Source organism: Mobula birostris, chromosome 3 (assembly GCF_030028105.1).
Source record: "Mobula birostris isolate sMobBir1 chromosome 3, sMobBir1.hap1, whole genome shotgun sequence".
In the NCBI taxonomy this organism is placed as follows: domain Eukaryota; kingdom Metazoa; phylum Chordata; class Chondrichthyes; order Myliobatiformes; family Myliobatidae; genus Mobula; species Mobula birostris.
In genome coordinates this window covers 66,620,656-67,126,842 of record NC_092372.1, presented here as the reverse complement: position 1 = coordinate 67,126,842, position 506,187 = coordinate 66,620,656, and the positions used below count along the sequence as shown (strand labels likewise).

At 40.7% G+C, this 506,187-nt stretch overlaps 2 protein-coding genes across 7 annotated transcripts; one reads left to right on the top strand and one right to left on the bottom strand.

Moving 5' to 3' along the window:
* The first annotated feature begins 54,048 nt into the window (after positions 1-54,048).
* Positions 54,049-59,625, top strand: shisa3 (shisa family member 3). Its single transcript, XM_072251853.1, has 2 exons — positions 54,049-54,924; positions 58,250-59,625. Exons 1-2 carry the CDS (start codon positions 54,651-54,653, stop codon positions 58,774-58,776), a joined length of 801 nt encoding a protein of 266 aa, XP_072107954.1. The 5' UTR covers positions 54,049-54,650; the 3' UTR covers positions 58,777-59,625.
* Positions 59,626-65,104: 5,479 nt separating this feature from the next.
* atp8a1 (ATPase phospholipid transporting 8A1) lies at positions 65,105-428,780 on the bottom strand. Of its 6 annotated transcripts, none has more exons than XM_072252785.1 (37): positions 428,542-428,780; positions 371,306-371,420; positions 362,527-362,626; positions 335,436-335,534; positions 311,389-311,434; positions 309,453-309,493; positions 300,415-300,488; positions 295,662-295,731; positions 293,220-293,347; positions 290,390-290,501; positions 288,336-288,501; positions 282,817-282,944; positions 281,842-281,919; positions 280,978-281,066; positions 278,909-278,953; positions 277,316-277,388; positions 253,003-253,108; positions 239,742-239,824; positions 236,447-236,496; positions 224,090-224,159; positions 221,948-222,032; positions 219,968-220,107; positions 213,103-213,241; positions 207,523-207,587; positions 192,845-193,017; positions 191,241-191,424; positions 186,286-186,396; positions 168,240-168,314; positions 166,143-166,265; positions 122,582-122,660; positions 115,296-115,357; positions 105,849-105,905; positions 90,904-91,011; positions 81,004-81,092; positions 78,387-78,479; positions 69,339-69,430; positions 65,105-68,556 (listed from the first exon to the last, which is right to left on the bottom strand). In XM_072252785.1, exons 1-37 carry the CDS (start codon positions 428,588-428,590, stop codon positions 68,459-68,461), a joined length of 3,495 nt encoding a protein of 1,164 aa, XP_072108886.1. In that variant the 5' UTR covers positions 428,591-428,780; the 3' UTR covers positions 65,105-68,458. The 6 variants fall into 6 exon arrangements, with proteins under 6 accessions (XP_072108886.1, XP_072108887.1, XP_072108888.1 ...); XM_072252786.1 differs by lacking the exon at positions 300,415-300,488 and adding an exon at positions 297,661-297,734; XM_072252787.1 differs by lacking the exon at positions 278,909-278,953.
* Positions 428,781-506,187: the final 77,407 nt, after the last annotated feature.

Below are 506,187 nucleotides of genomic sequence, written 5' to 3'. Positions count from 1 at the left end.
TGGGAATACTATGTAGAAGAATTCTTCATTGTTGTTTCCTTAACAATTTTGTTTTACCAGTCAGGTTTGTTAGCCCTGAGTTGAACCCCCAAAACTGGAGGACTGGTGGACCACTCTTAGTCTGGCCTCTAACTTTTGACCTGTTTGGCATGGGTGACACTACCAAGCGCCAAAGCATAAGGCCCTGGCTCCAGCCAACATTGCTCTCCAGGTTATTGAGTCACGTGAGCTTCCAAACCACAATGAGGTTGTAGTCCTCTTGGAGGCTTCATTAGTACATACTATTATTTCAGTTCTTTGGGGAGGTTATATCCATAACTAAAGGCATGGTGGTAGAGGACCACCTCAGAGCCATTTTACATAGTCTTTTGGAGACACAAGTGACTGTAGATGCTGTCACCTGGAGCAAATAGTGGGACTTAGCGGGATGTGGAGACAAAGGACTAGTGGTATTTCAGGTCAAGACTGTCACAGAGTCATCGAACACTAGAGCACAGGAAAAGGCCCCTCAGCCCAGCTAGTCTATGGCAACATATTGAACTGCACCCGCACCATAGCCCTCCGTACCCCTTCCATCCACATATCTATCAAAATTTCTCTTAAATGTTGAAATTGTACCTGCAGCAAGACTGGAAGTATAGAGGGATATAGCTAGTGTAATGGGTGGGAAGAATAAGGCTGGGACAGGCAGCTAATGGGAGGAGATGATAGGTAGCTGGAGAGAGGAAGGAGTGGGGAAAGTGGAGATAGAGACAGAGAGAGAGAGAGATCCCCTCCTCATTACGTAGGTGGATGCTTCCCTGGTGTCATGGATTCTTGATTACCTGACTGGCAGACCACAGTACGTGTGCTTGCAACACTGTGTGTCCGACAGAGTGATCAGCAGCACTGGGGCTCCACAGGGGACTGTCTTGTCTCCCTTTCTCTTCACCATTTACACCTCGGACTTCAACTACTGCACAGAGTCTTGCCATCTTCAGAAGTTTTCTGATGACTCTGCCATAGTTGGATGCATCAGCAAGGGAGATGAGGCTGAGTACAGGGCTACGGTAGGAAACTTTGTCACATGGTGTGAGCAGAATTATCTGCAGCTTAATGTGAAAAAGTCTAAGGAGCTGGTGGTAGACCTGAGGAGGGCTAAGGCACCGGTGACCCCTGTTTCCATCCAGGGGGTCAGTGTGGACATGGTGGAGGATTACGAATACCTGGGGATACGAATTGACGATAAACTGGACTGGTCAAAGAACACCGAGGCTGTCTACAAGAGGGGTCAGAGCCATCTCTATTTCCTGAAGACACTGAGGTCCTTTAACATCTGTTGGACAATGCTGAGGATGTTCTACGAGTCTGTGGTGGCCAGTGCTATCATGTTTGCTGTTGTGTGCTGGGGCAGCAGGCTGAGGGTAGCAGACACCAACAGAATCAACAAACTCATTTGTAAGGCCAGTGATGTTGTGGGGATGGAACTGGACTCTCTGACGGTGGTGTCTGAAAAGAGGATGCTGTCCAAGTTGCATGCCATCTTGGACAATGTCTCCCATCCACTACATAATGGACTGGTTGGGCACAGGAGTACATTCAGACAGAGACTCATTCCACCAAGATGCAACACAGAGCGTCATAGGAAGTCATTCCTGCCTGTGGCCATCAAACTTTACAACTCCTCCCTTGGAGGGTCAGACACCCTGAGCCAATAGGCTGGTCCTGGACTTATTTCCTGGCATAATTTACATATTACTATTTAATTATTTATAGTTTTATTACTATTTAATTATTTATGGTGCAACTGTAGCGGAAACCAATTTCCGTCGGGATCAATAAAGTATGACTATGACTATTATTCTGAACTCCGGTGAGTACAGACCCAAAGTGATCAAACACACCTCATACATTAACCCTTTCATTCTTGGAAACATTCCCGTGAACCTCCTCTGGACCCTCTCCAGTGCCAGCACACCTTTTTTTAGATAACAGGCCTAAAACCGATCAGAATACTCTAAGTGCAGTCTGAAAAATGCTTATAAAGCCTCAACTTTACATATCTGCTCTTATATTCTAGTCCTCTCGAGATGAATGCTAACATTGCTTTTGCCTTCCTTACCACTGATTCAATCTGCAAGTTAACCTTTAGGGAAGTTCCCACTTGCTTCAAGAAGGCAACAATTATACCAGTGCCTAAGAAGGATAATGTGAGCTGCCTAAATGGCTATTTCCCGGTAGCACTCACACCAACAGTGATGAAATGCTTTGAGAGGTTGGTTATGACGAGACTGAACTCCTGCCTCAGCAAGGACCTGGACTCATTGCAATTTGCCTATCGCCACAATAGGCCAACGGCAGACCTATGGCTCTTCATACGGCTTTAGACCACCTAGACAACACAAACACCTACTTCAGGATGTTGTTCATCGACTACAGTTCAGCATTTAATACCATCATTCCCACAATCCTGATTGAGAAGTTGCAGAACCTGGGCCTCTGTACCTTCCTCTGCAATTGGATCCTCGACTTCCTAACTGGAAGATGACAATCTGTGCAGATTGGTGATAACATATCCTCCTTGCTGAGGATCAACACTGGTGCACCTCAGGGCTGTGTGCTTAGCCCACTGTTCTACTCTCTGTATACACATGACTGTGTGGCTAGACATAGCTCAAATACCATCTACAAATTTGCTGACAATACAACCACCGTTGGTAGAATCTCAGGTGGTGACGGGAGGGTGTACAGGAGTGAGATATGCCAACTAGTGGAGTGGTGCCACAGCAACAACCTGGCACTCAATACCAGTGAGCTGATTGTGGACTTCAGGAAGGGTAAGACGAAGGAACACATACCAATCCTCATAGAGGGATCAGAAGTAGAGAGGGTGAGCAGTTTCAAATTCCTAGGTGTCAACATCTCAGAGAATCTAACCTGGTCCCAACATATAGATGTACAAACGTAGTTATAAAGAAAGCAAGACAGTGACTATACTTCCTTAGAAGTTTGGAGAGATTTGGCATGTCAACAAATACTCTCAAACACTTCTATGGATGTACCATGGACAGCATTCTGACAGGCTGCTTCACTGTCTGGTATGCAGGGGGTGGGTTGGTGGGGCTACGTCACAGGACTGAAAGAAGCTGCAGAAGGATGTAAATCTAGTCAGCTCCATCTTGGGTACTAGCCTACAAAGTATCCAGATATCTTCAAGGAGCGGTGTCTCAAAAAGTCAGCGTCCATTATTAAGGACCTCCAGCACCCAGGGCATGCCCTTTTCTCACTTTTACCATCAGGTAGGAGGTACAGAAGCCTGAAGACACACACTCAGCGATTCAGGAACAGCTTCTTCCCCTCTGCCATCTGATTCCCAAATGGACATTGAACCCTTGGACGCTACCTCACTTCTTTTCATATACAGTATTTCTGATTTTTGCACATTATTTAATCTATTCAGTATATGTATACGGCAATCTATTTATTTATTTAAAATATTTATTTTTTTTTCTCTTCTAGATTATGTATTGCATTGAACTGCTGTTGCTAAATTAACAAATTTTATGTCACATGCCGGTGATAATAAACCTGATTCTGGTTCTGATCCTGCTCAAGAACTCCCAAGTCTCTTTGCACCTCTGATATTTGAATTTTCTCCACATTTAGAAAATAGTCCATGTCTTTATTTCTTCTAGCAGACTGCATGACTGTACACTTTTCTACATTATATTCCATTTTGCCACTCCTTTGCCCATTCTCCCAATCTGTCAAAGTCCTTCCGCAGACTTCCTGCTTCCTCAGCACTACCTGCCCTTCCACCTATCTTCATATTATCCACAAATTTCATCATCCAAATCACTGACATATAATGTGATAGGTAACCGTCCTAATACTGACCCCTGCAAAAGACCACTAGTCATGGGCAGCCAACCAGAAAAGGCACTCTTTATTCCCACTCTTTGCCTCCTACCACTCAGCTAATCTTCTGTCCATCTTTCCTGTAATATCATGGGCTCTTATCTAGCTAAGCAGCTTCATATGTGGAACCTTGTCAAAATTCTTCTGAAAATCCAAGTACATAACATCCTCTGACTCTCCTTTGTCTGTCCTGCCTGTTACTTCCTCAATGAATTCCAACAGATTTTTCAGGCAAGATTTCTCCCTTAAGGAAACTGAGCTGTCTTTGGCCTATTTTATCACGTGCCTCAACTACCCCAAAACCTCATCCTTAATAACAGACTCCAAAATTTTCCCAGCCACTGAAGTCAGACTAACTGGCCTATAATTTCCTTTCTTCTGCCTCCCCCCGGCTCCTTAAAGAGTGGAGTAGCATTTGTAGTTTTTTAGCCCTCCAGAACCATGCCAGAATTCAGTGAATCCTCAAAGATCATTACTAATGCCTCCATAATCTGTTCATCTACCCCTTTCAGAACATTGGAGTGTAGTCCATTGGTCCAGGTGATTTATTTACCTTCAGATCTTTCAGCTTCCCAAGAGACTTCTCCTTAGTAACAGCAACTACACTCACATCTGCCCTTTGACACTCTCGAATTTCTGGCATACTGCTTGAGTCTTCCACAGTGAAGACTGATGCAAAATATTTATTAGGTTCGTCCATAATTTCTTTGTCCCATATTACTACCTCTGTAGCGTCATTTTCCAGCAGAGTGATATCCACTCTCATCTCTCTTTCACTCTTTCACTCTTTATATATCTGGAAAAAACTTCTTGTATCCTCTTCCATATTATTGGCTAGTTTACCTTCATGTTTCATCTTTTCTGTCCTTAATCTTTTCTGTCCTTATGGCTTTTTTATTTGCCTTCTGCTTTTTAAAAGCTTCCCAATTCTCTAACTTCCCTTTAATTTTTGCTATACTGTATGCCCTCTCTTCTGGCTTTATGCTGTCTTTGACTTCACATTCAGCCACGGTTGCCTCATCCTCCCTTTATAATACTTCATCTTTTGAAAGTATCCATCCTGCGCCTTTCAAATTAGATTAGATTAGATTCAACTTTATTGTCATTATGCAGAGTACAGAAACAAAGCCCATGAAATGCAGATAGCATCTGACCTGAAATGCAAAGAATAGTGTTATTTACAAAATAACTGCGAATAAAAGGTAAGTGCTACAGCACACAAATATAAAAGTACTGAGGCAGTACAATATAGATGCAATACTGCTTAGCGCTGTGATGTGAGGTTCAGCAGAGTCACAGCCTCAGGGAAGAAGCTCTTCCTGTACCTGCTGGTGCGGGAGCGGAGGCTCCTGTAGCGCCTACCGGATGGGAGGAGAGTAAAATGTCCATGGTTAGGGTGAGATGCATCCTTGATAATGCTTTTCGCCCTGCCCAGGCAGTGTTTATGATAGATATTCTCAATGGTGGGCAACTGGGTGCTGATAATCCACTGGACAGTTTTCACACACACTGGAGTGCTTTGCAGTCCGATACGGGACAATTGCCATACCACACTGAGATGCGGTTGGTAAATATGCTCTCAGTGGTACAGCGGTAAAAGTCCGTCAGTATCCTGGGACAGAGGTGATCTTTCTTCGTGCTCCACAGGAAATAAAGGCACTGTTGTGCCTTTTTGATCAGGATGGAGGAGTTCAGGGACTAGGTGAGATCCTCAGAAGTGTGGACACCAAGGAACTTGAAGCTTGATACATGCTCCACTACAGCTCCGTTGATGTAGATGGGGATGTGAGTGTGGCTCCTAGCATGCCACACTCACGTCCCTAGAAACTCCAGCCATTGCAGTTCTGCTAGTGTCCCTTTCCAAGCAACTTTGGCCAGCTCTTCGCTCATGTTTCTGTGATTCCCTTTACTCCACTCTAATACTGATACATCTGACTTTATCTTCTCCTGCTCAAACTGCAAGGTGAAGTCTATCATATTATGATCATCTAATCCAGAATTACTTTTCCCCTAGTGGGCTCAACGACAAGCTGCTCTAAATAACCACCTCATAGGCATTCTATGAATTCCCTCTCCTGGGATCCAGCAGCAATCTGATTTTCCCAATCTACCTGCATATTGAAATCCCCCATGACTATTGTAACATTGCCCTTTTTACATGCCTTTTTTTTAAATCTCCTGCTGTAATTTAAATCTACATCCTGGCTACTGTTGAGTGGTCTGTACATAGCTTCCATCAGGGTCTTATGTGAAACCAAGAAGAAAGTAGACTGATTAACAATTGGAGACTGAAATGGGAAGGACTGATCATCTAGTCTTATCCGTTCATTGGATAAATCAAAGCAACCATGTAGCCCAAATCATGTGGAAGTATAACGTTTGTGGTGCTGGAACCTTCATAAAATTAAATAAAGTCACTTGGGCAAAGACTATGAGTATTGATATTCAGAATAAACTATGGACTGGGTGGAAATAGCCTCCCTCTAGCAGAGGAAGTTTTCCAAGGCAGTGAAGATAACCATCTGTCACATTCAAAGCTAGACCCCTCTGGTTTTAAAGACAGTCTTCTCTAGCATGTCCCTCAAAATGATTATCTTCTGGATCAATATACCTCACTAGGACTATAGAGGTACCACCCCCTCACTGTTTCTAATGCACTGTAGCATATAGTAGTTCTCTCTGCACTCAAGGATGATGAAACTAGGAGTTAATTTCCTTCTTCCTGAGCAGAAAGCAGTAATTGCACACTTTCTAGAACAATGGGGTCCCTGAGGTTGTGGTGTGATGGACTGATGTCTTGTAGTACGATGAGCTCTACTCATTAACCTGAAAATCTTCATCAGCAGCAAAGGCTACCACCCTCTGAAAATTCAGGGGATGTAAGTCCATGCTGATGATCAACTATCTGTATCTGTGAAGCTTGCATGACACATCCATCCTCAGCCAGTCCATTTTGCGCACCAAATTTCAGCCTGTTCTTGTGGATCATCTTCCTCCTCACTTCAGAGGGGATTGCAGGTTGTGCTGTAGAGAAAATTGCAATCATGTCAATGGCCTTTAGAGGCCCAGAGAAATGTCCCACAAGCATCCTCCAGATAATGCCCCTTGTCCAGATCAGTCATAGCATACTGTACAGTGCTCTCCTCAGAATGTGTCATAGCTTGTCTGCTGCATGCTATTCATCCGCAGAAGGTGAGCTGGATATTCAAACATCTGTGAGATATCACATAACCTCTTGTCTTAGATAAAGTTGTTTCCATCCCATGTAATCTTTCAATAACTGTGTTCGAGCTAGTCCAATGAAAGCAAATATCAAAGATCCTTCAGCAAATCATTGCATCAGGCCTGGGTTTGTCTCACCATAGGTTCAGTAGAAGTAAGAGAGGTTTGTCAAGAATTCCCTCCACTCACTCAATACACACATTGTTGTCCTTCAGCTAGGGTACTATTCCGCATTATCGTGAAAGACAGAATCAAGCAACTCTAGTATATAACATTTAAGATTCAAGATCATTTTATGTCATTTCCAGTACACAAGAGTAAAGAACAGAATAATTTTTACTCCAGATCCAAGGCAACACAAAAAAACACAATAAGATAAAGGACACAATAATAATAAAAACATAATAAATAAATAAAATATATAAAATAGTTGATAAACATAGATTGATTGTACGTCCATAAAGTGATGCTAAGCACAGGGGTGTCTGTACATAAAGTGACTGACCAGGGCAGCCCAGTAGCACCAGTTGTAAGATTGGAGTTGTCTGCCAGGAGTTAGTATGTTTCTCCATGATTTCGTGGGTGTTGCCTGGGTGCTCTGGTTTCCTCCCAAATGCCAAAGCTTTATGGTTAGGGTTAGTGAGTTGTGAGCTTGCTACGTTGGCACCAACAGCATGGTGACACTTGCAGGCTGCCCAGGGAAATCCTCATTAATTTGACTTGACATAAAATAATGTATTTCACGATATGTTTTTATGTACACGTGAATCTCTTTAACTAATCATCCTCATGATTTTACTTTGTGCCTGCCTTCCTCATGTCCCTGCCAGGTCCACCATGTGTCCATGTCATTGTAGCCAGGCTGGTGGACAACTGCTCCCTAGCAACGGAGGAGGCTGCAGATAATGGTGAAAGACAGCTGTGAGCTGAGACAGCTTGTTTCTCACTACACCTGTGAGCGTGTGAGTGAAGGAGTCCTTGTTGTTGTTGACTTCTTTCACAGAGATACAATATTGGATAACCTTTGGCCCCAGGCCCAATAACCACTTCTCTCAGCCATGGTTAAGATATTGCGCTATGTTCGGGTTCATTGGTTACTTCCCTTCTAGAGATGCAGTCCTGACGCCAGGCTGTGCTGGTACAGCAGGTTTGCAATCCTCATGAAATTTCCCACACATATTATGTGATAGCAAAGTAATTCATGATTTATAGGCATAAATTCATACACTAACAATACTGGACAACATTATCAGGTCCCTGAATGATGTTATATGAACATAAATTTCAGTGTATGCTCATCAGTTTCTAGTTCACTGCCTATGAAAGAACTAGATAAGAACACGAAGTCTCTGGAGTGAACTTAAACCCACAACCTTCAAACCTGGGTGTGAGAGTGCTAGCAGCTGACCTGTAGCTAAGGAGCAACACTCAGTAGCCTCTGTATTGAATACCAGTCATACTTCTTATATTATCCATATTGCCAGACTCCTTGATTAGTTATTTAAATGAAAGGAGGCAACATAGTTTCACAGTAAATCATCTGTGAAAGAGAAAGCATTTTGAAATGCTCAGTACTAACTTTTCAAAGCAGCACTGTTAGTCGTCTCGCTAGGTCTAAAGAAACTGCAGGCTAGAAAGGCTACTGCCTTTGTTTTGGCAGAATTAATGTCATGTGATTCAAACTGTGAGTTATCCAAATGAAATAACTAAGAGTTTGAATCAAATAACATACTAATTCTCATAAAATTATTAAAATGACTGAAGGGCAAGCTGCTTCAGTCACACGACCTGTACCAAATGATATGAAGTAATGTTAAGATCTTTTCACATCGTCCATTCTATTTCCTGTGAGGTTATTTTCTTTTACTTCTCTTTTTCAATATTGATGTTATAGTCATAGTCATACTTTATTGATCCCGAGGGAAATTGGTTTTCGTTACAGTTGCCCATAAATAATTAAATAGTAATAAAACTATAAATAATTAAATAGTGATATGTAAATTATGCCAGGAAATAAGTCCAGGACCAGCCTATTGGCTAAGGGTATCTGACCTTCCAAAGGGAGAGTTGTAAAGTTTGATGGCCACAGGCAGGAATAACTTCCTGTGACGCTCAGAGTTACATCTTGGTGGAATGAGTCTCTGGCTGAATGTACTCCTGTGTCCACCCAGTACATTATGTAGTGGATGGGAGACATTGTCCAAGATGGCATGCAACTTGGAGAGCATCCTCTTTTCAGACACCACCGTCAGAGAGTCCAGTTCCAACCCCACAACATCACTGGCCTTACGAATGAGTTTGCTGATTCTGTTGGTGTCTGCTACCCTCAGCCTGCTGCCCCAGCACACAACAGCAAACATGATAGCACTGGCCACCACAGACTTGTAGAACATCCTCAGCATTATCCGACAGATGTTAAAGGACCTCAGTCTCCTCAGGAAATGGAGACGGCTCTGACCCCTCTTGTAGACAGCCTCAGTGTTCTTTGACCAGTCCAGTTTATTGTCAATTCATATCCCCAGGTATTTGTAATCCTCCACCATGTCCACACTGACCCCTTGGATGGAAACAGGGGTCACCGGTACCTTAGCTCTCCTCAGGTCTACGACCAGCTCCTTAGTCTTTTTCACATTAAGCTGCAGATAATTCTGATCACACCATGTGACAAAGTTTCCTACCGTAGCCCTGTACTCAGCCTCATCTCCCTTGCTGATGCATCCAACTATGGCAGAGTCATCAGAAAACTTCTGAAGATGGCAAGACTCCGTTCAGTAGTTGAAGTCCGAGGTGTAAATGGTGAAGAGAAAGGGAGACAAGACAGTCCCCTGTGGAGCCCCAGTGCTGCTGATCACTCTGTCTGACACACAGTGTTGCAAGCACACGTACTGTGGTCTGCCAGTCAGGTAATCAATAATCCATGGCACCAGGAAAGCATCCACCTGCATCGCTGTCAGCTTCTCCCCCAGCAAAGCAGGGCGGATGGTGTTGAACGCACTGGAGAAGTCAAAAAACATGACCCTCACAGTGTTTGCTGTCTTGTCCAGGTGGGCGTAGACAGTTCAGCAGGTAGACGATGGCATCCTCAACTTCTAGTCGGGGCTGGTAGGCGAACTGGAGGGGATCTAAGTGTGGCCTAACCATAGGCCGGAGCAGCTCCAGAACAAGTCTCTCCAGGGTCTTCATGATGTGGGAGGTCAATGCCACCAGTCTGTAGTCATTGAGGCCGCTGGGGCGCGGCGTCTTCGGCACAGGGACGAGGCAGGATGTCTTCCACAGCACAGGGACCTTCTGGAGCCTCAGGCTCAGCTTGAATACATGGCAAAGTACTCCACATAGCTGAGGGGCACAGGCTTTGAGCACCCTGGTACTGACACCATCCAGGCCTGCAGCCTTGCTTGGGTTGAAACATTTCAACTGTCTTCTCACCTGTTCAGCTGTGAAGCCCACCGTGGTGGTTTCGTGTGGGGAAGGGGTATAGTCATGAGAGCAGGGTGGGGGACTGTGAGGAGGGGTAGGAGGGGAGAGTGGAATATTTGTTGGCTGGGGGCCGACAGCAGATGAATCGTGGGGGATGGGCAGGGACCACAATGTCAAATCTGTTAAAGAACAGGTTAAGTTCGTTGGCCCTGTCCACACTGCCTTCAGCTCCTCTGTTGCTAGTTTGCCGGAACCCAGTGAGGTCCTCATCCCACTCCAGACCTCTGTCATGTTGTTCTGCTGGAGTTTTCATTCAAGCTTCCTCCTATACCTGTCTTTAACCTCCCTGATCCTGGCTTTCAGGTCCCTCTGTACTGCCCTCAGCTCCTCCCTATTTCCATCTCTAAACGCCCTCTTTTTAGTGTTCAGGATGTCCTTAATGTCCTTTGTTACCCATGGCTTGTTATTTGAATAACAATAGACAGTTCTTGTCAGAACATTGCAGTCCACACAGAAGTTGATGTAACCAGTGATGCATTCTGTGAGCCCATCAATATCCTCTCCATGTGGCTCACAGAGTGCCTGCCAGTCTGTCACCTCAAAACAACCTACTATCTTCCAGAATACAAGGCAATTATTTATTGATAACAGTTTTGCCTTCGATACCATAATTCCAAACAAACTCAGCAACAAACTCCCAGAGTTGGGACTCCACACCTGCCATTGAAACTGAATCCTTGACTTCCTGACCAACAGACCGCCATCAGTCAATGATTTGAGCTGAAACCCTTCGGCAGAACTGGAGAAAAAAAAGCTGAGGAGTAGAAATGCTGAAAGCTTTTTTCCATAGATGCTACCTGGCCTGCTGAGTTTATAGACTGTTCTCACTGATGGAATCTACACTTGACCTGGGAACATCCAGTGCATCCTTGAGTTATGAACACCCACTTATAGACATGACATCCCTATATACAAATGAGCTCCCATGATTTTATTGAAGCCAGAAGTCCAACGTACATACATATGTTCATTCCTACAAGTGGAAGTATTAGTTTCCTCTCTCTCCATTTTTAGTAATTGTTCTTTCTTATCAATCTTAAGTGCACTTGATGCCATTCATTACAATACTATGAAGGTATAGTGACCATATTGAGTGATTTTTGGATATTTTCCAACTTGCTGATAAAATTGACTTATGGACATCTGTGAAAATGGAAGCCACTCGTTATCTATGGACAGTCTGTACTGCTGGCAGTGATAAGGAATTTCTTAATCAGAAGAGTTTGTGGTTCCTTCTCAGAAAAAAAAATTCTCAAGAATTGGAGATCTGTTGCTTTTGAATTCTGATTTTAATAAATTCAATCGAAAGAGAGCAATGTCAGAAACCAAAATAACCTGTCTAGTTTGTATCAGTATTTGTGGCTGTTCCGCAGATTTTCACTAATACAGTAGTTTCATTAATACAGCATACAACGAGTCCACAGCTTTTGGGAATCCATTTAAAAATGTCAACCCTAACAGCTTTAGTTGTAGCTCTCTAAAAATTGCTTTCTTCTCTATTTGTGAAGATGGTTTGGAAGTGTTCCATATTTGCAGTTAGGAATTGAAATTTAATCCCTGTGTAAAATAAACGTGTTTATGGTACTACCCAGATTAAGAACTACAGGGATTTTCATTTTATTTTATCAGGAATAAGGGGGAGGGGAACATGGTTACGATTCGTATCTCCAGAAACCAATCAAAGTAAAGACAGAGGAGCTGGGATACTTGCTACTTAGTTTAGTTTTGGTGAGGTGCCTACATACTGTACGGTGTGGTGGCCTAATAATGTATGCCATTTAAGGACTTCTTACATATTCAATAACCCATAATGAATTATGTAAGCAAAGAATGCTCAAACAATATATTTACAGTATTACTCAGATATTACTGAAATAGTCCTCGACACTGCACTCCTTCCTGCTTAGCTATAAACTCCAACTCAATATCGAATACATCTCAACTCAAATATGTAACATACTCTTCTCCAGCTATCCTATATATATATATTCACAGTATACTCTATAATACAACTACTATATCAACATACACAGCATAGTAAATTTTAAATTGTTGCTTTCAAGCCAAAAGACTTCATCGCTGAGGAGGATTTCTTCCTCTTGTGGGATAATGTCTTTACTAACGGGGGGATCTCTGCCTCGCAGGTGAGACTTGTAGCTGTGAAACAATCTCAGGTTCTGGGACTTCCCTCATAGTGGTTGGAGGAGTTAACCCCGGGACTGCAAAAAGTGGCTCTGACAGCTCTGGAGATCCTTTCTTCTCTAATAATTGACCGCTCTCCTCAAATGACTGCTGACATCAGAGTTGTTGATTATGGGGTGTGTTATATTGTAACACACAGTGTTAGTGTGTTGTAATGCAAGGAGGACATTGGTGAACTTCTGATTCAGGGTAGAATGTACTGCTGACTGCTCGTGGTGCGTTCTTTAGACTGGATGAGCTTTCCCGCCAAGTCATCTGTAGCTGAATGATGTGATGCAGAGGTAATATGTGACATTACTGCATGTTGTTGTACCATCTAAGCTAAGAGCTAAAGTGTTGGAGGAACTACATGCCAATCACCTAGGTATGGTCGTTGCATTCATTTTCAGGAATGACTGAAACTGTTCTGCAACAAACTGTTGCAATGAACTAAGTGTTCTGGTGCACCAGTCCTTAAGAAGAGTCTTCTCAACACATCAACAGTGTGCAAGGCTGTAGTGGAAGCTATTAGCAACACTTCGGCCACTTTGTAGCTGCATTCACTACTACAAAGGAATTTCTGTCCATGAATGCTCTGGCAAAATCCACATGAATCCTCTGCCAGGGCAATGCAGGCCATTCCTAGGCATGGACAGGCACTGCTCTTGGCATCGTTTCGACATGTTGGCACCCTGAACAGTGCATGATGGGATGCTCAATCTTCTGATCTATCCCCAACCATCAGACAAAGCTTGGAGACAATGCTTTCATTTTGACCATACCTAGATGATCAGCATGTATCCCCTCCAACAATTTAGCTCTTAGCTTGGACGGTACACCATCTCTCAATCTTTTGGTCTTGTCACCACCGCTTGAATTTTCTCAGCACGCTTGCATAATGCTTGTGCATCAATGGTGTAACCACAGTAAGTGATGCTTGTTTTAAAGAATTCACACTTGTTGCGTCATGTTCTGAACCGATAATCTTTTAACCTTTTTAGCACTGTCTTGAAATTTTGGAGATGTTCCTCGTCATCACTTATCAGTAACAATGATGTCATCCAGGTGACACTGAGTGCCTGGGCAGCCTTGTAGCACCTGGTCCATAGCTTTCTGCCAGAGTGCCGGTGCAGATTCTAATCCAAAAATATTTTATTATGGCGATAAAGCCCTTCTTTGAGTGTTTATAGTGAGAAGCACTTGGAGCTCTTCTTCCACCTCCATCTGTAGGTAGGCCACAGCTAAATCTACTTTGCTGAATTTTCTTCCTTCCAGAAAGATTTGCAAAGATATCCTCCATCCTGGGAAGAGGCTACTGATTTATTTTTCGTACTGGGTTGCTGATGATCTTAAAATCACCACAGATCCTAACAGACCCATCCTTCTTGGCTATTGGGACTACTACTGTTGCTCATGGGCTCCACTCAACTTTGTAAATAATTCCTTCAGCCTCTATGTGGTCAACCTCACTGGCTACTTTATCACAGATGGTATTAATAACTGGACAGGATTTGTAAAGTTTGGATGTGGCATTTTCACTTATTATTAACATTATTTTACCCTTGATCTATCTGAGATTCCAATGCCACCTTTGAACACTGCTGCAGCATCATCTAGTACCTTTCTTAATTTTCTTTCAGTTAACTCTATCACAGGGGATGTGACATGCAAATGCTGGATGGATTTCCAGTCAAGTTGTAGTTGTCTCAGTCAATCATGGCCCCACAATGCTGGCCCTTCTGTTTTAACCACATAGAAGCCCAATGTGGCTTGTTGGTAGTTGTATTTCACTGTCGCAAATGTGATTCCCACAGGAGTTATCTTTTTTCCAGAATAAGTTCGTAGTTGGATATCTGCAGGCTTCAGTTCAGTATCTTTCAAGTACCATTCAGACTCATTTTGTGGAATGACTGAAACAGCAGAGCCAGTATCCAATTCCATTTTAATTTATTTGCTGTTCCCTTCTGGTGGAGGCAATATGGATTATCTACTGGTACATTTCACATTGTAATTCTCAAGTTGAATCTGTCCTGTGGCACTCTCATCATTATCAGATTTTTCATCAACAGCTCGCAGATTAGTGCATTTCTTTTGAAACTGTGACTTGACTTTTTATCCTTTTCTCTTTCTTGTGCAGTCCATTTATTTTTCTTTGTATGACTTGCAAAGAATGTGTTCTACTTTGTTGCATTTCCTCCAAGTTTCATCTTTAAACCTGCATTAGTCTGGTATATGTGATCCCCTGCCATAATGGTAATGCAGTTTATTCAGTCAGGCTGGTTTCTGCTTAGACGTTACAATTTTGTTCACGCTCACTTTCATTCCTGACTGCAACTCAGTTTTGTCTCTGCCTGCTGGTTCCATTGATACAGTAACTTTAGCTGCTCTTTTAAATGTGAGTTGTGCTTCAGGTAGGAGCCATTTTTGAATGCTTTCTTGTAAGATTCCATGAACTAAACAATCTCTCAGTGCATCCTTAACCCCATCACTGAACTGACAATGCTCAGGCAAATTGTTGAATTCCACAAAGTAAGCTGAAATGGATACTCTTCCACTTATGAAACCTAAAGTGTTCCGGAATTAACAGTGGTTTTGGTTCTAGATGTTCCTGTATTACGATATCAACAAAGCTCATGATGACTGGTTTGGATGGACAGTTAAACTTCCAAGCAAACTCTGTACCTTTGAACCTATTGCATTTAGCAACACTGACACTTGTTTTTCATTGGCCATTTCATTTGCTTCAAAATACTGCTCAATTCAGTCAATGTACCTCATCTAGTTATCTGTTGTGCAATCGAACATGTCTGTTTTTCTGATGTAGTCAACCATTTCTGCTTTTTATTATTTATTATTATTATCACCCAGTACTCACTGTTTATGAACCCAACTCCATACTTGCTGCATATTTAATTCATCTGTTTTCTGCCCTTTTTTTTGCTGAAATGTCTCTCAACTTCCAAAGAAAAACATGACGTTCTTCAACAGGTAGGTAGTCACCTTAGTTTCTCTCATGGTCTTATCGTCTCTGTTATGATTTGTAACTCCAGAAACTAATCAAAGGAGAAACATCAGAGTCAGGATACTTGCCCTGTTAGTTTTTTTTTCAGTGGAGTGCTCAGATATGTTCTGGTGGTTTAATGGCGTATGCCATTCAGGTACATCTTACATGTAACACATAATGAATTATGTAAACAAAGATTCCTTAATCAAACAATGTGTTTACATTATTACTCAAATACTGATGAACTATTAAACACAATACAATCTTCATCTTATCTCGGACATTTGTCTTCTTCTCTCCACCTCTTTGCACTCTGAAACTTAGAATGACTTGATTTCTCACAAGTCCAGTTGCTAGAGGAACAACAACCTGAAATGTTATTTCAGTTTCTCTCTCCATCAGAGTATCCTTCATATTATCTATTTTTATTGTAGGAACTAAGAGGCTAGTTTTATGGAAGGAATATTTTATACTCCAAAGATTAATTTCCTTCCAAGTTACAGAGAAAATTTACCTGTATATGCTATAGAAATAGAGCACTTTATTTAAGAAATATTTTGAGGTTTTGACATAAATCAGACCATAAAGTTAATTACTAACATTACAAGTATGACCAGACCTATAGATTCAGTTAATATATCACAATGTGGTAGAAATGAGAAGAGGTTAAAGAGAAAGCATCCAATTTAATAAACCATTGTAGACCACATTCCCACTTAAATTAGCAGTATCTCATTTCTCAAATTCTTAATTGCTGTTAATATGCCAATGTTTACAATCTTGCCCTCTTCTTATTGTCTTTGATGTAGGGTATTCAGTGACCTGAATATCCTACACCAAGGTCAATTACAGCAGAAAATGCTGGAAACACTCATCAGGTCAGGTCAAATAACACTTGCCAGAACTGAAAAGAGGTAAAAATACAATTTAGTTTAATTGCAGATTTGCTAATTCCTCCCAGTTTAAACAAAGTCTTCCACTTGAAATGTTAATTTGATTTCTCTTTCCACAGATGCCACCTGACCTGCTGAGTATTTCTAGCATTTTGTTCTTGTTTCACATTTTCAGCATTTTTTTTTTGTTTTATTTCACATTTCCAGCAATGCAGTATTTGGATTTTCATGCAAAATCATTGGCTGTCACTTTTCTTAAAATCATCCATTTCCTTTCTTTTTCTTCCTTTTTCAATCTTTTTACTAATTTCATAAAAATAGACATAACATGGTAGTAGCACAAAGTTATTGGGAATACATTGTTATAATTAACATAAGTGATTCTAAACCCAGTTAACACTTAAATGATAAAACTCCCAATCATATAGGATACAAATGAATAATATAAAACAAAGAAAATTATTTTAAAAAAATCATGAAAAAGGAAACCTCCCTCCAAAAAAAAAAACTAATCTAAAGAGAATTAATCAACTAAACTAAAAAAAAAGACATGGGCTGTTTTGTAACATCGTAAACAAAGAGAAAAAAGAAAACCTTAGTGTTGAGGACTCCGTTCCTCTCAACCAACATTCCAAAGAAGTAAAGTAAGTTTGGAAATGGTCAAATTACATATATGAAAATGTTGAATAATGGCCTCCAGGTCTTTTTGAATTTGATAGAAGGGTCATAAACAGCACTTATAATTTTTTCCAAATTTAAACACAGCATAGTTTGAGAAAACCAATGAAATGTGGTACATTTCCTTTCACCACCTTTCCAGAATGGAGAACACTTACTATCATATCAGGCTGAATACCAACTAAATGGGGATAATAATTTTATATGATTAAGGATTTCACACATTCTTAGAGATTCAAAGACCTAGTTCAAAAGAATATTTGCCCAAGTATTGAATGGGAAATATAACATTCCGACAACAAAATACAATTCCCTTTACTCTGCCTGGTTATGGCAATGGCAAAGACTGCTTTTATATTTGTCAAGATATTATTATACCAGTTGTTATCTGATGCAGTCTTCTCAAATCATTAATGTATTACACAAATCATTTATAAAACACCAATAACCTTCATTAGCAATATTAGAGGAAATCACATCTAATTACAGAAACTCATGTAAATACTTGCATTTCAAAAATAATGGTGGATATAGTCTTAAGAATGATAAAATGATCTCTACCTCTCTGTCTCTCATAACTTCAAAGGCTGGGAGCTTATTTGTAATATTTTGTCAAATAAAGAGAATAAAGGGTTTGGGAAGAGATTCCCAATACTTCTCTCCAGCAACTTTGCTCATCCAACAATAAGTTAATTAAGGTAAATCATGATATGTTCAATCAATTTTACCCAATGTTTGAATGTACCTGTTGCAGACCATATAAAACTCATGAAGTATACATGACATAACCCAGAGCGTTAGAGGGAATTTGTAAGTAGATTTGAATTGAATCAGGGTGAGGGGGGGATCAGTACATTGAATTCCACAAATTGAAGGGGCAGAAGGTGATCGACTGACAGACACAGTAAAAGTGTGTCATGGAACTAGTTGCTTAGAGAATTGAGGGAACTCTAAATGAGCCAATGTCTACATGCTTTCCTTAGAGACAAAAGAGAAAGGAAAGTAAGTACTTTTTATGGTCGCAACTATGAGGTTAGGCCTTTGGAAAGAAGCTGATGTAGGAAATGGTGCAGGCTTACCAGCTGTGGTAGACATGATGACACGTCTAGCAGAGGTCTGCTCACCAATCACAGAGGAATGAAAAGAAAGGCCAACCTCTTTGGGACTGAATATGCAGGGTAAAATGTATCCTGCTATGATAGTTCATTATCTGGGAAAGAAGTAGGTATTCTGTTTTGTAACTTCAAAATATTAAACTAATTCAAATGAAGACACAGGAGTCCAAAATGTGAGTCTATCTTCGAGTTTACTTTAAGCGAGCCACGCGTGTATCATGTGGTAGTGTGATGATGAATGCAATTCATGTATTTATATGTATAACCCATAATGAATTATTTAAAGAACAATAAGATTACTCAAATATTACTGAAATATTAAATTCACAACACTCCTCCCTGCTTAGCTATGAACTCCAACTCAATAGAGAATGCATCTCAACTATATACACCGTGTATTATATAATAGGGCTGCCATAGACAGACATCCACGGCATAGTAAACTTAAATTGTCCCATTCAGACCTAAAGATTTAATCGCTATGGAGAATTTTTTACCCTTGTGGGATAATGTCTTTCCTGACAAGGTGGATCACTCTGCTTGGCAGATGAGACTTGTGGCTGTGACAACAACCTCAGATACTGGTTCTCTGATGTGGTGGTTGTAGGAGTTGGCTCTGAGACTGCAGGAAGTGGTTCTGGCAGTGGTAGCCACCTTTCTTCTTTACTTTCCTTCTAACTTGTGCATCTTCATCTTGAGAAGGTACATTCAGTTCACTGGAGTATCTTCTTATTAATCCTTCTATTGCTCCCTTTAAGATCTGATCTTTCCTCTTGGTTCCCTCATCCAAAACATCATACGATGAATCCTCTCCATTGACTCCTTTCTTTTTGGCCTTCCATTCATCCAACTGTGCTTTGCTCTTCGCATCTACTTTTACAAGCAGTATTTTGGCACCAACTTGAAGTTCATGCAATAGGCTTAGTGCACACAGAGTAGATTCTGATTCTTTATACTCACAAAAGCTGAATACTTGCAACTTTCCTGAAGCTCCCTGAACTCTGCTCCAGTTTAAAACCAAGCCACGTTTTGCAAATAAATGCCTGATTAACATATCAAGAGCTTTCTCAGATATGTTGCCTACAAAGACTGTTGTAGTTTTTGATCACTTTCATCACTTTTACAGTTCCTCTGATCAGCATGGTCCTTCCTTCATCTAATATGCTTTCCAACCAGAGGCAGAGAGGTTGGTACCAACATCTGTTTGTCCTTTCTTGGGCAACAGTTCATGATGTTTGGCATGGAGATAGTTGTGACATTGTCCAATACCTTTCTTAATTCACTTTCAGCTGGCTTCATTGCAGGGAATGTGGCATGCAAATTGGGGATGGATTTCCACTCAAGTTGTAGTTGCCTCAACCAATCACATGCCCATAATGCTGGTCTTCTTGTTTTTACCACATACAAGCTTAGTGTGGCTTGTTGGTTGTTGTATTTCACTGTTACAAATGTCATTCTTGCAGGAGTTATCACTTCTCCAGTATAAGTTCTTAGGTAATATCTGCAGGCTTCAGCTCAGTATCTTTGAAATGCTGTTCAAACTCATTTCGTGGAATGACTGAGCCAATGTCCTATTTCATTTTAATAAATTTGCTGTTCACTTCTGGCATAAGCCATATTGCTTGTCTATTGTTAATTTTCAGTCTGTAAATCTCAAGGGTACACTGTCCTGTGTCACTCTCATCATTATCAGATTTTTCATCAATAGTATGAAGATTTAATATACATATGTATACATATTGTAATTTATTTACTTATTTATTTTTTCTATATTATCATATATTGCATTGTACTGCTGCCACTAAGTTAACAAATTTCACAACATGTGCCAGTCATGTTGAACCTGATTCTGATTCTGATTCAAATTCAGATTAGTTCTATTTGAAACTGCAACTTGACTTTTTATCTTTATCTCTGCTCTGTGCAGTCCATTTATTTTTGTTTGCCTGACATGCTCTTTGTATGTGACCTACTTTGTTGCATTTTTTTAAGAGTTTTGGCTTTACATCTGCATTTAGAAACATAGAAAATAGGTGCAGGAGTAGGCCATTCGGCCCTTCGAGCCTGCACCACCATTCAGTAAAATCATGGCTGATCATCCAACTCTGAACCCTGTACCTGCCTTCTCTCCATACCCCCTGATCCCTTTAGCCACAAGGGCCATGTCTAACTCCCTCTTAAATATAGCCAATGAACTGGCCTCAACTGTTTCCTGTGGCAGAGAATTCCACAGATTCACCACTTTCTGTGTGAAGAAGTTTTTCCTCATCTCGGTCCTAAAAGGCTTCCCTTTTATCCTCAAACTGTGACCCCTCGTTCTGGACTTCCCCAACATCAGGAACAATCTTCCTACATCTAGCCTGTTCAATCCCTTTAGAATTTTATACGTTTCAATAAGATCCCCCCTCAATCTTCTAAATTCCAACGAGTATAAGCCTAGCCGATCCAGTCTTTCATCATATGAAAGTCCTGCCATCCCAGGAATCAATCTGGTGAACCTTCTTTGTACTCCCTCTATGGCAAGAATGTCTTTCCTCAGATTAGGGGACCAAAACTGCACACAATACTCTAGGTGTGGTCTCACCAAGGCCTTGTACAACTGCAGTAGTACCTCCCTGCTCCTGTGCTCGAACCCTCTTGCTATGAATGCCAGCATAACATTCGCCTTCTTCATCGCCTGCTGTACCTGCATGCCCACTTTCAATGACTGGTGTATAATGACACCCAGGTCTCGTTGCACCTCCCCTTTTCCTAATTGGCCACCATTCAAATAATAATCTGTTTTCCTGTTCTTGCCACCAAAGTGGATAACCTCACATTTATCCACGTTAAATTGCATCTGCCATGAATTTGCCCACTCACCTAACCTATCCAAGTCATCCTGCATCCTCTTAGCATCCTCCTCACAGCTAACACTGCCACCCAGCTTCGTGTCATCCACAAACTTGGAGATGCTGCATTTAATTCCCTTGTCTAAGTCATTAATATATATTGTAAACAACTGGGGTCCCAGCACTGAGCCTTACGGTACCCCACTTGTCACTGCCTGCCATTCTGAAAAGGTCCCGTTTGTTCCCACTCTTTGCTTCCTGTCTGCCAACCAATTCTCTATCCACATCAATACCATACCCCCAATACCGTGTGCTTTAAGTTTGTACACTAATCTCCTGTGTGGGACCTTGTCAAAAGCCTTTTGAAAATCCAAATATACCACATCCACTGGTTCTCCCCTATCCACTCTACTAGTTACATCCTCAAAAAATTCTATGAGATTCGTCAGACATGATTTTCTGTTCACAAATCCATGCTGACTTTGTCTGATGATTTCACCGCTTTCCAAATGTGCTGTTATCACATCTTTGATAACTGACTCTAGCATTTTCCCCACCATCGATGTTAGGCTGACTGGTCTATAATTTTCTGGTTTCTCTCTCCCTTCTTTTTTAAAAAGCAGGGTTACATTAGCCACCCTCCAATCCTCAGGAACTAATCCAGAATCTAAAGAGTCTTGAAAAATTATCACTAATGCATCCACTATTTCTTGTGCTACTTCCTTAAGCACTCTGGGATGCAGACCATCTGGCCCAGGGGATTTACCTGCCTTCAATCTCTTCAATTTACCTAACACCACTTCCCTGCTAATATGTATTTCCCTCAGTTCCTCCATCTCACTAGATCCTCGGTCACCTACTATTTCCGGAAGATTATTTATGTCCTCCTTAGTGAAGACAGAACCAAAGTAGTTATTCAATTGGTCTGCCATGTCCTTGTTCCCCATGATCAATTCACCTGTTTCTGTCTGTAAGGGACCTACATTTGTCTTAACCAATCTTTTTCTTTTCACATATCTATAAAAGCTTTTACAGTCAGTGTTTATGTTTCCTGCCAGCTTTCTCTCATAATCTTTTTTCCCTTTCCTAATTAAGCCCTTTGTCCTCCTCTGCTGGACTCCGAATTTCTCCCAGTCCTCAGGTGTGCCGCTTTTTCTGGCTAATTTGTATGTTTCTTCTTTGGAATTGATACTATCCCTAATTTCTCTTGTCAGCCATGGGTGCACCACCTTCCCTGGTTTATTCTTTTGCCAAACTGGGATGAACAATTGTTGCAGTTCATCCATGTGATCTTTAAATGCTTGCCATTGCATATCCACCATCAACCCTTTAAGTATCATTTGCCAGTCTATCTTAGGTAATTCACGTCTCATACCTACAAAGTTACCCTCCTTTAAGTTCAGAACCTTTGTTTCTGAATTAACTATGTCACTCTCCATCTTAATGAAGAATTCCACTATATTATGGTCACTCTTACCCAAAGGGTCTCACACATGTTTTCATCCAGGGGGTCAGTGTGGATATGGTGGAGGATTACAAATACATGGGGATACATATTGACAATAAACTGGACTGGTCAAAGAACACTGAGGCTGTCTACAAGAAGGGTCAGAGCCGTCTCTATTTCCTGAAGAGACTGAGGTCCTTTAACATCTGCCGGACGATGCTGAGGATGTTCTATGAGTCTGTGGTGGCCAGTGCTATCATGTTTGCTGTTGTGTGCTGGAGCAGCAGGCTGAGGGTAGCAGACACCAACAGGATCAACAAACTTATTCGTAAGGCCAGTGATGTTGTGGGGATGGAACTGGACTCTCTCATGGTGGTGTCTGAAAAGAGGATGCTGTCTAAGTTGCATGCCATCTTGGTCAATGTCTCCCATCCACTACATAATGTACTGGGTGGACACAGGAGTACATTCAGCCAGAGACTCATTCCTCCAAGATGCAGCACAGAGCGTCATAGGAAGTCATTCCTGCCTGTGGCCAACAAACTTTACAACTCCTCCCTTGGAGGGTCAGACACTCTGTGCCGATAGGCTGGTCCTGGACTTATTTCGTAATTTACTGGCATAATTTACATATTACTATTTAACTATTTATGGTTCTATTACTATTTATTATTTATGGTGCAACTGTAACGAAAACCAATTTCCCCCTGGGATCAATAAAGTATGACTATGACTATGACAACAAGATTGCTAACTAACCCCTCCTCATTGCTCAATACCCAGACCAGAATGGCCTGCTCTCTAGTTGGTTCCTTGACATGTTGGTTCAGAAAACTATCCCGCATACATTCCAAGAAATCCTCTTCCTCAGCACCCTTACCAATTTGGTTTACCCAATCTATATGTAGTTTGAAGTCACCCATTATAACTGCTGTTCCTTTATTGCACACATTTCTAATTTCCTGTTTAATGCCAACCCCAACCTCACTACTACTGTTAGGTGGCCTGTACATAACTCCCACCAGTGTTTTCTGATTCTTAGTGTTATGCAGCTCTACCCATATTGATTTCTTTGGTGTATGTGAGCCCCTGCCACAATGGTAACACAATTTGTTCAGCCAGGTTGGCCTCCATCTAGAAATTTCAATATTGTTCACACTCACTTTCATTCCTGACTGCAACTCCATTACATTTTTGTTTGTGGTTTCCATTGAAACAGTGATTTCAACTGCTCTTTTAAATGTAAATTGTGCTTCATTTAGGAGCCATTTTTGAATGCTTTCTTTTAAGATTCCACAAACTAAATGATCTCTCAGTGTATCAAGCCCATTACTGAACTGACAATGCTTAGACAATCTCTTCAGCTCAGTCACATATGCTGAGTGGACTCCCCTTCCTTTTGATTCCACTTATGAAACCTGAAGGGTTCTGCAATCAACAATGGCTTTGGTTCTAAATGTTCTTGCATTACTTTTACAATATCAGCAAAGCTCATTTCTGCTGGTTTGGTTGGAGCAGTCAAATTTGGAAGCAAACTGTATGCCGTTAAACCCAATGCAATCAACAAAATTGGCTCTTATTTCTCATTTGCTATTTCATTTGCTTCAAAATACGGCTCAATCTTTTCAGTATTCATGAACCAATTACCCGTTGTGTAATCAAGCTAGTCAACCTTTCCGATGTAGCTAGCCATTTAAGTTTTTTAATGAATTATCACCTGGTACTCACTCTTTGTGAACTCATGAACTCTCCATTTTCTAACTTAGAAAAAAAACTCGATGGTGTCCTTCCTTCCAAATAACATGTGCTGTGCTGTTTTTTTTAAACTCGACCCATCTCTGCATGTGCTGGCTGTTCTTTAACTCAGCATTTCTGGCTGTAATTTTCTTTGAATTCAAATGCCTCGCTGTGCTTCAACAGGATGATAACTGTCTTGGGTTTGTTTTAATATTACCCCGTTGCCAATGTTAGGTTACGTTAATGTACTTCAACAGAAGACATGGGAGTCCATAATGCTCGTCTAACTTTGTGTTCACTTTAAGCAAGGTGCATGTGGTAGCGTGATGATACATGCAATTCATGTATTTATACATATAACATGTAGTGAATTATTTAAAGAACAAGAATGCTTAATTAACATATATATATATATATATATATATATATATATATATGTGTGTGTGTGTGTGTGTGTGTGTGTGTGTGTGTTTGTACAAGATTATTCAAATATTACTGAAATATTAAATTCACAACAGTACGCTGATCAACTATTTGGAGGCTGTAATAGAGCACACTCTGTCCAATTTGTCTCTTCATGAATTCAAGCAACCAGATGGTTTAAACAACAATGAATACAATGCTTGTAGTGTTGGAACTTTTTATAGCATTAAATAAACTTGTTTTGTGAAGACAAATTTAGTTGTTTTGTGTTGTTGTTACTCTATGAACCAGAGGCAAGAGAATACTGATAATTATGTGGGGAGGCAGACAGGCGGTTGAAGATAAAGGAAGAGTGAATCCAACCATGTAAGTATTAATTCAGTACTATGTACGTATGCAAAGGATACTCAAACAGTAATATGAACAGACCATCCTCCAGAAGGGGAATACTTCTACACAAGAGTCCACTCAGAAGCAGTTATGGAAAAGACAATAGAGGTATTAGAGTATCAGAAAAAAAGAAGGTGCAGGAGAAGAACAAGATCTATTGCTGGGCTCAAAAACACTTTGGGCCAGCAAAGCTGTGAAGACCTGAGCTGATTTCACCAAGCGGAGATGCATACATGGATGGGCAAAGAGCAGATTAGGGGATTGAATTCAAAACCCTCCAGTCAACTCGGGATTAGTGTACATGTGTCCTGCTGAGGTTTACTGCTGAACATAGGAAAAGTATCTACACAGATACCTAAGCATGTGTACCATTCAAGAATATCAGAGTAATGAGGGAATGAAATCATGCCACGTATTCACCTCCACACAATTCAGTTCAAAGCTAGGATGTTGTGGTCATCATTTTGGGAGTAGTGTAGGAAGGGCAACCCCATCCTATTTATGCCACAGAGATCTTGTGCAGATTCAATTCAACAAGCAATATTTTGTGGAAGTAGCACCCGTGGTCATGGGTGCTATACTACTAGCATATGTGGAAAAGATATTGTGTGAGGACCTCCTGACTATAGTTCTGGCCAGGAGGGATCCCTTGGCCCTAGAAATCAGCAATGTTTGCTTTAATCCATTGCTTGTTTCAAAAGCAGATGAGCTGGAATAAATGGACATACATTGATGCAGGGAGAGCAGTGAGGAAGTCCTGAGAGACAGAGGAGCTGAATATGAACCAGGTCTTGTAGCCACATACCCTCTACCACAATGACTTACAAAGGATAGAGCAAAATACCTGCTGGCTCCTCTGGCAAAGGAGGGAAAGGATGCAAAAAGAAGTGGTAAAGACACAATAAGCACCTGGTAGGACAGAGCCAGCTGAGATAAGCTTACCTCTCTGACCAAAGTCCAGCAATGAGCCCTTAGCTATGGAAAAGCCTTAAATAAAGTGATGCGGAAATACTTCAGAAGTATTTATAAGGAAGTGAAAAACACAAAACACTCAAATCAGAATCAGAATCACAATCAGAATCAGGTTTATTATCATCGGCATGTGACGTGAAATTTGTTAACTTAGCAGCAGCAGGTCAATGCAATACATAATATAGAAGAAAAATACAATAAAATAATAATAATAATAATTAAATAAATGAACAAACAAACAAACAAATAAATAAATTATAGTATATGTATATTGACTAGATTTTAAAAAACGTGCAAAAAACAGAAATACTGTATATTAAAACAAGTGAGGTAGTGTCCAAAGGTTCAATGTCCATTTAGGAATTGGATAGCAAAGGGGAAGAAGCTGTTCCTGAATCGCTGAGTCTGTGCCTTCAGGCTTCCGTACCTCCTACCTGATGGTAACAGTGAGAAAACGGCATGCCCTGGGTGCTGGAGGTCCTCAATAATCGATGCTGCCTTTCTGCGACACCACTCCCTAAAGACGTCCTGCGTACTTTGTAGGCTAGTACCCAAGATGGAGCTGACTAGATTTACAACCCCTTGCAACTTCTTCCAGTCCTGTGCAGTAGCCCCCCCACCTCCCACTGCCCCATACCAGACAGTGATGCAGCCTGTCAAAATGCTCTCCACGGTTCATCTATAGAAGTTTTTGAATGTATTTGTTGATATGTCAAATCTCTTCAAACTCCTAATGAAGTATAGCCACTGTCTTGCCTTCTTTATAACTACATCAATATGTTGGGACCAGGTTAGATCCTCAGAGATATTGACACCCAGGAACTTGAAACTGCTCACTCTCTCCACTTCTGATCCCTCTATGAGGATTGGTATGTACTCCTTCATCTTACCCTTCCTGTCATGCACAATCAGCTCTTTTGTTTTACTGATGTTGAGTGCCAGGTTGTTGCTGCGAAACCACTCCACTGTTTGGCATATCTCACTCCTGTATGCCCTCTCATCACCACCTGAGATTCTACTAACAATGGTTGTATTGTCAGCAAATTTATAGATGGTATTTGAGCTATGCCTAGCCACACAGTCATGTGTACATAGAGAGCAGAGCAGAGGGCTAAGCACCCACCCCTGAGGTACACCAGTGTTGATCGTCAGTGACGATAATTAAAACAGTAAATGAATTACAAATAAATAAATACATATTTATTAATGTACTTTCTTAAGTGTCCTTGTAACAGCTCATCATCAGATCACCAACTTGAAGCATTAACTCTATTTCTCTCTTCACAGATGCTGCCTAACTTGCTGAGTGCTTTAATATAGTTTTTATTTCATATTTCCAGCATTTGACCTTTTCCTTTTGCTTTTATCTGTACCCAGTCTAAGTGGATACAGGATCCAGATTGAGTACATGGTGTAGGATGTCAACAAGATGGAGCTCAGTTGCTGGCCTCCCTGTGGAGAGTGCCACAGAGAAGTGCACTGCAATAAGTGGCTATAGCTGGTGGTGATTAATTTCTCGACATCCGCACTGGACGACACATGTGCATAAATCCTCAAGCCTTAAATTTGACCATTTGGAATTCCCGACTTTTACCACCAAAATTTTGCAAGTGATGCTGTCCACAAACACAGTAGATGAGAGGTCTTGACCCTAAATGCCGACTGTCCATTTCCCTCCAAAGGTGGTGCCTGGCCTACTGAGTCCCTCCAGCAGGCTGCTTTTTGCCCTGTAGGTATATTTCTCATCTTAATGTTTCCACCCTGTCATTAAAAGTAAGAACAAACTTGCATTGATAAAGCATCATCATATTTGAGGACTTTTTAAAAAACTTTTATAGAAGATGGAAAAGTGCAGCAGGCTCTTTGGCCCACAGTGTCAGTGTTGACCACAGAGACAAATAAAAATAACCTCATCTAACTGCACCTCGTCCATATTCCTCCACTTCCTTCATGTTCATGTATCTGTCTAAATGCCTTGTAAGTCCCACTATCGTATCTGCTTCCATCACTACCCCTGGCAATGTCTTTAAGACATTTACTGCTCTCTATGTTACAAACTTGCCCTGCACATCTCTGTTAAAATGTCTCCTTCTCAGCTTAAAGTTAAGCCCCCTGGTATTTGTAATTTCTACTTTGGGGAAAATTCTGACTCTTTACCCTATCTATGCCTCATATAATTTTATTTGCTTCTATTAGAGCTGCACTCAGCCCCTGATATTTCAAAGAAAATAGTCCAAGTTTGTCCAACCTCTTATAGCAAATACTCTCTAATCCAGGCAATATCTTTGTGAACCTTTTCTGCGCATTCTCCAAAGCCTCCACAACATTCCTGTAATGGGACAGCCAGTATTGAATACAGTTTTCCCATTAAACCCTTAATAGTCTTCACAGTCTTTCAACTATTGCAGATGTATGATATATAAGTAAAACATTTTACTGTTGTATACTTGCTTTTCAGGTCCATGGTGTCATTTGCAGAGCCAACACTTACTGTCCATCCCTAATTGACCTGCGAAGACACTAAGACACAAGAGCAGAATTAGGCCATTCTTCTCACTGAGTCCACACCACTTTCTGATCATGGCTGCTGTATTTTCCCTCAACCTTATTCTCTTGCCTTCTCCGTTACCTTTGATGTTGTTACCAATCAACCTCCGCTTTAAACATACCCAATGAGTTGGCCTCCACGGTCCTCTTTGGCAATGAATTCTACAGATTCACCACCCTCAGGCTAAATAAATTCTCCGTTCTTCACGGAAATCCTTCTATTCTGAGGCTATCCCTTCTAGTCCTAAACTCTCCCACTATAGGAAATACCCTCTTTACGTCTGCTCTGTATAGAACTGTGAAACTAGTGGTGAGCAGCATGCTTTGACCACCACAGCCTTCTTGTGAAAGTAGGGAGTTCCAGGATTTCGACCAGAAACAATGAAGAACCGACCATACCCTCCATAAAGTGCATGTGACATTGAGGGGAACCAGTGGGCGGTGGTATGCAAATAATATAAATGGTCAGGCAGCACAACTAATCTATCAGATTGATATCCTTTCATCGTTCCTTCATTTATAATAACTAGGTTTTCCTTTTTACGACATTGCATTAGTCAGCTGACTGATGAGGCTAGTAGATCCACTGCCTCAGAGTACCAGAGACCCAGGTTCAATCCTGGCCTGCAGTGCTGTTTGTTTGGTGTTTGCATGTCCTCCCTGTGACTACATGGCTTTCCTCTTAGTGCTACAATTTCCCCCCCCCCACACCCCCCGCATCTCAAGACATGCAGGTTAATTGACTGACCCCGCTGTATAGGAGGGTGTAGGAACTGGGGTGAGTTGATAGGGAAAACAGAATGAGAGTAATAGAAGATTAGTGTAAATGGAAGGTTGATGGGCAGTGCTGATTCAAGGCCTGTTTCCATCTATGACTCTAAGTCATTTAGACTAGATTCCCCTGGAATGTAATTCCTGTGCTGTGTACTCATTTCCATAGATGCTGCCTGACCTGCTGAGTTCCTCCAGCATTATGTGTGTGCTACTGTTGTGCTGTACTCTTCCGTGTTCTATGCTTCAGACCCTGGCAAAGAGGCTGCTGTGAAACATTGTCCACAAGTTTCAGAAAGTAGGAAATGACATCAAAACTGCATTTTGTACATCAGGCTTTATTAATGCCAGTTATGCCATTAATAAAGTAATGATTTATTAACTATCACATCCACAATTTAATTTCTGAATATGGCAAAAATGAATGAGTTGAGATTTTTTTTGTTTGTGCATTCTCATTAACCTTTGACTTTCACTCAGTCATCCTATAGTTTTCAAACAAATACAAAATCAGATCTGAAATAAACAAGAACGAAATTGATTGTTGTCAATCTTTAAATGTGTTGAAAACACTAAGCAGCAGAAAAGTCTTACATAGATACAGTATAAGTTACAGGTGACAAAGTGGGCAACTATGTCCATTTAATGACAGCATGCATTATGCACCCAAGTAACACAGAGATCAAAGTGCAACAACAAAATGGGACATTGTTCAATTTATCTAACTTGATCCAAATGGCTAACGACACCAAAAGCAACTTGAATATTCAGTATTATTTTCCAGTATAGTTACTTCTGACATGATCATTTTAAATTTAAAGTGAGTGCAGCATTTTTTTGGCATAGCATACTGGTTTGTTATTTTGTTGAACATTCGCATAAGTCCTAGTGTTAATGTTAACTGTATTTTATGTAGTTCATGTATTTCATAATTAGTGATGACTGGGAAAGGAAATTGGTTCAATTTTCAATCAGTGGCAAATCCTATAAGGTTGCATATTTTTAAGTCACTCAGAACCATGTATTAACAAATTATGGCATATGAAGTTCCTAATGAGCTTCCCTTGGAACCTGATATTTTCATTTCCCACATAAAGCTTCCTTTGTAGCCTTGAGTGAAACGAACCAATTAACACAAATTAACATGAAGCAAATCCATTTGACTCATGTCTTGGTGTTGAACCTTTAACAGCCACCAAGGTCAAGACCAAAGGCTGCATTTTTCTGCTCACAGCAGGTTAGAAACATTATAAGATTTCCTTCCCCCTTTGGCCTCAGTGAAACTAGACCTACTGTGTGTAGAAAGGAGGTTAATGTTCTGGTAGGGCATGATCCATGAAAGATAGATACAACTAAGATTAAATCTACTGCCACATGAGAGTCAAATCTTGACTGTCACCATCATTGCAATGCCAGACATGACTGGAATTGAGCCATGTAGAAGTGCTCCAAAGAGAAGAAGGAAAATGCCTCTGTGCTTCAGCCAAGAGCAAGGCAAGGCTTTGCAGAGCTGAGCAAGGGTTACACACACAAAATGCCAGAGGAACTTGGCAGGGCAGGCAGCATCTACGGTAGATGTTTTGGGCTGAGGCCCTTCATCAGTGTTCTTAGTTTGTCTCTCCATTGCAGTTAGGTTGACTAATCCAAGTGCACTGGCGTTGACAAAAAGGTGAAAGAGAATTAGACGGCTGTTAGACGGCTACCTCTCTGAAAGAAGTCTAGTGATCCTCTTGACTGGGTAAGGAAGGAATTCCAGGTCAGGGAGAGAGACAGAATTAAGAGGCATGCTCCCTATTCTTGTTATTTTCATTGCTATCCAGTTTGATTTAATTTGAACACAAGAGGTTATATAATTATTTGGCTGCATTAATACACAAGATAACCTGCTTATTGTGACTGGCAAAAAGCTTCCACTATTAAATATGTTCCTCATGTCAGGATATTCAGTGAACAGTGTTTATTTTATAATAGGGTTTAGGTTAACAATAGAGAAGGACAAGAAACCTGGAGCATAAATATCTAACTGAGAAGTCTGCCAATTTCAGTCTGTTAAAAATGGATCTGGTCAGGGAAAGATGAGATTAGAGACAAAACTATAATTGAGCAATGCAGACTTCAAAGACGAGGCTATTTGAAAAAACCCACCAGAGGGCAAGGTGGAGCACACAGAGCCATAAATTGCTGAATGGCGAAAGAAATGCTAACATGAAAGAGAAAGAAATGTCAAGTTGAAGTCATAAGTGAAAATCAGCAAGAATTTAGAAAGATCGAAGGGAATTAGAAACATGAAGGGCAATGAAAGAATATGAGAGTAGACAGGGAGTTCATTTAAAAAGGGTCCATCAAAAAGTCATCATCAGCATATAAACAATGAGTTGGTGACACAAAAAGACATAGAGCTGACCATGGAAGCAGGAGAAATAGTAGAGCAACTAAATGAATCTTTTGTAATTATCTTTACTGAGGAAGAAAATGCAACCAAAGCAATCCTAGAAGAGCAGGTAGATGAAATGTTGAATTGACTACATTGATTGAATTGATAAAGGGGAGGTATTAAAGAGGCTGAACATTGGGTGACAAGTCATTAGATCTAGATGGAATGCATTTCACGTTGCAGAAGACAGTCTACAGTCAAAGCTAGGGAAATATGGACCATAATCTTCTGACACACAGGTGATGTCAGAGCTTGGAAAGACAATGATCACACAGACAAATTATAGTCATTTGGACAATTAAACATCAAAAAAAGGAAAATCAGATTTTTAAAAGGCTAATTTATTAATATTTTTTCAAAGAAGTAATGAAGAACATCGATAAAAGTAATGTAGTTAATTTTGTTAATGCATTTTTACAGGAGTATGATGAATTGCTATAAGTAAGCTAGCCAATAAAATTGAAGTCAGTGGAAGAGAAAGGGCAGTGTCAGCAGGGATATAAACAGGACGGGAAGCAGTGGTGTCCCATGGGTAGTTAGGTACTAGGTCCACTGACTTTTTTTGATAAATGTCACTAACTGCAACAGGGTATACAGGGCACCATTGCAAAATGGAAACGAAACTTGGAAGTGTAATAACTACTGATAAGATGGTGATAAACATTAGGAGGATAAAGAGATATTAGGAAGTGATACATTTTCAGCAGAAGAAAGAAAAAAGCAATAAAACAATTATAAGATGGATTCAACAACTCAGACACTAGTGTATACAAGTACACCAATCTTTGTAGGTGGCAGGATGTTGAAAAAATGATTTTTACCAAAAAGTGGTAAACTGGAGAAACAAGGCCTTATAAGGAAAGGAACACAGTTCAACGAACGTTGTTACATTGAACACCTATAAAACATTCGTTCTGTGACAAAATAAGATCACACTTCAATAATGGCCACTGAAATTGAGGAAGAACATAAAGGCTCTAGAAAGGATGCAGGAAAGGTTTAATAGAATAGTACTTGGGATGACAGACGTGGGTAGGAGCTGAAATAGCTCTCAGATGACTGATGATGTGGAAATGTTCAAGATCAGGCAAAATCTAGTCAGACAAAGAAAATATTGTGCAGAGAAACCCTTTCCATCCTCAGAGGGAATGAAAACAAAAGGATATGGATTTATTGTGACTGGGAAAAGAAAATAAAGCTTCAGCAGAGAGAAGCACTGTGCATTCTTTTGCCACTTGTATGAGAAGCTGGCACAAGCATATTCAATCCTTTCAAAAGAAAATTGGACAGAAATTTAAGGGAGAAAAAAACAAGGAATGGAGCTAAGAGATTTGTTCTTACTGTCCCAGTGGCCTTCTTCAGGGATGTAATTATTCAGTGATTCTCAGATCAGTGATTTCAAGCAGTTATATTCTGCTTTGTGTGAAAGCTGCATCAGATTGATTTGGAAACTGCAAGACTGTTCTTCATTAATGTGTTTACCATGTAGGAGGTAAAGGGGTAAGGCAGAAGCTGTGAAGAGAGAAAATGTTTCTGGTGGATGATCAGAAATTATTATTGTTCTGAAAGATCACGTGAAATGTCACTGATTCAAGGCATTAATTCCTCTTCTCTCTCCACAGATGCTGCCCAACCTGCTGAGTGCTTTCTGATTTTTATTTAAGATTCCGAACATTTATTAAGAAAATGATTATTCTGTTTCTTGCTGTACAGACAGGAATCCTGCTATCACCCAGAGATCCACATAATAAATTTAGGATTTTTTAATCACCAGCTCATGTGACCTGATGGACCCTACTGACCTACAAAGAGAACAATGCCCAGCTTGACATTAGTGCAATCAACCACAAGGAAGAAACAAATACATGGTAGGAGACATGGGGAAAGCTTAATGTTTAGACAAGATGTGCATCCGTTTCATCTTCTTAAGTGCAATCATTTGTAAGGTAAGAAGATATGAAGTGCAAACAGAATGCAGGTACAACTATATCTCAACTTTCACCACTAGTCATTGATTCACACAGCAAGTGAGTGGTAAAATCACAAATGTCAGTCATTGATAACTGTGTTGGGAAGACATTCCTTCACGTGGGATGTTGTAAACTTGGAATTTGCTACCTCAGGTATCTGTGGTAGCTCTGGCATTGAGGAAATCCAAGGCTGAAATCAATAGGCTTTTGGCAATGAAATGGCATAGTGAGCATGCAGAAAAACTGAATGGAGCACGGTGTCGGCACTGAATATAATGCTGAACATCACAACAAGCTCAAGGAGACTAAAGGGCTACTTGCTTCTGCCTCTTGCCTTCTGATGTATAATAGATCACTGTTGCATGCACATGAGGGGATCATTTGGCCCATTAAGGTTCAAAATTCACAACTGAAGATTGATTCATGTCACTCCCAGTACACAAGAGTGAAGAACAGAATAATTGCTACGCTCAATCTGATGTAGTTCAAAAAACACAATAATAATAAAAACACAATAAATATAAATATAAAAACATATGATCATTCATATACATTGATTGTATGTACATGAAGTGACACTAGGTACAGGGGTGCCTGTACATAAGGTGACTCTGACAGGAAATGATAAAAGTAGTGGTGGTGGGGTGGGTTAATGGCTGAAGGTGTTTTTGAGTCTGGTAATGTTACATAGCCTCCTCCCTGATGAGAGTGTGACAAACAAACCATTAGCACAGTGGGGAGGATCTTTCATGAAATGGCTAGCCCTTTTTCTGGCATCGATCTGTGTAAGTAAAGTATATGTAATAGTGCTAGTTTAAGAATGGCAATGTTTAACACATTCCCTATCCTTCAACGAATTTCTCCATTTTATATAATTCTTTCTTCAATGTTATGGTTGACTTGGTTTCAGTAGCTAAATGTGTTACAGCTTTCCATATTCGAACAATCTTTCACTCTACATTAATGAAAATCTTTGAGCCTTCGTTATTGCTTTTAGTATCAATTCTATAGTAAAGCTCCCTTCTGATAATTGTCCATCTTATGTTTTGTAACTTCAAAACACTAAACTAATCCATAGGAAGACACAGGAATCTGAAATGTGAGTTTAACTTCATGTTTACCTTAAGCGAGGTGCGCGGGTATCACGTGGTAGTATTATGACATAAGCAATTCATGCACATTTACATATAACCTACAGAGAATTATTTAAATGGACAAGAATGCTTAATCCACCACATATCTGCAATATTACTTAAGTATTAAATACACAACATTCCACAATGGAAATTACCTTGGGGACATAAACGTTTCTGAATTTCATTAACTTTTTGGCATCTTGCGTTCTAAGTGTCACCTCAGAACAACTGGTATGAGCATCCTTGGGACTGATGATGCTTCTACACCTGTTCTGTGCTCTCTATAGGCAGTTGTTGGGGCCAATATATCTTTTTAGAACAGAGGTAAGGAGGAATTCTTTTAGTAAGAGAGTAGTGATTCTATGGAATGCTCTGCCTCAGACTGTGGAGGAGGCCAAGTCCAAGGGTATATTTAAAGCAGAAGTTGGTCGTTTCCTGAGCGGGCAGGGCATCAAAGGATATGATGAGAAGGCGGATGTATGTGGTTGAGTGGGATTTGGGATCAGCCATGATGAAATGGTAGAGCAGACTCAATGGGCTGAATGGCCTAATTCTGCTCCTATTTCTTATAGTTTATGGTCTAAATATGGGATCTGCGGATTCTAGCACCAGTGGGGTGGGAAATGCCCAATAGAATAAGTAATTTCTGTCATTCGATAAGTAATTTGTGGGCTGTTGGGCTCACCGTTGCTTATGTTGGGCTCCTGCGTACTTCTGATGCTTGACAGGCTATGGTCAAGGGGCACTCTAGAATTTCTGGTGATGCTGTATTCTTTTCAGGGAACTCTCAAGGACATATTTGAATCTTTTCTTCTGTCCACCTGGTAATCTCTTTCCATGACAGGACCGGGAATAGTGAATCTATTTCAGGGCTGTGGGTGATGAGAGAGGGCTGTCCATAACTCCATAAGACATAGGAGCAGGAATTAGACTGTTCAGCCCATCAAGTCTGCTCCGATATTTCATCATTTCCCTCCTAACTCCATTCTCCTGCCTTCTCCCCATTACCTTTCACACTCTGACTGATCATACCTACACACCTCTGTTTTAAGTGCACCCTGGCCTCCACAGTCACCTGTGGCAATGAATGCCACAGATTCATCACCCCTTGACTAAAGAAATTCCTCTTCACCACTGTTCTAAATGGACATTGCCCTATTTTGAGGCCGTGCCTCTGGTCTGACTCCCCACCAAAGGAAACATCCTTTTCACATCCACTCTATCTAGGCCTTTTAACATTTGATCGGTATCCCCCCCCCCCGCTTCATTCTTCTCAAATCAATTAAGTACAGGCCCAGAGCCTTCAATCACCATTCTAGTGATAACCCTCTCATTCATGGAATCATTCTTGTGAACCTCCTCTGACCCCTCTCCAATGTCAGCACAGCCCTTTTTAAGTAAGGGGTCCAAAACTACTCACAACGCCCCAAGTGAGGCCTCACCAGCACTGCAGCATTACATGCTTACTTTTATATTTTAGTCCTCTTGAAATGAATGCTTACATTGCATTCACCTTCTTCATCTCCAATTCAACTTGCAAATTGACCTTTAGGGAATCCTGCATGAGGACTCCGAAATCTTTTGCACTTCGTATTTTTGAATTTTCTCTCCATCTATGCTTTTATTTCTCCTACCAAGCTTTATGACTGTACACTTCCTGACAGTGTATTCCATCTGCCACCTCTTTGCCCATTCTCCTAATCTGTCTAAGTCCTTCTGCAGCCTCTCTGTTTCCTCAAGACTACCTGCCCCTCACCTATCTTAGTATTGTCCACAAACCTGGCCACAAAGCCATCAATTTCAAAGTTTCAAAAATCCATTTATTATCAAAGTATACAACTCTGAAATTCTTCTTCTCCAGATAGCCAAGAAACTAACAAAGAAAATAACGGCAGCGCGATCATCAGCCCCCAAATCCCCCCTCCCGTCTCAAAAAAAACACACAAAAATGGAACAAGCACAAGGCCACCAAATTCCCCTCCCTCGTGTAAAAAAAAGAGAAAGATTGGGGCGAAAAACGCAGAATATAAAAAACCATAAGACTGAAAAAAAAGTCCTTAGTCCAAGATCATATATAGAATGCACAAAAACTGGGTAACATTCTCCAGGAACAGTGGCAGGCTCTCCCCTCTCCAGTCACAGAGTGATCCCACCAGTGATCAAAAGGCAGTCTCCCCTCTCCAGTCACAGAGTGATTCCACCAGCATTCAAAAGGCAGTCTCCTGTCTCCGGTCACAGAGTGATCCCACCAGTGATCAAAAGGCAGTCTCCCCTCTCCAGTCACAGAGTGATCCCACCAGTGATCAAAAGGCAGTCTCCCCTCTCCGGTCACAGAGTGATCCCACCAGTGATGAAAAGGCAGTCTCCCGTCTCCGGTCACAGAGTGATCCCACCAGTGATCAAAAGGCAGTCTCCCCTCTCCAGTCACAGAGTGATCCCACCAGTGATCAAAAGGCAGTCTCCCCTCTCCGGTCACAGAGTGATCCCACCAGTGATCAAAAGGCAGTCTCCCGTCTCCGGTCAGAGTGATCCCACCAGCGGTCAAAAGGCAGTCTCCCGTCTCTGGTCACAGAGTGATCCCACCAGTGATCAGAAGGCAGTCTCCCCTCTCCGGTCACAGAGTGATCCCACCAGTGATCAAAAGGCAGTCTCTCCTCTCCAGTCACAGAGTGATCCCACCAGTGATCAAAAGGCACTCTCCCCTCTTCGGTCACAGAGTGATCCCACCAGTGATCAAAAGGTAGTCTCCCGTCTCCGGTCACAGAGTGATCCCACCAGTGATCAAAAGGCAGTCTCCCCTCTCTGGCAGCAGAGCGATCGAACCAGTGATCAAAAGGCAGTCTCCCCTCTCTGGCAGCAGAGCAATTGAACCAGCAATCAAAAGGCGGTCTCCCGTCTCCGGTCACAGAGTGATCCCACCAGCGATCAAAAGGCAGTCTCCCGTCTCCGGTCACAGATCGATCCCACCAGTGATCAAAAGGCAATCTCCCCTCTCTGGCAGCAGAGCGATCATACCAGCAGTCAAAAGGCGGTCTCCCGTCTCTGGCAGCAAGTCGAACCCATCAGCGATCAAAAGGCAGTCTCCCCTCTCCGGCAGCAGAGCGATCTCATCAGTGACCAAAAGGCAGTCTCCCCTCTCCGGCAGCAGAGCGATCTCATCAGTGATCAAAAGGCAGGCTCTCCCCTCTCCGGCAGCAGATCGATCCCATCAGCGACCAAAAGGCAGACTCTCCCCTCTCTGGCAGCAGAGCGATCGAACCGGTGATCAAAAGGCAGTCTCCCCTCTCTGGCAGCAGATCGATCCCATCAGCGACCAAAAGGCAGGCTCTCCCCTCTCCGGCAGCAGAGCGATCGAACCAGTGATCAAAAGGCAGTCTCCCCTCTCTGGCAGCAGAGCGATCCCATCAGTGATCAAAAGGCAGTCTCCCGTCTCCGGTCACAGAGTGATCCCACCAGCAATCAAAAGGCAGTCTCCCGTCTCCGGTCACAGATCGATCCCACCAGTGATCAAAAGGCAGTCTCCCCTCTCTGGCAGCAGAGCGATCGTACCAGCGGTCAAAAGGCAGTCTCCCGTCTCTGGCAGCAGATCGATCCCATCAGCGATCAAAAGGCAGTCTCCCCTCTCCGGCAGCAGAGCGATCTCATCAGTGATCAAAAGGCAGGCTCTCCCCTCTCCGGCAGCAGATCGATCTCATCAGTGACCAAAAGGCAGACTCTCCCCTCTCCGGCAGCAGATCGATCTCATCAGTGACCAAAAGGCAGACTCTCCCCTCTCTGGCAGCAGAGCGATCGAACCAGTGATCAAAAGGCAGTCTCCCCTCTCTGGCAGCAGAGCGATCGAACCAGCGATCAAAAGGTAGTCTCCCCTCTCTGGCAGGAGAGCGATCTCACCGGTGATCAAGAGGCAGACAGCCAGCATTCACCCTCCACATTCACCTCAATGTTTTGAACTCCCTCATAGCTTTAATCAGCAAACAATGGAAGCCTGAATTGGTGAAATGGAGTTGAATATCAGCTTGCACCCCATCCTGCAGCCTTCTATCCACAAGGTTCACGCATGCTGCCTGCGTCTCCTGCAATCCCCTTGGAGACTGCAGAGTGCTGAAACTCCCAAACGATCTCCAAACTGCAAATCACAGGCTCCAACAGTTCCAGGATCACATCCAAGATGAAAAATAAACGTAAAGGCCATAAGATATAGGAATTAGGCCGTTAGATATATAGAATTAGATATATAGAATTAGGCCGTTTGGCCCATTGACACTAAAGAAGTGAAATAGATGGTTTCATGGTCTATGCGGAAGATGACGATCGTGGGAGCATTGTACACAGGCGCAATTTTCATCATCCAAATTATTGACATATAACATAAAAAGAATCCTCCCCAACACACCCCCCATGGAACAGCACAAGTAACTGGCAGCCATTCTGAAGAGGATCCTTTTATTCCCACTCTTTGCCTCCTGTCAATCAGCCAATGCTTTACCCATGTTAGTATCTTTTCTGTAATACCCTGGGCTCTTATCTTATTTAGCAGCCTCATGTGTGGCACCTTGTCAAAGGCCTTCTGAAAATCCAACATCCACCAATTCTCCTTTGTGTATCCTGCTTGTTTTTTTTTCAAAGAATTCCAACAGCTTTATCAGGCAATATTTTCCCTTAAGCAAACCATGCTGACTTTGGTCTATTCTGTTATGTGCGTCCAAGTACCCCGAAACCACATCCTTAACAATTGAGCCCAACATCTTCCCAACCATTGAGGTAGGCTAACTGTTTTATAATTTCCTTTTCTCTGCCTCCCCCTCTTCTTGAAGAGTGGAGTGACGTTTGTAATAGTCAAGTCCTCCAGAACCATCCTGAACTCTATTGATTCTTGAAAGATCATTACTCATGCCTCCACAGTCTCTGCAGCCACCTCTTTCAGAATCCTGGGGTGTAGTTAATCTGGTCCAGGTGACTTATCTACCTTCAAACCTTTTAGTTTCCTAAACACTATCTCCCTAGAAATAGTAACTGTACTCACTTCTGCCCCTTCTGGCACACTGCTAGTGTTTTCACAGTAAAGACTGATGCAAAATACTTATTCACTTATCTGCCATTTCCTTGTCCCCCATTACTACCTCTCCAGCATCATTTTCCATCAGTCCAATATCAACTTTTGCCTCTCTTTTACTGATTATATATTTGAAAAGACTTGCAGCATCATTTATGATATTACTGGCTAGCTTACCTTCATATTTCATCTCTTCCCCCCTTGTGTTTTTTGTAGTTGCCTTTTGCTGGTTTTAAAAAAATTCCCAATTATCTAACTTCCCACCAATTTTTGCTCTATTATATGCCCTCTCTTTTGCTTTTTTGCCCAGAATGGTAGAAGGTAATTGAGGCAGCAGGTAGAAGTTGCTACAATGAGACAGGGGCTGGTGGCGTCAGAAGCATTCGTACTGGAGAACATAGTGGGACAATTTATTAGAGATGTTGGTATGTGGGAGCAGAGTCTGAAACTCTCTTAGCTTTTAAGTTGCATGTAAGGAACAATGTAGCCAGTGATTTAAAATGCATGTGGCTCGGTCATTAAATTGCTCCTCTCTTTCACCCTGTTATGACAAGAATTGCCCGGGTTGATCCTTCCTTTTGGGATGAATGACCTCACAAGTCCCAAACCCAGCAGAAGATAGACTCCCGAGAGTAAGAACTGAAGCTCAGAAATGCAAACATTGACGGATAACTCAAATAGCAATGTCCATAACTTTAAATGCCTTGAGCCCATGGGAAAAGCAACCATTTCCCTGGGTAGAATGGATCAAAGGATAGAGACCTGCAGGTCACAAGGTTTGCTGAATGTACACGTCGGTGGCCACATTATTCTAAACCTGTCGATACCGCTTCATCTCCAGGACAGAGAGATTGCGGAACAATCCTTACCAGCTATATGAGAGATTCTAAAGAATGTTTATGAATACTCAGGATATGAACACCATAGGCAAACTTGCATTTATTTGTTTATATCCCTGCGTCCCTCGGATTGGATGGCTTGTTGAGCCATTTCATTACAGAAAATAAAAGATTTAATTCTATTTTTGTGTGACCAGAGAAATATAAAAGTTATACTAGGTAGGTCTGATAGATTTCTGTCTTTGAAGGAATGTAGAGAACCACTGAGTTTATACACACTATACAGTATATGTGTCTTTGGATAGACTGGGTGAATGTTGCTTAAAGATCATTGATTTTAACACTCAAAGTTGATTAAGCCAGTGAATTAATTAATGCATAAAACCACCCAGTACATATTCAGTTAACCAGTTTCTGTGCACAAACCATTAATAATAAATCTGACAACTTTTATTTTTATTATTATTTATTACTATTTTATTATTTTGAAACTTGAAGCATGATTCAATAATGTTGTGCATTTATTTTACTCCACTTTGATAGAACAAATGGAATGTAAGTTTTGAATTATAGTTACTCAGTCTGCGTGATACAGCTCCATAATTTTATTCTTCGCTGGATGAAGCTGACAAAATTTTCTCATTTTCTTTATGTGCCTCTGTATAACAGATAGGAAGAAAGAACACTTATAAACTCTTGTTAATGTTGAAAGATGCTTGCAAACGTAACACAGATCCCTTTGGATTTTCAAAGCCTTTCAAAGAAAGATGTTTTCTTTTAAAACTATGGAGCTGTATCACACATTGAATTTCAAACAGATGGCTTCGAAGGTAAAGATGGTGAAAGTATTTGAAGGAGCGCAGCGTCACCTTGTGGACAAAGTGCTCAATAGCGCTCATTTGGGGCTATTCTTAGAGTCTGACTTCTCATCAGTGTAAACGTGATCAATTTGTAGCATCTGCAAGTAGCCTCACTAACTTGGCTTTTCTATTAAATCAATAACAAATAATTTAATTGAAAAGTAGCTTCCTTATAATTAGCAATAATCAAGCAAAAATCTGCAGATTCTGGAAATCCAAGCAACACACACAAAATGCTGGAGGAAAGCAGGCCAGGCAGCATCTATGGAAAAGAGTAAACAGTCGATGTTTCGGGCCGAGACCCTTCATCAGGACTGGGGAAAAAAGATGAGGTCAGAGTGAAAAGGTGGGGGGAGAGGAAGAAGAAGTACCAGGTGGTAGATGATAGGTGAAGCTAGGATAGAGGAAGCCGTGGACTGACATGTCGGAATGGGAATGGTAAGCATAATTAAAATGGGTGGCCACCAGGAGATCCCTCATTTTCTGTCAGTTGGAGCACAAGTGCTCGACAAAGTGGTCTCCCAATCTACGTCAGGTCTCAGTGATACACAGGAGGCCACACCGGGAGCACAGGATACAGAAGATGACCCCAAAAGACTCACAGGTGAAGTGTTGCCTCACCTGGAAGGACTGTTTGGGGCCCTGAATGGTAGTGAGGGAGGAGGTGTAGGGGCAGGTGTAGCACTTGTTCTGCTTGCAAGGATATGTGCTAGGAGGGAGATCAGTGAGGATGGATGAATGGACAAGGAAGTCGTGTAGGGAGTGATGCCTGTGGAAAGCAAAAAGTGGGGGGGAGGGAAAGATGTCCTTGGTGGTGGGACCCCGTTGGAGATGGTGGAAGTTACGGAGAGTTATGTGCTGAACGTGGAGACTGGTAGGGTGGTAGGTGAGGACAGGAGGAATCCTATCCCTGGTGGGGTGGCGGGTGGATAGGGTGAGGGCAGATGTGTGCGAAATGGAAGAGATGCGGGTGAGGGCAGTGTTGATGATGGAGGAAGGAAAGCCCCTTTCTTTGAAGAAGGAAGACACCTTGTTAATTCTGTAATGAAAGCCTTGTCCTGAGAGCAGATGTAGCGGAGACCGACGAATTGAGAGAAGAGGATAGCATTTTTATAAGTAACATGGAGGGCTGTGGTATAGTCCTAATAATTAGCTTTAATAGGTCTGAAAATTCCATTTAAATGACTAGTACTTTCTGCTTATCCTGCCCCACAAAAAACTGAATCAGAATCAGGTTTATTATCACACACACAACTGTGAAGTTTGTTGCTTTGTGACAGTAGGAGAGCGCAAGATATAAAAATTACCATAAGTTATAAATAAATAGAAAGATGGATAGATGTATGGTGCAAAAGAGGAAGAGCGAGGGTTTGTGGACTGCTCGTCTAAAATATATTAGCTGATCTCCTTCGGTGACTCCTGTGGTGACCAGGAGATACAATTTGTTTAGTTACAGGTAGACTGCATAAAAGTACATATACGATACACTAACATTAGTGAGGTTGCCAGTCCTCATCATTATTATTCACTGAAACTGAGAGCAAGTTTAGCATCTGATGTGCAACGTTAAGTGTGCATATCCAAATACAAATTGCACAGCAGGTAGTATCTGTGGAAAGACAAACTAAATTAACTTCTCAGGTCAAAAATTCTTCGCTAGTACTGGAAAAGTGAGAAAATAAATTAGTTTTAAGTTAGGGGGCAGATTGGAGACAGACTAGGGAAAGGTTGCCAGGTGATATCAATTTTTACAGAGCTGCCTGGCTATTAGTTTAATAATAGTACTTACTGAGAGACAAAGGGAGAAAATAGGGATAAATAAATACTTTGAAATGGCAGTCAGAGCTGTAATCAAAACTGGAAATCAGACGGTGTCTATGAAAAGGGACAACTAGAGCCAGTGTCACAGATGGATAGCCTCACAGTGTGGTAAAGTTGAGCAGCCAGTGGAACAGCTGATTCACAAGTTGAATGACTTGGGTTTAGTCCCTGACCTCTGGTAGTCTGTACGGGATTTGCACATTCTCTCTGTGATCCAGGTGCTCTGGTTGGCTAACTACAGTTTGTTAAATTAATTGGCTACTAGAGCTTGTCTGTGGTATGTAGATATGTGAAATTGCTGGAACCATATGGAAAATAAAATGGGTTATGGTTGGATTAGTGAAAAAGTCAAAGTTTAATGATTAGCGCAGACCCTGTGGGCCAAACGACATTCTGTATCTCTGTATTACTCTCTTACGGCCCAGTTCTGTAACAAGCAAAAATAACAAGTTACACTGGATTGTTGAACTTGATACTGAACCCTGAAGGCTGCCACATGCCCAGTTGGAATTTGAGGTGCTGCTCCTCAAGCTTATGTTGTGTCTCATTGAAACAGTGCACGAGGCCACAGACAGAGAAGTCAGAGGTAGGAGTGGGATGGTGATCTGTTAGGAAACTGAAGGCTAAGGATCTCCTCTGTGAACTGATGTGAAATATTCCCCAAAACAATCACTCATTCTGCATTTGGCTTCTGCTGTGTAGAGCAGACTGTATTGTGAACACCAGAAGCAATATATTAGATTGGAAGATATGCAAGGGATTTGCTGCTTTACAAGAAAGTAAAGATTGTAACAGTTGAAAGTACTGCTCTTTTGAGTTCTTCCATTCGGTCTGCAGTCTGCGGCCTGCTGCACTCTTCCTACGAGATCCGAGGCAGGTATCTCATTTTCCAAATGCCATCTTGTTTTCTTTTTTTTTTGTAATATAATTTTTATTGAATTTTCAAAAAGAATACATGAAAAGATAGAATCTACCCTCCCCCCTCCCCTTAACCCTCCCCCCCCCCATATATAGTCCTACCTAAAAAGAAAGAAAGAGAAAAAAAAGAAAAGAACCGCCTGGGTGTTGGAAAGTTTCCACATGCTCCATGGGATTCAAAATAAATTTGGTATAATTATTCGTTACTTTCCCCAAGTGACCAAAGTCTTTATTGGAGCACTTAAATATGCCATCCTATCTTTTGTAAATGGGCACCAAATATTCAAAAATGTTACATATTTACCTCTTAAATTATAAGTAATTTTTTCAAGTGGAATAGAACTAGCCATTTCATTATTCCAACGATCCATACTTAAATACGAATCAGATTTCCAAGTAACTGCTATAGTCTTCTTAGCTACTGCCAATGCAATTTTTATAAATTCTTTCTGATATTTATTCAATTTAAGTTTCGGTTTTATCCCTTCAATATCACCTAATAAAAATAATACAGGATTATGTGGAAGTTGAGTTCCAGTAATTTGTTCCAATAAGATTCTTAAATTTATCCAAAAGGGTTGAATTTTAAAACAAGACCAAGTAGAATGTAAAAAAGTACCAATTTCTTGATTACACCAAAAACATTTATCAGATAGATTTGAATTTAATCTATTTATTTTTTGTGGTGTAATATATAATTGGTGTAAAAAATTATATTGTACTAATCTAAGTCGAACATTTATTGTATTTGTCATACTGTCAAGACAAAATCTTGACCAATTTGTTTCATCAATATTAATATTCAGATCTGTTTCCCATTTTTGCTTTGACTTATGGGTTCCTTGTTTAATTGTCTGTTCTTGAATCAAATTATACATACAAGAAATAAATTTTTTAATTTTCCCTTTTTGAATAAAAATTTCAATTTCATTAGGTTTAGGCAAAAACATTGTTTGACCCAGCTTACCTTTTAAGTAAGCCCTTAATTGAAAGTAACAAAAGAAAGTATTATTAGATATTTTGTATTTATCCTTTAATTGTTCAAATGACATCAATATACCTCGTTCAAAAGAATCTCCTATAAATTTAATCCCTTTTTGGTACCAATTATATAAAAGTTGATTGTCCATTGTAAAAGGAATAAGTCTGTTTTCGAACAAAGGTCTCCTTGCTAATAGAGATTTCTGTGTTTCATTATCAACATTTATCTTATTCCATAGATCAATCAAATGTATTAATATAGGAGATTCTTTCTTTTCCCGTATCGATTTAGATTCCCATTTATATATAAAATCTTCAGGTCTATTTTCTCCTATCTTGTCTAGTTCTATTTTAATCCATGCTGGTTTTCGATCATCGAAGAAAGATGCAATAAATCTAAGTTGATTTGCTTTATAATAGTTTTTAAAGTTTGGAAGTTGTAATCCTCCTAACCCAAATTTACATGTCAATTTTTCCAATGATATTCTTGACATTTTACCTTTCCAAAGAAATATTCTCACACATTTATTTAACTCTTGAAAAAATTTCTGTGGCAATTGTATTGGTAATGTTTGAAACAAATACTGTAATCTAGGAAATATATTCATTTTTACAACATTGACTCTACCTACTAATGTTATTGGTAATATCATCCATTTGTCAAGATCTTCTTGAATTTTTTTCAATAGTGGTAAATAACTAAATTTATATAAATTCTTTACATCATTATCAAGTCTTATACCTAAATATTTTATACCATTTACCGGCCATCTAAATTGGGTTACTAATCGACATTGACTATAGTCTCCTTTAGTAAGAGGTAAAATTTCACTTTTATCCCAATTTATTTTGTAACCTGATACCTTCCCATATTCATCCAATCTAGAAGATAATTTATGTAACGAATGTTGTGGGTTTGTTAAATAGATCGAAACATCATCGGCAAAAAGATTAATTTTATATTCCTCCTGATTAACTCTAAAACCCATAATATCTGGATCAATTCTAATTAGTTCTGCTAATGGCTCTATCACCAATACAAATAAAGCAGGTGATAGTGGACAAACTTGTCTAGTTGACCTTTTTAACTGGAATGGTGTTGAAATTTGAGAGTTTGTCGCTACCTTAGCTTTAGGGTTAGAATTTAAAGTTTTAATCCAATCTATAAAAGATGTTCCTAACCCATATTTTTCTAGTACTTTAAATAAAAAATCCCATTCTAATCTATCAAATGCTTTTTCTGCATCCAAAGCTACTACTATACTCTTCTCATCTCTTTTTTGTGCCAAATGAATTATACTGAGTAGCCGGGTTACTCAATTGTCTATTTTTAATAAATCCTGTTTGATCCATATGTATTAATTTTGGTAAATATTTAGATAATCTATTCAATAAAATTTTTGCTATTATTTTATAATCCGTATTCAATAAAGAAATAGGCCTGTATGATGCTGGTTTCATAGGATCTCTGTCTTTTTTTGGCAATACTATTACAATCGCTGTTGAAAAAGATTCTGGAAGTTTATGTATTTTTTCTGCTTGACGTATTAGTTCCATAAAAAGAGGAAATAATAAATCTTTAAATTTTTTATAAAATTCAGGTGGAAAACCATCTTCTCCTGGAGATTTATTACTTTGGAGTGATCCTAAAGCTTCTTCAACTTCTTTTAATGTAAAAGGCATATCTAATCCCTTCTGTTCTTCCAAATTCAATTTTGGAAGAGAAACTTGTGATAAAAACCTTTCTATCTCATTAACATCATTTTGGGATTCTGATTGATATAATTCAGAATAGAAATTTTTAAAGGTTTCATTTATTTCAAGAGGTTTATAAGATATTTTATTTGCCCTTGTTCTAATTGCATTTATTGTTTTGGAAGCTTGTTCTGTTACTATGAGTTAGGTGAGAGAGCACATAAAATTCTTGCCTGGCAGTTGAAAACAGCCATCTTGTTTTCTTATATAATCACTCAAGGGATGTGGTCTTTGCAGGCAGAGCCAGCACCTCATTGCCCATCCCTGTCTGCCTTGAGGAGGTGGTAGTGAGCATAACTCTTGAATTTCTGCTGTGCTTGAGGTGTGGGAATGCCCACATGCTGTTAAGGAGTAAGTTCGACGATTTTGACCCGGTGTTGGTGAAGGAATGGCAATATATTCCCTGGCCAGGATGGCATGTTGTTTGGAGGGCAACTTCCAGGTGGTGGTGTTCGCATGGTCTTGCTGCCTCTGCAGGTAGAGATCATGGGTCCAGAAGGTGCTGTCTGCTAAGTTTGCTGGACTCAAATTAAACCACTTCAGATAACTTGATTTTCTTTTGCTTGTATCTGATCTGGCCAGTTCTGGCATATGATTATCATTTGTAACATCAGCCCATTCCACAGACACCACCTGATTTGTTGGTCATTCCCTTTGTTGTTCAGTTGCTGCATTTCACAGCTTTCACACATCTCTTTCTGTGTAATCTCTCTCTCTCTCTAACTGTCCACATTAAACAGCAGAATCACCTCAGTAACTTTGACTTCACCATATCAGGAATATTTTCTTTATTCCTCTCCCACACTTTCTTCAACTTAAACCCAACGTGGACAAATGAAGGTTCTTGGTTTGAAACATTGACTCCTTATTCCCCTCCATGGATGCTGCCTGACCTGCTGAGTTCCTCCAGCATTTTGTGTGTTTCTCTGAAAACTTAAAGTGGAATCTTGTAAGATTAGGAAGGCAGAGGTCTTGGGAGAAAATACAAAGAAAAAAGACAAAAATCTTCAAAAGATTGTGAGGGAAAAGAGAGTTAAAATAAATCACTAATTCGACAAATCAGCAAAAAAGTCTGTAGAAATTTGGAAGTGTGAATGGCTGGTGTCAATGTTGCAGAACTTGCTGTGGAGAGATGGTGTTCTTGTGTTTTTTTTTAAACAGTAAATGCATTACCTGCACCTCTGTCCAGGTAGTGAATTTATTGTTGGTAAAATACCCATTGTTAAAACCTGTAGATATGGCAACTAAATAACTGACGCTTGCTAGCAGTAAAGCCTTTACTTCTGTCCAGGTACACTGGAATTTAGAAGGATGAGAGGGGATCTGATTGAAACATATAAGATTGTTAAGGGATTGGACACGCTGGAGCCAGGAAGCATGTTCCCGCTAATGGGTGAGTCCAGAACCAAAGGCCACAGTTTAAGAATAAAGGGTAGGCCATTTAGAACGAAGTTGAGGAAAAACTTTTTCACCCAGAGAGTGGTGGATATGTGGAATGCTCTGCCCCAGAAGGCAGTGGAGGCCAAATCTCTGGATGCTTTCAAGAAAGAGATGGATAGAGCTCTTTAAGATAGCAGAATCAAAGGTTGTGGGGATAAGGCAGGAACGGGGTACTGATTGTGGATGATCAGCCATGATCACAGTGAATGGCGGTGCTGGCTCAAAGGGCTGAATGGCTTACTCCTGCACCTATTGTCTATTGTAATAAATGTGAAGTGTTTGAGATTAGGTTACATAAGAACATGTTTTTATAGGAATATAAGAAATGAGAATAGGAATTGGCAACATAGCCCCTCAAGCAACTTCTGTCATTCAACAAATCATGGTTGGCCTTTTACGTCAAACACTGATTACATTCACAATCCCCATACTCCTTTTCCTTAAAATGCAAAACCTGTTGTTTTGAATGCAACTAGTGATTGAGCCGCTACAATCCTCTGAGGTAGATAAGTCCAAAAATTAACCACATTCTGAATAGCAAAAGTGATTCTTGTCTTACTCCTAAATGATCCAATGAGGTGAAATGTGATCCAATTTCTAAGAGAATAAAATCGGAACTGAAATAATTAGGGACACAGCATGGATCATGGAGTCTATGATTGTCATCTGGATGTCACTTACAGAATTTCCTTTTACATAGGAGTGGCTGCGATGTGTTCAAGCCTTTGACAGAGGCATATTTTCACGGCAGCTGAGTAGTAGTGAGGGGTCTCAGCCCGAAATGTCCACTGTTTACTCTTTTCCATAGAAGCTGCCTGACCTGCTGAGTTCCTCCAGCATTTTGTGTGAGTTGCTTTGGACTTCCAGCATCTGCAGATTTTTCTGTTTGTGATCTGCAGAATCTCCTGTGTTTGTGAGTATCTTGTGCATGGGCACGAGCAAGCATAGTGTAGGTGCCCCATTTACAGAGCACCAGCACTTTGTCCTTTACAGCCATCCCGAGCTCCCAGTTCCATGCCATTTCAACCCCTCTTCCCTCTCCCTAATGGTCCCATCAGTCCTCTGTCTTTCCACTGTGAGTGTGAGGTCCAATGCAAACTAAGGAAACAACACTTTTATCTTGTTATTTCATGCTCATTAATTGTTGCTATTTATTTATTAAATGCATTTGCACAGTTTGTTTACAGTTTCCATTTCCTGATGTTTACAGTTTACAGATCCTGTTTACAATAACTGTTCTATAGATTTCCTCCAATTTTTATCTATTTTCTACTCCCCTATAGCCCCCATCAGCCATTTTCAAACCCCTCACCCTCCTGGTTTTTATCCACCTATTATACATCATTTCACCCACTGGATCTCCCCTTTCTTCTACCTGGTTCATCCACAGATAACACCATCATGGGCATTAGCCACCCTCAAGGACATCTTCCAAAAAGTGGTGCATCAAGAAGGCAGCATCCATTATTAGGGACCCTCACCATGCAGGATATCCCCCTTGACTGCCATCAGGGAGGCCGTACAGGAGCCTGAAGACACACATTCAGTGTTTTAGGAGCATTTTTCTTCCCCTCCACCATCAGATTTCTAATGGCCCATGAACCCCAGAATTCTCCTTCACTATTTTGCTTTCGTTTTGTACCATTTTGAACTTCATCTCTCCACTCATGGTCCCATTCCCATCTTCCAGTGGCCTTGATGCTCCCACATCACCCTCTAGCAGCTGTTTCCACTCTTCCCCACTTCTGGATCCATCTGCCTCTTTTTTCCCAGTCACCGCCTACTATCCACCTGGTTCTTATCTCCTAACTCCAACCCCCCCCTCTTCCCTACCTGATCTGTCTATCATCTTTCACCCATCTACTGGTCCCTGCCTCACCACTCCCCCACCCCATATCCCCATATCCTGGTTACCATACTCAGTTCTGACGCAAAGTTTGGCTCTGAAATAATTGACAACTCCAATCACACCGCCCTAAACAGCTGCTGCTTGATCCACAAGTTATTTTTTGTATCCTGTTCCTGTCAGACTTAAAGGGGATCCCAATGAGGTAGACTTTTATCTGATGGTATTACTTAGGCTGGTTTCCCTTATGTTACTAATTTTTCGTCGAATCTTTAAACATCTGAACAGACAGTAGTAGTGAGTTAAGACCCATGACCCTTCATCCCCTTGAACAACTAGCTTGTTTCTTCTACTCTCCCTGTAGGTGCTGCACCATTTGCTGAAAATCTCCATGATTTTCTGTATTAATCACGAGGTTTGTCAATGCAACTTTTATACAGCAGTGACCAGCATCAGAGAAGCAGTATGACATTTGAATTACTTGACAAAAGCTTCTGTTCTCCACAGTATATGAGTGATCATATACTTAGAACCATAGTCTGCACAATTAAAAAAAACAGGAAATATCTGTACGTTTAACTTACTTCCAGACAGTATGTAGAAGGTATCCAAAGATTTAGTTGGCAGATACGATGCACCTATATGCTGTTGCTAGTTTACGAATACACAATTTATGGATTCCTGTTGATGCAAGTGAGCTCCCATGAATTCCAAAGTCCATCGTTCTTCTCTACAAAGAGCAGAACTAGTTTTCTCTCTCACTCCACTTTTAGTAATCATCCTTTCTTATGTCTTATGTTCTCTTGATATCTCCCTGCTCAACTGAAACCATAAGTCCATTAAGCTTTCTTAGAGGTTTTAGTGCCATAGACTATTGTATTTACAGAGATTTCATATTTACCCGTAATTAACCAGCCATGAATGTGCTGTGGAGTGAATAACAATGTGACCAGTGTTACATTGGAGAGATTGGTGTTGGAACCCTTGTTGTTTGTGATGTATTAACAATTAGGATGTTCATGTAGGAGGTACAATTAATAAGTTTGCAAATGACCAGAAATTGATGATGATGTGGATAACGAGGAATGTTGTATCAGGCCACAGTAGGATATGGTTCAAAGGAAAGTTGGTTAGAGTGTGGGCAAATGGAATTAAAACTCAACAGATGTGAAGTGATATACATAGTTAGGGAAGTTACACAGGTAGAAGGATATATATAATAAATGGTCAGGTGCTAAGGAATAATGAACTGACGGATCTTAGGGTTCAAGTTTACTATTCCCTTAAAGATAGCAACACAGATAGATAGGATGAAGAATGGATTCAGCATGCTTGCCCTCAACGGGTGGAACATATAATATAAAAAATAAAACAGAATATTACATTATAATACATTACATTATAATCCTGATGAAGGGTTCCGGCCTGAAACGTTGACTGATCGTTTCCATGGATGCTGCCCGACCTGCTGAGTTCCTGCAGCGTGTTGTAAGTGTTGCTATTACATTATCATTTCATAAGACACTAATTGGGCCACACTTGGAGTACTGTGTGCAGAATAGTCTTGACACTATAGGAAGGATATGGCTGCACTATAGAGAGTGCAGAATTTGTTGCCTGGATTGGTAGACTTCAGTTGTGGGGAGGGATTTGGTAAGCTCTGCTTGTTTTCCTTTGAGTGAAGAAGGTGGAGGAATGATTGAATTGAGGTATAATGAATTATAAGAGGCAAAGGTAGGGCAGCTATCAGATTAATTTTTCACATGGTAAGGCTATCAAAAAACAAGGGGGCATGTGTTTGCGATGAGAGGGAGGAGATATAAGTGAATGTGAAGGGGAGCAACACACATCAAAGTTGCTGGTGAACGCAGCAGGCCAGGCAGCATCTCTAGGAAGAGGTACAGTCAACGTTTCAGGCCGAGACCCTTCGTCAGGACTAACTGAAGGTAGAGTGAGTAAGAATGTGAAGGGGAAGTGTTTTATACTGAGGCTGATATCTGGAATGTGCAGCCAAAGGAGGTGGTGCAATCCGATACGAACACTACGTTAAATAGAAAAAGTAATAAGAAGCTTCCAGAAACAAGAGAAAATCTGCAGATGCTGGAAATCCAAGCAACAGACACAAAATGCTGGAGGAACTCGGCAGGCCAGGCAGCATCTATGGTAAAGAGTAAACAGGCAACGTTTTGGGCCAAGGCCCTCCATGAGGACTGGAGAAAAAATATGAGAAGTTAGAGTAAGAAGTGGGGCAGGGGAGGAAGAAGTACAAGGTGGCAGGTGACAGGTGAAACTGGGAGCAAGGAAGGGGATGAAGTAAAGAGCTGGGAAGTTGATTGGTGAAAGAGATAAAGGGCCAGAGAGGGGGAAATCTAATAGGAGAGGGTAGAAGACCATGGAAGAAAGAGGAAGGAGAGGAGCACCAGAGGGAGGCGATGAGCAGGTGAGAGAGGGAAATGGGAATGGGGAATGTTGGGTCGGGGAGAAATTACAATTAGTTCAAGAAATCGATGTTCATGCCTTCAGGTTGGAGGCTACCCAGTTGGGGTATAAGGTGTTACTCCTCCAACCTGAACGTGACCTCATCGTGGCAGGAGAGGAGGTCAAGGACTGACATGTCGGATTACAGATCTAATGCAGCAGATGCTATTAGGTAGGAATTACTGCCTCTGTCTGTAAGGAGTTTGTATGTTCTCCCTTGACAATGTGGATTTTCTCCCCCTATTCCAGTAGGGAGGCATGGTAGAGTAGTGGTTAGCGTAATGCTTTACCATACCAGCGACTGGCGCTCAGTTCCCACTGCTGTCTGTAAGGAGTTTGTACGTTCTCTCTGTGACCATGTGGGTTTTCTCCAGGGGCTCTGGTTTCCCCCAACATTAGTAAGTATGTTGTGCTGGAAGAACTTGTGGGCTGCCCCAGCACATCCTCGGACTGCATTGATTGTTGATACCAAAGCCGCATCTCACTGTATGTTTCAGTGTTTCCATGTATAGGTGACAAATACACCAGATAGTTAAGATCTTTATAATTTGAATGTCGGCACAGACAAGTGGTGGGGCGAAGAGCTAACTTCTGTAATATACAACCCCATGACTTATTGAGAGAAACACTGATGGCTTTTTCTTAACAGCTTGGACGTGAATGTAGGAAATCTTTCAGCAATTCCCATCGAGGGAAAAAGGATAGTCACACCTGCAACAAGTCGCCACCTATTCGCACGCCCCCTTGTGCGCGCATTGGATAGGGGCAGAATGGTGGCTCGCCGTGACCCCCGATTGGCTTCCCCGCAGCAGACTTCGCCACCCATCGCTTCCCGCCCCCCACCCGGCCGATGCACTGCAAGAGGTCATGACATGCTGTGGACTCTCTTCCGCCCCTTCCGCCCCTGCCTTCGCAGATAAGCAAACTTCGTTTTCGAGGAAAAAGTGGAAGAACATTTGCAACCAGTTGTCAGGCGGTTAATGGTTAAATTGGATGTCCTGGCTGCAGAGGACAATTCGATGCGTCAAAAAAGCACCATCAGGCGTCGGAAGAAATCAGATCCGCGAATAATTTTATGCACGGCGGCATAATGCTGGCGACTTATTTTAGATGCTGAAGCCTTCCACTGTACTGACGCAGATGCCTCTCTCTTCAGGTCGGCTCGGCACTGTCCTGAACTGAGTCCGTCACCTGAGTGTTGGCTGGGGGATCTCTCCCCGGAGCCACGCGTCCCGCACTGGGGAGACGGGCTTCCCTGTGCCAGCAGCGGCAAGGCGCGCTCACTTCCCATTGTCTGGGAATATGGGCAACTACACTACTTCTGCCAACTGAAAACAAAACCTGGTTTACTGCTCGAGCTTTTTTTTAAAAAAAAGCACCGGGGACTATTATGAAACTCTGCACTCGTGGGGTGAGAACTTCCAAAAACAAAATCTGTGCGAAACAATGCTAAGTACAACAGTCGCACAGAAGTGAAACCGGAGCTGGAGGAAGGCTGATCCGGATCCGACCCCCGTCAGCTCAACTCGTCGGGATGGTGACGGGGGTGTTGCCATGCCTGCTGCTCGGATTCCTCACCTGCAGCGTGGCCGTCTGCAGCGGTCAGGGCGAGTTCTGCCACGGCTGGATAGACGGCACCGGGAAGTGGCACGACGGCTTTCAGTGCCCGGAGGATTACGACCGCGAAGATGCGGCCATCTGCTGCGGTTCCTGCTCCCTGCGTTATTGCTGCGCAGCGGCGGCGGCTAGGCTGGCCCAGGGGCGCTGCACCAACGACAGGGAGCGGCACGGAGCCAACCCGGCGGCACGTAAGTGGCACTCCCGGAGCCTCGCCGTCTGCCCCCACCCGCGGTCCCCGCTAGGGACTCGGCTCTGTTTGTTGGTTAACCGTTGTGGTATTTTAAATAACTGCGTTTGCAATATCGCGCCATCGGATACTATCAGATTAAGGGCTTTTATTTCGGGTGATAACAACAACTGAATCACCTATCCCTATCCCGGGCCATCTGAATCAAGGAAATCACACGCAACCTAGCAAACCTGCTCTGGTAAAATAGTAACTTTCGTTTTCAGTGTATTTTTTCGCGGTCACCAAAACATTATCACTTGCATACAAACCATTCGTCTCCGGAACCCAATTCTGATTTAGGATGCTCAAATTGTACATGTGGGCTGCTTCCTCAGTTTCATTACACATGGACGAAATACATGTTGCACAGCTAATTATTGATAGCTCCTCGCCACAAACACTTTCAGCATTTCGTTAAACTTTTGCTCGTGCAATTCGCCCTTTCAACAATTACCATCAGTTTATTTTTAGTTGTGTGTTGTTTGCAGACAGTTTTCATTTCTATAGTTGTTTGCCCGAAATCACCAGGGGCATCGCCCTAACAAACATAATACGCGTGTACCAGTGGAAATGCTAACTGAATTTATTTATGGCTTAAGAGAAAATCTCTATTGAAAGTGTTGGCTTTGGTGGGGAAAGGTTTCCATAGGACCTTAAAAATATTTGACGGATTCAATATTGGACTTTCCCTGGACTGTAACCCGTAGGAATATCGGTGGTTGCGGCTATAATGCGTTGTAAAGAACCTTTTAGTCTTTGGGGAGATTGGAGGAGCGAGTTTTCTGCAAGCGAGACTTGTCTGGAGTTTTGTTTTCAGAAAATTTCACGGGCTTTTGAACACATTTTATTCGTTAGTTATTCGTATTAGTTGATTAGTTAATTAACATCTGCCGCCTGTAACTTAGAGATGTAATAAAGTATTTGTTTTCAAAGTGGCATTCAGGTTCAGTCGAACCAGGTTAGATTTTGAAAAGGTCCGTGCAAGCCTTTGGGTGTCAATTTAAACAGATTTAATTTCTGCTCGATTGTATTACAGATGGAGATGGAAAATATATGAACGTGGTGTGCTAGCTTGAGATGTGAATTTTCAGTGAGTCAGATAAGCATGAAATTGCATTAGCCTCATCTATAAAGGGAGGGAAAGGTAAGCCAGGATAACGAGTGTCTGTGTGACAGCTTCTCTATTGATAACCTCAGAGATCCAGGCTCGTCTTACATTTCTTCCTGGTATCAGATACAACCACAATCCCCGGAACGTGACACTGATGGATCTCTTGGGATCGCCGGGACAGTTTCAAACTTCCTCAACTTTCTATCAGATGCACGGAGTTCCGCTCCGCCCAGCGCATGATATCAGCCGAAATCTAATATCCGGCACGATATTAACACAAGGATTCATTTTCCACGCCAAACTCAGGCGGCCTCTTGCTTAGCAAATAGGCTATAGTCAAACCCTGTCGTTTCTCGACTGTGGTAGAAGGGGAACGTAGGGTGGTATTTTATTTCCAGTAAACCTGTGGGTCTTTGCTCAAGTGACGCCGCCTTTCTCGTTAAATCTGTCCAAAATGTTCAAATCATTATCTCATCCCCCGCCTGGTAGGGGTTCGGTGAGAGATTAGAGTGAAGTGCAGACAGTGTTTAGTTGACACGATTAGCCATATATTTGAAAATCATTTACTGACAAATTAGACATTTTAGTTGAAAACACCAGTATATTGAACGGATCGATTTTAATGTCGAAATTTTGACTGGTAGTGGAGTTGCTGTCGGGGTTATTTGGTATTTGTAAAGGACATTTCGTACCTATCCTTATTCACACTCAACACTGTGGTTGGAACAGTTTTTCCCCCTCGTTAGTTTGTTGTGTTTTAAATATTTCAGGAGTGTTCCAATGGGAGAAGAAATGCAGGGCTTTGAAAAAATTATCTTGACATCAAACAATGATCAAAATCATCCTGTTCGAAGGTTGAGGGTAAATAAGTTTTTCCGTGAAGTTGGATCCGGAGATGTTAGTGAAATTCTATTAGTTGTCTGAACTAAAAAAAATTGCACAATAATCATTCTAAGAATATTTCTTCCAAATCAATTGCGATTTTATGTGAGTTTTCTATTTCCTTTCGTCTGTGAAATTGACATTTCTGCCCAAAATTCTAACCCCTTTTCAAATAAGAAACGTTTGTACATAAAACATCTTAACTTTTACCTTTAAGCATTTTGTAATCCTTTAGCCTTATTTTGTCAGTAAATTCGGCAAAATTGTAAAAAGGCAGAGTTTTTTTCAGGAGTTACAGTTATTACGATGTAGAAGTAATATTTGTTGTAAAAGACATTTTAATCGACACATTTTAAACTGTTTTAATTGTACAATGTACATAAAGAATCGACATTAAATTTATGGAAAAACACGATTGCATTTTTAGGTTTTGGCGATTTTGTTGAAACAACGCAATTTTTCTATTTGTACTAATCGACGGGAGCCAATATATAGAATGTAGTTTGGAGTGCTTTACTGCTCAGTCACAACTAAATCCGATCCTCGCACCGCTGCCTGAGATATTTTGCAGGACAAATCTTCCTATGCTCTGTAAGAAGACACTGTCAGGTAGTGTCAGTTTACAATCCGTCAACCCACCCACCGATAACCGTTTGAGTGCGAGTGCGGGGATACGAGTTATGCTCAACGCCTTACAAGTGCTGGTTAACATGAATCTTCCCGCCTCTGCCAGCAAGCACCGTGCGTTACCGACACCGGCCAGGTCACGTCGGAACCAACGTGATTAATAGTTTCGATTCCTCCATTACTTGGTTGCCCGTTGTAGGTTCGGCGTGTCACTCTGCTGAACAGTTATCTGATATATATTGGAGGTTAATGGGTTTCTAATTTCGTTGTAATTTACTCTGCGACGCAGTTTCACAGCAGAATATTATCAAGGCGGCAGGGAGCTTTCTCATTTCGCGATTTATCGTCGTAGAAGGAAATCGGGCAAGTTTCGAAAAAATCTTCATAACTTCTGCACCAATCTGTATTAATCAGCCAACAAACATAGTAATTTGTTTTATTTAATAAGCTGATATTTGCATAATAGGGCTCAAGATATTAGAGATGCTTTCATTGAGACTAAACCTGTGTTTCCTCCAGCAATATTTTTTGCCTGGCTATAAAATAATTCAATCCATGTTTAATCTCTCTTTATATAACTGAGATTTACGTGTGTCCCAGCAGATTACATTTTGCAATCTCTGACCATATTACTAATTCAGTGCTATTCTCTGTTTCTCTGCAGAGCCCATCTACGTGCCCTTTCTCATTGTTGGCTCAATATTTATCGCTTTTATCATCGTGGGTTCCCTCGTGGCAGTTTACTGTTGTACCTGCCTCAGACCCAAACAACCAAACCCGCAGCCTATGCGGTTCTCAATGCGGAATCACCAGACAGAGACTATTCCCATGATCCCAACCTTCACCACCCTGCGGACACCCTCCAGACAGTCCAGTACTGCCACTAGCTCCAGCTCGACCGGAGGCTCCATCCACCGATTCTCCATCAGCCGATCCGAGCCAGGACACGGCTGTCTGGTTCCATCTCCTCCGCCAGCTTACAGCTCCCCCGGCTGCCTACAAGCCGGACAGGGCCTGCACCTCAACCAGGGCCAGGGATTCCTCGTTCCCCAGCAGTACTTCGCCTACGGCCTGCAGCCAGATTCATTCACAATGAGCAAAAATTTCAATGACTTCAGCCAGAATCGCTTGAAGTCCCAGAGCACAACTTCGCAGAACACTGAACAAGTGATATACAACGCAGGTTTATAAGAGAGGATGTTTTGGAATGAGATTGTTTACAAACAGCAGCAGCATGAAGCAACCTTCTCTCCCCTTTGGAAAGGGTTGTTTCACAGTTGTGATGGTGGGTGCAGTCTCCAGCTGCTAGACAACTGACACGGAACAGAATGCTTGAAAGCTACGTCCCACTGTAGGTTCAGCCAAAGGGGATATTGGCAAATATTGATAGGCCTGGTCCGCCTCACAATTATCTTGAAGGTGATCAATTGGTGCTGCTTTCTAAATTGATCCTTTGTCCTGTTATTTTTCACAGAAAATGTAACTTTTAAGTCATCAAGAGTACATGACGTTAACAATGACGTTAAAATCACCTTTGAACTAGCGAGCCATTTCACTTTACAGGTGCGGTCCAGGGAAAGAGCACCATCTTTCTCTGATGTACAATTTATCTGCCAATGATAACTGGAAACCAGCAGAACGTTATCCACTAAAATGAGTTTTGAGTTATGAATCTCATCCCTGCCACTGAAATCAAGCTTACAAGTGTACATAATAAAGTGAAATATTGAAATCTCAGTTTGTAACAGAATCCTCTAGGAAAACTCCGTGGAATAACCAATAACTTGAATATCAACTTAAGGGTCATTTAAAAAATACTATATGCTAAGTTCTTCCTCTTTTGAATGCCTTACCTAAATATTGAAATTTTAAAATATTAATTTATAGAGAAATTGTGCAACATTGTTCTTGATTCTGACCCATCTTCCACATATTTACAGGACATCAAAATTACTAATTATTTTAGTAATCACTTTACCATTTAATTAAATGACTAAACTAAATTTATAGTGGAAAAATTGCATAGGAATATTTTATAAGATGTCTATTCCAAAATCATGTTAACTTAAAGATCTGAAATTAAAATTGCTTTAATAAAGTATGCAAAATAGAATTGTTCGTTAAGGTGCTTGATGTTTGATCTCTTACTTTATGCTTGACATTGAGTAGCAGGTATTATTTCTATGGAAAAATACACACAGTTCTAATGTTCCTGAAGTTCAGTAACAGTGTTCAGTAGGTCAAATCACAAAGTATGCAGACCTAAATGATTATCAAGGACAGCTTGCTATTTATCACCTTAGAAATACCTTGTATGAAATGGACTGAGTCCTTGATTCTAGTAGGGGCAAACGTGCCTGCTTTTCCAACCAAGCTCTTCTAATTCCAGCTACTAAAGGGCAAAAGGAGGAGTGTTCCGCATAGGGCAGCAACACTCGTCTCGTAAACTGAAATGCCCGCAGAAGTTCCAAGGACTTCATCCCTGGAACGGGAGGGATCTTCAAGGATAGGCTACACCTGAGGGACAGTCCTGGCACAGATGACCCTGGCAAGCTGCTGTTGGCAGCCTGTGCCCCAGTAGGAGTAAGTGTTTCACAACCTTTTCTCACAACATATGTGACAGCGGGCACAAGGACTGAGGTTCTCAATTCTAGACTTTCAGAAAAGAAGTTAATGTAAAGTTGTTATCATCATCATAACCATCAACTTTAGGATGGTTCTTCACATTTACACAGAACATGAGCATTAGTATTTTTTTAAAATCAAATCTACGATAAAGAATTTTGGCACAATTATTGTGAGCACATTTTATTTTGTCATGGAGTCTGACAAAAATGAGCCACTATCAGATAATTGGAATGTCTATGGAATGGGAATAAAGCACAGAGAAAATGCTTAGTAGTTCAGACAGTATCTGTGGGAAAGAACTTTTTTTCTCCCCATAGTTGCTGGCTGTTAGGCTCTGAATTTATTCCTGTTATTTCAAATTTCCAGAATAAATAGTGGTTGGGTTATATATTTGTAACCTTTTTACAAAATAATGCAAATTTTAGGGACTGAGTTGAAGGAACTACCCTATAGAACATAGGAACTTCAGTTCAAAGATCATTAAATGAAAACCCTTTTCTGATTATACTATAAAAAAGCACATTACCTTCATGAATAATTTTAAGTTTTCAACATGTAGATTTACATTTAAGGTTTAGAAATATTGATAATACATTGGGTTTAGGAATATGCCTTGCTTCCGCAAACTCTTAAGTCATTAATCAATTGAATTATCATTCAAGTTGCTGTATGCAGCCAGCTCTGTGTAAACCCAACTTCAGATTGGTTCTGACTGAGGCTTCATGTTCAGAGAACAACTCACAAGGAACTTGAGTTCAAACCGGGATTTTATGTATTTTATGCTTTTCTTGCGATACACCAGGGTAACTGACTCTTCCAGCCCAACAAACTCGCATTGCCTCATTACACCCATGTGACCAATTGACTGACTGACTGAGAGGAAACCATGCAGTTGTGGGGCGAACAGACAAACTCCTCCCAGACAGCTGGGGCTGTAATAGCATGACACTAACTGCTATGCTGCCGTGCCGTCCAAATTTATTGGAAGTGGTATCTACCAGGGAACGTACAGCATGGAGAAATTCTCTCTTTAGCTTGATAGGAACAGTATTGGTTACAGGTATAATCATCAAACAACTGGACTGACAACCAGTATTTGTTTTCCAATTGCATTTCATTTATGTGTGCACAAGGAGAACTGTCACTGAACTGTCCTAAAACTTCTGCTCAGAATTGTTAATTTTATACAGATATTGACCAATTTAGATCTTGTGCAACTTCTAATAATCCCTTATTTTGCATATATAGGATAAAATTACCAATCATACATTCTTATAGCTATTAATAATCAACATAAACTGCTATTTAATCATTTACCTGCATGTAATCTGATCAAAAGCAGCCAATTATAACTTTTTCTTAGGTAAAGAGTTATTGCCCAATAGTTAATGTGTGCTTCTTAACCCTTCATTAGCAAAATGTTCTAGGAAAGTTTTCATTTGTGTAACTTAATGAGAATTATGGAAGAATTAACCCTATCAATTATTTCACTAACAGGGAAGGGAGAGAACCAGGTTGAATGCTAGGTTTTTCCTTAACCAGAGAATTATAGACCTATGGAACAAGTTGCTACAATTGTGGTGGATGACAATTCATTATTCCTTCAAGTGATCTGAACCTGATTTTTAAGATCTGACATTTGCTTCATGTGCGAGATAAGTACAAGTACCCTCAATCAAAAAGTTTGGAAAGGAATTTTCCCAATTTGTTTTGGGTCTTCAGTTAGACTTTTGCCCTTCTTGTTAGATTGCATGGCTCCAGTTAAATTGGTAACACACTATGTACTGTAAAAAATTATGGCACCACGTTTTCAAGGAACAATATTGTGTTTTTCAGGTCTTACAATTTCATTTGACAACTAGTCAACTAAACTACTGAGACACTTAGAATTGTAGTGAGGAAAAGAAATTGTGGGGCATATTTTCAGGATGACGCTGGCATAGCCCAAATATATATATATATGTGTGTGTGTGTGTGTGTGTGTGTCTGTCTGTCTGTCTGTCTGTAAAAGTCCAAAACCTCCTTTCCCCACTTCAGGTAGTGAACTTCTCCAATAATCTGCCAGGTTAGATCTGGTACAGGGTCTTCCTCACTGATTCGTTCTTGTAAAATACATTTTTAAGAAAGAAATATTAACCAAACTATTTCTGTTGCTGAAACACAAAAGTTTTTGACAACCTTATTTGTGGTTAGTTAAGTCGGGGCTATGGTTCAACTAACTGATTGCCAAAGAATTTTCAGCAATTTCTGTAGCTGGGATTTGGTCCAAACCACTCCTCTGCACCTCATGATGAGGTTTGCACATGAGAAATGTGGGTGACATGTACAGTACGTAACACTTCACTGCTGATGGTGTGCCCTTCTTTATTCTGCAAACTTCTGCCTGGGATAGGAACACGTTCAAACTCAGTATAGAGGTAAGAGGAGGGTTGCCTGATGCACAATACATTGTTTTGGTTTTGGATCTTAATCATTCCATAGAATTTTGAAATTAATCTTGAAGTGGAAGGAAGTGATATGTAATTTTGAATATCTGAATGCAATGACAAATCAAAAGAGACAACTAAAAATAGAGGGGAAAAGAGCATTATGAAAAGTCAAAAGCTTGAGTAATAAAAGAGTATTGACTAGATTTTGTTGTCCATACTAGAGGGATGAGTGGTTTTCATGACAATTAATGCACAAATCAAAATGCCACTTTTTTTGACTCCTATCCCTTCCAGAACCTGAATGGTAACAGTGCAAAATTGAAAGAGTCACCATTTAATTATAGGGAGTTTATTTGCAGCCAATCTTTGTATTTGGACATTTTAAAAATATAACACTTACTCTTTCAAGTTATCTAATTGCATATAAGTTAGTTTGATCTCAAATAAGCTTTCATTACATAGGCCTTGTATGACAAAAATTATGAGAGCACAAAATCATGTGTGCTATTAGACTTCCACTGGAATTTGAGTAATCCCAACTTTATCTACCTTTCTATATTCTTCTTTTCCAGCTATAAAACCAATTCCCTATTGAATCTTAGGGATTTTTGACAAAGCTCTACTGTATTTAAACTCTGCGTTAAAACTTCCTTTAAAATTTCCTACTAATCTTCCTAGTAATAAGACCCATAACATATAGGAGCAGAATTAGGTCATTTGGCCATCAGTCTGTTCCGATAATCATTAGGCCAACTCCTTCTTATCAGCTAATTATCTTGTGCAAACAGTGCGCGCACCTTCTGTTTTACTTCTCCAATGGAAATAAAGTTAATTTTTTGAACTTTCCTCACTGCTTCATTATGGCACAAATATCTCTTACAAATTCTAGAATTGCATGCAATGACTAGACACAAGTCTGGCAAAAAAAAATCAACATCATTTTTGTGGTTAAAATCCAGCGATCGAGTTTGTGTTTTCAGTGACCCCTTCCATCACTACTTACACTCAGTGGCCACTTTATTAGGAACCTTCTGTACCTAATAAAGTGGCCACAGTGTATGTTTGTGGTCTTCTGCTGCTGTAGCCCATGTACTTTAAGGTTTGACGTGTTGTGCGCACAGAGATGCTCTTCTACGTACCACTATTGTAATGCATGGTTATTTGAGTTAGTCGTTGTCCTGTCAGTTTGAATCAGTCTGGCTATTCTCCTCCGACATCTCTCATTAACCAAGCATGTTCACCCATGAAACTGCTACTCACTAGATGTCTTTTTGTTTTTCGCACTATTCTCTGTAAACTCTGGCGACTGCTGAGTGAAAATCTTAAGAGATTAGCCGTTTCTGAGACACTCAAACTACCCTGTCTGGCAGCAACAATCATTCCACAGTTAATGTAACTTAATCATATTTATTCCTCATTCTGATGTTTGGTGAGAACTAAAGCTGAGCCTCTTGACCATGTCTGCAGCTTTTATGTATTGAGTTGTTGCCACATGATTGCTTAGATATTTGTATTATCAAGCAAGTGTACAGGCGTACTTAATAAAGTGGCCAGTGAATGTACAATCCTACCATTGAAAATCTATATGACTGTTTCCATTGTATCCATGACTCTACTCTTAAGTAAACTTTACCTTGTAGGATACACTTCATTCTCAAATTGCCCCTTTTCATGTTTCTTTTTGCAATAGAGTTGGTCACACTGTTGCATTGAATATGATGTTGTGAATTTTCTTAATCAATCATTCTGATCAAGTTTAATTATCATTCAACCATACATGAATACCCATCAATATAGCCAAACAAAACAGCATTTCTCTAGGGCCAAGGTGAAAAACATAGTATCAACAGTTACTCACAGCACAAGGCACATATATGATAGCAGAAAAATACAGTCACACAAAAAAATACATAGTCCAAGTTCTTGAACAATATGTACTGTAACTTGATGAAGCATGGGTGTTGCCAAAACAACAAGTAGTTCTCAGCAGTCTGCAGGTAAGCAATCCACTGAGCGAACACTAGAGGACAGCACTGACAGGAGGGGGCCAGCTGCCAATGTAGCATAGATGCCAAACCATACTGGATTACTGCACCAGGCAAGTCCGTGGCATGAGGCCTAGTCCTTGCTACAACCGAGACCATGTAGCTCGCCTGTGGTTGGTCTCACTAATAAAACCAGTGAACTGGACTTGCAGTATTTTACATTACCAATGTCCAACAGGGTCTTGTGATCGCAAGAAAACGTCAGAGGAAATCACCTGCTGTTAAGACTGCACAGTGCCTTCGTGCAATGACTTAGATGCCTTTCTGCAGCAGGCAGCAACACGGTACGCTCCAAGCCCCTCTGCCAACAAGCAACTCACTGACAGGGGTAGACCTGCAGTACTTTAAGTTCTTAACGTCCAGTATTGTCTTCCGATTGTAAAAAAGACAGCCAAATGTGCATGAACACACAAATGATCAAGGTTTGTAAATTTAGTTTTATTGTGTGATCCATATGACAATCAAAAGACAGAACATTTAAGGGATGCAACTACCACCATGCAATTCACAAGTCAAGGGTAAGTTAACAGAGAAAAAAGGAACCTAAGATTTAGAACAAAACACAGTGCATGTCCTTACGGTAACTTAAATTAAACCTTAAAACTAAACCTGAGGAATACTATGAACATTGAATTTGAACGTCATTATTCATGCAGTGCAAAACCAAACTACAGAAAGCTAATCATTCTGCAAGTCTGGCAGAAAAACCTTAACCCAATGTTCAAAGTATGTTTCTTCTTTACACAACTTTCAAGGCATTAAATTGCAATGATAAATTAATTTAAAATAATATACATGATTTACAACAGAGGCAAATTGTTTACCATCACTAATGAATGTGCATTTAAAAAAATCACCGTCACATTAAACAAACCAGCCAAGGCAATATTTGAAATTTCATATCCATTTCAATTGATATCTTATTGTAGTAATGCTCAATTAATTTAAAATACATCAGAATATTTTATATCTGTTTTGACTGTGTGGTCTTAAGGCTAAGTAAAGCAAAGTACACATCTTGTCGTCTACTTAGACAGAACCATTGACAAAACAAAACAGATAGCAATTCAAATGTGAAATCCAAATATATGACATAACTTAGCAGTTTTATTCCAAAACTGAATACACACAATAATTAGTGAAGAAACACACTACTTATCAACTGAAATTTGCTGGATGGTGCAACCTTTCATTAATTTGCATCATTTGTTTCTAATCTTGCACAGAATGTGTAGCAACGACAAAACATTTGTCGTGCACAAAAATATCCATGTAATACTCTACCTCATGCAGCTGGACAACAATACAGACAGGAAAACCAGACTACACAACACACCTCCCAGAGAGGAGAGGCAACAGCTATCATTGACTAAAACACCACAAAGCAATTACATACTTTGAAACCTCCAAGTTTTTAACATTCAAGGGTTGTTTATGACAAATACAGAACACATGGCACAGAGATTGAATATCTCATCACACCAAGCTGAAAATGGAGATAACAGAAACTGGATTCTCAAATCATACTTTTAAATATTTCATTCTACTACGTTTGTGTTCAACATTGATTTACTCAGTTTACAGACTGGAACATTGCAAAACAGGCAGGATGCTGGACTTGTGCATATGAGTTTGTTCAATTGTTTTTACCTTTTATACCTCACTATTCGCTAAAATCCACATTCATAATCAGTATTAGAGTCAAATCTAGATGCTTTGTGGTGAAAAGTCAACGATAAAACTGGATTACTAAAATGCCCTTTACGTTGTGTGTGTGTAGTTTATATCATAACTAATATTTATTTAAGGACAAGTTTTGATCGGAATGCTATTAAAAGTTATTGAAATATGGGTTACATATTGCAGATAATGGAATTTAATGCAAAGAAAGCAACGTACTAACACCTGTGAATAAACTTGACAAGATGATCTTCCAGGAGATGAAAATGTAAAATCCTACATGCAGGTCACATTGGTTATCTGACATACATAAAGTATGATAACTATATAACTATAGATAATAGAGGTAAAGTGAACTTAAACTTGCATTTGGAAATAAATAAAATGACTGTAAAAATGACAGTTCTTTAGCAATTATGTGATGTAAGATTAATTTTTGATTGAACAATACTGCTGAAATTAATCCAAAAACAAATTAAGTTCAACTTTAGAAGTGAACTAGAATTGGCTACATGTTCATTGGCATGTCTAAATATATAATTAAATAATGCAGGTAAATATCAAATATAAGCTGTTGATCCTGTTAAGATGGTGTTCAGTAACAAAATAAAGTCAACATTTTATCTAATCTTTTCTCTGTAACCACAAGATCTTACTTGTCCATGGTAAACTGCAAGACAGAGGAGGGGAAAAGGGGAAAGGTATACAGGTAGTAACTATCTATTTCAATGGATACAAAATAGTGAATTATAGAAATTTTCTCCCCAGTGGAATTATTTTAAAACAAGTTATGTAAAAGTACTACATACCAGAAACGCTCTCCCCTGCACTCTTTTATTTGGGATGCAAAGATTCTTGTTTTGGACATTAAAAAGATTGGAAATGCTTGTTGAATATTAAATCCATTAGAAAGTCACTAACACAAGCATACACTGCAGATGTAGCCAGGCACAGAATATACAACACTATTTCCACTCTGAAATTTGATTTGAATATTAGGCAGAGAAAAGCATATCCAAGGCCATAATTTGAGATAGACAAGTTCAGAAGCAAGTGCCAAAAAGGCATTAGTCAAATCTTTCAACAAGTCATTGCATGTGCAAATTACACCCATCAGAGTGAACAAGAAAAAGTACAAATGGGACTTGAAATTTGTTCCATACCTAATGGCAGTACACTGAAGCATAGGGCTGATGGCAAATTCTAACATTTGATGAGACAACATGTTGGTTAACAAAGCTCAATTTTAATTTTGGCAAAATAATGACAGTTACAAGAGTAGCACTAGCACCATGTTTAACACTATTTCAATGAAGTATGTTTTAGCATTTGAAATTTTAAAAATTAATTCTGCATTTTATTCAGTGCCTTGACCAAAGAATCATCCTAGGTTGCTTTTGTAGATTTATTTGGCACATGAGTATGTCACTTTTGATTCTGCGGTATTTCTCTCAGTATCATTCTACATGAAGAATCTATAAGGCAGTCACAAAGAGAAAGCTTCAAAATATCTGTCTGGGTTATAGCGACAAATATTAAATATCCAAAAGGGGGGAAAATGGCAAATCTGTATAAAGGTTTAATCAGTGCTCATTCAATTAAATGAAACAGTAAAATTTAGGAATTAGTACTCTGTTAGAACAAAGACATTAAAGTAATGCTCATAACAATCAGAATTTAAATTAAAAATAATAAATTATCTATCTATCTATATATATATATATATATATATATAGATATAGATATAGATATATATATATAGATATATATATATATATTCAAAATGTCAAAAGTCAGCCCAATAATGTAAAATGACAAATTTCAAGTCCAGCCAAACCAGTTGTTAACATGTATTGTGTTGGCATTGTAGCAGTGAATTTATACAACATGGATTTGCACAGTGTTTGTGTCTATTGTGTACGCAACAAAACTGATTAACACTTCTCCCTTTCATCAAACACACAATCCAACCTCTTCATGCCTTTGCAAGACCGTAACAGCATGATTTTGCAAAGTTGGATATTTCAAAGCTTGAAGTCCCATTCTCAGCTGAAAGTACTTCTTTGGAATTCATGTTCCTGTATTAACTGTTTACCAGTCATCCTGTCTCTGCTTGGTGGTGTCATAGGCCCTGACCACTTCAGATTGCGACACAATGCCATTCTCGTCTTGGGAAAAGGCATATCCATCTATAAAAATAAAGTGGCACGTTATGCATAGGAATTCATTAAAATAGAAAAGGATGGATTAATGATGCACCTTGTGGGTATTGTCAGTGTATTATCAATAATTAAAAAATCACTTTCTCAGCAGGCAATACCGAAGCAGATGGCATTTAGTCATAGAAGATAGATTGGAGTTTAGAGTAGTTAATTCTATTTACTTTCCTGAAGGTTAGCAGACATGAAAATTAAAAGACAAGATGAACTATCATTTCATTTAAAAGTTTGTCTGTTTTAATTTACAAGGAGTCATTTTTAATATAATCTTGTTAACATGAAAATAGCATCTGTAAGTGACTAGGAACAGCTGTTTTTTTAAGCCTTCATATTTATAACACAGCATTTGTTTTTAAGGCAAAATGCAGTCAGATAAACTGTGATAAAATATAAATCAGAGAACTCCTAAATGCGCAAGAAGCATGATGTTTACACCTTAGTATGAATAGATTTATTAATGCTGATGAATATTTGCTAGTACCTCACCAGGTGTTCAGTTAAGCTGTAGGCACTGAACATGTACTTATACCTGTGTGACTCTACTCCTTTCATTGCACCTGCTAAGGTCAGAAATGAGAGAGAAATCATTCATTCTGCGTATCTGCTTGTAACACAACCGACTATGAAAAAGATGGGAGAAAACAGGAGCTAAATAGAAGCCAAAGCTAACTTGAAGCGTAGAGATTTAAATATAATTCCTAACCCTGTGCTGGAGTTACAAAATGGAAATACTGAGGAAGAAAGATACTCACGTAATGAACTTTGTTGCAATGAATCAGAACGGTGCAAGTTGAAAGTATTTTTCTTAAAAACATTCTTCAAGAGTTGAGCTCTTTCACTTAAACTTTTCAGAAAACAGACAGAATTATTTGAAATACTTCAGGGTAAGATCATTAATAATTACTTTTCAAAAATGTGACTTTCTTAAAAATATATACTTTTAAATTTATAAATGCCAATTTGCTAAATCTTCACTAAACATGAAGAAACTAGTTTTTAAATAATTTTATCAACTATCAACATTTAGCCAGTATAAATAATATGCCTAAATTCCAAGATTTTTCTAAATTATATTAAACTATACAACAGCATTGTTCACCCGATATTCCTCACAAGTATACTGTTACCTGTATATATATTTAACAAGAGAGAAAATCACTTGTACATTTAAGCAAAGTACTGAGATACATTACAGCACCTTGGGCTGCGGACACTCAATATGCTGAGTTCTCATTTCAAAGTTTTAATGTTCAAGTTGTACTTCGCTTTTGGATAAAGTATAAACTTATATTTGTTTTAGTTCTTGCCACATTTCAAGCTCGAGGGCTACACCAGGCAATGTGAAAGTTAAAATAGGTACAGATTGGTAACACCATCAAATTACACTGACAAAGCTGTGGGAATCCCAGCATCAATGAGCATGTTTTTAAACGCTTGACTATCTTTTTTGTTGAACATGAGAAATAAAAGGGCCAGGAAAGTTACAGTTTATAAGTATTGCAGACTGCTATATAATTACAGATAGGCTGAAATGTCAGAACATGTGCTGGTGTTGCTTTGAAGCCATTTCCTGAGGAGATTATTTCAGTCAAATCCTAAACTTTGAATTAGATTTCATATTTTAAGAGTTAAGAGGCATTACAGATTGCAAGCTCACTGTGGTATGTGAAACAAAATCTGCAAACGCATAGAATATACTTCATATATGATTTACTGAAAGAATATCACAGTGATAAAGTTTCAAACTGCAACATCTTACTAGTATATCATCTTCCAATGAAAATGTATTCTACATTCTTTTGCAATTGTATGCAAGTCTGCTGTACCTTCTGTAAAGCATTTGTTTAAGTTGTGGACTATTCGTGATGGGGTAATTAACAGAAGGAAATAAGTAAATAACCAGGTTGCTTTGTATACTAGGGCTATCACAGTTGCACTTGTGCAAATGATTACAAATGCACTGAAGGATACTAATAGGTTCAGTTTTTGTGTTCACAGCATGAACCGTGAAAACAGTGCAGTTTCTCTGGGCAACTCATGCTGATACAATGGAGTTTCTATCTGCTGACAATATTTCCCGTTGATTCAGCTTTGCTGCCAGAATGTTTCTTGCAGTAAGTATTTAAAGTATCGAGCTTCATTTGGATGAAAACTAGCTTGGGAGCAAATAGTGAGTAAAAGATAGCTGCAAATACACCGGTTCAAATATACTTAAGTGACAGCACATAAAGGTACAGGCAAAATAATAAACAAAATTAAAATATCTCATCAGGAACTAATAAAAAAAAGGGAATTTAAAATTTTTTACCTATATTACAAGCTCAGTTTGCTTACAGAGTAACATAGATTACCTTTGAAGTGCATTCAATCATTTCCTAATTACCTCCTAGGGATGTGATAAAACACTACATAAATAGAAGATATTTTTGTCAACATAACAGAATGAGACAAGTGAAAGCAAAGAAGAGGGATTAAAACAAAAACACAAATGATGGATTGTGTACTCCCTATTAATTGGTTTCTGGAGGTACGAATGGTGTGTGCAAAAGAAGGCAATTAAGTGGAATAAAAGTATAAAATATGGAACATATGAGGTAATTGAGGCACTTAAATATCAGTCCATTATTTTAGATTGTGTAATGGTTATATTAAAGTAATATTCCAAAGTTAAGATTAGCGAAAAGAATAGGTGACGAGTCCAAACGAGCCAGGGTCCCTGGAGTAGTTACAACCTACATACAAAACATCACTGCAGCTGCATAAAATGTTATTTTCAGTCTATCACTTACTCAAAACTGCATGATAAAGAGACGTTATGTTTGGTCAGTCTGTTAAAGTTTAGGGGTGATAGGGGACCCTATAATCAGGGGTTCAGACAGGTGATTCTGTGGATACAGGAAAGAAACACGGATGGTAGTTTGCCTCCCAGGTGCCAGGGTCCGGGATGTTTCTGATCGCGTCCACAACATTCTGAAGTGGGAAGGTAAACAGCCAGAGGTCGTAGTACATATTGGTACCAACGACATAGATAAGAAAAGGAAGGAGGTCCTGAAAACAGACTACAGGGAGTTAGGAAAGAAGTTGAGAAGCAGGACCTCAAAGGTAGTAATCTCAGGGTTATTGACAGTGCCACGTGACAGTGAGTATAGGAATAGAGTGAGGTGGAGGATAAATGCATGGATGAGGGATTGGAGCAGGGGGCAGGGATTCACATTTCTGAATCATTGGGACCTCTTTTGGGGCAGGCGAGACCTGTACAATAAGGATGGGCTGCACTTGAATCTGAGGGGAACCATTATCCTGGCAGGAAGGTTTGCTGAGGCTATTGAGGAGAGTTTAAATGGGAATCTCGGGGGGGGGGGTGAGTGGGAACAGGATTGAAGAGACGGAGGAAGGGGCAGTTGGCTCACAAATCGAGAAAGCTTGGAGACAGTGTGAGAGGGAGGATAGGCAAGTGATAGAGAAGGGATAATTTCAGACTGATAGTTTGAGATGTGCCTATTTTAATGCAAGGAGTATCAAGAACAAAGCAGATGAGCTTACAGCGTGAACCAGTACTTGGAGCTGTGATGTTATGGCTATTACAGAGACTTCGATGGCTCAGGGGCAGGAATGGCTACTTCGAGTGCCAGGCTTTAGCTGTTTCAGAAAGGACAGGGAGGGAGGCAAAAGAGGTGGGGATGTGGCACTGCTGATCAGAGATAGTGTCACAGCTGCAGAAAAGGAGGAAGTCATGGAGGGTTGTCTACTGAGTCTCTGTTGGCAGAAATTACAAACAGGAATGGGTCAATAACTCTGTTGGGTGTTTTTCATAGGCTACCCAATAGCAACAAGGACATCGAGGAGCAGATAGGGAGAAAGATTCTGGAAAGATGCAATAATAATAGGGCTGTCATGATGGGAGATATTAATTTCCCAGTATTGATTGGCATCTCCCTAGAGTAAGGGGTTTAGATGGGGTGGAGTTTGTTAGGTGTGTTCAGGAAGGTTTCCTGACACAATATGTAGATAAGCCTACAAGAGGAGAGGCTGTACTTGATCTGGTATTTGGAAATGAACCTGGTCAGGTGTCAGGTCTCTCAGTGGGAGAGCATTTTGGAGATAGTGATCACAGTTCTATCTCCTGTATCGTAAGCTTTGGAGAGGGAAAGGAACAGACAAGTTAGGAAAGCGTTTAATTGGAGTAAAGGGAAATATGAAGCTATCAGGCAGGAACTTGGAAGCATAAATTGGGATCAGGTGTTCTCAGGGAAATGTATGGCAGAAATGTGACAAATGTTCAGGGGATATTTGCGTGCTGTTCTGCATGGGTACATTCCAATGAGACGGAAAGGATGGTAGGATACAGGAACCATGGTGCACAAAGGCTGTTGTAAATCTAGTCAAGAAGAAAAGCATACGAAAGGTTCAAAAAACTAGATAATGATAGAGATCTAGAAGATTATAAGGCTAACAGGAAGGAGCTTAAGAATGAAATTAGGAGAGCTAGAAGGGGCCATGAGAAGGCCTTGGTGAGCAGGATTAAGGAAAACCCCAAGGCATTCTACAAGAGCAAGAGGATAAGACGTGAGAGAAAAGGACCAATCAAGTGTGACAGTGGGAAAGTGTGTATGGAACCGGAGGAGATGCTTTGCTTCAGTGTTCCCTATGGAAAAGGACCTTGGCGATTGTGGGGGTGACTTACTGCGGACGGAAAAGCTTGAGCATACCGACATTAAGAAAGAGGATGTGCTGGAGATTTTGGAAAGCATTAAGTTGGATAAGTCACCGGGACTGGACGAGATATACCCCAGGCTAATGTGGGAGGTGAGGGAGGAGATTGCTGAGCCTCTGGCAATGATCTTTGCATCATCAATGGGGACGAGAGAGGTTCCAGAGGATTGGAGGGTTGCAGATGTTGTTCCCTTTTTCAAGAAAGGGAGCAGAGATAATCCTGTAAAATTATAACCAGTGAGTCTTACTTCAGCAGTGGTTTAAGTTGATGGAGAAGATCCTGAGAGGCAAGATTCACGAACATTTGGAGAGGTATAATATGATTAGGAATAGACATCATAGCTTTGTCAAGGGCAGATCGTGCCTTATGAGCCTGATTGAATTTTTTGAGGATGTGACTAAACACATTGATGAAGGTAGAGCAGTAGATGTAGTGTATATGGATTTCAGCAAGGCATTTGAAAAGGTACCCCATGCAAGGCTTATTGAGAAGGTAAGGAGGCATGGGATCCTTGCTTTGTGGATCTAGTAATGACTTGCACACAGAAGGCAAAGAGTCGTTAACTTCACAGGTTATATTCTGCAAGGAGGTTGGTGACCAGTGATGTGCTTCAAGAATCTGTTCTGGAACCCCTTCTCTTCGTGATTTTTATAAACGACCTGGATGAGGAAGTGGAGGGATGGGTTAGTAAATTTGCTGATGACACAAAGGTTGGAGGTGTTGTGGATAGTGTGGAGGGCTGTCAGAGGTTACAGCAGGACATCATTAGGATGCAAAACTGGGCTGAGAAGTGGCAGATGGAGTTCAACTCAGATAAGTGTGAGGTGGTTCATTTTGGTAGGTCAAATATGATGGCAGAATATAGTATCAAGCAACACACATCAAAGTTGCTGGTGAACGCAGCAGGCCAGGCAGCATCTCTAGGAAGAGGTACAGTCGATGTTACAGGCCAAGACCCTTCGCCAGGACTAACTGAAGGAAGACCTAGTAAGAGATTAGAAAGTGGGAGGGGGAGGGGGAGATCCAAAATGATAGGAGAAGACAGGAGGGGGAGGGATGGAGCCAAGAGCTGGACAGGTGATTGGCAAAAGGGATATGAGAGGATCATGGGACAGGAGGCCCAGGGAGAAGGAAAAGGGGGAGGGGAAACTCAGAGGATGGGTAAGGGGTATAGTCAGAGGGAGAAAAAGGAGAGAGAGGGAGAAAAAGGAGAGAGAGGGAGAAAAAGGAGAGAGAGAGAGAGAGAGAGAGAGAGAAAGAAAGAAAAAGAGAAAGAAAGAAAGAGTGTATATAAATAAATAACGGATGGGGGATGGGGTATGAGGGGGAGGTGGGGCATTAGCAGAAGCTAGAGAAGTCAATGTTCGTGCCATCAGGTTGGAGGCTACCCAGACGGAATATAAGGTGTTGTTCCTCCAACCCGAGTGTGGCTTTCTAATCTCTTACTAGCTCTTCCTTCAGTTAGTCCTGACGAAGGGTCTCGGCCCGAAACATCGACTGTACCTCTTCCTAGAGATGCTGCCTGGCCTGCTGCATTTACCAGCAACTTTGATATGTGTTGCTTGAATTTCCAGCATCTGCAGAATTCCTCATGTTTACGCAGAATATAGTATTAATGGTAAGACTCTTGGCAGTGTGGAGGATCAGAGGGATCTTGGGGTCCGAGTCCATAGGACACTGAAAGCTGCTGTGCAGGTTGACTGTGTGGTTAAGAAGACATACAGTGCATTGGCCTTCATCAGCTCAGGGATTGAGTTCAAGAGATGAGAGGTAATGTCACAGATGTATAGGACCCTGGTCAGACCCCATTTGGAGTACTGTGCTCAGTTCTGGTCACCTAACTACAGGAAGGATGTGGAAACTTAGAAAGGGTGCAGAGGAGATTTACAAGGATGTTGCCTGGATTGGGGAGCATGCCCAATGAGAACAGGTTGACAGAACTTGGCCTTTTCTCCTTGGAGCGACAGAGGATGAGAGGTGGCCTGCTATGGGTGTATAAGATGATGACAGGCATTGATCATGTGGACAGCCAGAGGCTTCTTCCCGGGTCTTAAATGGCTAACACGTGAGGGCACAGTTTTAAGGTGCTAGGAAGTAGGTTGAGGGGATGTCAGGGGTAAGCTTTCTCACGCAGAGAGTGGTGAGTGCATGGAATGGGCTGCTGGTGACTGTGGTGGAGGCAGATAGAATAGGGCCTTTTAAGAGGCTCCTGGATAGGTACATGAAGCTTAGAAGAATAGAGGGCTATGGGTAACTCTAGGTAATTTCTAAAGTAAGTACATGTTCGGCACAGCATTGTGGACCGAAAGGCCTGTATTGTGCTGTAGGTTTTCTATGTTTCTATGTTTTTATGTTGTAATGAGAATAGTTGATAGGATGCATTTGGACTTGCAGGAGCTTTCCGCTATTGTGCCACACAAAGGATTATTAAACAAAATTATTATTGAAGATAATATATTGACACAAACTGAGGATTAGTTAATGGTCATAGATTAGTAGAAATAAATTAATCATTTTCAAATTGGGAGGCTGTAGCTGGTAGGTGACACATGGGTCAGTGCTGAGGTCTAAGCTGTTCAAAACGTCTATCAATAATCTATCAGAGAGAATCAAGTATAATATGTCCAGACTTGCTGATGATATACGGCTGGGTGACGGGGTTGGGTTTAAGGAGGATACAGTGGTGTTTCAGCGAATATTGACAGGTAAAGCGAATGGACAAGAACATGTCAAATGAACTGATTTCTGGGATGGTGGGTTTATCACTTGAGAAAACGTTAGGCAGAGTGATTACACTCTATATAGTATTCTCAATTTTAGAAGCACAGGAGGCGATCTTACTGAAAAGTGCAAGTTCCTTTTGGGACTTGCCAAGGGAGTACAAAGATAAGATTCTAGACAAACAAGCCAAGGAAAACACCAGACATCGTAGCCTCAAAATAATAGACTGGCCATGCGGAATTAGAATCAGAATCATGTTTAATATCACTGGCATATGTCGTGAAACTTGATGTTTTGCTGCAGCACTACATTGCGATACATAATAATAAAAAACTAAATTACTATATATATATATATATACACACACACACACACACACACACACACACACACACACAGGAATTCAGAAATCTGATGGTGAAGAAGCTGTCACTGAAACATTGAGTGTATGTCTTCAAGTTCTTTGATGGTAGTAATAAGAGGACATCAGCATTGTCAAGGCATGAATCTGAATACCCAGTCCCTGAGAGCACTGAAGACAGAAATAACTAGATTTTTAAATATTGATAGATTCAGAGGATATGCAGTTTTGAAAAGTGAAGGCATGAACAGCTAAGTAGCTTGTTCCCTCTGTATTTCTTGTGTTAGTATATTAATGCACAGCACATTATCTACAAGTACAGCACCTATTGTTCCTGCAACACACATAAAAGTTGCTGGTGAATGCAGCAGGCCAGGCAGCCTCTCTGGGAAGAGGTACAGTCGATGTTTCAGGCTGAGACCCTTTGTCAGGACTAACTGAAAGAAGAGCTAGTAAGAGATTTGAAATTCCATGCCGGGTCTTTATGTGCTGGCGTACCTACTGTTCCTGCTTCTTTTAATTATATTGTCCAAACCCTCCTTTCAATACCCAGAAAGGTGGGGGGGGGGGGGGACAACAAAAACACAAGAATGCCACCATTTTAAAGTTCCTTCCATCAACACTGTTGTGTCTAAATCCTAGAACTCCCAAACCAGTAGTCCCAGGAGCATCTTTACCAGGAGCAGTTCAAAGTGGCAGCTTGCCACCACCTTCATAAGGATACTTAATGGCATCAGTGGCCTCCACATGCAAAAATAACACAAGAAATACTATGGTAAGTATTAAATTGCATCTGCACTTTGGAAATTAAACCAAATTATGTTTGGGATTTCAAGTTTGAATTCGATACACTTTCTGAACAAAATTAAATGGTATTAAAGGTTTTGGATGACCTTTTGTGAGAATTTTTCTCAAACAGCAGTCAGTAAATGGAATGACCAGCTAGAGGAAATGCTTGAAACAGGAACATTAAAAGGTACTTGCACTGGTAGATGGATATGAAAGGCTTAGTGTGATATTGGCCAAATGTTGGCCGATGGGACCAGGTTAGTTGAGAATGTTAGTTGACATGGGCCAACTGGGTGGAAGGACCTGCTTCCATTCTGTATGACCTTAATTCAATACTATTACTGTACAAGGTTACTTCCACTACTTTTGGTGTGTTATCTGCTCCACAGACCCTACCCCTCCTCTCCTTCTTACCCCATCCCTTATTTATTTATTATATTTCCCCCTTTTTTTTTCTCTCTGTCCCTCTCACAATCACTCCTTGTCTGCTCTTCATCTTCCTCTGGGCTCCCCTCCCCCTTTCTTTCTCCCTAGGCCTCCTGTCCCATGATCCTCCCCCTTCTCCAACTCTGTATCCTTTTTGCCAATCAACTTTCCAGCTCTTGGCTCCATCCCTCCCCCTCCTGTCTTCTCCTATCATTTCAGATCTCCCCCTCCCCCTCTCAAATCTCTTACTATTTCTTCTTTCAGTTAGTCCTGACGAAGGGTCTCGGCCCGAAATGTCGACTGTACTTCTTCCTATAGTTGCTGCCTGGCCTGCTGCATTCCATCAGCATTTAGTGTGTATTCCCTGTTTTTCTTCTTATTTCCTTGTAACTTTAACATTGTAATCACCCTCTAACAGCCCCAGTTTTTACCTCATTATTTCTTCACCTTTTGCATTCAGATTGTGGTCATTTGCTAGCCTCAGGTTTCAGAAACCTTTAGCATCTCTGTTCTAATATTTCTCTACAGGTTTCCAAATGTCAGAAAGTTCTTACATCGTCATTTTATCCATATTTTACTCCAACTTTTCCAAGTATCCACTCAATGCCCACTGCCTGATAAAGCACTCTTAATATGTTATATAGACATGGGATGTAATTGAAATTGTGTCTTTTCATTCTACAATATAAGCACAAATTCTATGTTACTAAAATAGACAGTATCCCACATCTCTTATATGTTCTTTTACATTTAAACAGTAACTTTGTAAAGAATCATTTGTTATGGTACCTTTTGCCATATACAGCTGCACCTGGATCCCGAAACTGTGCTTCCAGTTCCTGCACCTCTTCCACCATAGTCTTACAAAAAGTTCTCTTAAAGCTGAAAGAAAACATTAAATAGATTTTTTTCAGGGTACAGAATCATTAAGGATTATTCAGTCTGTTCCTCAAAAATATGTCTGGCTTGCATTTGAAAAATCACACATGGAATAAAACAACTTCTCAAAAGCATTGTACATCATTCCCGATGTGCATTAAAGCATATTATAGCTTTGCTAAAAGTGCTTGTAAATAGAAAGTGAATTAAAACTGGGACTAAAAGAAAATATATAATGATTTACAAAAAAAATTCTTGTTTGAATAATTCTATGCAAGTCACCAGTGCAGCACAGGCCCTTCGGCCCACAATGTTGTGCTGACCTTTTAACCTACTCCAATATCAATCCACCTCTTTCCTCCCGAAGAGACCTCCATTTTTCTTTCATCCATCTGCCTCTCTAAGAGTCTCTTCAATGTCCTAATGTATCTGTCTTTCACCCCTGGCCGTGCATTTCATGCACCTAACACTCTGCATCCCTCTTATACTTCGCTCTAATGATCTTAAAAGTATGTCCTCTTGTATTAGCATTGGCACCCTGGGGGAAAAGGGGCTGGCTGTCCACTCTTTTCATGCCTCTTATTATCTTGTACACCTCTATCAAGTTTCCCAACCTCCTCCACTCCAAAGAGAAAACCCCCTAGCTCATTGTCTTTCCTCATAACACACGCTCTCTAATCCAACCAACATCTTGGTAAATCTCCTCTCTACTCTCTCTCTCTCTAAAGCTTCCACATCATTCCTATAATGAGCCAACCACAAATGAGCACAATACGTCAAACCTTACTAGACTTTTATAGAACTACAAGATTACCTCATGGCTCTTGAACTCAATCCCCCCGACTAACGAAATGCAATACGCCATACACCTTCGTGACCACCCTATCAACTTATGTGACAACCTTGAGGGTTCTATGGATATTGACACCCCCCAAGATCCCTCTGTTTCTCCACACTACGAAGAATCCTGCCATTATCTTTGTACTCTACCATCGTTTGACATTCCACAGTGAACCACTTCTCAATCCAGCTCTGCATCCTGTCAACGTTGCACTGTACCCTATGGCAACCTTCTACATCATCCATAACGCCAACCTTTGTGACTTCTACAAAGTTACTCACCCACCCTTCCATTTCCTCATCTAAATCATTTATAAGAAAACATAAAGTATAAGGGTCCAAGAACAGATCCCTGTAGGACACCACTAGTCATGGACCTCCAGACAGAATGCAGTCCATCTACTACCCTCTGTGGGAAGCCAATTCTGAATCCACACATCTAAGCTTCCCTGTATTCCATACTTCCTGACTTTCTGAATGTGCCTACCATGGGGAAATGTGTCAAATTCTTTACTAAAATCCATATACACCACATCCACCACTCAACCTTCATTAACTTGTTTTGCACTTCCTTGAAAAAGTCAATCAGGCTTATAAAGCATGACCTGCCCCTTACAAAGCCATGCTGACTATCCCCAATCTGATTATGTTTCTGCAAATACTTGAAAATCGAGTCTGTAAGAATCCTCTTTAATAGCTTGCCCACCACTGAAGTAAGACTCATTGGTGTGTAACTCCCAGGATTATCCTTATTACCTTCGTTGAACAAAGGGATAACATTTGCCATCCTGCAGTCTTCTGGTACTACTCCAGTGGCCAGTGAGGAGATGAAGATCATCGCCAATGGTGCTGCAATCTCTTCCCTTGCATCCTGTAGTAACCTTGGGTAAATCCTATCCAGCCCTGCGGACTTACCTGGACTAATGTTTTTCAAAACTTCCAACACTGCCTCTTCCCTTACCTTGACACGTTCCAGTACATTAGCCTGTTCTATTCTGATCTCACATTCATCAACTTCCTTAGATAGTAAGGGACCAGCTGAGGTCCTTTGAGTTGTAACTTTTATGATAGGAAGTTTAAAAGTAAAGCAGGAGTGCAGAGCGGATAGGGAAGACGCAGAAAACTCAGACTGACAGATTCAAATACCATAACCATCAGATGGTACATGGTTTATAGTCCTGTCTTCTGTAGTACCACTCTGTTGTTTGGCAGCACAAACTATATTTCTCGAAAGTCTCAAATTTTTAGTTACATTTATTTCCATCTCTACTGCAATTTATTTTTCTTGTAGCTTTGTGACTATTCCTAAAATTTATGCATTGTGTCACAATTTCCTAAGTATATCAATGCACTTTTAAGTAACCTCATGGTGTCCTCATTTAATTAAATAAACTCTCACCCTTATTCAATTTTACTACCTTAAGTGTTTTTACCATTACTAAGAACAACCTATTCAGAATTGCATGCCAGAGATACTGGACTTCAGGTGACATGTGAAAATGTACTCTCCGTTACTCCAGTAGTCTAGATACCCATCATCACAGTGTTAGACTGAACAAGTAACATAGTCAAGATCAGTTTAGATTATTGCTTCATCAGGTCAAAGCAATTAAAATATGGAATTCTGTTATTTTCAGAACAGAAACTTTTACAAGGATTTATACTTGTATATTTTGGTCATACGTACACTTTGTAAACAACATCACACAGCAGGGTGGCAACTGGGATGAAGAACAGGCCCATCCAAAAAACACCAGAGCTGAATAACATTACAGCCTGTGGAAATTAATAAAACACAAATTTTGCATTATGAGCAGAGTTAAATACATTTGCAATATAAATAGTTATTCCCAAAGTTCACACAGGACACTTTAAATTTAAATGCAAATTATTTACTGAAACACAGTTAGTTCCAGTCCATATGTTGTTACAAAGTACAGTCAGCGGAAAGATAGTGGAAATAGTTACAATGATGGCACCAGAAAGTCACTAGAAAATCAAAGAGGATTTGGAAAAAACTGTGTTCACCTAGGTCATGGCAAGAATCATTACCAAACGGAGTAGACGTGAGTTGTTTGAAACATAAACATCAGCACTAATGTGGGGCCAAATTACCCTTTTCTGTGTTATATATTCTGTGTCATATTTATTCCTCATTTGATTAATTCTTGGTGACACAAATGTCTGAGTAAATATCATCAACATAAAAGTTCCTTCATCAATCCCAGTTGTATTTTCTCTTTTCTACACACTGACTCACACTGAAATACGATTTCTGGGGAGCTTTAGACTGGAGGAGCTATTTTTCAAGAGAAAGTCTGGGCAGGAAGTGTCATGAAGCTATTTGGTTTCTACTATTTGCTGCAAGCACTCAACTGTACTTCGTTAGGTATAGTGCTAAGATCATCAAAATGACTTATGAAATAAAGTCCCTGTTTATGGGATAGACACTAACATTTATTCCCAGGAAGTACAACAGATGGAATCATGGAGTTTCCAGAAGATCATGCAAAACTGGGCTCCATCATTGATGCTCTGTCATTTGAAATCTAAGAGCACTTAGCAGCTAAGTAAATCCTTTTGGAACTGCATGCCACTGCCAACATACTTTAGCCCAATGAGTGGTGTAGCAAAAGGAAGAACGAAAGTTCAAAAGATATTCAAACTTTAAAATTGTAACAAGAAAGAATAGTAAAAGAGTATCGCAGGCCCATTAAATACTGAGGAAGATGGGAAAAGAGTAGGGAAAAAGGAAATTGTAGCTCTTTTAAATTCAGTCATTCAAATGGAAGAAGATGTTAAAATATCAGTTTACCAAAAGGTATCCAAAATGAAGTCACAGGAAGAAATTTAATGGATTTAATAAAAATAGAACAAAAATTGTGGAACTATGGGATTATAACAGACTATTTACATGGACCTGATGATTTTCATCTCAAAGTACTAAACAAATTGCACGCACTTTGGTTTTAATTTTATTGTGCACTCGCATTATACAACTGCAACTGTCAAATGATTATTTAAGGTGGTGGGAAGGGGTCCTATCACATTGGCTGTGGGCAAGTCACAAGTGTCTAATTAACGATAGAGTGACTGAGTGATTGCATATGTATCGCTTACCAAACAGGGTGAACAGTGGATCACATCTGACCAAATTTGATTAAGGTAATTGGCAGCAAGGGAATTGGGAAATTTCTATGGGAATTCTCAATGTGGATTTCATGGAGGCAAGTGATGAAATTTTATGTAACAAAAAGCAGACCATATTAAATTAACACACACAAAATGCTGGAGGGACTCAACAGGCCAGGCAGCATCTAGAAAAGAGTAGACAACGTTTCAGGACAAGACCCTTCATCCGGACTAACTTTTGGGAGATTTGATTGAGTGTAGAATGGAGAACTGCAGGCTTTGCTTTTAAATGTACTGTATACTAATAATTTAGATGAAGGGAGGGGGAAATTGTCAAATATTCAGATTCACAGAAGGCATTAAATTAGGCAGCAGAGCAAGTTGCACAGACAAGAGTAAATAGTTACTGAAAGGCATGGATGGAGGTCATGAGGAGATGAACTGCTGGAACACAGAGATCACCAAGTTCAGATGCAAGAAAAATAAATTTGAATTTTATACAGGCAGGTGACAAGGAGCTGTGAAATGTTCAAATTCTGAAAAACATACATAGAAAGGTATGTTGGCAGAATTGTATAAAGCCTTGTTTAGAACACCACTGAGAGGAGATTTTAAATTTATGAATGGCTCCAACAGGCAGATATTCACTAGGCTAGTACCAAAGCTATGAGTTACATTATGAAGATGGGCTCCAAGCCGAGACAGTGTGAATATTACCTCTAATAGTTAAATCGAGAGTTAAGTGTCATATTTTAAATTTAAAGTTGCATCAATTGGGTGTGAAATCAGAGTTTCTTCTGTAACAAAATATAGTGTAAATATTGATTCACTCTGCATGCCGGGCTGATTGAAGAATGTTCGAACTTTGTTTGAAAATAATGAAATATCAGAAAAGTCTAAAGATCTTGTACTTTAATTAACCCATCAGCTGCCCCTTTGTGTCATTGCGTATGGTACATCATGCTTGATTTTTAGCTGTTATTTCCATCCTTCTGCTTTGTTGTTTGACAAGTTTGAGGTGCTGTGCTGTAGAATTCCATATTCCATTCTTACTGCAGACTTGAGGGATCTGCCGTATTTCTAATTTTCCAACCTTCTCTTTTAAAATTTCTTCAATTTCAGATTAGCTTTCCTTTGAGAGAACAATTTTATTCTAGAGCAATATATCTCTGGTTTTATATGGCAAAGAAATAACTGCTATCAAGTGCCATACAAAAAAAAATGTCCCATCTAAATAACATACTTCAACGGTCTGTTAAAGATGTAGTCAAAACAAAGTTCATCCTGCTGCAAATGACGCAGCATAAATGATGGGTGACAGAAGATGACTGAAGTAAAAAGAACTGAATGCAACATTATGCAGCTTACAAATTTAGTATAAGATTACATGGGCAAGAAATTCCCTTCACTCTTACAGGCTAAACATAAACTTCAATATTAAATATAACTTTACGTATTTTTAATGTATCTGTGTACCTAAGATAGCAAAGTAAAAGTGCAATCTGATGTGTTTAGACCAAGACAGATCTTAACAGATCTACAACAGATATTCTCTCTAAGTCCCAAGATCCCATAGTTAACATTAAAACAGCTGGTGCCTTCCCAACTGATAGTCACCAAATTAATCATTAGGTGCTCAACTTGACAGTGCCTGTAAATTTTCAGATTTCAACTGTGTGGGATACCCAAGTGTATCTCTGGTCCAGACAAGTACCAACTCATTTGACAGATGTATCTACCTATGGTTGATCATGGTGAAAAGTTGAGTGAAAATGCAATTATTTATTTTTTTTCACATTTGGTGGAACAAACCCAAAGTGGCAGATAATAATTATTTTCAATACATTTGCATGTATTAAAGTACATGAACAGTGTTGTAAAAGTAACAGTTTCTTTCATCGCTCATTTAAGATGTGACGGGATAATTTAATTCATTATAGTCCACAAATCAATGACATGTTTATTTTTAAAGATATTTTTAAGGGCCACTGATTGACAAGATTTCCTTCCTCTCACTTCCCTTCCCCATAAATTCCTGTGTTTCTGAAGTTGTAGTTTTAAGCACTTACTCAAAATAATTATGATCAGAGCAGTTTAAAGGATTAAGTTGTATTAGCGCAATTTTATTCTGTTATTTTTAATTGATCAGTCAAGAAGCCTGTCTCAAAGTTAATTACGTCAGCCAAGAGGCAGTGATTGCACCAGCACTGGAAATCCATCTGAAGAACAGTCGGAAGTGTGAATTCTGTTCTCATTGTTCCTTCTCACAAAACTTAATTTGCATTGACTTAAGTACACATACAATTTTAGCATGGCTTCTAGCAGTCTTGCTGAGGTGGTGGTACAGGCAGGTACGCCAATAACATTTAGGCATTATCTGGAAAAGCACTGCAATTGCCAAGGTAAAGTGGGCTATGGACTTTGTGCTAGGAAATGTGACTAGTAGAGATAGGTATAATACTCAGCATAGACATGGAGGGCCAAAGAGCCCATTTCTGTGCACCATGACTGTATCATCTTTACCAGATCACTATAGATTAGCAACATTTTTGAATTTAAAATTGTTCAATTTGGAGATAACAGGAATTCTGCAGATGCTGGAAATTCAAGCAACACATATCAAAGTTGCTGGTGAACGCAGCAGGCCAGGCAGCATCTCTAGGAAGAGGTGCAGTCGACGTTTCAGGCTGAGACCCTTCGTCAGGACTAACTGAAGGAAGAGTGAGTAAGGGATTTGAAAGTTGGAGGGGGAGGGGGAGATTCAAAATGATAGGAGAAGACAGGAGGGGGAGGGATAGAGCCAAGAGCTGGACAGGTGATAGGCAAAAGGGGATACGAGAGGATCATGGGACAGGAGGTCCGGGAAGAAAGACAAGGGGGGGGGACCCAGAGGATGGGCAAGAGGTATATTCAGAGGGACAGAGGGAGAAAAAGGAGAGTGAGAGAAAGAATGTGTGCATAAAAATAAGTAACAGATGGGTTCATGCCATCAGGTTGGAGGCTACCCAGACGGAATATAAGGTGTTGTTCCTCCAACCTGAGTGTGGCTTCATCTTTACAGTAGAGGAGGCTGTGGATCAGGCATGAACATCGACTTCTCTAACTTCCGCTAAGGCCCCACCTCCCCCTCATACCCCATCTGTTACCAGCTCTTGGCTCCATCCCTCCCCCTCCTGTCTTCTCCTATCATTTTGGATCTCCCCCTCCCCCTCCAACTTTCAAATCCCTTACTCACTCTTCCTTCAGTTAGTCCTGACAAAGGGTCTCGGCCAGAAACATCGACTGCACCTCTTCCTACAGATGCTGCCTGGCCTGCTGCACTCACCAGCAACTTTGATGTGTGTCAATTTGGAGATTTTTTTTCTTAGCTTCTTTGAACAATTACCCAGTTTCTGAAGCAATCTATGGACATGAAGCAGACTAAATCATATTCCCTTGGGAACTCCTCTTTAAACACTGAAGATACCCATGTTTATGTTAACTATTACTATTCTACTTCCTTTATCCAAGGTATTCTGCCTGTTAAAAGAGAAAAATGTCAATTTCATTTTTCCATATGGAATGTATTCATGAAAAAAATATGCAGATTTGCTGCCTTTTTTTATTAACATTGAAACTAAACCTGTAAACAAATTTCATTCACTAATTAATTAAAAAAAAGAGACAACAACACTGATCAAAATAATCTTTAAAGTTTGTTTACTGTTAAAGTTTCCTCAGCCATCCCAGCAATCTCTCAAAAATAATATGCTGGTGAAAACTAAAACAAATTTGATTACACAGACAAAAAAAAAGAGCCTGTAGCATTTTCAAACATCAAATCCACCTACTTCATCCTCCTGCCACATTAAGGAATTTCCACTTAAACAAACACTTTGGTAATAAATTTATAAAACTGAACAAGGAGATCAAATGCTTGATCACATATTGTGGGGCAGTTGAAGATTTGTGCGAGAATTTTACTCTGCATCTTCTTCAGCAGTTTTGAATTTGCTCTTTACCTAGTTTTTTGATGGGCAGCACTGGGTAATAATCCCTATAAATCAATTTTAAACATGAACAGTTATCCACGCACAACTTACACAAAATTCAGGCAAATCAAAATTTTGTGTTTTGATTTCTACAAAGCAGTAGAATAAAAAAAAAACCAAAGCAACAATTTGGGCTTATATACACATTTTTAGGTGGGAAACTTAAAAGATTATCAGATTAGTTGTTCGAAATCTAATTTAAGAACAATTTTATTATAAGAGATATTTTATGACAAAAGACATTAAGCTGGCCCTCTCCAGATCACTTGCAGCATTTTAAAAGCTTTCTATTATTTCACAATTCTGGAGTTAGTATCTCAATTTCAGTCAAATGATTAGTTTGTAAAGAAAATGTACATTAATTGCTGTAATGCAGTTTTAGGTAAAAAAAAATATTAGATATTTTCCCAATAATGCAAAATGTTCATTTTCATGTAGCCAATACCAAGCTGATGATTCTATTCTTAGATTAAGCTGAAGAACACAGAACTTGTCTGTGCCGAGTTAATCGCAACTATTCGAACTTCAATTGTGAAGCGGGGACAATTGGCCTGGCTATTCAAATCTTAGTGCCTATAGAAATGATCAAAATGAATTAAAAAAGCTAAGTTTTTATTTGATATTTGAAAGCCTGTCAGATTTCGTGCTGCAGAGGTAATCCAAAGCTCAAAGATTTAAAGCCCACATTCGTATTGAAAACAGAGAACTTCTTTGTGTTTTGTACGAAGAAAAATAAAACCCCACAGAGGTATTTCCTTCCTTTCTGTACAAAAGCTACCCCACCACCACCCCCCCACCCAAAACACTGTGTAGAAACCATTTTTGTTTCTAACTTTTCACATCCCTCCACGCACAGACAAATCATCTGGGAAAGAGCAAAGCGATCCTTTTCAAATGATGCCGGTAACAGGAGCAGCCTGTTCGAAGGACGGGTCCCGACTGCCTCTGTGCGTAGTTTACAAATTGTTCTTAATGTGTGAGATTTGTGGCCCATGCCAAGTTTCTTCTCTAGGCCTTAGTCCCTTCAAATGGATCCTGTCACAAAAGTAGCTCCCAGGGGGATTCAAAGGGATCAGAAATCAGAGAGTCACAAAGCTTGATGTTTCGAAGGCCCAACAGGCCCCAGAGGGAAAACAACAACTCTGTTGTCTATACAACATGACAGCTGCTCAGATTAAGAATTTAGCTTTTTTTGGTCTGGAGTTTCCTCAAAACATATCTCTGACAATTAAAGCAAATTTCAGTTTACTTCCCCATACATACAAAAGATTTTATACTGATGTCTCTCAGCATTTAAAAAAATATCATAGTGAAACTGTTGTAGCAAGTCCACATGCCCTTCGACACATGAGATTTAGAAACATGATATTTGGTTGAACAAGTCCTTAAGTAAAAATATGTGAATGTGTCAGTAGAAGTGTGGGAGTATACTGGTCCTTTGCCCTCATTATTAGTTTATATTGTGACTGGTAAAAACAGCTTGATGGGGAGAAACTGATCTGCATTTATAAACCATGTCTCATGCTGGTCTGCCACCTCAACAGTACGCATTCTAGTCACCCATATACAAGTAAGGCATGAAGCCTACACACTTCCATCTGATACATTTTCAAGCATTTTGAAAGATGGTAAGAACCAAAATTAGAATGCATTTCCTTACTTGCTTTAATCAGTATGATATAATACACTATTAAATAAAATATTGATTTTACATATTAAATAAAATATTGGTTCTATAAAATTTAAGGCCATGCCAAAAGTCAGTGTACACAGTTTGAGACTGTCACTCTGGGTTTTCTTAGTATATCTGGACACGAGAAGCTTTGACAATGTTATTCAGAGTATAAAATGGAAAAGGAGGAAAAACCAATCTCCGAATATTTATATTAAGAATTCTTAATATTACTTGTTTAGCTTAAAAGGTACTAGTGTAAACAGTGCAATTTCTGTTGCAAGCACGTTCTGTGTGTTTTAAGCTACTTCATCAGAACTCCTGTGTTCTAACACAAAGAATTACCAGGCATGGATTAGAAGGTTTGCTAGATTTCAGGTCTCTGGAAGCAAAAGCTTTTTAAAGATGCTTAAGATCTTGGATGGATTTTGGATTCATCAAAGTCAGTAAAAATACCAAAAAGACAGGGAGATTGGAATTTAAAATTAACTCTGTTATCTTTATGTCTGAAAGCACTGCTTTAGTAATTGAGAATTACAATGTGGATGCAATATCGAAGCCATACATGCACTGCACATAAAAGATTCAACATATATACTGCTGATTTTTGAAGTAACTTTGAAGGTGAAGTTAAACTTGATCCTTCAATTTGATTTTAATCCTTTTGCTTTTCCCACCCTTTAGGGATTTGCTCCTAAATTTAGCCCTGGAAAGCTGAATTACATTCCTCCCAACTATTAATAATGCTCCATTGAAGGTACTTGTAAGAAGACAGTTGGGGTGGATCAGTATTTTTTTTTACACAAATTCCTACCGACCCACTCTAATTTACTGCTGATAAAAAAAAATCATATCTCACTCAATTCTGGAATTTCACCATTTTCTCGGCAAGACCAAACTTGAGAAGTAGTTAATGGAGAAATTTATCTCAATTTACCTGACAAATAATTGGTCAAATTGCTTTGCCTTAAATAACTAGCAGGGGTCATTTTAAAACAATCAAGAACAGGAGTTTCAGTTACTAAAGTTACCGTATAATTGTAAGAGACTGAATTGGCTACAAGATGAAATCCTACCCTCATTAAATCAACTTGATTCCTGACATGTGCTTAATCAGGCATCTACCACTACATAAAGTAATTTAAATATATTTATTACTGTAAGGCAGAAAATTAGTTAGCATTAAATTAATAGAGTACTAGTAATGGGATAATTATTACTCTAAAATAATTCTCCCATTTCCAATAGGCATAAAAATTCATACATTACTAAATCTGGAAACATGATTCATCATGTTAAGTTGGAATTGTTAGTTAACATTGTGGACAAATAATGCACTGCCTGGACAATGTTCCACTGAAAATACTAATTAATTTTACTTTAGATGCATCCTAGATATCCAAATTGTTTTTATTTGACATAAACTCTCACACCCGATTACTTCCTAAAAATATATATTATCCCTTAATATGAAAGCAAGCCATTATGTAATTATCTACAACCATCAGTATCTAAACAGTTAAAAACTTCATTAAACAAGGCCAAAAAGACAAGGGTAAGCCTAGTGGATGTTATTTCAGGATAATACAATGCTTGCAGCTGTTACAATCCAGTAATAGAATCAGAATGCTGACTCCACTAAATATTTTGCAGCCAGCAAACATACCAATTCATTTAAGCATCACAACTTTGACAACACTGATATTCACTTGCTCTACTGACCGTTGTGGTATTTAGATTTAAAAGATTTTGTTCCAATCATCATCTAGAGATTACTTTGTGTCTTTGCACAAAGTGGCCATCATCTTAAACAAATAAGATCTGTAGATGCCGGGAATCCAAGCAACACACACAAAAAATGCTGGAGGAACTCAGCAGGCCAGGCAGCATCAATGGAAAAGAGTACAGTCGATATTTCTGGCTGAGACCCTTCGGTCTCTTAAACAGATGTGTTATTATCTTGACATGTACTCATCGATTTCAGAGCAAGGACCATGGGTTAAGAATTGGAAGTAGTAAACTGATTATTTTTTCTTCCTGCTAGGCTTGTATATGAAACCAAATTACACTAACTAGACAGCACTAAGCAAAGATCTAACCCAAGCCAGTCTGGTCAACCTGACATATTGTTAGTTATTTATTGATTAACTGGGCATTGAAACTGACTTTCAAATCTGACAGAGACACTAGAGACAGAAAGACGTATCATCTACTGAAATAAGCAAATAGCTTCAAAGCCATGATACTAAACTGCCTTCAGGGACACTGGTGGCTTAATGATTTCTGAAGAACACAAAAAGGTCTTAAAATTAGGTGTTAGCTATCCAGGAGTTTAAACATTGTGCAACATGATATTTATCAAGAAATCCTATTTTCTAGAAAATTCTGATGGAAAAACGCTGGTTAATTTAAAATATTATTTAAATTAAACATTTTACACACTTTGGCACTGTCAAAAATAGTGCAGCTTTACCTGCACAGGCTTCAAGAAAATCATAATTTCCATCAAAAAAAACCTATATATCTATTACCAGTGTTAATCCCACAACTCTTCAAGTCAATTTGTAATTCGATTACCATACTTTTCATGCGACTTCTATTTTTGTCATTTTAGAAATGGGAAGAGATCCTTTCCCAGATGGATAATTAAATACGAATCCGACAAGTATAACGTAAGATAAAGCCAATCCAGAATGTCGTTGTAGCGGACAGGATAAAGCATGCAATTAAACGTATGTATTAAAGTAAGTACCTCTCCAGATATGTCAGGAGCCAATGGAATCGCCGGCCAGAGTGAAGAGTAGATTGCAAAAAAAACCACCCACATTCCAATGCTGCCCCAGATGGCCACATGACTGAACTATTAAGGAAAAGAAAATGGGATATTAAGCATTCAATAAAGCTAACTGAGAACATAAGAAAAGCTTATACAGAACCATGATCCTATCTCGATATTTATTAAAATCATTGCTAATCTTGTTTCTGAATTCCACGTCCCTGCCCATCACACCTTCTGAATCTCCTGTGCATCCAAATGTTTACTGGTCTCAACCTCAGTGACTGGACATCCAAGACCATCTTAGGTCGAGGATTCCAAGGATGTACAAACTGCTAGGTAGATACATTTCTTATCCCAGTCCTGAATGGGTGCTTCCTCACCCTGAGAGTATGTCCCAAAACCCTATAATATCCCAGAAGAGCAAATAGATGCTTGGGATCCTCTCAATCCCTCTCAGTATATTTTATATAATAATGTGATTACCTCAAATTCTTCTAAACTTCTGTGAGAAATTATTGTTACTCAATTTCTCCTCATAGGTCGACTCCTAAGCCAAGAAACACTCCAATAGATCTTCACTACACTAATTCCCAGCCAATATAGCCTTTCCTTCAAACAAAGAGCCCCAAACTGTCAAAAGTACTCCAGATGTGATCACACAAAAATGCTGGACAAACTCAAGGATCCCTTAGCTTTGCATTATTGCCTTCTTATATGCCATGAACCATCCGACTAAGATTTCTCTGCACCCCAACATTCACTATTTAAAAAGTATTGGTTCTAATTCTTCCTGCCAAAATGCATTATTCACACTTTCCCAGATCTGATTGCACCTGCCGTTCACTTACCCATTCTCTTCTAAAGAACTAGAAGCAACTTTGTTCTCACTACGAAGTATGTTGTGGAGAACCAAACTAGAATATTGTGACTTGGTTTGGCTTCAATTGTAGTGAAGAAGATACTTCTGATAAAGATTACTGATTAGCTTTATTTGTCACATGTCCATTGAAATACACCATAAAATGCACTGTCAAATCAAATCAGCAAGAATTGTGTTGGGCAGTCGCAAGTGTTGCCATGCTCTGGCGCCAGTCTAGCAGGCTCACAACTCACTAACCCCAATTGTATGTCTGGAATATGGGAGAGAACTGCTGTACCTGGAGGAAACCCAGATGGTTGTGGGAAAAACAAACTCTTTACAGGCAGCACGGCCTGAACCTGATCATCGATTGCTGGTCCTGGCCTTACACTAACTGGTTAGGGGAACAATCAAGCTATACCGGGTTAATTTCTGGAACACTGGGCAGAACTGCCCTAGGAAGGGAGACTGGGCCAATATGCATTTGAGTTTAAAAGCACACTGAATTCCTACAGGGCCTTTTTTTGGTTAGAAGCAGGGAAGATGTTTCCTCTGGCTGGGATGTCTAGAACCTGGGGTCACATTATCAAGGTAAGGGATGGGAAAATCAGGACAGAAATAACAAAAGAAAACTTCCCCCCAGAGGGTGGTGAATCTTTAGAATTCTCCATCCAGGTGAGCTGTGAAGGCTGAGATGTTCAGCATTCCCAAGACAGAGATCAAGAGATTTTTTTTAAGATCCTAAGGGAATGAGGGGACATGGAGTTAGTACAGGGAGGTTGTGATACTGTAGAAGATCAGCTACAATGATAAAGCTGGCATGGGGGGGGTAGGGGGGATGGAGGGGGAAGCAGCTGAATAGCTTACTCTTGATTACATTTATGTAATACTGCTCATTATTCTGATACATAGTGTGTTTTAAATTTGTACATTAATTTTATAAAAATCTGAACTGCAACCCAACTAGCAACTTTGGAATTAACTTACCAATTGTGCACAAAAAGGGCGCTCTAGTTGTACAATTTTAAAGTGAATACAGAGAATATTATCGCACTTTAAAATCTAACATTTATCACTAAACCAAATTTATTGGTGAACATCTATTGGCCCTTAACTCATTATCATTAATGACATGTAAAATCCTGGTAACAAATTGATTCACATTTTGATAACAACCCATGGTTAGTTTCAACTACCAAAGCTGACCCTCATTCAGGCTGCCTTGAGGCTGAAATAATGTTATAACACTTGGAAAAATTATTCAAAGATCTCATGCCTTCTGCAACAGTATTCACTGGAAAAGTTCTGTTTGCAATGCAAGAGCTTTATTTTATACATTTAACTTGTCAAGACACAGCATTTTGTCTGCTAAGTGAACAAATTAAGGATTTGGGTACAGAAATCTGCAGACTTCTCTACACTTTTTGAATATTCTGATTAGTGACAAAAATCCTGTGGTTTATGCAGCCTCTGTGATTAGATTACTAATATCTGCTCCCTATACAAAATCATACTGCCAAGTTGTTGATCTATTCTGCTTCCTTCCTTTAAGGGGAAGGTTAAACCAGAAACTCAAACTGACAAACTATCATGTCACCAGAGCAGCGAAGGGACTGGTATTCTGTGATGAATGATACACCTCCTCATGAATTTGCAAACCACAAGTCAGGCGGGTGATGGAATTGAGTGCAGTCCCAGCACCATACAGAACAAAGCAGTCCACCTGCTTTGTTCTCACCATCCTAAGAGTCCCCTGATGCAACGTGTACCGTTCACAACTCTCATGACATTTACTCATACAAAGTGCTGGAGGAACTCAGCAACTCAGGCAGCATCTCGAAAAAGGAATAAACAGTCAACATTTCAGCACTGTTTATCCCCTTCCATAGGTGCTGCCTGACCTGCTGAGTTTCTCTAGCATTTTGTGTTTGCCACTCCGGATTTGCAGTATCTGGAGAATCTCGTGTTTACATTTACCGGTACTCACCTCTTTCACTCCTGTAGCAGCTCCCAGATATGCAAATATCATTATTAGGGACAAGGGAGCAGGTACACGGGAACACCCTTTTACAAGAATGCTTCCCAGTTGCCTTACCTTGGAAATATACTCCAATTCCTTCACCATCACTAGGTCCAGACCCAAGCTCCAATTCCCTATTCAACAACACTGCAGGAATACCCTTTGTTACTGAGCCTCGTCTGTTCATCTCTTCCTGTCTGTTGTGCTTCCATTTTTAACTCAATGATACTAATGTGTTTTAAGTTATATTTACCTCATAACTTTGCCTATTGTCTGAAGTAACCATCACTGTTGCTAAAACCCCTGTTTTGTAAGAAAAGATTTTCATATCGTAAATACTGTAGTTGCATGTGTATTTTCCCCTTGCTTTGTTATATACTTTTCATTTGTAAATGGTTCTCACAGAGTTTATAGCTGTGATTTTGCTATATTTTCTCTCCAAGTTGACTGATCCAGTACCTTGTGATTGCCTTCCACATTTCTGATTTTGTTGCAGGAAAGCTAAGCCACAGAGGCACAAGAGATCGCAAATGCTGCAATGTGGAGCTACATGAAAAATAATGGAGGAACGTAGTGGGTCAAGCAGCAGACTGCATTAAAACCTGTGTGGATGAGAGTGTGCCTACACAGACTTATTGTACATTCCCAAACCAAAAGCCACAGATGAACCAGGAGGTACATTGTCACTGTAGAGTAGATCTGTGGCATTCAAGTCTGGCGACCCAGGCTTGTACCAGAAAACCAAGTATGATTTGTGGAGGGCTATTTCAAGGGCGAAGAGACAATTTCAAATGAGGTTGGAGGCGACATTTGTTGCAGGGTTTGCAAGAAATTACTTCCGACAAAGTGAAACCCAATTGTATGAATGGCAGTGATGCTTCAATACCAGATGAACTCAACAACTTCTATGCCTGCTTTGAAAGGGAGAACACAACTACAACTGTGAAGATCCCTGCTGCACCTGATGACCCTGTGATCTCTGTCTCAGAGGCTGATGTTAGGCTGTCTTTAAAGAGAGAGAACCTTCGCAAGGCAGAAGGTCCCGATGGAGTACCTGGTAAGACTCTGAAAACCTGTGCCAACCAACTAGCGGGAGTATTCAGGGACATTTTCAACCTCTCACAGCTACAGGCAGAAGTTCCCACTTGCTTTAAAAAGGCAACAATTATACCAGTGCAAACAACAAATCTCTTACTAACTCTTCCTTTAGTTAGTCCTGATGAAGGGTCTCGGCCTGAAACGTCGACTGTACCTCTTCCTAGAGATGCTGCCTGGCCTCCTGCATTCACCAGCAACTTTGATGTGTGTTGCAATTATACCAGTGCCTAAGGATAATAATGTGGGCTGCCTTAATGACTATAGCCTGGTAGCACTCACATCGACAGTGATACTTTTATACTTTATAGTCGCCAAACAATTGGTACTAGAATGTACAATCATCACAGCGATATTTGATTCTGTGCTTCACACTCCCTGGGTTACAAATATTAAATATTAAAAATAGTTAAAATTAGTAAGTATTAAAAATTTAAATTATAAATCATAAATATTAAATAGAAAAATGGGAAGTAAGGTAGTGCAAAAAAAAACCAAGAGGCAGGTCCAGATATTTGGAGGGTACGGCCCAGATCCAGCTCAGGATCTGTTCAGCCGTCTTATCACAGTTGGAAAGAAGCTGTTCCCAAATCTGGCCGTATGAGTCTTCAAGCTCCTGAGCCTTCTCCCGGAGGGAAGAGGGACGAAAAGTGTGTTGGCTGGGTGGTTCGTGTCCTTGATTATCCTGGCAGCACTGCTCCGACAGCGTGCAGTTTAAAGTGAGTCCAAGGATGGAAGATTGGTTTCTGTGATGTGCTGCGCCATGTTCACGATCTTCTGCAGCTTCTTTCGGTCTTGGACAGGACAACTTCCATACCAGGTTGTGATGCACCCTAGAAGAATGCTTTCTATGGTGCATCTATAAAAATTAGTGAGGGTTTTAGGGGACAGGCCAAATTTCTTTAGTTTTCTCAGGAAGTAAAGGCACTGGTGGGCCTTCTTGGCAGTGAACTCTGCTTGGTTGGACCAAGTCAGGTCATTTGTGATATTGACTCTGAGGAACTTGAAGCTTTTGACCTGTTCCACTTGCGCACCACAGATGTAAATTGGGTAGTGCGATCCGCTACTCCTTCTGAAGTCAACAACCAATTCCTTCGCCTTGCTGACGTTGAGGGATAGGTTATTGTCTTCGCACCATCCCACCAGGTTCTTAATTTCCTCTCTGTACTCAAACTCATTATTACCTGAGATACGCCTACAATTGTTGGGTCATCAGCAAACTTATATATTGAGTTCGATGGAAACTTGGCTACACAATCATGGGTGTACAGTGAGTACAGCAGGGGGCTGAGTACACAGCCTTGTCGGGCACTGGTGCTCAGAGTGATTGTAGAGGAGAGCTTGTCCCCTATTCTTACAGCCTGGGCCCTGTCTGTGAGGAAGCTGAAGATCCAGCTGCAGATCTGAGTGCTAAGTCCCAGGTTCCGGAGCTTAGGAATCAGTTTATTTGGAATGATGGTATTAAAGGCAGAGCTGTAGTCAATGAAAAGGATCCTTACGTATGTGTCTTTATCCTCCAGGTGTTCTAAGGAGGAATGTAGGGCCAGAGAGATGGCATCTGCCGTTGACCTGTTGCTCCGGTAGGCGAATTGCAAAGCGTCGAGGTTGACCGGTAGGCTGTGGTTGATATGTGCCATAACCAGTCTCTTGAAGCACTTCATAGCAATTGATATCAGAGCCACAGGTCAATAGACATTCAGGCATGCCACCTTGCTCTTCTTCGGCACTGGGATTATCGTTGCCTTCTTAAAACACGAGGGGATCTTAGACTGAAGCAAGGAGCAGCTGAAGATATCAGCAAACACTCCAGCTAGCATGCTTGCACAGGCCCGGAGGACCTGTCCTGGGACGCCATCTGGGCCCTTCGCCTTCCTTGGATTTATCTTCAGGAAGGCCCTTCTAACGTCCTCCTCGATGACGATAAATCTTGATGCCACCAGAAGCGCCACAGTTATTGATATTCCCAGCTGTTCCTCTGCACCCAGTGATCTCATTTAGACCCTCCCATAGTCTACTGGCATCCCTCTGGTTAGCCTGGGCTTCCAACTTGGCTGGATATTGCCTCTTGGCGCCCTTAATGGCTTTTTGGAGTTCACGCCTGGATTCTGTGTAGCGACTGGTATCCCTGGACCTCAAAGCCGCAGCTCTAGCCTTTAAAAGGGACGTGACCTCATAATTCATCCAAGGTTTCCGGTTAGAGAATACCCGGATCGTCTTGCGAGACACATAAGAAATGCTTTGAGAGGTTGGTCATGACTAGACTGAACTCTTGCCTCAGCAAAGACCTGGACCCATTGCAAATTTGCCTTTTGCCACAATAGGTCAATGGCACATGCAATCTCAATGGCCCTTCACTACTTTAGACCACCTGGACAACACAAACATCTATGTCAGGATGCTGTTCATCGACTGTAGCACAGCATTTAATACCATCATTCCTACAATCCTGATTAAGAAGTTGTAGAACCTGGGCCTCTGTACCTCCCTCTGCAATTGGATCCTTGACTTCCTAAATGGAAGACCACAATCTGTGCAGATTGGTGATAATATCTTCTCCTCACTGACGATCAACACTGGCGCACCTCAGGGGTGTGTGCTTAGCCCATTGCCCTACTCTCTGCATACACATGACTGTGTGGCTAGACATAGCTCAAATATCATCTATAAGTTTGCTGATGATACAACTATTGTTGGTGGAATCTCAGGTAGCGATGAGAGGGCATACAGGAGTAAGATACTGTATGCCAACTAGTGGAGTGGTGCCACAGCAACAAGCTGGCGCTCAACGTCAGTAAGTCAGGAGCTGATTGTGGACTTCAGGAAGGGTAAGACGAAGGAACACATACCGACCCTCACAGAGGTATCAGAAGAGGAGACAGTGAGCAGTTTCAAGTTCCTGCGTGTCAAGATCTCTGAGGATCTAACCTGGTCCCAACATATCGATGTAGTTTTAAGGAAGGCAAGACAGCGACTATACTTCATTAGGAGTTTGAAGAGATTTGGCATGTCAACAAATACACTCAGAGACTTCTATAGATGTACTGTGGAGAGCATTCTGACAGGCTGCTTCACTGGTCTGGTATGGGGGGAGAGGGCTACTGCACAGGACCGAAAGAAGCTGCAGAGGGTTAGAAATTTAGTCAGCTCCATCTTGGATACTAGCCTACAAAGTACCCAGGACATCTTCAAGGAGAGGTGTCTCAGAAAGGCAGCATCCATTATGAAGGACCTCTAGCACCCAGGGCATGCCCTTTTCTCACTGTTATCATCAGGAAGGAGGTACAGAAGCCAGAAGGCACACACTCAGCGATTCAGGAACAGCTTCTTCCCCTCTACCATCCGATTCCTAAATGGACGTTGAACCCTTGGACACTACCTCACTTTTTAAAATATATACACTATTTCTGTGTTTTGCACGTTTTTTAATCTATTCAATATATGTATACAGCAATGGATTTACTAATATATTTATTATTTTTTCCTCTTCTATATTATGTATTGCATTGAACTGCTGCTGCTAAAGTTAACAAATTTCATGTCACATGCCAGTGATAATAAACCTGATGCTGATTTATGGAGGGCATGGATTTGAGTCTGGCCCAATCCAGACCAAGGGTCTCAACTGAAATGTCAACTGTCTATTTTCCTCCACAAAGTTTCTTCAGTGTCTTTTTTGCGTAAGCTACATAGAGCTTTGCTAGTTATTTTCCTAAAGGTTAATGTGCAGTCACATTAGTAAAAAGATTTTATTTATTCAACACACACAAAATGTGAGAGGAACTAAAGAAGTCAGGCAGTATCTGTGGAGGGAAATAAACCGTCAACATTTTGGGCAAAGACACTCTCATCAGGAATAGAAAGAAAGGGGAGATAAGCCAGAATATGGTGAGGCTGGGGAAAGAGTACAAGCTGACAGTTCCTATCCCCTCCCAGACTCTTCATTCCCCCTTCCCCACCTTCCTTTCCACTCATCTGGTCTCACCTATCACTTGCATCTTGTACTCCTTCTCCCTCTCCCCACCTCTTTATTCTGGCTTCTGCTCAATGCTTTCCAGTCCTGATGAAGTGTCTTGGCACAAACCGTCGACTGTTTATTCCCTTCCATAGATGCCGCCTGATTTGTGTTCCTCCAGCATTTTGCGTGTGTTGCTCAATATTCCCAGCATCTACAGAACTTATGTTATTACTTGTTCACAAGTTTTTCCAATTTCCCTTAACACTGAAAAAATAGTCTCCATCAGAAGTCTATTTTGAATGTTATATTACAAAACATTTGCTCTATGAAACTGCAAATAATAAAATGCACTACTCAAGAAAACATGGTTGCAAAATAATCTGTTTTTATAGTAGTTGTTAAACTATATTCTCTTTAAAGGGACTGAATAGCTTTAGTATGGTCTTGAAATGATGACTAAATAAATAATACAAGATTTCAGAGTTCAATATTTTCAGCAATAGGCATACAGGGTAGAAAGAATAGCTTTTACCACCATAAAACAAAATCTTGTTACAAATTTGTTCTGAGTGCACTTCCTGGAGGGAATGTGAATGAAATCAAGGCAGAAGCTAATCTACCCATGCCAAGAACATATTGTCTTGATCTGGTTGGGCACATTTCTATTTCTAGGAAGAATATTGTTCAACTTGGGGAGTTGCCAAATACTTATAAATGAAGCAGTCTTAATCAGTATGGGGCATTGGTATAACCATTGCTTCTTTACACCAAGCCTTCTTTGTGACAGGAGATTAACATAATTGGGAAAAGCCCACAGAGGCAGCTAATTCCACAATCCTGCAGTCATGAGGAGAATGACAATTGTAGACAATTGGGACACTGTAGTCCCAATTTCCGAAAATCCATCCTTGTGACCACACTTCCACATTTGAGATCCAAAATTATTCAACGCAGAGCGAGCATTCAAAATGGAAACTAGCCGTCAAATATTGATTGGAACAGAGAAATAATTTTCACCTAAGTGATAACAGCCAAAGGCTTAAGAATAGATCTTTGAAACACTTGCAGTCAAATGTCATGTGGGACATTTTGCCTAACTTGATTATAAAGTTCCAATTCATTTCCATTTCTTTATACGGCCAAATGTTGTCAAGAAAGCTTTCTTTCAATCTGTTAATTATTTCTTTGTTTACAATTATCAAGTACAATATTCTTCTCGTTGTCATTTTTACAAGTAGCTGTTTTACAATTTCTTTCAATTGTTTTTAGTCCAAGTTGATGTTATTTTATTTTAAAGAATTTAATTGTTGAGGACAGAATCATTTCCTGCTACCCTTTCAATTACTTGATTTATTTTGACAACTTTATCAAGTAGGATATATGTAAGTTAAATAAGACAACCTTGCTTGAGCAATCACCACTGAAAGGATCATTCAAGGAGTCATATTCATCAATTTTCATGGTAAATAGAACGTAATGGAGAAAAGTGTAAAGGTATCCACTGTGGTAGAAAAAATGAGCAAGGAAAGCATCTTGTGAACTTCTGTTCTGGTGTTATAACATTTTTAAATGGTCCTTTTGTATGACAAAATGGGCTCCTGACCGCACTATCGATCTTGGCATGGCCTTGCACTTTATTGCCTGCCTGCACTTTACTTTAACGCTACATTCTGCAATATGCACTGCTTTTCCCTTGTACTAGCACAATATACTAGATGATGTACTGATCTGTATGGAAGGCATGCAAACAAAGTTTTTTCAATGTTATTTGTGACAATAGACCAATTTGCCAATGTATTTCTCTCAAGATTCTTTATCCTGGTGAAGTTCATCTCTTCTCTCAACATTGCTCACTGCCTTCTCAGGATGCTGAGTATTCCCTTAAGAGAAGAGTATCAGTACTGTTTGGGTACAATAGAAGTTTAGAGCCAAAATTACTTCTATTGATTCATCATGTAACCCAGTATCTGAACGAGATCTGCAGCATCAGCTGCGACTCTATCCAGTACATCACAAGCATATCCTTCCACACCATTGGCAGTATCTCCAGGAAGCACTGCCTCATCACTAGAGTTTAGGGACATTAGCCTGAAAGCACGTACAACCAGGCAGAAGCACAGCTTTGATCCTGTGGTTATAAAACTAATTAACAGGTCCTTAGCACGGTAAGATGGAGGCTTGACCTCACATACTATCTCATTATGACTTTGCACCTCACTGTCGACCTGCACTGCACTCTCTCAGTAACTGTAATACTCTATTCTGCACTCTGTTAATGTTTTACCTTCTACTGCCTCAATGCACTGCTGTAATTAATTGATCTGTAAGAACAGTATGCACGTTTTTTAAAAACTGTTCTCTGCCAATGTGACAATAATAAACCAATTTACTATGACTATCTTGCACTAAAATGGACTTTGTTTTGTTTGTTCTAATTGTGTTCTTCCTTTTAAAAGTTGTGTTTAACATGCTTAATTTGTTTCTCTTGTGAATGCTGCATTTATGATGCCACGTTCCTGTGATGCTGCTGCAGAAATTTTTCATTGCACCTGTGCATACGTGAACTTGTACATTTAACAATAAACTCAACTTTGATTCATGGTTGATTTGACTAGCAGCTACAAACAAGAGAAAATCTGCAGATGTTGGACATCCAAGTAACACACACAAAATGCTGGAGGAACTCAGCAGGTAAGGGCAGCATCTATGCAAAAGAGTACCATCGAAGTTTTGGCCAAGTCCCTTCGGCAGGACTGGAGAAAAAAGGATGAGGAGTCATAAGAAGGCGGGGGAGGGGAGGAAGAATCGCAAGGTTATAGGTGAAACTAAAAGTGGGAGGGGTGAGGTACAGAGCTGGGAAGTTGATTGGTGAAAGAGATACAGCGTGGGCGAAGGGGGAATCTGACAGGAGAGGACAGAAGGCCATGGAAGAATGAAAAGGAGGAGCACCAGAGGGAGGTAATGGGCAGGTAAGGAGATGAGATGAAAGAGGGAAATGGAAATGGTGAATGGTGAAGGTGGGTGGCCATTACCAGAAGCTTGAGAAATCAATGTTCATGCCATCAGGTTGGAGGCTACCCAGACAGAATACAAGGTGTTCTTCCTCGAACCTGAGTGTGGCCTCATTGCGACAGTTGAGGAGGCGCCCATACAAATTTGTTTTTTATTATTATTTGGGGTCTGATGAATGATCCATCATCCAAAACTTTGACTGCTTCTCTTTTCACAGACGCTGCCTGACTCACTTTCTTGCACTTCTCATTTTCATTTTCTTTTCTCATCACACAATTTAAGATACCTCATTACCATTAACAGCTCATTACACAGGCCAATAGCATGTGCTGATAAATGCCCTCACTAATCCATTTTGACACATCCTAAAGTCTCACTTCCTTTATTCTCCATATATCTTCACCGCCCTACTGAAAATCTACCTGCACCCCTCTTTCCCAGTTTTGACGAAAGGTACAGACCCAAAGCCTCGACTCTTTCCACAGATGTTGCTTTTCCAGCACTTTTTGTTTTTACTTCAGATTTCCAGCAATTGCAGTTGGTTTTCATTTGCAGTGAATTCTTGTTCAAAAGAAGCCAAACGCATTCCAAATGCCACAAGAAAGAATCAAGGGATAAAGTAAAAGACTCCTCTGGTTTCCACCAGGGTAGTAAATAGCATGCTGAAATCACTCCTCATCAATGCAAGTTATTCCCTGAGTGAAAAGCACAGAAATTAACACGAGCATAAATACATTCACAATATTTATTGTGAATGTACTTATGCTCAAGTTTAAATGTGAAGGAGACAGAGAGCTTAGTAACATGGCAACGTGACAACAATTTTTCCCTCAAGGGCAAAACAAACGATAAAGTACCCTATTGCAAGGCTTATTGAGAAAGTAAGGAGGCATGGGATCCAAGGGGACATTGCTTTGTGGATTCAGAACTGGCTTGCCCACAGAAGGCAAAGAGTGGTTGTAGATGGGTCATTTTCTGCATGGAGGTCGGTGACCAGTGGTGTGCCTCAGGGATCTGTTCTGGGACCCTTACCCTTCATGAATTTTATAAATGACCTGGATGAGGAAGTGGAGGAATAGGTTAGAAAATTTGCTGATGACACAAAGGTTGGAGGTGTTGTGGATAGTGTGGAGGGCTGTCAGAGGTTACAGCGGGACATTGATAGGATGCAAAACTGGGCTGAGAAGTGGCAGATGGAGTTCAACCCAGATAAGTGTGAAGTGGTTCATTTTGGTAGGTCAAATATGATGGCAGAATATAGTATTAATGGTAAGATTCTTGGCAGTGTGGGGGATCAGAGGGATCTTGGGGTCCGAGTCCATAGGACGCTCAAAGCAGCTGCGAAGGTTGACTCTGTGGTTAAGAAGGCATATGGTGTATTGGCCTCCATCAATCGTGGAATTGAATTTAGGAGCCGAGAGGGAATGTTGCAGCTATATAGGACCCTGGTCAGACCCAACTTGGAGTACTGTGCTCAGTTCTGGTCACCTCACTACAGGAAGGTGGAAACTATAGAAAGGGTGCAGAGGAGATTTACAAGGATGTTGCCTGGATTGGGGAGCATGCCTTATGAAAACAGGTTGAGTGAACTCGGCCTTTTCTCCTTGGAGCGACGGAGGACGAGAGGTGACCTGATAGAGGTGTACAAGACGATGAGGGGCATTGATTGTGTGGATAGTCTGAGGCTTTTTTCCCAGGGCTGAAATAGTTGCCACAAGAGGACACAGGTTTAAGGTGCTTAGAAGTAGGTACAGAGGAGATGTAAGGGGTAAGTTTTTTACTCAGAGTGGTGAGTGTGTGGAATGGGTTGCTGGCAACGGTGGTGGAGGTGGATACGATATGGTCTTTTAAGAGACTTTTGGATAGGTACATGGAGCTTAGAAAAATAGAGGGCTGTAGGTAAGCCTAGTAATTTCTAAGGTAGGGACATGTTTGGCACAACTTTGTGGGCCGAAGGGCCTGTATTGTGCTGTAGACTTTCTATGTTTCTATGGTCATTGACTTCAGGTAATGGAGCAATGGACATGCTAATATTTTCATCAACGGAGCAGAAGACAGTTTCTGAGGTCTTCTGCAAGGTAGGCAATTGCTGTGAATTTGACCCAGTAATGATAAGGGAAGGGTGACATATTCCCAAGATGGTCTGCAACATTACAGGGCATTTTAAGATGATAATGCTCCCCACACCTGTTAACTTCATCTCCAGGTTTTCTAGGTTAATTATTTGAAGTTGCCCTTAAAAGGCAGCTGGCTGATTTGATGCTGGTCATCTTGTAGACAGCATTCGAAGCAACTGCAAGGCACTGGAATCAGAGCGAATTGACATTATTGCTGGAAGAGTGCCTAAGGGTGCTGTTCTGGGGCAGCAGCAAAGCAGACACATGGCATATCATAAACACATGCCGGTAACCTTGAGCAACACACAACCTGCTGGAGGGGCTCAGCAGGTCAGGCGAAATCTACTGAGAGGAATAAACAGTCAACGTTTCCGGTGGAGACACTTCATCAGGATTGGAGAGGAAGAGAGTGGAAGCCATAATGTGGTGGTAGGGGGAGGGGAATGAGTACAAGCTGGCAGGTGAGGGGGAAGGTGGGTGAGGAAAGAAACTGGGAGGTAAGTAGTAGAAGAGATAAAAGGCTGAAGGAGGAGGAACCAAAGAGGAGAGGACAGTGGACACAGAAGAAAGGGAAGGAGGAGGGGCACCAGAAAGAGGAAATGGACAGGTGAGAAGGGAACCAGAATGGGGAATGGGAAAAAGAGGGAAGAAAGGGACAGGAGTGAAATTATCAGAAGTTAGAGAAATTGATTTTCATGCCATCAGATCGGTGGCTCCTCAGACAGAATATGAGATGTTGCTCAGTCAACTAGTGTGTCGTCTTCATCATGGTGGTAGAAGGGTCATGGTCAGAATAGGGATGGGAATTCCAATTGAAATGGGTGGCCACTAAGAAATCCAGCATTTTGTGGCGGATGGAGTGAAGGTGCTCTAAAAAAGCAGTCCCCTATTCTAAGTCGGTTCTCACCAATGCAGAGGCCATTGCACCAGGAGCACCAGATACAATACACCACTCCAACAGACTCCAGGTGAAATGTCCCCTCACCTGGAAGGACTGTTTGGGGCCCTAATTATTCCTGCTATGTTATTTGCTGAAGGATACCTCGTTCTTGATTTAATCTTGTATTTATAGTATGAGTGTGACCAGCCCAACTAACTTTCCAGTTGATATTGATTCTCAGGTTTTTATTGATCAGGTTGCAGCAATAACAATGGTGTTGAATTTAAAGGGGAGTTAGTTGTTGTCGGAAACCATTATTGCAAGGTGCCTTCATAACAAACATGTCAGATGTCATGTGTACATCCATGCCTGAATGTTGTCAATACTGGCATGCATGCAGGCACAGACTGCTTCATTTTGAGGAACTCAGCTTCCTGGTATCATCATCAATCATTCAAACTCCTTAAGTTACAATGGAGGGAACGTTATTGGTGAAGCAGCTGGGGATGGTTAGATGCGGGATCTGATTTGGGAATGTTCTGTAAATATTGTCCATAAGGCTTAAGTTATCACTTAGTATGAACAGATCTTTGTTCGTAATTTAAAAAATGAGTTGCTGGAGGAATTCTAAATGAGTCAAAATAAAGGGCTTCAACCTGAAATGTTGACTGTCCATGTTTGTCTACAAATGTTGCTAAACTCACTGAGTTCTTCTTGCAGCTTCTTTTTTTTGCCCCAAATTCCAGCATATGCCATCTCTTCCTTTGTGTCCCCTGTTCTTTGTGATCAACTTGCCTCAGTGGAGGGCATGTTTCTGGATTCCCACTGCCTTCAACTTTATTTGGGCTCCTTGGGACTCAATCACGTCATAACGTATCAACCAACCATGCTCCATTATAGACACAGTAAGCCCCAAAAAGAAACATTTTATGAACATGTCACAAATGGAGAATTATTTATCATGGATCTTTGCTACTTACTGTGGTCCAGGACGAGGTTTCCAAACCAGCTTTTAAACAAACAGTAATTACCACAAACTGTGGAGAGAAAGAAATAAATGGCAAGTGACATTGCATCATAAGTAAAATTCTATCAGTGAATCTTGTCTTTGCTATGGTTTGCAATTGCTGAGAATCATAGGTTTAAAAAAATCCTCTGAAGATAATTAACTGCTGAGTTAGCGCACGCATTTTAATAGGTTGTGAATTTTTAGAAGGGAGTTCAATCTGCAAGGAACAAGCAAATGAATGTATACAGATGGCTCAGAAGATATCCTCTTTGGGATGGGGAAGTGTTTCCAAGGTCCACAGCTCACTTACATTCCTTTTGGCTTCTTTGGAAGTCCAAGTACTTACCAACAACTCAATACAGTTCAATACCTGAACCATTTAATTTAGATTCTACTGCTACAGCCACAACGGAGTGTTTCCTGCAGTCTTATTGATTTGTTCAGATTTATCTGTCTTAAGGTTGGTAGCTTGACATCACATGGCATTTCAGCATCTAGTACTGCATCTGGCACCACTGACCCTGACGGGACATCTCTTTCCAGCTTTTTAAATAAACAGATGCCTTGCATTTTACAGACGAGGCAGAAGTATTGGAGACTCAGTGCAGCTAGGATTTTAGACAGGTTGGGCTCCACTCACTGGCCTCCCACTCATGTTGTGACAGATGGCTTACAGCACCCCTACAGGTTTTCCATGCACCCTTCTTGTAAAACTGCAGCATCTGAGCTTACTCTTCTAAACTCACGTTCAAATCTAAAGGTAGCTCGTTCCTTTAGAAAGCTAAATATTTCAACCTTCAGTGAAATGAATGAAATTGGTTAAGATCTCCTGAGTACACTGCCAATATTTCTGTTTCAGATGTGGTAGTAATTCTTCTCCTGAGACTGGTCCGACTCATTTCCAACCTGCCCCTGCTGTTTTTTTTTGTATTCAGTAGCAGGAAACACAAGAGAGATGAATTTTCAACTAATATATCAAAGCTTATGAGTCTGATTGAGGAGGTTGGGAGCTATACTAGAAATATTAATAACACACTCCATCTAGTTACTAAATGACATTCATTTACCACTGATTTTGTTTAAACAGCTCTGCGCTAAAGAAAAACAATACAACTTATTTAAACAAGTATTTTAATCCAGATAAACAGAAAAATCCAAATAAAATTCACACTATTATAAACTGCCAGTTATGAAGCAACATTCAAATTAGACATTATTAGTGCTTTGATTAACTGTGTTTGCCCGGTCTTTAAATGGACACATGGAGACTTTTGTCCTGCCTGCAGAATTTCTTTTGCTCTGATGGTTCTGCATCATTGGAGTGGTTGCTGTGTTGGGTTTAAGATGCTTATCTGAAAAGTAATCATAATTGTCTGAATCTACTCCAACAGCCAGCACTTTGTGTAACCTTAGAGCACATAGCCTCCTCAATAGCCAACATCATTCACCTTTGAGGGATGGATTCTCATTACATCAGCCGGTAAATGACCTCAGTAACTCCTGCTGCTGTACATTTTTTTTGGCAGTCCTTTTAGCCGATCTTTCAAAACTTTCATCTGTTTTATGGGGTAAAATGGACTAAGTGCAAAATGGATACTGAGACGTGGGATGACATTTTATGGTGCTGGGAGGATAACAGTTCATGGTCTCTTAAATTTCACAGCAGTCAGTCAAAATATCTAACCTCTCATTAATATCTTCCCTTTGTGATTCCCAGAATATTACTCTACCAAGGTGCCCTATTGTGGCTTCAACCCATTGTGAACAACTTTTTTTGTTACTGTACTTGACTTTAGTCCTCAGGTTTCAACTGTTCCACCTCTGATAATATAATCTCTTAAACGTTGGATGCTCTCAGTTGCATTCAGCATATTGTCATTATTGTTTGAAGCTACAGAGATGAATGAAGTTCCAAAACTCTCATTTGCCGTTCCGCTCTAACTTTGTTCGCCGGTCTCCTGTGTGGAACCTTATTGAAGATGTCTGAAAGTTCAATATTTCCCCCCATTCATGAAATTAGACACATTGTCAAAAAGCTTAATAGATTAGTCAAACATTATTTTTACCTTTATAAATCCACAGCGACACTTCTCAATTATGTTATTATTTTCAGAGTGTCCTGATAAATCACTTTTCTTTTTGTAGCTTCCTGCATTTTGTAATGGTCAAAGTCAGGATAACAGGCCAGTAATGCCCTATTTTCTCCTTTCCTTTCCTTTCATAAATAATGGGGTCACATTTGCTACCTTCCAACTTTCAGAAGACTATGGAACTTTGGAAGATGATAACTAGAGAATCCACCATTACAACTACATTTCTACAAACTCTGGGATGTACTCATCAGGCCCTTCAGATTTACCCGTTTTCAGGATCATTAACTTCAAATAATTAATTAATACATTACTTAAGAGGAAGACAGCTTTGGTTGAACATCTGCATGCAATAATCTTCAGAAGGCCAATTCCCTTCTGCATATAGCAGAACTTCACCAGCTACTTGTATCACTTTCAATAGAAGCACAGCATTGTGATGTCAAGGCAAGGTACAGTTACAAACATTTCTATTTCACAGCTGCCTGGACTATTCATGTGATCAAATCAAGCTCACACCAATACTGCCTGGTTTCACTAATTCTCCTTTCCCAATGATCTGGCGCACAAATGTGAAAAGACTGACCCCGTTTTACAGTTTTGCAAGTCTGTGATATCATTTTCCCTAGCCAAGTCTCCATTCCCTGCTTCTTTGAGAGTGATACCTGTTGTCCCACAGGAACCAGGGCCAAATGGCAGCTGGTGTGGGATGAAAGGGATACTGCCCCACAGTTCAATGCAAAATCCTGAATATCATCACTGACAACTGAGATTCAACAAACCCATGCTGCTACATGTTGTTAATCCAATACCAACATTCTTTAACGACAATCCACAATCTTACCCTCCTCACAAGTACGAATGATATAAGCTAGATGGCAACCATGCTATTCTTTGCTACATTATAGTCGCCTTAACATTAAGGTACCTCAGTGCAGTGTCACGGCAGTGTAGTGGTTAGCACGATGCTACTACTCCTCAGGGTGTTGGAGCTCAGAGTTCAATACCAGTGTCTTTTGTAAGGAGTTTGTATGTCCTCCCTGTGGATTACGTGGGTTTCCTCTGGGTGCTCTGAGTTCCTCCCACAGTCCAAAGCTATTAATTGTTCACTGTAAATTGCTCCATGGTTAGGGAAGGGTTAAATTGGGGTTGCTGCTGCTACGGCTTTATCGCTACATAAATAAGTAAAGTTATATTTAGTTCCTCCAGCCCTGAACCAGAATAGTCTGTAGAAACTCTGGAGGCACACTTCAGGTCACTGGAAGAGTATTCCTATACAGTTTGGCCAGAGTTTTCTATTCTTTACTGCATGATACAGAATACCCTGCCTAAAGGACAATTGTGGTATGAGCAGCATTGAATGAGACTACTGCTCTTTCCAAATTAAATGTAGGAATAAGAGGAACTTTCTCAAAGTTTTTACACATTCCAAAACACACATTTAAAGCAAACTCTCATTCCACCACCATACAACATTCTGGTTCCTTCCTCCAAGGTGTTCACTCCATCTGGTATGGGAGCAGCCAAGCATCAGACTGGAAGTCCCTACAAAGGACTGTGAGAACAGCTGAGAGGATATTAGGGGTCTCCCTAGCACCCATCTGGGACATTTATCAGGAACGCTGTGTACACAGGGCCCTTAGTATTATCAAAGATCCCACCGATCCAGCTGGCATCCTCTTCAAATTTCTACCATCAGGCAGCAGACTACAATACATAAAGACAAGAATGGTCAGGATGGGAAACACAAACATAAGGAATTCTGCGGAGTCTGGAGTTTCAAGCAACACACACAAAAGTTGCTGGTGAACGCAGCAGGCCAGGCAGCATCTCTAGGAAGAGGTACAGTCGACGTTTCGGGCCGAGGCCCTTCGTCAGGACTAACTGAAAGAAGAGCTAGTAAGAGATTTGAAAGTGGGAGGGGGAAGGGGAGGGGGAGATCCAAAATGATAGGAGAAGACAGGAGGGGGAGGGATGGAGCCAAGAGCTGGACAGTTGACTGGCAAAAGGGATATGAGAGGATCATGGGACAGGAGGCCTAGGGAGAAAGAAAAGGGGGAGGCAGGGGAAAAAGCCCAGAGGATGGGCAAGGGGTATAGTGAGAGGGACAGAGGGAGAAAAAGAATGTGTGTATATAAATAAATAACGGATGGGGTACGAGGGGGAGGTGGGGCATTAGCAGAAGTTTGAGAAGTCAATGTTCATGCCATCAGGTTGGAGGCTATCCAGACGGAATATAAGGTGTTGTTCCTCCAACCTGAGTGTGGCTTCATCTTTACAGTAGAGGAGGCCATGGATAGACATATCAGAATGGGAATGGGACGTGTAATTAATAAGTGTGGCCACTGGGAGATCCTGCTGATGGGAAACAGTTTCTTCCCTCAGGCTTTGGGCTTCTGAACTCCCTGCTGCATCGTATTCAAAGTGTCACTGGTTAATCTGTTCTGTACCTGACAATGGAAGTACAGCAGGCTGTGAAGAAAGCTAATGGCATGCTGGCCTTCATAACAAGGGAAATTGAGTATAAGAGCGAAGAGGTCCTTCTGCAGCTGTACAGGGCCCTGGTGAGACCACACCTGGAGTACTGTGTGCAGTTTTGGTCTCCAAATTTGAGGAAGGACATTCTTGCTATTGAGGGAGTGCAGTGTAGGTTCACAAGGTTACTTCCCGGGATGGCGGGACTGTCATATGTCAAAAGATTGGAGCGACTGGGCTTATATACTCTGGAATTTAGAAGGCTGAGAGGGGATCTTATTGAAATATATAAGATTATTAAGGGATTGGACACGCTGGAAGCAGGAAGCATGTTCCCGCTGATGGGTGAGTCCAGAACCAGAGGTCACAGTTTAAGAATAAGGGGTAGGCCATTTAGAACGGAGTTGAGGAAAAACTTTTTCACCCAGAGAGTGGTGGATGTATGGAATGCTCTGTCCCAGAAGGCTGTGGAGGCCAAGTCTCTGGATGCTTTCAAGAAAGAGATGGATAGAGCTCTTAAACATAGTGGAATCAAAGGTTATGGGGATAAGGCAGGAACTGGATACTGATTGTGGATGATCAGCCATGATCACAGTGAATGGCGGTGCTGGCTCGAAGGGCTGAATGGCCTACTCCTGCACCTATTGTCTAATATTTAATTTATACACTTTAGTTTGTTTATTTATATGTAATTCACCTGCAGATTTTATCCTTACTTTCCCAAGTTATTGTGCTTTATATGTGTGTTATGTGTACTACTGTACTTTACACCCTGGTCCAGAGAAATGTTGCAACACACACAAAAAATGCTGGTGAACACAACAGGCCAGGCAGCATCTATAGGAAGAGGTACAGTCGACGTTTCGGACTGAGACCCTTCATCAGGACTAACTGAAAGGCTTACTATCTCTTTTTTTCAGTTAGTCCTGATGAAGGGTCTTGGCCAGAAACGTCGACTGTACCTCTTCCTATAGATGCTGCCTGGCCTGCTGCATTCACCAGCATTTTTTGTGTGTGTTGCTTGAATTTCCAGCATCTGCAGATTTTCTCGTGTTTCCGGAGAAATGTTGTCTCATTTGATGTATATAGTTAAATGACAATAAACTTGATTTGACATACCACATTTAAGCCTATACCTATACTAATAATTCTTCATAGAGATGCACATGTAATATTTTCTATTGCTTTCCACCTCCTCCCCTCAAATCTGTGCTGATTGTGAATACTCTTCTAAAACAAGCCTTCTCATCTGAGATTTCTCTTCCACAGATGCTGCTTTACTGGTTGAATCCTAGCAGTATTTCTTTTTTTGTTTCAGATTCCAACATTTGCAGTATTATTTGTTCACCAATCGGTCAGAGTACTCTCAGTGGTGATGAGATTTGTTTTATCCCAGACAGGACCACTGATTAAAGGTTAGCTTTATTTGTCACATGTACATTAAAACATGCAATGAAATGTGTTCTTTGTGTCAACGACCAACATAAACAGAGGATTCTGCTGGGGGCAACCAGCAGGTGGTGCCACACTTCTGCTGCCAACATAGCATGCCCGCAACTCGCTAACCCTAACCGCACTTCTTTTAGAATGTGGGAGGAAACCAGAGCAGGTGGAGGAAACCCACGTAGGCACAGGGAGAACATGCACACTCCTTACAGGCAGTAGCGGAAATTTAACCCTGATCAGTAGTCGCCAGTACCGTAAAGTGTGCTAACCATTATGCTACCCAGCTGTCCCTCCCCCCCCCCCGAAAAAATGCCTGGTAACCAGTGTGATTCATGTCTCCAGGAACCAAAGCTCTTCCTGTTTCTCTTTTGCTGAAGGACTAAAAGTTGCTAAAATCTATTAATAAAGGAAGTGGTTGCAGGTATTTGGAAAAATCATAATGGAGTTAGGCAGTGCCAATATGAATTCATGAAAAGATAATCCTATTTCATAAATCTGATTTCTTTGATTCTAACTAGCAGAGTAGTTGAGAGGAGTCAGTTGATATGCTATGTTTGGAAAATCTTTGAGAATGTGCAATGTGAAAGGTTTTACAAGAGGCACATAGAACAGCGTGGCAGTGTCATTGCACATAAATTACCGAGAGTTCACTCGTAGTACAAGAAGCAAAAAGGGAAGCAAGTACAAGATTACAGACTTCTTACATGTGGCCCTGGTGTGACAGCAGCAAGAACATTATGAGCAGGTCAGTCACACTTCTCAAAGATGTAGAAATTTATGTGCCATGAAGCCTTTGCTCATTAGGTTGTTTCATGGTGTTGTGGGGGGAGGGGTGGTTGCTTTGATCTATAAAAGGCTCATCAAACGGATCCTCTCCTCTCTTGATCTGAGATGAATGAGAGATGATCTCATTGAAATGTATAAAATGGTTACTGGGGTTGACAGAGTAGATGCAGGAATGATGTTTACTCTGGCTGTACTGCCTAGAATCACCACCAGTCAGTCTCAAGAATTCAAGACTGAAATGAAAACATTTTTTTCCACCTTTTGGGTAATGAATGTTTGGAATTTTCTACCCAAGAAGCTTTGGAGCTAAGTTGCTGAATATATTCAAAACAGATATTGATAGGTTTTTGGATACTGAAATACAGAGATAGCAGAAATACAAAAGACTACAGATGTTAGAATCCGGAGCAACACACAAACCTTTGGATGAACTCAGTGGATTAGTTGGCACCTATGGAGGGAAATGCATGGTTGATATTTTGGGTCAAGACCCTTCATCTGGATTGGTGGGGTCAAGATGAAGGGTCTTAATCCGAAGTAACGAATATCCATTTCCTTTCAGAAATATCACGGTTAGTGCAGGAAAGTGGCACCAAAGTAGAAGATTTACCATGATCACGTTGTATGGTGGAACAGGCATAAGGAACTGAATAGCCTGTCACTGGTTCTATTCCTTACGTTCTTATGAAGTATGGCGCACAGGTGTCACAGTCAGCACAATCCACATTGCTGCTGTACAGAAAAGGTCAGTGTCCAGTAGATACAATGCTCAGGTAAGCTCTCACAAAAAATTAATCACATATGGATTTTGTGTTCTTGACAAGCAGAGTGAACAAAACTTTAAATCTTTAGCATACTTTCTATGTATGATCCAATCCCTTCCCTCAAAAACAATATCATCTTTCTGGGTATAAACCACAGAAGACTGTTTTGCAGCTGAAAGCTCAAGTATTCCTTTCAGTGGAAGTCATTAAATGACAACCTGGAGATCTGGAACTGAGAGGATTTTTGGCGTTAGGTCATTGGAATGAATGTTGTTCCACTCATTGCACTACTTGTTTGTTCAACCAGCACCAAGCCCACAATCTCCTCTCCAGTTCTCTAGACTTCATTTTCTGCTCATTCACCTGCAGCATCAATATGTTTTTCTCAGCTGTTATGCTGCTTACAGGCTTCCTTCTTAGTGATTTAACCAGCGTTTGACGTTGGTTGAATTTCATGCCAATAATTAGCTTTTGGATGCTGGACATACGGCACATGTAATAGTGAATAGCTGTATCCTCAAGGATTGAGAAGAATAAATATGTATAAACAATGAAAAATATGGAAACTAACCATATATATATATATATATATATATATATATATATATGCACATTTCTGAACATTAACTGAACTTGGGAAGGTATAAATTATCCAACATTTATTAATAAAATCCATAATTCTCATGACATCTGCACATCTTTCAATTTGCAAATCTAGTATTTAATCAGCTGGGGACCATCTCATTGCTGCAGTTATAATTTTCTGTGATTGTGATCCTCCAATGGCAGCATAACATATCTTGCATCCTTTTGACACTGTTGCATTTGTTTTTCCTGGTAATCTGCCAAATGTCTTTTGTATTCAAAGTGAACTCTGCTGGGAAATATGGCTCATGGCACACTTTGTAGACCTTAAAAATGAAAGATCTTTTTCTACAATCATTTCCACACTGGATGCTCTGTTCGGGAAATCCGGGCTTCCATGGCACTTGTAATTCTTTCCCAAACTCTCTGATCTATAGTGGTGACTTTATTTTTTTGGCTCTGGTTACATTTAGTTTTAGAAAATGAAGGATTAAGTACTGGAAGTGTTGGAAAAATTTAATTGAAATAGATATTTATCTTACTGCATAGGATCCTGACATTAGTGGTTATTTTTCATAACAAGTCACTGTATGTAAAATATTTGGAAATGGTTGAGGTAAGATAAGGCAAGAAATTATAGAAAACCTACAAAAAAGGTTAAGGATGTTAGTAAATTCAACACAAAAGAAAAATGGCTTGAAAGTTGGAAATCACACACTTTATTCTGCTACTTAAAACAGCTCAGGCGAGGCTCAAGTCTGGTGCTAAAAATATGACAAGGCTGAAAAAAATTACAATGGGAAATAAAGAACTAATATACTTAAAACTGAATAAAACAGCAAATATTAAGGCTGAGACAAAGGGGAACTGAAGATAAAGCAGCTAAAAGAGTGAGACATGGCTTTGATGGATGGAATAGTCTTCTGCCTTCGTTGAAGGGTAATATAACTCCCTTTCCTTGTAATTGAATTGGTGTAAAAATGTCTCAGCTGACTTTATGACACCCTAACTTGAATTTACTGTTTTCTCAGTTCTTAATTAGCAGCAAAGCTCAGTTATAAGGCACTTTGTAATACTTTTCAATGACCATGATGATTTCACTTCAAGAGAGTTTCACCAAGGCAGCACAAACAGTTAATTTGTTTTTAATTTAATTTTGTGTATTTATTCATGAAGTATGAAGAAGCATTTTGAATTCAAGAGCAGAAATGTCAAAATTAATTGTTGAATGATATGAAAATGTTTTTAGGTGATGAGTATCTATGGACTTACTGTGTAAACCATATTTCCTAGTAGCAGGCAGCCAGGCGTCTTTCCATTTTCAAATACAGTGTCTGCAGGAAGCAAAAACACTAACATGAGTTCAATAGTTCAAACTATTAGTTGCTGAAAGCTCCAAGAAATAATCCCACATCTGCTAGTCATATCGCAGCAGCAGATTTTTCAAAGTTAATGTATGAGTGATTTTTAAAAGAACTAGTTTATTGTGGGTAACTGTTCCTCCAGGATTATTCTAACAAAGATATAATAGCAGCAGAAATTTTTTTTTGAAACATCACTGTGCTCTGGGGTACATCTAGTGCACTACACATAACTAATATCCTTCCAAACTTTCAAAGTAAATTAGAAGAATGATTTTGGAAAATTTAGGCCAGGTGTTTTGACATCTACTGTGGGAGAAAAATTGAGAGTAGATTTCATGAGCAGCAAGCTGAGAACACTTTGTGAACATAAGAACAATAATTCTAAACAAAAGGGTTCTATATACCCGAGCCAAAACATTAATTGAGAGTTTTATGCTGCAATAAATGAAATGGATGATATTAATGTGAATGGGATTATTTATTGTATAATCAAGGTGACTCTTGGAATGACAGACAAGTTTCAAGTTACATCCTGGATAATGTATATATATATATAAAAACATATACAAACACATTACAAACAGCAGCAGTCAATGGAAACTGTTCCATATGGACAGTTGTAATTAAAATAATTGCAAAGTTCTGCTGCTGGGAATTCTGATAAGCCACTGGAAGATTATCCAAGTTTGTAAAGGAGTGATATATAAAGTTTTCAAAGCATAGGCTAAATTACTACAAACTGTAGAACATATTGAAGGAAGGCTGGGGAAAAACTCCAAGTGCAATGGTTCCCCCAAATAGTTGGATGTACCAAAGTTACAACAGGGGAAACCAGAATGCTGGGAATTTGAAGAATCCTAGATACTGCAGTCTACATTACTACAATAATAAGGTCCCATTTCTTATCTGCACCATGACGATGTTCTAACATAATGCTGCGGTGGTGTTAACATTGCTAAAACATTTGAGTATAGTCTGCACATCAGAGGCTTTATATATTCACCTTTTCCCTCTTTAATCACTTAAAAGCTTCATAGTTTGCCAACATAAGAAATCACTCTGCACGGAAGCACATTGGAAAAATTTGCAGTCTCAGCAAGTACTCACATATTCAATCATATCTATTCTTTACAATCTCAGAAAAATAACTCAAGGCACTATGAATAAAATAATCAAGTACAGTTACTGTGAAGGATGCAAACTCCTACACACAACCAGATTCCTTGTATAGTAAGATGAAGAACAGCCAGTCTTTTGACAATCAAAGAGAGACTGGGAGAATTCCTGCTTTTCTATGAACAACACCATGAGATCCAAACCCCTTGAGAAAGGCTAACACAATTTTGACTCAACACCTCATCTCAAAGAACACATCTGGCAGGGCAGCACAACCTTCTTACTGAACTGCAGCATTAAACTAGTTTATCTGTTCTAATACTGTTATAGCAACTAACTGAGGCATTTTACCTGTAAAATTGATTAATCTATACACATACGATATTTAGACAGTGAAAACAAAATGTAAAATGGTCAAGTGATGCGGAGAAATGCTTACAGGGCTGCTTTAAGTTGGTGGACTACACAATATTCAGGGATTCATCTTGAATCTGAATGAATACGCCACCGTTGTCAACGACTTTATCAAGAACTGTGTGGATGAGTGTGTGCCTTTAAGAACATAATGGACATACCCAAACCAAAAGCAGTGGATAAACCAGGAGATTTGCAGTCTCTTGAGAGTTTGATCTATGCCATTCAAGACTAAGGACGCAGAACTATACAGGAAGTCCAGGTATGACCTATGGAAGGGTATTTTAAGAGCAAACAAACAATTCCTATTGAAGTTCGAGACAGAATCGGATGCACATCAGCTTTGGCAGTGTTTGCAGGCCATTACTTCCTACAAGGCAAAACCTAACATCATGATGGCTGGGATGTTTCAATCACAGATGAGCTCAACACCTTTAATGCACACTTTGAAAGGAATCAGAATCAGAATCAGGTTTATTATCACCAACGTGTGTCGTGAAATTTGTTAACTTAGCAGTAGCAGTTCAATGCAATACATAATATAGAAGGAAAAAAAACCAAAAAAACCCTAAAAAAATAATAATAAATAAGTAAATCAATTACACTATATATACATATATTGACCAGGTTAAAAATCATGCAAAAAACAGAAATATTATATATTTAAAAAGTGAGGTAATGTTCAAGGGTTCAATGTCCATTTAGGAATCGGATGGCAGAGGAGAAGAAGCTGACCCTGAATCGCTGAGTGTGTGCCTTTAGGTTTTTGTACTTCCTGCTTGATGCTAACAGTGAAAAGGGCATACCCTGGGTGCTGGAGGTCCTCAATAATCGACGCTGCTTTTCTGAGACACCGCTCCTTGAAGATGTCCTGGTTACTTTGTAGGCTAGTACCCAATATGGAGCCGACTAAATTTACAACCCTCTGCAGCTTATTTTGGTCCTGTGCAATAGCCCTCCAATACCAGACAGTGATGCAGCCTGTCAGAATACTTTCCACGGTACATCTATAGAAGTTTTTCAGTGTATCTGTTGACATACCAAATCTCTTCAAACTCCTAATGAAGTATAACCGCTGTCTTGCCTTCTTTATAACTGCATCGATATGTTGGGACCATGTTAGATCCTCAGAGATCTTGACACCTAGGAACTTGCAACTGCTCAGTCTCTCCACTTCTGATCCCTCTATGAGGATTGGTATGTGTTCCTTCTTCTTACCCTTCCTGAAGTCCACAATCAGCTCATTCGTCTTACTGATGTTGAGTGCCAGGTTGTTGCTGCGACACCACTCCACTAGTTGGTATATTTCATTCCTGTATGCCCTCTTGTCACCACCTGAGATTCTACCAACAATGGTTGTATCATCAGGAAATTTATCAATGCTATTTGAGCTATGCCTAGCCACACAGTCATGGGTATATAGAGAGCAGAGCAGCGGGCTAAGCACACACTCCTGAGGTGCGCCAGTGTTCATCGTCAGAGGAGGATATGTTATCACCAATCCGCACAGACTGTGGTCTCCTGGTTAGGAAGTCAAGGATCCAATTGTAGAGGGAGGTACAGAGGCCCAGGTTCTGTAACTTCTCAATCAGGATTGTGGGAATGATGGTATTAATTGCATCTGCCGTTGACCTATTGTGGCAATAGGCAAATTGCAAAGGGTCCAGGCCCTTGGTGAGGCAGGAGTTCACTCTAGTCATGACCAAGTTCTCAAAGCATTTCATCACTGTAGATGTGAATGCTACCGGGCGATAGTCATTAAGGCAGCTCACATTATTCTTGTTATATACTGGTATAATTGTTGCCTTTTTGAAGCAAGTGGGAACTTCTGCCCGTAGCAGTGAGAGGTTTAAAATGTCCTCGAATACTCCCGCTGGTTGGCTGGCACAGGTTTTCAGAGCCTTACCAGGTACTCCATCGGGACCTTCTGCCTGTGAGGGTTGATTCTCTTTAAAACAGCCTAACATCAGCCTCTGAGATGGCGATCACAGGGTCATCAGGTGCAGCAGTGATCTGCACAGCTGTAGTTGTATTCTCCCTTTCAAAGCGGGCATAGAACGTGTGGAAGACTAATTCTACACCTGTGCAAATCCCTACAACATCTGGTGACTCTGCAATCTGCCTTGGAGGCCAACGTTAGAACTTCTTTCAAAAGAGTGAATCATTGCAAGGCGCCAGGCCCTGATGGTGTACCTGGCAGGGCACTGAAAACCTGTGCCAACCAACTGACGGGAGTGTTCAAAGACACCTTCACTCTCTCACTACTACAGTCTGAGGTTCCCATCAACTTCAAAAGGGCAACAATCATACCAGTGCCCAAGAAGAGCAGGGAGAGAGCTGCCTCTACAAGTATCAGCCAGTTGCACTCACATCTCCCGTGATGAAGTGCTTTGAGGATTGCTCATGGCTAGAATCAACTTCTACCTACACAAGGACCCGCGTCTGTTGCAATTTGCCTTTCGTAATAATAAGTTTACGGTGGCTCTTCACGCGACCTTGGATCACCTGGAGAATAGCTGTACTTATGTCAAGCTGCTGTTTATAGACTACGACTCAGTGTTCAACACCATCATACCCTCAGTACTAATCAACAAGCTCCAAAACCTGGGCCCCTGTACTTCCCTCTGCAACTGGATTCTTCACTTCCTCATTGGGTGATCCTAGTCAATGCTGATTGGAAATAACATCTCCTCCTTGCTGACAATCACCACTGGTGCACCTTAAGGCCACGTGCTTCGCTCACTGCTCTACTCTTTCTACACCCACAACTGTGTGGCTAGGCACAGCTCAAACACCATCTTTAAATGTGCCAAAGACACAACTATTATTGGCAGAATTTCAAATGGTGATGAAGAGGCATCCAGGAGTGAGATAGATCAGCTGGTTGAGTGAAGCCTCAACAACAACTTTGCACTCGACATCAGTAAGACCAAGGAATTGATTGTGGATTTCAGGGAAGAGAAGATTGTAATTTATTGTTTTTATTATGTAATACAATGTACTGCTGCCACAAAACAATAAATTTCATGAAATATGCCAGTGATATTAAACCTGATTACAAAATACTTAGCAGATCAAACACTTGAAATATTAACTCTGTTTTGCTTTCCATGGATGCTGCGGGTAGGGGTACGGGCACTAGTACTGGTATGGGTGTGTCTGTGTCAGGCAGCATCTACAAAAACTGAACAAACAGTTGATGTTTCAGGCCATGACCCTTCATCAGGGCTGGAAAGGAAGGGGGAAGCTGTTAGAATAAAAAGGTGGGGGAGGGGAAGGAGGTCAGATGTGATCAGTGAAGCCAGGTTGGTGGGAAAGCTAAAGGGCTAGAAAAAAAGGAATCAGATAGGAGATGAGTGGACCATGGGAGAAAGGGAAGAAGGAGGTCACCGGGGGAGGGGATACCGACAGGTGAGGAGAAGAGGTAAGACGGAGGTGAAAAGAAAAAAAAGTGACCAGAAAGTGAAATTGATATTCATATCATCAGGTTGGAGGCTACCTAGGCAGAATATGAGATGTTGCTCCTCCATCCTGAGTGTGGCCTCATCATGGCAAAAAAGATGGCCATAGAGCAACATGTCTGAACAAGAATGGGGATAAGAATTAAAATGGGTTGGCCAGCAGGAAATTCTGTTTTAGGCGATGGAATGGAGGTGCACAACAAAATGACCCCCCAATTTATGTCGGGTCTTACCAATATGGAGGAGGATGCATTGGTAGCATTTCCTGTAATTTGTTTCCTTTTTTATTTCAGATTTTCAACATCTGCAGTATTTAATTATAGGACTGTCAGTTGTCTGCAGAGATTTGAACATGGCAAACGTAGCAGTAATTTTAACATTCTGTTTTAGGCCATGACTGTTGGTATTTGGAGGCTCAGTCTTTACTTGCAAGGGTCTGGTAATTATTGTTAGCTGGAGAAGACAGACTATCAGCTTCCTATAGCGCCTATAGTAAAGGAGGCGGAGCTGTGTTAAGATGGCGCTAAACAGCATCTCTTTTGCTTGTCTCTTCGGGAACAGCTCTATTTCCATCTTTAATACCTTTATTTTTCCCTTTCAGTGTTCTTTTGAAGACCCCGACCTGGAGTTACACACTGACTTCAGTCCTTTGTGGGAATGGGACCTGTTTTCAGGGTTTTAGGACTAGCTGTTGTTCAGCACGCCAAGGGTTCAGCCTGAGATCTTGGGGACCAGGAGATGGGCAGATCAAGGGTTGGTGTCGTGGCAGGAGACCCATGTGTTGTTGCAGGAGCTGGAAAATCTATTTCTGTGTACCCCAAAAGACCTGGGATATTTGCAATCTTTGGGAACAAAGCTCAGAAAAAGCAATGTAACGAACTTTTAACATTGTAAACCAGCGAGTTGTCTGTTATGTCTCCCCGCTTGCTGGGAAAATGGAGACACCTCTTTCTCCCTTATTCAGGAGAGAGAGATCCTGTGGGATGTCAAATGGCGGGGAAATACGAAGCCTTTGGGGTAACTGCAAGTCTGTGTCTTTGCTATTGATTTGCTCACGGTTGAGTGGTCGGTGGTGGTACCGATGTTTGCTTTTTTTTGCCGGTGGGGGAAGGGTTCACTGCTGCTTACGCACCAGAAGGGACTTGGGGTCCTTATATTAAACTGTTGTTCATTCTTTGGGGGCACTTCTCTGTTTCCATCGATGTTTGCAAAGAAAAAGCATTTCAGGATGTATGTTGTATACATTTCTCTGACATTAAATTGGACCTTTGAATCTTTGATGGGGGAAAGTGACTGGAAGGCTAATGGGAGGGTGGGGCATGCACTGGTTGCACATACAAGTTAAAACAAACAAAAATAATTTCAAGCTACTTTTGAGAAAGATTGCTGATTCAACCACTTAGCAACAGAACATATGGCTAGAGGGTTCAGTGTGTGTGCTCCTCCCTCGATTCAAAATTGCACATGGGATTGTGTCTATGTCTTGGATTTTTATGAGAATGTTAAAAGAATCTGTCCGTGCGAAATAAGTGGACATTCCAGCTGCCCTTGAAGCCACAAGGCAGAGCATCGAAATAAAAGAGGGCGGTAAATGAATCACTGACACTTAGAGATTATTAACACCACCTTTACAGTATATGGAAGATAAATTAGTTACCACAGAGCCCATCTTGAGTGATTGATGGTTGCAGACCTCTTGCTGCACAATTTTCTCATTCCAAACATGTTTGATACTGCTGGTATAACATTCACCAGCACGACAGAAACGTTAATTTATGTGCCCTGGTTAGGAAACCTTACAGTAATCTATACTTTAAAGATGAACTTTCTGATCCCTCACTTTCCTTAGACTGCCTTTACCAAATTTGTCTATTTGACAAATTGATTGGTTTTAAACCATTTTATGGAAGGTAGAAATTCCCACTTGTCAATACAAAATTTGTTTTTCCACTAAAGCTATTTGAAAAGGCATTTTTGTTCTCACGTTTATGCAAGTATTCAAAGTTTTCCATTTTAGTCAATACTAAATGCAGGTCTTTGAATGAACAGTTTAAAGCACAGTTGAAAAGAAGGGTAAATATGGATTTTTGCAATTGATAGTTTAGAAGTAAAAGATGATACAAAGTCTTGGATGCTATGAAGTCGGAAATAAAGTAACCTGAAAGGATCCAGCTAAATGTTCCTGTTTGTCTCTGCTGCTTACCATGCTTGAGGGCTTCCAGTGGGAACCAAAACAGAATAATCGAGTGGAACAGGCCATTCAAACAATGAACCCAGAAAACCTATGGGAAAAGAAAAATCCATGAGAACCATTTACAACAAACCAGTACTGTGAACTCTAACCCTTCTCTTTATCGCAGTTTCAAATTCGCTAAGTGTGTTTTTGTCCCACCACCACTGTGAGGTGTTCTTACTGACAACCACTTTTAATCTTTTAAGTACTTAGATTTCTTTTCCCCTCCCAATTCATTTTGTCCTCAGTAGCATCTTTTGATATGATTGCTACATTTTCTCAGTCTCTGGCAATGGGTACACAAATCCCTCACCAGCAGGCTAGCACTTAAAGATAGAATTTATAATTCCATTTAATAAATACTATTCTGAAAATCAGTACCATCACATCACAAACCCAAGGAACAAAACAAGTGAATAGTATAAGATTCGACTACTCGGGTAGCAAAAAAATATATTTTAATTAAAATTAGTTGATTTCTGATCTAATTTCAATATTGTTGCACTACCATGACTCATAAGCCATGATCGCCATGAATGCTTTATTAACCATCCTAAGAAGGATGTGCCAGAAATTAATGATATATTTAATTAATTCATTCAAATCCCTGCTGTCTTTTTTCTCTAAATTGCTCATATAATAATTTGCTGAGTTAAAGGGAATATACAACAGTTAAAACTACCATTTTTTATTTGGCTCTTTCCAAAAGGAACACAAACATATTCATCCTCCATGATGTAAAGAATGAGTTGATTCAAAATTGTTAACAATACTTATTTATGATTGCATTCTTCTTTATATGCTTCTTCTTTCCTGTCATACTCTTTCCTGATGCCACTCATCCTGGTAAAATACATTCCTTTTGACTGACTTACTAACTAGCCACCTTCTATAATCCAGACTCAGTATAAAGGCAGCTGCTGGGTTAGGACACTCAAGTTATTCTGCCAGCTTCCATGTCATATACTGCCCTGAGACATTCTTAATGCACACGGTCTTGAAATGTTTAAGCTTGGGATCTTATTGATTTATGGGGCATTGCATGAAATATATTAAGTGCAAGACTATTGCCTTTACGGTAGACTTATCTAGTCTAGGTACGTTTCAGATGCTTTGCTGGTTTAACTAAATGAAGCAAATTTGAAATGTAAGGTAACTGTTACATCACACATACAGTTAAAGCATAACTGTATACTGCACATACAGAATTTTGCAGAATGAAATATTTATCAAGTGTGAAGTGTTGAAAAATTCCTCTGAAAGGAAATTCTATGCAAGCAAAGAACATTTAATAAAAATAGAGAACTATTTATTTCTTCACATAAGCAAAAGGCTGAAATGCCACAGTCAAAGAAATTCTCTTGTTAAAGAATGCTGAGATAGACTTGATGATGTCGAACACAGGATCACATACAAATCTCACCAAATGTTAATGCACTACTGGAGTCAGTGTGCAGATTAGTGTAGAACTGTTCCACATTTAAGCCTATAAAATACAACAGGCCCAACCCACTTAATACGGTCAATATACAGTCTCCTCTCTATTAATTACCAGAGGAAGAATTTAATTAATTATGAAGAAAATTTCCATTAAGATTTATCACACAACTTCTCTGTGGTAAATACAAATTAAAGGATTCTTCTTCCACTGTCAACGTCAACACCAGGACCCCCCCTGCCCCCCCGAGTGACTTACAGCTGGTGCATTACTTTTGAAGTGAAGTCTCAGTTTGCACATAGAAAGCAGATTGTGTGTACTCAGCAAGTAGGAAATAAATGAATGCAGGAATGACTAGACTAGTAAACCACAGCTCGAGCTATTGTTTCAGAGACACAAGTTCAAGTTTTTCAATGATAATAGGGGAAAATTAATTTCAGTTAATGAAATAACCTAATTTAATGGGATGAAGAATAAAATGACCATGATTTCACCAGATTTGTTGAAAATTAAATATTGTCAGCTTACTATAAAACTCTAAGGGAAGGAATTAATTGTTGATTCTTGGCCTGGCCTCTATGTGACAGAACTGTGCCATTTCCAGTAATGATGGCACCTATGTACAACGCTCCTTTGGTCAACATCTTCTGGATAGATCATGAAATTGTATATTTCTCATTTTGTCTTTTACGTTTGTTTTTTAGCTTGAATGTGATTTTGGAACTGTTGGAGCCTGTGATTCGCAGTTTGGAGATTATTTGTGTGTTTCAGTGCTCTGTAGTCATCTAGTGCTGGTGAAGCAGCGAGTCTGCAGAAAGACATAGATAGATTAGAAATTTGGGAAAAGAAGTGGCAGATGGAATATAGTTCGGGGAAGTACATGGTCTTGCACTTCGGTCAAAGGAATACAGGTGAAGACTATTTCTATATGGGGAGAAAATTCAAAAATGTGAGATGCATAGGGATTTGGGAGTCCTTGTGCAGAATTTTCTCAAGGTTAACTAGCAAGTTGAGTCAGTGGTAAGGAAGGCAAATGCAATGTTAGTATTCATTTCAAGAGGACTAGAATATAAAAGCAAGGATGTGATGCTGAGGCTTTGTAAGGCATTGGTCAGACTACACTTGGGGTAATAAGAAGCGTTTTGGGTCCCTTATCTAAGAAAGAGTGGGATGGCATTGGGGAGGGTCTAGAGCAGGTTCATGAGAATGATCGCAGGAATGAAAGGATTAATGCATGAGGTGTGTTTGATGGCTCTGGGCCTGTATTCACTGGAGTTCAGAAGAATGAGGAGGGGATCTTATTTGAAAAATTTGAATATTGAAAGGACTACACAGAATGGACATGGACAGGATGTTTCTAATAGTGAGGGTATCTGCGACCAGAGGGCATAGCCTTAGAATAGAGGGATGTCTCTAGAATAGAAATGAGGAGGAATTTCTTTTGTCAGAAGGTGGTGAATCTGCGGAATTCATTGCCACAGACTGCTGTGAAGGCCAAGTCATTGGGTATATTTAAAATGGAGGTTGATATCTTCTTGATTAGTAAGGGTGTTAAAGGTTATGGGGAGATCGCAGGAGAATGGGGTTGAGAGAGATAATGAATCAGCCACAATGGAATGGTGGGGTAGCCACGATAGGCCGAATGGCCGGGTTCTGCTCGTATATCTGATTATCTTGTAAGGCACATCTAGTGAATGTGAGGGAGCTATGTTACGGGTTAGTTATGCAGCAGCTCACAAGCAGGCTTACTAAAACAATCCTTTTAACCAATACCCCAGACTCCATTATAATTCCAGGATACTTTCTGACATTCCAACAGAGCAAGGGGGAAGCAAGCAGAATATTGTTGTAAAGAAAAAGCCCTTGGAAGCCTTGAGATCGACTCTGGACTCCAGATAGTCTCAAATCAGCAGTAAAAACACACCTTCAATTGCTCACTGGGATCCACTGACTCCCTTAGCTGATGAATTAGTGGTGCTCCATGTTGAGCACCTAAAGGAGGAAGCACTGTTGAGGAAACTTCACGGTCCATGCCAAAGAAGGATCATTGCACATTACTGAATGATCTACACATCCTGAAGGACTTACTGTAGCTCAAGCTACAATACTACTTTAGATCCAAATTCCAAAAGCACGAGAATTTTTGGAAAAAAATTGGCCTTTACATCAAGCCAGCAGATAACTAAGTGCAGCATTAAGGGAGGAAGAATAACATGTTACTATCAGTACATTTCCTGTGTTAAATTCTGGGTGGCTGTCATTAACTAGAAACTTAACTAGATCAGCCACAAAGAAAGTCACAGATTGGGTACCCCGTGCGAGTGTTGCGACTCCCCAAAGACATTCCACCACTAACAACACACAATTCAGGAATGTGCTGGCAACCTCTCTGTTTGTTTGGATGGGAGCAGCGCCAACAACACTTGAAGACTGACACCATCCAGGATAAAGGAGCCTGCTTGATTTAACATCAAACATTCACTCCCTTCACAACCTGCACACTATAGCATATGATTGCCAAATGGCACTACAGAAACTTGCTTTCTTTGACAGCACCATCCAAACCTAAAATACTTACCATTCAGGCAGGTACAAGGCAAATGGAACACTCACCAGCTATACCTTCCTGGCCAAAATCCTTTACCTTCCTGATTTGTAAATACCTCATTATTCTGTTACTATCACTGGAGCAAAATTCTGGACCAACAGTAGGAGTACTTTCATCAAAAGGACTACACCTCAGCATCTTCAGGTCAATTATTGATGGCTGAGTGTTGGTTGTTAACATCCATCAATCAAACAAAAAGTAATTTTCAATGCCAATGGTTGAAGTGGGAAGATTATGCTGGATACTGAGGGGACTCTGGTATTTTTCAGGGGATTCTTCTTTGGTCATTTCACTTGATTGATGAAGCTTAAACTTAAGATTTTATTCTTGCAGTTTCAAGAATGCACTTTTTCCTCACAGAATGGATTGCCTGCTCAAATTCCAGACAGCGACATGTCTAATGGGGAGTGAGGTTTAAAGAACTACAAAAAAAAAAAAATTGCAGAAACTGCAGCTTCTAACAGAACATGTCAAGGAGTTAGAGCCGGAAATGCATGAACTTTAGATCATTCGGGACGGTGAAGGGTTGATTGACAGGACACAAAGGGAGGTAGTTACACCTAAGGTGCAGGACGCAGGTAACTGTGTGACCATCAGGAGGAGGAAAGTGTGAAGGCAGCCAGCGCTAAATACCCCTGTGGCCATTCCCCTCAACAAACAGGTATACCGCTTTGGATACCGGAGGACCATTCTTAGGAATCTTCCCTTGTGTTTGAGCCTTGCAGACAAAGTGTCGATTCTCCAATGACTTGGTGCTATCACCTTGGCTTGAGGCAAAATGGTGGAAGGCTGCTCTACTCATTTGGGGTCGTCGAACTAATGGGACAAGGCATTTGGTTTCCGTTTTTTTTTACCTCAGTCAATAGATCAGGATGAAATTAAAGCAATTAAAGAAGAGACCACCTGGCCTGCCTGGAATCCAGTCTCGTGGCCTCCTGGATACAAGCCAGGTTCTTGGACTCCTTTAGTCAGTGACACCATTCTTCCAAAGCAAATTTAACTGCGAGCAGCTCCCCATGCCCAATCTCATAGTTTCTCTCTGTTGGGGATAGCTGCCCGGAGAAGAATGCACATGGTGTAGTTTTACTGTCTGAAGGCGACCGTTGAGACAACACTGCACCCACTCCGATGTCACCTGTACGATGAAGGGAAGATCCAGGTTAGGTGAAATCAAGATGGGAGCTGATGTGAACCATTGTTTGAGCTCCATTTCGGTAGATGAGACAAAAAGGCCAATGGATTTCTTGGTGAAAATTATCAGTGGAATGACCACTGAGCTGAAGTTCCTAATGAACTTCCAGTAAAAGTTGGCAAATCCCAGGAATCGTTGGACCTGTTTCACACTGGATGGAGGTGGTCAATCTCTGACTGCCTGGGTCTTAGTAGGGTCCATCTTAAGATTTCCATTAGAGATGATAAAACACAAAAACGAAACGGTGGTCATATGAAATTCAGATTTCTCCAGCTTGACATGAAGTCCATGGTCTAGAAACCCATTTAAAACGTCCTTGATGTGAGCAACGTGCTCCTCCATATACTCTGAGAAGATTAGACAAAGGCATACTTATGGAGGGTATCCTGGAGCACACTGTTTATAGGGGCCTGAAAAACTGCTGGAGCGTTCGCAAGACCAAAGGGCATAACCGGGTGCTCATAGAGCCCCGGGGGCGTATTGAATGTGGTTTTCCACTTGTCGCTCTCCTCTATGTGGATCAGATCATATGCACTCCACAGGTCTAGCTTTGTGAGTACTCTTGCCCCTTGGACCATCTCAAAGGTCATATTCATGAGGGGATAACAATTCTTGGCAGTTATGCAGATTAACCCTCTATAATCAATGCATGGCTGCAGGCTCTGATCTTTCTTTTGTTTGATGAAAAAGCCTGCCCTGGCTGGAGAGGTGGAGGACTGAATGAAACACATGGCAAGAGCCTCCTTTACATATTCTTCCATTGCGCTTCTCCCTGGGCCTGAGTGCGCATATAGTCAACCCTGTGGAGGACAAGTACCAGACAGTAGGTCTACAAGCACAGTCATAAGGTCATTGCAGTGGAAGAGTTGAGGCTTTTCCCTTGTTGAAGACCTCTTCCAAGTCCTCGTAAGTGGAAGGAACTTTGACTGGTCTGGGTATTTCAAGTTCCTCAGAACATTCCTTCAAGAATGACTCTGAAAGCCTTAAGTGGCTCCTCCCTAGGCTCACTAGACCTTTTTGTTGAACCGAATCAGAGTCTAAATCCTTGTCTATATCCTCCAGTGATGGCAACGAGGTGTCACAGATAGTTCTTGGACCCACAGTAACAGGCTCCAAGGGTCTGCATTTAGGAGTCTTTTTTTTATAGCTGGGACCTGGTGACTGGATCCTTTAGCTGTAAGAGTTCCTGAATGCTTGGGCACTGCCTTGGCCTTCACCCTCTCCCTAATTCCAGTGGCCCCCTCGCAACTAGGTAGGGTCAGGACTCGCACAGTTCCATTGGCCTGGACCAACTTGTCTGGTCTTTGAGGGCAGGACTATGTCTCCAGAAGGCTTCAAGTTACTTCGCACTGAAGTCCGCCCCTTTGTTGGTCATCGGTCTCGGGAGAGTCTGGGGATTTAGGTCCCCATGCTGCAAACATACCCTCTTACAATGACTGGACCAAGCAACGATCCTCCCTTTCTTCCAGTCCACAGATGGGTTGTGCTGGGACAGCCAAAGGTACCCAGGGATCAGGGGTATGAGTGGAGAGTCAATAATGTAGAAACTAATGTCCTCCAGGCTCCACAAAAGCCTTCAGCTCTCTGCGATTCTTACCTCAGGAGGTCTCTTGCCTTTGGCGTGACGCCAGAATCCACAGCATTGGGAGTGGTGGCTGCAACTGCTGTTGTCCTCCCGGCACAGGATGGTCTGAGCAATCCTCCCGTCGGCTGCAGCTTTGGGCATTCGGCCCGCAGGTGACCTTTCTCTGCAGTAATAGCAGCAGCCCTGATTCTGATGCCAGGACCTCTCACTGGTGGACAGCCTTGGGTAACTGATCTGCATGGGCTCGACTGAGTCCTGAACAGCGGACAGGCAAGGTCATAGTCTGAGATAGGGGTGTGGAATGGCGACGCATTGAGGCCAGGCTTGGGCTAGCCCTCTTCGACTTCTTGACACTTATGCTCTGCCAGAAGGTTATCGAGGTAGATGCACTGGTCGATCAGGACCTCTAAGACCCCTGCTGGCTCTCCCAAGGCGAGGGCGTCCTTTAGTTTGTTCCGGAATCCGTGGTGGTACAGAACAGCTAAGGTTTCCCTGTTTCAGCCCCACTCTTGGGCCAAAGTCTGGAAATTGATAGCGTAGTCAGCCGATGACGGACTGAGCTGATGCACCTTCATCAGATGGTCTGAGGCTCTATTTCCTCTGGCGGGATGGTGAAATACCTTTCTCATCGCAGCCATGAGTTCTTCTGAATGGCGCATGTCTCCAACCTTCATTCCCAATGCCCAGGCGAGGACTGTCCTGGTGAGAAGAGAGACATTGAAGGCCACTTTTCCACGCTCCAATGGGATCCGGGATGACTGGAGTTCAGACACCAATGAGCATTGAGTAAGGAAGTCCTGGCACGAACCCGGGTCTCTGGTGAATCTCTCTGACTTGCTGGCTCCGCAGAGAGATCGACAACCTCTATCTTCCTCCCTGCGAAAGTTGACGCACTGTGATGCAGAGGTTGTGCATCTCCAGGCTCTGTCTAGAAATCCTCTTGCTGCGGCTGGCCACAGTGGATGAAAGACTCTGATAACTCGCTGGGCCCATTTTGGCTCAACTGTACTGTGATGAGAAACCTTGACAAGGATGGGTAGGACCCAGGTGCTAGAGTATCCGAGGGTAGGATTGAGATATGGTACGAGATTGAAACAGATGCAAGACAACAACCCAAATTGAGCTTACAATTGAGTACCGAACTGTTCAGGTGCTCCTCAAATACTGAAATCCTGGCACCAAAACATGGCAGCCAATTAGTGAAACAGTCCTGAATCCTTAAAGGGGCTGCACCAGCTACTCATACTCCGGGGAGTTACAACGTCAGAATTCCAGAAGCTGGCGTGGTTGGGTGTGTATCCTAACATTTCAGGGATAGGCACCAGACTGCCAGAACGGATACTGGAGTGATTATGGAGAAAGATGTTGTTAAGGCTACATACAAAGTCAGGAATCAGACGGCTGAGCATAGTGAGAGTAATATTCTGAGTTATGTATATTTCAATGAAGGGAGTATTGTAGGAAAGGCAGATGAGCTTAGAGCATAGAGCAGCATGTGGAATTATGAATTAGCCATTAGTGAGACTTGGTTGCAGGAGGCCCGGACTGGTAGTTCAGTGTTTCGGGGTACCGTTGTTTTAGACATGATAGAGCAGGAGCGATTAAAGGGGGAGGGACGGCATTACGAGTCAGGGAAAACGTCACAGCAGTGTTCAGACAGCAGACTGTAGAGCTTGTCTAGTGAAGCTTCATGAGTAGAACTGAGGAATAAGAAAGGTATGACCACATTAATGAGATTATATCATAGACTACCAAACAGTCTGAAGGATTTAGAGGAAATATTTATAGAGAGATCTTAGATTGCTGCAAGATATACAAGGTTGTGACAGTTAGTCAGATTTTAAACTTTCCATATATTGACAGGGATTCCCATACAGCAAAAGGCTGGATGGGAAAGAGTTTGTCAAAAGTGTTCAAGAAAGTTTACTTGATCAGTACATAGAAATCCCAACCAGAGAGAGTACGATACTAAATCTCCTGTTTGGGAATGTGACACGACAGGTTACAGAATTTTGTGGAGGATAACACTTTGCATCTAGTGATCATAATGCCATTAGTTTCAAGGTAATTATGGAAAGTCCGCAGGTTGATATTTTAAATTGGAGAAAAGCAAATTTTGATCAGAAAGAATCTGGCAAGTGTGGATTGGGACAGGTAGTTTTCTGGCAAAGGTATATTTTGTAAATGGGAGGCCTTCAAAAGTGAAATGTTGAGAGTACAGAGTTTGTATCTTCCTGTCTGAATAAAAGGCAAGGATAACAGGTTTAAGAAGCCTTAGTTTCTGAGAAATATTGAGGCTCAGGTTAAGAAAAAGGAGGTGCATACAAGGTATAGGCTGGCAGGAACAAACGAGGTATTTGAAAAGTATAAGAAATGGAAAAGAACATGAAAGAAAGAAAGCTGGGTGGCTAGAAAAAGGACATGAGGTTGCTCCAGTAGACAAAGTGAAGGAGAATCCTAAGGATTTCTACAGATATATTAAGAGCAAAAGGATAGCAAGGGAGACCTAATTTGGAGTATTGTGTCCAGTTTTGGTCACCTGCCTACAAGAAAGATGTAAATAAGATTGAAAAAATGCAGAGAGAGTTTACAAGGATGTTGCTGGAACAGAGGACCTGAGCTATAGGGAAATGTTGAATAGGTTAGGACTATTCCCCAGAACATAGAAGATTGAGGGGAGATTTGAAAGAGGTATACAGAATTATGAAGGGTATATATAGGGTAAATGCAAGCAGGCTTTTTTCACTGAGGTTGGCTGAGACTCAACTAAGGCCATGGATTAAGGGTGAAAGGTGAAATAACTCAGGGGAATATGAAGGAAAACTTCTTCACTCAGAGGGTGGTGAGAGTGTGGAATGAGCTCTCAGTGCAATGGTAGATGCAGGTTTGATATCAATGCATAAGAAAATATTGGATAGGTACTGGATGGGAAGGATATGGAGGGCTATGAAGGGTGCAGGTTGATGGGATCAGGCAGATTAATGGTTTGGCATGGGCTAGGTGGGCCGAAAGGCCTGTTTCTGTGCTGCAGAGTTCTATGACTATGTTAGAACTCCACTATTGGAATATGCCTGCTACTAATCTCGGGGTTTATGGATGAAGTTTTGTTTTATAGTTCAGATTAGGGCGTTATTGTCATTGCTCGGGACAACAAAATTGTAGTATTACTCAATTTAGTGTAAAACAGAATACTGGCAATTCAATGACTAAAAACACAATAACTACTTTTAAAATAACATCTTGAGTTATTTAGAATGACATCCAAGTTACAACTGAATTAAAATACAGCACTATGTTACAGCCTCCAAATAAGTACTCAATACAGCATGCAAAAAGACATTTACTGCCACTGTGTTTATATCACTTATATCTTGGCACATCATTTGTCCACACTGCAACTGAACAAATGGGAACTTAAAAAAAAAATTGTTACAGTGAGTCCCGAAGTGGTCTGTTCCACACTGACACAAAATAGCAATAAAGATTTTGTAGTAGTGTTGCATGTAGAAAAGTGAGTATTGCCATCTAAAACATCTCTTTTATGTAACAAAAATCACCAAATCAGTATGAAAAATCATCAATAAAATCACATGGTTTTTGCTCATTTTATTCAATAGTAGATTTGCATTGTTCTGAATAAACCTTAAGACGGGAGCAGAATTAGACTCTCAAATCCCTCTGCACCTTTGATTTCTGTATTTTCTCCCCATTTAGAAAATAGTCTAAGCCTTTATTCCTCCTACCAAAGTGCATGGTCATACACTTCTCAACATTGTATTCCATCTGCCACTTCTTTGTCCATTCACCAAATCCATGCAAGTTTTTCTGCAGACTTCCTACATCTTCAATACTTACCCACCCCTCCACATATTTGGCCACAAGCCATCAAATCTGTCATCCAAATCATTGACATATAATGTGAAAAGAAGTGGTCCCAACATCGATCCCTGCAGAACACCATTAGACACAGGCAATCAACCAGAAAAGGCCCCCTTTATTCCCACTCTTTGCGTCTTGCCATCAACCAATTTATCAGGTTATGAAATCAGAGTCACACAGCAAAGAAACAAGTTCTTTGGCCTGCCACGTCACTGTGGACCATTAAATTCCCATCTCAGAACCTGGCCCATGGCCGTCCACACCTTGTTGATACAACGGCTCGTCTCATACTTCAATGTTGTGAGAGTAGCTGCCTACACCCCAATCAGTCAGTGCATTCCAGACTGGAAACATCCACTAAATGAAAATAAAATTCCTCAGATACTTCTAACCCTCATGCTCTTCACTTTAAACGATGCTGTCTAGCCTTGGACACTGTTTTTGGGAAAAGCTTCATTATCCATCTCTCAGTTTTGCATATCGGCATTATATCCGCTGTCAGTCTCTGCCCCTCTAGGGAAAACAAACACAGCATATCCAGTCTCTTCCTCATAACTGAAGCGTTTCATCTCAAGTAACATCCTGGCAAATTTCCTCTGCACTTGCTCTAATACATTCACATTTCTTCTATTGTATAGCATTCAGAATGACACAAATAATGCCAAGTGTAGCTGAACCAAAGTTTTATAAAGTTGTACCATGACGTCCAGGCACTTGTTTTCCATGCCACTGCTCTTGGTCAGAATCCTGTCTTGCCTTCTTCATTACCTCATCTCCTGATGTTCCACCCTTCGGGATCTGTGGACTTGTAGATCTAGGTCCCTTGATTTCTTGCTGTTCCCTTGAACCTTACTAAGTATGACCTACCCTTATTACATTTGCAGTTGGTTTGTTTCACAAGGAATGTTTAAACATGTTGATCTTTCCTCAATGGAGTTTAGAAAATGAGAGGTTCTATTTTTGAGAGGCTGATCATGAAGCATATTAACTACTGGCCGAGGAATGACTAGCATCCGTTCCAATTTGCACACTGTCACAACAGGTTAACAGTAGTTGCCATTTCATTAACTCTTCACTCAGCTCTGGAACATCTAGACAGCGAAGATGTATATACCAAGATGCTCCTCATTGACTACAGCTCAGCATTCAAAACTATCATCTCCTCAAAACAAATCAGTAAGCTCCAAGACCTAGGTTAGAACATCCTTATGCAATCGGAACCTCAATTTTCTCACTTTCAGACCCAGTCAGTAGGGACTGGCAAGAACATCACATTTAGTCTCAGCACAGACATCCCATAAGGTTGCATGCTTAGATCTCTGCTCTACTCACTTTATACTTATGTCTCTGAGGACAAGTATAGCTCCCATGTTAACACCAATGTTTGTTAGTCAAATCAAAGGTGGTGATGAATTGACATATTGGAGTGAGACTGAAAACCTAGTTGAATGGTGCTACAACAACTACATCTCACTCGACATCCGTAAAACCAAAGAGCTGATTATTGGTGGAGAGGGTCTGTAAATTCCTTGGCATTTAAATAACTTTAAATTCCTTGGCATTATCACTTCAGAGGCTCTGTCCTTGGATCAGCATGCAGCTTCATTTCAAAGAAGGCAAGGCAACACCTCTACTTTCTTAGAAGTTTGCTAAGATTCAGCATCTAAAACTCTGACAAACTTCTAGAGATGTGCAGGGAAGAGACTGGTTGCATCATGGCCTGGTACAGAAATACCAATGCCCAAGAATGGTAAAGCTTACAAAAAGTGGTGGATACAGCCTAGTCCTTCACAAGAAAAGCCCTCCCCGCCATCCAGAGCCATGCTCTCTTCTCACTGATGTAATTGGGAAGGAGATACAGGAACTGTAGGTCCCACACCACCAAGTTCAAGGATAGTTATTACTCTTCAACCATCAGGCTCCTGAACCAGCATGGACAACTTCACTCACCTCAACACTGAACTGATTCTAAAGCTATGGTCTCACTTTCAATGACCCCACAACTCATGTACTCAGCATTATTTATTTATTATTTGTTTTTGTATTTGCACAGTTACTCTTTTGCACATTGGTTGTTTGTCAGTCTCTGTATAGTTTATCATTGATTCAGTTATCTTACTCTGCTGTGAATGTCTGTCACAATATGAATCTTAGGGTAGTATATGTCAACACATACACACTTTGATAATAAATTTACTTTAAAATTTGAAATGCATAAGCTTGAAAAGGATTGACAAAGTAGGTACAGGGACAACTCTTCTAATGCTGGGCATTGCAGAACAAGAGGCCACAGTTTCAGAGCAAGGGGTTGCCTATTTAAAACAGAAATGAGGAGAAATTTCTTCCATGACAGAGGCTGAATCAATAAATATATTGAAGGCCAGGGGTTATAGGGTATAGGGAGGAGAGCAGAGCTGCAGACAAGAGCAGAACCACTACAATGTTGTTGAATGATAAAAAGACTTTGGGTCTTTATGCCTTTGTTGCTTTTTTAAATGCTATTTTTTTTTATTTTGGGATATCGTTGCAAAGGAATAAATGAAAAGTCTAGAATGGAGAGGTAAAGGATTAAATGGCGAAAATTAGTGAGATGGAGCTTCCTCTTGCTATGCAGCCTTACGCCTGGCTGCTGCAATGGATTGCTGCTGCCTTTGTCAGTGTTGCCTGTCTGCAAAAGGGTATTGCTTGCAAATCAAGGTGACTAAGCTAGTGAGGTTAAAGACAATGTACCGATGGGACCCATTAAATCAGACCCATTCTCAACTTGCTGCAACACACATCAAAGTTGCTGGTGAACGCAGCAGGCCAGGCAGCATCTCTAGGAAGAGGTACAGTCGACGTTTCAGGCCGAAACCCTTCGTCAGGACAAACTGAAGGAAGAGCTAGTAAGAGATTTGAAAGTGGGAGGGGGAGGGGGAGATCCAAAATGATAAGAGAAGACAGGAGGGGGAGGGATGGAGCCAAGAGCTGGACAGGTGATTGGCAAAAGGGATATGAGAGGATCATGGGACAGGAGGCCCAGGGAGAAGGAAAAGGGGGAGGGGGGGAAACCCAGAGGATGGGCAAGGGGTATAGGCAGAGGGACAGAGGGAGAAAAAGGAGAGTGAGAGAAAGAATGTGTGTATATAAATAAATAACAGATGGGGTACAAGGGGGAGGTGGGGCATTAGCGGAAGTTAGAGAAGTCAATGTTCATGCCATCAGGTTGGAGGCTACCCAGACGGAATACAAGGTGTTGTTCCTCCAACCTGAGTGTGGCTTCATCTTTACAGTAGAGGAGGCCGTGGATAGACATGTCAGAATGGGAGTGGGATGTGGAATTAAAATGTGTGGCCACTGGGAGATCCTGCTTTCTCTGGCAGACAGAGCGTAGGTGTTCAGCAAAACGGCCTCCCAGTCTGCATCGGGTCTCGCCAATAACTCCCTTGTCCATTCATCCCCCCCATCCCTCCCCACTGATCTCCCTCCTGGCACTTATCCTTGTAAGCGGAAAAAGTGCTACACATGCCCTTACACTTCCTCCCTTACCACCATTCAGGACCCCAGACAGTCCTTACAGGTGAGGCAACACTTCACCTGTGAGTCAGCTGGGGTGATATACTGCGTCTGGTGCTCCCGATGCAGCCTTCTATATATTGGCGAGACCTGACGCAGACTGGGAGACCGTTTTGCTGAACACTTACTAGACAACCAAAGAGCTAGCTTGATTCCACAACTCTCAAAGCTACACTCATCTTTAACAACAACTTATAAAGCAGAGATTTTACAGAGAAGAAACTCTGCTCCCACAGAGTCACCTGACCTGCAATGACATCTCACTGTTGAGCTAATGCTACTGTCCACACCCACTAAATACACTACCTTTACCTCACATTCTGAAAAGCACACACTTGTTACTGTTGAGCTAAAAGCATACTCTGGGATAGTCACCTTACCTTTAAACAAACAAATAATTGGCTTGTGACAATAGGGGAGAATTTGCTGTTCAGGAGAATACCATTATTATTTATATCTACCTGATAGGGTAAAGGGGTTTCAGTTTTATATAGTATTCTCAGGATAGAAATACTAATAAGGTAGAACTCTGTTTTGCATTTTCATTTGAGATTCTACTCATTTATAGTGGAGTTTGTACTCACTATTTTGTAAAACTAAAGTCTGTGTTACTGACTCAATATTATGGATATGCATATTCATGTAAACTAACATGACAAGTACTGTAACTAAGACTACTCTAGTTTTATGAAATCACATTTAAGGGGGTGTGATTACATTATCCAGGTTACTGCAGTGGGAGTCTCTGCTTACATGAAATGTATCTCCCAAAACTGTGACACTGCTGTGTGCTGTTTGAATTATAAATTCAGGAAACTCCTATGCTTCATTGAATCACATTGCCGTTTGTTTCACTGAATGTTGTTTTACACCTGATTTATGTTTTACGTTCCTTTTAAATTTGTCAGAGAGCCGAGGCAAACGTAAATACCTTTTTCATGATTCACGACTATTCACTCTCGTGCACTGTTCATACTAGATTAATGCAACAGCTGCAAAATGTGATATGGGACACTAATGATCCTTATCGAGACAATAACCTTTTGACTCAACTGCACTTATTTTAAAAGCAGAGTCACAGGGTCAAAGAAAACTACAGACCCTTCAGCCCATCTAGTCTGCATCGAACTATTTAAACTGTGTAGTCCCATTGACCTGCACCTAAGACCATACCCCTCCCATGTCTGTACCTATCCAAATGTCTCTTAAACATTGAAATCAAAATTGTATCCACCACCTATGCTAGGCAGTTCAATCCACAATCTCTCCAGGCTCTGAGCCACGAGGTTCCCCCTCATGTTCCCCTTAAACATTTCACCCTTAACCATGACCATGAGTTGTAGTCTCAATCAACCTCAGTGGGAAAAGCATGCCTGCATTTACCCTAACTATACATCTCAATTTTGTATATTTCAATCAAATCTCCTCTTAATCTTCTATATTCTAGGGACTACAGTTCTAACCTATTCAACCTTTCCTTACAACTCAGGTCCTCCAGTCCTTCTACATTATCTCGATACTCTCTCAATCTTGATTACATCTTTCCTGTAGATAGGGACCAAAACTGCACACAATACTCCAAATTAGGCCTCCATAAGACTATAAGACACAAGCAGAATTAGGCCATTCAGCCGACTGAATCTGCTCAGCCATTCCATCATGGGTGATCCCAGATCCCACATCCCACTCAACCCCATACACCTGCCTTCTCGCCATATCCTTTGATGCCCTGACCAATCAGGAAACTATCAACTTCTGTCTTAAATATACCCACGGACTTGGCCTTCACCTGTCTGTGGCAGAGCATTCCAGAGATTCACCACTTTCTGGCTAAAAAAAATTCCTTCTTACCTCTGTTCTAAAAGATTGCCCCTCAATATTGAGGCCAAGCCCTCTAGTTCTGGACACTCCCACCATAGGAAACATCATCTCCACTTTCACCTTATCTAGTCCTTTTTGACATTTGGTAGATTTCACTGAGAACCCCCCCCCCCTCCCCCATTCTCTTAAATTCCAGTGAGTACAGGTCCAGAACTGCCAAACGCTCCTCATATGTTAATTCCTTCATTCCCGGAATCATCCTTGTGAACCTCCTCTGGACTCTCTCCAATGACAACACATCCATTCTGAGATATGGGTCCCAAAACTGTTGCTAATACTCCAAGTGTGGTCTGATCAGTGCCTTATAAAACCTCAGCATTATCTTATTGCTTTAATATTCTATTCCCCTTGAAATAAATGCCAACATTATATTAGCCTTGTTTACCACAGATTCAAACTGTAAATTAACCTGGGGAGTCTTGCATCAGGGCTCCAAAGTCCCTCTGCACCTCTGATGTTTGAGTTTTCTCCCCATTTAGTTAACAGTCAGCACTATTGTTCCTTTTACCAAAATGCATTATCATACATTTCCCAACACTGTATTCCATCTGCCACTTTTTGCCCATTCTTCCAATTTGTCTAAGTCCTGCTGCAATCGCATTGCTTCCTCAGCACTAACCACCCCTCTACCTATTTTATCATCTGCAAACTTTGCCACAAAGCCATCAATTCCATTATCCAAATCATTGACAATGTGAAAAGTAGTGGTCCTGATATTGATCCCTTGAGGAACACCACTAGTCACTGGCAGCCAGCCAGAAGAGGACCATTTTATTCCCATTCACAGCCTCCTGTCTGTCAGCCATTTCTCTATCCAGTTTCCTTCTTGTAACTCCAAATGATTTTATCTTGTTATGCAGCCTCATGTGCAGCACCTTATCAAATGCCTTCTGAAAATCCAAGTAAATGGCATCCACTGCCTCTCTTTTGTCTACCCTGCTTGTTACTTCCTCGAAGAACTCTAATAGATTTTTTCAGCAAGATTTCCCTTTACAGAAACCATCTTTACCTTGACTTATTTTATCATTAGTCTCCAAGTACCCCGAAATCTCATCCTTAATAATAGTCTCCAACACCTTTCCAACTACTGAGGTTTGGCTATTTGACCTATAATTTCCTTTCTTTTGTCTTCCTTCATTCTTAAAGAACGGAGAGACATTTGCAATTTTCCATTCCTCCAGGACCATGCCAGAATCAAGTTATTCTTGAAAGATCATGACCAATGAATCCGTTATCTTTTCAGCAACCTCTCTCAGGACTCTGGGATATGGTCCATCTGGTCCAGGTGACTCATCCACCTTAAGGCCTTTGAGTTTCCCTCGCATTTTTTCCTTTGTAATAGCAATGGCATTCACTCCTGCTCCCTGACACTCACGGACCTCTGGCACACTGCTAGTGTCTTCCACAGTAAAGATTGATACAAAGTACTCAATAAGTTCATATGCCATTTCTTTGTCCTCCATTAATACCTCACCAGCATCATTTTCCAATGGTCCAATAATCAACTCTCACCTCTCTTTTTCCCTTTATATAACTTAAAAAATTTTTAGTATCCTGCTTTATATTATTGGCCAGTTTGCCCTCAAATTTCATCTTTTCCCTTCTTATGGCTTTCTTTAGTTGCCTTTTGTTGGATTTTAAAAGCTTCCCAATCATCCAACTTCCCATTCACCTTTGTCTTGATATACCCTTTCCTTGGCTTTCATGCAATCCTCAACCTCCCTTATCAGCCACAATTGCCCCCACCCCTGCCATTTGAGAACTACGTCTGTAGGACATATCTAATCCTATGCCTTGTGAACTATTCCCAGAAGCTTCAGCCATCTCTGCTCTGCCATCATTCCCCAGCATCCTCCTCCAATCCACCTGGACAAGTTCCTCTCTCATGCCTCTGTAATTCCCTTTATTCCATTGTGATACTGATACATCTTACTTGTGCTTCTACTTCTCCATCGCAGTATGAATTCAATCATATTATGATCATTGACTCCTGTTGGTTCCTTTATGTTAAGATTTGGGTTATTACACAACACCCAACCTAAGATAGCCTTTCCCCGAATAGGCTCAAGCACGAGCTGCTCTAAAAAGCCATCTCGTAGCCATTCAAAAAACTCCCCCTCTCGTGATGTGGCACCAGCATGATTTTCCCAATCTCCCTGCATATTGAAGTCCCCCATTACAATTATGACATTACCCATATTACATGCCTTTTCCAGCTCCCTTTGCAATCTCAACCCACATCTTGACTCTATTTGGAGGCTGAAATATGATTCCCATCATGGTATTTTCACCCTTGCAGTTTCATAATTCCACCCATGAAGTTTCGTTATTCTCTGACCCTATACACTTCTGTCTAAAGATGTAAATCCATATCTTACCAACAAAGCCACACCACCACCTATGCCTTCCTGGTTGTCCTTTCAATACAAAGAATATCCTTTGATGTTAAGTTCCCAACTATGGCTTTCTTTCAGCTATGACTCAGTGATGCCCACAATGTCATAACGACTAACCTAATTGTTCCACGAGGTCATCCACCTTATTTAAATACACATTTAAATATAGTATCTTCAGTCCTGCAATACTCACCCTTTTGAATTTTGCCTCTGTGGTACAATTTAACTCTTTGCTCTGTCTGCATTTGTATCCAATCATTGATTTGTCCTTCCTTACATTTGTGTTACATCCATCATCTAATTGCAAACCTACTGGCTCATCCTCAGCTCTATCATACTGGTTCCCATCTCCTTGCTATATTAGATTAAACCACTCCCAGCAGCTCCAGTAAACCTGCCCACAAGAATATTAGCCCCCAAGCACAAGCAGCAATCCCGAGATTACCATTCTTGAAGTTCTGCTTCTCAGCTTCCTTCATTGGTACCAATATGTACCACATCTTCTGGCTGCTCACACTCCCTTTTCAGGAAAATGTGGACCTTCCCAATGTCTTATATAATTTCAACATAATGTCCCAACTCCTGTACTCAATACTTTGATTTATGAAGGGAAATGTGCCAAAACAAGGGTATGAACCTATCTACCTGTGATGCCACTTTCAGTTAATTATGGACCTATATTCTGAGATCCCTTTATTCTCCGCACTCCTCAGTGCCGTACCACTCACTGGGTAAGGGCTACCCTGGTTGGTCTTCCCAAGGCACAATACGGCACACTTGTCCGCATTAAATTACATCTACCACTTTTCAGGCCATTCTTCCACCCCGTCTAGATCCTGCTGCAAGCTTTGATAGTCTTCCTTGCTGTCCACTACACCTACAAACTTGGTGTCATCTACAAATTTGTTGATCTTGTTGACCACATTATCATCCAGATCATTAATCTAGATGACAAACAACAATGGACCCAATACCAATCCCTGCGGCACACCACTAATCACAGGCCTCCAGTTAGAGAAGCAACCATCCACTACCAATCTCTGGCTTCTCCCACAAGGTGAATGCCTAATCCAATTTACTGTATCATCTTGAATGACAAGCAACTGAACCTCTCATGCAGGACCTTGCCAAATGCCTTGCTGAAGTCCAAGTAGACAACATCCACTGCCTTGCTTTCATCAACATCCCTGGTAACTTTTTGGACAATTCTATAAGATTGGTTAGACATGATCTATCACAGACAAAGCCATGCTGATTATTCCTAATCAGTCCCTGTTTATCCAAATACACATAATTGGTCCCTTAGAATACTTTTCAAAAACTTTCCCATTACTGACGCTTGACTCATTGGCCTATAATTTCCAGTTTATTCTTAAAGCCTTTCTTAAACAGCTGAGCAACATCTGCAATCCTCTAATTCTCTGGTATCTCACCTGTTGCTAAGAATGATTTAAATATCTCTGCTAGGACCCCATAATTTCTGCACTTGCATTACACAGGGTCTGATAGAACACCTTGTCAGGTCCGGGGGCATTTCTCTAACCTAATATGCCTCAAGAGAGCATATACCTCCTTCTCTGTAATCTGTACGTGGTCCATGACCTTGCTGCTGCTTTACCTCACTTTTATATTTTCTGCATCCATTTCCTGAGTCAATATAGATACAAAAGATCCATTTAAGATCTCCCTATCTTTTTTGGCTCACATATAGATTACCATTCTGATCTTCCAGAGGATCAATTTTTGTCTCTTGCCATCCTTTTGTTCTTAACATATTTATAGAAACCCTTACGTTTCTTGCAACAGCCTGTGATCTCTCTACAAGTCTGTTCCTCTATATACTGTGGACTGTTGAGAGGTTGGTCATGACAGACTGAACTCTTGCTTCAGCAAGGACCTGGACCCATTGCAATGTGCCTATTGCCACAATAGGTCAACGGCAGATACAATCTCAGTGGTTTACCACATGGCTTTAGACCATCTGGACAACAAAAACACTCATGCCAGGATGTTGTTCATCGACTATAGCTCAGTATTTAATACCATCATTCCCACAATTCTGATTGAGAAGTTGCAGAACCTGGGCCTCTGTACCTCCCTCTGCAATTGGATCCTCGACTTCCTAACCAGAAGACCACAGTCTGTGCGGATTGGTGATAACATCTCCTCCCCACTGACGATCAACACTGGCGCACCTCAGGGGTGTGTGCTTAGCCCACTGCCCTACTCTCTGTATACACATGACTGTGGCTAGGCATAGCTCAAATACCATCCACAAATTTGCGGATGATGCAACCATTGTTGGTAGAATCTCAGGTGGTGATGAGAGGGCGTACAGGAGTGAGATATGCCAACTAGTGGAATGGTGCTGTAGCAACAACCTGGCACTCAATGTCAGTAAGACAAAAGAGCTGATTGTGGATTTCAGGAAGGGTAAGATGAAGGAACACATACCAATCCTCAAAGAGGGATCAGAAGTGGAGTGAGTGAGCAGCTTCAAGTTCCTGGGCGTCAAGATCTCTGAGGATCTAACCTGGTTCCAATATATTGATGTACAAACGTTTGTAGTTATAAAGAAGGCAAGACAGCGGCTATACTTCATTAGGAGTTTGAAATGATTTGGCATGCCAACAAATACACTCAAAAGCTTCTACAGTTGTACTGTGGAGAACATTCTGACAGGCTGCATCACTGTCTGGTATGGAGGGGCTACTGGACAGGACTGAAAGAAGCTGCAGAAGGTTGTGAATCTAGTCGGCTCCACCTTGGGCACTAACCTACAAAGTACCCAGGACATCTTTAGGGAGCAGTGTCTCAGAAAGGCAGCGTCCATTATTAAGGACCTCCAGCACCCAGGGCATGCCCTTTTCTCACTGTTACCATCAGGTAGGAGGTACAGAAGCCAAAGGCACAGACTCAGCGATTCAGGAACAGCTTCTTCCTCTCTGCCATCTGATTCCTAAATGGACATGGAAGCTTTGGACACTACCTCACTTTTTTTTAATATACAGTATTTCTGTTTTTGCACATTTAAAAAAATCTATTCAATATACGTAATTGATTTACTTGTTTATTTATTATGTTATATTTATTTATTTTTCTTTCTCTCTCTCTCTCTCTCTCTCTGCTAGATTATGTATTGCATTGAACTGCTGTTGCTAAGTTAACAAATTTCATGTCACATGCCGGTGATAAAAAAACCTGATTCTGATTCTATAATATATCCTCATTAATGTGGTCATTCTTTCTTATTCCTCGCTTCCACCCATAAAGACGAGATGAATTCTCCATACTGTCCTGACAGAGCACTGCTGTGATATTTTCCCTGACTACTAATCCTTCTTGCTCTGTCACATCTAAAACAACTTTGTTGTTTCTTGGGCTGAGACCCTTCTTCAGGACTGGAAAAAGAAGGGGAAGATGCCAGAATAAGAAGGTAGGAGGTGGGGAAGGAGGACCAGCTAGGAATTAAAATGGTTGCCATCGGGAAATTCCACTTGTCGCTGATGGAATGGAGGTAATTTGACAAAGTAGTCCCTAATTTACTGGGAAACTGTGTTGCATAAAATTATCAATATATGAGTGCAATTTGTTTTCCTGTTGATAACAGTGGACTTCGGATTCTTACAGGAGGTATAGGACTTGGTAAAATCTTGTGAAGTAATACATATTTCTATCCTCAAAACTTCAGCTGGATGTTAAACTAGCTAAAATTATGAAGATAGAAACATGTATTACTTCATATTACTTCAAATCTAACATGCCCTTTCATTGGCCCTTCACTCAACCCTGAAGTACCCAGAGAGTAAAGATGCATCCATCAGGATGCTCTTTATGGAGTACAACTCTGCATTCAACTCCGTCACCCTCTCAAAACTTATCAATAAGTTCTCAGACCTAGGCCTTAATACCTCCTTGTGCACCTGGAACCTCAAATTCCTCATTTGCATACCCCAGTCAGTTCGGATTGGCAACAACATTTCCTCCATAATCGCCATCAGCACAAGTGCACCACAAGGCAGTCCCCTGTTCTAATTGCTTTATATTTATGACACTTGAGACTAAACACAGCTCCAAGAAATCATCATCATCAAGGGCCCCCACCATCCAGATCATGCCGTCTTCTCACTGCTGCCATGAGGAAGCTTCAGAACTCACACTACCAGGCTCAGGAGGAGTTTTTACCCCCCATCTATCAGGCTCTTGAAACAAAGATGACAACTTCACTGACCCCCAACACTGAACTGTTCCCACAACCTATGAACTCACTTTCAAGGACTCTTTATCTCACGTTCTTGATATCTATTGTTTATTTATTATTATTTTGTTGGTTTTTATCTTTTTGTATTTGCAGCTTGTTATCTTTTGCACATTGTTTGTTTGCCTGTCTTATTGCGCAGTTCTTCATTGATTCTATTGTGTTTCTTTGTATTTACTGTGAATTCCTGCAGGGAAATGAATCTCAGGGTAGAGCGTGGTTATATAAATGTACTTTGAAAATAAATTTACTTTGTAATTTTCAGAAAATAAACTAAGTAGTGAAATGATGCATGATTCACAAGTTACGATTATATCAACCAATTCAGGATCAGTTTATTTTAAATTGGGTTTAATTTTTCCCATTGTCACTTATAATTCAGTTCTTTTCTTTAAGTTCCTCGGGGTCAATATCACAAATGACCGGACTTGGTCCTAGCAAGCAGAGTTCACTGCCAAGAAGGCCCACCAGTGCCTTTACTTCCTGAGAAAACTAAAGAAATTTGGCCAGTCCCCTAAAACCCTCACTAATTTTTATAGATGCACCGTAGAAAGCATTCTTCTAGGGTGCATCACAACCTGGTATGGAAGTTGTCCTGTCCAAGACCGAAAGAAGCTGCAAAAGATCGTGAACACAGAGCAGCATATCACACAAACCAGTCTTCCGTCCGTGGACTCACTTTACACCGCATGCTGTCGGAGCAGTGCTGCCAGGATAATCAAGGACACGACCCACCCAGCCAACACACTTTTCGTCCCTCTTCCCTCCGGGAGAAGCTTCAGGAGCTTGAAGACTCATACAGCCAGATTTGGGAACAGCTTCTTTCCAACTGCGATAAGACTGCTGAACGGATCCTGACCCAGATCTGGGCCATACCCTCCAAATATCCAGACCTGCCTGTCGGTTTTTCTGCACTACCTTACTTCCCATTTTTTAATTTTCTATTTATGATTTATAATTTAAATTTTTAATATTTACTAATTTCAACTATTTTTAATATCTTTAATATTTATAATCCAGGGAGTGTGAAGCGCAGAATCAAATATCACTGTGATAATTGTACGTTCTAGTACCAATTGTTTGGCGACAATAAAGTATAAAGTATTTTCTTAAACAACAGGAATTCTGCAGATGCTGGAAATTCAAGCAACACACATAAAAGTTGCTGGTGAATGCAGCAGGCCAGGCAGCATCTCTAGGAAGAGGTGCAGTCGACGTTTCAGGCCGAGACCCTTCGTCAGGACTAACTGAAGGAAGAGTGAGTAAGGGATTTGAAAGTTGGAGGGGGAGGGGGAGATCCAAAATGATAGGAGAAGACAGGAGGGGGAGGGATGGAGCCAAGAGCTGGACAGGTGATAGGCAAAAGGGATACGAGAGGATCACGGGACAGGAGGTCTGTGAAGAAAGACAAGGAGGTGGGGGGGGGGACCCAGAGGATGGGCAAGGGGTATATTCAGAGGGACAGAGGGAGAAAAAGGAGAGTGAGAGGAAGAATGTGTGCATAAAAATAAGTAACAGATGGGGTACGAGGGGGAGGTGGGGCATTAGCGGAAGTTAGAGAAGTCGATGTTCATGCCATCAGGTTGGAGGCTACCCAGATGGAATATAAGGTGTTGTTCCTCCAACCTGAGTGTGGCTTCATCTTTACAGTAGAGGAGGCCGTGGATCGACATGTCAGAATGGGAATGGGATGTGGAATTAAAATGTGTGGCCACTGAGAGATCCTGTTTTCTCTGGCGGATAGAGCGTAGATGTTCAGCACAGCGGTCTCCCAGTCTGCGTCGGGTCTCGCCAATATATAAAAGGCCACATCGGGAGCACCGGACGCAGTATATCACCCCAGTCGACTCACAGGTGAAGTGTTGCCTCACCTGGAAGGACTGTTTAGGGCCCTGAATGGCGGTAAGGGAGGAAGTGTAAGGGCATGTGTAGCACTTGTTCCACTTACACGGATAAGTGTCAGGAGGGAGATCAGTGGGGAGGGATAGGGGGGACGAATGGACAAGGGATTTGAGTAGAGAGCGATCCCTGTGGAATGCGGGGGGGGGGGGAGGGAAAGATGTGCTTAATGCTGGGATCCCGTTGGAGGTGGCGGAAGTTATGGAGAATAATATGTTGGACCCGGAGGCTGGTGGGGTGGTAGGTGAGGACTAGGGGAACCCTATTCCTAGTGGGGTGGTGGGAGGAAGGAGTGAGAGCAGATGTACGTGAAATGGGGGAAATGCTTTTAAGAGCAGAGTTGTTAGTGGAGGAAGGGGAGCCCCTTTCTTTAAAAAAGGAAGAGATCTCCCTCATCCTAGAATGAAAAGCCTCATCCTGAGAGCAGATGCGGCGGAGACGGAGGAATTGCGAGAAGGGAATGGCGTTTTTGCAAGAGACAGGGTGAGAAGAGGAATAGTCCAGATAGCTGTGAGAGTCAGTAGGCTTATAGTAGACATCAGTGGATAAGCTGTCTCCAGAGACAGAGACAGAAAGATCTAGAAAGGGGAAGGAGGTGTCGGAAATGGACCAGGTAAACTTGAGGGCAGGGTGAAAGTTAGAGGCAAAGTTAATAAAGTCAACGAGTTCTGCATGCGTGCAGGAAGCAGCGCCAATGCAGTCGTCGATGTAGCGAAGAAAAAATGGGGGACAGATACCAGAATAGGCAAGGAACATAGATTGTTCCACAAAGCCAACAAAAAGGCAGGCATGCTGGGACCCATACGGGTGCCCATAGCTACACCATTAGTTTGGAGGAAGTGGGAGGAGCCAAAGGAGAAATTATTAAGAGTAAGGACTAATTCCGCTAGACGGAGCAGAGTGGTGGTAGAGGGGAACTGATTAGGTCTGGAATCCAAAAAGAAGCGTAGAGCTTTGAGACCTTCCTGATGGGGGATGGAAGTATATAAGGACTGGACATCCATGGTGAAAATAAAGTGGTGGGGGCCAGGGAACTTAAAATCATCGAAAAGTTTAAGAGCGTGAGAAGTGTCACGAACATAGGTCGGAAGGGATTGAACAAGGGGGGATAAAACCGTGTCGAGGTATGCAGAAACGAGTTTGGTGGGGCAGGAGCAAGCTGAGACAATAGGTTGGCCAGGACAGGCAGGTTAGTGGATCTTGGGTAGGAGGTAGAAACGGGAAGTGCGAGGTGTGGGAACTATAAGGTTGGTAGCAGTGGATGGGAGATCCCCTGAGCGGATAAAGTCGGTGATGGTGTGGGAGACAATGGCCTGGTGCTCCTTAGTGGGGTCACGATCAAGGGGTAAATAAGAGGAGGTATCCGCGAGTTGTCGCTGTGCCTTGGCAAGGTAGAGGTCAGTACGCCAGACTACAACAGCACCCCCCTTATCGGCAGGTTTAATAATAAGGTTAGGATTAGTGCGGAGGGAGTGGAGAGCAGAGCGTTCCGAAGGAGTGAGGTTGGAATGGGGACAAGGTGCGGTGAAGTCGAGACGGTTGATGTCCCGTCGGCAATTAGCGATAAAGAGATCCAGAGCAGGCAGAAGACCAGAGCGGGGTGTCCATGAAGAAGAGGAGGGTTGAAGACGGGAGAAGGGGTCATCAGTGGGGGTGGAAGAGTCCTTGCCGAAGAAGTAGGCTCGGAGACGGCGGAAGAAAAGTTCCGCATCATGGCGAACACGGAACTCGCTGAGGTATGGGAGAAGGGGGACAAAGGTGAGGCCCTTACTGAGGACAGAGCGCTCTGCCTCCGACAGTTGAAGGTCGGAGGGGATGGTAAAGACCCGGCATGGATGAGAGCTGGGTTCAGAGGGGGGAGGGGTCAATGGAGAGGGGAGGGTTGGGGTGAGAGGAAGATGGAGCCTCTGAGGGCCCAGGAGCTGACGGTGGGATCTGAGGGAGACGGGGCTGCGGAGTGGTGGTGGGGGATATATATATATATATCCTGAATTGGTGTTAATCAATTATTATGAGCACACTTTGAACTTCAGTTCTTTTTACCGGACCAAAGAAGGGAATGGCAGGAATTAGTCATTAGTTGGAGAACATTCTAAAGTACAGCAATACTTTAAAGTGGTACTTAATGATTAGCACACCTGTGGGAACAGCTTTTCCACAGAACACTGAACTAAATAGGCAAATATGCCGATATCAGGAGTTGTGTACAGTATGGCTTGTCTTTGATATGTCAATGTCAAATACAAGTTCCTCTAGTGCTTTGCTTTTTGCTCTGGATTTCAGCTTCTGCAGCATGTCCCCAGACAATGGTAAGAGCACAGAATGTAAAATACTGGTCTGATAAGGAACAAAGGCATCGAACTGCCATTGCTTTTGGGGTGCCTATTTTGAAAGCTATTTAATTTTTCAGAATTTTAATAGTTTCTATAAGGAAAAATTGTTCTCTAGAGAAAAATATAAACATCCAACCCAGTTTATCAGTAACTCACAGAACTGCCATTAGATATCTTTCACAATCTCATGACAAAGTTCCTCAACAAATTCAGTGTCATAATTTAAGAAAAAATAACAAGAACTAATGAAAGGTGTATTGAAAACTTAATGAAATAACACATTTTCTAGTTAAATACTTGACTATTTCCTTTTTTAACAAGAGATTCAATTTTCAATAAATGATTATTTTACTCACTTGACCATCTATCACACTCCTGTGACAAAAAACATAAACACTACTCCTTCTAGTTAAAGATGAATATAATGTTTTTAAACAGCCCAAACCAAGAATATGAATAAACCAACTGATGGTACAAAGGCAGTACAGTTTGAGAGAAGTACTATGAGTAAGAACTCCCTGCCTTTGACCCCTCAAGGACTGCACTGTGCACAGCAATAATCTTATTTAATGTTTATACAGCACCTCATCCCTTACTATCACCTTTCCAACAGAACTCTTGACAGATGAAAGAATTCCAATTTGGAAGCCCTGTTCTAACAGGGTACATTTTTTGGGGGTTCTGGAAAAATCAACTGAAAAATAACCAGCAAAAAAAAAAGTACTTTTTTTGAAAAAAGCAAAGCATTACAATTTCTTTACTGGATAAAGCCAAGGCGGTTATAGAATTTGAGAAAGCTGAGTTAATTTAGGCCTTTCCAAGATTGTGGAGAGGAGGTTGGAGAAGAAAGATACCATTTCAAAATGAGACTTGTACCCAACATTTCCCTCCTCTTCACTTCATGCGTATGACACCAGATTCTATTTAATAAAATGAATACTACTCAAGACCAGGAATGAACACCTGGAAAGTGATCAGAATCCAGGAGTTCTTGGGCTACGTCTACACTAGACCGGATAATTTTGAAAACGCCGGTTTCGAGTAAAAACGACAGGCGTCCACACTAGGCATTTTTCAAAATATCTCTGTCCACATTAAAATGGATATTTGGGCGAATCTACTCTCACTGGGCATGCGCAGACACATCTACAGAAAACAAGCGAAGAGGAAACGGTATAATATTTACGTTTCCATGGCGGCATTGTGCTATTTCCATTGGTCAAAAACTAGAGTACCAACAATAGCAAAAAAAAGTTTTCAACAATGTCTTCGAGGACTACAAAGAAAACCTCTGCTGGAAAAAGCAGACCAGACTTCTTCATTTAGTCAGACAATGAAGTCGAGCTGTTTCTGTAAGTTACAAATGACTACAAAGTCAGCAAAGCAGTGGAGAACGAGGAGATGTTTAACTCCAAACAAGCTATTAACGTAGACAATAAAGTAAACAACACACGCATGAAGACGTCCTCTACCCAAGATCAACAAGAGAGTGGAATCTTCTGCTGCCTAACCTGCGCAGTATTTCTGGCATTAGTCTTTTTAAAGATAGACTCAATCAAATCAATTTAGGGGATCTAGACAAAAAAGCTCATTTTACAATTTAACTCTCACGCCATTCACACCGACTGCGCGTTATAACAGCCGTCCGACAGTGCTTGTGCAGTACCAAGCAGAAGCAGAAAAAGCATTGTTGTTGTGGTGCTGTCATGACAGTGTTTTTAAATATCTCCGTTTACCCCGTCCATACTACAACGTGCAACAATCGTTTTCAAATTTACACACTCTGGAGAGTGTTCTAGAAAAGCTCCATTTTCGGGGTATGAAAACGCCATCTCAATGCGGACGGAAGGTCAAAACGATGAGAAAGAGCTTTGTTTTCAAAATTATCTGGCATAGTGTGGATGTAACCTTAGTTAAGGATTATTAGCCTTAGTTTAGGATTATTAGCCTTAGTTGAGGCTGGGCCATGCACGCTCCCACTCCCTTTTATAATCATAGTCATACTTTATTGATCCCGGGGGGAATTGGTTTTCGTTACAGTTGCACCATGAATAATAAATAGTAATAGAGCCATAACTAAGTAAATAGTAATATGTAAATTATGCCAGTAATTATGAAATAAGTCCAGGACCAGCCTATTAGCTCAGGGTGTCTGACCTTCCAAGGGAGGAGTTATAAAGTTTGATGGCCACAGGCAGGAATGACTTCCTATGACACTCTGTGTTGCATCTCGGTGGAATGAGTCTCTGGCTGAATGTACTCCTGTGCCCACCCAGTACATTATGTAGTGGATGGGAAACACTGACCAAGATGGCATGCAACTTAGACAGCATCCTCTTTTCAGACACCACCGTCAGAGAGTCCAGTTCCATCCCCACAATATCACTGGCCTTACCAATGAGTTTGTTGATTCTGTTGGTGTCTGCTACCCTCAGCCTGCTGCCCCAGCACACAACAGCAAACATGATAGCACTGGCCACCACAGACTCGTAGAACATCCTCAGCATCGTCTGACAGATGTTAAAGGACCTCAGTCTCCTCAGGAAATAGAGATGGCTCTGACCCTTCTTGTAGACAGCCTCAGTGTTCTTTGACCAGTCCGGTTTATTGCCAGTTCGTATCCCCAGGTATTTGTGATCCTCCACCATGTCCACACTGACCCCTTGGATGGAAACAGGGGTCACCGGTACCTTAGCTCTTTTCAGGTCTACCACCAGCTCCTTAGTCTTTTTCACATTAAGCTGCAGATAATTATGCTCACACCATGTGATAAAGTTTCCTACCGTAGCCCTGTACTCAGCCTCATCTCCCTTGCAGATGCATCCAACTATGGCAGAGTCATCAGAAAACTTCTGAAGAAGACAAGACTCCATGCAGTAGTTGAAGTCCGAGGTGTAAATGGTGAAGAGAAAGGGAGACAGGACAGTCCCCTGTGGAGCCCCAGTGCTGCTGATCACTCTGTCGGACACACAGTGTTGCAAGCACACGTACTGTGGTCTGCCAGTCAGGTAATCAAGAATCCATGATACCAGGGAAGCATCCACCTGCATCACTGTCAGCTTCTCCCCCAGCAGAGCAGGGCGGATGGTGTTGAACGCACTGGAGAAGTCAAAAAACATGACCCTGACAGTGCTCGCTGGCTGGTCACAGTTCCTCCTGCAAGCACAATTCCATTTCCATCCCTGTATCAGTTATGCTGGAGGTGATGCTCCTGCTGTGGCCATCACACCTGGCCTTCAGCAGGTGAGCCGACGGGCTGCCCTTGGCTACCTTGTCAATATATTTGACAGCTCTTTGCCACTGAAGGCATTCGAACTGTTTCTAAAGTGCACTGATAACTTAAATACAATTTAAATATATCAAGATTAAATAAATGTAAAACTACAGTTTCAATGAAGGTTGGCTATCATATTCAAACAAATGCAGCTGTGCTCCAATTACAGCTAATGTAAAGCTAAAGAACTGGATATGAGGAAGCTTAACATATGAGTAATGTTTCATGCCTCTGGGCCTATGCTTAACTGAGCTCAGAAGGATGAGAGGTATCTCACTGAATACTTAAAAGGGTTGGGTAGGGTGGGGATAGAGGGGATGTTTCCATCAGTATGAGAGTCTAGGGCACAGCCTCAGAATAAAAAGATGTTCTTTCAAAACTGAGGCGAGGAGCAATTTTTTTCTGCCAGAGGGCTGTGAATCTATGTAATTGATTGCCACAGTGGGCTGTGCAGGCCAAGTCACTGGGTTTACTAAGACAGAGAATAGAGAGATTCTTAATTGGTCAGGGTGTTAAGGGTTATGGGAAAACCGTGGGAGAATGGTGCTGAAAGCAAACAAACAAAAATCAGCTATGACTGGAAGGCGAAGCAGACTTGATAGATTAAATGGCCCAATTCTGTTCTTGTATTTTATGTTCTTAGTTGGATCAGCCCCTGCACTTGGTTATGGATCAATGGTGGAGATGGACATCAGGTCTTCCAGTATGTTGATCTCCAATTTCAGCATTGCAGTACGTGGAATGAAAGTCAGAAGAGCTGCACTGCAAGAAGGACCTTGCTACTTTCTCAAAGAGCCACTGCCAGTCGTTGTATGTGAGGGTAACCACCAGTAATGATCACTGCTCGTTAGAGACCATTCTTACTTGTTGCTGGCAAGAGGCAGTTGTCAGTGATTACCATCAAATAGAAGAGAACTTTTATTGTGCAATATACCAAACAGACTTCATAAGCATCATTTGGCAACCACATTTTTAGATCAAACTGTTCAATAGCTGAGATTGCCCTATGGACTTTGCTGAGTTTTACTGCTATAATATAAAAATAAAAATTCATGAACAATTCAAAGGCTTATAGAGAGCATTACTCTGCAAAAGCTAGCATCTGTAACATCACGCTGTATGATGAACATGAACGATAATCAAGTGTGTGCTTTGATTAATTGCTCAAATACGAGTAGGGTTGGCTTTCACTCCACTCCTCAAAGCAATCGACACTGTTAATGGGGCAGAATAATGTTAATACTATTACTGAATCATGTGTAAATCATCAAGCAACTCCTGGCAAGAACACCAGTTCATGTGCTGTGAATTGCCACAAGCTGCTGGATGACTTTAATTCCACCCACCTATCCCTGCAAGAACAATAATATATCCATAGAAAGCAATTAGGAAGCTGAACAGTATGTTGGCCTTATTGCAAAAGGATTTGAGTGCAATGGTGTAGACTTATTGGTCCAATTACATGGAACCCTAGTGAGCTTGCATCTGGAAAGTGATGCACGGATCTGGTTTCTCCCCATCAGGAAGGATCTACTTCTGATAGGAATGAGGTAAGTATTCACCAAATTAATTCCCAAGATGGTGGGCCTGTTGCATGAAAAAATTAAGCAGACTAGCCCTGCACCCTCAATTCTTTTGGGGCTTTTAGCTTGTGGAATTTATCTTTTCCCTGGGGTTACAGTCTCATATTAAATTACTGACCATTCAGCAATGAGACTAGAAGAAACCTCTTTGACCTGAGATAGAGAATCGTCAGAATTCTTAACCCAAGGGATGAGTCATTGAACGTATTCAAGACATTTTTAGAAATTAAACTAATTTGAATGCAGGTCTAGTGCAGGAAAGTGGTGTTGAGATGAAAGATGAGCTCTGACTTTTTTTTGAATGGCAGAGCAGGCATAAGGAGCTGAATATCCCATTCATTTCCCTATTTCTTCTGTTCTTATTTTCCCAAGAGTTTCTGGAAATTGCTGCACCTGCAGAGCAAATACAGTTTGTACTTGATGGAGTAAATTAGGGTTGGTACTTATGAACATTTTAATGATGAGATTTAATTTCTTGCAATGTACCCAAATCTCACCAGCCTAGACAGCTGCCAAAGTAATTTCTGCTCGTGGTTTTAAAACAGAATTATTTTCTTATCTTTCTGCACCCATTTCCACTCATTTTCTTAATGCAATCTTTCACTCTCCTGCCTTATTTCATTTCACAGTTTCTTTCTTAATCCTGTTCATCTTGCCATTTAACATATTTCAACATTCTGATCCGTTTATATTAGTGGATACAGCCCAGTCCATCATGGGTAAAGCCCTCCCCACCATTAAACACATTTACATGGAGCGCTGTCACAGGAAAGCAGCATTCATCAAGGACCAAGAGAGTAAGAGTTCAGCACGGACTAGAAGGGCCGAGATGGCCTGTTTCCATGCTGTAATTGTTATATGGTTATATGGACCCCCACCATCCAGGCTATGCTCTCTTTTTGCTGCTGGCATCAGGAAAAAGATCCAGGAGCCTCAGGACTCACACCACAAGGTTCAAGAACAGATATTACCCCTCAACCATCAGGCTCTTTAACCAGAGGAGATAACTTCACTCTCTCCAACACTGAACTGCTCATACAACCTATGGACTCACTTTCAAGGACTCTTCATCTCACTTTCTTAATATTTATGGCTTATTTATTTATTATTATTTTATTTATATTTTTTATTACTTTGTATTTACTGCAAATGCTGGCAAGAAAATGAATTGCAAGGTTGGACACGACACTTGATATATATGTACTTGGATAGTAAACTCACTTTGAACTCTTCTAATCATCCAGAGGTACTGTGGAGAGTATTCTGACCAGTTGCATCACCGTTTGGTAGGGAAGCACCAATGCACAAAATCAGCAGAGGGTTTTAGATTCAGCCAGCCCCCATACGGGCACTAGGCTCCCTACCATCGAGGGCATCTTCAAAAGCCGATGCCTCAGGAAGATGGAATTCTTCATTAAGGTCGTTCACCAGATAGGACATGGTCCCTTTTCACTACTACCACCAGGGAGGAGATACAGGAACCTTAAAACATAGACTCAACATTTTAGGAACATCTTCTTCCCCTCCGCCATCAGATATCTAAATGATTCATGAAGCCATGAACATTACTTCACTATTTTTCTGTGTTTGCACTTTTTATTTTATATTTCTTATTGTAACATTTTATGTATTGCATTGTATTGCTGCCACAAAACAAATCAATTCATGACATATGTCAGTGATAATAAACCTAATTGTGATTCTGATCCTGCCACAGGTAACAGAAAACAAAGATGTCCAGCTTGAAGATCAAGTGGAAATAAAATCTATCAGAGCAGGGAGTGCAATGAGTAAATTATGGGGATTGACTGACAAATTTTGAGCTTACCTCACTGGATATCTTTCAGCTAGTATCTGTCACATCACGAAAACCAACCTCCCCTCCGCGGACTGTGTCTACACTTCTCACCGCCATGGTAATAGCAGCCAACATAACCAAAAGACATTAATCAACAAGGATATTCTCTATTCTCCCTGCTCCCACTGGACAGATGATAGAAAAGGCTGGAAACACATACTACCAGGCTCAAGGCCAGCTTTTGATCCCTTGTTCCCTGACTAACGGTTCCTTTATAAAATAAGATGCACTTAACCTCACAATCTGCTTCATTGTGGCCTTACACCTTATTATCTGCCTGCATTGCACTTTCTCTGTAACACTTTATTCTGCATTCTATCACTGCTTTCCCCTTGTATTGTCTCAATGGACTGGTATGATGAAATGATCTGGGTTGACAGCCATACTGTACATGTAACAATAATAAACCAATTACCAAATTCTAAGACTAGACCACTCCTGCAGTAACCTACAAAACTATTGGAAGCATATTCTTCACATTTACTTTATCTCAGCCTTTCAATATTCCATAGTCTTCAATAAGATTCACCTCATTCTTTCAAACTCCAGTGAGTACAGGCCCAGAACCAGACGCTCTTCATATGACAAGCCTTTCAATCCTGGAATCATTTTCGTGAACCTCTTTTGAACTCTTTCCAGTTTCAGTACATCCTTTCTATGATAAGAGGGCAGTGCTTTATAAAGTTTCAACATTACATCCTTGCTTTTATATTCTAATCCTCTTGAAATTAATGTTAACATTACATTAGTCTTCCTCACCACAGACTCAACCTGCAAATTAGGGAATTCTCTGCATCTCAGTTTTTTGTATTTTCTCTCTATTTAGAAAATAGTCAACCTTTTCATTTCTTCTACCAAAGTGCATGACCATACGCTTCCCGACACTGTATTCCATCTGCCACTTTGTTCATTCTCCTGATCTTTCTGAATCCTTCTGTAGTCTCTCTACTTCCTCAAAACTCCCTGCCCCTCCACCCACCTTCATATCATCTACAAACTTTGTAACTGCTATCAATTCCATCATCCAAATTGTTGACATATAATGTAAAAAGAATCGGTTCCAACACAGTCCCTTATGGAACACCACTAGTCACCAGCTGCCAGTCAAACAAGGCTCCCTTTATTCCCACTCTGCCTCCTGCCAATCAGCCACTGCTTTATCCATGCTAGAGTCTTTCTTGTAATATTATGAGCTCGTAGCTTGTTAGGCAGTCTCATGTGTGGCACCTTGTCAAAGGCCTTCTGAAAATCCAAGTACAGAACATCAACTGATTTTCCTTTGTTTATCCTGCTTGTTATTTCTTCAAAGAATTCCAACAGATTTTTCAGGCAAGATTTTCCTTTGAGGAGACCATGCTGACTATAGCCTACTTTATCATGTGCCCCCAAGTACCCCGAAACCACAACCTTAGTAATTGACTCCAACATTTTCCTCACTACTAAGGTCAGAATAACTGGCCTATAGTTTCCTTTCTTCTGCCTCTCTCCCTTTTTGAAGAGTGGAGTGACATTTGCAATTTTCCACTCTTCCTGAACCATTCCTCAATCTAGTGATTCTTGAAAGATCATTACTAGTAACTCAGGAGCTTTTCAGCCACCTCTTTCTCCACAAGCTGGCATTTTCAGAATCCTGGGATGTACTGTATTTGATCCATGGGAATCCTGGGATGTACTATATCTGATCTACCTTCAGAGCTTTCAGCTTTCCAGCACCTTCTCTGCGGAAATAGTGACTTAGCAGCTATACTCACTTCTCCCTCCTGACACACTCAGGTTACTGGCAAGATGTTGGTGTCTTCCACAATGAAGCCTGACTCAAAATACTTCTGTTTGTCCGCCATTTCTTTGTTCCACATTAGTTCTTCTCAGCTTTATTTTCCAGTAGTCTGATGTCCATTCTTGTCTCTCTTTAACTCTGTATATATTCGAAAAGTTATTTGGTATCTTTTTTATATTACTGGCTAGCTTATCTTCATATTTAATCTTTTCTCTCCTTATTGCTACTAATTTTTGCTACATTTAGCTTTTTAGCTTTAGCTTTTATGCTATTTTTAACTTCCCTTGTCAGCCACCATTGCCTCATCTTCCCTTTGGAACGCTGATTCTTTTTTTGGGATGAATCTACCCTGTATCTTCCAACTTACTCCCAGAAACCAGTCATTGCAGCTCTGCCTGCTCATGTCCCCTTCCAATCATCGTTGGCCAATTCCTCTCTCATGTCTCCGTAGTTCCTTTTACTCCACTGCAATTAAATTACATCTGATTTTAGTTTCTCCCTTTTAAACTGCAGGTGAATTTTATTATGTTAGATTAGATTAGATTATGAGGACACTCAGTCCTCATTTATTGTCATTTAGAAATGCATGCATTAAAAAATGATACAATGTTCCTCCAGAATGATATCACAAGAGACACAGGACAAACCAAGACTAAAACTGACAAAACCACAAAATTATAACATATAGTTACAACAGTGCAAAAGGCAATACTGTAATTTGATAAAGAGCAGACCACTGGCATGGTTAAAAAAAAATCTCAAAGTCCCAATAGCCTCATCATCTCACACAGATGGTAGAAGGGAGAAACTCTCCCTGCTGTGAACCTCCAAGCACCGCAAACTTGCCGATGCAGTGCCATTGGAAGCACCCGACCGCAGCGGACTCCGAGTCCGTCTGAAAACTTTGAGCCTCCGACCAGCCCTCCGACACCGAGCACCATCTCTGCCGAGCGCTTCGACCCCGGCCCCATCCACCAAGCAACAGGCAAAGCCAAGGATTTGGGGCCTTCCCCTCCGGAGATTCTCGATCACACAGTGGCAGCAGCAGCGAAGCAGGCATTTCAGAGGTTTCACCAGATGTTCCTCCCTGCTCTCACATCCGTCTCCATCAAATCAGGATTGTGCACAGCACCCTACTTGACAAATAACAGACATCACCACCGGAGTGGCTGCTGCTAGCTGCGTCGCGCCACCATCTTCTCCTCCCTCCAAAGTATTATATATTATCACTGCCTCCAAAGGGTTCCTTTACCTTAAGCTCCTTAATTAATTATGGTTCATTACACAGCACCTAATCCAGAATTTTCTTTTCCCTAGTGGGCTTGATCACAAGGTGCTCTGAAAAGCCAACTTGTCAGCATTCAACAAATTTCTCCTCTTGGGATCCAGCACCAATGTGATTTTCCTCAATCTGCTTGCATATTAAAATCCCTCATGACTATTGTAGCATAGCTATTTCTACATGCCTTTTCTATCTTCTGTTTATAATTTGTACCTCATATCCTGGTTACTGTTCAGAGGCCTGTATATACCTCCAGTAGGGATCCTTTTACCCACAAGGACTCCTTATCGTCTGATTTTAAGTCACTTCTTTCTATGGACTCAATTTCTCTTTCCTTCTTTTAAAAAAAAAACAAAGCCACCTGCCTGTCCTTTTAATAAAATGTATAAACTGGGACGTTATGCACCCAGGTGTGATCTTATTTCAAGCATGACTTTGTGATGTCCATGGTGTCATACCTGTCAGTTTCTAACTGTGCTACAAGATCATCTTATTTTGTATACTGCGTGTATTCAAAGATAACACCTTCAGTCCTGTATTCACCACTCTTTTCAATTTTCCCTCCATGTTGACTGTTAAATTCTTAATCCTTTCGAAACGTTTTGTCTTATTCTTTATTCTGGAGCCTTCAGTAACTTCTTCTGCCCCTATCTTCTCTTTTACCTTATGTGTAATTTTCCAAGCTGTTACAAACGCACTCCTCTACTGTTCAGCTTAAAGCCCTATCTACAGGCCTAATTATGTGATTTCAAGTTTAAAGATTAGCATTGTCACATGTACATCAAAAGAAAGAGAAGTGAGTCGTTTGCAACAAACGATACAGTCAGAGGATGTGCTGGGGCAGCCTGCAAATGTTGTTATGGTTATGGTGTCAACATAGCATGCCCACAACTTACGATGTGGGTGGAAACGGGGCACCTGGTGGAAACCCATGAGGTAATGGGGAGTATATACAAACCCCTCACTGTCAGCAGCAGCAACTGGACTACTCTATTGTGCTGCCCATACTGACCAATCCACCAAGACCCCGGTCCCACAAGGCTCAGATGAACAGCTCCCTCCTTCCCCAGTATTGCTGTCAATGTCCCCTAAATTCAATCCCACTTCTCTCCCACCAATCGTTGAGCCATGTATTTAACTCTCTGGTCTTATTAACCCTGCGCCAAATTGCAATTTGCTCAGGTAACAATTGAGAGATTATTAGGATTTTGGTTCTGCATTTTAATGTAGTCCCTAGCTGCTGAAAATGAACAGCTTCAATATATTCTGCTTGACTCCCAGCCCAAGCCTTTAGACTTTAACAGGCTTAAGAAAGTTGGGGTAACTACTCCTGGACAACAAGTAATCTTTGCGCATCAGAACAGCTGCTTCTAAAAACATTATGTGTTTCAAAACTCAGTGGCATAGATCATTTTCTCTATCTTTAAAGCTACATACCAGCAAAAGGTGTGCATTAATGATGAATTTCACAAACACCTCCAGTGTGCCCACATGACCACTGGCCAACTAAGAGTGATCGACATCTAAGAGCATAAAGTCAGTATCAAGCTCATTGTCTACTGTCCTCCTGTATACTTTAGACATGAATAACCTACAGTAACTCCAAGTACTTCAGAGGTATCACTAGCAGGACAAGTGAAACAATGGCAGCATTTTCTTCCAGGCTAACACCACAGCGTGGAAACCTTGACCATGCTCAAGCAACTCAGGCAGACAGGAGACAGAGGCTGCACACTTGACACTTAAAACAAGTAGTCTACTCCAAGCTCCACCACAGCACAAAATCGAGGGCAGTGGAAACTCAAATGTTCTTGATTCATCAAAATAGTACAACATCCTAATTGACTCATGAGTATCTCTCAGCCATGACTGCTCAAAATGGAGTAGCAACATCTAAGGATGCACTTAGAGACACGAGGAGTCCAAGCACAAACAGCATAGAGCTCTCAGCAGCACAAACAGCCCATCTACTTCATTTGTAGCAGAGTCTGTGAATCTTGTATTGCACTCTTCAGAACCCACAGAGCTACCATAAAAGCAAATTACTCTCAGCTCTGAAAAATTACCTATTAAAACGAGATTAGGATAATAGGAATACTGTCTGAGACTTGCGACAAACTATTACTCCTGTTACTGTAAAGTGTCATCTAGCAAACAGGATGAAACCAAAAATTCAACTTCTACATACAATTAGGAAAGCAACGATATACTAATACTTTCATCTTTGCTATGGTGTGCTTTCTGCATCACCTCTCAGCGTTTTTACCAAACACAAGCAACAGAGCAAGATAGTGAATTTGAGCCCAAAATAGTCATTTCTTCTGAATTGAATGGTGAGGACTGTCAGATATAATCAGTCCAAACATACCAGAAAAGTACAAGACCCTATAGTGATGTTAAACTATGATGTCAGTCAGATATGTGAGGGCCTCTGGACTTTTGAATTGGTTGAATAGTCAGTAGATTGATAGGAATTGCAAATTACTCACTGTCTGGATTGGTGAAACCTTATTCTGTGACTGGTCCAGCAGAAAATGATAAATTTTTATTAAGTGAAATCTATTTACTACTATTTCAGTCAGAATTTAAGGCTGCAAATGTCTGCGTTTGGAAGTACCAAGTTTAAAGATTTGCATTTGTATCGACCAGACTAATTTCTACAAAATATTATGTATCACATTTGCTGCAAATGCCAGTCTGAAAGGCAGAGTATATTTTGCCCATTGGCATTCTGCAATTATACAGCAGTACAGTGTCTGTTCAGAGGCCCCAAAATGATCAAATGCTCTTTTGCTTAGTGAGACCAGCACAAAAATGATCACAAATGAACTGTGAGATAGCATCTAAAAAATATAAGAAAAGCTGCAGAATTTAATGGATTAAAAATCAAGTAGCAAAGTGCTCACTGGAATTGTTAAAAAGATACAATGTTCATTATGATTTCTAGTACCTCACCACAAATGCAAATATCAAAAAACAAAGCAACATACATTCACTCTTAGGTTAGTATTTAAAACTGCTCAAAAGTAAAATGTGAAGAACCATAAAATAGAATTGAACATTTTATATTCCTGTTGAAAATTTTGTAGATGGTTATTGAAAGTAAAGGAACTTTCCCTCTTCTCTAACAGATTTCTGAAGTGCAATTTAGATAGATTAACTTACATTGTCAGTCACACAAACGCAGGGCAAAATTAGTAAAAATAATTAATGTAATGATTGCCATAATAAACTACCAGGACAAAAGAACAGCAACAATATTACTCAGCATCAATGCAAGGATATGCAGTTTAATATGTCTGGGCGAGTAAAAAACAACAAGCTGTAGAACAACTGACAGGAGGTTCCCAAGTATCGTACTTATTTTCGGTTAAGAGTTAACGCTAGCTGCCTCAGTGATAAGAGTTGAGACTGATTTAGGAGACAGAGGCTTAACTCTAGGGAACCACCAGAAAGAATCTGTTTTACTGAAAATTCGTTTAAAAATTTTAAATCATAAAGTGATTAGAAACGGAAAACCTACAGCACAATACAGGCCCTTCGGCCCACAAAGGTGTGCTGAACATGTCCCTACCTTAGAAATTACTAGGCTTACCTGTAGCCCTCTATTTTACTAAGCTCCATATACCTATCTAAATGTCTCTTAAAAGACCCTATCGTATCCGCCTCCACTACTGTTGCCGGCAGTCTATTCCACGCACTCACCACTCTCTGAGTAAAAAACTTAACCCTGCCATCTCCTCTATGCCTACTCCCCAGCACGTTAAACCTGTGTCCTCTTGTGGCAACCATTTCAGCCCTGGGAAAAAGCCTCAGACTATCCACACAATCAATGCCTCTCATCATCTTATACACCTCTATCAGGTCACCTCTCATCCTCCGTCTCTCCAAGGAGAAAAGACCAAGTTCACTCAACCTGTTTTCATAAAGTATGCTCCCCAATCCAGGTAATATCTTTGTGAATCTCCTCTGCACCCTTTCTATGGTTTCCACATCCTTCCTGTAGTGAGGTGACCAGAACTGAGCACAGTACTCCAAGTGGGGTCTGACCAGGGTCCTATATAGCTGCAACATTACCTCTCGGCTCCTAATTTCAATTCCACGATTGATGAAGGCCAATACACCGTACGCCTTCTTAACCACAGAGTCAACCTGCGCAGCTGCTTTGAGCGTCCTATGGACTCGGACCCCAAGATCCCTCTGATGCTCCACACTGCCAAGAGTCTTACCATTAATACTATATTCTGCCATCATATATGATTAACGAAGTAGAATATTTTGATACAAAGATTTTAGGATTTCTGAAGATACCTTATTAGCTTCAAAAGCTGTGAAAATGAAATACACTTCAGCATGATGAGTTATAATTAAATAGCTTCAAATTATTTGTTTCTTTGTAGAACACAATAAAGACATTTTGGAAGTTCTATGACATTCACCAAAATTAACTTCAAGGGTAAATTACCAGCAATACATTCCATAAAAAAAAATTAATTCTGTTGACAATGGTATTTCCTTGGCAATAGTATAAGAGTCCTGGCATTTTGCGCTTGCACAGTTCATTGTTCATTGATCCTGTTTACAGTTACTGTTCAATAGATCTGTTAAATATGCCCAACAGCTCAGCTGCCAAGGAGAAAACTGTAGTTAATTAGTTAACTTTATTTCTAAATAGTTTTGTTGTTAACTTGGGTGGAACCTCAGGGAAATCCCCTATTGAAGCCAACCACTCTTCTAGCCCATCTCTGCCTCAACATGAATATCAGTTATTAATTTTCTCCATTTCATCTCGTAGGCATTTTATTTATTTAGTTATTGAGATACAGTGAAGAGTAGACCCTTCCAGCACTTTGAGCCACGCCACACAGCAACTCACCAATTTTACCCTACCCTAATTATGGGATAATTTATAATAACCAATTAACCTCCCAACAAGTCTTTGGGCTGTGGGAGGAAACCAGAGCATCCAAATTTTGTTGTCAAGCTGAAGACTAAGTATTGCCAAGACTTGTGCCATGAGGGTAACAGGATAAGTTGCAGATGCTGCCTTGCTTGTGCTAGCTAACAATAGAAAGCAACAAATCATGCCAATAATGAGGTACTGCTAACCATTGTCTGACACTGCCTGGCTAATAGAGGAACTGAATGTGGACGTGCAGTTCCAATTTTGTGTACCGCGCAGAAACATTTGTGAACTGGCTGAGACCTAATGAGTGCTTCTTGAAATCACTGACCAAGTATGCTCAGCGTTGACAATTGCCCAAAATTTATTGTATAAATTTAAGATGTAAGCTGTCATTGATGGAGCCGCAAGGCAATGGCTCTCCATGAGCATGTATTAAAGGGTTAACTATATACTGAGGTTGGTGTCTTTATTTGTTTGATTACGGGGCAAGTTCTCTTACAGTAAAACAGGGTAGATTCTTCGACATAAGTTGTATATATTCTACAGTTAATTGTGAATATAATATTGATGCATAAACTAACAATCAGTAAAGATAATGATACCAAATTATCACTGGAATATTTTAATGTGGTAACTCCTGTGTTACTTTTTTTAAAATCCCTGCTCTGAACATGGTTTTTCAAAAAAGTGCTGTTTGAAAAACAAAAGCAGCATTCCAACTACTCATCTCTAAAACTGACTCAGAAATACACACAATATGTACATCAAATGTAAAAATAAACTGCCTGTTTATTTTATATTAGTTTATATAAATATCTCAAAATGACTGATACTGTACATTATGTGCATGATGTATTCATGTCAAAAGATTGCATATGCTACAGTTCTATGAATTTTACAAATAGATATAATATGGTTGGCTTAAAGGAGAAGATAATAAATTAGCTCAGTTTTCTGTAGGTGGGCGATTTGATACTTTGTGAATGTTATTGGACATACTCAAATCGTTAAAGAAACATTAGCACATGAAAAAATAGTCTAATATAGAAAGCTGGTATCACAGTTCAGTCAATTGAATGAAAACATTAGACAGAATCATTCTTGTGCATTGCCTTGACCCAAAACATTGACTACCTCTCTTGCCTCCACAGATGCTGCCTGACCTGCTTAGTTCTTCCACCAGTTTTTTTGCTCCATATTTACCAAGCTTGATTTAAACACTAATACTTGATGGTTGAATTTGTTCTATTAGAGCTCCAACAAACTTGATTTCCATTCTTACAAATGACTGACATTAAAGGATACTTTGTCTTGATTGATTTGTCATGTATTAAATAGCAGGCTTTTAAATGGACTAAAGGATCTTCCATCCATAAAAGTGGTTGCTCAGTTTTTCTCCCAAATTAGGGGCCAGGTCAACTAGTTAAAATACATTAGATTCTGTTAGTGAGCTACGCTGGAGTGCTTGAATGGGGTATAGGCAATTAGTTTCTTTTTAAGTGAAATGAACCCTGATACCAAATATGATTTATGACCCCTGTCAAGATCACATGCAATTAGATCATCCTAGCAATTTCCGTGCCTTAGAATTTCCAAACCAAATCTGTTCTAAACTGAAGTTTAGGCTTATCCACTGTTTCTTCATACCTGCTGACTGTCACATCAACTCAGCTTCACACCTTAACATACAAAATTCAACTCATTCGTTTTTATTTCATTCAGAGAGTTTCATAGCAGAATGAATAATGACACTTTCTAAAACAAATTATTTAAATTTTTGAGTAAAAGTCAATAGATCAAAGATGTTCTGTGTAACAAATTATATACCTTTGTGTTGAAGTTCAGTGCATTCTGTGACGTTTTGTATAGCTCTGGATATTTCAACATATTTTCCTTTCGACAGGTTCTCTCAAATATTCCCAAGGTGAGGGGAGGCAAAGCTGTGAAAATCTGACATGCACACACAGACATCGTTTTGTTAAACAATTCTAACATTAGAATCATATCACATAAAATAAAACAGATTTGATAACATTGGCTGACCATCAACTAGCTGCAAGGCTTGGTACATGCAACTTCACTAATCCATTGCACAATCTGTGATTGGCATAAATTCTACCATTTAAACCAATAAGTCACAACTGAATAGTATCAAATGATAAATTAAAATGAATGCAAAAGAGATCTTGCAATGACCAAAATAATCTACATGTTTTGAAAAAAATCTTTACTGGAACATACAAGAACATAAGAAATAGGAGCAGGAGTAGACCATCTGGCCCGTTAAGCCTGCTCTGCCATTCAAAAAGATCATGGCTGATCTGACCATGGACTCATCTCCACCTATCTGTCTTTTACCCATAACTCTTAATTCCCCTACTATGGAAATGAATGCTCTCGTATTTACCAACATTGTATTCCATCTTCCAGACCACTGCCCACTCACTTAACCTATCTACATCTCTCTGTAGACTCTCCGTATCCTCTGCACAATTATCTTTTCTACACAATTTAGTGTTATCAGCAAACTTAGATACACTACATTCGGCACCCCCCCCCCCAGATTTTTATTGTACAAACGTTTGTATATTGTGAACATTTGCAGGCCCAGCACCGATCCCTGCGGCACACCGCTCACCACTGACTGCCAACCAGAGTAACACCCATGTATTTCAACACTCTGCTCTCTATTAGTTAACCAATCCTCTATCCATGTTAATACATCACCCCTAACTCTATGCATCCAAATCTTATGGATGTCTTTTATGTGGCAGCTTATCAAATGTCTTCTGGAAATCCAAGTAAATAATGTTCTTCTGTTCCCCTCTATCCTCTGCACTCTTTTTATCTTCAAAGAACTGTAGTAAGTTTGTCAAACAGGACCTGCCTTTGCTGAATCCATGCTGCATCTGCCTGATGGATCCATTTCTTTCCAGATGCCTCACTATTTCTTCTTTAATGATTAGTTTCAATCATTTTCCCAAATCCAGATGTTAAACTAACTGGCCTATAGTTACCTGCCTTTTGCCTACATCCACATCCTTTTTTGAAGTGGCGTGACATTTGTCTTCTTTCAATCTGCCATGACCTATCTAGGGTCCAGAAAATTTTAGTAGATTATCACTAAAGCCTCTACTATAACCTCTGTCATTTCGTTCAGTTCCCTGGGATGCATTCCATCAAGAATAGGGGATTTGTTTATCATCACTGGAAACTCAAGAAGACCAAAGTTTTCCATCAGCTGAACTACAGCTTTAGAAACAAAGTTGATATTTTTAACCTTTTTTTTTGTGAAAATGCATTGGCTTGTTATCATGGACACACGACTCAATATCCAATCCTTGCTGTATTTTTGACACATGTCGTAAATATTATTTAAAGAACTTTTCATAATTCATCGAAGCATTTCATTCAAAAAAATGGCAACTGCAGTGCTGAGCTATAAATTTCATTGTGAGATTCCATGTACTGTGCTGACTCGACCTCAGTTTCTTACTCCAATGTTTCAAGTCCCTTGCCAGCTGACAGCACCCACACAAAACTCTTGTCTTCCTAATTGTGATATAGTTAATCACGTACAGTGGTCCCACCACTATACACCATCATGCTGCTATTCAGCCCTCACCTACCATGGCCACACACATAAACATCAACCTCCATATCAGGATTTTTATGCATGCCAATGGGCATCAAATGCAGGATGTAGCAGAACAGGTTACACAATACTATGAACTGTGTCAAGAGTCTCCAATGTTAAGAATATAAAAATGTTGACAACAAAATATATATCAAAATTAACAATATTCATTTTTTTTATACATTTGGAAATTGTTGGAAGTGCAACTCCATTTACTGGTATCATAATCAGACCATTGACATTATATCAGCAAGTTAAACTGAGTACAAAATAGCATGTACACTTACAACATTGTAGAGACCAATACACCATCTTTCAAAGAGAATCTGTCCTGAGAAGCCATTAACGAAAGCAAACCAGATCTGAAAGTGAAACCAGAACAGAAAAAGTATTTTTTTAAAAAAAGCATTAACATTTACATTTTTTCCCCAAAATATTCTGAGATTTGGATGGAATAAATATTTAACAAATCTAGAGCTACTGATAGACCAGTGAATTCTTTAACAGCACCTACAACACAATCCTACCTCACTTTCACCCATAGTCACTTTACTGTTGGCCAAAGGCTGAAAGTTAGCCAGAGAAGATGCCACAGTACATTTCACAGTGGCAATGGATAAATATTTCCAACAAAGATGGATATAGGGGTATGGTACAGCATTGGAATTAGACTGAAATGCACAATACCTGCAGAAAAATTACTGCATTTAAAACTCCATTTTTAAGAGGTGATTATTATTTACATATCCTATGGAGTGGAGTTTTAAGGCCAGAAACTTCTAAACTACAATATGGGTTTATTGAGGATAGAGGAACTAGGAAAACAGTTTTCAAACTACGAATGCTTTCAGAAAGGGCAATTGAATATCAAACTGATGTCTTCTTATGTTTTATTGATTTCACTAAAGCATTCAACAAAATACAACATGAAAAATTACTTCAAATTCTCACTAAGCTAAACATTGACAGAAGGGACCAACAACTGCTTCAAAATTTATATTGGAACCAAATAGCGGCGCTAATATAAGCAGTTGGACTAAAACTCAAAGAGGAGTTACACTGGGATGCGTTGCCTCACCGGAATTGTTTAATATCTATAGTGAAATGACTCTCAGAGAAATAGAAGACCTAGATGGGATAAAAATTGGAGGTGTTAACATCAACAATATAAGATATGCAGACGATACCAGCTTAATAGCAAGTGCTGCAGAAGACCTACAAATCCTCCCAGACAAAACAGTACAAACAAGTGCAGATTTTGGTCTAACCATCAACTGTAAAAAAATCAAATGCATGGTAATATTAAAACAGCAGGATACTCCCAACTGCCAATTGTACATCGGTAACCAAGAGACTGAACAAAAGACCAGCTTTAATTATCTTGGTAGCTTTATATCACAAGGTGCTAGAAGTAAAGTAGAAATAAAAAGAAGAATTGCCATTGCCGAAACCAACTTCCAAAAAATGAAACCCATTTTTACCAACAGACACATTTCTATGCCACCAAGGCTTAGGCTACTAAAATGTTACATCTGGTCAATCTTGCTGTATGCTTCCGAAACATGGACTATAACACCAGAACTCCAAAGAAACTTAGAAGCAACAGAAATGTGGTTTCTTAGAAGAATGCTGAAAATATCATATAGAGATAGGGTAACTAAAGAGACAGTACTCCAACGTGTCCATACAAAAAGGTCTTTAATGAGAACATTAAATAAGAGGAAACTTAAATTCCTGGGCCATGTCATCAGAAAGGGAGAAATAGAATACCTTTCATTACAAGGCCGTATGCCTGGGAAATGCAGAAGAGGAAGGCAAAGAAGAAAATATATGGACACTGTGAAAGAACTAACAGATCTAAGTGTACGAGATATCATTGACGCTGTATGGGATCATTCGATGTGGAAAGTCATGATCGCCCAAGTGTTTAACGTGCAAGGCACATGAAGAAGAAGATGGAGTGGAGTAAAGGTCAGACTTCATTGCTCATCTATATCCTCTACCAATGCAATATTTCCTCCATTTAAATTCCAAAGCCCACGGAGAAATACAACAAAATTCACTTTGCACGAGGAAAGGTTATTTTTGAAAGAGAAATAGTAAAGTCCAAATGCTTAATTTTTTAATTTAATTGATTCTTTCAGCATTTAATAGAGTCATAGATAATTATCTCAGCTCTGGGCTATTCTTAATTTTCCCTGAACTCCCACCAATTGTCTTAATGAGTCTCACTTGTCTATGTTCTGATATTAACTGTATTACTTGGAACCTGTTCCATACAATGAATAATCGAGTGCATGTATGCTTTATGAACTTTTAGTCATGACTTAAGTTTACTTCTTCAAATATTATTAGCCATGGCCAGTTTTTCTATTACTCAAACTTTAATAGACTAGTGTTATTTGCAAGATGGTAAGTTGCACTTGAAGTCCATCACCTTGCAAACTGCATTTCCACCCAGTGGACAAAGCAGCTAGATAGGTTAGTAGCACATCCACAATCATTTTCTCGCCACACCTCTAGGGCCCAGTAGCATCAGCTTGCATCATCTAAAAGAGACACTGAAGCAACTCACCAAATCTCTTGGATAGAACCTTCCAAACTCATTTCTACCAGCTGGAAGACGAAGGACAGCAAAATTATTGAAACACCAGAACTTGGAAATTGCCTACGACACACACTATCCTGACTTGGAAATTTACTACAGTGTTGCCTAGTCAATATCCTGGAATTACTTCCCTAAGAGCACTGTGGGCATACCCACACCTCAACATTCAAGGAGACAGCTTCAACTCCACCTTCCCACGGGGCAATTAGGGATGAGCAATTAAATTGCTGGCTCAGCCTATGAAGCCAAATTCTCTTAAATGAATAAAGACTCATAAAGTATGTTAATTTCAGTCAGAACTCCCGCAGTCTTGCAGATAATTATTCCCCAGCCTACTTGTGAAGGTGCTTTTCAGTATCAAAGACGCTGTCATTTGGAGTTAATATTGATATTAATCTTCATAGTATAACAACACAGCTGGAAACTTAAGATATCATGTTTGCCCGGAATCTTGATCAACATTCTCCTGTGAACCAGGTGAAAACAGATTCCTCTCTCTGCTGAACTAAAATGAACCATCACATCTGCTGACAGAGTGACAATCATTGTAATTCACTAAGTGCTCTGAACTGTATGAGGTATGTTCCTATCAGTTAATAATCTGGAATGACTCGCCCTCATCATTCTCTTTCCTGGTAAAATAGCACCTAATATTACTTAACACATCTCCAAATAACAAGCATGATTACATTCACTGCATATGGAACCATAGATATGGAGAAAATCTATAGAGACTGCCAAGAAATGCAAAGTAGAAAATCTTCCAAAGGTCACCTTCCATCATGTATTCATCAGTGAAGGAATGTGCTTTTTACTAAATGTACTTTTTACACTCTTTACTAAAGCCATTTAGTTAAATTCAAATGCACTAGTATAAACATTAGTACATTCTAATTAACTGACTGAAGGGAAGTGGGTATGATATATTTGAAGTTATAATGTGTGTGATATGAGGACACTAATAATTCTGTAAAATTGTACTTACCTCTAAACTAACATTTAATTCTTTAAAATGTTTCTCTCAGTTCAATGTGAAATTACATTATTCTTCGAAAGAAACAGAGAATATTTAGTTTGAACAATTATTGCTCCTATATATTTCAAATTGTTGCTGAAAGCTCACAAGGATTACAACATTTACTTTGCCCCATGGATTTTCATACATAATTGCTGACAGAAAATGAAATATAGGCAGTAAAAACAGATGAAACTCCATCCTCCACTCCATAACCTCATTAGTTCATACTGTCAGACAACCTAAAAGTATGTTTTTGTCTTACAGAGGTCATGAAGAATTAACATCTTGCCACTAGCTGCTCAGTGTTACTACTGTTGCAAATATCTACTCAGTGTGGGTGGTGGTGCCAAGTAAAATAGACAAAATTTTAAAAAAACAGATCTTGTATTTAGTTGGCTGGTAAAATAGTAGCTCACTAAAATCTGATTTTCACAACTGACTTCCTGTCAATGCCTGGTCGACACACTATCACTTTCCTATTACTCCTACACCATAGAGGCAAATGATCTAGCTAAACAATAAAAAGTCTACATTAAAATATCCAACAGAAAGAAAGATAGTGTATATGTGCTCAGTGGTGGGAGGACTTTACCCATGATGGACTGGGCTGTATCCATGACTTTTTGATTCCTATCTGGACCTCTCATGCACTTAAGAAAAAAATCAACTCTTGATCTTTGTAGTCTTTGCACTTTAATTGCCGTTTCTTTGTAACTGTGACACTATGTCCTGATCTGAATGAATGAAAGGTAAACAAAACTTTTTCACTGTATCACAGTGTGCAAGATAGTAATAAATTACCTCCTTTTCTATTGGGGGTCGAGAGTCAGTGCAAATTGATAAAAATAGCACAGGCACACCCTAAGGATGCATGCTTAACCCACTGCTACACTTTATCTACCCCCATGACTATGTGGCTGGACGTAGCTCAAACATCATTTATAAATTTGCCAATGACATTGTTGCTGTTGGCAGAATGTTAGATGGCAGTGAGGAGGCATACAGGACTGACATAGCCTGGCTGGTTGAGTGGTGTCGCAACAGCAACCTAATACTCAATGTCTGCGAGACCAAGGAATTGATTGTGGATTTCAGGAAGGAGGAAGTCAAGAGAACACACACTAATCTTCATTGAGTGTCAGTGGTGGAAAGGGTGAGCGGTTTCAAGTTCCCAGATGTCAACATCTCAGGGCCCAACAAATCAATGCCATTGCAAAGAAGGCATGCCAGTGACTTTACTTCATTAGGAGTTTGAGGAGATTAGGTATGTCACCAAAGAATCTCGGAAATATCCGCAGCTGTTTGGTAGAGAGCATTTAGATTGCATGCATCACCAGCTTAGTATGGAGCTTCCAATGCCTACGATGGCAAAAGTTTGAGGAGGTTGTAGATTCAGCCAGTTCCATTTTAGTTACAATCTTCCTCACCACTGAAGGCATCTTCAAGAGGTGGCACTTCAAAAAGGCAGTATCGATTATTAAAGACTCTTATCATCCAGGACATCTCCTCTTACCAGTACTACCATCAGGGAGGTGATAGAGAAACCTGAAGAACCACATTTAATGTACTAACACCAGCTTTTTTCCCCCTACGTCATCAGATTCCTGCACGTTCCACGAACACCATCTCATTATTCATCTTTTGCATGACATTTGTTTCTGTAACTTACAGTAATTTCATCTTATACTGTCCTGCTGCTGCAAACAGACAGATTCCACAACATATTTCAGTGATAATAAATCTGATTCTGATTCATTATACTATCAATCCAGTATGCAAAGTGCCCGTGCAAAATAAGTTTAGTCAGATGCAGCCTAGTCTTCTGCAATTGTTGCCAACTCTGCACAATTCATATTCATGTTCACTGAACACTTCCAATCATACTTTCAGCAGTTTCTGCATTGTGAAGAACAACTTGTTGACTGTATAAAAGTTCCCTAACCATGCATTGTTTCTAATTATCCGAAGGTTTATGAGAAGCAAGCAGGGTAGCATAGCACCAGCGATCACCGATCAGGGTTCGATTACCGCTGCTGCCTACAAGCAATTTGGACGTTCTCCCTGTGCCCACATGGGGTTCTTCTATGTGCTCTGGTTTCCAATCAAATTCCAAAGATGTACAGTGAAGGGTTAGTAAGCTTTAAGCATGCTATGTTGTCACCGGAAGCATGACAACACTTGTAGGTTGCCCCCAGCACAATCCACAGATTGTGTTGGTTGTTGAAGCAAAAATGATGCATTTCAATGCTTCAATGCACATGTGACAAATAAAGCTAATCTTTACTGTTTAAAATGGTTGTTAGTAAAGTTAGATTATCTGTTTGAAATGTTTTTGATGAGTCAGCGAATTATTCAACGAATTATTAGCGTGGACTAAACCTGCAAGAATTTTATGGTTTTCAAATGTTGCTAATTTACTAGTGAATAGTTGTACAATCACAAAATAATTGCAATACACAGCTATATTTTGACCAAAAAATTATTCTTAACAAATTAGAACAAGTCAAATAGCACAACAAATCAAGTTTACCATAGTGGTAACTTCTACGAACAAAAACTTGTTCAGGAGCCAACCACCTGAGCTATTATTAACTGTCAGAAATTCAGCATGTATCTTGTGGAGCCAGTCTCAGTTTTAATTGGTTGATCTGTCAATCTAATTTGACTACACGTGGGCTCATATGTCATATATACAGTTTGTGCTTTGACCTCTTTCATTAATCTTGAAATGATGTCAAGTAGAGAAAAATCTGCTTTTCCAACAGCTCACAGTACAAGTGACTGATTGAAATGTTGCCTTTTCTCATTGCAATAAATAGAAATTTCCTGGTAACCTTGTACAAAGATATAACTGTAGAATGGACAGCATAATGTACAAAAATTTAGTTGTCATAACCCAAAATGACAATTATGCAGTTAGCTTAGGAAATCATAACAGAACATAGAATTTATGAGAGCATTTAAATTTTTGTTTCAACTCTGTTTCCATTTAACAGATATAAAAATTGTTTCACTGTGAGAGCATAATAATGATTCCTCTGGTAGCATATTTCAGCACCTGTTTAGACTCATTTTATTCTTCCCTGTGTGGCTAACCCAGCACTCACAGATACTCAATGTGCACAGGTTATAACACAAATCTGTTTGTGCAATATTGACTGAAGTTTCAACCTCTTGCCAGCTCTGAGTTTTTGTTCTTCAAACACCATTTCTTCTCATATCAATTGAAGGTTGTGCCTCAAAACCACTTTCTTACTCTCTCCTCATGCCCCTGGGTTCCCTATTAGTTCAAATGTTTATCAATCAATGTTTGGTTGCATCACTGCCTGGTATGAAGGCTCCAATGCACAGGATTGAGAAGACAGACCGCCAAGGGTTGCATGCTCAGCCAGATCCATCATGGGCTCAAGCCTTTCCACCATGAAGATGATGTACAAAAGGCAGCGGCATTCATCATTAAGGACCCTCAGCGTATGGGAAATCCCTGCTTCTCATTACCATCATCAGGGAGGAAGTTCAGGAGAATGAAGATGCAGACTCAACTTTGTAGGAATAGTTTCTTTCCCTCTACCATCAGATGTCTGAACTGTCCATAAATCCATGAATACTATCTTGTTATTCATTTTTAATTTGTACTTTTTAGTTTTGTACTGTTGCCACAAACAACAGCATGACATTTATCAGTGATAATAAATCTTATTCTGATTACCACCTTCTGTATTGCAAATTGCGTATTCTACTGATTCATTACCCTTAAAAAAAATCTCCCTCATCTCCATCTGAAATGAGCAACTCCTTATTCTAAAAAATATAATCACTAGCTTTAAATACACTCTCTCAGTACCCACCCTTTCACTCCACAATTATATATATTTCAATAAAATTATGTCATTTTTCCCTGCTCAAAGTAGTGTTGGCCCAGCCTGCTCAATCCATTCATTATGGGAATAATCCTATGAATTTTCTCTACACTGTTTCCGATGGAACCATATCTCTCCTCATAAATGAAGGCTGAAACTGCACACAGTACAGTATGGTCTCACAAGTGCTTTTTAAAGTTGCATTAGAACTTTTATTAATATACCCCTTGCCAAAAAGATCAACAGTCTCTTCGCCTTCCTAATTACTTGTTTGATCTGCATGCTAAACTTTGAACTTCCAGATCTCTCCATTTTGTAGTCTCACTCCATGGGGAGAAGGAGAACATGGGCAAGCAACAAAGTGTCCAGTGAGAGGTTGGCCAACAAAGGGGGTGGGGGGGGGGGGTTGGGAGGAATGCACCAGATGTTGGATTTCACCCAGGCACAAAAAGATTTTTAAAAGCTTAAAGGAAGCCAAGAAACTATGCATTGGTTGATTTTTAAACTCATAGTTACATTGGAATTGGACCAAAATTCACCTGGTTGGTCCTTCACCATCCCAGCAGTTACTCACACAACAGTAATAGAGTTGTTGACAAATAATCACAAATTTATTTTCCTATATTAGGCCACAGCAGGACTAGGCAAGAGGCCGGCAAACTGCAATATTGGATTTCTTTGCAAACCATAGTAAGTTTCACGCACTTTTCCAAAGTACATGGCAGACTTTCCACATGCCTTGAAGAAAATTACTCAAAGTTCACCACAACTTTTCTGAATTTTGCAACTGAGTGAATCTAATTGCTCCTACTATCCTCCAGAACATAATCCAAAGCCTGTGTAATTGCTCAATGGTAATGTGTTTTCAGATTTTATATCATACATGAAAGTGAAAAGAGGAGATGGAGCTCAACAAGGAGGCAGGACCTGGACTGGTCACCTACCTAATTTTATTCTCAACTTCAAAGTTCATAGGTCAATGTAATATTATTATGAAAGTACATACTAAATACATCACCACATACAACCCCGAGAGTCTTTTTCTTGCAGGAATTCACAGTAAATAGAAAGAAACACAAGAGAATCAATGAAGGACCACACACAAGATGGACGAACAACCAATGTGCAGAAGACAAACTGTAAATACAAAGAGGAAAAAATAAATAAGCTACAAATTTTGAGAACATGTGATGAAGAGTCCTTGAAAGTGATTCCATAAGTTGTAGGAACAATTTATTTACTTATCTAAATAAACAATAGTTCTGTGTTGGGGTGAGTGAAGTCACCCCCTTCTGGATCAAAAGCCTGATGGTTGAGGGCTGATAACTGCTCCTGAACCTGGTGGCATGGGTCATGAGGCTCTTGTACCTTCTTCCTGATGGTAGCAGTAGGAAGACAGCATGGCCTGGATGGGTGGGGGACCTTATCCTACTGATTGGAAATGAGAAGCACATATCCTCTCCAGAGACATTGAAAGGAGGGAAACATCTTGACTCCACAAACTATGACAGGTCCAATACCTGGGGATTCCTGGCGGGCATGTCCTGTACTTAGACTACGTTACAGTCTGTGGAATTTGAGTATTCCATAGTTTTTAAAAAATCATAATGCCCATTATAAATAATTACTGTAAACAACTTGACAAGTTTTCTTAAAAAATGCTTGTTTTTTTAAAAAAAAAATTCCCATATCTAGAACTTCAATTCATTTGTACAGTAGATTCCGGTTAGTTGGGACACATCAAGACCAGCATATTTCGGACCAATTAAGTAGTTGCCCCAATTAGCCAAAATTTCATAGTAATAGTTAAAAAAGATAAATTGCTATTTAACTGAGTAACAGATTATGTATTTAGATGAAATACAGAATAAATCACATTACCAAACCACTACACTACTACAAAACTAGGTATTAGTTCCTAATAGTTGTCGATGGAGGAGTTCATTCAGTGTATGCTGAAGTGCTCTTTTGATTGACTGTAAATGAACAAAATCAGTGCAGACATCTAATGTAGACAGTGGACTGTCTTGCAAACAGTGCTTTCAATGATTGCATCCTCCAAATCTTCATTTTAATGTAACATTCAAGGTGATTATTGATCCCAGAAAATTCTTCATAGTTCCTAACTTGAAGTAGTGAAATTACTCATGGCATCTCCAAACCTGAATGCTTGAAACCGCAAACAGTTCTGAATTGTCTTGCTGTTTATTACTTGTCAACTATCAATGAATCATTGCTTTTTGAACACAGATACGCAAATGACGTTATTTAAAAAAAAGTTCACTCTAACACTCGTAGTGTTTAACGGCCACAATAAGTGCAAGTGACTGACACTAGTTAGAAAATATTTGATAACAGTTTCCTGTCCCAATTAAATGGCAATGTGTCCCAAATAAATGAAGAAAATCCTGGCTACTTTCTCATTTGATTTTGTTCTTTAAGAGTTATTCCAAATAAGCAGCTGCCTCACTGCCTCACTTAACTGATGGCCCAATTAATCAGAATCCACTGTATTTAGAAACAGAAATTGGCACCAATTAAAAACTGCAGTGAAACTTCATTTGATGTCAAACATAGGCTAAATCAGACCGCATGATTTGATAATTATCAAATAAAACACTGCATAACTATAAACAAAAGAGAAGGTATCAAAAGCATTTTTATCATAATTATTTTCTGGACTTTATGCATTTTGCTGTTTGAGCAAATTAAAATGTAGTTTAATAACCATGGTGAACTTATTTAAAGAGGAGAAATCCCCACTTCTTTTAAAGTTACTTACTTTGATACTTTGGATTTAGTTAACATTTGCATAGTTTACACAGTATATAAATTCACACAATTGCTGTCAGCATCCTGGCATATTCCTGGAAAAAATTCTGACAGGCTTCCAAATGAATGTAAAATCTGTCCAAGTGCCACTGTGTCACGGTAGCTCTGTAACACCACATGGTTCATTAAATCTGATTACAGAAGCATGAATTGCTACAAATTCCCCATTTACCAATTTATAGCCCAGCTGGCCACCAGATGAATAGTTCCTGTTAACAAATCAACCTCATTTTATCGTCCGAGTGAACCAGTGAACAGATTTGAAAAACAAATGCCTGTATTTCAAGATAGAAAAGTAAACAAACTGGTGTAACAATTAGCTATTTGATTTAAATATCCTTAATATTAAATCATGAAGTAAAACTATTGAGCCATAGCTCAGGAGGCTTATCAACAGATTCCTTCTTACAATCTGCTGGACATGTGTTATTCTGATGAAGTTTGCAAGTCATGAATGACAGAGCCAGATGGAATTTGTTTACAGCGTTTGCGGGGAGTAAATGTTAAGGAAGGGTCTGCATTTCAAATTAATGACCTTGGGAAGGATTACAAAAGCATTTTATGCAGCCATTTTCCATCTTTCTTTAGTTCTTACGTATGATTCTCAACACCCAATTCTCTAACTGCTTTTCCATCAACTGCTAAACAATAAGAGTTTAGGTAAACTCAGTTCCTTTGCCTCTGCTGCATCTGTTCCCAGGACACAGCTTTCTGCTCCAGGACAACAGAGATGTTCTTCTCCTTCAAAGAACTGGCTTTCCCTCCCTCCACTATTGATACTGCCCTCACCAGCATCTGCTCCCTTCCCCCAAACATCCGGCCTCATCCTGTTTTCTGCTGCCTAAACCGTGACAGTGTTCCTCTTGTCCTTACCCACCACCCCATCAGCCTTCACATCCAACACATCTTCTTCCACAACTTCTGCCGTCTCCCTAAAGGGATCCTATCACTAAACATACCTTTACTGCACCCCCCCCCCCCAAATTTTCTGCAGTGATTGGTCCCTCCACGATTCCCTTGTTTATTCATCACTCCCTACTAGTCTCCCTCCCGACACTTACTCTTGCATGTAATACATGCCCATACACCACCTCCCTCTCCTCCATTCAGGGCCCCAACAGTCTTTCCAGGTGAGGCGACACTTCACCTGTGAAGCTGCTGGAGTCGTCTATTGTGTCCAGTGCTCCCAATGAGGTTTCGTCTATATCGGTGAAACCCATCATAAACTGAGGAACCATTTTGTCAAGCACCTCTGCTCCATCCACTACAAGCGGAACTTCCTGGTGGCTAGATATTTTAATTCTGATTCCCATTCTGACATGTCGGCCACCCTTAGGGTGGAGGAGCAACACCTTATATTCCATTGGGCAGCTTCCAATCTGATGGCATATTGATTTCCCCTCCCAGTAAAAAAAAACTCCCCACCTCCCCTATTCCCCACTCTGACCTTTTACCTCTTCTCAACTGTCTAATCACCCTCCCCCAGTGCCCCTACTTCTTCCCTTTCTCCCATGATCCACTCTCTTCTCCCATCAGATTCCTTCTGCTCCAGCCCTCGACCTTTGCCACCTACCTGGCTTCACCTCTCACCTCCCAGCTCGTCTCCTTCGCTCTCCCCACCTGTTTATTCTGGCGTCTTCCTTCTTCTCACCAAAAGTCTTCCAGCAAGGTAATGAGCTACTGATATTTTAGCCTTTTAATTGTTCACGTACATAATAAAGTAATGTGTGGTACATGATATAATAATCTAAAAGTTGTGAACAGTCCATCCACAAGGTGCATTAGTAATTTTTCCTACTGTTAGTGAGGGGTAAGGTTCTCATGCTTTTAGCAGTGGAATATCAATGGAATCTCAAGCCCAAACTATCTATAAACTATTTCCCTGGGGACTTTGATATTCTTTTCTAGGAGTTACAGGAGGGAACTAAAAATATCAGGGCTCTTGCATCTATACAAGTGCTTCTCTGCAAACTGTAGCCCCACATACCCCAATTGTTGCCAATGTTAAATTTCCTAACAACAGCATTTGATCTTTAACAGACTGACATATACCTGGCAGGAGCTTTAAGATAATTATACAGCAAGTACAAGTTCTGTTTAAAAATTAACACATCTAATCTAGAGATCAAAGTGAAAGGTAAATTGTCGTGATTTTTTTTGCACTGGAACATATTTTGCACAAAAGGACTACTTCAAAAAAAGAATATTGAAACTCAAGCAAAATTATATACTGGCTTTAGTAGCTCATGATATCTGAATTCTGCAAAACAACTATTTTCCTTTCATACTTTTTATAAGTAATCATCCAATTCAGATTACTTATACTACAATACTAACTATACGATAAAATACTATGAGGACTTCTCAGATTGTGAATAATGCTAAATGTTGCATAAAAAGTATGCTTTCTTCAGCGAATTTGCAATAAATCATTGATCAAATGAAGTCATGGAATGAAATTAGAAAATACTGTTCATCTTTTGTTGTTAAGTTTATCGATCTCACACCAAACCTTCGGCTAGGCTAATCAAAGCCAAGAACCATCATCGCTATACCACAAGCTGACTGCCTAATGATCAAGAGTCTGGACAGACCATGCATACAGTGAGGACCTGGAGCTAAATTGGCTCAGCTCAGTGATATCCTACTCCAAATGCATCCCTAGGCTTAAATTAAGATTTTATAACCCATGTAGTTGTGTACAAGGGAAGGATAACAGTTTGTGATATCACAGGATCCAATCAACACATAGATTATTTTTCTTTAATCCAGCTCCTTCTCATATGCACTCATCTCTCTGTTAGTGTTGAGTTAGAACAGTAGGCACACAGAACTGAAGAGTCCTCTATAGTTCAGCTCTCAAAGCTTCTTTGTCTGTTCTAAAAGGGAAGGCATTTCCTGACACCAGGTGGCAAGCAGGTTTGAATAGAGGCCTGGGGCAGCACTAAAATAACTATTGGTATTGTAGAGGAAGCACCTCAGCACATAACTCCCATAATCTGTGTACTAATGATCTTTTTTCAGTCTTACTTTAATACTAGCAATTATCATCCAATTTAAGTTTGTGTGCACGAGTGCAACATACATTTTACATGTGGCGACAACAGACCCAAGTAGTTCAACAAATGCATATTGTGCTTTTACATCTCAATTTTAAGAATGATTTGTAGAATAGATTCATGCCTTGGAAGAATGTTTTAAATATTCAAAATCAGTACCGTACTAAATTGCCTATGCACCATATTAATCATTTTACAAAATATCAGAAAACCTGAAGATAAAGACAAAGATGTTTTCGAGACAAAAAGAAACAAAATTTAGAGAAAATATCCATTTTTTTCTGAATCACTTTACTCAACTAGTTTCAAAGCAGAATAATGAAAATTGATTGCATGCCAGCTTTCAAAATTGATACACAGTATTGTGCAAAAGTGTTAGGCACATATACATAGCTAGGGTTCCCAAGACTTTTTCCACAGTACTGTATATTAGTTAAAATAGGAAGGTGGTTGGGAAACAGACATAAAAGAATTCAACTCTATATTAGCTCAGTTAAGTGTTATTTGGTAATTGTAAAGACTATATACAGTCCCGTGCAAAAGTCCTAGGAATGCTAGATATACAGTGGCATGTAAAAGTTTGGGCACCCCTGGTCAAAATTTCTGTTACTGTGAATAGCTAACTGAGTAAAAGATGACCTGATTTCCAAAAGGCATAAAGTTAAAGATGACACATTTCTTTAATATTTTAAGCAAGATTACTTTTTTAGTTCCATCTTTTACAATTGCAAAATAACAAAAAGGCAAAAGGGCCCGAATCAAAAGTTTGGGCACCCTGCATGGTCAGTACTTAGTAACACCCCTTTGGCAAGTATCACAGCTTGTAAACACTTCCTGTAGCCAGCTAAGAGTCTTTCAATTCTTGTTTGGGGGATTTTTGTCCATTATTCCTTGCAAAAGGCTTCTAGTTCTGTGAGATTCTTGGGCCGTCTTGCATGCACTGCTCTTTTGAGGTCAATGCACAGATTTTCGATGATGGGGGACTGTGAGGGCCATGGCAAAACCTTCAGCTTGCGTCTCTTGAGGTAGTCCATTGTGGATTTTGAGGTGTGTTTAGGATCATTATCCTGTTGTAGAAGCCATCCTCTTTTCATCTTCAGCTCTTTTTTTTACAGATAGTGTGATGTTTGCTTCCAGAATTTGCTGGTAATTAATTGAAATCATTTTTCCCTCTACCAGTAAATGTTCCCCGTGCCACTGGCTGCAACAAAAGCCCAAAGCAGGATCGATCCACCCCCGTGCTTAACAGTTGGAGAGGTGTTCTTTTCATGAAATTCTGCACCCTTTTTTCTCCAAACATATCTTTGCTCATTGCGGCCAAAAAGTTCTATTTTAACTTTATCAGTCCACAAGACTTATTTCCAAAATGCATCAGGCTTGTTTAAATGTTCCTTTGCAAACTTTTGACACAGAATTTTGTGGTGGGGTCGCAGGAAAGATTTTCTTCTGATGACTCTTCCATGAAGGTCATATTTGTGCAGGTGTCGCTGCACAGTAGAACAGTGCACCACCAGTCCAGCATCTGCTAAATCTTCCTGAAGGTCTTTTGCAGTCAAATGGGGATTTTGATTTGCCTTTCTAGCAATCCTATGAGCAGTTCTCTTGGAAAGTCTTCTTGGTCTTCCAGACCTCAACTTGACCTCCACCGCTTCTGTTAACTGCCATTTCTTAATTACATTACGAACTGAGGAAACGGCTACCTGAAAGTGCTTTGCTATCTTCTTATAGCCTTCTCCTGCTTTGTGGGTATCATTTATTTTAATTTTCAGAGTGCTAGGTAGCTGCTTAGAGGAGCCCATGGCTGCTGATTGTCGGGACAAGGTTTGAGGAGTCAGGGAATTTATGAAGCTTTGAAATTTGCATCACCTGGCCTTTCCTAACAATGACTGTGAACAAGTCATAGCCCTAACAAGCTGTGAGAGCTCAAATCCCTTGGGGTGCCCAAACTTTTGCAAGGTGTTCCTTTCCTCTGTTCACTCTAAAATTATACAAAACAAAAATAATACACTAATCTTGCTTAAAATGTTGAAAAGAATGTTTCATCTTTAACTTTATGACTTTTGGAGATCAGTCCACCTTCTACTCACTTAATTATTCACAGTAACAGAAATTTTGACCGGGGTGCCCAAACTTTTACATGTCACTGTATATGAGCCAAAGATTTTTGCATCGTACTATATATAACACTATAATAACAAAGCAATTTTTCCTTTACTTTCTTTTTTAAATTAGCATTTAATTCAGACACCAAACTGCTCCTCAGAGGCCCCTAATTAACAATAAAGCACAATGAGAAATTCGTCAATTGTAAAAAGAGCCACAAAAATGCAAGCCTTTTTTGCTTCAGCAAACTTATTTCTAAGCACCATCAATAAGAACTAAAGGTTACAGGTTAAGGGTGAAAGGTGAAAAGTTTAAGGTGAACACGAGGGGAACATCTTCACTCAGTGAGAATGCAGAATGAGCCCCCAGCACATGTAGTGGACACGAGTTCGATTACAACTTTTAAGAGACGGGAGTGCTATGGAGGGCTTTGGTTCATTGGGACTAGACAGATTAATGGTTTGGCATGGACTCGATGGGCCGAAGGGCCTGTTTCTGTACTGTAGTGTTCCATGACTTTCAGCTGAAACAACTAACTACCATAAATCCGGATTTTATATCCTCTGTGATGTTTTCTAATTGTTAATTGTTTAATGCTACTTCAGCACAGAATTTATCTATATAAATTCTATTTTCTATATGAATTTATCTATAAAAGATTCATTGTAGATTTGTTGGGAACACAACGATCCTGCAGATTACAAAAATAAGATCAATAAGGGACTTAAACTTGTAATAATAGATATAGTTTGGAAAGAATAATGAATGAAGAATTATTTGCCTGCCCAGATACTTTGTATAGAAAACTACTTTATTACTGCCTATGCATAATTTACTGTCACAAATTTCAGTCTAATATTTTTCATAGTAATTACTACACAGAGTACACTATTAATAACATCATAAGTGTCAATTCTGGTTGAGTGATGGTAGCCCTGTCTCACTAAGAATGCACCGGTTTCATGTCCCACTCTAGAGACATGACATAATGTAGGCTGGTACTTCAGTGTATTATTGAGGGAGTGCTGCACTGTTGGATTTTCCGCCCGTTGAGTGAAATGCAATACCAAGGTCCTGCCTGTCTTCTCTAGTGGACATACAGTAAAAAGTCCTAAAGTAATAATGTGAGGAAGAAAGTTCTAAATGCCCTGGTCACTTTTTATTTTCCAATCAAAACATCTCCACAATAAAACCTGTTTGCAGAATGCAGTTTGTAGGATTGTATGTGTACACTGCTGCCACTTTTCTTTGCAAAACCTATGCTCCAAGAGTTAATTTTAACTTTGTTGTTTCTCCACTGATGTTGCTATGAGTATTTACAACAAAGTTTTTCTTTTATTTTGAAATATCAGGATCTGTAGTAATATTGTTTGATTCACTGCCATTTCACACAATGAACAAGTTAAATTCTTCTTCAACAAGATTACAATTTGACTCTTTCCTATTTTAACTTTGTTGTTTTCCATTTCTCTTCTCATCTTTGATGAGAAGTCTTCAGCAAATTGATTTCTGTAGTGGCTGTCTCTAGCTATTGTTTCTCCCATTTGTATTGCGATTGCATTTCACTCTGATTTGAATCCGTTCACAACCAGATAATCCCTGGATATTCAGTTTTCCTCACATCATCCACGCTTAATGCAAACAATTAACTTCACCATATCCCGAATGGTGTCCATGTCATTGTACACCCAGTCTGGTGCTTTAACAGGAAAGCATTTCTATCTTTATAGCTTTGAGGATCGCAAACTTCTTTAAGGATCACAAACTCTCAGATACTAATGCTCCTTTTTCACTTTGCTCTGACACCCTCTTGCCATGCCCTTTCTTTTCATGCTGTTTAGCACACATTCTTCAGCTTCAAACCTATGCATTCACACTTCAGTTTTATGTTTTCACCTCACTGAAGTTCAAATGCAAATGACCGAGCTCTTTTTTGTCGTCTTCACCACCATGCTACCTTTTCTGTTTCCTTTCCAGCTACTGTATCAGCTATCCAATTCCTTCCCTTACAGTCATCCATGCTCTTAACTTCAGAAGTCATCTGCACCTTTCCTTCAGGCTTTTTCCCATTCTCATGACAAGCCCAGCATGACAACAACCATCGCTGGCTTCTTCTCTGCTCACTCATATTAGTCAACCCCTAGTCTGACCATTCTGTCCTGAATACAACCTGCACGAGACCTCTGCTGAAGAGTCATTGAGCCAAATAGTTACTTTATTGCTCTCTGCAGAAGCTGTCTGATGTGAGTGCTACCATTCTTACACACGTCAAATGCACCAAAACAGCTGCAAATTATTCTGAGGATGTGCAAGGCACCATAGAAGAATCAGAGATACAGCACAGAAACAGCCCTTTCAGCAACCTACACACTCAGGACAGGTTTCAACAAGCTGCACCACTACGCTCCCAAATTTGATATGTTACGAACAGTCTGAAAAAAAAAATCATACCTACATGTATTTGCAAGTCAGACATGGTGAAAATAAAAGCCAGAATTTAACAGTGTCCAGATGCTTCCTGCTGAGGCAATAAAAATGGTCATCGGATGATGCAGGACACATTGCTCAACAGAAGGAATAGCTTGTGAGATTAAAAGCCTGAGAAGCTCTAGTCAGCAACAAAAGTAGCTTTATTATGTAGTAGGTAAGTACTCTTTATGATATAATGATTTTTGACTGATTACAAGTGGAAGATCAGCATGTTTAAAAGCATAATAGCAACCAGAACGGCTGTTCAGGAGTTCTTGGCATCAATGAAAGAATTTTCCTGATTAGAGTTTCAAAGAGTAGGGGAAGAGATTAAAACAACTGGCAATTAAAAATGGGTATCAGACAGACAATCCAATAGCTTACCTCAATAATATACAGGACTATGTTTTTGTAAAAACAATACAGGATACATTTTGCTACACGATTATAGTTCCAAGCTCCATGAACCAGCAGCAAGTTCTTCAGATACTTGAACTAGAAACAAAAAAAGGTTATATATAACTGAGTAATTTTTTAAAAAATTGTTAAACTATCAAGTTAAAGATTTGGTCTTGATTTTTCATTTCAACATCTTATAATCTACAAAGTATTGGCACCGTAGGTATTTTTGCTATAAAAATCCAACAAAGTAATGCAAAAACCCACATGTGCAAAAACAGAGCTGGTTCTGTTATTCTACAGTACGTGTGTTTGTGCCTGTGTTTGCATGTGTGCCTCTGGATTACAAAATGAGAATTCAAACTGGATCGTGGTGGCTTGAGAGTTTGAAAGTTTGAATCTAACTTTAAAAAAATCTGGGAATTCAGATTGGTATTGGTAACAGTGTCTGTAAAACTGTCAAATTGTTGTAAAGATCTAACCATCACATTTACTTGAGTCAGTTCACTCACATATGATGTTTCTCCACTCTCCAGCCTGCTACACTTAAGAGGCATCTCTATCAATTTAAATCTCTTCTCTTCTTGTTGATGTTATATATTCTCACACTACCCCTTACCTGCTAGACTGGAAGCAAGAGCCTGCACTGGAATTGAGAATTAGCAGGAACATTTTGGCTCATTTCTATCAGGCCTAACTCTGCTCCTTCAATCTGTATATTACATAGTAATTGCAATTGTTGGCCTGTCGGGGTAGATTTCTAATCAGAGACAACACAGTGGGATAGTTACAAGACGAAAAGATCAGTAGGTCACTAAAGGGAACCAGGCCCAAACATGGATGAGAGAATAATTACTTCAAAGTTCAAAGTAAATTTATTATTAAAGTACATATGTGTCATCATATACATCCCTGAGATTCATTTTAGATTAAATTAGATTATAAGAACACCCAGTCCTCTTTTATTGTCATTTAGAAATGCATATATGCATTAAGAAATAATGCAATGTTTCTCCAGAGTGATATCACAGAAAACAGGACAAACCAAAGACTAACACTGACAGAACCACATAATTATAACATATAGTTACAACAGTGCAAAGCAACACCATAACTTGATGAAGAGCAAACCATGGGCACGGTAAAAAAAAGTCTCAAAGTCCCCGAGTCGATCGATTCCCGAGTCCCCAATAGTGGTGGCAAAAGGGAGAAACTCCCTGCCATAAACCTCCAGGCACCATCAACCTGCTGATGCCTTGGAAGCAGCCAACCACAGCCAACACTGAGTCTGTCCGTCAGAAAACTTCGAGCCTCTGACCAGCCCCTCCCCAGCGCCATCCTCTGCCGAGTACCTTTGACCTAGCCCTGGCCGCTGAAACACGCAAAGCCGAGTATTTCGGGGCCTTCTGCTCCAGAGATTCTGGTTACCTCACAGTAGCAGCGGCAGCGAAGCAGGCATTTCAGAAGTTTTCCAAATGTTCTTCCATACTCTCACATCCATCTCCATCAAATCAGAATTGAGCATGGTCCCCTACTTGACAGATAACAGATATTCATCACCGGAAAGGCTGCGCGTGCTGCTGTCGCACCGCCATCTTCTCCTCCTCGTTTTCTTGTGGGCAATCACAGTATGTACAAAAAACACAATAGAATCAATGAAAGACCACACCCAACAGGGCAGACGACAACCAATGTACAAAAAACAAACTGTGCAAACACAAAAAAAAGCAATAAGTATGGAGAACGTGAGATGAAGAGTCCTTGAAATTGAGTCCGTAGATTATGGGAACAGTTCCATGATGGGGCGAGTGAAGTCGTGCACTTTGGCTCAAGAACCTGATGGTTTGGGAGTAATAAATGTTCCTGAACCTGGCGATGCAGGTCCTGAGGCTTCTGAACCTTCTTCCTGGTGGCAGTATTGGCGTTTCCATACCAGGCCATGATGCAGTATACTCTCCACCACACAACATAAAAGTTTGTCAAAGTGTTAAGATGACATGGTGAATCTTCACAAACTTTTAAGAAAGCAGAGGCACTGCTGTGCTCTCTTTGTAATGGCACTTATGCGCTGGGCCCAGGAAGATCCTATGAAATGATAACACCAAGAAATTTAAAGTTGCTGACCCTCTTCACTGCTGGTTCCCCAAAGGGGACGGGCTCAAGGACCACCATTTTCCTCCTCCTGAAGTCAACAATCATCTCCTTGGTCTTGCTGACATTGAGTGAGAGGTCGTTGTTGTGGCGCCACTCAGCCAGATTTTCAATCTCCCTCCTAGATGCTGATATGTCACCTCCCTTGATTTGGCCAAGGGCATGGTATTGTCAGCAAATTTAAATATGGCATTGAAGCCTCACAGTCATAAGAATAAAGTGAGTACAGCAGAGATCTAAACACACATCCTTGCAGAGCACTTGTGCTGAGGAAGATTGTGGAGGAGATGTTGTTGCCAATCTGAATTGTCTGGGGTCTGCATGTGAGGAAATTGAGGATCCGGTTTCACCAGGAGGTATTGAGACCAAGGTCTTGAAGCTTATTTATTAGTTTTGAGGGGATGATGGTATTGAATGCCAAGGTGTACTCAATGAAGAGTATCTTGATGTACACATCTTCACTGTCCAAATGTCCCAGGATTGAGTGAAGAGCTAGTGAAGCGGCATTTGCTGTTGCCCAGGGAGGCAAATTGGAGTAGATTCAAGTTTCTTCTTAGGCATGAGTTGATATGTTTAACCGCCAACCCCTCAAAGCACTTCATCACAGTGGACGCAAGTGCTACTGGACAGTAGTCATTGAGGCAGGTTATCATGTTCTTCTGATAGGTATAATTGAAGCCTGCTTGAAGTACATGGGTAGCTCAGACTGCTGAGGTCAGAGGTTAAAGATCGGTGAACACTCCAGCCAGTTGATCAGTACAGGTCTTCACTACTTGGCCAGCTACCCCATTTGGGCCGAATGCTTTCCGAGGGTTCAACCTCCTGAACTAGGCCTCAGACACTAAAATCACAGGGTCTTTTTGGGCTGTGGGAGTTTGTGAACGTGCCTCCATGTTTTGATGGTCAAAGGCAGCATAAAAGACATTGTGCTCATCATGGAGTGAAGCCTTGTGGAAACCTATTTCGCTTGGTTTCACTTTGTAGGAGGTGGTAGCATTCAAACCCTGTTACAGCTGTTGAGCATCCGTCAGTGATTCAAGTTTGGTCTGGATTGCCACTTTGCATGTGTGACGGCTTTCCACAGATCGTACCTGAACCTCTTACATTTAACTTTGTCGCCAGACCTGAACGCCATTGGTCTGGTCCTCAGCAAACTACAGATCTCATGGTTCATCCAGTGTTTTTGGTTAGGAAAGACTGAGTGATTTTGTCTACGACTGATTTTATAAAGTCCGTGACAACTGTGGTATATTCTCTGACAAGTCCTTGAACACTGTCCATTACATTAACTCTAAGCAACCTGCAGCTGCTCCTCAACTTCTTGCAACCATCATTTTTCATTGTTCTTAGTTCTGGAGCCTTAGTTGCTTAGCCTCTACCTGTATACAAGTAGGAGGACACACAGTGATGAGATTTCCCGAAATACAGTCTAGACACAGAACTGTAAGCATTCCCAATTGCAGTGCAAGAGTGAGAGAGTGTGTTAGAATCCCTATGGCTGTAGGTAATGATAATTGGGCAGTGCTGAAATATTGTACTGGAAAACCCAGAAGTGAGCAAATGCAACAGGAATAAACTGGGCAACACACAAAATGTTGGAGGAACTCAGAAGGTCAGGCAGCATCTATGGAAAAGAGTAAATAGTTGACATTTTGGGCCAAGACCCTTCATCAGGACCCTTGTATTTAGGAATAAACTGGTCCCTTCTTCTTTCTCCCTAGGCCTCCCGTCCCATGATCCTCTCCTATCCCTTCTGTGAATCAACTTTCCAGCTCTTGGCTCCATCCCTCCCCCTCCTCTTTTCTTCTATTATTTTGGATCTTCCCCTCCCCCTCTCAAATCCCTTACTAGCTCTTCTTTCAGTTGGTCCTGACAAAGGGTCTCGGCCTGAAACGTCGACTGTACCTCTTCCTAGAGATGCTGCCTTGCCTGCTGCGTTCACCAGCAACTTTGATGTGTGTTGCTTGAAATTCCAGCATCTGCAGATTCCCTCGTGTTTGCCCTTTTTCTTCTGCTTTGATGGGAACTACGAAGAAGAACAACCGAGGATGGATGATCTTTATAAAAGAGAACAAATTTGATGATAATTTTTCTTGCAGTTTTAAAGAGATTTTGAAAACCCAAGTAGATTCAGTGTAAGGTATTTGAGGTCTCATGGCAATGGATAAACTGCTTTGAAAAGTTTTGCTAAATGGAAGTATAAATAGAAATATTTAGAGTTCTATTTGCTATTTATTTACTGATGGTATTCAGGTATTTCTGGTAAGTACAGCATTTATTGTTTACCTCAAATTGCTCTTGAACCAAGAGGCTTGCCACGAAATGTCAAGCTAGAGGTAACAGTCAACTAGATTGGCGTGGGTCAGGTCTTGAGTGTACCTCAGACTAGACAAAGATAAAAACAACTTTTCTTCTCAGAGAAATAGTGAACCAAACAACCGAAGAGCTTCTCCATCACACTAAGTGACACCACTCCTTTGTTAGCCTCATTTTATTAATTAGCAGAATTTAACTTTCCCAGTTATCAATATGGGATACATAAATTTATTCATGAGTTCAGGCCCCTCTACTGCAAGCTATTTGAGTTTTCAAAACAGACCTGCATCAGAGTGATCTATTGTATGATTGACAATATTATCAGAATATTTTTCTACCAATGTGCATGATGTAAGAATAGCAGGAGACCATTGGTTTGATAATTCATAATTGTTGCAAATTAGCAATAATTTGTGATGCTCCTGAAGATACATGTCAAATTGAATCTATGCATTGAATATTACACCAATTACCTGAGCAATAGAATAATCAGAAGAGTTTGCTGCTTGTAAACCCTCGTTTCCACTTATTCCAACACCGACATGGGCCGTTTGGATCATTCCCACATCATTTGCTCCATCTCCTATCGCTAATGTTATAACTTTCACCTGTTTCTTCACCATCTCAACTATTTCTGACTTCTGTAGAGGTGAAACTCTAAATAAAATATAACAAGAGAAATGAGATCTTGCAGTTGAATAGACCTACATTTTATTTACACCTACGTACTTGAAAAAAAAACTCAATCCTTACCTGCCACCTTCAGATAAACTCATTCTCCACCACCTAAAAAAAAATCCCTCCAATTTCTTCAAGATGTACAGAAAGTCACAGGCAAGATTAAGAAAAGGCAATATCCGTTAAACAGCTTTGTGCATTGTGTTACATTTTGCCTTTTTAACCTTTGGGACAATAATAAGATTTACTAAGCAAACCGTTCTTTGCAGAGTAAGTATGATGAAGCAGAGGGTGGAAGAGGTGGTGGTGGAAAAGGGTGGGAGTTCATGGACTGGAAGTCCAAACATCCCCCATGTTAACAGACTACATTCAGCTTTTGCTATCAGGAAGAGGATTCAAGCAGATTATCACCAAATGCTGGCATGGACAGTGTAAATAAACAGAACAAGCTTGTTAACAGTAGCTATTCTACACAAGAATGATATAGCATGCTTATAAATTTACATTACAAATCACAAAGCTGTAATCCAGTTTGAAATTTCTTTACATTTGTTCCTTGATCATGGATACATATTCCATAAATACTTTCTCCAATGAGGGCAAATTACTTAAACTTAGATGCTTTGAGAAATTATCCTTGCTATAAGCTTGTTTGATTTGTCAAATATGGGCAGATTGCTTCAGTGAAACATGTAACATTGCTTCCAAATTAACTGCTGGAAGTGACAGCAGACAATAGGATGAAAAAAAAATCACTGTTTGACATTTTTGTGATCTCAATGTTTTAATACTGTTAATGGCGAAACAAAGTGGCTATACTGAAGACAATGCTTTTTATAGGCAGAATTTTGGCTCACTTTAAGAGTCTGGGTTCCATAAAACTGGAAAATATTTAAATATGTTTTGTCAAATAGCAATAGGTCCACCTAACAAATGTGTGCAGAATGAACAAAGTCCAAAAGTGTCATAGAGGAAAAGTCCATGAACAAGAAGTTTTCCCAACTGTGAGTTCAGCCTAAACTAAGCAAAGTTTTGTATGAATACATGATTAGAAAATCTGCCCTTAGAAATCAAATTAATTTTTACAAAGAATAAACATATTAGAGTAAAGCTTCTGCCACTTGATGTTATTCTGCAGACCTCATAATCCACATTTGGTTTGTAAAAATACAATCACAATGTTATATATATTGTACCCTCTACTTGTTTGAAATTATTTTCCATTACTATAAACCATCACTTCGAAATGTGAGAGAGACTGTTTTGTTCACAAGACCCACTTTTACTCAGTTTCTTGACAAACCAAGAGCAGTAATCCATTTGTAGTAACTGCACGCTGTTTTACTGCGTTTAAAAATCAAAATAATATCCAAATTAAAACACTCAAATTCAAGCTTACCGGCAGCAGATGACAGCTTTGCAAGACAGTGCTAGATCCAAAAAGGATTGTCGCACTCCAAATGTCAGGGCATATTTGAGAGTTTTTCCATCAATGATCAATGCAAAGTCATTGTCCCTGCGCAATGCATCACCCAGAGTACTGCAGTGGTGGCTCAGTGTTTCTCTTGTTGTCTGTAAATTAATTGTTTCACTATAAACTGATTCGTATAAAAGCAAAGTGTTTATAATTTTATTAAAAAACATGGGAACCTTAAAAGTCAAAATTCAAAAATGTTCTTTGATTAAATGGATTACAAATTTCAGTTCTTCCAACATGAAACAACAAGCAAGAATAGTAAAAAGCTGATACAGTAAGTGTACATACTTATGAAATTTTTCTCCTGCTGTGATTAGAACAATACATCACTCTACAATTCCATAATCCAAGTAGCAGAGATTGAGTCTGCATTGAAAGCTATAGCACACAATCTGGGACAATGAAACCACAAACTTCTTATCTCTTCTTGCCCTTAAGCTAAGTCAGAAAATATGGAACTCATTATAGAATAGATGCAGCTCACTTCTGCGATAGATAAGTTAGCGGTATAAAAATGCTACAATAGGCATTTATTCCAGCCTATGAATGCCACCTTTTGTCATCCTCTCCTGCAAACAAGCACACCATCCATCCCACTAGTCAAGCATGGCATTATGGCTGCATTCAGCATCTTCACAACTTCAATCCTTACTTCCCCCATTGAGTTCTGACATGATGACTAATTATTGCTGGTCAAACCTCATTTTTCATTTCATCCAGTTTACAGTAACCGTTTTGATAATAGCTCCAATCTAATGATGGATCTTTGTTTAGATCCCTAATTAGGACTAGGACTTCAAAAATGTTCTATTTAGATACACAAACACGAGAAAATCTGCAACACACACAAAATGCTGGTGGAATGCAACAGGCCAGGCAGCATCTATAGGAAGAAGTACAGTCAACATTTCGGGCCGGGACCCTTCATCAGGACGATGCTGCCTGGGCTGCTGCATTGCACCAGCATTTTGTGTGTGTTGCTATTTAGATACAATCGGTTTCTGCACCAACTATGCCTTCTCACGTCTTTTCTGATTCCTCCACTGTATTTCCACTGATCCTTCGCATAATCAAGATGACATATCCGTTATATCCCCTGATCTACTCCACTTAATCCTACTCTGTCATCCAGGGATACCGGCTTCCCAATTGACATATGGGGATTGACCCAGATCTTACCAGAACAGCTACTTCTTTAAAGGCTGTGTATTTCCCCATTCAACTTCCACCTGGCAGTATTTGACAGCTTTTTATACATAGAGTGATACTTCTTATATCTGCTTACTGGGCACTCATGCTGAGACAAATCAATATTCTTTCAAAAAATCAGAGGATGACAAAAGGTTGCATTCAAAAAACAACTAACACATGAATGGGCAGAGCTTAGGACGACGACGGCATCTTACAGCGACTCTTTTACTTGCATCTTCGGAAACAGCTCTTATTTCTCTCTTTAACATCTCTTTTTTTCCCTTTTCAAGGTTTTTTCCTCTGTTTTCATGTACGTTTGCGAAGAAAAAGTATTTCAGGATGTATATTGTATACATTTCTCTGACATTAAATGTACCTATTGAAACCAGTTTGTTGTCTTTTTCACACTGGTTGTCTGCCCTGTTGGTGCAGTCTTTCATTGATTTTATTATGGTTACTGGATTTATTGAGTATGCCCGCAAGAAAATTAATCTCAGGGTTGTATATGATGACATACATGTACTTCAATAATAAACTTATTTTGAACTTCCAACTTACATAAAATTCTTCTTTCCCTTAAGTCTGCAGCTTTTTAGTTAGTACTCCAAATCAGCGATTTTGAATGCTAAGGTGAACTAACTTTGTTAGGTGAACTTTGCTCAATAAATCTAATTGCTATGATTGCAAAATAGATTATAAAGCATGGTCATGCCTGACAGCTTACATTATCAAAGCCAAATCTCCCATTTAACTACATCTTCAAAGGAGAACATTTTACATCAAGAAAAACACAATCATGTTTGTCTCTGGACCTCTTTCAAGATTTTAAGTTATTAGAATCTCTCATTTGACTAGGTATCATAAGGATTGCATAGACAACATAGAGAAGTGGATCTTTGACCCTCTTCCAGCAGTCAACACGATCATGGCTGATAATTACCCTCAGCACAATTTGATTCCTTTTGTGCTTAAAAAATTATCAATATCCTTCTTAACATAGTGAATGACTTGGTCTAAATGGTCCTTCGCAGTGGAGAATTCCACAGGTTCATCTTGTGAATGAAGATATTTCTCACCTCTGAACTAAACCTCTTGCCCAGTAACCTGCAGCTATTACGCTTCGATCTTGGTATCCCAGCTGAAACCCCTGCATCCCGAGTGTATGAAAATTTAGACCTGCTCTAACATTCCTGAAGATCAAGGCTGACCTTCCACTTCTGTGGCACTTTCTAGCATTATCCCCACGTCTCCAAGTTCCCTCGACTGATCAATCTCTGTTCTGTGTGAACACAATGATTAAGTTTCCATAGCCAGACTGATTCTCCACCATCTGAATGAAGAAATTTCCCTCTCACTCAATTTCAAATAGCTAACTTTTATTCTCAAACTGTGGGTCATGATCCTAGAATTCTCAGTCAAGATCATAATCTCCCCTCATCTAACCTGACAATCACTGTATTTATAATATTCCCTGTCATCTTTCTGAACTCTGAAAATAACAACAAACCAACAGTCCTGGTTTACTCAATCTTTCCTCATCTGGAGTCCAGTCTGGAACAAGATTAGTGAACCTTTGCTGTATTCTTAATATGGCAAGTGTATTTTTCCTTAGGTAAGGAGAACAAAAGTGTACACGCTACTCCAGGTGCAGAATCGCTAGGGCCCTATACAATCAAGTAAAGCTTTCTTCCAACGCCAACATATCATTGTTTGCAGCACCTGCATGCTGGCCTTTAGTGACGTGTACAAGGATACCAAGGTCCCTTTGACCATTAGAACTCTACAGCATTGTATAAGCCCATCAGCACACAATAATGTGTTGATCTTTTAAACTACTAACCAATTTAACTAAATCTAACATCAATCTAGCAGCTAGCCCAACCCTCCTACATAATCCTCCATGTTTCTAATACTCATCTGCCTATCTAAGGGCTTCTTAAACAATGTTAATGTAACTGCCATTTCCACCACCTCTGGCAGGCACACCACACTTACAACTCTGTGTAAAGAACTTACCTCTGACACCTCCCCCCAAACTTTCCTCCAATCATCTTAAAATTATGTACCCTTGTATTAACCATTTCTACTAGTCAAACATCCAAGGAACAGATAGTCAAATGTAATATTCCCTGAATTAATCCAAGATGACTCTGCTCAATCTTTATTTTTCTTCAATCTCCACCCCACCAGCAACTGGTTCTGTTATTGCATCTATCTTTATAGATTCTACCAATTTGCTTACCAATAACTTTTGGGTGTCACTTTGCAAAGTTGACTTTGTCTTATCCCACTGATGTTTTCCAAGTGCCCTCCTAGCACATCCTTTACCATAGTATCTAGCAACTTTCCCACTGCAGATGTTATCCAACCAGTCTGTAAATTGTATTTTTCTCTCTTTCTCCATTCTTAAATTCCCAGACATAATTTGCAACGTTCAAATATGTCAGAGCTTTTTCATCAACTGAAAAATTCAGGAAAATGAAAATACAACCATTATTTCCACAACTACTTTCTTCAGTGCCCTGGAATACAAATTATCAGTCTGCGGGGATATATTGGCTTTTGATGGCATTAATTTCTTCAGCATAATTTTCTTATTAACACTAATGTCTTTTACTTCCTCACCTTCATTAGATTCTTGGCTCCCTAACAATACCAGAGAGTTACTTATGTCCCTTCTGCACAAGCAAAACCAACACATTTGTTTAATTGCTATGCTATCATCGATTTCTCCCTTTCCGTCTAGAGTTCAGTAATCTTTTACTTTTTACATATCTGTTGAAGCATTGCTCCCACTGATAGTGGGGTCAGTTAACAGAGGAAAAGATTTATGATAATCTGCAAAAGAACTAGAGCACAAATCCTCAATGTAGAGTATTTAAGAATAAATTACACTTCAACAAGAAGAAATATTAACATACTCTTTCCAAGTTAAACACAAGACTCCCAGAAGTGGGAATTAGCTTAAGTTTTGCAGAGTAAATATTGTAAGTGGGAAATTCAAAATCTGCAAATTGTGGATTTGAAAGGAACCAGAAAATGTTGGAGAGACAGAGTTAATATTTCAGACAGGACTTTCACTTGACCAAAACAAATCCTAGATTATTGACTAGAAATGTTTCTCTTTCCTCAGATACAGCTTGATCTGATGACTACTGATGAAATATTCTATATGTTAAGTAAGATCTGCAGGCCTTGGAATAACTCAAGGAAAACAATGAAGAATGGAAAAGTAAAGTGAGGCTATATCTCCAAATAAATGCAATTGAAAGCCAGCATATAGAATCTTCGTCATTATGAATTGAAGAACAGTGTGCCTAGGTGAACACTGCTTGTGTTTAACACATTGATCATGCATGCAAAGAAAGACATCGACCTCCTTGTAGCCTGAGGAGTCAAAGGGAGATTTGATTAAGTTGTTGACAAGGTTTTGACTAAATAGGGAGAAAATGCTTCCATTTGCAGGGGATTTATTAAGCAGAGGACATGATTTATCATAATTGGCAAAAGAACCAGAGGCAACGTAAGGGTTCTTAATGCACAGATAACTGTAATGGGAATGTACTACTTGAAGGCATAAAGCAGATTCAATAGTAATCAGCAAAACAATACAACAGCAAATGCTGGATACATATTTGAAGCAGATACGTTCACTGTGACAACTTGAATAGCCTTGCCCCCGAGAGCCACCACAGGTCTTTTTGCACAACATTCATTCTGCTCCGTGGAGAAACAGGGGAAAAAGTAGCCTGCATTGAATTCATAAGGAGAATTTCTCAGTGAGTCTTTCCTTTGAAATAAATTATGTACACACAAGAGAATATATTCTACTTGCAGCTTAATGCCTTTGTCCTCTAAATGGAAAGCTGGCTGTTCTTGTTTAGTAAACAAGGAGAAAGCAAAATGATTCTAATTTATATTTTAATATAACATAAGAACGAAAAAAAGAATTAAAACACAAGGCATGCACTCCTCTTTCTGGAATATCTTGAACACCCCCAGTTATACCCAGTTCCTGTTCTCTCACCTCTTTTGGCATAAAGCGAGAAGAGGTGGACCAGTGTGGGAGTCAGGAGTCTGAAGTCTGGGGCCTTATCTTGAGAGGCTTCAGCCAGGAGGCACAGGTGAGTAGCAGGTAGGAACAGGTAAGGGTTTTTTTTTGAAACCAAGCAGTTAACTAAAATGATACCAGATTACAACTGATTAATAAAGTAAGGATGCAGGACCAGGTAATGCATTGTAGCTGCATGATGTAGGAGCTGGTGGAGACCAGTGTGGTTCCTGGTGGCCATAACTGCAGCAAGTGTTGGTTGCTCAAGGAACTCAGGCTCACAGTTGATGACCTGGAAGCTGAGTTTCAAACGCTGCAATATGCATCAGGGAGAGGGAAAGTCACTTGGACAATGTCTCAGGAGGCAGTCCCACCCATTAGATTAACTACTTCAAATCTGCTCTGTGGCCAGGGACAAGAGGGTGTGGCTGCAACTGAGGCAGTTAAGGGGATCGGAGAGATAGTGCTGGAGGAGCCTCACTTCACCAAGTCAGAGATTGTTGCTCCCCGCGAGGATGAGAGTACAGGTTGAAGGAAGGATAAACAAATGAATCAAGGCAATGTGGTTCAAGGAGTCATTCTTGGGGGGGGGGGCGCGTGGGGGAGAGAAGTGAAAAGTAGTTGTTGTTGGGTAGGATAGTCAAGGGAATAAACACAATTCTTTGTTGCAAGGATCAAGAGTCCTCAATGCTGTGTTGTCTGCCTGGTGCATGGGTTCGGGACATCTCACATGACCTGGAATTTGGGGTGGGAAGGAAATAATCCAGTTGTCATTGTCCATGTGGGAACTAACGATGTAGGAAGAACTAGGAAAGAGATTCTACTGAGGGAATATGAGCAGCTAGAGACTAAATTATAATGCAAAACCAAAAATGTAATGATCTCTCGATTGTTACCTGAGCTAAGTGCAAATTGGCACAAGGTTAATAAAACCAGAGAGCTAAGTATGGGCTCAAAGATTGGTGTGAGTGAAGTGGGTTTAACTTGGGGGACATCAACACCAACATTGGGTAAGGAAGGGGTTGTTCCGATGGGCGGGCTCCACCTAAACTATGCTAGGATCAGGGTCCTGGTGAATTGCATAACTAGGACATGCACAGGGCTTTCAACTAAACATTATGGGGGGTGAATTCAACAGCTTAAATAAGTATGGATAGAGCAAAAGGGAAGGGGAGTGCTGGAGAGATCACTGAAGACTCGGGAATAAAGAATGAGACAAAAAGTTTAGAAAGGGATAAGAATTTAACAGGCAACATGGTGACAAAATTGAACAGAAGGGTAGTGAATACAGGACAGAAGGTGTTAAATTTTATTGTAGGTAGTATACAAAATAAAATAGATTATCTTCTAGCACAGTAGGAAATAGGCAGGTATGACATTGAGAATTTCAGATCTGAGATTGAAAGATTACAGTTGGGAGCAGAACATCCAAGGATCTACATCATATCAAAAGGACAGGCAGGTGGGCAGAGGGTATTAGGTGGCACTGTTGGTAAAAAAAAAATATAAAATAAAATCTTTAGAGAAAAGTAACATAGGATCAGAATATGTAAGATTCTTGTGGGAAGAGTTAACAAACTGTAAAGGTAAAAAGACCCTGATGGGAGTTGCATACAGACCTCAAAACAGTAGCCAGGATGTGGGGTACAAATTACAATGGGAAATAAAAATGTAATGTAAAAAGGGCAATGTTATAATGGTCATGAGATATTTCTAAAATACATCAGGACGTCCTGACGAAGGGTCTTGGCCCGAAATGTCGACTGTACCGCTTCCTAGAGATGCTGCCTGGCCTGCTGCGTTCACTGGCAACTTTGATGTGTGTTGCTTGAATTTCCAGCATCTGCAGATTTCCTCGTCTTTGCAGTATTATAAACGATTTATAAAAAGTTTTAAAAAAACAGGCAAGAGTGAACACTAGATCGCTGGCAAATGATGCTGGAGAGGCAGTAATGGGGAATAAAGAAATGGCAGTGAGGATTTTGTGTCCGTCTTCACTATGGGAAACACCACTAGCACGCCAGAAATAACAGAACGTCTGTAAGTGTAGTCTTATTACTAAGGCGGTGCTTTGGAAGTACAAAGGTCTGAAGGTAGATAAGTCACCCGCACCAGATGAACTACCATCCTACATAGAAAGAGGTGGCTGAGGAGACTGCAGAGGCATTAATGATCTTTCAAGAATCACTAGATTCTGGAATGATTCCAGAGGACTGGAAAATTGTAAATGTCACTCCACTCTTAAGAGGGACAGTGTCAAAGGACAGGAAATTATAGGCCAGTTAGCCTGACTTCAATGGTGGGCAAGATATTAAGAGTCCATTATTTAAGATGAGGTTTTGGGCTATTTGGAGGCACACATGATAAAATGGACCAAAGTCAGCATGGTGTCCTTAAGGGGAAATCTTGCCAATCAAATCTGTTGAAATTCTTTGAGGAAAGAACAGGCAGGATGGACAAAGGAGAGACTACTTGGATTTTCAAAAGGCCTTTGACACAAATCTGCTGAACAAGGTAAGAGCCCATGATATTACAAGGAAGATACAAGCATGGACAGAAGGTTGGCTGACTGGCAGGAAGCAGAGAGTGGGAGTGGGAATAAAGGGGACCTTCTCGGCTTGGATGCCAGTGACAAGTAGCAGACCAAACACCGACAAGCAGAGGATATGTGGTCTATTATTTTTCAAGTTATATGTTAATGACATAGATGATGGAATCAATAGCTTTATGGCCAAGTTTGCAGGTAATACAAAGATAGGTGGAGGGGGAGGTAGTATTGAGGAAGCAGTGAGTCTGCAGAAGGTCAGAAACACAAGAGATTCAGCAGGTATTTGAAATCCAGAGTAACTCTCACAAAATGCTAGAGGAACTCAGCAGGTCTATGCAGAGGAATAAAATGGCCCGAAATGGTGACTCTCTATTCCTCTCCATAGAAGCTGCCTGACCTGCTGAGTTCCTCCAGCATCTTGTGTGTGTTAGTCTGCATAAGGACTTGGACAGATTAGAAGAATGAGTGAGGACGTGGCAAATGGAATGCAGTGTACAAAGTGTCTGGTCATGCAATTTGGTAGAAGGAATAAAGGCATACACTATTTTCTGATCAGGGTGCGAATTCAGAATGGAAGTTCAAAGGGATTTCAGAGTCCTAATGCAGGATTTCCTAAAGGTTAATTTGCAGTTTAAGTTGGTAGTATGGAAGGCAAATACAATGTGGGCTTTCATTTAAGGGTCTCAGCCTGAAACGTCAACTGTACCTCTTCCTAGAGATGCTGCCTGGCCTGCTGCGTTCACCAGCATCTTTGATGTGTGTTGCTTTCATTTTAAGAGGGCTAGAATATGTAATGCTGAGGCTTTATAAAGCACTGGTCACACCGTATTTGGAGTATTGGGAACAGCTTTGAGCCCCTTATCCACAGTGCTGGCATTGGAGAGAATCCAGAGGAAGTTTATGAGATTGATCCTGGAATGAAAGGGTTAACATACAAGTAGTATTTGATGGCTCTGGGCCTGTACTCACTGGAACTTAGCAGAATGGGGGGGGGGGGGGGGGTTGGAATTCATTGAAGCATACGGAACATTGAAAGGCCTATCCAGAGTGGATACAGAGAATATGCTTCCAATAGTGGGAGAGTTTAGGACCAGAAGGCACAGCCTTAGAATAGAAGGATGCCCCTTCAGAACAGAGCTGAGGAGGAAGGTGCTGAAGAGTGGTGAATTTATGGAACTTATTGCTACAGATAGCCATGGAGGCCAAGTGATTGGACATATTCAAAGCAGGTTAATAAATTCTTTATTAGTAAGGACATGAAAGGTTACAGGAAGAGGCAGGAGAATTAGGTTGAGATGCAAAATAAATCAGCCATGATCGAATGGTGGAGTAGACAAGATGGGCCAAATGGCCTAATTTCTGCTTCAATACAGTACATTTTTTATTATATTTGCTGGCAATTTGCACCCTGCTCTTGCATTCATAAACAAACAAGGGAAAATCTGCAGATGCTGGAAATCCAAGCAACACAGACATACAATATGCTGGGAGAGCTCAGCAGGCCAGGCAGCATCTATGGAAAAGAGTACAGTCGACATTTTGGGCTGACACTCTTCAGAAGAACTGGAGAAAAAAAGCTTTTTTTCTCCAGTCCTGCCGAAGGATGATGGCCAAAAACATCGACTACTCTTCCACAGAGCTCTCCCAGCATTTTATATGTGTGGTTGCCTGCATTCACATAGTTCACAGCCAATCTTTTGACACTCTATCCCCATCTCAAGAACGGGCAGCAATCAATATCTACTACAAGCACTCTGACATCTTTACTACATTTCATCTCACCAATCTTCCTATAGGTCTCAAACCCCTCGGTTTCTGTCTCTGTGGTATTTGGCCCCCTCAGTCATATTTTTCATATAGATTGTGAACATCTGCAGCCCGACCCCACATCCTTGAGGTACCCGACTTCTGGTCACAGCATGGGAATAGGCTCTTTGGCCCAACTCATGCATGCAATCAAATTGCCTTCCTGAGCTAGTCCTGTTTGCCTGCATTTGATCCATGTCCCTTTAAACCTTTCCTATCCCTTGGTACAGATGTCCATGTACCCGTCCAAATGTCTTTTGATGCAATTGGATCCGCTTCTGTCAGCTTGCTCTGCAAACTAACCAACTGCTGTGCGAAAAAGTTAATGCCCAGGTCTCCCTTATTTATTCCCCTCTCACCTTAAATCTGTGTTTTCTAGTTTTAGGCTCTTTACCCTGGAAAAAACAGACTGTGACTATTCACTGTCTATGCCCCAAATTGTCTTAACCTGACAAAAATCTGTTTATTTCCACTCTTTGCTTGTTATTCATTTTTCTCTCTTCTGTGACTCTGAATTGAAACATTAGCTCTCTCTCTTTCCCCTCACAAGTGCTGCCTGACCCAAGTATTTCCAGGACTTTTTTTTACTTCATCTTTTCAGCACGTACAGTTTTCTTTTGCTTCCAACAATTTATTGTTGCTTGCAAGCAGTGTAAAGAACCCAGGACTTGCCCTGTGTCAATCAGAACTAAATAGAACAATATGCATCAGGCTTCAGTGAAAGACACTAAAGATCATTTTATAACAAACTACTAACAATCTGAGAAATCATCGCTTCCTACTCAACCAGTCACTTTCCAGAAAACCTAATCTTTTCCCTTTTTTTACATATCATTTTTAACTAGAGTTACGCACCATCAGGGCTTAAAATCCTATCTAAGACTCTTGTTTTCAGAGACTTCCTTGATTTTCCATTCCTGATTCTAAAATAAAAATTCCCAGGATAGGTGGTTTTCTGGTAAAGCAAACACTTATTGCTTATTTCCAGTTACCCTTGAGAAGACGGCAAGGAACAGCTGCATTGTGTGTGCATGAAGTGTTCCCATGATGCTGTCAGGAAAATATTTTGTCATCTTACCCTTTCAGCCACAGAGTAACTTGTGCTTTGGAGACACCCAAAGGAATGGGAATGAATGCAACAAGGCATCTCATCACCATCTGCAGGAAAGCACTACTTGGGACATGCAATACCAGGGAAACATACTCTTATTCTGTAGAGAATAACATAAAAGTTCATGTGCATTTAGTGTCTCAGCTGAATGTTTGCATGTTAAAGGCTGTGCCCTTCATCAGACAAAGCTGATCTGAAATACAATGGAAGCACTGGATGTAATGTAAACCTCCCGCAGGGCTTGTTGCACATCACTAGTTCCATTGTTGTATTACGTGGGATGAAAAATCTCATGGACCTACAGGGACTTATCTACGTTTGCACAGTTCTATTAATATTGATAATCCTTGGAGTAATTAATAACTGGCTTTGTGAGACAGTGGGTAAGGGAGGGGGGGAAATTTAGGTAACTCACAAGGAAGATTGAGGGTTTGGTTGCAAGGGCTGGCATGATAATACTGCGATTAAATATTTTAAAAGAGTACAGTGAAACCGGTGAAAAAATATATCAGAGCTTTTATGCAGAAAACTGCAGAAAAGTACCAATTCATTCTTGGACTGAAATCTGCATGTTTTCTGAAGCTCAGTGGGTATCATACAAGCAGCTAAGCAGGATGAACTAGTCACCAGACCATCCAGTGGTGAGTTCACATCCACAGCTAAACAGCAGGGAAGACCTGCTTCATCAGTCAGGTAAGTTATTGTCAAGAGGTTTTTTAAATTCTGCTCAGTTTATCAGATTATGGTGCAACTTAAATTCCTTCTGTGATAGATTCTGGAAATTAAAAAAAAACATTCTCAGCAAGGTAGATATCAGAAATTATAAAAAAAAATCAGCAATATCACATGTGAAACTTCCGCTCTCTCTGGATGCATTCTAGCACGAGTAATTCCCTACTTCAAATTCTTCTAATGTGATCTCACCATACTTAACACATTCTTTAAGAAACATATGCATTCAGAGGCAAACTACATTATTTGGTGGTTGCACACACAAAATGCTGGAGGAACTCAGCAAGTCAGGCAACATCAATGGAAAGGAATAAACAGTCAATGTTTTGTGTCAAGACCCTTCATCAGGATTGAAGGGGGCTTGTACTCGTTGGAATTTAGAAGATTGAGGGGGGATCTGATGAAACGTATAAAATCCTAAAGGGATTGGACAGGCTAGATGCAGGAAGATTGTTCCCGATGTTGGGGAAGTCCAGAACGAGGGACCACAGTTTGAGGATAAAGGGGAAGCCTTTTAGGACCGAGATGAGGAAAAACTTCTTCACACAGAGAGTGGTGAATCTGTGGAATTCTCTGCCACAGGAAACAGTTGAGGCCAGTTCATTGGCTATATTTAAGAGGGAGTTAGATATGGCCCTTGTGGCTACGGGGGTGGGGGGGTATGGAGGGAAGGCTGGGGCGGGGTTCTGAGTTGGATGATCAGCAATGATCATAATAGATGGCGGTGCAGGCTCGAAGGGCCGAATGGCCTACTCCTGCACCTATTTTCTATGTTTCTATGTTTAAAATATCGACAGTTTAATCCTCTCCATAGATGCTGCCTGACCTGCTGAATTCCTCCAGCATTTTGTGTGTGTTACTCTGGATTTCCAGCATCTGCAGAATCTCGTGTTTATGGAAGGGAGTTAATCTCTCTATTTGGAGATGACACTGATGGTCAGAATTAATGGTCATCATAAAAAGGAAACACATTCATGGTGAGAAAAATATATTCTAATCACATTGAGAAGGAGAATTCTGTACCTCATGATGCAAACTAGTTTCTGGATGGATTTGGCTGATTTTGATTGAAACTGACAAAAACAGAAATTTACTTAGTTCATAAAATGGTAAAAGTAGCCCCACAACATAATAAACAATTTATATTTTCTTATGGCACACAAGGAGGACATTTATTGATGATGATGATTGGTGGTGTGGTGGATAGCAGTGAACACTGGTAAATGATGTATGTAGATCAGTTGCAGAAATGGGCAGAAAAATGACAGACAGAACTTAATCTGTCAAAATGTGAAGCGATACCCTTTTAGAGATCAAATGTAAAGGGACAGAACTCTGTTAATGCCAGGACTCTTAAAAAGGGTTATTGTGCAGAGGGAACTGGGGTCCAAGTCCACAGATTCTTGAAAGTGGCTTCACAGGTGGATGGGTGGTAAAGAAAGCAAGTGGCAGGCCAATCACAAACAACACAAAATCTGCATTTGCTGGAAATCCAAGCAACTCATACAAAATGCTGGAGGACCTCAGCAGGCCAGGCAGTATCTATGGAAAAAAGAGTACAATCGACGTTTCGGGCCAAGACCCTTCATCGGGATTGGGGGGTGGGGGGGGAGAGAGAAAGAATGAAGTCAGAGTATGAAGGTGGGGGGAGGGGAGGAAGAAATACAAGGTAGTAGGTGATAGAGGAGGGGTGAAGAGCTGGAAAGTTGATTGGTGAGAGAGATACAAGGCTGGAGAAGGAGAAGGGAGAATCTGACAGGAGAGGACAGAAGGCCATAGAAAATAGAGAAAGGGGAGGAACACCAGAGGGACGTGATGGGCAGGTAAGGAGATAAGATGAGAAGGCGAAATGGGAAGTGGGGGGGATGGTGAATTGGTGGGGGGGGGCATTACCGGAAGTTCAAGATAGGGTGAAATTAGCTTGGTATAACGTTGTGGCCTATTGAATAAATGCAGCTCCTCATCCTTTCAATTCCACTCCCCTACTTATTTCCCTATGATCTATATTCTCTCACATGCCCATTAACATCCCATGATTTTCCGAGCAGCAACCTGTCCTACGGGTAATTTACAGTAGCCATTCCAGCCGCCAGCACTTCTTTTGGATGTGGGAGGAAACCAGAGAGACAAAGTGCAAACTCAACACAGATCGCTCCAGAGGTCAAAAGTTAAACTGCCGCATCTAAATGCCATTCAGCAAGCTTGCACTTTAAAGCAATGCTCAAAAGAGTGTTGCAAAAACAGCATTAAAGTTATTGAATAATGGGGGGAGAAAAAAGAAATTACAGTGCACTTATGAAGCAGAGTAACAGGTCACCCCACCCAGCAAACTAGGGAAGGAAGTTACAGTAAACAGTATAATCTTCAACAATTCTAACAAGCACATTCGCACACGCAGCTTTATGTCAAATACTATGATGGCATTATGAAAACACTAGAACAACAGGGTCACCACACTACAGAACCACATTAGGCCCTGTTCTGGTGTACATTAAATTACAGCAATGCATCCATGACACTAGAATTGCTAGTTGTTTAGTGCTGGGCTCTACTGCGATGCATTTGGTGAGTGAATTGATTGCTAACTATGAATAACTTAGGTATGGGTAGAGAAGGAAACAGTTAGTAAATAAGGCCTATGCTTGCATCTTTCACTTGAAGTGTTAGATTTCTTGGCATTTTTCTCGAAGGACTGCTGATAAAACTATCCTCCTTTTCATTAAAAACTAATACGTTTGAGTCAAAATTAAATTGTTCAAAAGTAGGCAATCAACAACCAAGCTAAGCACATTTAAAACAACTTTCAACGGACATCCATCTCACATTTACACGGCTGCACTCACAGTTTTCATTAGGTCTCACTGGCTTTCGTTGTGCCTTACTTTAATTTCTCCATTGGTTCAGATGGTAGGAAACTCAAACCCTGAGATGTCACTGACACTGAGGCCTTGCAGGATAACTTCAATCAATAGCAAACAGAATGCATTGCAAGCTGCTAATTTGGGAAATCATCTATTTTGCACTAATGTCCAAGTATTTAGAACCCAATAATATTTGGGATTTATTATCTTGGATTTCATTAGATTGTTTAAGTGGGACTTAACAAGAACAAGTTATTTTGTTTTTCAGATATTGATTCAAACCAAAAAGACATTACTTACATCGAGAGTATGTGCATTTAGAACCATAAGACCCATGCTTTTCGTTAGAAGTTTACATGCATGTCCTATATTGAAGGAAAACAAAACATTTATTAGTACTTGTTAAAAATAAATCTGTGCACCTTTGCATCATCTTTCATTGGAATAGCCTTTTACAATTGTTGAATCTGTCTACAAGTAAGGTATTATTTTCCCTGCCATACATGGTGAAAATGCAGGTACAAATAACAGTGAATTATATAACATACTGACACATAAAAAACGGATCCAAATCTTTAACTTACAAATTTGGAACAGAAAGTTTTACTAGGGCTTCAGTTCTCAATAATGTAAACATTATCTATTTCTATATTCCTATCAGTATGCTGAGGTTCCTTGAGTTAGAAAAGATCAGACTTACAGAAATCCAACTTTATGCAAATTTTCCCTTATACTTTAAAGCTTTTTCAAGACAGTGATATTATGTTTTGTGGTATGTATTAATAACAGGATACAGCATATATTCTGATATTTTTATTATGGTTAGCACTCAAGTAAATACCCAAAGAACTAAAACAATTAATAGAGTATGTTCTATAATAGACTGTATTAGAGGATTGGGAAGCTTTGAAAAACCAACAGAAGGCAACTAAAAGTAATTAAGAAGGAAAAGATGGAATACGAAGGTAAGCTAGCCAATAACACAAAAGAGGATACCAAAAGCTTCTTTAGAAATGTAAAGTGTGAAAGGGAAGCGAGAGTGGACATCAGACCGCTGGAAAATGATGTTGGAGAGGTAGTAATGGGGAACAGGGAAATGGCGGATGAACTAAGTATCTTCCATCAGTCTTCAATGTGGGAGTTTCTAGCAGTGTGTGGAAGTTCCAGGTGTCAGGCAGCGTGATGTGTTACCATAGTTACCATAACTAGAGAGAAGGTTCCTGGGAAACTGAAAGGTCTGAAGTTAGATAAGTCACCAGATTGTGTGCACCCCAGGGTCCTGAAAGAGGTGGATGGAGAGATTGTGGAAGCATTAGTAATGATCTTTCAACATTCACTAGATTCTGGAATGGTTCTGGAAGACTGGAAAATTGCAAATGTCACTCCACTCTTCAAGAAGGGAGAAAGTGAGAAGAAAGGATACTATAGGCCAGTTAGTCTGACCTCAATGGTCGGGAAGGTGTTGGGGTCCATTGTTAGGTATTTGGTTTTGGGTACTTGGAGGCACAGGATAAAATAGGCTATAATCAGCATGGTTTCCTCAAGGAAAAACACTGCCTGACAAATCTGTTGGAATTCTTTGAAGAAATAACAACCAGGGTAAACAAAGGAGAATCAATAGATGTTGTGCACTTGGATCGTTAGAGGGCCTTTGACAAGATGCCACACGAGGCTGCTTAACAAGTTAAGAGCCCACGGTGTCACAGGAAGATCCTAGCATGAATAAAGCAGTGGCTGATTGGCAGGAGGCAATGAGTGGGAATAAAGGTTTCCTTCTGGTTGGCTGCCAGTGATCAGTGGTGTTTCACAGGAGTCTGTGTTGGGACTGTTTCTTTTTATGTTATATGTCAATGATTTGGATGATGGAATTGATGGCTTTGTTGTGAAGTTTGCAGACAATATGAGGATAGGTGGAGGGGCATGTAATTTTGAAGAAGTAGAGAGGCTACTGAAGGACAGACAGATTAGGAGAATGGGCAAAGAAATGGCAGATGGAACTCAGCGAAGAGTGTATGGGAGATGCACTTTGGGAGATGAAATAAAAGGGTAGACTTTTTTTAAATAGAGAGAAAACTCAAAAATCTGAGGTCCAAAGGGACTCAGGAGACCTTGTGCAGAATTCCCTAAAGGTTAATTTGCAGGTTGAGTCTGTGGTGAGGAAGGCAAATGCAACGTTAGCATTTATTTCAAGAGGACTGGAATATAAAAGCAAGGTTGTAATGTTGATGCCTTATAAAGCATCAGTGAAACCTCACTTGGGAGTATTAAGAGCACTTTTGGGCTACTTATCTAAGAAAGGGTGTGCTGACATTAGAATGGGTTCAAAGGACGTTCACGAAAATGATTGCAGGATTGAAAGGCTTCTCATATGATGGGTGTTTGATGGCTCTGGGGCTCTGCTCACTGGAATTCAGAAGAATGAGAGGTGACCTCATTGGAACCTACTGAATGTTGAAAGATCTTGATAGAGTAGATGTGGAGAAAATTTTTCCTACCATGGGAGAGTCTAAGTCCAGAGGACACAGCCTCAGAATAGAGGGGGCATCCTTTTAGAACGGAGATGAGGAAGAATTTCCTTGGTCAGAGAGCAGTGAATCTGTGAAACTTGTTGCCACTGGTGTCTGTGGAGGCCAAGTCATTGGGCATATTTAAGGCAGAGGTTGATAGATTCTTGATTAGTCAGGGCATGAAGAGAAATGGGGAGAAGGCAGGAGATTGGGGCTGACAGGGAAAATGGATCAGCCATTATAAAATGGTGGAGCAGGTGTGATGGCCCAAATGGCATAATTCTGCTCCTCTATCTTTCGGTCTTGTATGTGGAGCGATGACATAGGTTACTATAGAAAATTGAAGTTTCTTACGGTGAAAATAGCTTAGAGACATTTCTCAGGAGCAGAACCCTTATGTAATCCGGAGATTGAATATAGCCCAATTTACCTGATCAATGCTGAGAAAACTGGTTTATTCCAAAGATAAAAAGTGCCAGCTACAAATACAAGCAAACTGTAGATATAAAACTTGCCAGAGATTACCGCCATTAAGAAAACTATTTTTGTAAGAAGCTCTCACTACTAGTGGGAATAAAAGTTATAATGACAATTGGGGAGATAAACTAAAAAAAATTGTGAGAGAGAGAGAGAGAAAAAAATCAGTGTAGGAACCGATTTCTACAAAATGCAGAGTTTATAGTATTATGCTTCTTTCCCCCATTTACTTGTATACTAATATTCTCAACTTGGGATAATGCACAGCAGAAAGTTTTTAATTTACATTACCTAAAACTTAACATCTGAAAAGCACAAAGCAATTTACAAGGAAAGATATTAAAAATTAAACATGCTAATTTCATGGGAGGCAGGATGTGGGAAAGCTGTTTAATGTCGGTATTATCTCACTAGCAGATCTGATCTTGAAACAGAAATTTGGTGGCATTATTGTCACCATTGCAAACTATTATTCAATAAGGAAATATTTGAGCATTGAAAGTGCAGTGAGGAGGCATTAGGCTGATGTCAAATGTCAATGGTGAGGAGGATTGTGGGCATCTCCATGTGCGCAAGGAGGTGTTCACAGAATGGCTATGACCTAATAGTAAGCAAAGGATTCACGAACTCCTAAAAAGATTAACCAAGAAATTTACTTTGAATTGAAAATAAGTACTCGCATTACAAGGTATAAAATTAAACTTAAGTATTACAAATAGGAAATTTTTTAATGTATTTTTGGAATAACTAGCAGAGTGGAGGCAAAACCTCTGGAATTGTAGAGATTTTTTTTCCAAGTTGTTAAAACCTGATAGATGCATAAATATGGACAGAGTGGCCTTCAGGAATCAGCAAGCTTTTTTTTTTAATACAAGTATTTTTATTCCCATTTTTTTCCTTTTGCTAGGAATCTAATGATAGCTGAGAGAAAATGAAATATTTTTGCATTGCTCTAACTTAAAAGGATGTAAATCACACTGATAATATCTATCAAAGGAATAACTAAGATATTTGTAAGTACTTTCCCAACAGAAGCTAGAAAATATGGAGGAGCATAAAGTCTGCGTTCAGGGGAAGGAATTACTAAACTAGTAGATAGAAAGATAAAAGATACAGGCTAATCGACTATAGGACTTTATCTTGATGGGCTGTAATACAAAGGATGGAAGCTACTTTACAGCTGTAAAGAGTTTTGGTTACACCACAACAGATGCCTGGCTATTAACATGCTGATTTTCAGCTGAGACCTTGAGTCTTTGACAAGTTATTACAGACAATTTTGTTTTGGTCAAGAAATTGTTCCATCATTGTACTTGCTGCAACATAAATGGGAACTAGGTGGCTTCTTTAATATAACTCTTAACTAATTCAGAAGTTTAAACTGTCTGCTATTCATTTGTCTTAACATTACACCAAACTGGTGGAGAATTAGTAATTATGCAAATAGGGGTTTTGGTCTATCCTATATTGTCTATCATCTTTCACAGTACTTCACTAACCATAGGTGCCTTCCTTTATGTTTGGTATGCCCAGATATAGAATGTTTTCCCTTTCACTCCTAATGATTTCACTGTTACAGACCTCCTTGATTCCACACTAGGTCACGGAATCAGAATTACTGAATAGTCAGAGCCTTGATTTCACTTTACACACTTACTCAATAGAAGAGCAATTCATTAACTTCCCTTCCCACTGCCCCGCAAATTCCTTCAGATACCTACCCTGCTCCATTTTGAATACTGGTGCCCCAACTACCACCTCAGCACTGAAAAATAAACTACTCACACTGTGAAAGTAGTTTACATTGCCTCACTTTTGGTTCTTTTGCCGTAGCCCTCTCTTCTTTGCTGTTCGAACAATGCGAACAAATTCACTCTGCCTGAAAACTTTTAAATCTCTCTAGCAGATCCCCACGTAAGCCACGTTCCAATGGGCAGCCTGGTTGTGCAGCAGATGGTGCTGCTGCCTCCCAGTTCCTGACATACAGGTTCGATCTCGACCTCAGGTACTGTCTGTTCAGAGTTTGCACTCTCACAGTGACTGGGTGGCTTTATCCTAATGACTTCAGTATCACAAGGGCTCTTTGACTGCATACCAGGTCTCAAAAATCATAACTACGGACTGGTCATACTCTAGCATTCTCATGATTCCACGCACATCCCAAAAGCGTGGCCCATCATTATTATGTTCATCATTCTTTCTCTATTCTCATACTCTGCCTCCAGTTAGAAAGCCCAAGTGTCTTCTCTAAAAATCATACCCTCAGTCTGATCAACTATTCATAACAAATTCTTGATATTAAAAGTGTGATAGTCTGATCAACTATTCATAACAAATTCTCGATATTAAAAGTGTGATTGTATGTTAATCTTGCTTCGTTTCATTCTACCTACCGAAATGTAACACACTATATTTCCCAGCTTAAATGCATCTACACGTGTCCCCCCACTCTACGTAATGGAAGATCACTGACCCAAAATGTGAGCAGTTAAGGCTGATCATGTATAAGGAATGAAATACAGTTGAGATTAGATTGGTTATTAACAAAATAGATCAGAGCTACACTGCCTAAAGGGCCTTGCATAAAATACTGAATGTATGACACTTTTGCTCACTCTTCCTCAACCAATAAAACTGTACATGATACTTTTCCAAAATTTACACTCTTGCCAATATTTCTTTTTAAAATCAGTTTTTTTTTTGCAAAAAAGAGAAATTGTTTTATGTTTGGACAGTTACTTTTCTTGCTATGTTAAGTTAAAGCATTCAGAGATTACTTGAAAACATGGCACTGTTGTCTTGATGTTTATTCCGAACAGTACTGTACAAGGACATGCATTCACAAATTAAATAACAACTTTCAGTGAAACACTATTAGTTGCAACTCCAGCTGTACCTATATTAATAGCAGTTTCCTGCTTGTCTCCGGTCAGAATCCAAATTTTGATGTCTGCTTTGGATAATGTTTCTATAGTTTCAGGAACTTTGTCTTGTAGTCTATCTTCAATCGCTGTAGCTCCAAGCAATTGTAAATTCTATTAAAATGATGAAAAGTAATTAGCAGCAGAACAAAAAGATAAGCTTGTCAAAGGATTTATCTTAAAGATTACTGCATTGAGTGCAACCATATGGAAGCAAGGTTTATAATTTTCAGTCTTGGAATTTGTATTATTCAACTTGATTTGTTACCCACCCAATTTTTACCATTTGGCTAATGCTCATTGATTAGTTCCACTTCACACAGAGCATGTGCGCACAGTTTGCCCCCAAATGGCATAGCAAATAATAAAATTAACATCCATTAGTTTCTTCCTTGTAATCATTAGATAGTTTATCAGTTGCCAACTTTAAATAACAGGATTGAAGGAAAACCTAAAAAATTTGAAGCAGGCAATCTTTAGTAGTCTGTTATCATTTTAAATTGCTTCACATCAACCAACAACTATTTGTACTTAGCTTCTTCCTTTAACAAAACATCAATTCAGAAATTGAGGCAGAGTATTCACAGCCTTCATTTCACATTGATTACACTGTGTTTTGAACCTCAAAGCCACACTAAGAATGTTCCTGTTCACCTCCTTAACATAGCTCATCTGCTGCTCAAATCACGACCATCTCGTCTTTACACATGGCCACTTCACAGTGCTCCAAGCTGGTCTCCATTCTACCATCTGCAAACTTACAAAGTCATACAAAACTCTCCCAGTTAAATCCATCCCACCCATTACTCTCTTGCATTTTTGCTTACAGAGGCCCCAGTTCAAGCAACATCTCAAGTTTAAGATTGTCATCTTTCATTTCTGGTCACCCCATGATTTTACACTTCCCTCTGACTAATTTCCTCCAATCCTACAGTTTGCAGATATCTACACTTGTGTGCTTATCTGAAAAGTTAATGAAAATTGGTAGCATGCCATCAGCTGCCAAGGCTCCACTTCCTTGTATTCTCTTTTTAACTTGTCTTTTTTTCCCGTCAACTTACTCCTTATGTCTGGCTTTTTAACCCACTAAGTATTTTATTATTTCCATCTTGAAGAGTATTGCATGTCTCCTGAAAGAATCCTTGAGATATTTTTTCTGCGTTAAAGATATGATGGAAATATATTTAAAAGTAATTGTCAAAAGAATCAAAAGAGTTAAAAAAAAAACATGCAATGAGTTATGAATATCAGGAATGATCTGCCTGAAAGGGTGGTGGAGGAAGATTCAATTATAACTTTAAAAAGGTAATTATTTAAATACTGGAGGGGAAAATATTTGTGGGGTTACAGGGAAATAGAGTAGTGGAACTAATTGAATAATACTGTCAAAGAACCCGCATGGGTACAAGGGCCAAATGCCCTCCTCCCAAACAATGCTACTACCAATTGTGTTTTATTCAAGTCTAGTTGCTGTTCCAATATAAACATGTACAAATTGTGTTCCACAGAACCCTGGGAGGGGGAGGGGGTGGTGTGGATGCAAGTGTGTAGACCAACTCTAGGTTTTTACCAGATGTCACACTGATCTGTTACAAAGTACAGAAGACAGGTTAAAGATGACATTACTTTCTTTTTAAAAGGGAGAGATGAACATCTGTTTTGTATGAACAAATACAAGTGAGGATAATTTCTACCCAAAATTTTAACATTTTTTTCTTTCATTATACAGTTGATTCTGGTTAATTGGGCCATTGGTTAATCAGGGCAGCTGCTTATTTGGGACAACTCTTCAGAAGAAAACCAAATTGACAAAATAGCTGAGATTCCCTTAGTTTATTTGAAACACTGTGCCTCTTAACTGGAGCAGGAGATTGCAGCTGATCATTTACAAACTAGCATCAGTCACGTGTACATCACACAGCTGTTAGATACGACATCATGCTTAGAATGAACAGTATTTAAATAGCGTCACTTGCATGTTTATGTTCAAAAAGCAGTGATTTTTTGTCACTGAAAGCTGGTGAGTAATAAACAGTAAGACAATTCTAAGCTGTTTTGCTCATTGCAGTTTCAAGCATTCAGGTTTGGAGATGCCAGAGATGGCCAAGAGTGAGAATTTCACTACTTCAACAAGTTAGAAACTACAAAGAATTCGACGGTATCGACAATCATCTTGAATGTTGCAACTAAAATGAAGTTTTGGTGGATGCAAAAGCACTGTTTGAAGGCAGTCCACGATCTGCACTAGGTGTCTGCACTAATTTTGTTCACTTACAGTCAATCGAAAGAACACGGCAGGGTACACTGAATGAATTCCTCTTTCGAGAACTCATACACAATTTTATAGCACTTTAGTAGTTTTGGTAGTGTTCTAATTTATTTTGAATTTCATTTAAATACTTAATTTGTTACTCAGTTAAATGATAATTTGTCTTTTTTTAATATCTTTTTAACTATTTCCTGAAAATTCGGCTAACTGGGACAGCTGCTTAATTGGGCCAAAATGTACTGATAACAATGTGTCCCAATTAAGTGGAATCTACTATATATAACAATGGCATTATTGTGAAATTTTATAATTATCCTGGCCTTGCTGTCAGCACAAACCTACTTACCTCTTGTAGTTCCCCTAGCAAGGATGTACAGAGAGAAGCCAGCCCTGGATAGGACTTCTTCAAGAAAGAGCTAATCACCATGGATTCAGAATTTTTTGGAATTTAAAGAACATTATGTCATTGCAATTTAGGGTTCTGTAATTTGTTCAGGTAAAAACAGTGCTGACTGCTGTCCAACTTATAACACTATGATCCAAACAGCACAACTGTGGCTGTGGTCCTGGAATGAGGTCATCAACACCACAGATTTCTCAGTCTATTTAAAAGCTTCCAAAAATTAAGCACATTTCCCTTTCATGCCACACTTTTAATAATTAAAAATGCTAACTGTTTTAAGAAATTGAGCAGGATACATTAAAGAAACAATTAAATGGTTAAATTTAGCATAAAAGTCATTTTTAGGTATCAAAAACAAAGTTACTGATACGGAGGTGCATACAGTGCCAACGCGTAGTCCAAAACAACTGAGAAATGGTTCAATACTGAGTTATTTTGAAATTTTATTTTAAGTGACAAATTTAGAACAATTTCATATCTGTAAACCTCATTAAAACTGAATTAATAGACTGTACTTACAATTAACTGACTGGCCCAGTTGCCAGTATTCCTTAAGACCAAGATATATAAACCTGTTACATTATTCTATCCTTTCAAATGCATGCTTTACAAATTTAATTTCTCTCTTTAAGAAAAACAGGAATTATCTCACAACTCAATTCATTGACCTTCCATGGACACTGCCTGAACCTGCTAAGGTTTACATTTTCTGGTTTTGTTTCTAACTCGTTCATACAGTTTTTTTTCTGTAATATTCTCTTTTTGTTTCAGCAATGAATGTCAATATTCTGGTCACATTACCGATATTATTAACATACATTTTAAAAATACATATTTCAGTGCAAGATTCTATCTACTGCCCTTTTAAAAAAATTAAGAACTATATTTTCACAATTTCTTTAAATGTCATGCCTTTAATTTTATCAATAACCCTTAATGGAATCAGTCAACTCAGTATGTACTTCATCAATTGTATTTCCTCTATCCACACAATCTAACTTTTTAAAATTCCTGAAGTTTCTTAGAAACATCTGGGCTTTTGAGAGAACATTTGAAAAATGACGTGAAAGAAAAAAAAACACACACACAAATCTTGTGTTCTTTCAGTGCTGAGATTAGGTAGTCATACTGAGCAATGGGTCAGTTAGGAGTACCCTTCTCTGGGGAAGTGAGCCTTTACTCTGAGGTCTTCCTTTACAATACAAAATCTGCATCAATGCACACTAACTCGGAGGTTAGATTGAAGTTGCTTTCACCTTGGGTGCTGAACGAACTGTTCCCAGCTCCTGCAAACCCAATGTTTTCAGATAGTTATTTACCTCTCATAACAACCCCATTTCCTGAACACAATTTACAGCTATGTGGGCAAATGCAAGCTGAAGGACAGGGAAACTTCTGCAAGTTCGAATAAGACAAAGCAAAACAATCAGCAAGCATGATTATTGCAATTTATTCGCATGAAAGCTGCGTCTTACCAAGTGAAAATGACAAGTTTCACTTAAGATACAAGCAATCTCCCCTACACCTATTGATGTTTTGACCGGTATCTGTGAGGATTATTTTCACTTAACCCAATTCACACCTACCTGATAAACTCTGTGTTTTATGATGGAATACTGCCACCTGCAGGCAGATATATAACTTGGCCACATACTTTAGTCGCAATGAATAAAAGTTTGGGAACACTAGATGCATAGTTATTAAAGCACAGAGAGGAACACTTTCAAATTATTTAAAACAAATGCATTATCAGACCCAAATGATAACTAGGGTTATAGTCTGTAAAAATGATAGCATCTGGACCATGCCAATCTTTTTGCAGCTATCAGTGGGCAGGAGGTACAGAAGCCTGAAGTCCCACGCCACCTGGTCCAAGAAGAGCTACTTCACTTCTACCATTGAGTTCCTGAATGAACCAGCAAAACTCTAATCGCTATAGCTTAGCAACACATCGACCACTTTGCAGTAAAATGGACTTTTTTTTTGTTCTAATTGTGTTTTCTTGTAAAAAATTGAATATATTTTATGTGTATACCTTTCTTGTGAATGCTGCTTAACTGATGCTATGTACATGTGATGCTGCTGTGGACAAGTTTTCCATTGCATCTGTGCAAAACAATTACTTATGCATATGACATGAAACTTGATTTTGACGTTGTAAAATTATTACCCGTTTCACTCAACACATTGGTATTTGAAAAAGAGTTTAAACTGGGAGTTACAGCCTGGGCACAAGTTGGCTTAAAACAGCACTCATTCTTTCATAAATTTCAATATCTTGAAGAAAGACTTTTGCCTAAAGCTCACTGGTGTTAATTATACTGTCACTGGTATCACATTCTTTATCTACCTATATCCAGTTCTGATTAGAAATAAAAAAAAAGGCGATTTAAATTTCATTCAGCAGTGGAAATTCAGGATCAGAATCAGTTTATGACATGTTATGAAATGCGTTGCTGCATAGCAGCAGTATAGCACAGACATAAAATTACAATAATTACAAAAGAAATGAATAGCAGAAAAACGGAATAACAAAGTTGTATTCATAGACCATTCAGAAATCTGATGGCAGTGGAGTAGAAGCTGTTAATAAATTGTTGGGTGAGTGTCTTCAAGCTCTTGTAGCTCCTCCCCGATGTCAGTAATAAAAAGGCAAATTTAATGGGAATTGGGTCAAGGTAAATAGAACAACACACAATTTAATAAACAAACATCATTTCTGAACGTTAAACTCAATGCACATTTCTGAAATGTTTCTTTAAATTATTCTCCACTTTCAGCAAACAGTGACATATGCTATGAGCACAACTGTGGCATTTCATAACTGAAATGCTTATCCAGTTGTGCCCCATCTCAAATCTTTTTCACTGCAGTCTACAAGGAATTTTCTTTCCAAGGAACTACAGACAGAAATTAATTATTACCCAATCAATTTTAACATCCACCAACTTGAATATTATCTCACTTTTTGTTACTTTTGCAACAAAAAGCTCACAGGTTGAAGCCCAGCATTTTTACTCTATCATATAGTTCTAATCTTTTACTTGATCTAATACATTTACTGTATCACTTAACACTCCTCTGCCAGATATCAGCCACTCACCACCCATCATGCCCCTAGTGACTATGAGACAAAGGGAAAGGCAAGTAAATCTTTTATTAATTATTTAACTTTTACTTTATTTTAATAATTTGTTTTGTGACATTTCAGTGATGAAAGCCTGCTTTGATTATTCAGTTACAAAATCTGGAAAAATCTCATTCCTGATATTCAAAAATGATTTCATATTGATTATAGTAATGGGATCAACAGAATGATTTTTTCCACTCATTATAATTTCAGGTGCCAGATGGGAAGGAAATAGTTTCCAACAAAGACACAGTAATGTCTATAAATAATGCTTGAGCAACAAAGTGGAAAATAGATTTGCTTTTGCAAACAGAAATGTCAGATTTCATCAGTGCAAAATCTGTACTAACTACTGTGCTGTAGTTTATGGATGAGAAAACAAGGTAGTATGACTAGCAAATTTTCTCCCAGTTTCCAAAGCACAGAAAGGGAAACTGAATTTCAAACAAGTTTTAAACTATTTGGAACTATTTTCAAGTATCTGCAAAGCACTTCAATGACTTCCTAGAGAATAGCTACAGCTGTTCGAGATTGGCTGGCTCTGCTCCCTCACTCCCTGGAGTCCTTGGAAAGCAAGCACTGATGACAACCTGAAAGGCACCAGGTTCTATCTCCGTAGACAGAAGTGCAATCAGGTAATCGGCAGAGGGAGGAAGAATAACAGCAAAAGGCTCCTTTCTGTGGATTGACTAAGGCTGGCACTGATAAATTTCAAAAAATATGCAGTACACATTATCTGAGACACATCCAGCAAGTTATAATCAATAACAACAGTTAACTGAGCTTCAAAGATATTGTCACATAAACAGCAACATAGTACGGCATGCTCCAAGCTCAGGCTTGGTTGCACAAGTCAGCCACTGATCACAGGCATCCCTAACAACAACAGGGCTCTTAGAAAATGCTTTACCCAATAATTATAGTGACCCCTAACTACAATGCAATGATAAAATTACTCATTGTGTTTGGGTACACAATTAACTGACAAGTTATTTGCTTTATGATACACAGCATTTGAATTCTGCTCGAAAAGCTTACTTTTTCGATCAGTTCATAACTTTCTTCAAGCTTGAGTATCCTGTTCTGTAGTGCAGTGGAAGCCCGTTGATATATTTCCAGCCAGTCTTGGTACATCATCTCTGAAATTTCAGCAACTGCAAAGCACAAGGTTCTCAATCCTGAAAAAGCAAAGACCATCATTACATTTTATAGTTATCTTGAAATGACTAAATATCCTTCAGCATACTTGATCACTTCCCCTGGCAGCTTACTTGATATACCCACCACCCTCTATGTCAAAAAGTTACCTCTCAGGTCCCCTTTAGCTCAGGAGATAAACACGTCTCTTCTGAAACTTAATGTCACCAGTAAATTGGAATAATTATAGAGTTTAAATATGAATCTGGCAATATAAAAAAGTGACAATTCTTAGCAAGTAAACATTGCCAACTGGCAGAACTTTAACTGAAGCCACAGCATGAATATCCGAATCTGCTATTCCACACATTAACACATGATGAATATTTGTACATGATCTTTCATCATTATTCCAAATCAAGGCAATTTTACACTTTCTCTGCCTTAAGGCTTGTTGTTTTTCATCCCACAGTCTGCACCAGTACTACCGGTTCCCTGGATCTTACACAGATGTAGCACAATGCAAGACTGCCAGGACTCATTAATAACATTAAGTTTAACACATCTTACGAGAAGTTTATATGCAATAAAAATTAAAGAACTGAAATCTGGGAAATGCCAATACAAGCATAACTTTCAGACACACCATACAAGTAACTTTAATGTCAGACAGACATTTACTTTTGACCACAAATAAGTTTTGAAGTGGCACTATCAATTAATTCGTAAGTGCCATTGCAAAGAAAGCAGAGCAGCACCTCTACTTCCTTAGACATTTGTGAAGATTTGGCATGACATCTAAATCTTTGACAAAGTTCTGTAGATGTCTGTTAGAAAGTACACTGATTGGTCGCATCACGGCCTAATAAGGAAACACCAATGCCCTTGAATTGAAAATCCTACAAAAAGTAGTGGGTAGGCCCAGTCCATCAGGGGCAAAGCCCTCCTCACCATCGAGCACATCTAGAGGGAGCTCTGTCACAGGAAAGCAGCATCTATCATCAAGGACCCCCACCACCCAGACAATGCTCTCTTCTTATTGCTGTCATTAGGAAGAAGGTACACGAGCCTCAGAACTCACACCACCAGGTTCAGGAACAGTTATTACCCCTCAACCATCAGGCTCTTGAACCAATATTGATAACTTCACTCACCCCATTACTAAACTGTTCCCACAAGCAAAGGACTCAATTTCAAGGACTCTTCATCTCATGTTCTTGATATTTATTGCTTATTTATTAATTATTATTATTTTTTTCCTTTTGTATTTGCAGTTTGTTGTCTTTTGCACATTGGTTGTCTGTCCATCCTGTTAGGTGAGGTCTTTCATGATTCTATTGTGTTTCTTGGATTTACTGTGTATGTCTTGCGAGACCATGGATCTGCGCCTGGAAAGTCTTCACTCCCCCGGGCGCAGGCCTGGGCCAGATTGTATGGAAAACAGGCAATTGCCCATGCTGCAAATCTCCCCTCTCCACGACACTGATGTTGTCCAAGGGAAGGGCATTAGGACCCATACAGCTTGGCACCAGTGTCGTTGCAGAGCACTGTGTGATTAAGTGCCTTGCTCAAGGACACAACACACTGCTTTGGCTGGGGCTCGAACTCACGACCTTCAGATCGCTAGTCGAATGCCTTAACCACTTGGCCACGTGCTCACACATTTTCTTGCGGACATACACAATACGTGTATGTCCGCAAGAAACAGAATCTCAGAGTTGAACATGCTGGCATACATGTATTTGGATTATAAATTTACTTTGAACTTTAAATTTTTTGAATTCTACTCAGCTTTCACTAACACACAAGTAGAACTGCCAGACCATCACTTAGAAATTGGTTTTCATTAAAAAGTACTGATTCATGATGCCGTATACAAACCTTCTGTAGCAAACTGCTCTAAGTGTTTCAAAGTGATGTCCTTGTAACGTGAACTCTCAGACAACCGTTCATAAATAACTGTATCCTGCAAAATATATTCGAAAATAAATTCCAACACTAAATGGTTTATTACTCTACTGCACACCCCACATCATTATACAGGCCTTTAGGGAAATGTTACAACTGATACAGCTGCTCATAAGTGGGAACTACAATAGATATAGAACATGATTGCTTGTAGCAGTCCTATTCCAACAAAGGAGATGAAAATTACTGCTGAGCTTCTCCTGTTGAAGCTTTTGAGTCCAGGCTGAAGTGTTTGTTTGTAGGTTTAGTTTTCGTTATGCTAGCTTATATGTCTGTACGGCCACTCATTTTTCCCTAACTGCTCAGTGTGTGATATATGTGGCTCTGTATATCTGCACTGCTTTGTTTGTAACACTGAAGTGTCTAGCAGTGTGCATCACAAAATACTTTTCCCACTGACTGTCTTGTAAGGAGATCCCCTTATCTCACTGATGAAGCAGGTTTCCAGTACAAATATTGAGCACTGGACAAGCGCTTTGTGCCTTTGATTTTCTTACCTTCCTTGCTGTTACATGCTGACACTGTTTGACCAGTACTATGATGAACATCTAATAAAGTGGCTGTAAGCCTAAGATTTGTGTCTTATTTTTGACTCCTGAAGAGCCTATATAACATCTTCAAGTTCAACACCACCAAACTAAACAGTGAATAACTCCTCGGCAACTGATCAACAATTTGCCTAAACTCCACGATCTATTTCTTCCTGCTCCCTCAGTTATCCCACCACAGCAGAATAGGTCACTTCTAGAATTGCTCTATTATAGTCAGGAATAGAATTTCATTGTAGGCCACCTTCAGGTCTCACAAAGGAAACCAGGTACTGCTATGTTGCAGGCTTTCACCCCGGCCTTCTCTAACCATCCACATATCCTCACTTGCACTTTCTGCATGCGTGCTGGAATCTATTCCCTGAAGATGGTTACTGAGTGGTTTTGATTTTTATTGCAGTTTTCATTGGTCTCCAAGACAATTTGGCCAGAAGCATTAATAAATCTTCATTCAACCACCTCTAAGAGGACCACAACCCCCTTGGAGGCTTGCATGACTCGATGATCTGGAAAGCTATGACGGTTGGAGTCAGAGCTTTGTGCTTGGGCTCTTGGTAGGGTCACCCGTGTCAAAAAGGTCAAAGGGTAGAGGCCAGACTAAGAGTCGTCCACCGGTCCTCCAGGTTTGGGGGCTCAGCTCAGGGCAAACAACTCTGACAGGTAAAACAAAATTGCTATAAAAACAGCAATGAAGAATCCTTTTACATCTGAGTGTGACAGTATTCCTGAATCTTCATCTGGGACTTGCGTGACTGACAGTGGCGAAAACTGAGAAGAAGCTACTGACATAACGAAAGAAGCCCTCAACACTGCCAGAGATGGAGAACCTTCAATGCTGCCCTAAACATCAGTGGTGTAATTCGCAGTTAAAAAAAAAGGATTAAAATAGTTTGCCACACCAGCGCTCCTGATAGGCTGACCATCAAACTCACAGTTATGGCCCCATTTAGAAGTGAAAACTAATTCTGCACGAGTTCTTGACTATGACAAGCTTCTAACCTTCCTTAAATATTCTGACTGATAATTTGTCACTTCTCACTCCTATCCAAGATGGATTTTGTACATATCTAAAGGTCATTACCCTCTTCTGAAATATTTTGTGAAGGTGACAAGGGATACTGGAATATTGAGGTAAGTACAAAATCCTGGAGGAACTCAGTGGGCCAGGCAACAGTTGTTGAGGGAAATAGACAGTTGACCATTTGGGTTGAGACATTTCATCTGAACTAGGTTTGAAAATACAGTTTTGATTAAATATATTGGTATACATTTACATTGTGTACTTTGTTTTGCAGAATGAAAAATGGACTGGAACATTCTATGCTTAACTAATGTATAGAATATTTGGCATGGATTTATAAAATAGTACAGAAGGCAGTCTGTGAAAGATTACATTTCATTTTGAATTCAATGGCTACATTTCACAAGAGCAGAATAAAGATATCAAACAATAATACTTCAGCAATTCAAGGTTAAAAGAACAACATGAAGATTAGCGAAGACTCACTGCTCCTTTACAGTAAAGCCGCAGCTTTCCTGACGGTGTACGGACAATCACAGACATTCGTTTTCTGTTGCTGTAGAAGAACAGGCCACAAATAAGATTACTTCCTAGTAACAGGCAGCAAAACCAATCTCTTAACTCAATTGTTGAAGAAAAATGGGGCTAAGTTCCATTAACTTGTAATAAATAATAGTGCCGGAGCACTTAAACAGTTAAAAATTTACCTCTATGGCTCAAAGAACATATCATTAAAGGCACTTGATGGTCTTCAACAGTGTGCTGAACAATTCTGGATCATTTTTTCCTCAGGCAATTTGTGAATACTTAATTGCTGCTGAATGTTGTCAACTCAATATATGTCTTCCACTTTCCTGTGACATTTAAGTCAGTCCCTACCATGACCCATCCAATGATCTTCTACATGCACCCCTTATCCCATATCTCAAAAACAATTCTAAATATCCTCCGGACTGGATAAATTACAAATTGTCAAGTTACAACTACACTTTGAAGTAGAATTAAATCAAAATAAATTCGGTATTCATCTTGAAATTCCCTTCACCACTAGGTTGATGAATGCAAGAGCTATCAATGCCACAGAAAGGGCAAACAGGATATCTCCTCAATGAATGGACCAAGGGCAAACAAAGTAGTAAGATTTAATCAACACACATCAAAGTTGCTGGTGAACGCAGCAGGCCAGGCAGCATCTGTAGGAAGAGGTGCAGTCGACGTTTCAGGCCGAGACCCTTCGTCAGGACTAATTGAAGGAAGAGTGAGTAAGGGATATGAAAGTTGGACGGGGAGGGGGAGATCCAAAATGATAGGAGAAGACAGGAGGGGGAGGGATGGAGCCAAGAGCTGGACAGGTGATAGGCAAAAGGGGATACGAGAGGATCATGGGACAGGAGGTCCGGGAAGAAAGACAAGGGGGGGGGAACCCAGAGGATGGGCAAGAGGTATATTCAGAGGGACAGAGGGAGAAAAAGGAGAGTGAGAGAAAGAATGTGTGCATAAAAATAAGTAACAGATGGGGTACGAGGGGGAGGTGGGGCCTTAGCGGAAGTTAGAGAAGTCGATGTTCATGCCATCAGGTTGGAGGCTACCCAGATGGAATATAAGGTGTTGTTCCTCCAACCTGAGTGTGGCTTCATCTTTACAGTAGAGGAGGCCGTGGATAGACATGTCAGAATGGGAATGGGATGTGGAATTAAAATGTGTGGCCACTGGGAGATCCTGCTTTCTCTGGCAGACAGAGCGTAGATGTTCAGCAAAGCGGTCTCCCAGTCTGCGTCGGGTCTCGCCAAGATTTAATGTCAGATCAGGGGCAGAGAAAGAGACAGTAATGCAATGGTTGGACTTAGAGATGGAAAGAAAGTAATAGAATTAAAATCTGGTTTTCAAGGTCTCCCAAGGCATTTCAAAACTATAATACTTGTAATAGCTAATTTTTGATGCCACAGAAATTGATTGCCAGTCATTAGCATAATACAATTAATAGGGTGGTTATGCTTGTAAATATTTAGCACCTGCTTCACTTAATTTGCATCTCCTTCACAAGTACAGTCACTTTGTTGCATTTAATGACGTCGGTGAGGAAGTGAGCAAGCTGTCATTTTCACAAAGTTAACAGAAATATTTAATTCAGACAGCGCCTTTTGACATTTCACAATAAATCTAATCTCATCTGAAGCTGCTGCAAAATTTACATGTAATACAGCATCAAGCATCATCAGCCTCAATGGAAAATCTGTCTCTTGTTGCACCAACGTTGACCAGCCTGTTGGGTATTTTATTATTACCAACGAACAATCATTGTTTTTTTGGTGAACCAAACAAGGAATCGCCAAAATAGATCTCAGATAAAAGTTAAGGGCATGCATTTACACAACATCTAACAGCTTTGGACCTTTCAAAACATTTTACAATAACAAAATGCAAGCTCCTGCTATAACAAAAGAGACGCGGATAATTTACACTTGGCATTATGATAAAGACCAGCATTTCAACCTTGAGTATTGCCTATGTGGAATTTGTATGTTCTTCCTTTACCCCTGCTGGGCACTGGCATTACCACAGCCCAAAGAATTGTTGGTAGGCTCACTGACCACTGTAAATAGCCACTCATATAAATGGGTGGCAGGAGAATTGGTTGGGGTAGAGTGGATGAATCAATGGGTGAGAAGGAGAGAACAGTGAAAAGAGAGACAAGTAAGGAAATGGAACTGATGGGAAAGCAGTCAGATTCCATACCATTAATAACTTCATTATCTATTATGCGAAATATGAAATATGCCAGTTAAATGATGGATGCATCTTACGTAGGAAATTAGGGAGACTGCCACAGATCTTTGATAAGGATAGGATGTTTCACGTACACTATGAAGGGTTAGTGACAGAGCTGTTGTTCAACAATCCTTCTAGAAGTCAGCATCTACAAGTATATATCACCCTCAGTCCTGCACTGGAAGAGTAGACTGTGACTTGTGTGCTCAAAAATTTAGTGGAACTTCAACCCTCTGACACAACCCTCTGATATTTCTACACAATGATGTACATTTTTACATTTGCTATCACAAATCATGTTATAAATGATCACTCTTATCCATTTTTTGAATCATGAAATATCTGCCTTTACAACAGATTTCACCAGTAGGGTGAAGGAGTTAGGCAACAGTTTTGCTGTAATCGGAAATATCATAAACCATGCAATAAAATCTAATGTATTTGACCTGGAAAAACAGATGTAATTTGATTTCCATCCAAGCAAATGCAAGTTGGTAAGATTTAATTTCTCCAATCCCATTACAAGTCAAAAGACAACCATTCAGCCCATCGAGTCTATGCCAGCTTTCAAAGCAAACCTGACAGTACTTGCCCGCAAACTTATTTCCCTTGATCTATTCTTTCTCACATATCCATTAATACCACCCTGATCCTCCTGCCATCAACCTTCACGAGTCTTACTTTACTATACTGATCTTCCTGCCAATCATCCTAGTAGCCCCACATCTCTGGGAGGTTGGGGGAAACACAGGTATCCAGGCGAAACTCAACGAGTTCATGGGACAACATGCAAACTCCACAAAGATAGCATCAGAAACATGGATCAAGTCCCTGCAGCTGTGAGGCAATGGCACTACGTGTGACACTCCCTTGTGTTACTTTTGTAAAAAGTTTAAGCTTTGAAATGTTGATTACATGGGAGGATACAATTTCCCTTGCTTTTAAAATTTGAGTTTCTCTTCTTTGTTTCAGTTTCTACTTTACTCTCCCCAATCTCTGTAACCAGTTCCGATCCTACAATCCTCATGTGCCCAAAATTTGCCTTTTGTGACCCAAATTCACATTGTAACTAAAACTATACATTTGGCCCTGAACTCTGGAACTCGCCTCAAGGCTTGTCTACCTCTCTTCCTGTGATTGTGATTTGTGAAAAAGTCTATTCATGACTCTGAGCTAAATTGCCTTTTTTTATTTTAACAGTCTAAAACTTCTAACTTCTATAAATGCAAGATTCTACTATCTTAGATAAACAATGACCGCTTCCCCTCAAATACTGTTAATTCCTAAACAATGATTCTGTTTTCACTCCAAGTCCTAAATGAACTAAAATCTTTAAATTAATTTCATAATCAAAGCCCAAAAGAATTTTTGTTTTGCTGTTAACTCCAATCATTTCAAGTCAGGTAACAATCACCCAAATGATAACTACAGGGGGAAAATTAACCTATCAGATTACAGGAATGAAAATGAACCAGCAATTTAAAATTGTGTATGGTCAAGTCATCAATTTATTCATTATTGTGAACCAAAATCATCTTTGGTTACTTGACATGATGCATAATCACTGAGGAGCTAGTTACGTGGTCTCCATAAAATTATACACACGATAAATTTAAAGAGTTTAGCGTTGATGAATAAAATTAAAATTAACTGCTTCACTACATTTATTCTTACAATTCATTGGCTGCTTGATTCCAAGAATCAGATCATATCAAATATTATTATCATTAGTTTCAAGATTAGAATCATTATTGGAGCAGTTAAACATTTTATTTGAGGGTATTGCACCACTCAGAAGTCGATGCTTTTGCAAAAAAGATAAACAGCCAAATAACATCCAAATAATAATTTTTTTAAGAGCAAAATGGTTGTAATGTTAATTTTGATGTCAAAAATTAGCCCATTTGAAGTAGCAGAGCTCCCTTAAGGAGGATCATATTGGTTTTAATTTCCATGCACAAATGGAACTGGCTGTTGTACTTTTGCAGTACTGGGAAATGAAGAAGTGTGGGTGGATTAGACGAAAGAGAGATGCTGCACAGCTTCATACTAAGCATATGGTTATGCTCTTCTACACAAACCAAAGAAAATACACTAATTAGAAATTAGAATAGCTTTCTGGTAATAATCAAATGGTTTTTTTTAATAAAAGCTCTATGCTGTTGTCCTCATTATGAACCTGATTTTCTGATAACAAGCTGCAGTACATTTTTTCTTTCCAGTGTAGTCCTGGCATAACTCCTCAAAATTTGGCAGCAGCCAGATTCTTAATTGAGTAGGGAAAAACAAGCAAACATACCACTGGAGGTCAAAACTGAACTCCGGTCACTAGAGGGAAGAGGAAGCAGTATTATTTGTGCCACCCTCCTGCCTTTCAACAGGGAGGCCTGCGGGGGGGGGGGGGGGGGGTGCACCAGCACCCTGCTTGTTCCTCACAAAATGCAGACTCACCCCCTGCCACTCAATTGTCAATGAGGGGTTCTGCAGTGCTGGCTAAGTCGGAAGACTGTTGGATGATCGTGCCTGTAACCGTTCCAACTGTTTTCTATTGGGTAATGCAGTGAGTACCGGCAAATTAAAGCAGCAACCTCTGACAGGTCTTCAGAAGGCTCAATCTTTCATGTTTGGCTGCATGTTCAACTTAAATAGCAAGCAGGGACTGCAAAGAACAGGCATCCACCTAGTGAGCAATCTCACATCTGAATCTGTCAAAGACGGTCAAGGTCAACACCTTCCCTAATGACATTTATAGAACATTTATGACAATCTCTACAATAAAAATATTGCTAATCATCTTTTAACAGACTTCAGTATGTGTTTTAAAAATGATGTTATAAGGCTCTTTGTGAAAAATCATTCCGCAAATGAGTCCCATGATTGTACTGGGACACAAGATGATCAAAACTGCTTAGTTTCTGGTCAGCAACAACAGAACTATTAAATTTTTCTTCTGTGTTTAATGAGCAACTAGACAATAATTATCTGAAGATCATGGCAGCGAACTGACTGAAGTCTAAATGATTTGCTGATGGAAAGTGAACAGTGGAACAGTCTTGGAGCAACAGCTAGGTTTCATATTTAATTGTAGTACATATTCAAACACCAGATCATTAGAATAACACAGCTCAGAAACGAGCCCTTTATCCACTCTGTGCATGACAACCATCAGGTACCCACCTACATTAATCCCATTTAACAGCATTTGGTGCATAGTCTTCTATGCCTTGTAAATTTAGTATTTATCAGGATACTTCTTAAGCAGCACGAAAGTCTCGGCCACCAGCTTTCTCTCAGTCAATTCATTCCAGACTCCACCTTTTAGGTAAAGGAAATTGTTATATCCCTTCTAAACTTCTTACTCCTCATCCTACACTTATGCTGACACAAGGTCTGCAGGGGGTGGAATCTGAGGGAACACAATCGGCTAGAAGAACTCAGCTGGTCGAGCAATGTCACTGTGAAGAAAGAAACTGGCAACTTTTTGGGCTGAGCACTGCATCGGGACTGAGACTGGTGAGGTGAAATGGCCAGCACAGAGAGAAGGGCAATGGCGAGTAAGGACTCTGAGGTGATTGAAGTACTGAGGAGGGGTGCAAGGTGACAGGCACATAGTGCCATGTAGGGGATGTGAACAGGGCTGGAGTTTGAAGCCTGGGTGGTCTGCAATCCAATGGCATGAGTATAGAGTTTACCAAGTTTAGATAACCCCCATTTTTTTCTTTTTCCCCCTCTTTACCCCCTACTCCTCCAATTTTGTCCCTCTTCCCACTCACCCCCGCCTCCCTTATGCCAACCATGTCCTCTTCTCCCTCCTCCATCCACTAACTTCATACACAGCCTGCACTCTCTCCCACTCTTTCCCCACCTCCCACATTTTTCCAACTGGTTTTCATCCAGTTTCTTCTGAAAGCTCTCTTTTTCACCTCCTTTATTGAATAGAATGCAGGACTGGTGTTCCTTCCTGCTTATCTCCCTCCAGAATGTCTTCTATCTATATACTCCCCTCCCATTGTTTCTTTTTCTTCTGTCTGCCTCCATTTATGATTCACCTGCCACAGCTTTCCAGCTCCAGCCCCCTCAGCCTGCCCACACGTCACTATCTGCCTGTCATCTTGCATCCTCCCTCAATCCAGTCGCCTCACTGTCCCTTCTCACCAATCCCTTTCTCTTCTACATGCTGCCTGTCTCTTCCCTTAACTCTCAGCCTGATGAAGCATCAGTCAATTCTTTCTTCCAAGTGATGCTGCCGGTGCCGCTGACTTCCTCCAGCAGATTATACGTTGCTCATTACGTCTATGCCTTCTGGTTACACACTTGCTATGGGGAAAAGTTTACTACCCTCTGCCCTATGTTGTCAAATTTATCTCTAATGACTTTAAAAAGGGATAGTCTTATTGCAGCTTCCAACCAATTACAAATTCTATTTCTCCAATTATTGAGATCTAATTTGGTTCATTGCAGAAGGATTAGCACTATTTTTTGCATGCTTTCTAATTCAGAGTATAAAGGTAAATACGTTATCACATCAACTATAAATGGGTAGCTGATTGAGATGTGTTATATGTGGAAGAAATGCACATTAATTAAATCAAAGGGAGTTCAGTTCTGGAGCATCAGTAACTTTACATCTTTGGCAACTTAAATGGAAACAAATTTCAGAAGCAGAGTGTATTCCCTCAGATTTTATAGATTTATAGTTACCGAGGAAGAATTTCAACTGAACTTTCTCAAAAATTGTTATTTTCAAACTTCAGGCTAGTTGTATTTCAAACCATATGTATATTTATATATGTCGGTTAGTCTAGAATTTTATTAGCATATGGGATTGGTACTCTAGTATTGTTAAACAACCTGCTGATGATTAAATTATTTGGGGCTGAGAGCTTAGGTACTACTGAATGGCTCTTGGTTTACTTGAGGATCACATAATTCTTGAAATATATTAGGTGACTGGATCCAGGCAAAGTGGAAGAGAAAGGTTGTGGACTTTTAGTCAAGGCAGAAGTCACATGAACCAAATAACTGAAACTTTCTTTAGTGTTTCCCTAGCTCAAGGAGCTGAGATCTAGACAACAGGGAACAGTACAACCAAAACAAGCTTGTTTTGTTTTGAATGCCCAATATCAGATCAATGTGATCGAGACCAAATTTTAATTAATTAGGTGAACAGAGCAAAAAAACTTTCTAGATTGAATTTGTTCCAGAGACCAAATCAAGGTTTGCAGAAGGGGAGTATTTTAACTTCAGCAAGCTTTTACAAATGACTACATATTCATTTCCTCCTTCCATATTTGCAAGACATTATCCCTAAAACATTCTTGATTAGTTTTGACAGGATACTGGATGATGAGTGAAACTTATTTGAGAGATGCATTAAACCATTCACTCATTAGGTTCCCTTTGTGGTTAAGTTTAAAAATACTGTTGCAAAATTACGTAATTTGTTTTTCTTTCAGGATTCCTCAGATAATACATTGCTTTCATTTAAGTTCACCCCATTTGACCAATAGGTATACAAGAACTTTGGTTCCTTAAGGTTATTATAGCCGGGGTGGGGGGGGGGGGGGTGGTAATGGGAACAAGCTCTCACTACCTATTAAATGCTCCCTATTGTGTGTGCCTCAAATAGCCTCTGACAACCAAGTCCTGCTCCTGGCTTTCCATATGGCTTAGCTACCAAATCCTGCGGAACCGTTTCTACTGACAGGAGAAGGGGCAAAAGCAGTTACTAGCACCTTAAAAACAGTTGCCTTGAGCAGATGGGGCTCAACAGCTGTGGTTAGCAGCTGTGTCCTGAGAAAGCTAAAGAAATTTGGCCTGTCCCCTAAAACCCTCACTAATTTTTATAGATGCACCGTAGAAAGCATTCTTCTAGGGTGCATCAGAACCTGGTATGGAAGTTGTCCTGTCCAAGACCGGAAGAAGCTGCAGAAGATTGTGAACACGGCACAGCACATCACACAAACCGATCTTCCATCCTTGGGCTCACTTTACACTGCACGCTGTCGGAGCAGTACTGCCAGGATAATCAAGGACACAACCCACCCAGCCAACACACCTTTCGTCCCTCTTCCCTCCGGGAAAAGGCTCAGGAGCTTGAAGACTCGTATGGCCAGATTTGGGAACAGCTTCTTTCCAACTGTGATAAGACTGCTGAACGGATCCTGACCCGGATCTGGGCCGTACCCTCCAACTATCCCGACCTGCCTCTCGGTTTTTTTGCACTACCTTACTTTCCCTTTTCTATTTCTGATTTATAATTTAAATTTTTAATATTTACTATCGATTTGTACTCCAGGGAGCGCGAAGCACAGAATCAAATATCACTGTGATGATTGTACATTCTAGTATCAATTGTTTGGTGACAATAAAGTATAAAGTAAAGTAACAGTTCACTTAGAGGAAGGAAAACTCTCATCTCAAACTTCTGCTGCCTTGTGGCCATATCCACTCATGGTGAAGGCTTCGGGTGTCAAGCCTGAGGAAAGGTCCGGAGTTGGAGTTCCTAAGGCAGTCATACATTGATTTCACTGCTGACTGGCAACTCCCGCAATGCTGCTAGTACCAAACTATAACGCTCTCTACCGATCCTTTAAGTTCATTGTGGAGAGGGGGAGCTTGCTACACAGGCAATAGTTTGCTCTCTATATCGTACTCCCTGAGTTTGCATATCTTGACAGCTAGGATGCAAATATCCATGGTCAACTTTGCCCAACGGAGGCACTCGCCTCATACAAGAATTTGAATTTGTAGGGTTTTGATCGAAGGTGTTGGTGTACATTTCAGGTGTTGTGAGGTGAACATGTGGAAAACGTAAATAAGAAAGCCTTTGCTCCGGCTTGCTTAACACTGGCACCCTAACGTATCCACAACGTAGAGCTCTAGGATGCATCCTGATGCTTCCCAATCAACAGAGTGGAGGGAACACCTTTATCCCATCATTTGGCCATATATTTCACCCACCCCACAAACGCTTCCCAAGTATGTGGACACATACAGGGAATTTGATGCTGGTTTCCCTGAGCTCTCGCTGTACAGAATCAAAAAGCAAACAAACTGCCAAGGTAGCATGTCAAGTAAATGCAGAATGACTGATTATTGGACCTTCTGTCCTTGTGTCTGTGAAACCACACCAAGTCTTTATTCCACAACAATAAAACATGCTGCAATCAGACATGAGTGCAAGTTTTTGCTCCAGTAGAGAACACCCTGTGATGTCACAATGAAAACAGCTCTGGACTACCAGAAGGGGACTGCTGTTGTTTCTACTTGGTCTTTCTGAAATTACTCTTGAGCTGGTAGCTCAGAAGCTAATACTTGTCTAAACCAGCAAACTGCAGATTTAGAAATGACGTTGCAGAAACTTCTGCTTGTAATCCAAGTATTCAGTACTGGAGTGTATAAAGTACAAGAAAGAATATGGTTAACATGAATTACTGAATTATTCGGGAAAATAACTGTGCACTTGTGCTTCAGGTGCAAACAGAGGATCATACATTGGTCATTCACTGTTCTTCAGCTCGAACAACACTCCTCCTAAAAATACTTGACTTTCCTGACCTTGGCCTCTGCCTTCCCTGCACTGACCAGCACCTGGTGACAGTAACTACCAGTTTCAATATTAAGGGCATCACACCACAGTAGCTGCAATTTTACAATGTAACGTTCATACACAGGTAAAACAGTATTTATTTTTACCTTTGATTAATCTGTAAGCATTAAAAGACAACTGCAGTAACCAGATTGTTCCCTGAAGAATGGAGAATGAAATTTAGATGGCCATCCTATGGCCATGGTGTCATTCGGAGAAGGAAATATAGAGTGCACCTAATTTTGGTACCAGCTGTTTCCTAGCCTTATAAGAACACCTTCAATTAAAGAAAACTAAGAATACATTTGAAAAAATTTCCTGCAATAATTTTATAGAACAAAACATCAATTTATACCGGAAATTGTGATTTATAAGTACATCACTGTGAGAGAGAAAACCAACTCTTCAAATGATTCAGTTTGCAATTTGCCATGTTTGTTAAATTAAATCTGTAGCATATGAGTAAGTGGTCAAGTATTCGAAAGAAACAAATCAGAAATGATCGCAGTGTATCAGAAGAGTGTTTCTAATTCTACTCATAAGCGACAAGAAAGCTGTCTGATGAAATGAAGGGTGGCTGAAATGACAGAGAAAGTAATAAACAAGCAAGTTATGGAAAGAGAAAACAATCAGGAAACAGAAGAAACTCATAAATTGGCTCTGTCACTTCTCTTGCATTACAGCTGCAATTTGCCCCATTTATATGACGTCTAAGGTTTCAAAGTTTCATTTTTTACCAAAGCGTGTATCCATATATAACTCTGAAATTTGTATTCTCCAGATAGTCATGAAACAAAGAAAAAACATTAAGGTCATTTGGAGAGAAACATCAAACCCACCCCCACCCCGTAAAAAGAAAAGTTTCACTGAAACTGCTCCAAAATTCACAATCTCCAGCAACCAGGGCAAAAGCTGCATAACACCACCAATATGTTCAAGTTTCTATATTTTCTATATTTGTATAGTCGACAAGTTGGAAGTATTAAAGGGACTTGGGAGTTGGTGTGCAGGATTCCCTAAAGTTTAATTTGTAGTTTGAGTCTGTGGTGAGGAAGGCAAATGCAGTATTAGCATTTATTTCAAGAGGACTTGAACATAAATGCAAGGATGTAATGTTGAGACTTCATAAAACATTGGTGAGGCCTCACTTGGAGTACTGTGAGCAGTTTTGGGCCTCTTCTCTGAGAAAGGATGTGCTGAAACTGGAGAGGGTTCAAAGGAGGTTCATGAAAATGATTCCAGAATTGAATGGCTTGTCATATGAAGAGCATTTGATAGTTTTGGGTCTGTATTCACTGGAACTCAGAAGAATGAGGGATGATCTCATTGAAACCTATTGAATGGTGAAAACCCTCGACAGAATGAATGTGAAGAGGCTGTCTCCTATGGTGGGAGAGCCTAAGACAAGAGGACACAGCCTCAGAATAGAGGGGTGCCCTTTTAGAATGGAGATGAGGAGGAATCTCTTTAGCCAGAGAGTAGTAAATCTGTGCAATTCATTGCCACAGGCAGCTGTGGAGGTCAAGCCTTTATGTATATTTAAGGCAGAGTTTGATAGATTCTTGATTGATCAGGGCATGAAGGGATACAGGGGGAAGGCAGGAGATTTGGGCTGAGATGAAAATTAGATCAGCCATGATGAAATTGTGGAGCAGACTCGATGGGCTAAATGTCCTAATTCCCCTCCTATAATCTTATGGTCTTATTAATCCATTGTTGCTAGATCAAATTCCTTGATCACACACTCAGTGATACAGGAACAGCTTTATCCCCTCTGCCATTCGATTTCTAAATGACCATTGAACCCGTGAACACTATCACATTACTTTTTTTTTTAAATTTGTTTTTGTACTATTTATTTAACAGTTTCTTCCCCTCTGCCATCCGATTCCTAAATGGGCATTGAACCCATGAACACTACCTTACATTTTTAATATGTATTATTTCTGTTTTTGCATGATTTTTAATCTATTCAACATATGTATAATGTAATTGACTTACTTACTTTTTGTTATTAGTATTATTTTTTTCTTCTATATTATGTATTGCATTGAACTGCTGCTGCTAAGTTAACAAATTTCACGACACATGCCGGTGATAATAAACCTGATTCAGATAATTTAACTATATAATATACATAGATATACTTACTGTAATTCAGTTTTTTCTCTATATTTAATATGCATTGTACGGCTGCCGCAAAGTTAACAAATTTCATGACATGCTGGTGATATTAAACTTGATTCTGATTCTGAATTAACAGCACTGCAGAGTGTTTTTACAACGAGGATGGCAGTGATTCAAAAACTAAGCTCACCCATCATCTTGAGAACAATTAGGGAAGGGCAATAAATGCTCTTGCTCCAGCATGCCCACATCCAAAGAGGAAATGCATCACTGAAGTTATTTGAGAAAAGAGTAAACACGTTCACTGCATTGCCACAGGAAATCAATTTGTTTAACATAACTTGAAGAACCATTACCTTGTAAACTCAAGAACATGAAGCAGTTCATATTTTTCTTCTTGTCCAAGCTATAAAATAGAAAAAAGACTTATGAAGAAATCAAAATTAATCTAATTGATCTGCACTTCAGTTATGTCTCTTTGAACCTCAGTTGCACAAGTGAAGAGATAGACAGTAACTTAACTGATGAAATAGAATAAAAGGAAAGGGGTTTTGATTAGTTTTATGTAGGTCTAGTAAATGTTCAAGTGAAATGATGTTTTCTTTTTAGATGATCAACCATAAAGTACAACATCATAACTGAGGTTTCGCCCAAGGCAGGAACTAGGGAGAGTTCATTAGGAACAGCTGTTTTTGAGCAAGTCCACATTTGACTTGTGGAGGGCGTTTAAAGGCCAAATGCACAGAGTACAAGGCAGGTGTATTCCAGTAATGAGAAAGGCCAAGGGCAGCAAGGCAAGGGGACCTTGAAGGTTGAGACAGGTGGTCAATTTAATCAAGGTAAAGGAAGGATATGTACAGATTAGGAAGAGTAAATTCAAACAAAGCCCTTAGGAATTATAAAGAATCCAGAAAATAACTCAAGATGTTTGGGCCAAGAAGGGCCATCGAAAGTTCTTGGCAAGTAGGATTAAAGAGATTTCCAAGGCATTCTATACGTATATCAAGAATACGATGACATCTCAGGATTTGTACCACCACTCAAGGACGAGGGAAGTAACATGTGCTTGGAGGCAGAGGATGTGGTTGAGGTCTTAAATGAGTACTTTGCATCAGTCTTTACCATGGAGAAGGATGTGGAGGATAGGGAGATCAGAGTAGAGCACGCTAATTTGCGAGGACTTTTTGAGAAAAGTGGCAGTATTGGATCTCTTAAAGAACATTAAAGGTGGATAACTCCCCAGGGCTGATGGGATGTACCCGAGGTTGCTGAGAGGTGGAAGATGTGAGATTGCTGGGACTTTGACCAAAATCTTCATGTCCTCTCAAGCCACAGACAAGATCTTGGAGTACTGGCGAGTAGCTAATGTTTCTCCATTATTCAAGAAGGGAAACAGGGATAATCCTGGAAACTACAGACCAGTAAATCAGGGAGGATTGTTAGGTATAGAATTGATAGCGCATTTGGAAAAAAACAGGGACAGTTAGCGTGGCTTTGTAAGGGGCAAGTTATGATCTACTAACGATTGAGTTTTCTGAGGTGGTGACAAAGGTATTGATGAGTGTAGAGCAGTGGATTTGTCTACATGGAGGTGTCTGACAAGGCCCCTCATAGGAGGCTTATCCAGAAGATTAAGACGCATGGGATCCAAGATGAATTGGCCATTTGTATTCAGAAATGGCTTGCCCATAGCAGTTAGAGGGTATTGGTCCATGGGACTTATTCTGTCTGGAGGTTTGTGATTATTGTCATTCCACAGGGGTTTGTACTGGTGCCTGTGCTGTTTGTGATTATACATAAATGACCTTGATGTAAAAATGTAGATTGGGGGGTGGATGTTAGTAAGTTTGCAGGATATGTGTATGAACATTGGCAGTGCTCTTTTTAGCGTAGAAGACTGGTAAAGGATACAGCAGCATATAGATCAGCTGCAAATACGGGCAGAAAAATTGCAGAGAGAGATTAATGTGGCCAAATGTGAAATATTATACTTTGGGAGGCCAAATGCAAAGGGACAGTATACTGTTAATGGTAAGGCCATTACAGGTTTGATATACAGTGGGAACTTGGGGTTCAAGCCATAGCTCATTGTAAGTGGCTACAGGTTAAAAGGGTGGCAAAGGTGGCAAATGGCATGTCTGCCTTTACTAGTGAAATAATTATGCTAAAGTATTGGGGAGTTACGTTGTAGCTTCATAAAACTCAATTTAGGAAGCATCTGGAGTACTGGATTCAATTCTGCTTGCTTCATTGTAGAGAGGACATTGTACCTGTGGGGAGGGTGCAGAAGAAATTTACCAGGATGCTGCCTAGAATAGAGGACAAGTGCTATAAGAGGAGGTTGAACTAACTTGGGTTGCTTTCTCTAGAGCAGGGAGGCTAAGGGGAGACTGATCAAGGTAGCCAGTATCTTTTTGCTAGACTGAAATGTCTAACACCAGAGTACGTCCATTTAAGGTGAGAGGGGGTAAATTCAAAGGAGAAGAGAGGATAAGTTTTTATTTTTTAAGTACAAGGTGGTGGGTACCAGGAGTGCACTGCCTGGAGTGGTGATAAGGGCAAATATAATTGAGGCATTTCGAGGCTCTTAGATGGGCATTTGAATATGCAGGAAATGGAAGGATATGGACATTGTACAGCCAAAGGGGCTTACGTTAGTTGGACATTTGATTACAAATTTAATTAGTTTGTCTGTTACAACCTGTTCTTTGCTGAGCTTTTCTATGTTCTGTAAGGGTGAATATTATTTAAAGTAAAATACTGAATTACCTGTAAAATTTTGGTAATCAAATAAGCTCAGAACTGGTGGTATAGGTGGACAAATTTTCCGGACCATTACATATTATTCTTCATAATACCCCAACACACTTAAAATTTACTTTTTTAAGAAATGTCACACAGTGCTGTAATTTTTTTTTCAGCGAACCTGCTCAATTTAGAGAACATAGATGCTTGAACCAGATGCTAAATCTTTGAGATTACTGAAGAGTCGGAGAGTGGATTATCTGCAATTTACGGTACCGCTCCTGTTACTTAAGTGTAACAAATGTAAACAATATCCAAACTGCAATACCAGTGAGGTTTGGAAATGGTAACATAACTTGCACCAAAATGACAAATTCAATGGAGTAAGAGGTCGAGTATAACATTTGTGAACAAAGTTTAATTACTGCAATTTCGTATCACCCCAGCTCCCTAAATAGTCATATCAGCCAATAACTGTTTCATCATACTGCCTTAAGAAATAACTATTCAATAAAAAATATTTTTATTTACCTAGTGGTATCAGGATAATTTAAGATATCTGCAGGTCAGATAAACAATCGTGCAATGCCTTGAGCCCATGACAATGACAGTATCTTGCACCAGCACAAGGTATGAAAAATCTCAACCACGGCTCTAAAATGGGCTGACAGCTGGAGAGTTTGCAATTCAGAACAAAAATGCCCCCACAATCCTTGAGATGTTAAAATATCTAAAAGCTTTGCACATTTCTGACCAATAGATTTTTCTTAAGACCGTATTTATTATCAACAGAACTTCCTTGACTTTCCAACCTGGAACCCCTGAACACCACCACCCTCCTCCACCACCTAAGGAACCTCAAGTTTAAGATTTTGATTTAAAAATTATATATGGTGATGTACTTACAGCTTCTATAATGACAGAATTTGGAGTTCGCCCACTGAACACAAAGCCCAATTGTCTTGCTGCTCTTACTAGTGCTCCTTCATCTACGAAATAAAGTGATTGTCAATAAATGATGGTGTTATAAAATTTCTTGTATAATGCAACAACCAATAACTTTATGCATAAATCACTTAATTCTACATCCTCAAATGAAATATATGCCATATCAAACCATATTGTATACAAGCAACACCCAAAATGTATTGTGTGAGGTGAAGCAAATACTCCAGACAAGCAATTTATTTGCTTTATTTGCTTTGGACAGATCAAAGTAATACCTTACCAGAATACTGGATCAGTATATTTTGAAGCAAGAAGCCATCTGAAGTGAACTTCACACAAAGCAGAATTGAGGGACTGTTTATATTAAAAATGTCAAAAATGTTCTAATGCAGTTGACATACAACATTTCTCAGAACAAAAATAATGAAGTTAAAAATTGCTACACACTATAACAGGTTTTTGAAAATATCTTCAATAGAATGTTAAAATATGCTGATTTCTAAAATCTGGGCATCAAAACTACCTTGGATCCAACTACCTTGAAATGCCAATTATTTCTTCTCTATGATGCATCCTAATCTGCTGAGTATTTCCAGTATTTTTTCCCATAAATGCCTTGTTGCATTCACTTACAGATATCATATTCAACAAAGAAACTACTGCACAAATCACTGTTTGGTACATTTATACAGTGTTACAGAAGGGGGCATGCAACACTACTTCTAATAACTTTTGCTCCCACTTCCAAAGATGCAGCACACCGCCAACTGATGTTTGACAACCTGAGAGAAACAAGAGGGGGTTAAAAGAAAAAATGTGTTTGAGTCATTTCAGCATCATTCCGTGTTTGATCCTGGTGTTTAAGTCCAAGGTTCTTTAAAAAGTCAGGAATGAGGCACAAAACCTGCTTCACGATCAAAGTTCAAAGCAAATTTGATATCAAAGTACATATACGTCACCATATACAACCCTGAGATTCATTTTCTTGCAGGTATACTCAAGAAATCCATAATAGAATAGTAACCATAACATAATCAATGGAAGACCATAATAACTTGGAGTTCCACCAAAGTGCAAAAGACAACAAACTGTGCAAGTATGGAAAGAAAGAAACAATAATAATAATTAAATAAGCATTATATTGCCGGCCACTGATGTAGCGGCATCGGCACTGGACTTCGAGGCAAGTGGTCCTGGGTTTGAAACCAGCCGGCTCCTTGCATGTGTTCCATCTGTGTTGGGTTGAGTGTTGAACTAGCAACTCGACCTCGCAACAAAAAAGAGACAAAATGCTAAAGAAATGGAAGAGCTGTTGCCTGATGCACCGCAAGGTGCGGAGAGGAAAAACAAAGCAATAAATATCAAGAACATGAGATGAAGAGTCCTTGAAAATGAGACCGTAGGTTGTAGGAACATTTCAGTGATGGAACTGAGTGAAGTTATCCGCTTTGGTTCAAGAGCCTGATGTTGAGGGGTAATAACCGTTCCTGAACCCAGTGGTGTGAATCCTGAGGTTTCAGTACCTTCTTCCTGATGGCAGCAGCAAGAACAGCGAATAACCCGAGAGGTGTGGGTCCCTGATGATGAATACTGTTTTCCTGCACCAATGCATTGCGCAGATCTGCTTAATGGTGAGGAGAGCTTTACCCATGATGGACTGGAACATATCCACTACTTTTTGTAGGATTTTTGGTTCAAGGGCATTGGTGTTTCCATACCAGGCAGTGATGCAGCCAGTCAATATACTCTCCACCACACATCTATAGAAGTTTGTCAACGTTTTAGATGTCAAGCTGAATCTTTGCAAATTCTTAAGGAAGTAGATATAAAGTTGAACAGACAGTGATGGAGAAAGTCAAGATTAGGGATGGCACTGCTTATTGTTTAGTTATTTTATACCGAGATAATGAAAAAATCCATTCAAAATTAGAAATCTATTATGCAATATTATCCAATTTAACCAATGAGAAAGCACTTATTCAAGTAATGCAGAACAAAGAAACTTCCAGAGCTTTCTAGAATGATATTTTGTATAGCCACTAGAGACATATTGAACTGTTACTTATTTCAGAACCACTTAAAATACAAGCAGATAATTGTTAAATGGCAAAGGAAATGACAGCCTAATCAAAGAATGAAACAGTCAGATCCAACAATTCCTTCCCCCCTGCTGATTCTAAATCACAAATTTAGAATCATTACATCTGAAAATTCAGAGGCAGAGAAACTTGTGGTATCTACATTATGTACAAAATAATCAAAACAACAACTTAGGCTATATTATTCTAAGCATTTGTAGGATTATTCTAAGTGTTCGTAGGATTATGTCATGGTTGGGCAGATTAATAGGTGCACTTTTGTGAGTTTGAACTATCCTATTAAAGATCACTTTTAAACAAGTAAAAAAGATGCAAATTATGATAAGGCATATAATTATGAATAATAAGCCTCATAATATTGAGTAACCCTGGCTTCTGAGCTTAAATGAATCCAATCAAAGGAATTCAATCCATCAAACTGATGTATTTTAGCTGATTCTTTACAAATATGATCAGCCAAATCAGTTATGTCTTCAGATTCGTCAGGTATGCAAGTACAATACTTTCTGTCTACAACTGCATGTTCCCCTCTTAACTGCAAAGGGAAGATCTAATGAGATACCATTTTGAAGGACTGCCTTACCATTTTTGTTGTTACTTTTCCCAAGGCTTCAGCAGTGTCATTGCTAATCCTTTCTAAGGCTGCAGCAACATTTTTAATCTTTCTCATACTCCTTGCAACACCAAAAAATTTGAATAAAATTGATGCAAAATGACCTCCTTCTGAAACGTCTTGTTTACTTCTAGACTAGGGAGGTAAAGGTGGGTAGGTGTCTATGCCTCTCTATCTGGAAAACCCACCTTAAGTAACAAGATACCAGCAATTTACATAGAAGACAGATAAAAATGTAACCAACAACTAACAATAGTAGAATAAATTTCATAATGTCCAGTATTTGTCAATTTGCTTGAGATCCTCTGGCTGTGGTTAGTGGTTTGCTCACTGTAGCTCAGTAGTGTGGGCACTGTGGCTAAGACGGTACTAGCACGTTAACCACAGCACTTATTGTCATCAGGTACCGCTTTACCTCACTTACAGTGGCTGGCATGTATCCACTTACTTTCATCTTCTATTTCCACAGCTGAGTTTGGAATTAACAGATAGACATATCAGAATATATATTGCCTTCTATATATTGGCGAGACCCGACACAGACTGGGAGATTGTTTCGCTGAACACCTACGTTCTGTCCACCAGAGAAATCAGGATTTTCCAGTGGCCACACATTTTAATTCCACGTCCCATTCCCATTCTGATATGTTTATCCACTGCCTCCTCTACTGTAAAGATGAAATCACACTCAGGTTGGAGGAACAAACACTTTATATTCCGTCTAGGTAGCCTCCAACCTGATGGCATGAACATCGACTTCTCAAACTTCCGCTAATGCCCCACCTTCCCCTTGTACCCCATCCATTAGTTATTTATATACATACATTCTCTCTCTCTCTCCTTTTTCTCCCTCTGTCCCCCTCACTACACCCCTTGCCCACCCTCTGGTCCCCCCCCCCGACTTTTTCTTTCTCCCTAGGCCTCCTGTCCCATGATCCTCTCATATCCCTTTTGCCAATCAACTGTCCTGCTCTTGGCTCCATCCCTCCCCCTCCTGTCTTCTCCTATCATTTTGGATCTCCCCCTCCCCCTTTCAAATCTCTTACTAACTCTTCCTTCAGTTAGTCCTAACGAAGGGTCTCGGCCCAAAACGTCGACTGTATCTCTTCCTAGAGATGCTGCCCGGCCTGCTGTGTTCACCAGCAACTCTTATTTGTGTTGCTTGACTTCTAGAGAGGTTGACTGCACTGCTTGCAAATGTGGACTCCATCCTAATGCTAGATTATCCAATTTGACAGAATAATAACCACAGGGCACTTTAGATCTCCATGTTCTTGAGTTAAGCCTACCATCATGTGTTCCTCATTGACATATAGGGTAAATATTCTACCTGTATCAGGGATTTTTAACGCAGGTGCAGTAGACTATGTCACCTTAATGTCTGAAGTTTTTCTAGCTGTTCTCCATCAAGAGTCACAGCGCTTACTGCCTTCAGCAGATTGTTCCGTGGTTGAGCAATTTCAGTACATGGATCAACCCATGCTGTTGTAGGTGCACAAACACAGAAATGACCAGATTTGCTGAACCATTGTAGAAGGCTTTGGTGACTTAATTACTTTTGCATGGTCCCCAATGATTTCTCATTTACCGTAGGAAATATTTTGTCCCATGTAAATTACTTCCTCATGCTGCAATTCTGCCTTGTCTAGATTTGCTTTGTAGCCTTTGGAGGATAGATCATCAAGCAAGTGAAGTACATTCATCATGTTCATGCTGCCTTCAGCTTCAGATGCAATCAGGACATCATCCACATATTGTACGATAGTTCAATCAATGGTTGCTAGGTCCCTCAAGTGTTGTCTCAAAGCCTATGATTGACAGTGGGACAGTTGTGGAGATCTTGTGGTAGCCTTGTCCACTAAAATTGTTGACCATTAACTATAATAGCCCACCATGGCCGACATTCAGGCACCAATGGTATGGACCACAATCAAATAGCTATGTCAATAACTGTAACCCACTTGTGTGATGGCTTCAGGGCATTGAAATATTTGATAGATTTGCCAGCTTGTCAATACATTGATTAGCAATGGTTCTGTCTTCAGTCCTGTGTGTCGTCCCTCTCTTGGTCTTTACTGGAGCTAGCAGTGCCAATCTTATTATTTCATCACTGTCACTCCCACCTGAGTCACTGTGGACTCCATGTTATGTCCATCCTGTTAATTTTTGGAGTTCAGATGGTGTCACTGTCCCAGAGGACTTTCCAATGTAGGCTTCAATTCGCCAAAGTTCAGATCGTGGTGCGGTATAGGAGACCGTTTGATGTGGATTGCAATTCCCCTAGTTTTACCAGCAGTATCATCACTAGAAGCATAACTAGCAGGACTCTCCCCTTGAAGTCACGGATGTACTTTCTTACATTGTTTTCAGTTTGTTTCTAAGTCCTGAACAATGCACTTTGATTGAAATACCGGATTGTTCTTTCATTCCTTTGGTTAATGCAAAGATCTGCTCCTAAGACTTTTTACCATCTCTATCATGCTGATTTTTTTTCTAGTTTATCACAAATTTCATGTTTCTTTCGATTAAAACTCTTAATCACTCACATTCAGTCAAACCTACCACACTATCTTAGCTCTAAATCAGTAGCAGGCATTTTCTGGAGCTTAATGCATAGATTTTATTCTTAATAAATTTAAGACTGTTAGCATATTTTGTCCAGACTTTCTTCCATCAACTGTATCAGTCTTAAATGTTTCATGTAAGTAACAGCTCAGACCCTCAATTATCAGTTCACATATCATTGGAAATTCTGTAGTTGGCTTCACAACTTTAACCACTGCTTTGATTCGATCTTAATCCATACATACATTTTATTACTTTGGCCGCAATCTCAAAATATCGATAGTTTCTAGCCGAAATTTTAATAGGTTGTCCTGCAACCCAAATTTAATTCCTTTTCCCTGTGGTCCACTAGCTTGCACTTTCTTAAATTTCTCACGCATTCCATGGGCTTGCATGCCATTTAATTTTTGATGCTCTACTGGCTTGTGTCCCTTTTTGTACAGATCTGTATTTAAAATAGCAATGACGCAGTTCCTCATTCCTAACTCCCATCCAGTATCCAAAGCCAGAACCCAGGCAACAGAGGAACAGGGAAGGTCTTGCTCCTATTGTTTAGGTGGTTCCAAGTAACTCTAAAAATCCTGCCGACTATGCCACTCATCAGATTCTAGTGTTTAAGTCCAAGGTTTGTTTATATGTCAGATATGAAGCACAAAACTAGTTGCATTTTACAATCATTTTATTAAGAGTTAACAGATCAGAGTAAAGTTCAACGGACAGTGATAAAGAAAGCTAAGATTAAAGATGGTGCTGCTTTGTGTTTAGCTGTTTTACACCCAAAGGAAAAAAATCCATTCAAATCTATAGATAAGTATTAACCAATTAGAAAGCTATTATTCAATAATGGACCAAGTTAACCAATGAGAAAGCACATAATCAAAGTAATGCAGAACAAAAATTTTCAGGACTTTCCAGCATTCTACTTTGTATAGCCACTAGAGGCAAATTAAATTGTTATACATATACGAACTACTTAAAATACAAGCTGATGATGAATTGTTGAACTGCAAATAAAATGCCAATTAAACAGTCAAATCTAAGAGTTAAACAGTTGGATCCAACACCTGCAAATTACAAAGGCAACAAAGAAGCTTAAAAAAAGGATACTAACTCGCTGGTTTGAAATGACTTTCTCACAAGTAGAGATAAAATGCAGTATCAACATCAAATCCTTATGGAACACCACTGGGAACTGGTCTGCAGGTGAATGAAATCTATTTCAAGGTACTTCCTTTCCAGTTGCGAAATCCATCAAGACAGTTTCCATTCAGGTTAATACAGCTTTAGTCTTGTAAAGAAGCCTTTTGTATTCGTACACCAAAGAGACAACGTATTCTGGGATTCCCCTCAGTTAAAATATTGGCATCCAAATCAAAAATATATCAATTCACAGATACAACCTTTTTTTGATGCAATATGACATCCTTAATTTGTCCATCTCTATCCAACTGCTCTTTTGTTGCATCCCGGATGGTGGCTTTCAGCATCTTCTCAGTTACTGATATCTACCTGATTACTTCCAAATCATATTACTTATAAAAAGTTTCAAATACACTAGCTCAAGAAGAAATAGGTGCATTAAAAAACTCAGAGTCACTGGTTTAAATTTTGGGAATGTCATAAATCAGTTAACAATTTTAGAAGCATGTGAAAACACATACTTAGTTTAGATGGTAGCTAAATAGCCAAAGTCATAGGACAGGAAAGCTCACTGAATCCACACCAACTATCAAGCAGCTATACTAATTTTATTTTTCATCAAATCTTCCCTGCTCCCACCATTAGATTCTACCATTGAATTTGATGGTTGGGGAAATTTACAGTTGCCAATTAACATAACAATCCACAAGACATCTGTGCCCCCTTTGATAGCTCAAAAGTTTTGTTGTGGTGGAGCCAGAGTAGGAGACATCTAGGTTTTCATCCATAGCTTCAGCTGTTAGTTTTTCTCAGCCAAAATAATGGGATATTGGAAATCAACATCGGTAATTATGTAGAAAGCTTTCCAAGCTTACGCTACTGATTTAATATCCAGTGTTAAGATGTGCAATTATATACTTCTGGGTTAAATAATGCTTAGATAAACAGCCTTTGGATTAGGTCTACATTTTACTCAATTATCCACTTAAATCAGTTTATTCCAATCCTCATCTTTTGAGTTTAATCCAACATTTGACTACTTGTTGGGCTTCAATACCTCAAATACCACCTGGTGTCTTGCTGAAGTGGCCATTTGTTCAATGTGAAATGACAAGTAACTTGATGGGGAGAGTAACATTGTCCTTCTTGCTCTATGTAGTTAAACTATTCATCAAAAGAATTCTTGAGGATCAAACAGAACACAGGTTTCTTGTGCTAAACAAAAGTCAGTTATTCACTTTATGGTGCTAAAGTAATGTATCACAAGAGACCAACTTCATTCATGAATAATTAATGATTATGAATAAGAGATTAGACAAGATTTATTAGCCCTTGGAATACTAAATGTCATTTGCAGCTTCAGCAAGTTAGTCATAGAACAATACAGCACAGATACAGGCCCTTTAGTCTAACAAGACCATGCCAACAATCCTGCCCATCCAGTTAGTCTCAATCACCTGCATTTGGCCCATATTCCTCTAAGCCCCTCTTCTCCACATTCTCATCAAAGAGCTTCTTAAATTATACTATTGTACCTGTCTCCTGTCTCAATGAATTCCTCTATATGAAACAGGTGCCCCTTTTAAATATTTCCCCTCTCATCCTAAATCTACCCCCCACCCCTGGGAACGTAAGGGTACAGATGGATTTTGGGGTACAAGTGCATAGTTTGTTCAGAGCATCCTCACTCAGAGACAGGACGGTGAACAAACGTGTTTAGCCAGCTGGATTTTATCAGTCAATGCACTGAGTATAGGAGTTGGGATGTAATGTTGCAGCTACCATCGGTGAAACTGCACGTGGGGTAACGTGTTCAGTTTTGGTCACCCTTTTTATAGGAAAGATGCAGGTAAGCTGGAAGGAACGCAGGAAAGATTTAGAGGATGTTGTCAAGACTAAAAGGCCTGAATTGTAGGGAGAGGAGGTCCAGGCTAGGTGTGTTTTACTTGGTATTTGTTGGGAGTTCCCTTATCTGATGAAAAGACTTACCATCCACCTCATCCATGTCTCACACAATTTTGAATTTTTCCTTAAGGTTACCCCTCATTCTCCAGTGTTATTAAGACTGTATTAAATGGCAAATAAAAGAGAGTCTTACGGACAGGTCCTAGCATTTCAGAACAATCCAGGAGAGGAAAAACAAAAATCAATATTATTTTGTCAAAATTAAGCCTCTCACTGCTCAGTCTAAAAACACCACCATGCATCTACGTGTTGGACGTTTGAACCAGATGCACAACTGCTCTCGCTCCCCGTCATGCTCCCTCCCCCAGGGCTGTGTGCTGAGCCCATTCTGTTCACATGCAACACAATGCTGGCCATGAAAGCTACCACCCTCCCAGGTGAGCAGCCACTGCCTGCAACAGCAGCAGACGTGAGAAGAAATCTGCAGAGAGTCAACCCCCGCAAGGCAGTCAGGCCAGACATCATCCCAGGCCGAGTACTCAGGGAGTGTGCACCCAAGCTCACTAACATCTTCAGCACTTCACTTATCCAGGCTGCTGCCCCCACATACTTCAGTTCAGCCACCATCATCCCTGTACCAAAGAACTCTACAACTTGAGAACTATTTATTTATTTAGCAATGCAGTGGGGAGTAGGCCCTTTTGGCCCCTTGAGCCACCGCGCTGGTAACCCCAACGCACCTGATTAACCCTAAACTAATCATGGAACAATTTACCTGCTAACTGGTTCATTGTTGGACTGAGGGAGGAAACCTGAGCACCGGGAAAAATCCATGGGGTGAACGTACAGACTCCTTACAGAACGGCACCGGAATTGAACTCTGAACTCCTCAAGCTGCAACCCCACAGCGTCACTCATTCCCCTCTTGATATATTGGGCTTCACAAATCGAAGTAGTGAGTACAGGAGATGGGGTGCTATGTTGAAGTTGCATAAAGCATTGATGAGGCCTAATTTGGAGTTGTGTATTAAGTTTTGGTCACCTATCCACAGGAAAGATGTAAATAAGGTTGAAAGAGACAGAGAAATTGACAAGGATGTTGCCGGATCTGGAGGACCTGAGTTATAAGGAAAGATTGACTAGGTTGGGCTTTATTCCTTGGAATGTAGAAGATTGAGAGGAGATTTGATAGAGGTATACAAAATTATGAAGGTATATATGGGTAAATGCAAGCAGGCTGTTTCCACTGAGGCAGTGTGGGACTACAACCAGAGGTCATGGGTTAAGGGTGAATGGTGAAATATTTAAGGGGAACGTGAGGGGAAACTTCTTCACTCAGAGGGTCGAGAGAGTGTGAAACGAGCTGCCAGCACAAGTGATGTATGTAAGCTCGATTTCAACATTTAAAAGAAGATTAGATAAGTACATTGACGGTAGGGTTTTGGAAAGCTGTGGTACCTGTGCAGGTCTATGGGAGTAAGCATTTTAAGTGGTTCAGCACAGACTAGATGGGCAGTAGGGCCCATTTCCATGCCATACTTTTCTATGACAATGAAACTGCAAGGAATTTCAAACTTATGGGTGTCCCCATTCCACACAAATTCTCATGACCCCAGACACATCCTACACAGTCTATGAGGAGGCTTAAGAGAGTTGTACTATGCACATCAATACTCGCAACCTTCTACAAATGCATCGTAGAGAACATGCCAACATGCTGCATCATTGCACGGTATGGAAACTTGATTGTGGCATATAGAAAGGCTTTATAGTGGGTAATCAAAACTGCCCAATCCATTATTGACCCTAACTTACTCAGCATCGAGGATGGACTTGTATACATAGAAAGGTGTCAGAAAAAGGACAGTAATATCATGAAGCATTCCACTCATGTGGACTGTTTGTCCCACTCCCATTAAGGAGGAAACTACTTAGCATCCACACCAAGATCACCACACTTTTCCCAAGCAGCAAGGCTGATCAACATCTCCACCTATTAAGCCACCCCACCATACCCACCAACACCATTACTTTATAATTTCTTATCAGCCACCTTATGTCAGACACTCCTGTACCTAGTATCAATTTATGTGCATATAATTGATCTATATATACACAAGACATCATATTAACTATATTTATTGGACTTTTTTTATTATTGTGTTCTTTATCTTAGTGCTTTTTTATATGCTGCATCAGATCTAGAGTAACAATTATTTTGTTCTCCTTTACACTTGCATGCTGGAAATGACATTAAACAATCTCAAATCTATTGAAGGTGACATTTAAAAATGGGAATTAACAAATCTATTTTCTGTTTAACAATTTTAAAAATCTGTAAATTGAGCTGCAATTTGCTATTAAGTGACCACTTGCAAAGATAATGTCGATTTGTCATTATTATCCCAAAATCAGTGATGGGGTAATCTTATTTTGGAAAAGTATTGGTAAGTACAAGATTCACATCTCAAGAACTGAGTTACAAAATGCCAACTCACTCCAGAACCCGAGACACAACTAGGGATTTTTCTTTTTGAGATGGGTGGCTAAACGAATCATGAAAGGAATGAAATTCTGTATGTCAAAGAACAGATGAAAGGTCAACCTGAGATTAAACTCTGCTTTTCTCTTCATAAATGTTGCCTGATCTGCTGAGTATTTCAAACATTTTCTGTTGTTATGACTGAGAAATCGATTCTGATTAAGTAAAACCTATATCAAAAAAAGGTTCTGAAGTATATCCTATTTTCTAGTTTCCATAAGATACAAGATCACAATTAGCTCATTGAGTCTGCTCTGCCATTTACTCATGGCTAACTTTGTTTCCCTCTCATCTCACTCTCCCACGTTCTCCACATAACATTATTACCGTACAAGAACCTATCAATACACTCCACAGCCCTCTGTGGTAACAAACTCCACAGATTCACCTGCCTCTGGCTGAATGTCTACTTCAGTTCGATTTACGTTTGGGACATGGATGTTGCTGCAAGGCCAGCATTTATCTCCAATGCCCAATTCATTTTAGGGGTAGAGCTTGTGAGCTGTCTTCTTGAACTGCTATGGTCATTTTAGTGAAGGCACTTCCGTGATACTGCCATACAAGAACTTGCAAAGGACTGGCAAGGGCATTCAACATAATATCAGGGGACACTGCTGATTAATTAGCGATCACTGTTTGAGCTCTTCTAAAGAGAGTTCCTATCTGCATTAGAAATAATTAACTGAAGGTGCATTTCTATGTAGAACTGATTTTGTCTATATGGCTGATCTAGAAAAAACTACTTTGCAGAATGATCACCTACTCATGCATGTAATGGATTCATTCGAAAGAACCAATAACAAGTGCATTTATAACATAATAAATGTCATTGTAATGCCATAAGTGTACTAGGTATTAAGCACTTGGAAAAAATCCAAAACTTGCAAGAATGAACTACAGAATTCAAAAAATAACATGGCACCTTGAGTAGTCATTAAACTGATCTCATAGTCCTTTTGTACAAATGTTAAATGAAAATATGTGCCAATTTGTATGAACATTTTGCTTAACAAGGTAAACCTCAAGATAGCTGAATGAAGTCAATTGCTTGAAACAGCTGCAAGTCACAACTAGATCACAGTGCTAACAATCACACAGCAACACTACCTTAGTTCATGCCAATATATGGAGTCCAATAATTGCCCCCCTGCTCTAAATTCATTAGCCTGTATCATGCACACGATGCAAGATTAAGAACCAAAGAGAAGCCTGCCAACATGCAATCAGAAATAATAAATCAGGACAGTGAACAATTTGAATGAGGTTAATGTACTGTGTTAAAGGAAAAATATGAAAGATGCTTCATCCTTTTCATATCTTCAACAATGTTAAATTTATAAACAGAGACCTGAAGAGTTCTGAATGTCCAGGCACCAACAACACAAATAACAAACTCAAGTACATTTATCTTGATATGCAATGGCAATCGCAATTGTACTGTATCTCAATAGATTGGAACACATTTAGCATATCTGAGCCAAGATACTGTAGAACCAAAATGGACATCAAATAATGAGTAAATACAAGGGAGGGGCACTAAAACACAAAAATTGTAGATTTTCAATGTGGGAGCAAATATCAAAATGCATCAAGTGCTGGATGCTTTAAATATCAAAAAGATAACGTTCGAGTTCACGTTTCATTTGTTTAAAAGAAAACAGTTCCAGTGAAGTTGCATTATTTCTGTATAGGTTCACTGCCTTTAAAACTGAAATGAAACGGACCAGAGGGTGAACCTGGGGCGTTTGTTGCGATAAAGGACTGTGTAGTCCAAGTCAAATGGTATATTTAAGACAGAGACTGTTAGCTTCTTGATTGGCAAGGGGGCTTAAGACTTGCAGGGAGAATGTGGGAGAATGGCATTGTAAAATTTATCAGCCATGATTGAGTGGCTGAGCAGACTTGTTGGGCTAAATGGCCTAATTTTGCTCCTAAATCTAATGGTCATTTGATCTGTTACACTGATGCAGCATCACTCCACATGTGGATCTCCTTATGATTGCTCTCATGACCTGACAAGTCATCTGTCAAATAGACAGACAGGGTTCAGCCATTCAAATTCAGGGTTAACACAACTGCTAGAATGCCCAAAATAGATTCCAGTGGCAGCTCTACTTGTTAGAATTGCCATTACCACCATAAATTTAGTTTAATTATCACATTGAGGTTTTTGTGTTTTGATCACATTTACAACTTTGTGATTGGAAAAGTGTGGAAACAAATCATGCTGAATCATATCAAATTACAGTTACAACTTTGCTGCAAAGTAACCACATATCATAAAATACACAGGCTCTTAATTATGATACAGCTATATGGTGTAATTAATCTGACCCATTTGGTATTAATTCTCACCTGGGGATGAGGCTTGGTAGATTATCCTGTCAGCATCTCTCTCAGGCACAGCTGTATGGCAAATTGCCATCATTGTTAAAAATTCACAGATGACAGGCGCTGTGGGCTAAAATGTTAAGAAAGATTAACAACTCTCAGGAAAAGAAAACGTAAGCTGGATTTATAAAAGCCATGCATATACTTCATTTCTCAAAAGAAAATGGCTTATAATTGTATTATTATTCATCTGGGAAAGCAAATTCACCAAATTTTCCAATGTTACATACTGTATACAGTGACTATCAATTCTTTTCATTACTGTGGAAACCTTTAACAGATCATCTCACCCCAACTCTACCAGAGAAAGAAACTTCAGCTTGTTCAATCTCTCTTAATATGAATTAACTATTTTTGATACTGTATCTGGCATAGAAACTCTGCACGCCCTTCATAAAAAATTGCAAAACATTCTAAATGAAGATCTATCAAATTAATATAATTTCTCTGATGGCGGACGGAGTGTTACTAATAATTTAAAGGCTCATGCAGTTTTTGAAGATTATAGCTCATCTGACCTTTGGGAAGATGATAGGTTTGAAGAGAATTTTTTCGAAGAAACCTTAGTGCATGAGGATCAGCTTTCGCTTTTCTTCTGTGCTCAGCAGCATTTTTTTGGGTGGGTTGGCTTTAGAACCCCATAAGGTGGTGAATAATGTGAGGTCTGACAAGTATTGGTGTAACTCCATGCACTTACTTATCAAAACCAAGTTTAAAAAAAAATCCATAAAATTGAGGGATAATTAGAGTTTGGTGGATGAACTCCTTTATGGAAAGATATGAGAGAGGACCATTTGTTTTCATTGCTGTGAATCTTAGACTTCGGTAACCTCTACCAATGCGTCTGCAACTTGAGATTTTGCAACCACTGTACATTTGTTCATTTACTTATAACGCAGCATAAAGATTCCAGAAACGCACATCTTTAGCAAAGTAGAAAAATACATTTAACCAAGAATTCCTGCAAGGAAATCAGTACATCGCTTGCAGTGGGAAATTAACATTCTGTGAAATTTCATACACCACTGCTATAATTTTTTTTCCCCAACAGTGACTACTCAGATGTAACTGATAAAACTGCTTCAATTCAGGGCTTCATCACAGATGGCATATAGCAAAGTGAAATATTTTTCTAATGGAACTGACACAGCCAAATTATCAGAATAATAGTTCCACTCTATTTAAAAATATAAATCTGGCTAAGTCAATTGAGAATGATTATGAAATTATAGGTGACATCAATGTGTGGAAAATACATCAAAGCAACAAAACCAAAACAACTAATATATTCAGCTTGAGAACCAAAATATCGTAGCTACTGGGAGAAACTGATAATTAACTTGGAAAGTTAGGGAAAAAAACTGATTGAAACTTACAAGCATTTTTTGATATTTCTCCTTTGCCTCAACTGTTGCTACTGTTACTGCTCTAGATGCCTAGTTCTCGATCTGATCCCCAAACCTCCTACAACTATATTTGAATCAGTGAATATAATAATGTGGAAGCAGCCACTGGAGAAACTCTATTCCTGTGACGCTGTGCAAAAACAGTTCTCGGTCATCTGATTCACCAAACGTGTGGATGCCAAACCTGCCTCAAATGTGGATTAAACTGGCCTGAGCAAATCAGTCCTTCTGCACAAGATTTGTATCTTTTTCCAAGGTATGTTAAATTTTCATTATTGCAAACAACTCCCAGGTACAAAAAACCTACTTTTGAAGTGTAGTGTTTCATATAACTTAAAAAATGACTCACCTTAAGTTTATTTTTATTCTGTTTTTATAGCCCACCATGATTTTTTTTCCTCTTTTTATACCCAAATTTGACATTGCATATACTTTTCTAAAATCAACTTTTGGTAGGACTTTCGTAAGTCTTTTTGTCCATCCAACTTCTCAGACAGCAGAATGATAGTAAATAGCTCACAGAAATAAGATAGACAATAAGCAAAGCCTATAAAAGGTTTATAATTTCTAGAAAAATACTGCAACATCACATAGCACTTTTGAACCTATATTATTTTTACTTTGAATACACTTTTTGATGACACATGGTTGAAAGGTTAGATTTGATATATTGCCAGTTAAAGCTTTAGCCTAAAGACAGCAATCCACTAGCAGCTTAGTACAGTACTGAGGAACTGAAAGTAAGCACATGCTTAAGTCTTTGCTTAAGTCTTGAACCTATCATCCTCATACTTAGAAGTCAAATGCTTTCTTAAATGGATCACATCAGATATGACAGTTATGTAAGTGCAAATCTATATTCCACAGGATTCCAATGGTAGGAAGTTATAATAATTAGTTTTGTGGAAGCTATAAATTCCATATGTAACATGGTCTGTATTAAAATGTTGTGAAGAGAGATATCAGACGGAAAGTGACTTCCATTGATACCACAAACTTTGATTTGGATCTCTGTGCATTTTTATACAAACACATGGAGTAGCATGGAATTCAGAACAAATTTATTCTCCTTATTTGAGATACCATCAAAGGCGGCAGCTGCAGTGGCAGTTTTGTTTTATTGAACACATAACTTTTATATACAATCCCACTGCTTCTTCAATGATCTCTTACTCCTAAGTCTGTTTACATAGGGATTTGGAAGATTCAGAACTCAAGTAACAGTATAACATGCCAGGAAGCCAGAATCACATGTTAACTTTCCAGCAGCAGTACAATGCAATGCATGCTAAATATAGAAAAGAATAACTGAATTATATTAAGTACAAACATTTGTATAGATGTACATCAAATAGTTCAGTTGAAATAAGGTAGTGCAAAAATAGAAATAAATAAAAAAGTAGTGAGGTAGTGTTCACGGGTTCAATGTCCATTCAGAAATCAGATGGCAAAGGGGAAGAAGCTGTTCCTGGATTGTTGAGTGCGTGCCTTCAGGCTTCTGAACCTCCTTCCTGATGGTAGCAAAGAGAAGAGGGCATGCCCTGAGTAATGGAGGTCCTTAGTGATGGGCACTATCTTTCTGAGGCACTGCTCCTTGAAGGAGACGGGGATACTCAGATACCCATGATGGAGCTGGCTAATTTAACAGCTCTTTTTTCTTACCTTGATCCTTTGCAGTAGCCTCCCCATACCAGATGGTGATGCAGCCAGTTAGAATACTCTCCACGTAGTGCAAATTACTACCTGTAGTAATTTGCGAGTGTTTTTGATGACATACTACACCTTCTCAAGCTGCTAATGAAAAATATTGTTCCTGGCCTGCCTTCCTTTTAGCTGCATTGATATATTGGGTCCAGGTTAGATCCTTGGAGATATTGACACCCAGTACTTAAAATTGCTTATTCTCTCCTCTTCTGATCCCTTTATGAGGACTGATATGTGTTCCCTCGTCTTACCCTTTCTGAAGTTCACAATCGGTTCTTAGGTCTTACTGATGTTGACAACAAGGTTATTGCTGCAGCACCCCTCAACTAGCTGATATATCACGCTTTTGTATGCCCCTCTCATCACCATCTGAGATTCTAACAAGAGATGTATCATCAACAAACTTACAGATGTCATTTAAGCTGTGCCTTACAACACAGTCATGGGTACAGACAGGGTAGAGCGGTGGGCTAAGCACATATCCCAGAGGTGTGCCAGTGTTGACAGTCAGCGAAATAGGCAGAACAGGTATATAGAAAAGGCGTGCATCTCTTACTTACACTTCAGTATCATTAGATATAGTGCTAGTATTCTTTCAAGTTTGAGACTTGGATGGAAACTAACATGAGACCCAGTTAGATACATCAATGTAGCACTAGGGGGCGCTACAGAAGTGTTATCAACAGAATAATATCAATACCCATTCAATGACTTCAAATGAATAAAAATCCCATGGATTTCTTTGAAGAATATGTTGGAGAACATTTGTTGCTGCATAGGGAACACTATGGGGGGGGGCACTGAGGTCTTTCTCCAAAGGACTGCAGTATACTACAAAAATCTAGTAGTTTTTCATCATAATTGAGACTGATGATTTAACAAACTGAATTTAAGTACCCTGAGAGTCATCATGGGACTTTAGCTACTTCCTGCACTTGGTCTTGTAGTTTAAACAATTATGCCATAATTCCCTTCTTCCATAAGCAGCTAACAGGATGCAATGTTTTTGTCTCTTTATCACATTTGGCACTAAGTGGTTATTAGAGCAATATGCTTGAATGGAAACCCAAACTGATTACTCAGTCATGCATTGGACAAAATGATGATTTCTATGATTTGACGACCACCACTCCCCACCCCCCATAGCTGGTGTACAGTAGTTGCATCTTGTACCATCTGCAAAAGGCAATGCAACTCCTATTAATCCAAGTGTCTTCCAAATTCACAATGTCAACAGCAAGGAAAATATCAACAAGGCACATAGAAACATCATCACTTGCCATTGCTTTCCAAAACACACATCATTCAGAAATATGATTATTCATTACCGCTATGTCCAAATCCTCAAAGTCTCCAACATCAACACCATGGGAGCACTATCTCCATAAAGTGAGCAACTCTTTAAAAGCAGCGGCTCACTCGCACCTTCGCCAGGGCAATTAGATAATAAATGTTGACACTGTAAGTGACACATCTCCAATATGAACAAAATACTCTTGTACATATTATATGCCACTGTGTATATGTAATAACAGTGATTTGCTTCAAAGAATTCAGAGAGGTATGGATCATTGACTCTTGATAAAGGGATTTCATTCTGAAACCTTACCTCTACCTTTTCTTCCCACAGATGTTGCCTGACCTGCTGATTATATCTGTACTTTCAGTTATTGCAAATCTCAAGCATCTGCAGTTTTTGTTTTTCAAATTAATATCCTACAAATGGAGTTCAGAGATATTGATCTTATTAAAAACTCAACATTTCTTTCTCTACACTGCTGGAAACACAAAAATAAGGGAGAGAAAATAGATTTGCCAAGTGGACAGTAGGTGTAATGAGGAGAATCTGGCCGTATGGTGATAGCAGATTGCTGAGAAAGAACTTGAAGTAAATAAATGGAACAAATGATTATACTTTATAGTCCTCAGCATAACTGTGTTGTGCTGTTGTTGTTACTATTTGTGAACTGCAAGTGCTCACTGTTTCAGTGCTTGTACATGTATGATTTTCAGAAATAGCCAGTGAATCACAGAAATAAATGATGCCTTTATATCAGACATATAACTGGTTAACCAATGACAGATATTTTCCTGGGATGTTGGTCTATATTCTGCAGCTGAGATAATGAAGATAATACCATTTGCTTCATAGCACTAGGACCAAAGCCTGGGAGATCACATGCACACAGCCAAACACAAAATCTAGAAACTAGTATCAGTGATTGGCGCTTGTTTTGAACCTTCTCCCTGTGCAACCTTTAGAAATCAGCGGCCTGATTGCTACCTGGGGTTTTGTTGAAAATACATGGAATTGTTAACTTTTCCGGCACAATGTCTCTGTGAGTCTAAATGACATGACTGTAATGAATTTTAATATTTTGCTCAAGTTTATGATACATTTAAATTTTTATTCTCAACTTTTGACAACCGCATTGTTATTTTCGATTACAGAGCAAATTACAGTTTAAAGTATCTGCATCTGAGCACAATCACATACATTGAAGCAACCCACTTGAAAAGATCACAAAACTGGCTTTTAGATAATTCAAATGCAATCAGTGCCCCTTTCTAAAGCATTATTAGCATCATAATGTTCATGACATCCTGTGTTGGTTTGTCAACAATTAGTAACTGCTGACAGCTCAACAATAGGCACCCAACTAAGGTAGGCAGAAATTCAGATAGTGACAAGGTGGTGTACAGGAGCAAGATAGATCAGCTGGTTGAGTGGTGTTGAAACAACATTGCACTCAATGTCAGTTAGACCAAGAAATGGTTTGTGGACTTCAGGAAGGAGTCGTCGATGGAATGCACACTAGTCCTCTAGGAAGAGGTACAGTCGACGTTTCAGGCTGAGACCCTTCGTCAGGACTAACTGAAAGAAGAGTCAGTAAGAGATTTGAAAGTGGGAGGGGGAGGAGGAGATCCAAAATGATAGGAGAAGACAGGAGGGGGAGGGATGGAGCCAAGAGCTGGACAGGTGATTGGCAAAAGGGGTATGAGAGGATCATGGGACAGGAGGTCCGGGGAGAAACACAAGGGGTGGGGGGTGGGAGAACCCAGAGGATGGGCAAGGGGTATAGTCAGAGGGACAGAGGGAGAAAAAGGAGAGTGAGAGAAAGAATGTGTGTATAAAAATAAATAACGGATGGGGTACGAGGGGGAGGTGGGGCATTAGCAGAAGTTGGAGAAGTCGATGTTCATGCCATCAGGTTGGAGGCTACCCAGACAGAATATAAGGTGTTGTTCCTCCAACCTGAGTGTGGCTTCATCTTTACAGTAGAGGAGACCGTGGATAGACATGTCAGAATGGGAATGGGATGTGGAATTAAACTGTGTGGCCACTGGGAGATCCTGCTTTCTCTGGTGGACAGAGCATAGGCATTCAGCAAAGCGGTCTCCCAGTCTGCGTCAGGTCTCGCCAATATATAGAAGGCCACATCGGGAGCACCGGACGCAGTATATCACCCCAGTCGACTCACAGGTGAAGTGTCGCCTCATCTGGAAGGACTGTTTGGGGCCCTGAATGGTGGTAAGGGAGGAAGTGTAAGGGCATGTGTAGCAATTGTTCCGCTTACAAGGATAAGTGCCAGGAGGGAGATCAGTGGGGAGGGATGACGGGGGACAAATGGACAAGGGAGCCGCGTAGGGAGCAATCCCTGCGGAAAGCAGAGCGGGGGGGAGGGAAAGATGTGCTTAGTGGTGGGAACCCGTTGGAGATGGCGGAAGTTACGGAGAATAACATGTTGGACCCGGAGGCTGGTGGGGTGGTAGGTGAGGACCAGGGGAACCCTATTCTTAGTGGGGTGGCAGGAGGATGGAGTGAGAGCAGATGTACGTGAAATGGGGGAGATGCGTTTGAGAGCAGAGTTGATAGTGGAGGAAGGAAGCCCCTTTCTTTAAAAAAGGACATCTCCCTCGTCCTGGAATGAAAAGCCTCATCCTGAGAGCAGATGCGGCGAAGACGGAGGAATTGCGAGAAGGGGATGGCGTTTTTGCAAGAGACAGGGTGAGAAGAGGAATAGTCCAGATAGCTGTGAGAGTCAGTAGGCTTATAGTAGACATCAGTGGATAAGCTGTCTCCAGAGACAGAGACAGGAAGATCTAGAAAGGGGAGGGAGGTGTCGGAAATGGACCAGGTAAACTTGAGGGCAGGGTGAAAGTTGGAGGCAAAGTTAATAAAGTCAATGGAACAATCCATGTTCTGTGCCTATTCTGGTATCTGTCCCCCATTTTTCCTTCGCTACATCGACGACTGCATTGGTGCTGCTTCCTGCATGCATGCTGAGGTTGTTGACTTTATTGTCCTGGTCCATTTCTGACACCTCCCTCCCCTTTCTAGATCTTTCTGTCTCTGTCTCTGGAGACAGCTTATCCACTGATGTCTACTATAAACCTACTGACTCTCACAGCTATCTGGACTATTCCTCTTCTCACCCTGCCTCTTGCAAAAATGCCATCCCCTTCCCGCAATTCCTCCGTCTCCGCCGCATCTGCTCTCAGGATGAGGCTTTTCATTCCAGGACAAGGGAGATGTCCTCCTTCTTTAAAGAAAGGGGCTTCCCTTTCTCCACTATCAACTCTGCTCTCAAACGCATCTCCCTCATTTCAAGTACATCTGCTCTCATTCCATCCTCCCGCCACCTCACTAGGAACAGGGTTCCCCTGGTCCTCACCTAGCACCCCACCAGCCTCCGGGTCCAACATATTATTCTCCGTGACTTCCGCCACCTCCAACGGGATCCCACCACTAAGCACATCTTTCCCTCCCCCCGCTCTGCTTTCCGCAGGGATCGCTCCCTACGCGACTCCCTTGTCCATTCGTCCTCCCTACCCTTCCCCACTGATCTCCCTCCTGGCACTTATCCTTGTAAGTGGAATAAGTGCTACACATGTCCTTACACTTCCTCCCTTACCACCATTCAGGGCCCCAGATAGTCCTTCCAGGTGAGGCAACACTTCACCTGTGAGTCGACTGGGGTGATATACTGCGTCCGGTGCTCCCGATGTGGCCTTCTATATATTGGCGAGACCCGACGCAGACTGGGAGACCGCTTTGCTGAACACCTACGCTCTGTCCGCCAGAGAAAGCAGGATCTCCCAGTGGCCACACAGTTTAATTCCACATCCCATTCCCATTCTGACATGTCTATCCACGGCCTCCTCTACTCTAAAGATGAAGCCACACTCAGGTTGGAGGAACAACACCTTATATTCTGTCTGGGTAGCCTCCAACCTGATGGCATGAACATCGACTTCTCTAACTTCTGCTAATGCCCCACCTCCCCCTCATACCCCATCTGTTATTTATTTTTATACACACATTCTTTCTCTCACTCTCCTTTTTCTCCCTCTGACCATACCCCTTGCCCATCCTCTGCGTTCCCCCCCCACCCCGTCTTTCTCCCCGGACCTCCTGTCCCATGATGCTCTCATATCCCCTTTGCCAATCACCTGTCCAGCTCTTGGCTCCATCCCTCCTCCTCCTGTCTTCTCCTATCATTTTGGATCTCCCCCTCCCCCTCTCAAATCTCTTACTAACTCTTCCTTCAGTTAGTCCTGACGAAGGGTCTCGGCCTGAAACGTCGACTGCACCTCTTCCTACAGATGCTGCCTGGCCTGCTGCGTTCACCAGCAACTTTCATGTGTGTTGCAGAAAGTTGTAAACTTAGCAAGCTCCATCATGGACACTAGCCTCCCCAGCCTCATGGACATCTTCTAAGGGTGATGCCTCAAAAAGACAGCATCCATTATTAAGTACTCCCATCACTATAGAAAAGATGCAATTAAGGGTGGAAGAGTACAGAGAAAATTTACAAGGATGTTGCTGGGCCTGGAGTTCCTGAGTTATAAGGAAAGACTGAATGGGTTAGTACTTTATTCCTTGGAACTCAGAAGATTGAGAGGGGGGTAAATACAAGCAGGCTTTTTCTACTGAGGTTGGATAGGACTACAACCAGAGCTCACAACTTAAGGGTGAAAGGTGAAAAATTTAGAGGTAACATGAGGGGAAACTTCTGCATTCAGAAGGTCGTGAGCGTGTGGAATGAGTTGCCAGTACAAGTGGGTGTATGCGAATTCGATTTCAACGTTTAAGAGAAGTTTGGGTAGGTACATGGATAGGAAGGGTATGGAGAGCGATGGTCCCGGTGCAGGTCATTGGAAGTAGGCATGGTTTGGCATGGCTTGGATGAACCAAAGAGCCTGTTTCTGTGCTGTATTTTTCTACGGTTCTGGATGTGGCCTCTTCTCATTGCTATCATCAAGGTGTTGGTATAGGAGCCTTAAGATACACACTCAATGTTTCAGTAACATCTTCTTTCCCTTTGCTATCAGATTTCTTAATGGACAATAAAGTTATGAATACTAAGTCAGTATTTTCCCCTTTTTTTCTCTACTTAGTTAATATATGTTTATTTAATTTAGTTTTATTATGTATTGCAATGTACTGCTACGGCAAAACAATAAATTTCATGACATATGCTCGTGATTTTAAATCTGATTTGTGATTCAATATAGGTGATCCGCATCTTACTCCGGCAGGTGGAGGCTTGGTCCTAGAAAACAGTCTGCATTGTGATTTTATGTCATGTGAAACTGCGTCATCTGTGCACGCATCAAGAAATGAGAGTTAAAAAAATAAAGTGCATTTATTTACTTTTGTCCGTATGTTCCATTACAGTAAATTTTATTCTGTACCTTAAATTTTTGGGATGTGATTTGTGGATTTTGCAAGGGCAAATTTCCTGTTACCCAAATGCTTAAAGTATAGTATAAATATCAAAACCAATAGGTTTACTCGGTATTTACTGTGAGTCTACACCATAGCTGAGAATCATGCATATCAAATCGATCCCTTGTGAATTACTATCGATTGGAATTGTTGATACATGAAAATGTTGGAAATAAACAATAAACTCAAATTTCACCGTCATGGTTAAAGGAAGGGTCTGATTGTCAGGTTTACCAAGCATTGAACTACATAGACTGGGAACACATTGTAATGCTCAAAGTAGACCACAGAAATAGGGACAACAAATATAATTAAAAATTAGCAAGCTTCTCATAATTTTTTCCCCCAAATATAAAAAAAATTACACATCCACAAACTGTTGGAGGAACTCAGCAGGTCAGACAGCATCTATGGAAAAAACTGCACTTTTTTTTTGCTATAGATGCTGCCTGGCCTGCTGAGTTCCTCCAGCATTGTGTGTGTTTGTGTGTGTGTGTGTGTGTGTGTGTGTGAGTGACTTGGATTTCCAGCATCTGCAGATTTTTTTTTTTTTTTGAAAATTAAACATCCATTTATTCAGTGTAATAAATTAATGGAATATAACAATTCGAAAACATTAGGAATTAGATCTAATTACTGAAGCCTTTTTTGGACCCAATATGGGTAAGCAGTAGAAAAATTCAGTTATAACAAAGTAGCCTCAGGATAGCACAGACACACAATGCAGATGTTCAAAACACTTAAATGTGGCAATGGACAGTTCATTGACAAACAAAAGGCAGCTTCACATTCCTGCACAAGTCATTTGGTTAATTGCTGGCTGTTGGACCCATCCCATTCCCCCACAAATTTTCCCCATAACCCATTCTCCCCATGTTTCCTTCCACTCCCCAACCCCTGGTTTTATCACTCATTTGCAGCTGAGACATTTCTATGGTACCCAATTAATACAGTCAACCCGAATGGTAATAATTGAACTTGTGTCACTGAAGCCTTGAAACAACAACTCTAAGTACCTTGCTACTGTGCCAAGCAGCATGGTAATCAAAGAATATGGTTTTATTACTGTTCTAGTGACGAGATTCATTCTGAATCAAACCTGCTTACATTTTTGCTTGTTTAAATCTAATCCATTAAAGTCATTCTAGATCTGCCAACTGTAGTTAGAAGGAATGTGAAGTTGTAATTAGCAGACTTGCTAGCAGCAGATCGTTAATGGTTAAATGTGAATTAAAAAAAGTTAAGTTTAAGCAGAGCAGCCAAAGTGTGAGTGCGTCACGTTAGAGTTGCTAGCTTCAGGGCTTTGGCTCAAGATGCTTAGTTGAGTAAAGGTGAAAGCTCTAGGCAGGTTTCTGGTAAGATTCCGGTGAGATTCTATCTTTCTTTGTCTATTAGAGCATAGCTAGTGCAGTGAGAATGGGTCCAGGATCAATGAGTGTTGTTCAATTGAGATGTAGGAACCCTGAAAGACCTCCAGCCTCCCAGATAACTAATCTGCATGAAGTGTATCGAGCTGCAGCTCTATACAAACCATGTTAGAACTGGACCTGCAGCTGGATGACCTTTGGCTCAAACTAGAAAACAAAAAGGTGATAAATAGGAGTACCTGAGGCTACGTCCACACTAGACCGGATAAATCCGTAAACGAAGCTTTTTCTCTTTGCTTTCCTCTGCTGAAAACTGAGCTTTTCAAAAACGCTCTCCAGAGTGAATAAATCTGAAAACGCCTAATGCCAGTGTAATGTACACGGGGTAACTGGCTCTTTTTAAAAACATGGTCATGACGTGCCGGAACAGATGGTGGCGGCAGCACGACATTTCATTGTTTTCTTGAACGCAACCTCCAACACCACAACAACAATGGTGGACGGCTTCATGCGTGTGTTGTTTACTTTACTATCTACGTTAATTTCAACCCCCCACACAACCGAACAATTTCTGGACAGACGGCAAGGAGACTGAAGCCAGAAGAGTTAGAAACGTGCTCACCCATAACTTACTGAATACTGAATAAATAAGTATACTCACTTTGCCCTGTTTTCCGTCCTTCCTAGTATGAAGTTGGTTTACCTATTTATGCAAGTACTTCTCTGACAATAGATGTGTAACAGCCTAATGCAACATTGTATGGAAATACAAGGTAACCCAGATGCAGACATGTTTTATACATTTAACAAGGTGCTTTATTAATGTATTGCTTGTGCAAACACTCAATAGATGCAATTGTCACTACTTCCAGAATGTCATTTTTAAGTAGTAGCTTATGCTTGACATAGATGTGAAAATGTTAAGGCCAAAAAAGGAAAATTGTAAATTTCACTTTTACTCAGGTAAAAATAAAATCACTTTTGCCCAGTAACTCGTTTTATTGCACACGTTAAATACAGCAAAATAATACAGAAAGACATGGCAAAAGTAAAGGCAAACAAATGAGGTAACAGCAAATTTCACTTTTGCCCAGTGACAAGGATGGAGGTATTTTCAAAAACGCCTGGTGTGGACGCCTATCGTTTTTACGCAAAATCGGCGTTTTCAAAATTATCCGGTCTAGTGTGGACGTAGCCCAAGTTGCAGGAAGCAGGTAGCTAAGTGGTTGTCAAGAGAGGGAACGGGAACAGGCAGCCAGAGCAGAGGACTGTTGTGGCCGTTCTCCTCAATAATAAGTGTACCACTTTTGATAGAGTTGGGAGGAGAAAGAGACGACCTACCGGGGAAAGTCGCAGCGACCAAGCCTCTGGCACTGAGTCTGGCTCTGTGGCTTATTGGGGAAATGGAGAGATGAGGAGTGTAGTCGTGATAGGGCATCCAATAGTTAGAAAAGCAGACAGGAGATTCTGTGGACAAGATAGAGACATACCTGTTTGGCACGTTGCCTCCCAAGATCAAGGAAGTCTTAGAAAGGGTCCACAGCATTGTAAAGCGGGAGGGTGAGAAACTCAAAGTCGTGCTACATATTGATACCAACAACATTCTGTAGGTAGAAAAAAGGATGAGAGAGAATATAGGGAGTTAGGAAGAATGAAAGCTGAAGAAGGTATTAAAGGGTATTAAAGGATGTGGGGAACAAATTACAATTGGAGGGAGGATAAGATGGCGGCGCGCACGGCCATTCTGAATGAATATTGATTATGTGTAACTAGGGGTCCGTGCACAATCCAGATTTGATGGAGACAGCTGTGAGAAGTGCAGAGGAACATCTGGAGTAATTTCTGAAATGCCTGCTTCGCTGCCGCTGCTACTGTACAATCGAGAATCTCCAGAGACGAAGGCTCCAAATCCTCGGCTTTGCATATCGCCTGTCGCCGGGGCCAGGGTCGAAGCACTTGGCAGAGATGGTGCTCGGTGCTCGGTGCCCGGGGTCGAAGAGGTGGTCAGAGGCTCGGAGTTTTTGGATGGACTTGGAGTCGGACTGTGGTCGGATGCTTCCAGGATGCTGCATCGGCAAGTTGGTGGCACTGAAGGTTTACCGTCTGCGTGAGGTGATGGGACTTTCGAGAGACTTTGAGACTTTTACTGTGCCATGGTCTGTTCTTATCAAATTTTGGTATTGCTTTGTATTGTTGTAACTATATGTTATAATTATGTGGTTTTTGTTAATTTTTAAGTCGGTTTGTCATGTGTTTTCGTGATATCATTCTGGAAAAACATTTTATCATTTCTTAATGCATGCATTACTAAATGACAATAAAAGGGGACTGCGTGTCCTCATTATCATAATAATAATAATAATCTTTGAATTGTTGCCTGTGCCTGTGTCAAGCCTGACGACCAAGAAAGTTACAAGAGGTGCAGGTACGATCTCCGGAAAGCCATCTTACAGGCGGAGTGGCAATTCTGCACTAAACTTGAATCAATGAAGGATGCTCGATAGTTGTGGCAAAGATAAATCAAGCAACACAGATGACAGGGCTTCATTTACAGAGGAGCTCAAAGCCTTCCATGCTCGCTTTGACCGGAACCATCACAAACTCCCACAGCCCCCGATGATCCTGTGATTTCAGTCACTGATGCCGGCGTGTGAGCATCCTTCAGCAGGGTGAACCCACAGAAGGTATCCAGCCCAGACGAGGTACCTGGCCAAATACTAAAGACCTGTGCTGATCAACTGGCTGGTGTGTTCAATGAAATCCTTAACCTCTCGCTCTGGCAGTCTGAAGTACTCACCAGCAGGCTTCAATTGTATTGATGCCTCAATGACTATCATCCAGTAACAATTACATCCATAGTGATGAAGTGTTTTGAAAGGTTGGTGAAGAAACATATCAACTCCTGCCTCAGATATGACTTGGATCCATTCCAATTTGCCTACTGAAGCAACAGGTCCACAGTAGATGTCATTTCATTGGCTTTTCACTCAACCCTGGAATATGTGGACAGCAAAGGCGTAGATCATGATGTTCTTTATCAACTACAGCTCAGCAATCAACACCATCATCCCCTCAAACCTAATCAATAAGCTTCAGGACCTCGGCCTCAATGCCTCCTTGAGCAGTTGTATCTTGAATTTCCTCACTTGCAGAAACCAATTAGTACAGATTGGCAACAACACCTCCACCACAATCTCCATCAGCACAGGTGTGCTTAGCCCCTTGCTCTACTTGCTTTACACTCAAGACTCTGTGGCTAAGGACAGCTCCAATACCATATTTCAGGTTTGCAAACAAAACCACTGTTGTAGGCCGAATCAAAGGTGGTGATGAATCAGCATAAAGGAGGGAAACTGAAAATCTGGCTGAGTGGTGCCACAACGATATCAGCAAGACCAAGGAGCTAATTATTTACTTCAGTAGGAGGAAACCAGAAGTCTGTGAGCCAGTCCTTATTGGAGGATCAGAGGTGGAGGGGGTCAGCAATTTTAAATTCCTCGGTATTATTTCAGATGACTTGTCCAGAGCCCAGCACGTAACTGCAATCCCAAAGAAGGCGTTTCCTTAGGCGTTAGCAAAGATTCAGCCCAACATCTAAAACTTTCACAAACATCTATAGATGTGCAGTGGAGTGAACACTGGCTTCATCACAGCCTGGTACGAAACACCAATGCCCTTGAATGCAGGGATCCCAGAAAAATTAGAATTTTCCCATTCCATCGCGGGTAAAGCCCTCCTTACCATTGAGCACCGTCGCAGGAAATCATCGGAACTCCACTACCGAGGACGAGCTCTCTTCTTACTGTTGCTGTCAGGAAGGTGGTACAGGAATTTCAAGACTCACATCACACGGTTCTGGAACAGTTATAACCCCTCAACCATCAGGCTCTTGAATGAAAGGGTATAACTTCACTTGCCCAGTCGTTGAAATGTTCCCACTACCTATGGACTCACTTTCAAGGACTCTATCTCATGTTCTTGATATTTATCATTATTAATTTCTTTTGTATTTGCAGTTTGTTGGCTTTTGCACATTGGCTGAATGCCCAAGATGGTGCATGTTTTTTCATTGATTTTATTGTACTTACTATTCCTATATGGATTTATTGAGTATGCCCACGAGAAAATGAATGTCAGGGCTGTTTGTGGTGACATATATGCACTTCGATAATAAATTTACTTTCAACTTTGAAGGATGTGCTGGCATTGGAGAGGGTCTAGAGGACATTTATAATAACAATCTCAGGAATGAAAAGGTAATGTATGAGGAGCCTTGGTGGCTCTTGGCCTGTACTCACTGCAGTTCAGAAGAATGAGAGAGGATCTCATTCAATATTCAAAAGTCGATGTGTTTCCTATAATGGAATGTCTGGGACCAGAGGACACAACCTCAGAATAAAAAATGTCCCTTTAGAACAGAGATGAGGAAGGATTTCTTTAGGCAGAGAATTTATTGCCACAGATGGCTGTGGAGACTGAATTATTGCATATATTTAAAGGGGAGGTTGATAAGTTCTTCATTAGTAAGGTCCTCAGTCCAAATATACCACTTTAAAAAGTTAGACCATAAGACATGGGAGCAGAATTAGGTCATTCAATCCATCGAGTCAGTTCTTCCATTTCATTATGCCTGATCCATTTCCCTTTTAACCCTTTTCTCCTGCTTTCTCCCCACAACCTTTCATGCCCTGACTAATCAAGAACCTATCAACCTCTGCCTTAAAAGCATCAGGAGACGTGGCCTCCAGAGCCGCCTGCGACAATGAATTCCAGATTTACCACCCTCTGGCTAAAGAAATTCTTCCTCTTCTCTGTTCCAAATGGATATCCCTCTATGCTGTGCCCTTTGGTCCTAGACATGCCCACCACAGGAAACATCCTCTTCAAGTTCACTCTATCTAGGCATTTTAATCCTTGTTAGGTTCCAATGGGAATCCCCCCATTTTTCTAAATTCCACTGAGTACAGGCACAGAGCCTTCATCTGCTGCCCATATGATAATCCTTTCATTCCGGGAATCATTCTCATGAACCTCCCTTGAACTCTCTCCAATGTTACCCATCCTGCTCACAATACTCCAAGTGAGGCCTCACCAGTGCCTATACATGCTCAATATAACAGCCTTGCTTTTATATTCTCATCCCCTTGAAATGAATGCTATCACTACATTGGCCTTCCTCACCACCAATTCAACCTGTAAATTAACCTCTATGGAGTCCTACATGAGGACTCACAAATCTCTTTGCACCATGAATTTTTGAATTTTCTCCCCATTTAGAAAAGTCTGTGCTTTTATTTCTTCCACCAAAATGCATGACCATACACTTCCCGACACTGTATTCCATCTGCCACCTCTTTATCCATTTTCCAAATCAGTCTAAGTCCTTTTGCAGCCTCTGATCAACACTACCTGCTCAGCCACTGATCTTTGCATCGTCCACAAACTAGTCCACAATTGCTGACATACAAACGCAAAATAAAGCAGTCACAACACAGGCCTCGGTGGACCACCATTAGTCACCGGAAGCCAACCAGGAAAGGATCCCCTCATTCCCGCTCTTTGCCTCCTGCCAATCAGCCAATGCTCTATCCATGCTAGTATCTCTCCTGTAATACCATGGGCTCGGCTCGTAAGCATGTACAGCAACCTCAAGTGTGGCACCTTGTCAAAGGCCTTCAGAAAATCCAAGTACACAACATCTAACAATTCTCCTTAGCCTATCCTGCTTCCTATTTCCTCAAAGAATTCCAACAGATGTGTCAGGCAAGAAGGAAACCATGGTGACTTTGGCCTATTTTGTCATGTGCCTCCAAGTACCCCAAAACTACATCCTTAACAATTGACTCCAACATCTGCCTAGGTTCACTGGTCTATAATTTCCTTCATTCTGTCTTCCTCCCTCCTTGAAGAGTGGAGTGACATTTGCAATTTTCCAGTCCTCTGGAACCATGCCAGAATCTAGTGATTCTTCAAAGATCATTACTGATGCTGCCACAATCTCTTCAGCTACCTCTTTCAGAACCATCGGGTGTAGTCCATCTGGTCCAGGTGACATGTTTACCTTCAGACCTTTCAGTTTCCCAAGCACTATCTCCCTAGTAATAGCAACTGCATTCACTTCCGCCCCTTGACGCTCTTGAACTTCCAGCATACTACCAGTGAAGACTGACGTTAAAAATATTTAGTCAGCTCATTCGCCATTTCCTTGTCGCTGTTACTACAGCTCCAGTGTCATTTTCCAGCAGTCCACTATCTACTCTCACTTCTCCTTTACTGTTTAGATATCTGAAAGAACTTTTTGGTATTATTTTTGATATCATTGGCTCACTTTTCCTCATAATTCATCATTTCCCCTTTTTGGTTTTTTAATTACCTTCTGCTGGTTTTTTAACAGTTTTCCAATCCTCATTACTTTTCATTAATTTATGATTTGACTTTCCTTATCAGCTACGGTTGCATCATTCTGTCTATAGAATACTTCCTCTTCTTTGGAACAACCAATGGGCAAAAGAAAACAAATAGTTTTTAAAAGTAAATAAATAATACTGAGTTTCCGTGTCCTTGGAAGTGAGTCCAGAGATTGTGGAATCAGTTCAGTGTTAAGGTGAGTGAAGTTATCCACCCACAGGTTCAGGAGCCTGATGTCTGTAGGGTGATAACCGTTCCTGAATCTGGTGGTGTGGGACCCAGAATCCTGTACCTCCTGTCTGATTGCAGTAAGAGAACAGAGCGTGGCCTGGATGATGGGAGTCCTTAATGATGGATGTTGCTCTCTTGCAGCCATTGCTCTTTGTAAGTGTGCTCAATGATGGGGAGGGCTTTGCCTGTGTTGTACTTGACTGTTTCCACCATTTTTTGTACACTTTTTCCTTCCTGAGCAATGGTATTACCCAAACCAGGCTGTGATGCTACCAATATACTCTCCCCAGTTGTATCTTTTTTTAATATAATTTTTATTAAATTTTCAAAAAGAATACATGAAAAGATAAAATCTACCCACCCCCCCTCCCCCCGCCATATATAGTCCTACCTAAAAAAAAAGAAAGAGAAAAAAAAGAAAAGAACCGCCTGGTTGTTGGAAGGTTTCCACATGCTCCATGGGATTCAAAATAAATTTGGTATAATTATTCGTTACTTTCCCCAAGTAACCAAAATCTTTATTGGAGCACTTAAATATGCCATCCTATCTTTTGTAAATAAGGGCGCCAAATATTCAAAAATGTTACATATTTATCTCTTAAATTATAAGTAATTTTTTCAAGTGGAATAGAACTAGCCATTTCATTATTCCAACGATCCATACTTAAATACGAATCAGATTTCCAAGTAACTGCTATAGTCTTCTTAGCTACTGCCAATGCAATTTTTATAAATTCTTTCTGATATTTATTCAATTTAAGTTTCGGTTTTATCCCTTCAATATCACCTAATAGAAATAATACAGGGTTATGTGGAAGTTGAATTCCAGTAATTTGTTCCAATAAGACTCTTAAATTTATCCAAAAGGGTTGAATTTTAAAACAAGATCAAGTAGAATGTAAAAAAGTACCAATTTCTTGATTACACCAAAAACATTTATCAGATAGATTTGAATTTAATCTATTTATTTTTTGTGGTGTAATATATAATTGGTGTAAAAAATTATATTGTACTAATCTAAGTCGAACATTTATTGTATTTGTCATACTGTCAAGACAAAGTCTTGACCAATTTGTTTCATCAATATTAATATTCAGATCTGTTTCCCATTTTTGCTTTGACTTATGGATTCTTTGTTTAATTGTCTGTTCTTGAATCAAATTATACATACAAGAAATAAATTTTTTAATTTTCCCTTTTTGAATTAAAATTTCAATTTCATTAGGCTTTGGCAAAAACATTGTTTGACCCAGCTTACCTTTTAAGTAAGCCCTTAATTGAAAGTAACAAAAGAAAGTATTATTAGATATTTTATATTTATCCTTTCCCAGTTGTATCTGTAGAATTTTGTCTATGTTTTGAGATGGCATGTCAAAACCGCACAAGTTTCTAAGTAGAGGAGCTGTCACGTCCGCTTTGTGATGGCACTTGCATGCTAGTCTCATGACCGATCCTCTGATGTGGTAACACCAAGCCTCTCCAACTCAGATCCTCTAACGAGGTTTGGCTCATGGATCTCCGGCTTCTTCCTCCTGTAGTCAATAATCAGCTCTTTGATTTTGCTGACAACGAGTGAAAGGTTGTTGTCATGGCATCATTCAACCACAGTTACAGTCTCCCTCCTATATGCTGATTTGTCAGAACCTTTGTCAGAACGCTGGGACTGAAGGGCTTGAGTTATAAGGAGACTGGAGAAGTTGGGGCTGTTTCCTCTGCAGTGAAGGACCCTGAGGGCTGACCTGATACAGGTTTATAAAATCACAAGGGCTATAGCTCCCTTGAGGTTGAGAATCCGATTTAGTTATTTTTTAGATGTCTTTTAGGTTTGTAGGGATGGTTTTGGGAACAAAGAGGGGAGTTATGAGTCAGTTTAGGTGTTAGGGGCAGGGATGTTGGAGGTGGGGAAGGAAAGGTCAGTGTCTAAGTCTAAGCCTAAGCCTCTGCTCCACATTCATAGCCCAGCAGCGTGGGCCAACTAGAGTTCTAGACTAGTTTTCAGGGTCCTGTCATCAGCAAGGCCTGGAGCTTGGAGCCTCAACCAGGGTCGTCATCTACGAGTCCTGGGTTCAGAATCAGAGTCTGGGATCCACATGTGTGGAAATCTAGGAACCAGTTGCACATGGAGGTATTGAGGCCAAGCTCTAGGAACTTAATGATTAGTTTTAAGGGAGTGATAGTGTTGAATGCTTAGCTGTTGTCAATGAAGAGCACCCTGATGTATGCATCTTCGTTGTCCAGAATTGCTGATGATACAAAGTTCTGTGCCATTGTGAACTCTGCGGACACAATTTCTTGGGATAGATTGACTGTTTAAGCAACTGAATGAAAGACAGGATAGATGGAATATACTGTGGGAAAATAGTAAATCTCCCCAATTAGATAGAAAAGCATCGAACCATTGAGTATTTCTTTAAAAGGTGACAGATTAAATTATAGCGGCTTTAAGAGGGGCTTTCATGTCCTTGCACATCACTAACTGCATGTTAACTTTCAGTGAAACTAGTCAATTCAGAAAACAATTTCAAAGTAAATTTATTATCAAGGTACATATTTGTTATCACATCTATCCCTGACATTCAGTTTCTTGCGGGCATAGGAAATAACTCCAAGAAAAACAATAACATCAATAAAAGACTGCAGCCCACAGGACAGACGTTACCAGTGTGCAAAAGATGACAAACTGTGCAAATACACAATAAATAAATAAGCAATAAATATCAAGAACACGAGAAGGCAGCTCCTTGTAAGTGAGTCCATAGGTTGTGGAAGCAGTTCAGTGATGGTACAACTGAAGTTAAGTGAAGTTGTCCCCTGAGGTTCAAGAGCCTGATGATTGAGGGGGTAATACTGCTCCTGAACATGGTAGTGCAGGTCCTGAGGCTCCTGGATGATGGCAGCAGTGAAAAGAGAGTACGTGCTGGGTGATGAGAGGTCTTTGGTGTTGGATGCTATTTACTCAATGGTGGGGAGGACCTTTCCCGTGATGGAATGGGCCGCATCCATTATTTTTTTTGTAGGATTTTCTGTTCAAGGGCATTGATGTTTCCATACCATACCATGATGCAACCAGTAACTATACTCTCCACAACATATCTACAGAAGTTTGTCAAAGTTTTAGATGCCGTGCTGAATCTGCGCAAACTTCTAAGGAAGTAAAGGCGCTGCCGTGCTTTCTTCATAATTGCATTTACTTGCAGGGCCCAAGACAGACCATTGGGATAACACTGGAATGTGAAGTTGTTTACCCTCTCCACCACTGATCTCCCAATGAGGACTGTTCAAAGGTTCATTTTATTATCAAAGTATACAACTCTGAAACTCTTCAATTCTCTGGGTAGCCATGAAACCAAGAAAGAAAAACAAAGAAAGGTAGCACAATCATTAACCCCCAAATACCACCTCCTCACCAAAAAATACACAAAGATGGATCAGGCACATTTGGCCCCCAAATCCCCCTTCCCACACAAAAAAATCCCAAGAAGATCAGGTGAAAAAAAAAACACAGAATATAAAAACTACAAGACTGAAAAAAAGATCTTATAATCCAAGTCTGCATCCAAAATGCTAATAAAACCTTGGCAACACTCTCCGCAGCGGCAGGGTCCCCCCACTCTGGTAGCGTAGCAGAGTGATCAAAAGACAGGCAGCCAGCGCTCACTCTCTGCACTCACGTTGGCTCACGCTGCCTCTGCCTCCCAGAATCTCAGAGACTGCAGAGCGCTGAAGCACCCAAACGATCTCCAAGCTGCAAAACATGGTCTCCAACAATTCCAGAGTCACATCCAAGATGAGAAACAAACATAAAAGACATAAAAAGAGAAAAAGATGGTTCCATGATCCATCCAGAAGATGTCGAATAAAGGAGTGCTGTACACAGGTGCCATCTTGACCAGAAGTCTGGCTCATGGATTTCAAGTTTCCTCCTCGTAAATCAGCTCTTTGGTCTTGCTGATATTGAGTGAGAGGTTGATGGGGAACCACTCAGCCAAATTTTCAATACTATATGCTGAATCGCCACCACTTAAATATGGCATTGGAGCTGTGCTTACCCTTGCAATCATAAGATAAAGCGAGTAGAGCAGGGGGCTAAGCACGCAGAGTTTTGGAGCATCTGCACTGAGGGAAATTGTGGAGCAGATGCTGTTGCTGATCTAACCTGACAGGGGTCTGCAAGTGGGGAAATCGAAGATCCACTTGCACAAGGATGATTGAGGCCAAGGTCTTGAAGCTAATTGATTATTTTTGTGTGGATGATGGTATCCAATGTTGAGCTGTAGTCAATAAAGAACATCCTGATGTATGCACCTTTGCTGTCTAAGTGCTCCAGGGTTGAGTGAAAAGTCAATGAAATGGCATCTTTTGTTGATCTGTTGTGACAGTAGTCATATTGGAGCAGATCCAAGTCATTTTTCAGGTAGGAGTTTATATGTTTTATCACCAATCTCTCAAAGCACTCATCACAGTGGATATAAGACAGTTCTACTGGATGATGATCAATAAGGTAAGTTATCATGTTCTTTTTTGGCACTAGTATAACTGAAGACTGCTTGAAGCAGGTGGGTACCTCATACTGAAGTGAGAGGTTAAATATATTGGTGAAGACTCCAGCCAGTTGATCAAGCACAGGTCTTTAATACTCAGCCAAGTACCCCATCTGGGCCGGATGCTTTCTGTGGGTTCACCCTCGGAAAGCAAACGGTATATCGGCCTTTGCTGCACCAGGAGTAGGGATGCCTATCTTGATCCAATTACTGGACAGGGCAGGGTGAGGCCACATCTGGACGGTACAAAGGTCTTGTCTCTATATCCAGTTTGGATAGACTGACAACAGTAAAAGTTCACCAGACTGATTGCTAGGATAGTGGACGTCAAGAAAACAAAATTTTACACCTTCCCTGTCAAGACCTATTAGAGGTGATGGTTTCCATGAATGAGGTCAAGAAGTCACTGTCTCAAATTAAGGGAATTGGACATTCATGACAGAGAGCCTAGAACAAAGTTTCTTTACTCAGATTAGTGAACAGCTGGAATTTTCTACCTGAGAAAGCTCTAGAGGTTCAGTCACTGAGTTAAGACAGTGATGAATAGATTTCAAAATAAAAGAGAATGGAAGAACCTGGTGGGGGCAAATGATCAGCTTTTGTCTTATTAAATGGTGCAGTACCTGTGAGAGCTAAATGACTACACCTGCCTATTCCTTTTTAATGTCTTTATGGAAGGATGATTGCAAATTATAACCAGGTGGCAAACACCAAACTTATCTGTTAAGTCAACTTCATTTTAGTATTTCAGTTGAACTGACTGTACTAACCCCCAAAGCACCAAGTGTTCTTAGTCCTCTCCTTAAATGTGAAGTTGAATTTCTATTTTGTCCAAATGATAAGACTTTGGCTAGTGTAAGATTTTGCAGTCTGAGCACAGAATGAATACTTCATGACATATCAGAACTAATGCCTAACTCAAATCATGAACTCAAATCCCACCAAGAAGGCACTGTCTTATTTTGCTCTGATGTACAACCATAGTTCTACATGCTACAGCAGAGGGTGATTGTACTATGTACTTGAGAATCTGGAGGCTTGGATTAGTAATTAAGAGGCCATTTAATAACATTCATCAGTCTTAGTGAGAAAAGAGCAAAAGATTAGAACTGTTCCTGATACAATAAGCCTTCTCCAAGTACTTCCTCAAGTAGTAATATCCTGCTGAGATTATGAAGCTTAAAACCACACTCAGTTTTATAAATATGATTTCACAAACTTGTTATATTGGGATATAGAGCTAAAATAGTTTAATTTTCAAATTTTATTGAGACAACCTTTGTTACAATCAATCTGTACTTTAAATGACATTAGGGGAAGTTGGATTGATCCAATATCAGGTTATGACTATGGAATACAATTAAATCATAGTTTAAAGACTTTTTCCCCCCAAAATGTCAACCTCTAATTGTTTCACTGCACTCCCAGAGTAACAAAAATACTTAGTGGCAACAAGGGCTTAATTCTAATTTATTTCAGCTTTAGTCTATACACATCTAAATGAAAGAAACAATGAAAAGCACAAGAGCACAGCACTGAGATATAAATTGATTAGAACTGAATCTGGCACCGTGTACAGAAATCTTACTACCTTAAGCCTCTGACTGATGGTAGCTACTTCCTCCTTCACAAGTCAACTTGCACTGATACAAATAGGGAGGTTACCATAGGCCAAAGGTATTACAAAGCTGGTACTATTCTCACATTTAACCAAGGTTCATGGAGTTCAATATGAGGAGGAAGGTTTGTACATCATGCGGCGCAGGAAATTCAGACATCAACGTAGTTTTACAATAAGTTTATCTCGCAGTTCATTTAAAAATCTGTAACAATAGTCATTGAGTTCATCTCAAGAAAGCAAATAAAAATCAATAATATATTACTTACATGATTGCCCTTAAGATTTTCCAGCAGAGAAACATCTTGAAATGTACTTTCTCCATTTGATGAATCAGCTTGCCTTGAATGAACAAGAAAATAGGAAATATTCAATGTGCATCCACATCATCTTGACATTTTTAAAATATAAATGTTCTGCAAATGTATTTCAAATAGCAATATAGAAAGTCCTCAGGAAGCAATATTACTTAAGTAAAAATCTTTAGCCAGGAAGCACTGAATTGCTAGAAGATTTTATTGACGAATAACTATTCCAAAGGCTACAATAATTCACTACCCAAAAAAAAATCAATACTATATAATGAACCATTAGCTAGAAACGACCCAAGAATTTTTTCGGCAAAGTCCCACCAGACGTCTAAATTGTACAAAAAGTAACCACTAAAGGCTGTTGAAAATCAGGTTAACCTGGGGAAAAAAAATTTTTTTTGGGTCACTCTGTGTGTCTAACACCCAGTGGCAAATTTGTCAGTCTGTTTTTCATTCTCCTGAGCATATTTTTTCCTCAGCTACTCCAAAGGATATCAACAGCACTGTGACACTCATCAGTGTTAGATTTTTTTCAGACTCGGTCAGAAAAATGACACTCCTTTACTTTTAAAACAATTCAGGTTTTATTGACAACTTTTTCCCAAAATAGGGTTATGTAAATGCACTAACAATTACACTGCAGTCTCTGTCCTCAGAGTTTGCTTTGCTTGAGAATGTCAAGATCATATTTAGTTCCCTAAACTTCGACTCATTCTCGATTGTTGCTGAAGATCTTTGACATGACACACAAGATTCCTGCTGATTGCTGCCTTGCAACCATCCAAGCTCCACAGTCAAGAATTGAAAAGTTCATTTAATTTTCCTGCTCCGATGGACTAAAGACAGAGTGGTATTGAGCATATACCTAGTTTGCAGGCTTTCCCAGACATTCAGAAACCATGTTCCTGTGCTTAGAAACCTTGCCAGAAGTGCTTGGCTGTAACCACGGTGGATCTCAATGAATGCCTTCCCGCAGGCACTATCATCCATCTGCCAGGCCTCTCTATCCTGGCACTCTCTTCATGAAGTATTGACTCATTCAGAGGCAACTTTTTTCTATAGCTCGAGGAGAATTGCTTGCATTGTCATATGGCCCTTCAAGAGCTAAGTAAAAGGTTCACACTGTTGGGCTATGTACAGAAATTAGCGAGGACTCACAACACATCACCAGGTAATAATTCAGTTTCAGCTTTGCTACATCGGAAAACCTGACATTACTTTATGAACCTCATATTTAAAGAGTGTACTTTTGTGCAATTTCTAGAAGCAGCACTAAGGTGATCAGTGACACTGATTTAACACCAGAAATGACAGAAGAGTGTCCAAGTCACAGAGCTGGCTTTCAAAAGAACTTCAATGTTTTCAAATAAGAACCTACGATGGAACATATACAGTTTCATCCATCTAGCAGGCTAGATGATGGATGCTGTCATGATTAGAAGAAACATGAAAGTTAGCAAGGAATTTCACATGCTTTGGATGGGTTATTGTACACTAATAACTAAAATTCCTAACAATTCTATTAATGCAAAGAAAACTAACTAGTCTTACCCATAATCTTCAGAGTATCTAAAATCCTCATGATCAGGAAAATGACTAGTGAAAATGGAAAAAGTAAAAGGAATAAGGAACAAAGCACAAAAGGAGAGAAAAACAAGGAAGCCCACAAGCAAGTATCTTAAATATTAATCTAAAAGGAAGGTTAAAAATTTCACAATGCATGAAGCGCTCATACCTAAATCACAAAGCAGTAAATATATGACTAAATATATTTGAGAATACAGAGATCAGTTTACATAAGAAATAAAGAGAAACATTTAATGAGAATTTTTGGACTGCATTCCAGATTTCCACTCATATAGGCAGTGGATTTTTATAACCAGTACAATCCAAATAATGAACAGCAATTTTTCTTTTTAAATGTACCTGACCTATCAGAAATTGTTATTATTTGATTTATGTGCCAAGGTTAGTAGCCACTCATGGGAACATGCAATGTTAAAAAGCAATAAATAACACAAGCTACGTGGAGAATAAATCTCTCCAAGTTCGAGAACACAGTGTTTTGAAATGCAATCCTCTGTTTTGTGATGTTGGCACGTTTTTTTCTGTATCCACTAGCAGAACCTGGCAGGTATGTCTGCACCCATTAAGATCAGGTTTGATGCCAGTTTTGAAACCTATCATAAGACTAAAATACATAGGAGAAGCATTAGGCCATTCGGCTCATCAAACCTGCTCCATCATTCCATCATGGCTGATTTTATTATCCCTCTCAACCCCATCTCCTGCCTTCTCCCTATAACCAACCTCCACTTTAAATATACTTAATGACAGCATCCACAGCTGTCTGTCGCAATGAAATTCCACAGATTCATCACCCTCTGGCTAAATAAATTCTTCCTCTTGTCTGTTCTAAATCCAAGTTCCTCTATTCTAAGGCTGTGCCCTCTGGGTCCTAGGCTCACCCACTATAGGAAACACACCACTCTATCTAGGCCTTTCAAAATTTGATGGGTTTCAATAAGCTACCTACCCTCATTCTTCTAAACTCAAGCAAGTACAGGCCCAGAGCCATCAAATGCTCCTCATACATTAACCCTTTTATTCCTTCAATCATTCTTGTGAACCACCTCTGGACACTCCCCAATGCCAGCATATCCTTTCTCAGATAAGAAGCCCAAACCTGCTCATAATAGTGTGGTCAGACCAATGCCTATAAAGCCTCAGAATTACAGCCTCGATTTTATATTCTAGTCCTCATGAAATGAAAGCTAACATTGCATTTGCCTTCCTCACCACTGACTCAACCTGCAAACTAACCTTTAAAGAATCCTGCGCAAGGACTCCCAAGTCCCTTTGCACCTCTGAATTTTGAATTTCCTCCCTGTTTGGAGAATACCCTATGCCTTTTTTCCTTCTACCAAAGTGCACAACCATACACTTCCCGATGTTTTATTCCATCTACCACATCTTTGCTTATTCTCCCAAACTGTCTAAGTCCTTCTGCAAACACTCTACTTCCTCAACACTACCTGCACCCCAACTTACCTTTGTATTGTCCCCAAACCAGGCCACAAAACCATCAATTCCATCATCCAAATCACTGGCACACTGTATATTGTGAAAAGAAATGGTGCCAACACAGATGCCTGCAGAACACCCACTAGTCAACTAGAAAAGGCCTCCTTTTATTCCTGCTCTTTGCCTCTTGCCAGTCAGCCAATCTTCTATCCAGACTAGTACCTTTCCTGTAACACCATGGGTTCTTACCTTGTTAAGCAGCGTCTTGTACGGCAACTTGTCGAAGGCCAAAAGCCTTCTGAAAATCCAAGTAAATAACATCCACTGACTTTGTCTATCCTGCCTGTTACTTCAGTACTTGCTAACACTCCTGTGTGAAAAGCTCTAATAGACAGTAGCAGGTTACTGACGAGAGAGGCGGAAGGATGTGAAGTTTATCATTTGTTAGATGACAAATATTAATTTGACATTTACACAAAAAATGTTTCAACAAGGTTCTGCCTTAGAAAACCTTTTGTCTTTAATCCACAGGCTATCAGAACATGCTCATGTAAAATTGACCTAATTTTTCTAAGTTATTTAGAAAAAATACTTACCCATAAGCAATTCCTGCTACTGTACATTTCTTAAACTCCATAACATTACAGGTTAAAGTTCCAGTTTTATCTGAGAATATATATTTCACCTGTTAAAAGGAAATTGATATTTCATACACTGGTGTTAAATTGCTGAATTTTACTTCAGTTAATTCTGAATTATGGACATAATTTCATGAATGACAAAGCCCGATTGCTCAGAATTTATGATGTAGTTTTCAGGAATTAAATAAATGCTAGTACAAATGGTTGAGGAGGATTTGCAGAGATCTCAGTTGTTTAAAGCTTAGAAAAGATCATTTGAATGCACAGATGGGCATTTCAAATGAGCCATTTGCAAGGGGCAGATGGGATGAGTGGGTAAATTGGTTCACAATATGGGCAGCAGGATTTATGGTGATTTATGGTGAGAAGCTAGACAAGTGGAAGATCAGCCAGGGATACATTTGTGTAGCTAAATCTGCAGGTGACAGAACAAAGATGACCACAGCAGAATTTATACTGATGTAAGAGAAGAGGCCAGGAAATTTTCTTGAGATTGAAGCATGGTTTGTAGTTAAATTGTCCATCAAGGTTACAAGTAGTCTGGTTCAGTTCTAGACAGTGGCTGAGAATTAGTGGTAATGGTATGGTGTGGAATTAGTAACTTGGAGAATGGGTGGGCCTAGCACAAAGTACTGATCAAACTTTTTTTAATTATGAGAAATAATATCAAAACCATAACAAGCTGGCTGAAAACACGCTGTGGTTGCAGGGGTCAAGAGTTATGTAGGGGTACAGAAGAAATGGATAATGCCAAAATGACTTGCATTAACATAGTGCTTCATTGAATGCAAGTAGCTTTCAAAATAGAGTAACTACTACCTGTCCCAGTTCTTCATTTAAATTGGATGTTCTCGCCATGGCAGGAGTGTTGGTTGGTTCATATAACATATCAATATCCTAAAGAGGGATGGAAGATGAAACATTCTGACTTGATAGCACTGATTTCTAATTATAAATTATAAAACAAATATTTCACCAACACTGGTAATAAGGAAATCTGTGATTGCATGCAGCCTTTTGTCTTACTTATTTTGCATGGAACTTGCCAATTAATTGCTCAGAAGTTGAATGATGTTGGAGATTTTTCAAAATATTTCCACAAAAAACTGAAAATTTTACAAAACTATCAAATTCACAAGTTGAGTTTTCTCTCTACACATAACGAAATCATTCTCAGTCTTTTAATCAGCTTTGTTTAATCCTCGAGTTCCCACTCTTCAGGGCCTTCATGACCATTAATTAGCACATGCAATCCACAGTGCAACAGCTGAACAGCTGCTCAGGAAATCAATAGAAATGAAAAATGCACCAATGGAGAAAAAATAATTATGCTACCACATAAACTATATTCACTTTGAAGAATATCTTAAAATACAAAGACTCAACCACAATTTAAAAAAATCATATAATCATAGCATATTCAACACAAGCTTTCAGTTTCTTGAAGTTTCTAAACAAATTTTTAAATACGCACTCAGTCAGTTAACCGATCAGACAACAGGCTAACTCCCCAAATCAAGATCAAAATAAGTTTAGTTTCAGGCAGAAAATAATGCTTAGAGCACATCACAGCCCTCCAGTCTCAGAGAAGTCAGCTGGAATGGAGGAAGGACTTGAGCAGAGGCAAGTCGATGAAGGGTCATGTTCCAACTCATGCAAAACATGCTGCAGAAGGTGCTATGGATAAACACTTACAAGCACCATAACACTCATTAAATTTGAAGAACTTTGATAAATTTTATATTGTTTCTTTTCTCAGTCTCACGCTAATGCAAACTAAAATATTACACTTACCCAATTAATGAAAAATGCTTGGATAAACTTTACAACTTCCAGTGTTACTAAGAGGCTAATTGGAATCAGGTTATTAAAGAGGATGATGAAAGTTAAAAAGTTCAATCCAAAATAAGCAGCTCCACTCTCTGCAAAAAAAAAAATTAAGCACATGAAATTGCATGCTGAAAAGTATAGCTGCTATGTGAGATACCAAGATATTCACACAAATTTTGCAGGTTAACAACATATAAAACATGTAATGCTATTTCCTCTTTAGTTTCAATAAAGACTTAAGTTAAAAGGAAAAACTGCTAGTTATCTTTGCGACTGCATGGCAGCTCAGGACTTTTGGGGAAATGCGTATGAATGCAGAAGTCACAAAATTCCATACGGCTAATGAGTTCTGTGAAGTAGAGTGCATTCTGAATCTCGACTTCTGAGAGCTCAGTAATGGAATACAAATGTCTGTGCTTTATCCTGTAGTTATACCAAGCAAATAGCCTACTGACTCGATGCCAGAGAAGACTTGGACTAGGTTTATTTCAATTTATTTCAATGGAGAAGAATGGTTGTGAACAGAGGCAAGAATTGAATGTTCCAGTATTCAAACAAAAGCTTACCCTCTTCAGCTTGTCGGATGGTCACATTTGTTACACTAATGGCCAGAAGATCCATTTTATTGAACTGGAAAGAGACCCCCCCCCCCCCACTACATTTCAACTGTTTTCCCAAACTATATCATGTCTAAATTTAGAAAAAATCAGAAGTGCCATTTTTGATCCTTCGGTTAAATTTGAAGAGACTTGGAAGCCATTTATTCAACATTTTCATATGATGTAGTTTGACCTTTTCCGAATCCTTTTTATTAACTTAGAATATATGAATAGAGGAGCGGAACTGACGACATTAATGAATGTATTCGATCTAATATATTGGTTCAGCCCTGTTTTGTTCTGTTTGCTTTTTTTTGGGTTTAGTCATTAGTTCTCTTTTTTAGTTTTTTTTTCTGTTTTTTTGGGGTTTTTCTTTGCAATATCCTTTTCTTTTTATTTCTTTTTTCTCCATGATTAACTACGTCAACGGTTTGGAAGTCTATTACACTTGTACTATTTGTAGTCTTTTTTTGTATATGTTTATTAACAATAAGGTAATTCCAATCTCTTTGTATCACTATTGTTATTATGTTTATGAACGTGAAAATTAATAAAAAGATTAAAAAAGAAAAAAGAAAGAAAGAAAGAGGAAAAAAAACAGTTGTCCTCTTATTCAAACAACTTTTTCCAGCTCCATATTTTATTCCAATAATTTACAATACTCTGGGGTTTGAATGTAATCAATGAAGGAGCAGAGGCTTCCCCAACTCAATCCTTACTCACTGTGCAGCAAATAGGTACCATTAATACTCTGGTCTAAAGGCACAAATTACAAGGAGAAACATCAATGAGGGCGGATGAGAAGATGATCTCAGTCCTGGCAGTCCCCTTGTCGAGTGGGGATGGAGACATTTGTCAGTTTTTCAACAGGTATAGTCAAAACAAAACACAAATCAAACTGGAGGGATAAAAATGAACTACTCTGTCTCTGTCCCGAGACAGAGCATTCAAAGCATTCAGAGGTCGTGGTGGTTCTGCACAGCAAGTGTAGGGAGTTAGGAAAGAGGTTGAAGAACAGGACCTCCTAGGGTCCTGGATTACTCCCAGGGTCATATGCTAGTTAGGGCTGGAATGGGATGATAGTACAGATGAATGAGTAGCCGAGGAATAGGGGGCAAGGGGGCGGGGCTTTAGGCCTTTGGATCATTGGAACCTCTTCTGTGGCAGCGGTGACCTACACAAGAGGGACTAGTTGCACCTGAACTGGAGAGGTACCAATATCCTGGCACGGAAGGGTTTAAATTAGTTTGGCAAGGGGATGGGAACCAGAGAACCAGGTCAGAAAGTGAAGCGTAGATATCAGGACAGTAAAAACAGGCATGCCCAAAGTAATAGATATGATGGGATGGATAGTTTGAAATATTTTAATGCTAGGATAATTATGGGTAAAGGTAATGAACTTAGAGCATGGATCAGTACTTGGGACTATGATGTTGTGGCCATTACAGAGACTTAATCAAGAGAGGAACAGGAATGGGTGCTTAATGTTCCAGGGTTTTGAGGTTTTAGGAAAGATAGAGAGGGAGGCAAAAGAGGGGAGGAGGGGGGATGTTGCACTACTAATCATAGACAATAGCACAGCTGCACTCTGAGGGGACATAATGGAAGACTTGCACACTGACTCTACTGTATAGGGGTAGAACTCAAAAATAGGAAGGGTGCAATCACTCTGATGCGATTGTACTACAGACCACCCAACAGACACTGAGACACTGAGGAATAGACATGCAGGTAGATTAAGGAAAGGTGTAAAAACATTAGGATGGTTGTCATGGGAGTGTTTAACTTCCCAAATATAAACTGGGACCCTCTGAGTGCAAATGACTTAATGAGCAGACTTTGTTAGGTGCATCCAAGAGGGCTTCTTACATCAATATATAGATAGTCCAACTAGAGGAGGGTCTATAGTAGACCTGATGTTGGGTACTGAGCTTGGTCAGGTGACTGTCCTTTCAGTGGGTGAGCAGTTAGAGAACAGTGACCACAACTCCTTAAGTTTTAACATAGCTACAGACAAGGATAAGCATGGACCTTGCGGGAGAGTATTAAATTGGAGAAGTATAAATTACGAGAGCATTAGCGTGGAACTGGGAGAGTTAACTAGGAGAAGCTGTTTTTGGGCAAGTCCATACCTGACATGTGGAGGATGTTTAAAAACCAGATGCACAGTATAGAGGACAGGTGTGTTCCAGACAGAAGGAAGGACAAGAAAAGCAAGGTAAGAGGACCTTGAATGACAAGGGAGGTGATGAATTTACTCAACAAGAAAACAAAAAGTACGTAAAACTTAGGAAGCGAAAATCAAACAGAAACCTTGTGAACTATACAGAAGCCAGAAAAAAATTCAGGAGAATTAGGAAAGTCAAGGAGGGGGTCATAAAAAGTTCTTGGCAACTAGGTTTAAAGAGAATCACAAGGCATTGTATACATAAATCAAGAGCAAGAGGATAACCAGGGAGAGGGTGGGAACACTCAATGATAAAGCAGAGAACATTTGCTTGGATGCAAAGGATGTGAGTGAGATTCTTAATGAGTATTTTACAGTAGTATTTACCAAGGAAAATGATGTAGAGGACAAGGAGATCAGTGCTGAGAGTATTAATATGCTTGAGCATTTTGAGGTAAAGGAGAGGTAGTGTTGGGTCTCTTACAGAGCATTGATCTGGATAAGTTCCCTGGGTCTAATGGGACATATCCCAGGTTACTGAGGGAGGCAAGAGAAGAGATTGCTGGGGCCTTGACCTATACCTTTGTGCCCTCTCCAGTTATAGGCGAGGCCTCAGAGTAGCTAATATTGTTCCATTATTCAAGAAGGGAACCAGGGATAATCCTGGAAAATACAACCAGTGAGTCTCACATCAGTATTAGGGAGAGAATTCTTCGGGGTAAGACTTACGAGCATTTGGAAAATCGTGGCCCAATTAAGGAGAGCCAGCACAGCTTTGTGCAGGCAAGTCATGTCTTCCTAACTTGTGAGTTTTTTTGACAATTGCAAAGATGATTCATGAAGGTAGAACAGTGGATGTTGTCTGCATGGATTTTAGTAAGGCATGTGACAAGGTCCCTCATTGGAGGCTCATCCAGAAAATTAAGATGCATGGGATGCATGCTGAATTGGCCATTTAGATTCAAAACTAGCTTGCCCACAGAATACAGAGGTTGTGGAAAGGGTAGATGACTGGCAAAGAATACAGCTGTATATTTATCAGTTGCAGATGTGGGCAAAGAAATGACAGATGGAGTTTAATCTGGCCAAAATGTGAAGTATAGCGCCTTGGTTGGTCAAATGCAAGACCCTTAATATTGCTGATGAGCAGAGGGATCTTAGGGTCCAAGTTCATAGCTCCTTGAAAATGGTTACACAGGTTGATTAGTTAACAAGACACATGACACATTTGCCTTTATTGGTCAAGACATTGAGTTCAATCATCATAGTCATATTGCAGCTTTATAAAATGCACCTGGAGTATTGCATACGGTTCTGGTTGCCCTGTTATAGAGAGGATGTCAAAGCTTTGGAGAGGATGCAGAAGTGATTTATCAGGATTTACCAGGAATCGGGGGTACATACTATATATAATGAGAGGCTGGTCAAATTTGGGTTGTTTTCTCTGGAGCGACAGCAGCTGAGGGAAGATTTGATAAACATTTGTAAGATTATGAAAGGCATAGAGTAGACAGACATCATCTTTTTCCAGGGTTAAGATGGTCTATTACTAGAGGGTATGCATTTAAGATGAGATGGAGGAAGTTCAAAAGAGATGCGAGGGGCAAGTTTTTTTCTTCTTTTTTGGCGTGTGTGTGTGCGCGCGTCTGTGAGTGCGTGCGTCCGTGTGTCTGCAATTTATTTTTCATGCCTTTATAAGGCACAGAGCGAGAGAGAGAGACTGTATGGCGCACCACACCTCACACAGACATTTTGCAGTATTTTTCCCTTTTATTTTACGAGGTCGAGCTGCCATCTTGACACTCAACCCGGCATGGTTGGAAAGTGTACTCGGGAGCGGACCCGGCTGGGTTCGAACCTGGGAACCTCCGGCGCTGATGTCATTGCACCACCCGCCGGCCCTGTGCAAGTTTTTTTTTCTTCTTTCTTTCTTTTTACAGAGAGTGATGGGATGCACCACCTTGGGAGGTGGTTGAGGCAGATACATTAGGGACTTTCACGAGATGTTTAGATAGGCACATGAATGAAAGGGAAGTGGGAGGATATGGACATCATGTAGGCAGAAGGGACTAGTTAAGTTAGCCATTTGATTACTAATTTAATTTGTTCGGAAGACATCATGGGCTAGAGGGCCTTGTTCTGTGCTGCACTGTTCTGTGTTCTAATAATGCCCAAACTTTGTAAGAAGTAATAATAAAAATTCTGTCTAGTTCTTAGATAGTTTCCTATTGTCATTCTTAAGATATCTATTTAGGCTGTTTGCATAGACCCCAACCAAAACAATCAAGACTGCAGTAGTCCAAGTTTTTCTCTCCTGGTGGGCTATCAGTGCAAGAAACCTCCCCCTTCATTGGAAGAATGATGGAGGCTAACAGGTCTTGCTTCATCACCATCAGATGTAAAATGCAGCCCAGTTCATTTCTTCACTGTGAGTCACAAAAATTAGAAAGTGATCAATCTTTATCACAGGGACACTGCAGCTTTATCCTTCTGTGACAGAAATCACTGGAGGGAGCATTCCTCCACCCGCATTCTACCTGCTTTTTTAATGAGAATATTGCTTAGAGTTGTCTATTACAGTTGTAGTGTTGCGTTACTGAAAGCCTTGTTGGTGGTCCGTGAGCAACCAGATAGCAAAAATCTACATTTTCCGCAGTGTCTATTATGGATCATATTCAATATAGTCAAGCATCTTGTATTTTTCTTCAGATTCTTACCACTGAAGTGAAGGTACCAGACTCCTTCAGAGTGTCTTTTATTCCAAATTGTGGAACCAATGGCACATACCAAAGATATGAAGAGCAGTATACCAAATAAGAAGAGGATTTGTACATTTGTGATGTGTTCCACATTTGACAACTTCAGTGGAGCTTGTGTTGTATTCTGTAAACAAATTTGCGCACAATTAACAAACAAGAGAGAAGCTGCAGATGCTGGAAATCCAAGCAACACACACAAAATGCTGGAGGAACTCAGCAGGTCAGGCAGCACCTATGGAAATAAGTACAATCGACATTTCGGGTCAAGACCCTTCAAGCTGGACTGCTGAAGGGTCTTGACCTGAAATGTCAATTGCATACTGTTATAAACACCTCTTTGACCTTTCATACACACTAGGATTCAAAGGGATGTCCCACAATTTATATTAAAAAGTTCTATTAATTCAAGCCAAAAACCAAGCATAATGCTCATCTTTTCACCAAGCTTTCAGTTTTAATTGATTACACCTGCTGTAAACTTAGTTCGGACATCAAAAATAGATTAAAATATAAGATTTTTCTTGAGGGTTTGAAAAATAAGTCAGGATACAGTATAGTGGAACAATATGAATGCTTCATAATTAGATACAGTAGCTATGATTGGCTAACTATTTTTAAATGAAGCATTCTTTCCACTTCTACAATGCCTAATGAATCTTTCCAGAGTCCAAAATGGGAAACCCATAGGAGGGTTAAAAATAAATTCTTTGAATATGACATAACTAGCCTAATTAATAAGTCAGTAGGTTGAAGGAATACCCACTCACTTCATGATCTTAGGATCACTCTACTGCAAGTAAAGAAATGAACTATTAACAACTTTTGAAAATGTCAGAAAACAAAATTTTGCAGGTGCCAAAAAACTGAAATAGAAATTGCAAATGCTAGAATAAATCAATAGACCTAGAATAAATCAATAGACCAAGTAATAAAAGTGGCAAGATACAATTATAACCTGAAAAGTTAACTGTTTTTGCCTGACCTTTTCAATATTTCCAGCATTTTGTTTTAATTTCAGTATTTGTAAACATTGCTGATTCACCACTGTAGATGAGGTGAGTATCTCTAACAACATTGGGGAGTTGGTTCACCCTGTCACTCAAACTTTTAACAAATTATATACATGGAAAATAAGAAAACATTAAAATATCTTTTCTTGAAGGTGATAGCCCTAAAATCTTTTCATCTTAAGTTCGTAACGTGGCAGGAAATTGTTACAGACCAAATTAAATTATTTCTTTCAATCTTCTCCAGAGGCATAGGATTCATGGAACAAAATTTATTACAAAATGTCGTCAATATTTTTCAGTTCAATATTCTTGAAGAAAATTACAACATGTAGGAGTGACATTGGGTAGCAGAGCACTCAGTATTGCAACTCATTCTAATGAGTGTTCTTAATGCCGATTTCATTAGCACTCTCATTCCTGGGAAACCATCTTGAGCACTATGTAACATTCAGGCATGCCTGTGTCTGCAACATGACCATTTCTGCATTATCAGATGGTGTGACCAAAAAGACAAAATTGAGTGATTGATTGATTTAAATTCCCTTTAAACATTTAATTTCCATTTATCGGGTGTGGAAATTTTGAAATGGGCCATTTACACACCAAGATCGGTACAGCTAATCATTCTTTAAGAGGGAGTTATTATGGAGTGACATGAGCACTCAAAGTCCACGATGAAAAGGAAATTTTCCAGAGAATTCAACTTTGCTGGAAATGTTTTAAGTGGAGGTCAAGTACTCTTCAAAATTGAAGAAAGGAGACAAGCAAACTTTGTCACAGTTTTTCCATTTCCCCCCGCTTTCCTATGTCCTTGCATCATTCCTGCACAGTTCTTCAGGAATTCTGGCAGATATCCAATCCATTTTGGGCATGGTCACAACATAAAGATTGCAGAGATAGAATATTTTTCATCCATCCACTTAGAAGAAATCCACCAATTCATACCCAAATGAACCAAGGTAATTTTCAAATGAAAATTTGGCAATATATAGCAAGACACACCTGCATGAGCTTTGTATCGTGTCCTGTATAAACTACTATTCCATGAACCCACTGCGTGTTTCTTAATTGAGCACCTCGTAGAAGAATTTGATCTTGGCCCAAGGGGTATGTGCTGTTAAAGAAATAAGTCAGAATGGTAAATGTAAGCTGAGAATAACATACAAGCAACAATACCACAATGAGACCATTAGCCTACTTCTACAGAGAGAACCTATGGGGAAACATCTTGGCCTGATTTTTTTTCCTTTTTAACAAGGAGTCTTAATTGAATGTCTTGAAATTCAACTGTCTCTTTTTTTTTACATTGAGTGTGAGCTTAAAGCATTAATATGTGCTGACAAAGAGATGTTTTGGTTCACAGCTCTTGTAGCTTTTGAATGAAATGTTAGAGAATTATTATTTTAAGTCTGATATACTTGTATTAATACTGTTATTCTTGAAACAGAAAATGCTCATGAACATACTATATTCAAATAAAATTACAATATTCATAAATGTATGTCCATGTTTTATAGCAGACAGAAAATGCTACAGTTCAACACCAATCTTATTAATGCAGAGAACCTATCTTAATTCATAATTCTCCAACAATAGAGTCCAATACATTAACTACAAGAGCTGCGGACTAAAAGAATGTTTATTGTCACATCAAAACTGCATTTCCATATTAATGTTTCTGGATATTAAAAATCCAAGCCTTCAGGACATTCAATTTCCAAAGTTAATCACCTGTAACTACTTTAAATTATTTTTACTGCTTTACTATAAGAAACCAGTCTCACACTGAGCACCACCTTACTGACAGTTGTGTCATGGAAGACTTTACATCTACCTAGGTCAGATAGTACTTTAGTTTATCATCATAACCACACTGCCAGCCCACCTTCCACACTCCCCACCCCAGTACTGCACTGACTTTTGTTAAAATGTCAAACTGAAAAATGTGCTCAAATATCTTAAAGAGAACATGAGACCAAGTCAGAAGGTCATGGACCCAAGAGTACTACCACGAAGGAATGCCATGCCTATAAACAACATGAAACTAGAAAAATAGCAAACAGTATGGATAATAAAATTATGGAAGAAATGCAGACAAGGAAAATTAATGCAGAGATGTGAGACATGATCCAAGTGAAAATAAATAATGAGAAGAGACAAAATAAATTAAAAGATACCATCTTAAATGTTGCAGGATTAGTATGATTAAGGTGCTTGAACACACAAATCTTATCAGTGTCGGAGTAAGTTAATAAAAGGAAGCAGGTTCTTGGACTTTATGAACAGGAGAAGTAAAATATTACACCAAATCATCCAGAATACCACATCCAGTTCTGCGCACCATTCCTAAGGAAGTGTTCAATACGTTGCAACACACATCAAAGTTGCTGGTGAACGCAGCAGGCCAGGCAGCATCTGTAGGAAGAGGTGCAGTCGACGTTTCAGGCCGAGACCCTTCGTCAGGACTAACTGAAGAGTGAGTAAGGGATTTGAAAGTTGGAGGGGGAGGGTCTCGGCCTGAAACGTCGACTGCACCTCTTCCTACAGATGCTGCCTGGCCTGCTGCGTTCACCAGCAACTTTGATGTGTGTTGCTTGAATTTCCAGCATCTGCAGAATTCCTGTTGTTTGTGTTCAATACGTTGGATAGGGTGCAGATGAAATTTATGATAATTACACTAATAACAAGGAACTCTGGTTATGCAAAAACCCCGAGATGCTGAGACTGGTCTCCTTAAAGTAGAGGTAGTAAGGGGAAATTTTAATGGTTCAAAATTATGAAAAGCAAGTCAGATAAAAAGCTGTGCCCAAGGGTAGAATGGTTATCAATGAGGCACATACATGAAATTCCTAAAATATCAGACAGGAGACAAAGATTTTTTTTTAATTTCAACACTTTATGGTCTGGAATACATTGCAAGAATGAAATAAAATGATAAGATAATAATCTTTAAGTGCATCTTCTATTCTCTTTTGATTGTTAAAATTTATAGGGCTGCAGGCAAAGAGTAAGCAAGCAGGATTAATTGGATAGTTCATTCAAAGATCCCCTGTGGCATACAATTCTATGAACATGGATCAGAGAAATACTACTTAAAATAGATTGATGTGAATCAAGCGCCTTGCTTCGGAAGCCAATTCACTTCATATGCTTTTTTTCTTTAATTTCCCTAGTTAATAGGAGGTATTTTCCTTGCAACGTAATTGCAAATGACTTACAGGTCCTCACAAACTAGAAGCAGCAATTACAAATATGGATAAAGTGAACTCCAATTAATCAATCCTACTTCTGTAAATACTGCTCAAAGAAGAGCACCACAAGAGAACCTTAAGTGCAGTGAAATAATCTAGTGGAATAGAATCTGTGAAATTACACATTTTATGAAGACATGCAAAGGTCTATCTTGCTCTAATGCTGAAGTTAGAGTAAAGATGAGCAAAATTATTAAAAAGACAATTTTAATCATCATGAAAAGGCCATACAAATAAGAGGAAATATTAGCAGGGTTAATATAGGAGTCATAGCCATAAAATGTTCAGACGTTAATTGCTAAAGTAGACTGCGCAGCACTGCTGGGAAAATAATGTTGATAACTAAATAATAATTAATGCCAAATTCCACCCATGCTTCAGGAATGATCATCATGGTTGATTAAAACTGAGATAGCACAAACTTCAAGATTAAAATACTCTTTAATTAAATCATACAGGTCTTCTGTGGCGACTGAACTTAAAAACAATCATCTCATGAAACTTGCACAGGTTTTTTCCCCAAAAGGGAAAGTACATTTGTCACTGCTTTAATGCATCTTTTTCCTGTCCACCTACTTTACCTTTTTCCATCAAATTGAAGATTGCCAACAAAATCATATAGGTGCCGGTTGGGACTCTCACACTCAAGTTTGCCCGAAAAATTCATTAAACTTTCAATATCTTTTATGTCTGCTGTCTGGGGTAGACCCTTGAGAAAGAAATGAGAAAAATCACAATTTGTATATATAATATTGTGTAATGGCTTAACCGTTCTTTTTTAAAGTGTCACTTTAAGTAAGTTGGACGCCATTAGTTTGTGCATTTTCAAAGTAAAACTGCACTATCAAATGCTTAGAAATATGTATTTCTAAAAATTAACCACCATTATGTTGATAAAATTCAGCTGTGTAGAATGAAGTTGATGTACAGTATGTGGTTTTCAAAGGAAAATGAGCTGTTTAGTACTCAGCAAGCCTCAGACCTCCATGCACACCGTGGCAAATGCAAAAGTCCAACGTGAGCTGAAGTTCCACTAACCTTCCACTTGGCTGTAGGAGATAACATTAAGAGCAATACCAGAGCACTGATGTCCTAAGGAGCAAGTGCACATGACTTTGCAACTGATGCCTCAGGTCTGGCTGGTATACAAATGGTAATCCCATTATTTGATGCTGGTCAATATTTTTACTTATTGTCACAAATGGTTTCATTTTCAGATACTTCAGATACTTGCCAAGGTGAGGGATAGAGTCCATGCTTACGGAATTGAGCTAACAGCTGAAAATGGATCTAAATGGAGTAAATTCTGCTGACAAGCTGTTTGACAACTGGGTTCGTAGAAGCTTTTAGAGTTGTAAAGTGATATAACAAGGCACTGCTAGCAGAACAAATACTTCTGGTCATGTACTTCTGGTTATTAAGGGGCATCATATGGATTTGGATGGATCCTTGACAGTACCACAGAAAACAATGCAGAAATGGGAATGAAAACCATCGCAAGCAATTCTCTAGCTGACTTCAGAGGCAAGCTTAAATCCAATGCCGTCCCACTCAATTAGATGGCCCCCAAGAAGAGCTGGAAAAAGATGATGTGATTATGCACTGTGAAAGTAGTAGATCGGTGAAGGAGGACTTGAGGTATAGGTTTGCAGAAGATCCATTTTCAGAGTATCACAGCAGTCATTTTAGTAGCATGCAAGGTCAGAAGTATAACTGAAAGGATTAAAACATTTCAAAGAAGGTGGCATGGAATTAGAAGAAGAAAAACTATTTTACCACCTGAGATAAAAGGGATGCTGTACTTGGGCTAATTGCTCAAGTGTCAGTGATTTGTTTTGAGGGTAGGAGTGACGAATGCAGATTTAATGAAGAGCGTCAGTGCCCAAGAAACAAAAAATAAAATGGCAGCAGGATAAGTTGTATGGTCAGCGGTTTCATGGAAGTAAACCAAGACAGCAACAGATGGGTCCCTTGCAAGTGACCACCACAAGCAAGGACACGCTCAAGTCTATCCCTCAAAATCTTTCATAATCTTGAGATCTCTATAAGGCTTCTCGAAATCCGTCCATCTCCCAGGAGAAAAAAAAGAGAACATAGTCTGCCTTTTTAGGTGGATAATATTTCTGTTCCAGTATCATTCTTTTACTGCACAACTGATTTGTAGTACTCAAATATTACTTGTTTACTCTGGCATGGAAAGTTCCTATTTCTTCCTAAATTATTCAGACAAAATGGACAACAGACTTTGGACAAAATGATGGAAGACAGGTTTATTGTAGAAGGTGCTTGATGGCTAGCATGGACACAGTGGGCTGAAGGGATTGTTTCTATGCTGCAAAGTCTCTATGGATGGTCTGTCCTATCAGTTAGAGATGACATCACTGGTAAGAGTCAACTAAGTAAAAATGTCCTGTTTTGCTGGCAGAAAGAGCAGAGATATTGAAAATGCTGACGTCTATTAAAAATCTATCACATTGGGTGGATTCATAACAAAGATGGTGAGAAATGAATGCGATATAAGAGGTTGAAGCCAACTATAATATGCCACACAAGGTAGAAGATAAAGCAGCGTTTTTCTAATGATGCGTACTGACGTAGGGGCTGAGAACAGATACAGAATAAGCTGATTAATGAGAAGTGAAAGTACTCATCATCTCTTCTCCCAGTTCTGTACATTGACTTATTTGTTGTTTGGTCTAGCTTCCACAACTGAACTAATCATTTCTAATTCTTCTTGTCAATGAAGTTATAACCTATGTTCACCAGAGCAGATGGGACTGCACTCAATTCATTAAAAATTTTAACAGCATACAAATCCTACTGCTTAATGTACTTATTACAACTACAAGCAAAATTCATAAAGCTTCAAAGTAATTTTGATTCTCACAAGTACACAACACCCTATCAAACTAAAAGCCTGACCATTCTACACCTAGGTTGAATGATCACCAGATAAATATACAATTTAGTGAATTAAAGCTCTTCAATAACATATAGCAAATCAATAAAGATGTAAATCCTACCTGACGAATCTTAAGATTTGTCTCTCCATCTAAATTAGAAGTTTCAATATAACACATTGCTTGTGGTTCACTAACATGAAAAAGAATGAAATTTATTATACAAAGACAATATGTGCACTTGAAAAATTTGTAAATCCCAGTTTTCAATTACAAAAATAAATTCTAGCAGGATAAATTATTCAGCATTCACCAGTTAATAAAGAATTTTCAATAAAAAATGCATCTTTAGTTCTCACCAAACTCATCGCTAACCATTATAAAATTTTGCAACCCGATTCATATAAAGTTGTAGTGACTTGAAAAGTGGAATAAAATGCAAGTATTGACAATGCATTGATTCGCCTTTTTGGGTAACAGCATTTTACAATTAGAATTTTTTGATTTTAACTTCAAAGATTGAGACACTAGTTATCCAGCCATTTCTATCCATTCAAATCATTTAGATGTTTAATTCAGCTAGTTTCAGATTCTAACATTTATTTATACAAGAATATGTTATTGTGTAATTATCAAATACATAATTTATAAGGTGAATATAAATGTCAAATTTGGATAAATACTTTTTTATGCACTGCATTCATGAGGAATGGTTATACAAAAGGTTAAGTGAATACACTAAAGATGAGAAAAAAATTGTACTGCAGATGCCAAATCACTTAAAAGTTACTCCTTAAAACACATCTTGCATTTTTTGCTCCCACTGATACAGAAAGTGAAAGGGGGGGGGAGCAAGCTACTTAACTTCATGGATGTCAAATTACTACTGAGTTACCCATTCCATGATTATTCGGAAAGATGTGCCATGGAAGCTTGAGCATTCTGCTACAACGATAGCTCAGCCTTGTTACAGTGTGCAAGATTTACCATGAGGCAGTGGGGCAAAGGAAGCATTAACCAGAGCCAGAAACAATTAGAAAAAACATTTCATAAAGCACTTAGTGAACACACCAACAAGGCTAGAGTACAGATAACATGTACCTCACAACAATGGATTGCGCCAGCAAGCATCCTGATGATTACATTAGAAAACCGAAGGTGCAATTGTAATATTGTCATTAAATCTGCGACAGCAACATGCACTTTAACACATAACATAAAAATAATACATTCAAGGACATGCAAAAGCTAACAATCAGAAGAGCACAGTGGGTCCTCCAGTAAGCTTGTAACCCCACCAAAAATCTTACGCTGTACACTTTGCAGCCCAATTATTATTTAAAAATTAATTTTTGAATAATATATTTCACATGTAAATTTTAAAACTATAAGCAATCTCAATCTATATAAAAAAAACAATTTCAAGCTCGCTCATTTGTCCATGGATATTTTCAGCATCATTATTGTTTAATACATGACCTACTCTATGCACGGTTTCCTAGACATATAACTATAATCAAGAAATAGTTATGTGTATTTTTAATTCATTGAGCATAAGGGAAAAAAACAAAAGCTTGAAAAAGAAAGAATGATTAGAGTATTACATGCGGCATTCTTTGTTAAAGCTCAATTCCATACAACTTAATCTTCAAATTCTCAGTGAAGTGGAATAGAATGTGACTTTTTTAAATGAAATAAAATTACTGGATACTATTGTGCTCAGAACTGCAATTCCAGATGTGTCACTTTGTAGAATTATGAAATAAATCATTAAACATATCAGTACTACCATGCAGTGTTCCACAGAACATGTAATATACAGAAAATAGTAATATAGAAAACCTTTTTGGTGTCTCTTTTAATGGACTGGTACAGAAGGTAGCTGGTAGCAGTCTTTCAAGGCCTCCCTTCACTAAGGAAGGAAGTGACATTGTATCATTGAGCGGCTTGATACAAGAGATGATCATCTTTTTTCTATATTTTCTGTCGCTAATTCAGTTTTGTACAGAAATCCGATGCAGAATGTTAATGAAGGTACATTAGAAAACTACAGATTGTCTTTTTGGGTGCTGCTTTTGAGGACCCACTGCTGCATTTTTATACTCTCCAAATTAACTCTGACCTTGATGATATAATGACGAGGTCAGCTGGGAGATGTTCCCCATTGGTCACCTTCACAATCTCCCCCACTGCCACCTATATTAATCCCAGCAGATAGAGGGTTAGGGCACACACGCGCACACATACGCACACACATACACACAAATAATGCAGAGGGAAAAGGTAATGATGGAAACATGGAGAAAAAGGTAAAAAGCAAATTGATTGGTTATACAGAAAATAAATCAATTAAAATTTCTTTGCTATATATTTTTCCAAAATCCATTTTATTCATGTCAGATGCAAACACTTGACTTCAAACATTGCTATGAAATATAAAAAAAAGTTGCATGCAGAAGAATTTTCCCACAATACAAATACTTCAATAGAAAAAATACTTTCCCATACATCTAAGCATACAGAAAATAATGTCTTTTCCCCATCTAGTTTTATTTACAAAGCACAATGCCCTAAACAGAGCAACCTAATCCTAAAGGGTTAAAACATCTTAATTTCAAACAGTAATCAAGAAAAAAAACTTTTGATTTTACTAATACTAAAATTAACTGTGCTCAATAATATTCAGATAGCCAAGTTCCATAACATGTATGTTGGCATGCAACAATAATTTAAAAATTAGATGTTTCATTAAAAACTAACTACATTGCACTGTCAAGTTGGGTCTACACAGTTCTAGTTTTGAATGAAAACTGTAATACAGTACAATAAAGTTAATGTTGTGCCTATGATTCAAAACAGTACAGCAATCATCAGGAAGAATTGCACATTTTGTAAGAAGTGAAAGACGGCTAAAATAAAATGCACATTTCCAGTTACATTTTTTGAATGAAGATCAGCACATTTGAATTTTCACTAAATTTTTGCCTTTTGACTTGAGCAGAAAATGGATTTTGTAAAACAAAACATCTAAAAAAGGTTTCAAAGAAATTGTCTCCAAGAAAATGGTTCTGCAAAAGAAATGTCCAAGTTGCATTTTATAAAAATCAATTAAAATTGGAGTATTTAAATGGATTTTCAATTTAATAATTTGAAATTTAGAATTTCCATAAAATTTAATCATTTATAACTGCGTGTATCCTCAAAAAATTCCTTTCATGGCAATAGCAACTCTTAACCTGAAATTTTATATACACACACACACACACACACACACACACACACACACACACACACACACACACACACACACACACAAACAAAAAATAAATTAATATTGAGATGGAACATCATAAACAAAAGTTGAACAAATGTCCACACTTCTCAAAACAATTATGCCGATTAAATAAATGAAACATCACAATAACCCATAATTGAGATCTATAGCAATCTTTGCAGATTTTCTTTTAGCTAATCTACAGCAAGCACAAAAATCAGACCCAAATGAGTCCGTCTGAAGCTATGTTTGCCAAGTTGCCAAATCATAGGGTGTCATAGGGTGTGGTGCAGTTCAGGTGGGAGTTTGTGACTGTGTCAACAATGTTTGCAGAGTAAAGTTTGCCTGCAACAGTGTACTGGTGGTACTCTCCATCACGCTGGCTTGTCTGCAGGACTGATTTCACTGTGGGAACCACTGTCAAGCACTAACACCACTAGTCCACCAGGAGAATGCAAATCAGTCTGGGAGACAATCTTATTTGAATGGATCTGACGGTATGCAAAGCATCTCAAGTGTGCACTAACCCACACAAACTGGTGACATCCCCCCTCTGCGTACTTCGCAGGAGGATGATGCAGAATTCCTTGTGGAGAAATAACTTTTCTGCTCTCTCTATAGTGGTCCCAATAATAAAATACCTACTCTTGTTTGGATCCACCCATCACCATAGCAATTTTGTGTTCGTGCTAGGTCTTTGAAAGAGCTATTTCATATTTCCTACAACAAGTGTGGCAGGCATTTGGCCCAGCTCCCAGAGCAAATCCATCAGTCTCAGTGCCTCACTGATTTCCCAGTAACATATTTTCCCTCATGCCTATCAGCTCCTTCTTGATTCTCCCACTATCCTTTAATGCTAGCTGTCATCTACAAAGGTCAATTAACCTCCTCCCAGAGTGTCCTTGGGATGCGAGTAGAGGATGAAGCATGAGGTAGAAACCTAGACAATGACAGGGAGTATGTTCAAACTCACACAGGGCTGAAGCCTGGATACTGCAGCTGTAAGGCAGCAGCACTACCCATTACTCCACAATGCAACCAGTTGGAACGCTTTCCAGTTCTCTCCATAATTTCCTTTCCAAGTACTTACCCTAGTGCCAGAGTTATTTTGCTTTCATTTCACTTACTTTTGGATATACATCATAGTTATTAAAAATTCACTAAATAGAAAACTCCATTTCTTCTCTATCTCATTTTTAAATAAAATCGTGCTCTCTGGCTACTGAAGCTTTTCTTGCCTTCGCCACCCACTCATCATTACAAATAGTTCTGCTTTTTTACCCTTTTCCAAAACCCCTCTTTCTAGCTTTGTTCAATTGGGCTATGAGGAGCAATCTCTACTTTTCTAAACTCTCAACATCACTGTGGTCTCATTAATTGTAAAATGCTTCTACATTGAGGTCTTGACATCCTTCTGAAAGTGTGTGGTCCAGACATGGTCACAATGAGACAAACCTGCTGATCATCATACACAAGAAAGAGTAAAGATAAATGCAGAGTCCAGTTCTATTTTGCAAGAATTCCATTTTCTTGGAGTAATACTGGGATAGTGCAAAAGGTAGAGGGGCCATCCTCTACACAAGCATCAGCAGTCATCTCTACCTTGATGATAGTAGTACAGTATCAGCAGGTATGTATTCTGTGCAATTTATTTTAACTATATCGCCAACCTCTACCTGCAAGAAAGAAACTATTAAATGGTTAACACCTAGTTTTGAATACTACAAACTTTGATTGAGGTCTTAGTAAGTTCAACATTAATTCATAATGCTTCTATTTTACTCCATTCAAAAGACATCAGGTTTAGGATATGTTAACAGAGGAGATCTATATATTCTGAAGCACATACCACAAATTTTTGAACAGATTACACCAAGAGAATTTTCTAAGTTCAAATTAAATTTGAAGAGCATTTGACTTGGAATTCATAAGTATTTGGTGGCTTGGACAATCTACTATGGTGTTGCACATTGACAGTGGGTAGCACACAACAGTATTTTATCAGAAACTGAAACCAATTTGGTGCAACCAGATACCTTAAACATCATTGATGTAATTCTAGCTTTGTATTCCACATGCATAGGAAGTTCCAACCTTGTGCATGTAATTGTTAAACTGCATATATTGCACAGCTGATATCACCTGATCAGAATGTTACTGTACTTAAATACGGTACTTGTTGAACACAGGAGAAAAGTCTTGGAAAGAGGTCAGGAGCCTGCTATGGCATTCATTAGAGTTCATTCTCCCCTGGGCTGCTGCTGGAGTGTTACCAGTTTGCATTAGGATCATTCTAAGAATTTTCACTAATGATTATCTTTCTGACCACATTGACATCACCCTAAGTTACCCCACGGTCACTTCTTCCACCCCATTCCAAACTCAGGCACATTCCTTCAGCAATTCCCCAGCTACCCTGATGATCTTCTCTACACCATTCTTGTCTACCCCTCCCAATTGGTAATTTGCTGTCCATCACTGCCTCGTCTCCACAGGCAGTCATTCTGGCCACAATCCCCAGTCCTTCACCAACTCAGCCAAATCAGCCTCCTCCACACTTAGCACACTCTGCAGAAACCTGCCAAGGAATGACCTATGGGCATTTACCTATACTTCTTCAAAATAATTAGATTAGTATCTAAAATGAAAGGAATTTGGAAGGCTTTTCATCAAAATGTTTAAATAATAAAACAGCCGGTCAATGCAAAGCATCCAGAAAGACAATGATTCAGTGGAATAATGGCATTGATTAAAATAGCAGCTGGAAACTTGAGATATAGAAAGTATTCCTACTGAAGCAGCAGACTAAATACATATTATTCCCTTCATTCTACCATTCACAGCCCCTTGTACTCTGGAAATCCAACTCTGCTCTCCCATAAATCCTGCCTCTCCTGTTCCTTTGGTTTGCCTTATCTGTAGCTCAAGTCTGAGCAAATTTTCTGAGGCTTTATAAATTAAGGTTAACATTTAGAAATTTCTATAATTTTACTGCTCTCAGATTTACTTGCAGCTTAAATCTCTGAACTAGAGAATATTTTCAAAGTATCTGGAATCTGCACTTTGAAGTGGAGGTCTAATGACACCCCTATATCTATAATTTTTTAGTAATAAACACCATTCTAATTATTCACCAGGATACTGTGAAACTGTGCACTGCCTGAAGCATCATGTAAAACCTACTCTTAACAATTCCCTTCTGTCTGGTAAAAATCACACTTCCAGAAGGATTGAATTGGATATTCATTCCATTATTCTTTTTATGCCTCAGCCAAGGTGGCCTGTTTGCTACTACACTCTTTGGGGAAGTTGATTTCTATTATCTACTAGAAAGATAGCTAGAGAGCAATACCAGATGAAGCCGTGCATGTTATTATAGCTCTGAAAATAACTCTGCCCCTCAAACAACTCCATACTATAACTCATTTGTAGGTGAGTCTGAAAATATCTTGAAACAAACTCATTTCGCAGGCTTTACATATGGTAAATGTTGGTAAATGCGAGATCATCCACTTTGGAAGGAATAATAGAAGAGCAGATTATTATTTAAATGGTGAAAGGTTGCAGTATACTGTTGTGCAGAGGGACTTTGGAGTGCTTGTGCATGAATCGCAAAAAGTTGGCTTGCAGGTACAACAGGTCATTAAGAAGGCAAATGGAATGTTGGCCTTCATTGCTAGAGGGATTGAATTCAAGACCAGGAAGGTCATGCTGCAACTATACAGGGTACTGGTGAGGCCGCACCTGGAGTACTGTGTACAGTTTTGTTCTCCATACTTGAGGAAGGATATACTGGCTTTGGAGGCAGTGCAGAGGAGGCTCAGCAGATTGATTCCAGGGATGAAGGGGTTAACCTATGAGGAGAGATTGAGTTGCTTGGGACTATACTCTCTGGGGTTCAGAAGAATGAGAGGGGACCTTATAGAAACATACAAAATTTTGAAAGGGATAGTTAAGATAGAAGTAGGAAAGTTGTTTCCATTGGTAGGTGAGACTAGAACTAGGGGACATTGGCTCAAGATTCAGGGGAGAAGATTTAAGACGGAGATGAGGAGAAATTGTTTTTCCCAGAGAGTGGTGAATCTGTGGAATTCTCTGCCCAGGGAAACAGTTGAGGCTTCTTCACTATATATATTTAAGAAACAGTTAGATAGGTTTTTACATAGTAAGGGAATTAAGGGTTATGGGGAAAAGGCAGGTAGATTGTGCTGAGTGTTTTTTTTCCTGCACCTATTTTCTATGTTTCTATGTTTACGGACAGATCAGCCATGATCTTATTGAATGGCGGGGCAGGCTCGATGGGCTGGATAGCCTACTCCTGCTCCTATTTCTTATGTTCTTATGAAGTAGGCCAATTGGCCCCTTCGAGTCTGCTCCACCATTCAATCACGGCTGATACTTTCCCCCCTAAGCCCTGCTCCCTGGCTTTCTCCCTGTAACCCTTGACAATCAAGAACCTATCAATCTCTGCCTTAAATACACCCAATGACCTGGGATCCACTGCTACCTGTGGTAACAAATTCAACACCCTCTGGCTAATGAAATTTCTCTGTATCTGTTTTAAATGGACACCCCTCTATCTTGAGGCTGTGCCCTCTTGTCCTAGACTCCCCCACTATGGGAAGCATCCTTTCCACATCTACAATGTCTCGGCCCTTCAATAATTCTAAGGTTTCAATAAGATTCCCCTCCCCTCAACCTTCTAAATTCCAGTGAGTACAGATCCAGAGCTATCAAGCGTTCCTCATATGATAACCCTTCATTACCGAAATCATCCTTGTGAACCTCCTCGGAACCCTCTCCAATGGCAGCACATCTTTTCTTAAATTAGGAGCCCAAAACTGTTCTCAATACTCAAGGTGAGGCCTCACCAGTGCCTTATAAAGCCTCAGCATCACATCCCTGCTCTTGTATTCAAGACCACTTGAAATGAATGCCAACATTACAGTTGCCTTCCTCGCCACCAACTCACCTTACAGGTTAACCTTGAGGGTGTTCTGCACATGGACAAACAAGTCACTTTGCATCTCAGATTTTTTGGATTTTCTCCCCATTTCTTCTACCATGCATTTTCCAACATTGTATTTCAGTTGCTACTCTCTTGTCCATTCTCCTAATTTGTCCAAGTCCTTTTGCAGCCTACCTGTTTCCTAAGCACTACATGCCCCTCTACCACTCTTCATATCATCTGCAAACTTGGCAATACATCATAAAAAGAAATGATCCCAACACCGATCCCTGTGGAACACCACTAGAAATGGTGACATCCAGCCAGAAAAGGATCCTTTAGTTCCTACTTGCTGCCTCCTACCAATCAGATAATGCTCTAATCATGTTGGGATCTCACCTCTAATATTATGGGCTCTTAGCTTGGTAAGCAGCCTCATGTGTGGCAACTTGTTAAAGGCCTTCTGAAAATCCAAAAATACAACGTCCACTGCATCCCCTTTTATCTATCCTACTTGTAACTTCCTCAAAGAATTCCAACAGGTTTGTCAGGCAACATTTTCCCTTAAGGAAATCATGCTGACTTTATCCTACCTTGTCCTGGGTCACAAGTACTCCATTACTTTATTATTAACAACTGACTCCAACATCCTCCCAACCACTGACGTCAGCCTAACTGGTCTATAATTTCCTTTCTGCTGCCTCCCTCCTTTCTTAAAGACTGGAGTGACATTTGCAAATTTGCAGTCCTCTAGAACCCCAGAGTCCAATGATTCTTGAAAGATCATTACTAACGCCTCTACAATCTCTACAGCTGCATCTTTCACAACCCTAGGGTGCAGTTCATCTGGTCTAGATGACTTACATAGCTTTAGGTCTTTCAGCTTTTTGAGCACCTTCTCCCTTGTAATAGTAAATATACTCACTTCTCTTCCCTCACACCCTTCTACACCTGGCACACTCCCAGTGTCTTCCACACTGAAGACTGATGCAAAATACTCATTTAGTTCATCTGCCAACCCCTTGTCCCCCGTTATTATTTCTACAGCCTCATTTTCTAGCAATTCCATATCCACTGTTGCCTCATTTTATACACTGGGGAAAAGCTTTGTCTATCGACATTGATATTGGTTGCTAGCTTGCTTTCCTATTTCATGGGATTGGATATTTTAGGGAATCAAGAGTGTTAGGCAGTAAAGTGATCCAGGAATCACTCATTTATTAGAATTAGATCATCTGCTCCTGGCTGAAGGCTACAGTTACCTTACAAGATAACTGGAGAATGCACCCTAACAGGTGTATGTAACAAGCAAGATTGGCTCAAGGAATACTAAATCAGTAGCCTGTTGAAACTTCCCAGTCAGATATGGGTCAAAAACTGTGAAAGTGGAGGATGAGTCAGTGAGAGAAGAGGTAACTTGAAATGTGAGCACAATGCCAGGTGGCTCTGGAAACAGGTGTGGTGATTAACGCTCAGGTTGCACATCCTGCCATTATTTCAGATGCAATGCCATGTTGCACCTTTTTGAAGAGGGATATGAAGCCTGAAATAAAAGACAAGCCTAAAGCTAAATACAAGACCATCACAAGAGGAGTTGGGGTAATATGTTCAATAGCTACTTGTTAAAGATATCATAAAATGCTCTGTGTTAATCACTGGGAAGTGAATAGAAAGGTGATATATATTCAGAAGTTGAGTTGTGGTGCAACTTGAGGGGCCATCGTGACCTTGCATGAATTTGGGAACATATGAAACCTACTGGACAAGGGATCCACCTGGATTATCTGTACCAGGAGTGAACAAAGTACAGATGTTGCATTAAGTTTATAGTGAAGAATTTGTAGTGTAATAAAATAAAATATGAAGTTAGCTGGGTCTGTTACTTTCCCAATAAGGAAAGGCAATTTGATTTATTCAGGTATGCATGCATCTTTTAAAAAAGCTGTGGCATGACTGTTATATCAATTGCTACTGCTGGCTGAGTCTTAGTAACCCTCAAAGTAAATTCTTCTGGTAGTTCTATCCTTACATCTTGCCTGAATGAACAGCAAACCAAAAAAGCCTACAAACAATACACCAATATTTTACTTTATAATATTAAAAGTTTCCAGAGCTTTTTGAGGATTGGATACTTTTCTTCAACTAGAATGTATCTGTTTTATTAAAGGGCTAGGATATGGGCATAAAGATATATATGGATTGTTTAAATAACACTATGAATGTGGACTGCAATTAAACTTTGAGATTCTTGGGTCACTGGTTTCAACACTCGAGATCCAATTCTTCTGCCTCAACAATGCCCTTACAACCCATTTTTATGATGCTTCCATTAGATTTCAAGCACTGAAACCAATGACCCAGTAAAATTACTTCAGCAAGTCAAATAACTTATTTACTTTGCATTTTAAAATGCTTTATTTTATTATACTGCTCGGTACTAATTGTAAATATTAATTTATAGCAGCTTGCTAGATGGAATAATAATTTTAAACTATAGAATTCTGCTCTTTTCCTACGTAATAGGTTGAAATAATTGAGGAGTTACTGAGATTGAAAGCAAGAATCAGATTCTGGCAATACTTCTGTGGCGTAAAAGCATAGAAATGATAGTGAGGGACTAGCTCAAAATTACCATGAAGCCAACTCGAACAACAAACAGGGAGATTTAAAAATAGTCTTGAAAACACTCAGTTGGTCTGGCACTACCATTTAGGTTAACAACCTTTTATAAGAATTGCAGGGCTAAGAGAAGGAGTGAGGTTAGCTGGATGACCCCTGCAATGAACCAAAGAGGTAATTGTCCAATTGGTCTTTGTTACTGTATACCCCATGATTCTGTGAAAACCCAGCCATCGAAAACCGCTGAAGTACTGTTTTACTTTATAATTAAAGTTGTATACTTGTTTACAGCAGCAGATAATAATACAGAAATTTGTAGCTGAAATGCAAGTCTAATATATTTAACTTGATCATAATCCACATGGCATGAGAATATTTTAGAACTCCCCTGTAAACATATCATTAAAACGTATATAAATCAAGATCATGATACATTGAGTTGTGCTGCCTCAATAGATTTGACACATTACTGAGCTAAAAGGGCATTCGTAAAGCTGGAATCTTGCACAGTGGTGCCACAAAAAGAAGCAATTCCTTCAAAATACGCTAGACAATAAATAAGTGGAAAATCCACACTATCTTCAAAAGTAGATAGCAATGTGGCATTTAATGATAACATGACAAACCATCAGTTAACAAAAAATACTTTTCCCTTAATGAAGGCTTTTTTTTTTAAACCTGGAAAAAATATCTAAATTTATTTCCATTACTGCTAATAACTTTGAATCCAATTAATTAAATTAAAAGCTAATTTGGGGATTTGCACAAATTAGCAGTTTGGAGAAAAATATGGAACCAAATTAGTTCTTTCTTTTCTTCCAAAACATGACAGCAGTAGTGACCAAATCTTTCACTTGGAAGGTTAGAACAACGTTATGTTTTCTGTAAATAGCATATTTTACACATTACAAACAAAGAAGAAAATTTGTCATTAAGTTCTCAGCTTAATAACCAAGTCAAATTTAGCCAACTGAAAATAAATAGTAGGAAAAGGCTGAATGCCCCCTTGAGCCTGTTCTACCATTCAAATAAGTTCATGGCTAATCTGCTTCTGGCTTCAACTGTAATTGCCTGCCTGTTCACCATAACCCTTGATGGCCTAGAGAACAGAAATCTATCCATTGTCACGTTCAATATTCAGCATTCAACACCATAATTCCATCCAGGCTCGACAAGAAGCTCAGAAACCTCAGCCTTGACTCTGCCTTGTGCAGCTGGATTCTGGACTTCCTGTCAGATCGCCGGCCGGTTGTAAGAGTGGGCTCCCTTGCCTCCACCCCTCTGACTCTCAACACAGGAGCCCCTCAGGGCTGTGTACTAAGTCCCCTCCTTTACTCCCTGTATACCCATGACTGTGTTGCCACCCACAGCTCTAATCTGCTAATTAAATTTGCCGACGATGCTACATTGATTAGCCTTATCGCAAACAATAACGGGGTGGCCTACAGGGAAGAAGTTATCTCTCTGACACAGTGGTGTCAAGAAAACAACCTCTCCTTTAATGTCGCAAAACAAGGGAGCTGGTTGTGGATTACAGGAGGAATGGAGACTGGCTAACCCCTATTGACATCAATGGATCTGGGGTTGAGAGGGTAAACTGCTTCTAGTACCTTGTCATCCACATCACCGAGGATCTCACGTGGTCTGTACATACCAGCTGTGTGGTGGAGAAAGGCACAACAGTGCCTCTTTCACCTCAGACGGTTGAGGAAGTTTGGTATGGGCCCCCAAATCCTAAGAACTTTCTACAGGGGCACAATTGAGAGTATCCTGACTAGCTGCATCACTGCCTGATATGGAAACTGTACCTCCCTTAAACACAGGATTCTGCAGAGAGTGGGGCAGACAACGCACTCATCTGTAGTTGTGAACTTCCCATGATTCAGGACATTTACAAAGACAAGTGTGAAAAAAGGGCCTGTAGGATCATTGGGGACCTGAGTCACCCCAAACACAATCTATTCCAGCTGCTACCACCCAGGAAACGGTATTGCAGCATAAAAGCCAGGACCAACAGGCTCCGGGACAGCTTCTTCCACCAGGCCATCAGACTGATAAACTCGCGCTGATCTGAGCATATTTCTATGTTACATTGACTGTTCTACTTATTATAAATTATGATGATTGCACATTTAGACAGAGATGTAACGTAAAGATTTTTACTCCTTATGTATGTGAATGATGCAAGAAATAAAGTCAATTTAATTCAGAACTCCAAAGATCCATAACCTAATTTTTTGCAATGCTCTAATATATCTTTGAGTAACAACCTCAGAAAATATGATTTGCATGTAATTATTAGCATACTGTTTCAGCTAATTCTCAGAAATTTTACCATTACCAATGATTCTTAGCAATTAATTTACTCACTTTGGAGAATTAGGTTATACCTATTTAATAAGAGTCATGTCAATAAAAAAAAGCAGCCATTGTTCAAGATTGAAATGTAACTGCAATTACAATGTAAAGTCACCTTGACAAAACTGGAACAAGGTGATGTTTTGTTGTGTACAAGATAAGGATATGTATTGGACCACTGGACGGAACTCTGCATCCTAGTCCAATTGTCAGCAACATCCTTTTCTGCACTGGTCATTACCTCTTCAAGTTATTCACATCATTGTCATAATAAAAATAACTAATATGATAACTCCAAAGCAAATCAGAATGTGACATATGTCAATTAATATAATTTACTAGGTTTCTGTAGAAACATTAAGTTGTGAGATGTTTTTAACTACACGTCTCCCACATTATACTTTGGTTTCATGGTTTACAGTTGAGCAAGCTAGATGAGAACCAACGATATATTTCCTCCCAATACCATGTTTTAAAAAATATTTTTGAATAACTTAACATGAAAAACAATTTGATGTAGCTCATCAAATTATGATCTCTTGGACACCTGGGCAAGTCTCCAGCATTACTACCCACACCATTATTAATTTGCTCAGAACAGATCAAGTACAGAAAGGACAAAAGTGACCAACACAATTCCCAACAGACTGCATTGTTAACAAAAAACTTAAAATGGTTCTGCATTACTCGGTTAAGATAAAACAGTATTTCATACCTTTTCCCAATGGACAATTTCCCAAGCACCATTTCTCAGCACTTTGAATAAAAGAAATTTTAGAATTAAAATCTGGATTGGCTCTGTATCAAAAATTGCAAGGGACGGATTAAAGGAGGGTAATATGTTTAGCATCTAATTTTTACAACAAAGGGACACAAAGAGGATAAAAGATAAACAAATCTGTGCAAAAGAGAGCAAATGTATAGACTGGATTCCTAAGGAAAGCAATAATAAAATTAGACTAAAAATAACTGTACATTAAATATTAAGTATACCAAATCACTGCTATTTTTCTAGAATGCTATTTCTTTTTCTAAGTTTTGTTTTTGCAATTCTTGCTTCCATTACTAATGCTACTAAAGCAATAAGCATCTCAATGTTCCTTGTTTTTCTTAAGCCTACACCAATAAGTTTGAGACATTGTTTATAGCAGGCATAATTATGATGAACATTATTTGCATGAAATACTTTTAAAATAACAATTGGCATGTTAAAATCCACCCCAGCACTCCCCAGCATGTGGACAAATATTATTTAGAACTTTTTTTTAGGATCTGGACCCATTGCCGAAGATCACCATTGCCTGCCCCCAAATGGTCTCATGAAGATGGTTTGAATGGAGTGGCAATGGTATATCTGAGTGTTTGCTGGGTCTTCTAAAAGGCCAAACTAGATGAGGAAACTGACTTCCTCCCTTTTAGGAATAATTTTCTGAGATTTCTAGAAGTTATTGTAGTAAAACGTAAAGGTATTGCTGTTTTTCCAGATTTCCAACTATTAACAAGAGTTTTAATTTTAGCAGTAGGACCTTTGGACTACTGTGGAAATTTCACTTGCCACTACCATGTCTGACTTAATTCTAGCAGAGGTTAGAGTCTTCTTTTAAAAAAAAGCATCACATTCATTTTCCTGTACAACTTTGGCTTGCCTTTATGCGCTAAATATGTTACGAGTTCTGTTGGTGCAAATTATCATTTGAGTAATGTTGAATGAATTGTCATGCATCATGTTAGCCAGGTTTGCACAATATAATTTGATGTTATTACTTTAGCATTACATTGTCCAGGTGCAATTCATTTGTTTTTTTCTTCTTACATATTGCTATTCCATGAAGAACCTAATCGTTAAATCAAGTCAATATGTCAACATTTTACCTATGATATTGATACTGTTTCTGTTTCAAAACTAGCCCAAATTCTCACCACAAAGTAAGACTGAAGCTTTCTCCAAATTTTGGCCCTTTTCATTTGGTAGAGTTTAGTTACTGGATAAAGTTTCCTCCTCAATTACAACACCAGATGCAATGCTGAAAATTTTGCAGGAAATGAAATTACTATGTTGTGACCAATCCAAAATTCACTGAATTTTTATAAGCTCTGTGCACAAAAGACCCTCAACAGACAAGTGAACATTCCTCTACGGAACTATGCAGTCTTCATTTTTACTCCAAGTTTTCCAGTATTTTTTGAATATTGAAACAAATCAATTTAAAATTTATGAAAATAAAACCAACTGATGCATTACATATGACTCATCATAATAAATATGGGAAATATGGAAAGTTAGCTTTAATTTCTGTATTAATATGTAATACACAAAGGAAAGTTTCATTGAAAGGTATTCCTCACACAATTAGATTCCATTGTCATAGTACTCGAGGCTTAATAAAGATACTTCCCAAGGTCCCAACATGCTCACTCACCAACTCAATGTAGCAGTAAAAAGTTGGTTTGAAAATCTACTTTTTTTCCCAGAGAATAACAAAGTCACTCATATTTTACCTTGCATTCTAAATAAATACAATCAATATTTCAAATTAATGAGATTATTTTGAATCATATGAAGCTTTCAAAAAGCTTTTACTTATAAAAACATGGCTACATCTTTCCTAATTTTTCATGTAGCCCAAGACACTTTAAAACACATTTCCTACCTTGTGCCTTTTTCTTATTCACTCCACTGTCAGCACTGTGTCTTTTCTGTAAAAAAATAATTTTCATTAGATAAATAGCCAAATCATCTTGAAAAATTATCTTCACAAAACATAAAGATTTCTGCCAAATTCAATTCTTTTCCCTTATTGCCATTCGCATACAGTTTTGGCTAGTTGATTTAAGCTTTGTTGAGGGGCCAACTACTATGGGAAGGTAAAGCATTGAAAGTGGAGTCAAATCCCGTCAATGCAAGGTTCCTGATTGAAACGAGTTCCAAATCAACATGAGTCTTCCCCAGGTTACGAATGCTCGGCTTGTAGATATCCTGCCGATAAGAGCAAATGTTTGGGAGACCAGTAGGATGCATGGAAATTGATTTTAATGCTGTTGTGTGGTTGCAAAGTAGGAGCAAGGGATTTTTGCGTGCCTTCTCCCCGCATCTACTTGTCCCTGAGCTGTACCAATTGGCCGCTGGGTTGAACGGAGCTGAGCAGAGGTGGGAATGTTGAGCAGACGCTCACTCATCGAGGCAGCAAGGCTGTCTAGTGGCCCTTCTTTTCATGCCTGCTCACTTTCCCAACACAGCTGTTTTTGTAATCCTTTTCTACATAATTTGTTCATTTTCATCTTAAGACCAGCTCAGGTTACAAACAGTTCTCAGCAGCAGAACCCTCTCATAACCTGCTTGTAAATTGAGAGTGGGGAGAGGGGGAGCAAGGTAGGTTGGGTGGAGAATGAGGTACAATGAACTTTTAGAAACTTACAACAGAAATCCAGCAATACTATTTCATGATGTTTTCTGGCAGCAAGTGGGACCACCAATTATCCTTTTTATAAATTTGTCATCCTTAACTAGCAATGAAAAAAAAATTCAAAGAGATTTTTCAAAGATGAGCTTTATTTGTCACATGTACATTGTAATATTGAAATGTAAGTGATATGTGTTGTCTGCGTCAACGACCATTAGTCTGAATATGTGCTGTGGGGGGGGGGGGCACCCACACATGTCATGGTGATTCTGGCACCAGCACATCATGCCCACAAAAAATAGAAATTAAGTAAATCAAGATTCCTAAGTGTCAAAAGTATGTGTCGTGGGTTGCACCCTATGTGGATCCATCACGAATCTGCAGGTCATACATTTTAAAGTACACAGAAAGGTATATTTAAATGCAACACGGATTTCTGCCACTACACCTTTTCAAGCAGAATTTCAGATCTCACCCATTTTCTGAAAATATTTTTACTCATCTGGTTTCTTCTACCAATAATTTTAAAGATACACCAACACACATCAAAGTTGCTGGTGAACGCAGCAGACCAAGCAGCATCTGTAGGAAGAGGTGCAGTCGACGTTTCAGTCCGAGACCCTTCATCAGGACTAACTGAAGGAAGAGTGAGTAAGGAATTTTAAAGATACACCACTTAGGTTTGTTTTTTTTTACATCTTTGAAGAGAAATAGCATTCCTCATGTGAATTCTCAAATGGAAAGGATATGACAGATCAGATCTAAGCAGACGATAAACTCCTAAATGATTCCACGTTTACCATGCCAATTCCATTCCAAATTCAGTCATTTACGTTAACTACCACATTAATATCATCCCCTGCTTCTGTGAAGATCGCCCCAAAAACTTAAGAACCTTGCCCATATCTTCCCCTTCCATTTAGAAGTTACCCATCTGGTTCCTAGCAGGATTTCCTCTGTCCCAAGTTGTCCTTTTGTTCTTGACTCGCTTAGCAAAATCTTTGAATTTTCTTTGTTTGTATTTGACACTTGCTTCAAAACTTCTTTCTTTTCATAATTTCTTTTTAATTTCAGTGCTATAGTGAATTCCCTTGTACATTTCCTGCAGTATTAAGATTTTCATGTATGACAAATACTTCCTTTTACCATCCCTGCTCTCTATACATCCAGATGTTCCTCAGAATTTGACAGCCCCACCTTTGTCTTTATGGGAGTAAGTTTGCCTTAAATCCCAAGAAGTTCCTTAAAAGCATCTGCTGCACCAAATGCAACTTAACTTCAAATTGTCTCTTTACTAAGTAACTTCAGTCAAGCTAGCTTAGCCCTCTCCCACTTAAGGATCTTCATTCCTACTTTATCTTTTTGCTTCTCTACAACCATGGCAAACTGAATTATGATCAATTCCATGAAAGTGCTTTTCCACCGACACATGCATAGTTCATTAAAACCAAATCTAGCATTACAACCCTTTGTTGGGCTTGTTAACTTAAAAAGCAATGGCACTTCTGTGCCCTTTATTTACTTTACTCTGACTATATTCTGGTTAATAAAGGGATGATATCTCCCACTATTATTGTGTTGTTATAAATTTCTTAATCTGTCTATTGAGAGCTCCTTAGTTCAACTGTATAGTTTCATTTGAAGATTCTTTAATCATATTCTCAGAGATGTGTTTCTTTTTTCCAAACCAATTTCGTCACATGCCTGTTTTAAAAAAACGCCCATCTTGTCTGAAAACTCCAAGGAGAAGCATTAAGCTGTCAATATTGTCCATCTGAAGTCATATTTCAATAGCCAGCATATCACACTTCCATCAGTGCCCTCATCTCAGCCTTATTCAACAGGTTCTTCACGTTTGCACGTATATAGCATCAAGCAGAAGGACTACTATTATGACAACTCTTCTGCTTTTCAAACCCATTAATTTGCTACTATTTCCAGTTCCAAAGATGGGAAGCTATGCTCAGTTTCTGACAACACACTTACACAGCCAAGCTGGTTTAAATCCTTCCCATCTACACAAACCTGCCGATGAGGACAAGAACAAGCTCTTCAGCCCTCAAAATTATGCTGAACTAATAAAGTTATAATTAAATGCTTAACTAATAACTTACCTAAACGATATCCAGGTACCAACCACACTGTAAAAGAAAACTTCCAATTTACCCACTCTCACCTTAAATGCATGGTCTAGTATTAAACATGTTGTTGCTGGGGTAAAAGATAACTAATCTGCCTGCATTTCTCATAATATTATAATTTCTAACCAGTCTCTTCTCAGCCCCTGCTACTCCAAAGAAAACTACCAAGTTTGTCTAATCTTTCCTCATAGCATAGCATGACCTTTAATCCAGGCAGCACCCTGGAAGCCTCTTCTGCACCATCTCCGAAGTCAACACATCCTTCCTATAATGAGCGGAATACAATACTCCAATATAAGTCTCAATAAAATCCCTCCTTAGCATTCTGCATTCAAGTAAGAACAATCCCAGCCTATCCAATTTCTCTACATAACTTAAGCTCTCTATTCCGGACAATATCCTGCTGAATTTTTGTTTCATTATTTTTAGAATTGCTACACCTTTCCATAGTGTGATAACTAGAAATGTATATAATATTCCAGGTATGGCATAATTAACGTGCATTACCTGACACTTGTCTGAATTAAATTTTATCTGCCACCACCACTGATAATCGGAAGACTACAATCTGTGTGGATTGGAAATAACATCTTCACCTCGCTGACAATCAACATTGGCACACCATAGGGATAGAAACATAGAAAATAGGTGATCATCCAACTCAGAACCCTGTACCTGCCTTCTCTCCATACCCACTGATCCCTTTAGCCACAAGAGCCATATCTAACTCCCTCGTGTGCCTAGCCTACTGCTCTACTCTATACTCATGACTGTGTGGCTTGGCATAGCTCAAATGCCATCTATAAATTTGCTGGCGATACAACCACTATTGGCAGAATCTCAGATGGTGACAAGAGGGCGTACAGGAATGAGAATTATCAGCTAGTTGAGTGGTATGCACCAACAACCTTGCGCTCAACATCAGTAAGGCCAAAGAACTAATTGTGGACTTCAGGAAGGGCAAGAAGAGGGAACAAACAACAGCCTAAACAGAGGGATCAGAAGTAGGAAGACTGAGCAATTTAAAGCTCCTGGATGTCAATATCTCTGTGGATTTGACATATTGCTGCAACTACAAAGGTGGCACAACAGAGGTTATCATTCATTAGGAGTTTGAGGAGATTTGGTACGTCACCAAAACCACTCGCAAATTTCTATAGGTATATCGTGGAGAGCACTCTAACTGGCTGCATCACTGTCTGGTATGGAGGGGAGCTACTGCACAGGATCGAAGTAAGCTGCAGAGAGTTGTAAGATTAGTCAGCTCTATCATGGGTACTAGCCTCCGCAGCATCCAAGACATCTTTAAGGAGTGGTGCCTCAGAAAGGTGGTATCTATCATTAAAGTTCTCCACCACTCGGGACATGTCCTTTTCTCATTGCTATGATCTGGAAGGAGGTACAGAAGCCTGAAGGTACACAGTCAACGATTCAGGAACAGCTTCTTCCCCTCTGCCATCTAATTTCTGATCAACAAAAAAGGTACAACCTCTCTCATCAATCACATATAGTACAATTTTCCCAGCTAACACAAATGAATAGTTTGGTTTGCCTACTAGTCTTGGGAGTACACTTCAAAAGGACCCATCTAGTTGAGTAAGTTGGAACCCAAAGATATGAACAAAATGGAAACTCTTCTTTCATAACTGTATCACATTTCACTTCTCATACATGTTTAACAAACTTGAATAGTTGTAGAATTTGGCTAGGTGGAGGGGATTACAGTGACAGGGATTTGGGCAGCAATGGTTGACTTCCTTCTCCTTTTGACTTGAAGGATTTAAAAACAAATTTTATTCAAGGTGCTGTGAAATGGCCAGTTAGGGGTACATAAAGTAGACAGGGAAAAGAAGATATGATGAGGTTAACCATAACATCACAATAGTGTAATGGTTATCATGACATTATTACAGTTCGGGATGGAGTTGGGAGCTCAATTTCTGTGCTGTTGGTAAGGAATTTCTATGTTCTCCTCATGACCAAGTGGGTTTCCTCCGGATACTCTGGTTTCCTCCCACAGTCCAAAGACGCATGGGTTCATAGGTTAATTGGTCATTGTAAATGTTCTTGTGATTTGTTGGTTCAATACGTGCCATGTCATATAACATGGGTAAACATGATCTTTCCATGACAGTGATTGTTCCTGGCAAATTTTTCTGCAGAAGTGGTTTGCCATCGCCTTCGTTTGGGCAGTGTCTTTACAAGTTGGGTGACCCCAGCCAATATCAATACTCTTCAGAGATTGTCTGCCTGGCATCTGGGGTCGCATAACCAGGACTTGTGATATGCACTAGCTGCTCACGTGGCCATCCACTACCTGCTCCTATGGCTTCGTGTGATCCTGATTCGGGGGGAGGGGCACTGGTGGGGGTTACTAAGTAGGTGCTCCAACTTGCCCCAAGGTGACCTGCAGGCTAGTGGAGCGAAGGAGCACGTTATATCTCCTTTGGTAGAGATGCATCTCCACTCCGCCACCCCATCCTGTGATTAGGCCAGCGTTACTAGGTGGGTTGCTGGACAGAGCAGCTTACTGGGCCAAAGGGGTCTGCTCCACATTGTATCTCTAAATAAGATCAGATCTAAATAAATAACCTGACTGAACAGAACAGCAAGGTCAATGTCTGATTCGCCAATTCTTACACCCATTCCTCTGGCTCTTCAAGATATGAACAATGCAGACACTAGGAGCAAGCAATCACTGCCCTTCCCTTCATCCTCTTATGGTGGTGATGGCCTGTGGATTACTTTGCTGAATCCTTGCACCTACCCACCCCCCCCCCCACCCACCCACCCCACAATGAACAAATATTGTTTGTCACTGGTATATACACCTGGAGTTAACAGTTTTCCATTTGAATAACTGCTCTACTACAACAATTTTCAAAATAGCAAGACATTTAAATCATGAAAATCTGCACGGTTTGATATCAGAGAATAAATTATTTCAAACCAGTATGAACTAGATGGACTGCTGATGCATCAGCAAGTGATGTCTTTGGAATCCAAGACAATGAACAAGGATGCAGATAACTTAAAACAGGTAGAGTCTATGAACTTCTGCCGAAGCCAAGACAACTCCCCATATTATACAGCTAGGTTATTCTTTAGCCCTTATTTGACAAGGCCAGAATTAGACATGGCTATCCCAAAAGCAATTTCAGGAAAGAATACCAAACTCTCATTATGGCTCCAGTGGCCGAATTCTCCTCATACCTTATGATCTACTTAAATCTATAAAAGGCCAATGCCCTCTTTTGTGACAAATGCTGTGGAACACGGGCATATTGGATGCTTAAAGCTCTACCTATAATGCAGTAATCAGTGCTGAGTTTGCGCTGGGTTATACTCATGGGTGGCAATGGAAGAGACGAAGATACTGACTGAAATATATTTTGCAAGCAGAGTGGAGGCAAGAGATTTTTGTGGGATACCCATCCCCAGTATTAATGATGATGATTTTACAATGACAACTGTGTTGGTTATATATTAACCGTGTCCCATTCTAAAGGATAAATAGATGGTTGGTGGCCCACCCAGAAGAAGCTTTGTCAGTGGTTTTGCACAACTGAATAGACATTTCAGAAGTCTCTTGATAGTCAATAAAATCGCTGTGTCTGGTTAAAACTGCATTCCCATTATATCATTGATAAAGGAGATTTTCAATAATGCTCTTTAAGACTGATTCCAGAGGAGGTATTGCAAAAGGTATTGTGAGTTATAAAGAGTTTGACATTTCATAGACAAGGAGATTACTAAAATGCCACTTTATCAATATCTGCTTGAATTATAGACAGACGAATTGCGCTGTTTTTCGTCAAGATATTGCATCGCCTATATTTCACTCTTTTTCTTCCGTAAGGGTTTCTCTTTCATGTTAACTGCTGAGGCTAATAAAATGGCCTCTCTGTAATGTTAACTGCTGAGGTAATGGGTTCTCTGTAGCAGCACGTTTGGGTTATAACTAGAGATAATGGGACTTTGGAATTCAGTTGCGAACCAATGGACGAGATGTTATTCTTTCTTGTTTGTGTGAAAGCTCTTGGTTTTCGAGGGCTTCGGGGGAGAAGGTGCAAGGGGAATGAAGAGAGGAGACACAACTTGAGGAGTCGGTGGGCTACCTGACCCTCCAGGCTCCGGCGGGAGCCGGAGGTCGATGATGATCGAAGGAGGAATCAGCGAAGGAAAACCGTGAGCTCCAACGAAATGTGCATGAACTGATTAAATAAATTCTTGGCACCTTTTATTTTATATTTTGTTCTCTACTAGTCTCATAGTCTAAGTAAGAGTTATAAAATCTTACTTGGTTAACCACATATTATGTACTGGTTGTTATCTTGGGGTACTGATTTGACACAGATGACACTTCACGCAGCATCCACCCAAACAGGAGTTCTAAAGTATGGCCAGGTGGGGGGGGAGGGGGGGGGGTTACCACCCCCAAGATCATGCCACTAGGCAAAGCAAGTGTTACACTTCCAACTCACATGCTATTGTAATTGCTAAATTAAGGAGTTTTTTCTTGTCACATATACTGAGGTACAGTGAAAGACTTGTGTTGCATAGTGTTTATTCAAATTAGATTAATAGAACAGTGCATTGAGGTAGCACATGGTAAAACAATAACAAAAACAATAGCACAATAAAGTATTATAGTTACAAAGACAACACAGATAAACCATAAGGTACAAGGTAGATTATGAGGTCAAAAATCCATTTTATTGTATTAGGGTACTGTTGAATCATATTATAACAGTGAGATAGAGGCTACCCTTGAGTCTGTTGGTGCGCACTTTTACGCGTTTCTATCTCTTGTCCAATCAGGAAGGGGAGAGCAAGTCCAGGGTTGGCGGGGTCTTTGTTTATGCTGACTACTCTATCAAGTCAGCCAAGTAGCGAAGAGCTCCTAGGAGGGGAAACAGTATTCTGGAATGTGCTGATCTACATCCGCAACTCAGTGTGGGCTCTTATAGTCTTGGGCAGAGCAGTTACCACAGCAAGCCAAGATGCATCTGGATAGGATGTTTTCTATGGTGCACTGTCAAAAACTGGTGAGAGCAAAAAAAAAAACGTGCTAAATTTCTTGGTCTCCTGTGGAAGTAAAGGTGCTGGTGAGCTTTCTTAGACATGGCATCTACAATACCTGGTTGGACCAGGACAGGCTATTGCTGATGTTTATACCTACAAACCTGAGGCTCTCAAACCTCTCAGCTTCAGCACTGTGGATGTAAACAGGAGCACATACACTGCCTCCCTTCCTGAAGTCAATGACCCATTTTATTTTGCTCACATTCAGGGAAAGGTTGCTGCCACATACCTTGTCACTAAGCTGAATATAAACTAACACAGGCTAAGTAGATGTATTTGGACGCCATCTGCTCTGCCGTTCAATGAGAGTGCAGCCAGTTTTCTTTAATCTTGGCATCATGTTCTTGCATTAACCCCTCATTCCACAGGTTCTATAACAATGAACAATATATTGATTTCTTATCTTGAATATAGCCAGTGACTGAACCCCCACTGCCCCACTTGTTAGCAAATTGCAAAAGTTTTCCTTTTCTCATCTCTGCCCTGAATATCTGAAACTTTATTTTGGTGATTATGACCTCTGGTTCTAAGCAACCTAGTAGTATCCTCAGAACACTTACAGTACATAATATTTGGATGAACACTTGAAATACCATCAGAGAAGTCTTTGGCAAAGTGCCGGAAAATTCAATTACTAACAGAGAGCTAGCAAGGACAAACTGCATCAGAAGTGCTAGATTGCAGATTGTAGAACTGTAGGACTGATTGTTTAATACTACAGTCCAAGGGAGCAATTTCTAATGACATACCGTACAGCTATTGTAAATAACCAATATCATTTTTCTGGCCATTTCTAATAATCTAACTACTCAACTAACGGGAGTTTTTCAATTTTTAGTACATGTTGCCAACTTCAATCCAAAAGCTGGCATGTGATTCATTGGGATTCCGAACATTCTACTAAACTATTGTCACAGAACCTACAATCAATACCTATTGTACTGCACTTTATTAAATGCTGTCTTTTCACTTCTGGTTTGATTTCAAATCTGCTTCATTGTCAGCAGCAAGTTAGACTCACTTGAGTTACTAGCAACATGAAATAGGCCATAATATAGATTCAATCAACATAACGATTCAAGCCTCAAATGGAGGAAGGGAAAAGAAAATTATTGTAGTATGTTCCCTTGTTCTCCTGTGAAGGATGAGTTAAATCTTTATACTCCAATAAATCAGTGTTCTTTAGAGTTTAATAAATGAACATGGGCAACGATATTTGGAACTGCACAAAAAAATGTCACATTTGAGACCAGATTTTTTCCAGAACACCACATACGAGGGGTGATTGATAAGTTCATGGCCTAAGGTAGAACGAGTCAATTTTAGAAAACCTAGCACATTTACTTTTCAACATAGTCCCCCTCCTACATTTACAGACTTAGTCCAGTGGTCGTGGAGCATACAGATCTTGGACCTCCAGAAAGTGTCCACAGCAGGGGTGATTGATAAGTTTGTGGCCTAAGGTAGAAAGAGATGAGTTAGTAACTTCAAACTCAGAGTTGAACCGCATGTGCATGTAAAGAGACCTGTATAACTCATCTCTTTCTACCTTAGGCCACGAACTTATCAATCACCCCCGCTGTGGACATTTTCTGGAGGTCCAAGATCCGTATGCTCCACGACCACTGGACTAAGTGCGGAACTGTAGGAGGGGACTACGTTGAAAAATAAATGTGCTGGGTTTTCTAAAATTGACTCCTTCTACCCTAGGCCACGAACTTATCAATCACCCCTCGTATTACATTAAAATTGATTCAGCTGATGTAGAGTGCTAGCAATAACATCCACTGTCAAACCAGCTAGCCCATTTGCATATTTGCCTAGAGATTTCTGACAGTCAAATCTGCCCCCACAATGCCATCAATTGTCTGCTCATTTGCTGCAATGGATGGAAAGTCCGGAACAAACTATTCACATGAATTTGTGCCCCTGTGAGCTATTAACTTTTAATATCAAAGAACATTAATCCATTTCACTTGCAAATAGATTTATGGATCCATTGCCAGCATTTTCTGGTACGGCACCACATGCTTCAACAATCATTTGCTATGAAATGACTAACCAAAATTTTGGGGGTGAACTTTAAATGCACATGTCGTGCAATGTGCACTTAAAAAGTGTCATCAAAGCAGTCATGAAGCTCATGAAAATAAGCACATCACTCCTTTAGCTATGACAATTGAAAGCAGGAGAAAATTATACGCAAGTCCTCCTCAGTAATTATCCCGAAGTTTAATGTTCACCCACAAGAATGTGGGTTAGTTTAATCATACATAGGTTCAAATAAGAAAACAACATATTCCCTCAGAAGTTTTAACAAGTAGATTCATTACAATAATACTAGCACAGTTGAATTCAGGAAGCTACATGAAATCACCCATGCTGTTAATGCATGTGGTACCAACCATTTGTAAGTACAATTGAATCTCAGTGTGTGCACCTCCAAGCATATTGTAATGAGAGTCAAGGGGAATACAGCACAGATACAAGCCCTTTGGTTCAATAATTCAATGCAGAACACATTATCCACTCAGCTAGTCACAATTTCCTGTGTTTGGTCCATATCGCTCCTAGCTCTACCTCGCTATGTACCTTTTCAATAGATTCTTAAATGATACTGTTGTATCTGCCTGAACCACTTCCTCCAGCAGCATATTCTATATACTCACCACCCGTTGCACGGAAATGTTATGCTCAATCCCTTTTACATTTTTCTCCTCTCACCCTAATCCTATACCCCTAGTTCAGGTCTCCCTTACCCTGAGGAAAAGACTGCTACCATCCACCTTATGAATGCCTCTTGAATTTAAACACCTCAGTAAGGTCACCCTTCATTCTCCATGCTCCAAGGAATTAAAACCTAGCCTGGCTAACCTCCCCCTAAAATTAAATCCCTCTGACCATAAGATGTATGAGCAGAATTAGGCCACTTGGCCCATCAAGTTTGCTTCACCATTCAATCATGGCCTTGTCCCCCTACCTTTGATGCCTTGTCCAAACAAGACTCTATCAATCTCTGCCTTAAGTACACCCAACAACCTGGCCTCCACAGCTGCCTTTGGTAACAAATCCCACAAATTCACCACCCTCTGTCTAAAGAAATTTATTGCACATCTCTGTTTTAAATGGATGTCTCTCTATCCAGACTCCCTCACGATGGGAAACATCCTTTCCACATCTACTATGTCTAGGTCTTTCAACATTCAAAAGGTTTCAATAAGATCCCCCCTTCTTCATCCTTCTAAATTCCAGCGAGTACAGATCCAGAGCTATCAAACATTCCTCATATGATAACCCTTCATTCCCGGATTCATCCTTGTGAATCTTCTCTAAATCCTCTCCAATGCCAGCACATCTTTTCTTGGATAAGGAGCACAAAATTGTTCACAATATTGAAGGTGAGGCCTCATCAGTGCCTTATAAAGCCTCAGCATCACATCCCTTATATTCTAGACCTCTTGAAATGAAAGCTAACATTGCATTTGCCTTGCTCACTACCAACTCAACCTACAAATCCTTTGCATCTCAGATTTTTGGATTGTCTCATTTAGAAAATAATCTCCATATTTATTTCTTCTCCCAAAGTGCATGACCATCTTCCAACATTGCATTTCATTTGCCACTTTCCTGCCCACTCTCCTTATCTGCAGCCTTCCTGTTTCCTCAACACTACCTGCCCCTCCACCAACCTTTGTATCATCTGCAAACATGGCAACAAAGCCATCTATTCCAACATCTAAATCATTGATATACAGCATAAAAAAGCAATCCCAACATCAACCCCTGCGGAACACCACTAGTCACTGGCAGCCAACCAGGAAAGGATCCTTTTATACCCACTCATCGCCTCCTACCAGTCAGCCAATGCTCTAACCATGCTAGAATCTTTCCTATAAAATCGTGAGCTCTTAACCTGGTAAACAGCCTCCTGTGTGGCACCTTGTCAAAGGCCTTCTGAAAATCCAAATATACAACATTAACTACATTTCCTTTATCTACCCTACTTACAATCTCTTCAAATAATTCCTACAGGTTCATCAGGCAAGATTTTCCCTTAAGGAAACCACACTGACTTTATCCTATCTTGTCCTGTGTCATTAAGTACTCCATGACCTCATCTTTAACAATTGACTCCAACAACTTCCCAACTACTGAGGTCAGGCTAACTGGTCTATAATTTCCTTTCTGCTGCCTTCCTCCTTTCTTAAAGGGTGGAGTGACATTTGCAATCTTCTAGTCCTCTGGAACCATGTCAGAGTCCAATGATTCTTGAACGATATGACTAATGCCTCCATAATCTCTACTGCTACCTTTTTCAAAACTCTAGGGTGCAGTTTATCTGGTCTGGGTGACTTGTGTACCTTTAGGTCTTTCAGCTTTTTGAGCACCTTCTCCCTTGTAATAGTAACAGCACTCACGTGCCTTCCCTCACACCCTTCCATATCTGGCACGATGCTAGTACCTTCCACGGTGAAGATTCATGCAAGATACTCATTTAGTTCATCACCCAACCCCTTGTCCCCTGTTATTACTTCTCCAGCCTCATTTTCTAGCAATTCCATATCCACTCTCGTCTCATTTTATATGCTTGAAAAAAACTTTTTCTATCCACCTTGATATTGATTGCTAGCTTTCTTTCATATTTCATCTTTTCCCTCCTAATGATTTTTTTTAAGTTGCTTTCTGTAGATTTTTAAAAAGGTTCCCAATACTCTAATCTTCCTGGTTTTTGCTTTATTGTATGCCCTCTCTTTTGTTTTTACATTAACTTTGACTTCCCTTGTCAGCCACAGTTGTATGATTTTGCCATTTAAGTATTTCTTTGTTTTTGGAATACATCTATCCTACACTTTTATCATTTTTCACAGAAATTCATGTCATTTTTGCTCTGCTGTCATCTCTGCCAGCATCTCCTTCCACTTTACCTTGGCCAACTCCTCTCTCATACCACTGTAATTTCCTTTAATCCACTGAAATACTGCTAAGTCAGACTTTACTTTCTCCCTACGAATTTCAAGAATTCAATCATATTGTGAACACTGTCTCCTGAGGGTTCCTTTACATTAAGCTTCCTAATCATGTCCAGTTCATTGCATAGGACCCAATCCAGCATAGCTGATTCCCTAGTAGGCTCAACGACTAACTGCTCTAAAAAGTCATCTCATAGGCATTCAACAAATTCACTTTTGAGATCCATTACCAACCTGATTTTCCCAATCTCCCACGAATATCATAATATTGCCCTTATGACAGCCTTTTCTATTTCCCATCGCATTCTGTAGTCCACATCCCAATTATTGTTTGGAGGCCTGTATATACTTGCCATGAGGGTCCTTTTACCCTTGCGGTTTCTTAAATCAACCCACAAGGATTCAACATCTTCCTATCCTATGTTACATCTTTCTAATGATTTGATGCCACTTTTGTTTTTAACCAGATGAGACATCCCCCACCCCCTACCAACCTTCCTATTCCTGCAATACAATGTGTAACCTTGGAAATTCAGCTCTCAATTACAACCATCCTACAGCCATGATTCAGTGATGTCCACAGCATCATACCTGACAACCTGTAAAAGTGCAGCAAGATCAACCACATTTTTTCTCATACTCTGTGTATTGAGATATAACACTGAGTACTGGCAGTCAAGGCAGTCTTGAGGAGGACTTCACAGAATGCATTTGTGATGGCTTTCTTGAACAGCATGTTACTGAATGTGCTATCTTAGATCTGGTCCCGTGCAATGAGACAGGTAAAATTACTGATCTTGTAGTTAGGGATCCTCGTGGAAAGTGTGATCAGAGTATGATTGAGTTTCTCATACAAATGAAGGGTGTAATAGATTGATCTAAAACCAGGGTATTATGCCTAAACAATGGAGACTACAATGGGAAGAGGGAGGATTTGACTAGAGTAGACTGGGAGCACAGGCTATATGGTGGGACAGTTGAGGAACAGTGGAAGACTTTCAAAAAGATTTAACAAAAGTATATTCCAGTTAAAAGCAAGGACAGCAAGGGTGGAGAGACCTAGGCTTGGACAACTAAGGAAATAAAAGAAGGCATCAAACTAAAAGCTCATGTATACAAACTTGTCAAGAGTAGTGGGAAACTGGAAGATTGGGAAAACTTTAAAAGGCAACAAAGAACCACTAAACGAGCAATAAAGAAGGGAAAGCTAGATTATGAAAATAAACTAGCACAAAATATAAAAATAGATAGTAAAAATTTTTATAATTATATAAAGTGGAAAATGGTGGCTAAAGTGAACGTAGGTCCCTTGGAGGATGGCGGGGGGGGGGGGGGGGATCTGAGATTGGGTAATGAGGAAATGGCCGAAGCTTTGAATGACTATTTTGTGTCGGACTTCACAGTGGAGGACACATCTAACACGCCAAGACAGATGTTCTGGATACGATGGGAGGTGAGGACCTCGATACAATAGCTATCACTAAAGAGGTAGTGCTGAGCAAACTTGGGGCCTGAAGATAGATAAGTCACCTGTTCCTCATGGAATTCATCCCAGGGTACCGAAAGAAATGGTGGAAGTTATAGTAGAGGCTTTGGTGATAATTTACCACAATTCTCTGGACAGGTCCTAGCGGACTGGAAGACAGCAATTGACATGCCATGGTTTTACAGAGGATGTAGGTAAAAGGCAGGTAACTATAGGCCAGTTAGCTTAACATCTGTAGTTGGGAAACTGCTTGAAGCTATCAGTAAAGAAGAAATAGTGAGGCATCTGGAAAGAAATGGATCCATCAGACAGACACAGCATGGTTTCAGCAAAGGCAGGTCCTGTTTGAAAAACTTCCTGGAGTTCTTTGAGGTTATAATGAGCACAGTGGATAGAGGGGAGCAGATGGATATTTACTTGGATTTCCAGAGGCATTCAATAAAGGTGTCACATAAAACAGCGGTCCCCAACCACCGGGCCGCAGACCGGTACGGGACTGCAAAGCATGTGCTACCGGGCCGTGAGGAAACAATATGATTTGGCGATATGAGTCAGCTGCACCTTTCCTCATTCCCTGTCATGCACTGTTGAATTTGAACGCACGCGAGGTCATTACGCACGTGTCATCCACGTCAGCTTGGGAAGATGATCAACTCGTCGAGCTTGCAAATGACGGCGGGCTGAAAAGTATGTTTGACATAACACCTCTGCCGGCCTTCTGGATCAAAGTCAAGGCTAAATATCCTGAGATAGTCACGAAAGCACTGAAAACATTGTTTCCATTTCCAACATTATATCTCTGCGAAGCGGGCTTCTCTGCAATGAATGCAACGAAAACTAAATTGCGGAATAGACTGGACATAAGGAACCCCCTTCAAGTATCGCTGTCTCCCATCACCCCTCGATGGGACCGTCTTGTTGCAGGGAAACAAGCCCAGAGTTCCCAGTGATTCAGCGATATTGGTGTGTTGCAATGATTTTATATGTTCATACGGGGAAAATATGTGCTGTGTGTTTAATATTCAAACGTTACTTAAAATGTTATGATGCTATTGACTTATAAGTGACTTATAATTGACTTACCACTATATTCATGCAAGGAAAATATGTGCTGTGTTTAATATTAAATTCGTTAGATAAACCCTTTTAGAAACAAAATTGAGTGTATTAGCCAATTATAAGTGACTTATAGTTGACTTATCACCTATATTCTGGTCGTGATTAACACCCCCAACTAGGGTTGCCAACTGTCCTGTATTAGCCGGGACATCCCATATATTGGGATAAATTGGTTTCTCCCATACGGGACTGCCCTTGTCCCGTATTTCCCCTGCTAAGGTACAGCGTTCCTATGAAACCTTTCATGCTGAAATGGTATAAAGCGAAGAAGCAACTACCATTAATTTACATGGGAAAAATTTTTGAGCGTTCCCAGACCCAAAAAATAACCTACCAAATCATACCAAATAACACATAAAACCTAAAATAACACTAACATATAGTAAAAGCAGGAAAGATATGATAAATACACAGCCTATATAAAGTAGAAATAATATGTACAGTGTAGTTTCACTGAACAGAATCGTCAAAAACGATTTGTAGAAAAAAAAAATCGGCATGTACACATCACGCATGCGCACACAGGCGCCCGCGCAAGGCTTCATGGTCATGGTAGTCTTTCTCGGGGTAAACACAACGTATTTGACTGCTACTCTTGTCCGTTGGCAACCCTACCGCCCCCCCCCCCCCCACCCCGTTGGCCAGTCCGCAAGAATATTGTCAATAATAAACCAGTCCGTGGTGCAAAAATGGTTGGGGACCCCTGACATAAAAGACTTATCCATAAGATAAGGATGCACAGAGTTGGGGGTGATGTATTAGCATGGATAGACGATTGGTTAACTAATAGAAAGCAGAAAGCTGGGATACACGGGTATTACTCTGGTTGGCAATCAGCAGTGAGCGGTCTGCTGCAGGGGTCGGTGCTGGCCCGCAACTGTTCACGATATACATTAACGATCTGCAAGAGGGGACTGAGTGTAGTGTATACAAGTTTGCTGAAGACACTAAATTGAGTGGAAAAGAAAATTGTGTATAAGTTATGGAGAGTCTGTAGAGAGATATAGATAGGTTAAGTGAGTGGGCAAAGGTCTAGCAGATGGAGTACAATGTTGGTAAATGTGAGGTCATCCACTTTGGAAGGAAAAATGAAACAGCAGATTATTATTTGAATGGTAAAAAATTGCAGCTTGCTGCTGTGCAGAGGAATTTGGAAATGCTTGTGCATGAATCACAAAAGGTTGGTTTGCAGGTGCGGCAGGCTAGCAAAAAGGCAAATAGAATGTTCACCTTCATTGCCAGAGGGATTGAATTTAAGAGCAGGAAAGTTATGCTGCAACTGCACAGGGTACTGGTTAGGCTGCACCTGGAGCACTGCAAACAGATCTGGTCTCCTTACTTGAGGAAGGATATACTGGCTTTGGAGGTGGTGCAGAGGAGGCTCACTAGGTTGATTCCAGAGAGGAGAGGGTAGACTATGACGAGAGATTGAGTCGCCTGGGACTGTACTCACTAGAATTCAGAAGAATGAGAGGAGATCTTACAAAAACATATAAAATAATGAAAGAGATAGATAAGATAGAGGCAAGAAAGTTGTTTCCACTGGTAGGTGAGACTAGAACGTGGGGACATAGCCTCGAGATTCAGGGGAGTAGATTTAGGATGGAGATCATGAAGAACTGCTTCTCCCAGAGAATGGTGAATCTGTGGAATTCTGTGCCCAATGAAACAGTGTAGGTTACCTCAATAAATATATTTAAGACAAGGTTGGATATATTTTTGCGTAGTAGGGGAATTGAGTGTTATGGGGAAAAGGCAGGTCTGTGGAGACGAGTCCATGGCCAGTTCAACCACGATCTTATTGAATGGCGGGGCAGGCTCGACAGGCCAGATGGCCTACTCCTGCTCCTATTTCTTGTGTTCTTATGTACTGTATTTGTTACTCTTTTTGATTCTGCATTCTTTAATGCATTGATACTCACCCTGCGGGCTACAATTTTGTCTTACTTTCGGCCTGCCCTTCCTGCACGTTATCGTTGTTTTTTTACCATCCATTCTATCCTGAGTTCCTTCACTCTGGTTCCCAACCTCATGCCAAATTAGTTTAAACCCTCCCCAACAGCTCTAAAAACCTGCCTGCGAGAATTTTGGTCCTCCTCGGATCCATCTGCAAACCTTTCCTTTTGTACAGGTCATACCTCCCCGGGAAGAGATCCAAATGATCCAAAAACCTGAAGCATGTCCCCTGCACCAACTTCTTAGCCACACATTTATCTGCCAAATCATCCTGGTTCTACCCTCACCAGCACATGGCACAGGTAGCAATCCAGAAATTACTACCCTAGAGGTCCTGCTTCTCAGCTTTCTGCCGAGCTTTCTAAATTCTTTCCTTACCACATCATTGGTACCAATATGTACCAAGATATTTGGCTGCTCTCCTCTCCCTTATTCTCCAAAATGCTGTGGATGTGATTCAAGGCATCACTGACCCTGGCATCTGGGAAGCAACATTCCATCTGGGTGTCCCATTCATGTCCACAGAATCTCCTTCCTGTTCCTCTGACTATTAAGTCTCCTATCACTACCGCTCCCCTCTTCTCCCCCTTTTCCTTCTGCACCATGGACCCACGTTTAGTGCCAGTACCTTGATCTCCATGGAATTACCCTGGGAGGTGATCCCCCACGACAGTATCCAAAACAGTATACTCTGGTCCCAGCAACATCCTTGCTAATCTTTTTGGCACTCTTTCCAGTTTAACCACATCGTTCCATAACCTGGTTACCAAAATTCTACACAACCTCAACAATGGAAAAAAAAAGAGAGATTTTCTAAGCAAGACCATATGCAGCAAAATAATAATAAACTTCAGAACTGACATTGAAAAAATATTTGAAATAGATGAGCTCTGGCCATCATGCTTATGCTGTTCAAATTCTTCAAGTGAACATTCAAATGCCTTTCTATATGATAAAGATTTCTGCCTCCACATAACAGTGAGTGTTGAACTGTTGCTTCATTCTGGTTGAATGCCCCCCTCACCCCCACATCTCCATTCTTGTCCTCAGTTTTTGACTCCTCTACTAAAGGTAGTAAGCTCCTTTGTACTTATCTAGAGCCCTCAATTTCATACACTTCCATTAAAGGGAACACTTGGCCTCCAGTTTTCCCTCCAAAAAACACTCAACAGCTGGTGAAAACCTTGTAGATTGTCACCGCACCCTTGCTGGTGCAATCACAGAATAGTTCAGCCCTTGTTATGCCAATCATGATGTCAATTCATACTAATAGTCCCCCTCCTGTGTATCACACATATCTTTGCATTCCACTCTTATGTCTGTCAATCTCCGCTAAAGTACCTACTTGCATATTACCCCTAGTGACCCATCCCCTTGCTCACCTTCCTCACAGCTCCCCCAACCTCAAAAGCATGTCCTCTGGTGTTTTATATTTCTAACCTGGGGGGAAGATTCTGACTGGCTATCCAAGTTATACCTCTCATAATTTAAAAAACCTCTATCAGGTCTTCCCTGAGCTGCTGACACTCTCAGGAGAGCAACTGCAGTTTGTTCAACTTTTCCTTGTAGCTTATACGCTCTAATCCAGGCAGCATCCTAGTGAACTCCTTCTAACCGTCCACATCCTTCCTGCGATAGGACAACCAAAACAGCAAGTGAAGTCGGACTGAAGTTTTATATAGTTGCCGCATGACTTCCTTACTCACACCCAACAGCTCTACCAATGAAGACAAGCATGCCTTACACTTCCCTTACCATCCTATCATCTTGCAAATAGACTTTCAATGAACTATAAGATCAGACCTGAAGAACACTCAGTACCTCAATGCCATTAAGGACCTATCATTTACTGTATGTTTTCTGCTTTCATTTGACCTGCCAAAATTCAACACCTCACATTCACCCAGATGTGCCATTTCTCTGCCCATATCAGTAACTGATCTATACCACACTACAGTTCTCGATAGTCCTTTACACTGTCCAGAATCTCTATCAATCTTAGTACCATGTGTAAATTTCCTAATCCACCCCCTATCACTTTCATCTATGTTACTGGTATATAATCACCAGCATTGATTCTTTTGGAACATAACTACTCAAGGACCTCCAGCTAGAGTAACAAACAGCTTTCTCTCCCTAATCTGTCTTCTATAGACAGCTAGTTCCAAATCCAAACTTGCAATTCATCTTTGTCTTCTGAACCAGCCATGAGAGACTTCATTAAATGCCTTACTAAAGTCCATGTAGGTAAAGTCCATTGTCTTACCCTCTTCAAAAAAAAACTCAATCAAGTTTCTAAGACATGAATCCTGCCCTGCACAAAATTCCTAAGCATACTGCGTCTTTCCAACTTCACATAAATCCTATCTCAGTATCTTCTCCAATAGCTTCAAAATTAATTAATAACTGCTATGACACTCACTGCCCTATAACTACCTTGATTATCCCTACTTCCTTCCTTAAACAAAGGCACAACTTTAGCTACTGTTCAGTCATCTAGGACCTCACTTGTTGCTAGTGAGGACACAAAAATCTTTGTTAAAACTCGAGAACTCTCTTCACTTGCTTGTTTCAATATTCTGAGACATATGCAATCAAGTCCTGGGGACTTCACTAGTTTAATGCTTTTCAGAGTATATGGCACATTAGCATGCCCCACTCTGAATTCTGAATCCCCCCAATCCTCTTTGGAAAATACCAAAATAAAGAATTCGACTAGTAAGTCAGTATCTTACTCTGACTCCAAACACAAATTTTCCTTCTTTATCCTTGAAGGAACCTACTCTCACTTAGTTACCCACTTTTTCTTAATTATATATCTTTCCTATAATGTGGTGACCTGAACTATGCTCTATATGCAAGCTGTGGTGTAACATGTTGAATACTGTTCTAGCATGACTATTCCTGCTCTCATTCAGTTCCTAGTCAATAAAGGAATGCCTTTGACCATCTTATTGAGCGGTTTTGCTACATGAAGTATCTGATACACAAAGTCAATTTACGTATTTATTTATTTATTAACATACAGCACATTTATTGACATTCCAGCCAAGCTGCCCAGCAATCCCCCGACTTAATCCTAGCCAAATCGCTGGACAATTTACAATGGCCAATTAACCTACCAACTGTGGGAAGAAACCCATGCATTCACGGGGAGAAAATAAAAACTCCTTACAGACAGTGGCAGGAACTGAACCCGGGTCGCTGGTGCTGAAAAGCTTTGTGCTAACCACTTCGCTATTGTATCGCCCCCATTTCTTCCTCCAGTCCGCTCAATATCCTTCATTGTACATTTCCTACCTTTGGGTTAAAGTCTATGTAATTCCTCTGTACAAATGATGAAACCATCTTTGCCTTCGCATCATCTACATCCTCCTCCTCCTCACGTACAACCACAACCAATTTGCAAACTTCTCCCGATACTGAAGTGAAAATGGTTATATTGCACAAAGATTGGGTCCAAATACTGTTATACACTGGTAATAGCCCTCCTGTCATTAAAAAGGCTGATAATCATTGCCTTTTGCTTTCTACCACAATTTCAGATCCAACTTGCCTCTCTCCAGTGCATCCCATGGATGCCCATGTTTTTCTTTAAAGCTTTGCAGCTTACCATAAGGTACCAGGACTTTAATCCAAGTAGTCTCATCAGACATGACCTTCATCAGGCATTTTAGCATTTTCTCAAAAAAATTCAGTAATGAATTAGATACAAATGCCCTTTAATAAATTCATGCCGACCTGTCCCTGTTATTAAGTACTTAAATAAATAAAGATCAAGACTTTCCTTATAACTGATTCTATTAATATGCCTACCAAACAATGGATGAACTGGACTGTATTTGTTTTGGTTAAAAGGCAAGGAATATAACATGATATGCCAGTTGTCCTCCAATCATTTCGGAATAACTCCTATAGCCAAAGAATTTTAGAAAATGATGGTCAGAGTCGCACAATATCCTCCTCTGCATTTTGAACAGCCTGGAATATAGTCCTTCTAGACCTTGCAATTAATTTTTGAAGATATCAAAATCCTTAATAGTTTATTCTTGCTCTGTTCAATATTTTGCAATCTACAGCATCCTCCCTTTTACACTAAAAAAATCACAGAGAATCTTGCCATATCCTTTTTCCATAAACAAGTAACTTTTTAAGCCCCAATTAACCAATTTTTTCTTTAGTTATCCTCTTGGTTTTTTTTAAATGTTTGTAAAAGCATCTTTGAATTCTGTTTGACTTTACTTGGCAGTATTTTTCACCATCCTTTTCATTAATTTCCCTTCTATATTTCCTTACAAGTTTACTAGTAACAATAAATGGTTATAAGCTCCATTTTTGCCTTTTTTAAGTCTAAATACACTTTGCTGTCAGATAACCCCTGATCTGGTGGTCACACTCGTTTTCTTTGTGGAAATTTGTTCATTGCTGATGCAGAGCTATTTTGAAAACTGCAAGATATTGACTTTTGTTGACATGCCTTGTGGGCTTCAATCATCAGATTCAGTTCCTTTGCTAGAAATGCTCAACTGACACACAGAAAGACCACAAAATATTATGCAAGGAAATAAAACTGACCATTTTTGCTCTTACAGCAAGAGGTACCCCATTAAAGATTATTATTAGTATCATACACTTTTAAAATAACTGCATCAAATTGAATCTTCCAATCTCCTAAGTGAACGCGGATGATCAGCCATGATCACACTGAATGGCGGTGCTGGCTCGAAGGGCCGAATGGCCTACTCCTGCACCTATTGTCTATTGCTCAGTTTTTTTATTTTTATTTTCTGACAGGAAAACAGCTTCAGGATCCATGACAGTTATTCATTTATTTCAAAAAGTAAATCTTGAAAGAGATTGCTAAAGCTTGGATGTCTCTACATGAAGTGGAAGAATAGTCAATGACTGGCCAATTTATTTTTGATGTGTTGACAAAGTGGGGTGATCAAATCACAAACAAGAGAAAATCTGCAGGTGTTGTAAATCCGAGAATCACACACAAAAAGCGATTTTCTCTTGTTTGTGATTATCCTCTCCACATCAACTCTATCAAGGCCTTTCCCCATTCGATCTTTTCAATAAAGTCATCCCTCATTCTTCTGAATTCCAGTAAATACAGCCCCAGAACTATCTAATGCTCTTCACATGACAAGTCAATCAATCATGGAATCATCTTCGTAAACCTCCTTTGAACCCTCTCCAGTTTCAGCACATCCTTTCTAAGATAAGGGGCCCAAAACTTTTTTCCATAGATGCTGCCTGGCCTGCTAAGTTCCTCCAGCATTTTGTGTGTGTTGCTCACAAAGTGGGGTGGACCAGATTCCAAATTCATCCTAATTGTGGGGCATTCCAACTATTTAGTAACACTAGCTCAGGTGACATTCAAATATCTCAAACTTATCTAGACAAAGCAAATTAATGTCTTCTGCTTGCACTGCCTGTTCATCCAGTGTGACGTAACTTTCCCCATATAATCTGTTTCGTGGTAACCACATTTGGAACTAATGGCCGAGAAATGAGCAGTGCTCAACCAGACACCACTATAGCAGTTCAATGATTAATTTGGTAAAATTACATTGTGCTATTTTAAAAGGCTGCTGGATTTAAAAGAATGCACAATACAAGGGCTAGAAAAGCAAGCAATTGCTGCAGAATGCATCCACAAATCATTTAAGTGAAATGATTATTACTGTGAGGGTAGGGATTGTAATGTGCTAACAGAAAACTAATGGAAACTAGCAAGGATAGAACTGGTGGTGGTTCCACATCACTGAGGGAGTTAACAAAATCATGCAGCAAAGACAATTCTCAATGTTTTTTTTTAGAACAAACAATTTGTAAAACACTTAAATTCATGCTAACTCTAGTGATTTTCTTTGATTCATTTGATGAAATGTGGAAGAATTCATGTGAATGAATGCCAATAATTTTGCAGATGTTTCTGCCACAAAATCTTAGCCAGCATTTTTCCTAGCAGTTTCAATTTCAGTGGCTATGTCCATTTTCTTTATAACTTCATGGTAGAGCAAATGAGAAAAAAGATTCAAATATTTTTCCACTACAAACAGCAAAATATCTCCACTTTCAATTCAACACAATTAGTGCTTGAAAGCATACTCCTTCACATTTAGTATTTTCTGCTGCAAGCCACTGCAGCTTTGATTCAACAGCTGCTAAGATGATGAAAAGGTTATTGCCCCGTTGCTAACCACTCGTATTTATAAATTGATGGAGATATTAAAATGAAGACATTAGAATGAATAAGTCTGAGACATCTGATTGGTGACCAATTCGTCTATCTCATTCTAAAGACATTGTAGTCATCAGGTCTGTTTCCAGCAATGTGTTCTGCAGATACGTGATGAGGATCTATTTCCTCAGCACCTTTTTGAAAAATGTAGCATTTTAATTGTTCTCCAGACATTAATACTTAAAACACTTCAAATATTACCTTGCTTTAAATAAACACCTTCTTACCCCAAATTTCAAACACACAGAAAAACAGTTGCTTTTATAACATTAAAATGGGTGATCACTTACAATGTCTTCTATTATTTCTTTGACTGCAGCCACGAGAAGAATGAATAACAGTGGGACCAAGGTTGTATAACGACCAGTCGGGGAAACATCAGGGATTTGCTGAACAAAAAAATAAAAAAAAAGATACAAGTATATAGATTACCTTTCCACAGAGCATCCTAATTACCTTTCATACTTACACAAGGTATCACAGTGATGAACACTTAGCCTAACTTACATTCAAGAGTTTAATTCATGAAAGTTGGCAGCAGATCAAATGTAGTGGCGGTGAGAACAGACAGTGCTAAGTTATGTAGCTATTATAAATGTGAATATTAAGTCTGCATTTTTAGATGGTGTTATTGAGATTTACATAAGAAAATGGACCTTTGGAGATACTTAGAGGTAATGTGGAAAGAGCAAAAAGGATATTACAGATACCATTCCCTCTTTCCTGCTCCAACTCAGATGGTTAGGGATATTAGAAAAGGGTAGTATAGCAAGCTGTGAGAGAGGCTCCATACAGATCACTAAGGCTGAGGGGTTACGGACCGCAGCATATAATTAATGACCTTGAATGGTGCCATATAAACATTCAGCCCTTTGTCCCTCTGATCACTTCCCTGCCTCTTGTCAGTTTTGCCGCTATGCCCTCTCCAGCTTGGATCCACCTGTCCATCAACCCTTCCTGACTTTGATCCATCTGTTGCCTATCAGCTTCCACCTCATCCCTCCCTCTCACTTCCTTATACCAGCCATCTCTCCTTCATACTCTGAGTCGAGTCTGCTCCGCCAGTTCATCATGGCTGTATCCAATTTTCCTCTCAGCCCCAATCTCATGTCATCTCCTCGCATCCCTTCATGCCTTGACCAATCAAGAATCTACAACCCCTGCATTAATTATCCGTAAAGACCTGACCTCCACAGCTGCCTGTGGCAACAAATTCCACAGATTCACCTCTCTAACTAAAGAAATTCCTTATCATCTCCGTTCTAAAAGGACACTCTTCTGTTCTGAGACCGTGTTCTCGGGTCTTAGACTCTCCAAGCATAAGAAACATCTTCTCCACAACCTTGCTATCAAGGCTTTTCGCCATTCGATAGTGTTATGTACCCCGTAACTGGGTTGCCAAACCAGCAGAAATGGATCACTCAGTTGGAGTCTGGATTACTGGAACTAAGAAAGTTTTATTAAAGAAATAAGCCACACAGTACTCTAATAGTAAGGATATAAATGCAACAGGTTAGCAATGAATAAACACACATGTACACAGATCTAGGATAATAGGATCAATCAAGCTCTATCATCGTCTAGGGGTAAATGAGCAGTTTCAAAGTGACGCAAAGTTCAGTTCACAGTAATCACGAGAGAGAGAGAGAGAGAGGGAGGGAGGGGAGAGAGAGGGAGGGAGGGGGAGGGGGGGAGAGGGGGAGGGGGGGAGAGGGGGAGAGGGGGAGAGGGGGAGAGGGGGAGAGGGGGAGAGGGGGAGAGGGGGAGAGGGGGAGAGGGGGAGAGGGGGAGAGGGGGAGAGGGGGAGAGGGGGAGAGGGGGAGAGGGGGAGAGGGGGAGAGGGGGAGAGGGGGAGAGGGGGAGAGGGGGAGAGGGGGAGAGAGGGAGAGAGGGAGAGAGGGAGAGAGGGAGAGAGGGAGAGAGGGAGAGAGAGAGAAAGAGAAAAAAAAAATATGAATATTCACATCGGATTCCAAACAGACCTTCGATATTCCTCACAGTCAGCTTTTGGGCCAGCCCTTTGTAATGTCTTCAGAGGTCACCGACTGTGACCCCTCCGTTTCAGATACGATCGTTCCTCTGCAGTGAACCTGGCACCCAGGCAAGGGCGGACACACACCAGGTTCCCGCCGATCGTACCTTTCTACCCTGTGCGTCTATGGCTTGGTCCCGCGACCAGCCCTCCAAAGACTCCCACCGACTTGTGGGAGGCGCACCGCTTCCAGGGTCTCATTACCTTGTGGTGTCGTGTCTCTTGCCTTAGCGAACCTGTTCCTTTTTATCCCCCTGCTGGGGTATCGCCTGTCCATCACTTCAAACAGTTCAGGGTTCAAAGAGGAGCCGATCTTGACAGCTCTCAGATCGTGTCTCCTTCCATTAAGCTCTCCCGTCCCTTCATTAACATCTCCAAATGCTGCTCCATTGTTTTCCTTATCTCTCCTTCTCCTGAAGACAGGTGGCAGGTCAACTGCTGATCCCACTGGTGCCAGCACAGGACAGTTAGCATCTTAGTCTATGTGTACTTCCGTCACAATAGGTTTCAATAAGTTCACCCCTCATTCTTCTGAATTCTAGTGAATATAGACCTAGAACCATCAAACGCTTTTCATATGACAAGCCATCCAACCCTGAAATCATTTTCGTGAACCTCCTTTGAACCCTCTTCAGTTTCAGAATGTCCTTTGTAAGATAAGGGGCCCAGAAATGCTCACAATATTCCAAGTGAGCCTCACCTGTACTTAATAAAGTCTCAAAATTACACTCCTGCTTTTATACTCTAGTCCTCTTGAAATGAATGCTAATGATCGTACTTGCCTTCCTCGCCACAGACTCAACCTGCAAATTAACCTTTAGGGATCAAAGGAAATCCCTTTGTTTCCAGGATGGGAAGCTGGCTAGCCTGCTGAGTTCAGCGAGCAGCTTGTTTCCTGCTCAAAATAGGTCAAACTCTGCTTCCAGGAATTAATTAATCTCTCACGCGTTGCCTTCAGAGCTAGAAATCTCCTCTGCGGAATAACAAAATCAGAACTGAAAACAGCACTCCAGTTGTGGCTTTACCAATACTCTGTACATTGGCAGCCATTTCTAAACTCCAACTCCCTTGCATTAATTACTTCTGAACTGTTCTACAATAAAGTCAGTCAATAAACTCCTCTGCCAGCCTTTATATAACAACACAATATCTATGAAGCAAGGTTAAATTTTTGGATAGGATGCCAATCAAATCTAATCACCAAGAAACTGATTTCTCTCAAATTTGGTGTTAAACAGTGTACTGGAATGATGCTATATAGTCAAATTGGCAGTCACCAAAACAAAAACCATTGAGACATTTTCATAGTGCTATACTTCTGTCAGCAGTATCAGAACTTGATCTGTGCACTCCTCCTTGTTAAATGATGTTTGCATGTTGACTCATAGGGAGAGAGAAATCAATAACGTTCAGGTCTCTAGGAGCGAACAAGCCAAGCACAGAGCGGACCACGGCTGGTGTGGTCTCAAGCCCTTGCAAACAGCAGCAGCAGCAGCAGCAGCTTTATAGATCAAGAGATTGAAGGATTTTAGATTTGTTCACAGAAGGCAAAATCTGCACAAAGAGTTTTGGGCAACAAACTTTTATCACAGGTTTGAGAATATATGAAAACAGTACATGGTGCACTTTAAGTCACAGACAGTCTTTACTATCAGTGTCATGTACAGTACTCCTTGACGAGATAATAAATAAGTTGAGACACTGTTCCAACATCTGTCAATAAGAGGCTATTTACCCTGTATATATTGATTAAAGCAGTGGTCCCCAACCACTGGGCCATGGACCGGTACCGGGCCGCGAGGAAACGATATGAGTCAGCTCATTCCCTGTCACGCACTGTTGAACTTGAACATAGGGTTGCCAGGACATCCCGTATATTGGGCTAAATTGATCTGTCCCATACGGGACCGCCATTGTCCCGTATTTCCCCCGCTAAGGCGGAGCGTTCCTATGAAACCTTTCGTGCCAAAATGGCATGAAGTGAAGAAGCAATTACCACTAATTTATATGGGAAAAAATTTTTTGAGTGTTCCCAGACCCAAAAAGTAACCTAACAAATCATACCAAATACTTTATACTTTACTTTATACTTTATTGTCATCAAACAATTGATACTAGAATGTACAATCATCACAGCGATATTTGATTCTGCACGCGCGCTCCCTGGATTACAAATCGATAGTAAATATTAAAAATTTAAATTATAAATCATAAATAGAAAAGGGAAAGTAAGGTAGTGCAATAAACCCGAGAGGCAGGTCCGGATATTTGGAGGGTACGGCCCAGATCTGGGTCAGGATCCCTTTAGCAGTCTTATCACAGTTGGAAAGAAGCTGTTCCCAAATCTGGCTGCATGAGTCTTCAAGCTCCCGAGCCTTCTCCTGGAGGGAAGAGGGACGAAAAGTGGGTTGGCTGGGTGGGTTGTGTCTTTGATTATCCTGGCAGCACTGCTCCGACAGCGTGCGGTGTAAAATGAGTCCAAGGACGGAAGATTGGTTCGTGTGATGTGCTGCGCCGTGTTCACGATCTTCTGCAGCTTCTTTCAGTCTTGGACAGGACAACTTCCATACCAGGTTGTGATGCACCCTAGAAGAATGCTTTCTACGGTGCATCTATAAAAATTAGTGAGGGTTTTAGGGGACTGGCCAAATTTCTTTAGTTTACTCAGGAAGTAAAGATGCTGGTGGGCCTTCTTGGCAGTGGACATTTGTGATATTGTTAGGTCATTTGTGATATTGACCCCGAGGAACTTAAAGCTTACATAACACATAAATAACACATAAAACTGAAAATAACACTAACATATAGTAAAAGCAGGAATGATATGATAAATACACAGCCTATATCAAGTAGAAATAATGTATGTACAGTATAGTCGGGAAGATGAAGGCAAAACCGATTTGTGGGGGGAAAAAGTCGGCACGTACGCGCATGCGCACACAGGTGCCTGTGCAAGGCTTCACGGTCACGGTAGTCTTTCTTGGGGTAAAGTGTCCCAGGATTTGACTGCTACTTTTGTCCCTTATTTGGGAGTGAGAAAGTTGGCAACTCGAACTGTAAAAGGCATGTTGAGGTGAGTTTAACCCCACTTGGACAGCCTCCCACTCCCCTGGTGGCCGGTCCGCAAGAATATCGTCAATATTAAACCGGTCCGCAATGCAAAAAAGGTTGGGGACCCCTGGATTAAAGAGTAAAGATTAGCATTGTCACATGTACAATGACATGCAAAAATTTGGGTACCCTGTTCAAAACTTCTGTTACTGTGAATAGCTGAGTAAAAGATAACCTGATTTCCAAAAGGCATGAAGTTAAAGATGACATGTTTCTTTAATATTTTAAGCAAGATTACTTTTTCATTTCCATCTTTTACAGTTTCAAAATAACAAAAAAGGAAAAGTGCCCGAAGCAAAGGTTTGGACACCTTGCATGGTCAGTACTTAGTAACACCCCCTTTAGCAAGTATCACAGTTTGTAAGTGCTTTCTGTAGCCAACTAAGTGTCTTTCAATTCTTGTTTGGGGCATTTTCGCCCATTCTTCCTTGCAGAAGGCTTCTAGTTCTGTGAGATTCTTGGGCTGTCTTGCATGCACTGCTCTTTTGAGGTCTATCCACAGATATTCGATGATGTTTAGGTCGGGGGACTTTGAGGGCCATGGCAAAAACTTCAGCTTGCACCTCTTGAGGTAGTCCATTGTGGATTTTGAGGTGTGTTTAGGATCCTGTTGTAGAAGCCATCCTCTTTTCATCTTCAGCTTTTTTTTTATACAGACAGTGAGATGTTCACTTCCAGAATTTGCTGGGATCTAATTGAATTCATTCTTCCCTCTACCAGTGAAATGTTCCCTGTGCCACTGGCTGCATCATAAGCCCAAAGCAGGAACGCTCCATCCCCATGCTTAGCAGTTGGAGAGGTGTTCTTTTCATGAAATTCTGCACCCTTTTTTCTCCAAACATACCTTTGCTCATTGCGGCCAAAAGGTTCTATTTTAACTTCATCAGTCCACAGGACTTGTTTCCAAAATGCATCGGTTACTGTGAATAGATAAGTGAGTAGACGATGACCTGATCTCCAAAAGTCATACAGTTAAAGATGAAACATTCTTTTCAACATTTTAAGACTAGTGTATTATTTTGGTTTTGTACAATTTTAGAGTAGAAAAAAAAGGAAAGGAGCACCATGCAAAAGTTTGAGCCCCCCCCCCCCCAAGAGATTTGAACTCTCAGATAACTTTTACCAAGGTCTCAGACCTTAATTAGCTTGCTAGGCCTATGGCTTGTTCACAGTCATTGTTAGGAAAGGCCTGGTGATGCAAATTTCAAAGCTTTATAAATACCGTGACTCCTCAAACCTTGTCCCAACAATCAGCAGCCATGGGCTCCTCTAAGCAGCTGCCTAGCATTCTGAAAATTAAAATAAATGATGCCACAAAGCAGGAGAAGGCTGTAAGAAGATAGCAAAGCGTTTTCAGGTTGCCATTTCCTCAGTTCGTAATGTAATTAAGAAATGGCAGCTAACAGGAACGGTAGAGATCAAGTTGAGGTCTGGAAGACCAAGAAAACTTTCCAAGGGAACGGCTCATAGGATTGCTAGAAAGACAAATCAAAACCCCCGTGTGACTACAAAAGACCTTCAGGAAGATTTAGCAGACTCTGGAGTGGTGGTCTGCTCCACTGTGCAGCAACACGTGCACAAATATGACCTTCATGGAAGAGTCATCAGAAGAAAACCTCTTCTGCATCCTCACCACAAAATTCAGCATCAGAAGTTTGCAAAGGAACATCTAAACAAGCCTGATGCATTTTAGAAACAAGTCCTGTGGACTGATGAAGTTAAAATAGAACTTTTTGGCCACAAGGAGCAAAGGTATGTTTGGAGAAAAAAGGGTTTAGAATTTCATGAAAAGAACATCTCTCCAACTGCTAAGCACGGGGGTGGATCGTTCCTGCTTTGGGCTTGTGTTGCAGCAAGTGGCACAGGGAACATTTCACTGGTAGAGGGAAGAATGAATTCAATTAGATACCAGCAAATTCTAGAAGCAAACATCACAACATCTGTAAAAAAAAGCCGAAGATGAAAAGAGGATGGCTTCTACAACAGGATAATGATCCTAAACACAACTCAAAATCCATGCAGGGTGCCCAAACTTTTGTTTCAGGCCTTTTACCTTTTTTGTTATTTTGAAACTATAAAAGATGGAAATAAAGAAGTTTTCTTGTTTAAAATATTAAAGGAATGTGTCATCTTTAACTTTATGACTTTTGGAGATCAGTTCATCTTCTACTCACTTAACTATTCACAGTAACAGAAATTTTGACCAGGGGTGCCCAAACTTTTACATGCCACTGTATATTAAAACATTGAAACATACAGTGAAATGTGTCATTTGTCTCAATGACCAATGCAGTCTGAAGATGTGCTAGGGGGCAGCACACAAGTATTGCCATGCTTCCAGTGCCAACATAGCATGCCCACAACTTATTAACGCGCAAGTCTTAGGAATGTGGGAGGAAACTAACGTGGACACGGGGAGAATGTACAAACTCCTTTCAAACAGTGGCAGGATTTGAACCTGATATAAAGCGCTATGCTAACAACCATACCACTGGGCCACCCTCTGTGGCACCATTTCACATCCTCATCATATAATGTTGATGTTGACCAATATCCTTGCAGGCAGGCTTGCGAGAGCTGTTCAGGATGGTTTAAACTAATTTGGCAGGCGGATGGGAACAGGAATGCATGCATGGAGTCGGAGGAAGTGTATTGGTATGGATAGTGGATTAGTTAACCAATAGAAGGTAGAGAGTTGGTATAAGTGGGTGTTTCTCCAGTTGGCAGTCTGTGGCGAGTGGGGTGCCGCAGGGATCAGTACTGGGCCTGCAACTACTTGCCATTTACATTGATGATTTGGAAGAGGGGACTGAGTGTAGTGTAGCAAAATTTGCTGGTGACACTAAACTGAGTGGAAAAGCAAATTGTACAGAGGATGTGGAGAGTGTGCAGAGGGACATATATAGGTTGAGTGAGTGGGCCAATGTCTGGCAGATGGAATACAATGTTGGTAAATGTGAGATCATCCACTTTGGAAGGAATAATAGAAGAGCAGATTATTATTTAAATAGTGAAAGATTGCAGCATGCTGTTGTGCAGAGGAACTTGGGAGTGCTTGTACATGAATCACAAAAAGTTGGCTGGCAGGTACAACAGGTTATTAAGAAAGCAAATGGAACGCTGGCTTTCATTGTTAGAGGGATTGAATTCAAGAGCAGGGAGGTCATGCTGCAACTATACAGGGTACTGGTGAGGCCGCACCTGGAGTGCTGTGTGCAGTTCTGGTCTCCATACTTGAGGAAGGATATACTGGTTTTGGAGGCAGTGCAGAGGAGGTTCACCAGGTTGATTCCAGGGATGAAGGGGTTAACCTATGAGGAAAGATTGAGTCGCCTGGGACTATACTCTCTGGAGTTCAGATGAGAGGGGATCTTATAAAAACATACAACATTTTGAAAGGGATAGATAAGATAGAGGTAGGAAAGTTGTTTCCATTGGTAGGTAAGACTAGAACTAGGGGACATTGTCTTAAGATTCAGGGGAGAAGATTTAGGACGGAGATGAGGACAAAATCACAAAGGGTAATGAATACAGGACTGAAGGTGTTATATTTGAATACACACAGTATATGCAATAAGGTTGAAGAACTTGTAGCGTTAAAGATTGGCAGGTATGTCACTGTGGGCATTATCACCAAGTTGTGGCTGAAAGAAAATTTTAGCTGGGAGCTTAACATCCAAGCATACAAACTGTATCGAAAGGACAGACAGGTAAGCATAAGACCATAATATATAGGAGCAGAAATAGGCCATTCAGGCCATCAAGTCTGCTCCACCATTCAATCATTGGTTGATTCAATTCTTCCAATCACCCCCACTTCCCTGCTTTCACCCCATACCCTTTGATGCCCTGGCTAATCAAGAACCTATCTCTGCCTTAAATACACCCAATGACTTGGCCTCCACAGCCGCTTGTGGCAACAAATTCCACAGATTTACTACCCTCTGACTAAAGTAATTTCTCTGCATCTCAGTTCTAAAAGGATACCCTTCAATCCTGAAGTCGTGGCCTCTCGTCCTAGAATCCCCTACCATGGGAAATAACTTTGCCTTTTAACATTCTGAATGTTTCTATGAGATTCACACTCATTCTCCTGAACTCCAGGGAATATAGCCCAAGAGCTGCCAGACGTTCCTCACACGGTAACCCCTTCATTCCAAGAATCATTCTCATGAATCTCCTCTGAACCATGTCCAATGTCAGTATATCCTTCCTAAAATAAGGAGCCCAAAACTGCACACAATACTCCAAGTGTGGTCTCAGAAGTGCCTTATAGAGCCTCAACATCACATCCCTGCTCTTATATTCTGTCCCTTTAGAAATGAATGCCAACATTGCATTTGCCTTCTTCACCACCGACTCAACCTGGAGGTTAATCTTTAGGGTATCTTGCACAAGGACTCCCAAGTCCCTTTGCATCTCTGCATTTTGAATTTTCTCTCCCCATCTAAATAATAGTCTGCCCATTTATTTCTTCCACCAAAGTGCATGACCATACACTTTCCAACATTGTATTTCATTTGCCATTTCTTTGCCCATTCCCCTAAACTATCTAAGTCTCTCTGCAGGCTCTCTGTTTCCCCAACACTACCCACTCCTCCACCTACCTTTGTATCATTGGCAAATTTAGCCACAAATCCATTAATCCCATAGTCCAAATCATTGACATACACCGTAAAAAGCAGTGATCCCAACACTGCCCCCTGTGGAACTTCACTGGTAACCAGCAGCCAGACAGAAAAGGATCCCTTTATTACCACTCTGTTTTCTGCCGACCAGCCAATGCTCCACCCATGCTAGTAACTTCCCTGTAATTCCATGGGCTCTTATCTTGCTAAGCAGCCTCATGTATGGGACCTTGTCAAAGGCCTCCTGAAAACCCAAGTACACCACGTCTACCGCATTTCCTTTGTCTACCCTGCTTGTAATTTCCTCAAAAAATTGCAGTAGGTTTGTCAGCAGAGAGGGTGGCGTGGCTCTGTTAGTAAAAAATAAATCCAATCTTTAGAAAGAGGTGACATTGGATCGTAAGGTGTAGAATCCTTGTGGGTATAGCTAAGGAATTGCAAAGGTAAAAAGTCTCTGATCTGAGTGATATACAGGCCTCCAAACAGTAGCCAGTATGTGGGTTACAAACTATAATGGGAGAGAGAAAAAGCATATCAAAAGGGCAATATTACTGTCGTCATGGGGGATTTCAATGTGCAAGTCGATTGGGAAAATCAGGTTGGTGCTGGATCCCAAGAGAGGGAATTTGTAGAATGCATATGAGATGGCTTTTTAGCACAGCTTGTGGTAGAGCCCACTACGGGATCAACTATTCTGGATTGACTGTCGTGCAATGAACCGGAATAGATTAGAGAGTTTAAAGTAAAGGAAGCCTTAGGAGACACTGGTCATATTATTCACCCTGCAATTTGAGAGGGAGAAGCTAACGTCAGAAGCTAACATCAGTACTACAATGGAATAAAAGGAATTACAGCGGCATGAGAGAGGAGTTAACCAAAACTGATTGGAGAAGACACCAGCAGGGATGATGGCACAGCAGCAATGGTACTGGATAGATACATCCCACAGTAGTAGTATTGTAAAGTATGTCAACGCAACCGTGGCTGTCAAGGGAAGTCAAGACCAGCATATCAGCCAAAGGGAGGCCATAGAATAGAGCAAAAATTAGTAAGAAGTTCGAGGATCCAGAAGTATTTAAAAACCGACAGAAGGCAACTAAGAAGTAATAAATAGGGAAAAGATAGAATACGAAGATAAGTTAGCCAATGATATTACTGAGGATACCAAACTTTTCTTCAGATATACAACGAGTAAAAGAAAGGCGAGAGTAGATATCTGACTGCTGAACAATGATGGAGATGTAGTAATGGGAGAAACAAAGAAATGGAGGATGAACTGTACAATTATTTTGTGTCCGTCTTTATTGCTCAAGTATTTTGCGTCTGTCTTCATTGTGGAAGACACAGTATGATGGAATTTCAAGAGGGGCAGAAGTGAGTGAAGTTGCCATTACTAGGGAGAAGGTGCTTAGGAAACTGAAAGGACTGAAGGTAGATAAATCACTTGGACCAGTTAGTCTATACCCCAGGGGTCTGGAAGAGGTGGCTGAACAGATTGTGAAGGCATTGGTAATGATCTTTCAAGAATAAATAGATTCTGGCATGGTTCTGAAGGATTGGAAAATTGCAAATATCACTCCACTCTTCAAGAAGGGAGAGGCAGAAGTAAAGAAATTATAGGCCAGTTGGCCTGATCTCAGCGATTGGGAAGGCAATGGAGTCAATTGTTAAAGATGTGGTTTCGGGGTACTTGGGTGGCAAATGATAAGATAGGCCGAAGTCAGCATGGCTTCCTTAATGGAACATTTTGCCCAACAAACTTGTAATTCTTTGAAGAAATAAACAAGCAGGATAGACAAAAGAGAATCAATGGATGTTGTGTACTTCAATTTTTAGAAGGGCTTTGACAAGGTGCCACATGAGGCTGCTTAACAAGAGCCCATAGTTTTACAGGAAAGATTCTAGCGTGGTGAGAGCATTGACTGCTTAGCATGAGGCAAAGAGTGGCCTTCTCTGATTGGCTGCCAGTGACCAGTGGTGTTCCACAGGGGTCTATGTTGGGACCACTTTTCTACATTATATGTGAATGATTTGGATGACAGAATTGATGGCTTTCTAGCCAAGGTTGTGGACAATACGAAGAAAGGTGGAGGAGCAGGTTGTGTTGAGGGGGCAGGGAGGCTGTGGAAGGACTTAAGGCAGATTAGAAGAATGGGTAAAGTGACAAATGGAATACAGTGTTGGGAAGTGTACAGTCTTGCACTTTGTCAGAAGAAATAAAAGTGTAGACCATTTTCTAAATAGAGAGATAATTCAAAACTCAGATACAAAGGGACTTGAGCATCCTCGTGCAGGATTCTTTAAAGATTAATTTGCAGGTTGAGTCGGTAGTGAAGAAGGGAAATGCAATGTTAGCATTAATTTCAAGAGGATTAGAATATAAGAGGTGGTAATGTTGAGGCTTTATAAAGCACTGGTGAGGTCTCACTTGGAGTATTGTGAGCAGTTTTGTGCCCCTTATCTAAAGAAGGATGTGCTGATATTGGGAGAGGGTTCAGAGGCGGCTTATGGTAATGAATTCAGTAATTAAAGTATTATCTATTGAGGACTGATTGATGGCTCTGGGCCAGTACTCAATAGAATTCAGAAGACTGAGTGACATAATTGAAACCTATTGAATGTTGAAAGAGTAGATTTTTCCTATGGACATTTCCTATGGTGTCGGGTCCAAGACCAGAGGAGACAGCTTCAGAAGAGGCAGCCACTTAGGATAGAGATGAAGAGGAACTTCTTTAGCCAGAGAGTGGTGAATCTGTGGAATTCATTGCCACAGGCAGCTGTGGAGGTCAAGTCATTCGGTATATTTCAGGCAGAGGTGATAGGTTCTTGATTGGTCAGGGCATGAAGAACTACAAGGAGAAGGCAGAAGATTGGGGCTAAGGGGAAAATGGATCAGCCGTGATGAAACAGCAGAGCAGACATAATGGGCCAAATGTTCTAATTCTGGTGCTATATCTTATCATCATCATGTACCTGAGATGACTGTGACAGCTGAAATAGGGCAAATCATGACAGTAACGCTTAGAATGATTTTCCAATGGGTAGGACTGCAACAGAAATAAATATACATATTGCTATATTTATACTCTATTCTTCGTTGGTGCAACTGTAATGAAACCCAGTTTCTCTCGGGATCAATAAAGTATGTCTATCTATCTAGGAAGTGGACTTAAACTCCTCGAAGCTCAATGAATTTATCTTTTTGGCATTATTTATACAAGTGTAAACATTAAGTTTTCAACATCTCTCTTACAGTGCAGCATCAAGCTGGATTGCACATTGTATTGAAAGGACAGGCAGGTAGGCAAAGGAGGTAAAACTGAAACCAAATCCTTAGAAAGAGGTGACATAGGGTCAGAAGGTGGAGAATCCTTGTGAGTAGAGTTAAGAGACTGCAAAGGTAAAACAACCCTAATAAGAGTTATATACAGGCCTCTGAACAATAGCCAGGATGTGGGTTACAAATTTCAACAGGAGATAGAAGAGACATATCAATGGGCAATGTTACTGTGGTCATGGGGGATTTCAATTTGCATGTGGATTGGGAAAATCAGGTGGACACTAGATCCAAAGAGAGAGAATTTGTAGAATGCCTACGAGATGGCTTTTTAGAGCAACCTGTGGTTGTTCTAAAAAGCAATCTTGTAGCCTATCAGGGAAAAGGCAATTCCATATTGAGTGCTGTATAATGAACCAAATCTGTAATTCATCCTGCAGTTTGATAGGGAGAAGCTAAGAACAGATCTATCAGTATTAAAGGGAGCAAAGGGAATTACAGAGGCATGAGAAAGGAGCTGGCTAAAATTGGTTGGACACTAGCAGAGATGATGGCAGAACAGCAATGGCCGGAGTTTCTGGTAACAATTTGCAAGGTACGAGACAGATACATCCCAAAGAAGAAGTAGTATTCTAAAATGAGGATGAGGCAACTGTGGGTAACAAGGAAGTAAAAGGCACCATAATAGGAAGAGGAAGCATATAATACAGTAAAATTAGTGGGAAGTTAGAGGATTGGATAGCTTTTAAAAACCAACAGAAGGCAACTGAAAAAGCTATAACAGAAAAGATGAAATATGAAGGTAAACTAGCTAGTAAAATAAAAGAACATACTAGAAGCTTTTGCACATATCTGAAGAGTAAAAGAGAAACAAGAGTAGATATTGTACCAGTACAGAGGTAGCTATGGAAGAAAAAGAAATAGCAGACAAACTTAATAAGTATTTTCCATCAGTCTTTACTGTGGAAGCACACTAGAAATTCAAGAATGTCAGGATGTAGTTTGCTATTACAAAAAAAGTGTACTTGGAAAGCTGAAGGGTCTGAAGTTGGATAAGTCACCTGGACCGTTCTGAAAGAGGTAGCTGAAGAGATTGTGGAGGCATTAGTAATGATCTTTCAAGAATCACTAGATTCTGGAATGGTTCTGAAGAACTAGAAAATTACAAACATCACTTCACTCTTTTGGAAGGCAGGAGGCAGAAGACAGGATATGATAGGCCAGTTAACCTGAATTCAGTGGTTGGGAAGATGTTGGAGCCCATTATTAAGGATGAGGCTTAATAATGGGGCACATTATAAAATAAGGCAGTCAATATGATTTTTTTTTAAGGAAAAATGTTGTGTGACAAATCTGTTGAAATTCTTTGAGGAAATAGCAGGCAGGTTAGACAATGGACAGTCTGTGAATACAGGCTTAGATTTTCAGAAGGTCTTCGATAAGGTGCAGCACATTAGGCTACTTAACAAGAGCCAACGGCAATACAGGAAGGATACTAGCATGGGTTGAAGATTGACTGACTAACAGGAGACAGAGTGGGAATAGATGGGTCTTTTCTGGTAGGCTGCCAGTGACTAGTGTGTTCCACAAGGGTTGGTGTTGGGACTGCTTCTCTTCATGCTATATGTCAATGATTTGGAGGACAGAATTAATAGAGCTTTGTGGCTAACTTTGCGGATAATACAAAGGTGGAAGGGCAGGATGTGTTGAGGAAGCAGTGAGTCTGCAGAGAGACTTGGATGAATTAGGAGAAGATGCAAAGAAATAGCAAATGGAATATATTGCAGGGAAGCGTATGGTCATGTACTTTAGTAGAAGAAATAAATAGACTATTTTCTGAATGGGGAGAAAATTTTTTTTAAAAAATCAGAAAAGCAAAGGGATGCAGGATTTATAAGGCATTGGTCGGACCACACGGGAGCATCGTGAGCAGTTTTAGGCTCCTTATCTGAGAAAGGATGCGTTGGCATTGGGGAGAATCCAGAGGATGTTCACGAGAATGATCCTGGAAATGAAAGGGTTAATGTATGGAATGTTTGATGGTTCTAGAAATGTACTCTCTGGACTTTAGAAGACTAAGGGGGTATCTCATTGACACCTATTGAATATTAACAGCCCTAGATAAGGTGGACGTGGAGAAGATGCTTGCTATAGTGGGGCAGCTTTGGACCAGAGGGCACAGCCTGAGAATGGAAAGATGTCCCTTTATAACAGAGATGAGGAAGAATTCCTTTAGCCAGAGGGTGGTCAATCATGGAATTTATTGACCCAGACAGGCGTGATGGCCAAGTTATTGAGTATACTTACAGCTGAGGTTGATAAATCCTTGATTAGTAAGGGCATCAGAAGTTACAGGAGAAGGCATGAGAATGGGATTGAGAGGTATAATAAATTATCAGTGATGGAATGATGGAGCAGACTCGATGTACAGAATGGTCTAATTCCGCTTCTATGTCTTATGGTCTTATACTAATACCACAAATGCTTGGATATTGCGGGAGGAATACAATAATTACTTTTGTGGGGAAGAAAAATATTGCATTTTGGAATCAACATTAACAGCAGGTCAGGTGATCATATAACACAGAGACCACATGAGCTCTCTGCAAGAATAACCCCACGAGCATCCCAATCACTCCATATCTGCTTCCACCACCTGGAAACACATTCCAGGCAATTACCATTGTGTTTTAAAAAAAATCTTGCATCACAAATCTCGTACTGACACCTTAAATCTATGCCCTCTAGTATTTGACTTTTAAATCCCTCAAAAAAGACTGTTTACCCTATTTATTTCTATCCTAATTTTATATACTTTTATCAGGTCATCCATCAATCTCTGGCACTACAGACAAAGAGGCACTGAAAGATTATGTTCGTACCACAGGAGGAAGCTGGTCAACTGAACTGAACTGAAGCGAATTACATCAACCGATCATCACATTTGTTCTGACAGTGTGAAGCTTGCACATTCTCCCTGTGACTCTGTGGGTTCCCTTGTAGCAGTGTCATACTCAAACCACTCTCCACACAAATCTGTGTACTATAGAGTCTGTCTCAGTTTTAAACTGGCTTGCTTGTTAGTGCTTCAAACGAGTTGAAAATAAATGGGATAGCTGAAGAAATCTCACTGTCTTTAGATTTGCTGTGTAAAGATAGATTTGGCTTTAAGGTGATAGCATAGCTTTGTGAAACCCTCAAAAGATGCTATCAGGACCGCAAATCCATCATTTTGGAAAGTTGGTTGTTATTCTGATGGCAAACTAAACAGAAATTTTATGGGCAGCAAACAGAGTCAAGAGTTTACAGCACAGCCCTTTGAACAGAATCTACACTAAACATCAAACACTCCCTAATAGGGAGCATTCTGGAGTTATCTGAATATAGCAGATATTAAATCTAACAAGAACCAGACTCCAGTTCTTACTGTGAACATAAATAAATTCAGGAAGCTTGCAATTAACCTTCAGATTTTTTTGTAAATTGCAAGCAGTAAATTGAAGTTAAAAGCACTAGTAGCTCCACAGACTGCATATTCAAGAGATAAGCTTTAGAACATGGGATGCTTTAATTGCCTTGCAGCAAACTAGGCAACATGGCTGAGTTATTTGCATCATTGCGACTTGAGTGTAAGCTGGCAGACCAGACAGATGTTGGTCTGCCAGTATGGTCACAGGTATAGGCAATCAATAGTTTCTGTGTACTTATCTGCATACTCAGAGACAGTCCTGATAACATTAATTTTGGGTGTCTGGTTTTCTGTTATCAAATGTTTTTAAGAATATCTGTGTTAACCAGTTTCTCCCAAAGGTGTCTGGACTGTCAGAGGTGTCTTATCAATTACAATGAACTTCCACTATGTATTTCAAAGGAACAATTTGTCAACCCAAAGTATGAAGTAAACAATGTCATTGTAACTACTGTACTTGTATTGACTCACTTCTTACCTTTGACCTTAAGGGGATAAGAATGCAATATACCTTTGGGTTTGTGAGCCTCTGACAAGAGTTTCTCCTCAATGATGCCTACTTGTTGTGATGAATAAAGATTTTTACATCACTAGCTTCAATGTCCCTCTGGTGATTTCACTCAGTCACAACATCTGGGATATGTTTGTTACCCACAGTGTTGCCAGTGACTTCAGCAGTCTAAGGGGGTTTGTATTTTTTTAAAAAAGAAAGAAGCACCCATAATCAGATCTGTTTAGGTCAATGATTACTGAGTATCGAAGGACATGGCACAGAGCTGAACTGGTAGATATAAAAGTGTGTGTCTGTGCCCGTGTGTGCACGTTTCTGTGCATTTCATGAAAAGGACCAGCTACCAGTCAGTGCTGGGTAGTTTGTTGAGACAGGGTCACCAGTTGCGAAAGGTAGTTACTGACCATTCATGACACCAGAGGGCACGTGTATACTCACTCGGTGGGCAACCGATTAAGTGTAACTCAGCTATTGAGAACATTTGGGTAGTGGGGGAGATGCCATTCATAATGCCAGAGGATGCGTGTACAGTCATTCGATAGGCAACAGATTAAGTGCAGTGTGGTGATGGAGAACACTTAGGCAGTGTGGAGATACCGTTCAGGGTCCCAGAGAGCGCATGTATACTCAGAGAAGTCTTATATGTGCCTGACTGTGTGTGGGAAAACCTGGGAATCAAAGTCTAAGATGGGCAATATGCAGAAATATTTAACTTTCTACATATAAGGGATACAGTCACATCATGGGCTCAATTATGAAGGGGGAAAACTGAGAGTATATACCCCTTAAACTTGAGAAGGCTGAACAGGGAATGGACAAAGCCAGGTGGGTTAAGACCTAGAGCCTGGAAGAACATTGGCAGTGGTGGAAAAACCAAAGAGGAAGTCACTTCATGTCGTGTATATTTGCAAGAGAGAACAAAGAGCCTGGAATCACAGAGCACAAACAGTAAAGCTACAGAAGGGAAGGGATGGATACAGGGAACAGCGGACAGTGTACAGGTGGATAGATTGAAGCAACAGTTTGAATACTTAGAGAGATATGGGTGAAAAACAGGCAGAACAATTAAAACAATACAGTGATATGGGCAGACTGAGAAGTAAATGGGATATGAGCAGGTGGGTGCTCACTGGGCAGCTGATGAGGCAAACTGGGAAACGCTGGACTAGGGAGTTGACAAGTGGAAAAGAGGGGTTATATCCAGTACAGTATGTCAGAATGGTATCTATACAGTCAGGGCAACAATAGGCTCAAAACCCTGATGACCCTAGCCAGCCACACACACCTCCACCCACAAGCCTTTCACCCTAGGGGAAAAGCAGAGCATTAATCTAAACTGCCCTCACTTAAGATTTGCATTTTTGCAATGCAGAATTTTGGTGCTAGTTAGAAGAAATGATCAAAACCCACCAGATGCACCCTAAAGACATACACAAATTGGTCAAAACTAAATGCCTGGGACAATATGGGATACTGCTCATGCATTATGTGATATTGCTTATAGAGTTTATGTACGTCCGCCTCTACTTTAACTGGGTTTAGCTTCACCCGACCACATTCTTGTTTGCATCTGGCTCACACCTCTGGGAACCGCTGACAGAGTAACTCACAGACATCATCCTGGCTCCAGACTCTGATGATTGGCTGCGGCTATACTGGCTAGCCTGTGTGCTCTATCGATTGTACATGTTCGCTGTCCAGAGTGTAGTGAAGAAAATAAAACACCAGGGGATACTAAAAATCCCCCTCAGGAACAAGTAAAATCATGGCCGGATGAGGAAAGATTACAAGAAAGCCCTAGTCTCTGCACCTGCGCTAGGGTTACCTGATGCAGCTCACCCATTTCACCTTTGCTGCAGCAGTGAAGGAGGGCATTACAATGCAGTGGTGGGGCAGGCCACTGGAGACCAAAAAGATCAATGGCATATCGTATTGATGCAATTGCAAAATAGGTGCAGCAGCGGATATATTTCATTAAGAGTTTGAGCAGATTTATTATGTCACCAAAGACACTCAAATTTCTACAGATGCAGCTCTATAGGACCCTGGTCAGACCCCACTTGGAGTACTGTGCTCAGTTCTGGTCGCCTCACTACAGGAAGGACGTGGAAACCATAGAAAGGGTGCAGAGGAGATCTACAAGGATGTTGCCTGGATTGGGGAGCATGCCTTATGAGAATAGGCTGAGTGAACTCTGCTCTTTCTCCTTGGAGCGACCGGGGATGAGAGGTGACTCGACAGAGGTGTACAAGATAATGAGAGGCATTGATCATGTGGATAGTCAGAGGCTTTTTCTCAGGGCTGAAATAGCTAGCACGAGAGGACATAGTTGCAAGGTGCTTGGAAGTAGGTACAGAGGAGATATCAGGGTAAGTTTGTTTTTGAAAAACACAGGGAATGGTGAGTACGTGGAATGGGCTGCCGGCAGCGGAAGCAGAAACGATGGGGTCTTTTAAGAGACTCCTGGATCGGTACATGGAGCTCAGAAAAATAGAGGGCTATGGTTAAGCCTAGGTAGTTCTAAGGTAAGGACACGTTTGACACAGCTTTGTGGGCCAAAGGGCCTGTATCGTGCTATAGGTTTTCTATGTTTCTATGTACCGTGGAATGCATTCTAACTGGCTGCATCACAGTCTGGTATGGGGAGGGGGGGCAGGGAGCGGTGGGCACTGCACAAGATCAAAATAAGCTGCAGAAGGTTGTAAGCTCAGTTAGCTCAATCAGGGGCATTAGATTCCCTAGCATCCAGGACAACTTCAAGGAGCGATGCCTCAAAAAGGCGGCATCCATCATTAAGAACATCCATCACTCAGGACAGGCCCTGCTCTCATTTCTATCATCGTGGAGGAGGTACAGAAGCCTGAAGGCACACCACACACTCAATGATTCAGGAACACCTTTTTCCCCTTTGCCATCGGATTTCTGAATGGACACTGAACCCATGAACACAACCTCACTACATTTTTTCCTCTCTTTTTGCACGACTTGCTTAATTTAGCTTTTTTAATATACATACTTCTTACTGTAATTTACAGTAATGTTATTATGAATTGCACTGTACTGCTGCCACATAACAGCAAATTTCACAACGTATGCCTGTGATATTAAACCCAAATCTGATTCCTTCTGACGCAGGTGCCTGTTCCAAGTAAATTTATTATCCAAGCACATAAATGTCACCATAATACAACCCTGAGATTTATTTTCTTGAGGTCATACTCCATAAATCCAATAACCATAATAGAATCAACCAATGAAAGACCACACCAACAGGGTGGACAACTAGTGTGTAAAGAACAATAAATTGTGTAAATACAAAAAGAAATAAATAAGTAATAAATATTGAGAACATTAGATGAAGTGTTCTAGAAAGTGAGTCTATAGGTTATCGGAACAGTTCAGAGATGGGGCGAGTGAAGTTGAGTGAAGTTATCGCCACTGCTTCAAGAGCCTGATGGTTCAGGTGTAGTAACTGTTCCTGAACCTGGTGCTGAGTCCTGAGGCTCCTGTAACTTATTCTTGATGGCAGCATTGAGAAGAGAGCATGACCTGGATGGTGGGGATCTCTGATGAGGATGCTGCTTTTCTGTGACAGCACTGTGCAGTGGTGCTAAATGGTGGGAGGGCTTTACCCCTGATGGCCTAGGCCATATCCACGACTTTTTGTAAGATTTTCTGTTCGGGAGAATTGGTGTTTCCCCAGCCAGTCAGTACACCAGGGTTTCTCAACTGGGCTTCTTTGAGAGATGATGTCTTAAGAAAAAAATCGTTTTTTGAACCACACAATGCATGATGCTCACGCTCGCAGTGGTGAGCAACCACAGTAGCAACCTCATTAGAACCCATTATGGTAGTGTGCAGTAAGACCTTGTTTATTTGGTTGAGTCCAGAGGGGAGGACAGTAGGCTGTTGAAGAACATGAAGTACGGTGTCTGAGCATTGAATGGACTCGCCCAACTTGGGCTGTGATGAACACAGGGATATTATTAACCCCTGTGTTTTTACAGACATGTCTGAGGGTGAACGTGATGATTTCTGAAGAGGAGGTGTGAGATGGAAGAGGATTTTAGGCCTAGGCGTACGGACAATTCTGATGTTAATGATGAAAGTTACAACCTTTTGAGTCAGTGCTGATTATTTCAAACAGCTACTGGATTCTCAAAACAAACAGAGTAAAGTTTTCGTTAATAAAGTCACAGTCAGTAAAAAGATTCCAGAAGCAAGTTATTTAGTCCTAAAGCCATCCGTTAGTCTTGCGAGACCATGGATCTGCGCCTGGAAAGTCTTCACTCACCAGGGCACAGGCCTGGGCAAGGTTGTACGGAAGACCGGCAGTTGCCCATGCTGTAAGTCTCCCCTCTCCAGGGCACGGATGTTGTCCAAGGGAAGGGCATTAGGACCCATACAGCTTGGCACCAGTGTCGCCGCAGAGCACCATGTGATTAAGTGCCTTGCTCAAGGACACAACACGCTGCCTCGGTTGGGACTTGAACTCACGACCTTCAGATTGCTAGTCGAATGCCTTAACCACTTGGCCATGTGCCCACTTATTTAGTAATTCAAGTTATTTAGTAGCAGAACTTATTACCCAGAAAAGGAAAAGTCACACAGCTGTTGTAAACCTAATGATGCCAGCAGGGAAAATTATAGTGGGTAAAATGCTTGGACAATATATAGTATGAGAAATTGAAAACGTTTTATTCTCAACCTGTACAATAAGTCGACGCATTGATGACATGTCACGTGATGCTGAAGAGGTTTCCTGTGAAACTGAAAAACAACAGCTTCTCTATCCAGGTTGATGAGGCAACAGATTTTACCAATAAATGTCACGTTGTAGCATTTGTAAGATTTGTAAATGATGGTGAAATTCACTAAATACTCCTCTGTTGCAAAATGCTGCCCGAAAGATATAAAGATATTCAATACTTTGTCTTCATATCTGGAAACAAAAAGTCTGTCTAGCATCCGTGTTGATGGTGCCCCATCAATGGTTGGCTCCATGAGAGGTTTTGTTTCCCTTGTTTTAAAACAAAAAGAAAATCCTGACATTTTTACAACGCACTGCCTTCTTCACAGAGAAGTGATGTCAAAAACTCTTGGATATGAAATGAAAAAATTCTGGATGATGCTACAAAAATGGTTAACTTTATTAAACAAAGACCAGTTCACTCGAGAATGTTTTGAAAACTGAAAACCTGGACAAAGAGCACACCAATCACCTTCTACATACAGAAATTTGATGGCTGAGCAGAGTAAGAGAGGGTGTTTGAGCTGAAAGATGAATTGCAGAAGTAAGAAAGAAGAGAATAGTAGGCCAGATTTTGCTCAGTGCTTTGAAAATGAAGAATAGCTATAGAAACTAGCTTACTTAGCAGACATTTTTCATCATATGACCCAGTTGAACAAGCCTCTGCAAGGCCCTGGAGAAAATGTTTTGACTTCAAGTGACAATATTCTTGGATCTAAAAGGAAATGGAATATTTGGAAAAATCATGTTGCAAAAGTAAATCTTGACATATTTCCACTGCTGCTTGAGCTTGGGAGTGAGGAAGGATATCAGAAAGTAAAGAGTGTTATTGAAAACCACGTTGAAGAACCGCAGAATAAAATTGAACAGTATTTTTCCTCCTTTTCAACACAAGCGTATGACTGGATGAGGGACCCTTTCTCTGAATCTTCTACTCAGCCTGAGAACTTCACTTTGAGAGAAGAAAAACTTTGTGAGATACAGTCTGATCATGTACTCAAGATGAGATTTACTGACTTTCCCTAGACAAGTTCTGGATTTCTGTGGAAGAAAAGTAAAAGGAAAGCAATTAACATTTTGCTGCAATTTTCAACTTCTTACATGTGTGAGCAAGCTTTTTCTTGTTTAACAAGCATCAAGAGCAAGCATAGAGATTGTCTCATTTCAGTTGAAGGTGAAATCCACATGTGCTCACCTCAAGTTCGACTCAGAACTGAGTACTTGTGCAGCAAAAAAACCCCAGCACTGATCATATCACTTAGAAAGAAAATATTTTTTCAAGTCTTGTATAAAATTGTGTCTTCAGCAATATTTTTATTCATATTACTTTGGCTTACAATGCTTAGTAAATTTACCATTCAATATTGTCAAGAAATTTTTATGTTGTTAGTATTAATTGAAATCAATTTACAGGCTTTATGCAAGTTAAATCTATTCAGCCTACCTTTAGAAAAATTAAGTCCCATTTTGGCCTAAGCCAGTAATTTAACAGAAATCTATTATGTTTGCCTTATGAGTTTTCAAAAACTTATGAAAGGGAAAGAAAGAGATTAATTTCAAGATGGTAAGCTAAGCTTAATAACCTGTATTTTTCAAAAAATTTGGCTAAAAATTCATCTCTACTCAAAAGAGCATTGACAATTTACTTATCACACTAATGTACCATGAGCTGTAGATGAAATCATTTTCAGGTGTCAGGGAACTCCTGGATAAAAATTATTATAAGAGCTCCTCCAGGGCAAAAGGGTTGAGAAAGACTGCAGTATACTCTCCACCACATACCTGTAGAAGTTTGTCCAAGTTTTAGATGTCATGTCAAATCTTTACAAACTTCTAAGGAAGTAGAGGTGCTGCCATGCTTTCTTTGTAATTGCACTTAAGTGCTGGGCCCAGGGCAGGTCCTCTGAAATGATAACACCAAGGAATTTAAAGTTGCTGATCCTCTCCACCTCTGATCCTCCCAATGAGGTTCATGGGACCTCCGGTTTCCTCCCCTTGAAGTCAATAATCAGCTCCTTGGTCAGCTGATATTGAGTAGGTTGTTGTTGTGGCAACACTCAGCCAGATTTTCAATCTCCCACACATATGCTGAATCATCACCATCTTTGATTCGGACTATGACAGTGGTGTGGTCAGCAAACTTAAATATGGCATTAGAGCTGTGCGTAGCAGACAAAAGTGTAAAGGAAATAGAGCATGGCACTAAGCATATGGCCTTGTGGCGCACCTGTGCTGATGGAGATCGTGGAGGAGATGTTTTTGCTGATCCAAACTGACTGTTCTCTGCAAGTGAGGAAATTGAGGATCCAATTGCATAGGGAGGTATTGAGGCCAACATTTTGAAGCTTATTAGTTTGGAGGGGATGATGGTATTGAATGCCAAGCTGTAGTTGATAAGGAGCGTCCTGATCTATGCACCTTTGCTGTCCAGATGTACCAGGGTTGAGTGAAGAGCCAATGAAATGGGATCTGCTGTTGACCTGTTGCTCCAGTAGGCAAATTGGAGTGGATTCAAATTGCTTCTCAGGCAGGTGTTGATATGTTCCATCACAAACTTCTCAAAACATTTCATCACTGTGGATACAAGTGCTTCTGGATGACAGTTATTCAGACAATTTACCACATTCGTCTTAGACACTGGTAAAACTGAAGCCTGCTTGAAGCAGGTGGGTACTACAGGCTGCTGAAGTGAGAGGTTAAAGATACCAGTGAACACTTAGTTAGTTGATCTGCACAAGTCTTTAATACTCTGTCAGATACCCCATCTGGGTCAGAAGCTTTCTATAATTGAAAGGGTGAACGAAGCAATCAAAACTGCCTTAGCTAAACTATAACAGAGACAGGAATGACATGAGTTGACGTCTGGCCAAGAATCTTGATAAGATTGCGTGCAACCTCAATCTGCTGGGTCTGAGCCCTTATGCATTATTGACAGGGCAAGCAATGCGACTTCCTTATGGAGTGATTATGAGTTGTGTTGAACCTGGAACTTATAGAGAAAAACTCACCCAGTATGTAAAGGACCTCTGTAACCATCTTAAAATGTTGAGAGACTGAGCAAAACAACAGCAACACATTGCTGATCAGAGAGAGTGAGAGGGAGAGGAAGATAATTCTCCCACAACCCAGTCATGATAAAGGAGCTGCAGAAAATACAGGGTTTGCTCCCAGGGGGATAGGACCACAGCTGGTGCTTCTGATGAATGACACTTGTGTTTTTGTGCAGACCTGACGGGGCAGCCAGTGGAAACACCTGACTCAAAACCGTATGTCTCACCTTGTTGGCCTCACAGACAGAACAAAGGATCAAGTCACCACAGTCATAACAGAGAAGCTAAGTGATGAACAACAGCCTATTGAGTCACATCTGACCTCACCTGATAGAAATAGACCCACAGAGAACAGAAACACGACTGGGGGGAGGAAGGGGGGGCGCGCGTCAGTGAGCCGTGAATAAAGTTTTTTTTTTTAAAAACATAACAGTAATTATAAATCATAATGAAGACTGGTTCTTGGAGGTAGATGATTAGTTGTAGAGATCGGTATAGAAAGTTATCAGGGAAAATAGATGGGAAGAGATCCAAGTTAAGGCAGAGACATCAAGTGTCACAACCTCGCTAGCAAAGCAGTCTGCGAGAAAGACAAAACTGCACACAGTGTTGGAACACAGCCACCCCAGCTGAACGGGGAGTGAACACAAATAAGCTGGGCCCTTTCAGTGGATGGGCCAGCGATTGAAAGGACAGTCTGATCGGGGATGCTACCACGGCAAGGTCTTTGCAGTTATTCAAATATAGACCACCCCAAACCCTCCTGTCGATCGATCAAAAAGATTGGTTGTCAAGATCGTTCTGATAATCTTATGTCATGGCATGGAATGTGAACTGTTGCTTGTGAACCTGTAACAAAGTTACCTCGCTGTGACCCTGCCCACAGAGTAACTACTGACAGCCACTACTGATAGTTCTAGCTCTCAGAGATTGAAGGGGCGAAGAGGATATGATCAAATTTCTGGAATGCTTTAGTCCTATCTCTGTGCAGTCTTATAGGTAGCCAATTAGTCATGTCAGCCTGTGTCAATGTACTGTACGTACACACAGGTTAGTAATTAGATGAGGGATATGAAGTGAAGGGGATTTTCACTGCCCCACTTAATTAGATCCTCCTTAAAGTTCTGCTTTCCTTGGACAGAATTCTGCCCAGGAACCAAGAGGAAGTTGTCACCTAGCATATCAAACATGGTCACAGGTATAGGCAACCAATAGTTTTTGTGTACCTATCATATTCACGTACTCAGAGACAACCCTGACAACATTAATTTCAGGTATCTGGCTCTCTGGTTGTCAAAAGGTTTTAGAATGCTTGTATTAATTAAGTTTCTCCCAAAGACGTTTGGACCAAGAGGCGTCTTATTAATTACAATGTGCTTCCACTATGTATCTCAAAGGAACCATTTGTCAACCCAAAGTATGAAGTAAACAATGCCATTGTAACTACTGAAATGCATTTAATCGCCTGTTACCTTTGACCTTAAGAGTATAAAAATGTGATATACCGTTGGGTTTGGGAGTTTCTATCGAGAGTGTCCCCAGAATGTTGCCGGCTTGGTGTAATGAATAAACACTTGTATATCACCAGCTTTAATGTCTCTCAGGCGTCTTTAATCACAGTCATAACACCCCCCTTCCCCCATTTTACAGTGTCCTGTTCAGCCAGCAGCCCACAAGTCTTAGGATGCAAGTAAAAAAATGAGATGACATGGACCAAACCCAAAGAGTCACAAGAATAATATGCAAATTCAACACAGAGTACAAACGTAATCAGTAAATGTAGTTTGCATTAACGCTTACTAAGATGTTGGCCAATTTTCCCTTATGGAACATATAAACCATGTCTTCAGGACCTTTTTAGCTGCATTTGTTACTCTGGCTCTCAACAAAACCTCTCCATCCCATAGCAAATGTAAACTTGTTTTAGATTTCAAATTGGGTTAATTATAGATTAAGTGTGAAAATGCAGTGCCATATGTGCCTGACATTAAAATACTTACTGTAAATAGGTCACAGTCAGTGTCCCAGCTAATTTCTGGTCAGGGTGGCGTAAAATTGTGTCAACATCTTTTAATTGTGCAAACATTTCCTCATTCAATTCACATTTCCTTACATAAATATTCACATTCACCATTCAAATTCTATCTTGTTTGAATAGCAGAAAACAGAGACTTGCAGTTACTTCATGCATTTGGTATTATCACGTACAGCTTAGCTAATAAACTTATGTTCCATACATTTAAGTAACTTGCCATTAAGTTTTACTGAGCTGTTTTTATCATATTTTGCATCTAGATGTGCATCTGGAAAGCCTGGATCTGCCATTTCCTTCACAACCTAGCACCTCAAGCCCTTCAGACAGGTATTTGAACAGTATTTTAAAAACAGTCAGTACAAAAATATCGGAAAGATAAGCTTGAACATCTCAGTGTTTGGAGGGCAGGTAGATGGGTGACACGGAAGAATGGCATTTCAGTAATGGCTACAATTATTTTTCATCACTTTCTGAAAGTGGATAATATGATTATAAATTATTAAAACCAACAAACTTACTTGCAGAAGGGCTATAAACAGGAAAAATGAATTTGCTGCTCTTCTGAACTGTGAGTAAAGGAATCTTGGCAGGAATGTAAGCAGGTTATATTTTGCAGTGCTAAAGAGAAACAAAGAAAAAGTCAAGACATTAAACTAATAGGCACAAATTGGAATCAACTTAAATGATGCAATGGGTGGTAAGGAATATCAAAACCATTTCATTAGGTATATAGCTGCAAATGTTCAGAAATAACTCCATAGTTATTTGCAGACACAGCAGAGGATGAAGAAATGCTGGATCACTCTGGACATTTTTTTTTAATTGATCCACTTAATGATTTATTTGCAGGCCCTTATAGTTCAGCTTCAATTCACAATCTGCTAAATTCTCAAACTATGGCATGAATCCAAGACATTTAATAATTAACCACATAGAAACATAGAAAACCTTTAGCACAATACAGACCCTTCAGCCCATGATGCTGTGCCGAACAAGTACTTTAGAAATTACCTAGGACAGGCCGGCTGGTGGCGCAACGACATCGGCACCGGACCCGGGAGCGGAGGTTCCCGGGTTCGAAACTAGCCGGGTCCACTCCCGAGTACGCTTTCCATCCGTGCCAGGTTCAGTGTCGAGATCGCAACTCGACCTCGTAAAATAAAGGGAAAATACTGCGAAAATGTCTGTGTGGGGAGTGGCGCTCTCTCTCGCTCCGTGCCTTGTAAAAGCCATGAAAAAGACATCATCACGGACAAATGCACGGACACGCAGACGCACATGCACAGACGCACGCGCATGCACACACAGACTCGCACGCACGCAGGCACACGCCAAACAAAAAGGAATTACCTGGGGTTACCCATAGCCCTCTATTTTTCTAAGCTCCATGTACCTATCCAGCGGTCTCTTAAAAGACCCTATCGTATCTGCCTCCACACCGTTGTCAGCAGCCCATTCCACGCACCCACCACTGTCTGCGCAAAAAACTTACCCCTGACATTTCTTCTGTACCTACTTCCAAGCACCTTAAACCTGTGCCCTATTGTTAGCCGCACTCAGTTTCTTCAGTACTACTGCGCACTCCCTTGTTCAGAAAGTACCTGAACTCAAATTAAATGCATCTATCAATCTGTCACCTATGTTTTACAAAATAATTTATGTAAGCAGTTTGTAGTTCTAATAAATTGACACTGCTTTAAAATCATAACAGCTGAATACAAAGCAATAGACTATAAGATACACTAATTTGCATGTAAATCTTTCTGATAAAATGAGACGAGATAGCAACCGCTTTCAAAATTAGATATTAGATCTCTTCCATCAGTCACATTATTTAAGGTCAAATGTAAAAGCTTGGTTAAGTACATTTTAAAATTTGTTCTCTAAGCAATTAAATAAGTTACACGAAAATAAATGTGAAATCTGCATGCTTTTGAAGGATAATGGCTTAATTCTGAGGAATGGCAGGAAATCTATTTGCCCCCATTTTGATAAAAGCCCCACAATTGACAAAGTGTCAAAAGATCATTGCAAAGACAAATCAGGAGGAACACCAACTTTGTAGCCACCATTGTGGGTAATTGTGCCTCCTACCAATCTGAAAAAAGCCGTCCAAAAATCCTATGCTGTGGACCTTCCCTTTTCAGATGTTAAAGTTGGGCATCATTTCTAAAGGCTTGCATAAATCCAGTAATGATGTAACTTTTTTTTTAGTCAAAAGACATGAAAAATATTCAAATTCTCCAAGATTGTAAACCAGGACAAATTGTAAACCAACTTGAAATATTTTGCAGAACACTAGTACCGGGATTAAGGAGTTAACTATAACATCAAATAACTAGCTAGAAAAAAAGGGGTAACTTTGAATTGTGAGGGGCAATATACAAAACCAGTTTTTTTTTTAAAGACAATTAAAGATCATTAGACATATGACATTCTTTGGGAAGTATATGCATAACAAGCGAGAAACGTTCTTTGAAAAAGAACCAATTCAAAAGCACAGTAATCAATTTTGAAATTAAAGAGCAACATACAAAAAGCTGGAGGAACTTAGTGGATCAGGCAGCACCAATGAAGGGAAATGGTCAGTCAATATTTTGGGTTGACACTCTGGATGGAAAGATAGCCAGCATAAAGGGCTAGCGTGCAGCAAGAATTGGCAGGCCATAGGTGGATCCAGGAAGGGGAAAATCAACAATTGTTGTTGTTGTTCCTCTTTGTGCCTTGTGGTGCATCAGACAGTAACTTTGCCATTTCTTTAGCATTTGTCTGTTTTTTATTTACAAGGCTGAGTTGCTAGCTCGACACTTAACCCAGCACAGATGGAAACCACGCAAGGAGTCGGCTAGATTTGAACCCGGGACCACTCACCTTGAAGTCCAGTGTGGATGTCACTACATCACCAGCTGGCTAAAAAAAAATGGTAGGTGCTGGAAATCGAAACAAAATGTGAAAGTGCTGGAAACAAAAAAAAACAGGCCACACAGCAGCTTTTCTTCCACAAATACTGTCTGAATTGAATGTTCCCAGCAGGAAATTTTCTGCCTTGAAATGGAATTCCATGTTTACAAAGTCTCATCATATGAAATATCATTTCTGATTTCTTATTTTAAGCATATGAATTTTACTGCCTGAATTTACCTCCAGAATGAGTTCCAGAGAGATTAAAAAAGTGTTATGCAAACTAGATTATATATCAAGAGAAGAACTCCACTAACAAAAGACACTATATGACAGCAAGAGATAGGGGCTTACTTAAACTGAAAGAAGTTTAGTTGCCTTACTTAAACTAGGGCAAATATAAAAGTGCAGATATTGACAATAATAGGAGAATTTATACAAAGCACACAAAGGCAGTGCATAAAAAAAGCACAAGAAAAATTGTGGAAGTAATAGCAAAAATCAGCACTTTAACTGTAAAGAATCAAAAGCAACAAAAATGATTAGTGGTGATATTCAAAACAGAAAGACTCACAAATGCTGAATAGTTGCACTGGAAATCCAGAAATTGCTGAATAATGGACAAAAGAACATGCAAGATGTCACCAAAAAAAAATGGAATCACACATATGATGGTGAAGAAGAAAATGATGAAGTGGTGAATCCCCAGGAAAGATAGCTTTCATCAGGAGATTGAAGATTGTAACAGAGAAGCTACCCAGTGCCAAAACTATAATATCCCACAAGTTCTCTTGATTTAAAAATCATTCCTTTGGATTTTTCATAAATGTGGCTTCTCCATGAGCAATGGAACTGAGAAAACCAGAATCTCATATTTGTTAGTCTAACATGCATTGTCTACAAAGTACCACAATTTTTTTTTTTATTAAGGATACAGAGATCAAATATCTTGCAAACTTTCAATTCATCTGGGAGAACAGATAGTTTCTGATAAATAATATTCTTTGTTGAAGAGATGCCCAAAAGCTGTGAATAGGGGATTGAAGCTGACTGTTATTTATTGGATTTTCCAGAAGGCATTTAGTTGAGTTGTTCACAAGAGACAGATGAATTAAAGGCATATTATTAGCCTGTTTAAGGAACACATAGAGCAGCAAGAGGCAAAATAGGAACAGTTCACAGGTACTCAAATCAGTGGACCTCCAAGAAGAACACAACCTTGTCGTGGTTTGGAGGCTTACATACTTCAATGAGCTATGGAGACAGGGCTTTATGCTTGGCTCTTGGTAGGGTCACCCATACCAAACAGGTCAAAGGGTAGAGGCCAGACTAAAAGTCCAGTTCCAGTGGCTCAGCTCAGGACTAACAACCCTGACTAGAAAAACAAAATTGTTACGGAACGGCAAGGAAGAATCCTTCTGTATCTGAGTGTGATGGTATTCCAGAGACCCCATCCGGGTCTTGTATGACTGACAGTAGTGAAACTGAGAGGAAGCTGTTGACATGAAGAAGGAAGCCCTAAACACCGCCAGAGATGGACGACCTTCATTGCTGCCCTAAATGCCCGTGGTGTAAGGGACAGTGAGCAAATCAGTAGAATCTGAGTAGCAACACCTTACAAAGATCCATTTTGGAACTCTATATTGCTCCTTATATACTTAAATAACAGATGTAATGACTGACAATGGCATGGAGACCCACTTATCAAAATTTCCTATGACACAACAAAGCATGCATTATAAGCAAAGCTAAGAGGAACAAAGCACAAGATGCCTTAGACTAACTAAATGGGCAAAACAAGGACAAATGTGTTTCAATGCAACTGTATTTGGAACTAATAAAGAAATAGAGTGAGCAGTGATGAAAAACTAGATATAGTTGAGATCCAAGCAACACACACAAAATGCTGGAGCAACTCAGCAGAGCAGGCAACATCTATGGAAAAAGAGTACAATCGACGTTCTGGGCAGAGACCCTCCAGAAGGACTGGTGAGAAAAGAAGTATCTTGACAAACCTCAGCGCCAGTGTCTTTTGAAATTGCAGGAGAGATCATTCACGATGCTGGACCATGAATGGGGGCGAATTTACATTCAGAATCATAAGAGTCATGCAGCACAGGAACAGGGTCTTTTTAACCACACCCGTCCTCTAATCCATCGTACCAATCCCATTTACTAATATTTAGTTTGGGGCCTTCTGTACATTACTGAGTAAGTGCTTCATTAGCTAGTTTAAGTGTTGTGAGAGCCTCTTCCTCCACCACCCACTCTTATCCAGATTCTAACCACTGTCTGAGTGGGGGAAAAAAATTCTTCCTTATATCCCCTGTGAACCTCTTGCCCCTACTATAAGCAAATTTTAGCGACCTGCCAATGGAAAAAGTTTCCTACCTATGCCCTTCAGAATTCGGTATACTTCAGGACCCCGCACCTTTCCCCACAGCATGGAAAACAAACCCTATTTATCTGGTCATTCCTTGTAACTGACATGCTCTATTCTCAGCCACATCCAGGTGAACCTCTCTACATTGTTTTCAGTGCAACCACATCCTTGCTAGAGTTAGCAACACAAAAAATAGCTGGAGGAACTCAGCAAGTCAGGCAAGATACCAGTGATACAGTGAACTGAATGAACTAAGAGGCCAAAACTCAGTGAGGCTTCAGGTGGTGAGGAGGACTGAGGTGTCTCAAGCTAAGGTTCTTTTCTCAGAACACTGACAACTGACTGTCACAGACATCTGAGTTTTAAAATATCCTTGGTAATCACACTATTCAGAATTTTAAAAACTACTAAATTCTCAAAATCCAGCAAAGTAGTGAGGTGAAAAATAACTATAAATTATTTCCTCAAGGTAAAATCTTGCCTTATAAATCTGTTAGAATTATTTGAAGAAATAACAAGCAGGAGAGGCAAAGGAGAATCAGTTGATGTTGTGTACTTGAATTTTCAGAAGACCTTTGACAAGGTGCCACATGAGCCTGTTTAATAAGATACGAGCCCATGGTGTTACAAGAAGGATTGGGTAAAGCATTGGCTGATTAACAGGAGGCAAAGAGTGGGAATAAAAGGAGACTTTTCTGGTTGGCTGCTGGTGACTAGTTGCTCCACAGGGGTCTGGATGGAACAGATTCTTTTTATGTTAAATCTCAATGATTTGGATGATGGAATTGATGGCTTTGTTACAACGATTTTAGATGATAGGAAGATAGATGGAGGGGCAGGTAGTTTTGAGGAAGTAGAGAGGCTATAGAAGAACTTAGACAGATTAGGAGAATGGGCAAAGAAGTGGCAGGAAGTGTATGGTCATGCACTTTGGTAAAGAAATAAAAGGGTTGACTATTTTCTAAAAGGAGTGAAAATACAAAAATCTGAAGTGTAAAGGGATTTGGGAGTCCTTGTGCAGGATTCCCTAAAGGTTAATTTGCAGGTTGAGCCTGTGATGAGGAAGGCAAATGCAATGTCAGTATTCATTTCAAGAGGACTAGAATATAAAGTCAAGGATGTATGTTTGTAATTTTGAGGTTTATAATCATTGGTGAGGCCTCACTTGGAGTATTGTGAGCAGTTAGATAGGTACATGGAGCTTAGAAAAATAGAGTGTTATGCAGTAGGGTAATTCTAGGCAGTTTCTAGAGAAGGTTACATGGTCGACACAGCATTGTGGGCCAAAGGGCCTGTGATGTGCTGTAGATTTCTATGTTTTGGGCCCTTAATTTTAGAAAGGATGTGCTGAAACTGGAGAGAGTTCAAACGAGGTTCACAAAAATGATTCCAGGATTAAACTGCTTGTCTGATGAAAAGCATTTGATGGCTCTAGGCTTGTTCACACCAGAATTCAGAAGAATGAGGGGTGACCTAATTGAAACCTATTGAATGGTGAAAGGCCTTGACAGAGTGGATGTGGAGAGGATGTTTCCTATGGTGGGAGTGTCTAAGACCAGAGGGGACAGTCTCAGTATAGAGGGATGTCCTTTTAGAACAGAGTTGAGGAGGAATTTCTTTAGCCAGAGAGTGGTGAGCCTGTGGAATTCATTGCCACAGGCAGCTGTGGAGGCCAAGTCTTCATGTATATTTACAGCAGAAGTTGACAGATTCTTGATTGGTCAGGGCATGAAGAGATACAAGAGGGAAGGCAGGAAATAGGGGTTGAAAAGAAAAGTGGATCAGCCATGATGAAATGGGAGAGCAGACTCGATGGGCCTAATGGCCTAATTCTGCTCCTATATCTTATGGTATTATAAACTAAGTTAAGTAAACCATCTCTGTTCTTTATTTGTAAATTCAAGCTTTTTCTGACAGAAGAACAAATAACTATGGAGTTGTGCTTGGTCCACACTTCCATACCTGTACTCTGGCTTACAGAAATTAGAAATATACAGCAAGTTAGGTGCATGAATGGACCATTTCAGTCTGCCCATTGACTGGTCAGTAAGAGCAGGTATCGTCTGTAAACTATTACCCAAGGGGTTCCATCCACTTCATATAGTCCCTCTACTTTACACCACTTAGCTGTTGAAAACTTCAACAGCACAAGTTTAGATACATTTTTTTCTACATTTGACTGAACAATTGTTTTATAATTAAAAAGCAACTTTGTTTTAAATCTCCAATATTGTCTTAAATACAATTAATTTCTTCAACATGAAGGGTTTCAGCTCAAAACTTCGACTGTTTACTCTTCTCCATAGGTGCTACCTGGCCTGCTGAGTTCCTCCAGCATTGTGTGTGTGTTTCCTGCATTATCCCTTTTTTTGCTTGGGTTAAAAGTGAGGCACCATCATGTCTTCTCTGCCCTGGCAGAGACACCCTGGAACACATCGTCAGCAGCTGCCAAAACGCCCTGAGCGAAGGCCACTACCGCTGGCACCCTGACCAGGTGCTGAAGGCAGTGGCAGGAAGCACCTCCTTGCCCATTAACAGTCGGCACTCCCCGTCAATCCAGAAAGCCATTGGGCTCTGTCAAAGCTGGAGACCAACCACAGCCTCTGCCTAGATCACCAGCAAGCTTGCTCACCAGAGCGGCAGACTGGCAACTGAAAATCAGTCTTGGCAAGCAATTAAAGTTCCACAACTTCATTACATCATCACACCTGAGGCCTGACATGGTCATTGTCAGAAACCTTGAAGCAGGTGGTCATGGTAGAACTGACGGTTTTTTGTTGGAAAGACTGGATTGATGAGGCATTTGAACACAAGAAAGCAAAATCCAGGAGTGAGTAGATCAGTGCCAGCGACAAGGGTAGACAGCACAATGCAAGCTATAGAGGCGGGGTACAGAGGTTTTGCAGGTTGCTCACTGTGCAGAAACTACTTTCTTCTTGGCATTACAGGGGCTCCAAAGAAAAGTGCATCAGGACCGTCACTGAGGCTGCTGAGCACGCCTCCAGAGATGTGACCCGGGACCAATGCTAATAGGACACGACCCAGGGCCTGATCAACCCTGCCTGGGTCGCCTGGGCAAGAATGCCTGATGTTGAAAGACCCGAAGCACCCGATGACCCTAGGTTACATCACTTAGGATGTGTCCCAGTGCATCCTAGAATATTTCTCAGCAGTAGCGGCACAAGACCATCAAAGCTGGGACTTCTGTAAAATCATGTGAAGCTACTGATACAAGTGGAAGTCCACCAGCAGAATATGATATAGCGTGCCAGAGTTTAGCTAAGGAACCCAACAAGGAGTGCAAGGATTTGCCAGGTATTTCACTGGAAGACAGCAGATACGAGTGTTTAAAGTGTGGGTGATCGAGCTGCAAATTACAATCTACAGTGTGTTCATTTCCCCATTACCTCCACCCCCAAAACAGGCTCTACCGTGGCACAAGGCCTCACCACTGCAAGTTCAAATAAAGACTGATAGGAAGATGTGCAAAAGGTTAAGTGTAATTCTTCCTTTGTAGGTCAACGATGACAATACCACTCACTGCCAACTCCAAATTCTCGGTCAATGACAATATTCATTCAAATACTGGGAAGACTGGAATGGGAGAAATAATCTCAAAAGTATATGGGGGAAAATAGCATAGAATTTAGATTTTTTTTAAAAGAAGGTTGTGTAAAGATGCCAGCTTAAGCAGGATGTGCTCACTGGCTGTGTTGAATGCTAGCACAATAAGGCTTTAATACTATAATTATCCCACTAACAATTTGCATTTAGATAAGCACCATTTTCAATTCATACAAGAGCCATTTATTTGTATGACACATTCTCTTATGACAAATATTGATCAAATGGATTTGTATTAAATAACACTGAGTTAACAATGGATTTGAAACATCATAACCCAATGATATACGACACTAAGCAATATTTACACAAAGAATAATGAGCCCTGATAGCAAACAAAAACATCACATTCAGATTTTCAACCGAAGGCCAATTAAAGTTAATCCTACCTGACATGGTTACTACAAAATTTTACTAGTTGAGGTCGGTTGATAAATATTATCCTCATATCTTCTTGATCAGCTAGTGAGGTTTTCTCAGAGGTATCCTCAGCTTTCTCGTAACCTATATAAAAAGGAAGAAAATGTAAGATGTTCAAAACGTAAAGACCTATATATTGGGTAATGCCTACAATTCTGTCAGAACATAATAAGCGGCTTCCTTCAGTGATGTTAGGCATCTATAATACCAACTTTCTATCTGCCTTCTCAATAATGTTGGCTCTTTTCCAATAAAACAATTTTTTTTTTCTCTATGTTATGTGCAGTTTCCTCGTTTACTGAAAAAGTGATTAATTTTATCTAAGGTACAGATACAGAGAATGCATACAGGCAATACTGTTGATAAAAAGCACATTACAAAACAAATGACAAATGCATGAGGTGAGAAAACAAATACTTCCTTCAGGGAATCATACAGACAGAACGAAGACCCAAACAAGACACACAATCTTGTGTCCATCAATTTTCTTCACAATGAGTTGGACCAAGAAAAGGAGTTTAAGGGAAGGGATAAATTGTAGTTCTCCAAGCAAATTAGTAGATGTGAGAAAATACTAAAATTGATTATGTTGACTCTAGAGACCGCGTCTGGGACTGAATGACCTCAATCCAGATTGTTTTAGCAGTCTTAAAAGAATCAATTTTATTCAAAAAACAATGACAATTTTCTATACTCCATACACATGCATTAATGTATAACTTCTTTGAATTCATCTACATGTGGGGACTGAAGTCTCAACTATCGTCTGCTATAGAAATTATACAATGGTATTCAAATGCAAATCTCTACTGATGTTTCCTATGCTACTTCGTCATATGGGATAATTTCAATTTATCTTCTAATCTCACCTATGCACACCCCTCCCATCCACAACACACATGGGACGAATAGAAACACTGATGCAGTTCTACCTACTCAAGAACATTGGATCAAATGTGATTAACCCTGGATTAATGTAAAATTGATGGTTGTTGCAGGCCTGTTGGACTGAAGATCCTTTTTCCTGCTTTCCATAAGATCACGTCGCTACGATAATATAACACTTATAGATGAGTGATAAATATTGTCTTAGCTAGTGATGACCTGATCTTGAAAATGAAATCTTAAAATGCCTGGGACATATTAGAAGACAGAAAATCAATGGTAAAGGAGGAACTAAGGCAGACTCCAGAATCAGAATGAGAAATACAGTTTGCTAAGGTAGATAGACAACAGCTACCGTTAGGTTGAAGAGAAATTTAGCTACCGTTAAGTTGAAGTGAAATTATGCAACCATACAAAGTCATCAACACTCCATTAATTCCCCAGTCACAGGAAAGTACTGTACATCCCTCAAAGTATTGCACAAGGAATGGATAGTACACTCAGAGGCAGGTAGCATCAACTTTATTACTGTCACTAGAATGGAAGAACACAAAATGTTTGTCTATAGGAGGATAATTGCTTGTTAATGTACAAAACATTCAAATCTAAATTTAATTGACTTCCCTATAAGTCTTAACTAAAATACAAAATATTTTCCATGGTTCAACCTATACGAACAGTGAAATTTAACTTCAGTTTTCTATATCACTTAAATCAGATTTGTCACATTCCATCTGTCACATACTTGAATTATCCAATGTCAAACCTCCTGGCAGGGAGGTTTGCTAAGACTACTGGGGAGAGTTTAAACTAGAATTGCTGGGGGGGTGGGAACTGAACTGAAGAGACGGTAGAAGGGGCAGTTAGCTTACAAATAGAGAAAGCTTGGAGGCAGTGTGAGAAGGAGGATAGGCAGGTGATAGAGAAGGGATACACTCAGACTGATGATTTGAGATGTCTACTTTAATGCAAGAAGCATCATGAACAAAGCGGATGAGTTTAGTACTTGGAGCTATACTGTTGTGGCAATTACAGAGACTTGGATGGGTCAAGGGCAGGAATGGTTACTTAAGAGTGCCAGGCTTTAGATACTTCAGAAAGGATGGGGAGGAGGCAAAAGAGATGGGGGCATGGCACTGCTGATCAGAAATAGTGTCATGGCTGCAGAAAAGGCGGAAGTCATGGAGGGATTGCCTACTAAGTCTCTGTGGGTGCAAGTTAGGAACAGGAAGGGATCAAAAACTCTACTGGGTGTTTTTTTTTTTATATAGACCACCCAATAGTAACAGGGACATGGCGGAGCAGATAGGGAGACAGATTCTGGAAAGATGTAATAATAACAGGGTCGTCGTTGGGGGAGATTTTAATTTCCCCAATATTAATTGGCATCTTCCTAGAGCAAGGGGTTTAGATAGGTGTGTTCAGGAAGGTTTCTTGACACAATTTGTAGATAAGCCTACAAGAGGAGAGGCTATACTTGATCTGGTATTGGGAAATGAACCTGGTCAGCTGTCAGGTCTTTCAGTGGGAGAGCATTTTGGAGAGAGTGATCATAATTCCATTTCCTTTACCATAGCATTGGAGGGGGATAGGAACAGACAAGTTAGGAAAGCGTTTAATTAGAGCAAGGGAAAATATGAAGCTATCAGGCAGAAACTTGGAAGCATAAATTGGGAACAGATGTTCTCAGGGAAATGTACGGCAGAAATGTGGCAAATGTTTGAGGGATATTTGCAAGACGTTCTGCATGGGTATGTTCCAATGAGACAGGGAAAAATGGTAGGGAACAGGAATCATGGTGTACAAAGGTTGTTGATAATCTACTCAAGAAAAAAAAAGCTTATGAAAGGTTCAAAAAACTAGGTAATGATAAAGATCTAGAAGATTATAAGGCTAGCAGGTAGGAGCTTAAGAATGAAATTACGAGAGCCAGAAGAGGGCAAGAGAAGACCTTGGCAGGCAGGATTAAGGAAAACCCCAAGGCATTCTACAGGTAAGTGAAAAGAGGAGGATAAGACGTGAGAGGATAGGACCAATCAAGTGTGACAGAGGAAAAGTGTGTATGGAACCAGAGGAGATAGCAGAGGTACTTAATGAATACTTTATTTCAGTATTCACTACGGAAAAGGGCCTTTGCGATTGTAGGGATGACTTACAGTGGACTGAAAAGCTTGAGCATAAAGACATTAAGAAAGAGGATGCGCTGGTGCTTTTGGAAAGCATCAAATTGGATAAGTCACCAGGTCCAAACAAGATATACCCCAGGCTACGGTGGGAGGCGAGGGAGGAGATTGCTGAGCCCCTGGAAATGATCTTTGCATCATCAGTGGGGACGAGAGAGGTTCCGTAGGATTGGAGAGTTGCAGATGTTGTTCCCTTATTCAAGAAAAGGAGTAGAGATAGAAAGGGAGTAGAGATAGCCCAGGAAATTATGGACCAGTGAGTCTTACATCAATGGTTGGTAAGTTGATGGAGAAGTTCCTGAGAGGCAGGATTTATGAACACTTGGAGATACATGATATGAATAGGATTAGTCAACATGGCTTTGTCAAAGGCAGGTCGTGCCTTTCGACCCTGATTGAATTTTTTGAGGATGTGACTAAAAACATTGATGAAAGTAGAGCAAATGCCTTGCTATGGATTTCAGCAAGGCATTTGATAAGGTACCCCATGCAAGGCTTATTGAGAAAGTAAGGAGGCATGGGATCCAAGGAGACCTTGCTTTGTGGATCCAGAATTGGCTTGCACACAGAAGGCAAAGAGTGGCTGTAGAGGGTCATATTCTGCATTGAAGTCGGTGACCAGTGGTGTGCCTCAGGGATCTGTTCTGGGACCCCTACTCTTCGTGATTTTTATAAATGACCTGGATGAGGAAGTGGAGGGATGGATTAGTAAATTTGCTGATGACACAAAGGTTGGGGGTGCTGTGGATAGTGTGGAGGGCTGTCAGAGGTTACAGCGGGACATCGATAGGATGCAAAATTGGGCTGAGAAGTGGCAGATGCAGTTCAATCCAGATAAGTGTGAGATGGTTCATTTTGGTAGGTCAAATATGATGGCAGAATATAGTATTAATGGTAAGACTCTTGGCAGTGTGGAAGTTCAGAACAATCTTTGGGTCCGAGTCCATAGGACATTTAAAGCTGCTGCACTGGTTGATTGTGTGGTTAAGAAGACACACAGTGCATTGGCCTTCATCAACTGTGGGATTTAGTTTAAGAGCCAAGAGGTAATATTACAGCCATATAGGAACTTGGTCAGACCCCACTTGGAGTACTGTGCTCAGTTCTGGTGCCTCACTACAGGAAGGATGTGGAAACTATAGAAAGGGTGCAGAGGAGATTTACAAGAATGTTGCCTGGATTGGGGAGCATGCCCAATGAGAATAGGTTGAGTGAACTTGGAACAAAAGAGGATGAGAGGTGACCTGAGAGATGTGTATAAGATGATGAGAAGCACTGATTGTGTAGATAGCCAGAGGCTTTTTCCCAGGGCTGATAAGGCTAGCATGAGAGGGCACAGTTTTGAAGTGCTTGGAAGTAGGTACAGAGGAGATATTAGGGTTAAGTTGTTTTTTTTTAAACGCAGAGGGTTGTGAATGCATGGAATGGACTGTGGTGGAGGCGGATACAATAGGGCCTTTTAAGAGGCTCCTGGATAGACACATGAAGCTTAGAAGAAGAGAGGGCTATGGGTAACCGTAGGCAATTTCTAAAGTAAGTACATATTTGGCATGGCATTGTTGGCCAAAGGGCCTGTATTGTGCTGTAGGTTTTATATGTTTCTATGTTATCTGTAGCCCAATGGGTTAAGTTCATAACAGGAAGCTGAAGAATCACAGTGGTCATCATCAACAGCCACAGCTCTGCAAAACTTTACAAGTTCTGTCACTCTCACAGCCACAAGATGTATCGCTTCATCTTTCGCTTCCTGTGAGAGTGGAATAGAAATTCACTCACATGATGATATCAGAAACTGCTCTGTCCAAGGTACTTTTCACATGAAAATTTAGAGGTCTGGTGTTTTTTTTTGCATCTTCATGTTGATGTCTAGCTTTGCTATGACCAGCAAAATAAAAACCTGCTTCCTCTATTACTTCTCTGGGAAGGAACTCTTCCACTCTTGTCAATCAATCCTCTCTGGGGCCACAGATCCACCAGCATAGAAAGTCAACTATTTGAAGTAATAGAATTCAGAATACTAAATATTTGGTGATTTTAGCCTACCCTATAAAAGAGGACTGCTTTTGATTTTAAGATAGCTCAGTACGAGTGACCAAAATAAATAAATAAATAAATAAATCAGTATTATTGCTTTCAACCTAGGTAGTTCTTGCAGATTAATTGCGTGCAATTCAGATAACTGTACAAGTTAAAACTTAAATGGAGCTACAATAAATATATTAAAATGTACAATAAATCTAACAAAACAATTTGCATATTGAAATTGTAAACTCAGAGTCAGCACTACACAATGATCATTATGATAAGCGGCAACTGAAGATACTAAGATTGAATCCAGTGGCCATCCACACATCCAGATGCAGAGAAATGATCTGGCTCAGCCTTGCTTCCAGAAAGTCATTCTGCGGAGTGAAGCAGTCCACGGACAGCGACTGGGTTTCTAGTGGCAGGTTCTGAGCACCTGCACCCACACACTCCCACTAGCCTTTGCAAACCTGTTGATAACAAAGTTATCCGAACTGTGTTCCAATGCCTCTGATAATGAAACATTTAGAAACAGTTCAAAGAAGGTCTTTTTAAAAGTAAATTAAAAGCAGTAGATAATTTTGTAGTTTTAAAAAAATGAGACCAGGCAAAACTGAACAACCCATTTGTAATTATTTTAGTCATGCTTATCAGTGGTGGGCCTGGCAACTGAGTAACAGGTTAAATGTGTTACACACACACAAAATGCTTGAGGAACTCGGCAGGTCAGGCAGCATCTATGGAGGGAAATAAACAGTGGACATTTCAAGCCAGAAACCCTTCACCATGACCAGGAAGGGGCACAAGCAGAATAAGAAGGTGGTGGGGTTGTGGTGAGGGAGTACAAGCTGACAGGTGATGCATGAAATCAGGTGATCGGTGTGCTGCTTGCATCTGCCATTCAGCTTATTTTGACAGCTGCGTTTCAACCTGCAAATGCAGAAGTCATCGAGTAACTGGCCTGCAAAAAAAAAGCTGCCAATCAACCTCAGAGTAATAGCCATAACTGAACATAACTGTTCATAATACTCAAACCCAAGCTGTTACATCAATCTTTTTTTTTGGATCAGGAGAAAACTTAACAAGTTTACCAACATGTGAAAAGAAAGTGAATATTCTTGCCCACAGTGGCCACAACAATTGCATGCAGAAGCTATTATTCATTTTCCACTTGGCTGAATTCCCTGCCCAAACATAGATGAGCTTTTTCCAATATGAATGGCTCCAAGTTAAGAACTGTCAAAGAAACTATTTCCTTGGTCTCTGTAGTGACAAGCAAATGCCACACAACAAAGCCTAAAGCCAAGTCAATTAAAAATCAACACGGCCTGAAACAGATCTACCGGAACAAATGTTGTACCCTTCCAGTTGAAGCTCCAAGTACAATGAAAATGCATACATTCTCCTACTTATGGAGAAAGTTTACTCTTCTGGATTACACATTCACTTATTCATTTAACAATAATGGACAAAGAACAAATAATAGAACATGTAGATTTCACTAGCAACACACACAAAATGCTGGTGGAATGCAGCAGGCCAGGCAGCATATATAGGAAGAGGTACAGTTGACATTTTGGGCCGAGACCCTTCGTCAAGACTAACTGGAAGAAGAGGTAGTCAGAGATTCGAAAGTGGGAGGGGGAGGGGGAGATTCGAAATGATAGAAGACAGGAGGGGGAGGGATGATGCTAAGAGCTGGAAAATTGATTGGCAAAAGGGATACAGAGCTGGAGAAGGGGGAGGATCATGGGACGGGAGGTCGAGGGAGAAAGAAAGGGGGAGGGGAGCCCAGAGGAAGATGGAGAGCAGGCAAGGAGTGATTGTGAGAAGGACAGAGAGAGAGAAAATGAGGGGGGGGGGGGGAAGAAGAGAATAAAAATAAATAAATAAATAAATAAATAAATAAATAAATAAATAAATAAGGGATGGGGTAAGGGGGGGGGATTTTACTGTCCTTTTTGCTATTCGCCTTCTGCTGAAACAGATCTCTGGCAGATGCCATCCGCCTCTCCCTACACTCATCTCTGGAACATCTGGACTGTAAAGGCACCTACATCAGATTATCTACTGAGTACAGCTCCAACTTCAATACCATAATCCCATCAAATTCATCACCAAACTCCAGACTCTGTCTGCAATTGGATCATTGATTTCATAAAGAAAAATGATCCCTATGAATAGGTAGCAGCAGAACCTACACCATGGTTAATCTATACAGCGGTACTCCACAAGGTTACATCTTCAGCCCTCAACTCTATCCCCTGTACACTCGTGACAGTGTGGCCAAATCCTGCTCCAACTTCATCTACAAGTTTGTAGATGACACCACCATACTGGGGTGTGACTCAAATAACAATAAGTCAACAACAAGAAGAGTAATAACTGTTCCCTCATGCCACCAAAACAAAAGAACTGGTCAGCGGTTTCTATCTACATTGACGGTGCTAAGGTTGAGAGTGTTAATAGCTGCAAGTTCCTAACAGTACTCATCACCAACAGTCTGTATTTGATCTGATTTTTTAATTCTTAGATTAGATTGTTTGATTGTTTTTTTACAGTTTAACAATTATCTGCTTGTATTTTATATAATTACTTATAATCTTTTATTTTATATAAATTACAAGCAACTACTTACTATGATTCCGAGTGGCTATATTATGTGCCTAAGAGTTTAGTATGCTTCTAGTGGCTATACAAAATAGTTCTGGAAATTTCCTGGTCCTGCATTAAATACTTTCTCATTGGGTAACTTTGCAATATAGTATTCAAAGGAGTATATTCTAATCTTAGTAGTATAAAATAGCTGTTTTATGCTAGGTGGAATCTTTAGTTTCTCTGTTCTTCAACCAGTTGACCCCCTATCATGGTCTGTTTAGATTTCTCTTTGTTTTATCAACTTCCAATAAAACGCTCATAAAGCAACAAGTTTTGTGCCCTTTCCTGACTTGGAAAAGAACGTTGGATTTAAACACTAGAATCCATCACTTGTCCTTTTCCAATCGCATGGATCCCTTGGCCAGGAATGCGCACCAGTGCCTTAACTTCATCAAACAAAACGATTGGAATTAGCTGTGACAATAATAAACTAACTCCAATTGCTGTGTAAGAATCACGAATGTATATTTTCATAAGCACCGGTACTGCATGAAAAGAGAGCTAGCCTAGAAAGCAATTGCTTTCTTTGCCATTTGGTGACAGTGTGATTTGTCTAACCATTCAGATTAACTAGTTCTCCACATGCTTGCCTCTTTTTTCCCCCTAAAGTGAAGCAAACAAGCCATACGCGTGGAAGATTTGTTATTTGCAGATTTTCTTTGAGAAATATTTTTCTATAGCATGCAAGTAACACATTTTTCTCATCTTTAAAGTTTTCAGCAATTATCGCTCAAAGGAGCAAAATCAAAACAGTTACCCTCATCCAAAATAAAACATATTAAATCCACTGGAGACAGAAAATATTCACTCTAGAGAACATTGCCCACTGCAAGAGTCATACATTTTGATATTCATCTATTGATTTGAAAATGATTTGGCATTTGAATTGCCGAATTTTAACTCCACAGAAAAGGTTATCAAGGATAGAGCCTTAAAACAGCCTCTGGATATCTTCAATCTCAGAACTGGATGTCAGGTATTCATCTTTAATTTAAATGACAGGACTATATACTATAATCCCTCGATTTGCACCTAAAGGCTGCATTCTTCACTGCAGCATACACAAAAAGCTGAAGGGACTCCTGACATCCTGAAGAAGGGTCTCAGCCCGAACCAACTGTTTATTCCTTTCCATAAATGCTGCCTGACCTGCTGAGTTCCTCCAGCAGTTTACGTGCATGTTGCTCTCTAGATTTTCAACGTCTATAGAATCTTCTGCTTATCCTTCTCTGCAATCCCATCTGAAACACTGGGAAAAGTGTTGTTTCCTGATTTCTGGTTTAGTTTCCTCCTCCATAATATTATTTTATACCATATTCAATATTAGAGAACATGTACTTAAGCTGAAAGGGGGAAGTTGAAATTGAGATGTGTGGAGTAGGTTTTAGTTTTATAAACAATGAGTTATAGGTGTCTGGAATCAACAGCCAGGAGTACCACCTCAAGCAGATATGACAACAGTTTCCAAAATTATTTAAACAGGCATGTGAATATGCAGAAAATAGACGGATAGTTAACTGTATGCAACCAGAAGAGATTTCATTGAACTTAGATCTGTGTTCGACACAGACATTATAAGCCAAATGGCTTGATCCTATGGTGTACTTTCTATGTTCTAACAAAGCTGACTCTCAAATTACTTATGGCACATTTCCTGGGCTTTATATTGTTACCACTGCCAAAGGTTACTATGCAAATGCAACAGATTAGGGATTGCAATAGATGCCAAGTGCAAAGAACAGACAGAACCCAAAAGGTCTGTCTCATATATATTAGCTCTGAATCAGTCACAGTTACATGGTTGAGGCTCCTGATGTTCAAATATCTCTTATACACCAATTTGCAACAGTATCCTCACTGCTTGCTCCTTTAAAGTACATTTTTAGAATATTCAACAAATTAGCAATTGAGCACCCAAGGTCAAAGATTTTTCTGTCATCACTTAAGTACAGAACTGGTCCATTATTTAATCTTGCTGCATCATGTATGGCAAACCATTGGCCAGATCATCTCCGAACGACTCACTTGTAATACTTCCAACCTAGTGTACTGCCTTTAACATTAGAGATCTAGGTTCCTTGACACGAGTTTCCCAGTACAGATTGGGCAATTGCTTTGTGTTTCAGTCTGAAGAGGCTGCCCAGAGCTTATTATTGCCAACCTTTTCAATTCTCCACCTGTCTCTGATGCGCCTGCAGTCTCCTGAAGTGATCTGTTTCAAGATTGAAGAACAGAACCTCCAGCTTCCAGCTCCACATGTAGCAGACTTTGTGGCTTCATTTGAAATTCAACAACCTCAGGTTATTTGCTTGCTCACAACTGGCTTGTTCTTCTTTTGGTTAGCATCTGTGATATTAACAGTTTCCCTCTCTCTTCCCCCCACCCCCAATACACTGGGTATTTCCTATACCCCTGATCTGCATTTTATAACTTCAAAAGAATCATGTTCCTTTGCTTGTTTTCTCACTCCCTCTTTACTTGCCCTGTTTAACCAGATAGCTTCATCAACAAACAAAAAAATCCCCACACCAGTTTCAGCTTGCACAAGAGATATTCCTTGTGTTCTCTCTCTCCTTTTCCATTCTCTCTGTAGCTTATAACTGTTGGATTTTTTTTTATCTTTCATTATACATAAACTTCATCAGAAACAATGATCATCTTTCTCTATCCACAGATACTGCATGACCTGCTGAGTACGTCTAGTATTTTTAAACATTTTAATGCGCATTTTCCAAATACAGGGAGGTTAATGCACTGGCCCAATAAACTGGAGCAGGCTCCGAGCAGCCAAAGACATTTGATTTAATCAGATGTTTTTTTAAAAAAGACTAACAATTAAAAACAAAGCAAAAGAAATGGAAAGAAACCTAGTAGCAATTACCTGCATTTACCTTAACGCGCCCCCCCCCCGCCCCCGGGTCAGAGGCCACATTAATTGAATAGGAGTGTCATATGCAGGTCTCTGGCCTAAAACTAAGGGGCCAGTTGTGAAATGCAAGTCACCTCCTCTCCTCAATGTCGGCATTCCACTACTCAATCTGAATTGCACAACAAAACTGTGTGGTTGACATTTTGGTCACTGAATATCTAGTTACCAGAAATACTGCTATTGCCTGCTGCTGGTATACAAAATTTAGCCCCATGTACATCATGCTAAGCCTCTTACAGATAAAACCAGACTACAAAGCCTGGGAGATCACAATACATCGAGGAACAGGAGACCTCAAATGATATTCTAAATTCAACTTAAGATGGTGAAATTTAAAAATTAATACCAAGGTCATTCCTTTCTAAATCTACAAGTCGAGAAAGGTCAACTAAGGCAATCAGCTTGGACTTTGCTTTAATTAATCACAGACCACAGGATGTAAAAAAAAGAAATGTACTATATTTCATCCATAACTTCATTAAAGAAAATACCGCATGTATTCCAAGTTCGGTCGAGCAGCTAAGCATCAGAATAGCAAATACAAGAATAATTTCTAGTTTTCTCCAGATCAGCATTATAACCAGAAGTTGAAAATCCATTGACTTGGCATGCCAATGCTCCTGGTCTGGAAGGAAACTAATGTCTAGGTTCCTTCATTGTGACTGTCTCTCTTCACTACCATTTTACAATCCTTGGCATTTCCATTTCTCTTCTGTCAGAGTTGAACTCCTTTATCCACAGTCATTTTTATTTTCACATTGATTTTTTGCTTTCATTGCCATCAAAATCTTTTTTTGCCACTCTGCAAGGCCTTAGAGTGAAGTTACATGTTGTTCTGTCTAGACCTCAATTACGTATGATTGATATTTTGCCCACAGTTCCTGCCATTCCTCTTGTGTACTCTTACGTTTTGAAGTATGCTGGTTCACAAACTTTGAGGAGATCTTATTTTGAATTTGATTTGCATTTCCGCTCCTCCTCTTGCTATGAGAAGGTGAGAGCAGTTACAATACCCAAAGATACAAGCAAAATTCAGTCTGAGGGGGCAGGATAAAAAGAATCTCAATCACATATGCTCATTCTAAGGCTGTTAGGTTGCCAAAAACTGAGTTGCTTAGATGCATGCACACCAATAGGAAAAAGAGTGTGAGAAAACATCCGTATCTCCGATTCACGTGCTCCTTACAGTAAAAGTTAACACTTCCTTTTCCATTTTGCACTGATGTAATGCCAGAGAAAGCATTACAAACCACTCCAACTAAGCTATTATATGTATTTAGTTTAATCAATAGATTTTCTCCACTAACTGCCATGTATAGTTTACAACATTCAGATGTGTACAAATATCAAGCTTTGGGCTATTTTAGAAAGCAGAAGGGAGTTCTGTCCCATCCCATACACTTACAGTCACTGCGCCTTCAAAATTGTAATTTCCTCATTATTTTCAATATTACAAGTTAATATTGCTCAGCACCACTAATAAAAATGCACACTCTTACTACTGTGTTCATTTAGCTGTTCCTGCTAAATGATTCAGCAACAGCTTCTTCCCCTCTGCCGTCTGATTCCTAAATAGACATTCACTTTTTAAAAAAAATATATAGTACTTCTGTTTTTTGCCCATTATTTAATCTATTCCATATATGTATACAGGTGTTCCCTGCTTTTCGAACGTTCGCTTTATGAAACCTCACTGTTACGAAAGACCTACATTAGTATCCTGTTTTCACTTTCAGAAGGTGTTTTCACTGTTACGAAAAAAAAGCAGTGCGCGATAAAAAATTCAGCGCGTGAAAAAAATCAGCATGCGGTAAAAGGCAGCGCGCACCCTGAGCAGCTGCTCTTCCCCAGATTTGGAACGGCATTGCTTAAACACATGCCTGTGAGCAGTCATTTGCAAGATGAGTTCTATGGTGTCAGAAAAGCCTGAAAGAGCTCGTAAGGGCGTAAAACTAGACATAATTAAGCATTTCAATGGTGGTGAACAAAGTAAGGACAAAGTGAGTTTGGCTTGTGGAAGCTGACGAAGATAATGTTGAAGAGGTTTTGGCATCCCATGACCAAGAACTGATAGATGAAGAGCTGATGCAATTGGAAGAAGAAAGGATAACAATCGAAACCGAATTCATTAGCGAAATGAACGTGAAGCAACTGCGTGAGATTTTCGCTGCAATGATAAAATACGACTTCAATTTTGAAAGGGTACATAGGTTTAGAGGATATTTGCAAGATGGGTTGAGTCCTTACAAAGAACTGTATGATAGAAAAATGCACGAGGTTCAGCAGTCAAGCAAGCCTTCCACATCAGCCACAGCAGACAACGAACCTCGACCTTCGACATCGAGGCAAGCAGTCATAGGAGAAGATGAGCTGCCTGACCTGATTGACGATGAGATGACACCTCAGTGTCCCACCACCCCAACACCCAGGCCGCGGACAGATACTGTACCGATTCGTGGAGAATGCAGCAGTAGCTGGGAGGCACACAGCACATCTTTAAGAAAAAAGCCGAAATAAACATGCTAATTAATTAGGTGCCGCCCCACACGTAATTGTCAGCCCAGATCAAACGCGACGCAGTCGGAAATCGGCACTGATCTGGGCCAACATTTACATGTCCGGCGGCACCTAATTAATTAGCATGTTTATTTCGGCTTTTTTCTTAAATCTGTGCTGTGTGCCTCCCAGCTACCGTTGCACCCCTGCATGCTTCACGGTTCAGTATCTGTCGGCAGCCTGGAGGGTGGGGGCCACTGCACCACCCAAACTCCAACTCAGTCTAACACACCATCATCAGTGTGTTCTGCGCTGTCTTCCCAATTCCGGTAAGTGATACTACACTGTACATACATTATTTCTACTTTATATAGGCTGTGTATTTTTACGTGTTATTTGGTATAATTTGGCAGCTTCATAGCTTAAAGATTACTGGAGAGCACTTGCGCCGTGTTTTTGCCAACAGCGCTTGCGTGAGATTTTCTGCCGACGGCGCTTGCGTGAGATTTTCGCTGTGGAGAACAGTTGAGTAATGATTGTGGAAAAGTATTTCTACTTTATATAGGCTGTGTATTTATCATATCATTCCTGATTTTACTATATGTTACTGTTATTTTAGTTTTTATATGTTATTTGGTACGATTTGGTTGGTAGGTTATTTTTGGGTCTGTGAACGCTCACAAAATTTTCCCATATAAATAAATGGTAACTGCTTCTTCGCTTTACGACATTTCGGCTTACGAACCGTTTCATAGGAACGCCCTACCTTCGGATGGCAGGGGACACCTGTACTGTATAAAGTATACTGAATAAGATTTACTTGCTTATTTATTATTATGTTTTTTTTCTTCTAGATTATGTACTGCATTGAACTGCTGCTACTAAGGTAACAAATTTCACATCACATGCTGGTGATAATAAACCTGATTCTGATTCTGTCTCTCTTTGGATTTTTGTTTCAATTTTCCTGACCTTCACCCTTCCATGCACATTATTGTTCATAGTTTTAAAATGAGAATCCCTTTCTCAAGTGGAAAATTGTTAGCATTTGGCATTTACTAATCATCAATAAAACGCTAATATCTGTTGGCTTGAAAACTAAATTGCATTTTTCTTTTGAAGGTTTAAAAAAATTGCAGGTTTGACATACCAACAGTAACAGTCAAAGCAGACTGTTATGGGCCCATAAAAGTGACTACTGGTTTGCCATTTTAATGTCAGCACAGAAATTTGAATGATTTCATTTCGTGCTTTCTGATTTCTGGCTGGATTTGAATTGTGCATTCTGAATCTCTATACCACAACCTCATTATGTCTGACGGGTACCAAATGAAAGCAATTTTTGTTAAAAGTAAAAGCACTAAGAATGTTGGTGGAAGTGACAGCAAGTCTGGTAGCACCTCTGGACAGAAAGTAAATGCTGACAGCCTGGATCTTCTGGAAAGCAGTGGCAAGACCAAGCAAAGTCACATACAGTTAGAAGGGATAATGACACAGAGCCAAATCTGGCTCAGTGTTGAGTTGTGAAGTTCCAGACTGTCGATCATCATGTGAAATTCTGAGATGGTAATCAAATGTGTGCATAGGGTGTTAAAAAGAAATGCTTCTCAAAAAAAAACAGGCAAAGAATTTTGGAAGGGCAAAAACATATAAAATAAAGTTGAATCGGTGGATTAGCCATTTACAGGTGGCCCCAGTTTTCCGAACGTTCGCTTTACGACACCTCGCTGTTACGAAAGACACTTATTGATGATTAGTTACCCGTTTTCGCTAACAGAAGGTGTTTTCACTGTTACGAAAAAAGGCAGTGCGCACCCAAACAGCCAAGCTCCTCCCCCGGAACTGCATTCCAGCCACCATTCCTTAAACACGCGCTTTATCTCGATTTATTTTGTGCATCCGTTACCAAGATGAGTTCTAAGGTATCGGAAAAGCCTAAAAGAACTCATAAGGGTGTTACACTTAGTGTAAAACTAGACATAATTAAACGTTTCCATCGTGGTGAACGAAGTAAGGACGTTGTCCACGCGTTGAACTTGCCTGCGTCCACCATTTGCACTATTTATACACAGAGAGAAAGAATTTTGAAAGCTGCCTATGTTACTGTTGGTTCTGCTCATAGTAAAGTGGTCTCTCTTAGTCAGCATCCAATACAGGTGTCCCCCGCTTTTCGATCGTTTGCTTTACGAAACCTCACTGTTATGAAAGACCTACATTAGTACCCTGTTTTTGCTTTCAGAAGGTGTTTTCACTGTTACGAAGAAAGGCAGCGCGCGATAAAAAATCAGTGCGCGAAAAAATCAGCACGCGATAAAAGGCAGTGCGCGCCCCGAGCAGCCGCTCTCCCAGGATTCGGAACAGCATTGCTTAAACACGTTGCATTGAGCAGCCGTTAGCAAGAAGAGTTCTAAGGTGTCGGAAAAGCCTGAAAGAGTAAAGGTGTTACACTTAGCGTAAAACTAGACAGTTAAGCGTTTCGATTGTAGTGAACGAAGCAAGGACAAAGTGAGTTTGGCTTGTGGAAGTTGACGAAGATGATGTTGAGGAGGTTTTGGCATCCCATGACCAAGAACTGATAGATGAAGAGCTGATGCAGTTGGAAGAGGAAAGGATAACGATTGAAACCGAATGCAACAGAATGCAGAAAGTGAAGCAACTGTGTGAGATTTTCGCTGCAATGATAAAGTACGACTTTAATTTTGAAAGGGTACATCGGTTTAGGGGATATTTGCAGGATGGTTTGAGTGCCTACAAACAACTGTATGATAGAAAAATGTGCGAGGCTCAGCAGTCAAGCAAGCCTTCCACATCAGCCACAGCAGACAATGAACCTCGAGGCGGGCAGTCATAGGAGAAGATGAGCTGCCTGCCCTGATCAATGACGAGATGACACCCCCGTGTCCCACCACCCCAACACCCGAGCCCCGGACAGATACTGTACCAATTCGCGAAGAACGCAGCGGTAGCCAGGAAACACACAGCACATCTTTAAGAAAAAAGCCGAAATAAACATGCTAATTTATTAGGTGCCGTCTAGCACGTAATTGTCAGCCCAGATCAGAGGCCATGGATTGATGAGTGTACAAAGTGTGGTGTTCCATTAAGTTTTCTTATACTTACGGAGAAATCAGTCAGTCTTTTTAATAAGCTGAAACAGAAAGCACTGGACAATGGTGATGAAAGTGTTGCGAAAGTGGAATTTAAAGGTAGTCATGGGTGGTTTCTGAGGCGAGGGCAGCTTCATAGTTTAAGCAGTGGTCCCCAACCTCCGGGCCGCGGACCGATACCGGGCCATGAAGAACGCTGCGGTGCAGCAGCAGTTAGGACGCACCCAGCACATCTTTAAGAAAAAAGCTGAAATAAACAAGCTAATTAATTAGGTACCACCCAGCACGTAAATGTCAGCCCAGATCAAAGGTGATTGCCGATTGCCTCAGGTGGTTATTCGTGTAAGCAAGTGTTTAACTGTGACGAAACTGCAATTTATTGAAGTCTTCCCAATTCCGGTAAGTGAAACTACACTGTACATTCATTATTTCTGCTTTATATAGGCTGTGTATTCTTATGTGTTATTTGGTATGATCCGGCAGCTTCATAGCTTAAAGGTTACTGGAGAGAGTGTTTCTGCCGAGAGCACTTGCGTGAGATTTTCGCTACGGAGAACAGTGCAGCAATGATTGTAGAAAAGTATTTTTACCTTATATAGGGTGTGTATTTATCATATCATTCCTGCTTTTACTATATATTAGTTATTTTAGGTTTTATGTGTTATTTGGCATGATTTTGTAGGTTATTTTTTGGGTCTGGGAACGCTCAAAAAATTTTCCCACACTAATAAATGGTAATTGCTTATTTACTTTATGACATTCCGGCTTAAGAACCATTTCATAGGAACGCTCTACCTTCGGATAGCGGGGGAAACCTGTACTTGGTAGGGAGGTTGATGTGGAAGACGCGACATGGCAGAAAGGGCCTATTCCGCTCTGCACCGCTAAATAAATGGTATTTATGCAGATGCTGCCCGAACTGCTGAGTGTTTCTAACATTTTCTGCTTTTACCAGAACTACGATACTTGCAGAGAACAGCCTAACAGTAAGAAACTTCGCTCCTGCAGCTACACTCTTCAGGGCAATTAGTGTCAAGAGCCAAGAAGTTATACATAACAGCCGTGGCTTGAACCTGCGGAATCAGACTCATTCTTCGCACAGTAAATCCAGGTTGCCATCAAAATCCTGCAACACATTAATTCCCTACTGCGTACATTTTTCACCGTACAGGATTCCTTTTGCCCCATCTCTCTCACTACTTTGCATCACCTAACTTTTCCATAAATGGAAAATGATACTGTGTCTCAAATAATCTTCTTTGCTATTATTCCTTCTTTGCAGCAAAAATGTAAAGAGAGACAAACACACACACACTTCGGACGGTTTGTTTTGATCCTCGATAACGAAAGTAACAAATGAAACATGAGGCCCTTTGGCAACAAACTGCATAATCAAGTTAGAAATGATCACAGTTCAAAATACCAAGGAAATAAGTTTTCAAGGCCATTTTTAAAGTAATCAAAAGTCTTTAAAATCTTAGCTGATTGTTGTTCTAAACGTCTGCTAATTCCAAGCACAGAGAATAATATGTTCAATAAGTAATTGCCCATACACTAATCAAGTAGAACAACAAAGAACCAGCTCTGGAAATGACATAGGTAGAGGGAAGTGAAGGAAAGCAAATACAAAAATAGACAAGCTGCTGTAGGTGTGTCAACTGAGCAGCGTGACTCACAAAAGTGCAGCTGCAAATGTGAAACAAAGCTTATCACTGAACTGTGCCTTAGCACTGAACAGAGAACAGGACCGCACAAGAACAAACACTTTGGCCCACAATTTGTGCTGAACAAATTACATTAGTAATCAAATGCCCAATTAAACCAATCCCTTCTACCTACACATCGTCCATATCCTTCCATTTCCTACCATTCGTGTACTTATTTAAGAGCCTCTCAAGTGCCTCTATTGTATTTGGTTCCACCACCACCCCCAGGAGCACATTTCAGGCACACTCTACTGCGTAAAAAAATCATGTTATGCACATTTCCTTCGAACTTAAAAGCACCCCTTTGGGAAAAGATACTGGCAACCTACTCTATTTATGCCTCTCATAATTTTAGAAACCTCCATCAGATTTCAACCCAGTCTCTGCTGCACCAAAGGAAGCAATCCAAGTTTATCCAAAATCTCCTTATAGCACATGCCCTGCCTTGTAATACAGGCAACATCCTGGTAAACCTCTCCTGTATTCTCAACATCCTTCCTATAATGGCAGGGGGTTGCAAGATATTATGTTGGAAAGCTGAAAATTAGATGAGGCAAATTTATAGAAGATATCCAGTGAGTAGCCAAAAACAAGTTGAACAAATGCTTTATACGTACCGAAAACAGGTGAGGCCCTTCAGGAGTTCAGAACATGTAGGGCTCACTTAAAAGTTATTAAAAATGAAGAGAGTTACAAAATATCAGTGCCCGACAAGATTAATAAAAATCTGAAGGCACATAGTAAGTATTCTAAAGCACAACGATACTAAATATACCAGAAGAAAGAGTGTAAGGTTTGTTAGGGACCAAAACGTGCAATCTAGGCATAGAGTCAGGAAGGCATAGGATACAGAAAAAATGTACTCATTTCAGAAAGACAGTTGCAGATTTCAGGGAGTGGACAGAGATATTGCAGAGCACATTAACATTAGAAAGATGAATTCATTAGTTTTAGTGTGCATAAAAGCAGATAAGTCCCCAGAGTCTGAATAGATGCAACTCACTCTGTTATGAGAGGCAGGGATTGAGATTGCTGCAGCCCTGAAAGGGACCTTTTTGAAAAATCTTCAGCTGGCACAGGCAGAGTGACAAAAGGATGGCAGCAAATGGGGTACCTCTGGATGGGTAGTGAGTGATGAGCTACAATTCCAGGAAAGTCCAGTGTCAGTGATAGAGAAATTACCGAAAAAATTCTGAATCATGGGAAGGATTACACAAGGAAGGATTGTGAAAGAAGATGGTCAGCATGGCTTTGATGGTGGAAGATTCTATCTGACTAAACTGACTGATAAAGTAGTAACAAATACAGTTGATTCCAGTTAAGTGGGACACAACAGGACCAGTACATTTTGGCTCAATTAAGTGGCTGTCCCAATTAGCGAAAGTTCCATGGAAATAGTTAAAAAGGTACCAAAAAAGATAAACTACCGCTTTCCTGAGTAGCAAATTATGTACTTAAATGAAATACTGAACAAAGTAGAACACTACCAATGCTACTGGTGGTGATCGGCCGTATCCGTCGATGACAGGAAAACTATGTGGGAAGCTTAAAGTGGAAAAACCATTGCACAAGGGCAATAACACTCCCTTAACCTCAAAAGTCCAGGTCTTTTGGTACAAGTAGTCTTCCTGCTCATTTCTTCTCCACTATCAGTGACAAAAATCACTGCTTTTTAAAACAGAAACACATGCAAATAACCCTATTTAAAAGCTGTTTGTTCTAAACACAGTGTAGTGTCTAATGACCACACAAGTACATGTGTCTGACACTAGTTAGAAACTGTTCGCCAACGTCTCCTGTCCCAAATAAACAAATGGTGGACAAACTCATTAAGTATTGTGCATCAGCTTACACTGTGAATGACACCAGCAGTATATCTGAAATTGGAGAGTGTCAGGGGCCAGAAGTGAATGTAGTTGCCATTACCATGGAGGTGGTGCTCAGAAAGCTGAAAGGTCTGAAGGTTGGGAAGTCACCTGGACCAGATAGACTACAAACCAGAGTTCTGAAAGAGGTAGCTGAAGAGATTGTGGAGGCATTAGTAATGATCTTTCAAGAATCACTAGGTTCTGGAATGGTTCTAGGAGAACCGGAAAATTGCATATGTTAACCTGACTACAGTGGTTGGGAAGATGTTGGAGTCTATTATTAAGGATGAGGTTTCAGAGTACTTGGAGGCACATGATAAAATAGGCCAAAGTCAGCATGGTTTTCTTAAGGGAAAGTCTTGCCTAACAAATCCTTTGAATTATTTGAGGAAATAAGACAGGACAGACAAAGTAGAGCTAGTGGTGTTGTTTATTTTGGATTTTCAAAATGCCTTTGACAAGGTGCTGCACATGAGGCTACTAAACAAGATTACCGCCCATGGAATTAGAGCACAGATAAAAGATTGGCTGACTGGCAGGAATGGGAATAAAGGAGGTCTTTTCTGGTTGGTTGCTGGTGAGTAGTGGTGCTCACCAGAAGCTGGTATTGGGACTGCATTACAAGCCAATAACTTGGATGACAGAATTGATTGTTTTGTGGGCGATGCACAAACAGGAGGAAGGGTAGGTCATGTTCAGTAAGCAGAGAACCTGAAGAAAGATTTAGATTAAGAGAATAGATCCCTTATCAAAGAAAGGATGTGGTGCCATTGGACAGAGTCCAGAGGAGGTACATGAGAATGATCCCAGGAATGGAAGGATTAATGTATGAGGAGCATTTGATGACTCTGGACCTGTATTTTCTGGTGATTAGAAAAATGAGAAGAGAGGGATCTCATTGAAACCTACTGAATATCAAAAGGTCTAAATAGAGTGGATCTAGAGTGGATGTTTCCTATGGTGGGGCAGTCAAGGACCAGAGGACACAACCTCAGAATACAAGACATCACTTCAGGACAGAGATGAGGAGGAATTTCTTCAGCCAGAGGGTGGTGAATCTGCATAGTTCTTTGCCACAGGCAGCTGTGGAGGTCGAGTTATTGGATATATTTAGAGTGGAGATTGATAATTTCTTGATTAGTAAGAGTGTCAGAAGTTATGGAGAGAAGGCAGGAGAATAGGTTTGCGAGGAGTTACTAATCAGCTATGATGGAATAGCATAGAAGACTCAAAGGGCTGAATGGCCTAATTCTGCTCCTATGTTTTATGGTATGGCCCTTTGGCGGACAATGTCTTGCCAACCCATATAAATCCACTCCATCATCAATCTAATCATTTCCTCCAACTCAGCCCATAACCCTCCATTTTTTTTCCCCACATCCACGTTCCTATCTAAGAGTCTCTTAAATGTCCCTAGTATATCAGCCTCTACCGCCACACCTCGTAGCACATTTCAGACACCCTACAATTCTGTTTAAAAAAACCCTCCCTCCAACATCTCCCCTCAACCTTCTGTCACTCATCTTTAACTGATGTCCTCCAGTGTTGGCCATTACCACCCTGGAAAACTGGCGCTGGCTGTCCACCCTATCTACGCCACGCAGTCTCAAACACCTCCATCAAGTCACTTCTCATCCTCCTTTGTTCCAAAGAGAAAAGCCCTAGCTCACTCAACCTTGCCTCACAAGATTCGGCAAATACAGGCAAATTTCTCTTGCGCTCTTTGTAAAACTTCCAATCCCTCATGGCATCAGGCCCTGACTGTGTACCTGGTAGAAAACTGAAAACCTGTACCAATTAACAGGCAAGAGTATTAAGTGCAGTTGCAGTCGGAACTTCCCAACTGTTTCAAAGGGTGACAATCATATCCATACCCAAAAGGAGCAGGGTGAGCTGTCATAATAACTATCTCCCAGTTGCACTCACATCTACTGTGGTGAGGTGCTTTGAAAGGTTGATACAACCAGTGTTGGTAGAATCTCAGGTGGTGACGAGAGGGCGTACAGGAATGAGATATGCCAAGTAGTGGAGTGGTGCCACAGTAACAACCTGGCACTCAACATCAGTAAGATGAAAGAGCTGATTGTGAACTTCAGGAAGGGAAAGATGAAGGAAAACATACCAATCCTCAGAGGGATCAGAAGTGGACAGCGTGAACAGTTTCAAGTCCCTGGGTGACAAGATCTCTGAGGATCTAACCTGGTCCCATCATATCGATGTAGTTATAAAGAAGGCAAGACAGCGGTTGTACTTCATTAGGAGTTTGAAGAGATCTGGCATGTCAATAAATACACTCAAAAACTTCTATAGATGTACTGTGGAGAGCATTATGACAGGCTGCATCACTGTCTGGTATGCGGATTGACTGCACAGGACCGAAAGAAGCTGCAGAGGGTTGTAAATCTCGTCAGCTCCATCTTGGGTACTAGCCTATAAAATACCCAGGACATCTTTAGGGAGCGGTGTCTCAGAAAGGCAGCATCAATTATTAAGGACCTCCAGCACCCAGGGCATGCCCTTTTCTCACTGTTACCATCAGGTAGGAGGTACAGAAGCCTGAAGGCACACAACAGTGATTCAGGAACAGCTTCTTCTCCTCTGCCATCTGATTCCTAAATGGATATTGAATCCTTGGACACTACCACACTTTCTGTTTTTCTCACTTTTCAAAAAAATCTATTTTTTATATATATATATATATATATATATATACACATATATACATACACATATACACACACACACACACACACTCTGTAATTGATTTTGCTTGTTTATTTATTTTTTATTTTATTAATATTATATTTTTTCTCTTCTAGATTATGTATTGCATTGAACTGCTGCTGCTAAGTTAACAAATTTCACATCACATGCTGGTGATCATAAACCTGATTCTGATTCTGCCAGAATCAACTCCTGCCTGAATCAGCACTTGGACCTGCTAATACCTGTCTGTCACCACAATAGGTCTACAGTGGATCCAGCCTCATTGGTTCTCCACTCAGTCTTGGAGCACCTGAACAACATCAATACCTACACCAGTTGCTGTTTATTGAATTTACTTAGCGTTCAACACCTTCATAGCCTCAGTACTAAATAGCAAGCTCTGAAACCTGGGCCTCTGTACCTCCCTCTGCAACTGGATCTTTGGCTTCATCACTGGAAGTACACAGTCAGCATGGATTGGAAATAACATCTCCTCTTTGCTGAACTTCAGCACTGGTGCACCTCAAGGATACATGCTTAGCCCAGTGCTCTACTCTCTCTACACCCACAACTGTATGGTTAGGCACAGTTCAAACACCATCTTTTAATTTTCCAATGACACAACTAGTGTTGGCAGAATTTCAGTTAGTGACAAGGAGGTGGTCAGGAGTGAGTTAGATCAGCTGATTGAGTGGTGTCGCAACAATGCCAGTACTCAATGTACTCAATGCCAGTAAGGCCAAGGAAATAGTTGTGGAATTCTGCAAGGGGAGGCTGGGGAAGCACCCTCCAGTCCTCATCGAGGGATCAGAAGTAGAAAAGGTAAGCAGTTTCACATTCCTGGGTGTCAACATCTCTGAAGATCTGACTCTGGGCACAACATATTGATGCAATTACAAAAATGCATGACAACATCTCTACCTCATTAGGAGTCTGAAGAGAATTGGTACAGTATCTCACCGAAGACACTCATCCATATTTACAGATGTACCTTGGAGAGCATTATCCTTGGTTGCATCACCATCTGGTGTTGATGGGCCACTGCACAGATTCAGAAAAAAACTTCAGTAAGTTGTAAACTCAACCAGCTTCATCATGAGCACTAGCCTCCCCAGCATTGAGGACATCATCAAAACTGATGCCTCAAAAAGGCAATATCCATCATTAAGGATGCCCATCAATCAGGATATGCCCTCTTCTCATTGTTACATCAAGGAGGAAGTACAGGCGCCTGAAGATGCACATTCAATATTTTAGGAATACATTAAATCCCATAAAGGTTATTTGTTTGTGGAAGATGAGGATATGGGCAAGGTTACTGGTGAATTTATGTAAGACAAGGTTGCATAATAGTGATACAGAACTGACCAGATAGCATGTTTCAATATTATTAATGGATAAGAATTGAGAAGTTTTAAATTCCAGAGACTGAAGACTATAAATGCTTCGGATGTGTTTGGGATAGGCTTTCTTAAGGAATACTGCGCTCCAAGATCAAAAAGCCATACTAGTTTGATTGTTAAGCAACTTAACATTAGTGATCATTCTGGCATTGGGGAAGCATTTTACAAAGACCTTAATACGAATTCATTTCAAAATAAAATTGAAAGGAGGGAAGTCAACATTAAAAAAAACATTAAATTCAGGTATAGCAAACTTCAGCAGTATGAGAGTTAACTGCAGTTAGTAAGTAAATCCACAGAAATGCAGCAGGAAATGTTTAGTGTATTTGCAAAGATAATGTTATAAAACTAAAATTGTTAAATAGAATTCTGATCAATACATGAATTAAAGACAGCATTAAAACAAAATGTATTCAAATAACTGCAAAGGAATATACCAACTTCAAAAAGTATGCACAAATCTCCAAGTCCATGTAACTGCCCAGGGTATTGGAAAACATTATAGATGCACAAGCTATTTTTCCAGAACATCCTTAGATTTGGAAGCTGTGCTCAGGATTAGAAAATTGGTTAAGAGGAGACTAAAGAACTGCATGTTACAGTTATGATGTTCCAAGAATTTTATCAGTTTCTGAGCATCTAGAAATTGACCCACGGAGATCACATGATTTGAAGGTAGGTGAGATCACTAAGTATTAATGGCTTGATTGAAGGAAGAGAATGTTATTCCAGATTTAGCCAGCCCTCATTAAATTACAGCACACTGTTCTGGGCATTCGACTCCTTCTGAAGGAACACAGTTCAAGTTTACACAACTCTTGTCAAATTTTTAAAACGCGTGAAAATATGAAAATGGGTTGCAACAATGTAGCTTATATTCTCTGCAGTTAAGTGGATTGAGTGATAAATTCATCTGGACATTTAAAAGATGCAAAGTAATTTAAAAGGGTAGATACAAAGGCCTGGGAATTGGTTGTGAAATCTTTTCAAAAAAACCTATGTGATACAGTTTAAATTTTATTTGTAGCAGAACACTCTGGAAATCACTTCTAGCTGAGTCACACCAACTATGAAACTGGACCAAACATTTTCTGCCACTCTATCTCCCACATGACCACAATTTTCCTGATGGATCACAAGAAGGCTTTCAGAGATGCAACAAGAATCACACAAGCATGAGGATTGCAATTGAAGTGTTTCCAAATGGAGTCCTGAGGATAAATTTTCTTTGTCTGGAACTGTCGCCAACAACTTGCACAGTATGCCAAACAGATAGGGCCTCTCTATTGAATCCAGTCACTGCAGCCAAATAACGAGAACCCAAAGGCCAAGAAAAAGAAATTGGAGGATAAGAGCGAAAGCACCAGAAGGAAGCTAACAGCTACCAGGGGGGTTTCCCTGCACAGCGTTCATTGTAACTACTGAAGGGTAGAAAAAGGGAAAGAATCACAAGATCTCCATTTCTTTTTGAAGGGTAATAGATGTGGCAGCAATAATTTTACACCAAATATTTCACAACACACACAAAATGCTGGAGGAGCTAAGCAGGCCAGGCAACATCTATGGAAATGAATAAACTGTTGACATTTCAGGCTGAAACCCTTCTTCAGGGCTCACTGAAAATGGATTTAGAAGACATATGGAACAAGATGGTGGCAAAGACAAGCTCCCAGGAAGGACAAGCGGCTGTGGTAGCAGGTCTGGGTGAGTACATGGTGGAAGAGTTGGAGGGCAGCAAAGATCACAGAGAGGGAATAGTGAGAGGGGTTTTCACTGAACTCCCAAAGAGATGATTTAAACTTCTTCAGGGTAGGCATCACTTGAAGAAACTTCACAATGGAGTAGTAAATCATAAACACGAAAAAGTCTGCATACGCTAGAAATCAGAAGCAACACACAGAATATGCTGGGAGAACTCATCAGTCGACGTTTTGGGCCGAGACCCTTCTTCAGGATAATAAGGGTGTAACTAAAAGAGAAAATATCACTCAACATCCAGTCACAGTCAACGTTCAGCTTGAGCATGCTTACCTTGGCAGCATGTCAGCAATCTTTCTAAACAAGACACGGAAGGGAAGAAAATGCTGATAGATCTCTCATTAGTGCACTTCTCCATTCACAATTAAGTACATCAGTGGTACTGATTAGTCCAATGATGCTGATGTGTTCTAACTACAGCACCAAATCAAATAATACATTAATGGAAAACTATAACATTTTTCAGAACTGACCAAGTTCAATTGCTCTCCTGCTTCAGAATCTTGACATTCAGGCTTTTGACATCCTAGCATTACTTCACAAAGTCAACTCTTTGACCATAAGCTGACTACTGAAAAGCTGCTTACTTTTCCTTGGAGTCTGCACAAATATCCTTGGTAACCCTCAAGAGGTTCTTGGTTTATGTCACGCTCAGACTGCTGCCCACAGCCAAATGAAGCAGTCTGGGATGGCTGGCTGCTGGATATGGGTGAGCTTTGTCTGAAAGCTGTGACTGGTGCCGTCTATTAGCAGGGATTCCTGAACGCTTCTCCCCCTTCCCCCACCCAACCGTTCCCCATGCTTTTCAGGGCACAGTGGAGACAACAGAGCAGAACTTTATTTCAACTTCTAGACTCAAGAGTTAACAGACTCCAAATCACAGCTGACTGGTCTAAGTCCCATCACCAAGTTGGGATTGAACTCAGGTCTAGGGCACAGAGAGGCAGCTGCTTTACTAGTTATGCCAGTTGCGGTTATGGCCAACGCAGAAGCGTAGAGTTGTGGCTACTCATATTCATTCATCGAAATAGTTGATGAATTTTGATCTCTTATTTTGATCTTTTGCTTGAATGAATAGGTTAAAGTAGCGACCGAAGATTATAGTCCCCTCCCGCCTCACAGCATTAATGACCACATCACCTCACTTCTTCAACTCCCATGCACAAGGTCTCCCTCCCTCTTATTCCTCATGTCTTAGCCATTGGCCAAGCTTCTGAATAACCTGTTTTGGTGATATAGCCTTGTCATTGCTGTGCAATTGCGTTCAATTGAACATGGCCCCATTGAGAACTGTGTAGATATGGATTTCGCACTGGTATCTGTATGTACATCACTTTAATACCATCTCAAAATAGACTTTGACAAATTTTGCGATTTTCCTTGGAGGAGGTTCAGAAACACATCAATATTAAACTTGGCCATTTACGAACTATGCACAACCCAACCTCTATGCGAAAAGGAAATATTCTTATAGATGGGGATTGTGTGGGAGAGTGAGGGAGAATCCAGAACAAAGGCATTTCACCTACATATAGGGATACCACTGAGGAAGAAAAGTTAGGAACAATCTCTTCGAGTCATAGTCATAGAGCACTACAGCACAGAAACAGGCCCTTCCGCCCATCTAATCCATGCCAAACTATTATTCTCCCTAGTTCCATTGATCTTCACCTCAACCATATCCATCCATCCATGTACTTATCAAACTTCTCAAATATTGAAATCAAATCCACACCCACCACTTCTGCTGGCAGCTCGTTCCACATACACACCACCCTCATGTTCCCTTTAAACACTTCACCTTTCACCCTCAACATAACCTCAAGTTCACACAACCTCAGTGGGAAAAAAGCCTGCTTGCACTTATCATGTCTATGCCACATAATTTTATATTCTTCTATTAAATCTCCCCTCATTCTCCTACGCTCCAGGGAATAAAGTCCTAGTTTACTCAACCTTTCCTTATAACTAAGGTCCACAAGTCCCAGCAACATCCTTCTAAGTTTTCTTTGCACTCTCTCAATCTAATTGACATCTTTCCTGTAGGTAGTGACCAGACCTGCACACAATACTCCAAATTAGACCTCGCCAATTTCCTATACAACTTCAATATAACATCCCAACTTTTGTACTCAATACCTTGATTTATGAAGGCCAATGTACCAGAATCTCTTTGTGACTCCATCTATCTGTGATCAACGTTCCCTCTAAGGCATGCGCATCTTCTATTTGCACAAAAGGTTGTCCCCTCTACCACAGGAAAGTCCAAAAGATTCTGGACAATCCTGCCTATAGCAGGATCCCATGGATTCCATTGTCAGGATAACCTCTGCTTTACTGAAGAAATCTTGACTGCCAGCAGACATACGCAAGACACTTCTGCCTCAGGCGTCAGTACCACCAAGACTTTACAGGCTGCCCAAGGTACAAAAGGAGGCTTCTTCCCTGAGGCCCATTGTCAGTGGGACAGTTTCTCTGACTTAAACTACCTCATAAAGCAGTTAACAACCATGCTGTCTCCCTTTTGTCAGAGGCTGTGAGCATCTCATCACAAATTCTGACTCGTTAAAATGATAACCAACATCCAGCTGAACCTAGAGGACGTAGTGGTCAGTTTTGACGTGGTGTCCTTGTTCACAAGAGTTCCCATTAAGGACAGCTTGGGCCTCCTTCAGTCAAGGTTTGATAAAGGTACCATTGCCCTTTTAGAACACACCCTTATATTGACGAACTTCCTCTATAAGGGGAACTGGTATGAATAAATTGACGGGTGTAGCCATGGGATTGTCTTCGTCGATGGCAATTGCTAATTTCTACATGGAGGATTTTGAGGAGAGGGCTCCGAATTCACCATCCTTACACCCAAATGCATCTTCAGATATGAAGACACCTTCTTTATGTGGCCTCATGGACTCCAGGCACTCCAACAATTCCATGATTATCCAAGCAGTATAAATCCAAACATTCAATTTACAATGGAGATGCAGAAGAATGGTTGCCTCCCGTTCCTGGACATTCTTATAGTTGCAAACCGGATGGCAGCTCTGGACGTGGCGTCTATCAGAAACCCACTCATATGGATTTATACCTCAAAGATAACAGCCACCATCACACCTCCCAACAAAGAGTGGTTCTTTCTACGTTGATCAACCGTGCAAATATTATTTCAGACCCAGAGAGTCTCCCCAAGGAAATAAGACGATTACGCATGATGTTCCTACAGAATGGCTACAAGGTGAAAGAAATCAATCAGGCCCTTAAAAAAGGCTGACGGAAAAACCAGGAAACCTAACAACGAGGAGGAACATGTCACTACTGCTCGACTTCCTTGTATTTCCACGGTTTCTGTAAGGATCCTGAAGAAATGTCAGATTAACACCATCCACAAACATATCAGGAAGCACAAGTCACAGCTTATGTGGGTCAATGACCTAAGACTCAGGTCGACTGGCCCTTACAGGATTCCCTGGGAATATGGAGCACCGTATATCGGCCAAACAGGATGCACGGTGGAAATCCGGATTAAGGAGGTGGTGTATCCATTTGTGTTACCCAGAGAAATTGGCAGTAGCAAAACACTGCATTTGCCATGTCCATAGGATACATCTTGCCAGCACAAAACTACTGAGCTGCGTCAATGGCTTTCGGGACTGCCTGGTAAAGGAAGTCATGGAAATAAAACTAGAGGAAAAGAATTTTAACAAAGGCAAAGGTCATGCTCTAAGAAAGAACTGAAATTCAATTGTAAACAAGATGAGAGCAGAAATATGATTGGATGACGACTAACCATTCAGGAGAGTCAGTCTACAGGGTGTAAATACCACCAGTCTAGACATACCCAGGCATAATCCCTGAAAAAGATGGCAGAGTTTGTCATCCAAATGTTGGTTACAATTGATACCTCTTATCCGGCTGGAAGCCCAGGAAGAGTTTATTCATCATATACGCACAAGATCCTTTTTCACCCGTTACCTTGTTGGCATGTTAATTAAATTTCACGATCGTACATAATCACATTTCCTTTTCCAGTTTCTGACGCGGACGGTGTCGACAATGTGAAGTTTAAGATCATTTGTCTGTAAATTTTAGAACTGGCTTATTTATACTGTTTTTATTGAAGAAATTATTCAGTGTGCACATTGTTGTCACTGGGAAATAAATGCACAGCACAAGATTTTTGCTCACACTAGTCATTCCAAATTAGGGGGAACATTCCCTGTGATGCCTCTTTTAAGGAATTATGGATCTTTATTTGCAGACTTCTCTACCACATTCCTCAGTGCCCTACTGTTCACTGTATAACTCCTACCTGTGCAAGTCTTCGCAGAGAATAGAAAATAAACATACTATTTACTGCCTGTGGAGGTCTGTAGATACAGAGTCATTTTAAAATGCTGCATTTGGATTCAATGCATTTTTTAGAAGAATATTCAAAAGTACAGGTAAATGTTAGTCAAGACTTAATTGGGACTGGTGGATCAAGCCTGTGTGGTCAATGCCTCCCTATTCCTAGAAAAAAGGAACTCAAGTTTCATACAGAGTTAATTGCTTCAAATTTGTCAGAAAGGAAACACTACAGAGGACAGCAGGAGAGTGGATACAGCAATCTTTTGCTGAGCAACAAAACTACATAATGGCTGTAACGGCAATGAATCTAAGTATAGTAATTTACTGTGCAATTAAATTGCCACAATGCTATCAATGCAAAGTAGTTTTGGTTGAGGCAAGAGACAGAAGACTAAATGTAATAGAAAAATGGAATAAGAGAAAAAAAGTAATTCCAACAACAACTGATAATGCACCATCAATTGCAGATCAAGGTAAAAGTTACTTACAATGACAGATGCAAAGGAAATAATGAATATTAATACTGAAAGGAAAATTGCCAAAAAATTGATCAATAATTCTACATTTGGAAGAAAAAAGGAACAAATTTTACTTGAAAAATACATCACCAAATTTTCAATGTAGCAAAACTATTTTCTACTCAGAAAGACATCTGAAGCTAGCATTTTGAACATGTTCCCTACAGTTAATACAGAAATCCATCAACCTCTTGCCTGAAAAAGCTACTTACTTTTTCCTGAGCTTCCACTCCTCTTGCCACTTGAATGATTTTCCAAAAAATAAACTCATTCAAATTCCCTTTGTCAATACATTTGGTTTTGCTTGTGCTGCTATTTCTTGTTAAGAAACAAGAACATTTCTCCAGGATATCCAAAACCAAATGTATTTCAAAGTTGAAGGAATCATTGCACCATCACCAGTTAATCACTCATTTTAGGCTACGAGCAAATAATATTCTGATTTACACCAATTCAAACTGATTTACACTCATTTCAGAATGAAAGTAATTTTCTCCCACAGTTATTGATTCATAAGCAACATTATGAGGGAAGCAATATTTTCTTACATAAGCCTAATACAGAATTCTGACAACACATGCAAAATGCTGGAGGAGCTCAGCAGGCCAGGCAGCATCTATGGAAAAGAGTACATTTGAAGTTTCAGGCCGAGACCCTTCATCATAAATGGAGGAAAAAAAAGATGAGGAGTCAGAGTAAGAAGATGGGGGGAGGGGAGGAAGGGGGAATCTGATCAGAGAGGACAGGAGGTCATGGAAGAAAGAAAAGGGAGATGAGCACCTTACCTGGGGTAGGTGATGGCCAGGTAAGGAGATAAGATGACAGAGGGAAATGGAAATGGGAAATGGTAAGAGGTGGGGGGGGGGGGTGGTTTGAGAGTGCTGGGGTCATTACTGGAAGTTTGAGAAATTGATGTTCATGCCATCAGATTGGAGGCTACCCAAAATGAATATAGGGTATTGCTCCTCCAACCTGACTGTGGCCTCATCGTGACAGTAGAACAGGCCATGGACTGACATGTCGGAATGGGAATGGAAAGAATTCTGAAATTTGCTACCAAGTATTGTCTACAAGAGCACAATAGACCCCACTAATTGTGGTTATATATACAGCCGAAGTTTTATCCAGAAGCTTAAATAATCACATTCTATGTGAAATGGGAACCAGTAAATGTTAATTTAATTGATATTTTGTAGCCTGCAACAGTCACCTCGTTACAGATATATTGCAGTTAACTGTTAAGAGCTGTTATCAATGTGATCAGTAATAATAAAATATTATTCTTCACATTTATTACTTGTGTTGGCAACTTGAGTGTTCAGTTTATGAAATAATCTGAATCGATCCAAGTGCAGCAGATAAGCCCTTTGTTTTTACGAGCATAAGTGATGGTATCTGCAAGCTGGATTAAACTTTCATTTTCATCAACTTTAGGAACCTTGTACAGTCAAATTTTAAAAAAAGGACCTCCAAAGTTAGTAATCTCACGATTGCTACCTGAGCCATGTGTTAAGAGTAGGAATGGCATAATAGGATGAATGTGGTGCAGGAAAAAAGGTTTCAGATTCCTGGGGCATTGAAACTGATCCTGGGGGAGGTTAGACTAGTGTAAACTGGATGATCTATACCAGAGCAGGACCAGGTTTGACGTCCTAGGGAATTGTTTAGAGGGCTTTCACTAATATGGCAAAGGGGATGGGAATCCATGTAGAAAGACAGAGGGAAGCAATACAGAGAACGAAACAAAAGTTAGAAATGAGAGAAGAGTGAGTACAGCAGAGCCAAAGGCAAAATATTACTAGATTCAAATTGGGCAATGAGTATAAAATTAAAATCAATGAACTTGCGGCATAAATGAATACAAAGAGGTCTAATTTAGTGGACATTACCCAAACATAATTCAGGGTGGAGATGACCTCTCAATAAAGGATGAGATCAGGGTGATGGTGAGGGATAATAAACTTGAAGAAGCAGAATTTTGAATTCATCTAAGCAAAGATGAGAAACAGTAAAGCTCTCAGTGCGAGTTGTCCAAAGGTCAACAAATAATTTCACAATGACGCAAGCAATAAACTATGTATCTGATGCATGCAAGAACAGAATGGCAGCTGAAATGGGGACTTTAACTTGCACATATATTGGTGACTTAAGTTGGTCAAGGCAGTCCAGGAGGGCATCATAGGGCATACTCATGATAGCTTTCTTGAATAGCATGTTACTGAACTAAGAGAACAGGCCATCTTGGACGTGGTCCGATGCAATGAGACAGTTAAAGTTAATAATCTTCTACTTAGGTATCTCCTCTTGGAAAGTGATCAAAATATGACTGAATCTCTTACAGAGGGTGCAATAGTTCAATATAAACCCAGTATATTATGCATAAACAAGTGAGATTACAAAAGGGATAAGGGAAGATTTACTACTGTAGACTAAGAACACAAGCTTTATGGTGGGAGAGTTGAGAACAGTGGAAGATTCAAAAAGATTTGTCCCAGTGCTCAACAAAAGTTTATTCCAGTTAAAAAGCGGGGATATTAAGGGTGAGGAGAGCTAGCCTTGAATAACTAAGAAAGGAAAGCATCAAATAAAAGTTCATGCACACTAAATATCACCAAGACCAGTGGGAAGCTGGAAGATTGGGAAACATTTAAAAATCAAAGAACCATTAAGCAACCAATAAGGAAACAGAAGATAGATGACGGAAGTAGAATAGCACAAAATATGGAAACAAATAGTATTTTATACAGAGCAAAGAAGATGGCTAAGGAGAACTTAGGCCCCTTACAAGATGAGGACTGGAGAGTAGCAAATGTAAAGCCTTTAAAGAAAACTAGGGACAATACAGATAATTCTACGCCAGTGAGCTTCACGTCCATGGTGGGGAAGCTATTGGAGAGGCTACTCAGGGATAGGATTTTTGCACATTTGGAGAAGATTCATCTGCTTATGGATAGTCACCATGATTGGTGTGGGGCAGGATTTGCCTTACAAACTTGTGTTTTTTTAAAAGGAGGTGACAAAGTTGCATGATAAATGTAAGGCAGTGGTTGTTAGTCCACAAGCATTCTATAAGTTCCCTCCCTCAAGGCAGGCTGATTCAGAAAATGCATGAGCTCCAGAACAAATTATAAATTTAGATTCAGAAATGGATTGCCCATAGAAGACAAAGTAGGCTTTAAAGGCTGTTACTCTGGCTGCAGGTCCATGACCAATGGTGTTCCCACAAGGATTAGAACTGTGACCCCTGTTATTTGTGATATACATAAATAAATTGCATGAAAATGCAAAGCAGTGGATTAGCCAGTTTGAACATGAAACCAAGATTGGGGAGTTGTGGACAATGTAAAAGATACCACATCCAGGCCTCCGTCAAGAAGGTGAATAAACAAAAGGTGTCTGGTCCTGACAGTGTGCTTAGCCAAGTACTAAAGGCCTGTGTGAAACAACTGGCTGAACTATTTAGGAATATATTCAACCTCACAGTTCTGCAGTTTAATTCTCCCACCTGCTTCAAAAGGACATTACTTTACCAGTGCCCGTGAAGAGCGTGGTGACCTGCCTCAATTACCTCAATCTGGTGGCACTCACATCAACCATAATGAAATGCTTTGAGGTCAGTTAAGACACAGATCAGCTCCTGCCGCAGATGACCTGGATTTGCTCCAATTTGCCAACTGCCACAGATGCAATTTCGCTGCCTCTTCATTCTGCTCTGGACCATCTGGACAACAAGAACTCGTATGTTCATCGACTACAGCTCAGCATTCAACATAATCATCACATCCAAACATTATCAAGAAATGGGCTTCTACATCTCCCTCTACAACTGGATTCTTGACTTCTACATCAGCAGACCTCAGTGAGTACTGGTAACATCTCCTCACTGACCATCAATACAGGCTGCATGCTTAGGCCCCTACTTTACTCCCTATGCCCCCGACTGTGTGGCTAAGTACAGCTTCAATGTCTTCTTCAAATCTGTCAACAACACTACTAAAGCTGGACAATGAGCCAGCTTACCAAAGCAAGACAGGTCACTTGGTTAAACAACAACATCTACAAAACTGAAGAGCTGATTGGCGACTTCAGGAAGGGGAAGGAGGGCAAACATGTGCCAGGCTAGATTGGAGAGTCAGTAACTTGAAATTGCTTATCAGATGATGTGTTCGGGGCCCAGCATTTGAAGAAGTCATAATACACCAATGTTTATTTTCTTAAGGAGATGAAAGTTCAGTTTTTTGTCAACACAAATGAACTGTTACTGTTGTACTGTTGAAAGCATCCTGTCTGGTTGCATCATAATTTGGTATGGCAATTCAACTGTACAGGGACACAAGCAACTGCACAGAGTAGCCACTCCGTCCTATACATCATGGGCACATTCATTCCCACCACTGCTAGCTTCTTCAAGAGGCAAGGCCTCAAGAAGGCAACATTTATCAAAGATCACCACCGCCCCCCCCCCCCCCACTTGCCATCTTTTCATTGCTGCCATTGGCAGAAGGTACAAAAACTCCACACCCTCAGGTTCAAGAACAACGTATTCCTTTCAACCATTTGTTTCTTGACCAAGTGGCAAAAGGTCTAATCATGAGTTTAGCAACACTATGACCACTTTTATTGCTTTGCACTAAAACTGACTTAGATTTTTGTTCTAATCATATTTTTTCTTGTAAGGTTGTATAATTATAATATTCTTTCTTCTGAATGTCGCTTATATGGTGATACCTGTCGATGATGCTGCTGCAAGTAAATTTTTCATTGCCCTATTTATGCATGTACTTGTGCATATGCCGATAAACTCAACCTTACCATCAAAGAATACAGCAGGATATGGATCAGTTAGGGATACAGCCAAAAAAAAGGCCAAGTGGAATGTAACCTAGGCAAATGCGAAGTGTTGCACTCCAGGAAATCAAATGAAAGAAGAAAGAAGTTAATGGTAGACCACTTGGTGTCCAAGTCTATAGTTCACTGAAAGTAGCTACAGCAGTGGATAAGGTAGAAAAGGTATAAGGATAAGGCATGGTAGTGATATAGCATATAGAGTAAGGAAGTCATGCTGTAGCTATATTAAATTTTAATCAGACTGCACTTGCAATATCGCATGTAGCTCCTGTTACCCCATTCGAGGGTAAAGACGGCTTTTAAAGATGGTTTTAAAGATGGCGCAGAAGAATACTAGGATGCATAAACACCAGAACACTGGCTAGATTTGAGATTATCAACTAGAGGGTTGTACAAACCTGGGTTGTATTTGTAGAGTGTCAAGAGGATGAGGGGAGACCCGATAGATTATTTTTTTAAATTATGAGAAACATAAATAGGGTAGGTAGTCAGAATCTTATCCCCAGTATACAAATGTTAAACACCAAAGGACATGCTTTTAATTTGGTAGGGGGAGGTTAAAGGTGATAAAGGTAACGTGGGGGTGGGGGGAGAGAAGTAGCTTTTTTTCTTAAACTGCAAAAGGGTATTAGATGCCTAGATTAGATTACAAGAGGTGGAGTTGAAGCAGGCAGGTTGGTGGAGATTAAGAGGCTTTTAGATTCACACGTGAATATGAAGAAATACGAATGAAATGCAGGAGGAGGATACTTAGTGAAACTTGGCATCAAGATTGGCACCACATCATCGGGCCAATGACCTATCCTAGCTGTATTGTTCTACGTTATAATCAGTCTGGCAAGGATTTAAAAAGTATGCTGCAGCTCTTGTTGCACGGCAGTTAATATGTCCAGAATAACGAACAATAATAATTTGTTAAATTCAAATGTAGTTGATTAGATCTGACACAATAAAATTACACCTACATTTTAAGATAAATCACCTTCCATTTCACAAGACAGTTGGAAACTTATCATTCCAAGTCCGTACACAAAAAGATAATCAAATGCTGTTTTCAAGGCCAACTGGATCCACATTAACAAAGCCAGTAAACATTTTGCCTTAAAGATCTAAATTACAAAACATTTTTTTGCAAACTTCTTCAGTTTTTGCAAATCATTTCGTTAAATTACATTCAAGATCCCACAACTAAGAGCAACCAATATCAGATGTTCCAATGCTTTCCTGAACCATCTCCTGCTGCACTTCCTAGATACAGTTGTCATGGAAACATTGCAGTACATTGTAATCAGTAAGAAATCAGAGCTATGAAAGGTATTCAAAGCTAGATTTTCATTACCTACAGCCATAAAGCATTTGAATCACAACACTTTCCTCCATCTCATTTTGTTTGTTTGATCTTTAGCAAAGTAAAACAGGATTGCAAAGAAAATGATAATTCAGAATACTGAAATATAACAATTATATTTGGATTAACTCATTAACTACAATGATGAATTAAATTGTCATAAGGATGGATGTGAATTTGCTTTCAAAATACTTCCCTGAAGTACACAGATCAAGGTAAAAAAAAAAAAATTGCCACCTGTAGTAAGCCATCATGGACTGGATAAATGGGGATGTTGCTTTTCAAAATCTATGGTCATCCACCTACTTGCCAAGCCTTCTGAATCGAAAAGGACAAGCCATGTACAGTGGCAGAGTTTCCGGTGTCAAGAGAGAGCTACAACAAATCCTAATCACGTTAAAGTATGATAACCATGCTCCAGTCAAGCACCTTGAATGCTTCTCAATGGCCCTAACATGCAGAATGAACTCATTGAATCATGCAGGTTTTGGCCAATAGATCCAAATGCAACTAGCAGCAGTCAGCACTTCAGAAGATGTGGAAAATGTAAGAATTTTGCCCAATGCTCCGAAATGCAGAGGTCCAAGCCTCACTAATACATTCAGAATCATGCCAAGGGAGTCGAGATCACTGCTGCCAAGATTTCTAAGTGCCTTATGCTGACATTGGGAAACTACTTTTTCCTCAGATGAATAAGCACTGTGCCAACAGACTTATGGAGATTATGAATTTCAATACGACTGCTAGACACTGCTGAATAGCGGCTCTCAGGAGCTGGAAACCTGCCCATGTTTTCCAGGACATCATTATGGACCCTTACCGCCAGAGGACAACTTTGTACCATGTAGGCAGGTTGTTGAAGTAGAAGATCCATTTATTTGTTCACATGCTTTAGTGAACCAACCAACGAGGACCTGGAGCTCAGCCGTCAATTTTAGACATCTACAAGTGTCTTCTGCAAACTGAAGTTTAATCAATGTAATCCTAGAGAGGTGAATGCAGAAATTCCTACTTGAATCACAGATGTGGCACGACACTTGATTTAAAAATCTATTTGCAGGACACATTTAAAAAACAACAGAACTGCAAGCTGCTTCTTTAATAATTGGTTGTATTTATTTCAAATTGTTTTAGTTATTATTGTCTTTTGTAAAATTGTACAATTTTGAATTTGACATTTATTGTAAAACTATTAGAAATTGACAACGTTCTGTCTGTGGCTCTACCCAAGGCTCCTGAGGAGGATCGCTGCAGCAGGTCGCCTGCAGTCGTCTCACCCAGACCACTGCTGGTCTTAAAAGACATGGAGGCCACCAAGATAGGGGTTCTGCTTTCAGTCATGCAGTGACCATAAATGGCAATTCTAGCCTGAAGAAACCAGATCTCACAATCCCAATGAAAAAGTTAATACATTTTAATTATAGAAGCTTAAATAAATCAAAACACTAGATCATTTAAAACGTTCAAACTTTTTAAGATTTGTGACAAAATTTGAACTTCATGAGGAATCAAAAGGTGAACCATAGAAACTACAGCACAGAAACAGGCCCTTTGGCCCTTCTTGGCTGTGCCGAACCATTTTCTGCCTAGTCCCACTGACCTGCACACGGACCATATCCCTCCATAAACCTCCCATCCATGTATCTGTCCAATTTATTCTTAAGTGTTAAAAAAGAACCCGCATTTACCACCTCGTCTGGCAGCTCATTCCATACTCCCACCACTCTCTGTGTGAAGAAGCCCCCCCTAATGTTCCCTTTAAACTTTTCCCCCCTCACCCTTAACCCATGTCCTCTGGTTTTTTTTCTCCCCTTGCCTCAGTGGAAAAAGCCTGCTTGCATTCACTCTATCTATACCCATCATAATTTTATATACCTCTATCAAATCTCCCCTCATTCTTCTACACTCCAGGGAATAAGTCCTAACCTATTCAACCTTTCTCTGTAACTGAGTTTCTCAAGTCCCGGCAACATCCTTGTAAACCTTCTCTGCACTCTTTCAACCTTATTTATATCCTTCCTGTAATTTGGTGACCAAAACTGAACACAATACTCCAGATTCGGCCTCACCACTGCCTTATACAACCTCATCATAACATTCCAGCTCTTATACTCAATACTTCGATTAATAAAGGCCAATGTACCAAAAGCTCTCTTTACAACCCTATCTACCTGTGACGACACTTTTAGGAAATTTTGTATCTGCATTCCCAGATCCCTCTGTTCCACTGCACTTCTCAGTGCCTTACCATTAACCCTGTATGTTCTACGTTGGTTTGTCCTTCCAACGTGCAATACCTCACACTTGTCAGTATTAAACTCCATCTGCCATTTTTCAGCCCATTTTTCCAGCTGGTCCAAGTCCCTCTGCAGGCTCTGAAAACCTTGGTGAGGATGTGGGGCAGAAGGGAAGTAGTAATAGGAAGCTTGGGATTTTTACATGCATTGTGGAATCCAAGCTCAAGTGCACTTACACAGGAAAAAATACACCAATCAGAAGATACTGAAACCTAATGATAGTTAAACATCGTTTTGCATGTGAAAATTTTATTCGTGCCTGAATAGTTACCCAAATCCTATTAAAATATCCATCTGCATTTGTTCCCTTTTTACAGCCATTGACCACATTATCTACAGTTCCTTAAAGTTTGCAGAAACTACAGTGAAATTAATATCCATAAATAAAATTACTAAACTTCAAAATGCAACATCAGGGTGAAATAAAGTGCTTTTTCGTGACCACACCACTACCAATTCCAACATTAGTTTTCTCTTTTTCCAAAAACCACTGGTAAATTCAGTTTCAGTTGTCCACAGCAGCAATTTTGGCTGCGCTGTAAAAGAAATTGGATAATGTGCCACAGCATAAGAATTAAAGCTATCAAATGGAAATTTGATAAGGCAAAATACTGTATTTTTGCATTATAGATCCATCAATATTAGCATTTATTTTACATTTTAGCAATGTCTTTAAAATGTTGCTTCATCATTGCACAATCTAGAGTGCAAATCATTATTTTTCTAATGAGCAACACAAAGTGCTCGAGGGGCTCAACAAGTCAGGTAGCATTTTTGAAGACAATAAACAGTCGAGTTCTGCAGCCTAGATCTTTCATTATGACTGGAAAGGAAGGAGGAAGAAGCTGTTTTTTTTTAAATGGGCTGTGATTTTACACGTTTTGAGAATGACCAACATAGTGCCAAATTCTTGGCATATTTTAAATCAATACATCTCACTTTTAAAACCAATTCAGACACAAGGAAACCCTGGAACAGGAACATATTCTGTCAACAAGTATCAAAAATTGTATCTGTCCATTCATAAACTATTCTTAGGGTAAAGTACTGGCAGTTGTTGAGAATTCCGCTCTGCATAAAATGTCTTAGCACTTTGTTTCTAAATGATACGGTTCAAATTTCAGAATTACACTGCCCACAACAGGAACTACAGTAAACTTGTTGAATCCCGTATTCATGCAACCGGCAAAAATGTCTAACATTAATTAATTTCATAAAATGTTTATAAATTTGGATTTAGCAGGCAAGGTTCTGATACAATTCTTCACCCCACCACCACATACAATAACTCTAACAGAGGATCCTCAGCAGCCTACTGCACATTAAAAACCTCTCATGTGTGATTAGTTTCATTCTCTCCATGGTACATCTGTAGAAATTTGCGAGTGTCTTTGGTAATATACCAATTCTCCTCAAACTCCTAATGAAACCTAGCCACTGTCATGCCTTCCTTGTAATCGCATTATTATGTTGGGCCCAGGATAAATCCTCATACATGTTGACAGCCAGTAACTTGAAACCGCTCACCCTTTTCACTTTTGATCCTTTGATGAGCACTTAACCCTTCCCGAAATCCACAATAAACTCCTTGGTCTTTCTGATGTTGAGTGCAAGGTTGTTGCTGTGACGCCACTTAACCAGCTGATCTGTCTCACTCCTTTCTGTGTCTCCTTGTCACTGTTGTGTTCGATATTGAGGGAGAGTGCAGAGATCATACCAGCACGGCAGCAGAATATCCAAGTGAACTTTACTGAGATTGTTGCTTGTACAATATGTGAACTCCTCCCATGTGGGAGTGGCTAACTGGGTGGCAGAGGAATAAACTATTGGCTATCACTACATCCCCTCTCCTTGAAAATAAAGAAACACTAGTATTGCATGACCTGGCTGCAGTTCTAGTCATTGTTCAACAGCATGAATTTCATCCAGCTTACTCTATGATGCAGGAAGGCTTTCATCTTCCCCTGTTAAGTACATGCTGGTATCCTCTCTGAAGGTACAGTCACTTTTGCATGGTATCCTCCACAGAGTGTCTAGTGTTGTAAAAGATTTGTCAGGGACATACTGAATGTCATAACAGTAAATGAGCTCTAACCAGCAACCAACCAGCAACCAATCCAGACATCAGAAGTTTGAGAGGAGGGGATTTCACTCAAAACCACTGCCCAAGTAGGAAAAGGCAGCGGTGGATTGCCGCAGCATAACTGAGCTCTGACCAATGACCAATCCGCGTATGGGATTGATTAGCAAGGCAGGGGAAAGTGCAGCGCCCAACGGCTGAGTGGATAGAGTCAGAACGGTGATTTTGAGGCTTTAGATCTTCAGGGCTTCAGCTGGAGAAATCGCTAAGCTCTAGGTAAAGTTCTTTTTCTCCTTTCCTTCTGACGCCTACAACTGCAAGAGGTGCATCCAGCTGCAGCTTCTAACAACCCATCTTCAAAAGTTGGAGCTGAAACTGGATGAACTCCGGATCATTTGGGAGACTGAGAGATAGATAGGACATACAGAGAAGGTGCAGGATACAGGAAACTGGATGACAGTCAGGAAGGGATAGTAGTTAAGGAGTTACTGCAGGAGCCAGTACCCCTGTAGCCATCCCCCTCAACAACAGGTATACCACTTTGGATACTGCTTGGGGTGATGATTTAATGGGGGGAGGGGGGAGTCACAGTGGTCAGATCTCTAGCACTGAGTCTGGCTCTGTGATTCAGAAAAGAAGGGGGGAGAAGAAGTAAACTGTGGTGATAGGGGATTCATTAGTTAGGAAAATGGCCAAGAGGTTCAGTGGGCGAGACCGAGATTCCTGGATAGTATGTTGCCTCCTGGGTGCCAGGGTCTGGGATAGCTCAGATCGAGTTCTCAACATTCTTGTGGAAGGATGAACAGCCAGAGGTCATGGTCCATGTAGGTAACAACGACATGAGTAGGACAAGTGACAAGGTCCTGCATAGGGAGTTAAGTTCAAGGGCAGGCCCTCCAGGGCTGTGATCTCAGGATTGCTACCCATGTCATGTGCCAGTGAGGCCAGAACTAGGAAAATTATTCAATTCAACATGTAGCTAAGGAGTTGGTATACGAAGGGAGGGAATGAGATTTTTGGATTATTGGGCTCTCTTCCAGGGAAGGTGGGACCTGTACAGAAGGGACAGTTTGCACCTGAACTGGAGGGGTCTAATATCCTAGCAGGAAGGTTTGTTAATGCTACATGGGGGTTGGGGGGGGGGTGTGAGATACAGGGGGATAGGAACTAAAGTGCTAGGAGAGGTTGTGGAGGCAGATATTGGTAAGATCTCAGACAAAGTCAGGAATCAAAAGGTTGAGCATGGTGCGACTAGTGCCCTGAGCTGTGTATACTTCAATGCAAGAAGTATCATAGGAAAGGCAGATGAACTCAGGACATGGATCAACACCTGGAATTATGGCATGAGACTTGGTTGCAGGAGGAGCAGCTCAATATTCTGAGGGTTCCGTTGTTTTAGACATGACAGAGCAGCAGGGATTAAAGGAGGAGGGGTGGCATTACTAGTCAGGGAAAATGTCATAGCAGTGCTCTGTCAGGACAGACTGGTGAACTTGACTAGTGGGTAGAACTGAGAAATAAGAAATATGCGACCACATTAATGGGGCTATATTACAGACCATCCAACAGTCCATGGGATTTAGAGGAGGAAATTTGCAAACAGATTGCAGGCCGTTGCAGGAAACACGAGGTTGTTATATTAGTTGATTTTAACTTTCTACCTAATGACTAGGAATCCCATACTATAAAAGGACTAGATGGGATAGAGTGTGTCAAATATGTTTGGGAAAGTTTCTTTATCAGTAGCAGTACGTAGAAGTCCAAACAAGAGAGTGTGCCATACTAGATCTGCTATTAGGGAATGAGACAGGGCAGGTGACAGAAGTTTATGTCGGGAAACACTTTGTATCCAGTGACCACAATGTTATTAGTTTCAAAGTAAATACGCAAAAAGATAGGTCTGGTCCATGGGTTGAGATTCTAAATTGAAGAAAGGCTAATTTTGATGGTATCAGAAATGATCTGGCAAGTGTGGTTTGGGACAGGCTGTTTTTTGGCAATGAAGGAGACCTTCAAAAACAAAATTCTGAGAGTACAAAGCTTGTATGTGCCTGTCAGAATAAAAGGTAAAGTTAACAAGTGCAAGGAACCTTTATTTTCAAGAGATATTGAGGCCCTGGTTAAGAGGGAAAAAAAGGAGGTGCATAGAAATATAGGCAGGTAGGAACAAATGAGGTACTTTTGGAGTACAAGAAATAAATCAGGAAGACTAAATGAAGGCATGAAGTTGCTCTAGCAGACAAGGTGAAGGAGAGTCCCGAGGGATTCTACAGGTATGTTAAGAGCAAAAGGACAAAATTGGTCCTCTGGAAGACCAGAATGGTAATCCATGTGTGAAGCTAAAATAGACGTGGGAGATCTTAAATCAATTCTCTCCATCTATATTTACTCAGAAGACAGATACAGAGTCTATAGAAGTAGGGCTAAGCCGCATCTACTTCATGGACTCGGTACAGATTACACAGGAGGAGGTGTTTGTTACCCTGAGGCAAATCAGGGTGGATAAAACCCCAGGGCCTGACAAGGTGTTCCCTCAGACCCTCAGAGAGGCAAGTGCAAAAACTGCCAGGGCCCTAGCAAAGATATCTAAAACACCCTTAGCAACAGGAAAGTTACCAGAGAAATGAAGGATAGCCAGTGTTGTTCCACTGTTTAAAAAAGCTCTAAACATAAACCAGGAAATTATGGGCCAGTGAGTTTGACATCAGTTGTGGGAAAGTTATCAGATATACAACTATTTGGATAGACATGGACTGATTAAGGATAGGCAGCATGACTTTGTGCATGGTAGGTCATGTCTAATCAACCTTACAGTTTTTCGAGGAAGTTACCAGATAAGTGGATGAAAGCAAGACAGTGAATGTTGCCTACATAGATTTTAGTGAGGCATCTGACAAGGTCACGCATGGGAGGCTGGTCAACAAGGTTCAATTGCAAAAAGGTTGGATTCAACATTGACTTTGTGGGAGAAGCCAGAGTGGTCGTAGAGGGTTGCCTCTTTAACTGGAGGCCTGTCACTAGTGGTGTGCTGACGCGATTGATGTTCGGTCCTTTGTAGTTTTGTCATCTAAACAAATGATAATGTGACTTACTGGGTCAGCAAATTTGAAGATGGCACCAAGATTGGGGGTGTAGTAGTCAGTGAAAAGTGCTATCATGCCTTGTAGAGGGATCTGCATCAGCTAGAAAAATAGGCTGAAAAATGGCAATGGAATTTAATGCAGAGAAGTGTGAGGTTTTGCACTTCAGTAGGGCCAAACTAGGGTAGATCTTATAGTCAGGCACTGAGGAGTGTGGTAGAACAAAGAGATCTGGGAATACAGGTCCATAAATCATAGAAAGTGGTGTCACACAGATAGGGTCGTAAAGAAAGCTTTTGGCACCTTGGCCGTCATAAATGAATGCATGGCGTACAGAAGATGGGATGTTACGATGAAGATGTATAGGACTTTGGTGAGGCCTAATCAGGAGTATTGTGTGTAGTTTTGGTCACCTACTTACAGGAATGATGCAAACAAGGTTGAATGAGTACAGGGAAAGTTTGCAAGGATATTGCCAGTTATTGAGGACCTGAGTTTGAAGGAAATATTGAATAGGTTAGGACTTTATTCTTTGGAATGTAGAAGACTGAGAGAAAATTTGATAGAGATATACTAAATTATGAGGAGTATTGATAGGTAAATGTAAACAGGCTTTTCCACTGAGGTTGGGTGGGACTACAACCAGAGGTCATGGATTAAGGGCGAGGTGAGGAGATCTTAAGGGGAACATGACAGGAAACTTTACTCAGAGGATCATAAGATTGTGGGATGACCTGCCAGTACAAGTGGTGTGAGCTCAATTTGAATATTTAAGAGAAGTTTGTATAAGTACACCAATAGTAGGGATACAGAGGGTTATAGTTCCCGTGCAGGTCGATGAGAGTAGGTAGTTTAAATAGTTTTGGCATGGACTACATAGGCCAAAGGTCCTGTTTCTATGCTGTACTTCACTGTGACTTTACCGCATAAGCCTCATTCTGAATCTCTGCAGACATGGAGGCAAGTCATCCAAGTGTTTCGCACTGAGGAGGCTAACATGTGGCTTGTGGTCTGTTTCAAGTAGGAGTTTAATGCCTATCATGTAGCTGCTGAAGACTTCACAAGCCCACACGAGAGCCAGTGTCTCCTTTTCGATTTGTGTATAACATTGTTCAGTAGGAGTCAGTGCTCGTGATGCATATGCAGCCAGTTTCCATGCACCACCGCAGTTTTGCATGAGCATTCCCCTCAGGCCAAAGGAAGAGCCATCTGCTGAAACCATGGTTGCTTTGTTTGGGTCAAAGAATGCCAATGTTGTTGGAAAGAAGCTCTGCTTTAAGTGATGAGAATTACTTCTCCTGTGGTATGTCCCAGGTCCAAATGTTTCTCTGAGAGAGGAGGTCACATAGGGACTTTGTTTTCTCTGCCAAATCTGGAATGAACTTTCTCAGCAGGTTTACCATGCCAATGAAACGGCAGATTTCTGATATATTTGTAGGTTATTCCATGTTGCAAACTCCTGCCAGTTTGTTTGAATCTAGTTGCACTCCTTCTGAAGACAGCTGGAGGCCTAAGAACTTCACCTCCAACTTTGGAAATTTGTATTTCTTTTTTGGAACAGACTCATCAGCTCCATCACAGGCACAACTCTCCTGTCAGCATGGAACTTTCAAGGAGGTGGTTGCTCAAGAAGGCAGTAGCCATCAACAAAAGACCCTCACCATTCAGAACATACCCTTTTTAGTTTACTATTCTTGGGGACAAGGCTCCGACATCCAATTTCTGAATAGTCCGTGAACCCATGAACACGCATTATTCATTTTTTGCCGTATTTTTTGCATAACAGTAATTTTTGCGTATGCACTGCACTGCTGCCTCAAAACAACAAATTTCACACCAATGTCAGTGATAATAAACCTGATTCTGATTATGTTACACACAAGGGCAGTGCATTTTGTATGTTGATTAGCAGCAATGTCCTCCAAATAGCTGGTATTTCACAGACCGCTGAGCAAACAAATTTGATTTAGTTTCTTATAATTCATTAATACTGTTTTACCTTAAAATGTTGTATTGCAATGCAAGGCATTGTTACTTCAAAGGATAAGGAAATCATTTATCAACTTAGTGCATTATGTACAGTATTTTTTCAACAATTCTCATGCAATCAGCATGTTCATACAAGAGGTACACCTTCCCTTTCCACATTCATGCATGTGGTACACCTCCCCTATCTACATTCATGCCAGAAGGCTGGTAGCATACAATACTTGTTTCATTACCCAACTCACCCCAAAGTTCTGTACTTGAGATACATGCCAAATTTAGTCATGTACCTTCAAAATTTACATCTATAAGCTTTGATATCATTCTGGTTGATCCACACTAATCCCTTCCAAGACAAATTTACCTTTCCCCAAGAATTACTGTCAAATAGTGATGAGGCATTCCAAATACATCCTGACCCAAGGCTTTATACAGCTAAAGCATCACCTCCCGACTTTTGTCATTGAACTCCTTCCAAACAGCAAAATCTCAAAGTGGGTCATAGGACCCCACAAGTCTTCTCCATCATTCAAAAATAACATGGCCATTTTTCAACCCAGCCCCAATATTTCTCAGTTCCATCAGCCCATGTTTGATTTGAACCTACTTAGCCACTAGGCATCCAAGGCCCACTGAGGTGGAGGATTACAAATATTTACAGCCATCAAGTAAAATACATTCTGATAGGTGACTGTCTACTTCTAGTTCCAATCTTCCCAATCTGTCAAGCTTCAGTATGCTTGCATGGGCACATGCTCAGAAGCCAGAATCCAAGTCACCACTGACTTGTTCCCTGAAGCACGAGGACAGGTCTTACACTACACACTTGCAAAACACAAAAGAACATCCTCTATCAACATTCCTCTGCAGTAAAACACTGCCTTCTGACAACCAGAGACCACAATGATACTGTGGAAAAACTGTGCCAAGTCAATGAAGGTAGACACTGATAATCATTTCAGAACTCAAGTCCTTTATCACTGACCTCCAGATCCCAAACAATTATTGACATATCCCAATTCACCTCCAATTCAGTATGAATAGAGTTTTGATCCTTAAGTGTCTTTCTTCACCACTTCAAAAATATTCAATTAGTTAGATAGCTTAACTTTCAGTAATCCATGATAACTCAGTCTGACTAATGTGCACGTGGGCATGGTTAATGGCAATAAAGATTTCTCCATCACAGAAGTGACCAAATCCAGAAAACAGTTAAAAGACATAGATGCTTTAGCGAGTACCAAAGGAAGGATTTTCTCCACTTAAGAGTGGAAAAAAACTACAGTATAATGAACTGCCTGAGAGGGCAAGATAGACAGAGACTCTCACAGCATACTGGCATCCAGATAAACACTTGAACTGTCAAGACGCAGGAGGCCATGGGGTGGAAAAGTACAGCATGGACATAGTGGGCTGAAGGGCCTGTAATCGTACTACATGATCCCATGAGAATTTTGGGAAATCATAACACATTTAGCTTCCCCTCCTCATGCTGTTCATCAGATCCAGAAGCTTCTTTTATTAGTTTCATGTATCATTTTCTCAATTACAATTCTTCAGAAATATTGTCTAATAAAAATCTATTATTGGAGGACCTCAAACACCAGGAAATCTGCAGATGCTGGAATTTCAAGCAACACACATAAAAATTGCTGGTGAACGCAGCAGGCCAAGTAGCATCTATAGGAAGAGGTACAGTCGACGTTTCGGGCCGAGACCCTTCGTCAGGACTAACTGAAAGAAGAGATAGTAAGAGGTTTGAAAGTGGGAGGGGGAGGGGGAGATCCAAAATGATAGGAGAAGCCAGGATGGGGAGGGATGGAGCCAAGAGCTGGACAGGTGATGGGCAAAAGGGATATGAGAGGACCATGGGACAGGAGGCCCAGGGAGAAAGAAAGGGAGAGGGGGGGAAGCCCAGAGGATGGGCAAGGAGTATAGTGAGAGGGACAGAGGGAGACCAAAACTGTACACAGTACTACAAGTGTGGGCTCATGAATGATTTATATAATGACAACATATTTCAGATCCTATACTCAGTGTTCTTATTGATTAAGGCAGCATGCCAAACAGCTTTTTCACCATCATGTCTACTGCGATGCTACTTCCAAACTATGCACTTGAACTCCAAGTACCTTCAGTTCAGTTATGGTCTCTAATGCCCTACCATTCATACAACAAGTACAACACTTGCTTGACTTTTCCAAAGTGCATCACCTCACACTTAGCTATATTGAATTTCACTTGCCACTTCTTGGCCCACTTCCTTAACTGACCAATCTGACTAATTTACAACAACCATCATCACTTCCAACATCTTTGTGTCAACCACAAACTTACTATCAAGCCTTATGCATTTGCATCTCAATAATAAGAAACAAATAAACATCCCAACAGCACCCCATTAATCACCAGTCTCCATTCTGAGAAATAATATTCAACCACCACCCTCTGCTTTCCATCTCTGAACCATTTGAGAATATCCCGAACTAGATCTCTGATTCTATGGAACCAAAATCTACAATACCAGCCTACCATGGGGGACCTTAAATGCAGAATCCAACAGAAAACAAGTGACCTCAAAGACAGAGGAGTGTAGGAAGTCCAGCAAAAAACCATGATAGCATGAATCCTTCAGCAGCGTTAAGGCCACATGCAGCCCAAATACCAGAGAAAGCCAGGAACAGGCAGTGAACATCAAAGACAGAAAGGTGGTGAAGAGACCCTCTGAAGAACTCAACTATGACTGTTTGACATCACCATCCTAGACTCCTGCACAGTATAAACTCTGCAGTATAATTTGAACACCATCCCTGATCAACAAGTTAGAAGGGCTACAAACCAACTGGAAAAAAACAAAAATACAAAGGATTATTCAGCAGACAATATCCTTGCTATAGTTCCCAACTTGGCTCAAAGAAACATCAGGTCACAAATTCACAACCTCATCTCTTCTAACTTTATGAAGGATAAGACCTGCTGAGTCCCATAAATGCTGTAATGATCATCTGCAAGAGAAAAAATAAATTGCCAGTCTTCTTCAAACCACCACCTCTGCTTGGCTGAAGAGTTGCTTCTTGAACTGCAGTATTTATTCCACGCACCCAGGCAATGCGCACTATCTTCAATGCTGGTCAAATTCAAGGAGTGGAGATAGCAGCACAAACTATTGCATACATCATCTTTTCCTCCTCGATGGTTTTAAATGCATCAGACAAGCAGGACTATACTGCATTCTTATCAAATCTGACTGCCTACAGAAATGCATTTCAGTCTTAGGGCTGCTTCACAAGCAGTGATCTTAATCAGTGAGTCGGCAACAGAATCAATCTCAAAGCAGATTGGCATCAAAGAACAATGTTCCAACTCTCAGCTTTTCTTGCTGCATAAGCTATAGGAGCAGAATTAGGCCATTCAGCCCATCCTGTCTGCTCTATTCGATCACATATGACTTATATTTCCTTTCAACAGCATTCTGCCTTCTCCCCTCAAACTTTGACACCGTCGCTAATCAAGAACCCATTAACCTCCACTTTAAATCTACCCAATGATTTGTCCTCCACAGCCATTTGTGGCAATGGATTCCACAGATTTACCACCTTAGCTAATGAAATTCCTCCTAACCCCTGTTCTAACAGGACATCCTTCTATTCTGAGGCTGTGCCTTCTGGTCCTGGACTCTCTCACTACATTGAGCTCCAACAAGCTTCCTGTAGGAATCTATGGGACAAATGGGAAATTCCTCAACTTCCGTTTTTCCACTCAGATATAAGGTCACTCCAACTTTAATGGTCAAGCTGAATACAGAGACAAAGGTTGCCTATGCCTGTGCTCAATGATGAACTTCTGGCCACTACTCACTGAAGCATGAAAGAATGGATCCTGCACTCAATCTCTAAAGAAAAGTTTCTTCACAACCTGCACCTCCCCCCACCCCATTTACAACACTATCCTCCAACAAAGTCTGCAAAGACTGTGAGGGTGGGGGAGATGGAATGCTTTCAACATCACATCAGTAATATTTATGGTTGCATTCAGTACACAAGCACACCTTTCATCCACCTAAGAAAATGAGTATTTGAAGATGAAGATCAGCACTAAACTTGTGGTCATCAGGCAGCAGTGAACCCTGCTACACCTCTAGTTCAATAATTACCTTCAGCGGGATCCTCAGTGCTGGAGACACACTACCATTGTTGTAACAGGAAAATGCACTGAACTTCATTGACAATAAAGGTGAACAATTCAAGCCCGCTCATCGGCCAACATCAGAACAAATGCGCACCTGTCTGCATTAAATTCTATCTGCTATTTTTCAGCCCATTTTCTGAACTGATCAAGATCATGCTGCAAGCTTTGACAACCTTCCTCACTGACCACGACACCCCCAATCATGGTGTTATCCACAAATTTGCTGAATCGGTTTACAACATTATCCAAATCATTGATACAAATTATAAACAGCAACAGACGCAGCACTGCACCCTGTGACACACAAGTCACAGGCCTCCAGTCAGAGAACCCTCCAATACCACTCTCTGGCTTCAACAATGGATCCAACTGGCTACTTCATCCTGAATGCCAAGTGACTTAACCTTTTGGTTCAGCTTCCCAATGCAGGACTTCATCAAAGGCAAAGCTCTTTTTATTTGCAAACAGGACATCAGATTTAGGTTATAATGTTCATCAATCTAGCCACAGAATTTACACTGCAACCAAACTTTATACAGCTTGAAAAACCCTTCTCGGGTTTAAACCCTTGGATGAACCCTTCTCCAGCTGGGTACAGGTATCAATTATAACTGACAAACTGTGCTATCTTCTTCAGGGATGAAGAAACATCATTTATAATTGATACCTGTACCTGGCTGGAAGCCTGAGAAGAGTTTATTCATCATATACATCAGGAAAGCACTAGATCTGTTTTTTTCAAAATACAGCTTATATGTACAGAACGTCCAAGCACTAGTTTAACATGCTGTAACCAATTACAATTTATTTTGTGAATCTCCATTCATAGGTAATAATAAAATAACAGATCATCTCTCCAAGATGAGGGCGCGACACAGCGCGCAGCGGCCACTCTGGTGAATGGTATCTGTAATGTCAAGTAGGGTGCCATGTACAATCCTGAGTTGATGGAGACAGACGTGAGAGCATCGAGGAACATCTGGTGAAACTTCTGAAATGCCTTCTTCACTGCCGCTGCTACTGTGTGATCCAGAATCTCTGGAGAAGGCCCCAAGTCCTCAGCTTTGCTTGTTGCTCGGTGGCCGGGGCGGGGTCAAAGCACTCGGCAGAGGATAGTGCTCGGGAGGCTGTAACGGAGGGGCTAGTCGGAGGCTCGAAGTTTTCGGACGGACTCAAGAGTCGGCTGTAGTCGGGTGCTTCCAATGCATCAGCAGTTGTCGGCGCCTGGAGGTTTATGGCAGGGAGAGTTTCTCCCTTTTGCCGCCTGCTATCGGGAGTCGATCGGAACTTTGAGACTTCTTTTTTGCCCTGCCCATGGTCTGCTCTTTATCAAATTATGGTATTGCTTTGCACTGCTGTAACTATATGTTATAATTATGTGGTCTTGTCAGTGTTAGTCTTTGGTTTATCCTGTTTTTTTGTGATATCACTCTGGAGGAACATTGTATCATTTCTTAATGCATGCATTATTAAATGACAATAAACGAGGACTGAGTGTCCTCATAATCTAATCTAAGGTCCTCAGTTTGGGCGTGGATGGAACTATAGATATAGTACCAAAATCCAAGTTAGTAGATTTGCAACATTTCTTTCACAACTTTCTTGGACATTTCGCAGGATCTGCAATACTAAGATTACATTTAAGCCCAAATCTAGCTTTCCTCAAGGAAGTGGCAGCTTCCATCTGTCAGTACTGTTTGAGTTACCATTGCTCCACTGGTACATTGGGCAGTTTAACAACCCAACTCAACAATGATAGCAAACTGCAATACAAATCCAAAAAAGGAATTGTGGAATTTGGAGGTGATTGCATTCGCACATTACTGCGCTTGTCCTTAGTGCTGGACTTCAAAATTCAACTATCCTGTCAAATTGTGATGAGTGTGTGCACTGAATACCATATGTGCGAATACGGAGTGAAAACAGTGTTCACTGACATAGGTGAGGACAAAACGCCATCCAGAAAGGCCAACGTACATCTGCTGCTCTAAATAATAAAACACTTAATTCTATCACGTTAAAGAGTTTGCAATAGAGAACTTTGAAAGGGATCGAAGTCCAGTGCTTAAAGCCATAGTGGTAACTTAACTGACAAAGTTTTTTTCATTTAACCAGGAAGACAACATTGTTGTAGTTCTCCTAGAATGTTTAACTAGGGCAACACTGCAAAGCTATTTTTGTCTCTTCTATCATCCAGTGTAATCTGCCGATCATGCTGCCACATGCTGTGGATCAACTGATCGCAAGCAGGAAAGGAGAATTCCACAAAAATGAGGTCATTTACAGTGCTTTTCTGCTGAAGAATAACTGGTGTCATAAAGCTCAACAAGTTCCCTAATGTTCTTCTGTAAGAAGGCTCTTGAAATGCTTTATAGTCACCTAAATTTCTTTGTTCAATGGATATACTCAAGATCCCACTAAAATAGCCTAGCAAGCAGCCAATATTTAAAAACAAAATCTTTACATACAGAAGGATATGGAAGAATTGAAATTGGACCATCTTTGGAGGGGTATGCATACAAGTCCTTAAATTCACTGGGAAATGCTTAACAGGGTTGGGTTGGACACGCAGGTTTAAGACTGGGGTCCCCAACCTTTTTTGCACCGCGGACCGGTTTAATATTGACAATATTCTTGCGGACCAGCCGACCGGGGGGAGGGTGGGGGGGGGCAGTGTTCAAGTAGGGTTAAACTCACCTCAATATCTTTTACAATTAGGGTTGCCAACTTTCTCACTCCCAAATAAGGGACAAAAGTGGCAGTCAAATACGGGACACTTGTGTTTACCCCGAGAAAGACTACCATGACCATGAAGCCTTGCACGGGCACCTGTGTGCACATGCGTGTACATGCCGATTGTTTTTCTACAAATCAGTTTGGCTTAATCTTCCCGATTCTGTTAAGTGAAACTACACTGTACATACATTTATACTTTATATAGGCTGTGTATTTATCATATCATTCCTGCTTTTACTATATGTTAGTGTTATTTTAGGTTTTGTGTGTATATTGGTATGATTTGGTAGGTTATTTCAAGTTCAACAGTACGTGACAGGGAATGAGGAAAGGTGCAGTTGACTCATATTCCCAAATCATATCGTTTCCTCGCGGCCCGGTAGCACATGCTTTGCGGCCCGGTGGTTGGGGACCACTGGTTTAAGAGACTGAAGGTGTACTGGAGAGTCACAGAGAACCAGGCCCTTTTTGGCCTGCCTATGCATGCTCTAAACCAAAAGTTATTAAAAATCTTGGAAGATACAGGATTTTGATGAATATTAAGAAATGTCTGCTACCAAAAGTGTATAAGGTGCAACATTATAATGTGTAACAAAACCTCATTGTAATAAGAGCAACTTATCTACATAATCCATGCTGAAGAAATGATGCTGCTAATTTCTTAACTACATGCACCAAACTCTTCTTTGGTTTACAGTACATTTAGGCATTTATTTATTTTTTCATATTTTACTATGACATTAAATCATGAAGCGAATGAAAAATTGTTGGGCAGATGAAGTGCCACCGAGATCCACCTGTAGATACAGTATATCCAGACCTGGATCACTCTGAGCTCACATGGTATTTCAGTTAACTAGCAGACTTCCCACAGAGTCAAATGGGGTCATGACAAATCCCACTGATTTTCCGGTTTTCCCCCGCTCGCCTGTTCCTGGTTAAATCTGACACAAGTTAATCATGCAGCAAATGAACTAGATCATGAATCATTTGCATTTAACAAGGCTGTAGATAAACCCACACTCAAGTTATGGCAATGAGAGCACTGAGAAAATTCACCAGAGTGATACAAGGACTAAAATTCTTACCTCCGTTATAATACACAAAATATAACCCAAAAGCAACATTTTTTTTGAATAAACTTTATAGACTTCATCCAACCTTTCCCGGAAGCTCGGCAATTCCATTGTTCGCAGCACACTTAAAAATATCAGTTGTATTCAGTGCAACAATGACAGTACTTACTGTGCAATGTATGGCCTGTGGGGTACTTCCACTTTCACCCCAACAACCCCTCCATACCTCGGTCCCTAAGCCACCTTCTCATCAATGAGCTACAGCATCAGTGGCTCCCAACAAGTGTGGTGTCAACAGGTGGTTAATCCACACCAGACTGGCTATCTAAAATGTGGAAACTGTGAATATTCCCAAATTTGAACATACAAACATATTCAGAATGATTAAAATTATTAAATATTTTAACTTAAATCCTTTCCATTACAACAAACAGAGTCACTGAACCTGCATCTGGTTCAACCTGCTGTAACTGCAGTAGGCGTATTTCTCAGCAAAGAAAATTAGCACTCCACTGCTGCACCATGAGGGGACCAAACTTGATCTCAGTCAGAAAGATGGTTCGCAAAGGCTGAGATATCCTTATGAGAGGTCCTCAGAGATCTAGACTACTTAAACACTCTTTGCAAAGAGTTGTGCATCACTGATGCAGAAAAACAGTCACCCCTCCAAAAAAAAAAACTCCAAAAAAAAACACCAATGTTGACAGTGTGTCATATATGGATATAATGGGACTGATGACAAAAGGAGTGGTACGGGTTTTAAGAGGAAAAGGCATTAAGTGGGAGAAGTGTTTTTGGAGAAAATTCCAAAGCTTTCAGCCTTGCCAACTGAAGACACTAGCAGAATGATTAAAAATTACAGTTGCTCAAGGGGACAGAAACTGATAGACATGTATATCACCAGAGGGTGGACCACTGGACTAACAACAGAAAGAATGAGGGAAAGAGGGAAGGTAGAAATTTGAAAACCCAGCTGAGAATTTTAAAGCATAAAGACATTGTTCACTAATAAGTAGATTAAATGCAGTAATGCTGCCATTGAATTGTCAGTTTAATATTGAGAAAACTACATGTTCTTTAAGTCACCCTATGGCTCACTAGATTATACAGCCAAAAGTGAATAATCATGCCTTCAGCAGAGCTCAGACTACTGATTTGTTTGGCATCTTAAAATGTACTTAATAAACCAATACTGTACTAAAATGTAAATACTTCCTCTAGAAAAGCCAAAACATTTCAGAATCAATTCTTCTTCTGATCAGCTGGGAAGGCCATCACTTGCCAATGGCTTGTATCCAGAGCATCAAGTCTGACTGTACAGTATTATATATTGTGTAACAAATTCTACTTTTGCTCCAATGTGTCAAAGTCACAGCTTCAACAGTGCTGCCCACCATAAGTGTGGGTTTTCCTGTTAGAAACACATGATTTGTATACTGGTGATAATTTCACCAAATTGTGCTAATAGCAGGAGTAGGGAAATAGTCTGAATTTATGAAACAGATGAAGCATTGCCAAGTTTCATTTTTTAAAAAAATGAATTAATGCAGAGTAAGGAGCAAACACAGCTGGTGTATCCCTGACGTAATAATGAGGTATATCATATGCACAAAACTCTTCTGGTATCATCCAAGTCATAACGCCAGGGTACCAGCCCGAGCTGAAAGATCTGGTTCAATCCCAGAGTGTAGAAGCATCAATAATCCATGGATCTATGTATTTTTGGGCTGTAAAGTCCAACAAGATTGCCAAAAATCACCGTTATCAGTGAATAAATGCAAGGTTTGCAAAACAAAATTGCTGACTAATTACCTCCAAAATTAAGAAAAAATATACAAAACTTGATGCTGTATTAGTCACAGCAAGATTGACACCATTTTCTAAAACCAAATGAAGTACCCTGCCACTGCGTTTTGCAACAAGTCATCGACAAGTTAGTACGTCTCTGTTGCTATGACTAATCTACCGTATACAATTTATCCAGAACGCAGGTTTCACTCTCGTAGTTTATTCAGTAGATTCCAGATATTTTGACTTGTAGATGTTACCTTCCTACATTCACCTTTCAAATGCAATTTAAAAACTCAAATTAGTAACCCAGATCAGTATGCTTAGATATTAATTACCTTAGATGTTCAGATTATACAATATGCCGGCAGTGTGTACTTGCACAAACTACTGGTTATATTCACACTTGTGAACAGCAACCTAGTCCTCACTAGTCATGTAATTCCTATACAGACTTTCAAACCTAATACCTTAGCTATTTTTTAAGGGTCAAACGGATATTGGAAAAATATCCCAGTGGTCAAGTGATCTGCAAAAACACACTTCCATAAAGATAACTATTTTCTGGATGTTCTGCACGACGTAGTCATAAATGCCCATTGTTTCCTGCCGAAAATTCCTGATAACTTAAATGGTTAATTACTGTCGTCAACACAAACATATAAAAAACTTCCGTCCGATTGATCATAAGTAGTAGTAGTCTTGGAAGAGAAAGCTAGCAATAAAGAAAATAAATGCAATAGGTCTTTATGGATCTGGAAGATGATTGATTTGTGACAATTCTGATTACTACTGGGGCTTCCATAATATTGGGATATAAGTGTAAAAATACATCCGTATTGAAATAAACCCAACATTCATGCACAAATTTATGGTGGTGTTAAATCAGTGTGATCTACATGGCTTTGGCTGCAATACAGGACAGTGCAGCAAACCCCGAGCGTATTTTCTTTCGGCTAGTACTTGATTTATCATTATAAACGGGTGAAACCAACAACGGAGGAAGAAACAAGCTTCTTCGCGTTATCAGACAAGCTACTCCAAATGCTTCTTTGGTTTCGCTTTAAGAAATTGTGACGAGGCTTCGGAACACTGGAGTGTGCAAAAGCGTGCAATTGAACAGGTGTAATTAAATCGTAGTGCTTTCCGTTTTGTTCGGAAATCTTTTCGTCTCTGCGAGTCCTCTTACCTTCCGCCCGAGAGCGGAGTTCTGCTACAGTCTTTCGAACCGGCGGCATCTCTGCGCAATCACTCAGCACATCGCACGAGAGAAAGGGAACTCGGGACACCGGGGCGAGTTTATCCGACTGGGACTGCAGCCTCCGAGCGCCACCCGCTACTCGCCTCCCCCTGTGTATGCGAGTGAGTGTGCCAGAGCCTCAGTGCGCAGCCGCAGCGTCGTGGAACCTCCCCGGATCCTTCCACCACGGCGCGTGGCCCGGGAATGTTCCACTCGGGTCGGGTGTTGCCGGTTGTTTCCTTAGCCTCGGGCGTGAGAAAATACTGTTTGCGTCCGTGTTTGCAACACCAGAACTCTTGTGTGTGATGGGAGCGCACTCTCTCGATTGTGATTTTAATTTTGAAAGCCGGAAAATGCGCTTTTGCGATTAAAGCAAGATGGGAGTATGTGGAAAAAATATTTAGCATATCCAACACTGCACTTAGGTGAGAGGTGAGCCTGATTAAAGGTAAAAAAACCAACTAAGGTATTTAATTACTGAAAACAAAGATCCCCTGACGCTCCTAATGAGACTCTGTAGATAACACTAGATCGTGAGAGACTAAACAGAATACAAGAAAAGAAAGTGAGTCATATTTGAGCTTATTACATTCATTACTGGTTTGCATCCCATCACCTGCTTTGGTTCCATATTATTAGGTTAGCAAAATTTTGCTGTTCTTATATTTTCATTGATTAATTGCGCTAATATCTACTGGTTTTTCCCCAGAGGAAATCTCCCCGCGTAAGTGTAATTAACTTTTCTCTAGAATTGTGTTAAATTGTCTTGTATTCCAAGGGATGTGAAAGATATGGGGGATGTTAGAGGTATTTTTTTTCACACAGTTAGGTACGCAGAACCCGCTGGTGGTAGAAACAGATGCATTAGGGACTTTTTAAGAGACATTTAAGAATGATAGAAAAACGGAGGGCTACGTTAGATTGGTCTCTAGTAGGATAAAAGGTTGGCACATTGTGGGCCGAATGGCCTGTACTGCGCTGAATTGTTCTGAGTGATTTAGTTGAAACTAAGGAGTCTTAAATTTGAACAGAACTCGAGAATGTGTACAACATTAAGCTTTAAAGAAAAATCAGCTTGTTCTAGACGTTAACACTCTCTATTCTTGGCCAACTGTGGCTGGAGCATAAACTGTAGATGACTAGTCAGCGCTTTTACAGTCGCATCGCATTCCATCCCTCGAGGGCGACGCCATTTTAACCTGGAAAGGTAACGTCTCTGCTTCATCAGTCTCATTCAAGAAAACTATTTTCAAATGGGAGTCCAGAAGTGTTCGGTATGCAGATGAATAGTAAAAGGATAGTGCAAAGCTACTGCAAAAATTGAAAGTTGATGCCGAGGACATTGTTAAGATAGTAAATGCGTACATTGCATCTGTTTTCATAAGGGAGGTGAGTATGCTTCTCATAATTTTGAAAACCTCTACCAGATCTAATCATAGCTTCTGAATTTCTGGGGAGGACAACCCAAATCTGTCCAACCTAAGTATGTAATAAACTTGCCCCTTGACTTAGCCTTTTTTATATTTCCATGAAGCTTCTCCTTGGCTCTTTTCAGGACCAAATGCTATCCCTCTTTGTATCTTTTATAACCTTGGAAATATTCCACTCAGTCTCATCATCTAATGTAGTTGGCGAACAGCTGGGATCCCAGCATAAATTCCACTAGTCAAAACCTCCCAAATCTGAAAATTATGAGTTTGATCCAACTTTCAGTTTTTGTTCTATTAACTAATCGTCATTTCTCACCAGTATACCTAGGCTGCATAACACCTGTCCAAAAATTTGCAATCTCTTCAGTGTCACCTTATTGAAGGCACACGGTAAATCGAAGTACATTACAATTTTTCTCTGAGGTCCCTTGAGATTATTATATATAATTAAGTATAAAGGAGCTTGATAATAGAGTGAACAATTGAGGTCTTCCTTGGCTGTAATTGCCAGCAATTTGGTAGTTTGGCCGATTTCCTTCCATTTCCCCAGTTCAGTAAATTTCTCTCTCATACTTATCCAATTTTTGTTTCAAAATTATTTATTCTGATTTTACCATTATTTCAGACACTTCAATTCAGATCGCAATGACATACTTTGTGAGAAGCTGCTTCTTCAAGTTATACTGTTCTTTGTCTCTGGGATGCACCTTAAATCTGTGATCTCTGGATGTGAGTTAACTATATAATAATTACAGCACGGAAACAGGCCATCTCAACCCTTCTATTCCGTGCCGAACTCTTACCCTATCCTAGTCCCACCGAACTGCACTCAGCCCATAACCCTCCATTCCTTTCATGTCCGTATATCTATCCAATTTGACTTTAAATGACAACATAGAACCTGCCTCAACCACTTCTGCTGGAAGCTCATTCCACACAGCTACCACTCTCTGAGTAAAGAAGTTCCCCCTCATGGTACCCCTAAACTTTTGTCCTCTAACTCTCAACCCATGTCCTCTAGTTTGAACCTTCCCCGCTCTCAATGGAAAAAGTCTAACCACGTCAACTCTATCAATCCCCCTCATAATTTTAAACACCTCTATCAAGTCCCCCCTCAACCTTCTACGCTGCAAAGAATAAAGACCTAACTTGTTCAACCTTTCTCCGTAACTTATGAAACCCAGGCAACATTTTAGTAAACAACCTCTGTACTCTCTCAATTTTATTGACATCTTTCCTATAATTCAGTGACCAGAACTGTACACAATACTCCAGATTTAGCCTTGCCAATGCCTTATACAATTTCAACATTACATCCCAACCCCTATACTCAATGCTCTGATTAATAAAGGCCAGCAAACCAAAAGCTTTCTTCACCACTCTATCCACATGAGATTCCACCTTCAGAGAACTATGCACCATTATTCCTAGATCCCTCTGTTTCTCTTTTTTTGAATCAAGATCAGAAATGATTCTGGACCCTGTAGGTTCTCTTGGGTATTTTCAGCATTCTCTTTATTTCACATTTCCAGCAATGGCAGTGTTCTGTACCCCGTAGTTCCAGAACCAGAATCAGGTTTAATATCACCGGCATATGTCGTGAAATTTGTCAAATTTACAGCAGCAGTACAATGAAATACATGATAAATAAATATAGAGAAACACTGAATTACATTAAGTACACATTTGTCTTTTAGCTAAGTTCTAATAAGTAGTGCAAAGAAAAGAAAATCCTCACATTTTCTCCATTCCTCCCCCTCCTGTCTTCTCCTATCATTTCGGATCTCCCCCTCCCCCTCCCACTTTCAAATCTCTTACTGACTCTTCCTTCAGTTAGTCCTGACGAAGGGTCTCGGCCTGAAACGTCGACTGCACCTCTTCCTAGAGATGCTGCCTGGCCTGCTGTGTTCACCAGCAACTTTGATGTGTGTTGCTTGAATTTCCAGCATCTGCAGAATTCCTGTTGTTTGCGTTTTTAAAATTCACTACTGTGAAGCCTCTTCCGGTGATGCCTACACCGAAGAAGTTTAGATCCTCTCTTCGACGGGAGTTCAGTGAAACTATCTCTCACTGCTCCCCATCTGTAATTTCTTCGGCTGTTCAACTTTTCGACCACATTTTGACTCAGACTCGCTATCACAGCCATATATCCTTTCTTGGAACATGCCTCCGTCGCCAACTTACTCCAGTTCGCTTTAGGATTCGTTTCCGAGCCTCTCAATTTGGACCTTCTGAGGATCCCAGGTACTCACATTTTCTCCATCCCTCCCCCTCCTGTCTTCTCCTATCATTTTGGATCTCCCCCTCCCCCTCCCACTTTCAGATTGCTTACTAACTCTTCCTTCAGTTAGTCCTGACGAAAGGTCTCGGCCTGAAACGTCGACTGTACCTCTTCCTAGAGATGCTGCCTGGCCTGCTGCGTTCACCAGCAACTTTGATATGTGTTGCAAAGAAAATCCTCCATGTCTTTATTCATCTCATGCAGATTGTTCAAGGTTTGCACAAAGAAGACCTGAAATATAATTACACTCAGAAGATGAGTAGAGAAACTTAATAAAATAATAGTAACATTGGAAATGTTGTTGCTAATTCTTAATGGAATGCTCCAGGTAATCAAGAAATAAATATAATATGAAGCTTACTTTATTCAAGACAGAATAGCCACACAGAATCTCCATTGTTTCTCTGATAATTTTGGGTGATGTTGTTCATTTGACTCATCTGTTTCTAAAAATCGATTCTGTTGGTTGGAGTGGGTATGTCAGATGGTGTAAGGGGGAGGGTGACATAGGGTGGAGTGAGGGAGAATGCGTTGTTGGAGAGGAAGGGAAACATGAACAGCTCCACAGAATGGACAATGTAGGTTTGTTGTAGAGAAAAGTAAGGCAGCTGTGTATCTGCAACATTGTTTACAACCTTTAATAAGTGTGAGAAGGGAGGAAATCAGGCTGGGTAGATTCAAACGGGAAATTACAACAGTGATGGCAGATTGGGAATACACCTGACCTTCATCTTCTCTCATTCTATCTATGTTTACGTTGGTTATGTCCTTTGCTGCTTTTCCTCTTTAGTTATAAAAATAGAATGGAAAATACAGTGAGTGAACTAGAAGGGAGGGAAGCCTCAAGAGGAATTCAGAAAGCAGGAAGTCAAAGTAGGGTGAGGAAGTTAGATAAGTAGCAAGTGAAATCAATTGATGGCAAAAATGGCTGAGCAACAAAGTGACTGAACTACAGAAAAATGTTTAAGTGCCATATCTGGTCAGCAAAGGTAAAGGAGTTAATGGCATTAATAGAAGCAAAGGTATGATCTCATTGCGATTATGGAAACATGGCTACAGGTTTTCAACATTCAGAAAGGACAGGCAAAAGGAAAAGATTGATGTAGCACTGTTAATAAGGCAGGAGATTAGTGAAATGGTGGGAAATGATTCTGGCATAATAGATCATGAGATAGACTTGTAACTCAATTTAGTTTGTAACTAAGAAATGGAAAAAGGCAGGAATCCTTATGAGTTATTTATAGGCCTGTAAGTGGTTATAATACAGGGTGTGGCATAATTCAGGAAATTAGAAATCCACGTAACAGGAGTAAAAAAAAAAGCAATTATGGTAAACCTTGACCAATATATAAACTAGGCAAATAAATTTATTGCAGCAAGATAGGAAATGAATTTATGAAATGTACTTAGATGCTTTTCTCAATAAATATACTGAGGAACCAACGGGGGAAAAGCCTTTTTAGCATCTCATTTTGTGTAATGAGAAAGGGTTAATTTATAATCTGATTGTCAAGAGGCCCTTGGGGGAAGAGCAACTATGATATGATAGAATTTTACCTTGGGTTTGAAAGTGATGTCGTGCACTGTGAGATTTCGGGTCTTAATTCTCAACAAAGGAAGCTATGAGAGAAGAGTTGTCTGTGGTTAACTGGGAGTGTATATTGAAACGTATGATGACAATAGTCTGGCATAGGTTAACATTCAAAGAAATAATGCTAAATTACTTTTTTAACAAGTTGCTTAAAAAAATCCAAAAGTGACAGTGATTTATCCGTAGCTGACCAGGGAAATGAAAGACAGTATTAAATCAAGAGGCTTATAAAGTTACCAGAAGTAGGAGTAGGCCTGAAGTATAGATATGTGGCAGAACTCAGCAGAAGAGGATAAGGAAATCGACAAGGAAAGGCAAGATGGAATATGTCACATTTTTGTAAGTACTTACGTCCATAGAAGTACATTTAGCTGGTATAAAATAAAAATATCTTGCTGATCTGTGAGGACAATATCAATTTCATCAGTGAGAGGGCATAATTATAAGATTAGAATTATATTTGTTACTTACCATGGTAACAAGATACCAAGAAGAAATATACAGAAGCATCTGATTTTGTGGTGTATTAAATAATTACATTCAGAGAATTAAAAGCAAAACTAGCTTTCAATTAGGTACGTGGATGGGAGGGTCATGGAGGGCTATGGTGCAGGTTGATGGGATTAGTCAGATTAATAATTCGGCACTGACTGGCTGGGTCGAAGAGCCTGTTTCTATGCTTTTTCTATGACTCTTAAGGATAAATATATCAGGGAATGCAAATGAAAAATTATCAATACTATGTGTGTTTTTACATATCAATTATGATCTTCTTGTCCAGGAACTTGTATAAAAGAATTGACCAAGATTCCTATATGGTGGTATAACCTCCAGTTCAATATCTTTAATCAGAATGCTGATGAAAGGTCTTCAATCTGAGCCATTAACTCCATATCCCTCCCCACAAGTGTTACCTGAGCTATTTTTTTCCAGTTATTTTTCTGTTTTTATTTCAGCTTTGTAATTTGCAGGTGTTACACCTGTTGCGTTGGCTCAGGTTGCACGTTGGGAGGAACCACAGAATGTGCAAAACAGAGTAATAAATCAATATAGTATTAAAATTCCACCGATTTCTGACTTTAAGTCAGTGTTTGCTGGCACAACCCTGCTTTTGTCTGCCTTCAAAACTATTGTGCTGCAGTTGTGGATATCTATTGATCTGGGGGATGGACATATGCAGCAAAGAAGGCAGAAGACAGCTAGAGCTATTGCAACCAGATGGAGCAGCATGCAGCAGCAGTGGGGACTGTATCCATGGCAAGATCACCCAAAACACTTTTCAGCTTTAATTACACTGTGAATTAATAGCTCTGATAATTATCAGAAATTGATTTTTTAAATGGAAAATGTAGGCCCACCTGCCATGGAATTTAAACTTCAAAGTGGAAGCTGGTGGAAAAAGGTGCCTGAATTTGGGTGGAATCTGTTCAGAAGGTCGAGAACTAGAATGAAAAGTGTGTGTGTGTGTGTTGGTGCAGGGGGTTGGTGGTAGGAGGAGAGTGACATTTAATTCCCAGGAAACAAGTAAGCATACTCTTGTCCTTGCTGTCAGGAAATGTAAAGGAGGCTTGACACAAAAGCAGAACAGTAGAACAGTGGAAATGACATAGCAGTAAATGATATTTCACTAATAAACTGCAAAATAACAAGCCATGAGGGTCCACAAAACAAGGGAAAGCAGATACTTAACATGACAAGGCAACAAGATAACTGAAGGCTAGGTTGAGGTTGGCTGCTTTGATGACTGAACAAGGGCTGCGGATGAAAGCTGGGTTTAAATAGGCTGCAGGCAATGAGTTAGAAACGAGTGGCAGGTGACTTTTGTTAACCAGTGGAGACTGGGAGATATCTGTTTTTGCAGGCCTGACAGGATCCCCTCCCTATGTCTGGCAAGCTATGGCGTAGGACAATCTGGATGGGTCCAGTGGAACTCCTTGATGGGTGATGGATTTAAGATGAAACTGAATGGCATCCAAGACCTCGCCTCAGGGCCGTACCTGTCCCAGATGACCAGGTGCCTACTGCACACCCAGTCCACGATGATGTGAATCTATCAACTGGTGAATGTGTACAGAGGACCACCTTCTACCATCCTAGGATCCAGGGGTGCAGGCTGAAGTGGGCTGAGTGGTGCTTGGACAACAGGCTTGAGGCAGAATGCATGGAAGGTAAGTTTGATCCTGAGGGATGGTGGCAGCTGGAGGTGATAAGTAACCTGATTAATACAATGGGTAATCTTGTAGGGATGAGTGAATTGGGGTGAAAGCTGAAGGAACTGGTGTGTGGGGCAGATCCTGGGTGGACAGCCAGACATGGTCCCCAGGCAGAAGTAGTCTGGCTGGATGACACTGGCGGTAGTAGGCATGTTTGGCTGCTAGGATGGCCCTCTGTGCCCTTCTCCAAGTATTCCGGCAGCAGCAAACAAGGGCCCTGGTGCACAGGACCTCTACCAGTAACTCCTTTGCGGGGAACAAAAGGGATTGGTGGCCTTGAAGCACTTCAAAGGGTGACATGCCTGTGGCAGAGCAGGTGTTTAGATTGTGGCCCAAAGCAAATACTTCTTCCATATGGAAGGGTTAGAGGTGGTGAAGCATTGCAAAAACTTCTCCACTTGCTGATTGACCCTTCCTGGCTGACCGTTGGTCTGCGAATGATAGCCAGAGGGCAAACTCACTAAGGTGCGGGGGAAGGAGTAGAAGGTACGCCAGATGGGGGAGAGGAACGTGTTGGACGGAGGCCCACACTGCTGAGGTGAACTACATGGTGAAGAACCAGGTCCGCCATCTCAGGGCTGACGGAAGTTAGGAAGGGCAAAGAAATGGGCGGCCTTGGAGAAATAGTTCACCACTGTCATGATCACCGTCGCCCATTTGGAAGGTGTTAAACCCATGATGAAATCCATGGTGATGTGGGACCACGGGCATGAAGGAGCAGGTAGGGTCCACGGAAGCCCGAGGGCCTCTGGTTGGAGGAATAGGACTGGGCACATTAAGGGCAGCCAGCGATGAACTGACATACATCTGTGATCATGGTGGGCCACCAGAACTGGTGTCACAGAAAATCCAGAGTCTGTTATACGTCTGGGTGGCCCAAGAGGGGTGAGAAATGGTCCCACTGGAGTACCTCAGAGCGCAAGGCTGCCGGCATGTACGTGCGGTTGTCAGGTGTGTGGCTGGAGCAGGTTCATGATGTAGGGCCTGGCGGACCTCGTTCTCAAGATCCCAGACAGTTGTGTCAAGGATGGGATGAGGTTTGATCTCTGTTTCAGCTAGATTCAACTGTCATGACAGGGTGATGGCCTTAGTGTTCTTGGAGCCGTGTCGGTAGGAAATAGGGAAGTTGAATTACTCAAAGAAGGAGTCCCAACGAGACTGATATGGGTTGAGTTGGCAGGTCTGATGTTATCAATATGAGGTTCTGGTGGTCAGTCCAGATTAGGAAGGGCTTGGTATTTCCCATCAACCAATGTCTCCATTCCTCCAGGGCGCATTGAATGGCTCCCTGTCTCCTGCTCCATAACAGCACTGTGTAGAGTTGAACTTGCGTGAGAGGAAGGCACAAGGGTGTATCTTTCCATCTGGTCTATGCTGGGAGAGAATGTCCCCAACGCCCAGGTCCAATGTGTTAACCTCTACCACAAAAGGTCAGGAGGGGTTCAGATCATAGGACATGGAGTGGTGGTGAAATGTCTCTTGAGCTTCTCAGCAGGTGGCCCATTGCAGCAGACCAGATGATCCCTGAGGTAGGTGATTTGTTGAAGCAGATGACACAACCCAGGAAGGAAATGATGGGGATGTGGAACTGGTATTTCTCCAACTTGCAGTACAGTTGGTTTTTGAGGAGATACTGAAGGATATAACGGGTGTGACCAATATGGTCTTGGGGTCCTTGGAGAAAATGAGGATGTCGATGTCATCAAGGTAGATGAACACATTCCTATGTAGCACGCCTCAGAGGACCTCGTTGATGAAGGCTTGGAGAATGGCTGAACTGTTGGAAAGTCCAAATGGCGTCATCAAGTATTCGCGGCCAGTGAGTGTTATGAATGCCACCTTCCACTCATCTCCATGACGGATGCTGATCAGATTGTATATACTCTCTGGATCCAGTTTGGTGAAGATCTGGGCTCCACAGAGTGTTTTGAATGTGCTGTCCATCAAGGGGAGAGGGTAGCAGTTCTTAATAGTGATTTTGTTGAGTCCTCTGTATTCAATGCAGGGTCAAAGATCCCCATCTTTCTTTTTGACAAAAGTATCCTACATCTTCTGCAGATTGGGATGGTTGAATGAAGCGTTACTGTAGTGCTTTGGCAACATAGTAATTCATGGCTTGGGTCTCATGAGGGGAGAGGGAGAACAGACAACCTTGTGGGGTGTGGTGCTTGGGAGGAGGTCGATCGTGCAGTCGTGAGGTCTATAGGGGTACTGGCTTCTTTTTACTGAAGGTGATGGCTAAATCTTGATGTTCCTGTGGGAGTTTGGTGTGGCTGTGAGTTCATTCTGTCTCCATGGATTTACTTGGGGAAATTAACTGAGGTGATCCACCAGGTGGGTCCCCAACTCAGCAGTGAACTGAATGACCAGGTGAAGTGAAGAGCCAGGGTTAACCCAAGTTGAGGAGAGTGTTGGGTAAGTCAATAAGGAGGAATTGGATAGACTTGCGGTGCTTTCAAGTGCTTTTGTGCACAGGCAATTTGAGGGCTCTGGCCATCCCAGACCTCAGGGGACATTTGTCAATGGCCATGATGCTGAAACAGTGAGAGATAGGCTAAGTAGGGAGTCCCAGTAAGAGATAGGCTAAGTAGGGAGTCCCAGCTGCACACACAGAGTCCAGTCCAGGAAGTTCAAATAAGATGTAAGACATATGTAACGTGAGGGATTAACTTGCCTGCTGGTTGAAAGCCTCTTCTGCCATGCCAGTCACTGATTAGACCATTTGAAGGATGTGGCAGCTCTCTCCCATTGGCTGGCTTTGTGCTACAGCAATGGCTTCCGGTTTTGGGCACCCAGGGATATAAGGATAGTGAGTGAGTGACGTTCTCTCTCTTTTCACTAGCCATCCCTTCAGACTGCGTCAGGACCCGGGCTAAAGAGTCATTGGGAAAGAGTGCTGCGGAAAGGAGGGCCTGCACACACACTTAGATAAGTACCTGTTTGTTGAATGTTGAGTGTTCTCCTTGTGTAACATGGGGAGATTTAATGAAGTACCTGTTTGAGTTAGAAATGTTATTGAATGTCTAGTGTTGTAGTTTTGTAAATTAGGGGGCTTACATAAGTACTTGGTTGACTTGTGTGCTTGGGTGAGTGCCCTGAGAACGCTGCTCGCTCCCCTTGAGAGTAATAAAATCCTTATGGGATCGGGTGGCAATGGCGGTCAAGGATAGGTACCCTTCCCTCCTTGAGTGGGATTTAAAGCCTTGGGCAGCGTGGAACACAGTAGAGGAAGGGACCAGAGCCCTTCACCCAGAGGGCTCTAATTACAGCTTATATAGCGATAGTGATAGCCTTTCAGAAGATTCTGAACCAGCCCCTGCCATGGTAGAGCATTTGGCTATGATGGTAGTTCCCCACTTGAAAGTAGTGCTGCTGCCTTTAATGGGACTGGCAGTTGGGGTACTGCAAATGCAACCATTCAGTTGCTGTAAGGGTTGAAGTACATGGCAGAAGGTACCCATAGCGCATCTGGAGGTTGGAGAAGCAGATAGGGAGTGGGGGATCCTGCTGGACTCATAAGGAGATGTTTTTAGTGCTGCTTAGGGCAGGGGTACAAAAGGAGCAGGTCAGTGGGATTCCCACTCCCACCCTCTATTCGATGTGGAGGGAGTACAGTGAGGGGAAGTCAGGCAAGGGAACTGATAAGAGAGGGGGCTCATCTTTTAAGCCCACCCCAGTAAGGGTTCGTTTGATCCCTCGCCAGATTCCCCATTTCGAGATCAGTGTTCTCTATATCCCTCACCTGAGGCCCTACAAAGGACCCTTGTGGACCTCCAGCAGGGGTCGAGGAGTGGGTGGCATCCTCCCACCCCACTGACATAGGGACGGGGTCAGGTCTCCTGGTGCTCATGCTCGGCAGCCCTTACCCAACTGGGGAACCCAAGGTCATATGCACCCATTGCGGTGTTATTGTGAAAAAGGGAATGTGCAGCAATGGAGGGCTCTGGTAGACCCCTGCTCTGCTCCCTCTACACTAACGACTGTGTGGCTAAGCACATCTCCAGTGCCATGTTCAAGTTTGCTGACAACATCATTGTCGTAGGGCGGATCTGAGGTGGTGATGTATCTGCATGTAGGAGAGAGATTGAACATCTGGCTGAGTGGTGCCCCAACAACAACATCTTACTCAATATCAGCAAGACCAAAGAGCTGATTGTTGAATTGTGGAGGAGGAAACCGGAGGTGATGAGCCAGTCCTCATCAGGGGTTCACAGGTGGAGAGGATCAGCAACTTTCAGTTCCTCAGTGTTATCGTTTCAGAGGACCTGTCCCGGGCCCAGCACAAAGTGCAGTTATGAAGAAAGCATGGTAGCACCTCTACTCCCTGAGAAGTTTGCGAAGATTTGGAATGACATCTAAAACTTTGACATACTTCTATAGATGTGTGGTGGAGAGTCTGCATCACAGTCTGCTATGGAAACACCAATGTCCCTGAATTAGAACCCTACAAAAGTAGTGGATACAGCCCAGTCCGTCACGGGTAAAGCCCTCCCCACCATTGAGCACAGCACATCTACAGAAAGCATTGTCGTAGGAAAGCAGCATCCATCATCAGGGACCACCACCACCCAGGCCATGCACTCTTCTCACTGCTGCCAGCAGGAAAAAGGTCCAGGAGCCTCAGGACTCACACCACCAGGTTCAGGAACAGTTATTACCCCTTAACCATGATGCTCTGGAACCAAAAGGGATAACTTCACTCCGCTTCACCAGCCCCATCCAATAGACTCACTTTCAAGGACTCTTTATCTCACGTTCTCAATATTTATTGCATATTTATTTATTTATTATTATTATTTCTTCTTTTTCTGTTTGCATAGTTTGTTGTCTTCTGCACTGTGGTTGAACACCCTAGTTGGGTGGTCTTTCATCGATTCTGTTATGTTTATTATTCTATAGATTTATTGAGTATGCCCGCAAGAAAATGAATCTCAGGGTTGTATATGGTGACATTTATGTAATTTGATAATAAATTTACTTTGAACTTTGAAATAATTAAACAGGAGAAAGTGAGTGTGTCTGCCCCTACATTACAGAAGTGGTGGGTGCTGACGGCAGTGGTGATGATGCTGACCTGTGGTGGGAGATCTTAGAACACGTTCCTGTGGAGTATGAATATTCGAACAGGACCAATGTGTCAGATTGCTGGATTTGTGTGAGTACACTGATCCATGCCACAAAAGAGGTATCATTAATACCAATCCCCTTCAATGACAAGGAAAAAAACCATGGGGGGGAGCTTGTCCAGCCCCACTGACTTTGGTATTCTGTTTTGAGGGAAACAAGGGGGTTAGTCCACTCCAGCCAATCCCGCTCAATTGTATGGCAACAGTTTAAAGAACCTGAGCCTTTGTGAGTTCCAGTGGAATGAGTACTTTAAGGGCTTGTATTCTTGTGGGCATACATAGTAAATCCACGAAACACAATAGAATCAATAAAAGACCGGATGAAAAAAGACAAACTGTGCAAATACAAAAGAGAAAATAATAAAAAAAAAATCAAGAACATGAGATGAGGACTCCTTGAAAGTGAGTCCATAGGTTGTGGGAACAGTTCAGTGATAGGGCAAGTGAAGTTATCCCCTCTGCTTCAAGAACCTGTCAGTTGAGGGGTAATAACTGTTCCTGAACCTGGTGGTGTGGATCCTGAGGCGCCACTACGTTCTTCTTAATGGCAGCAGTGAGAAAAGACCATGGCCTGGATGGTGGAGGTTGTTGATGATGGATGCTGCTTTCCTGTGATAACATTTCTTGTAGATGTGCCTAATGGTGGGGAAGGCTTTTCCTGTGATTGACTGAGCCGCAGCCACTACTTTTTGTAGTGTTTCCCTACTTGTGACTTGTTTAACCCAAAGGTTCCAGCACTGAAAGTGATTCCCCAGCCAGCAAAGAAGGAAAAGGAACGTTAATGTAGGTGGTGTGATAAGCACAGGTCCAACCAGTCAGTGGGACACAGGTATCCTGGGATGAATGCTGCTGTGAAGGTGGGCACTCCCTGGACACTGAATGTCACTTACTAGATATGTAGTGCCCAGACCTACCCGTGGCTCCCCACCAGTAATATGACTGCTTTTATCTGGGTATGTGGTGCCCTACGTGCACCATCTCAGTGCCCTGGATGAGCACCCTGCCCATGGTGGTCAGCGTAGTTAAGAAGGCTATCACAGAGGCAGAAAGGTTTTGGATAATAACCTTTTCTCCAGTATGGTGTGGCCACACTATTCCAGGAATTGATACATATGACCTCTGTGATGAAGGCACTGTCTAATGAGATGGCCGTAGCTCCCCAGCACATGGAGGATGCGTTGACCAAGTATTGACCAAAATGATGGCTATTCAAATGGTGGCCGTGCAAGAATGGATGGCCCTAGACCACATGCTTGCAGAGAAAATTGGCACTTGTGTTGTCGACCGGAATACTGCACCTTCATTTCTGACGAGTCGGGGAACATCACTCACCTGGCTTATCACATCTGACAATCAGTGGATAAGACTGAGAAAGTGGGGGACCAATTCCATAGCTAGTACACTCTAGGTGGAACCAGGTGGTTTTTTGGGGCCTAGGACTTCTGCAGAATGCCACTAGTCATCAGCAGTCAACCAGAAAAGACCCCCTTTATTTCCACTGCCTCCTGCCAGTCAATCAATCTTCTATCTGTGCTGGTATCTTTCCTGTAATATCATGGGCTCTTATATCATTAAATAGCCTCACGTGTGGCACCTTGTCAAGACCTTCTGAAGATCCAAGTAAACAACATCCACTGTCCTTCTGTTGTCTATCTTGCCTGTTATTTCCTCAAAGAATTTCAACATTTGTCAGGCAATATTTCCCATTAAGGAAACGGTGCTAACATGTGCCTATTTTATAATGTGCCTTGAAGTACCCCAAAACATTATCCTTAATTATGGATTCCAACATCTTCCCAACCACTGAAGTCAGGCTAACTAACTTATAAATTCCTTCCTCACTTCTTAATAAGTGGATGACATTTACAATTTTCCAGTCCATCTAGTGATTCTTGAAAAATCTTTACTAATATTTCCACAATCTCTTTCGCTCCTCCTTCAGAATCCTGAGATATAGTCCATCTAGTCCAGGTGACATCTCCATTCAGCTCCCCAACCACCTTCTCCTTAGTAAAACATCTGACTTTATCTCATTCCTCTCAAACTACAGGGTGAATTCTATCTTATGATCGTGGTCTCCTCAGAGCTTCTTTACCTTAAGCTCCCTAATCAAATCTGATTCATTACACAATGCCCAATACAGAATTGCCTTTCCCTAGTAGGATCAACCACAGGCTGCTCTAAAAAGCCACCTCATATGCATTCTACAAATTCCCTCACTTGGCATCTAGCACCAACCTGATTTTCCCAAACTACCTGCTTATTGAAATCACACATCACTATCATAATATTACACTTTTTAGATGATTTTTCCGTCTCCCATTGTAAATTGTATCTCACATCCTGGCTATTACTTGAAGGCCTATATACAAACTCCCACCAGGGTCTTTTTACCCTGTGTGTATTTCTCTTTGCAGCTTCTTAACTCTATGCACAGGGATTCTACATCTTCCGATTCTGTGTCACCTCTTTCTAAGGATTTGATTCCATCTTTTTAACCAATAGAGCCACTCCATCCCTTCTGTTACCTGCCTGTCCTTTTGACACAATGTATATCCTTGGATGTTAAGCTCCCAACTTTGATCTTCTTTCAGCACATGATGTCATACCTGCCAATCTCTAACTGCACTACAAGATCATCTACCTTATTCCATATACTGCGTGTATTCAAAACACCTTCAGTCCTGTATTAATTACCTTTTCTGATTTTGTCCCCATGTTACACTTCAACTCATTCCACTGACTGTAATTTTGCCCTATCATTTGCCAATCCTTCCTCACAGTCTCACTACACACTGCATCTACTTGTATTCCAACTGCTCCATCCTCAGCCCTATCATTCCGGTTCCTATCCTCCTGCCAAATTATTGTAAGTTGCCTGTTTTGCTGGAATCCAGCAGAATCTGCAGTGTGTATACAGCTGTCGGGGTGTAGGGGACAGAGAGAGTGAGCTGGGCTATGGTGCTGAACTGAGAGGCGGAGGGAACCAGATAGAAGGCCCCTCATCTCTACCTGGTGGAACCGTTCTCCCAGACACAGTGGGCATTTGATGCATGGGTGATTGCGGGTCTGCAGTAAACGCACAAGTTGTTTCTTCCCCAATGCTCATACTCTTGGGGGGGGGGGCGCTTAAGGAAGCTCTCCCTACCTGCATGTGTTCTGGGGGTGTTTGTTGTGAGGATCCAGCAGCCTGAAATAATTCTGGGAATGGAACTGGAGTTCTGGGTGATGATCTGGAGGGTCATTCCATAAAACGCTTGTCAGTCCAGAGGGCCAGAGTGAAGAGGCTTTTGAGGTTGGCGAGTATCTCCCAGCTATACAGCCCATTTTTCAAGTGCTCTGAGAGGCCACAGTGATAATGAGCCAGCAGTGCTTCCATATTCCAGCCACGCTCTGCCACAAGGTTCCTGAACTCTAAGGTGTAATCCAACACTGAGCGTGTGCCCCTTGCCGCAGGCGAAGTATCCAACCTGCTACCCTCCTTTCGCATCCCAGATGGAAAGTAATCCAAAATGAAATCAAATAATTTCTGAATGGTCTGCAAAGTTATGATTTTCCTTCTGAGCCATTTGTCTGCGTGTACTGATGTAAAGAGGCATCCAGGTAGCTGGTGTCTGGTTGCACTGGTGTTCAGCTGGCCTGTGGATAACATCACTGCAAGAGATCTCCAGTCAGAGTTCTCAGACCAACTATCTCCTGCTGCTTCATTAGTGATCTTCTAAGCAGCATAAGGTCAGAAATGGGGATATTCACGGAACTAAATTCTGTTCACAACACTTCAGCAAATGAAGCATTCAATGTTCTGGCATGGCTAACATGTACAGGCAACAGTTGCGCCACAAGTGTGAAGCAATGGCTTTCTCCAGTAAGAGACAATGGAATCTCTGACTCTTGACATTCAATAGCATTACCATTACTGAGTCTCCTAATCTCAACATTCTGAGGTTGCCTTTGTTAAGATGCATAAATGGACCAGCCATATAAATACACAAACGTCAAACGCCAGGGTGAGTGACTGCTGTATATACCAAGGACTTCCCTCCAAATGCAAAGTACAAGCCAGAAGCATTTTAGGAATATCTCCACTTGGCTGCGTGTCTGCAGCACCAAGATATCTTAAAATCCTCGGTACTGTACAGGACAAAGCAATCCACTTGATTGGTGCTCCATCAACCTCCTCAAACATTTACTTTCTCTACCACTGGCTCACAGCAGTTGCAGTGTGTAGCATCTATAAAATACACTGCAGTGACTTGCTTTGCTGGCAGCACCTCCCTAGATCAATAGGGCTAAGTGTTGCAGTTACACTTCTAAGTGGCACAGCACCCTGACTTGGAAATATATCTCTAATCCTTCATTGTTGCTGAGCCTAGCAGCTCCATGGCAGTACCCTTACCATACAGTTCATGAAGGCTGCTCTCCACTGCATTCTTAGATGCAATTCTTGGATAATCAATAAACAACGCGCTTGCCAACAACATGCCGAGCCTGAAGGTGAATTCAAAGGTTCATTTATTATCAAAACATGTACAGGTGTCCCCCGCTTTTCGAACGTTCGCTTTACTACACCTGGCTGTTACGAAAGGCCTACATTAGTTAGTTGTTTTCGCTAACAGAAGGTGTTTTCACTGTTACGAAAAAAGGCAGCGCGCGCCCCGAGCAGCCAAGCTCCTCCCCAGGAGCTGCATTCTAGCCGGCATTGCTTAAACACGTGCCAGTGAACATCTGTGCTTTATGTCAATTTATTTTGAGCATCCGTTAGCAAAATGAGTTCTAAGGTATCGGAAAAGCCTAAAAGAGCTCATAAGGGTGTTACACTTGTGTAAAACTAGACGTAATTAAGCGTTTCGATCATGGTGAACGAAGTAAGGACAAAGTGAGTTTGGCTTGTGGAAGTTGACGAAGATGATGTTGAAGAGGTTTGGCATCCCATGACCAAGAACAGATAAATGAAGAGCTGATGCATTTGGAAGAGGAAAGGATAACAATCTAAACTGAATGCAGTAGTGAACAGACCGAAAGTGAAGTCATCTAGGAACTGAACGTGAAGCAACTGCGTGACATTTTTGCTGCAATAATTGCAGAAAAGTAGGACTTTAATTTTGAAAGGGTAGGTAGGTTTAGGCCATATTTGCAGGATGGTTTGAGTGCTTACAAAGAACTGTATGATAGAAAAATGCGTGAGGCTAAGCAATCAAGCATATTGTCGTTTTTCAAACCTTCCACATCAGCCACAGCAGATGACGAACCTCGACCTTCGACATTGAGGCAGGTAGACATAGAAGATGACCTGCCTGCCCTGATGGAAACAGACGATGATGAGATAACACCCCAGTGTCCCACCACCCCAACATCCGGGCCGCAGACTGATACTGATCCACGAAGTGCGCAGTGGTAGCCAGGACGCACCCAGCACATCTTTAAGAAAAAAGCCGAAATAAGCTAAATAATTAGGTGCCGCCGGGCACGTAATTAATTAGCTTGTTTATTTCAGCTTTTTTCTTAAAGATGTGCTGGGTGCGTCTGATGCACCTTCAATTACTCCAAAAGACTGAAGTAGGGTAAATACTGAAAGGCTTTTATGTGCAGTAAAATATGACTTCCAGCATGCTGAGTGTCTGCCCCTGGACTGAGGAGGAGTAGCAGGGCGAAATCACCTTTATTCGGAGGTCTGTGGGAGGAGCCACAGGGCAGTCAGCAGAGGGGCGTATCCAGACAGTTAATCCAGTTGCAACATATATATATATATGGTTTACCACAGCATCCCGGCTACTGCTGCACTACTGCATGCTTTGCGGATCGGTATCGGTCTGCGACTCAGCCTAACACACTATCATCAGTGTGCTTGGCGTTGTCTTCCCGATTCCAGTAAGTGATACTACACTATGTACGTTATTTCTACTTTATATAGGCTGTGTATTTTTTATGTGTTATTTGGTATGATTTGGCAGCTTCATAGCTTAAAGGTTACTGGAGAGAGTGTTTCTGCCGAGAACGCTTGCATGAGATTTTTGCTACGGTGGACAGTGCGGCAATGATTGTAGAAAAGTATTTCTACTTATATAGGCTGTGTATTTATCATATTATTCCTGCTTTCACTATATGTTACTGTTATTTTAGGTTTTATATGTTATTTGGCATGATTTGGTAGGTTATTTTTTGGGTCTGCGAATGCTCACAAATTTTTCTCTTATAAGTAAATGGTAATTGCTTCTTCACTTTACAACATTCTGGCTTATGAACCGTTTCATAGGAACGCTGTACCTTCGGATGGGGGTGGGGGGGAACCTGTATCCATATACAACTCTGAAATTTGTCTTCTCCAGATAGTCATAAAATAAAGAAGGAACGTGAAAGTCTCAGGGAGAGAAACATCAAAGCCACCATCCCCCCCCCACTGCACAAAAATGAATGGCATCCCAGTTATCAACCTACAAACCCCCCTCCTCTGCACTAAATGGAAAAGGAACATGGACCTCCAAACAACCCCTCCCTCGAACAAATAACCCCCTCCCCTTGCACAACAAAATGAGGTATTGAAAAAGCACACAGAACATAAAAACCGTAAGTCTGAAAAAGTCCACAGTCCATAAACGCGGAACCATGATACCATCCTCTGATATCACTGACATTTATTGAAAAAGAGGGACACCACGTGAGGCAGAGAGATCTACCTGTTTGCCACAGTGAGACACACAGTGATAGGCTGCTCACAGAATCCTTCTCCAGCAGTGATCAAAAGGCAGGCCGTTGGCTCTGAACACTCACTCTTCTTCCGCATTCGCATCGATGTCTCAATCTTCCTCAATGCTTTAATCGGTAATAAATGGACACTTTTACTGGCGACATGGAGTTGAACAATGGCTTGCACTCCATCTCGAAGCTTCTTCACATCGAGACCCTCTGAGTACACGCTTGCTTCCTGGAATCTTCTCAGAGACAGCCAAGTGTTCTCAGAGATTCAAACGATCTCCAAACTGTAAATTGCAGGCTCTAACAGTTCCAGAAACACATTTAAGATGAAAAACAGACGTAAGAGAAGTAAAAAAGACATTGTTGTGAGCTAACTGGAAGATGTTGACTGAGAGAGTGTTGTATGCTGGCGCCATCTTGACCAGAAGTCAAGAGATCTTTTCAAGATATGAGGCCTACTTGGTGTAATTTAAGAGGATATCCTTTAACCGCCCCTCAGGTTTTTAAATCTACTTCCTATCGTAATCTGCAAACTGATTTTAATCTCAACTACACTCACAAAATAATTATTGTGCTGACAGCACTCCCCCACCCAATGATTCTTGATCTAATGCCACATGACCAATTCTCCCACACACCAGGTTGCCTTTCAATTAAACTCATGCTCTGTCCATTTTCCTTGCAATAGAATTTTGCAAGGGTGAATCTTGCTTCAGTCATCTATTGGCCCTCCAACCTAAGTAATGCCCTGTGGAGACACACATGAGGAGTGACTAAATTGAATGAGTTTTCTTACTCATCTGCCTTAGCGTTGGTGGAAGATCCACAAGAACTCCAGAGGAAGAGTAATACAAGTTTTGTTTAGAATTCCAACTTTTTGCACTAAAGTTGTGGCAGTTAAGCGTGAATGAATCCTGGGGGTGCAGTGGGGTGGGGTTGAGGTGGTGTGAATTCACCCTTTGGCTTTGTGAGAACATTCAGAATATGATAATACATATGAGTGCAATCTCATCTCAATTATCAAGGTCTTTCTGATAAAGGCTTTAATTGGTTAACCCTACAGAATTAGATGTACCAAACTCCAAACATGCTCAAAATGAATAAATTTGAAATATTCAGACTTTAAACTCATTTTGAGTGGAATTGAAGGTGTGATTAAGACCTGAAAACCTCTAATTCTACCTTGGAGCATAATTCCCTCTACTTGTCATGTTTATTTTTGTGTATTTCATTGTGCACATTCTGTATAATTTATGTTAATTTTAGTTTATGTAATTTCTGTTTATAATATACCGTGCTGCTGCTGCAAAAAGCTAATTTTCATTACATTTATACCCTGGGTATGTATACCTATGACAATAAACTTGAATTTTAACAAGACAATGTGGACTACATATATTTCTAATGGTTGCTGTGTATCTGTGGTTGTAAATAATTTAATGATAATGTGTCCTGATTTTTGAATTTTAGTAAAATCTGAAATTTGTTCTTTGGGAAAACATTCTGATATTAGAAGACAATATTACCACCAGAAAATGGTTTATGATTTTATCCACAGAAACAGATGAACTTTCACCTTAACATGCTAAGGAAATTTGGCATGTCCCCGTGACTCTCACCAATTTTTATAGATGCATCATAGAGAATATTCCATGATAATTTACTCAGCCCAGGATTCAAAAAATTGCAATGAGTTGTGTAGACATCCAATCTATCATAAAAACCAACTATCCCCTGCTCTTTGTAGACTCTGTCCACACTTCCCATTGTCTCATGAAAGAAACCAGCATCATCAAATACGAATGTCATCCTGAAAATTCTTCCTTCTCTTCCTAACATTAGGCAAAAGATACAACAGGTTGATAACATGCACCACCATGCTCAAAGAGAGGTTCTATCCCACTATCATTAGACTTCTGAGTAATCCTCTTGTATGATAAAGATATAACTTTGATCTCACAATCTACCTCATTTTGCCCCTTGCACCGTATGTGTGTTCCTGTATCACTATATTCTGCACTTTTATTGTTCTTCCTTTTGTACTACCTTGATGTATTATGTTTGGAATAGTCTCTCTGGATTGTCATGCAAAGAAAAGTTTTTCATTACATCTCGGTGCATATGACAATAATTAACCAATAATCAAATGAATTACCAATTATATACAAATGTAAGATCCTTCTGGTTTGGAGACTTAGCAAGGAGTTAAAGCTTTAAATATGAAGCCCTTGCTTAAACGGTAGTTTGTTTAATGATACTTATACAAATAAGAAATAAATACATAACAATAGCTTAAAGTTAAGAAATTACAAATTTTAAAAGTAATTGTGTAATACTGTGTCCGATTTATGCTGAGCAGTGTATTTGTAAATTTCACAGAGCCTTTACACATACAAATACATTAACTTCAGTCTGATACTGCTTTTATGTTTGCTCTGCATCATTACATTGGGAAAGATTAGCAAGGACAGTTTGAAGGTCTACTGATCCCGACATATCTAGACAGCTACTCCAGACAGAGGACTCCCACTGTGCCTTTTTCCTGTCTCCTGCTTAAAGCCCCTTCTCTCTCCTGCAGCTGTCCGCTTTCTTCCTACTACTTTTGACTTCTCCCCTCTCTTGAACATCCCAAAACTCCTTCATCCCACCCATTTTTTGAGTCACCCATGTCTCCTGATATTCTCATACCTTCCAGTGCTTCCTGTACTCCTTCCCTACTATTCCATTGTGACTTCCAGGACCTAGCAAAGGACTGTAACTAGTGAGAAGTAACATAGAGACTTGAAATAATCTTCTTCCGAGAGAAGCTGACTCCAAGTATTCAATTGCAGGTTGTCTGCAAAACTTGTCTCTGATGTGAATAAAGCCTGAAATCATATGAGGCATTCCCTGGGCTTCCTCCTTCCAAGTCTTTTAACAGGCATTCTGGATTGTCATGTTTTATTGATTTTCCAGGTTTAGAGAGTACCATGTCTTGCTACTTCAGTTTTATGCTGTTTGCATGAGTGAGTGAGCGAGCGAAGTATCCGTCGATCAGAGTTGACCACGGGCGTTATGTCCCAGCTGTCTAGATATGCAAGCCTGGACAGTACGATATGGAGAGCAGGCTGTTGCCCATGTAGGGAGCTCCCTCTCTCCACGCATTACTGATAAACCCAAAGGACTGACAGAGACCAACACAGTTTGATACCAGTAGCGTTGCTGGAGTTGCCAGTTAGCGTTGAACTCAATGTAGGACTGCCTTAGGGACTCCAGCTCCAGATTTTTCCCTTGGGGTTTACTCCTGAGGCTTTCCCCATAAGTGGGGGTTTAGCTGGAATGCAGCAGTGGTTTGAGATCAGAGTTTTTCTTCTAGATGAACTGCCAACCATGGCTGACGAGCCTCATCTGCCCAAAGCGACTGGTTTTAAGGCGGCAGTCACCCGCCTTTGTCCCTTCTCTCGTTAGTAGAAAGGTTCTGCCGGGCTCATTAGCTCAGTCACACATGAAGGCCAGGAGCTGGACTTGGTTGACAGAAGCTATTTGAAGCACATGCCATTGGGAGCATTTAATAGGTAGTGGGAGCTTCTCCCCATTACCACCTCCGGCTATGACAACCTTGAGGAACCATTTACATGAAAGCCAAGGATAATTCTACTCATTAGAGAGGCTGTGCTTTAAAATTCAGTTCAATTACAGCCACTGAAAGTGCAGGAGTCTGAGGAAGTATAATCATTAAAATTCAAAGTGAATTTATTATCAAAGTAAATGTATGTCATCATATACACCTCTGAGATTGCTTTTCTTGTGGGCTTACTCTGTAAATCCAAGAAACAGAATAGAATCAATGAAAGTCTGTACCTAACAGGATGGACAAACAACCAATGAGTGAAAAATCAACTTTGTAAACACAAAAGAATATAATAATAATGAATAATTAATAAATAACAACATGTGATGAAGAGACCTTGAAAGTGAGAACAGTTCATTGATGGGGCAAGTGAAGATATCCCTACTGGTTCAAGAGCCTGATGTTGGAGGGCAATAACATTCCTGAACCTGGGGGTGGGGTTCCTGAAGCCCCTGTACCTTCCTGATTGCAGCAGCAAGAAAGGAGCATGACCTGGGTGGTGGGGGTCCTTGATAATGGATGCTGCTTTCCTGCGACAGTGATCCGTGTAGATGTGCTCAATTGTGGGGAGGGTTTTGCCTCTGATAGACTGGGCCACCTCCTCTACTTTTTTGTGGGATTTTCCATTCAGGGCATTGGTGTTTCCATACCAGGTCGCGATACAACCAGTCAAAATTCTCTTCACCATACATCTATAGAAGTTTGTCAAAGTTTTAGATGTCATGCTGCTTCTTTGTTAACCTCTAAGGAAGTAGAGGCATTGCTGTGCTTTCATTGTAATTGTACTTACATGCTGGGCCCAGGCCAGAGCCTCTGAAATGACAGCACCAAGGAATTTAAAGTTCCTGACACTCTCCACCTCTGATCCTCCTGTGAGGACTGGCTCATGAATCTTTGGTTTCCTCCTCTTGAAGTTAATAATTAGATCCTTGGTCTTGTGGACATTGAGTGAGTGGTTGTTGTTGTGGCTCCAGTCTTCAGATTTTCAATATCCCTCCTGTATGCTGATTTATTACCATCCTTAATTTGGACTATGACAGTGGTGTTGTCAGCAAACTTAACTATGGACACGCATAAAAGTTGCTGGTGAACGCAGCAAGCCAGGCAGCATCTCTAGGAAGAGGTACAGTCGACGTTTCGGGGTCTCGGCCCAAAACGTCGACTGTACCTCTTCCTGGAGATGCTGCCTGGCCTGCTGTGTTCACCAGCAACTTTTACGTGTGTTGCTTGAAATTCCAGCATCTGCAGATTTCCTTGTGTTTGCAAACTTAACTATGGCATTGGAGCTGTGCTTTGTCATAAGTATAAAGCTGGTAGAGCAGGAGGCTAAACACACAGCCTTGTGGTGCACCTGTGCTGATGGAGATTGTGGAGGAAATGTTGTCGTCAATCTGAACTGACTGGGGTCTGCAAGGGAGGAAATTGAAGATCCAATTGTACAAGGAGGTATTGAGGACAAGGTCTTGAAGCTTATTGGTTAGTTTTGAGGGGATAATGATATTGAATACCAAGCTGTAATCAATGAAGAGCACCTTTGCGATCCAGTTGTTCCAAGGTTGAGTGAAGAGCCAATGAAATTGCATCTGCCATGGACCTGTTGTCCCAGTAAGTAAGTTGAAGTGGGTCTAAGTCACTTCTCAGGCAGGAGTTGATATGTTTCACCATCAATCTCTCAAAGCACTTCATCACGGTTGGTTAAGTGCAAGTGGACAACTGTTAGTGAACGTGGCACTTTACCATTTTCTTAAGCACTGGTATAAATGAAGCCTGGTTGAAGCAGATGGGTACCTTAGACTTTTAAGCACTGGAAGTAATGTTTAAAATGTACAATAGGAAGATAAATTATATATGAAATGGCACCTACTCCAGTCAGTGCAGAGCTTTTGAAATGTGATGCTCTTTTCTGATGAGTCATTAATAACTGGATAACAAAAATGGAACAATGCCATTAATCTCCTCCACAGATTTTCAGTCATAAGCCCTTGCTCATTCTCCAGCTGAGACATCATTGGACTTCTGCTTTATTTCTTTCACTGTAAGTATCTGTAGGTTAAGATTGTCGAATTGTTTTCATATCATGTCATTTTCTGAGGTTTATAGAAAATCTGCATTTTTAAGCTCCAAGCAAACTAAGAAAAATTTGATTAGCAGAAGAAATCTATAACTGTCAAGCAAAAATTACATTCTGAAAATCAGTGTTCCTATAATATAGGTTTTTTGGAGCACCATTGTTTCTACTTATCAGACTTTGCTTTGCGTTGTTTTATTCCTTTGATATTATGCTTCATGGCAGTTAATTTTCCAGCCTTAGAGTACCATGTGGTGTACTCTGAAACTGACCTGCTGTTAATAATCTGTTGTTATTCGGTTAATTCACCTGCAAAATTAATATGCAAATGGCTACTGGAATTGATGCATCATGGCTGATTCCCAGATTAGGAATTATCCCCTCTGCAGGCCTAGTAAATACATCAGTGGAAGCCAGCTACTTAGTTACCACAGCATATTATGAGAAATAGAGGACAGGATTACATTATGCTTGGCCCTGACTTATTGTCAGCTGATGCTGGCAGAGGACTTATGAAATGGCAGTCAGAATTATAATGGGAGCTAAGCTCTATTATGCCTCAAGTCTGTTATGTTTGCAGATAGATGTCTGAATTTAAAGCTTGTCTGTTAGCAGTATCCACTTTGACTCAACACTTAATTCAAGCTAAGCTCTTAAATGCACAAATACTCCCCTTACTAAGGGCAACACCTTGATTTTGCAATTTCCTGGCTTTTCTTATAGTTTTGATAAACTACACAGACCAACTCCAATCACATCAGTAGATCTGTCACCAAGAACATACCTCAGAATTTGCCTTTGGAAAAAGGACCCCTTTTCCCCCTATATTTGCAACTGTACCTTCAAGCTCTCAACTGTTCTTCCAGTTTTGATGAAGGTAATGGAGGAAAGTATGGTGGATGGGGGAGGGAATATCAGAGGTAGTTTTATTAACGCAGAAAATCAGAAATGCATGGTGGAGACATATACATCAGGCACTTTTAAGAGGCCTTTAGATAGGCACATGGATAAAAGAAAAATGGAGGGTTATGTGGGAGGGAAGAGCTAGATTGATCTTGCAGTAGGTTAGAAGGACAGCATAACTTTGTGGGCCAAGAGGCTTGTAGTGTGCTGCACTGTTATATGTTTTATGTCCTATAAACCTGGAGTTTTTAATTTGTTGAAGCACTGTTTTACTCAGGTGGCACACGCAGATGACACACTAAATGTATACCCCTTCATTCCTTCATCCACAGCAGAAAGGTGTGTGGTGCTGGTCTAAAGAAGTAGCTGAACTCCTCCTTGAGTGTTCTGATTCAGTGGACTGGGCCAAGTTCAGTAACCAAACTAGGTGAGTACTGTATGCCAGTGCTGTCACAAATTTTACCAGTAAGTGTATAGAAGACTGCATGCCAAAAAATTCAGTCTGATTGTTCTTCAACCAGGAACCATGCATGAACTGTGAGATCTCCTCTTTACTGAAATCCAGGTCTAAAGAATTCAAGTTCAGTCAGCTTGACCGAGGTATAAACCACAAAGCCATCAGAAATGCCGTGGGACAATACCAGTTCAAGCTAGTCATGGACTAGCCATTGATCTTAGTAAGGTTGCATGCTATAATGGGCTACAAAGTGAAATCAGGCAGTATTGCTGGCAATGGTGCACCCCCCCCACCCCTCTATTAGCTCAATAAATTAGTTCTTTTTGAATAGAAGATCAGTGAAATGATACCAGCCGCCCCAACAGCCCTGTGATGCACCAGTACCCATGGTCACAGTTGCAGATGTCAGATCAGCTTTATTGAGGGTGAACCCAGAGGAAGTGATTGGCCTGAATGGAGGCCCCAGCCATGCATTCTGCATTGGAGTGACCAGCTGGTGGGGATATTCACTCCTACCTTTAATTTCTCCCTGCTTTAATATAAGGTTCCCATTTGCTTTAAGAACACTACTGTCATCCTGGTGCCAAAGAAAAATAATGTGCCTCGAAACACTGCAATTTGCTTTCATCTTAAACAGGCCCAGGCGGATGCCGTCTCTCTGGCCCCCCACTCTGAATAACAAAGGCACCTACGTCAGACTTCTGAGTATTGACTATAGCTCTGCTATCAACCATAATTCCAAGCAAACTCATCTCTAAACTCCTCAAACCAGGACTTGGCACGTCCCTCTGCAGCTGGATCTTATACTACCCGACCAGTAAATTGCAATCAATAAAGTTAGACAAGATATCTCCTGCACCACTTTCCTCAGCACTGCTGCCCCACAAGATTGAACCCCTTGCCTCTTACTATACTCCCAGTATGCTCATAACTGTGTGGCAAAATACTGCTCCTCCATTTATAGGTTTGCAGACGGCATCATCTTACTGGGCTGGATTTCAAACAAGGCGGAGTACAGGAAGTAGACAGAGAGCCTAGTGACGTGGTGTCAAGACAGCATGGTGTCAATATCAGGAAGATGAAGGAGTTCGTCACTGACTTCAAGAATCGGGGTGGATGCCCCTCCCTGTGTTCATCAATGGTGTTGTGGTGGAGATGGTTGAGATCTGTATGGATTGGTAATAACATTTCCCCCTCACTGACAATCAACGCAGATGCACCTCAGTGCTCAGGGATGTGCGCTTAGCCCACTGCTCTACTCTCTCTATACCCATGGCAATGTAGGTAGGCGTAGCTCAAATGCCACCTATAAATTTGCAAGCATTGTTGGCAGAATCTCAGATGGAGATGAGAGGGTGTACAGCACGAGATATACCAGCCAGTTGAGTGTTGTCACAGCAAAAGCCTTGCATTCAACCTCAGATTGCGGACTTCAGAAGGGGTAACACGAGGGAACATGAATCAATCCTCATAGAGGGATCAGAAGTGAAGAGAGACAGCAATTTCAAGTTCCTGGGTGTGAATATTTCTGAGGACCTAACCTGGTCCCAACATAAGTATGCAACTACAAAGAAGGCAACCTGAGCTATACTTCATTAGGAGTTTGAGGAAAAGTGTTTTACAATATTTCAGTGCACGTGCCAATAACAATCAAATGCCAATACCAAACTTATGCAACGCAGTACAGTTTAGGACTAGTCTTGCCAAAGGAACTAAATTATCTTTGATAAATTGGTTTATTATTACAACATGTAACAAGGAATAGTGTAAAACTTTGTCCTGCATGCCATCTATAGTGGTCATTTCATCACTTTATTATTTATTTACAAACAGTGCGGTCTTGGTCCTTCCAGCTCTTTGAGCAGCACCGTCCAGGAATTCCCCCAATTCAATCCTACCCTAATCACAGGACAATTTACAATGACCAATTAACCTACCAACCGGTATGTCTTTGGACTGTGGGAGGAAACTGAAGCACTCGGAGGAAACTCAAGGGGTCACGGGGAGAACATACAAACTCCTTACAGGCAGTGGCGGGAATTGAACCGGGGTCACTGGTACTGCAAAGTGTTTTGCTAACCACTACGTTACCGTACCACCCAATGTACAGTGGTACTTTGAGGTAATACAAGAGAAAACAATAACAGAGCACAGAATAAAGTATTACAGTTATAGAGGAAGTGCAGTGCAGGCAGACAGTATGGTGCTAGATCATAGACTGTGAGTCCACATTGTTGTACAAAGAAGATTGTTCAGGAATTTCGTAACAGCTCCATAGAAACTGTCTTTGAGTCTGGTAGTACATAATTTCAGGATTTTGCATTTTTTTGTCCAATAGCAGAGGGAAAAAAAGAGTGTTCAGGGTCCTGGGGCCTTTGATCATGTTGGCTGCTTTTTTGAGGCAGTGTGAAGTGCAGACAGAGTGAATAGAAGGGTGGCTGGTTTCTGTGATGTGCTGAACAGTGTTAGCAACTGTCCATAGTATCTTGCTGTCATGGGGTAGAGCAGTTGCTATACAGTCATAATGCATCCAGATAGCATGCTTTCTACAGTGCATCTGTAAAAATTGGTAATGGCCAAAGGGGACATGCCAAATCTGTTTAGCCTCCTGAGGAAGTAAAGGTGCTGATGAACTTTCTTAGCTATGTTGTCTTCATTGTTGCACCAGCGCAGGCCATTGGCGATGTTCACTCCCAGGAAATTGAAACTTTCAACACGCTTGATGTAAACAGGTGTCATGGTCCGGTTGATGAAGTCCGCATTCCAGTTCACGGTCCAGTCCATCGACCCTTGCTCCAGGTTTTCTTGTCTACCCTGTTTCTGTTCCTATTTGAGCACTAATTGAGGCAGCTGTTTCTCGTTGCGGCTGGTTGCATAAATGCCTCCAGAGACCAGGACGTGGCAGCTGGATTGTTCTTGTCCTTACTCCTGTATCCCTTCCCCTGCCTTCTGTTTCCTGGCCTGAAGCTTTGCCTTGTCTTGCCGGTAACTCTCGCCTCGCCTCGCATTACCTGAAGCCTTGCCTTCTGTCACGCCCCGCCTTAAGTTCTTGTCTCACCTTGCATTGCCTGAAGCCTTGCTGGTAACTCTCGCCTCGTCTCGCCTGAAATCTTGTCTTGGAGCCACCCTGTACCTAGCTCCCTTCCTGTACCTTGCCTCCATCGGGTGAGCCAGGTCAGATTGCCGTTACCCTGCGGTGGGTCCTGTCCCTTCCTGTCCCCTGCCTCCATCGGGTGAGCCAGGCCAGATTGCCGTTACCCTGCGGTGGGTCCTGTCCCTTCCTGTCCCTTGCCTCCATCGGGTAAGCCAGGCCAGATTGCCGTTACCCTGCAGTGGGTCCTGTCCCTTCCTGTCCCTTGCCTCCATCGGGCAAGCCAGGCCAGATTGCCGTTACCCTGTGGTGGGTCCTGTCCCTTCCTGTCCCTTGCCTCCATCGGGTAAGCCAGGCCAGATTGCCGTTACCCTACGGTGGGTCCTGTCCCTTCCTGTCCCTTGCCTCTGTCGGGTAAGCCAGGCCAGATTGCCGTTACCCTGTGGTGGGTCCTGTCCCTTCCTGTCCCTTGCCTCCGTTGGGTAAGCCAGGCCAGATTGCCGTTACCCTGTGGTGGGTCCTGTCCCTTCCTGTCCCTTGCCTCCGTCGGGTAAGCCAGGCCAGATTGCCGTTACCCTGTGGTGGGTCCTGTCCCTTCCTGTCCCTTGCCTCCGTCGGGTAAGCCAGGCCAGATTGCCATTACCCTGTGGTGGGTCCTGTCCCTTCCTGTCCCTTGCCTCCGTCGGGTAAGCCAGGCCAGATTGCCGTTACCCTGTGGTGGGTCCTGTCCCTTCCTGTCCCTTGCCTCCGTTGGGTAAGCCAGGCCAGATTGCCGTTACCCTGTGGTGGGTCCTGTCCCTTCCTGTCCCTTGCCTCCGTCGGGTAAGCCAGGCCAGATTGCCATTACCCTGTGGTGGGTTCTGTCCCTTCCTGTCCCTCGCCTCCATTGGGTGGAGATCCGCGCCCTGCCCAGGTGATCCGCGCCCTGCCCAGGTGACCTACGCCCTGCCCAAGAGGAGCTTCAAGCCCCCAAGCCTCTAGCTAAGCCTTGTCTCAAGTCTCTAGCCCAGCCTCGCCCCAAGCCAAGCTTCAAGATCCCAAGCCTCAAGCCTCGCCTCAAGGCTCTGGTCTCCCGCCTCGCCTCAAGTCAGAACAATCCAGCCAACCATGAACCCAGCGACACAGATATTGTCATTTTCCTCTTGTCCAGTCCTGTTCCGGGTTCCCGGTTTTCGTGTCCATGTCCTAGCCCTCACTCTGTATCCTAGTCCTGTCCCTAGTACTTCAGTGTCTGTGTCTGGCACTTGGATCCGTTCCCAGCCACCACCTTATGACAACAGGAGCATGTGCATTGCCCACCACACTCCTCCCTTCCAGGAGTCAATGACCAGCTCTTATGCTGCTATTTTTTTCTTTTCTTCTGTTTATCAATCAACTAGCAACTGATGTTAAAAGTTTACTACGTTTCTTCTTAATTTGTGTTTGCAATCTCTTGTGCAGATTCTTAAATAATCTAAAGATCTCTGTCGATAAATTCCACTGACAATTCCCTACCTGTCATGGTAGCACCTGAAAATATTAGCACTACATTATCAAGACAGGACCTGCCTTTACAAATACATATTGTCTTGCTTTGATCAACTCACTTTGTTTAAGTACTAAGTCGCTGTGACCATGGTGATCTGTTCCATCTATGCCAAAACTAACATTAAACTGACAAGTCAGTTTACTGCTCCCTTTCTTTCATTCCTAAATATTGAGAAAACCTTTAAAAATTTCAAGTGAAGGGGTTGTTCCCAAACTTATTAATGATGTATTAGAATTTTGTTAAGCTTTCTAGATTTGGGAAACCTAGAAAGCTTACCAAAACTGTAATACATTATTAATAAGTTTTGATAGAGCGAAGCACCAGGCTAATTTGGAAAGGCCAGGTATGGGCCAAAACATGGCTGAGGGGCCCAGTCCCGGAGTGTATTGAGGTGACAGGGCACGGGTCCCAGTCTGAGTAAAGACCTGATGCTTGGGCGATTTAAACTTCAGGCCAGATGGATTGAAAAGACAGGGTGTTGGGCCGGTTCTGTTCGCTACTCTGTGACGTTTACTCGGCTCTGCGCTGAACTGAGGTCGAGACTGTTGCTGGCTCTTGCTGCTTTGTGCAAACATTAATTGCCACATCATTCCTAGTCTGGGTACTATCCAGGATACAGTGGAATTGTAAAGCATGGTCAATAATCTAAGCTTTGACATATTGGCAAAGGGAAGATCGGTAATGTCAGAGCTGAAGTTGGCTGGGCTGAGGATGGTTCCCGAGTTGTGTTTGAAGGCTGCAGTAATTGCCTGCTTCTGGAATTTGATTCATTTGGTGAGAAATTCAAACCACACCACTATCTTAGAACTCTAAATGGCTTTTGCATTCTGTGAAGTTTATATGAAATATGATGTAGTTATATAATGTACTCCATACAGTAGTCATCCAGGAGATTCCTGAAATATACATGGCAGAATCAAATCAGAACGGGGTTTATTTTCACCGACCTATGTCGGGAAATCCATTCTCTTGTGGTAGCATACAGTGCAAGACATAAAAGTTACTATAAGTTACAGAAATTAAAAATAGTGCAAAAGGGGAATAATGAGGTTGCTTTCATGGATTCATGGATCATGCGGAATCTTGATGGCAGAGGGGAAGAAGCTGCTCCTAAAACGTTATGTAAGGGTCTTTAGGCTCATGTACCTCTTCCCTGATGGGAGTAGCAAAAACAAGGTATGTCCTGGATGTTGAAGGTCTTTAATGATGGATGGAGGCATCACTCCTTGAGATACCTTCAATGGTGGGGAGGCTTCTGTTTTTACAGCATGTTTGAAAAGGAAATAGGGGAAACATTTAAACAAAACAGCATTTTCATTTTTCATCTTTGCGGGACCAATAAAAGCAGTTAACGTTAAATACTTGCTTAGAATTCGAACTGTGTGGTACTATATTCCAGTTCTCTAAAGATGTAATTTCTATGAAACGTGAAACCTAATTGAGAATTCGGAACTTCATATATAACAACTTCCTTTTGAGTTTTCCGATCTCACAGAAGCATTTCATCAGCCAGTCTGACTCAGTCCATAAAGAAATAGATTTAGGTGTGAATACTTTGCCATCAGTACCATTTTACATGGAAGCTGAGAAGTCAAGACTAAAAGCTAATTTTGTGTAAGGAGTAAAATTAAATCCCACTTAAGGTTATCAGGTATCTGCCTATAGCCATTTTTAAAATATTTGAAGAAAATTACACTAACTATGCTTTTCTCATATCAATCTAGACCCAAACAATAAATTGCTAGCCATAAACTCTGGATTAAATTACAACGGTGAAATAAAAGAGAAGTCTTCAAGTCACTGGAGAATCAAGCTGCTGAATAGCCAGAACTTTGCTTTACTTCTGCCTCTATGCACTGTGTAATGATCTGATCTGTATAAACAGTATGCAAGGCAAGCTTTTCACTGTATCTCAGTACATGTGACAATAATAAACCACTGCCTATTCCTATTCAACACTAACAGCTACTTGAAAGGGCAGAAGCAAAAGTTTACTTCAACAAAAGCAATTTCTTTTCATTCTGCAAATGTAATGAGACCATTTAAGTAATTATCGCACAGACACTGAGGAATGTACCGTATGTAGACAAATAACTAAAAGTTCAGTCAAAGAGATAAATTTTTTAAGAGTGGCATAAAGGATAAACAAGAGAAAGACACACATGGTAGAGAAACTGGGTGGCTGATGGTATAGCCCACATGAGATGCATAAAAACTGCATAAGAAAGTCAAACACAAGGAATTCTGCAGAATGCTGGAAATTCAAGCAACACACATCAAAGTTGCTGGTGAATGCAGCAGGCCAGGCAGCATCTCTAGGAAGAGGTACAGTCGACGTTTCGGACTGAGACCCTTGGTGTCCTGACGAAGGGTCTCGGCCCGAAACGTCGACTGTACCTCTTCCTAGAGATGCTGCCTGGCCTGCTGCATTCACCAGCAACTTTGATGTGTGTTGCTAAGAAAGTCAAAGATGTTGGAAGTTGAGGACTCGAAGAGATTATAAGGGTTCTATAGAAGGATTCAAAAGCAAGAACACTAATTGTGGCTCATTCAGTGCGGATCGGTAATACTATCACAGAAAAGGAGGCGAGGCTAGCAAAGATCAGCTAGCATCATGCTAAATGGCAAGGCAAGCCTGAAGAGCCTAATGGTCTACTCCTGCTCCGATTATGTTGTGGACTTGTGTATCACTTGCATGAATTACAAAGAATCCTGACTTGTGTTTACAGTGGGATTGCCATACTCCCAAGATTATAGCTTGGAGAGGGATCAGTTCATGTTTGTGATCATGAAGAAATTGTTATTAAGAAGTTTGTACTGTCTGACTACAATTGGAATACTTTAATTTAAAAAAAAATAAACTTTTATACTTTTTTTTCCAGTTTAGTTCTAGGAAGTGCTGTCAGTGCTCAGTTATTCCTTTTGGAATTAACTCTGGTTGTGCAATATGCATTATTGCACAATTATAAATGACTGTCTTTATCAGTACCCTCTCATGAAATATATGATTGATACATGGTTTGAGCTACAAATGCACAGACTAAACTTAAATATAAGCAATGAAAATCAATTCTTCACTTGATAATAAAATGATGTAAAGACTACAGTTAAGCTTTGTTTTTATTTCATCTTATAAAGAAAGAAATCAAATTGTAACCACAATTAACCAATTACGATGATATTCTTAAGCAGACAAACTTTTTTTATACTGCTGAGGTATGAGATGTCCTTTGTTTTGTGACTGTTAAATGCAGGGACCATCCTCGTAGACATCTTGAGGGGAGAATATCTCCTCCAGCTTAATAGTCTGGAAGCAAGGGTGACAGTCACAGAAAGGCTTTTTGCCTTTGAGATGAAGAGAAAGTTCTTCATTCAGAGGGTAAGTAGAAGGGCCCTGGAGAGAATTGGAAAAAGAGGGCTTTGGGGTTCATTTACATGTTTCCTGAAATTGGTACCTCAGGTAAAGGTGTTGAAGAAGGTTTGACACATTGGCCTTCATCATAGGGCTTTGTGTATAGATGTTGGGAGATCATGTTGCAGTTATACAAGATATTGGTAAGGCTAGTAAGTGCAATGCTTCACATTTATCTGAATGAAACTCCATTTGACAATCCTAGCCTTACTTACCCAGATGATCATGATCTCACTGTAATTATTGATAACCCTTTGCAAACTTACTAACCACTTATTGTGCATTCTTGTCCAAGTCATGAATATAGATGGCAAATGCTGCCTGACTTTCTGAGTTCCTCCAGCATTTTGTGTGTGTTGCTCAAGATTTCCAGCTTGTGATTATAACCTGTTGGTTATAATTATCCTTTCATACTATTTTGAAGCAAATATAAGATGGAAAACTTCAGCAAGAAATCAAATTTTATGAACAATGAATCTTTAATAATGGTTAGTGCTGAAAGCTTTAATACAAAATCCTTAACTGCCATAAAGAGGCTTGGCCATTGGACAAATCTTTTACAGTGACAACATTTCCAGTGTAAACAAGATTAGCATACACAGTCTTTAAAACAAAATGAAAATAACTTACTTAATAATGAATAACCTATTAAAAAAATGAGCTGACCATAATTTGTTGAAAGATCTGTCAGATATTTGAAAGTAAACTTGGAGAATTTGATTCCAACATAAGCAATTACTTCTTTTCCCCTTGATTAACAATAACACCCTATCTCCTTATCCATATGGTCTATTTTTTGGAACAGTCGAACTGTGTACAGTGCACTTTGCAAACATGTTTCTGTAATAGCTATCGCATCATCCGGGCTTTGAGCTGTGAACCTTGAATCTACTTTCTTGCAAACATGGAATTGAGAGAAACAGCAGTAAGGCCATGGACTGAATATGTATTACAGAAGAGGAGGTGCTTGCTTATTTGAGGCATGTTAGGGTAGATAAGTCCCCAGGGCCTGACAAAATATCCCATTGGACCACCTGGGATGCAAGTGCAGAAATTTCAGGGTCCCTTTCAGAGGCACTTAAAAAGTCCTTAGCCATGAGTGAGGTGCTGGGGGACAGGAGGATAGCTAATGTTGTTCCATTGATCAAGAAAGGCTCTATGAATAAGGCAGGAATTTATAGGCCAGTGAGCCTAACATTGGTTGGATAAATTATTGGAAGGCATTTTAAGAGGAAAGATATGTAAGTATTTGGATAGAAAAGGCCTGATTAGGGATAGTCAGCACGGTTTTGTGTGTGGTAGGTCACGTCTAACCAAACTTACAGAGTTTTTTGAGGAGGTGATCAGGAAAGTTGATGAATGGATGTTGTCTACATGGACTTTAGGAAGACCTTTAATAAAGACCCACATAGGAGGCTCTTCAAGAACATTCAGTTGCTTAGCTTTCAGTTTGAGTAGTAAATTAATTGAATTCAACAGTGGCTTTGCAGGAGAGGCCAGAGACTGGTACTGCCTCTCTGGGTTCATTGTTGTTTGTCATCTGGATGATAATATGGTAAATTGGATCAGAAAATTTGCAAATGACGCCAAGATTGTGAGTGCAGTGGATGGCGAAGAAGGCTATCAAAGCTTGCTGTGGGATGTGGACCAGCTGAAAAGATTGGCTGAAAAATGGCAGAGAGAATTCAATGTTGACAAGTACAGTCCGCCCTCCTCATCCGCGAGTTCCGCATACGCGAATTGAGAAAACCCAGAAGTGCTCTTCCAGCACTTGTTGTTTGGACATGTACAGACATTTTTTTTCTTGTCATTATTCTCTAAACAATGCAGTATTACAACTATTTTACATAGCATTTACATTGTATTAGTTATCATAAGTAATCTAGAGATGATTTAAAGTATACGGGAGGATATGCGTAGGTTATCGTGGATTGGGATCGAAAAAAACCGGAAGTTCTCTTACTAAGTCAGAACAGGTACATCCAGTATTATTTAGCATCAGTTAGTCAAATGTTTGTTTTAGTATATAGCATATATTTCACCTTTCTACACATATAAAACATTTAAGAAACGCATGTTTCAGCACTGGGCATGGGAACGGAAATTCCCGAATTTGATCCAGTGACAGACCGCTCCCAAGCGCACTCTCCATCTGTGCCGGGTTGATGTGAGGATCAAAAACCCAAAGCCCCAAAACCCAATAATTAAACCACTGCGTTGCTTAGTAATAATTGTAACTTTCATCGGGGCAGGGCCTTTCTCGCTTTATCCTTTAAAATTGTTCCAGTTGTTGACCGACTGTAGCCTAACGCTTTTCCAATGACCAATGGCGTTTCACCTGTTTCCGATTGCTTTATTATTTCCACTTTATTTTAAATCGTGATCGTGATTATTTTTGTGAACAGAAACGTTGCGGATTCAGAGCTCCGCCGCCGGGTCCTAATGTCCACCACACTGAGTCAGGGTAAATAAGGTCTGGGGTTCCGCTGGGCCTTAAGATCCATCACATTTACACAGGTTGAATAAGTGACTTGAGCATCTGCATTTTTTGGTATCCACGAGGGGTCTCGGAACCAATCCCTCGCGGGTAAGAAGGGCCGACTGTATAATCTGCTTCAAATTGGGAGGACAAAGCAGGGATAGGACTTACACAGTGAACAGTAGGGCACTGAGGAGTGGGGTAGAACAGAAGGCTCTTGGAATACAGACCCATAATGCCTTGAAAGTGGCATTGCAAGTAGATAGGGTTGTAAAAAGATCCTTATTTATTTATTTATTCATCTAGCTATCTATTGACATACAGCACGGAATAGCCTTTCCAGCCCTTCAAGCCATGCTGCCCAGCTATTACTCAATTTAATCCGAGCCTAATCATGGAAAAATTTACAATGACCAATTAACCTACCAGACATTGGACTGTGGGTCGAAATCCAAGCACCCGGAGGAAACCCACTTGGTCACGGGGTGAATGTATGTACTCTTTACAGGCAGTAGAGGGACTTTTGATACATTGGCTTTCATAAATCAGAGAAGTTTGGCTAAGTACATGGACGAGAGGGATATGGGGGGCTGTGGTCCAGGTGCAGGTTGATTGGACTAGGCAAAATAGCATTTAGCCTTGTATTTTTGCAGTAATTTTCAATTCTGGATTTGCTGTGTTTTGCATGTTTTTCATTTATATCTTCTGCCCTGGCCTTTCACACCATGACAGGCAGTTTTCCCCTCACTATTTTGTGCCACTGCTTTTTTATTTCCTCCTGATTTATTAAACTTTCCATTCTTGGAGACCTCCTCCTTCCTAGTTAGTTTGAAGCCTGTCTACAACCTTGGTTATGCAATTCACCATGATACTGATCCCAGCTTGGTTCAAGTGGAGCCCTTCCCAATAGAACAGCTCTCTCCTTCCCCAGAACCGGTGCTTGTGCCCATGAATTGGAACCCATTGCTTCCACAACAAGCCACACATTTACCTCCCTGACCCTATTTGCCCTTTAACAATTTGCACATGGTTCAGGTAAGAATCTCCATGGTTTTGTTCTTCAGTTTTGCCTTGAGTTCCTCATAATCCTTCAGCAGAACCACCTTCCATGTCTCAGTTATCCCATTTATGGCATACATGGACCACGGCCATTGAATCCTCCATCCTTTTCCAAATTCTAATTTAGTCTGGAAGAGATGTACTTCACCCCAGCACCAGACAGGCAACACAGCCCTCAGATTTTCTGTCTTCATTGCAGAGCACAATTTCATTTTCCCTAACTATGCTATCCCTTATACCTACATTAGTTCTCATTTCTCCCACCACCCACTCTTGAATTTTGGCTCCTTGGAAACAATGTTCTGGATCCCTCTACCACCCTCTTCTGCATTCACACTGTCTTCTCCCTGTTACCCTAAGGGGTATTATTATCTCCGGAAATACCATGTCCAGGTAATTCTCTCCTTCCTTGATGTATTCATCAAGGACGGGTTACACTTGTATCCTGGAGGGACCAATATCCTGGCGGGGAGATTTGTGAGGGCTACTGAGGTGACTTTAAACTAGAATGGTTGGGGGGTGGGAATCAAATTAAAGAGACTAGGAGAGAGGAGGTTAGTTCACAACAGGTGGATGGGAACAAGTGCAGAGAGACAAAGGGGTGTAAAATGAGGGTAGAAGCAAAAAGTAGTAAGGTGAAAAGTAAAAGTGGCAGGCCGGCAAATCCAGGGAAAAAATCAAAAAGGGCCGCTTTTCAACATAATTGTATAAGGGCTAAGTGTGTTGTAAAAGCAAGCCTGAAGGCTTTGTGTGTCAGTGCAAGGAGCATTTGTAACAAGGTGGATGAATTAAAAGTGCAGATTATTATTAATAAATATGATATAGTTGGAATCACAGAGACATGGCTCCAGGGTGACCAAGAATGGGAGCTCAACATTCATGGATATTCAATATTCAGGAGGGATAGACATGAAAGAAAAGGAGGTGGTGTAGCATTGCTGGTTAGAGAGGAGATTAACGCAATAGAAAGGAAGGACATTCGCCGGGAGGATGTGGAATCGATATGGGTAGAGCTGCATAACACTAAAGGGCAGAAAATGCTGGTGGGAGTTCTGTACAGGCCACCTAACAGTAGTAGTGAGGTTGGGGATGGCATTAAACAGGAAATTAGAGATGCGTGCAATAAAGGAACAGCAGTTATAATGGGTGATTTCAATCTACATATAGACTGGGTGATCCAAATTGGTAAGGGTGCTGTGGAAGAGGATTTCTTGGAATGTATGTGGGATGGTTTTCTGAACCAACGTGTCAAGGAACCAACTAGAGAGCAGGCTATTCTAGACTGGGTATTGAGCAATGAGGAAGGGTTAATTAGCAATCTTGTCGTGAGAGGCCCCTTGGGTAAGTGTGACCATAATATGGTGGAATTCTTCATTAAGATGGAGAGTGACATAGGTAATTCAGAAACAAAGGTTCTGAACTTAAAGAAGGGTAACTTTGAAGGTATGAGACATGATTGGCTAAGATAGACTGGCAAATGATACTTAAAGGGTTGAAGGTGGATATGCAATGGCAAGCATTTAAAGATTGCATGGAAGCACTACAACAATTGTTCACCCCAGTTTGGCAAAAGTATAAACCAGGGAAGGTAGTGCACCCATGGCTGACAAGGGAAATTAGGGATAGTATCAATTTCAAAGAAAAAACATACAAATTAGCCAGAAAAATCAGCTCACCTGAGGACTGGGAGAAATTCAGAGTCCAGCAGAGGAGGACAAAGGGCTTAATTAGGAAATGGAAAAAAGATTATGAGAGAAAACTGGCAAGGAACATAAAAACTGACTGTAAAAGCTTTTATAGATATGTGAAAAGAAAAAGATTGGTTAAGACAGATGTAGGTCCCTTACAGTCAGAAACAGGTGAATTGATCATGGGGAACAAGGACATGGCAGAACAATTGAATATCTACTTTGGTTCTGTCTTCACTAAGGAGGACATAAATAATCTTCCAGAAATAGTAGGGGACAGAGAGTCTAGTGAGATGGAGGAACTGAGGGAAATACATGTTAGTAGGGGAGTGGTGTTAGGTAAATTGAAGGTATTAAAGGCAGATAAATCCCCAGGGCCAGATGGTCTGCATCCCAGAGTGCTTAAGGAAGTAGCCCAAGAAATAGTGGATGCATTAGTGATAATTTTTCAAAACTCTTTAGACTCTGGACTAGTTCCTGAGGATTGGAGGGTGGCTAATGTAACCCCGCTTTTTAAAAAAGGAGGGAGAGAGAAACCAGGGAATTATAGACTGGTTAGCCTAACATCGGTGGTGGGGAAAATGCTAGAGTCAGTTATCAAAGATGTGATAACAGCGCATTTGGAAAATGGTGAAATCATCGGACAAAGTCAGCATGGATTTGTGAAAGGAAAATCATGTCTGACGAATCTCATAGAATTTTTTGAGGATGTAACTAGTAGAGTGGATAGGGGAGAACCAGTGGATGTGGTATATTTGGATTTTCAAAAGGCTTTTGACAAGGTCCCACACAGGAGATTAGTGTGCAAACTTAAAGCACACGGTATTGGGGGTATGGTATTGATGTGGATAGAGAATTGGTTGGCAGACAGGAAGCAAAGAGTGGGAATAAACGGGACCTTTTCAGAATGGCAGGTAGTGACTAGTGGGGTACCGCAAGGCTCAGTGCTGGGACCCCAGTTGTTTACAATATATATTAATGAGATAGATGAAGGAATTAAATGCAGCATCTCCAAATTTACAGATGACACGAAGCTGGGCGGCAATGTTAGCTGTGAGGAGGATGCTAAGAGGATGCAGAGTGACTTGGATAGTTTAGGTTAGTGGGCAAATTCATGGCAGATGCAATTTAATGTGGATAAATGTGAGGTTATCCACTTCGGTGGCAAAAACAGGAAAACAGATTATTATCTGAATGGTGGCTGATTAGGAAAAGGGGAGGTGCAACGAGACCTGGGTGTCATTATACACCAGTCATTGAAAGTGGGCATGCAGGTACAGCAGGCAGTGAAAAAGGCAAATGGTATGCTGGCATTCATAGCAAGAGGATTCGAGTACAGGAGCAGGGAGGTACTACTGCAGTTGTACAAGGCCTTGGTGAGACCACACCTGGAGTATTGTGTGCAGTTTTGGTCCCCTAATCTGAGGAAAGACATTCTTGCCATAGAGGGAGTACAAAGAAGGTTCACCTGATTGATTCCTGGGATGGCAGGACGAAAGACTGGATCGACTAGGCTTATGATGAAAGACTGGATCGACTAGGCTTATACTCTCTGGAATTTAGAAGATTGAGGGGGGATCTTATTGAAACGTATAAAATCCTAAAGGGATTGGACAGGCTAGATGCAGGAAGATTGTTCCCGATGGTGGGGAAGTCCAGAATGAGGGGTCACAGTTTGAGGATAAAGGGGAAGCCTTTTAGCACTGAGATGAGGAAAAACTTCTTCACACAGAGAGTGGTGAATCTGTGGAATTCTCTGCCACAGGAAACAGTTGAGGCCAGTTCACTGGCTATATTTAAGAGGAAGTTAGATATGGCCCTTGTGGCTAAAGGGATCAGCGGGTATGGAGAGAAGGCAGGTACAGGGTTCTGAGTTGGATGATCAGCCATGATCATATTGAATGGCGGTACAGGCTTGAAGGGCTGAATGGCCTACTTCTGCACCTGTTTTCTATGTTTCTATGTTCAGAGTTTAGATTCCTATTCATTGACAAAGTTCATTCCACAGCGAACCCTTGCTGCAAGTATAGGCAACGTCTACCACAATGGGGCCGACTGACTCCCACAGCTCATCAAACAACGCACATCAAAGTTGCTTGAATTTCCAGCATCTGCAGAATTCCTGTTGGTTTCCCACAGCTCATCACCTGTCTGGCCATCTATTCTAGTTAATTAGTTGTATATAAATAATACACACAAAATGCTGGAGGAACTCAGCAGATCAGGCAGCATCTCTGGAAAAGAGTAAAGTCCGACATTTTGGGCTGAGACCCTTCATCAGGACAGTTGTATATACTTGTTGAATTGGCTTACATTTGTTTTTTCCACTTTTGAGCACATCTTGCTCACAGTCATGTACCCTGCTTTTAATCTCTTAACCAATCAGAATAAGCAGAAAGAAAGTAAAAGAAAAATACCCACCAATCAGTTATACAGTTGGCACAGTCAGATGACCTCTACTGACCAATCAAGCCAATCAGTTGTGCTTCTGTCTTACTGACAACCAAGTTGTGATGGCTACGCTGTGATACATAAATTGCCTCACTAGAATTCAATGCTGTTAATCCCTCTTAGAGCACAGCTTGAAAGTTTGGTCTCCTTTCTCAAGGGAAGATTAAAATTTGACACTATTTCACCAGGTCACTGAATAGTAAGAGTAACATGATTATAGTATAAGTGCTGTTAAGTAGCCGGTATTTGGATGCACGTTAACAAGTGCATTGTTTGACAATTTCCCTGTAAAATATATTTGATCAAATGTTCTTGATGAAAGCTTCACAGTACAATCAGTACTTTGAAATTGAAATATGATGTATTTTCAGGCCCAAAACATATTCTGCTAATTTTGTTGTCAATCAATGTGTAGACTACATTTTCCAGACTTCCATATCATAAGCTGATCTACTAAGGAAATGCCTCCATGATCATTTAATGTAATGTGGAAAAAGTTTTAATGTAATGTTGTCTTTCTTTGCTAACGTTCATTGCACCTCCTGATATGGAAAGGAGTGCAATGTTTCATAGATTTCAAAGGTCCATTTAATATCGGAGAAATGTATACAACACACAACCTAAAAATTCTTTTTCTTCTCAAACATCGACGAAAACAGAGGAGTGCCCCAAAGAATGAATAACAGTTAAATGTTAGAATCCCAAAGCCCCCCCCAGCTCCCCCCTCCCATGTGTAAGCAGCAGCAAAGCAATGAGCCCTCTTCCCCCACCAGCAAAAAAGGCATCGGCACCACCCCGCCCCACCGAGCACTCATGTGTGCAGCAAAGCATCAATAAAGACACTGACTTGCAGTTCCTCAAAGGCTACTCATTCACCCGGTTCACTCGTTCATCATGTGTTCAAGATGCAGAGGAAGATTGAGCAGAACAGTCCCTGGAGATCGGACAAAACGGAAATAGTTTTGTCGTGTGTGGTTCGGAGTGAGTTTGGCATGTAGATGTGTTATGTTTTGTAACTCCAGAAACTAATTTAAAGAAAAACACGGGAGCTGGAAAATACTCATTGATAGTTTCACTTTCGTAAGGCGTGCATATATGATATGGTGACGTAATGTTGTATGCAATTCATATACTTCATACATAATGAATTATGTATGCAAAGAATGCTTAATCAAACACTATATTCAATATTACTCAAATATTACTGGAATATTAAATATACTACACTCCTGCCTGCTTAGCTATAAACTTCAACTCAATATAGAATGCATCTCAACTCAAATATCTAATGTATTCATCTCTAGTAACCTTATATACCCAGTATACTATTTAATACAACTACTATGTAGACATCCACAGCATAGTAATTTTTTTAATTGTCCCATTCAGGCCTTAAGATTTAATTGCTGTGGAGGATTTCTTAGTCTTGTGAGATAATATCTTTCCTAACAAGGGGAGTCACTCCACTTGGCAGGTAAGACTTGTAGCTGTGAAACAATCTCAGGTTCTCTGTGGTGGTTGTAGGAGTTGACTCTGGGGCTGCAGGAAATGATTTTGCCAGCTCTGGATACCTTTCTTTTCTAACAATTGACTCTGCTCTCCTCAACTCATCTATGTGTCGTCTTCAGATGCTATCAGGTGCAATCTGCACTGTGTAGGAGAGTGGTCCAGTTCTATCCTTAATCTTCCCAAGCACGCAATTTTGATCATCTCTGTAGTCCCTTGCCAGGACTACTTGTCCAGGAGTGAAACATCAAACCTTCTTGTTTGTCCTACATACTCCTTCTGAGATTGGATTTGAGATGATCCATGCATGAACACAAGGAACCCAGAGTTAGCATAGATGGAGAGTTGTTGCTTGTGGAGTGCATTGTATTGTGATATGCAAGGAGGAAATTGGCAAGATTCTGATTCAGTATCAGTGTACTGTGTTCTGCTGACATTGTTCACAGTGTGTTCTTTGGACTCTGAACAAACCTTTCCATCAAGGCATTTGTAGCTGGGTGGAATGATGCACGTATAATATGTCTTATTCCGTTCATTTTCAGGAATGTCTGAAACTGCTCTGCACCAGCCTGTAGTCCATGTCACTGACTAAGAGGCTTCTCAACACATCAATAGTGTGCAAGGCTGTAGTGGAGGCTTTTGGGAATGCGGCCATTTTGTAGCTGCATTCACTACTACCAAGAATTTTAGGCTCATGAATGGTCTGGCAAAATCTATATGAATCTTCTGCCAGGGCAATGCAGGCCATTCCCAGGGATGGAGAGACACTTCTCTTGGCATCTTCTGGATGTGTTGGTATCCTGAACAGTGCATGGCATGCCACTCAATCTGCTGATCTATCCTAGGCCACCAGACAAAGCTTCGAGCCAGTGCTTTCATTTTGACCACACCTAGATGACCAGCATGTAGCCCCTCTAACACTTTAGCTCTCACCTTAGATGGTACAACAACTAGCAATTCCCATGTAAGGCAACCCCTGTCAAGGGGAAGTTCATCCCAACACTGGTTTGTTGGTTGTTGTATTTCACGGTTACAAAGGTCATTCCCACAGGAGTTATCTTTTCTCCAATATAAGTTCTTAGTTGGATATCTGCAGGCTTCAGTTTGGTATCTTTGAAATACTGTTCCAATTTATTTTGTGGAATGACTGAAACGGCCAAGCAAATATCCAATAATATTTTAATTAATTTGACATTCACTTCTGGTGTAAGCCATATTTCTTGTCTCCTGTTAGTTTACTCATTGTAAATCCCAAGACTACTCAGTCCTGTGTCACTCTCATTATTATCAGATTTCTCATCAATAGGATGCAGATTAGTGCTCTTTTTGAAACAGCAACTTGACTTTTTATCTTTTTCTCTTCCTTGTTCGGTTCATTTATTTTTGTCTGCCCAACATACACTTTGTATGTGTCCTACTACATTGTATTTTCTGCAAGTTTCATCTTGAAACCTGCATTGGTCTGGTGTACATGAGCCCTGCCACAATTGTAACACAATTTGTTCAGCTAGGCAGCTTTCTGTTTGGAGATGTTGCAAGTTACTTCACACCCACTTCCATTCCTGACTCCAACATCTCCGACTGCTGTTTCCATTGATGCAGTGATTTCAACTGCTCTTTTAAATGTGAACTTTGCTTCAGTTAGGAGATGTTTTCTTGTAAGATTCCACAAACTAACTGATCTCAGTGCATCATTAAGCTCATCACTGAACGGACAATACTTGGGCAATCTCTTCCATTCGGCTACATAAGCTGAAATGGGCTCCTCTTCCTTTCGATGTTGCTTATGAAACTTAAAGCATTTTGCAATTAGCAGTAGTTTTGATTCTAAATATTCCTGCGTTATGTTCATGAAATCAGCAAAGCTCATTTTGGCTAGCTTGGTTGGAGCACTTAAATTTCTAAGCAAACTGAATGCATTTCCACCCAAGACACACAGTCACACTGACACTTGTTTTTCCTCAGGTATTCTATTTGCTTTAAAATATTGTTCAATTTGTCAGTATACATCATCCAGTTACCTGTTGTGCAATCAAATAGCTGATGTAGCTAGCTATTTCTACTTTAAAAAAATTATTATTATCACCCAGTACTCAGTGTTTATAAACCCGTGAATTTCATTTGCTTTCTGCCCTTTTTTTACTTAACCGTCTCGCTCCCCTTCTGAAGAAACACGTGTTGCGCTTCCTTAAAACTCAAACATCTCTCTCCCCTTTCAAAGAAAAAACATGCTGCTCTTCAACAGGTAGGTAGTTGTTTCAGTTTCGTTTTAAAACTTACTGCTCGCCAATGTTTTGTTTTGTAACTCTAGAAGTTAATTGGAAGAAAACCATGGGAGCCAGGAGAACTTGTGAACTTAGTTTCTCTTTAGTGAGGCACGTATATATGATATAGTGGCTTACTGGTAAAGGCCATTCATGTACTTCTTACATAATGAATTATGTAAATAAACAAATAATGCCCTTAATCAAGCAAAATATTTACAATATTACTCAAATATTACTGAAATATTAAATACACTACAATATAGCGTGAGGAAATTTCCTCTTATGGAAGAGTCCAGAACCATGGACTTTCAAGACCAAAGATTAGCCGTGTGTTGAACATAAGGAGGTATCCCTCTTTTGAGTGGAACAGGAATGTTTGGAACTTTCTAATCCTGGGATCTATGGAGGCTGACATTTATTAACATTCACGGCTGACGTAGACCGCTTTTCTACTTCATTTTCATATATATTTATATCTCAAACGTACAAAAAACAATATTCTGATCCTCTTCTATTGCAAATATGGCAAGAAAACCCATAATTTATGTAAATAATCTTAGAGTCATTGGTGGTGAGAATAGCTTCAATTATACTTACTGAATTCTGATGGAATAGGCAGCTGACGGAAGATGTTCTCACCCACATGAGACTAATTTTAGGATGTGAGACTAAAACCCCTTGCTCCAAAATGACAATTAATCTGTGAATTTTATCGTACTTAAGGTTATAGAAAACATGTACAAGCTGCCCATAGATATTTAAAAATAAAGTTAGACTGCTTGTCAGGCACCTGTGAAATACGTTCTCTGTGCATGCTATATCTGCAAGACCTTTCAATTGGTCCATTATCCAGGATCTACTGTGGACAGCACTGGTAAGGCCATCATTCATTATATAAGCCAAACCACCCTTGTGACTGTGGCAGTAAGCTAATTTGCTGAACTGCTGCTGCTCTTCTGGTGAAGATAGGTCCAGCATTTAAACCTAACAACACTGGAGGGCTGGTGATGTATTTACAAATTAAAGTGCATCTTGGAGGGGGCGGCTGCTGCAAGTGGTAGCACTCCCATGGGTCTGCTGCCCTTGTCCTTCTTCCTCACAAAGGTTGCAGATTTTGGAGTACATTTGGACTAGCCTGAATAAGTTATTGAATGTTGAATGCAAAGCCAATAACCACTGGAAGTGAAAGGAATGATCTTTTAGGGTGGTGGTTGGTACGCAGACTGTTTTATCCCGGATGATGTTGAGTTTCTTCATAGTCCTGAGTCAGCATCCAGACAAATATTCCACTTGTACATTGGAGGTAGTGGAAAGGGTTTGGGATATCAGGAGGTGAGTCTTTGCTTCAGGATATTCAGGCTCTGATTTGCTGGTCCATCAAAGCTGCTGGTCATTGCCGACCAGAGAATGTGAGTAGGACCTGTACCCTACTGGAGAAACACACAAAAAGCTGGAGGAACTCAGCAGCTCAGGCATTATCTATGGAGGGAGATGGTCAGTTGATGTTTCGGGTCAAGACCTTCCATCAGGACTGACAGATAGATGGGAGGTAGCCAGTTAAAAAGGTGAAGGGAAGGGATGGAGTAAGAATTGGCAGGTGATAGGGGGAGCAAGGTGAGGAGGAGTGATAGGCAGTTTGGGAAAAGGAAAGGGGGAATAGTATCGGGGAATAGTATCAGAGACTGGGAGGTAATAGGTGGAAGTGTCAAAAGGCTGAAGATGGTGGAATCTGGTAGGAGAGGAAGGTGGAACATGGAATTAAGGGAAAGAGGGCGGTGCATAGGACAGGTGGAACTGGTATGGGTTGGTAACTAGTGAGAGAATGGGCAAGTAGAGAAGTAGAGTGGATGGAAGAAGGGAAATAGGTGGGGGGGGGTCATGGGGAGAGAAAAATAGCAGTGGCTAAACAGCTTTCCAGAGGTTTGGGAATTTTACATTCATGTCATGTTTTGTAGACCACCTGGGCATAATAAGAAGTGGCTGCTCCTCCATTTTTTTTAGCCGCCACTTTGCAGTAGAGGAGGCCTGGAACAGATATCAGTGTGGGAGTGGTGGTGGGGGGGAGGGGGTGGAATTAAAACGGCTGGCAACTGGGAGATCCAGACGGCCACAGCAGACAGAATGCAGGTGTTTAGCGAAGTGGTTGTACAGAGAGGCTAAATACATGTGAGAGAAACAGGACCCTTTCCAAATATCGCAGGTCAACAAGATTGTTTTTAAATATCCATTTTAATATCTGATGTCTTCTACATAAAATACATACCATTTGGTGAATTCCATTTCCCAAACATTCATTGTACAAGCCTCTCACATTACTTTATGAAATATCGCCTGCTAGTCATGCTTTCTCTTCTTGCTGATGCAAGGACAAGCAAGCCTGAATACCTAAAATTTGCTACATTATACTATCATCTGACTGCTGCCTTTTCAAATGGAAAACCATCTCTTCCGCTATCAACCCTTTGCCCACAAATGATTTTCATGTCCACCTGCTGCAATCGTTTCCTGGTTGCTCACTCATTATTCTTGGATCCTCCCCATAATTAGCAACACTCCTTCACACTCCCTTAATATTCTTCTTGCTCCCCCATTGCCAGCCATTAATTGCCAATTTATCATTTGGCTTTTACCCTTCACTATTCTCTATGCCCACCCTGAATTTGAGACCAAGTGCAGACTGGGCAACCACTTTGCTGAGCACCAGTACTCTGTCTGCCCTTGGCCATCTGGAGCTCCCAGTTACCAGCTATTTTAAAGCCCTTCCCCGTTTCCACACTGACCTGCTTGTCCTCAGCCTTCTTTATTGGCAGGGCGAGGCTAAATGCAGACTAGTGAAAGGTCACCTCATATTTTACCTGGGTGGTCTACAATCTGACGGCATGAACATTGAATTCTCTAATTTCTTGTACCCTCTACTGTTCCCGTCTGCTCATCCTCCTCCTATTATTAGGTTCCATGCCCCAACTTACTTTCCTATCAGATTCCGCCAGTCAAAACGCTTTGTTGCCTCCACAAATCACCTCCCAGTTGCTATTCAGTCTTCTCTGTCCATCACCCCTCCTCAATCCATGCATTGCTTGCCAGCTCTTGTTCCACTCTTTCTCATCACCCCTTTATACTGGCTATCTCCCTCTGTGCTTCAGTCCAGTTGAAGGGTCCTGACCTGTAATGTCATCTGTCCATTTCCCTCTAGAGATGATGCCTAACCTGTTGAGTTCCTCCAATTTTTGTCCGAGTTCCCGAGGTCTCTTGTGTCCATGATTATTTGGACCTTTGCAATGTTCATGCCTCAAGTTTGCGCACATTGCTGATTAAAATTAGATGTCTTTTCAAACAGGGCCAATATCCTGACCCCAAAACAAGTAAGGATCATATTTCATTTCTATTTGCATGTCATAATGGTATCATTAGAATTTCAGGCTGAAAAGGGAGCTTAGAATATTGAATATTTTATACTTGTTTTCACCTTGTTCACTTTAAATTTTTTGTCCTATTAAATTATAATGTAGGCTTCCACTGGCAAAATGCCATTGTAGATTGCAGTTAAAAGCTTTACAGAAAATACTGTATAGACTGCATTGAATTTAATTTGCTTGAAATATATCTTAAACTGATTGGTACCAGCAGCTGTGTATCTGCAGCATATCAATCAATCCAGACCACTTTTATATGGATAGAATGATACATCTTGCAATGCACTGAGACACATCTTCAGTGATGTAACACAGGGTCACAGGGTGTTTCGGGTCTTTCAACACCAGACACCCTCTCCTGGCTGTATCAGAAACCATTTTTTAACTTCCCTGTCTTAGTCTCCCTGCTTTACACATCCTTGTAATAGAGAGGGTGGGCATTAGGATTCTGCAGCCCACTGAATATGAGGCTTGGACAATAGTGCTGGGTGTAAGAAAATTCTCCTCATCTGGATTAAGTGCTACGAACATATATGATGAAGTACTGTTAAAGGCAAGGGACACTGTATTCAAGATATTTAACATACCTTCGATAGACCATCAGTTACAAATTCCTGTGACACTTTCCATTTGAGTATGATTGGTATTTTCCAGAAAATCACTTTTGCTATTGTAATGCCAATCTGCACAGGGGGGAAAAAGACAAGATTTGTTTGTCTTTTTATTTCCTTTGACACACAGCAATCCCTCAGGGCACTGCTGCAGTGTCAAAATAGATTATGCATTTAAATGCAGACGTGGGAGTTTCGACTTCAGCTGTCTAACCCATAGGCAAGGACACAACCAATTAAATCCAACTAACATCCACTGTTATTGGAACTTGTCAAAATGTAATTATGTTTGTTTACTTTTTGCCAATTAATGGTGTAATTTGAAAAAAAGCTTTACGAAAATGTTCACTTTCAAAATGAATGCTGCAAATTTTCTGCTTAACATCAAAATCATGTTTATTGTCACTGCCTATATCATGAATTTTTGTAATAACGCTTACTATAAGTTAAAAGAAATATCTAAATTGTGTTAAAGAGGAAAAGCAAAGTAGTATTTATGGATAATTCAGAAATCTGATGGCAGAGGAAAAGAAGCTGTTACTAAAACATTGAGCGTGGGTCTTAGTCTCCTGTACCTTCTCCCTGATGGTAGTAATGAGAAGGGGGCATGTCTTGGATGCTGACAGCCCTTACCAATGTATACAACAGGAATTCTACAGATGCTGGAAATTCAAGCAACACACATCAAAGTTGCTGGTGAACGCAGCAGGCCAGGCAGCATCTCTAGGAAGAGGTGCAGTCGACGTTTCAGGCCGAGACCCTTCGTCAGGACTAACTGAAGGAAGAGTTAGTAAGAGATTTGAAAGTGGGAGGGGGAGGGGGAGATCGCTCCCTATGCGACTCCCTTGTCCATTCCTCCCCCCCATCCCTCCCCACTGATCTCCCTCCTGGCACTTATCTGTGTAAGCGGAACAAGTGCTACACATGCCCTTACACTTCCTCCCTTACCACCATTCAGGGCCCCAAACAGTCCTTCCAGTCCTTCCAGTCACTTCACCTGTGAGTCGGCTGGGGTGATATACTGCGTCCGGTGCTCCCGATGTGGCCTTCTATATATTGGCGAGACCCGACGCAGACTGGGAAACCACTTTGCTGAACACCTACGCTCTGTCCGCCACAGAAAGCAGGATCTCCCAGTGGCCACACATTTTAATTCCACATCCCATTCCCATTCTGACATGTCTATCCACGGCCTCCTCTACTGTAAACATGAAGCTGCACTCAGGTTGGAGGAACAACACCTTATATTCCGTCTGGGTATCCTCCAACCTGATGGCATGAACATCGACTTCTCTAACTTCCGCTAATGCCCCACCTCCCCCTCGTACCCCATCTGTTACTTATTTTTATACACACATTCTTTCTCTCACTCTCCTTTTTCTCCCTCTGTCCCTCTGAATATATCTCTTGCCCATCCTCTGGGTCCCCCCCCCCTTGTCTTTCTTCCTGGACCTCCTGTCCCATGATCCTCTGGTATCCCTTTTTGCCTATCACCTGTCCAGCTCTTGGCTCCATCCCTCCCCCTCCTGTCTTCTCCTATCATTTTGGATCTCCCCCTCCCCCTCCAACTTTCAAATCTCTTACTCACTCTTCCTTCAGTTAGTCCTGACGAAGGGTCTCGGCCTGAAACGTCGACTGCACCTCTTCTTAGAGATGCTGCCTGGCCTGCTGCGCTTACCAATGTATGGTGGCTTTTTGAGGCACCATCTTTTAAAGTTGTCTTTGTTGGTGGGGAGGATTGTGTCTGTGATGGAGCTGGTTGAGTCTACAACACATCTGCAACCTTTTTTTGATTCTGGACACTGGAGTCTCCATTTGAGGCTGTGAGGCACCAGTGAGAATGCTCTCCACTGTACATCGGCAGAAATTTGCTGACATCTTTGGTGACATACCAAATCTCCTTAGACTCCCAATGAAGTATAGCCACTGGTTTGACTTCTTCGTGGCTAGAAAAATGTGTTGGGACAGGACTAGATGCTAACACTCAGTAGCTGATGATGATGTTAACCCATTCCATTGCTGACTCCTCAATGAGGACAGGTGTGCGTCTTACTCCTTCTTCCTAAAGATAGTTTTGACATAATTGAAATTCTTTCTCCTTGTGTTGATTAGCCTCTAAATGTGAGCAAGTCAGCACAGTTCAGGGAAAAGGTCAAAATTTTGAAACATTTTTTTTCCGGAATTGTTGGCCAAAACAGAGTACAGTCATGAATATTCGAGCTGTATTCAAGGAAAAGTGTTAGAACATTAAAACAGTATCAAAAGTGGGTTAATTTCTGTGATAGATCTGCTTTAAGATTATGGACTAATCTGTTAAAACAAAACAACATAGCAAAAATTATTTTTTCAAGTTTGGCAGGTTTTGTAAGTTTGGTAGCAATTTTATGATTTTCCTATCAATGTGCTGAGTATGTAGCATACTTGGAATGCTGCACTTTTTTAATACACTTTAACCTACATTGATGTTGCTGTTAAAGCCTAGATTTACTGCCTGATAAGCTGTCTTTGAGAAGGTGGCGGGGAATCATATTTTTAAACTGCCACAAGCAGTCTGAAGAAGGAATTTAAATACACTTATGGTCATGGTGGAGTGCGGGGGGAGTGGCACTGTGTTTAAATGGGGTTAGTGTTGAGTACCTGGATGAGAGCCAGCTGGTTGTGGTGGTGGCATTTTCATGGCTCTTGTTGCCACATTGTCTTTTCAGTCTTTGAGATCATGCATTTAGAAAATGCTAAGCAATGCACACAAAATGCTGGAGGAATTCAGCAGGCCGGGCAGCATCTATGGAAAAGAGTAAGAGGTCGAAGTTTTGGGCTGAGACCTTTCATTAGGACTGGAAAGTAAGAGTAAGAAGGAGGGGGAGGGGTGGAAGAAGTACAAGGTGGTAGGTGATAGGTGAAACAAGGGGGAGTTGATGAAGTAAAGACCATGGAAGTTGATTGGTGAAAGAGATAAAAGGGCTGGAGAAGGGGGAATTTGATAGGAGAGGACAGAACACCACAGAAGAAGGGGAAGGAGGAGGAGCACCAAGGGAGGTGATGGGTGGGTAAGGAGGTAAGGTGAGAGAGGGCAACAGGAATGGGGATGGTGAAGGGGGTGCAATTACCAGACGTTTGAGAAATCAATGTTCATGAAAATGCTGTTGGAGTAGCCTTGGTGAGTTATTGCAGTGCGTCGTGTGGATAGTGCATTGGTCGTGGAGGGAATACATGTTGTGGGTGTGAATGGAAAGCCAATTAAATGGGCTGGATTGCCCTGGTAGAGCATTTCTTGAGTGTTGTTGGAACTTCATGAAGTAAGGCAAATGGGGAGTAATCCATCACACTCTTAACTTGTGGAATCTGGAAAGCTTTTGCACCTAGAGATGAGTCACATACTTTAGGAGACACAGACTCTGGCTTTGTAACCAAATATTTTTGTTCAGGTGTCAATAGTGACCCCAAAGATATAAGAGAGATGCTGCACAGTGTCAAGAGTAGGTGGTTCAACTGTGATATAGAGATGAAGACCTAAGAGACTGCTGACAGCAACACACTAAACACTGGGGAAGGGGGGAATGACCAGTGTCCTTTTGGGTTGAGAAACTTCAATTGGAATTTCCTTCCACTGAGTTTACTTGACCCATTGCGTTTCCCCGATGACTTTTGTATTGGCCTGTTGTTGCGATGATAAATCATCCGGCACTTTTGTGTTACTTGTCACATATCTGCCCCTGCTTGAATCTTGTTTGCATCCTCGTGCATGCTGGCAAGGGCTGCTTCATTATCCTAGGGGTTGCATAGGTACTACTTGACTATGTACATAAAATAAATACATAAAATATATATTTCAAATGTGAAACCATTTAGAAGGCAAATTATTTTTCAAACCTAGAACAGAAAGAAAGGTTCTAAAGTAAATTAGGAAAAAGTCACAACTGCACACTTTCATATTAGCTGTGCAAAATATTGAGTGTACATTAGCAGTGGATGGATTTGTGGATATTGTTGGGTACGGGGTGGAAGCTGACTAATATTTCAATTTTGCCTTTTCTGGCAGAATGCCTGCTGCAGTGCCTCCAGTGATGAAGCTACTCGAAGGATACCTCTTCCAACTCTCAGTTCCCTGAGTCTTCCCTTCACTCCTGTACTGCTGTGCTGTTTATGACTTCAGAACCTGACACTGATAATGTAGGAGGCAGAGCTTTAACCCTTCCTTCGCCCTCCAGGCTGGTGGGGTCGGAAACTAATAAAAAAGGCAACTGATGCATTGTAAGTTGGAAATAAGACTTAACAAGAATGCATTGTATCGCACTTTACAGAAGCACTTCAACAGAAAGAACCCACTCAGTGGCTTCATTCTTATTTGGGTCCACGCAGGTATTTCCTGGCTCAAATAATATCCTTGGAAAATGGTAATGAGCTGTTCTTAAATTGTTTTTAACTTAGACCAGCCTTCATGCAAATGGATGGTGTCCATGGGTGGGCTGAGGAAACTAAAATAGAAATTAATATGGAAACGCAAGTAAGCTTGAGCGTTAGGGTATTTAACTTGTCCTTGCGACACCATTTTTTTCTAATAACATTTGATAGGAAGTGCTTATTTGCATGCAACTTAAAAGTTTGGAGTGCTTCAAACTAACAGGATGTAGATGGGAGCAACACACATAAAATGCTGGAAGTGTGTTATGTAGGACTAGATGTTAATATTCCTTATTTGCACTCCTGAGACAAATTGCTTAGACTCTGTGGGGTGGCCAAGTGAGTGGTGGCATCTTCTGGGTTATCAAGTGGGCACCCTCCTTCCTCAGTGTTCCGCTGATAGGCCACGACACCTCCAGAGGGTTCAACAGTGAATCCCAGCGTCCCGGGCTCACCCCCTAGATGCCTTTCACTCACTTGGGGGCCCAGAGGGAATCCTTTCTCTTCATCCAGAGCCAAGTCAGCCAGCACCTATGGAGTGGAATAAATAGTCAAAGATTCGGTCTGAGACCTTTTATCAGTACTGGAAAGGAAGGAGGAAGAAGCCGGAATGAGGAAGTGCGGGAAGGGGAAGAAGCACAAGCTAGCAGGTGATAGATAAGACCATGTGAGTGGTAAGGTGGATGGGGGAGTGGAGGGAGATGAAGTAAGAAGCTGGCAGGTGATAGATAAGACCATGTGAGTGGTAAGGTGGATGGGGGAGTGGAGGGAGATGAAGTAAGCTGGCAGGTGATAGATAAGACCATGTGAGTGGTAAGGTGGAGGGGAAGTGGAGGGAGATGAAGTAAGAAGCTGGGAGGTGATAGATAAGACCATGTGAGTGGTAAGGTGGATGGGGAAGTGGAGGGAGATGAAGTAAGAAGCTGGCAGGTGATAGGTGGAAGAGGAGAAAGGCTGAAGAAGAAAAAATCTAATAGGAGAGGACAGTGGACCATGGAAAAAGGAGAGGAGGGAAACCAAAGGGAGATGCTGGGAAGTGAGGAGAAGAGAGGGGCTGAGAGCGTAACTGGAATGGGGAATAGAAATAGAGAGAAGAAGGCAGTGAGGAGAAATTACTACAAGTTGGAGAAATCAGTGCTTGTGCCATCAGCTCGGAGGCTACCCAGACTGACTATGAGGTGTTATTCCTCCAATCTGGCTTTAGCTTCGTCACAGCAGTGGAGAAGGCTGTGGGCAGACATGTTAGAATAGGGACGGGAAGTTGAATTGAAATAAGTATCTACTGGGAGATTCTGCCTTTTGAGGCAGGCAGAGAGAAGCTATTTGATAAAGCAGTCCCCCTATCTGCATTGGGTTTCACTAATTCAAAATTCAAGATAATATAATGTCTTTTCCAGTACACAAGTGTGAAGGAGAACAAAATAATTGTTACCCTGGATCGGATGCAACACAAAACAAAACTCAAAAGGTAAAGCACACAATAATTGCCTCACCTGGAAGGACTGTTTGGGGCCCTGAATGGTAGCAAGAGAGGAGGTGTAGGGACAGGTGTAGCACTTACGCTTACAGGGATAAGCGCCAGGTGGGAGATCTGTGGGGAGGGACATGTGGATAAGGCAGTCACGGAGGGACCGATCCTTGCAGAAAGCAGAGAGGAGTGGAGAGGGAAAGATGTGCTTATTGGTGGGGTCCTGTTGAAGGTGGCGGAAGTTGCGGAAGATAATGTGCTGGATCTGGAGGCTGGTGGGGTGGTAGATAGGACAAGGGGAACTCTCCAACCTGGCACTTATCCCTGTAAGCGTAAGTGCTACACCTGTCCCGACACCTCCTCTCTTGCCACCATTCAGGGCCCCAAACAGTCCTTCCAGGTGAGGCAACACTTCACTTGTGAGTCTGTTGGGGTCATCTATTGCATCCGGTGCTCCTGGTGCGGCCTCCTTTACATCGGTGTAACCCGACACAGATTGGGGGACCGCTTCGTCGAGCACCTCCGCTCCATTCGCCACAACAGACAGGATCTCCCGGTAGCCACCCACTTCAACTCTGCTTCCCACTCCCATTCAGATATGTCCATACATGGCCTCCTCTACTGCCATGATGAGGCTAAACTCAGTTTGGAGGAGCAACACCTCATATACCATCTAGGTAGTCTCCAGCCCCTTGGTATGAACATAGAATTCTCCAACTTCTGGTAATTCCCTCCCCCTCCCTTCCTCTATCCCTATTTCACTCTGCCCCCTCCCCCAGCTGCCTATCACCTCCCTCATGGTTCCGCCTCCTTCTACTACCCATTGTTTTCCTGCCTATCACCTCCCCGCTTCCCCTCCCCCACCCCTTTGTCTTTCAAATTACTGGTTTTTCAACTGAACCTACCAGCCTTCTCCTTCCAACCCTCCCCCCCCTTCTTTATAGGGTCTCTGCCCCTTCCCTTTTCGGTCCTGACAAAGGGTTCCAGCCCAAAACATCGACTCATGGTTTCCACGAATGCTGCCCGACCTGCTGAGTTCCTCCAGCGTGTTGTGAGTGTTGCTTTGATCCCAGCATCTGCAGATTATTTTGTGTTTCTAAGTCATCCATTGAAGGTCAGTAAGACCATGATGAGGTGCCTACGAACATAATGTTAGGAGACAAGCTGCCATCGTCAGGTTCATCACAGATGTGGATAATGAAGACTATGAAAATCATATTCTTGATGTTCTTTGACGCTATGGATGTGATCTATTGCAATCAACTCTCCAATCTGCAAATAGTCCAATTCTTTCTTGATACCCAATATCCATTTGCCTCAGTTACCCAGTACCTAATATCCCTTCACTAGCTCTGATATCTTGCCTTTCAAACTCTTCCTGATCTTAGATACCTCACAGGTTTCATCCAGTTTCTCAGTTTCCATATTATCAGCTCAGAGTTTTGTGTCCAACATTCCATCACCCCAGTAGTCCACAATCTCTATACAAAGACGTACCTGCACATTCAAAATAATGAGAAAAGGGAGAAAAAGTACATAGTCATGAAAGAAAATACATTTTTAGTCCAAGACTCTGAACAACAAGTCCCGTAAATTGATGGTTCTTGGCCGTCCAGCCTGTAAGAGTAAACAGTCAACATTTCAGACCGAGACCCTTCATCAGGAATGGAAAGGAAGGCAAGAAGGCAGAGAAAGAAGGTGGGGGAGGGGACGAAGAAATAAAAGGTGGCAGCTGATAGGTAAAACAGAGAGAGGGGTAAGTGAAGTAAAAAGCTGGGAAGTTGATTGGTCGAAAAAGATGAAGGACTGGAGAAGAGGGAATCTGTCAGAAGAAGGTAGAAGACCATGGAAGAAAGGGAAGGGGGAGGAGTACCAGAGGGAGATAAGGAGGTAGGTTGAGAAAGGGAAATAGGAATGGGAATGGTGAAGGAGTGGGGCAATTTCTTGAAATTTGAGAAATCGATGTTCATGTCATCAGATTAGAGGCTACACAGATGGAATATAAGGTGTTGCTCCTCCAGCCTGAGTGTGGTCTCATCACAGCAGGAGAGGAGACCATGGGCTGACATATTGGAATGGGAATGGGAAGCAGAATTGAAATCCCACATTCAGTGGTGGACGGAGAGAAGATGCTTGACGAAGTGATCTCCCAATCTATGTTGAGTGTCACCGATATACAGGAGGCCACACCAGGAGCACCAGATACAGTAGATGACCCTACAGACTCACAGGTGAAGTGTCACCTCACCTGGAAGGACTGTCTGGGGCCCTGAATGGTAGTGAGAAGATGTAGAGGCATGTGTAGCACTTGTTCCACTTGGAAGGATAACTACCAGGAGGGAGATCAGTGGGGAGGAATGAGTGGACATTAAAGTCTTGTAGAGAGCGATCCCTGCAGAAAGTGGAAAGTGAGGAGGTGGGGGTGGAGGGAAAGGTGTGCTTGGCGGTGGGATCACGTTGGAGATGGCAGAACTTATAACCATATAACAATTACAGCACGGAAACAGGCCATCTTGGCCCTTCTAGTCCGTGCCGAACTCTTACTCTCACCTAGTCCCACTGACCTGCACTCAGCCCATAACCCTCCATTCCTTTCCTGTCCATATATCTATCCAATTTAACTTTAAATGAAAACATCGAACCTGCCTCAACCACTTCTGCTGGAAGCTCGTTCCACACAGTCACCACTCTCTGAGTAAAGAGAAGTTCCCCCTCATGTTACCCCTAAACTTTTGCCCTTTAACTCTCAACTCATGTCCTCTTGTTTGAATCTCCCCCATTCTCAATGGAAAAAGCCTATCCGTATCAACTCTATCAATCCCCCTCATAATTTTAAACATCTCTATCAAGTCCCCCCTCAACCTTCTATGCTCCAAAGAATAAAGACCTAACTTGTTCAACCTTTCTCTGTAATTTAGGAGATGAAACCCAGGCAACATTTTAGTAAATCTCCTCTGTACTCTCTTAATTTTATTGACATCTTTCCTATCATTCGGTGACCAGAACTGTACACAATACTCCAAATTTGGCCTTACCAGTGCCTTATACAATTTCAGCATTACATCCCAACTCCTATACTCAATGCCCTGATTAATAAAGGCCAGCATACCAAAAGCTTTCTTCATCACCCTATCCACATGAGATTCCACCTTCAGGGAACTATGCACCATTATTTCTAGATCCCTCTTCCACAGCATTCTTCAATGTCCTACCATTTACCATGTATGTCCTATTTTGATTAGTCCTACCAAAATGTAGCACCTCACATTTTTCAGCATTAAACTCCATCTGCCATCTTTCAGCCCACTCTTCTAACTGGCCTAAATCTCTCTGAAAGCTTTGAAAACCTACTTCATTATCCACAACACCACCTATCTTAGTATCATCTGCACACTTACTAATCCAATTTCCCACCCCATCATCCAGATCATTAATATATATGACAAACAACATTGGACCCAGTACAGATCCCTGAGGCACACCACTACACACCGTCCTCCAATCTGACACACAGTTATCCACCACTACTCTCTGGCATCTCCCATCCAGCCACTGCTGAATCCATTTTACTACTTCGATATTAATGCCTAATGATTGAACCTTCCTAACTAACCTTCTGTGTGGAACCTTGTCAAAGGCCTTACTGAAGTCCATATAGACAACATCCACCACTTTACTCTCGTCAACTTTCCTAGTAACCTCATCAAAAAATTCAATCAGATTTGTCAAACATGACCTTCCACGCACAAATCCGTATTGACTGTTCCTAATCAAACCCTGTCTATCCTGATAATTATATGGAGAATTTATGGAGAATTACGTGCTGGATGCGAAGTCTAGTGGGGTGGTAGGTGAGGAAAAGAGGAACTCTATCCCTGGTGAGGTTGTGGAGGAAGGTAGGGTGAGGGTAGATGTGCACAAAATGGAAAGATGTGGGTGAGGGCAGTGTTGAAGGTTGAGGAAGGGGAAACCCCTTTTTTTTTGAAGAAGGAAGATATTTCAGTAGTTCTGAAATGAAAACCCTCATCTTGAGAGCAGATGCGGCAGAGATGGAGGAACTGAGAGAAGTGATGGCATTTTCACAGGTGGCAGGGCAGGAAGAGGTATAGTCCAGATAGCTGTGAGAGTCAGTGAGTTTATAAAATATATCAGTAGATAAACTGTCTCCAGAGATAGAGGCAGAGAGATTGAGAAAGGGGAGGGAGGTGTCGGAAATGGACCAAGTAAATTTGAGACCAGGATGGAGGTTGGAGGCAAAGTTGATGAAATTGATGAGTTCAGCATGCATGCAGGAAGCAGCACCAATGCAGTTGTCGATGTAGCATAGGAAGAATTTGGGAGTAATACCGGTGTAAGCTTGGAACATGGACTGTTCCATGTAGCCAATGAAAAGGCAGGCATAGCTGGGACCCATGTGAGTGCCCATGGCTACACCTTTGGTTTGAAGGAAGTCGGAGAAGCCGAAAGATATTATTGAGAGTGAGGACCAATTCCACCAGACGGAGGAGAGCGGTGATGGAAAGAGAGTGGTTGGGTCAGTTTTGTCCAGAAAGAAGTGGAGAGCGTTAAGGTCCTCCTGTTGTGGGATAGAGGTGGAAAGGGACTGGACACCCACAGCGAAAATGAGATGATCGAGGCCAAGGAACTTAAAGTCATTGAAAAGATCAAGTGTCTGTTAAGTGTCATGGATATAGGTAGGAAGGGACTGAACCGGGTGGGGGGGGGGAATAAAACAGAGTTGAGAGATGCAGACATAAGTTTGGTGGTTCAGGAGCAGGCAGGAACAATGGGTTTACCTGGACAGACAGGTCTATGGAAGAGCGGGGTAAGGGAACTATGAGGTTGGTGGCAGTGAAAGGGAGATCCCCAGAGTTGATGAGGTTGGTGATGGTGTGGAAGACAATGGCCGGGTTCTTCTTGGTTGGTAAGGGGAGGTGTCTGGTAGTTACCTCCTGGCCTCAGCAAGGCAGAGGTCAGTCCTTAAGACGACTACAGTACCCCCTTTGTCTGTGGGTTTGATGCTGAGGTTGGGATTAGTGCAGAGACAGTGGAGAGCAGTATGTTCAGAGAGAGTGAGGTTAGAATTGGACAGAGGAGTGTTAAGGTGGAGACAGTTGATGTCTTGTCAGCAGTTAGTGATAAAAAGATCCACAGCAGGCAGAAGATCAGAGTGGGGTGTCCAGGAAGAGGAGGAGGGTTGAAGACTGAAGAAGGGGTCATCAGTGCGAGCTAGAGCGTCCTTGCCAAAGAAAAAGGCACGGAGACAGATGTGATAGAAGAATTCTTTATTCAGCACAACAAGCGGGCATCTATATTGGAGGCACTCTCAGTAGAGGTTCTCTGATGCAACATTACATCATGTTTTCATATGCAAAAGATCAAAGGGAATGGCAGAACAATTCTGTAGTTACAATGTAGCCAGAATGTTTCCTTTGAATTACATACAATTTTCAGAAACCTAGATCTTCACACCAACACTCCAGACACCCAAAATAAATGTTAATGACCGCTGTTTCTAAACTGTATTCATGCATATGCAGACATCTCAGGTCAATGGAGTGTTTCCTGGTTTGCAATCAACCCCAGACTGCAACTCCAGGAGGACCATTGATCTGAGCTGCATTTTAAATTCAATCTACAAATTGACATTCAGATGTGAAGACTGGTTGCTGTTGAAATTAATATTTGCTATATTCTATAACTCTGGAAGGCCCCTTAACACTGTCCAATTAACCTCTCCACAGCTACCCAGATTCTTAGCTGGCAAATACCTAGTCAACATCTCAGTCTGTTAAATTCACAAGCACCATTATTAAATCTCTGCCCTCTCACTATTTTCTTAATACATACATTAATTTGTTAAACTGAAGGCGATAACTCAATGTAACACACACACAAAATGCTGGAGGACTCAGCAAGTCAGGCAGCATCTATGGAAATGTAAAAATAGTTGATATTTCAAGCTGAGACCCTTCATCCGGACAGGAAAGGAAGGGGGAAGATGAGGGGGTGGGGGTGAAGGAGGACAAATTAGAAAGTGATAGGTGAAGCTAGATGAATTGGGGAGGGGGTGAAGTAAGAAGCTGGGCGGTAATAGGTAGGAAAGTTAAATTGCTGGAGAAGAAGCAATCTGATAGGAGATAAGAGTGGAACAAGGAGAAGGGAAACAAGGAAGAGCACCAAGGGGAGGTGATAGGCAGGTGAGAAGAGATAAAGAGCCAGAGTTAAGAATTGAAGAAGAGATAAAGGGGAGAAGGAACAAATTTACCAGAAGTTGAAAAATTGATGCTCATGCCATCAGGTTGGAGGCTACCTAGATAGAATATGTGGTGTTGCTTCTCCAACCTGAGAGTGGCCTGATCATGGCAGAAGAAGAGGCTATGGACTAATCTGTCAGCATGGAAATGGGGGTAGGAATTTAAATGCTTTTTTGCAGATGGTGTTGAGATGCTTGACAAATCTTTCCTTTATTCTACGTCGGCTCTCACCATTGTGGAGAAGCCACATTGGGAGCACTGGATACAGTAATCGACAGGTTAAGTGTGGCCACACCTGGAAGGATCATTTTGGATCCTGATTGGAGGTGAGGAAGGAGGTGAATGGACAGGTGTAACATTTCTGCTGCTTGCAGGGATAAGTGACGGGAATGAGATTAGTGGGGAGGCATGATTGGACAAGGAATCATGAAAGGAACAATCTCCGGAGAAAGCAGTGAGTGATGGGAGGAGGTAAAGAAGTGTTTGGTGGCAGGGTCCCGTTGAAGATGGCAGAAATTGTGGAGAATAATGTGTTGGATGTCGACGCTCATGAGGTGGTAGGTGAGGACAAGAGGAACTGTATCCTTGATAAGGTGCTTGGAAGATAGGGTGAGCACTGATGTCCGGGAAATAGAAGAAATGCAGGTGAGGGCAACATCAATAGTGGCGGAAGGGAAAGCCCATTCCCTGAAGAAGGAGGACATCTCTGATGCCTGTTGCACATCACTGGTAACAAGTGGTGATTTGAGATACTGTTGTCTTCCTGTCTGCTTGAACCAGTCTGGTCATTCTCCTCTGACTCTCATTAACACAACATTTTCATCTGCAGAACAGCTGTTAACTGAATTTCTTTTTGTCTTTTTTGCACTATTCTCTGTAAACTCTAGAGACTGTTGTGTGTGAAAATCCCAGGAAATTAGCAGTTTTTGAATGACTCTAGCCATTCCATCTGGCAACAACAATCTTTCCACTTTGAAGTTACTTAGGTCACATTTCTTCCCCATTCTGATGTTTGGTGTGAAAAACAACTGAGCCTCTTAACCATGTCTGCATGATTTTATGCATTGAGTTACTGTGACATGATTGGCTGATTAAATATTTGCAATAACAAGTTGGTGTATAGGTGTACCTAATAAAGATGCATGCACTCTAAATATTTTCATGCTTATTGAAAGAACATAAATTTGTTTTTTATTTCATAGAAAAGAAAGAATAAAATATACTGCTGTTATCAGCATTGGATTTGTTTCCCAGATATTTGGAAGGAATTTTTCACTTGACCACTGTTAGGAATAGGCATGATTGTGTGAGGTGGTGCATATATTTTCAGCTTTTTTGGTGGTGCAGTCGCAGTCACAGTCAAATTGGCATAGGAGATCTCAGGCAGGTGGAGGAGTGAGAGATTTCTGAAAAGGAGTGTTCATGGGATTTTAGCTTTCTTTTGGCAAAACAATTGTGATTCATTAGCAAGGGCAATGAAAAATAAGACAGGAACAATTGGAGCGGCTGTTGTGTGAGTGGACCAGTGTTTGAGTGGGGAGGCTTTGACATATCAAGCTTTGGTGAAAACAGGCTTGAGCGAGGTAAGTATTGGTAAGTTTCTTCTTCATTCTCCATACCTCATCTGTTAGGGCACAGTTAGAGCAGTGAGGATGGCTCCAGGAGTTATGTTGTGTTCTGGGTGTTAGATTTGGCAATTCTGGGAGGCCTCCAGCCCCCCAGATAACTACACCTGCACCAGGTGCACTGAGCTGTAGCTCCTCGGATAACATGTCAAGGAACTGGAACTGCAGCTCGATGACATTTGACTCATATGGGAAACTGAGGAGGTGATAAAAAAGCTACAGGGAGGTAGTTACCCTTAAGTTGCAAGAGGTAGGAAAATGGGTGACTGTCAGGAGAGGGAAGCGACGAAGTATCCCTGTGGCTGTGGCTGTGGCTGTTCCCCTCTATAAAAAGTATATCATTTTGGATACTGCTGAGGGGGAACAACCTACTGGTGTGGTGCCTCAGTGACTGGGTCACTGGCACTGAATCTGGTGCTGTTGCTCAGAAGAGAGGGAGGGAGAAGAGGACTGCAATAGTGAACATGATAGAAAAGTCCAGAAAGTACGTTGCCTCCAAGGTGCTAAGGTCAGGGATGTGTCGGATTGGATCCATGACATTCTAAAGAAGGACAGTAAGCAGCCAGAAATTTTGGTACATATTGCTGCTAATGACATACGTAGGAAAAGTGAGATGGTCCTGAAGGGGGAATTTGGGAGCTAAGGAGAAATTTGAAAAGCAGGACCTCCAGGGTAGCAATGTCTGGACCATGCACCAGTGAGGGTATGACTAGGATGTTTTGACAGATGAATGTGTGGTTGAGAAACTGGTGCAAGGGGCAGGGTTTCAGATTTCTTGAGCCTTGGGATCTCTTCTGGGGAAGGTATGACCTGTTACACCTAAACCCGATGATGATGATGATGATGACGTCGACTCAGGCCTGAGAGGCTAGCATCGGGCATTTTCATGCCTTACAAGGCGTGGAACGAGAGACTGTGTGGCACGCCACTCCTCACACAGACATTTCGCAGTACGGTATTTTTCTTTATTTTACGAGGTTGAGTTGCGAGCTCAACACTCAAACCGGCACGGATGGAAAGCGTACTCGGGAATGGCCCGACTGGATTTGAACCCGGGAACCTCCATTCCGGAGTCCAGCGCTGATGTCACTGCGCCACCAGTCGACAAAACCCAATACCTAAATCCGAGGGGGACCAATATCCTTGTGGTAAGTTTGCTAGAGTTGTTTGGGAAGGTTTAAGCTAATTTGGCAGGGGGATGGGAAACAGAGTGATAGGGTTGTTGGTTTACATGCAGAGGCAGTGTGTAATGACACTGTGAGGAAGTAGAGGCAGATAATAGGGCACTAGCAGAGATGACAGCACAGCAGCAATTGATGGAGTTTCTGGGAGCAATTCAGAAGGTGCAGGATTGATACATCTCAAAGAAGAAGTATTGTAAAGGCAGGATGGTGCTACTGTGGTTGACAAGAGAAGCCAAAGTCAACATAAAAACAAAAGAGAGGGCATATAATAGAACAAAAATTGGTGGGAAGTTAGAGGATTAGGAAACTTGTAAAAACCAACAGAAGGCAACTAAAGATGAAATATGCAGGTAAGCTGGCCAACAATGTCAGAGGATAACAAAAGATTTTTCAGATACTTAAAGAGTAAAAGAGAGATAAAAATAGATATTAGACCACTGGAAAATGTCATTGGATTGCTAGTAATAGGAGACATGGAAATGGTGGAGAGACTGAATATGTATTTTGCATTATTCTTCACTGGAAGACTCTAGCATTATGATAGAAGTTTGAGAGTATTGGGGGCAGAAGTGAGTGCAGTTGATATTACTAGAGAGAAGGTGATTGGGAAGCTTAAAGGTCTGAATGTAGATGAGTCACCTAGACCAGATGGACTACACACCAGGGTATTGAAAGAGGTGGCTGGAGAGATTGTGGCAGCATTAGTTATGATCTTGCAAGAATCACTAGATTCTGGATGAGCTCCAGTGGACTGAAAAATTGCAAATGTCACTCAACTCTTCAAGAAGGGAGAGAGGCAGAAGAAAGGAAGTTACATTGCAGTTAGCCTGACCTCAATGGTTGAGAAAATGTTGGGGTTGATTGTTAAGGATGTGCTTTCAGGGTACTTGGAGGTACATGATAAAATAGGCCATAGTCAGCATGGTTTCCCTAAAGGAAAATCTTGCTTGACAAATCTGTTACAATTCTTTGATGGTAGATAGATTGACAAAGGAGAATGGGTGGATGTTTACCCAATTTCAGTCGGGATCAATAAAGTATATCTATCTATCTATCTATCTATATAGGTTGCATACTTGGATTTTCAGAAGGCCTTTGTTAAGGTGCTACATATGAGGCTGCTTAACAAGATAATAGCCCATGTTATTACAGGAAATTTACTATCCTGGACACAGCATTAACTTCTTGGCAAGAGGCAGAGAATGGGAATAAAAGTAGCCTTTTCTGTTTGGTTGCGTGTTCCACAGGGTTCAGTGTTGGGATCATCACTTCTTTGTACATTATATGTCAGTGATTTGGATAATGGAATTGATGGCTTTGTGGCGAGGTTTGTGGATGATACAAAGATGGATGGAGGGGCAGGTGGTTGAAGAATCATGGAGGCTGCAGAAGGACTTCGACAGATTTGGAGAATGGGCAAAGAAGTGGCAAATGGAATACAGTGTTGGCAAGTGTATGGTCAGGCACTTTGCTAGAAGGAGCAAAAGCATAGACTATTTTCAAAACGGAGAGAAAATTCGAAAATCAGAGTTGCAAAGGGACGCTGAAGTCCTTGTGCAGGATTCCCTAAAGGTTAGTTCAGAAGGGGAGTTACTGGTGAAGAAGGCCAATGCAATGTTAGCACTCATTTTGAAAAGACTAGAATATAAGAGCTAGCATGTAATGTTGAGGGTTTTTAAGGCACCAGTGAGGCCTCACTTGAAGTATTGTGAGCAGTTTTGGGAACATAATTTAAAAAAGTATGTGCTGACATTGGAGAGGATTCAGAGGAGGTTCACGAGAGTGATTCCAGGAATGAAAGGCTTATCAGATGAGAAGTGATTGATGGCTCTGGGACTTTACTTGCTGAAATTTAGAAGAATAATGGGGGATCTCATTGCAAATTTGTTTGGGCACGTTGTCAAGTGGTTAAGGCATTCGTCTAGTGATCTGAAGTTCACTAGTTCGAACCTCAGCTGTGGCAGCATGTTTGTGTCCTTGAGCAAGGCACCTAACTGTGGAGGCGTTGTGCCCCACACAGACTTCCAATCTGTGTCTTGTAAGGCATGAAAATGCCCGACGCAGGCCTCATGGTCTGAGTCGACGTTCCCTCCCTCCCTCCCCTCATTGAAATGTATTGAATGTTGAATGGCTTAGATTGGGTGGATGTGGAGAGGATGTTCACTTTGGTGGAGGAATCTAGGACCAAAGGGCACAGCCTCAGAATAGAGGGGCATCCATGAACTCCTTGGTTAATGATAGAAGTCCATGGTATAAGAAAGGTTGGGTACCTCTGCTTTAGCTGAGGGTGGTGAGCCTGTGAATTTGTTGCTGCAGGTGGCTGTGGATGCCAGGTCTCTGGGTGTATTTAAGGCAGAGGTTTTTCAAAAAAAACTTTAAAATTTTTTTCTATTGACATACAGTGCAGAGTAGGCCCTTCCTGCTCTTTGAGGCGTGCCACACAGCAATCCCCCAATTTAATCCTAGCCTAATCACGGGACAATTTACACTGCCATAGTTTGATAGATTCTTGCTTAGTCAGGGCATGAAAGGTTGTAGGAAAGGGAAGGAGAATGGGTTTGAGAGGGAAATGGGTCAGCCATGATGAAATGGCAGAGCAGACCCAATGGGCCGAATGGCCTAATTCTGCTTTGATGTCTTGTATATACCCAGGCTATAGTTATATTGGAAGAATTTACACTTTGGTGTATATTTGTATTACACAGTGAAACTTTATTCAGGCGACCTACCATTCCTCCGGCAATAAATTCAAGTAAAGGGTACATTGTTTAAAAGCAATTTCTCAGAAAAACAGATGAGCTTTTGGGATTATTAACCTTTAGGATTCACAACCCTTGAAAAATCCAGTAAAAATTATCTATTTTGCTAAAATATAACTAGGTCAGATATAAATCAGCAGTCCATCGGCAGTGAAGTGAATCTTAGAACAATCCTATCTCTGATGAGGACATTTACTGGGACAAAAATAGATGAGGATCAGGCAGAATTCATTGCTAAAACTGAGCACTTTGTTAGGTCCCATACTTTGAGGTATATTGGGTATAAAACAGCAGGATTAATTTTTGTCTGAAGCTCTTGCATATCAGAATGCTGGTTCTGTAGCAGGACAGTGCACTGGGACTCAGTCTGTGGCAACTGCTGAATGGGTGCATGTGACTGAGCTCCAGTGGAATTGGGCTGGGGGTGTGGAGAGCCAGATATTGTCAGCTCAAAGGTGACTTGACACTGGGAGAAGTCAGGCACGTTTTTGCTAAAGCAAAGTTGTAGGTTGCAGTGAGACATTGACAGGATGCAGAGCTGGACTGAGACACGAAGACAAGAGTTCAACATGGAAAAGTGTGAAGTGATTCATTTTGGAAGGTTGAATTTGAAGGCAATATACAGAGTTAATGGCAAGATTCTTGGTAGTGTGGAGGAACAAAGGGATTTTGGAGGCAATATCCATAGATCCCTTGTGATGCAAGTTGATAGGTTGCTAAGAAGGCGTATGATGTGTTCACCTTCATTAGTTGGAGTATTGAGTTCAAGAGCCGTGAGGTAATGTTGTAGCTCTATAAATATCTGGCTCATCTACACTTGGAATACTGTGTTCAGTTCTAGTTGCCTCATTATATGAAGGTTATGGAAGTTTTATAGAGGGTGCAGAAGAGATTTACTAAGATACAGCTTGGCTCGACAGCCTCTTATGAAGATAGGATGAGCAAGTTAGGGTTTTTCTATTGGGAGTTAAGGAGGACGAGAGGAGCCTTAATATAGGTTACAAGATGTTAAGAGACATAGAAAGAGTGGATGGCCAGAGATTTTTTCCCCAAGGAGAAATGTCTAATACAAGGGTGAATAATTTTAAGGTGATTAGAGTGAAGTATAGGCAGGACGTCAGAAATAAGTTCGTTGCACAAAGAGTGGTAGGTACATGGATTGCTCTGCCAGGGGTGGTGGTAAAGACAGATACATTAGGGGCATTTAAGAAACTCTTAGATAGGCACATGGATGGTAGCAGATGGAGGGAAATATAGGAGGGAAGGGTTAGTTTGATCTTAGCATAGGTTAAGAGTTCAGCACAACGCCTTGGGCCGCAGGGCCTGTATTATGCTGTAATATTCTATGTTCTATGAGAAAAATTGTTCTTAACTAGTGAACAATCCCTTCCTTGAACACACAGTCGAATGCCTGATGAAATAGAATTCTCCCAGTCTCCAGCTGGAGCCACATCATAATGTAAGTGCTTGCAAATGGTTGGTGTTTAAATGTTAACTATGCCCTTGTCCTCCTCCTGTGTAAACCTTGTTGATGAACCAATTTGGGGTTAAAAGTTTAAAAGTCTGGGAAAATATTTAATATTTTAAAGCATCTCTCATTCCATGCCCACCAGTATTTGAGGGTGGGGGATGACTGGTGGCGGGAATAACATCAAAGTGAGGGCCCAATTTACTAGAAGGAAGTAGAAAGTGAACAACAATGCACAAGGACATATATTCAAAATTCTGACTAGAGGGAGATCATCAGAGAAGAAAACAGCTTCCTGGTAACATTCAGTAAGAAGTACAGAGAAGTGTAGATAGGGAGAATGGGACTGCTGATATTGCTCTTCTGAGAGCTTGCATGGACCTAGTGGACTGAATGGCCTCTGTGTACATAATTTCTCTGGGCAATTTTGTATTTTTGTGAGTTAACTGCTTTGATGTTCTTTGTAAACTCAGCTGATTTCCAATTATTTCTGGGTTTGAATCATTGACATCAGTTTCCCAAGAAATACTTTACCAAGTGCAACAGGAAGCTCAGCTGTCTCAGCTCAAACAATCAGGGCTCATTTCTGAAACTGGCACTGTCTTAGAACATCTCAGCATAAAACAGGCCTTTTGGCCCATCTAATCCATGCCAAACTATTAATCTGCCTAGTTCCATTGACCTGCACTTGAACCATAGCTCTCCATACCCTTCCCATCCGTGTACCTATCCAGATTTCTCTTAAATTTTGAAATTGACTCAGCAACCACTTCTGCTGGCAGCTCGTTCCACATTTTCACCACCCTCTGAGTGAAGAAGTTCCGCTTTACGTTCCCCTTAAACGTTTCATCATTTGCCATTGACTCGTGATCTCTAGTTCTAGTCTCATTCAAACCTGCATACATTTACCTTATCTATACCACTCTTAATTTTGTACACCTCTATCAAATCTCCCCACATTCTCCTACATTCTAGGGAGAGCATAAGAGAATGAAAAGAGATTTAAAAGAAGTCAATGTTAAGCTTGCATATTCTCCCTGTGTTTTCCCTGGGTGTTCCAGTTACTTGTCAAATGCATATAGTGTGGGTGAAATGGTATGAGAATCTGTACAATTGATGGGCAGTTTGGAAAAGGACAGGACATGAACCAGCTGCAATGCGCTCTAATATTGAATAACTCCTCACTTAGCGAAGTCCACAAGATCACCAGCTTAGTTTGATATCAGAGAGATGATAGTTTGACAGAGTCTTTCCAAAATGGTGGCATATTTATCAGGTTTGGAGAAGTGAGCTACCATTAACTGCACTTTTAAAAACTGCAGCCTGATGCTTTCTGCATTTGCTTGTGTTCCAAGTCGCAGTCTAATCAATCTTCTAACTCCTGGCTCTTTGTTCTTTTGATTTTAATCCATTCAATTTAAACTGTCAGCAACTTGAAATACTTTGCAATTTAAGAATCTTTCACACTTGTCCCTGCGTTTCTTGTGGTGAGTGTTAAAAAGAACAAAGTCGCATCATAGAAAATTAACACAGTAGAATTATCATGAGAATAGTTTCACATTGATACCTTAAACAGAAGTTCAGTTCTGAAAAAAAGTGGATCTATTGTAGAGATGCTGGATGCACAGATATGCTCTGATATTTGGACTATTAGACATTATCACTGTAAGAAATGATAACTTTCAACAGTATAGTCATAGTCATACTTTATTGATCCCGGGGGAAATTGGTTTTCGTTACAGTTGCACCATAAATAATTAAATAGTAATAAAACCACAAATAGTTAAATAGTAATATGTAAATATGTAAATTATGCCAGGAAATAAGTCCATGACCAGCCTATTGACTCAGGGTGTCTGACCCTCTAAGAGAGGAGTTGTAAAGTTTGATGGCCACAGGCAGGAATGACTTCCTATGACGCTCTGTGCTGCATCTCAGTGGAATGAGTCTCTCTGGCTGAATGTACTCCTGTGCCCAACCAGTACATTATGTAGTGGATGGGAGACATTGTCCAAGATGGCATGCAACTTGGACAGCATCTTCTTTTCAGACACCACCGTCAGAGAGTCTAGTTCCATCCCCACAGCATCACTAGCCTTACGAATGAGTTTGTTGATTCTGTTGGTGTCTGCTACCCTCAGCCTGCTGCCCCAGCACAGAACAGCAAACATGATCGCACTGGCCACCACGGACTCGTAGAACATCCTCAGCATCGTCCGACAGATGTTAAAGGACCTCAGTCTCCTCAGGAAATAGAGACGGCTCTGACCCTTCTTGTAGACAGCCTCAGTGTTCTTTGACCTGTCCAGTTCATTGTCAATTCATATCCCCAGGTATTTGTAATCCTCCACCATGTCCACACTGACCCCCTGGATGGAAACAGGGGTCATCGGTGCCTTAGTCCTCCTCAGGTCTACCACCAGCTCCTTAGTCTTTTTCACATTAAGCTGCAGATAATTCTGATCACACCATGTGACAAAGTTTCCTACCGTAGCCCTGTACTCAGCCTCATTTCCCTTCCTAGGCACAAGATATTCAGGGACTTAGTTTGACTGTACTTACCATAAGACCATAAGACATAGGAGCAGAACTAGGCCATTCAACCCATCGTGTCTGTTCTGCCATTCCATCATGGTTGGTCCCAGATCCCACTCAACCCCACACACCTGCCTTTTCACCATATCATTTGATGCCCTGACTGATCAGGGAATGATCAACTTCCTTCTTAAAATGTACACATGGACTTGGCCTCCACCACAGTCTGTGGCAGAGCATTCCACAGATTCACTGCTAAATTCTTCCTTACCTCTGTTCTAAAAGGTCACCCCTAAATTCGGAGGCTGTGCCCTTTACTTCTGGATACCCCCACCATAGGAAACATCCTCTCCACATCCACCCTATCTCGTCCTTTCAAAATTCGGTAGGTTTCAATGAGATCCCCATGCATTCTTCTAAATTCCAGTGAGTACAGACCCAAAACTGCCAAATGTTCCTCATACATTAATGCCTTCATTCCCATAATCATCCTCATGAACCTCATCTGGACTCTCTCCAATGACAACACATCCTTTCTGAAATATGGTGCCCAAAACTGTTGTCTTTGCTTTAATATTCTATGCTCCTTGAAATAAATGCCAACATTGCATTTGCCACCTTTAGCACAGCCTCAACCTGTAAATTAACCTTCTGGGAGTCTTGCACGAGGACTCCCAAGTCCCTTTGCACCTCTGATGTCTGAACCTTCTTCCCATGTAACAATAGTCCACACTATTGTTCCTTGTATACCAAAATGCATTATCATACATTTCCAAACACTGTATTCTGTCTGCCACTTTTTTGCCCATTCTTCCAATTTGTCTGTCCTGCTGCAATCGCATTGCTTCCTCAGCACTATCTACCCCTCCACTTATCTTTGTATCATTTACAATATTTGCCACAAAGCCATCAATTCCATTATCCAAATCATTGACAAACAATGTGAAAAGTGGTGGTCACAATACTGACCCCTGAGGAACACCACTAGTCACTGGCAGCCAACCAGAAAAGGCCCCTTTTACCCCCACTCACTGCCTCCTGCCTGTCAGCCATTCTTCTATCCATGCCAGTATCTTTCCTGTATGACCAAAGGATTTTATCTTGTTAAGCAGCCTCATGTGTGTCATTTTATCAAATGGCTTCTGAAAATCCATGTAAGTGATATCCACTGCCTCTCCTTTGTCCACCCTGCTTGTTACTTCCTCAAAGAATTCTAATAGATTTGTCAAGTAAGATTTCCCTTGACAGAAACCATGCTGACTTTGACCTATTTTATCATTAGTCTCCAAGTACCCTGAAACCTCATCTTTAATAATAGACTCCAACACTTTCCCAACCACTGAGGTTAGGTTAACTGGCCTATAATTTCCTCTTTTTTTGCCTTCTTCCCTTCTTAAAGAGTGGAGTGACATTTGCAATCTTCCAGTCCTCTAGGACCATGCCAGAATCAAGTGATTCTTGAAAGGTTATGACCAAGGCATCTGTTATCTCTTTCGCCATCTCTCTCAGGATTCTGGTATGTAGACCACCTGGTCAAGGTGACTTATTTACGTTAAGACTTTTGAGTCTGCCTTGCACTTTTTCCTTTGTATTAGCAATGGCACTCACTCCTACTCCCTGACACTCACGGACCTCTGACATACTGCTAGTGTCCTCCACAGTGAAGACAGATGCGAAGTACCCGTTAAATTCATCTGCCATTTCTTCGTCCCTCATTGCTACTTTGCCAGCATTATTTTACAGTGGTCCAATGTCAACTCTCACCTTTTTACTCATTATATAACTGAAGAAACTTTTGGTATCCTGCTTTATATTATTGGCCAGTTTGCCCTCATGTTTCACCTTTTCCCTTCTTATAACTTTTTTTAGTTGTTTTTTGATGGACTTTAAAAGCTTCCCAATCATCCAACTTCCCACTCACTTTTGCTACCTTATATGCCCTTTCTTTGGCTTTTATGCAGTCCTTAACTTCCTTTGTCAGCCACGGTTGCCTACCACTGCCATTTGAGAACTTCTTCCTCTGTGGAACATATCTATTCTGCACCTTGTGAACTATTCCCAGAAACTTCAGCCATCTCTGCTCTGTCATCATCCCTGCCAGTATCCATAGCCACATTGAGAATGTAGTTGTAAAACCTTTGAATCCTATGAAAATTTGCATGATAATTTAAAAGATAAACTGGTCAGGATTATTCAGTAGTCCTAGAAAAATGATGGAAACACCTGATCAAGAATTTTGCTGTTGGTAAATGTAAATGACATGGATGATCTTATAAATTTAGTATTTTTAGCAACTCAGAAAGATTCAAAACAGATTTTCTAAGTTCTGCCTTCCGTTCATTTTAGAGTGTTACCTCTCATATGGTTTAAAGTTCATATGAATGGTCCAAATATATATTTGGTTTATTATCACAAATGTAAGTACGTGTGTGTGTGTGTGTATATATATATATATATATATATATACGTTATACATAATATAGATAGATAGATTAATCCTGTGGGACCTAATACAGGCTGATAAGCATTTTTTGACCAATCAACCAAACATAGTCGTATTGGACGAGGAACTGAAGAAAGCAATAATATTAGATGTGGCAATCCTGAATGACAGTAACATCAGGAAGAAAGAATATGAGAAGCTGGAGAAATACCAGGGCTTAAAAGAGCAGATATAAAGGATGTGGAAGGTTAAAACCTGAGTAATCCCAGTGGTGACAGGATCACTTGGAGCTGTGACACCTGGACTGGGAGAGTGGCTCTAACAAATCCCAGGAACAACTTCTGAGATCTTGGTCCAGAGGAGCACACTACTAGGAACAGCAAGGGTACTGTGGTGGAGCCTCAAGCTCCCTGGCCTCTGGTAGAGGACCCAAGGCTGAGGGAAAGATACACGTACACACCACCCATAAGGGGTGAGAGAAAAAAAAAGATAGGTAGATAGATAGAGATATAAAGATAGAGAGAGAGAGAGAGAGAAATAAATAGAGAGGTAGGTGATTGTAATAATAAGCCAGTTGCTGAGTAATTGGCAAACAACAGGAATTCTGCAGATGCTGGAAATTCAAGCAACACACATAAAAGTTGCTGGTGAACGCAGCAGGCCAGGCAGTATTTCTAGGAAGAGGTACAGTTGACATTTCAGGCCGAGACCCTGAAACGTCGACTGCACCTCTTCCTAGAGATGCTGCCTGGCCTGCTGCATTCACCAGCAGCTTTTATGTGTGTTGCTGAGTAATTGGCTCCTATTTCTTGTAACTGCACTACTTTGAACTTCTTCAGCTATCACTTCTGCAGCCTTCTATGAAACAGACTGGGCCCTGAAGAGAACTGGCTGCCAGCAGCACAAAACTACATACTTTCATTATGGAAAGCACTAATGGCTGGCTGTCATTGAGCCATAAGGATATACAGTGTGGGTAGTGTTTGGCCTTCTGAGTCTGTATGGACCACCAAGTACCTGTTTGGGTAAATCCTACATCAATCCATTTTTAAAATGCAAGTTCTCTTCAATAATCCATAGGTTCTATCACTCATCATCTGCACTCTGTGGGCAATTACAATGGTCACTTAGTCTACCAACCCTCATATCTTTCGAATGTAGGAGGAAATTGGAGCACTGAGTGATCAGAGGGAGGTCATCACTCCACACAAAGAACATTAGAGGTCAGGATTGAATCCAGGTCTTTGGCACTGTGAGACTGGCTCCATGTGGAAACCCTGTGAGGCTATGCCATGATGCACCTGTTTGCGTTTTCAGAGTATTGTCCATTTTCTAAATATCTGTGATGTGTTAATTATTTTACAAAATTAAATCTATTGATCCAACTGGATTAAGTATTCAAGGACATTTTCAACCTTTTGCTGCTATGAGTGGAAATTCCCTCTTGTTCTAAAAGGCAACAATTATACCAGCGCCTAAGAAGAATACTGGGAGCTGCCTTAATGACTGTCGCCCAGTAGCATTCACATCTATAGTGATGAAATAGTTTGAGAGGTTAGTCATGGCTGGATGAACTCCTGCCTCAGCAAGGACCTGGACCCACAGCAATTTGCTTATCGCCACACTAGGTCAATGGCAGTAACTGAGCAATCAGTACTGAGTAATCACTGGAATCAGTAAATACTGATCAGTAAATACTGGAATCAGTATTATTATCATTATCACCCCAGCCGACTCACAGGTGAAGTGTCGCCTCACCTGGAAGGACTGTCTGGGGCCCTGAATGGTGGTAAGGGAGGAAGTGTAAGGGCATGTGCAGCACTTGTTCCGCTTACAAGGATAAGTGCCAGGAGGGAGATCAGTGGGGAGGGATGGGGGGACGAATGGACAAGGGAGTCACGTAGGGAGTGATCCCTGTGGAAAGCAGAGAGAGGGGGGGAGGGAAAGATATGCTTAGTGGTGGGATCCTGTATGTAGCTGCTGCTTGCTCTCCTAGACTTAGCACACATAAGCAAAGGAATTCAGTATGTGTCGGCCATTCGACTCTTTGAGCTTGCCCTGCCATTCGATTAGACTATGGCCGATCTGTTTGTCACCTCCGCTCTGCATTCTTGCCTAACCTGGGACCCTGTTACCTCCACTGAGGAGAACATAGTTTCTAATCAATTGAACACTAGTTACTTACTGGAAGACCGGTGACATTGATGTCAGAGGGATCTGGGAGCCTTGAGGCAGCAGCACTCAGGACTACTTAATCAATCTGAATCAGATTTATTACTACTAACATATATTGTGAAATGTGTTGTTTTGTAGCAGAAGCACAGTGCAAAAAATACTGTAAGAACTACTGTAAATTACAAACAAAAATACAAAAGAGGAATAATGAGGTAGTGTTCATGGGTTTGTGGACTGTTCATAAATCTGAATAGGAAGAACCTAAAGACACACTGTGAGTGTGTCCTTAGGTTCCTGTACCTCAACCCCAATGCTATTAATGAGAAGAGGTCATGTCTTAGATAGTGAGGGTCTTTGATAATATAGGTGATGAATATCGACTTCTTGAGGTGCCACCTCTTGAAGATGACCTCGGTGGTGGGACACTAATGTCCATGATGGAGTTACCTGCGTCTACAGTCCTCTGCATTCTCTGCACCAGGCAGTCAGGCAGTGATGCAACCAGTCAGAATGCTCTCCATTATACATCAGTAGAAAAGCAGTTGGATGTGATAGCTAGGGTCCCATTTCATTCTGTAACTCCCATGCATTAAAGGTATTTGTTAGGAGGTGGCTGATCATCTCTCAGCAACATCCTGATATTCAAAGGCAATTCCAGTGTCGTGATAATTACAGACTATAGATTAGCTTTTTTGTCACATGTACATCGAGACATACAGTGAGATGTGTCATTTGCATGAAATCAAATCAGCGAGGATTGTGCTGGGCAACTCCATAAATGTTGCCAACTTCCAGTACCAACATAACATGCCACAACTCACCAACTCTAACCATATGTCTTTGGAATGTGGGTAGAAACTGGAACACCCAGAGGAACCTCACATAGTCACGGGGAGAACATACAAGCTCCTTACAGCAGCGGGAATCAAAACCCTATCTTAAAGCTGGCATTGTAAAGCAATTGCACTAACCACTAGGCTACAGTGCCATCCAATTCTGATGTTTGACAATTTAGTTAGGGTAGGGCCCATCTGGCTCCTCTTGGATCTCCATGCAAGTCTAAACTCACACTTGCCTGATTGCTTTGTGGTTAAAGAATTCTGGAATTCTCCATCTGGGAGAGACAAGGTGGGGAGAGGGATGCATTAATGCACAATCCATTTTACCCAGACAAACCTCAATTAGTGTTACTGTTCAGTGCTTCTGTTGCAGGTCAGGTTAGGGCCTTGCCTTGCTACTGGTACCACGTAGCCCAGTACCTCCTGTCTCGGGTCGGGTTGTCAGCAACTCAACCGGCACACCCCCAGTGCAAATGAAGCCTGTCAAAGGGCGGATGTGAGTCAACGGCCACCTACTGTCAGTGTGAGAAGTGGCACGCCACACAGTCTTTTGTTTCGCGCCTT

Bases quoted from the DNA above. Each gene is read 5' to 3' on its own strand.
- shisa3 (XM_072251853.1), top strand. From the start codon at position 54,651: ATGGTGACGGGGGTGTTGCCATGCCTGCTGCTCGGATTCCTCACCTGC. The intron at 54,925-58,249 runs GTAAGTGGCACT...GTTTCTCTGCAG, and splicing joins CGGAGCCAACCCGGCGGCAC to AGCCCATCTACGTGCCCTTT.
- atp8a1 (XM_072252785.1), bottom strand. From the start codon at position 428,590: ATGCCGCCGGTTCGAAAGACTGTAGCAGAACTCCGCTCTCGGGCGGAA. The intron at 281,067-281,841 runs GTAGTAGTTACT...TCCTTTTAACAG, and splicing joins TAAATGAAGAACTGGGACAG to GTGAAATATATATTCTCAGA. The intron at 220,108-221,947 runs GTTTGTATACGG...TTGCTTTTTCAG, and splicing joins AGAGCAGTTTGCTACAGAAG to GATTGAGAACCTTGTGCTTT.